This window comes from Emys orbicularis, chromosome 2 (assembly GCF_028017835.1).
Source record: "Emys orbicularis isolate rEmyOrb1 chromosome 2, rEmyOrb1.hap1, whole genome shotgun sequence".
Classification (NCBI taxonomy): domain Eukaryota; kingdom Metazoa; phylum Chordata; order Testudines; family Emydidae; genus Emys; species Emys orbicularis.
Genome location: NC_088684.1, coordinates 71,770,348 through 72,347,063, shown reverse-complemented (window position 1 = coordinate 72,347,063; position 576,716 = coordinate 71,770,348). Strand labels below are relative to the sequence as shown.

Genomic DNA, 576,716 nt, shown 5'->3' with positions numbered 1-576,716 from the left:
CTTTGCACACTCCCAATCCTGGACTGGTCCAGGGGCTGGAGTAGGGTTGCCAGTTTTGTTTGGATGTATTCCTGGAGGCTTCATCATATGACACAATCTTTAATTAAATATTAATCTTAAATTCCTGGAGGCTCCAGGACAATCCTGGAGGGTTGGCAACCCTAGGCTGGAGTGGCCCTCAGCATCACTTAAATAGCCCTGGGGGCCTGTGTAAGTTACAGCTGCCTGTTCTTATGTTGCCATGTGAGCAGCAGCATTGAGTGCATGCACGCTGCCCCTGGTACATTGCTATGCCAGGGTTTGTGAAGCATTTCTTAGAAGGCAGAATTATGACTGTTCTCCTTAGTCCCTGCCCAGAGGGATTCCTATCCCGCATAGACCTGGGCCTCTTTATTCTGTCATCCTTTTTACCTGGTATAAGTGGGCCAGAGTGGTGTGTAGAACTCACTCTGTGTATTGTAAAGGGGAATGAATGGTATTCCATCTCGCTAGAAACTTAACACCAAAGACCTCTTCAGGGTGCGGGTGCATGCTGAATTCATATCTATACTCTTTACAATATTTCTCTCTCAAAAACCCTCAAGCTAGAATATAGTGCCAAATATTCACAATACAATTTGAATTTCTAATTTTGTTGCAATTTGAGGGGAGATATATGGTTTTCATTTATTTCTTAATTAATTAATTTCTTTATAGATATTCCTATATATTTCATTCACTTGAAAATCATTCCGAGCAGAAAATGTAAAATGTGAAATTATACTAACAGTCAAATTTAGTGGATGTGAAATTTCCAGCAAAGAAACTGCAAAATCATTTACCCCAAGGGTCACAAACTTGCACATCACTAGTTACGAATCAAGAGTGAACCTTTTTAAATTGGAGGTACCCAGTTCTTTTTCTCTTATTTACAGTGACTTAGCACTCATTTAGTGGTTTTGATGGAGTGTGCATACAGCATGCTGGAACAGGGAGACAAGGGGTTAATTCCTAGCAGGGTACCTTCCTTGCCTCCCAGAATTTGCCATACCTGTCAATTAGAGTAAGGGTATGTCTACATTACGGGATTAATCCGAATTTATATAATTCGAATTTGGGAAACAGATTGTATAAATTCGATTGTATGCGGCCACACTAAGCACATTAATTCGGCGGTGTGCGTCCATGTACCGGGGCTAGCGTCGATTTCTGGAGCGTTGCACTGTGGGTAGCTATCCCATAGTTCCCGCAGTCTCCTCCGCCCATTGGAATTCTGGGTTGAGATCCCAATGCATGATGGGGCCAAAAACATTGTCGCGGGTGGTTCTGGGTATATCCTCCCCCCTCTCCAGGAAGCAACGGCAGACAATCGTTTCGTGCCTTTTTCCTGGGTGAACAGTGCAGACGCCATACCACGGCAAGCATGGAGCCCGCTCAGCTCAAGACAGCAGTCATGAACTTTGTAAATACCTCGCGCCTTATCGTGCAGTTTATGCTGAACAAGAACCTGGAAAACCAGGCGGCGAGGAACAGGCTACAGCAGCGCGGCGACAAGAGTGATGAGGATATAGACATGGAATTCTATCGAACCGCGGGACCCGGTGCTTTGGAGATCATGCTGTTAATGGGGCAGGTTATAGGCATGGAACGCCGATTCTGGGCCCGGGAAACAAGCACAGACTGGTGGGACCGCATAGTGTTGCAGGTGTGGGACGATTCCCAGTGGCTGCGGAACTTTCGCATGCGTAAGGGCACTTTCATGGAACTTTGTGACTTGCTTTCCCCTGCCCTGAAGCGCCAGAATACCAGGATGAGAGCAGCCCTCACAGTTGAGAAGCGAGTGGCAATAGCCCTGTGGAAGCTTGCAACGCCAGACAGCTACCGGTCAGTCGGGAATCAATTTGGAGTGGGCAAATCTACTGTGGGGGCTGCTGTGATGCAAGTAGCCAAAGCAATCACTGAGGTGCTGCTCACAAGCTAGTGACTCTGGGAGATGTGCAGGTCATAGTGGATGGCTTTGCTGCAATGGGATTCCCTAACTGTGGTGGGGCGATAGATGGAACCCACATCCCTATCTTGGCACCGGAGCACCAGGGTACCCAGTACATAAACCGCAAGGGGTACTTTTCAATGGTGCTGCAAGCACTTGTGGATCACAAGGGACGTTTCACCAACATCAACGCGGGCTGGCCGGGAAGGGTTCATGATGCTCGCGTCTTCAGGAACACTACTCTGTTTAAAGGGCTGCAGCAAGGGACTTACTTCCCGGACCAGAAAATAACCGTTGGGGATGTTGAAATGCCAATAGTTATTCTTGGGGACCCAGCCTACCCCTTAATGCCATGGCTCATGAAGCCATACACAGGCAGCCTGGACAGGAGTCAGGAGCTGTTTAACTACAGGCTGAGCAAGTGCAGAATGGTGGTTGAATGTGCATTTGGCCGTTTAAAAGGTCGCTGGCGATCGCTACTAACTCGCTCTGACCTCAGCCAAAGAAATCTCCCCATTGTTATTTCTGCTTGCTGTGTGCTCCACAATCTCTGTGAAAGTAAGGGGGAGACCTTTATGGCAGGGTGGGAGGCTGAGGCAAATCGCCTGGCTGCTGATTACGCGCAGCCAGACACCAGGGCGATTAGAAGAACACACCAGGAAGCGCTGTGCATCAGAGAAGCTTTGAAAACCAGTTTCATGACTGGCCAGGCTACAGTGTGAAATTTCTGTTTGTTTCTCCCTTCATGAAAACCAGCCCCCTTTATTGACTCATTCATTCTCTGTAAGCAACCCACCCTCCCCCTTCCCCCAGCTTTCTTTCAAAGGAAATAAAGTCACTATCGTTTAAAAATCATGTATTCTTTATTAAGTGATTATAAACATAGGGAGAGAACGAAGAAGGTAATCTGGGTGAGGTTTGGGAGGAGGGTAGGAGGGAAGTAAAAGGCCACTGAACAAATTCAATATAATGACAGCCTTTTGGTTGGGCTGTCCACTGGGGTGGAGTGGGAGGGTGCACGGAGCCTCCCCCCCCCCCCCGCGTTCTTACACGTCTGGGTGAGGGGGATATGGAACATGGTGAGGGGGGAGGGAGGTTATACAGCGGCTGCAGCGGCACTCTGTCATCCTGTTGCCGTTCCTGAAGCTCCACCAGACGCCGGAGCATGTCCGTTTGCTCATGCAGCAGCCCCAGCGTTGCAGCCTGCCACCTCTCATCTCGAGCGTCCCTCAAGACCTCACGTTCACTGGCATCTTTCCTAAATTTAGATACAGTGTCCTTCCACTCATTCAAATGAGCTCTTTCATTGCGGGTGGATTCCATTATTTCTGTGAACATGTCGTCTCGCGTCCTCTTTCTACGCCGCCTTATCTGAGATAGCCTCCGGGACGGAGGAGGGAGGCTTGAAAAATTTGCAGCTGCTGGAGGGAGGGTTGAAAGAAAGGAGAGAAGTTTTTAAACTGATACATTTTACAGAACAATGCTTATACTCTTTCATGGTGAAAAACACTATTCACATTACATAGCATATGTGATTTCAGTACAAGGTCGCATTTTCCATCTTAATATTGAGTGCCTGTGGCTTTGGTGTTAGAGATCACAGACGCAGGTCCGGGCAACAGAATTCAGCTTGCAGGCAGCCATGGTAAGCCATTGTCTTTCGGCTTCTGCGCCCTCCTTTCCCACATACCAAGCAAAGCCTGTTGACTGCTGCGGTTTTCCTGTTAACCTTCAGCAGCAGAAAACAAACTAACCCCCCCACCATCCAATTCTCTGGGATGATCAATGTACCCCTCCCCCGACCGCGTGGCTGGTAACAGGGAAGATCCCTGCTAGCCAAACGCGAAAAGCTCAGGGCCAATTCCCGCCCCCCTGTGCTTGGCTAATTGCAGGGAAGGATTTCTTTTTCTTTTCAGCCACAGGCAAACAGCCCAGTAGGAACGGCCACCTCTGTCCCCTTAATTAAGTTCCCGTATTTCAACCAGGTTACCATGAGCGATATCACTCTCCTGAGGATTACACAGCAAGATAAAGAACGGATGTTGCTTGAATGCCAGCAAACACCGGGACCATATGCTGCCAGGCTTTGTCAGGCAATGATACCAGATTACTTGCTGCAAGCATGGCGTGGTCAAGTGTCCTACCATGGAGGACGGAATAAGGCTGCACTGCCCAGAAACCTTGTGGCAAGGCTTTTGGAGAACCTACAGGAGAGCTTCATGGAGATGTCCCTGGAGGATTTCTGCTCCATCCCCAGACACGTTAACAGACTTTTCCAGTAGCTGTACTGGCCACGAATGCATCCCAAGTCCTCAGGGCAAATTAATCATTAAAAAATGCTTGCTTTTAAACCATGTTTTATATTTTAAAAGGTAAACTCACCTGAGGTCTCTTCCATGGGGTCATGGTCTTGGCTACTGGCTTGTGAGGGTACTTCAGTCAGGCTGAGAAAAAGATCCTGGCTGTTGGGGAGAACGGAGTGCTGGGTGCTCTCTGCAAGCTCGTCCTCCTCCTCCTCCTCCTCTTCCCCATCCGCAGAATCCTCAGGTGTAGCTGATGAGACTATCCCCGACCCGGAATCCACGGTCACAGGTGGGGTAGTGGTGGCGGCCCCCCCTAGAATTGCATGCAGCTCGGCGTAGAAGCGGCATGTCCGCGGCTCTGACCCGGAGCGACCGTTTGCCTCCTTTGTTTTTTGATAGGCTTGTCTGAGCTCCTTGACTTTCACGCGGCACTGATCTGAGTCCCGATTGTGGCCTCTCTCCATCATGCCCTTGGAGATTTTTTCAAAAGTTTTGGCATTTCGTCTTTTCGAACAAAGTTCTGCTAGCACTGTATCCTCTCCCCATATAGCGATCAGATCCAGTACCTCCCGTGCGGTCCATGCTGGTGCTCTTTTTCGATTATCAGCCTGCATGGTTACCTGTGCTGATGAGCTGAGGTATCTGTGGTCACCTGTGCTCTCCACGCTGGGCAAAAAGGAAATGAAATTCAAATTTTCCTGGGGCTTTTCCTGTCTACCTGGCCAGTGCATGCGAGTTCAGATTGCTGTCCAGAGCGGTCACAATGGTGCACTCTGGGACAGCTCCCGGAGGCCAATACCATCGAATTGCGGCCACAGTAACTCTAATTAGAATTGACAAAATCGAATTTGGCGCTACTCCGCTTGTCGGGGTGGAGTACAGAAATCGATTTTAAGAGCCCTTTATTTCGAAATAAATGGCTCCGCTGTGTGGACGGGTGCAGGGTTAATTCGATTTAACGCTGCTAAATCCGAATTAAAGTCATAGTGTAGGAAGCTTTCACTGGCTTCATGGAGGCACTTATTAAAACAAATCAGGAAGCAGAAAAGGCTTTTCTCTACTTAATTTTCTTAAGTATATAGAGCAGAGTAAGAGTACTGGGGCATGAATATTGGAATTAAAGAAATGTAAGGTTTGGAGGGACAACTGCTTTGGAGGATAGGGTCAAAATTCAAAATTATCTGGACAAATTGGAGAAATGGTCTGAGGTAAACAGGATGAAGTTTAATAAAGACAAATGCAAAGTATTTCACTTAGGCCTGGTCTACACTATGACTTTAATTCGGATTTAATTTAAGCCTATCAAAAAACAAAGGAGGCAAACGGTCGCTCCGGGTCAGAGCCGCGGACATGCCGCTTCTACGCCGAGCTGCATGCAATTCTAGGGGGGGCCGCCACCACTACCCCACCTGTGACCGTGGATTCCGGGTCGGGGATAGTCTCATCAGCTACACCTGAGGATTCTGCGGATGGGGAAGAGGAGGAGGAGGAGGAGGACGAGCTTGCAGAGAGCACCCAGCACTCCGTTCTCCCCAACAGCCAGGATCTTTTTCTCAGCCTGACTGAAGTACCCTCACAAGCCTCCCAAGCCAATAGCCAAGACCATGACCCCATGGAAGGGACCTCAGGTGAGTTTACCTTTTAAAATATAAAACATGGTTTAAAAGCAAGCGTTTTTTAATGATTAATTTGCCCTGAGGACTTGGGATGCATTCGCGGCCAGTACAGCTACTGGAAAAGTCTGTTAACGTGTCTGGGGATGGAGCGGAAATCCTCCAGGGACATCTCCATGAAGCTCTCCTGTAGGTTCTCCAAAAGCCTTGCCACAAGGTTTCTGGGCAGTGCAGCCTTATTCCGTCCTCCATGGTAGGACACTTGACCATGCCATGCTTGCAGCAAGTAATCTGGTATCATTGCCTGACAAAGCCTGGCAGCGTATGGTCCCGGTGTTTGCTGGCATTCAAGCAACATCCGTTCTTTATCTTGCTGTGTAATCCTCAGGAGAGTGATATCGCTCATGGTAACCTGGTTGAAATACGGGAACTTAATTAAGGGGACAGAGGTGGCCGTTCCTACTGGGCTGTTTGCCTGTGGCTGAAAAGAAAAAGAAATCCTTCCCTGCAGTTAGCCAAGCACAGGGGGGCGGGAATTGGCCCTGAGCTTTTCGCGTTTGGCTAGCAGGGATCTTCCCTGTTACCAGCCACGCGGTCGGGGAAGGGGTACATTGATCATCCCAGGGAATTCATGGTGGGAGGGGGAGCGGGGGGGTTAGTTTGGTTTCTGCAGGGATCTTCCCTGATACCTGCCACGCGGTCGGGTGAGGGGTACATTGATCATCCCAGAGAATTGGATGGTGGGGGGGTTAGTTTGTTTTCTGCTGCTGAAGGTTAACAGGAAAACCGCAGCAGTCAACAGGCTTTGCTTGGTATGTGGGAAAGGAGGGCGCAGAAGCCGAAAGACAATGGCTTACCATGGCTGCCTGCAAGCTGAATTCTGTTGCCCGGACCTGCGTCTGTGATCTCTAACACCAAAGCCACAGGCACTCAATATTAAGATGGAAAATGCGACCTTGTACTGAAATCACATGTGCTATGTAATGTGAATAGTGTTTTTCACCATGAAAGAGTATAAGCATTGTTCTGTAAAATGTATCAGTTTAAAAACTTCTCTCCTTTCTTTCAACCCTCCCTCCAGCAGCTGCAAATTTTTCAAGCCTCCCTCCTCCGTCCCGAAGGCTATCTCAGATAAGGCGGCGTAGAAAGAGGACGCGAGACGACATGTTCACAGAAATAATGGAATCCACCCGCAATGAAAGAGCTCATTTGAATGAGTGGAAGGATACTGTATCTAAATTTAGGAAAGATGCCAGTGAACGTGAGGTCTTGAGGGACGCTCGAGATGAGAGGTGGCAGGCTGCAACGCTGGGGCTGCTGCATGAGCAAACGGACATGCTCCGGCGTCTGGTGGAGCTTCAGGAACGGCAGCAGGATGACAGAGTGCTGCTGCAGCCGCTGTATAACCTCCCTCCCCCCTCACCATGTTCCATATCCCCCTCACCCAGACGTGTAAGAACGCGGGGGGGGGGAGAGGCTCCGTGCACCCTCCCACTCCACCCCAGTGGACAGCCCAACCAAAAGGCTGTCATTATATTGAATTTGTTCAGTGGCCTTTTACTTCCCTCCTACCCTCCTCCCAAACCTCACCCAGATTACCTTCTTCGTTCTCTCCCTATGTTTATAATCACTTGATAAAGAATACATGATTTTTAAACGATAGTGACTTTATTTCCTTTGAAAGAAAGCTGGGGGAAGGGGGAGGGTGGGTTGCTTACAGAGAATGAATGAGTCAATAAAGGGGGCTGGTTTTCATGAAGGGAGAAACAAACAGAAATTTCACACTGTAGCCTGGCCAGTCATGAAACTGGTTTTCAAAGCTTCTCTGATGCACAGCGCTTCCTGGTGTGTTCTTCTAATCGCCCTGATATCTGGCTGCGCGTAATCAGCAGCCAGGCGATTTGCCTCAGCCTCCCACCCTGCCATAAAGGTCTCCCCCTTACTTTCACAGAGATTGTGGAGCACACAGCAAGCAGAAATAACAATGGGGAGATTTCTTTGGCTGAGGTCAGAGCGAGTTAGTAGCGATCGCCAGCGACCTTTTAAACGGCCAAATGCACATTCAACCACCATTCTGCACTTGCTCAGCCTGTAGTTAAACAGCTCCTGACTCCTGTCCAGGCTGCCTGTGTATGGCTTCATGAGCCATGGCATTAAGGGGTAGGCTGGGTCCCCAAGAATAACTATTGGCATTTCAACATCCCCAACGGTTATTTTCTGGTCCGGGAAGTAAGTCCCTTGCTGCAGCCCTTTAAACAGAGTAGTGTTCCTGAAGACGCGAGCATCATGAACCCTTCCCGGCCAGCCCGCGTTGATGTTGGTGAAACGTCCCTTGTGATCCACAAGTGCTTGCAGCACCATTGAAAAGTACCCCTTGCGGTTTATGTACTGGGTACCCTGGTGCTCCGGTGCCAAGATAGGGATGTGGGTTCCATCTATCGCCCCACCACAGTTAGGGAATCCCATTGCAGCAAAGCCATCCACTATGACCTGCACATCTCCCAGAGTCACTAGCTTGTGAGCAGCACCTCAGTGATTGCTTTGGCTACTTGCATCACAGCAGCCCCCACAGTAGATTTGCCCACTCCAAATTGATTCCCGACTGACCGGTAGCTGTCTGGCGTTGCAAGCTTCCACAGGGCTATTGCCACTCGCTTCTCAACTGTGAGGGCTGCTCTCATCCTGGTATTCTGGCGCTTCAGGGCAGGGGAAAGCAAGTCACAAAGTTCCATGAAAGTGCCCTTACGCATGCGAAAGTTCCGCAGCCACTGGGAATCGTCCCACACCTGCAACACTATGCGGTCCCACCAGTCTGTGCTTGTTTCCCGGGCCCAGAATCGGCGTTCCATGCCTATAACCTGCCCCATTAACAGCATGATCTCCAAAGCACCGGGTCCCGCGGTTCGATAGAATTCCATGTCTATATCCTCATCACTCTCGTCGCCGCGCTGCTGTAGCCTGTTCCTCGCCGCCTGGTTTTCCAGGTTCTTGTTCAGCATAAACTGCACGATAAGGCGCGAGGTATTTACAATGTTCATGACTGCTGTCTTGAGCTGAGCGGGCTCCATGCTTGCCGTGGTATGGCGTCTGCACTGTTCACCCAGGAAAAAGGCGCGAAACGGTTGTCTGCCGTTGCTTCCTGGAGAGGGGGGAGGATATACCCAGAACCACCCGCGACAATGTTTTTGGCCCCATCATGCATTGGGATCTCAACCCAGAATTCCAATGGGCGGAGGAGACTGCGGGAACTATGGGATAGCTATGGGATAGCTACCCACAGTGCAACGCTCCAGAAATCGATGCTAGCCCCGGTACATGGACGCACACCGCCGAATTAATGTGCTTAGTGTGGCCGCATACAATCGAATTTATACAATCTGTTTCCCAAATTCGAATTATATAAATTCGGATTAATCCCGTAGTGTAGACATACCCTAGGAGCAGACTTTTATCTCAGTTGTTGCTCATCAGCCACTTAATCATACCTGGGGTAGTAACTATTCTGCCCATTAACCCCTTGGTGATTGCTACAGTTTGGGATTTACACCCCCTCCCATTATGGGTCAATAAAATTCAATGGACTTTAATTAAAAAAAACCTGGAAGTATAATATATGCTTCGTATAGTATAGTATAGTATTCAGCTATACTTGGGAGACTCTCAGAACATTCAGAACTCCTTCTGATAACAGGAATTGTAAGGGTGAAATAAGAGTTTATATTTAAAGTTTATATTTGAACTCTTTCATGTGTCTCCAGATGTTTATTGTACTTTTTCCAACTATGCCTACCACCTAATATTAATTTCTCCATTAGCAAAGTGTTTGATAATTTATTCAGCCCTCTATTTAAGTTAGCAAGAGCACTGACTTCCATTTTATAAGAATGATTCTTTTTGCCACTTATAGGTACAGAAACCTATTTTATATAATTTATTAGTACTTTCAGTTCAGCCAATAATCTTAACCATTGTTTTTTAAGGCTCCTTTCTGTTAACCTATATGTGGCTTGTCATAAACAGATAGTTAAGGGTTAATTCCTCTTTTACCTGTAAAGGGTTAAGAAGCTCACATAGCCTAGCTGACACCTGACCAGAGGAACTAATGGAATGGGGGGACAAGATGTTTTCAAAGAGGGAGGAGGGAAATCAGTCTTTTGTCTGTTCAGTAAGTTTTGTGCCGGAGTGAAGGATCCAGGAATCAGCCATCTAACATTTCTTAAAAGTAGTAAGTGTTTAGAGAAGGAATGTATTAGATTATGTTTATTTTCTTTTGTGACTTCTATTTGCATAGAGGGAGAATCAAATTGGGTTTCTTTGTGTAACTAAGTTTTTGCCCAGAGGGACATCCTCTGTGTTTTGAATCTGTTGTCCGTGAGAGTAGCTTGCATGCTAATCTCACAGAGCTATTCCTTTCACCCTTTTTCTTTAATTAAAAGTCTTCTTTTAAGAACCGATTGATTTTTCCTTGTTTAGATCCAAGGGTTTTTTGGATCTGGGCTCACCAGGAATTGGTGGGAGGTGAATCAGTCTCAATCCTGCTAGGAAAGGGAGATAAAGACTGGGGAAATATTTGGGGGGAAGACAGTTTCCAAATGACTCTCCCATAAATGTTTGTTTAAACTATTTGGTGGTGGCAGCTACTAGATCTAAGTTGGTAAATAAGCTTAGGGGTTATCTCATGCAGGTCCCCACATCTATACCCTAAAGTTCAGAGTGGGGGTGACACCTTGACATGGCTATTGTGGTATTCTTTGGGTGTTAACACACTGACACTCCAAAATGGATGTCCCTGTTACACAGAACAGAATGAGACATGCCTTTGTCACACAGACCAGGTATATAAGTCCTTAGGAAATAGCCAGGTTTCTTAGTTTCCTGGGAAAGCTGGCCAATTTTGGTTTGACCACTAGGGGTACCAGGGATGTTAGAGAGTCTTGACCACCACGTGGAGGGGTTGGGTTTGGATTTCTGCCATAGGGAGTTCCACCCACAGTTAGATTTCACTTCCTTTGATATATTTAGAGTGCTGAGGGGAGTGCCTCTCCTTTGCTGCTGGGACCCATCTTTTCTCTTAACCCAGAAAGCAGCAATAGAGGCTGGGGATTTGCCTTCCTGGACCAGAGTGGTTCTGACATAGCTAGGAGCTGAAAACTAGGGGGCAAGAACAGTGGGGCTCTGCAACTCCTCAAAAGGTGGCTTCCTCAAACAGCTAGTGTGGAAGCTAAGAAAGGGACAGAGTGATTAGGGTGTCCAGGTGTCTGGTTTTTGATGTAAGGGGCAGCCAGGGGGCTCTGCACACTGCCCCCGACCCAAGCACTGCCCCCACGTAGGAGCCAGAGGGGAGACAAGCCGCTGCTTCCGGGAGCTGCTTGAGGTAAGTGCTGCCCGGAGCCTGCACCCCTGACCCCCTCCTGGGCCCCAACCCCCTGTACCAGCCCCGATCCCCCTCCCAACCGCCAAACCTCTCGATCCCAGCCTGGAGCACACTCCTTCACCCCAAACCCCTCATCTCCAGCCTCACCCAGAGCCTACACCCCCAGCCGGAGCCCTCACTCCCCCCCCGTACCTGACCCCCTGCCCCAGTCCAGATCCCCATCCCACATTCTGAACCCCTCAGCCCCAGCCCAGAACCCCCTCCTAAACCCCAAATCCCTCATCCCTGGCCCCACGTCAGAGCCCACACCCCCAGCTGGAGCCCTCCTCCCCTCCCACACCCTTGCCCCCTGAGCAAGCCCGGTGAAAATGAACGAGTGAGTGAGGGTAGGGAGAATGAGCAAGCGAAAGAGGGAGGGGGGATGGAGTGAGCAGGGTCGGGGCCTCGGAGAAGGGTGGGGCCTCAGAGGAGGGGCAGGGGGCGGGGTAGATTAGAAAGTTGGCAACCCTAAGAGTGATAGAGACAGGTAGGCTCATTTTTAATGGAAAGGATCTCTTCTCAAATGGCATGGGCTACATGGAGGCCATCAGGTGCCTCAGCTCCTCAGGTTCCTTTAAAAGTACTTGTCTCCAGTACCTCAGTAAAATTTAGTCCTTAGGCCTTAAGGGTTAGGCAGCCCCTCTGTGGCTAAGAGGAAACTTGTTTAAGTTCTAAAACCAAACTAGAGAGGATGACCACCTTGAGGATAGAGCACAGGACTGGTGCTCTGGAGACCTGTGTTCTAATCCCATCTCTGCCTTTAACAAATCCTACAAACACTTGGCCTCGGTTTATCCATTTGTAAAATGAAGAGAACACTCCTCTATCTCACTAGGAGTACTGAGGGCAGATTATACACTTAAACTCTACCAGTGGTTTTACCCCTCTGAAACTTCATTGGCTTCAATGGAGTTACTCCTAATTTACACCAGCATAAATCAGAACACAATAAGATCCTTTGTCTCTGTTGAAGCCATGAACCTTGCCATGCTGTCATTGCAGAAGGAAATCAAGGGCTTTCACTGAGTATTTGAAAATTAAATTTAAAAAATAAGTGAGCAAAACTGGCCAAATTACAACAAATTTCATGTGAATGATTGGACATGGCCAACAGCCCATTTCTGCAAAATTCCTCTGTTCCCACAGGAAAAGGTATGCTTATTTCATTCAGATTTCCTCAAGCAATCCAAAAAACACCTCTACTAATTATTCTGTTTTCTATTTCATTTCCTGTGTACATATTTGGAAAATTCCTTTAGTTTGTTTACTCATTATATTGATAAACACAGCTAGATTTGCCTTATCTTTCCAGACCAGTGTGTCCTCATGCACACATTTTCACAATTAGTATTTCAGGGCAGACATCTGCTTTCAGACCTACTCAGTTAATCTTACATACTGTATTAACTTGCTACATGCTACACATATTTTTACATTAAAACAGTAATATCATTGCAGTGAGCTTCCAATAGCAGATTGGAGTTGGTCAGTCTAGCTTTAAATTCTTCACTTTAATTGTGAACCAACAATGCACTTGAAATATTAACTATTCTGCTGTGAACAGACTAGTATGGTTGCCGACTGGAGCCGGGACTAAGGCAGGCTCCCTACCTGCCCTAGCTCTGCGTGGCTCCCAGAAGAGGCCGCAAGGACTCTGCAGTCCCTAGGGACTGGGAGGCTGGGCATGCTTCCCCAGCCCCAGTGCCGGTTCCACAGCTCCCATTGGCCAGGAACTGCGACCAATGGGAGCTCTGCGGAGAGGCACCTGCCAGCACGAAGGCAGCACGTGGAGCCTCCCTGGCTGCCCATGGCCTAGAGGCCACAGGGACCTGGCAGCCACTTCCTTGGAGCTGTGGTAAGTGCCACCGGGACCCCACACCCTCTCCCGCACTCCAACCCCCTGCCCCAGTCCGTAGTCCCCTCCAACACCCCAAACCCCTCATCCCCAGCCCCACCCCCAGCCGGAGCCCTCACCCCCCCCCCCTGCACTGCAACCCCCTGGCCCAGCCTGGAGCACCTCCTGTACCCCAAATCCCTGATTCCCAGCCCCACCACAGAACGTGCACCCCCAGCCCAGAGCCGATATCCCCTTCCACACCCCAACTTCCTGCCCCAGCCCTGTGAAAGTAAGTGAGGGTAGGGAAAAGCTAGCAATGGAGGGAGGGGGGATGGAGGGAGGGGGCAGGGCCTCGGAGAAGCAGCGCTGTTCGGTTTTGTGTGATTAGAAATTTGGCAACCCTACAGGCTAGTAGTAAAATATGTGTCCAATCCTGAAGCCCATATCTGACAACAAAGAGAGTTTGGCTGAGTAAGAACAGGGTAAAGAATTCAATAATAGTACTGTGCATTTTTTTGTTGTCTAAAGAGAATAATACATATTTTGATGATAGTCTGTTTTAATTATTGTTTATGGTTATTTGTGAAATGCCAACAGTATATCTAGCCCTATACAAGATACAGAAAGAGACATGGTCTGGGACACAAAGAACTTACTGCTTAATGTTAGGTATAGCTGAAAAGATTCAGAAGTGCAATTCAAGTAAACATCCAAGTGTCCAGAGGTTTGATTCTGGTTTCATTGCACTAGGCTTACACTGGTGCAACCATATTAGTTTTAGTGGAATTACTACTGAACTACTCCACAGCAGAAGCAAGCTCCTGATGTTTATCCAAAATGTATCTGAACCTCCTGACTCTACTTCATTGGTCTGGAAACATGAGCTTTCCAGTACGTCCTGCTTCTGGAGGGGACAGAAGGATCACAAGAACAGTTGGCAGTATTTCAACACTTTTGCTTCTGGGTTTCAGCAAGAACAAAGAGGAGCAAAAGTGGAAGAAAGTTAATCAAATTAGAGCTGGATGAACAGGGGAGAAAAGTTATTCATGGACACTTTGGCAAGTTAGAGACTGAATTTTCATTTGCCACTTTCACACTTCATTTCATGAACATTTGTGGGAATGAAATTTTGTTTATACAAATGTTTGCAGAATATGAATTTTAGGCCCATTGCCATTGGCTATTTGGCTAGCAGGTAACAAATTCATTTTGGGCAGAAATAGTATATTACTGTTTTTTTCCCCCCAGTTCATTTGTCAAAATTAACTGCTGACTGTTTGCTGCTGATGGTTTATTATTATAATTAGTAATTATTTGTATTATCATAGCACACCGCAGCCACAGTCATTGAACAGAACCCCACTGTGCTAGACGCTGTAGAAACACAGAAGAAGATAGTCCTGTGACGGGTTGGATCACAGAAACCCTCTTGGGAACTGCCAACTGGTGTGCCAAGAATACTTCTGCCCCTGCTTTCCCTGCCAGCTCAGGACTCCAGCACCCTGTCTTGTTGAGCCAGACATGCCAGTCTGCTCCAACACAGACCTAGGGTCTGAACCACATGCCCCAAAGCTGCACACTTAACTGAAAGCAGCTTACAGAAGTGTTCCTGTCTTTAACACTTAGATGCCCAACTCCCAATGGGGTCCAAACCCCAAATAAACCTGTTTTACCCTGTCTAAAGCTTATACAGGGTAAACTCATAAATTGTTCGCCCTCTATAACACTGATAGAGAGATATGCACAGCTGTTTGTCCCCCCCAGGTATTAATACATATTCTGGGTTAATTAATAAGTAAAAAGTGATTTTATTAAGTACAGAAAGTAGGATTTAAGTGGTTCCAAGCAGTAGCAGACAGAACAAAGTGAATTACCAAGTGAAATAAAATAAAACATGGAAATGTAAGCCTAATACAGTAATACAACTGAGTACAGATAAAATCTCACCCTGAGAGATGTTTCAATAAGTTTCTTTCACAGACTGGGCACAGTCCTTTCCCCTGGTACAGCCCTTGTTCCAGCTCAGGTGGTAGCTAGGGGATTCTTCATGATGGCTGTCCCCTTTGTTCTGTTCCACCCATTTATATACCTTTTGCATAAGGGAATCCTTTGTCCCTCTCTGGGTTCCCACCCACTCCTTCTCAATGGAAAAGCACCAGGTTAAAGATGGATTCCAGTTCAGGTGACATGATCACGTCACTGTAAGACTTCATTACCCACTTGCCAGCACACACATATACAGAGAGACTTACAAGTAAAACAGAGCCATCTGCAGACAACTGTCCTGGCTAATGGGAGTCATCAAGATTCCAAGCCACCATTAATGGCCCACACTTTGCATAATTACAATAGGCCCTCCAAGTTATATTTCATATTTCTAGTTTCAGACACAAGAGTGGTACATTTATACAAATAGGATGACCACACTCAGTAGATTATAAGCTTTGTAATGATACCTTACAAGAGACCTTTTGCATGAAGCATATTCCAGTTACAATATATTTAAACTCATTAGCATATTTTCATAAAATCATATCGAGTGCAACGTCACAAGTCCCTCCCATAAAGGTGGGCCCCAGGGTAGGATTTTCCCTTGGCATCTTCCTAAGGTTAAAAGTGTCATTTGTACTTTAACTGACACTTCTCTCTACTGCTACCTCTCTTGTTATCCTGTGTGCTGATGATCAGATAAGGACAGATACAAACAGAATAACATTTAGGATGGAATTTTCAAAAGCACCTGAGTTCCTCAGGAGCACAACTCTCCTGGGACTTTTGCTCCTAAGTGACTTAGATGCTTTTGAAAATCTCACCATTATTTAATATATTGCAGGGACAGACTTCATCTCAGTTTGTTCTACCAGATAAGATGATTGGCCCATCTTATTTGACGTACCTCCAGCTGTGGTTTGTACCTGATACTGCTGAGGAAGGTCAACCACCTATCCTCACATACTGCACCTAATATTTTCTATTTTTAAAAAACTGCAAATACAAACATTTTTAATTTTATGATTTGTCAAATTGTGTATCTTTTTCATGCTTAAGGAAACACTCTGTGAATTTGAAAGAGGCTGTCACAGCACCTTCTACTCTCATTTTGAGCATTATTGTAAACTGCCGATGCTTTTTGACTGTTTGGTTTGAGCTGAATCTTTTAACATTTGACTTTTCCTTTTACAAACTCTTTTATACTGCATGCTTTCCGTTACAAACACCTGATAGTCTTTGCCTGCAGTGAACTGCAATTGAGCTCTTCTCTTGTTTGGACTTTATTTCAGTGTCATTCTAGCAAATGCTACTGACAGGAGTGTTCAGAGAAACAACTACATTTCAAGTGGACAAAACACCCTCTTGACTTCCTGTCCTCCCTTGGGCTTTCATGATACTGTCCTCTCCTGGTTCTCCTTTCACTTCTCTGATTCTTCTTCAGTCTCTGCTTTGGAGGATCTTCATTCAACTCATTGTACAATTATCATCAAGACATGGCCACTCATCACCTTGACCACTGGACCCATTTCTCCTACCCTTTACTTACCTGTCTGTTTTGTCTTTTAGATGGTAAGTTCTCCGGGGCAGAAACCAAGCCTTGCTGTATGTTTGTACATTCCAACCATGTTGTGGACACTACTGGAAAGAGATATTAGACAGTATTTAAGGAAAGTGAATTCTGATCTGTTCAACCCAAAAACCTAATTTTAAGCATTATATTCATCCAGTCCCCTGTGGTGTTGCAATAGGAATAAATATTTCCATATTTCTATTATCCTTCCCCTTCCATCTTCTTTTAGAAGACATAATTAATGGAGAAAAAGTAGAATAAAAAGGGCTTTTACAGCCAAACACACAATTAAACTTATGACTCTACCTAATATAGTAGGGCTTGGGGGGAAGGGAAGAAACACAATTAACTTTCTGAGATTAATACTTTCCTCCAGGAAAAGTGCTAGAGCTTCTCTCAGATATCAGAAGAGAGAAATATTTTTAAAATCAAATAATGTGAGCAGAAATTTAATAAAGTAATTAGCAGGATGGACTCACCTCTTCTTTCTCTCGGAAGTGGCAGTGACAAGTGAAAGACGGGGCTTCTAACTACAGTTGGTGGCAAATGAACAGCTTTAGTGAAAAAAAAATAAAAAATCTGCATTGTTTTCATTCTTAAGGGTTTTGAAACAGATGAGTATTTTTATGATTTTGAATTTTTTCACATTTTATCAATTTTTCCCCATTTTTCAAAATAAAAATTATCAAAATGGTTAACAAAACCTTTCATTTACTAAAAACCCAGCTTTGATTTTAAACATTTGATAAACACTTTGATAACATTTTCAATAATGTGTTTGATGACAATTTTGTAAAAAAAGGTGATGTTGATAATTTTTCATGAAAAAAAATTCATTTTTGAAAAGCAATTTTAAAAAAAAGGAATCCCTCTTTATTTGAAAAATATTGACCTGCTGTAGTTACAACCCACCCACGCTGACATCACCTCCAGTGGTCCCATGTATGGGGCGGTGCACCTCTTTCTTCTCTAAGCATCAGATGCAGCAGGTAGATATACTTGTGTGGCAAGGGGCTTATAATGCCTCACCTCATATCTACACCTCAGAGAGTTGGGAGCAGAGTTCATAACAAAGACCTGCCTCCAACTTCCCTCAGATGCAGCCTTGTAGGTGACATTTATATAAAATCACAGTACAGATTATTTAGGATCCTACTTTGATATCTGTACACATGTTGAGGACTGGACCATGTTTCCTCTGCAAGTAGTCCCATTGATTTCAATGGAATTACTCACAGAGAATAGTATTAAACATGAGTATAGCGAGAAGAATTGCGCACTTGGCATCAATGTAATTCATTTTTAGAATATTCAGACACATATATACATTTCTGGAAGCGTTCTTAAGAGAGCTACAAAATTATGGGATGATGTTGCTGGATTTTTAGTTTTCTCTTTTGGTTTTTATTCAAGCTGCTCTGAGCAACGTCTTGTTCTCCACAGTGAAGAAATAATAACACTATACGAAGTTGATTGATGTGGCAGAGCACACATTTAATGGGGATAAAGCATGGCACAAAAGAGAAAATTATTAATCCTCAATGACATTGGAATTCACCTTCACTAAATTTCTTTTTCAGGATATAAAAGATTTCCTTGTAGAGTGTGAACAAGGCTAATGTTTTGAAACAATTCAAAAAATGAATTTATTTAGAGAAGACTATTTATACAGTACTAATCCTTTAAAAATTCAACAGTAGATTCTTAGGGTGGAAAGGCCTTGGTAAACATTAGGAGAAAAAAAAGTAATGTCCAACCTATGCACAATTATGCTGTCTATTATTCAACACAAACTACATAAGAAACATACAGCGCACAGTTTAATGTGTAATATCACATATGAGTGTCCATATAATTAGAACTTAGTAGGCAGCATGAATATGAAAGCAAGAGGAAAAACTAAACAAAGAACAACAGGAACCAAGAGATTTTAAAGGTATTAAAGTTTGCTGTTCATTAATTTGTTTTCGCTTTCAATTATGTGCAGTGAATTGAGAACCAGGAAAATGACTTACCATTCTGAATCTGCTTCTGAAAGGTGCTGACCCCTCATAGAAGGTGCTGAGTACCCTCAACCACCATTGGGCCAGATTGCAATACCTTTCTCACCTAAAGCTTCGTACCGTCAAATAGTCCCATAAAAATCAATCAGTGATTTCTTTGGGACTATTTGTGGAACAAGTTACTATTCAATATGAACAAAGGTATCCCTATTTGGCCCACTGACACAGTTTCATATGTGAACTGGAGTAATGAGACACTCTTTGATACTATTACCATCTTATGTTCAGAATTATGGATCTCTTTGTTTTTGCCTTCTAATTCCTCAAACATAATAAAGAATCAATGGGAGTGCAAAACAAAATACCGAACAACAAACTTTTAAATCTTTTCTAATATTACGACAATACACATTAAAGGAAAAATAAAAAAAAATGGAATATGGCCATTATCTATAATACTGTACCATAATGAACAGACTACAACTTTTATTAAACTTTAACACAAGGGAGGGGCGCTACCCACCCATCACCCATATTCTCCTGATTGATTGACTGATGCCAAACTTTTTTTAAAAAAATAGAAAAGCTAATAACAACAACAATAAAAAACACCGACTATTTCATTAAACCCAATGTGAAAAGAAATTTCTCAAGGTTTTAGTTTTGGTGCTATGCTTTTTTTAAAAAAAATTACTCTTCCAAGTTTCCTCAAAGACTGATCTATCACCTCAAGATAGAAAATCAGCATCAGCAGCTTCTACCAAATGTGGTCATTTATGGCTATATGCTATGGCCTATACCAAGGATTTATGCACCATTGATGTGGACATAGCGGCAAAATGAGGGCAGACACATGCATGGAATTAAGTGGCAGCCTGCAACTTTTATTAAACTTTAACACAAGGGAGGGTGCTAACCACCCATCACCTATACTCTACTATATCAGGCATTTAACTGGTTCCAATGCAGGAGATACAGGGCTCCTTACCATATAACCCATAACACAGGGTGGCTCTCCTCAGCATACCCACCTGGAATCAGCTCTCTCTAAGTCCTAGCACCCTCCCCTCCACCCCGCAAGAGGGATACAGCAGGGTGAGGACCTCTGACTGCGAGGGCCATCAGCTCTGACCTCAGCCAATGAAGACCACAAGGTCTCACCCTATCACATGAACCCAAGGCCTATCACCAAAATCCCAGGTCTATTACTTGTGGGAACTGCTTATTTTATTCATGTAACCACACTGGAAACTGGCCCCAAGTTGTAATGAATAAATGTCACAGCACAATGGCCCCCTCCCTCAGGTCCCCTGGGGAGGCAGATCAGCATTGTATGTTGCTAACGCTGTTGCAGGCATTGCAAGGTATTTCGGGAAGAGTTAAAGGTGTAAGTGTGGAGTGAAAGGTTCCTTTGCAGGTTGCAAGAGGCCGAAGAGGGAGGGAGAGAGAAGGGAATGGGTTAACTCGACGCTCCAGCTAGGTCTGGAGATAAGAGGCTGACTTCAGCCCAAGGCCACTGCACACAACCAACTCTCAGCTACCTGCCAAGAAAGACGGGAGCCTAGATTCCAACCCCAGTCAGATGTAAGAAAGGAAAACTAAGCTAAGCAGGACTGCAGAGGCTGCAAAAACTAGTGAGACGGCGAAGGCCAGCGAGGGGAAAAACAAAGTCTTGCATCCCTCAAGCCAGTGTGTTTTGGGAAAGCTGAGGAAGCCGCAGAAAGCCAGTTTGGACTGGGACAAAGAGCACGGGGGACAGAGGTCCCTGAATGACTCCCCCCCCCCAAAAAAGATCCCAGGACTTAAAAACCCTCCTAAGAGCCAAAGCAAGTCGGAGATCAAGAGCAGATCCTGGACGGCCTGTGCACAGGACAGAACTCTCGTCCACCCTTCCCCCTCTTCTTCCTATGTTACACCCAGGCTTGGCCAGCCTTGGGTTGTGCGTGTGTGAGTATGAAAATGGGTTAGGGCACGGGCACTAACATTTTCTTCCTTCTTTTGAGCAATGTGGGGAGCCCCCGCACTCACCGCTATTATTTTATTAATAAAGCTTTAAAATTTAGACACTTGGTGTGCTCCTTCATCCCCTCCCCTAACAATCCTGTGGCCTCAGCCTGATCACCTGACGCCTCAGGCAGATTGGTAACATAAATCTGTCACATAAACACCACCACCAGTACCTCACTTAGGTACTAAGCATGTTCCTACTTAACCCACTGTGGCTTGAAGGTGCTGCAAGGAAGGCAAAAAACTCCCTGCTTCTCTGCCAATTGGCCCATGGGAGAAAAAATATCCTTCCCGACTCTGAAACAGGTTATTGGCTAGATTTGCAGCATCTGTCAGGCCGGGTTCCCATCCTAGTTCAGGTGGGTAGGGGTGGCTGCCAGAACAGAGCTGAAAGAGGCTCCACATGGCCCCTACACTGGGATAAATCTTGGAAGCTGGGAATGCTGGCCAGTCAGCACCCCCTCTCCCAGCTGGCCATTGGATGCCAGAGACTCCTGGGGGGAGTGTGACAGCTTGGTCTGTAGGACTGCTGTGTCCCCTTTAACTCTCTGGATCAGGGTATTCTCTCATACTGCTCTGCTAGTGACTAAGCAGCCCCTTCAGGTTTCACTCTCACACAAGCAGTAGCATGTCAAGGCACACCCAAAGTGCATGCAGGTTCTCACAGCCACTCATGAACTATACACAGGGAGACACCAGCAAATACCCCCAAACTCCATAAATGTGCCATCTTACACTGCTCAAGACCTTCCTGATCAGTGTAAACTCATTAATTAGTTTGCCACTCCATCAAAGGGTAGTGGACATGCCCCAGCCTCTGTAATCTGAGCAGATTCCCCAAGCACTTTAGACAAACTGGCTGGTAAAGATAAAACATTAAAATAAATGTATTAACTACAGAATGATAGATTCTAGGCAATTATAAGTGTTAGGCATAGAGGTCAGAATTGGTTACATAAGAAATAAAAGGTAAAATTGCAGTCTAAATCTTAAACTTTATCAGACTAAGCAATATTTGAATCAAGCAGTTTTTTTCTCACCCTTCTGGGCATTGTAAGCAGTTCACAGTTCTTAATACACAGACTGAATTCCCTGGTCAGCCTGAGACCAATCTTCCCAGTTCAAAGTCTTTACTTCCAAACATTCTTGTTGCCTTCTGGATAGGTGGGGGAGGAGATAAGTGGACTCATGATGTCACTGTCCTTTATTTTATACTCTCAGTTCATGTGCCTGGAAAAATACCAGCTCAAACTTGGAGTCAAGCATCACATGTCTTGATATCTGGGTGAGTCAGAGAGTTAAGCAATCCCCATTATGTAGAGCCTGAACAACTGTCTCTTACTGAATTGTAAACCTCTTATTTACAATTCCCCTGCTGGTCAATGGCTGGTGATGGTCACTTAACACCCGTCTGGGTGTGGGTCACCCCCTTTGTTGCCACTGGAGATCTAGCTATGGGTGTCTTCCAGACTCACAACATATTTCAGTAATGACCATATAAAAAAAATCTCATATTTTAGCATAACAATGAGTTTCAGCAAATCATGACTTTTCATAGGATACCTTACAAGGCATTCTTTGATAACCATATACAAGTGGTGAACGTGGGGATTATAGGGTGCTATTTTGAGGTACAATATGTCGTGGGGAGAAGCTACCTATTGTTCCTTGGCAAGTATCTCCCTCCCTTACTACTGGGACTGTCCCCCCTTCACTGCCAGCCCCCATCAATTTCCCCCACCTGTTGTTGCAGGTGGGTGGCATTTGTAGTTCCATGTTAAAAGCCTGAGGCCCAAATTTGTTAAAGGTTTTCAGGCAATACTCTGCTAAGCATTGCAAAGCCTTAGGCAGCTATGTCCCATTTTCAAAAGTGAACAGGGTATGTCTATACAGACAAATCTGTGCACTATTAGTCTATGCGAGCTAGCTTGAATCCAGCTAGCAATGAAACTAGCACAGAGCGGGTTTAAGAGCCGGTAGCGAATCAAGCTCTTACCCAGAGTCTGTGCCAGGCTTGTACTACCTGAGCCGAAGCCTACATTGTCTTCACCACTATTGTTACTCGTGCTAGTTGGATTCAACCTAGCTACAGCTTTTGCTGTGTAGACATTCCCTTAGGCACCCAAGTCTCAATGAAAATCAATGGGAAATTAGGAGACTAAATCACTTTTGAAAATGGGAATGAGCTGTCTAAATCACTTAGGCATCACAACACTGAGCGGAGCAATGCCTATATACCTTTAATAATCTGGGCCTGAGAGCAAGGTGCTGTGAAGAGGAGAGCTGAGTGTGCTCAACACATTATAGGAACAGGCTATAAACGAGGCTTAAGTGGTACATTGGACCACATGTGAACTCTGTACAGTGGGGACGATTCCCCTATGAGAATGCAGACTATTTTAAGTTTTCAGAATTTACTGAATATTGTTTAGGTTGCTGGTTGAACATTAAAAAAAAAAAATCACATGTACAGTGTAAATACCTTCCGTGCAAATCCAATGATCAGCCCTTTACTGATGGGAAGCACAGGCGCACTCAGCACCTTGCATAACTGGACCTTCCATGAACAACTCATGTGCTTTCCTGACATGCAGAATGATATATTATATTCTGAATCTCCGCTTCAGTCTCAGCCATATTGTAACAGCTGGACTACCAGTTCTGAGCTGCAGTGACAACAGACACGTTGGTGCTACTGCCATCGTATGTTCAGAAGTCTGGCTCTCTTTGCTTATTTTTTTTTTAATCTCACAGGGATGATTTTCCCTCACCATGATATAAACACACAAATGTATATTGCTGATCATGTTAAAAGGAATCATCCTTTTAGTATTGTCCTTGGCTTTCCCCCCCTTTAATCTTTATCAGATACTTTTAAATTCCTATATAAACCATACACATGCAATCCAAAATTACAAGTATTGGCATTTTGAATGGAACCAATATAGAATGTAGCACCACTGTGGGCCACATTCAATAAACACTCCCTCCAGTTTCTGCATCACAGCAAAAGATACAAAAGGACCCTTCACTAAGCCCCATTTTTTGGGAGGGTGGGGGGAAGGTTTCTCTGAGGCATAAACTGGATTTAGTTTTTATTGAATCTGGTCCTAACATCTGCAAATCTGTTGCGGTTTTTCAATATGCACTTGGATATAGTTAAAATTAGAAATGTCATAATGTTTCAGCAACATTTTATCAATTATTTTTGAACCACCATGTAATGATGCCAAAGATTTCAAACTCCTGTAATTAGTCAGTTACACCTACGCTATCTAGTAGTTAAATTTAAAAAAATAATCTTTTTAACAGATTTGAATGTCTATTGTCACACAAGCACAATGTTAATGACATAAATAAAACAAAAATGAGAAAACAAAGTGAAAGTAACATTTCATAATGAAAAGCAGTAATTTGTATTTTAATACTGATGACAACAGATGGTTGCATTGGTTCTACAATCAACTAACATATTACAATGAAATGAAATGATCCTCATTTTCCAAATCTGTTCAAAATACAATCATAAAGACACTGATCATCAAACAACAGCAGTATTCCCTAGTATGTGAAAAAATTAAATATTATACCACTAGTTATTCACTTAAACAACGGTTCCATTTTAAAACATGGCTACTTTATTAAATTTAAACAATATGAGATGAGAACACTGTATGGTGAACAAGTAATGATATTAAGGATACCTTAGAGTCAATAACTTCATGAATGTAAATAGAATGTAATTTTTCCTGGGCTTTTAGTAAAATTACTGTTGTTTTAGTACAAATAGAGAGTACAGATTATGACTCCAGCAGTTTCTAAAATCCATTTCACATCTGCTGCTAGTTGTCAAAAGTGAGCAGCATTTTTGGTGGTGGGGCCCTGTCCTTGCCCAAGCTTCCGCAGAGCCGCTTCCGCAGTACGGGCTCAATGCAAGTTATCAAATATAGTAGAATGCTTGCAAAATCCATCCCAGTTGGTCAGAATTGGGATTGGGCTGTCCTGCTCCACAAGGTGTGAAGCCCAGTTCAATGGTTCCCTTGTAAGTAGCCTCACCACCAGTACCACCTTTGTCTGGTCCACAGGGTACGTGCAAAGACAGAGTAAGAAAAGCAAACAGGACTGCTTAAAAAATCCCTTAACTTCCTATGGCTGCCGTCAAAACGCTCCAGCAAGGGGACTGCAGGAGCATGCTAATATGAGAGAGTTCCTCTCTGAGCCTGGCTGCACTACTGCACATTTTAGGCTAGCCTGTGTGCAGGGCCGGCACTAGGATTTTTGCCGTCCCAAGCAAAAAAAAATAATAATTCCGGAGCCCAACTGCCAAAGCAAAAAAAAAAAAAAAAAGGTGTCCGGAATGCCGCCCCTGAAATTGTGCCGCCCCGAGCATGTGCTTGGTTTGCTGGTGTCTAGAGCCTGTGTGGTTAGCACAGAGCCCTATGTTGGCAGAATCAAGAGAGGCACAAACTCTCCCAAGGATCTTTGGTGCTCATGAAGGCTACACACTATGCATCATCCATTATGATGGCGCAAATGGATGCCCCCCTGACTCTCTCCTCATCTCCTTTGGGGTGATTTGCTTACCAAGGGGACGATAGGGTAAGCAGCCACACAAGAAGGAGGGAGCTGTCTTTGGTCACAATCACAATTTGGCTTTATGTGAGAAATTGTGAAAATTCTACCCCTAACCTTGGCTCTGTTTTAAAATTCCATGCACAAAAAAAATCCTACATGATAAAACTCTGTTTGATTTAGGCCAAAGTCATCTCATAATGGGGTGTTCCCACAAAGGGCATTGGAAACTCAGCCATCCTGGACAAGTGAAGTTTTTGCCTGCTCATTTTCTGAGGAACAGGAGGAAGTCTGGCCATTAAGACCACAGATTCCCTTCATATTTGCATGAAAGCCAAGGCCTTCCTGGCAGAAGCCTGTGTCACTGTACTGCTTCCTGGTCTCCAAATGAGTGTGGCTCATACAGGAACTGTGCTCGTATTGGCTCCTTGCACCCAGCCCCCAGTTGTGGAGGAGAGTTCAGAAAACAGCATCAGTCAATTCTGAGTCACCATTAAGTAATGCACATGGACCCCCTCAGGGTTGTATAGGAGGAAATGATCCCCCAGACCTTGTCCCCTATACAGTTGCATGGCCATGAACTCACCAGTGAAAAGGCTTCTCTGAGTTTTGGGGAGAAGACTGTAGAGAAAGAGTTTCCTCTTCATAGATCCCCCCCACCAGCCTCCATCTGTTGTATTTGACTCCCCTGTGCTGATAGAGGGGGAGGGCAGCATTTTGTCCTTTACAGTTTAGCAGAGCTGCCAACTTGACTTTATATAGAAGTTAAATCAGGCAAATCATTCTGGCACAGAGTCAAACTTGCAGGTGTGCACCCTGTGTGCACCCTGTTGCAGACATCTTGGGAGCCAACACTGCATGCACAGCAACACACAATTCATAAGAAAGGTTTAAAAGTAATTGTGAGGAGACTTTCTCTGCCGTAAGGAATAAAAAGCTGCCTGCTGCAGAAAGAAATGTCAGCTCTGAATCTTCTGACACTTTCTAATTAAGAGATGGCTTAAGTAATTTTGGGATTTTACATAAAATCTGAAATGCTTTTATAAATAATGAATTCTTTGCTGAATTTTAAAGAAGGACAGAGGGCAGTAAAACAAGCATCCCAAGGCAAGGTGTGGTCTGAAGCCTCTACCAACCATTGGGGCTGGGAAACACGATAAAGAAACCATGCACACTGGTAGAAGCTCTCACAGACATTTAGCTTGAAGCAGCTAAAATGCCTATAGGAGTACAGGTGGAGCTCCGTGCTACTCTTGTACTAGGTTCAAATTGTCCAACATCCCTCCCGCTGATCTGGAAGAGGGTGGGGCACTTAACCCCTTCTACTCGCCAGTTTGAGGTGTTCGTATCACTGCTGGCACTAGCCCCGTTAGCAGGGGTCTCCTTCAGCATGAGCCAGATCAGGAGGACTGGGATTTTGGCTGGCTCCTGTACAAGAATAGCACTTTGATGCATCCTGTCACTCACTTGAAGTACAAGAGCATGGAAGAAATAAAAAGCTCTGCCCAGAGGTGGTCAGGAGCTGCCAAGCATGTGGTGAGGCTGTGCCATCTGGATGCAAAGAAGGGGCTCTGGGTCAATGACCTATCACCATTTATTGAAAGGACAGGAAGTGGAAAGGATGTGAAACTTTTATGTCTGTTTTGGATTCTGTTGAGGAATTTCACACCTACACAAGAGCTAGACACAATCCAGCTCCTGAAATAAATATAAATATATATTATATATATATATATATAAAAAAAATCATGTGAATGAAACACCATTTGCTGTTGTTTTCAAGATCATGCACATAGGGCATTCACATGAACAGGAGGGAAATGGCCCTACGGCTTGCCAGCAGTGACATCTGACATGAACATCTGCAAGTTGTAGCTGCCAGCCCCAGCACACTGGCATCATCAGCTGGACATCTTGTCTGCTAGGCCCACAGAAATAGCTCCTTTTCTCTGGACTTTGTGCCACAAAACAGCAGAAAACTAGTATCAGCAAGAGACCCACTGGTGCTGACCAAGAATCCCCACATCCTAAAGCCCCGCTATCTTAGTGAATAAAGTGCAAAAGCACTCTCTCTCTCCTCTCAGTACATCTGGGTAGTGGGCCAGACATGTCATTTCCCTGTTATCTTACTGATGGCTGTCCTGAAACCTCTAATCAATCCAACAGTGTTCTTCAGATAGAGGAAGAGAGGTATAGTCTATCCAATGACTGTAACCACAAGGGGTAATAGAACTGTGGTATCTGTGATATTTGTGGTCAGATGTTCGGCTGAGTGCGTGCGTTCTCTTTGCTTGCTGCACTGGCTCTGGCCAGATCACCTGTACAGCAGGCTCCGATTGAGCTGCCCAATAACCACAGACCCGTTCAGTAGCGAAGGCACTCAGTCAGGCTTATTGCCGACGAAGAACAATGCTAATGCCCCAGCTCAATGGTTACAGTTACGCTAACACGTGCATGCCTGTGACAATGGACCAGCTCAGTCAGTGGCAGGAGTTTCCACCCGCTCCTAGGCCAGACGAAGGGTTAAAGCGATGTATTCCAACATTGATAGACTGAGACAAACAATTTGGGATAAACTTACGTATCATCTTACGTGTTTCATGACATGTTTGTTACCTCCCCTTGTACTTTCCTTCTGTTGTTTCAGACAAAACATTCCTATTCACCACCTGTCTTTGTACTTTTACTCCTGATGTGTCAGACAAAATATCACTATTCATCACTTTTGTCAAACCATTTTATTGTGTGCTAGGTTAGGGTGTTCTTGTGCTGGCCTGCTGGAATGTGTTTACATATTCAGTGTGTGTTAGCAATGCTAGCAATACCGGTGCCGAGTTCATGTACCCGTCACTGACTTGCCGTCAAGCATCTGCTTTTGACAGAGCCTGACTGTTGCTCATAGCATAACTTCTGCTGATTTTGGTTCAGGCTGCAGGCCTTACACCAGGCCCATGCTTCAGGCTCTCTCTTTCTACTACAGTATTTAGACCCAAGGTGCTTGAAAGAGATCCCCTTTATTCAGCAACTCAAGTTTCCACCCCCTTTGCATAACGTAACATGGGTTTCTGCAGAGCCCCTCCCCAGACTTCCTGGGGAAGTTTGAGAAGACTAGAAGAGAGCTAGTGTTGTGCTAATATTTAAAAAGGGTAAATGGGATGACCCAGGTAATTGTAGGTCTTTTGGTCGGCTATCAATCCCAGGTAGGATAATGGAGCAGCTGATACAGGACTTGATTAATAAAGAATTAAAGGAAGGTACTATAATTAATGCCAAATAACATGAGTTTATGGAAAATAAATCTTGTCAAACTAACTTGATATCTTATTTTGATGAGATTACAAAATTTGGATAACACAGGTAATGGATGTAATGGACTTCTGTAAGGCTTTTAAATTGGTACCGTATGCCATTTTGATTTAAAAACTACAGCAATATAAAATTAACATGGCACACATTAAATGGATTAAAATCTGGCTAATTGAGAGTCCTCAACATGGAATTGTAAATGGAGAATCAACATCGAACAGATGTGTTTCTAGTGGGGTTTCCCAGGAATTGGTTCTTCTTGGCCTTATACTATTTAACATATTTATCAATGACCTAGAAGAAAACAAAATCATCAGTTTGCAGATGACACAAAAACTAGAGAGCAGTAAACGATGAAGAGGAAAGGTCACTGATACAGAGCATTCTGGATTGCTTTGTAAAATGGACACAAGCAAACAATATACATTTTAATATGGATAAATGTAAATATATATAGATGTCTAGGAACAAAGAATGTATGCCATACTTACAAGATGGGGGACTTTATTCTGGGAAGCAGTGACTCTGAAAATAAGATTTGGGAGTAGGAGTAGATAACCAGTTGAATATGAGCGCCCAGTATGACGCTGTGGCTATAGGGTTAATGAGATCCTGGAATGCATAAACAGGGGAATCTCAAGTAGAAGCAGAGAGGTTATTTTGCTTCTATATTTGGCACTGGTGTGACCGCTGCTGGAATACTGTGTCCAGTTCTGGTGCCCACAATTCAAGAAGGATGTTGATAAATTGGAGAGAGTTCAGAGAAGAGCCATGAGAATGACTGAAGGATTAGAAAACATGCTTTATAGTTATAGACTCAAGGTGCTCAATCTATTTAGTTTAACAAGGAGAAGGCTAAGGAGTGACTGCATGGGGAACACGTATTTAATAATGGATTCTTCAGCGTAGCAGACAAAAGGTATAATATAATCCAGTGGCAAGAAGTTACAGTTGACAAATTGAGACTGGAAAATAAGGACTAAATTTTTACAGTGAGGATCATTAACTGTTAGAACAATTTACCAAGGGTCGTGGTTTGATTTTCCATCACTGGCAATTTTAAAATCAAGATTGGATGTTTTTCTAAAAGATATGCTCTAGGAATTATTTCAGGGAAGTTCTCTGGCCTGTGTTATACAGAAGGTCAGACTAGATGATCACAATGGTCCATTTTGACCTTGGAATCTATGAACATGGGCTCTTCTGCTTGACTTGACCTGCATTTTTGGGGTATGATACAAACTTTGACAGCTTCTTCAATGTCATTGTTCATTTGAGGCCTCTTTATGCAGTCACAGAGTTCCCAGCTGCCTCTGCATACATAGCAGAGCATGAGCTTCTGCAATGCCCCTCTCCAAGACTTCCTATCTGGGAAGCTAAATTATTTAAAGGTACAGTTCTCAATACCACCCTCACACCAAAAATGCTCCTTTCAGCTATCGACCCCCTCACCAAAAATGTTCCTTTTAGGGGAAAAGAAGAACCCAAAACACTTCATCAGTTAACCTGGAAGGAGGTATGTCTCCATGGTGCTAGGACAGGAATACTCAGATAGAGGCTCACGAGCCACAAGTGGCTCTTTAATATGTCTCCTGCAGCTCTTTGCAGCACATGATATTAACATATGGTGTGGTTTAATTATTAACCAATCAGGATGCTTTTACTAGGTTATTAACCATTTGTAGTTGATAAAATAATAATGCTTGGTCAGATTGCTGAGAGAATTATATAATAAAATAAAATAATAATAATATATATAGAAAATCTGAGTATCACTTGCTAGGATAATAAAACTAATAGTGATTGTACCTGGGAGCAGTAGATACATATTCACTGGGAACATCTCTCAGCCTTTGCTTATAGCCAAGGTACCAACATCTCAAGAAATACTTTATCCACTTGGGAAATATTTTACTGCTGTTGTCGCTAGACATATTGCTCTCAATACAACACAAACACACTTCCAGGAGGTACAGTGCATTACAGATATTTAAAGAGGAAAAACTTAAAGATAACAATAATGTGAAACAGAAATCAGACTATAAAGCACACACATACCATTAGTCATTCAGCATACATAAGCCCTTAAGAAATATAGCTAGGCACATATAAAACTCATCAGATAAAACAAACACCACAGAGACAAGCATAGGTCAGGCAATATTAAAAAGAAGGTCCAGCATAGCAGGTATGCTCTTGTATTATACACTCAAAATTGTGAATGCCAGAGGAGAATAGAATGATGATTTATCTTAAAATAAAAAGCTTGGTAGCACATTTAACCCATGATTTATTGAGTCAAACAGTGTGATTATGCACAAGAAGTATGTTATGCAGAATCAGAGAAATTGCAAGCAAGCATTTTTGGGGCTGAGCTAACCAGTGTGGAAAAAATAACTACCTGGATCCATGAATGACCTTATTTAAATTGCTCCTTAAGTCTCATTTTCTCCCGATAAGAAGTAACTCAACAATAATATCCATACGACAGACACATATACAGAATTTTAAAAAACAGCAGAAAACAAAACCATAAAACCACCCCAAAATGACCTGAGTAAATGTGTCACCTTTCTGCTGTAACTCATGCTCTGCCTCGTCCTATCTCCTCCCAAATTGTTTGTTACCCTTTCACTCATTATGTCATGTCTAAAATTAAAATGTTAGCTCTTCATAGCAGAGGCCGCCTTTTTCTATCTATAAAGAACCTAGTGAACATTCGAGTGCTGTGAAAATAATAAAGAACCATCTTTGCTATACACCTCATCCCTCCCCTAACCAATATTCTGGTTCTGATTAGTTTAGAAAAGGAGCCCTGTTCCTTTCACCTCTTTCTCTTAACAGACAAATTTCCAGCCCATCAGGTCTTCTTCCCTCCCCCAGGCCTGCCAACATGTTTTGCATCTTTCTAACATTAATAAAAGTATTGAACATGCTGCAAAGGTGTTGTGTGCATATGGAGGGGCTGAGCAGTAAATGGCGATCACTGGGGAGGAGAAGAGAAGGTTCTACTAGCTCTGAACAGGGTTCTTCTAGTTATCTAGGAAATGACTGTAAAGTGGAATCTGTTTTTCACACACACACACACACACACACACACACTCTCTCTCTCTCTCTCTCTCTCTCTCTCTAAATGCTTGGCACATGGCTTGCTCTTATTTGTACTATGAAAGAAGACTGGACTACCTCGGGTGGTATACTTTGCAAAGTTTCATTAGGAAGTGAATGATGGATTATTAGTAACTTTGCTAAAGTGGCAAAAATCACTCCAGTTGATGCAAAGACAGATTTGCTAAATGGCTCAGATGAAAGTTTGCACAGTGGTGAATATCACAGCATAAGAATATGACACTCAGTGGATAAAACCTCTGCCACATATCAAAGCAACAAATTTCATGTGTATTAAACTTGGGAAGAAAATAACAAACTTCTTTTTAATGTTGCTATTATGTACTTCTATACAACATAACAGTAATTGATATGCATGTGCTCTGGTTACATATGTACAGTATTCCATTTACATACAGAGCATTCTCTCTATCTTGGGTGCTTGACTGGCTAATCCTTGCTCACATGCTCTGGACCTAACTGATTGCCATATGTGAAATCAGGAAGAAATTTCCCCCCAGGTCAGATTGGCAGCATCTTTGGGGGTTTTTAACTTCTTCTTCAGTGTGTGGGTGCAGGTCACGTGTCAAGAGTATCTGGGTATATCTCTATGGTGCACCTCACCCCTTCCTATTCTTGGCCTGGTTCACATAATAGCCTGATCTCCTGTGGGCTGTAATATTTTGTTCTAATTTCAGTTGTTGGATTTAGTTTGCGGGTGCTGGATGTTGTTAGTGGCTGTGATGTACAGGAGGTCAGACTAGATGGTCTCTTCTGGTGGTCTCTTTTGACCTTCAACTCTATGATGTATACATTTATATATTCTGTCTATAAATTCAGATTTGTATAATAGTCCAGATGGTGTGGCTTTTGACAATCAATAGGGTTTTTGCTCCCTCTTGTTCTTTACAGTTCAGATAGTATATTAAAGGTGGAAGATTACACTGACATAAGTACTGTTACAAAGCCACCATTGCCCCATGAGACTCTTAGAGAGGGATTTGCCTATTGTGATTATTTATATCACAGTGCAGCCGTAGAAATGGTAGAGGTCAAGGTTAATTAAATCAATCCAACCTGGAGGTAGGTAACAGATTGAATGACTCACTAGCAGGGCCGGCTCCAGGGTTTTTGCCACCCCAAGCGGCGCAAAAAAAAAAAAAAAAAAGAGCCGCGATCTGCGGCAGCAATTCGGTGGGAGTTCCTTCGCTCCGAGCGGGAGTGAGGGACTGTCCGCCAAATTGCCGCCGAATAGCTGGACGTGCCGCCCCTCTCCGGAGTGGCCGCCCCAAGCACCTGCTTGGCAAGCTGGTGCCTGGAGCCGGCCCTGCTCACTAGAGTTCCCTTTTGTAGAAAAATAATTCTAGGACTCTCTTATGTAACACCTTTCTGTCACTACATTGTTGGGCTGAGATTGAAGCAAAATGGCTACCGGTATGCGTATTTTGCTGTGTGAAAAGCTTCATAAATTCACACTATTTTCTTGTGTGATCAGGTGCTATATCCTTTTAATGCACAATGAATCAGTAAAATCCAGTGAAAATGGGAAGCTAAACAAGCAAGCTGACAGCATGACACTGTTTTGCATTGTAAATCAGTTCAGTGGAAATAAAAGTGGAAAGATCGCTAGACTGGAACCAGTGAGTGACAGTTAAAAGCTCAGTTCAGCTGCCTGAATAAGTCACTCGCAACCCCTGCTGGCCCTAAGTGGCAAGCGCCTGGAGTTAGCCCAGAGCCCTGTTTTCCCATACACAGCAGAGCACTAATTACTGAACTATTAAGCCCGTTCTGTGCCATGTTGTTGCTTCATTTTCTTGGATTGTATTGTGCTTTCTTTAGCTATGCAAATCCCCCACTAAAATGAGTAGGGAGTTCAGGATACATGGCAGCACTGAGAGCCAGATGATTTGAAAAATAGCTGGGACACAGAGCTTTATTTTTAAAATGACAAGGAAATAAGGAAAAACAAAACTGACAAGCATGCAGAAGTTAACGGATACAAACACAAATAAAAACTTAGTTTTGGAGTCTGGATGGAGAGACACAAAGGATGGTAGCAAAGAGCTGTGCATGCCCATTTCAGTTTGAAGGGCTTTGTGCAAGTCTTTCTTATGTTTCGGTTGATTTGAAATTAGACTCCTGACTTGCTCCTTGAAATGTCAGATTTAGTTGACCCTAAAAACCTCATTAAAATTTTAAAACCATGTGCTATAGATTTGCCTGGTTTGGAGTGAACTAGCCAAAAAAGCACTGAGTTTCTTCCAATTTTCTCCCACATAAATCAGCCCTTATTCACCAGACACTCAGCTAAGGTTCAATAAAAGTTTTCCAAACTTTGCACAGGTGTAAGTGACTACACAAGGTGCATTATAATTGTGAATCAGACCCAGTTGCCCCAGTAGAGGGGATGTTAGCAAAACAGGATAGGAAACTTACACCGTCACTGTGTTGTATTTTATCTAGAGAGAAACTGATAATATTATCAAGTTAGCACTTTCTATGATATCTGCATTCACTTTTAAAATGTCTTCAATAAAGTCTTTAATCCAATATTGCCTTTTTTAGTCCACCCTTATCTCTTTCCTCCCTTGCTGTTTAGGAAAATAACTGAATAATCTGAATACACTTCTCAACTCATAACAAGGAAGGAACAAATCCCAGTGTTAAAATACTCAGTACTGTCAGAACAAGCAAAGTTTTCATCTTGAAGCTTTGAGCTCCAAAGATATTGTGCCTTCTAGTATACATTGACTCGTTCCTCTAAAAGAAATTAACTAAAAAGTAGATTCTCAGCTGTTAAATGAGCCAGAGAGGAAGCTAATAAGATCTCATGAATGAAACAGAAAATGTATTCAAGATAGAAAATATTGAACATATTGGGACAGCATAATTCCACGGATGCCTATAGCAGCTCTTGTTAAATTGGAGATAAATTATATGAATTGTCTATTGTTCTCCCTTCACCTGAGATTGTGAACATCTCAGAGCACAAACTGTGCTTTTAAGTGTTTGCAAAGTGCCTACCAGAGAATGGGGCACTACTGCAAATAAAATAATAATAGTCAGTGAAGCTCCACCAGTTTATATCAGCTGAGGAGCTGACCTTTTATGTGAAGTGAGTTGGAAGGAACTCTATTCTTCATTGGGTATTGTATCAGCCTCTAAGAAAAAACCCTACAACCAATCAGACTTATCTTATCCTCCTAAAGGCACACTGCTTCCATGAACACCACAACAGTAACCCTTCTCGGGATTGTGAAATCACTCTTGTAGGTCAAGACCTCAGGATCTCCCCGTGTATCTTGGCTTATTTATGTCTGCCCTGCCCTTGGGCTAAGAACTGTTTATCTGTGTCTTATATAGCACTAAACATGTTGCCAGCACTTTAATACTGATGATACTGTTTTGTTTCACAGTAAGAAGCTGTAAAGGAAGACTAATGAATGTCCCCTTGTTTTGGCTGATATAGTAATATAACTACAGTGGCAGATGAGGACTGGAACTACGGTTTTACCTCTGTAGACAGAAAGAAAAGGTCCGATTTTGGAAGTGTTATGGAGAAGTAGCAACAGGATCAGGATGTCTGAAAGACAAGAAAAAGGGCAGAATCTATGGGCTTGAGCAACAGGGAGGATGGAAATATTGTGAACAGTGAAGGAGAAAAAGAGGGAGAATAAGGAATTCAGCTTCAAAAGTGGAGGTAAAACTGACTTCACTGTAATGCGTACATTCTTTATTAGTAGGTTTGAGGAAAAATTCTCTCTTCCTCTGCACTGCATCTTGCCCATCCCCTCCCCTTCACTCTCCATTATTAGGTATCCTTTTATTTATGTTATACTCTCCATCAATAACATTCTCCTCTTGTCCTTCAAGATACTACGCCAAATTCAGACTTAGTGTAAACAAGTGCATCTCCCCTGGACTCGTTTGCTTTCTAAAAGCACTCCTCTTTTCCCTCGCTTCTGATTCATTCTTTTAGTAAAACGTTTCTGATGTGGTTTATGAAATACGCCACTGAAAAGTTAATTGTATTATTACTAGTTGTAATCTTGTTTATTACAGTAGTGCCTAAGGGCCAATCAAGAATGAGGCCTCATTGTGCTAGACACTGTACAAACAGAGCAGCAGACTGTCCCTCCCCTGAGTAGTTCACAATCTACACAGACAAGACAAGGGTGAGGGGTGGGTAGAACATAGCAGCATATTCAACAATGGAATTGCAGTAAACGTCATATTAGTGCCATGATTTTTCAGGGGTGGGTTTACTTAGGAGGGGATCCGCTAACTGGAAAGAAAGTGAAGGAAAGAGGCTGAGAGAGACAGGGCAGGGGAGCAGAGTAAAGCTGAAGAGATAGTAGGGTGCCGGGGAAGGTGGGAGCAAGCAACCAATCAGCACAGGGCAGAGAAAGTCCAGTCAAAACTGTACAAAGATCTCTGAATGGCCAGAGGACCCTGCCTGGGCTACCTCTGCCCATACCAACTGGAGTCTCTGGCTAGCTCCTCTCTGCACTTTTCGCCATAGAGTTGCCAACTTTCTAATCGCACAAAACCAAATACCCTAGCCCTGCCCCTTCCCTGAAGCCCTACCCCGCTCACTACTTTCCCCCTCCCCTGGTGGCTCACTGTCCCCCACTCACTTTCACTGGGCTGAAGAAGGGGGTTGGGGTGCAGAGGGAGTGAGGGCTCTAGGCTGGGGATGGGGCCGAAGGACTTGGAGTGTGGGATGGGACTGTGGGTTAAGGCAGGGGGTTGGGGTGCAGGAGGGAGTATGAGCTCTGGGATGAGTATATGGGCTCTGGGTGGTCCTGTGGATGAGGAGTTCAGGGTGTGGGAGGGGGCTGTGTGGCAGGGGCTTGGGGTGCAGGGGGGGTGAGGCCTCCAGCTGGGGGTACAGGTTTTGGTGTGTAGGAGGGGGTTCCAAGTTTGGGGGGGCTCAGGGCTGGGGTTGGGACACAGGCTTACCTCGGGCGGCTCCCAGTCAGCAGCACAGCAGGGTGGAGGCAGACTCCCTGCCTGTCCTGGCTCTGTACTGCGCCCCAGAAGCGGCCAGCAGGTCCGGCTCCTAGGCGGCGGGGACAGGAGGCTCTCGCCGGCAGGCATCGCCTGACCCCCCCAGCTCCCATTGGCTGTGGTTCTCAGCCAATGGCAGCACTCCCCGGGTCCTAGTATCCCTATAGAGTGTGTATGTGTGGAGGGTCTTCCTGCACAGTTTTGAGTTCAGGGAGACTGGGGGAAGGAAGGCCCCGGCTGGGCCCCATTTCACAACCACCCCTCAGTGCAACAGTCCCTGCTTTGACTGCTTCTGCTCCTACTGGCTTGAGTCTCTGGCTGTCACCTCTCTGCATGCCGACTGAAAGAAAACTGCATGCAGTTTCCAGACAGGCCATTTATTTTTGTATGATTACATATTTATTCAGCTCATTTGTTGTACTCTGTCTGAATACCACAAGATAAATAATAATTGAAGAGGTCAGACTAATACCACTTCACGGTGTATGCTTCAGGTCCATGTTGTGGAACTGGTTGTGACACCACATTGTTACTGGTGTAGCAAAGACTGGGAGGACATATTCATTTCTTGCATCTCAGCCGTGCCGAAGATTTCCCTTGAGCTCACTTCAACTGCTGCCCAGTAGTTAACTGGGACACTCACTAGTGTGATAGCCTTGGTGCTTGAAAGAAAAGGGAGGTATTTAAGCTATATAAATTCCTAGAAAATGATGCCTTCCTAAGTGACAGGAGTATTTGAACTGAAACCTTCCTCAAATCCTCTGGGAGGTTAGTCATTCCAGTAGCCTAAGAGGTAAGCTAGGTGAGTTTCTCCTTTCTTAGTTCACTCTTAGCTTCTGAGTTGCTCCTTCAGACACTCCCAAATTATAGTCACAGCACTTCATGTTCTGTGACTCAGCAGGCTTGAATTTTGCCACAGAAGCCACCCTTGCCACATCATGGAGCTCCAGAATCTACATTGCCATTTAAAAAAATGATTTTAGCCCTGTTTAGATGAAGGGGACAGTTCACACTTATCAGAGCTATTCTCTCAGGCTGTCAGCAGACTCAGGAAGAGAACACAAAATTGCTAACGTTTCCAAGGTTTTCTTTGTAACCATAGAGCTAAAACTATTTGCCCCTGGCAACTTATGCAATTGATTAAGATTTGTCAGTACAAAAATCTTGAATGTACTGAAATCTGAAAGCATGAGACAGAGTAAAATAAATTGAATTTCTTATCAAAATGAACAGAACATTGCCAAATTTAGGATTGCCCGTGCAGCCTTAATTCAGACTCTTGTGTCCATTCCGTGCACTAAATGAGACTGGAGTCTTTGCGGAAATAGTATGTGGTCATGTAATTAAAGACTGCATCATAATGCGTACATGCCAGGGGTTGAACTAAGGCTGCACCTGCAAACATAAAATTGGCATTTTCTAACTTTTGCATGCTTGGGTTAGCAACCTACATACAGTTCTTTAAACAGAGTTTTTGTAGGTTGGTTCCTAGGTTTTATTTTTTAAAGGAAACATGTAAAAGCAAAATTATGTGCAGCTGTAACAAGCCCCAGCAGGCATCATCAACAGGATTTGAACCTGGAGCACTGCTGTACAGACTGCTGCAATTTGAGCTACAATATATTATCTGAGAGAAGGCCGTTATCCCAGACAGGGATGGACAGCTGGGACCAGGTGCTGGAACTGTGGAGGTTGGCAGTGGGTGATCCAGCCCCTCGCACACACTCTCTCCCTTTCCCCACCTTGCCACAATTGAAGGAGTTCTGCCCCACGTAATCTCCCAGAGGTGGGGATGGGCTCCTAAGCCCACCTGCTGAGTCCAGGGATAGTTGAGAGTGACCCTGGTGCAGACCTTTCTCTCCCCTCCTGACCCCAAGAGGGGAGGCATTCCGGGTCCATTTAGTGCTCCCAGAGGGGAGCATGGGCTACTGGAGGCAAGTGCCAGGTCTGGGGAGAGCCCAGCCTGTCTTTCTTCCCCTGTATCTATTACCACCCCTACTCCTGGTGCTACAGCTGCTCTGGCACCTCCCAGGTGCCCAGTGCAGCATGTGCTGCTGCTTTGGTGGTGGCATGAATCTGACTGTAAAATGTGCACACTCCGTTATTCTAAGAAACAGTCAACATTTTCCTGAGGACCACAAGCTGGAAAAAAGAAATGGCAATTTAACAGTCTTATGTCTTGTCAAATTTGGTTAGAACTTCAAAGGACTTCTCTAACCAGAGTGCCTTCCTCTGCCAAATATCAAAAGCCTGCTGCAAAAATGGGGTTCAGAGAGCTTCTAAAAAAAAGGTAGCAAGATTTTTTATAATGGAAAGTGTTAGGCAACAGAATTAGAAGGAGTTGCCACCAGCTCCCCCCTGTAATATATAGGTCCCCATTCAAGAAAGCATCCCTGTTCAGGAAGCACTTAAGCATGTGTTTAACTTCAAGTATATGCTTAAAATACCTTTTGGGGCCATAGAGAGTGATCTAGAGGGTAGGAGTCTTAGTACAGTGCATGACCAAAAACCTAAGATTTATTTTAGGCACTTTAAACCTACAGTACATAGAAAAAAGTTCATTACTGGAGCTAGAAGTAGATCTGTAACATACTAGCTGGCCAAACGTATCAGCTACATCAAGAGTCAATTACAGATAAATTGCATTAGAGTCAGCATAAAGCTTGTGGTTTAGGACAGTTAGTCAATCCACTCCTGAAAAGAAGGTAACTAATCTATACACCATGTGTTGCTTACAGAATGTTAGGTAACCTGTTTATAAAAGTATGTTGCTACTGTGCAAGCCTTTGGAATGTTTGTTAAACACAACTAAAATGAAAAAAATATATACTGCCAGCCACTGGCAGCAATGAAAAACAATGCCCAACTAATGTGAGGCTTCCTTAATGACATAGGGATCTTCAACTAACTACCCAAATTAATCCATTTGGGCACAGTAACTCTCCTTCACATTTGCACTAATTTAGGAAATGCTCAAGTCAACAAATAGTCCAGGAGACTTGTCCTGAAAGCTAACAGTGACCAGTCAAGGAAACGGTGTTCCAGAGCCATGACCTATCTATGATAGAGACCCTATCTACGGTCTTCCTAACATCCAAAAATAGTAACTATTAACACAAGGGATTTAAAGATTAACAACAATAGCTTGATATTCACTCAGAAGCAAACAGGAATACAGTGTCACAAATAGAACACAGGTGTAATATGCTCAACATGGCTCATTTCATATTCTGCATAAGCTGAAGCTTCCAGGTGACCTACAAGGGTAGCCTCAAGTAGAGCACATTTAGTATAACCTAGATGTGACAGTGTCATGGACAAGTGTGGGGAGGGTTATGTTTGAAAGAAAGGCGTGAATGGTGGACTCACCTCTAGAGTATCTCCCCATCTGGCACCCTCCTACTAATAGCTGCTCTAATTCTGTGGCAGTCCACCTCTTCCCATGACTCAGCCCTCTCGCCATGTCAAAATCTAAGTCCACCCCTTCTGGGGTAACAAACTGTCAACAAATAAATTTCCAGATGTCCTCAAAAAAGGCTTCAAACCCAACTCTGGGTCCCATGGGCTTCACACCCTTTTATCAGGGTTTTCCGCTGACCTTTTCCCCTTATATCAGGAAGACTGCGTCACATTCCTTGGCAGCTGGTAGGAAAGCCCAGGCCCCCTCACTCCTCTGGGCTTCAGCCCAGGGACCCTGTGCTGTTTCAGGGTATTGGGATAGAGGGAGTGTGGCCCACCCAAAGCTAAAGGCCGGCCTCCTCAACTGAGCCCCCAAGCGAAAACCAAGGACAACACATGAAAAAAACAGGGATGGGAGTGAAGGGTAAAGGTTAAAAATCAGGGATCCTGAGGGGGATTCTCTGCTCAGTGTTCCCAACAGCACCCACACTGCTCCTCAAACATCTCTAAAATGTCAGTGGGCATTGCCCAGAGGAACTCTGCCTGGAGGAGTCATCAGATGAGGGACCAGAAATAGGACCCACAGTCACAGAGCACCTCCCATCCAGCTTCCTCCTCGTGGTATGATAGATGACCATCTTGCCCAGTTTCAGGAGAAGGCTCACAAGGAGATGTGAGACCATGGATGGGGTGTGCATGAATTAGGAGGTGTGGGTAAAAGTGCATCCAGACCCTCTTGCTGAGGGTCTGGAGGACCCAGAAGAGGAGCTTCAGCCTGACACACTCTACCCAGGGACCCTGTAGTGAGCAGGTATGGTCTGTCTATATTCATACCCACCCCCTGGTACCTACCTGGGCTTCTTCCTTCCTGAGACTGTCAGCAGGCCTCTCCAAGCTCACCCTTCTTGCAGGACTAAGGGTCACAGAGCTCTCCTCTGATATGTCCCCCAAAAATCCCAAACTAAGAATACCATCTTAATCCAACTTCTGCCCCCCTCAGACTTGACCTTTCATTCCTTTCTGCTGCCCTGTTACTTAACTGAACACCTCCCAGGATTCTCTTCCTTGAGGTCTACATCCTGCCCCTTTTTCAGGGCTAACCACAGGAGCCTGTTCCACTCCCAGTGGCTGCTTTGACTCTATTGGCCTCCTGCAAGACTTCCCTACTCCAGAGAAGATCTCAGGGCCAACTCTCCCCCTGGTGTCTCCACGCTCTCATCCCAGAGAGTGACTGCAAAGTTTCTCCCTGCAGCCCTTTTCTGCTCCAGACTTCCTCCCTTTAAACTGACCACCCAGCTCCTTTCCCAGCTGGGCTTCATCCTCAGTTAAGGCTGCCTCTTTCTCCAGGTGCAGCCCGACATGCTAACTGGCCTCTCAGGACCACATTAACCTTTTCAGAGCCTACATGGGCTACACACCCCTTCACAATTGTAAAAAAAGCAATCTTGGCCATGCTGTCACTTGTGGCTCCAAAACAACCCATAGATTATAAAACTCTTTGAGGAAAAAGATTTCTTTATAGACATTCCCATCCCCACCCTCATCATCTCTGCTTTGTCTGGACGGGTCTTCAGCCAGCTTTCCCTCATCTGATCCCCAATTTCATGCAAGTAGTGTGAAAGAGCAATTGCACCACTTGGGTCTGATGACAAACACAGAGTTAAGTTTCAGAGGGGTAGCCGTGTTAGTCTGTATCAGCAAAAATAACGAGGAGTGCTTGTGGCACCTTAGAGACTAACAAATTTATTTGGGCATAAGCTTTCGTGGGCTATAACACACTTGTTTTTACAGAGTGTTAAGTTGCCAGCCTACTGATGGCACTGCAGCCCAAAATGTCTCAAGTCTCCTCCAGAGAATTTACAAACAGGATTGGTGACAAAATAGAACCCTGCTGATCCTTACATGAGAGATCACTCAGAGAGGATGAGCAATTTCCCCATTCCCAATATCTGGGACCTCTTAGAGGGAAAGGAATGGAGCCAAACGACAGCCTTCCTCAATCTTGCCAGCGCCAACAGTCATGTCAATAACACCCTATGATTAATAGTGTCAGACCATGCTGGTAGATCTAACAAAATCAGAATGGACAGATGACTTTCATCTATTATTGAGAAGAAATAATCAAGAACAGTATGGTTGGTGGCTAGGAAACTCAAACTTACCAATGGTGCCAGAACTCACCACAGCCTTCCCAATACCTTACCCATACAAGAGAAGATTTGAGACCAGGTGGTAACCTGCAGGATTATCCATGTAAAGTGATGATTTCTCAGTTAGGGTTGTGGGGTTTTTGGTGTTGTCATTATTTCCTCACAGCTGATGCTCCTTCCACCACAGTTCTCATGGAGGTGTCTAATGTGTAAATTACATTAACCTAACGGGCACCTGAAGTGTAAAGAGGATAACAATCCATGTACACATACTCTGCCAAGTTACACTAGTGCAACACCATTGAAATCCTTATGTCTAACATCAGCCATCTTCACCTTGAGGAGCACATTATGGGACACACTAGGTTACATATGAAATAGATATGCTGAAGGGAATCACTGCACATGAGAGTAAAAAGAAAAGTTTATGTGCCTCTGAAATTCTCTGATTAACCTCATTATTAAAATCAGCAACCCTTGAATAAAATCCATGGCTTTGATTCGGTGATGTGATGGAATAAAGAAATTGTTGATCTGATTGAAGTCATAAAAGATTAAGAAGCATCTTCAGAACAGCCATAAACCACCATGAATGTTTGAGCAGCATTAGAGGCTAACTGATGGATAATAATCCAATCAAATCTCATACACTGAATTCCACTGACTGGCTTTTTATGATTTCTAATCTTCCTCTGGCACACACCTTAATAAATTTTACATATAAAAGGAAACAAATGCATTGAAAAGTCTGCACAGAAAATTAAGAAATGAGTTTGTACTGATGGAATGATTTCAGCTTGAAGAGATATTGTCAATTTATCTAAAGTTCTTTAATTGTGGCTACTACTTCCGACTTGAATGGAATAATTACAATAGGAGGACTGCACTAAGTAAATAAATAAATAAATAAGTAAATAAATAATGTGTAATTTTCCTATGGTAAATTTACCATCAAACTGTGATAAATTCTTGCTACACTGAGACTTAATACTGAGGTTCATATCTAATAACTTTCAGCTGTACTGAATATGTCCGCATAGTATAGATATCTTACTTAGCACTAAATGCCCAAAACTCTCTCAGCACAGAGAGGGCTCAGTGCAAAACCTAAGATGGATTCTTTGGATTTCTGACCTGAAGAAGTGCTCTGTGAAGCATGAAAGCTTGTCTCTTCCACCAACAGAACTTGGTCCAATACAAGATATTGCCTCATCCACCTTGTCTTTTGAAAATAGTCATTTCTTTAGCACAGTGGTTCCCAAACTCGTTCCGCCACTTGTGCAGGGAAAGCCCCTGGCGGGCCGGGCCGGTTTGTGTACCTGCCGCGTCCACAGGTTTGGCCGATCGTGGCTCCCACTAGTCGCAGTTCGCTGCTCCAGGCCAATGGGAGCTGCTGGAAGCGGCGCGGGCCGCCACTTCCAGCAGCTCCCATTGGCCTGGAGCAGCGAACTGCGACTAGTGGGAGCCACGATCGGCCAAACCTGTGGACGCGGCAGGTACACAAACCGGCCCGGCCCGCCAGGGGCTTTCCCTGCACAAGTGGCAGAACGAGTTTGGGAACCACTGCTTTAGCAATTCCAAAACCCTGGTCAGGAATTAGAAATGGTTCTTCCCAGGATATTACACAGAACTCAAGAGAGAGAGGATATTGGATGGGTTTGTGAGATCAAGTAAAGCACATAAAGATGAAAAAGTACAGGAACTTGTGCTCAAGAAAATTCCAGCCAAAGTTTCAAAATATACCATCACTCAACATTGACACTCCCTTCTACCAAAAAACACCCCAACTAACTACCCTCCTAAAATGGAAATAAATCAAATCTGAAAAAATTGTAAAAAACCTACCTCAGAGTTTTTACCCTGAAACCGGAGAAGTGCCAGAGATTCATAAAGTCCGCTAGGCACTCCACTGTTGCTACTGATTGTGCGTGGAAGGCACTCAGCTAATATGGTGATGGGAGGCAATATAAAACCCTAAGCCAGATACATACATAGGATTTGTGCCATTATACTTTGTATTGTCAAAAGATGCTTTCTTAGTCTCTCACAGTTACAAGTTGTGCTCAAGTAGCCATATGGCCAAACATTACCCTGGCATCACTATGCTCTTGTAGATGTTTCCATCATGCTAGATTATAAATACACACAGTAGAAGTACAGAAGAAACACGCACCTGAGTATAATATTGATGACTAGGGACCAAAATGTGTAAAACTCTGTTTTTAGTAGTTGTCATGTTCTTCTCTTCAACCTGAATTGTACTAGATTCCCCTTTAAAACATTTCACAACTATACTTTGCTTTTACCCAAATAATGATTTGGGGAAGCAAGGGCATTTTATTTTAACTGCATCCCAAATGGGAACCCTTTGCCACTGAATGGAGACTAACAGTGGGTTCAATACTTGTGAATATAACAATTATTATTAGCCATGTGAATGAGCAGAAGTTATTCTTCTTCCTTTCACTGGGTAGCAAATTACTCTGGTAATGGAGGTTCAAGAAAACGCATAACAGACGCTCAAGGTAAAATATGTTGTTAGTCTCAGAAGGCTTGTCTTGTGTGATCCGGAGCCTGTGGTGGTAAGGTACTTGGCCACCTGCATTAATAACAAATGAAATGTGGAAGCAAAGGCTGTGCTTTAAATAGTACAATAGAAAGTGCAACCCCCGCTTCTCACTTACAAAGTAGTTTGGCATTCATCTTACATTAGAGCTAATCTCCTAGTGCCTTGCAATAGAAAATAAGAAAGCGAGAGATTGATGGCAGCTCACTCTGTGTACCGCAGTCTCCAATTACTGTTAACAACAGAGAAAATGTGAGATTTTGCATACTCATTTTAAGTAATGCAGTACTTAGATTGCTATGTGCATATTGCTGGTCTCTATTCAAATTCATTTCCTAGTTGTCAGCTTTAGATTCATTTACTTCAAATTTATTTACTTCCCCCCTTGTGCGGTTCATACAATACTCATATTCTGAATAATGTGTCCATATCAGGAGCCCCATGAACCCTTAAGGATACATGAAATATACATTTTCAGTGGTGTTTTTGGATTAAATTATATTTTCAATACAACATGTCTTCCTAGACCGGGGGAAATGACCACACAATCGTTATTTTACAACAGCAGCCTTAAAGCCTATCCTGTAAACTATGTTCAGGTTTTTACATTTCAAATGCAAAAAGTTAAAATGAAATACAAGCCAAGCCAAATCCCCTTTACAACATTTGGGAAGAGGGGAGGGGGATGTGTCATGCTGGCTGGAGTGGTTCATGACTGAGTGCCAAACTCAGGGCAGACTGTCAAAAAGCAGGCAAGACACCCCAAACTGGTAGTATGTTCTATAATTGGATTTCACCAACCCAGTAACATATGTGAACTCCTAAAGCTCTATAGCAGTCTTACCTTGGAGTCACAGAAAGTCTCCTTGGACATTCCAGTCTATCTTGCCACCCAGGCAAGCTGGACTTAGTGATAAATGGTCATTTACACCAAAGATCACAAAATATTCAGGTTGATCCCAGTCCCAAGAGACCAGTCACTTACCCCAGGTCAATTCGTAGCTTTGATCTCACACTAAAGACAACCCCATAGTAAACTCACTAAGGATTTATTGACTAGGAAAAAGAAATGAGACTTATTTACAGGTTAAAGTAGGCAAGATATATACACAAATGAGTTACAGTCTATGGTTCCAAAAGGTGACAGAGATGTAGTAAACTGTCAGCACTGAATGTCTTTTAGGGCTAATCCAGGTTGACCCTGGGTATCTCTGCTTTTGTTTCCTAGCTACAGCCCTGTGAGAGTCCAAACAGCAAAGAGATGGAAATAATGATAACTGACAAGAAAATTCTTCTTCCAGAATTCAAGCTCATGGGATGAGCTTTTTCACATGTAGCACCTTTATGAGTATAAGACGACCATCAACCCAGTCTTCGTAGTGTGATGTTTCACAATGGGCCACTTATTTTTTAGAGTCTTTCTTGATGGGTGGGGGAAGCATTCCCCTTGCCTGGGTTCACAGGTTCAGAGCAGGAATTTTTACAGTTATAAAGCAAAACTTAATACTACCTTGTAGCATCGGATACAGACTTTACAAGTAAGATTAATGCACACAGCAACTTACAAGTATTTTATACGATCTAAACACTAAATGCATCCTTACAAGTCTAACACCTATCTTGAACAATACTAACATACAGGTTAGTTGGTCTGGTTTCCAGATATGAATTTTTCAGTACTCAGCTTTACAGCCTTGGCAAGAGCTGGCATCTGGTCTACCAGCATGACAGGTTGACTTGATTACATGGTGATTTAGAGACTGCAAAATCATTTTCTCTATATAAGAAGAGAAGAATTTCCCTCATTGCCAGTGGTCCATCTAGTGCAGTATCCTGTCTCCAACAGTTGCCTGTACCAGTTGCTTCTGAGGTATAAGATAAGCTACCTGTCCACATTATAACTTATGTCCAAACCATCCCCAACACTTCTAGAGGTCAAATTCAACTGAGATTTAAGCAGGTGCAAATTCCAATTATCTTTAACAGCCTGACTTTATCTATACATTCTTAGTGCCAGGTTTACAATGGCTCCAGTGGCTCCATGGAGCTGGGCCCATGCCCAGAAGAGGCCACGGCCTGCTCTGTTTGCACGGCGCCCCGAGACCCCTCTGATTCCCCCTGCCCACCACTTGCTTGTCTCGGTCTGCCCACCGGCTGACCAAGGGCTCCTCTCCGCCCCCTGGTCCCACCCCCCTGCTCCTCTCAGCCCCCTTGTCAGATCTCAGTGCACCTCTGGCTCTGGACAATCTCTGCTTCCCACCACCTGTGGAGCCCCACCTGTCTCCCCGGAGCTGAGTTGTCTGGGACTGGTGCAAAAGCCTGGCCAGTCTCAGCCAGGTGTGTGTGTGGGGGGGGGGGGAACAGTGTGGAGGACTTGGCTGGGCCCCACCAGGCAAGTGCATCTTGAGGGATCTTGGCCAGGGTAGGTCCTGGCCTGGCTGATCGTACCACTCCCGAGGGGCCGGAGCAATTCCCGGCCCTGGGACCAGCCCTGGCAGCGCTGCCGGCTCAGCCAAGCAGACAGTCACCTCCCAGCTGAGCCGGTGAGTGCGGCTGGGAGGCAGGGCTTGGGGGAGTGGGTCTGTGGGGAGTATGCGGGGGGGGTGTGCTGGGCTGTGAAGGGGTGAGGAGGATCTGTGTGTGTTGGGGCACTAGGGAGTGGGGGTTCTGTGGGGGATGCTAGGCAGTTGTGATGGGGCTGTGGGTAGGGGTGGTGTTGTGCAGGGCACTGTGCATTTGTGGGTGGGTCTGGGGGGTGCTGGCCATAGGGAGTCATGGGGCATTGGGGGCTGTGTGGTGTGGCATAGACCTACCCCCGAGGGGAAGGGGCATGCTGGCAGCACAGGGCCAGGCAGGCCACTGTGCGTCTGGCAACTGCCGATTTGTAAATAGTGCCCTTGCATTGGGCGGAACAGGGCCGCCCCTGCCATGCCATGCCCCATTGCCTCTGGCTGGCCCCTCACTCCAGGGACTGACCTCTCCGCGCCATGCTCCATTGCCTCCATGGGGGCCCTCAAATATGTTTGGCGCCGGGCCCACAAAAGGTTAATCTGGCCCTATATATAACATTCTGCTAAATGAATGTACTTTAGCAGACAATCATACTTGAAAAATATCCACCACTATAATGGTCCTGGTGATCTATAATTTTAATACATGAGCATATGCATTTCCACTCAAGAAAACACTCCTGTGTAGCCTACAGGTACAGGTATTTGCTAGCTAAGGCAAAGGTTCAAGATAAGACTGTAATGTAATGAACCCACCCGGCCTGTAAGACAAGAGCTTAGCTAAACAAGGCATAAGGCCCAAAAGTTTTAGGGTTTGTCTACACTTAAAATGCTGGAGCGGTACAGCTGCACCAATGCTGCTGCACCACTTTAGTGCTTCAGTGAAGATCCTACCTACACCAATGGGAGGGCTTCTCCCATCAACATAGGTACTCCACCTCCCTGACAGGCTGTAGCTATGTTGACAGGAGAAGCCCTCCCATCAACCTAGGTAGGTCACTATAACTGCATAGCCAACCCTATAGTAAACTCACGAAGGATTTATTGACCAGGAAAAAGATATGAAACTTATTTACAGATTAAAGCAGGCAAGATATATACACAAATGAGTTACAGTCTATGGTTCCAAAAGATGACAGAGATATAGTAATCTGTCAGCACTGAATGTCTTTTAGGGCTAACCCAGGTTGACCCTGAGCAATGTAGTTATACTGACATAAGTTGCTAATGTAGACCGAGCCTTAGCATAAGCAATCATCAAATATCACAGGATAGAATGCTGTAATGACTAAACTGCTGACAGGTAACTACAAGAGGTTAGTTTATACCAGCTTGGGATATTTTAAGTTAGAGACATCAGCAGATGTCTGACCAAAAGAGTGCATGGTAACTAATTGACGTATGTGCTAATAAGCTTGAGGTAAACGAACTAGTAAACTATGGGAGAAGTGTACTCCAACATTAGTAGGGTGAAGAAATACAAACAAGGAAAAGGGAACAAACCCCTACTGAATATGCATTAGGCACAGTGGTGTCAGTGTAATGCATTATAAAAGTTTTATCCCAGCCTGTGTGCCATGGGAGATGCAACCCTTGGTAGGTGCCAGGATGATGACCCTTGAGTGTTAATTGGGAATGCGTATGTGATCAATATATTTAATACACAATCAATAGATCAGACATTTATCCCACTCTCCATTTAGGCATGTATTATGTTTTTAGGAAATTACTGGCATAACAGAATGACACATTAGCCTTACTATGAAAGAGTGTGGTTTTTAACATTTGTTGTTAATATTCTGGAAACAGATCAAAATCACTTCATTCTTGCAAAGCTGCTACTCCAAAAATTCTGCCAATTTCTAAAGTGTTGATTACTTCTTCAAACAAGCATTTTTCTGAGTAGAGCTAACAAGACGTCTATAATTTAAAGACTCATTAAACATGTCATCTGACATAGGTGGGGATCCAACCCATAAATTATGGCCCCAATACTGCAAAGATTTATGCACTTGCTTATGTTTGTGTGTGGTATGTAGTCCCAGTCCCTTCAAAGGGACTGCTCACAGTAAGCAAAGTTAAGCATGTGAGTAATTTTTTGCAGGACAAAGGCATACAGGGTTAAAACTAGGATAAAATGGGTAAATCTAAAACTCTGGGCAATAGTGAAGGACTAAAGCAATGCTCAGTCTGAGAAGAGTAAAGTTTGAGTGTCCCAACTTTGGCCAATAGCATGTTTTAAACAGAGAACTTCAAAGGTAAATGTATAAGCCCAAACCACTTGAGCAAGAGGACTTGGCACCCTAGCTAACAGCTGTAGCTGACTCATTAAACAACCACTGTGGTCCAACCACTAGACGGAAAAGAAGATCCACACTTAGCATGGGCTATATAAGCAACATTTCTGGAAAGAGCTCCTATCATCATGGAAGGAAAGACATCATCTTGTGGTCGGATGCTAATGAACTGAAGTTAGCAGTATGTTTCTCCAAAGAGAAGGAACTATCATGTTCTATGCTCCTGGGAAAATCTTCTATCCAGCACTGCATTCGTTAGATCACTTAACTTGACAAAGACACAAAACATTCTCCCACAGGATGCGGTATTCGTGGGATTTGGCATAAACAGTTCATGTATAATCTGTTAGGTGACAGGGAAGAGCAAAGATTTTGTACTTTGAAATATACTCAGAGGGTTTTGAAAGTTATTTAGTGTCCCTTGAATTATTCAGTCAAAAATGCTTCGTTTGCTTGTCAGACCTTCCTTGAAAATGCCATATGTTTTGCTAGTCAAATCTGTAGATTCTGCTGGTTCATGAGGATGTTGGAATTTTAAGTTCTTTCAGCATAACCTTATCTGTTTCTTTTATTTTCCCTTCAATTTTCTTAAGAGTGTGGTTCTGAACTCTGCAGACAACTTCAGTTTTAGCAAAGTCTGAAACGGTTTTCACATTAATAAAATCAAGCTCACTTCTATCAGACCTGGTAGCCAATTCCCTACTTTGATAATTCTGGTGACTTGTTGAAATCCTGTTTGTAAGCAGAAAGAAGTAGCGCATTCTTATAACTGAGTGAAAAATTCTCATCCCCAAAGCAGCAGTGATCTCTGTGGCTGTTTGAGAGATCTCTGCAACAGGAGTATATTGTAATTTAGATTGGAGGACTGTAACATTATTTTGAGAGTACACTTGGCACCACTCATAGCCCACCGTGTTATGACGCATGAGAACAAAAGTAAAAACTGCACAGTGATGAGGGTATGGTATTAGCTTGACTACTCTGAAGAGCATAAACATCAGATATTTTAGCTAAGGGTGAAATAATGTCATAATAATTATCCACTTTTAGGAGCTTCAGTATGTCAACTGCAGTGTCCCTCCTCAGTAATTTCAGAGTGGCAGACTTCCCATAAAAAATCATCCTTCGGTAAAATTTGAAGAATGCACAGTTCTTCGCAGATTCTATGGTGCAAGAATGTTGAGATAACAAAGCATCACCATCATATTCCTGAAAGCTCCATATGATATTCCTGCAAAATTGTTACACACCAGAAGTGCAAGATTCATGCAGAGCAGGGCTTGGCTAAGAGGCTACTATCGGTATTCAGGTTTAGCGACAATCTGTTCTAGGACAAAGTATGAATTAATCATATTATCAGATTCAAAGGTAAAACCCTTGGAGTGCTATAGAAAACTCCAGAGCAGACAGAAGGGAAAAAAAGAATAAAAAGCAGTTATTGTTTCCATATCCACATCAATGCAACAGATAAACAGATCACTGGCATCAGGAAGAAATACCAGGGTAAAAGCTGCAACTACTGTACCCTCTCATCTCAACACTGGAGGTTATGGCTGGCAGGGTATAATAAGAAAATACAGCAATCAAAAGAGTAAATTTTTCTCAAGACCAGGGTACAAGGTAGAGCTGTACTGATTTAATAGCTTAACAACTGATTTAGTTATACCAATGCAACCCTCTAGTTGGATACTTATTATGGTTCAGCTTAAACCTGTTCCTTGTCGATTTACCTAAACCAAAAAAACCCACTCAAATTGACATAAGGCTATGTCTCTACTAGAGCTAGGGTTGTGAGTCTCCTGCTCATATACACATACTCTTGCTAACTTTCGTTAAGCTAGCACTAATATAAATAGCAATGTAGCCATAGTAGCATAGGTAGCAGCAGCATGGCTGTGCTATGCCAAGTACATGCCCACCAGTTTCTGGGAGGAATTTGCACTGAACGCTAAAATAAGTTTTAATTTACACCTTTTGTTAAGCTGGTGATACTTTCTCATCTAGACAAGCCCTTAGTGATATGGGAAACTTTGGTGGTATTGCTCTACATCTATTCTAGAGAGCAAGAACTTCCATTATATCCTTCTACCGGGGCACTAGCGGAGCCCACGATGCCCAAGAATAGGGATAAGGGGCAGCGCCCTGACCCACCACACCAAGAAAAAGTGCGGGACTCACCACAATAGCATTGGCCATTTGCCACATCTGCTTTGCATTATATTCTGCAGCAATGCAAGAAACCTACAGGCCTGTATCCTGTAAGACATTAGCTTCAGCAAGTTAGCATAAGGCTTGATGCCTATGAACTTTGAACAGATAAACTTTGCACAGATAAACAGCCCAACAGAAAACCCCATGTTTTTGGGGAGCTGAAAATATAGTTTTAAGGGGAAGTTTAAGGTACATGAGTCAGCCACAGTAGTGTTCTGGCAATGAACTGACATACATAACAGGTACATGAGATAAGCAGGCTAGCCTGCTTGCTTGCCTATATATCTTTTCATATACGTTTCTTATGGGTTTGATTATTTGTTTTATTATATTAGGTTTATATTAGAATATATTTTGGCTGTAACACAAGGGACCTGCCGGCCACATCCTGTGCGTTGAGCTAAGACAAAGTTAGCATACATATGTTTGGGACCTTTCAACTAGATAGATGGTGATGAGCTAAAGCATAAGGTCCATATATGGCTGTGACCTTTAACATGGAGGATGCATTAAAGCAGGTTGGCATAGGGGCTTTCCTATGTTCATACCCCTTTAAACTTAAGAGGTACACCACAACTTGGAAAGAACTGAAATAACCAGCTAGGACAAAAATAACAAATGTGATACCTAATCACAAAAGAACCATGGTAACGAACTGACGTATATGATAATAAGTTGAGATCATTGATATACTAACCTATAGGAAAAAGACACTCCAACATTAGTAAGGTGAGGAAATACAAATAAGGAAAAGGGGGGGAATCCCCTAATAAATATGCATCAAACATAATGGTGTCAGCATAACATATTATAAAAGTAGCATCCAGCCCAGGTGTAAGAGGAGAAGGAGATGATGTCCTTGGGAGATGCCAGAATAATGGCCAAGGGTCATGATGAGGAAGGTAATGAGGAAGATGATGCTAACACTTCAAGTTGTTCTACAAGGGATGCAAGTATATGGATGTGCAAATATACATTCTGTAGTATCTCTATCTACCTTACTGAGTTGGGGTATTTGTGACTGTGCTAAATGTATTAATAAACTATATAAATATAAAATAGTTCTTACAGTGTGAGTGTTGCAACTGTGCATATCGGGGTTCCCAACAATATAATAATTTAAATACTGGGCCTCATCTTGGGACAAGAACCTGTCTACCCTCAAAGTGATAACTGGGGATTCTTAAGTAATCAATATAATTAATACACAATCTAAAGATTGGGCAACAGGATAAGTTCTGTTAATGTTGTACGGTCTTCCATCATGGGAGATACAAAGATAAATATTGAAGCTTCTCCTCTGAACATCTGCTACCATATGAGCTATGTAAATAGACTTGGGTACATATGCTTCAGACAAACAGATTGTAAAAGACAACATGAACCGGAGAGACAAAATATACTTTACAGTCTGTCCTCATATTGACACACTGCAAGTTGTACTTGTCTAAATGCCATTAATTCTAGTGGGAGTTGTGAAAAGTACATCTTCACATTGGGAAATGAACATTCATTTCATTACTTTTTAGCACAATTGCTAAAATAATCCTGCTTCAGGTTTACTCCTGGCTAAATGCTGTAAAATCTTCCACAACTTATCACAGATTCTGATTCAGAGAAAGTCTGGCTAGGTGAAATTTAAAGCAGACTTTTATCAGTGAAATAATTTGCACAATTCAGTATGTTAAATAACTAGAGTTTGATCAAAAATTTCCATTGAAACTGTTTTATGGGGAAAATCGGGTTGTTGATTAAGATTTTTTGTGACAAGTGTCTGGCTCTGCACAGAAAACTGAATTTGTCAAAAAATGAATATTCATATACCAAATTATTTTGGTTTTCAGCTGAATTTGAATTCCTGCTAAAAATTCAAAATTTTCTGTGAGGGAAAAATACCTTTATAAATTATATATAACCTTCCCTTCTCTTTCCTTTCCATGAAAATTTTTAGCATGTTACTTAATTCATTCACTCCATGAATATAAATTACTGACCACTAATTAATTAGAAGATCTTAAATGTGAGGCTAAAATTAATCATTAAAAGCCTGATAATGTAATGTGGTAAACTCCCTCCTCATCTGCTAGTTGAATTATTGGGAGTTATGATTAAGGTGTGACATATCACAAGGGAGACCGATTTTTATTTCATATCCCGAAACACATTATATGTATTCAGGTTACAAAAAATTATACTCATGTCATTTGGAAGGAATTAGTCTTTACTGACCCCAGGAATCCACAGGAGCCACTTAGCACTTCATAGGGTCAACCCTTACACCATATTTAATGCATGGGCCTTGCCAGATATTAGCAGAGGTCTTTCTTGATAGACATTGTATATTACACCCAAGCTATTTACTTGCTAGAGCTCTTTTAAGACAAACATTTGGGGGGAATATAAAGGTTCTCCAACTCAGCATCCTCTCTTTCTTCAATCACGGGCTTTGCTGTTGTCTTTCTAAGGCCTGGTCTACACTAGGAGTTTATGTCGAATTTAGCGCCGTTACATCGAATTAACTCTGCACCCGTCCACACCACGAAGCTATTTAGTTCGACATAGAGGTCTCTTAAATTCGACTTCTGTACTCCTCCCCAACGAGGGGAGTAGCGCTAAATTCGACATGGCCATGTCGAATTAGGCTAGGTGTGGATGGAAATCGATGGTAATAGCTCCGGGAGCTATCCCACAGTGCACCACTCTGTTGACGCTCTGGACAGCAGTCCGAGCTCGGATGCTCTGACCAGCCACACAGGAAAAGCCCCGGGAAAATTTGAATTCCTTTTCCTGTCTGGGCAGTTTGAATCTCATTTCCTGTTTGGACATCGTGGCGAGCTCAGCAGAACTGGCAACGATGTAGAGCTCTCCAGCAGAGATGGCCGTGCAATCTCAGAATAGAAAGAGGGCCCCAGCATGGACTGATCAGGAAGTGTTGGATCTGATCGCTGTGTGGGGCGATGAGTCTGTGCTTTCCGAGCTGCGTTCCAAAAGACGGAATGCAAAGACCTATGAGAAGATCTCTAAAGCCATGGCAGAGAGAGGATACAGCCGGGATGCAACGCAGTGCCGCGTGAAAATCAAGGAGCTGAGACAAGGCTACCAGAAGACCAAAGAGGCAAACGGACGCTCCGGATCCCAGCCCCACACATCCCGTTTCTACGAGGCACTGCATTCCATCCTAGGTGCGGCCGCCACCACTACCCCACCACTGACCGTGGACTCTTAGGATGGGATATTGTCGACGGCCGCTTCCTCGGACATGTTAGCGGACGGGGAAGATGAGGAAGAAGATGAGGAGGACAAGGCAGTCGACAGCGCTTACAAGGCTGATTTCCCCGAGAGCCAGGATCTCTTCATCACCCTTACAGAGATCCCCTACCAACCGTCCCCAGCCGTTAACCCGGACACGGAATCAGGGGAAGGATCAGTCAGTAAGTGTTTAAAACATCTAAACATTTATTTTTTACAGAACAGGAATATTAACAATATTAACAATGGGTTTTGCATGATTACTTTGCCCTAGGCGCTTAACGTTTCAGTCCTGGGCAGTGCAACTACAAAAAAAAAATCTAACAATGTCCGGTTTAGCATGATTGTTCTGCCCAAGCCGCTCTACTGATTAGTCCCTGCCAGTGCAGCTACAGTAAAATCCTGTCTATATGTCCGGGGATAGAGCAGAAATCCTCCATGGATATCTCCACGAAGCTCTCCTGGAGGTAATTGGAAAGCCTTTGCATCAGGTTCCTGGGGAGAGCGGCCTTATTGGGTCCTCCGTAGTAGCAAACATTTCCGCGCCAGGAGACAAGCAAGTACTCCGGGATCACTGCCCTGCAGAGCATGGCGGCATACAGCCCTGGTCTTTGCAGGCTTTCCCGAAGCATCCTTTCTTTTTCCGTCTCTGAAATCCTCATCAGAGTGATGTCGCTCATGGTGACCTGCTTTGAATTAGGTAGGGGAATGTTAGTATTGGGACTGCTTGCCTGTTCCTTTACAGAACTGTAACCGGCGGTTTACAGCCACGCGGTGGAGGCGGGAGAGGGGCAGCATACAGGGATCTTTCCCTGGGACAGCCGCGAGGGGGTGGGACAGGGGCAGAGTTCATGCTTGCCGGATTGCTGGCAGCAGGGACTGGCATTGCTTTCAATGTGAAAGGAGGCCAGTGCTACTATTAAAGTTTTAAGCAGCCACAAGTCTACGGCTTACCATGTCGGCCTGCTACACAAATTCCGGTGTCCTGCCCCGCTTCTCTGATGTGCACTGCAAGACCCCAGGCACTGAATGCGAAGGCCAAAAATTCGACCTTGTCCTGAGTGCGCATGTGATAGGTGCTGTGCATGGTCTTGTTCACAGAGAAAGACTATGTTCTTTGTTCACAACGAAATTTATCTTTCTGAGGAATTCACTCCCTTTTTCCCATTCCCACAGCTGCGACTGTCTCCCGACCTACCCTGGCATCACACTCCCAGAGGCTAGCGCAGATTAGGCGTAGGAAGAAGAGGACACGGGAGGACATGTTCTTGGAACTTATGGGCTGCTCCCGAGCCCAGGCAGCCCAGCAGACCCAGTGGAGGGAGAACTTGTCCCAAATCCACCGATCACACGTGGAACGGGAGGAGAGGTGGCGGCAGGAAGACCAGCAGGCGACTCAAACGCTGCTTGGACTAATGAGGGAGCAAACGGACACGCTCCGGCGCCTTGTGGATGTTCTGCAGGACCGGAGACAGGAGGACAGAGCCCCGCTGCAGTCTATCTCTAACCGCCCTCCCCCGCCACCAAGTCCCATACCCCCCTCACCCAAAGTCCAAAGAAGGAGGGGCAGAGTCCGTGAAAACTCTCACTCCACCCCTGCAGACTGCTCTACTACTAGAAGGCTCTCATTCCCCAAAATTTGAGAAGTCCTTTCCTTCCCGCCTCACCCAAGCCCCCGTCCAAGTTTCACCCCCCAGTTTCATGTGTAGTTGCTAATAAAAAATACGTTTCTGTTAATTACTGTTTCCATCATGTTCTTTTAGAGGGGAGTCTGTCTGAAGGGGGGGAAGGGGGTTGGTAATTGGACAGGACAGTCACCTTTACCAGGTTACAGAGGCGGGGTCAGGTTCAGCAGCAGGGCACACACACATTGCAGTCACTAGTTACCCTGGTCAGTCTGGGAGGTGGTTTTAGTGTTCTGTGGTGGGTGGGGGGTGCTCTGTGACTTTGTGGCGGGGGAGGGCAGTTACTGATCTTATGCAGCGGTCCTTATCCTGGATCACAGAGCCACGCAGCAGGGGATCTGTAACCGTCCTCCCCCTGCCACAAAGTCACATAGCCCCCCCACACACAGAGTCCCGAACAGGAGGGGTGGCAGGCTCCGTTGAAACCACCAGTCCACCACTGCGGAGCCTGTCATTCCTGGAGTTTAGAAGCGTCATTTGCATCACTACACTACACCCGCTCCCCACCACAGTCTGCGTCCCAGTTTCAACACTTTCCCACGAAAACAGTAATAAAGAAAACGGTGTTCATTAACAAAATTCAAGTGATTTTATTTTTAAACGTGGGTTGTAAGGGGGGGAACGGGGTATGTAACTGGAGAGGATACTGAACATTTAGTGGGTAAAGAAACGGGGGCATGTTCAGCTTCTCTGTACACAAACTGAAAAGTCACAGGTTACCCTGCTCACTCAGGAACCTAGCTTTCAAAGCCTCCTGCATGCACAGCGCGTCCCGCTGGGCTCTTCTAATCACCTGGCTGTCTGGCTGGGCGTAATCAGCAGCCAGGCTATTTGCCTCAACCTCCCACCCCTCCATAAAGGTCTCCCCCTTGCTCTCACAGAGATTGTGGAGCACACAGCAAGCTGCAATAACAATGGGGATATTGGTTTCGCTGAGATCACAGCGAGTCAGTAAGCTTCTCCATCTCCCCTTGAGACGGCCAAAAGCACACTCCACCACCATTCTGCACTTGCTCAGCCGGTAGTTGAAGAGTTCTTTTTCAGTGTCCAGGGCGCCAGTATAGGGCTTCATGAGCCAGGGCATTAGCGGGTAGGCTGGGTCCCCGAGGATGACTATAGGCATCTCCACATCCCCAAGAGTTATTTTGTGGTCCGGGAAGTAAATACCTTCCTGCAGCCGTCTAAACAGACCAGAGTTCCTGAAAACACGAGCGTCATGAACCTTGCCCGGCCATCCGACGTTGATGTTTGTAAAACGTCCCCTATGGTCCACCAGTGCTTGCAGCACCATTGAAAAGTAGCCCTTTCGGTTGATGTACTGGCTGGCCTGGTGGTCCGGTCCCAGGATAGGGATGTGAGTTCCATCTATAGCCCCACCGCAGTTTGGGAATCCCATCTCGGCGAAGCCATCTATGATGACCTGCGCGTTTCCCAGGGTCAACTACCTTTGAGAGCAGTACCTCAACGATTGCGTTGGCTACTTGCATCACAACAACCCCCACGGTAGATTTGCCCACGCCAAAGTGGTTCGCGACTGACCGGTAGCTGTCTGGCGTTGCAAGCTTCCAGAGGGCTATGGCCACTCGCTTCTGGACAGTCAGGGCTGCTCGCATCCGGGTGTCCTTGCGCTTCAGGGCAGGGGACAGCAACTCACAAAGTTCCAGGAAAGTCCCCTTCCGCATGCGAAAGTTTCGCAGCCACTGTGATTCATCCCAGACCTGCAGTACTATGCGGTCCCACCAGTCCGTGCTTGTTTCCCGGGCCCAGAATCGCCGTTCCACAACATCAACATGACCCATTGCCACCGTGATGTCCTCGGCGCTGGGTCCCGTGCTTTCTGACAGGTCTGTGCTACTCTCAGACTTCAGGTCCTCACCGCGGTGCCGTAGCCTCCTCGCCTGATTTCTCTGCATCTGCCTCTGGGAAAGGTGGATAAGCTGCGAGGTGTTGACAACGGCCACAACTGCAGCGATGGTCGCAGCGGGCTCCATGCTCGCAGTGCTGTGGCGTCCGCGCTGTCACTGACCAGAAAAGTGCGCGAACTGATTTCCCGCCAGCGCTTTCAGGGAGGGAGGGTGGTAGTGACGGACGGATGACGACAGTTACCCAAAAGCACCCTCGACACATTTTTTTACCCAGAAGGCATTGGCGGCTCGACCCAGAATTCCAATGGGCAGCGGGGACTGCGGGAACTGTGGGATAGCTGCCCACAGTGCACCGCTTCCTATGTCGACGCTTTCCCCGTTAGTGTGGACTCACAAAGTCGAATTACTGTCCTTAGTGTGGACACACACGTTCGACTTTGCAATATCGATTCCACATATTCGATTTAAGTAACATCGAACTACTCTCGTAGTGTAGACATACCCTAACAGTAGTATCTGATATGAACAATGTCAGGAACAGGAATCAGCCATTTCCTGGCCCAAGAGAATAATTTATCTTCACCTTAAGCAAACCTTGTTCTTCCCATAGCAACAACCTGAATATCACCACAGTAGTTATGCTCTGCTCTTAGATAACCATGGCACAAAAGACAACTCCTAATATAGCCAGGGATTTTAGAAACCCTTAACAAATCTCAGCTGGGTTTTAAAATGGGCAGGATGGATTAAATAAATTAATAGCAAAATTAGGTTAAAGCTTGGAAGTGTTTGTTTTGCTTGAAGAGCTAAAACATTAATCAAGGTTTCTTCGGAATGCACATATGGTGCCTGATGGACTATCAAAGTCAATATTTTAATAAATCACAAGCATAAAACACAGACAGAAGATTTGAAAAGTTTAGATAGACCAACAGAACTGCTTTTGTGTTCTAATAGTTCACCCCTGCACTTTGCCACTCAGGAAATAAAGAAATCATAAAGGAAAACTAAGAATGATGAAAGCATCACAAGGTCCACTGGGGGGAAAAAAAACAAAAAAACCTCAACTCAAAATGTCAACTCAACACTAGAGTGGAAAAAGAGTTACTTCTGTGAGGTTATGAACAAATCCATATGTAACCCACCATTGCATGTCTTCCTGCTGCCATTCTTGTCTAAGATTTTCATTAACAAAGTAATATCTATATGTGTAACATAAATCAAACACTTAATAACATTATGGGTTGGAATGAAATTCCCATATGAGCAAGAAAATTAAAACGTAAGGAAAATGCAGTCTGAAGCTCTGAGATTCCTGCCCCAGAAACCAGCACTGTTATTCCAGTTTGGCAGTGGGAAGACAATATGCCCCATAAAGGAAGGCTGAAATATTTAATGTAAAATTAACATTTAAATATTATGTTACATATTAATATAACTTTATTTGTTATTATTATTCTTCTACGAGTTCCTAAATGCCCCAAACAAGATTGTAGTCTCACTGTGTTAGGTATTATACAAATGTGTACAGTCCCTGCCCTGATGAGCTGACAGTCTAAATAAAAAAAGAGAAACCTGTGGGAGAAAGGATTATCAACTTTTAAAGATGGGAAACTTAATTAGAGAAAGATTAAGTTACTTGTTCAAGGACAGACAGGAAATCAGTGGCAAAATGAGAATTCAAATCCAGAACTTCCGAGTCCCAATCCGAAGCCTTAACCACAATAAGATGATTGTTTTTCCTAAGAAAGTTCCATTGCAGTGCAAGATTATTCTTGGTCCTTTAAAAATGTTTCAAATTCAAAAGCCCTCCTCTTCCGTGCATACCCTACCAACCACCACTACAGCCTTTGATGGTCTGCCCGCTCTAATCACTCAGCTTTCCACCCAGGTCACGTATTTATGTCTCCCTCTTTCGGGGAATATAAAGAGTCTGGCAAACAATAGCTCTATGGTCACATGAACGGCTCCAGGCCTCCCATGGGTTGAGGTTTTGAGGTCTTGCTCCTTCTGTTACCCGGGGTTCTTTTAACCCAAAGCTCTTGGTAACTTTTACTGTGTGCGAGGTGGTGTCAGGAAATAAATCAAGGGAGACATGGCTGTCTGACCGATAGATGGCTGGCACAAACAGGACAACACAAGAGTACTTTTACTTAAAGATAAACTTTATTTAGACTCAAGCACTCATACATGTCCGCAACAGGTTAGTAAAACACCCCCAACCCCCAATAATTACTGAAGCTGAGTGTGGCTCTCGAGTGGCACAGCGACAAGCTTCCATTGGCCAAACTTCCATCTGCCAGTGGGAACCCCCAAGATGCGTCCAGAGGGAGCATCCCTGAAGAAACCCTCCCGAAGAGTCCATCTACCTCAAATTTCCCCCCCTTATTTATACATTAGTAATACAATGACATATCCCTTAAAGAAAACTTGCTAAACAAGCAGTTTTTAAAAGTCAAACAAGAGGTTTCCTTATGATCATCTATTAACCAGATTTTTTTTTTCCAGAGTGTCCATGCCTTGGGACCCTGACAGACACAGTCCTCGGGGTATACACTGCAGTTTGCCCCAGGGAGCAGGGGCTTGGTGATTACTGGTAGTAGCCCATAACTGAGGCAAGGTTATTTACAATACATATGTAAACGTGCGGGACTCACCCCTGCAGCACCTCCTGCTGGTTGTCTCTGGGAATTAGCTCTTTCAGCCTCCGGAGCGCCCTCTGTAGGTCGGTGTCCCGCTTGTAGCTGGCCCCATGTCCCTCCCAGACCCCAGTGCCCCTTTACCCTGGGGCTGCCCCCTGGCAATACCCCCGCAGTCTCAGGGTCTCCCCACCCACGGGAACCCACCCAACCCTCTATCCCCACCTTGCCTCAGTTATGGGCTACTACCAGTAATCACCAAGCCCCTGCTCCCTGGGGCAGACTGCAGTGTAAAAGCCACTCATCATAGGCAAGGGGGTTCAGACCTGCTGCCTTCTTCTGCCTCCCAGTACCATTATGGGCCTTGGACCAGGCCCTGCAGCCTGGGGAGTTGCCAGCCTGGAGCTCCCCTGGCCTTTCCTCAGCCCTGCCTCACTTCCAGTACCCTTTCTGCAGGCAGCCAGGCCCTGCTCTCTCCGAGCCTGGAGAGGGACTCCTCTTGGGCCTCTGGCTCACAGCCTTTTTATACAGGCCAGCTGTGGCCTGATTGGGGTGTGGCCCAGCTGCGGCTGCTCTGCCAATCAGCTCAGCTTTTCTCCTGCCCCAGCCCTTTGCCAGGGCTGTTTTAAGCCCTTCCGGGCCGGAGCAGGTGACCACCCCGCTACAACATATATCAGCAATTTTAGCGTTCTTAGCAGGAAGGACGCGGGATCAAGCTGCCCTGTCTGTGGCACTCAAAACCCCCTCTCCTCCTGCCTTGGTTATGCTAAGGCTGCTGCGTGACCAATTTATGGCCTGATGACTTGACTATTTTTAGCAATAAGCAATAGTGGTTTAGTACGGCCTGCTGACTTGGCTACTGTTAGCAGGCAATAGTGATTCAGCCACTTTACTGGTTTGCCAAAATCTCCCCGTACACTTCTGGCCTCAGGGTCTTCTCTTATCAAGAGTCCCCAGTATCAAGGACAGGCTTTTTACCTTCTGCATCCCTTAGAAGTTGGTAGGGGAACTTGGGACCACCCATTCCACCAGGTTCTATGCCAGGGCCCAACAACAGGCAGATAAATTCTGCTATACTACTGCTTGCGTGGAACACATCCTACCAGTCCCCCCTTTCCCAATGGATAAACTCATTAAACAACTGAAACCAAAGGTAAAGGTTCAGACCTTCTGAGTGTTATGAATCCCTTCTCTGTGAGTTTGGCAAAGTCACCATAGCCAGAGGTCTCAAGCAGCTGGACCTCCTGCAGTGCTCCTTCCCAAGAGCTGGGAGGGTAGGTTAGTTCACCTCCACTGCCTGCCCTCCTACTCAGCTGGTCTGTTCTCCTTTTGTGTTCCTCCTGCAAGCCATGCATGCTTTACAGGTTGGAAGGGTGGACCACCCGCCTGGGCCAAAAGAAGCTTCTCAACTGCTTCCTTTCTAGTGCGTGGTTTATATACCCCATCACATTCCCAAATTTGGGAGAAGATAACTCTTACTAAGGGGATAAGGGCTAAGGTTCTGTGCTGCTGCATTTTCCTTGATACTTAAAAATAGCATTCAATCATGTAATTATCTTGTGTTATACTTACGTTGCAAGCTCCTTGGGGCAGGGACCTTGTTTTTGTTCTGCATTTGTACAGCACCTAGCAAAATAATATATAGGTCTATGACTAGAGCTTGTAGGCCCTATGGTAATACAAGTAAATAAATACATAAATGTCATGTAATACATATCAACCAATGGGGCAAAGTTGTGGTTTCTGAATTTTCTGTATAGATAGGGATTTACACACTTCATTTAATTTTGACATTTACTGGTATTCAAGTGCTTAACTGTGTAACATTAAGCTGCATAAACTTTGGGGGAGGATTGGGGGGGGGGGGCGCAATTCATATACCATACCATTATTTCTTTCTGCTGCTATTTTGCCTTAGCCTGAAGTTTTCAGTGGAGGTGGTAACATTTGAAAGTAAGCAGGCAAAGCTAACACCTAAAAGTGTACTAAAAACCAATTTACAACAAGTAGTGAAGATCACACTATCTCCTTCCATTGGTAGTTTCTAAGTCATGGTAAAATAAGCGGGTCTTTTAACTTCTCTCACTTATTTACAGTTAGAGAACAGTAACTTGAGGAGGAAATGAATCTAGTGCGAGCACTTCTTTCAAATGAAAAGAGGTGACATTGCTGGCACCATAAACCAATTCAATTCTATCCTCTGGAAGTAGCCACCAAATCCTTTGCTACATTTTTTCTTTTGGGACCAGAAGAGTCAGAAATAAATGTTTCAAACTAAATAATGATGGGAAGCAGAGGTTACACTTATTTTTCATTTCCCCCTTCATGTATAAGTCAAATTCTACAATTTCTGGGGGGGAAATCTTTTAAAATTAATTTCCATTCCTCATTACCATCCACTGCAGTATGAAACAGGGAGCATGTATAAAAAATCTTTGATGAAGTGTCCATTATGTAAGGGTGATGCAATGATAATTCAATTAGATGATTTCAGTGTATAATATTCATGATCTCCAATAAAAATATGATGGGAGAGGTACATATGTTGCAAATAAGTTGACACAGTAGCTTACAAGGGCCCTTTTGGAACCATTATGAGCTATCATATTGAAATCTAGAGACTTTCTAGTCTGTGGGCTAAAAACACATCAGTGTCCTTTTATATGTGGTTCAATGGCCTGACAGACTATAACTGCTCCTCTACTCAGTGGAAATTAAGTGCATGCATAATAACCCATGTGAAAAATGAAGTGTTGGGTTTTTTTTAAACAATCAAATGAAAAAAATCCTGACACTTGACAATGGCTAGGCACCAGGGTGTGCTGTGATCACTGCTTATTAAACAAAATAACACTATTTCACTAGCACCTTTTGTTCTCCCTGTATTCATTGCCTCATCTTATAGATGGTAAGCTCTTTGGAATCGGGACCATCTTTTGCTAGCAGAATGGGGGCCTGATTCTTGATGGGGGCTTCTAGTGTTACAAGAGAAATTGACAGCCATTTTGTGCACTCAGCCACCATTAACTGGAAGTGATAACAGCAAATAGTTAGAAATAACTTGAGCTTTTGAATAAGCATACGAAATAGCTGCAGCTGCAGTTTTGCTGATAAGGATGGAAAGTAAAATTGGAAGAATCATGAGAATGGGCAGAATTGTGAATGGTTGAGCTTGGATGTTATGACAAGGTGTTGCTAGCTGATGTTAGAAAAATTGTTAATTTTCAAGGGGTTACTATGAGTTATTAGCTTTGTTTTGAACAACCTATAGAAAGATCTGTCAGAGTATGTTATTTGGTAAAGTTCGGAGAGGTTGTCTATGAGTTAGGAGGCTCACATCCAAATCCCCAGTGGCTAGGAGGAAGGCTGGCCACTAGAAACCTGTTGCTGACCACTCAAGACCATCTCAAACTTTGGGTAACTATATCTGGGTTGCTCGAGTTAGACTATTGCTATTTTATATGTGTGCTTTAGACTCAATAAAAAAGATTTTGGGTGAAAGAACTCTTGTTTTTACCAATCATTTGTCAGATGAAGGAACTGTGTCCCCATCGATTTATATCCTGAAACCGCCTGGAGATAAGAAAATATAAGTTACAATCGTTTCAGATTGAGAACACCCAGCGTAACACTAGGCACAACCACAATAAAAATAAATACAGCTAATTAAATATATATACAGACAAAAAAGCCCCTACTGCACCAACTTCACCACATGGTTGTCTAATGATTTGGGGGCTTCACTGTGTCTTGATTTATCTTTTTAATCTGTTAACTTCCTAGGATAGATACTGTAGGTGAAATCCTGACTCTGCTAAAGTCAATGGTAAATCTTCCATGGACTTCAATGGGGCTGGGATTTCACCCTGTATCTTGTTCTATGTATTGTACAGTTCAGAGCACACAATTTGTGCTCACTATATAATAAAATATGATTATAATGCTATATCAGAAATGCAGTCATAAGTAACCTTGATAAAATCTATAAAATTCGGACTGTATATGCACAGGTACCGGTTTGCAATGTGAAATATCTACAATAACTACTTATGGGGCACCAGTCACTACAGTATCAAATAAACATTATTTCATTCCCTTTTTACATAGTAAAAAAAAATAAAACTAGTTTGCATTACTCATCTTTCACATTATGGAGCTTCAGAAGGGACTGTCTGTCCTTGGATGACAGGCTTTCCATGACCTCTCCAACAAGGGGATCCAGCTGTATAGCAGGTTTAGGGCAAAAGGCCACAATCTAGACCACTGAAATGAACTGGGAGGAGGGACGATGGGGGGATTTCAATAGGAGCAGGCTGGAGCCTTTATCTCTTTTTAAGCTTACAAATGGTCAACATAATTTCCTGGAAAACAGAAATAAAATCTTCCCTCATACCTGTGACTTTGTGGCCTTTTCTGAATTTTTATGGCTGAGTTTTAAACCTGTGGAAAATTGAGTTTATAATGGAAAGAGTGATGGACACTTAGCTTCAGTTTTAATGAAAGGTGCAGCTGTGATAGTGCACTCTGGTGATGGAAAAATACCCTGCTGAAAGCTGAAAAAGTTACCACTGGGTCTTCAGACTTAACTTATTGCCCAAAGCTACCATAAATCTGATAGTGTTGAAATGATCTTTAAACCAGTTTTCATTATCAGTCTGAAATCCCCTCTAGACATACACCCATCAAAGTGATTTTCAGTGCCTAATGTGTCCATGAAATTTTCAACTTCTGAGCAACTTTGCATGTTACGGGTAGAATGAGAGAGGACAGTTACTCCTTTCACCCACAGAAAAGCAATCTTCAGATAGATTGTTACCTATTTATACAACCATTTCAGAATACTGCTGTTTTAGTGGTGAGACAGTTGTTCATATGATCACTTCAGTACACTCTGGGATACTACCTTTGGAATAGCAGTGTCATCTTGTGACTGATATAGGTAAGCAAGAAAAGTTGGTGAGAACACAACTTCACATTTGTCTCATTTGTATCAGAACAAAACTCCAAGTACTATCCTTGAACTACAAACCCCTTAATGATATTGATTTAGCTACCTCAGAGACCACTGATACTCTATCACTATCCTAAAAGACAACGATGATCCAAAGGAATGATGAAGCTGGAGAGTCTCGTATTTAGACTATCGGGTGCTAGGGGCAGAATATAGTCATCGGTGGTAGCCAGTCTATGGAATTCTTTGATTACACTGTTCTACAGCCAAAATGCTTCTGAAATAAATGTAGTCAAACTTTACTAATTCTGGGTCACTGAGAACGAAAATGATGCTTAAAATTGTTGATTGGCTCTAGTTTTCAAGATATGCTATTGGGTCAGTATATACGACCCTTGACTTGGGAATGGCGGAGGATAAGTGAGTTATAAAGGGAAGGGATCTCAGTTTAAACCAGAAATGACTAAAATACATCTTTGACTGGATCTATGAATAAATCTATGACTGGGTTTGGACAGTACTTGCTTTTTAGGCAAAACAATGAATGATGCAATCTGAAGCTGGCATTGCGTCATACATGATATGAATTTCATCATGTTATTCCTAGAAGTCATGGATGATGCAATCATAACGAAGCTTACATCACTCTTCTGAACAAATTGCCCTATATCAGCTCTAGAAATCATACAGTGTCATGCTCTCTTATTTGTCAGTGTTTGATTTTGCAAAGGGACACATTTCTGTTTAGCCAAAGTGAGCAGAGATGCCTCATACTTGTGTGAACAGTACAGATAACTTCTGCTATGTTTGTGGTGAAGTGACTTTTGCATCACAAAAGCACAGTATAACCACTATGGTTAAGAAAGCCTATCACCTTTATTTTGGCTGCAAAATTGGAGATCAGGACAAGAGGTGGGCCCCACACATATGCTGCAACACTTGTGCAACAAATCTTCACCAGTGGTTGAACAGGAACAGGAAATCTATGCCTTTTGCAGTGCCAATGATTTGGAGAGAGCCAACAGATCATACCAGCAATTTGTTACTTCTGCATGGTGCCTCCAGTTGGGAAAGGTGTGTCAAAGAAGAAAAAGTGGACTGTGCATTATCCAAACATTCCATCAGCTATACGCCCAGTACCCCACGGAGAAGGACCGCCGGTTCCTTTTGCACCAGAATCATTCTCACTCGAGTCAGACGAGGAAGAGGAAGAGGATGAAACTTCTGGTCCTGAACCATCAATGTCACAGGACCCACATTTTCTCCCATCCACCTCCTCTGAACCACACCTCATAACACAAGGTGAACTGAATGACCTTGTCAGGGATTTGGAACTTCCCAAGAGTAAGTCAGAGCTGTTGGGCTCCAGACAACAGCAGTGGAATCTCCTGGCAGGTGATGTTAGGGTTTCCATGTTCCGTGACCGTCAAAAGGATCTTGTCCCATTCTTCTTCATGGAAGGTGATCTTGTAGCCTGCAACAACATCGATGGTGTGATGGCAGCCCTCAACATCGTTCACGATCCAGATGAGTGGAGACTGTTCATTGATTCATCGAAGATGAGTCTTAAAGCTGTTTTACTGCATAATGGCAATGTTTTGCCATCAATTCCAGTTGGTCATGCAGTCCATATGAAGGAAACCTATGACAACATGAAACAACTTTTGAGGTGCATAAACTATGACCAACATCAGTGGCAGCTTTGTGGCGATTTGAAGGTTGTTGCTCTCTTGCTTGGTCTGCAGACTGGATACACAAAGTACTGCTGTTTTCTCTGCGAATGGGATAGTCGTGCAAGAGATTCCCACTACATCAAGAAAGATTGGCCACTCCGACAGTCATTGGAGCCTGGGAGGAAAAGTGTTCAGCATCCACCACTTGTTGAATCAAGGAAGATTTTGTTACCACCCTTACACATCAAGCTGGGTCTGATGAAGAACTTTGTCAAGGCCATTGACAAAACATAAGCAGCTTTCAAGTACCTCCGTGGAAAATTTCCAAGGTTAAGTGAAGCTAAGATAAAGGAAGGTGTCTTTGTTGGTCCTCAGATTCGTGAACTTCTTCGAGATGATGCATTTGACCATGCACTGCGTGGCAAGGAAAAGACGGCATGGAAAGCCTTCCAGTTAGTGGCAATAAATTTTCTCGGAAACAACAAGGCAGACAACTACAGGTTGTTGGTGGAAAACCTCCTCAAGGCATACAAAAGCCTTGGTTGCAACATGTCACTAAAGATACATTTTTTGCACTCTCATCTAGATTTTTTTCCACCGAACTGCGGAGTAGTGAGCAACGAGCATGGCGAGCGATTTCACCAGGACATTGCAACAATGGAGAAACACTATCAGGGCAAATGGAGCCCATCAATGCTTGCAGACTGTTGCTGGACAGTGACAAGAGATGCTCCATTTAATGAATACAAGAGACAAGCCAAGAAGCGCCGAGTAGACACTGAATAGGACTAAACTATGTACAGAATAGTTTTTTGCCTTTTGTTTCATAATCAATTTTATTTATATAACCCTTTTGCTGATTTTTAAAGTGTTACATAAACAGGACAGGTGAAATATTATCATGTAAAGCAACCATAAACACATGAAAAGACCTAGGTTTACAATTTATGATTAAAACTCTACTATCTACACAATATACATAGACATAAAATGTAAAAACTTAAATATCTTAGAAACAGTAGCCAATCAGTTGTTTTAATTGTCATATTTGAATTCAGCACATCAAAATACATAATAAATAGCACATTTTATCTCTGAAGCAGACGACTTCTCAAAAATTGTAGACCAGTGTTACATTCATGCCAAGTTTGACTGTGTTCTGACTGAAGGGGCAGGGGTATTCCCTCAATTTGCTGTTCTCTGGCTGATTTTTTGTTTGTTTGGTGGTTGGTTGGTTTGGTTTTTGGCCTTTTATGAAAATTTTTGTTGAAAAAATTAATTTTTATTTGGTGGGAGGGAATTGGGAGGAGAGGGGTTGAAAAAACCCTAAAATATTTGGATTTGGGATTTCTTCACTGATGAAAGCAATAAAAATGTATTTTTTCATAAAAATGCATTTTCTATCAAAAATGTTTTGAGAGAAAAATTCTGATCTGTTCAAAATTACTTCAAATTTTGTTTACTAACATTAACAGTGAAATTGGATACTAAAATATTGTAGTTTGCTCTTTCAAAGACTCTTTTTCTCAGTAAAACCATACTGCTTCTTTACAAAAATGACTGTGCATGAATTGTTGTAGTCATTCAGAATATATTGGTGTTCTCTTTTAATTTCATTTGAAAAAGCTCCTTTTAAATAGAGCTGTTTGGGAATTTTCCATTAGAATTTATTTCCTACAGAAAATGCAGTCCCTGCAAAAAAAATCAATTTCCTGCAGGACAATTTTGATTTTGTAAAAAGAAAAAAAAATATATATATATATATATATATATATATATATATATATATATATATATATATATATATATATATATATATAGATCGTCCATCAGGAATAACTAAATGAAATATTTCATTTTGGGTCAGTTCAACCTGAATTGGAATATTTCATTTTTAAAGTGACCCAACACATTTACTTTCAAATTTGTTAAAAAGCCATCAAACTGCATTTAACTATTGCCTTATGGGAATCGTAGTTTGGTCCCCATTCTCTCCTCTGGGCCATACTCCCTAGCAGTACATCTCCTAAAAAGCATTTTCCCTGTGTGGTGCATCATGGGAGTCACACGACTCTTGGTACATTATGGAAGATGTAGTCCAGCCCTGGAGCTTGACCAATAGGATAGAAAAGGGGCCAGAACTACAATTCCCATAAAGCAACAGGGAAATGCAATTTAATGTTGAAAAATGTGACGAGACAAATGGAAGCAATTCTGTTACAGGAATTATAGAATCATAGAAATGTAGGCCTGGGAGGGACTTTGATATGTCAGATAGTCCAGTACCCTGCATTGAAGCAGAACTAAGTATTATCTAGACATCCCTGACAGGTGTTTGTCTAATCCAGGGGTAGGCAACCTATGGCACGCGTGCCGAAGGCGGCACACGAGCTGATTTTCAGTGGCACTCACACTGCCCGGGTCCTGGCCACCCGTCCAGGGGGCTCTGCATTTTAATTGAATTTTAAATGAAGCTTCTTAAACATTTTAAAAACCTTATTTACTTTACATACAACAATAGTTTAGTTATGTATTATAGACTTATAGAAAGAGACCTTCTAAAAACGTTAAATTGTATTACTGGCACGCGAAACTTTAAATTAGAGTGAATAAATGAAGACTCAGCACACCACTTCTGAAAGGTTGCTGACCCCTGGTCTAACCTGTTCTTATAATCCTCCAATGATGGATTTTCCACAGTCTCTCTAGGTAATTTGTTCCAGTGCTTAACTACCCTTACAGTTATGTATTTTTTTCCAAATATTATGTATTTCTGAATCTAAATTTTTGGAAGATCCACTTCCTGGAAAATATCAACATTTCAAGTTTTTGTCTCCAAATAGGATGCAAACAAATTTTGCTTAGCTCTACTTTGAAAACTTGCAGTATACAATCAAAACAAAGCAGCAAGAGTTCCACTACCTTCTCCTCAGTTCAAAACAAGTCTTATTCAGTGTAAACATGAAATAAGCAGAAAAAGCAAGTAGAGCCAGACTCATTATATATTAAAAGGCGAATGCATTGTCAGCATGCATACAGACTGTCCTACCACAAAAAGTTTATCTGAGTCTCTAATTATTTGTTTAAAGATAACGGGTTGGAAGCATAAAATAGTGTGACTCATTATTTGATTAAATGTTTCCCTCTGTGATTTATGAATCACTGTGAAACTGACAAAAGTAGTAGTAATAAGACAATGTAAGAGCTATAAAAGGAGGGTTATTACCATGCTAGCCTGCAACATTTTCTCAGCAGGCAAAACCTCAGAATAGTATAGGCAGCATCTTGCCTCATTGCTGCAAGAAGGATCAGCATTTGTCATAGTTACTAAAATCAATACAAACCTTTCTAGGGCCAGTTCTTATCCCAGCACATGAGGTTAATGAAGAGAGCAAGAGAGATTCTGGGGATACTCCTCAATCCAGATGACAAAGCTGCCAAATAGGAAACATAGTTATGACGATGTCAGCTCTCAATGTGGCAAAAATGGGAGGAATGGGAAGCTCAGCTCTTAAGGCTAGGAATAATAGTTGCCAATAGTCATGGGATGTTGGCAGTTAACCGTGGAGCTTTCCAAAACCCTAGCATTTTCCCAGCCAAGCCAGGACTGTCATCAGCTACTAGAGTTAAGGCTATCAAGCTTTGGGCAGGAGGCACTGGTGCAGACTTGCATCACAAAGCCAAAGTGGCAATACATCAATGACCACATACCATTTATGCACTGCAGTCCTTTGATGCAGGAGGCATTGGCATATAGGCCTCCTATCAAGGTACATCTATGTATGTCTGTGCCATGAAGCAAAACAATGGTTGGGTTACCGGCTCATTTTAGGGAGTTGATGCAGAATGGCAACTATCAATGCTGCTGGGGGGGGGGGGGGAAAGAAGAGGGTGTTGTTGGAGCAAAGCCAAGTTATCTAGATATTTATACCTTGTCCATTATTGTAGTGCCTAAGTGCTAAGGAACTGCAGGTTCCAACTCAGGCAATCAGTGTAGTATTACCTCATAGGATATGCACAGAGGTAAGGTGCAAGGTGAATGGGATAAGCAAAGGACCACACCATGGAACCAAAGTATTGATGTGCTGTATATCAGGAAGCTGCCTTGATGCAAATATCCCCAGGTTGAATGCAGGGTAACTTTGCGGTTTAGATCTGCGTCATAAAGCTAAGTGTCATTGCACTCTAGATTCTGTGCTGAGGAGTCAGCTCAGGATTGCCTCAATTCATGAATGTTCAAAGCTTTTGACTAAGGTAGTATTGGCACAGAACCAGGACACAAGATTTAATTTGAGAGGAACAGGCTTTTTCTTAGCTGCTCCACTTAACACAATCATCTACATTCAATGCCTCCAGACAAAGAATATTGCTTTTTTTTACAAAAATCAACAAAGAACAACTCTTAACTACAGTATCTCAAGTTGAAGGCCATTATGCAAAACCACTTTACAGATGTGGGCTGTGTATTAGGTAACGGTCCAGTGCCTACCCACTGACCCTTTGCAGCCTTGTGTCAAGAAACTTTGGAACACAAATGCCACACAAGTACCTATAATGACTCCTGGGCTTTATTGTCATGCAGGGAGCTCCTGGAGGCATGGCCACAGATGCCCTGAAAGCTTCAAGCCAGATAACTTGCTCCACAAAGCTTCAGGACTTAAGGGCTTTCATTGAGGTCATACTTTGAAGGATAAGCCTAGACATTTGAGAATCTTCTTTCCCACATGGAATCCAATCATACTGATGCAGGAAATCTGTTGAGCTCTTTAAATAATTACTCTGTTATAGACAACTCTCCCCCAACATGATGTTTTTTTATGATCCAATTTTACTTTGTCTGATGTAATTTATGCACACAGAATGCTTTTAGAAAACTTTCTTAGCCAAAATCTTACAAAGATGCAAATCTGTGTCTTGTGCTAAAATCATCTGAATCACCTGAATTTGCTAATTATAATATTAGGATCTCATTGAAAAAAACATGTTTTTCCTGTTGGTGATTGACACAGTAAAATTACAATGCCATCTTTGACACTTCATTTTGTTGCAAATTTGTATCGACTGCAATGTCAGAAGCAATTGATCATGAAAACCTCCAACTGTAAATGTGTACAATGGAACTGAAGAACGTGTTCAATTTCTTTTTATATGTTTGTTTGCAAATCTGAAAGACAACATGTATCTCATCCAAAAAAATTTCTTGAACCTTGGATTACCAGACAAATCTTGGGTAAACTGGTAAACTGCAGACTTGCTGAACAAATGTTATTTTCCTTTCTAGCGTACGCTTAGCTGATTATAAAAATCACTGCAGGACTTTTGAAGCTTCAAAGGCTGTTTCACAGTTTCAGAGATTTCAAGACTAGAAGGGACCATTATGATCATCTAGTCCAGGGATCGGCAACCTTTGGCACGCGGCCCATCAGGGAAATCCACTGGCAGGACGGGCCGGTTTGTTTACCTGCAGCGTCCGCAGGTTCGACCGATCGCAGCTCCCACTGGCTGCAGTTCACCATTCCAGGCCAATGGGGGCTGCAGGAAGTGGCACGGGCCGAGGGATGTGCTGGCCGCAGCTTCCCGCAGCCCCCATTGGCCTGGAACGGTGAACTGTGGCCAATGGGAGCTGTGATCAGCCAAACCTGTGGACGCTGCAGGTAAACAAACCGTCCTGGCCCGCCAGGGGATTTCCCTGATGGGCAGCATGCCAAAGGTTGCCAATCCCTGATCTAGTCTGACCTCCAGTATATCACAGGCCATAGATCTTTCCCAAAACAATAGATAGATAGATAGATAGATAGATAGATAGATAGATAGATAGATAGATAGATAGATAGATAGATAGATAGATAGATATGTTTTAAACATCCAACCTTGATTTTAAAATTGCCAGTGATGGAGAATCCACCATAATTCTTGGTAAACTTCTTGGTTTCGATGGTTAATTACTCTCACAGTTAAAAATTAACACCTTATTTCTAGTCTCAGATTGTCTAGTTTCACCTTCCAGCCATTGGATCATGTTACCTTTGTCTGGTAGATTGAAGAGCCTATTATCAAATATTTGTTCTCCATGTAGTCTATAATCAAGTCACCCCTCAACCTTCTCTTTGCTAAACTAAATAGACTCAAAGAGCTCAATCTATCACTCTAAAGTATGTTTTCTAATATTTTAATCAGTCTCATGGCTCTTCTCTGAACTCTCTCCAATTTATCACCATTCTTCTTGAATTGTGGACACCAGAACAGTATGCAGTATTCCAGCAGTAGGCACACCAGTACAAAATACAGAGGTAAAATTACCTCTCTACTCCTCCTCAAGATTCCCCTGTTTATGTATCCAAGGATCGCCTTAGCTCTTTTGGCTACAGTGTCATACTAGGAGCTCATGTTCAACTGATTATCCACCCCAACCTCCAAATCTCTTTCAGAGTCACTGCTTCCCAGGATTGAATCCCCTAGCCTGTAAGTAAGGCCTACATTCTTTGTTCCTAGATGTATACCTTTACATTTAGCAGTATTAAAACATGTATTATTTGCTTGCACTCAGTTTACCAAGTGATCCAGATCGCTCTGTATCAGTCTGATGAACTACTTATTGTGGTCTGCTTTTCTCCTGCAAATTATGCAAACAAGTGTGACCTTTCACACTTCCACTACCCTAGCCAGGGAATATAATTAATAGATTAGCTAGATAAGACAGATAATATGGATGAATAGAGAGAAAAATATGGACTCACTGGCCCAAGACAGATATTTGAGAACTGGAGCTAGTCCAAATAGGAGTTGTATTTTCTCTTGCCATTTTCCTATTTAAAATCTCTGCCTTGTTTACAAGTGTACCAAGTCATAACATGTCTGCTAGTGTAATTGTAGCCTTTTTTCGTTTAGTGTAAATTGTCTGTTTTACAGAGAATTGGATGGAATGTCAGGATTATATTTTCCAGTGCCCTGTGGTTTAAGGAATTGCTCAAAGATCAGAAGGACAGAGTTCTGGTAAGTAGGGTGTTACCAGAGGAGAGATCCAGATAAAACTCTTAACATTTCATCAAAATGTTCCACTTTGAAACAGCACTCTGGTCAAGCAGTTCTTCAGAAGCCATTACTATTTTCATAACAGCCCTGATCTGATAGCTTAATAAGACAGTCTGTTCCAAGCCCTCGCTAATACTCTAGTCCTGGAACCCTTACTCATAAGAACGGCCGTACTGGGTCAGACCAAAGGTCCATCTAGCCCAGTATCCTGTCTACCGACAGTGGCCAATGCCAGGTGCCCCAGAGGGAGTGAACCTAACAGGTAACGATCAAGTGATCTCTCTCCTGCCATCCATCTCCACCCTCTGACAAACAGAGGTTAGGGACACCATTCCTTACCCATCCTGGCTAATAGCCATTAATAGACTTAACCTCCATGAATTTATCCAGTTCTCTTTTAAACGCTGTTCTAGTCCTAGCCTTCACAACCTCCTCAGGGAAGGAGTTCCACAAGTTGACTGTGTGCTGTGTGAAGAAGAACTTCCTTTTATTTGTTTTAAACCTGCTGCCCATTAATTTCATTTGGTGGCCCCTAGTTCTTGTATTATGGGAACAAGTAAATAACTTTTCCTTATTCACTTTCTCCACATCACTCATGATTTTATATACCTCTATCATATCCTCCCTTAGTCTCCTCTTTTCCAAGCTGAAATGTCCTAGCCTCTTTAATCTCTCCTCATATGGGACCCGTTCCAAACCCCTAATCATTTTAGTTGCCCTTCTCTGAACCTTCTCTAGTGCCAGTATATCTTTTTTGAGATGAGGAGACCACATCTGTATGCAGTATTCAAGATGGGCATACCATGAATTTATATAAGGGCAATAAGATACTCTCCGTCTTATTTTCTATCCCCTTTTTAATGATTCCTAACATCCTGTTTGCTTTTTTGACCGCCGCTGCACACTGCGTGGACGGCTTCAGAGAACTATCCACGATGACTCCAAGATCATTTTTCCTGATTCGTTGTAGCTAAATTAGCCCCCATCATATTGTATGTATATTAGGGGTTATTTTTTCCAATGTGCATTACTTTACATTTATCCACATTAAATTTCATTTGCCATTTTTGTTGCCCAATCACTTAGTTTTGTGAGATCTTTTTGAAGTTCTTCATGGTCTGCTTTGGTCTTAACTATCTTGAGCAGTTTAGTATCATCCGCAAACTTTGCCGCCTCACTTTTTACCCCTTTCTCCAGATCATTTATGAATAAGTTGAATAGGATTGGTCCTAGGACTGACCCTTGGGGACCACCACTAGTTACCCCTCTCCATTCTGAGAATTTACCATTTATTCCTACCCTTTGTTCCCTGTCTTTTAACCAGTTCTCAATCCATGAAAGGACCTTCCCTTTTATCCCATGACAACTTAATTTACGTAAGAGCCTTTGGTGAGGGACCTTGTCAAAGGCTTTCTGGAAATCTAAGTACACTATGTCCACTGGATCCCCCTTGTCCACATGTTTGTTGACCCCTTCAAAGTACTCTAATAGATTAGTAAGACACAATTTCCCTTTACAGAAACCATGTTGACTTTTGCCCAACAATTTATGTTCTTCTATGTGTCTGACAATTTTATTCTTTACTATTGTTTCAACTAATTTGCCCGATACTGACATTAATCTTACAAGACTGCAATTGTTGGGATCACCACTAGAGCCCTTTTTAAATATTGGCGTTACATTAGCTATCTTCCAGTCATTGAGTACAGAAGCTGATTTAAAGGACAGGTTACAAACCATAGTTAATAGTTCTGCAACTTCACATTTGAGTTCTTTCAGAACTCTTGGGTGAATGCCATCTGGTCCCAGTGACTTGTTACTGTTAAGTTTATCAATTAATTCCAAAACCTCCTCTAGTGACACTTCAATCTGTGACAATTCCTCAGATTTGTCACCTACAAAAGCCGGCTCAGGTTTGGGAATCTCTCTAACATCCTCAGCCGTGAAGACTGAAGCAAAGAATTCATTTAGTTTCTCCGCAATGGCTTTATCGTCTTTAAGCGCTCCTTTTGTATCTCGATCATCCAGAGGCCCCATTGATTGTTTAGCAGGCTTCCTGCTTCTGATGTACTTAAAAAACATTTTGTTATTACCTTTTGAGTTTTTGGCTAGCTGTTCTTCAAACTCCTCTTTGGCTTTTCTTATTACATTTTTACACTTAATTTGGCAGTGTTTATGCTCCTTTCTATTTACCTCACTAGGATTTGACTTCCACTTTTTAAAAGATGCCTTTTTATCTCTCACTGCTTCTTTTACATGGTTGTTAAGCCACGGTGGCTCTTTTTTAGTTCTTTTACTGTGTTTCTTAATTTGGGGTATACATTCAGGTTGGGCCTCTATTATGGTGTCTTTGAAAAGCGTCCATGCAGCTTGCAGGGATTAAATTGACTACTTGAGAGAGTAAGGGTTGCAGGATCAGGCCCTAAATTTGGGGTTATAATGGTAAGTGATTTGGCATTTACTTTCCCTGCAACAGAAACGGGGAGGAAATCTGTGAGACTCTTTTGGCCCTAACCCACCTAACGTGAGGGAGTCCAAGACAAACTGATTAAGAAAATTACCCTATTTTCTCGAGAGTGCTCGTCACTGTGTGATGCCCACTAACTTCTTTTTGCCCCCATATCCCACAGATGTGTGTCTGCATGTGAATCAGCTACTCCATGGTAACAGCCTTGAAAATTCATATTGTATTTTCTCACTCGTTACAGCACTAATGACTCTTCAGTGTTTGGCTCACAGATGTATAATTTAAATCAGTATAATAGCTGCTAGTCTCTTCGGCTGTGTTTGCTGAAGTCAGGATATGATAACATTCCTTCCTGATGATCATCCAACAACCAACCATTTGCAAGGAAACAGAACAAGAAGATGGGGAGAGTAGGGGACTTTTGTGAAAGTTGTTTCCTTTTGTTCTTATCCTTCTATGACCTTCTCTAGGACTTCCCTCTTACGTGACTAGTTCACTAAACAGACTTCATTTGACCCTGATGGGCTACTATAGTATGAATTTCAAAAGCAAATTAGCCCCAGTGTTTAAAGATAAAATGTGAAGGATTTACACAGTTTGGCACACTTGGGCCAACCTATTTTCCTAACGTAGACCAGACCTTTGAAGTAAAGAAAGCCAAGAATGTTCAAAGTGGCCTGAAAACCGAAAGATATTTTAAGTGGCCTAGAACACATGAGTCAAGCAACAATGAGATAATCCCTCAAGCTTCCCCTGGGTTCAGTCTTGCATGTCTCAGCACAAGAGTATATTAGCACTGGAGCTTTGTCCACCTCTTCCTCTTTTGAAAAAAATGAATTGGGTTTTCAGCCAGTGAGTGGATGAGTGGCATTGCTGGTGCACAAAGGACACCATTCTGGATGAAAGTATAGAATATTACTATGCTCATCATATTAGTGCTGACTGCTGACCATTAGCCCTTAAACAATGCAAGCATACAACACTGACTTTGAACTAACAAATACCTTACCCAAATATAACAGTAATATTCTGAAACACTGCCATCTTGTGGCATTTTTAAGACAGACTTTGCCAGAGAAGAATCTACTTGATTTACTTCCCTACGTGAAGGTTAAGCAAAACAAATTACGTGAAATCTTAAAACAAATGAATGCTGTCACTTTCATTTATCAAGAAAAGTGATATGTGCACTTTCCAGCTACGAATTTTATCATTAACATCTCGTGCAGAGAGGAGAGAACAAAAAGAAATTAGTTGCATGAAATGCTGTCATTCTTCACTCAATGAAGAATGCTGCAATAAACACAGCTCTGATAACATAATTAAGCACAGATTGTAATTACTTAGGAATCAGATTCTCATTTTTAACACCTTATTAATTAAGTGAGGTTGATATTAAGTGACCACTAATGGGTTCAGTAAAAATTGGTGGCATATTAGACATAGCCAATAACTAAAAGATGACCAAAATTGTACTGGGCAGTGTGAAGTGATTGCTTTCACATAGGTTTGCTTAGGCAAGGTTCTCATTCGTGCATATTTCCAATGTATCCTCGCATGGGAAGATAAGAATATTAATTTTGGATCAACCTGTGGTCCATTTAGACCAAGTACCCTGTCTCTGGCAGAAGCCAATAACCAGTTTCAGAGGAAGGTGCAAGAAGCCCACAGTTGGCAACTGTGGGATAATGTGCCCCATGACGGTCTTGTCCCAATCCCTAAATAGTTAGAGATTGACTTAAATCCTAAATCATGAGATTTTTATCCCTTTCAGAACTTTTTGTTTTCATTAATAGTTTTACTCTGGATATTCTTGCTATTCATATAAACATCCAATCCCTCTTTGACTATTAGTAATTTCTTGACTGTGGTTCTCCAAACATGTATATTGTCAGCCACTTTGTTATTTTTTTAAGTGGATTACAGTTCCCGTCCTTTTATTTTCCTTCAAGCTAGGCATAGACACAGTCACTTTTGTAATCTACAGTACTGAAATACATTTGAAAAGGCATGCAAATGGTGCTGTTAAATCATTCAGACATGATAGGGATTGCATATCAAACACAGACAGGGACAATGGACTGAATCCAAATGACCAAAACCTTTGCTGGTTAGAGAGAATACCTTATTATCATTAAGATCAACTTCCATCATCAGTCTCTCACTGCATGGCTGAAATCAGCAAGTGAATGAAAAGTAGGTAGCTGAAACTAAGCCCAAGCAAGGCACATGGGGAGAAGGAAACATTTGAAGAGCTATCTTCCAAAAAAAGCACCTACCAATACTGAAGAAGTCTACTGTCAATTAGTCACCTCAGTCCATTGGCTAGGAGATCAGTGGACTCTTCCCTGTTTCAAGATACCTCAATAGCTACAGTTGCCAAACATCATTTTCTTTTATCTATGACTGGCAAGAAGGCTCTGACTCCCATTGTCAAATGAGGACCTGGTCATAGTGATCTACACCTTTGTGTCTGTGGGGGTATACTTGGTAATGAGCATACAGTTCTTTAAAAATTCCAGATGGCCCAAAATACAGCAAACATCTACTGACCAACACCAATCACTGACAGCACACCACTCTGGCACTCTGCCAACTACTTGGCCTCCCATAGCACACTAGGTTAATTTCAAGGTAGAAGGGCTCATCTTTAAGGCCCATCGCAGTTATGCCTCTTGATATGGGAACAGGTCCTCCCAGCACAGTTTTGCTCCAGAGGAAGGGTGACATGGTTAACCTCAGTGGTCAAGCCTGTGAGAGAGAAGGACAGAGTATTTTTGCCAACTATCCTAAAACTGTGAAACTCCCGTTCAGGTGATAAAAGAACAGTAGATGTTACCACCTGCAGAGCACAATGCAGGAATTTTCTTGCTATTACCTTGTTTCCATTGATGTCCTGATTTTGTTTCAAAGGAGTTAGTCGTATGGCCATAAATGCATTCAAATATATTACATCCTCTCTCACATACAGTTTTCAGAAGTATGATATGCTTTCTTTATGCACACAACTCACATCTGTAATCAGGTGCCTACCACTATAGTATCTGTGTGAGAGAGGCTCCAGCTAGTGGATTATATTTCTTCCTCCTCCCTAGTATATTGCTAGAATTATTTCTTCCTTCAGCTCTGTGTGTATGTATGCACGTCTGAGGTTCTCCTCTTTCCCCTTCCATTGTTTTCTTAGTTTATATGAAGAGGAGACTAAGAAAGTGAGCCTTAATTGTCCATTATATTGTAGCGCAAATATATTAAGGAATTATCTGTTTACCTAGTTTATTCTTACAAATCCCATATCACACAAACACTGATAAGCGAAACCCTGAGCAAGAAGAGGAAACAAACACTGGATATTCTGAAACCTGCTTACACAATGAGCTCTCCCTTTCACAGAAGATGTATTTACAAATCAATATATTGAACCGAGTTCAACTGGAAAAACAGCTATTGTGTTCTGCATTGGTCCTCCAGCTCTCACGAATGCTTGGAAATTTCACTTATAACATTCTTTAGCTGCTGCATCAGTTTAAAAATGGCAACAATTCAAGCACTGGTTGTACAGTCATTTTGAAATGCCCTTTCCAATAGCACTTTGCCACTGCATAAGTAAATTATATTATTTTTAAAGAAGGAAGACTCTTTCCAGAAAAATTCATGAATGTAGGGGAGGGGGGGAGAGAGAGAGAGAGAAAGAGAGAGGGTCTGCTGCACTGGGTGCCAACATAGCCAAGGGAAAGGTCGCTTTGAAAGGTCACACAGGGATGGAGGTGGAAACAGTTCTGCATAAGAGAGTTGTGGGCCTACTCAGGGAATGGGGAACTCATGTAAATGGACTCCTGCACTCCCCTGTCTTGGCTTCAGTTCTCTCTGCTATGCTGGAGCTTCTGAAGGCACAGAAGTTTGTCCAGTCCTGCTTCACTACACAAAGAGGAAAACAGATGCCTCCTAATCCTGGTCCTCTTTATCTAGATTTTTACAACCCCACTCATTGTCCCTTCAGTTACTGTGGGCTCCATATCCATATCTATGGAGGGACACCTGGATTTCCCAGACTTAAACAGGAGCTCCCTTTTCCTCCCTCCACTGTCTGCTTTTGGGAAAGAGGAATCTTTGGTCAGGTAGGCCTCCACCTGTCTTCCTCAATTTCAGAGCCTTCATCTAAGTTGCAGTGGGGGAGGTTTAGGTTGGATATTAGGAAAAAGCTTTTTCACTAGGAGGGTGGTGAAGCACTGGAATGGGTTACCTAGGGAGGTGGTGGAATCTCCTTCCTTATTGGTTTTTAAGGTCAGGCTTGACAAAGCCCTGGCTGGGATGATTTAGTTGGGAATTGGTCCTGCTTTGAGCAGGGGGTTGGACTAGATGACCTCCTGAGGTCCCTTCCAACCCGGATATCCTATGATTCTACGATTCTAAGGGGGAAGAGGTTTGGCAGCACAAATCCCAACGGGTTACATATTAGTAATCTAGGGAAGGACAGCTTTCTGATTCTAGACCTTACTAACCGGAAGTAGGCTAGAGAGAGAGATGTAGGCAGACAGAGTTTAGGGATACTTTGACTAAGATACTGAATCCATTTCTATCCAACATTGTTATTAGGGTTGCCAGATGTCCAGTTTTCAACCAGAAAGTCCAGTCAAAAGGGGACCTGTGCAGTGTCCGGTCAGCACTGTTGATTGGACACCAAAAGTCTGGTTACCGCAGTAAGTGCCATTGGAGGGTGGTAAGAGCAACTGCTGCTGAAGGAGGAGGGATTCTGATAGTGCATGGTGCTTGAGGAGCATAGCCGGCAGCTGGGCTTGCTGCCTGTGACGGCCCATCCCACCTTCTCAGCCTCCCGGGACCCCAGCTCTCTCCGGCCCCTCACTCCAGCAACAGAGACTCCGTTACCTTTTAAAAAACAGGTCCTTGTCAAGTGTTTCTATATCACATAGCACAATGAGCCCCCAGTGGCTGAAGCCTTTGGCCACTTCCAAAATATTAATAAGTAATTCACAACAACAGTAATAAAATTGATATGGAAGCCATTGAGTTAAGAAATATGGAACTCTACAAATACAACTTTCTGATGTCTTAAGAGTAGAATCAGACTTTAAGCAGACACAGCTGGGTCCATATGTGGTAAAATGTGTTTCCTCTAAGTTAAAAACTCTCTTTTGACTAGGTGCAAGCCTTTGCCTGTATTATCCGTGCATTTTTAAAAAGTCCCTAATTACTGATTTGTTGAAAACACTCCACAATGGAGTATCTGTGGAACATCAGGCAGATGCCTAATTATGAAGTTGTTTAAAATGCATAATATTAAGAGAATTGAGTAAGTACATAACTGGGGAGTTATCATTCCCAAAACAGTGGCTAAATAAATGACTCTGAATTTCATTAAGTAATCAAGGATTGATTAAATATGTCATTTATAGTACTTGGTCTATGAAGAGAATTTGCAGCACTTTATGAATCATTGACAATATCTTGACCATAATGGCTGCTTTGGTGCCATTAAGGCCTATCATATCAGACACAAGTACAGTGCACAAGAATGCTGAAACATGTATATACACACACACATTTTAAAATTGTACAGTTGATGTCAGCAGTTTCTTTGCTTCCTTAAATCCTTTTTTTTTATTTTATTTTTTTTGGCCTGTCACAGTTCATATAAAGGTACCAGTTCTGTCGCCAGATCAGGCAAAAAATTATCATAGTAGTTAAGCGGTACTAAGAATGAACATAACTGTGGCACATTCTCTGAGGGTGGTATTTGAAGAATTGCCTTGTCTTTCTCTGGCAATTTCCTTAAGCCTGTCGCATCAATTACATATTCAATGTATTCAGCTGAAGGTTTGAAAAACTCACATTTGTCTCAATGTACTCTCAGTCCATGGTCTTCCAAATGTTGCAAGACAGCCTCCAAATTTTGAAGACGATCCTCTGGATCCTTTCCTGTAACAAGGATGTTGTCCAAATAGCACTGAACTCCATTCACTCCCTTTCTGGAACAGAGAAAGTGCCAGTGTAATATTGAAAGACAATCTGTAAGAAAATAAAACTTTCTGCATGCATAGGCGCTGACTCTGTGGGTCCTCCAGGGCTGGAGCACCAGGGGAAAAAATTAGTGGGTGCTCTGCACCCACTGGCAGCCAAGCTCCCCTCACCCCCCACCTCACCTCCTCCTCCTCCCCTGAGTGCATCGCGTCCCCGCTCCTCCGCCTACCTTCCAGTGCTTCCCACCCGGCCGTCGCCAAACAGCTGTTTGGCAGTGTTAGCACGCTCCGGGAGGGAGGGGGAGGAGCGGGAATGTGGCGTGCTCAGGGGAGGAGGTGGGTAAGAGGCGGGGCTGGGGCCGGGATTTGGGGAAGGAGTTGGAAAAGGGGCAGGGAGGGGGCAAAGTTGGGCCAGGGACTTTGGGGAAGGGGTGGGAAGAGGCAAGGCGGAGGCAGGGCCAGGGGCAGGGGATGGGGGGTTTGAGCACTCACTGGAAAGAGGGGAAGTCGGCGCCTATGTCTGCATGTTGATCGTAAGATATTTGTAAGATGCTGGTTCATTCTTCTTTTGTAGATATACACTAAGCAAATCCAATTTACTGAAATATTATTCTCCACTAAAAGTAGCAAACAAATCTTCAATACAAGGTAGCAGATACTGGTTTGCACATAAAACTAAGTTCAGTATTACTGAAATTTCCACAAATTGGGACAGAGCCATCCTTCTTGATCACTGGTATGATGGATGTAGCCCACTCACTGTGTGAAACTGGTGGCAAGACTCCAACCTTCACTAAACGGTCTAAATCAGCCTCCCCTAGAGGCTTCAAAGCACAAGGCACAACTCTGGGCTTGCAATATTTTGGCTGGCTCTCAGATTTAACAGTGAGCTTCATTGACACATTCCTCATCTGTCCAAGTTCTTTTTCAAAAACTTTGCAGCATCTGTCCAGTATTTCTTGAAGGTTTTGAGGTACTTTCATGAACGCCTTGATCCCAGTCCAATTCACCTTGAGCTTCTCTAGCCAAGATCTGCCAGATAACAGGGATACTTTCCTTCAGTCACACACAAGAGTAAAATGACTGATTGTCCACGTAGTTGAACTTTCACCTGAAGTATCCCTTTTGGGACTAACTTTTCTCTGTTATAAGTCTTCAAAACCATGGAGGAACTTGTGATAACATCTGGTGATAAGTAGAAGCAGAAATCAATGAAAAAGCAGCTCCAGTATCAAACTCCATTCTCATAGGAATTCTCTCGATCAAGGGTGTGACCAGATGCCATCTCCAACCTCAGCTTCTGATAATGCATGCAGTGGTAGGTCTTTGTCAGTGTCACAAGAGCTCTTTTTTTTTTTCTTTTCATATTCTGAATTCCTAAACTTCCATTCTTTCTTAGTTTCAGTCTTCAGAGGTGTCTTCTTGGATGTACGGTTACTCTGTGTTAATGGTCATTGAGCTGTGCAACAGGCCACAGCAATGTGTCCTTTCTTCTGGTACTTCCTGCAAATGACCTGGCACGCCCTGCAATCCTTCTCAGTGTGCACAGTTTATGCACAAGGACCACACAGAAATTCCTTGTGTTCCTGTGGAGCACTGTCTCGCTGATTCAGGAGATGTACTTCTCAGTTCACACTAAATTCCAGAGAATCTTTCTCTGTGGTTTCCATGGAAATAGCTACCTCAATAGCCTTCTTGAATGTAAGTACTGATGCAGTCAGTAACTTCTTCCAGATCTGGACATTGCATAATCAATTGCAAGATAAATTGGTCACACAGGGTTTTTAATATTTGTCCAAACTGACAATGCTCTGCCAACTTCCTTAAAGCAGCACCAAACTGTGCAACTGACTCTTCACTTCCCTGATATTGCCGATGGAACTGATATTGTTCTGCTATCAGCGATGGGGTAGGAGAGAAATATTCCTGCATTGCTGCAGTAATTGCAGCATACATGGCATTTCTGGGCATAGTTGGACGTAATAGGTCATGCAGCACTCTATATGTTTTCTGACCCATCACTATCAACAAGGTTGAAACTCGTCCATCTGGAATAGAACTGAAGGTTAGAAATTACTCAAAATACTTGAGATACAACACCCAAGACTTGTGTTTTTTGTTGAATTCACCAACATTGCCCACAAATATTGCGACTTCACTGCTCTCCTGTTAAACTTTGCACACTGCTGGATGCTCTCTCTTCCACAGGAAAACATTTTTTCCCTCTTTTCTCTCCCATCTTGCAGCTCTTCTCTGCAGGTTGCATTTTTTTAAACTGCACTTTCTATACTTGATCTCCCTCTGCTAGTTGTGTGCTTATTCTGCAGAATCCCTCCTTTGGCTATTGTTGGGTTCTCACTGCTAGACTGAAGACTCTGAGCACAGGCTACAGGCAGTACTCCTCTGCCTAGCTTGTCCAAGATGGCTGCTACCCCTATGTCTTTGGCAGCTCAGCAGCCACCTCCTCCTTTGTTTTGTTTTTATTTGCCTACTCCCCCTCTCTTGCTGGCCGGCTCATGCAAAAAGCAGCAGTCTACCATTTGGTACCACTAGTTGAACTCTCTATTTTATTAATTATTTATTATTATTATTATTATTATTAGCTTACTGTTTCTTCCTGATAAGGCAGTAAGAGCATGAAACACGCCTGGGATAGAAGCTGCTCACAGCCAATGTTACATTTGTGTGTCTATCAGCTCCCGCTGTGTCTATCTGCTGTGGTGACCTTATTGTTCTGACCACAAAACAAACTAAATGAAAATGAGTGCCCAAACATTTAAAGGGACAGGACATCACAGGAAGGCTCAGTGCTCTTGGAAGTGCAGGTGAAGCAGACTGCCATGGCACCTTTCGAAAGGCTGCAGCATGAACTATCACACCCTTTCCCCCACATAGGGCCATTTCTGCTGGCCGATGTAGCAAAGGGTGGGGCCTTAGCACTCCCTCCTTATCCTCTTTGAGAGTCTAGCACTACCAACAATGGTAGACTTATGTAGTCCTTATAATCCCTGATTGTGATGACCTGTATTGAACATTATTACTTCCTCAAGGTGGGAAAAGCTTTTTGCAGTTCTCTATTCCATCTTATAAATGCACAGACATAGGAAGGGGCACAAGTTGGTAATTAAGCCACAGTGTCTTTGGATGTTATTCATTCAGCCCGCTATTCCTACTGCTACTTACCATTTTTCTGTTTTACAAAGGATTTTTCTTCCACACGTCTTACTCACTCAAGTTTCTCATTGACTTCAATGGGAGATTTGGCTACAAAAGGGTGTGCTAGTGGAGCAGAGCACAGGATGTATAGTGGTCATTTCAAAAATACAGATTTACTGCCTTTGCTTGTGCAAAGTGTTTCACTGTGCTGAACCTAGTTTATCAACTTTTCTGCATCAAGATTGTTGCACATACTGGGGAATTCTTTCTTTGTGAAAACATGCAGTTTGGCTGCAACTTTTTCCCAGAGAAAAATATTGTTATTTTCAAAGATGAGTCAATTTCTTTACTTCCACCACTAAAAAGGCAGGTACCATCTTTCCCCAGCAGTTACAATGCTGAGACTAGCTGCAGGTCCCCAAAATACTTACGTTCTTAACTTTGCAAACAAATGTGCAGGAGAATAATTAATGTTTGTCTTTTTAGATAGGTAATTTAAAGCAAAATTGAAAATCCAATAGAATATTTAATTTTGGATCAATTTATCTGAAAGATGCAACAATTCCAAGATAACCTAATTTCCTTTCAGGGAGAACAGTAAAGCTAGAGCAGATGCTTTTAATTTAGGGTGACCAGACGTATCGGGACAGTCCCGATTTTAGGGGACTTGTCCAGCGTCCCGACCTTACATTGGTCGGGACGTCTGGTCACCCTACATGAGGGGGACCGCGGCAAGCCGGCGCCGCCGGCGCCACTCACCTTCCCTCCCTGGGCCCTGGGGCAGCGCGCAGCTGAGCTTAAAAACACCTGTCAAGGATGGTCTAGTGTTGTTATTACTCAGTCCTGCCTCAGTGCAGGGGTTTGACTAGATGACCTGTTGATATCCCTTCCAGTCCTACATTGCTGTGATTCACACTGAATTGCCTTGTGCCACTGTCTAGTAGTAGTGGCACACAGTTCTCTGACATGCAGGTTTATAAAATTGTAGTTAATATACAGTTTAGAGCATAGCAGTTTTAAAGCTCTGCATGTTCAGACCAACTGAGCTGAAAATTGTGATCTATAGTATTCAAAACTATTAAGATGTGGGCTGAAATAAAATCAGCATGAATTGCTCAACAATATCAATGGAATCAGCATTGCACTGCTATATATTGTAAAACATTACAGTGAAATCTTGCAAGTATTACATAGCACGCCGCCTTGCCTAAGTGGTAACTAAGCATAACATCTTCCTGTTTCAATATTCTTAACTTGTATCCCATAGCTCCTAGAAGTAGTTTTTTTTCCAAACACTGAATACTGCTAAGTTATGAGTTTTAACAGGTTTTTTTTCTTTTAAACCACAGCACTGAATGTTATTCTAAAATTGTTTTCCAAATATTCTTAAACTCCCAGTTTATCCCCTGCTGATGTTCATTGTGAAAAGTATTGCAGGTCTAATAATAATATTTGGCACTTTTGTAATTCACTGTCCAACCTGTGTTTTGTGCCCTCCTCTGGTGGATTTTTAGAGGATAACTGTATAGCTACCAGCTAAGGGAGTTATATCTTGAACTCAAGTAGTAGAAGCTCATGCTTTTAAGTCTGGATGGCTCAGGTTCAATCTTTGATGACTAGCTATGATGGAGGTTGCTACACTTATAATCCCCTTAATCAGAGGTTCTGAATATGCTTTGTTGTAGGCAGAGCTAGCCTATAGTTAAGCAACCGAAAATTTAGAATGGGAAGTGTTGAAATGTTGGGAAGCCTTATAATTTTGCCAGTCTGGAACGAACATCCCATCTGAGGGATGGGGGCGGGGAGAGAGGAGAGTGAGACAGGACCAGGAAACTGGGACAAGGAATCCAGAGCGGTAATGGGGGGCAGTTGAAATCAGATGAGGAGCTGGGGCGGGTTAGACAGCAATAGGATAGACATAGACTGGAGGGGACGGGAAGAAGGGTCTTTGACTACTAGAGACCACTCCATTCAGGAGCCTGGGATAGACCCAGGATTCCTGAGTTTCACAGTTCCTCTTCTGTCAGCAGATATCTGTGAAACCCAGTGGCAAAAAAAGTGTCTCATCCCCCTATAGAGCTGATCTATCACATACAAGATGACAACCTACTGCCTCTGCCATCACTTACTCCATTAGCTCAAGTGGCAGAAGTCTGTGCAGTGGATCTAAAGGTTCATCGGCAGGGTTGGAGGCATGCGAGTTTCACGATGATTCCACATGCCAGAATTTCTGGGGCAGTTCAGTTTTGATTTTTACAACAAAACCCTGGGGAAATGCATACAGAAATAGGGTGACCAGATGCCTAAATAGGGGAATCTCAAGCAGGAGTAGAGAGGTTATTTTATCTCTGTATTTGGCACTGGTGCAACCACTGCTGGAATACTGTGTCCAGTTCTGGTGTGCCCAATTTAAGAAGGATATTGATAAATTGGAGAGTGTTCAGAGAAGAGTCACAAGACTGATTAAAGGATTATAAAACATGCCTTATAGTGATCGACTCAAGGACCTCAATCTATTTAGCTTAACAAAAAGAAGGTTAAGAAGTGACATGGTTATAGACTGTAAGTATCTACATGGGGAACAAATAGTTAATAATGGGCACTTCAGTCTAGCAGAGAAAGGTAGAGCATGAGCCAACGATTGGAAGTTGCAGCTAGACAAATTCAGACTGGATATAAGGCATACCTTTTCAATGGTGAGAATAATTAACAATATACTAAGGGTCATGGTGTTTTTCTAAAAGCTTTTTCTAAAAGCTATCCTCTAGGAATTATTTTGGGAAAGTTCTATGTCTGTGCTATACAGGCAATGAGACCAGGTGATCACCGGATCCCTTCTGGCTTTATAATCTCAGAACTAGGTACATCAATTCACATGCAAAATTCTCATTGAATTCAATAGGTGTCCTTGCCCTGTGGCTTGTGGTGCGGGCTGCAGCAGGGGCCGTACAACCCCTCTTGCAGCTTCCTAGGGCCCCCTCTCGCAGCTTCCTAGGGCCCCCTCTCATGGCTCTGTGTACCTGTGTCTGTCATTGTCGTTCTCTCCCCTCCCCCGGCCCCGCTCGCCCAATGTGTCCTGATATTTCACTCTTGCGATCTGGTCACCCTATTTTAATTTGTATTTAAAAGACTAAGACAGTAGAGATTTGTTTTTCTCCCAGGGTGTGAGGGGAGTTTTAATAGCATGTGAATTACCCTAGGGAATTTTTTACTACAGTACAAGCCAAATTCTTTGTACACCGGGGGCTGAGTTTTCCTAGCACAGCAATTTTGAGTGTCATTTGAGAAAGGTAAGTTTTATTTTGAAAAACTTAGTGATGTTTTGCAACTCTGAAACATTTTGAATGTGGTCTCACCTCAAAGCAGAGGATTTGCAGCCTGTCTCTGACATTTCTATTATCCAAGGCAACTTACTCAAATTCACTTAGTAGCTATGATCTTCAGTTGTAGGGTTATATATAAAAACTATACTTTGGGGACTGTTTTCCACAAGTTTTGCTGACACTGTACATTTTCTGTTATTAAAAAAGGAGGAAAACAAGGTGCTTGTTTTGCCAGACACGTTCATGTACTTATCCATAAGTGTTTCTAGGAAAAAAGGCCAGTATGTTCTATAAAAGTTAAGTATTCTTGTTACTATCAGGAGGCTCTAGCCTCCTTTTCTGCAGTTAATGTACACATTGTTTCTTTTCTATGTAAGTACATACCTAGGCATTTCTAATGCATTTATCACAATGATGTAAAATACAAAATTAAAATCCAGACTGGTATTTTTCTGCAAAGAATTCTCCGTTGTGCATCCATTCAGTCACCCTGTAATGGTGTGTCTACATCTTGAGTAGCAACCTTTTGTGTCAGAATGAAATGCTGCAAAGTGTCCTCATCTGCCTCTCACCAGGTATTCTGTGGCTCTGCAAGTTCAGTCCCCTTCTGGGGTCCAACTGAAAGTTTACAAAACATCCCAACAGAAAAGAGCCTTTGCCACCCCCCTCTCAGGGCCATAGCAACAAAGAACGTGGCCCCCTCCGAACGGTGGCCCCCTCCGAACATATGTCCAGGCAGGGCCTCTTACAATGCAGAAACTGGAATGCGGTATTTATTTTGCCACTTTTAGGGGCCCCCTTCCTTGCGGGGCCCCCTCCGGTCGGAGGGTACGGAGGGCGCTCGCTACGCCTCTGCCCCCTCTTGTGCTATTCCTTGACCGGTTCTTTGGGGTCTGTCCTCAGCCACTCGCCAGGTTCAATATTCCTTCAATATTGGGTTTCCTCAGGAGTTGGCAGGGGAATCCAGGCCCATCCTCTACTCTGGGTTCCAGCTCAGGGAATCTACATTAAGCAGCTAGGTCTGCTTCTTTGGATAGGCTGCTGTTTCCCTGGGCCACTTCCTACCATTAAGCCCCTTTGTGCTGCTTCCACACAGCCTGTGCTTCACGTGGCCTCCTTTTAGTTCTCAGGCCCCTGGCTTCTCCCTAGTTTCTCCGACCTTCTCTTTTCTCTGGGGAACTAATCTCTCCATTTAAAGTTATGCATCCGAAGAAGTGGGTTGTAGCCCACGAAAGCTTATGCTCTAATAAATTTGTTAGTCTCTAAGGTGCCACAAGTACTCCTGTTATCTCTCCATTTAAGTACTTTTACTATCTCTACCTCAAGACCTTCCCCATAGGAGCCTAACCTAGTTCCTGTGTCAGGTTTCAAAGTAGCAGCCATGATAGTCTGTATCCTCAAAAAGAACAGGAGTACTTGTGGCACCTTAGAGACTAACAAATTTATTTGAGCATAAGCTTTCATGGGCTACAGCCACTATACTATATGTTCCATTCTATGCATCCGATGAAGTGGGCTGTAGCCCACGAAAGCTTATGCTCAAATAAATGTGTTAGTCTCTAAGGTGCCACAAGTACTCCTGTTATTTTTGCTAGTTCCTGTGGATCCTCCAAACTGGCTCCTTGCCTGTTTCAGCCCTATTTCAGGCTCCCCTTTCCCTGGCCCCTGACCTGTTCTCTGTGGATAGGGTGACTAGACAGCAAATGTGAAAAATCAGGACAGGGGGTGGGGGATAATAGGAGCCTATATAAGAAAAAGACCCAAAAATCGGGACTGTCCCTATAAAATCGGGACATCTGGTCACCCTATCTGTGGATTTCTCTCCATGGGAGAGTCAGACCACCTCTGTAGTCTCACCCCACTGAGTTCTTCATTCCATTTGTATAGTCTTTCCCTAAGGCTTTCACAGCTGGAGTCACTAATTATCATTAAACTGCCATACCACACTAGCTGGGGGCTAGCTGTTAAATCACAGGCAAGGCTGAACCTGGCTAGCCTTAAAGGGCCAGCAAGCCTGTAAAAGCCTTCAGTTTTTATGTTGTCCACAGCTTTAATCATGGGTGAACTAACTCAAAGAAAAATCGGACCTAAACCAGATGTGAAGCAGAGAGATGCTTGACTATTTTAGGGGATTTGTTTGTTTTTAGTGTGGGGAGGACATTTGTTTTTAGCTTACCTGACTAAAACAACTTGTGGAAGTCACACAAGTTGACACAGTTAGATACAATTAGAACAAAGCATCACTGCTCAAAAACTGAACCATGTTTTGCCCTTAGAGAAATACCTGTCAGGGATGGTCTATAATACATAGTCCTGTCTAAGTGCAGGGGTCTGGACTAGATGACCTATTGAGGTCCCTTCCAGTCCTACATTTCTATGATTCTATGATAAAAACAGAAGCAGTTCTAGCGACCATACAGAAATAATCCATGGATGACAGTGTGAGAACACCTGCAATAAGGACGTAAGGCCGCCTACCACTGAAGTTGCTTAAAAGAGTTGCAGTGCTGCGGCCTTGTGGGCCGGGAGATTGAAGTCTCCATTAGACCAATCTATCATAGTGATCAAGGGCCAGTTGGTAGTAACTCTTCTTCAATAGACTTGTGAAATGAGCTGATAGTCCCCAACTGGTTTCCAGTGGACACAGATACCATGTGTATATCACTAAATGGCTATCATAGTAGAAATCCATATAATGAATAGGCAGGAAACACCAACTGTCCCCGTCGTCCTAAAAGTGGGGACTCCAGAATAGGGTTGTGGGACAGCGAGCAAAGCTGCTACTGCATCTGCCTGCATTTTACTTGTTCTATGGCTCCAGGGAAGAAGAGTTTCCCCACCTCTGTCAATAAGAAGTTTTCGCAAGTAGTGTGAACAACTATAACTTTCCTCAGTACTTTTCAAAGTTAATTGTAGTAGGACTGTGTGCAGTAAATTAGATTCTCTAACACTGAAAACAATAATGGTCTTATCACTGAATCTGATATTTCATCTATTAAGATACGTTTGCATTCAGACTCAGAATTTTGTGGATCAGCCCTATGTCTATTAATTAATAATTACAGAAAAGGAACGAACAATCTCAGTAACTGCCATTTCATGAATGAGCATGGGTACAGTCCCTTTGGAATTCAGGGAACCGCCTCATCTGAGCCAAAAGCACTAAGTGGTCCTGGAAATAAAACAAATTATCTTTGTGCCTATTGCAGGAATATGTTCAGAATCAGCAACATTTAAGAAGATATATTGTCATGAAAAGGCAGATCTGGCAGCGTTGCAATTAAATGGCACTACAATAAATAAATGTTAATAATAGTACTGGGGTATAACTCACTCTCACTTCCACTGTCTATTAGGCCAAGAAAAAAATTGCAGTTCTCCCGCTGAACAGTAGGGTGTAATACACTGCCATTATCAGCAATGCATTATCAGCAGATTTTCTTAGCAGATCCACACAGTGGAACTTTTGGGGCAGATTCTAGATTCATACTCCACACACAGGAACTCTGGCTGCATAGAAGATCGGATATGGCCATAGAGATCCATAGATGTGAGAACAGAATTTCCCCCTCATTTTCTTATTTGGACCACACAACTTTAACTGAATATGAAAAGAACAACAGTGCTCTTGGTAGGCAGCATCGTATACAAAAGTGAACATGGTACTAGATTCTAACATCAGTTGTGCCACTGATTTGCTGTGGAACCTTGAAGAAATCAACAACTCTGTCTCAATGTGAAAAAGGGGACAGGACTTACCTACCATATAAGAGTACCATGAAGATTGAATAGTTCATGTTTATAAAAGTATATACCGCTAAGTATTATTGTTGAATTGAGTCTGATTGTGACCTGAGTACATTTGACTGAGGGCTTGGCTACACTTGCAAGTTACAGCGCAATAAAGGAGCCCCGGGCGCCCTAGCTCACTCCCCGTCCACACTGGCAAGGCACGTAGAGCGCTCTGACTCTGCAGCTACAGCGCTGCTGGTACTCCACCTCGGCGAGTGGAATAACGTTTGCTGCACCCCCGCTGGAGCGCCGCGGCACCAGTGTGAACGAGGTGTTGCGTTACTGCGCTGTGATCAGTCTCCGGAAACGTCCCATAATCCCCTTAAGTCAAGTGGCCACTCTTGTCATTGTTTTGAAATCGGCTGCAGGAATGCGGAAATGCCCTTTCAAAGCTCCGTTTCAGAGAAGCCAGCTGTTTATCAGCTCCGAGAAAAAGCAAACATTTACTGTTTGCTTTGAGTGAGTGAGTGAGTGAGTGAGTGAGTGAGTGAGTGGCGGGAGGGAAAGGAGGGTCTGAACTTACAAGACAGTATGCTGACACACTCTCAGCACCCCAAATACCCACTCTCTCTCCCCCCAACGTACACACAACACACTCCCTGTCACACTCCACCCTACCCCACCCCATTTGAAAAGCATGTTGCAGTCACTTGCATGCTGGGGGTAACTGCCCATAATGCACTGCTCCCAATGCTGCTGCAAGTGCCACAAATGTGGCCACGCCAGTGTGCTTGAAGCTGTCAGTGTGGACAGACTGCAGTGCTTTCCCTACTGTGATCTACGAAGGCGGGTTTAACTCACAGCGCTCTACATCTGCAAGTGTGCCATGCCCTTAGATTGTAAGCTCTTCAGGGCAGGGACTTTCTACTACTCTGTGTTTGTACAGTGCCTAGCACATTGAGGATCCACTCTCGGGTGGCCCATAGGCCCCACCATAAGGAACTTCTTAAATACCAAAATAGCAAGTACTATTACTGTCATTTCGGCAAATGAACACAAAAGCTCTGTCCCACGCAGTAGATATCTGTCAATTAGTTTTCAGCATTTTGAATTTACTATTATGATCTTTGTATGATTTTTTTAGTTCTTCTATTCTTTGAATAGATTGCACTCTTTTCTTGAACTTCAGAACTGGAGATTGACTTTGTGCCATGTACAAATGATTGCGCTCAATGATCAGCAGCAGCCATCCACCAACGGTTTTATGAAATGATGCTTTTAGAATTATTTAAAGTGAACCATTACAAAACAAAAAAAGATGGTAAATTCACTGCTGCCAGCCAGCTCCTCACTTTATTAGCCACAGAGATGGTCTCAATTACTGATATTTTTGAGAACGTTAACATCAGCATATGCGGTATCTGGCCAAAATAAAAAGGCATTATTTATTTTACTTTGTCATCAGAAGAGAATCTTCATGTCTGGTTTGTTCATTCCTGACAGCAGATATAAAGCCCTGAGAATGTGACATCTTAATATAATTTTAAAAGAACTGTAATTCAATAAAACAAAAAGTCCTCATGATCTGGGACATTATCAAAACACAGGGAGGATGCAGTCTTTCAAATGTCCTACTCATTCAAAAACATCACTAGACACTGTTCCCTCCCTGGTTTCTATAACAACCTAATTCTCCCTACCCTTTATCTGGAATCCAGTCTTGTAAGGACTTCAAAGTGGGAGTTTAGGTTGTTCAACACTTTGCTGGGAAGTGACAGCTTCTCCTTAATTATATTAAGATGCCAAATTTTCACCATCTTACATCTTGCAATATTGGAATTAGTGTAATAGAGGGAAATCATGTCTGCTTTGCTCAAGCACTGTACTGTTCGCAATCACAAAAGATATCAACAAATCATATCTCTGTGGCTAACACACCAAGGAGGCAGATTATTGCAGCAGATTTGACAATATATTTATTAATTAGCCCACTATCATCATCATTGGCGATCCCTCAATTTGAGGATTATCTCTACCACAGATTTACATATGGGTCCTGAGATGACTCAGGAGTCTGATCCTGGAACCACAGATCTGCCCGCAGTAGGTACAGACATTTCCTGGTGGGTCAGCTATCAGCTGGGAGAAAGTTCTTTCTTTTTCCTTCTTTCCTTCTCTCTCTCTTTTCAGCTTCAGGGGCAAGACGCTTCTCCTTGAACCAGGCCACTGCCTGATGGAGGATGTGGCGCTATTGAGGTCAGTTGGTGGCTTGTTCCTCCTAGCTTGTGATGTCCACCTCAGTTTTCTTTGAAATACACTTTCAGTGTCTTTGTAGCATTTCCTCTGACCACCACAGGATCTCTGACCATGGGTAAGCTGAGAGGACTTGTTTTGGGAGGTGAAAATCTGGCATCCACACACAATGTCCAGCCCAGCGGAGTTGGTGCATGAGGATCATTGCTTCAATGCTGGTGATGTTGGCTTCAGTGAGGATGCTGGGGTTAGTGCAGCGATCTTCCCACTTGATGCGAAGGATCTTCCAGAGGCTTCGTTGGTGGTACCTCTCCAGACTCTTGAGGTGCTGTTGATAAATCACCCAGGTTTCATATCCATAAAGAAGGAGGAATAACAATTATCTTATAGACCTGGATCTTGGTGTCCTGCCGGAGGTCACAGTCTGTGAAAACACATTGAAGCAATTTCCCAAAAGGAAGCACTTGTGCACTGGATCCTCTGCTGGATCTCACTGTTGATTTCTGTGTTTTGAGAAAGTTGGCTACCGAGATAGCAGATGGGCTCGACTGTCTCCAAAGTCTGTCCCTAGATGGTGATTTGTGGTGGATCATTTGCAAGGCCTGAAGCAGGCTAATGGAGCACTGAAGTAGCCCACTATAAGTGATTCCAGAAAGTATTATTTTAAGAAAGAGCAGATCATTTCTATTCAGTAGAAAAATCAAACACTGAACACTGTAAAATATGATATTTTTAGTCCAAGTACTGAATAATGAGGGTCTACAGTTTTTGACTCCAATTAATTTTTATTTGCTTGCACACATCACTCTATTAAATCAGCAAAATTACAAGTAAGTAACACCATAGAAAAATGGTAATATGCCTCTCCTGCTGTGGTCAAACAGTTTTTGTGGCCAGAGGGGATATACCCTGCAGAGAGAGCATAGGTTAAGTTCCAAAAGAGCATTTAGTTCCAGTTATAATCTACACTGCCAGCTCTCAGCAGGTGAGAATGATTCACTCTGTAACTTCAGTGTCTGCGAAACTGATTTTCAAGACTTCCAAAGTTTGGCAGACCACATTTAAAGATCTGGATTTATAACTTCTTATGATCTATGAGCAAGTGTCTACTCTAATAGAACCTCCAGGTATTGTAGGCAATAGCTTCAATTACTATTTAATTTTATATTTCAATTTATAATCTAAGTTTATAGCTGCTAGATAGTTCAGTATGAGTCCAGACTCTTAAATTTTGGTCACAATTTTCAGTTAAGGGATAATGCCAATGAAAAAGAACATTGTTACATCACAAGGATCTCCTCCTGAAATATAAATCTGATCCAGAAGTTACATTCAAACCTTAACTGAAGCTCCATTAAGTTTTTGCCTTAGAAACATCTTCATAAAGGTGAATTGTTCTGGATTTTGGTGTTTTCGCACCTGTGAAATGTGTTCAAAATTTCATTGAAAGCACACCAAAAAAGTTGATGCTGACTTTTAAACTTTTGAAGGAAGTTTTAATGCTATGTCATGTATACAGCCAGTGGAATATAACTAAGTACAATTACCTGTACAAATCAGCTTCAGTTATGTTACTTCATGGTTGGAGAAACTATATTATATGGCCCCTTTGAACTGACTTTTTACACCTAAATACAAGACTAATATTTCTGATTCTGGGACAAAATTTCATTCTCTACTATTTTGACAAAAACCTGTTCAATTTACCTTAATAGTCCCATTGATTGCAATCTGAGAGAGACAACCAGATCTACCACATTGGCTGGGATGAGGGCTAGGATGCATTGTATCCTACCTGCCTTTTGAGTGCCATCTCTTGTGTTGAGAGTAGGGCTAAGTCAGACGATTAATTAAAAAAATTAATCGCGATAAAAAAATTAATCATGATTAATCACAGTTTCAATCACACAGTTAAACAATAGAATACCAATTGAAATTTATTAAATATTTTGGATGTTTTTCTATATTTCCAGATATATTTATTTCAGTTACAACACAGAATACAAAGTGTACACTACTCACTTTATATTATTTTTATTACAAATATTTGCACTGTAAAAATGATAAACAAAAGAAACGGTATTTTTTCAATTCACTTCATACAAGTTCCGTAATGCAATCTCTTGATCATGAAAGTGAAACTTAAAAACGTAGATTTTTTTTTGTTACATAACTGCACTCAAAAACAAAACAGTGCAAAACTTTAGAGCCTACAAGTCCACTCAGTCCTACTTCTTGTTTAGCCAATCGCTAAGAGAAACAAGTTTGTTTACATTTACAGGAGATAATGCTGCCTGCTTCTTAATTACAATGTCACCTGAAGGTGAAAACAGACATTTACATGGAACTTTTATAGCTGGCATTGGAAGGTATTTACATGCCAGATCTGCTAAACATTCGTATGCCTCTTCATGCTTCGGCCACCATTCAAGACGACATGATTCCATGCTGATGACACTTGTTAAAAAAATAAGGCATTAATTAAATTTGTGACTGAACTCCTTTGGGGAGAATTGTCTGTCTCCTGCTCTGTGTTTTATCCACATTGTGCCATATATTTCATGTTATAGCAGTCTCGGATGATGACCCAGAATGTTGTTCATTTTAAGAACACTTTCACTGCAGATTTCACAAAACGCAGAGAAGGTACCAATGTGAGATTTCTAAAGATAGCTACAGCACTCGACCCAAGATTTAAGAATCTGAAGTGCCTTCCAAAATCTGAGAGGGATGATGTGTGGAGCATGCTTTCAGAAATCTTAAAAGTGTAACACTCCGATGCGGAAACTACGGAACCTGAACCACCAAAAAAAATAATCATGAAGCAGATCCACAAGGAATCAATTTTGAAGCACTTAAAGGAGAGGAAAGTGATCAGGAACAGTCAGCATGGATTCACCAAGGGCAAGTCATGCCTGACTAACCTAATTGCCTTCCATGATGAGATAACTGGCTCTGTGGATGAGAGGAAAGCAGTGGATGTGTTATTCCTTGACTTTAGCAAAGCTTTTGATGCGATCTCCCACAGTATTCTTGCCAGCAAGTTAAAGAAGTATGGGCTGGATGAATGGACTATAAGGTGGATAGAAAGCTGGCTAGATCATCGGGCTCAATGGGTGGTGATCAATGGCTCCATGTCTAGTTGGCAGCCGGTATCAAGCGGAGTGCCCCAAGGGTCAGTCCTGGGGCCAGTTTTGTTCAATATCTTCATTAATGATCTGGAGGATGGCGTGGATTGCATCCTCAGCAAGTTTGCAGATGACACTAAACTGGGAGGAGTGGTAGATACGCTGGAGAGTAGGGATAGGATACAGAGGGACCTAGACAAATTAGAGGATTGGGCCAAAAGAAATATGATGAGGTTCAACAAGGACAAGTGCAGAGTCCTGCACTTGGGACAGAAGAATCCCATGCACTGCTACAGACTAGGGACTGAGTGGCTAGGCAGCAGTTCTGCAGAAAAGGACCTAGGGGTTACAGTGGACGAGAACCTGGATATGAGTCAACAGTGTGCCCTTGTTGCCAAGAAGGCTAACGGCATTTTGGGCTGCATAAGTAGGAGCATTAGCAGCAGATCAAGGGACGTGATCATTCCCCTCTATTCGGCATTGGTGAGCCTCATCTGGAGTACTGTGTCCAGTTTTGGGCCCCACATTACAAGAAGGATGTGGAAAAATTGGAAAGAGTCCAGCAGAGGGCAATAAAAATGATTAGGGAGCTGGAGCACATGACTTATGAGGAGAGGCTGAGGGAACTGGGATTATTTAGTCTGCAGAAGAGAAGAATGAGGGGGGGATTTGATAGCTGCTGTCAACTATGTGAAAGGGGGTTCCAAAGAGGATGGATCTAGACTGTTCTCAGTGGTAGCAGATGACAGAACAAGGAGTAATGGTCTCAAGTTAAAGTGGGGGAGGTTTAGGTTGGATATTAGGAAAAACTTTTTCACTAGGAGGGTGGTGAAGCACTGGAATGGGTTACCTAGGGAGGTGGTGGAATCTCCTTCCTTAGAGGTTTTTAAGGTCAGGCTTGACAAAGCCCTGGCTGGGATGATTTAGTTGGGGATTGGTCCTGCTTTGAGCAGGGGGTTGGACTAGATGACCTCCTGAGGTCCCTTCCAACCCTGATATTCTCTGATTCCATGAAAAAGAAAATCAACCTTCTGCTGGTGGCATTTGACTCAGATGATAAAAATGCACTGCTTTGGATTGTTATCGAGCAGACCCGTCATCAGCATGGACGCATGTCCTCTGGAATGGTGGTTGAAGCATGAAGGGATATATGAATTTTCAGTGCATCTGGCACGTAAATATCTTGCAACGCCGGCTACAACAGTGCCATGCAAATGCCTCTTCTCACTTTCAAGTGACATTGTAAACAAGAAGTGGGCAGTGTTATCTCCTGCACATGTAAACAAACTTGTTTGGCTGAGCGATTGGCTGACTGAGTGGACTTGTAGGCTCTAAAGTTTTAAACTATTTTTGAATGCAGGTTTTTTTGTACATAATTCTACATTTGTAAGTTCAGCTTTCATGATAAAGAGATTGCACTACAGTACTTGTATTAGGTGAATTTAAAAATACTTTTTTGGTTTTTTACAGCACAAATATTTGCAATTAAAAATAAATATAAAGTGAGCACTGTACACTTTGTATTCTGTGTTGTAATTGAAATCAATATATTTAAAAATGTAGAACACATCCAAAACTATTTAAATAAATGGTATTCTATTATTGTTTAACAGTGTGATTAATCGTGCTCTCCCCACTCATGCAGGAGGAACACAAACATGGTATTTCTAATTCTGAGATCCATGAGCATAGCAATGGTATAATACTTCTGTTTGCATATGTTGAGGATAGACACCTCCTAAGTACCCCCTGGTGTCCTTAGGGTGGCCCTGCTAATGGCCACATGCCTTGATTTCTTTTTTCCAGGCATTTGAAGTTCCCCTCTTTCCAGAAGCTGGTTGTCCACCTCCATTCTACACCTAAGGTGACAAGACTGCCCTGCCTGGGGCTCCCTACTGGAACAGGCCACGGCATGGCCAGTGTGCCTGCCTCCATTTCCCCTTTTGTTCTGGAGTCCCAATAACTCCGCACAAACTTTCCACAAAGAAGTAGCCCTTTGTTTGGTTAATTTATTACAAAAGTTCCACAATTGTAATCCCGAATTACCCAGCACAGTCCAAGCAGTACATTCACTCTTTCAAGTCCCAATGGTCCACCAACACACAAAGTACAGCATTGATCTCTCCATGCTGTAGCTCTCCAATACATCTCCAGCATCTCTCACCACACTCTGGCTCTCAGGTATGGTTTCGGCATCCCTCACCAGGCCCCACCCCAGCCCTGGGATCTGCCTCTGCCCTGTTTCCTCCTCAGATATGTTTCTAGCCCTTACCCAGAGACATCAGGGGGCTCACCCCTCCAGCTTTCCCCAAACTTCAGCCCTCTCTGGCCCTCTGGCTTCAGCTCTCCACTTCAGAGAGTCAGCAAGCATCTCCCCCTGCAGCTCTCAGACTTCAGGCCTCTTTGTCTGTGGCTCTCTCACCTGGGGAAGTTTGTAGGTGACCCTTCCTCTCTACCCCACCTCCCATTGCCTTCTGCTTTCACCAGCCTGGTCTGACTCCACTGCTCACTAGGGAACTCTCACATTACCTCCATTAGGAGTATCCCCTCCCTGCTCTGCTCTTCTTCTGACCTCACCCTCTATGGACACTGCGTTCCTAATGCACTGTTGCCTTTGGGCTGTCTCTAATGTAAAACAGCCAGGGACAGCCCCATCCTCCTCATTACACCAAACCAGAGAGCAGCTGGATTGTAACAATACAGCTGGGCCCAATTTCATTTAAGAGGCCAGCTCCCTGTTACAACATGTTTCTCTGAGGTGGCCGTTACACTGCAGCCCGGGCACCTAGCATTTTTGTGCCATATCCCTTATCCATAGAGCTCCATATCCCTTATGCCAGGTCGCTTAAGCTTCTAAGATCATCTTCTTTGCTAGCCATTCTGAATATCTTGCCTTTATCTTTAAATCCATCTACAGGCTTGCTGTTTTCCCCCCACAAATTCAAGTTTCTTGTCCTCACCCTCAAGAGGTTTCACAGCTCTTCTTCTTCCTTACTTCCTCATCTTTTACCACTTTGCCTCCAACTCCTCTAACTAATGATGCAGTCCTTGGAGCCAATGTATCCACTTTGCATGCAACTGTGTCTGCATTTTCTATTGCAGTGCAACTTAAGCACTGAATTGATGCCTTCAATGACTCCTACCCACTCCTCTTTCAAATCACTCCAAGGCCCATTTCTTCTGGCACACCAATTGGTCTGCTTATAATGCTTAGTTGAGGGGCTGTTGTGTATATTTGATGTGGATTTTAAGTATAAATGTGTGTAAAATGTGTACATGCATACATATAGCAATTGTACCTATTTAGATTGTTCATTTCTCCTACACTTCAGAATGTTGTTTGCCTTGAGGACAAAAGGAAAATAACAATTGGTAACACCCCCACATGTGCATATGATGATCCTCTATTCTTCCCTTCCCTTCCCGCATTCCTTGCCGTTTTCAGTTCTAAGTGTCTCAGGGCAGAGGTCACGCCAGGCTTTGTGCATGAACGACACCTAGCACCATGGGGCTGTGTTCCTGATTGGATCTCTGGATTTTACCATGTGACAGGGCGTATCTACCCCAAACCAGCCACGAGAGGGTTAACTCTGCTTTGCAGGCTGAGAAAGCCCCACCCCTCTGACCCTGCTGGGCATGCTCAGCCTGGAGGCAGCATAGAAAAGGTAGCAGCCCAGCTCAGTCTGGGCAGGCTGCTGGAGGGGAAGACGCAGGCTGCAAGCTCTTTCCAGGGAATTGCTACAGGCCCTGACTGCAGGACCATGGCTCGCAGAGTTCCAGACAGACTCCAGGCTGCCTGAGGAGCCCTAAGAAGGGACCGCACCACTGGGAGCCCGGTCATTTGAGGAACCGAGGAACTGAGGAGATTCAATGAGGGGGGAAAGAGTAAGAAGCAGCTCAGGGGACTTAAACTTTTCACCAGTGAGTGAACCAAGGAACCAGTCAGCGTGTTTCGGGAGGATCCCCACTGACTCGTGGTGAGCACCCCCACCACTGCCAGGGCCCTGGGCTGGGACTCAGAGGAGCAGGGAGGGCCCGAGTCTCCTTACCCAGGGTGCTGCACCACCCTGAGTGGTGCCTCACACCCCCAACAAACTAGGCAAATACAATTTAGATGGGGCTACTATAAGGTGGGTGCATAACTGGCTGGATAACCGTACTCAGAGAGTTGTTATTAATGGTTCCCAATCCTGCTGGAAAGGCATAATGAGTGGGGTTCCGCAGGGGTCTGTTTTGGGACCGGCTCTGTTCAATATCTTCATTAACGACTTAGATATTGGCATAGAAAGTACGCTTATTAAGTTTGCGGATGATACCAAACTGGGAGGGATTGCAACTCCTTTGGAGGACAGGGTCATAATTCAAAATGATCTGGACAAATTGGAGAAATGGTCTGAGTTAAACAGGATGAAGTTTAACAAAGACAAATGTAAAGTGCTCCACTTAGGAAGAAAAAATCAGTTTCACACATACAGAATGGGAAGAGACTGTCTAGGAAGGAGTACGGCAGAAAGGGATCTAGGGGTTATAGTGGACCACAAGCTAAATATGAGTCAACAGTGTGATGCTGTTGCAAAAAAAGCAAACATGATTCTGGGATGTATTAACAGGTGTGTTGTGAGCAAGACACGAGAAGTCATTCTTCCGCTCTACTCTGCTCTGGTTAGGCCTCAGCTGGAGTATTGTGTCCAGTTCTGGGCACCGCATTTCAAGAAAGATGTGGAGAAATTGGAAAGGGTCCAGAGAAGAGCAACAAGAATGATTAAAGGTCTTGAGAACATGACCTATGAAGGAAGGCTGAAAGAATTGGGTTTGTTTAGTTTGGAAAAGAGAAGACTGAGAGGGGACATGATAGCAGTTTTCAGGTATCTAAAAGGGTGTCATAAGGAGGAGGGAGAAAACTTGTTCACCTTAGCCTCTGAGGATAGAACAAGAAGCAATGGGCTTAAACTGCAGCAAGGGAGGTCTAGGTTGGACATTAGGAAAAAGTTCCTAACTGTCAGGGTGGTTAAACACTGGAATAAATTGCCTAGGGAGGTTGTGGAATCTCCATCTCTGGAGATATTTAAGAGTAGGTTAGATAAATGTCTATCAGGGATGGTCTAGACAGTATTTGGTCCTGCCATGCGGGCAGGGGACTGGACTCGATGACCTCTCGAGGTCCCTTCCAGCTCTAGAATCTATGAATCTATAAAACAGGCCATGCAATCCCACAGAGGTAGGCTACTTTACTGACTCTGGCCATTAGGCCACACTGCCCCATGTAGATGGGCCGTTTACTGACTTTGGCCATTGGGCCATGCTGCCCTGAGCGGTAAGGCCACTTTATTGCCTTTGGCCATTAGGCCACACTGCCCTGACTGAAAGGGCAACTTTATTGATGCCAGCCACTAGGCCATACTACATGTTTATCATAAAGGTCATCAGCATAAGAATCAACTGGCTGCGGTACAGCCTTTTCCCTTTTTTTGGACCGCATGTGACCTGATACCCCGTGACGGGGTGTACCTACCCTGCGACATACCACAATATACATAATAGTACCAATGACAACGGCAACAGTGAATAAATCCACTCCAAGGTTTCAGATGTCAAACAAAATACTAAATGCTGCTCACACAGAAAAAGAGTTCTGACAGAAGTGACTTGAAGGACAAACACACTGCCTTTGGCCACTGAGAAGCTGATTACAATATGATTTCAATTAAGGGAATCTCTGGGAAAATGTGCTACTGTGCTATCAGCAGAAACATGACCTTAGAATCAAGCTATATTTTTGCTCTAACAAATATGACATGAGTGCAACTGTACAGGAAACTCTTCTTTGGAGGAGGAACTGTTGCCCCCTGTATGCTGCATGGGATGATTTAATGACAAACACACACTACACCAGTGCTTAGTATAGTTTTGAATAGTCTTGACATCACTGTCTGTGCTATTAGACACCGACCTGACAGCTTTTCCAAAAGATGACTAAAAACTTACTATCAAAGTGTCTCTACTCTACAGGTGTCTTGGAAATGAGTTTCGCCCAAAGGCTTCTTAACATATGAACAGGAGAGAAACCATTCGTACACAAGAGTCAATCATGCAAAAATGCTGCCTGGACACCCAAGTGAGCACATCAGGTGCCTGACCCACAGTTATCCTTATGTGCAAATCCACCATGAGAGAATATCCAACAATTAAGCGAGCCAAGATGCTCGCCAGGAAAACAGCTAATATGATTAAGAGCCAGATGGTGATACAAGAAAAAATGCATACCAGTTATTAGCATCTGGGTCATACAGCTGCCAAGCAATTCCATGGGTATTAGCTCCCATGTCGGAGTAAATAGAACAGGAGGGTAAAGGTAGCATACCAAGTCCAAACGATATGATTGCTTTTAACCGTGTAGTTATTTTGAAAATATACAATTACAGTCTGAAAGATCTCTCTGCATATGTAGCACGAGTACCTTTTCAGTTGTCAAAGGACTGCAGTTTTAAAATTTGTGAATCATATGTGCCAACTTAGACACTCAAATCAAAGCACTGAATATTCACAAACATAACTAGACTCTTTATCAGACCTTGGGCACATCACTCAAGGATAAGGGCTAACATCCATGCCAGTGGAGCAAACCTTTGCAAAGACATTTGTAAAAGCAATGTTAATATATCTTCACAGTTCAGGGTCCAAGCTGAGTGGCAGATATATTTATATAAATCATCTGGAACTTTCCATCAAGTTGAACTATAATTTGGTAATAGATAAGTCTCCAGGGCACTTGCTGATAAATTCAGTTAAGAACTCTGATTAAGCCCTTCTCAAAGTATACTTACAGTGGTCACCATTAAAAAGTCAGGGTTTGCCAAACAAATACCACAATTCTTCCCAATACTCAGAAGGGGAAATAATTGTGGTAACTATGTGGTATTTGTTGAAAAATATTGATTATTTTGTGGCAACCGTAATAAGTCAGTGTTGACCAAAGCATATCCCTTACTATTTTACTTAACACCCCCCCCCCAAACACACACACACACACACACACACAAACAAACAGTGGCTCCAATTCTCATTTACACAAGGGCCCCTTGTACACCACACTGGATGTGCAAACTGGCCTTAAAATGGGTGTACATTTTCACCCAGTCTAAGCCTCTTTACTCTACCAGAGTGACAGAAAGGGGCCCTAGTATAAATAAGAATCAAGTCCAACATGTTCTTTATCATGTACTTTCAAGAAGAGTTAGTTGAAAATTTTCAAAGTTGAAAACTTTCAATGAAAAACAGGGACAATTTTTTCTTGTGAAAGCATTAATAAAAAAAGGTTTCTTATTTTTGACCAACTTGACTTTCCAGTGCTTAATATTAAATACTCCCTTAATAAATACTTCATTACTATATATTTCTGCATATACTACCCCTACAAGTGAAGCATAAAGTACTTCCAAATAATGTTGTTTTCAAACATATATTGTCACTTCTGGAATGAAATTCATATAGTAGGAGTCCTATTATTTTACATTTGATTGCTGCCCAAAGCAGAGAAATGTTCATTGCCCTACATTTTTTGAGCAGAAACCAAAAAATTTGGCAATAAAAAGTTTTTAAATTAACCAAAAATCAACATTTGAGTTTGATCTTAAACTACCATCATGTCCCCCTCTACAAAAAAACACTTGTATTTATAGTTTATTCTCCCTTTATTGTTTGGCTTGTGAACATAATAATTTTCTTTAATGTTACTGTGAGTTATGCATGGATATTGAGAGGAAAAGGGAAAGCTTAGTTTGGTTACCTTTAAACTTATACAGTAATACAAAATGACAATTGTACAGCCTTTTGGGTGCACACAACAGTATACCTCATAGCAAAAAGTAAAATTAATAAATGCCTCCTCACTGCTCTTGATCTTTTATCTTTAATCTTTATTTCATCCAAAATGTTACAAGAATAAGTGGTATCAGAATCACATCAGGTCTTGTTTTATAGGTAAGAAGAATGTTCATGTAATATCTCCTAGTTATCTCCTAATTAAATAATCTAAAGTACTAGACACTGTAATAACCTATAACAGAAATACACCAGTGATCTGATTTGAAGACATGAAATTTACCTATTTATAATGAATAGCGAGTGACATAGCATCTTGTAACACAATGAGCACACTTAACATCATTTCCTTATTTGAAACGTATAGGCCGTACATCATTAGCAACATAATGAAAGAGGAAATGTTTTGCCAGCTGCCCAATTTTCAACTGATATAAAATCTAAATATTGCATAGCTAGTGAAGGGGAAAACACATAATCTTTCAAGACTACTAGATGTGTGCATGTTCCAGCATCAAGGAAAGGCAACTTTTGAACCTTATTACAAAGAAATAGAACAGGTGTTTAGCAAGCTTTGAACCAGCTTGACATTTCATCGGACTAATGAATATCAATATGCCCTCTCTGTACACCAGATTTTTTCGATTACTTTGGCTTCTATAGATTTTTCTGTAGCAATATCTGTATGTTAAAAAAGCCCAGTGCAGTACAATATAATTATTCCATGTACAGTGTCTAACTTTACTTACATTAGTATATATGATAGAGGATACACTGTAAAGAAAAGCTTTCAAATGTTAGCACCAAAAATGGCCCCAAGAGTTCTTTCAAGTGTCTCGCCAGTAAAAATCAATCTCCAAAATACTACAAAACAATGTTAATTTTAGCCTCTCACAAAAATCTATGTCAGAATCAACAGGAATGCAGGCAGACTAAATACAACTCTGAAACTATATTCTGAAGGGAAATAACATTTTGCATTTATATAGTATTTTTCATCCTGAAGGATTCCAAAAGTGCTTCACAAAGTACAGAAAGAGTCATTATATGTTCAATATTTATGAGAAGTTACCTCACCAGAGTGTCTCAGATACTAGTTATTTCCTAAGTATAGGAAAATAATGTGGTATCTCTGACACCGATGGTTGCTAAATATTGGTAAAATGTTTACATTTTAATGGCAACCACTGTATAGAGATACAGCATCACTGGAATGCACCCATGCATAGGGTGGAGGGCAGTTCTAGTGCATAACATGCACAACAGCAGATGATGGGGAAAATTGGAATAGGATAGGTGACACAAAACTGTACACTTATGGAAAAGTGCTGTGTGATCTTTAGTTGCCGTGCAGAACAGACAAGATCTTGGATTTTAAGGTGTTATCTGAAGAAAAAAAAAAGAGAGATAAACAATGGTATACCAGACAGAACTGTTTGTGAACAAGCCTATCACTGAATTTAGATTCAGGCAACAGATGACCTACCGGAAAACCTCTCCTGTAAGGAGTAGGACTAGGTTTGTTTTATATGCACTAGATGTTATCAATATCCACCAAAACTCTATTAATTTCAGCTGGGAAACGTTAGGCAAACAGTGAAAACCCTCAGTCCATTTCCTAACAAGGCAGCTTGTCCAGTAGTGTCTCTATTACTTGTTTCTGAACTCTCTTGGAGGGTTCACACTCTTGGCAGGTCCCAATCAGAATTTTCCCTTTGTTCACTATCCAAGACTGAAGGGTTTCCATAGAATGGTAAATTCCCTGTAGAACTTCAGGCATAATGTTGTCTATAAAACATACACAGTATTGTAACTTCTCTCTTCTGACACTATTGTCTTCTCTTTAGCAGTATTTCATGGACACCTATCTTAGCCCAAAGCAGATGTCTGGAACTCTCATTTTGCCACCATGTTTCAGTGGGAGGGTGAAGCACCACAAGTTTCATAAACAACTTTTTCAACTAAAGTTGAACTAAATAAGGCTCATCTATCAGGCCTCATCTTATGTACAGTTCCATGTGGCAATTGGGGGCCTGCTGCTTTCTCCAGAATTTCAAACCAACGAACCCATTTTCATTTAAGTGATTACTCAGACACAGGTGTCCTAGTGAAATCCACTTGCAATTTTCTGCCACTACAGGGAACATTTGGTTTGAGATATTTCTTGTTAAAAATATATATACACACACACACACATACCTTCACCACGCTGTAGATCAAAGGGATAATTAGAAGGGAAGGACAGTATCTAAAAATATATGTAAGTACCGCCAGACAAATATTTGCAATGTTTTTTATCAGTGTTTCCATATTATGCTCTGCATTAATACCCATCTTTAGCAGGGACTGTGTTATCAGCTGTCTTTTGATTATAAGCACTGTTCAATAACAATTGGGCTTTGTGCATGTTGCCTTGCAGACATTCTTTTGGAGATTTTTCCTGAATCTAGTAGGGAAATGGAGAAATCCCACCAGCAGAGATATTTTAGCTGTCTACATTATTGTCATATATGTTGAATGGGGGCTGGGAAGTTACAGAGAGAATCCACAGTAATAATAGTTAGCAGAAATCCCTCTTGATATGATAATTAGGAGAAAGAAAATGGCATAGTGTTTCTTTTATTCTATAGCAGGAAGCCTAGTAGGAAAGGTTGGGGATGGTTATAAGGAGATTTGCAGTGAAGCAGGGAGAGAGAGACCAAGACTTTCACAAGTGACTAGTAAGCTTGAGTGTCCAACGTGAAACTCCTTAAAGGGGCTTCATGTTCAGAAAGTGCACTGTTGAGCACCATCCCTGTGAAAAGTCCCTTCAAGATGTGTCAAGTTGAACAATCAAAACTTGAAGCAACCAAAATCACTAGTCACTTTTGAAAATATTGACCAGTAGCTTTAAGAATAATATTGTTTTCCTTATTCTAACTTAGTTCCTCGTTCAGTATTAGAAGAAAAAATGAGTGTGATTCTTTATTACAAGTCATGAAATCTCTCCCCAGCTCCTGCAAGGAAATAAAAAATATTTATGCTAGCATAATGAAACTCGCTTCTCCATCTAAAACATCTCAGAAAACAATATCTGTACTTAAATTTTCAGCTGAAAATCCAACAATAAATCATAGCTGGAGGATGAACATTGAGTGAAATCAAGGGTTATGGTCTTGTCTCACTTATATATTTTGTACAATATTGCATGAACTCCCCACCTCCAAATTCTCTCTGTAGCTTTCTATGACTTATTGCTTCTTTAAGGAAGGGTGGAAAAATACCAGTAGAAGCTATTCAGCAAGGTTATCAGTTCATTGGCAATGAAGGCAGCAACAATACAAAAGCAATGACAAAGGCTGGGGTAGAGCCAAAATTACTATGGTCCTACAGGAGAAAAACAGAATCAAAACCCAACAGACCTCAAAGTCAATAGCAAAGTATAGAATGCCTTTGAAAAGGTAAAAACAATGCAAAAGGGAAGAAAGGAAAATTAGATAAAGGAAACTGAAAATGTGATGAAAAGTTCAGCAAAAATAGGAACACAGCAAAAAAGAAACCAAGATGTTGGCTGACAAAAGAAACCCATTGTTATTAAAGAAAAAGTTTGTATTTTGTTACCTGTTGAATTTGGTTAGACAAGAAAATACACTTTATTTTAGTGAGGGTTCTGAATAACATATCCATCATAAGTATAAACTACTTTAATTGATAAGTAGAGCAAAAAGGTTCAATAAGTAGAGTTAAGTGCCTCTCCCTTCTAAGGGCTCTCATCTTAACTGAGCCCAAAAAAATGTTAGACTGAGATGGCCTCTCCATTTCTGAGGATGCAGAATCAGAACTGAATGAAGTAATCATGCCACATTTCTTGTCATAAATTGTCCCAGTAGCAGATGCTCTGAAAGAACTTATTGATGTCTGTTTCACTAAAGGTGAGATGGATCCTAGTCCCTTGTAAGTTTATGAACACTTCAGATTACTGCTAAGCAAAATCAATGCTTTCCTTGGAGAAATCAGTGTACCAGCGAACCTGAACTATGCTATAGTCCAGACATTTACTCAAACTACCATTGGATGCCTATGATCTCACTAAGTAGTTCCACTCTGCTTCCAATCTTCCATTTGGGATAAAATTATAGAAAAGTGTGTGACAGACCAACTCCAACAGCACCTAATATCTGCCGTGTATTAGACTCCTTGCAGTCAGGCTTCAAACCATGAGACAACAGAGATGGTGCCATGAGTAATCAACTGAAACACAGAACCTTTTGAGGTTCAATCAAACAAGCCCAGGGCTGGGAGCCTGCAGATATGAGTTCTATCCCTCACTCTGCCAGAGATTTCCTTGGCCGCTGCTAAAATACTTTCTCTCTGTGCCCCAGTTTCCTCATCTGTAAAACAGCAATAATAAAATCTGCTCTGGGGAGAACAGAGTGGCCTAATACAGCACCTCCAAAGGCATCTGGCAACCTGGGGTAACTAAAATAATGAGAAGGTATCCAGAGTTGGGCAGCAAAAACTCACCATGTGGATAGGGATGACTAGAAAGCTGTTAAGTCAAGTGGTCCATTGGGCTCCCTTCCACTTCCCCTGCATACCCTGCCATTGCTTGCCTGGCTCAGACAGTCTCAAATACCTTCCTATAAACCTTTTGCACTGCCATTGAGATGGAAACCTACCTGTCTTTTCCCATCCTCTCCTCCTCCCCTGACTTCTGTTGTTCCTCACTTCAGTAGAGAGAAGTCGAGCAAATCTCTGCTCTAAAAGGAGGTTGGGAGAAGAGTGACAGTAAGAACATAAGAATGGCCATACTGGGTCAGACCAATGGTCCATCTAGCCCAGTATCTGACAGTGGCTGGTGCCAGATGCTTCAGAGGGAATGAACAGAACAGGGCAATCATCAGGTGATCCATCCGCTGTCATCCAGTCCCAGCTTCTGGCAGTTGGAGGTTTAGGGACACCCAGAGCATGGGGTTGTGTCCCTGCCCATCTTGGCTAATAGCCATTGATGGACCTATGCTCCATGAACATATCTAATTCGGTTTGAGCCCAGTAATACTTTTGGCCTTCACCAGATCACCTGGCAATGAGTTCCACGGGTTGACTATGCATTGTGTGACGATGTACTTCCTTTTGTTTTAAACCTGCTGCCTATTAATTTCATTGGATGACTCCTGGTTCTTGTGTTATGTGAAGAGGTAAATAACACTTCCTTATTCAGATTCTCCACACCAATCATGATTTTATAGACCTCTATCATATCCACCACTTAGTCATCTCTTTTCTAAGCTGAGCAGTCCCAGTCTTTTTAATCTCTCTTCTTATGGAAGCTGTTCCATACCCCCAATCAATTTTCTTGCCCTTCTCTGTACTTTTTCCAATTCTACTGTATCTTTTTTGAGATTGGGCAACCAGAACTACATGCAATATTCAAGGTGTGGGCATATCATGGATTTACACAGTGGCATTATGATATTTTATGTCTTATTATCTATCCCTTTCCTAATAGTTCCTAACACACTGACCGGATGTTTTCAGAGAACTATCCACAATCTCTTTCTTGAGTGGTAACAGCTAATTTAGACCCCCATCATTTTGTATGTATAGCTGGGATCTTGTTTTCCAATGTGCATTACTTTTTTTTGTTGCCCAGTCACTCAGTTTTGTGAGAGCCCTTTGTTACCCTCCTCAGTCTACTTTGGACTTAACTATCTTGAGTAATTTTGTATCATCTGCAAACTTTGCCATCTCACTGTTGACCCCCTTTGCCAGATCATTTATAAATATGTTGAACAGTACAGGTCCCAGTACAGATTCTTGAGGGACCCCATATTTAGATCTCTCCATTGTTAAAACTGACCATTTATTCCTACTCTTTGTTTCCTATCTTTTTACCAGTTACGGATCCGTAAGAGGACCTTCACTCTTATCCCATGACTTCCTACTGTGCTTAAGAACCTTTGGTGTAGGACCATGTCAGATGCTTTCTGAAAGGCCAAGTATACTATACCCACTGGATCACCCTTTTTCACATGGTTGTTGACCCCCTCAAAGAAGTCTAATAGATTGGTGAGGCATGATGTTCCTTTACAAAAGCCATGTTTACTCTTCCCCAACATACTGTGTTCTTCTGTGTGTCTGATAATTCTGTTCTTTACTATACTTCCAACCAGTTTGCCTGGTACTGAAGTTAAGCTTACCACCCTGTGATGGCCTCTGGAGCCTTTTAAAAAAAATCTACATCATATTAGCTATCAGCCAGTCATCTAGTACAGAGGCTGAATTAAGTAGAAGCAGATCAGAGGATTCCTGGGAGGGGATTAGTAGTGGTCTGGGCCAACCCAGTGATACCACTTTTTCTGCAGAACGTGTAATGAGCACAGGGAGCAGAGTGTTTTCACTGCAGCTTTCTGAGTGGCTCCTTTGGTTCCTCATTCCTCTGATTCACATTCTGTTTATTTTGCAGGATTTTTCCTTCAACTCCAAGCTAGTGGTACCAGATTCATGGAACAGGCTTAAGAGAGGGAGGAGGGGAGACAAATGATCCTCTCTCCCTTCCATCATCCTATCTTGTCTAAGTCACTGCTTCTGCTCATTGATGCTGTCTTCATCCAATCCGTGTTGCTACTGATTTCCCTGCCTCCCACTGACGGTGTAAAAAGCTACTTGAGCAAGGGGCAGGCATTAAGTCTGCTATCAGGAAGCAAAGCAATTATGCAAAAAAAAAAATTAGTAACACATATGGGGGCAGCTGATTCACAGCAAAAGATACAAAAGAACTAAAGGGCAATGTAGCTAGGACAAAGCAGTTAAAATAATGAAGGTGTATATTCTATAAATTATAGATAGATTAAAGGTAAATTAAAGTAGAAGAATGCTATTTATTGTTATTTACTTGTACCAGACTCAAAGATTTGCTGTCTCTATTTTAGGCGCATATATGGCACCAATTACTTTTCTATCTGAGCACCACCCAATTTTTAATTTGTCTGAAGCACAGAGAAATAAGATGACTTCCCCACAATCACACACATCTATGGTGGAGCAGGGAATTGCACCCAAGTCTCCCAAGTAGGTGCTGTAGGGACTAGGTACACAGTTTAAAAAAGTGAAAGAGAGAACAAAGGACTAGAGAGAAAGGGGCTGGACAAGGCTGCATAAATTCATGCAGATTTTCAGTGTGTGTAAACCTTCTTAGGTTCTAATCCTGCCCGTGCAGTCACAGTGATTCAACTGCAGAACCCAACAGCATCCACGCATAATACAATGTTAACCCAACCCGACAATGTGCTCAGCTTTACCTGGACAGAAATCCTACTCATTACTGCTGTATGCATTTGACTGCTCAGTCGGTATTTACCAAACAATGGAAGAGCATGCCTATAACATCTGAACAAATGAAGCCCCGGCGTTTTCATATGAGGTATGTGAAATATCAGCATTAGACAGATGATAGATTGCTTTCCCCCGCTGGAACCTGCTCGCTTTCTCGCCAGTTTTATAAATCATCTACAGCACTTGTATAATCTATGAAATTTGGAAAAATCTTTAAGAATCTTCAGAACTGTCACTGGATGGCACATGGAATTCTTGACTTGTTAAACTCTGGCCTTTTTTGTGATTTGTGGCTTTTTGCCTTATTCTGTGCTCTCTCATATTCCTTTGATTCAAGCTGGTGTCAGCTGCAAATGTGACTGTACATGTGATTGAGGTAGAGTTATGTGACTGTAAATCATAGTCACAGAATATTTACTCAATAGTCCCTTCTCTACTGTCTCAGGTTTTTATTTGTGTGGCTCTGAAGACAGGAAGGGTCTGTTGGACTATTTTGTGTCTTATTTATCCTTCCCACAATCTTCCACAGATGGATGTATCTTTTCAAAGACAGCCACTTGTCTTTTTTCCTTCTCCCTGTAGCAAATTCCATGTCTTGGGTCTACATAGGAATCTGCACCCTAGGGCATTTGAATTTAACAATGGCATAATTTATCTTAGTATTATTGCCCGACGTCTCTTCCTGTTATCTGTTCACATTATTTTTTTACATTAAATTTCTCAATAATTCCATCTGCTGCTGTATTCACTATGTAAAACATGAAGTAACTGAAATGGTCAAAAGCCTAGCATTAAAATGGACACCTTATATTTTACCAAGAGGTTGCCATTTTAGATGCTCCTTGCCCTTGATGTTGGGAAGCAGGGATAGGCATTTTGTTTGTATTTTGCCTGTGTAATGGCCACCATATGAGCTAACACCAGGGATTGTAATAGGGACCTCCATCTGAAAAGCAAAAGTCACTATAGCTTGAGCTAAAGAGGCACCCTCTGGTGGGTAGGACTGTAAGATTCAAAACCTCTCTGGATAGTGCACAAAGCAGGACACATAACACACACACACTGAAACTAGCCAGTGGGTTACACATGCACACTTCTCAAAAGTAGCACACATGTTCAGCACCTTTTGCAGGAATTAGTTTAAGAAACCAGCTGCTAAAGAAATTGACTAATATCTGAGCTACACCTAAGACCTGTGTGACATTCTCCGTGGTTTCATTTTGCTCTTACAAATATTTTCTTCAGTTTTAATGTGCATGTGTTCATACCGGAAGTCTGAATCATTTACTATTGCCTTTGAAAGGCCTGAAATTCAAGCATTGCTACCTTTTGGTCCCATTTCTGCAATATTTTAGAGCTGTGGATTCATTTTATAGTGATTCTACCCCACCCCTAGTTGTGAAAACACAAAATGTAGGGGATGTAACAAGCAGCAAAATAAAATTGTGGAAAATTCCACAAAACACTGTTCACAGTCCTGGGCCTTTATCCTGTAATGAGATCTGCATGGGAGGACCTCCGTGCAAAACTCCACTTAAGTCAATGGGGACTCCCCAACTCACTTCACATAGGCCACAAAACAGCAATCAGAACTGCTTATGGTTACTATCATCTTGGGATGGATTTGAGCCAGTATTTTCAATATGAAATTTGAAAGGCAGCCCTGACATTAGCAGGGATGGACTTAGAAGGGCCAAAAAGGTTGGTCGCCCTGGATGCCAACTTCTGGGGGTAACAAATCAACATCCGGAAGGTGCTAAATAGGGTTTGTTTTGGTTCTTTGGCTCAGCTGTTTTCCCCCCTACTATATACCCTCAGTTGCTCAGGGGGTAGAGGGTGCTGAAAATGTTTTCTACCCTGGATGACAAAACATCTAGGGCAGGAGTCGGCAACCTTTCAGAAGTGGTGTGCCGAGTCTTCATTTATTCACTCTAATTTAAGGTTTCGCGTGCCAGTAATACATTTTAACGTTTTTAGAAGGTCTCTTTCTATAAGTCTATAATATATAACTAAACTATTGTTGTATATAAAGTAAATAAGGTTTTTAAAATGTTTAAGAAGCTTCATTTAAAATTAAATTAAAATGCAGAGTCCCCTGGACTGGTGGCCAGGACCCGGGCAGTGTGAGTGCCACTGAAAATCAGCTCCCGTGCCGCCATAGGTTGCCTATCCCTGATCTAGGGCCAGCCCTGGACACCAATGAAGGCTGAGACAGTTAATACTTGTCCTTTAATAATTTTGTATAAATAGTATATGATATAGAAATAAACTGGCAAAAGCCATATTGTGTTTAATATTCCATGTCAAAATATGATATCCTACCAGTTGCTATAATCTATTCTTAATCGTAATGATTACAGTGTCCTCTGGGTTAAGCTATTTCTTGTCATCTGTAATAGTCCAATTTATTTCAGGTTCTTGGAAGATTTTTTTTTTTATTTTGCAGCAAAAGCAACAAAGTATGTCAGAATGCGAGGAGCATTACTAGTGTGATTGGAGATGTAAGAGCTGACCGTATTTGCCTGAAGCACAGATATGGAACCCATATTTGCAGATCTGCCAATGCAAATAGAGCAGCACACAGTTCAAGTTTTGTGGCCCCCATATAATGTGGAGAACAGAACTAGCCTGAAGTCCTATTCAACCTGTGAACATCCAAACTGGGATCATTATATTTCCTTTAAGTCCTGTTTCCATTGAGGAGCCCTTGAGAACTGAGGCTTTTCAGAACCTGCCTATGGCTGGCCCTGATGCAGACACACAGTTTGAGGTTCTTTCTCTGCTAGCACCCCCCTCCAAAGTAAAGTCAGAGACAAGACTTAAGTGTGCAGTGAACTGTCTGTTATCTTCTCATAAGGTCCTGAAGTTTGAAATTTGAATTAATCCACTGGAAGTTCTGAATTTACATCCTTCCTTTTAAGTAGGAAGAGGCAAATTGGCTCAGAAAAAAAAACAGCAACTTTTCAAACTTTTTTGAAATTTCAACTTAAATATTTGAGGATAGAAAAATATGCAGTTAATTCAATTTTCCATGACCTATGTACTTCCAGATTCTGTCAAAAGACAGATGTGTCAAATTACCAGGAAAAAATTTGGTATTAAAATATCACCAACCTGACATGAGGCATGAAATACCACTTTTTCTTGAGAGATTTCCAGCCCAGTGTTGTGAACTCATGGAGTTCAAGTTGCTTTGAGAGGGATCTGGACTTTGTGATAAGTTTTCAAAAATACAACTTTTGAAATTCACCCCCCTCTATACCTACCCATTTTTTTCTTGCACTTTGAAAACAGACAGTATTCAAAAGGTTAAAAACTTGCTGCTGAATTTTGGTGCATTTACAGGGAAAATCCCTACAAAATCTTATGAATGAAACCACTGATTCTATAAAATGTTAACAACATTATTTAGAAATTATTCTAAAAATTTACAAATTTAATAGAGAATAATACCATTTTATACAGTTTTGAACCATTGTAAAGAATCATATAACAGGGGTAAAATTCTCTATTACCTTTCTAGGGTAATTTTAAAAAAATGTATAGAAAGGAGATAATTTTTTATTTAATTCTACTGGATTTTTCCATAAACTTTACCTAAATAGGTCTGGTTTTATTTTCTTTTAGTAGGGTCAAGGTTACCTTATAGTCCACCAAAAGGAAAGAAATTCAAAATGAAGGGTGAAACTCCATATAGGACACACTTGTAAAAAAAATTTAAAGGTTTTGAGGAGAATGAGGGAGTTATGTGTAGTTTTTAATAAATTATTATATGCCCCTCAGCTTATCTGTTTGATATTAACCTGCCAGATGGACAGGAAGCTGTTAAAGGAGAAACCAACAAGAAAAGAAACAATGGCTAACGTAAGGCATCTAGAGTGAACAGCTTCCAAGGAATTAAGACAGCAATAGCTGAGACATTGACTGGGCAGTAGTTACCTATCTGGCTCCATCCAGGCTGGCATGGCTTACTCTTCATAAGTTTGACAGTCCAGGATCAAAGGGGATCTTCAACCTTTAAAATGATAGTTTTGGGAAGGAGGAAGGGTGAGTAGATTTTCAGACAGACACAGAGACTGCATAAGCAGGCTGGGTCTCCCAACCCAGAGATGGGAATTGATGGACCTACCAGTGTTATGGAAAGAGACATTGCTCTTAGGTAAGAAAATATGCATATAGAACTCTTTGTTGTGTTAACCCATTTTCCTAAATGCTGTGTTCTCTTTGGCAATTACAAGCTACTTTATTCTGAAGATGCTCTTTCTGAGTAAATTTAATCAGCTGCAGGTCCCCACAGAACAAGCATTTACAAGTGCCCAAAGCAGTTGGGCCTGTCAAATTAACAGTTGGCAAACAGAAGGCTGCAACGCAGAGATCCAGTCTAAGAATGGTAGGATTGCCCGTTTCCACTCAGAGTGAGGTACCAGGAACCAGGCCTATCACCTAAAGAGTGCACTCAAGAAGGACTGAAAGAAGTCTAAGGCACAGCTTGCCTAGTAACTGTGACAGATGTATTACTGGAAAGACCAGTCATATGAATTCTTATTTAGGAGGCACTTAACAGGGTAAAAGAGAATACCATGTACTGCAGACTGATAATTTGAACTACTCTGAAATTACTATAATCTGGAAGGAAATGACCTTCAGAATTCTGAATCACTCAAGTAAAAGGAAGCCAAATCTGAAGCCATCTGTGAGCTATGAGATGCAAAAAGCTTTTAATCTTTGGTGATGAACAGTATGCTTATATACTGGATATTTTTGATTATAGAAGGGAACTTTAACTGATAGTGTGCCAAACTATATGAATGCTTGGTGCAGGAGAATATACTGTGATAATGGGACAGAAGGACATTTCAAGGATTTAAAAGTTTTCTTTCCAAGTCTTGGTCTATTTGTTGAAACAGTTGACAACTAGTGTTGCAAATCCATTCCCCTGTACTGATTTTAATGGTCTTTGAAGTGAAATGAAAAGTTTTGTTTCTCTGTGTCAGAGCTGGAAATCATACCTTGGGCTAAGAGCAAACTGCCAAATAAATCACAAAAAAGGTGGACATCAATTCAAGTTAACTGATGACCATTAATATTAAACTCAGATGCAGCCAGAAAAGCCTATCAGTCTCGGATTTTGCTACATTTTGCTACATTTTCCTTACTACCTGCATGCTGAAAGACCAGGAAGGATTTCATGCTCACAGCCTTTCCAAATGTGAGAAACTTTGACAGCCTTCTTCCCTTCTTGTTTCTTCAAGCCATGGCTTGAGACCCCTCAAGTCCCCTCAAGCTGCTGGGAATTGGTAAGTGCTGGTCTTTGCATTAGCTCAGTCCACCTCTATCTTGTGCCTCCCTGCCACAGCCATCTCTTGGATATTTCTTTCCACAGCTGCTAAGGTCAGAGAGGAGAATTTTCAAAATTGCTTTTAAATGCAAATATGCAAATAAAACCTGAGAGACATTGTGCAAATATCATTTATGAATAATAAATTAGTTACTGGAAATAAAATATTCTCTGCCACTCTGTACCGTTATTTACTTCTATTTACAGTAAGTGCAAATACTATATGCTGCACTTAGTGGTAATTATGGTAGTTTGCTGTAGGGTAATTACACTTGTCTAATAAAGATATGACAATAAGAGAGTGGTGTGACTAGAGATTGTACCTCAAGAATTAAACCATTTCACAGTGTTAATTAGACAGGGAGGAAAGCACTTACAGGTAAATGGCATTTCTGTTCCAAGACAACTGCTGCATGTAAAATCCTTTGCTGGCAGCTCCTATAGATGACATAAAGAATTCATTATTTTAAGTCTTTTAACTTCTGCCCTCAAACATATTGCACTAAATCCAATGGATCAAATGAGACAATGTTGCGATAAATTAAATCTTGTCCTAACAGTGTAATCAGAATGTTCTCCTGCTGAAGTGACATTCATTGTATTTTTTCCAGAGTGTAGCCACAGAGGTGATAAAAGCTTTTTTCCCCCAATGATTTCTGCTGAGATGCTTTCTCTCCCTGGTTTTGAGGAAAGGACCTGCAAGGAAAAATCCCCCACCCCAAATCCTCTAAGATTAAGGGCCAAGATTATTGTTCCCTGCATCTACCCGACCTTGTGGCCAAGTGCAGTTGCCAAGAAACAATGGCATTCCTTCAGCTTCCTTGTGGGCTAGCAGCCACAAAGCTTGGAAGTCTCCAGAGGGGTTTGAGAGAAGTAAATCCATGCCCCCTTCTCTATACCAGTCAGCAAAATTTGATGGGCACATGGGGACACTGCACCCTGTAGTGCACTGGGAGATCTCCCTGTCTGCGGGATTACCACCTTCAGAGTTGCCACCACTTTGTTCCAGTTCAGAGTTGTCCTTTCAAGACATAGTCAATCATGCAAGGTAATGAGCATTCACAACTCTTCCAGCAGAAGAGCAGCTTGAACAGCAGTGAGTGAACACTTTCTTCCACTGAATTTGGAGGTCATTTGGAGTTAAGAGCACTTCACGCTAGAGCTGTACAAATAATTGATTTTTCAGTTTGCTGGCTGAACAGTAAAATTGAAAGAAAAATCATTTGAGTCAATCCAAAACAAAAAAAACATTGGCAAACCATAAAAGCAAAAAAAGAAAAATTTCATTTCGGGTCAAATTAAATATTTTGTTTGACTCAAAACAGTTTCATGAGCGTTTAAAACTTTTTCAAATAAAATTGAAGCAACATTTGAAACAAAAAGTCTTTTCAAACAAAAAAGGAAATGTTCCATTTTGTTAATGAAACATTTTGATTTTTTTCTGATTTTTTTTTTAGCTGAAACAATTTGGTAAATTCAGAACAAATTTGTGAAAAATTTCAGTTAACCAAATCTGCATTTTTTTTTTCAAAAAAATTCCTGTCAAAAAATTTGGCCCAGCTCTACTTAGCACCTTGAAGGATCAAGCCCACAATAAAATGATACCTAATTGTTTTTGTAATTACACAGATTTGTCTGTTTCTTTTACAGATTTGTGTCTGCCCTGGAAAGTTTCTCTAACGTATCAACTGAAATAACAGAGTTTTGATGTGTGAAGTTTCATGTGCGTTAGCCCCCATTTTTCCTTTCCTTCTCCTCTGAGTGCCTGGGGAAGGTGCCGTGTTCTTTCAATGCAAAACTCTCAAATGCCTGGGGCACAAAATTTAGGTTTTAAAAAAAAGGCTGAACACGAGCTAATATTAACAGATATTTTTCTAAATTTAGGGCTGGGTTCAACATCTCTAGGGTCCTTCTTGCCAAATAGCTAAACCAGCTGCTAGAGCTTTCCAGAGAAACCTGAGAAAATTCAATGCAACCTCCCGAGGTGCCCTTCACAGGCAGCACTTCCCCACTTGCCAGCACTATACGACTGTGTAAAAACAAGGAAATCTTTATTAGGAAAAAGGAAACACAGTCACAGACTAGGGAAAACACAGCATAGAACTTTTAAAACCAGAATAATATACAAATAAAGAGAAAAATACCCCCTCTCCCTTCAGGTACTTTGGCAGCCGGTGAGAATTTCCCACAGGTAACAGGTGGCTGCATCACCTCAGCAATCCACCAAACCCACTCATGGTTTAGACCAGCAAGTAGATGTAGTCCAAGTGTCTTTTTGCAGGTCTGTCTCCAGCCCCAAGGGATCTGTCTGCCTGGAAGTGCAGCCATCTTAATGAGTGTGCTTTATTAAGATTCTGGGTAGGTGGCGCCTCATCGGAGTCTACTTAGCTCTGCTGTTGTCCTCTGTGTCATTGCTCACTGCAAAGTTCTCACAGGAGAGGAGCTATATGCACTTAGGACCTCTGAGCAGAGTCCTGATTGCTTGGAAATGAGATCTTTGCCACACAGTAAGAACTGTTTCCTCACTTGGACCTTCTCCGGGAGCCCACTACCCATTAAAATCCAATTTCATGTATAGTCACGACCTCCCAAGTGTCACTAGAGGCACTGTGGATAAATAGTCTATGCAAATGAAGCTCTCTATGGCAGAACTTTCACCTTTATACCAAGAAAGGGATCAGAGAGCTCCTTCTCCTCTGACCTTCTGGTCATATGGCTTATATAAATATTAGGGGCCAGAGCCTCAATACCTCCTAAATCCTGTTTGCATAGAAACCGCATTGTGAAGGTGACTTAAAGCTGCCTTAAGGTAGCAGCTGAGGATTCTTCTGTTGCACTATAGTGACTTTCAAGGAATTATCCCCCACTACTGGCCCAGGGATCATTCTGGGATGGGGAGGAATTGGTGGTTCCTTAAGGGCTGTTATATACCAAGCCAAGCTAGAGCAGTCCTAATGTTCCAGTGATTTTCTAGGTGCCTAACATTTTTGAGATTGTAATGCCTAAATCCAGGGCCATCCCTAGGGGGTCCGGGGCTAGGGACATAGCTGCCGAGTTTCTATCTGCCAGGGGGTGCTCCCCCCCGGCTCTGCCCAGGCCCCACCTCCACTTCCCCCTTTCCCCCAAGACCCCACCCCAACCTTGCTTCTTCCCACCTCCTGCTCTGCCCCTGCCCCACCTCTTCCCACTTCCGTTCCGCCTCTTCCACACCCAATCCCGCCCCCTTGCTCCTCTCCCCTCCCCCCCCAGCGCCTCCAGACACCACAAAACATCTGATCAGCAGTAGGCACTGGGAGAGAGCGGGGGGTGGGGCGCACCGGTGGGCAGGAGGTACTGGGGGGAGGGGAAGGTTGGTAGGGGGGGCTCATCACCCCCCCCGCCTGCCCCCTCATGAAGCGCAGGGGCCCCTAAAGCATGGGGCTCGGGGCGGTCGCCCCGATTTGCCGTACCATAGGGATGGCTCTGCCCAAATCCCTGTGTGGATCCAGGCCCATGTAACTCGAGCTAGAGATTTTTGTGTTTGGATGGGAGTCAGGTTGGGGCAACACTTGAGGTATAACTCAAGCTAAACGTGCAGTGAAGACAAGTCTGAAGTTGTATTTTTCTTTCGACGTAATAGCAGACAATATGTGAATTTTATTCAGCCTTCGGAATTTCATTTCAGTCCCAGGAATAATACATTTTACCATATCAGTTTCGCTCAACTATAAAATGAGAACATTTTTACAAAGGGTAAAGAATAAGACAACAGTGCAGAATGTAAACTATAACTATTTACAACATTAGAAAACTTGAGTTTAAAAATTACATTTATAGCTGTCCTTCCAAGAAAAGTTCTACAGTATTTTTAAAATAACCTCCCTAAGGAATGAAGTATTAATATTGAGAATGCAGTATTTGAGGGTGATTACTGTGGTACTTTACAATAAAAGGTATGTTTCTCCATCTTATAAAATGTACATTTAAATTGTCCAAATGTTCATGGAGCACTTTAGCATCCATGTTTATAACAATATCTCCATCTGAATGACTGGCGGAACAGATGTATCACATATCGCAGCAGAAGTCCTGGAAAGAATATGTGGAATAATGAGTGAAATAAATGATTGAGGAAATCAGAAAGCAATCTACAATGGTACTAATGCTAAGCTTGGTGCTTTTGAATAATTAACTTTATTAGCTCCATAGACATGAGAACATTACATGCAGAGCTGACTGCATTTACCATATGCTGGACAGCCAACTAATGTGAAGATCCTTTACTGCAACAGAATGCTAAAAAGCATACTGCAGGGAAACACAGTTTTACTGAATAGCATCAAAGTATTGAGCATGTGATTGAGTCATTGAGAAAGTGGCGATATGGTAATACTTCAATGCATATACTGTGAAAATGTGGGCATCATACAGACTGCCACTGGAATAGGAATAGAACTGGTGATGCCATAAAGAAAGGACTTTCAATAGTCATTTTGTGAGCAGATGAAACCAAAAGAGAATTTCAGCAAAGCTGAAATGTAAGGCAGGGGACACAGTTTTAGTGACTCATTAAAAAGTTTGGGTATAAAAGTCAACCAGCATACAAAGGGTACTTTTACTCTGCACAGTCACTTATGGTGGCATGTAGAGTACATATTGCATGCTTCCCTAGCACCTGCTTAGGTGAGTAGAGTAAAGACATGCCTGAACCCTTAGGGTTCAGGGAAGACTCCAGCAGCTGGGAGGCTATGGGAAAAGGCTTTGGCAGCTCCCCATTACTGGAGCCTCTCACTGCAGCCGGAAAAGGTCCTGACAGCTCCCTCAGATGGGGAAAGGCTCCGGTAGCAGGGAGCTGCTAGAGAGTTTCCCCACTGCCTTCCTCCTGCGAGAGCCTTTGATTGCCACTTGTAGCTACACAACAGTGTGGATGCAGTCTGCTTTTCACAGCCGCCTGTAGCTACACATTCCCTACATGCCCCCATGTAGCGTAGACTACCTAAACAGGGGTGTGTGTATTTTATTCTATAAACAGCCATTCTATTTTTTTATTATTACGTAAATAGGGGGAGTGGCAGTAACTCGTATATTAAGATTGCCTAACCATTCCAGTTACTAAAAACATCCAACACAGTTTGTAGCTGGGACTTTATTTGGCAGAGGGTAGTCATGGGGCCAGAAAGGCTGCACAATCAACCTTAAGTCTGGCATTTATTTAGCAGTTAAGTTCTCATCTGTGTAATATTAATAACACTCTTAACATAGGTTGTTTATTAGATACACATATATAGCATGACTGAAGTGCTGTCAGAGTGGTCAGGTAAGGAATAATGCTTTTGCAGATGAATATAAGGCAAAAATGCCAAATCATGTTCTGCAGACACTGAACTTCTTCTGTTCCTCTTCCCCAAGCTCTAGTACCAGTGAGCCAGACTCCCCATTTTCCTCATGCTGTTATTCTCATACTATCTCTGAGTGCCACCCAGTCCTATTCTCCTAGTCCCTCATGATCTCACTCTCTCCTACTGCAGCAAACTACACCAGCAAAGCCTAAGAACCAGCAACCTTTGAGGCCCCAGGCCCAGCTCCTTCCCTCTACAGCCAGAAAAGCAGGCAAGGAGGACGCCCTAGATGTCTCTTTGCCTTTGCTTGAGAGACAAAATATTGATACAGTTATAGCTGATATGAAAGAAAGTCTCTTTGTGTAGTGACTGTATAGGAAGAATGCGCACATGACTTCATATCCCTAAGGAGTCTTCTATTTTCATGGAACTATTTTGCAACTTCTCCAAATGGTGAGAGGGTGCAGGAAATGGTGAGTGTGCATGGGATGATAGGGACACACTCAGAGAGAGATAACATAGGTAAGTGCATGTGTGATGCTAGAGCTCTGGTGCAGGATAGGCTTGGAGTTGTGGGTGCATAGTACTTCTGGAATAATGACTGATAGAGAACAAAAGTTCCTCATTCATTTTATAGCACATATACATCCAAGGATCCCCACCCGTTGGCTGGGATGCACTATGTAAGCCAGAAAGACGCACAGGAAGTTGTCTGACCAACCCGGTGAATCCCTGGCAGTGACATGCTGGACCCTGCCTACTTGCCTGACTCCTGATTCACTGTTCTCAGCCTGTTCCTGTCTCCCTCATTCCAGACCCCCATCTCTTCCCAGTTCCGGCTTTCCTGCTTCACTCCAGGTTCATGCTCCCCTAACTCTGACTCTTGGGCTTGGCACCTGACTCTCACCCCAGCTTCAGCTCCAGGCTCCTGAATTAACCATTAGGCGTGACTGCCCATGCCTCAGTCTCTACATTTAGGGCCAGATTCTACTTAGACCAAGAGTGGCAGGGAGCCTTCCATGCCCATTGTACAGAAGGTCCAGACAGAGATGTAGTCCCTGCACTCTGTGGTAGAACTTGGGTGTCCATGAGGAATCAGAATGTCTCCTCTTTATTGCAGCCATTGTTGATGCATATCACAGCTTTTCCCTATCCGTTTTTTAAGAAGAAAACCGAATTCCGTATTATTCTAATTCCTTCCACACACCCACATTGATTTGGAACGCATTCCTCTTTCCCGCCCTCATCCCACATGAGTGACCGCTCTCTTCCCAACCAGCTGGTATGGCATAGGTTTGGAGCAAGTTGGGGAGAAGAGTGCATAGTGACTCTTGACCATTGTAGCTGGAGGGCTGGTAGGTAATTGCTTTTGCAGAGGACCCCAGATTTGCTTGAACTGGCCCTAATGGTTTATATTGACTTTAATGAAAAAATAAAAATATAGTTTAAAAACTGTGCCATCAAAAATGCTCTACACACCACACGAAATGGCTTCTGATGCGTTTAGTTTCACTCCTGATGCAAATGTATCTAAAAATATACATTTGCATATTTTTGGCCTAATCGTGCGTGCACACACACACACACACAAGTGGATGCTGCACTAACTACTATGAGTATTCTAACTTATGTTAATGGGAATACCCCTACCAGGTAGTATTTGCAGAATCTAGGTCATTAGTTTAATTGGTTTTTGTTTGTTTGGCAAGACAGGATGACCTAGGCAGTCTAATTTTCTTTTTTTTTTTTGAAGACATGATAAAACTTTTAAACAAATAAAACCAAACAATATAGTGATGGGCACTTTAGCAGTAGCAACAGATAGATTCGGGGAGATTTTCAAAGTCACAAATCTCTTCTTGGTACCTTTGAAAATCACTTCTATTATAAAACCCTTATTGTATGTCTACACCTGGACCTAGGGGTATGAGTCACAGCTCGTACAGACATACTCGTGCTAGCTTTTATTGAGCTAGCTTACTAAATAAAGTAGTGTGGCAGCAGTAGCACCGGCAGCAGCTTGGGCTACCTGCCCAAATATGTACCCACAACTTTGTACTCAAGGGGCTAGCCCCTCCTATCACCCATACTACCACAGCTATGCAACTATTTTTAGCATACTAGCTCTATGAAAGCTACTAGGAGTATGTCTCCCTGAGCTGGGAATCACACCCCTGGCTCCAAATGTAGACATACTCTTAGTTTACTGTTCCTAGAGGCAAGTTGAAGAGAAGAATAATGTAACTATCAGAACAGTTAACTAATTCACCAGTTTTGTGCATGCTTGAACAGCGTTGTTCTTACCTATTTTATGAAACAGATAACCATCTCTGACCTTTACTATCATTTGCATAATAAGCACAATTTAATGTGCTGTTACATTTCTTAATGGTCCATGTTTTAAGCTATCATTACAGGTGCCTGAAACTTCCTAACTGATGAGTATGCAATTAAAGATTAATATAATGAGCAAAATAATTAAGAACTAGACTTACATCTGCCTTATTTGAGTTATAATGATACTTCCACTGTTTGCCATGACTTTAAGAGACAGTCTGACTATAATCAAGTTTCTCATCATAATCCTTTGAGGATTTCTAGAGATGAGTTGAATTAATATCAGGAAGATATTACACATTTCTTCTTGGAGACATGTATCATGTAGTTGATTAAAGAAATCAGTGTTCAAGAAGGAGAAATGTCATTCTTAAAACATTTGCATAAGAATTTATGCTAATAAAGGCAAGAGTCTGAAGATCACAAAGGAAGTGGTCAGGAACCCCTGTGTGCTCTGAATGAAAGTTAATATAAAAGTGCAAAATTGACACAAACAATAAAAATAGTATATGTGCTCATCATCATATAATGAACAAAATGAACATAATCTAAAGCCTTTATCCTGCAACTTCTTAATTTTACTCACATGAATACTTCCATTAAAGACAATAAGACAACGGATGTACTCACACATGTAAAGTTAAGCATATGCACAAGTGTTCGCAGGATTGAGGCTTAAAAGAAAGGCAGAGATGACAAGATATACCAGGATGCTCAGAAAAAAGGACAAAATGGAGATTTCTGTTTTAACAACAGATTTACTTCTTCCAGGCCACAAAGAAAATGCGAGTTGTCTGCAAGGATTTGATCATGGAGGGGGTGTTGGCTTCTCATACTGAGATAGGGATAGCATGCACACATAGCATACTGCGTAGTAAAAGACTCAAACTTTAAAACTATTTACATCCTGAAAGGCACATTTACATTTTCCAACTTTTATGTGCTTTTCCAATGTACTGAACAAAGAAAAACGTAAACAATTTTATAACCTTATTACAGGATTCCCTGTTTATTTTACATATTATATCCTTACAGCTGAATAAAACAAGGATATTTCTGTAGTATATTTTTGCCATTCAAACTTTCCTCTCATTTTGTCTTGATGTCATCAAAGTGTGTAGTTGCCCTTATTAAATTGCACCACAGTATTGAAGACTAACCCTCTATAAACTGCACCCCACAGCACTTGACTTTAGACCCCTTTCCCCTGCTTGCCAAACCCTCCTACATCCCTCCTAAAAAGAGCCTCAACCTGATTTGCTCACCTTGTCTTCCGCCTCCAGAACCCTTCTGTATCCCCTTCTAGAAAGTGCCCCTCCCACATCCAAAATCTCTAGCTAAATGTCTTGGACACTTTCCCCTCCTGCAACTCCTCTGACAAGCACCAGGAGCCGAACCCTCCTCTTACGCACCTCATTCCCCACACAGCTGCTAAACCTTCTCCCTCTTCAGCAAGTGTCCTGACCCTATTCTCTTCTCCTGCCTGGCTACTAAACTCTCCCTGTTTCCAGGTCTCATTGACCTGAGACTTCAGTAGCTCTCTAAGAGTTAAAACTTGTTCAGCGGATCTTGAATAGTTCATTTCTCCCAGTAGAAAATAAAATTCTGTTTTCTACAAAAACTTTCAGCCATTACTGGTATTCTGACCGTCAGCCTTATAAACAAGCAATAAAAATGAACACACTATAAAAAGTACCAGCTGATTCCTGCCTTGCTTTCATTGGTGCCTCTACAAGATTCACTTAATGAGAAAGTAAGTTAAATCACGTTGCGCTATTCTGCAGATTTAATTTCTTATTTTAAAAAAAAAAATACTTAATTTTTTTTTCCACAGCTCAGTGCACCAGTTTGGTTTTTAAAAGTTCTCATGTTTTTACAGTTTACTTTGATAGTAACATCAGAGTTGAGTCATATGTTGTGTCTGAAGACTTAGAATAGATGTTATCAATTATCAAAATTATCATAGGCACAAACATAGTATCAGGGGGTCAAAGTCAATATGGGTTTATAAAGGGCCTGCACATTCCGGCTAACAGCAGATTAGATTGGCACACCATTTCCTTGGTGAGGAAGGAGAGTCGAATATTGCCTCAGGAAAAGGTGGGCTGAGATTTTCAGTGGGACCATTCAAAACCTGAAGGAGTAATTCTGTCATACAGGAAGATCTCTGCAATAGGAGTAGTGCAATAAAAAACTGTTACAAGAGAGAGTTTTTGAGGTGGAGAAGGAGTTCAAATCCAGCTTGAATTAATAATGGCCAGAAGTCATTAACATGTGCTAGTTGTTTCATGAGATATCCCTGAAACCCCAAATCATTACTACAAATAGCACCCTTATTTACGGGCTCAGCAAAGGGATGATGGATTGTACTGACACAGCAACTGAATTACTCTCCAAGCCCAAAAGACAGCCCATTTCGTTTAAGGCTGGTGTACAATGTACAATGGCACTATCATGTTGTACTTACTATGTGAATAAACAGAGGACCTCAGTCTTCATGACTGTCATTCTAGCACCATTCAGAAGCCTTATTTTCCCTGGAAATATTTATAAAAGATTAGCCCCACAAATCAGTCTTGCATCTGGCCAATACATTGATGGTCCTATCACAAAGACTTAGTCTAAACGTAAGAGGTCTCCTATATGGACAGAGCAGCAACAGCATACCAGAAAAAAAGACACTTTCTTTTTAAAGAACTCTTTCTTCTTATCTGACTGTAGTCCAGGTACACTAGCTCAGAGGCATTTATTATGGCTAATCAGGAAAATATTCAATTGTGTGGAAAAGGAGGCAGCCATCCTCAGTTAAACTTTGAGTTTGCTATGCTCTGAAATAATATCTGTTTTGGAGCTAGGAGATCACTACACAGCGTTTGAATAAAACTGACATGACAGCAGCTCACTAGGAGTTAGGAAAAGACCCTGAACTTTATGACTCAAACTTTATTCAGAACTCATTTGCATTTGTTTTTGATATATGAACTATGTGGCCTTTCAGACCCCCTGTGCTGATGCAATTGCATCTGTGCTGTGGATTATATTTCTAAAGTTCACAGTACATATTAGAGTTGATTCTATAACTCTATTTAAGGCCATGAGTACAGCATGAAATAAAATTTGGTAAGCCAATTTGCAAATGAAAATTAATACTATTGTAGGGAGATTCTAGTTATTAATATGACTATTGAAGTCAACACCAGAAATGATCATGGCATTTCATTACCAGCTCTAGAAGTGTGTTTGGGCTATTCTCTGTATAGGAAAATGAAATATAAAGATGTTAATTAAATCTCGACAATTAGATTACAAACCCAGAGCCCCAGTTCTGTCACGATTATTCATGTTATATACAACCATACTCCACAAGTGATCTCACTGAAATCAATGACATAGCTAGCATAGAAATATATTACTCTACAGGAGTAGGGATGACTTAATTGAGCCCATAAATATTTGAATGCTTGATAACTTAATTTATGTAGTAAATGTTTTTGATACCTATCTTTACCTTCCTTTACTATTAAGAGTTAGTTATATGACCATTGTTATAGCTAATGTGACCACCACATCAACACATATGCCGTATTTTTATATGTATGAATCAAAATTACTTTAATTCAAATCTGCATGATAAATATGTCAGATGAATTGAGAAGTGGCTGAAGGTCCCTAGATAAAAGGTAATGATAAATAGCAATGTACTGAGTTGTGGGCAGGAGTAATGGGTTACCCTCCGGTATTCATGTTAAATTTGATTTTGGTTGACATCCCTATTAATACTCTGCAAGTGGGAATAAAAGGAACATTAAGGAAACCGAGAACTAAATTGGAACTTAACACTGGCCAAAAATAAAATGAGATTAAATCTGAAAACATGTAAACAAATACATTTAGAGATTAATAATCCCACCCTCCTAAAAAAATATTCATTGCAATTGACAAAACTGGAAAGCGTTAATGCCAAGAGAGATTTAGGTGGGTTTAGTGGAGGGCAAATTAGATACAAGTTTGCAGTGTGATAGGGTAGAAAACCTGACAGTTTTTTGTTGCATATGCAGAGGCAGTGGTCTAGCTAGGATTTTATAAAGCATTCATCACCATGGTCTGGGCAATTTACAAAAGCATCCTGGAACAGAGAAACCATATCTGTGCTTTATTGCAGGGTGTAATCATACCTTAAACACAGCGCAGTTAGTTCTCAGTTCCTCATGACCAGAAACTTATACAGATATGTCCCACAAAAGCATCAGAAATACCTAGGAGGCTGGTGGGATTGATTTACTAGGAAAAGTGAAAATAAAATAAAATAAATGTGTATAGTTAAGCAATTAATGAAGGAGGTCATGAGAGAAGTCTTTAGGTATCTGGTAGGGAACCTCCAAGTGGGAAAGGAATTATTTTGAGTTCTATAAAGAGACATTACTGGGAGTAATTGGATACAATTAAGAAAATGAAAATTTAGGGTCAATGTTAGAACTTCCTGACAGTGAGCTCTATAATGTAACTATGGAATGTTCTCCACAAGGAAAGCTAAGGTCACTCGGGACATTTAAAATTAGATTAGTCAGTCTAATTTTACAATAAGGAATACTTGCATTTGGCAGTGAGATGGGCTAGAATATGACCTAATGGGTCTTTTCTGTGTCTAACTTTTATGAGGCAAAGAAAATCAACTAAAAACTGACATGGGGTTGGGAAACTTCTTAACGTGAATGGCTACAGCCAAAGGCACTTTCCAAATAATTTCCTCTACCTTTTTTGTTTCCCTTATTGTGATTATGGATTACAATTTCCAGACCATTCACTCACAGCTATAGGAAAAGTCTAATTCCGCAAGCTTTTTAAGCAATACTTTATTCTTTTCTTTACACTTAAAAAGAATAATCATACATTTTAAAAGAGAATATGAAAAATTATATGGGGAGCTGCACTGACAAAAAAATCACATTGAGTCTGAAATATTAAAGTTCTTTCCATTGGGGAAAACAACCTGTTTCTCTTTAAGAAAGTCAATTATAGATGGTAAAAATACACCCTTGATATATAGACTAAACCATGGCTAATGCAAATTTAAGTGAACATAAAGACAGCAAAACATTTTGTACATTATTAAGAAAGAGCAGAAAAAAAGGACAAAATTCAGTCCACTGAAGCAGCCACAGATTTAACTCTATTAAGGGCTACAATCCATTCAAAAATTAAATAAATTATTTTATTTTGTTTTTTTGAAAAATACTGGACAGTTCAGTCTTATTTTTCTGAGTTGATTTTCTCACCACGACAATATTAGGTTTCCATATCCATATCCTTATGTCTCCCACCTCCTCACACACACACACACACACACACACACACACACACACACACACACTTTGCTGACCAATAAGTTACATTCTTATGACTGGTGTGTGAATTCCATATCAGCAGCTATGGTATGAAGAAACAAAACATGTAATGTTCAGGTGAGTTTGGCATGGCACAACAACTTATGGGTGAATCTATATTTAAAAACATCTAGCAATTTACCTGTGCTGCTGAAGGCTGCTCCTGTATGCTGAAGGATCTGCTGTGAGTGAGAGTCCTTTTTGGCATCTATGTTTGGCAAGACAAATCAGAACTTCTCTCTGACCTGCAGACCTTCCATCTAGGTGCTTCCATGAACATCTCAGAAACATTCATGAATTTATCATCACTGCATCCCTATGAAGTAAAATCTATGCCTTTCACATCTTGAGAAAGGGTGGTTCCATGCTCTATGTGGGCAGGGCCGGCTCCAGGCACCAGCCCAGCAAGCAGGTGCTTGCGGCGGCCAAGGGGAAGGGGTGGCACGTTGGGCTCTTCAGCGGCAATTCGGCAGCGGGTCCCTCTCAGAGGGAGGCACCTGCTGCCGAATTCCCACTGAAGAAGAAAGCGGGCTCGGTGGAGCTGCCGCTGAAGTGCCGCCGATTGCGATCACGGCATTTTTTTTTCCCCCGCTGCTTGGGGCGGCAAAAACCCTGGAGCCGGTCCTGTATGTGGGGTATGTTATAGTGGCCATCTAGAAACTCCAAGTAGTGCAGAATATGGTTTCCATTTTGGAACTGGTGCGTCTCACAGAGAACACATTAGCCCAGTGCTCAGCAAACTGCAGCAGTTGCCAGTGGGCTTGCTAGTTGGGTTTAAATGCTTCATTTTATCTTCGAGGTTGTCTTCATGGGGAGATTTACCAGTATAATTATAGTACTGTAGTTATATGGGTGCAACTCCCCATGTGGACACACCTATTCCAGAATAAGTATCCAAATGGGGACTTATAGCAAAGTAACTAGAGTTCTATAATTATACTGGTCAATTTTCCCATATAGACAAGCCCTTAGGAAGCTTTAAGTAGCTTGGGACCTGGTTATCTCAAAGCCCACCTCTCCGCAGTTGCAATCACTGAAAGTACTTGAACTAGGGCCCACTCATTTTAAAAGAGAGGGGGCTACTGACAAGACATTCTCCATGATTGGCCTTAAGCTTTGGATTCACTCCCCTACCTTCATCCTTGATCGGCCGGAACAAGGATTTGTCAGCCTGCTGGACATTCTGCAAAGTCAATCTATTCTCTTGGGCATTTGTGGAGGAGGAAGGCTAGCAATGTTGGATAATTGCATTGTTCAGTAGCATATGCAAAATATTCACCAATCAGGAAAGTGATCAGTACAGCTCCCAGGATAAGATTTAACTTTAGATATCTTTTCATTTTGAATACATCTTTTTAAGCCCTTCAGTATCACACAAATCTTTGCCAGGTCTTCAATCTGTATTTCCACAGAGAAGGAAGCAATATTGGCTCAGAGTTTCTGGCATCAGTTTCTCTGCCCCTTATGATCTAGAGTTTGATAAATTGCCTCCTGCAAAGTGTCAGCTAGGTCAGGCTGCAGCAGGGAAATAAAACAACAATACGGAGGAAAAGAAATGGTTAATTTTTTTTTTTAAGGCTTAGAGAGACACTCGCAAACACCATTTCAGTTAAGAAATACTTGAAACATAATGCTGGGACCACAGAAGACCTTCCCTTATGTACTGCTTTGATATTATTTCAAGACTGCCTCAGTCCTAGGTTTATTAACATCTTAAATATCTTTTCTTCATAAAAACAATAAAAAAGAAACTTGTTAAGTAGCTGGAATCTAGCATAACCTCTCTCTGGCTATTCACAAATCCCATAAATCTGCTTGCTACTTCTCCTATCTCAAGCATGAGTCAGGATGCACAGAGATAACAAGGAGGAGGAAATGGCCTCTAGAAAGACATTTTCGTCTCCAGAGGGTATGTTATGTTTATTCATAGAGATAATAATATAAACCATACTCAAAAAGGAAGGCAGACAGATTACTTTTGGTAGACACATAATGCACGATCCTCCCTGCCCTTCAGTTGTCGTATGTGTCCTCTCAGGGGAAATAAAAACACACATTTAGGGAAGAGCAGATACTTGATCAAAATTCAAGTCACATTGGAGCATCTGAATCCAAAAGGACTGTCAAAACTGGACTTGGTTACATTTAGTCAAGAACTCTGAGACAGACTCTGATCTCAATAGATAATTGAAGGTAGTGGTGTTAATCTGGATTTACAATGGTGTCACAAAATCAATCACCTAATTGCAGTTCATGCAGAGTTAATCTTGGACCGTCAAAGACATAATGCAGTTTACTGTAACACTATAACATAGTAAATAATAAAAAAATAAAATCACCTACGTGGAATTCAAACCTATATCTTCACTGGTTAAAAAAAGATGTTATCATCTACAAGTATTCTAATAATTACATTGAAGTACACAGAGTGAATATTAGCAGTTTAAAAATCTATTAAATCAAACCTTTGCTATTCCAGAATACACTGATAAAGTGACAGTGTTCCATTTTACTGTGACCTTAGGAATATACTCTGCAACAGGAAGTGTTAGGGAGTAAGGATTTTAAACCTTATTGAAATTAAGAAACTGGTAAGAATTTACATAGCAATCTTCCTGTGTGTTCAGTATTATAGAATCATAGAATATCAGGGTTGGAAGGGACCTCAGGAGGTCATCTAGTCCAACCCCCTGCTCAAAGCAGGATCAATCCCCAGCCAGATTTTTGACCCAGATCTGTAAATGGCCCCCTCAAGGATTGAACTCACAACCCTGGGTTTAGCAGGCCAATGCTCAAACCACTGAGCTATCCCTCCCCCAAGTATTGATACCCTTTGTACATATTTTTATGCTTAGACTTTTTTGGGGAAGTACCTCAAGGAGCTTGTAAGTTTATTATGAAAAAGCATCCAAAAGTTCTGGTACTTATTCAACCTCTAAGGTCTAGAAATTGGTCTGGGAGTCCCAGAAGAATAGGCTCTCTCTTGAATTTTCTAATCTGTTCTTGTTCCAAAGGGGTCACAAATTTGATGAGAATCATCTCTCATTTAGAATGTCCATGCTTTCATTGCTGGTCCTGGCCAAAATCAGAAATTGCAGAGCATGTGAGAATGGAAACAGAAAAGTTAACTGAACTTATTCCAAACTCTATAAAGGCCTACTTGGAGTATGAAGAACAAGTTTGACTCATTTCTAACTTTACCCAAACCATAGCTGCCACAGTTTAGACCAATAAAATTTTCTAATTGGCTATTGAATTCTGATTCTGTGATTATACCTCATCTCCAAAATTGTTATTTGAGACTTTCAAAGCAGTCCAGGGCATTCAGAGGCACATCTTCCAAAAATTTTAATAGAAGACATGTGGCTTAATATCCTTCAATATTTAACCTAACAATTGTAAGAAAAGATGGCTTCCCAGTCTAAGTTAATGTTACATTATAGCAGCTATAGCCTTCACAACAGAACAACCAAACAACTAATGGTTAATGAGGACCACTGATGAAGGGAAGTTGCATGCCTTCACTGTAGACTTCTCTCCTGGAAGACACAATGCTGTTGCTAACATTCTAAGGTTACATGCATAAAGCACAAGAATCAATAATATTTTTGCAGCTCTGTTTCTCATATGAATGATTTACCATTTGACCACTTCTGACATCTTTGTCCAGGCTTAGATCTGTATAGAACTGTATTTTCTCGGAGTCACGTAAGCTCTCAACAATTCCTGTTTAAACCCATTTTAGAAGGAGCAGTTATTATGCTGTTACTAATGCATACACTGTTGTGCTAAGAGCCAGCCTGACATTGCTTCATCTGGCTAAAGCTCTACTTGCTATCAAGCATTCATTAAACTTTGCTATTACAGTTTCATAGTTCATCTTTCCAGCAGCCCTAAGTGACAAACCTCATCTGCCTCATCGCTCAGACAATAAATAAGGATGTTTATTTGTTCTTCATCAGAGAACTCTTTTGATTACTTCCCTGATGAAAACGTTTGATCCCTGTAGTGACTTGGTGAAGTCATAAGCTGAGGTTGCACAATATTTAATATTATATTTTTGCTGTTCAAATCCCTTCTATGATGTCACTGTAAAAATATAAAAAGCTACTCAGATTACTTAAGGAACTAGGTAAATTCACCTTTGAAAGCATAAAGTGATATCTCTTTCAGAGAGCTAGACAACAGATCACCCTCTCATAAAAATGGACATTTATTGCAAGCATAACAACAATACAAGCCACAGTTACCAGCCTGGCTGCCTTTCACTCCCTGAAAAGTTATGGTTATCCTGAGGCTTGATGGGAAACTTAATACCAAGTTTTACTATGGATTGCTTTTTCAGCCATCAAGATATTTGCAGGGATGTTGTACTGTGTGACTTCAGAGTGATACAGTTCAGCAGAATGCAGTAATCACTGTGATAAAAACAGATCAGAGTTTGAATGCTCAGCTGATATGCAAATATCTAAGAAGAAGTTAAATAAAAGACTTTGGATTGTCTGTTCAGTACCCGAACTAACCATTCCCCCCTCTCCAAACAACCTGGGGTTGCACCAAATATCTGCTGTTAGTATCACTGCTGAAGTAGAAAACACTCCCCAGAAATGTGATAAATGGGATAAGAAGAAAGAGTACTAAGGAAAAATATTATTCTGTTGCAGAAAACCAACCCACTCAAAAATAAATATAAATCCGCGGGATTATTTTTTACACTTTCTCCTGACTTTCTCTAGGTCATTACTAGATTCACTATTTCCCTTTTCAGATAGGTAAAAGTAGTTCATGTTCTTAAACTAAATTTGATGGGCAGTTATTGTGACACTCCCTGGCACTTATCAGCTTTATAATGACTTAGATAATATCATCATGCCCCCTAGATATAAACACTGTGGTCATCTGACGATCACTCAAAAAAGGCAGCGTGAGGAGCAGAACTTACGAAGAATTACCCCATCAGCTGTAACAAGGCCCAGCAAGTGAGTCAACAATTTTTTTATGGTCAGTGTTACCAATGATACCAAATGATGATGATCAATCAAAGATACCTCTGCTGTCTCTGCTAAGAAACAAGTTGTGCCAGTATTTGGATTCCTAAGGCTCCAGGAGATTCAAAAAACAGTTAGGGATAAATCTTTAATAAACATAGCCTGGCATTTTAAAAAGCATCCAGTTATTTTAGGTCCTCAAGTTTTGAACAACTTTGGGCCTGATTTTCAGAAAGTGCTGAGAGCTTACAAATCCAACTGAAGTCTATGGGAGCTACGGGTGCTCAGTATCTCTGAAAGTCTAGTCCAAAGTGCCACAAGTTGGACATGCAAAATCAGAGGCTCCCAAAATCATTGGTCACCTGGATCACGTGGATCAGCTGTCGTTAAGACTGCGCCGATCACAACACATCCGCCATTCTTCTCACATACTTGCCTTTCTTCTCCATGTTCATCCAAAACGTTTAACAATGTCATCCCATCTTCTTGGAGGCTGACCAGGTGGTCTTTTCTGTTCTCGCGGGTACCACTCAGTAATGATTGTGGTCCACCTATTGTCCGTGAACCGTGCTATGTGGCCCGCCCATCATATCTTATTCTATCTGCTTTCCATGACAATATCTTTCACACCACTGCGTTCTCTAATAATTTCATTTGGGATACGATCCAGAAGGGAAATTCCCAACACAGTTTGTTCCATTGCCCTTTCAGCTACCAACAGCTGCTGTTCTTCTCTCTTCGGCAGTGCCCAGGTTTCACTGACACAGGGCTGGCTCCAGGCACCAGCCGAGCAAGCTGGTGCTTGGGGCGGCAGCTTGTAGGAGGCGGCATTCCGCCCAATCCTAGGGTGGCACGGCCGCTTTTTTTTTTTTTGTGGTGTTCCGCTCCGGCTGCCCTGTAGGGGGCGGCAGCGCGGAAGACGGGAGCGCCCTGCAGCAAGCCTGGCAGGGCAGCCCGCGTCCTTCCCTCCCAGCCGAACGGAGCAGCGCAGAGCCCTCCCGGCAGGTGGTGGGGCCGCGTGGCAGCGCCCCGCTGAAGCCCTGGCTGCCCTCCCCTCTCTCCCTCCGCTCCCTCCCCCTCCCCCCCCTAGCCGGGGCACATCTGCAGCGCAGGGAGTCCCCCTGCAACCTGGCTCTGGCCGCCCCGTTTTTTTTTTGTTTTGGTTTGGTTTTTTTTGCTTGTGGCGGCCAAAAAGCCAGAGCCGGCCCTGCACTGACATACAGCATGGCTGGCAGAACTGTTGAATTGAAGATATTTGTATGTGTGGTCTTGTCGATTTTTTCTTTGAGGACATCCTTGATGGAATTAAACGCACATCATCCTGCCCGAATCCTTCGCGAGAGTTCCCCATTCATGTCTTGGCGCATATTAACTTCTTGGCCCAAATATACGTACTGTTCCACTTCTTCAATTTCTTCTCCTGTTACCGTTATTCGGGCTTTTCTTAAGACATCTGATCGCATGTATTTCGTTTTGCAACGGTTCATTTTCAGACCGACCTGACTGCTTTTCTTGTTGAGTCTTTGTAGCAAGCTCTGCAGTTGGTTGGTGCTTTCAGCAATTAGTACGATGTCGTCCGCAAATCTGAGATGAGATAATCGTTCTCCATTTATATTAACACCACTCCTCCAATTGATCTTGTTCTTAACCATTTCAAGGCAGGTGGTAAATAGTTTTGGTGAAATCGTATCTCCTTGCTTTATGCCTTTCTCGATTGGGATGCGGAGAGGAGTTTCGAGGAGAGTAATGTCTGTTGTACATCCAGTATTTGCTTCCTTCAACAAACTGATGTACTGTGTATTAATGCCCTGCTCTGTAAGCGCCTTTAATATTGCGTTGAACTTGACGCTATCGAAGGCCTTTTCATAGTCAACGAAAGCAATGCACAGCGGTAGTTTGTATTCCCTCGCTCTTTCTAGAAGCTGCCTAAGGGTAAATATATGGTCAATCGTGCTGAAATTTCTTTGAAATCCTGCCTGCTCTCTCGGCTGTTGTTCATCCAGACTCTGCGAGAGTCGGTTCGTTATCACCTTTGTAAAGAGTTTATAGATAGATTGGTCACTTTTGAAAAACATTTGGCTATAGATCTTACATTCTAGGCAAGTCAGCAGCATTAATTCATCCGCCCATGTAGCATATCATCAAATGAAAGCAAAGGAGTCAAGGACCTGAACAAACGTCTACCCTTTAAGCTGAAAGAGCAGTTCTGCTGGAACAGCTAGTATGAAGAAACACGTGTGAGCTACTCTAATACCTTTTTTTTTTTTTTTGTCTTTAATGGTTCATTCAATGAGCAGCTACAAAGTGTTCCCTTCCCTGGTAGCCAGATAGCTGGAGCTAAAAAAGACAGACCTCTTCCACATACCCAACACTTCCCAAACAAAGAACCCAAGAATTACTACTCTAAGCTATTTTACAACTATAAAAAATAATACTATAAATTACCGTAAACAATACTAGTTTTTCACCTGGCACCAGATATACAACGTTCATCTCCAAGTCACAGACCATTTAAATTGCCTGGAGCACAATACTCTTAACTGCCTTTCAGTTATTATCTATTTATGGTATTTGTAAGGCAGCATTCATGCCTTATAAAGACCTAACAGAGATTGGGAAAGTCCAAATGATCAACATACTGGAAGCTCAGGAGACAAATGGCCAGCAGGTGTGCACAGGAGTGAAAGGATCTATGACACCATAAAAGTATGAGAAGTAAAATGGCCAAAGAAAGCGAACATGCTCCAGGAGAATAATCGTTACATCTGCCTTGAGGACATGACGGTCCCTACAGAAAACAGTAACACCACACAACTATGAGCAGCTGTCCTACAGTTATCTGGGGTGCGTGGATCCTTTCAGTATCACTTGCAGCACCTCACTTGGGTGCAGCTAACAAACATGATCCTGGATAGTCATAGATTTAAGGGCACCAAGTGATGACTCATTCGGTCAGTATGAGTAATAGCTTTTAACTGACTCCTGTCAGCATTGTATACCCTAGGCACCTGCAGTTTATCTACTGGCTACAGATGTTCCCTCCCTGGAGGTCTATAGTACCTATGTGATCATTATTCATGGTCTCTATAGACTTGGTCCCGCAACATTCACATCAAGGGAAATTTTTCCATTGACTTAAATGAGAGCAGGATCAATTGTCCTAGCCTCCGGGGCATATTAGAGCCCACTTCACTGTGTCCACTCCATCCATACTTGTTTTCTATATGGGCGCTGTTATTATATAGAGCTGTAATGTGCATCACTGTTGCCTTGCCTAAACATCAAGGAATGATGGCACTTATCTTTCCCTCCTAGTAATCTGCCTCACTGACACACTACCAGCCAGCTATATGCCATACAGTGACCAGGAATTATTTATTTCAGGGAAACAGGATAGTAAAAAGATGGGGGTGTTGTTTAGGTAGATGGTGTGACACTGGCAGACCAGGTCATGTCAGAGTGTATTCAGGACAAGTAACTTGTGTATTAGATCAAAGCGATTGTTCAATGTATAAGTGTTTTCTGGGATGTTACATGCACTGTTTTTACTTACCTGTGTCCTGTCATAATGTATTAGCAAACATTTACACTGTAAATACCCCTGTAATTAAATAACTCATCAAAGAAGCCTTGTGGAATAGTAATGAAGGACTGTAGCAGATTGGCCATTGTGCGTGATGACTGGAGGTCAGAGACTCAAAGTGCATTCCTCACTTGTCATTAAAGGAAAAGCCCACGGGGGTAGAGAGACTGTCAGCTTACCTTCTGTCTGACGATATAAGAAAGGATTCAAAGAAAGATCCTTCATCGCAAAACTGTTGGGACTCTTACAGGGAAGTGTACCAAGTGCAAAGCGCAGATCCCCAGAGACAATCTGGGTACACTGAAAGACTTTTGGGAGACTGGCAGTTTATTACATCACTGCCATCATTTGGAATTACAAACTGTGATTCACCTGTACGTACATTTTACCTGCTTTAATCTCAATAACTCTCATTCTTTTTCTTAGCTAATAAACCTTTAGTTAGTTTATTACAGAATTGTCTGCCAGCATTGTCCTTGGTGTAAGATCCAGAGTACAAATTGATCTGGGCTAAGTGACTGGTCTCTTGGGACTGGGAGAAACCTGATGTGGTGTGATTTTGGGTTTAAGTGACCTTTTATCACAAAGGCCAGTTTGTCTGGGTGGCAAGATAGACTCTCCAGTCTAAGGGGACAGTCTGTGACTCCCTGGTAAAACTGGTATAGTGATCCAGGAGTTCACATTTGTTACCAGTTTGATGAAATCTATTTACAGATCACACCACCAGCTTTGGATATCTTCCCTGTTTCTGACAGAATACCCTGAGGAAGACACTCACAGTTGTGGGCCACTCCAGACAGTGTGACAGATGGGTTCATCAGTGTTGTGCATGTTATTCTTGCTATGGTGGTAAAGTTTTACCAAAGCAGTAGGTTTCATATCCCATCTCATTTTAAGCTTCCTTCTTTAATATTGCTCACATACTATTATGGTGGAGGTCATGCTAGTACCTAGATAGATAGTTATCTTGTATTCCTCATTTTGGATCTCTTCTGCACTATTTTTGGCCTCAGCAGATGCACTAGATATCATTTAAAAATCTAATAACCAAGTAAACAGATTGTATAATAAGGAAACTCATTTACCTAAGGAAAAGGGCTGAGCCACTATTCTCAAATTTATCACTTCTAAATAGTGGTCGGAATTGCCAGAAACTCTGCCAGTGGTTTAAGAAGTGAACATGACTTTGAAATACCTACAGTTTTGTTTTGTTAATGTAAACCCCTCTGGAACTGGTTGTTCCTAATATATTACATTAACTCTCTAAGTGACTTACCCCTGGACTATGCAGCTCAGGACTCCATTTCCCAGATTGGCTACAGTCCAGGGCAGAGACAGAGCAAGCTGGAAGCTACTACCATAACTAATCATAAGCCAGAACTCAGCAACAAAGGGTTTGGTTTACTTTCAGCTTTGGCTGTTGTTCGAGTGGGGCAGAGAAAGAAGCATCACAGCCTGGGAGTTCCCCATTAAACTTCCCATTCTTACCCAAAGGGCAACTTTGAACTCTGTTGGTGGTTACTGGGTAGTTGAAAAGTGACAGTCCAATAGGGATCAGCAACCCAGGAGGCTGGGGAGCGATTCCAGGTCAGGCTACCAAGAGTCAGCCTAACTTTCCATTGGACTCCACACCACGGAGTCTCAGGCCAATACTATCTTTTTACGGGATGAAGACCTTGCAAAAAATCCCATGTCTATTTATTTTGATTATGAAAGTTTTAAGCTGGCCAACAATTACAGCACTGCATCACCCATCAAAGGTCTGCCTCTCAACTTGCAGTCTGCCTAGGCAGGTAGCAGTAGGGAGCCAGGACATTGGGCCTGTTGTAAATGGTGGTAGGTTGGGGGGTTAAGGTATTGTTAATATTTTATTATTCTACTTACTCCTATTTTTTTCTTATCCCTCGTCCTTTGTTCCCTATACCTAATAAAGTTCTCCCTGTTGTGATATTGTTATTTTGATGATTGTGATAAGAATTTTATTCCTTGTATACTGGACTACAATTATAACATACGACTGGTAATAAACATTTTCCCAGGGCACAGTAACCCTTGTGATCCAGGCACTAGGAAGGATTCCCCTTTGGATGGAGGCACCAGGTGCTAAGGTAAAGAACTCAGGACCCATGCCCCAGAGGGGAGAAGCTGCTCCAAGCAGCAGGCAAGTTACTTTAATCTGTGACAGAGTTTTATCAAGTATTTCTAACAACATCCTCTACCTATACTTGCCTACTACATAAGTACTTCGGTCATTCAAAAACCTTTCAATGGGATTTAGGGCCTATATCATTTAGAATTGCCTGTTATAAATATATCAGTAAAACAAGTCACCCCCGCCCCCCACAACTAACCAACCTAGTTATACCAGTACAAAAACTGTGTGTAGATCAGGCCTTAGGGGCTTTTGAATATTTTACCCTATGTCTGCTTAGTTTTGAGACAATGTAAATATAATCCCATTTGTTCATTAAAACAACAAGGAGTCCGGTAGCACCTTAAAGACTAACAGATTTATTTGGGCATAAGCTTTCGTGGGTACTGTTATGTCAAATTGTCAACACAGTTGCAGTTCTGTTGTAAATTATGTGTTTCTGCATTCAGAAGTTATCTTCAATAGTTTGCACCCAGCCATTTTTTCATGATCAGGGAACATAAATATCTTCTGCAGATGAATAATACATCAAATGAAGCAGCACTTGATAGCATTAATCCACTTTTATAGAAAAAAATCAATCAATAGCTCTTGGCATGTGATCTAATCTTATCGCTCATCGACAACGATTCTTGCTCATTAGACATTTCTGAAAAAAAGTCACGTGGCATGATCATCTAATGTTTTATCAGGCTACATCACATTTTGGAGCCATAAGGTTAAAAAAAAATACATATCCAGCAGTTAAAGGCTTCCTAACATGGACAGATACATTTGATGCTAGAAACATTTTACACATAGATGTATATAATTATGAAATGAATCAGCAACCGATACATTTCAAACACTGGCCAGAATCTGATAGTGATTTTTAAAATGATCTCTCACTATGCCTACTGTGAACTCTCCACCATATCTTTGCAGCTGCAGTGAACTTACAGAATTGCTGGAGAGAATCTAGGTTCAGAAGCAACAGTCTTACCTGAAGCTTTTTATTACAATAATGTTTCATGGTAGGGCAGGCAGTGTGGTCTAATGGATAGAACATTGGAAAGGAGGTCAAGAGACCAGGGATCCATTCACAGATGTGCCAATGATTTACTGTGTTACTTTGGACAAATCACTTCACTTCAGTTTCCATTCCCAGTCTTCATCTATTTAGATTGGAAACACCTTGGGGCAGGAGCTGTCTCTTACTTTGTGTATATGCATTGTCTTTCACAGTGGGATACGGATCTAAGTTGGTGCCTCTTGGTACTACCATTATACAAATATAATAATGCTGTTCATTATGAACCTTAGATTAGATTATTTAAAAGTAGAGAATTCATCAGACCTTTCTTCCTTTCCTCTTTCTAACCCTCTAGCAAGTATAAGTGTACTGCAAAGTTGTTATTCTCCTACCACCTATATTACAGAAATAAAAACCTGAACACTTACCTTAGGGAGCTACTGTTCTGAGCTTCTGCTGTATCTCAGGAGAAACTACCGCCACTTGCTCACTGCTGGAATACACCATCTTGGAATCATGTTATTGCACATACCCAGTGCTGCTAATTTATATTTTCACACAGCTCCACATAATGGCAGAAATGATGTATAGTTGCTTCATATTGAGTTGCAATGAAGAAGTTGCAAAATATTGGTTTGGGTTCTTTGTTTTCCTATCTTTTGTTTTGTCCTACGAGTGGGTGGTGTTGGAGTTCTCTTGTTCCTGCTGGCCACACAAGGATGAAGGGGGTGGGGTTATTCATTTAATGATTTAAATACATTCTGTGGAGAAACAATGAAAAGGCAAAGTATGTTGATAGGCTCCCTAAAGAAAGCCATCATCCATTATGGCAATAGAAGATATCCCTCCACTAAATGTTCTGCAAATGTTTGTCCATAAAATTCTTGCATGAAAAATCTTCCTCCTTACACATCACCTTCCATCTCTGAGGTAGGGTTGCCACTTCCAAGACGCACAAAAACTGGCCAGTGCCTACCCCACCACCGCAAAAAAAAAAAAAAAAAAAAAAAAAAAAAATAGTCCCTGCCCTCCCCCCAACAACAAAAAGGGTCCTAGTACCAACTAAAGCTAATTACAAAACATTTTAGTAAGAGAACCATTTTCCACACACCCTCCCCCCAAAAACAAACAAAAATACAATATGTGTATTTTATGTTATTTTATCATTTTTCTTATCTTATGCTATCATGGCGCTGCAGTTCAGACAATGGGGTGAGAACTATAGAATGCTCTAGCATGTTCCAAATGAAAAAAAAAAAAAAAATGGCACATCAAATCTTTTAACCAGCAAGGCAGTACAGAAATTGGCCAGGCTTGTTAAAAGCCAGCCAGGTGGCAACCTTGCATTGAGTAGGGGAAGCATAGTATAGGAGAATAGGAGTGATGTGCTCAATATTCACTTACAAAATCTATTATTAGTAACAATTTTTAGCCAAACTAGTTTAAAAAGATGAAAGCCTTTAAAACCTGTTGTTTGGCAAGAAGAGGTAGGTGGGTTTGGAAAGGGAGGAGTTGATAAACGGGTCTAGTTCTGGGACATTTTCTTTATTATTGACTTGAATGTGCACAGTGCTGTTGGAATCAAGAATTTTTTTAGGAAATTGCATCAGGAAGCTGTGGTTCTGGTGAGTCATGCATTTGACCTTGAGGCTCTAAGACCCTGATTCAGCAAGGTACTTAAGCATGTGCCTGATATTAAGCACAGCAGTAGTGCTATTAAAGTCAATAGGACTGCTCAGATGGGTAAAATCAAGCATGTGCTGAAATGGGGCCTAAGGCTGCTGAAGAGGCACTAAATAGTCACTTGTATTTCCCTGTCTGCAGGATCTTCGGGAATAGTTTCTCTTCACTGGGGTTTATCCTTATTAAAATTGCTACAGTGACTTTAAAAAAAAAAAAAACACATTTTTTTATGCTGAATTTTTTTCAGTTTTGTAGATCTTCCTTTCCTCCCTCCAACCCCTTTGCCACTAAAAAAGGGAGAAAGAGGGAAATGAAAGGGGGCAGGGTATTGGGGTGGGTTGTCAAAAAAGGAAACTGAAAAAGGTTTGGGGTTTTTTTTGGCTAAAATTTCATTTTTTGAAAAATAGGTCACTTTTCCACAAAAATATTGACCAGCTCTACTATAACCACTTTGAAGAAAGAATGAAGAGGGAATGTGGAATTTCATTTTAGTTTTGATTGGAAGATTTAATCTTGGCCTTAACCTGTTCATCCTCTTTCCCTGGCTGGATCTCTAGAACTGCTACCATCTTCCTCTTCAGGGTTTCAAACAATTCTGGTAGAAAAAATTCCTCCTGCTTCTGTGGCTTAGAGTTATGATTTGAACTCAAGTGTTCTCCTTTCTAGGGGAGGAGCTAGAGTCTGTGGAAGGAGATCTGGATCTGAAATGCTTTTTGGCTTTTCTCCTCTGTTTTGGGGCTTGTTTTATTTGCTTCAGCTTTACTGAGAAAGGGTGGTGCTCCCCATTGGGAGACTGGTCTATTTTCTGGTCTGGTGTTCGCTCATGGATCATCTTTCTCTAGAGCACCTTATCACTGCACATATAATTGGAGAAGAAAAGGAGGGGAATATCTCAGAGAGCCCAGATCTTCCTCTTGAGAAGGAGTGTCAGATGGGATGCCAGATTCCTTGACATGTGGCTCAATTTAAATTCTGGGAGAGGACTCCAGAACTTTTACCATTAGAGATGGATTGGAACAGAGTGGTTGGGGGATTTTGGTATTTAACACCTGATGAGTCCCTGTTGAGGAGCTTGGTTTGCTGAGTCACAGGAGCTGAGGAAGATTAACCTAACTTTGTAAGGGAGGCTTCTTGGCTAGTGCTGGAGGAGAGTCTCTAGCTAGCTGTCCAGACTCTGAGCCATTTCTTCAACAGAGTTGGGAGCAATTGTGGGCAGAGTTCACCTGTTAGGATGCACTCCCCACAGATGCAGCACCTGGGGACAAAATGAAGAGTAGCTCAGTGGGTGATCCAACCTGGGGATGAGCACCCCAGAAATTCTGATACTGAAAGAGATGGGGAGAAAGTGGAGACCACTGCTGTTCCAAAATAAGCTGTTAACAGCCAGGACTGAATAATATAGAAGGGTTTAACTGCCATCCTGTTTGCACTGCAGGAGACAGGGAATCTGTTATGAGAGTGGAAGGGGCATGATCAAACTCCCTCGTCAACTCAGAACTGCCTGCAGTATTTGCAGGAAGAGACATGCAGCCCAAATGTCTTGTATTGGGGGGGGAAAGTGAGGTCTAGAAAGCCCTTTTAGGTTCTGCCTGAACCTGAGACTTTTTGTAATATTTTTATTTGCCCGAGCACATTCCTGTGTGTTGATGAGTAGGTCAAATACATTTCCATTTTCTCCACCACAAGGAGCTAAGTTTATTTTATTTACTTTAAATGCTTCTACTGCATGACTGTTTTGCAGAAAGTATATGGTTTCTCATAAAACTCTGCAAATAGTTCTTGTATTTTTTTCCTGAAGAGTTGAGTAGAAATCTGTGTTAACTCTGTAATTATGACTAAATTCTATTTTTATTGACTAAGACTATCTGTGTTATTTCCTCCAGGATTGTCAATGAGAGTGTATATTTATACGCAAGTACATTTTTCAGGGTTTATGCTTTTTCCATTAACTCTGTTACCAATCTTTCAGGGGAAGAAAATATATATAACTTGCAGTTGCACAGGTAGATATTTTATATTCTATGCACACACAACTAAAAGAAAAAAGAAAATCAAATAGAATCCTGTATTTTGTCTAGTATAAATACTCCATATGCAAATATTACTGCTACTCACTGAGCCAGGAGCAATGTTTCCATAACACAAATAATACTTTAGGAAGATATATTTATCACCACCTGAACTATGAAGAATATTTGCATCATTGGGGCTCTATGATCAATATACTGACCTACAAACTGTGGAGTAATATCTTTATCCTTTTTTTCATGATAAATAAGGTAATATCTTGCTAGATAATAAAACTGGGACTTCCTTCTATAAAGTGGAAAAACGTATGGGAGGAAAAAACTACACAGAAAAGTCCATCAGGAGTTAGATAAGGAAACATATTACTTGTGAGAGATGCCAAACTGTCCTGGGAATTGAAGTCTTATCTGTATCCACAGAACACACATACACAGTACCATGTGCTCATTCAGAACAAGCTAGCCCAGACTGCCTAGTCAATGTGCCTGTCGTTCTGTTCTGGAAGGATCATTTTCTAGGAAACAAGAGAAACTAGTTTAGCCTTCATACCCATTATATCTTTGACTCTGCAGGAACTGCCAAGAAGGATGCCAATTAATGTCAACTAAGGTAATGGTTTTTGTATTATTCAACATTTGCCCACTGGGATCTCGAGTGAGACCAAAACTTATTTCACAGACCTTTGAACAGTCATGTGACAGTAATTACTTTAGTTCAGTATCAACTTGGTCAGAATGGAATAGGTTGCAAAGAAATGGAAGCCATATGATGGCTCTAAGTCATCTAGTCTCTAAAAGTTTTAGAAGTTTTTTCATTGCCACCAGGAGTCCACCTTGTGGCATAATATCTCACATGAACTTTCAGAGGTTGCTCTGAGTGTGTGGTTTGTGGGTTTGATCTTACTTCTATTGAAGTCAATTGCAGCTTTTCTATTGTCAGGAGTAGGCTCAGACGCTATAGCAGAAATATACATCCAGGATTATTCTGTTCTTGTGCTTGTACTGGGTTCATAATCTTGGAGTGCATTGTCAATAGTTTCCATGTACCTTTTGGAAATATGTTTGCAAAGAAAGATATTGCTCCATCTTACGTGAGTAACCCTTTTAGTCCAGATTCATTTCTGGGATAGGCCCCAGTTCAGGACAGAATCTCTGGGTACGTCTTCACTACCCGCCGTATCGGCGGGTAGCAATCGATTTATCCGGGATCGATATATCGTGTCTCGTTAAGACGCGATATATCGATCCCCGAACGCGCTCCCCGTCAACTCCGGAACTCCACCGGAGCGAGCGGCGGTAGCAGAGTCGACGGGGGAGCCGCGGCCGTCGATCCTGCGCCGTGTGGACCCCAGGTAAGTCGATCTAAGATACTTCGACTTCAGCTACGTTATTCATGTAGCTGAAGTTGCGTAACTTAGATCGATCTCCCCCCCAGTGTAGACCAGCCCCAAATTCAGCAAATTACGTTCTATTCTATTTAAGCACATGCTTAAAGTTGAGCACTTACTTTTGTAAACATTTAAAAGCCCACATTGGTCAACAACAAATGCTGGATGTGCATATGCTTCATTTAATTAAAATTTTCACCCAAATACAGAGATTTTTTTCAGGGTTTTGTTGCAAAATGTAACCAAAACAAACAACAAGAAAGCCACCCCCCTCCAGACACCTTAAATCAATAGTGTAGACACATTGTTGTGGCTGTTAAGTTATGAAGAATTACAAACAAATTCAATACTTTGAAATAAAGTGAAAGAAGAAATCAACACCAAAAAAAGTGTTTTCTTACCACCTAGAAAAGAGCAACACTATAAAGTGTATAATTGAATAATACTTTGCTTCCTCTTTCTCAAATTTAATTACACTATAGCATTTTATACATTGTACCATAAGAGTTTGAAAGTACTTTTTATTGCATTTGAGAACATTTACAATAAGTATCTTTAAATGCCCTCAGTATAAAGGGGAAATTTATTCATAATAAAATAGCACCTTATTTCAGTCCAGCACTTGCTATAAGACACAAAAATAGTGTAGCAATGTTTTTCAGTCACTTTTGTGATCCAAGTCCTTTTTTCTGTGTTTGCTGTGATTTTCATACCTGTTGTGAAATCTGTAATCTCAAAAAGCCATCTCTAGAATCTCAAACACAAATGTTACCCATTCACAGGCAACATTATCTCAATTCAGCAACTCAATAGACAGATGGGTGAATTGATCTGAATACAATAACTTCAGCTCCCTGCATTTGTAGGATCAAGAACCAAACTAATTTTGAGGTTCTGATATGATTGGGTGCTCTCTACCCTGCCATTCATTTCTGCTATCAGTGCCCTGCAGTGGAAAAAACACAGTAAGGCTTTTTTTCCCGCAGATTCACTATTGCCATGATCCAATTCCCCTTGAAATCAGTGTCTGTAATTTCTTCTCACTTACACCAGTGTAACTCCATCGGCTTCAGTGGAGCTGATTTATCCCTGTGGAAGTGACAGCTGAATCAGGTTCCTATTGCTGTCATAGAGGTCTGGATCAGGTCTTAGATTACAATAGTTCAGAGAAGAACCCAAACAGTGGGACCCATATCTGAACCTGAATTCACGTTATGTGTTTCCTCCATTTCAATCTCAATAACAAGCTTTTATTGGAGTCATGACATAATGTATATATGTAAGTTTTAACATACTTCTAAATCCAGCCTGAATGCTTAAAACACAAGTACACAGATTATTTTGGAAAATATTCACCATGAAGTCATATTTCAGGCACAGCATTTAGCACCATATGTATTTTAAAACATCCCTGGTTTTGTATATTCATGAGGTACAAATATGTCATACATAAATTTTACTATAAACTTTGCTTACAGAGCTTGTATTTAAACATGAAGTTTGTCCTAAAATTTAAGCAGTGATATAGACTTGTAGATGGCTTTCAATAATGAAAATTAATTACAAACTTCAAGCTAAAATTCTGAGTGCAAGCTACACAATAAATATGTTTTACCTTATTAGCATGGTGGGAGCAATTTATAGGACAAAATACATTTCACTGTGACTGAAATTTTACTATTGCTTTTTTCAAGGACTTTCAAAATACATAGTTTATGAATCTTCTGAATATTATTTTAAGACTACACACCATTCATAGTTATATCTGAATATATAACGTTGAAATCTAATGCACAAATGCTCTTGTACATGTTAATGTATCAACTTCAATACCAAATTATGAATTGCATGACATTAATGTTAGTAACTATTGCTTGTAATCTAAAGAATTATGTTGCACAGTAATTTAAAACATTTTCAAAGCAGCTTTCAATTTGTTCCCTGGTGCTTCCTCTACGATGCACAGGCTGACTATTTGTGTGTGATTAAATTTTCATGTCAGTCTGAATAGGCAATATTTGGTTGATCAACCAAATTGTCAGACAGTAATTCTTGTCCAGGCTCCTCATTGGATATCAACAAAGGTACATAGAAGATATTGATTAAGAAAGGTCCTTACATATAACTATGTATTTGTTCACGTGTAAGCCCCATTTCTATTCATTGTATATGCAAGACCAACTACTGAAAATTCCCCATCATTAGTTCCTCTGGACTTCCATGGCATAATACGGAGAACTGATATACTCTTACATAGGAGGTTTTTTTTGTTTTAAGTGAAATTCACCTCTGTGCAGATAGCTAGCACAAGGCATATGTACTGCTTATATTCCACTCAAACTCAGGCTTAAGTGTGCACAGGAGTAAATTTCACTCTCTATCAGGTAAGGATTCTTATGACTACAGAAAGTGTCTTTCACAAATGAAGCTGATCTATTTTCAGTTCAATTAAAATGTTAACTTACAAAATCATCCATATTAATAAACACACTTTTCATAAGTCACTGACTGAAATATACTGCACTCTCCTTATAGAACCACTTTATAGTAGTTGGGAGTTAACCTTCAGAAATCTTATGGTGAAACAGTTTTTAAAATATCGTTATTATGGAGGGGTTTTACTTAGCTGTGAACTTTGATGCAGTAGCCCTATAACAATGTTGTAGCAGAATTACAAGAGTGGAGTGCATTAGGGAATATTCATCAAATACTCTGTGTATCTCAGTAGAATACAAAATTAACATATATGTGGCTTTATAAGTGGTGTCTAGAATAAGGATGTAAATTGTCAACATTTAATCCAGATTTTAAGGTCCGTGTGATCTTGTAAAATCTACAGCATTTACTGATTTTACAAAATATTTACACGATGACATACTTATCTGTGCATCCGAAGTCAAATGTAACCCAAAACAAGAATGACAGAGCTCTGTCCTACTCAGTTTTTATACAGATTTTCACATTGTTTTCAGTAGGAAGTTCTGAGCATGGTTTGTCAGAAAGATAATTTCCTTCACTGGAGAGATGTTTTTCTTTCCATTCCGATTTCAGTATCTTCTTTGCAACAGCCTTGTTTCTAGACTTTTGTTGGCACTATAAAATCAGATGTCCCTTAGAACTAATCATCTATAAATATAGTTTGTGAAACTATCCTAATGACCCAGCATTTGTGCACATAGTTTCAATTATCATTATGTCAGTTATGTGCGAAACCCCGCACATGACATTATGAAATGGCCTATTGTCGGTAAACAGACAATGACAAACAATTTAACCATGGAATGAATAAGAGGGAAGCACAGATCCTTATGAATTTAAAGGGTAAGTGCAACACAGTGATCTCCCTATTAGCATTTTTAACTCTTCAAGACAAAGTTCCAAAGCAGAATTAGGTTCTAAGTAGGGCTATCGATTAATTGCAGTAAACTCATGTGATTAATTCAAAAAAATTAATCGTGATTAATCGCAGTTTTAATTGCACTGTTAAACAATAGAATACCAATTGACATTTAATTAAATATTTTTGGATATTTTCTCCATTTTGAAATATATTGATTTCAGTTACAACACAGAATATAAAATGTACAGTGCTCACTTTATATTATTTTTATTACAAATATTAGCACTGTAAACATGATAAAAGAAATTGTATTTTTCAATTGACCTCATACAGTACTGTAATACAATCTCTTTATCGTGAAAGTGCAACTTACAAATGTAGATTTTTTTTGTTACGTAACTGCACTCAAAAACAAAACAATGTAAAACTTCAGAGCCTACTTTAGAGCTTACAAGTCCACTCAGTCCTACTTCTTGTTCAGCCAATCGCTAAGCTAAACAAGTTTGTTTACATTTACGGGAGATAATGCTTTCGGCTTCTTATTTACAATGTCACCTGAAAGTGAGAACAGGCATTGGCATGGCACTTTTGTAGCCAGCATTGCAAGGTATTTACGTGCCAGATATGCTAAACATTCGTATGCCCCTTCATGCTTCATCCACCATTCCAGAGGACATGCTTCCATGCTGATGATGCTCGTTTAAAAAAATAATGCGTTAATTAAATTTGTGACTGAACTCCTTGGGGGAGAATTGTATGTCTCCTGCTCTGTTTTACCTGCATTCTGCCATATGTTTCATGTTATAGCAGTCTTGGATGATGATCCAGCACATGTTGTTCATTTTAAGACCAATTTCACTGAAAATTTGACAAAATGCAAAGAAGATACCAATGTGAGATTTCTAAAGCTAGCTACAGCACTCGACCTAAGGTTTAAGAATCTGAAGTGCCTTCCAAAATCTGAGAGGGATGAGGTGTGGAGCATGCTTTCAGAAATCTTAAAAGAGCAACACTCTGATGTGGAAACTACTGGGGAAAATGCACATCCTTTCCACAATTCACCCACATCCTTTCCACGAACGCTGTTATTCTCCGACAAGTAAATATGCATGTCCAACTTCTACTTTTCCATCTAAGTCAGCTAATTGCACATGAAAATGAACATTTGTGTGCATGCATTTTTTAAGATTCAACTTTGGACCCAGGTTTTGAAAGTGTGTCTCCTTATTTTAAAAATTGCAGCTTGAAAAAAAAACCCAACCCTCATCTCTTTCACGTGAATGATCACAGTATCACAATACTAAGGGATTTGCCATAAGGTTCTACATGTGGGCAAGTTGAACAGATGAGTCCATTCTCTCTCTCTCTTTCTATATATATCCTATTGATGTCAACGAGAGATCCATGCAGAATGAGAAAAGGAGTACACATAACTTCCTGGCAAATTATACTGCACTTATACATTCTTTATCCCCTTTTGGAGACATGTGCATACATGGCAAGCTCCCTGAGATGTGCTTTAAATTTCCAATCAGAGTCTCAACATGATGAGATTACAAAGAATTGTGCCATGCTACTCTTTCATTTTGATTTTGCAAAAACCCAAGCTCCATAAAGCTAGCATGGAATAAGAATAGAGTCTTATAAAAGGAAACTAAGCTGTTTCTCATAGTATAACACCATCCAAAACAACAAAAACCCAGCAGGTCAAGTACAAACTTCTTTTCTATAACTCTTTTCTTTAGAACAGTGCAATTTTTAAAACATTTCTCATTACTAAAATGTGTGTGAATTTTAAAAGAAAACTTTCAGTCAGTGGTTGAATTCTAAGGACATGTCTACACTTACCTCTGGAGTGATCGATCCAGCAGGGGTTGATATATCACATCTAGTGAAGATGCGATAAATCACCTGCCGAGCGCTCTCCCGTCGACTCTGGTACACCACCGGAGCGAGAGGCGCAGGCGGAATCAACGGGGGAGCATCAGCAGTCGACTTGCCGCAGTGAAGACACCGCAGTAAGTAGCTCTAAGTACGTCGACTTCAGCTACGTTATTCATGTAGTTGAAGTTGCGTAACTTAGATCGATCCCCCCTTTCTCCCCAGTGTAGACCAGGCCTAAGATTCAAAGAAATCCCATGCTTTTAAATCTTTTTGCCTCCCTGACTTTTGGGAGAAGGAGAACAACAAATTTAAAATTGAATTTATGAATCTAACATTTAACAACTTCCAATGGCAGAGTACAAGATATAATAACCTGTAAAGGGCTTTCACTAGAGTCTTTCATGCCCTTGCTCACACTTAGATTAGATCTACCAATGTTGAAAGATAACTTTATAGAATATGCCCACCATGGTGAAAAGCCTAAAGTGACTTGATTGTTTCATCAGTGTTTTTACATCAAACATTTTAGTGCAGGTATTGTAGTCAGCAGTGCTTGTAACTTCTTGTCAGAACCTTTGAATTGGGAGACTACAGCCCCCTACTAGATAGTTCCTAAAGGTAGCTCCTTGTCAGAGGAATCAGGTTCAAGTTCTATTGGTGATTCTATAGGGTTTTCATTGTCTATGCAGTCTGGACAGCATTTTCCTTCCAGCTTTGTGGGGGTCCAACACTCTACTGAGGGACACGTCTCCACAGTACAGGTTATTTGGCCATTCTGAAAGGTAATGTTGAAGTATTAGCACCTTTTTTCCCAATAGAAAAAAACAGGACAGCACAGTCTCAATATTTTTTACAATTTTCCAGTGCTTTGTATAAAATACAGTAGCTGAAAGAATGCAGATGGTCTCTGTCATGCAGAATTGTATAAAATTAGATGATGTACTTATGCACACAAATAAGTGATCATTTTCCTAGTTGTAAGAACAATTTGACAGGTTTCTGAGGTTAATTAGAATGCTCACAGCCAAAAAATTGTTCAGCAGTTCTAACTCATATCAAAGTTTTCTAATCTGATGCCTTTCTTTTTTTTAAAAAATGTCTTGCACTACGCAAAGGTTCAATTTTCACACCGCTGTGCATTGAAAAAATACAAGATTTCCATTCAGATTCATTATAAAACACTTCTATATCTAAGTTCACTGTAAGTCACTATATGTGTGTTCCACTCTACTATTGTTTAACATTAGCATATGCTAATAACCACAATATTTTTTCATTGTCTGTTACATTTGACAATTGAGTCCGCTACAAGGTATAAAATAATTGTAATACGGTAAAAGGCTAAGCTTCAGAAAAGGGTCATAACGTAACATTGCTGAATAACTGTCATAGGGCAGTCACCTCCCAGGTGCCCTTCGTGGTGGCCCTACAAGCAGTTCCTTGCCTCAATTTCCCTCTTCCAGACTGACAGTTGTTCAATCGCCTGCCTGCTTTCTGCATCACATGTGATGGGTAACCCTGCCTGGAGCACCCTGCACTGGGAAGAGCAGGAATCCTCATAGCCCGTCTTCTGGGATTTCATCCATTCACCCCTCTCTCCTTCTGGGCCCACCTTTCCAGCATTAAGACATTAGCAGGTAAGCCCCTCTGCTGCTCCCTGCCGTCAGCTCCCAGCTTTGACTCTCTGGGTTGGGCAGGTCAGCTGGCAAATCCCTCTTCTGCCCTCCCTCAGGAACCACTTACAGTCTCCTGGCTCTGGCAGCTCTCACCTGGTGACCTCTCACTCCCAGGCAGCTCTTACCTCACCTTTTCCTGACTGACTCAGATAGCTCTGACTCCCCAGGTCTCTCTCCCACTTTCTTTATTTTGGACTCTAGGTTCTGGACTCTCCCTTGCCTTTGGGCTATCTCATTCATACCTCCCAGGGGCAGCCCTACCCTCTTCATTATAGCCAAACTAGAGCACACCTGGACTAGATCAGGACTGGTCTCAATTTCCTTGAAGGGGCCAGCCACCCTGTTACAGTATAAAAAAAAAAAAAAAAAAAAAAAAGCATTTATTTATAGGGGTTATATTTAAGTCAATATTAGATCTTGGGCCAGATTTTCAAAGGTAGTTGGTGCCTAAAGATGCAGATAGTTGCCTAGTGGGATTTTCAAAAACATCTAAGCAGGTGAAGCACCTAATTCCCATGGGTTAGATAAAGTCCAGGAAAAAATGATGCCCCCAATCCCGCAGATTTATCAATTTTATGCTGTAGTTCCATTGAGATGAAGTAGTCCCATTCACTCCTGTGTGTAAAGTAAAGCATGTGTGTAAGTCTTTTGCAGGATCAAGGCCTATGAGCTGGAATCATTAGCTACAAAAAATTCAATACACAAGGATTTAGGAGCTGAAGTTATGCATACATGTATGGAGTGAAATTAAACCCTCTGCAGATGGCCCATGTTGTACATAGGCACTATGAATCCCACTTAAGTCTTCTTATGCAGAGGACCTGCAAAAATACCTGTGTACATCTTCAGCGTTATCTTGAAGGAGTAAGTGACTCTTAAATGGAATGTAGGCCTTATGCCCATTGTAGATTTGAGCACATGGAAACATTATGTGCACATCAATGGCACAGCTAAAGTGTGTGATGTCAAGAAAGATTATGCAGTGGAATTTAGCATTTCTCTGCGGGTGGCAGAAGTGACCTCATCCATGGACAGGAAATTGATGGTGGGCTGTTGCTGGACCATACATCAAAGACCTACCAATTGGTGGGAACCATTTTGTGTAGCCAAAACTCACCTGTTTTTCAGTTGGAAGAACGATGAGACTTGAATTTGATTCAGAATGATATGGAACTATTTGTGCTAAATAAACTAACCTATACATCAAGGAAGTAACCCAGCTGTTGGTGCGCCTATTTGTGAAAAAGTGAATTTAGCCCTCACAAAAAGAGAGAACCCAATTAAAGCTGCCTCACACCTTCTGAAAGTGATTTCCACTTATTCAGTATCAGAGCTAAGTTAGTGCAAAATGGTATCACCAATATCAGATTTCTTCTCTGGTATGCACATTTTGCATTTAAGACGAGGTGCAGATTAGACTCAATCTGAAATATTTTGTCCTTTTGTTTAACTGTGGTTATGGCAAATGTTCACTGAATTTCTCCAGAAGACTTATGTTCCCTATTATCACTAAGCTATGGAGAGTTGTGAGGCACACTTTTCTTTCTTAATTCATCATTGCAGGATGCTTCAGCTGGCATGATACCAAAGGAAAAAGAGAATTTAATAGCAGAGAAAACGTTCAGCAACACATACCTTACAGCTACAGCTAATGCAGTCTTCCTTCATCCAGTGTTCATTTTCCTTCCGCTGGATCCCATCATCCATGCAAGCTTCCTGCCTCAGGCGAGCCTCCAGCTTGTTTATCTGTAAAAGGAGAGGGGAGAGGTGGGATAGGAAAAGGTGGAAACTAAGCTGAATGAATCATTATTCTTGATAACAACATATTAAAGCTTCAAAAACCTTCAGACATTTATTCATTTTCTTAGCACCAAGCTTTCATCTTGGCTTAATCAGCATTTCTATTTTTGCATAGAACACATTTGCAGTCCAAAAACTACTTGATGATTAAAATACTTTATTTTCCACTTGTATTGTAGCTGATGACCTCACAGCTCTGGCACTCCCCAGGAACCTATATCATGATGTAATTTGGATCAGTGATCAATATGTGATGAACTTCCAGCAAAGAAGCTGTATAGCACAATGAGCCTTCTACTTTCTGGAAACTTGAGGGGGTGTGTGGGACCCTGCCTGAGGTTACAAAATAAATGTATCATGGTCTAATCCTAGTTCATGACGGACACTGGTTTGCACACAAAGCCATGAAAATTTAGCATGAATGACAGTCACTGTTCCTTTAAAAAAGGACTACCACTGGAATAACAAGGATGCTGATGGGTTCTGGAGGCAGCTTGCAGAATCTCCCTTCACTGTGCTTAATGTCCAACCAGTGTTATTAGGTCACACTTGCAGGAATGCCAGATCAACAGAACATTTAAAGAAAAGCCATTAAAAAATTACACTGCAGCCCCTTCATTAAGTGGTAAGGTAACAGTAGCCAATTTAAGACAGTTTGTGTAATTTGGAAGGGAAAAAAGGGAAAAACAAAGTCTTCAGAAAAAATAAACATTAAAAAATGAGGCAAAATGATGAATGAAAGTGCAGTTTTATTGCCAAGGCATAGGTCTATTCTCCTCACATTCTGAATGTTTCGCTCCTATTAATTTTAATGACTCATTGCTACAATCTGACACAGAAAGGAGAAGTCATGCTAAATGCTATCTGTACATATTTTTCAAACTAATTAGTGAAAAATTATATATTTTCTATTTACCGTAAAGCCCTGATTCTGCAATGGATTCATGCTAGCCAATCCCATTACAGCGTCAGATCATGGTTACAATTCCTAACTTAGCCATGCCCAAATGGTCCAAGGGAACTAGTTCTCTTATAAATGAATGACTTTCAGGTCAGCTCTCTGGCTACCCCTCTGTAGGATATTGCCCTGAATCAACTGCCTGAAAGCCTCCTAACCTTTAAAACAGACTATCTGAAGAAGGCCCCAACCAGATTGACCTACATTTGTAATGGGACCCAGCTAGGGTGACCAGACAGCAAGTGTGAAAAATCGGGACAGGGGGTCCTCCATGGAGGAATCTATGACTCAACATTTTCCTTCAGCTCATACACATTTTCCTTGAGAGTGGGTGATGCAGGTCTGAATAAGGACTTGGGGATTTGATCCTATAATATTAAAATATAATACAGTTTAGTTAAAGTTAGTAAGTAGCAGTAAACCGATCACTGGGAGGCAAGTCAGTGGCTTTCAACTTTGAGCTTACACAATTCCAGTTCCAGTCAAACACAGGGAACACGGGCGTAGGAGGAAATAGAATTCCTACCTGTGGAGAATTATTCTTCACTTTTGATTAATAAGAACCCATACTAAGCTTCGAGCATATGCCTCATGCATTATTTTACGTAATATGAAAATGTACTGTACCCAAGCCTTGCTTCAAGTACATTGTTTTATATAAATAACTTCTACTTTGAAGATCAAGTGTTTCTAAATTAATAATAAAAATAGCAGCAACCAAGTGCTGTCAGGCCTTTTGCACCCATTAGCTGTTCATACTTAAAAAGGGAATGTCAATACGTTTGCCTTGAAATCTGCTCATTTTGTTGATAGAAGTACTAACTTGACAGCAGACTGTGCTCTGGAGAATAATTTATCTTTGAAATCCCAAGTCCCACTTAAGTGTTTTCCTAAATGGAAAGTTGAAGTTTGAAAGACAATGAAAATGCATAAATTAATTCACAGGTTATACAGTATCAAACTTTTTTTTTTTAAATGATTTTAATTGAGGACCTCTGACTTTTTACAATTGAATGTATCTTTCCATCCTGCTGTAACTTCTTACAAAATTCCTCTCTTGGCACCATCCCAACACTATGGCAATTGACTGGAGCAACGTGAACAATAAAAACCATTAACACAGCAGTAACACACATGTACTGCGTGTGTGTCATATGATACTGGAAGACTATTTTTTAGCTTGTTAGCGCTCCACGTAGGGTCAAACTCTTCCGTGTTTGTACACCTCCAGCACAGTGGGACCCCAATCATGATTAGGGCCTTTGGGTGATAACAATACAGAAATGAATAGATTCATTTATTCTAAATCCAAAAGGGACCATTGTGATCATCTTGTCTGACCTCCTGACTACCGTGAATTAATTCCTGTTTGAACTAGAGAATCTCTTTACAAAAAAATATTAATTACCCTCACTGTTAATAATGTATGCCTTATTTCTAGTCAGAGTTTGCCTAAGTTCACCTTAATACTAATTTCAGTCAAACATATGACAACTTCTTTTTATTTACATGAGAAAAGTGGTTTTATTTAGATATAGCAAGGTTTCACAAATATGATCCAATTGTTTGTGCAGTTGCTGTGAAACTACTGCATATCATTCTTCTACCATGACATTCAGAAAAAGGGGGTTATCATCAGAGTTCAAGATTAGGAAATAGATCTGCATCCCATAATTACTTCAGTAATAACTAGGTTTCTTGTATTTGAGCAAAAGAAGTTTGATCTATCTGGAGGATCCTCCAATGAATTAGAATTGTCATTTGAGGGAATAACATTCCTTAAAGAAAAAGCAAAAAAAACCATAGAAATATACCTCCAGCTATTGAGCTGAATCTCCCACACTCGTGGTTTTAATTACAGCAAAAATCAGAACTCTGCAGTCCACCACTTAGATCCAAAACTGTAACGCATAATTTATGAGAAATCTACTGCAACAGTTCTATCCTTATATAAAATAAAATTCTTTTCATGCTTTAAAAAGATGCTAAATGGATTTAGTAATGTTTTGATATATTTCAAACATATTTCTGCATCACTGCAATTATCAAAATATTGAGCTGTTAAATCAATGTCTGCCAGCTGCATGCTGTATGTGCAAAAGGGTGGAAAATCTGTCTGAGTACTCTGTAGGACAATGGAAGAACAAGAAATAAACAGAAAGAATTATCTACTGATACTCTGCTTTTTCCTATTGTTAAATTTTATTATATTTTTGAAATGTATTTCACTTATGATGACAAATATTGAGAAGCTGATTTTTGCTGTTTGTTAATTACACCAACAATAACTTGAAATGAAAATATGTCCTTTATATCAATCAAGAGGTTAATTTCATAGGCTCAGATCACACCTTTCTGAAACACAGTCAGGGAGGTGGCATGTTTCCTCTCTCCCTCCCAACAAAGCCCTGACAACCTGTAGATTTTGGAATAACTGTTGGGTGTCATAGCCATCTGCTCATAGGTCGTGTTCTTATGCCAGAGAGAGGTGAAGACGGAACTAAAACAATGCTGTTACAACAGTACCATAGGACCATGGCTTCCCATACCTACTGATGCCCTGGAACCTCTGGAAAGGAAAGTTCTGCAGTGAAGTGATGCTCCACTTGAGTTAATAGAGCCTCAGACTATTAAGTGGATTCCCCATATGGTGGATGTATCTAGGCACCAGTCCCCATCAACCCACACTATGTGTAGATCTTCAGTTCAGTTGAGGGCTCTCTGCAGGGTCTGAGGCCGGGATGGGTGAAGCCATGAGGTAGGTTTCCCACAAAGAAAGCAGGTATGATCCAGCATATATACAATACAGTCTTTACTTTACATCAATTAAACAAGGTGACATTAGTTTGAGACAGAAACCCAATAAATCTCAGCTCCTGAGAGATGATTTTCTCCATCACATTTTAAGCATGGTAGCCATTAAATACTGACATGCATATGACAGAGCTTTGAAGGGAACTATAAGGTTATAGGTATTTTTGTTATGCTTATTGTCACCTGATGGCCAACATGAGAATAGCTATTTACTGTTAGAAGCCATAGGGCTGTATAGAGCATGCTCCAGTGGGCGGGGTGAAGCGGGGTGTGAGGAAGTTTTTGCAAGATAGAGTATGGTTAGTTGTCTATGAACCTGTTTCTGAACCTGTACAGTTGTCTTTTGGTTCTCCATATACTGCATTGGCAATGAGGATCAACTGGAAAACGATAACCAGCAAGTTCTATACATTGTATAAGTGACAACCTTTTTTTTTTTTTTGATTGCAAAGAAAAATAGCTGCATATGGAAAACGAAAGAGTATGATGCAGAGCAGGAGGACTGGATTCAGTAGTCAGAGAGACTTTCCCAGCACTCCATTGCAAATGATATAGAGGGTGATAACAAGAAACATGCCATTTTACTGAGTGTTTGTGGACCAAAACAGAGTTGGATTAGAAGTTTGCTGGCACCAGAAAAGACCAGAGCCAAATACTTCGATGAGCTGGTTAATGCTGTCATGCACCATCACAACCCCATGCCATCAGAGATTGTGCAGAGTTTTAAATGTAACAGTTTTTCCTGCCAACTTGGAATGTCCATGGCTTGTTTTGTAGTAGAACTGCATCATTTATCAGAGCACTGTGGTTTTGGAGATACATTAAATGCCATACTATGGGATAGACTTATCTGTGGTGTCTGTGATGAAAAAATTCAGAAATCTCAGTTGGCAGAGTCCACCTTAGATTTTTAAAAAGCACTGGAAATAGCACAAGGTATGGACGTAGTTGCATAGCATGCTTTGGATTTACAGGGAAGCACTAAGCAGCACTTAGATAGCGAAACAGTCTTGAGCACCATGCACAAATTGTCCAGCATTGCACACAAAGCAAATGAATCTTTAAGAAAACAGGTATCTCCTTAAGAACATACAAAATTGCTTTTACACTGAGGAGAGACATGACCAGATCTTCTGCCCATACCAGGATAGAGAGTACTGGGTTTGTCAGAAGTGAGGTCACTTTGCAAAAGTTTTCTGTAAAAAAAAAAAAAGAAGACATATGGAAAGGAAAATGTAGGTCACAAGAAAGAGGTTCATCATACTGCAGAGGAGGAAGAGGAGCCAGAAGCTGAGGACTTGGTAAATACAATGTTTAATGTTACCAGCAAAAGCCAAAAGGAGAAGACACTGCAAGTGGATGTCACAATTAATGGACAAATAACAACCATGGAGATAGATATGGGCGTGTTTCTGTCTATAATCAGCAAGGTTACTTATCACCAGTTGTGCCAAGGGACAATACACCAGAGACGGGATTGGCAAAGGTGGTGTTACATACATATACAGGATAACAAGTTCCAGTTAGAGGTACAGTTGATATGGAGGTGGGATACCAAGACCAGAAGCCATCCCTCATGGGGCAAAAATGGTTAAAGCTATTAGAACTTAACTGGGCAGACAGCAACAATGTCCATACACTAACTATAGAAGAACTTATTGAAAAACACTCAGAACTGTTCGGGGAGGGTCTTGGTATTCTGAAAGAGGCCACTGGCAGAATTTATGTGGATCCACATGCTAAATCATGTTTCCTTAAGCGAGGGCCAGTACCCTATGTCATGTGCCATAAGGTAGACCAAGAACTGAACTGATTTACAGGCAGCTGGTATTATTGAGCCCATCCAATTCTCAGACTGGACTGCTCCTGTTGTCCTAGTGTTGAAATCACATGGTGGAGTGAGTATATGTGGAACTACGAGGTCACGGTCAACCATGTGGTCAAGTTAGATACGTATCCACTCCCCAGGCTTGAAGATCTGTATGCTACCTTATCAGGGGGAAAACTTCCACAAAAATCAATGTAAATAATGCATATCTCCAAAACTCTCTGGACAATAGAGCTAAGCCCTATGTAACAATCAATACTCCCAAAGCATTGTTTCATTACAACTGCCTCCCATTCTGAACGTCAGCAGATCTGGATATTCTTCAAAGGGTAATCGACAATTTATTCCAAGGAATGCTACATGCCTACGTATACCATGATGATATCCTGATTACAGGGGAATCGGAGTCAGAACACTTGCAAAACTTGGACCAGGTACTGCAAAGATTGACTGATGCAGGTATGCGTCTTAAGAGGGAGAAGTGTATTCTTCAGGCTGCTGAAGTAATTTACCAGGGACATAAAATTGACACAACTGGCTTACATCCAACAGAGAAGGTACAGGTCATTACTGAGGCACCACCACCAAAGTAAGATGGGGATAAGATTCCAGTGGACAAACAAAAAATAGATTTTGCAGAAGCAAAGAAATTGCTGAAGCCATCAAACCTTTCAGTTCATTATGATAGCCAGAAAGAACTAGTATTGTCTTGTGACCACCATGTGGGGTGGGAGCGGTACTAGCTCACCAAATGTCAGATAGATCTGAGTGTCCCATCAGTTATAAACCAAGATCACTAGCCCCAGCAGAAAAAAGTTATTTCCAACTAGAACGAGAAGGGCTAGCCATGCTTTTGGGATAAAGAAGTGCCTCTCTAACCTATATGGCAGGCATTTTTTTATACATTCAGACCATAAACCTCTGAAAGGCCTGTTAATTGACAGCAAACCTGTCCCCACTATGGCATTTGCCAGAATTCAGAAACGGGCTCTTACCTTATCAGCTTATGATTTCGAGTTTGATTATAAACCTGGAAAAGTACTGGGTAATGTGCATGCTCTGAGTAAACTTCCTTTACCAAATAGCCCATCAAAAGTATTGCAGCCTAGAGAAACCATCCTCCTTATTGGACTACTGTCCACTTCTCTAGTCAGTACAGCATCAATAACAAGAGAGAGAGAAATAGAGTCATTATTGTCTCGAGTGCAGAGAATGGTTACAAATGGCTGGACAGAGGGGGTAAGCACAGAGCTCCCACCTTATTGTTCCCAAAAGCAGTCTTTAAGTGTCCAGGATGGGTGCTTATTATTAGAGTCCCAGGTGATCCTACATCCAATAAATAGACCAGTGGTGCTAAAGTTGTTACATGCGGCACATCCTGGCATTGTATGTATGAAAGGGCTCTCACAAAGCTGTGTGTGGTGGCCGGGAATGCTTCAGAAAAACAAGACCGTTGTGTGACAGTGTGTAGCTTGCCAATCCAGCCACCATGCTCTACTGAAAGTTCCTTTGTACCCAGGGGAATGGCCTCAGCAACCATGGGTGAGGCTTCATGTAGACTATGCTGGTCCATTTATGGGGGAATTTTTTTTTAAGTAATTGACCTGTCTTCAAAATGGATTGAGGCACATATAATGCTCTCTTCTACACCCAAGGCTAGAACTGATAAACTTTGACATACTTTTTCTATTTTTGGATTGCCTGAGACAGTGGTACCCAGTTCACTGGTGCTATATTTCAGGAATCACACAAGCAAATCATAAAAGAGGGAACGAAGAAGATGACACATGAAAGCATGGAAGACAAGCTGGCCAGGCTTATTTTCCAATATCACATGACACCACAAATCACACCAGGAAAGCTGCCTACAGAACTCTTAATGGGAAGAAAACTAAAAACACATCTGGACTCACTACAGTCTGAATATGTTGCTAAGGTGAAGGAAAAGCAGGCAGCACACAAGTTATATTATGATGTATGAGCATCACAAAGAACATTAGGTGTAGGTAATGTAGTATATGTTCTTAATTTTCACAGTGTCCCTCACTGGTTATCAAATTGTATTGTAGCACAAGTTACCTGTAGAGAATTCTCATTTGGATGTTGAGGTACCAGGTGTTAAGGACTCATTAGACTACCCAACTGCTACAACCAGATATAGTGAGATTGCTGAGGACACCATACCAACCACTACAGCGGACTTGGAAGATAAGCCTCCAGAGACAGTTATATTATCAGAAAGCCCTTCTGCACCTGCTATTGATCAAGGACCAAAGTTGTTTCTACTGTACCATTCCAGGAGATCTCCTAAATCTGGAGACAGTGTGGACTTGTAGCAGTAAGGCAATTATTCTAGAGAGCAGAATAAGCCCTTGTAATTGCCGAACGATTAGGGTAGGCTACCCCAACTTCTTAATTAGGATGTTTTGTTTTGTTGGTACAATGTTAATGTTTTGAGTTTATTATTACTAATATTTTAAAAGGGGTGGAGAGTAATGTTGTGGGTATTTTTGTTATGCTTATGGACAACTGGTTGCCAATGTGATAATAGCTATTTGCTGTTAGAAGCCCTAAGACTGTACTGAGCATGCTCCAGTGTGTTGAGTGGGGGGAAGGATGTGAGGCTGTTTTTCCAAGATGGAGGCCAATGCGTTGTCTGTATGAACCTGTACGAGAATTATTTATCTCCTTTTTCCCATTCTAATCTGTTTTGGGTCTCCATATACTTCAGGAATCTACTATTTTAAATCATAGCTCATAGTAATATACAAATAGACAGGCAGTATGGTCTAGTGAATAAGACACTGAGATGGGAATAAAAGAACTGGGTTCTATTTCTGGTTCTGCCACTGATTTACTGTGTGATCTTGGCAAGTTCACTTTACCTCTGAGCTTCAGTTTCATCATTTGTAAAACAGGTATAATTATCCTTTACCTGCCTTTGTAAAGCAGTTTGAAATCCCCTGATGAATAATGCTATGTGAGCACTAAGTTTTATTATTCTACAATTGGTAAAGTATTGTTCATTGGTGAATAGGAGTTTATGGACTGCAGATTTACTCCATTTTCATACATTGCATGACCCAGCCCTTCAGTAGCTGCATTCTTTAGGGGTAAAATCCTCTCACATATTGAGAGGTCAGGAACAGACAATAGGAGATCTTTTGCTGCTCTCATGTACAGATGATTGAGAAGAAGAGAGGTCAGAGCTGTAATGTTTTCTCTCTAGGTAATTATACACATCCATTATAATAGGATCTGAGCTCTCTCTTGCAGCATATGCACACGGGGGTTTTGAGGGTGGGAGCAGTGAAAGGAGCATGATCAGTGAGTAAACCTCTTGCACAGATCCAATGGCAGACAAACCATGTGGTAGGGTGGGGGCTGTAAGCCAACTGGAGAAGCAATTGCAGCCTGTCCTCATAGGTGTTTGTGCCTCTGAGCTGGGAAGATTTCATCTCTCTACCCCCCATGTAGTATGCCTGAGCCAAACCTGTTTATTTGGCCTTTACAGCAGGGACCAGGGTTTCCCCTACAGTTAGAAATAGTTCACCATCAACAGTCATCACATAGGTGTCACACATAGGTACTGTAATGCAACTTGTACCTATGTGTGACACTAAATCCTCTTTTTAAATGAGCATGTGTATTTGTGTAACACCGACAGACCCTGGTCATCAGTAGGTGGGATCGAACCTATGATCTCTGAAGCTTAATGCTTCAGCCACATGGCTGTTAGCTAAAGCTGTAGCAGACTCATTAATCTATAAGTGGTCTCGGTGCCACTAGAGGGGACAGAGTACCACACCCAGGAGATATGTGGGTTACATACTTCCCCTAGCTGAGAAAGCAAGTCCCAGGCTTCAGAGACTTCCCAGTTGAAATCCCAGATGAGCCCCCACTTGTAACACCGACAGACCCTGGTTGTTTTCGGGCGGGATCGAACCTGGGACCTCTGAAGCTTAGTGCACAAGCCTCTACTGCATGAGCTAAAAGCCACATGGCTGTTAGCTAAGGCTGTAGCAGACTCATTAATCTCTAAGTGGTGATACTAGAGGGGACGGAACACCACACCCAGAAGGCGTGTGGGTTACATTTGCTCCCTGATGGATATCTACATAACCAGTTGATATTAAGGCTCTACTTATATAATACATGCATATTTTCACTCCAGGCATGAAAACAGCATTTTTTTTGCTTTGTGGCAAAAGACCATTATTTTGCCATTTTCTACAGTCTGCATCTGAATTCTTTCTCCTTAAATATCATGTTCTAAATTTCATTGAACCCTATCATCCAGCTGATTCTGAACCACATCACCCTGTTATTCTTTTCTATATCATATTTTTATTGCAACACTGTTGTCTTAGCCCTTGAGAGGATGCCCTAATGAGAAAACAAACTTGTTGTATGAAAGGGAAAAGCTGGAAAAGAAGAGGCAAATGAGAAGATGAAGTTCTCATATGAACACTCTCCATCAATTTAAACTGTAATCCCCCCTCATCTGTTTTTGTTTGCTGAAGATCTCATTAAACTATGTATCAATGTGTTTCTTTAATGATGAAATACTACTTAATTTTCTCTTTTCCTTCAACAGAGGTTTATCTATTATCTAACATATTCCTGTTCAAAATAAATAATGTCTTTCTACAAAAGGAAAACAAATTTGCAAATCTGTCTATGTCATATTTCTAATAACTGTAAAACCCCTGGAGACAGGGGACTCCAGATATTTGCAGTTAACTTAATATTTGAGCTTCTGTTGTTTCAAAATCTATAAAAACATGAACTCTGAGTGTAAGAAAGGCTGGTGGGATTCCAACACCCACAGGTCCGAACAAAAGATCCACATATATAGTAGAGTGAAAAAGCCACTGTTTTATTAACAGAAAATTAATTCTGGCCTTCCCCCAGGCTTGAATGCTCACAGGGTTCCAATTCAGCAAGGTTTCCTATTAAACCTTAAGCTCAGGCCTACATTTTTAAGCATGCAGTTATCCCATTGAGACTACTTATGTGCTTAAAGTTAGGCACGTACTGAACTGGGGGCAGGGCCCCCTCCCTCCCCTCAGGAGCTACCTATCTGTCCCAGAAACTTCCTCTGCAGGGGGCTGCTTCCATCTCTCTTGCAGTCAGGGTGCAGTAAGGAGCCACACTTAACCAAAAGAATCAGCAATAATTAACATGCAGCTAGTTGGAAAATGTATTTGTGAACACGTTCCCTAAATCTGACTCACTTGAATGTGGCCATGTTCATACCCTTCACTATTTGCCAAATTGCCCTTCCTTTGGTAAAAATGAACAGAAGATGGTGATGAGAGAGGAAATTACCTCACTTTCTTCCTTTGGTTGGGGAAGCAGGCCCCTCAGTGGAATGACTCATGGGGCCCCTCCTCAACCTGCAGACATTCTGCAACTGTCTGTGTGACTCCTGGGGAGAATGATGTGCAATTCCCCCTGGTTATATCTCCACACAATGTGGAGCTACTCCCCGAGTCCCTCCCCTTCCATAGTTTACAGCCCTGCAGAGTGCCCTCCACAGGGTCCTTGGATGGCGGGAGAGAGAGAGGGTGGGACTACATGACAGAGGTGGCCACCTCCCACTACCACACATGAGAAGTGAGATAGAGTCATGGAGGGGTTTAAGCAATGACCTACCCCAGAAAGGAATCAAGTGCCATTTTCCCATCTTACAATAACATGACTAAGAGGTTACCCAAAGGCACGGTACCGACTAGAACCCAGGTCTCTAACTATCAGATGGCAGATCCAAATCTTATACACTCAGCCACAGTGACTCTCAGAATACCAACTCAATGTACTCTCTGCTTTAACCAGTGTACACCACATTCCCAAAGGTAGGAATAAACTCCATGATTCTTGAGCTCCAACATTCTACTGCAATCTAGCAAATAGTTGTGTAACCCACTGCCAAAGTCTATGATTACCACACAATGTAGTGGCTGGCTTCCATAAAGGATACCAGTTAGTCTGCTGGCGCAGGTACTAGAGGTCTGTACTGGGGATCTGAAGGCCCAGGGTTCAAACTATGTTGATGAGCTATGATTGTGCATGGTGGAATCTGTTTTTCCCATTTTCTTAAAAAAACCCAACAACAACAAAAACGCAACTCTGTTACTGTGTGAGGTTATAATGGAGAGGCAGCATCTTCTCCAAAGTGAAAGCTGATTTCAATTTCCTCCTTGTATCGTAAAACGATAAAAAAGAAAGCCCTTGTTCTTCAGATATTTAGCACTTTGCTAGCATTAATTCTGATCATGTTGGAGTAAGCAGTATAAAGAATTAAAAGTCTCCAAAACTGTTCCTTTTCAAAATTTCTGAAGTGTCTAATGTTTCTTTATATCTTTTTATCAGAATCATATTCTATCACATCATTCTAAACATAGGTACTGGCTAACTGCTGGTAGCTTCACCGTTGTTTTTAAATCTAAGTACAGATCTTAAGTGTCATGGCAATAAATGCTATACAGATGCAGAGAGATTAGACTGGATATTGACAGTGACCTTTGTAACAAGGGAAGGAATAGTAAAACAAGTTGCCATTGTTTGAAAAGCAGACATGATTCTCCACCATTGAAGTTAACGGAGAAAAGAAAAAGTTGATGGAAATATACCCTACATAGCCACCAACAAATTTGATCTAAAGCACATTGAAATCAATTAAGAGACTTCCACTGACTTCAGTGATCAGGCCCTCAATGGCTAAAATATAGATTTTGGAGAGAAATATTGCTTTTTCACCTGTAGACCTACTACCAAACACTGATACAGTGCTATCGTAGAATCATAGAAATGTAGGGCCAGAAGGGACCTTGAGAAATCATCAAGTCCAGCCCCCTGCACTGTGGCAGGACAAAGTAAACCTAACAGATTGGTATTTGTCCAACTTGTTTTTAAAAGCTTCCAATGATGGGAACTCCACAAACCTCCCTTGGAATCCTATTCCAGAGCTTAACTACCCTTACAGTTACAAAGGTTTTCCTAATATCTAACTTAAATCTCCCTTCTTGCAGATTAAGCTCATTCTATATCCTTTTTGCCTCTTTTTGAAAGTAATTGTAAAGATTTCATAAATAATCTGTGCAATGACAGCGAGATTTGGAGGCTGACTGAAAACTATGCAGGGAAACAGCAAATCTGTTTCATTTAACAAAATCTGGGTGCATATCATTACATAGCTTGGGAGGAGAAACCTGGCATCTGTAGAAGAATGGAAATTTCTTGGTGTGCTGTGTCATATTTTCTCTAAACATTCTCACAGCACATAGTTCCATTTTAATTCTCCTCCCCCTGCCTTTGAGCAAAAGGTGGATTCTGGTTATCAATTCTCTGTAGGGCATTTTTGAATGAGTTTGGTATTTCAGGTTTCAGAGTGGTAGCTGTGTTAGTCTGTATCAGCAAAAACAATGAGGAGTCCCTGTGGCACCTTAGAGACTAACAAATTTATTTGGGCATAAACTTTCATGGGCTAGAACCCACTTCATCAGATGCATGGAGTGGAAAATACAGGAGCAGGCATAAATACATGAACATATGTGAGTTGCCTTACCAAGTGTGAGGTCAGTCTAATGAGACAATTCAATTGACAGCAGGATGCCAAGGGAGGAAAAACAACTTTTGAAGTGGTAATGAGAGTGGCCCATTTCAGACAGTTAACAAGAAAGTGTGAGTAACAGTAGGAGGAAATTAGTATTTGGGAAATTAGGTTTAGGTTTTGTAATGACCCAACCACTCCCAGTCTTTATTCAGGCCTAATCTGATGGTGTCCAGTTTGCAAATTAATTCCAGTTCTGCAGTTTCACATTGGAGTCAGTTTTTGTTGTTTAAGTATTGCCACTTTTAGGTCTGTTATTGAGTGACCAGGGAGACTGAAGTGTTCTACTACTGGTTTTTGAATGTTATGATTCCTGATGTCAGATTTGTGTCCATTTATTCTTTTGCGTAGAGACTGTCCGGTTTGGCCAATATACATGGCAGAGGGACATTGCTGGCACATGATGGCATATATCACAGTGGTAGATGTGCAGGTGAACGAGCCCTTGATGGTGAGGCTGATGTGGTTAGGTCCTATGATGCTGTCTCTTGAATAGATATGTGGACAGAGTTGGCACCAGGGTTTGTTGCAGGGTTTGGTTCCTGGGTTAGTGTTTTTGTTGTGTGGTGTGTAGTTGCTGGTGAGTATTTGCTTCAGGTTGGGGGGCTGTCTGTAAGCGAGGACTGGCCTGTCTCCCAAGATCCGTGAGAGTGAGGGATAGTCCTTCAGGATAGGTTGTAGATCCTTGATGATGCGCTGGAGAGGTTTTAGTTGGGGGCTGTGATGGCTAGTGGCGTTCTGTTACTTTCTTTGTTGGGCCTGTCTTGTAGTAGGTGACTTCTGGGTTCCCTTCTGGCTCTGTCAATCTGTTTCTTCACTCCACCAGGTGGTTACTGTAGTTTTAAGAATGCTTGATAGAGATCCTGTAGGTGTTTGTCTCTGTCTGAGGGATCGGAGCAAATGTGGTTGTATCTTAGAGGTTGGCTGTAGACAATGGATTGTGGGATGTGGTCTTGTTGAAAGCTGGAGGCATGTAGGTAAGTATAGCAGTCAGTAGGTTTCCAGTATACGGCAGTGTTTATGTGACCATCGCTTATTAGCACTGTAGTGTCTAGGAAGTGGACCTCTTGTGTGGACTGGTCCAGGCTGAGGTTGATGGTAGGGTGGAAATTGTTGAAATTTTGGTGGAATTCCTCAAGGGCCTCCTTCCCAGGGGTCCAGATGATGAAGATGTAATCAATGTAGCACAAGTAGAGTAGGGGCATAAGGGGACGAGAGCTGAGGAGCGTTGTTCTAAGTCAGCCATAAAAACGTTGGCTTATTGTGGGGCCATGCGGGTAACAAGAAAGAAATGAAGATGAGATTACATATGTCACGCTCTTGGGTGTATAATCAATATCCCTACTATATATCTTCCATAATAAACTGTATTATGTTAATACGATTATGTGACTCTCGGGGTAAGTTTGTTGTCTGTAGTATGTATATCTGTATTTGTGGTGTGCTTGCTGCTTGACTGAAATATACCATGTGCTCTGTTTGTTTGGGGGACCATGTGCTGACAGTGTGTGTGCTGAGCCTAGCGGCCTGCTAGGCAAGGCTGAGAGCTGAGAGCTTCTTAACGAGGCTGTGATCTCTAAGCCTTTTAGCACCCATCAACCCTTAACCAGGGGGCGGGGCTACTCAGGGAGAACAGGGCTTTAAAAAGCCTGCTCCTAAGCGACCAGAGGAGCTAGCCAACAGGAGTGACTAACGGGGGAATTTTGCGAGGGAGTTTATAGGGGGAGTGTGAGCAGGGGCTAGGACTCGACATTCATTAAACTAAAACCAAAAACACCCCCTTGATATAAACAAAATAACAACAAAGGAACCAGCTGCAGTAGTAAAAAGAGAATGCAGGCACAAGTCTAACAACAGAGTGGGGGCTACCCAGATTATTGCACCCAATGCAGCATGTATGATTACCTGCCCTATGGGCGGGTGGCGTATGTGTGCATTCAGTGCAAGGAGCTCCTGGCGCTCAGAGACCGCGTACAGGCTTTGGAGACCAGAGTGCCTGAACTGGAGGAGCTGAGGGAGACAGAGAGGTACATAGATGAGACTTTCCGGGACACAGTAGAATGGTCCCACCTCCGGTGTGAGAGCCTCTGTGAGGAGGATGAAAGTCCCAGGGAAGGAGAGCATCTAACTGGAGCAGAGGGAAACAATCCTATAGTTGGGACCCTCCTTCCAGACGAGGTGTTGGTATCCTCTCGTACTGAGGATACCTCTCTGGGGGAGGGAACTCCAGTTATTAGGAAGAGACAGGTATTAGTAATGGACCATTCTATCATCAGAAACATAGATAACTGGCTTTGCGATGACTGGGAGAACCACATGGTGACTTGCCTGCCTAGTGCGAAGCTTGTGGATCTCTTGAGACATCTAGATAGGCTTATGTGTAGTGCTGGGGAGGAGCCGGTGGTCGTGATACATGTAGGTACCAATGACAGAGGGAAGGATCGGAGCGAGGTCCTGGAGGCCAAATTTAGGCTGCTAGGTAAGAGATTGAAGTCCAGGACCTCCATGGTAGCATTCTCTGAGATGCTCCCAGTTCCACGCTCAGGGCCAGTTAGAAAGGCAGAACTGCAGAGTCTCAATGCGTGGATGAGACGATGGTGTAGGAGGGGTTTAGATTTATTAGGAACTGGGGAAACTTTTGGGAAAGGGGGAGCCTATACAGGAAGGATGAGCTCCACCTAAACCAAAATGGAACTGGATTGCTGGCACTTAACATTAAAAAGGTTGTAGAACAGTTTTTAAACTAAGGGCTGGGGGAAAGCCGACACGTGCGGAGGAACACGTGGTTCGGATATCCCTTGGGGAGGATCTATTCATAGAGAATCTCTCTGTCCTAGTGAGGATAAGAGGATGGAAAATGATAAAATACACGCAGGGTCTGATCAGAGAAAGTCAAATTAAAAAAAAGAGTCCCATTCAATTACAGCGTGTAATGGCAGACAGCTAAAAGGAGACAAGTTTTTAAAGTGCTTATATGCCAATGCTAGAAGTCCAAATAATAAAATGGGTGAACTAGAGTGCCTTGTATTAAATGAGGATATTGATATAATAGGCATCACAGAAACTTGGTGGAATGAGGATAATCAATGGATTACAGTAATACCAGGGTACAAAACATATTGGAAGGACAGAACAGGTCGTGCTGGTGAGGGAGTGGCATTATATGTGAAAGAAAGCATAGAATCAAATGAAGTAAAAATCGTAAATGAATCAAACGGTACCATAGAATCTCTATGGACAGAAATTCCATGCTCTGATAAGAAGAATATAGCGGTAGGGAATATATTACCGACCACCTGACCAGGATGGTGATAGTGACTGTGAAATGCTCAGGGAGATTAGAGGTGCTATTAAAATAAAAAACTCAATAATAATAATGGGGGATTTCAATTATCCCCATATTGACTAGGTACATGTCACCTCAGGACAGGATGCAGAGATAAAGTTTCTTGACACCTTAAATGACTGCTTCTTGGAGCAACTGGTCCTGGAGCCCACCAGAGGAGAGGCAATTCTTGATTTAGTCCTAAGTGGAGCACAGGATCTGGTCCAAGAGGTGAATATCTGGACCGCTTGGTAATAGTGACCATAATATAATTAAATTTAATATCCCTGTGGCAGGAAAAACACCACAGTGGCCCAACACTGTAGCATTTAATTTCAGAAAGGGGAATTACACAAAAATGAGGAGGTTAGTTAAACAGATATTAAAGGGTACAGTGCCGAAAGTGAAATCTCTGCAAGCTGCGTGGAAATTTTTTAAAGACCCCATAATAGAGACTCAACTTAAATGTATACCCCAATTTAAAAAACATAGTAAGAGAACCAAAAAAGAGCCACTGTGGCTAAACAACAAAGTAAAAGAAGCAGTGAGAGGCAAAAAGGCATCCTTTAAAAAGTGGAAGTTAAATCTTAGTGAGGAAAATAGAAAGGAGCATAAACACTGGCAAATGAAGTGTAAAAATACAATTAGAAAGGCTAAAAAAGAATTTGAGGAACAATTAGCCAAAGACTCAAAAAGTAATAGCAACATTTCTTTTAAGTACATCAGAAGCTAGAAGCCGGCTAAACAACCAGTGGGGTCACTGGACGATTGAGGTGCTAAAGGAGCACTCAAGGATGATAAGGCCATTGCATCGGTCTTCATGGCTGAGGATGTGAGGGAGATTCCCAAACCTGAGCCATTCTTTTTAGATGACAGATCTGAGGAATTGTCCCAGATTGAGGTGTCATTAGAGGTGATTTTGGAACAAATTGATAAATTAAACAGCAATAAGTCACCAGAACCAGATGGTATTCACCCAAGAGTTCTGAAGGAACTCAAATGTGAAATCACAGACCTACTAACTGTAGTCTGTAACCTATCATTTAAATCAGCTTCTGTACCAGATGACTGAAGGATAGCTAATGTGACACCAATTTTTAAAAAGGGCTCCAGAGGTGATCCTAGCAATTACAGGCCTGTAAGCCTGACTTCAGTACCAGGCAAACTGGTTGAAACTATAATAAAGAACAATATTGTCAGACATATAGATGAACATAATTTGTTGAGGAAGAATCAAAATGGTTTTAGTAAAGGGAAATCATGCCTCAGCAATCTACTAGAATTCTTGGAGGGGGTCAACAAACATGTGGACCAAGGGGATCCAGTGGATATAGTGTACTTAGATTTTCAAAAAGCTTTAGACAAGGTCCCTCACCAAAGGCTCTTATGCAAAGTAAGCTGCCACGGGATAAGAGGGATGGTGCTCTTGTGGATTGGTAACTGGTTAAAAGATAGGAAACAAAGGGTAGGTATAAATGGTCAGTTTTCAGAGTGGAGAGAGGTAAATAGTGGTGTCCCTCAGGGGTCTGTTCTGGGACCAGTCCTATTCAACATATTCATAAATTATCTGGAAAAAGGGGTAAACAGTGAGGTGGCACAATTTGCATATGATACAAAATTACTAAAGATAGTTAAGACCCAGGCAGACTGCGAAGAGCTACAAAAGGATCTCTCAAAACTGGGTGACTGGGAAACAAAATAGCAGATGAAATTTAATGTTGATAAATGCAAAGTAATGCACATTGGAAAGCATAATCCCAACTATACATATAAAATGATGAGGTCTAAATTAGCTATTACCACTCAAGAAAGATCTTGGAGTCATGGTGGAGAGTTCTCTGAAAACATCCACTCAACGTGCAGCAGAAGTCAAAAAGCGAACAGAATGCTGGGAATAATTAAGAAAGGGATAGATAATAGGACAGAAAATATCATGTTGCCTCTGTATAAATCCATGGTACGCCCACATCTTGAATACTGTGTGCAGATGTGGTTGCCCCATCTCAAAAAAGATATATTGGAATTGGAAAAGGTTCAGAAAAGGGCAACCAAAATGATTAGGGATATGGAACGGCTTCTGTATGAGGAGAGATTAATAAGACTGGAACTTTTCAGCTTGGAAAAGAGACGGCTAAGGGGAGATATGATTGAGGCCTATAAAATCATAACTGGTATAGAGAAAGTAGATAAGGAAGTGTTTACTACTTCTCATAACACAAGAACTAGGGGTCACCAAATGAAATTAATAGGCAGCAGGTTTAAAACAAATAAAAAGAAGTATCTCTTCACACAATGCACAGTCAACCTGTGGAACTCTTTGCCAGAGGACGTTGTGAAGGCCAAGACCATAACAGGGTTCAAAAAGAACTAGATAAATTCATGGGGGATAGGTCCATCAATGGCTATTAGCCAGGATGGGCAGGAATGTTGTCCCTAGGCCCTGTTTGCCAGAAGCTGGGAATCAGCGACAGGGGATGGATCACGTGATGATTACCTGTTCTGTTCATTCCCTCTGGGGCACCTGGCACTGGCCACTGTTGGAAGACAGGATACTGGGCTAGATGGACCCTTGGTCTGACCCAATAGGGTCATTCTTATACAAGCCTGTGAACTGTCAGCTGCTTATAAGCAGATAAGTTGAAAGTGTGCATTCACTTATCTTAAACATATTTCTGTTTACTAATATGCAGGTGCAGAACATACAAGATATCATTACATACATGTTTTACCACTAGTAGGCTGAGAAGTTGCACAGCTGAAATTTCACACTAGAAATCACTGATTTAAGTATGTTTTCTTCATTTAGGTTCAAATACTCTCACCTGCAGAGAATTCACGCTCATTTTCTTTATGCAGTGGTTCTTTGTGTGATACAGAACATACCTCTCCTAGGACTGGAGGATCTTCTGTGACAGTTCTGACCCCAACACAGGGCAAAGGTTGGCTGGTATATCCACTAGCCGTATGCTTCCCCTAATCCACATTTGGCGTGGAATCTTGGCCGCAATGGGTGAACTCAATGAGTGTTATGCCATTGATTTGACTGCAGCTAGGATTTCACCCCTGGTTTTCTGTCTTGCAGGCCATACTGCCAGTCACTCTTCTTTCATGGCTGGTAGAAACTTGGGAAATTTCACATTTTTCCACTCATATGAAAATGTACCACTGACACATACTAATTGGGCAAAAAAGAATTTCCCAATATTATTAGACTACAAGTCAAAAATAATAGCAGTAATAATCATAAAAGTTTTAAAAATACTACCTATCAAATCCCCTAATGCTCCAAGTGAGCTACATCATCATGAAAAGGAATTAAAATAGAGAAATATTATTTAGAAAACCCTTAAAATTCAAATAGATAATGCTTCTGAGGGTTAAAAAACACAAAGTTATCACCTACAGTCAGAATAGTATAAATGTAAAGCCATCTTCCATGGGCCAAAAATGAAAGCTTTTCAAATGAAGCTGCCTTGAAATGCAGATTGTATATTACTACACAATTTCAGGTACATGTATTCATGATTGCTTCTGGCAAAAACAGTATCTCATAAAAACTTGAACATAGTTATCCAATTAAAAAAAAAAATAAAGCAGATTAGACATCAGTCTCAATCACATTCCAAAAACATTTAAACAAAAACTGACCATTAGAAACAAAGGAAAGAGTGTTAAAGATATGCTGTAAGCCTGTCTGCTCTAAAAACACCCAATGAAATATCATCTCTGATCTTTCACATACTACTGGTTGTATCTAGTAGTAAAACCCTTTACTGTAAGAAACTTTCAAAGAAAAAAAAAGGTAAAATAAAATTTAAGCTATTTGTCACAGAGAATCTGAACTTTGGAACTCTCAATTTCCTTTAACAAAACATTTTTGTACTTGGTCATAATTATGATTTCTCATACCATGAAAGATCCAGCTAAGTCTAATGAAACTAGCTGAAGGCACATTCACTGTAGCTACCCAGCCATACATCTAAGTTTAATGTAGAAGAGGTAATGACAAGACAAACCTGCTGTTTTAGAACTGCAATGGTCTCATCAACTTCGGCAGCAAAATGGCTGAATTCCTGAGCAAATCCACTGGATACTATGTCAGTGAGATGCGTTGCACTAGCTGCCTTTCTATGCTTGTGCAAATCTCCCTGGTGTCTGAAATACAAGTTAAATTTACCACCAGAAAATGGAAAATAACAATCTGAAGAAAAGGTTTCACATGGGCATTATAGGATTTATGCTGAAAATTAACAGAACTTTGGAAAAAATAATCTGAAATGGCATTGTGCTTTTGATATTTTATCTCACGAATTGAAAACTTTTTTGAAATATAAAATGAATGTCATGTTACATTACAGATGCATTGCTACATTAGTCAGACCTCAAAAGTAATTTTTTTTCTGAAAAGCTCCCTCCACACCAACAACCCCTTGACAAATGAAATGTCAGACATTATGCAATGCATAGGTGGGAAAGGTGCTATCTGTATTATCTATTCGTGACAAGAACTACATTAAGAAAGTAATAAGCATAGCTGTCAAAAAAAATCACACCTCTAAAGCAAGACAAGTGTAAAGTAAGCCAATCCTACTGAACACAATGAGAAGAACAACAACAAAAACGGTTTAAGTTAGGGCCTCTCTTCACTACCGTGCTAAATCGCCACCGCTGCCATTGATGTAGTGGCGCCAATTTAGCAAATCTGGTGAAGACACATTACAAAGAGCTCGGCTTGTTTAGCCTAACCAAAAGAAGGCTGAGGGGAGATATGATTGCCCTCTATAAATACATCAGAGGGATAAATACCAGGGAGGGATAGGAATTATTTAAGCTCAGTACCAATGTGGAAACAAGAACAAATGGATATAAACTGGCCATCAGGAAATTTAGACTTGAAATTAGAAGAAGATTTCTAACCATCAGAGGAGTGAAGTTCTGGAACAGTCTGCCAAAGGGAGTAGTGGAGGCAAAAGACATATCTGGCTTCAAGACTAAGTTTGATAAGTTTATGGAGGGGATGGTATGATGGGATAGTCTAATTTTGGCAATTAATTGATCTTTGACTATTAGCGGTAAATATGCCCAATGGCTTGTGGTGGGATGTTAGATGGGGTGGGATCTGAGTTACTACAGAGAATTCTTTCCTGGGTGTCTGGCTGGTGAGTCTTGCCCACATGCTCAGGGTTTAGCTGATCGCCATATTTGGGGTCAGGAAGGAATTTTCCCCCAGGGCAGATTGGCAGAGGCCGGGGTTTTTTTTTGCCTTCCTCTGTAGCGTGGGGCATGGGTCACTTGCTGGAGGATTCGCTGCACCTTGAAGTCTTTAAACCATGATTTGAGGACTTCAATGGCTCAGATATAGGTTAGCGGTTTGTGGGTGAGTTTCTGAGGCTTGCGTTGTCCAAGAGGTCGGACTAGATGATCATAATGGTCCCTTCTGACCTTAAAGTCTATGATTCTATGATTGATGGGAGAGCGCTAGCCCATCGACTTAATTACTCCACATCAATGAGAGGCAGAAGCTATGTGAAAGGGAGAGCATCTCCCACCAACATAGCGTGGTGTAGACATCGCTTTAAGTCAATATATGTTACGTTGCTTGGGGTGGTGGTTTTTTCATACAGTAAAATGAAGCGTCATCCTTCCTTTGTTTTATCTGTATCAGCAAAAACTGTCCATCTGCTGATTCACTTTGAGCTGTCCAATACTTTTCATCCAAAATATAATTTGGGCTAGACATAGGTCCTTAAAAGCATTACAAACAACAGGCAGGATCCTCAGCTGATATAAATCAATGTTGCTCCTTTGAAACAGTTGACTTCAGTAGAGGCAGGGTAATTTATACCAGCTGAGGGGCTAGCCCTTTATATTCACAGGCTACTACATTATAGTTCCAGTTATACATAAGGCAACTATTCTAGATAAGCACTTGACAAAAGTCAACAGCTGTCTTAAAAAGGTATGGAATATTTTTATACTGAGTGTGAGCTATGTGAACCGATAACGGGTATCTAAAACAGAGGATCGGTGTGAGAGGAAATACTATCATATGAAAGGAAATAAATAGCAGGATTCAGTAGTAAGACTGATTCTGTTAATTTTATAAAATATGGGCGTGACCTGAAATTCATCATGATGAAAAAAAAAACTCTGTGGAAGTTACTGAAAATGACAAACAGAAAAGTGGGGACAGTGAACTCTAACAAAACGTCAATAGCATTCAAAATTACTTGGCGAACTTAGGAGAATGGAGAGTTACTGATGGTGGCCTAAGCAATTCAATGTAGAAAAACTGCTGGTATTGTAATGAGGCTATTGAAAGAAACATGAAACTGATGCCCCTTCAAGAATCACAGACATTGCAAAATACTCCTGTAGTAAGGATAGGTGGGTAAAAGTCCAAGCTTAGGAGAGAAAAAATAAACTAATATACCAGGATGTATAAACAAAAGCAAGGAATGAATTTAGCTATTGGAGAAAATTACCCATGTATGAGAGATTGGTGAGGCTATATTCAGAAAACTTGTAGGCAGTTCATGAAAGAGAAGTTTAGAAACGGAGAACATGCAAAAGAAGGGAAACTATAATGAACTGAAAATATTGGGTGCGCCACTGAATTATTTTTAAACAAAAGTTTAAGAAGCCTATGGATTAAATTCTGCTACCAGTTACAGCTGTGCAACCCCAATGAGAATACAATCTGGCTGGTGGCCTGTATTTTCTGAAAAAGGAAGGAATTGAGAGGGGATCTCAGGGACTTCTGAGGACAGAAATGATAGATGTTATATATCACTGTCACAGTGTGACATGCCCCTTTAAGAGTGAGCAGGGCCCAAGTGCACCTGTGATTGATTACCTGCTACTCAACTGGGCTTCAGAGAAGGCACCTGGGCCTTATAAAGGGGAAGCTGCTGGTAAATAGCTGCTAGAAGAAGCTACTGAGAGAGAGAGAGAGAGAGAGAGAGAGAGAGAGAGAAAATCCGAAGTACATTCCCTAGAAGGAGGGCTGTGAAATCCTGGACTTCAAGGAGAGTTTGCTGCCTGGGGAAGCCAGGATTTGAAGCTCACAGCCTCAAGCAGGAGGGCCATGAAACCCCTGAAATCAAGGGTTAAGGGACAAAAGGGTTTTTGGGGGGAGCCAGGCAGTGTTTAATAAATTACAGCTCAAGAGAGGGGGATTCTTATTTTATGGACCCTGGGTGTAAATAAGTTATTTTTGAAGCCTCAGGGGAAAACTGAGGCAGGGTGCCAGGCCAAACACAGGGCACCTTGGACTGGAACCTGGTGACAGTCACATTATTTGAACTAGTGTGAAATACAAACAACAAGAGGGAATTAAGATGACCCAAGGAAGGAAATTTAGGATGAAGAGCTTTACAGAGAGAATTGAGAGTGGAAGCAGTAAAGGATGAAGGCACACTTAACTGCTGGAGGTGCTGTCTCCTAGAAGAGATGTAAAACCGAGATTCTGACCATTTATGGTCATAAAAGAGCCACTGACACTTTTTGCAAAAGTAGGGCTGATAGTCCCAGTATCCTGAATATTTACATTATGCTTATGTTGAAATTATTCCCAAAGTTTCTATTTTAAAATCAGTATTATTTCTTTATTTTAACCATATATTTACAAAACACTAAACTCGACAAATGAACATTACCTACATAAATGCAAACCCAAACATTTAGTTCTTTCACCATCAGCCTCCATCTCTCTATATTCAGTCAGGCATAAATTATTGTCCTGATCATTAAAGTCCACCCATTGAGAAACAAAAGTATGGACTAAAGAAGAAAAAAATAGCATTTCAAACACTACAAGGCAATCTCCGCGCAAGTAATCATAATTCCTCTAAACCAATACTGAATTAACTCACAAAAGGTAGTGTGTTATATCAGCTACAGACAAAAACAAGGAAAATATATTTTCCCAAACCACAAAAAATCATGATATATCAAAAACACCCCTTTCCTTGGCATCTCCCATTGGGTATTATAATAATCAGAATGAGTCTCTTGAGGTTTGAAATTTCCACAGTGACAATGTTCAGTAGCCCTTAAATGACAGTGTAGTACAAAATAGCTAGTAAAACACCCATGCCTATGAATGAAAACTCATAGCCATTGTCATTGGTAAAAACTCAACATCATCCTTCGAATCAGCAAACCCCTAACATCTTTCAAAGTAACATTTTTCATTATCTGATTCCCATATGATTTGACTTTGATTTTGCAAATTTCTAAATATTTTCTTTTAATATTGTTTTTCATTAGCAGGAATGATTATTTTAAACTCTTGAGTGTAATTCATCTGGTTTAAGCATGTTTCTTTCCAGGTTTATCTAGCACAAAAAAAGTTCTCTCCTAATGGACACTAAATAATACAACAACAACAAAACAACAACAACAACAACATAGCTAGCTCCTATACAATGCCCTTCATCAGTAGCTTCCAAAGCACTTTAAAGATGGTGGGACATTAAATAAGTTTAATAGCCAGGTCACTTCTTAGCTTCTATCAATACTTATAAACACCACATTGTACTGTTTGCTGCTAATTGAATGAAAGGGAATTTTAACACTTAATCAGATTAAAATCAACTAACCTTTGCTATGTTCAAATCAACTTTGTGAGCCACCTAAAGTAATTAGACTATTTTTAAATGTAAAAATGGCTTAATAATGATAGTAATAATCAAAAGTCAGCAACAGTGTTAGATTGGAATATCAGCATGTAAGGTCCATCGTAATTCACCTCAAGTGGAAAATGACAGACAAATTGTATTCAGATATAAAGAAAACTAAAACATTCAAAAGATCTCTTTCTCACACACAATTTCTGCATATAAAAGATTAATAAACAAAGAGCTTTTGAAGACTAAGTAGTAACCAAAATCTTTCATGTACAAACTTTTCATGCTCATCCTGAAGGTGGCTAGTTCATAAACACATACCTGCTTCTTGTACTGGTCTCCTCACCCCTTTTGTGCTTCTCTTTGGGATAACTGTATTCAGCAGACCGTTTGCTCCTAAAGTGGTGTGACAGAGCCCCAAACTGTCCCCTTGTCCTACAGTCTGTGAACACAATAATTCATACTAGTATTATTTCAGAAATAAGATTTTCACAGAAAAAATGCACAAAAGTTGTAGTATCAAGTTGCTTTTGTGTGACTTATATAAGCTTCAATCCAGCAAAACACTTAAGCACATGCTTAACTTACAGCATGTGCTTAAGTTCCATTTAAATCAATGGGTTTTAAACCTGTGCCTAAAATTTAACATAAGTTTAAGCACTTTGCTGAATAAGGGCCAGACGCATTTGTATTTTATTCACCTACTTTTATTGTACTTTTAATCTTCAACAGTGGAAAAAACAGATGGGCGAAACTATTCCAAAATTCATTCTTAAAGACTACTCGTATCAAGATATGCTATTGCTATATGCAACATACAGTATTTTTTGGGGGGGAAGGACTTTTATTTATTGATTTTTTTTTCATAAGAAGACATTACAATTACATTGTTTTGACTTGTAAAGGTATGTATCTTACTACAGAATTAACAATGTTAAGCAACATATAGCATATTATTGCATCATTCACATTTCTCTCTCTTTTTCAAAATTATTTAATCACAACGTGATTACGGTGCATGTTACACACACACACACACACACACACACACACACACACCATTCATAGTAATTATTTTGGGGAAGCTGAGTGCTTTCTTGGTGTGTTTAGCAAGATGAAAGCCTTTTCTGCATCTATAATTAGAATGTAGCCCTCTTTTTTAGCACTCTTAGAATGCAGTACCACATATTGGATTTTTCTTATGTTATTTAAGGGGCTTCTACCTTTTATAAAGGAAGTTTGGCTCTGGTACCCTAATTTAAACATTATTGTCTCTAATATGGATGTTAGTAAGATTTTGATTAAAATACTATCTATATTTATTAATAAGATAGCTAACACAGCTCAGAGATTGCAAGACCAGAAGGGACCACTGTGCTCATCTAGTCTGACCTCCGGTATAGCATGGGCCATAGAACGTCCCCAAAATAATTCCTAGTGCATATTTTTGGAAAAACATCCAGCCTTGATTTACTTAATGTACAGTATATACAGTGGTCTTCTACTCGTGCATGTATGCTATAACATTATCAAAGGCTATGTCTACACTTAAACCACTACAGAGACACAGCTGCAGCTGTGCTGCTGTAGCTAGCACTTCAGCGTAGACACTCACTACAGCGTTGGGAGGGATTCTCCCATGGCTGTAGTTCATCTACCTCCCCCAGGGGTGGTAGCTAGGTCAACAGAAGAATTCTTGTATCTTGAATTCATCCATCGACCTAGCGCTGTTTACACCAGGGGCAAGGTTGGCATAGCTACATCTCTCAGGCATGTGGATGTTTCACACCCCCGAGAGACGTATGCTGATGTCAGTTTTCAGTGTCGTCCAGCCCTAAAACCACACCACAGAAAAAAGTACATTCCATAGAAAGGTGCTAATCGCTTACATTTTTCAGGTGGCAACATTACAGAGGCTAAAATCAATATCAACTAATTTTATTATTCAGATTGCTCAGTTTGTACATTTAATTATCTCATTGATTTTTGTGATTTTTTCTCACTAATAATTACATACTGTGTGTATAATAGAAATGGAATATGTGCGTGTGTTTGAAGCTACTGATTGATAGGTAACTTAGTATCTTTTTCTAGCCTTCAAAATACAGGCCATAAGGAGCAAACGGTTTGTAAGAAGCCCAAGATTATCTGGATCAGCTCTGTTTGAGTTGGCTGACAAACCAAACCTTAACATTGAGGAGCTGGCAGACAAAGGCTAAAATTTTCAAATGGACCTCTAAAATTGTGACTGCTATTTTGCTAGTATAACTATTGCACACTTTTTTTTAAAAGTGTGCAAACAGAAATATTAGATGCAGACCAATGCCCGTGGGGACGGGGGGGGGGAACACATGTATGAGCACAAGATGTGCAGGTGCCATTTTAGAAATCTCATTGAAAATTTGGCCTATAATACCTGTGTAAGAATCTATGAATTGCAACAGTCATCACCACATTGAAATGTCAACTCAGAAGATCCTATATTCTGAAGTCTTTCCCCAGACCGTAGGCACTGTAGCAGGGGATTTTACTGTAGCATACAGGTCTGTCGCATCTTACGCTGGCGTTACGTTCCACAGTCAGCGCGTAAAGCGAAAATCGCGTATAGTCAAAATTACATTGAGTGTAATGGCGGGCAGAATCGCCCGCTCTACAGGTCCAGTATAAAATTGTTGGTTTTCTCTCTTTTTTTTTTTTTTTTTTGCCGGCTGCGTAACGCTGAAATCGCGCATGTTAAATGCGCGTAAGATGTGACAGACCTGTATTTCCTTGTGCTGCTAACCCTTTCCTACTGCCTACACTTGAAGAAATGACAATGATAATTACCCATAATTCTTCCTTTAAAAAAATAAAAGTACAAACAGAACTAAAGCCTTTAACTGCAGAATTCAACTCATGCTATTCTGAGGTCACAACACATTGTTTTTCATGTTTTAATCAAAGAGCCAATCAAAATATATATTATAAATATAATATAAAAGATGAAGACATGGTTTAGAAAACAAAAGGATAAAACATATAAAGGAAAGCCTTGAAAACCAAGGAGAAAAGAATTTTTAATAAGAACTGTGACGCTCCCCAGAGGTGAGAGGCACCTCACCACTACCTGCCTTTAGCATGAAACAGCTTTGTTTGTGCCTGCCATAGTTCAGCTCCCTGAAACCAACACGAGCACTGCCTTCCAGGTCTCCGCAGACCTTCCTCTCTGTAAGGAAGAACTCTGTGTAGCTGAAAAGCTTCTCTCTCTCTCACCAACAGAAGCTGGTCCAATAAAAAATATTACCTCACCCACCTTCTCTGTCTAGGCTAGTGAGAGATACACACCAACCTCTGTCTGCCCCTTGAAGCGTTCCCCTGAGGTGCACAGCCCTTAACCACTGGACACACTGAGAAATTACCAGGTTAGCTGTCCCCAAGGGAGCAGTATTGACATAGCTTGATTGGTACTATGCAGGATCAGCTCTTTATAACACTGAAATATATTTCTAGTGAGACACTGATATCAAAGATTAAGATTTAAAAGATACTGAGTAAGGATAATGGAAACAGAAGTGGTTACATATGAAACAAAAAGCATAACACACTTCTTAGAGTCTAAACTTAAGCTTTAACAGGCTAAAATCCTTGCCTAAAGTAATTTCTCACCTAAAGCAATCTCCCAGCGTCACCAACCAACAAGACTGGGATCTAACTCTCATGAACACAAAAAGTGCTGTACTTTTTGTTTTCTCAGTGAAGGTTCACAAAGTGTCCTTTTGCTTCTCCTTAGATTTCCCAGAACTCATTGTTTTGCCCCCCCCCCCAACCCCGAGTCAGGATGACCACCTATGGTTTAGGCTCCAGTAACTTGTCACTTGTTGACTCTATATGCAAAACAGGCTTCCATTGTGTTATCTTATATGCTTAATTTACATATTAACCTAGACAGACAGGTGAATCTACATCTCTTTGTCTGGCAAAACATGTTTGACAACCCAGCCTCACAGACTGGGACACAGACTCAGTTCATATACATAATTCCTTAAATATGATCAGTAAATACATCTCACAGCAATCGTGAGGGCTCAGTATGGCATATGCTTTTTATTATTAGACATTTCACACAACCCTTTCTGAATAAATGCTATGAAAGCAGCATGTTACGTGTAATGAATTTTTCAGGCCTGATAGGAGTTGCTGTTACAGAACAATGAACCCTTAATCAGCTGGCATTAAGAGGTTCTTAGAGTCACAGGAACTTCATATGAAAATTTTTGTTTCATGAAGATGTTCCTGTAAAGGGCAAAATGTCACATCCAAAAATGTTTTCATGTAGTCAAAATCCGAGAAAATAGATGTGGCGCCATCAAAAGGGACTCTGAATTTAGCTGGCTGTATAGATGTAAATGCACCCTCCTCTGTACCTTATCTTTGGAGAATCAGATAATTTTATCTGTTTGAATGGCTTCAATTAAGTTTACGCTAATGACTCTCAAATATACCTCTCCTTTCTACACCTGTCTCATCTGACAATTAAAATCGTGGTCTGTCTTGTTTAATAGCCCACTTAAATTCAACATGGCCAAAGCTGAGGTTTTGATTTTCCCCCTAGAAGCACCTTCTTTCTCCTCTCACCATCAATATCACTGTGGCATCACAACCAGCCACCCAGGTATGTAATCTGGGTAACATTACTTATGTGGTCCCTTTCCCTAAACCACCAAATCTTTCATGCAGGGCCTCCTTGTCTTACATCTTGTCTGGCACTGAAGATTCCAGCCTGCTGTAAATTTTTTCATAAATTCATTCACAATGCTGCTGCTAATCTCATTTTCCGAACTTTGACCAAATCTTTCTATCACTCTGCTGACATACCCTTCTGCAGTGGATCAACTGTAATTTCTTGTCTTCACCTTTCAGGCCAGTCACAATTTATTTTTGTCCAATCTAGCCGCTCTATAAGCTTGTTGGAACAGCAACTGCCTCCTTTGCTCCAGCAACGTACCCAGGGCTAGATTTTCTGCTCTACCAGGTTCATTAAGTACCATGGCAGGAAATATTCAGAGGCGGAATATTCATGCACATAAGTTAAAGCTGCACTGGACGCCTTTAACTTGTTCTGGTCTGGACCATGGAGAATCAGGGAGCCTTGATCGGGTGTCAGTTCCTCTCTCACTGGTCAGGCAGAGTGGAGAATCAAGCCTCCAGCCAGGGGTGAAAGTAACTTAAATGACTTACCAGTACGCAGGGTGGCTGGGGTCCTGGGCAAGGTGGGGGGGAGGGTGGCTGTGGGTCTTGGGTGGAAGCAGGGGGTCTCGTGCAGAAGGGGCGGAGCTGGGGCCAAAATCCCCCAGCCAGCCTTTCAGCGCTGCCCAGCCCGCACTGCCTGGGGCTTTGGTGGATATTTAAAGGGCCTGGGGCTCCGGTCGCAGGCGCAGCAGTGGCAGGGAGCCCCAGGCCCTTTAAGTCGCCGTCAGAGCCCTGGGTAGCAGTGGCAGGGGCTGAGAGCCTGGGCCCTTTTAAATCTGTCCCTTTTGCCCCCCTCCTCTCCTCTCCCCCCCCTCCCCGGTCATCAGCAGCCCTGCTGGTATGGTCAGCTGTGTACCGGTGGCCACCTTCTTACCGGTACGCCATACCGGACAGGACCGGCTTACTTTCACCTCTGCCTCCAGCCCTTATCACACACCAATCAACTTTGTCCTAAGACATCTCTGGCCTTATTCCCATATCACCCATAACCAGGGGAGAAAGACCGATTTTGTTGGAGTTATCTGCCACATTATTCACTCTCAAACCCCTCTTTAAACTTCACCTCTGCCAGGATGCCTCCAAGACAGCACCAGCCAAGGCTGGCAGAGCGAGAGGCAAGTCATGACTAATGCTCATTTTGATATGGCATTCTGGTCTTCTCATCTCATCCTCCACTTCATTCCCGCCCTCCCAAACCCCTTTACTTGATTTGCTTACTTGTTGTGTCATCTTTTAATCCAGACTGTAAACTCTTTGTGGCGGGAGCTTTTTTATTACACATTTGTACAACACTGTTGTGATAATTGGGCTTACAAATTTACTTTAATTGTGAGCTCAACTGTAAAAAGTATGCGAAGATGTCACTATAACTTAGAATAACATATGTTGATGGGGAAAAGTATGAAAGGGGGAAAGAACAACAAATTAGTCCCAACAAAAAGGGCCTGTTGAGATTGTTCGAGGACTATGTTGAAATCATGCTTGGTAAAAACAGAAGATATGGAACCAGAAATTAATGAACCAGAATTGGTGTTTCGGATATTAGGTCTAACTGGTGCACAAAATAATGAGGGAAGGACTTTTCCACCCATCACTCCCTGTTTGGGTCCTTAAAGAATGAGACTTTGGGTAGGAAATATGAACAACAGACAGAGGCTACTGGAGGGAACTTCACCATCCTGGCTGCCACACCCACCATTTCCTGGGACCTCGGATCTTTGTCACCCTGATCCTGAGAGATGTCCCAACCACATCAGTCCAGAAAGAGGGACCTAAATATCATCATCATCCCGCCAGCTCCAGGTGAATCCCAAACACCACCTGCAACTACTCCTCCAGCCCATCTCAACTAGTTTCTTCTCTTTTATCCAAAAGGACAGTTTATCATCATCTTTCATACCATCTGAAACACTGTCAAACAAGAGGGTTTTTCCTTCTAAAACTCTCTCCGGTTAAAGGGAAAGGGAACAAGAAATGTTAAAATGAAAGCCTTACTTCACACTTCAAATGCTTTAACTATTTTTCTTTCTTTTCTATATCTTTAATAAAAGGTAACAAGGATTTTAATCCTGTTTTTGCCATAGCAGGCTGAGGTCTCCATATACCAAAAACCAAACCTAGTTTAACACTGTTTAATGTATGACAGTGACTGGGTTATATTAACACCTTTCTTTGGCACATTTATTCCTTCTAAATTAATACAACAGCACCTAGCACAATAGGACTAGGTCCTGATCCCTGATTGGGGCTCTTATATGCTACTGTAATAATAGTAATAATTGTACAAAATTGTGTGAAGTTAGCCATTGAGTCCGGTCTGACAGGAGCCTCGACCATTTTGCAAGCACAAATCACTGTGGGTGCAATTTATATTAACTAGACTTCTAACTACGAGATTTGAGATGTAATTAGGTAGTTAAACATTTAAATGACATTATTTACTCCCACAGTTCTTTTTGCCTATAATATTGATCATTCGAAGATCATTCTAAAAAATCAGGCTACTGACGTCTCAACGCATTCTTGTTTTATTTGGATAGCAAGTGCCAAGTCAGGAAATGTATGTATTTGGTGATTCTGAAACAGAACTCATTTTTTTTTCTTACTGAATTATGAACCCTCTTCCTGTACTGAAAGGGCATGAAAGTTACAGTTAAAGTATAGATTTTGTTGATACATGACGGACTGGAAGAAGAAACCAATATCTAAAAAAATCCTTCAGCCATACACAATAATTCATTTTCTGATGAGGTTTCAGTTAATCCTTACATTTTTTTCAACTGATTCTATATCATCAGTTATTGTTACTTGTTAAGTATTGATAAGATGTTTCATCTTTAAATCAAGAGCTCTGATGTTTCAGGATTTGGTTTTCTGGCATCTTGACCTTTCTTGATAGGAAGATATTTTCTTTGATAAGATGATTTCCCTGGATGGTTGTGTGACATTATCTGATTAAAATATGACCATGTAGAGCAGTGTTGCTACCACTGTTATATAATTGCAACAAATCTTGTACAAAGTATGTCAAGTAAGGTGTCTATGGAAAGATATTGCTGAATATGATTTTGCTATTTGTATGCATGTATCATTTTCGTATTTGAAGTTATGAGCATTGGCTCTATACCTGTATTTCAAATGTTTGCTTCTGTGTAGCACCCACAAGGTATTTATCCAGCACATTTTGAAGGAACTATTCAAGTGAATGGCCCATTAAAGAACATTTAACTCACAATGGAAGATGCCCATCTACAATTAATGGACTTTTCTGCTGTGACTAAGCGAAATCATGCATAGACGTGTGACTTGCCCATGTGACTCCAAACACCATCTTGATATCTGTAATTTTCCATTAGTTGTGCTGAGGGCTTTGTTTGAAATAATGGATTTCCCTCCACATGGCAGAAGCTATAAAAGGCCCTGGAAATATCTCCATTTTGCCTCTTTCCTGCTCAAACCTCTGAACTTACACTAATGGGAGCATTCTAACCAAGGGACTGAGGATCTTCCAATAATTTGGAAGCAACCAGAGACTTAACAAGCCAGCAGTTTATTCTATCACTGCTACAAGCCTGATACAATAAATGCAAAGTTTTGGGATGTATTTGGTTCCTTTAACCAATTTTAACTCTCACCTTTCTCTCTCTCTCTCTTTTTATAAATAAACCTTTAGATTTTAGATACTAAAGGATTGGCAACAGTGTGATTATTGGGTAAGATCTGAGTTGTATATTGACCTGGGTGTGTGGATGGTTCTTTAGGATCAGAAGAGCCTTTTATTTGATGAAATTGGTTTTAAAGAACCACTCATCTTTAAGTCTAATGTTTTTCGTGGTGATACAAGGACTGGAATGCCTAAGACAACTGCTTTTCTGACTTCTTGTTAGCCAGTGTGATGAAACAGAAGTTTACATTTGTTGCTGGTTTGGTATATCTTATGGAAGAATAACCACCAGTTTTGGGGTGTGTCTGCCCTAATTCTCAGCAGTTTGTTTTAAATTTGATATTCTTAGTGGTAACCCACGAAGGCATGGTTACAGGTTGCCATAATGGATTCCACTTTACTTAGATGAAATCCATGGGTGTCCATCTTAGTCTCCAAGTGGAAAACTGGTGCTAAAATTGTTTCCAAGGAAAACCGTTACGTATTTGTTTCCATAATGTAAAGCTTTTTCAGAATGGTAGTTAACCTACACTTACTACAGATTGTTCTCACAGTGGCTGGACCACACAGAGCCACTACTTCCTGAGCTGAAAGACTCACATCTGTTAGCCAATGACTGTAGCAAACTCAAACTTCTGTGTGAGCCACCCACTAGAAGGGGACAGAAAGCCAGACTGAGTGAACACATGTTACAGTAGGAGGGCAGAAGTAGCAATATGTAGCTGCTACGGTCAACCCACGCTTCCCTGGCTATTTACACTGAAGCTCAAAGCCAAAAAGTTGTCTGAGCATGTTGGTGTTGGAGATATTTATCAGGGAAATAATGTTGTGGGGTTAACAATGGTCCCAAATAAAATTAAAAAGGCAAAGAGCAAAGGTAAGACTTCAGTAAATGAACAAAACTCAATAAGTAAACTATCAAAGTCCACACATGTACAAAGTCAACAAAACCAAACATGCATGTATAATGTCTGCGTTGATGCACTGCATTTGGTCATTTATGTTTTAGATCAATCATCATAAACTGAGTTGAAGTGAAACTCCACAGCCCAGTCTCCTTAAACTTCGAGAGACTTTGTTACTGGTTCCTATAATCTCTAAAAAGGGCCAAACCAAATATCTGAATATCTTCAAATTTTGAGAAAGTTTGGATCCAGATGACAATTTTGCCATTGGCTTCACTGGGAATTAGATAAAGTCCCAAATTATTCCATTACCCTGTTATAGCCCTTGCTAGATAACATCAAATGCTAAGCCTAGGGTATGATGAGAAGGAATAGGTACATTGGATAAGGAAGAAGCTTCATACTCTGGGAACAACTGTAATCATATGTAAGAATCTCTATGATAAAATTGTATTCAGTTTCCCATAGGACACAATTGTGGTGCAGTAGACACTGGCCTGAACACAAAGCAATGCAGAGCCACAACACTCCTCCAGGCAGAACAAATCCCAGTCTAATGTGCTAAGAATTCTCAAGCTGCACCAGTTCTCTCCAAGGGCAACCTACGCGCTCTGGCCCCATTCCTCACCTCTGTTGAGGCACTGTGCAACTCTGGGTGCGTGCGTGCAGGGTGGGGATAGTAAAGATGTTCCTTGCAGGGACATGACACTGCATGGTGTGCAAGAGCCAGTCACAATTTGGCCGTCAGTCAGTAGATAAGCATTTCTGCATGGGCCCTGGGGTATTTATTTGATTCAGCCACCTCCAATAATTGAAACTGCTCTTCCTCATCATCTTTCTGCCTGGTGCAATTACAATCCACAATCATGCTACATCTGTTTAGTGAAATTATCATCTCCGGTGCATCCTAGAAATGAAAGAGCACTCCTGGTACAGAAGGTCTACATGCTGTATTGATGTGAGTGACACACTAAGCCATGTTGCCAGTTGATTAAATAAATCCTTCTTCAAATACAAACAGTTGCAGGAAGAACTGACAGATGTATATTTTCTTCTGGGACTTATGAAACCATCTGGCTTTGTGATTTCCAGATGGAAGTTTCACAGCGAGTTCTCACTTTGAGGTTTTAAGGTATTCCAGAGATCTGTATTTCCTTTTTCGGATTTGTGAGCTAAAGTATCCCCAGCATTGAAAATTATTGCTGACTAATGAAAATTGAATTTATTAGATAGTAAGATGTGTATTAGATTACCAAAACATTCCCTTAATAAATTCATTCTATTAAAAGCTGTTGCATGATTAACGAAAAGAAGCCCTTCAAAGCAGCGTGGAGAACATCAGACTTCAACAGCTTACAGCAAACTATAATGAGACAATTAAGCCATAAAATTGTTTTCAGTCCTGCTTTTGAATTTAGTTGCTATATTTAACTTTATGCCATAAGGCAATCTCTCAAAGTTGCCTTTCTGCTGTTTCAGAACAACTTGCTTGACACCCTTATTGTAAAGCCGGACAAGGACAAATATACTAGTACAAAGAACACTGAAAAGCTCTAAAAACCCATGTTATAATATGAGAAATGACAGAAACTCAAACAGAGATACATAACACCAAACAAAACAGACAAAACAAGACAGGTATTTTAACAAAATAAGAGGTTAAAAACTCTGGGGAGCATACCCGTTCCCAACTCAAACAGTTAAAAAAAAAAGGTTTCTCTCATCTTTACACTTGTATCAGGGCCTCTGCTCTCCAGACTCTGGACCACTCCACAGAGCCTTCCATTAGGTCTTTCATAACCCCTGATATTCCTCATCTCTGAGAGAGCAGGCTCCCTCTTAAAGCCCCACCCTTGGAGTATCATCATGGGATGCCTGGTCACCTGATCCATGAGCCCGAGCCCAAGGGAGATGGATAACTAGATGCAGGTGAGGCTAAGTCAACTCCCCCTAAACGGCCTGCCCACTATATTACAGTGACCTTTGCACTCCATGGTCTTGGGGTCAGATGGGGGCTCTTTTGGTCACTGATGTAAATTAGAGCAGCCCATGGCTTAACTGGACAGTATATGCCCCCAGAGGAGCCATTTCATTGGTCCAGGATTGTAGTGAACTCTGTCCATAGCCTCCCACCCCAGACCATCCCCTATGCTGGGGGACTAGAAGCAACAGGTGTAGAGCCATTTAGGGCACTTGTATGTTACCTGGATCTATCCTTATGCAATGGGATCCTTAGCTGGCAGCTTAAGCCAGTTTGTGCCCCATTTGCTCTGCCTTGTAATGTAGTGAAGCCACCATTTAAAAAAAAAATCACATGAGAGTCTCCCACTCTCCCACTAAGGATTGGGTTCCTTCATTTATTGTAAACCCAGAACACTGTACTCAGCTTGAGTAAGCAAGCCCCACACACTGGAAATCTCTGGGAATGGAGGGAAAAGAATCCCTCTCCCACACCGTGGATATGAGAATCCCTCCCCCACTCCATGGACAGAACCACAGATCCACTAGCTCCAACCCAGCTTCTTTCATGCCCCAAAACCACCTGAGCGGAGACCCCTGAATGGTTCTGCTGGATCAGACCTCTTCTAGGCTGCAGAGAACAGGGCAGGATTTGGCCCACATTTACCAGTGCACTGAGCATACTATTTGCTTTGTGAAGTTCATGACTCCCTCCAGATACTATTGCACTGAGGAAGACATGAGCTCCACAGGCAACAGGGTTCCTCTCTCTTCCCATTTCCCTACAGAACTTTTGAGCACAAGTGCTCTTGGTGGTCCCCAATTGTCACTGCTTTTTACTGCCCTTTGCAGCTTAAGAACTATTCACAGGGATCCTTTCTTCTGCCCTGCATAGACTTTATAAAGCATCATCCAGCCTAATAGACCTTAAACAGTTCCCTGTCAAGCCCTGATAACTTTATCAAGTGAGCTTTCACTATACCAATCGGTATGTCTACTGAGTAGCCTCATATTCAGAGTAATGACCTGTAACTCAAAAACAGCTTGACTAATGTTATTTTTGCTTAGCAGAAAAACACAGTAGAGAGTCATCCTGCAACGAAATCCATTGTAACAAACCAGAACTAGATAGAACATGCAAACCTGCGACTAGAACTGGGTCTTTTATCTCCAAAGACTATAGCTTCAATCACCTGAGCTAGGGGAAAAACCTTTTCTAGTCTCTCTAAACTGCCACCAATGGACAAATTGCTCATACAATATTATACACACCGTAACCATTACAGTTAGTCACAGTCATTAATAACTTTGCTTAATTATAAGCAATTTTCTTCAAATATAGCCAATGCATCTGTTCTCAAGGAGATTTAACTATGTGGATGGTTTGCAGATGTAGCAACAAGTCATTTTTGCTAACAGGACACACAAATTAGATACAAGTCAAAACTTCAAATCAAAATACTTAATGACCTGTAAGTCAGAATCAGTTTGACCAATTTCCCACAAACTTAGTATGAGAATTCTTCTTAATCTTCAGAGTAACTGTTAGCCATTAATTAGTATTAGTAGTGGTCAACAGTGCCTTTTCAGGAGAAAAAAGTTGGAGTTATTTCTATGCATGAATAGTTTAATTTTACTGTGTACAATAATCTCTGTATCCAAACTGAAATCATTCTTTCAAAAATTGTTTTCTTTTCTTCTTTTCATTGAAGAGCCTGCCACTATACATACTGTAAGAACAACAAACCTGAAAAACACAGTTCTGGCAAATAAAAATGATCTGAGAGTTAATATTAGTAGTAGTTTTTCCATCTGCTACTCTGTTTATTACTGACCTTCGCAGCAGTCCTGCCACAATCTCAAATCAATCTTTGGTATCTCGCTGCAGCTCATGTATCCCTGAGGGTAGTCTGCCTTTAAGAAGACATCAGGCTGGACCTGCTGGATGTTGTCCCCATTGTCACAGAGTACACGTGCCAAAGAGGCCTGCTTCAGCTGAGTGAGTTGTGCCATTGTAAACACTCCAGGATTTTCATACCAAAACCTAGTCAGCAGGCAAAAAGATACGATATCAGGGATCTGCTGCCTGAGAATTAACAGCATGTCAAACAGTGATAATGAGGCAAAGATAAGAGCAGACAGAGAATGCACCATATGGAAGGGATCACATTTGTTCTCCAATTAAATTTACTTTAATGGCTTTCATGTTTTATCAAATTCTTAAATGTTATGATCTTGAACTGTTACCTGGGGTATGTCTACAACACTGCAAATGGAATTGTGACTGCAGCATGCATAGACATACTGAGCTAGCTTTGATCTGACTAGCTTAAATAACAATAGCAGTGAGGCCCCGGCCACACAGGCAGCAGCACAGGCTGTACAACTCCACCTGGGACCCAGGGTATATACTCAACTGGCTAGCCAGTGCTGCTGCAGCAGCTTCACTGCTACTGTTATTCCAGCTAACTAGATGAAAGCTAGCTCAGGTATGTCTACATATGCAGCAGTGTAGATGTAGACTGCAGTGTAGATGTACCCAGAGTATAGAGATTGGGCATACATGATGATGAAGCATGTTACCAAACTGGAGTTCCCAGCATTTCCTGTATCATAAATAAATGTTTCAAATTGTGCAGCATTCTGACATTCAGCATTCAAATGTCAGCATTCTGATATTTTATATAATTGAAAATATCAACATACCAAAAAAACCCCAACCAAACAGCAGCATATAAGTGACAAGAATCATGCCTGCCCCGAATTAGTCTCATGATAGGATCTCATATCCCATTCTCCCTCTGCATCTCCTTATATGTTTGCTAATTTCAGGCTTCAATCTGAGAAGGGCTGAGCTGAGATCTGGTTGAAATTTTTTCAGTCTTCTTAGGATATGCGCAACATGCCTCATGTGGCACATGACCAGGATTCTTTACTGAATTTGGTCCGCTACTTTTTTCAATTAAGAGAGCTTTTAAATGGCTTTTTACAAATATTTTTTCATGTAAAACTATCGATCTCGTTTGAAACATTTGTTTTTTTGTGAAAAATGCCATGCTATAATTTTTTTCTAAAACTTATTAAAAACATGTTTAAAAGAGAAAGCCCTATTAAAATGGTTAATGACATTTATCATTTACCAATACCCAGCACACAAACTATTTCAATAATATTTGTAAAAAAAAAAGTTTGTTTTAATTGTGAATATTTTCAAATAAATGGAAAAATGGATCCATTCCAAATCCTTAGAAATGAAAAAAAGTATGAATCATATTGCAAAACAAAGACAAAGCCCTTATATTATAAGCTCTTCATGACAGGGACAGTGTGTTCTAACATGTTAGTAAATCACCATGCACTTCACAGTACTGTGCTATTTAAATAAATAAGTAAATAATAGCTTTTAAAATGCTAAATGCATATGTTTCACTACTCTCCTCTCTTGAGATGAGACAGATTTGCTTAGCTCTTCTAGGTCTAACTCCTGATTTAAAAAAAAATAATTATTTTAAATTTTTGTTTTTAAAAATATCACATTTTATTGTACTGCAGAGAAGTCATGGAAACAACAAAGGGTTTATTCCCGGATCTGAACTGGAGGATATACACTAGTACTGGAGCATTCCACAAATGAGATAAATACTGCTCTCAACCCTCCCCCATCTCGCTAGAGAAGTTTGGTTGGACCAGCAGTGGAGTGGGTCTGGTGAGTACTTGTGCACAGCCATGCTGGAGCACTTCCCCTCCATGCACACTCCTGGTGCCTCAGAGTGCATGTGCCTTCAGGGAAGGGGAAAGTGTTCACCTCCTCCCTCTGCTTCCCATTGGCTTGCTCAGGGTGTGTATGGGGTAGCTGATTGGCTCTCTTGGGCGCCAGCGACCTTCCGTACTTCAAACCCTGCTGGGGCAGACAGGATAGAAGTTTGCATTCCTTGCAGCATCATGGATGCCCGTTTTAGTTTATAGGAATAAGAATAGGAATTGAGTATTAGAAAACAATCTGGAAATGTCTAGTGGGTGCTGTGCAGACAAAAGGCTGGAAGGGCCAGCTTCCAGAGGAAAACAGTACAAGACCCAGGATATGGCTGGTGTACCTACTAGCCTATAGGGAAGGAGATACCTTAAGTGTTCAGGGATTGAGGTATCCTTTGGAGAATCATAATTCCTCCTCATGGGTGGGAATGGCAAGATCATTTAGACCTGGGCTGAGACTTAGGGTTAAGCTGAAGAAGATCAGATGAAATGGCTTGGTTATATGACATGAGGCCATTTAACCATGCACTGTATCCAATAAAATGTCTTGACTTCAAGGAGCATGAAGGCGGTTGAAAGCCCCCTTTGGTTAAAGTTATAAAGTTGCAGCCTGCTTCCTTAGCATCCATCCCTGTTTCATTCACCTGCATGTCCTGATCAATACCAATAACCTAAAATATATGACAGCTTTTTAATTTTAGATTTAGTAAACACTGGCAACAAGGGCAAATGATTACAGGGAAAGGGTTAGAAGCTTGTCTATTGTCCTACAAATATCTCTGTACAACTATAAAGAAATTAGTAAAAAAAAATCATGTAAATCTAAAATCATTTAGTTTTAACATTTCTTCACTTTTGCTGTCAGCTGATAAACTGGTAAATCAGCTACAGTTTAACAGTAAAAAGCCCCAGCCTCCTTAGATTCTTTCAAGCCTCAGTTATATGATGGACTCAAATACTATCGTACGCTATGTCAAATCTGAGGTATATGCGTGTAGGCACCCTTTATTAGCGCGGCCTCTGAACTTCATTTCTAGTGTTCCAGTTGGGAAAATCTTGAGCACTGCAATCCAGCCATGGAGACTAAAACTCCCATGATGCCTTGGGTGAAGAGAGAATGCCCACGCGCGGTGGGCTCCATTTTGGAAAGGTGCTGAGATTGTTTTAGTGGAGCTCTGTCCATAGATGCTGCTAATCTGCTGTCAGGAAGCCAGAAGCTGCTGCTGAGAGCCTGCTGGAAAGATTTTAAATAGGGAGCCTCAGGTGTGGATGGTGGCTTCACTGGACACAGGGCAGAGACTGTTGCTGTGCCTAGAGCTAACTGAGGTTGACTTGTAGTGACGTCAGTATGAGTAACCACCACCCTTGTTTGGGAAAGTGCTTGCAAGAGAAGGGGACAGCAAAGAGACTTTAAGGGGTTGTCTGAGTCTGAGAGGAGGCAGAGTGGTCTTCTCATGGAACCAGAACCCAGGGTTGCTGACATTTGGTTAAAACAACTCCAGTCTTCAGAGAGGGTGTGCAGCTTGGCATGATCCCAAATTAGAATTGTTCTGCCCCTTGTTGCCTTGGCTGGACTGATTCACCAGACCACCGGAGTGCTGTCTCCAGCTTCAAGATCTTCAAGTGCACCCATGCAAGGAAGAGTTTAGAACTCTAAAATCCAGAGGAGTGTACCCTTGGGGGAGGTAGAAGGTTGCAGTGTAAATGCAAGTTAGATAAGTTTCCTCTACTACTGAATATTGTATTTGTTAATTGATTTATTGAACTGCCCCCTGCTGATTTAACTGAGTAGTCACATTCAATCTCAGTCTGTTATCCCATGTTTCCTTAAATTGTTTAGTAAAGGTGTGTTAACTTTAATCTAAATGTATAATGGTGTATATTGTTTTATAATTGGTATTCTTAAAGTAGACCCATTGCACAGATTAGCTCAGGTCTATTCCTCGAGCCTCCCAAGGCACACCATTGAGTGTGTACAGGGCCCAACCAGATGGAGGCCCCACCTATTTTAATTCCCTTTACAAGTAAAATGACTGCAGCAGAGGGGTGGACAGAGGATTCTCACCTATCCAACATCTCCACTGGGAGACTCAGGATCTCATTTACTGTCAACAACATCAGGTGCTTGGACACATAGGTGAGTGTTGCCTTCTCCCAAGTAACCCAGGGAGCAAAGGATGATTACATTTGTATGGTATGCAACTAGATTAGCATTTTATGGACACAACTATCATGCAAACCTGATTACCTATCTCCATCCCTGAGACGTTGAAACTGAGTGACAAAAAGGCACATTAGGGTTGGTCCCACTCTTGTACCAGGAATCAGGTCCTCCACCATCAGAGCTGGCCAAAAGTCGATGTTCAGTGGTGTACCATACAGCCTAGAAAAAGAATCCAGGTAAAACTCACATTACAAACATGGCGCTAGACTGGCATTTTGCTTCAGGCTAATTCTCTTTGGAATGTAGGTGTTTTTACAGAGGTTACTTAATCATTACAAACTTTTTTTGAAAGTCAAAACACACACAATGATTTCTCATCAAAATAATTCTTATGATCTCACAACCTCCAAAAATGTTTTTGACCTGCTCACTAGGCAGCTTCTCAGATTTAAGATTTCAAAATGTGTCTGAGACACAGTGAAAAAAAATATTGGGATGAGTAGATCCAGCTCCGACCCAACATTGCCTTCCTCTTTGAACACTAAACAGAATAAATATACATTTTTCAGCTACATTATTTTAGTAAAGAAAACAGCAGTTCTAGTCAGGGCCAGCTCCAGGCACCAGCCCAGCAAGCAGGTGCTTGGGGCGGCCAACGGAGAGGGGCGGCATGTCCGGCTCTTCAGCGGCGGGTCCCTCAGTCCCTCTTGGAGCGAAGGACCAGCCGCCGAATTGCCGCCGAAGACTGAAGCGGCGGCGGTAGAGCAGATCGCGATCACGGCTTTTTTTTTTTTTCTTTTTGCTGCTTGGGGCGGCAAAACCCCTGGAGCTGGCCCTGGTTCTAGTGGATTTGGAATCTAAAAAAAAAATAATTGCAGTATATTAATAAGGAGACCAATCACTTTGTATCTAGATCAAGTGTTAAAAGACATAATATTTCTAGTCTGTAAAACTAGAAAGCCAGTGCCTCCCGTATTCTTTAGTTTTAAACTGACTGATTATTTTAATGAAACTGTTTCTCTGGTCAAACTGTACGGGGAGACTTTGGCAAACCAGTAAAGTGCTTAAAACCACTATGGCTTATTGTTAAAAAGCAACCTAGTCAGCAGGCTGTAAAGTGGCCATGCATTTTGACCAAGGCAGGAGGGGCGGGGGGTTTAGGGTGCCTCAGAAAGGGGAGCTTGACCCCGCGTCCCTCCTGATAAGAATTGTGTTAAAGTTGCTGATACATGCGTTTTAAAAGAATAGAATATGCCCCAGGAATGTCTATTGAGGTCTCAAGGTTGCAAGTTCTGAAAAAACCCACACCTGGTTAATCAATAATCAGAAGGAGCCTCTTGCTTGCCCAGTGGAACTGTTTGCGTGACAAGTTTTCTTTAAGGGACATGTCATTGTATTACTGATGTATAAATAAGGGGAAAAAGCTTGAGATAGGTGGGACTCTCCTTTGGGGGGACTCTTCAGGACTGGTCTCTCCCTCTGGATGCATCTTGTGTTCCCCACCGGCAGATGGGCTGCCACTGTGCCACTCGAGAGCCACACTCAGCTTTGGTAATTATCAAGGGTTGGGGGTGTTTTACTAATCTTGTTGCGGACGTGTGTAAGTGCTTGAGGCTAAGTAAAGTTTAGCTTTAAGTAAAAGCACTCTTGTGTTGTCCTGTTTGTGCCAGCCATCTATCGGTCGGACGGCTGTGTCTCCCCTGATTTATTTCCTAACATCTCCTCGCACAGAGTAAAAGTTACCAAGAGCTTTGGGTTAAAAAAAAACCCGGTAACACTACATACTGCTTTGATTTTTAATTATATGAAATCCAAGAAAGGATCTCGGAACACTGCAATTTAATGATTAATGTCGTTCATTAACATGGATAATAAGTACACCTCTACCCCGATATAACGCTGTCCTCGGGAGCCAAAAAATCTTACCACGTTATAGGTGAAACCGCATTATATCGAACTTGCTTTGATCTGCTGGAGTGCGCAGCACCGCCACCCCCCTCCGGAGCACTGCTTTACCGCGTTATATCCGAATTTGTGTTATATCAGGTCGCGTTATACTGGGGTAGAGGTGTAGTTGCCAGAAAATCAGGAATAGAAATTATACAGGAGATTTTCTACGTCCCAATCAAAGTAGATATATTTCTAAAGTGTTCCTAAAACATCAGACAATGTGGATTTTTAGTAATCACATTCAGCAAAATAAAGGTATCAAATATCTGCTATTGCTCTTGATGCAAAGAAGACCAGCAATAGGGCAATCTTGGACTATTTATTATTTTTATTTGTATTAAGGTAGCATCCACAGTGTGTGAGGCACTGTTCAAACTCACAGGGCCTGATGCAAAGCTATTGAAGTAAATGGCAACCATTCTAAAATGGATTTTAGATCAGGCCAATAAGGAGCCACCCAAAGAGCTCACAGCTCAAGAGAAACACAGTGACAGGTGAAGAGTGTTGGAGAGGGGTTATACATATAATCACATTTCTTCATTATTTTTATGAGGCCTTTCCTGCTTTGAAAGTACTTTTCTCTTTAAGTAAAGCAATGATGGAGACCTAACATTTATGTCTTATTTATCCTAGCTCAGAAAGACACACACAGGCCAGGTTCTCTGGTGCTTTTCAGACACTTTGTGCTGCTCACGAGGCGGAAAGGTGTTGCAACCTAGTCACAAATTCCCAACAGAAAATTCATCTGGCATATGGAAACTCCCTGCTGGGCATAAATATTCCACAGGTAAGTCTGCACCTCTGTTCACCCGCAGCACAGGGAGCGTGGCAGGACAGAGCTGAGCAGAGCATCACTAATCCTCCACTGATGCAGGTTTCTCATTAAAGACCTGTACATCAGTAGCAGAAATTAGAATATTCCAGCAGCAGCTCTACCAGTGGTGTAGGAGCCAGGGACAACCTTCAGAGTCAAAGAGCCAGTCTTTGCCCGACCCCTGCCCGTCCTGCATCCCCCTCCTGCTCTGAGCAATGCTCTGATGCGGGAGAGAGCCCATTCTGTTATCTAGACTTGATACGCTCATCACAGCTTCTTGACTATGTCCATTCAACTGAGTATGCTCTAGGAATTATTTTGGGGGAGTTCTATGGCCAGTGTTATACAGGAGGTCAGACTAGCTGATCACCGTGGTCCCTTCTGGGCTATGAATCTATGAGTAACAGTGTAGGATAGATATAGCATTATTTTGGGCGGTGATTGCTTAGAAAGGATATATAAACTAATGGAATTACTTTATTTTTAAATGGAACAATATGGTTTCTTGATTTATATGTTCACATTTATTGCTGGCTATTTTCTCAAATAAATCTTTAGTACCCCCATAATAAATATCAAAGCCAATTTGCAGCTTTAGGGACTGACCACCTCCCATTAAAGTCCATGGAAAGAGTCCCATAGACTTTAGTTATTTGTGGATCAAGCCCTAAAGGATAAAGCTGTTAATTTGTAGTCTTTTGTTATTGACAAGCAGGGCCGGCTCCAGGCACCAGCAAAGGAAGCAGGTGCCTGGGGTGGCCAATGGAAAGGGGCGGCACGTCCGGGTCTTCAGCGGCGGGTCCCTCAGTCCCTCTCAGAGGGAAGGACCTGCCTCCGAATTGCCGCCAAAGAATGAAGCGGTGTGGTAGAGCTGCCGCCGAAGTGCCGCCAATCACGGCTTTATCTTTTTTTCTTTTTTTTTTGGCTTCACCGCTTGGGGCAGCAAAAAAGCTGGAGCCGGCCCTGTTGACAAGTATTCCAACTAGCACTTCTCACAAATGTACTTCTGGGAACAACATGCCTGACAGACATTCTTCTTTGTTAGGTGGCCTGAGGGTTATCTTGCATTTCCTATACATATATTATGCTATTTCTATTTGTAACATTTTCTGTTATAGGACTTGTTCTCACTTATGACTGTGAGCTAGTCCGAGTTTTCTGTAATAAGGCCAATTTCTGTTCTGAATTTTCACCATGTTCATCTGCCTAAGAAAAAAAACCCTATATTGTCACAGCACACAAGCAGCACAATATTATATTTCTACATGGAGTTTCTTCTTCCCGCAGCTGGGTTTTCTACATCCCTTTATCTGTCTTTGAGGATCCTTTTTGTTTCCCCACCCTGTCCCCCATCTCAACTGAAGACTGAATAGATTTCATTGGTTTCATCAATGTTACACCTGGTTGGAGAGGATCACTGTTCAGTAACCCACGACAACCCACCCCCTTCCTCCTCTAGAAAGCAATGCAGAGCACTCAGTCTGTACTGGCCCAGAGAAATGAGACCAGAGAAAAGTAGTGCTCTTTGTGCAAGATAATTACTGCTAATTCTGCTCTGAAACACCTTAATAACAAAGCTGTAAGGATTTCTTACACCAGGTACTTGTTCTAGATTACTTTAGTTAAAACCACTACTGTCTTGAATTATTCCTAACATTTTATTCCTAATATGTTATTGACAAAAGAGGAAAGAACTAGAACAGGCCTCTTGGGGAACAATTAAAAAAAAAAACAGAGGGAAGATGATTATTTTTCTCAAGAGCATTTTCCCACTACTTCGGCTCAAGTTCTAACAATAATTACACTGAAAAAGATGTTGGGAGGGTGGACATGGAAGGCAACAGGGCGTGGAGCAAGAGGGAGTGGAGAAAGGAGTGTGAGAATGAAAACTTTTCTTTTGAAAAAGACTTTATCAGCTTGTTGACTTGATTCAAACTTGTTAGCACTAAGACCTGAGATTGTAATATTAGCTCAAATGAGGAAAATTGTATGGGGATATACAGTGCTTAAAAATCATAACTGAATAAGACAAGTGACTCTTCAGGACTTTTTTTAAGCTACAAAACTAACTGAAGTCCTGAAGTCACACTGGATAAATGAATGTCTCTCTACTGGAAAAACAGAAGAGATGACAAACAGAAATAGTCAAAAGCTATGTAAAGTTTCTGGGCCAAGACTGTAATAACTGGGTAGGTGCCTGAAGTCAATGAGATCTGCTGGGTTTTCAGCACTTTTAAAAGACAGACCCACTTATTTATGGATTCAAAGCCTAACTTTAGGAATCTCTTTTCCAAAATCTTGGCACAAGAGACTACAGTACTTAATGGATAAACTAACATTCAGAGTACATACTCACAGTTCTGAAGTAACAGAAACACAAACGTGAATAAATACAATTTAGAAATAACAATATGTAAGGGAAAATTACACTAGGAAATAAAATATAAAATGATTATGGATTACTGGGGAAAAAAAAAAGACATTTTACCTGGGATAAACATGTAACAATTTGCAAATACTTTTTGGGCTGCAAATTTGCCATGAGGGTATAAAAATCATATTTACTACTACAAATGACAGCATTTCCCCATGAAAAATTAATGGACTTGCATGTAAATGTTTCTGCATGTGAGAGTGTGAAAGTGAAAATCAATAGATCTAGCTATAAAAATGGGCTTTAATGAAAACTCCAGATCTGAGCCCTGAACTATGGGGAAGGGAGCGAGATCAAATTTTGCAACTGAATTTGACAGCCAAGTTTCCATCTCTGTTTACAAGTACCACATACAATGGAACTGTGTTGCTAAATGTTGACCACTTTTGCTCTTAGCAGATTCTCAGATGATTTAATCTCTTTTGGTCTTCATTACTGGAAAAGGTGATTGTGCAATCTTCATCTTCCTCAGAAGCCTGCTGTAGTAGGATTCTGAAACTTGCAACCGCGGTCTACATGTTTTAGCATCCTGACACTGGCTGCTCAACAAAAATATTCACTTTTATATTTTGGTTTTGACCTGCCCAGTGTGTTTCTGACATCTAGACACATTTCATTCAGCTTATGTTCCACATTGTCACCTTTTAAAGTTTCAATTTTTAGTCATAGAATCCATTGAATGACAGATTTCTGTGCTTATGTTCCTACTCATTGAAATGAATAGCTTATCTCAAAATGCAAACCAAAATGCCTTATCTGTTTTTAAGTCACATCTTAAAGCTTTCTTGTTCACTGTTGCATTTTTATCAGTAATGATAATTGTTTTTGTTTTATATACTTTTCTGTACTTTGAAACCAATGATGCGTACAGTGCTACATAAAAAGCAGTAGTGCTGTATATTTTTTGTGTAGGATTATACAATTTTAGATTCCAATTGCAGTAAACAAATTACTTACACATTCAATATGAATACTTTTGAGTACATTTTATTTGCACAGTAGGGAATCAGTGCACAGTATTGATTCACATAGCATTACTGTATTTTCCACTCCATGCATCTGATGAAGTGGGTTATATCCCATGAAAGCTTATGCCCAAATAAATTTGTTAGTCTCTAAGGTGCCACAAAGACTCCTCGTTGTTTTTACTAGTACTAGTGTTTCAGATGGAATTAAATTCAGGGCTGTTAGCTACGCTGCTATTTTTAGTCCACTAGCTCAATCAGAACTAGCATGGGTATGTCTGTCCAAGCTGGAAATTACACCTCAGCTTCAGTGCAGACATTCCCTTAGAGAACGAGAAGCTAACTAGCCATGCCATTGACCTCCCCCATGCTTTTTACAACACAAAGGGAAGGTTGAGTTGCTATTTATTTTGTCAAGCTCTCGAGAGATCATTATAAACAATTATTACTTCCTTATTTCATCATATTTAGAGGCTGGTGAAAGAAAACATAAGTTTAAAAAATCTGCCATACTGCATTATCTCTATAATGTGTTATATATGTTAAACACCTCTGCAAGCCATGTACAGCTAGTGAGACTTTATTCTAGTAAGAAGGGTTACATACATTTTCTTGGAAATGCTCAGAGCCTTCATAAAAAAAAAAAAAATCAAATCCCTGTATTTCTCCATAAACATAAGCAAAAGGATAGAGCGCCAGGCACCTTAGGTCAACAGTTTGAATCCAGCTTAGGTCAGGGATGACAGAAAATCATTACCATCTGACTACTGTTTGTTAGCCTACATGGAATGAGTTCATCATCACAGTCCACTTCCAAATGCACAGGTGTTTCCATCAGAAAAACCAATAGTGTTAGTCAGGAGGGCACTAATTATCAGTATCATTGGGAGTCCAACAGAGAAGCAAATAGGCATGAAAAATGACCTATCATTTCACTTTTAATTATGGTCCCTCCAAGTTAAGGTTGAGGCACGATAGAGAGACTAGAACCACATTAACACGGGGAAATGCTTTCTGCTGTACTCATTCTGCAACAGATCTTTAGTAAGGTCAATCTAGCATTTGCCATTTAAATTATTATTATTTATACCACACAACCAACATCCTTTCTGTTTGCTTGACTAAACAAAAGCACTTTCAAGCTAGTATTAGACATAACATCACTGGGTTGGGGGGAAACAAGACAGTAAGGAGGAGACTGCAGGAGGAAAGACGGGGGCAACTCATCAGTGAGATAATATTGGAACTCATTGAGGACTAATGTACTATTTGGTGGAAATTTGTTCCATTACCAGATCATCACAAATTAATATCTCTGCTGACTCATTTGTTGACTAGGCCTCACAACAGCTGTGGGTCCTGAGGAGTAATTACAGTGATCAGATCAGTGTCTTTGTGAACTAGCTTAGGAAGGGGATTCCTCATGTAAAGAGTTCAGCATGGAGTCAGCCCAGAAACAGTTGTGGGAGAAGCAGATAAGCCAGGCATCAAGAAAGAAATGAAAGAATGGCGTGTTTGACAGTAGGTGGGGGAAGCAGAGAACATTTCAGAGGACAGATAAGGAGTTTTGCTTTGTCCATATTAAATTTAAGTTGATGGCAATACATCAGAAGTAGATGTGAGATAAATCATGTGAGATGCAGGACTAGGTGAGGAGTGTCAGATAAAGAGTAGAGAGGTAGCTCTGGTCTTCTTCAATGTACAGACAGTAGCTAGGAGTATGTGAGCACACGAGATCACCCAAAGAAAAGGCATACAAATCAGAAGAAGAAGGAGCCAAAAACAGAGCTCTGCTGGACTCTACACTAAAAGGGAGAATAGAGGAGAAGCCACCTAAAAGACACTGAAAGGGTGATTAGAGAAGAAGGAGAACCAGTAGAAGACTGTATAAAAAAAAGAAAGGATAAGATGCTGAGAAAGAGGATATGATCAACACTGTCAAACACAACTAAAAAATTAAGGAGGATGAGGATGGAGTAGAGGTCTATAGATTTGGTTAAGAAAAGCTTGTTAGAAATCTTGTGCAAGCAGTTTTGGAGGAGTGGAAAGGGTGGAAGCCAGACTGGGGGCAGGAGATCCAGGATGGAGATGATGGAAAGGAACTCAAGTAAAGAGCTATAAATGGCTCATCCAGTGTGTTTGGAGATGGCAGGAAGGAAGGAAGGAGGAGAATAGCTGGAGAGATAAATAGGACTGAGGATGGGGAAACCTTATGATGCTTGTATGTTGAAGGAAAGAAGCCAGAGGAGAATGACAAGTTAATTAGAAGAGTAGATGAGAGGTTAAAAGTGGGGGTAAGAGAGTTCAGATGGGAGATGAATGGGGTCAAAAACGTAGGTGGAGCACTTGAGGAGAGCAGGCAAAAAATGTCAGTGCCAGTTATTGGGAAGAAGGAAAAGGGCTGAGAAAGGCTGAGGGAAGATAGAGGAAGAGAGATAGAGATCTGGAAGGAGAGAGATCTCATCAATCTTGTCTGAAAAAACAAGAAAGGAAATTGCATGGAGAGGGAGAGAGGCGTGTAACTAAGATTTTAAGAGGGAGTTTGCAGTTAAGCAATTTTAAAACCATTTAAAAACAGACTTGCCATGGCCTCTGATGAGACATTAAGATATAGTATTAACTGCCATGTATCACACACAAAAAGTGTATTTTCACTAATACTCACTTTTTCAGCTTTTCTCTAATGTTTGGCTCTTTAATCTCATTGTGAAGATCCTCAAACTTCTCAACTGAGGTTAAATTACAGAAAACCCTATAGTCAACGTATGGAGGAATCCCATGGTCACGCCCCCTCTGGATATTCGTAGCAGCCAGATCCAGAGCCACTGAGTGTGCCATGGAGAAAAGCCTCTCGGTCAGCTCCAGGTTCAAAAGCTGAGAAGATACTCGCATTTTACCAGCAACGCCAAAAAGGCCACGCAGGAGTGAATCAATGCCACCTTCCTGGATTATCCGGAATGGTGAAAAGAAAGCTTTGTGGAGTGGAAGGTGGCCTTGTGGGATTTCTCCAAAGGTCTCATTCAAGCGATAAAGAATCGGATTGATCAATGTGTGGCCAAACCTAAAAGCTGCAGTTGCAAAGGCATTAATAATCCCGGCATTCACATTGGGGTTATAACCGTTGTAGTCACCCAGCATCTTCATGCCATGGTCACCAAGGATCTTGGGTAGCCAGTGGCTATAGGTAATATGTTGCATCTGCGCACCAACAATCTTTCTGACTTCATTGTAAATAGTATCTCCATCCCAGTGTGGGTTCATTTTCAACAGTGCCCTTGCTATGCGGTTATGTTCACGGAACCACAATGTGTGCATGGCTGTGAGGCCCAGCTGCTCATTGGCTCGGTGATCTCCTGCAAGGAAGCAAGGTATAGAGCTTTCATTTTCATCTCTTGTGCATTCAGTCGGGGGACCTGTGGCAAATGGTAATAAGTGCTTTCCAGAAGATGGGACAAGCAGGCCTTCCTTGAGGAGACCATGTTGATTTGTATTATCCCTTAACTCTTCTGACTCCCTGTCAGAGCTTCCATAAATGTTAGAAGCATCGATATATGATGTTAGATGGTTTATCTGCTCCCTTGCATAGACTGAATTCATTATTAAAGAGGTCATCCCACTTCCACAAACTGGGCTTGAGCGAACAAACAACATGCATTTAGAATTTGTCACTCGGGGATCATTCTGAGGAATGATGATGGGGAAGCAAGGTGGATCATTAGTACACACTGAGCTACAAGACTGTCCATCAGAAAAACGAGACATACTCAGTGCAGGCACTGTCTGATCCAAGTCATGGTCTAAAAACTGGCCCCACTGCATGAGCATATGCGTGTACCTATCATCAGGAGTTATGGTCTCTGTACCAATCATTTCTGTTGAAATAAGCCTCGGTAGTGGAAGAGGATAGCCATTATACAAAGAGTCATGACTGACACTCCTGGGTAAGTTAAAGCCATTTTCGTACACAGGTTTAAGGATCCGTTCGAAAGCAATCAAAGAGGCACCCCACATTGGGTGCTGTAGGTTGTTGCATGTTCCATCGTAGCTTCTGTACTTTTGATGGAAACAGATGTCAGAGCAGTTTGGGAAACGCCTGTGAGCTGTACATCCAGAGAGATTGGCAATCAGACTGAGGTAGTGTGGGGAAACCAGGTCATTGTAGCGAAACTCTGAAACACAACATTTGAAGAAATTAATTGATCTCATATAAAAGAGAAGTGTAAGAATCCATGCAAGATTCTTAAGTTCAATAACAGGTTTCAGAGTAGCAGCCGTGTTAGTCTGTATCCGCAAAAATAACAGGAGTACTTGTGGCACCTTAGAGACTAACAAATTTATTAGAGCATAAGCTTTCGTGGGCTACAACCCACTTCTTCGGAAACAAATTTATTAGAGCATAAGCTTTCGTGGGCTACAACCCACTTCTTCGGAACAAATTTATTAGAGCATAAGCTTTCGTGGGCTACAACCCACTTCTTCGGAACAAATTTATTAGAGCATAAGCTTTCGTGGGCTACAACCCACTTCTTCGGAAACAAATTTATTAGAGCATAAGCTTTCGTGGGCTACAACATGCATCCGAAGAAGTGGGTTGTAGCCCACGAAAGCTTATGCTCTAATAAATTTGTTAGTCTCTAAGGTGCCACAAGTACTCCTGTTATTTTTAAGTTCAATAGTAATTAATGGTGTTTATACCTAGATAAAAGTCTCTTTATCTTAAAGTGTTTGTCATGATATAGGCCTTACTGAATTTCTGATAGACTGTGGGTCTGCTCCTGCTCCTGGAGAAGTTAATGGCAAATCTCCCACTAACTTAAACAGTGGTCAGGATTGGGCTGTGGAGGAAACACTGAAGCGATAGCAACAACAGCTAAAGTGGGGCGTGATGTGAATACCAGAGAGGGCTAAAAAATAATATACAGAAATGCTAAAACTCTATAAAATAGGTTTGAAATGTGGGCAGGTAACAACCAACTGATATTTAAGATGGAAAATGCAAGCTAATGTAGCTGGAAGATGAGGGAGGAGGGAGAGAAGCCTTATCAATGGGAGGCAGATATTTGGAAGGCAGTAATGCTGAAAGAGGACTGAGAGTGATAGTGCAAATTAAATTTGAGCTAGCAATGCAACATGAGAGCAAAAATATGATTTTGTTTCTGTTTTTAAAGCAGAGACATTGTCATGGACTAGGGAGGTAATAATAGCTGATGAAACCAGACCGAGAATACTGCATTCAATTCTTGAACCTGAATGACAGAAAGTTTTAGATAAACTGGAGAAAATTCAGAGAAGAACTGACAATATTTAAAGGGCTGAAGGGATTGATTTATGAAGAAAGATAAAAAGAAATTTAATAGCTTGGCCAAACAAAGGCTAACGGGGATATTAGAACTGTCTACGAGTATTTGGCAGATAGAACCATCAAAGAGAAAGAATGCACCAGGGGATGAGAATAAACTGATAGGAGGAAATTGGGCAAAGGAACACACAGGGTGAACATTAGAAAACTGTTTTTAAACAGAAAAATATATTAGCCTACAGAAGACACTCCCACTGAAGATGTCAAGTGTCAGAGGGGTAGCTGTGTTAGTCTGGATCTGTAAAAAGCAACAAAGAGTCCTGTGGCACCTTACAGACTAACAGACGTATTGGAGCATAAGCTTTCGTGGGTGAATACCCACTTCGTCGGATGCAGTGGGTATTCACCCACGAAAGCTTATGCTCCAATACGTCTGTTAGTCTATAAGGTGCCACAGGATTCTTTGTCACTGAAGATGGTGAATGATCCATCATTTCAGTAATTTAAAATTGAACTGAATAAAACACTGGAAAGTATACTATAGGAATGAATCTGAGATTGGCATGGGATAGACTACTGGTAGAAGTTTTTATATCCTCTCCATCTCTAATTTCTACAGTTCCATAAACCACACAAAAATACCCTGCATAAATCAGAATATTCTTTCAGTTATTTATAATTTTTTCACTACTGAAAACAGTCCTCTAAAGCTCTTCTACACATTTCCATTGTAGCTCAATGTACGTCAGTGCCACATCCTGCCCACAATACATTTCTCTTGTAATAAACTCCATTACAAAATGTACGTTACTAAGAAATTGGGTAAAGGGGAGACTACAGCAGGTCATACTGAAAGGTGTACTGTCAGTATGGAGGGAGGTTCCTAGTGGATTGGTCTTGTGACCAATCTTATTTAACATTTTAATTAATGATCTTGGCCCAAAAATGGGAGTATGCTAATAAAATTTGGGATGACAGAGAGTTGGGAGACATTGCCAATACAAAGGAAGACCAGAATATCAAACAAGATTTGGATGACCTTAAAAACTGGAGTAATAGAAATGGGATGAAATGTAATAGTGCAAACCGCAAGGTCATGTACTTAGGTAGTTGTGACAGAATGTATCCCGTGTCCACACCCTGAACACTATTGCAATAATCTTTATACAAAGTATGCCTTGTGAGATATTTAAAAACTCAATTTGCTGACCAATAATATCATGGCAAAATACATGTAGCAGTGTTATATGTGAAGCTATAAACATAAGCTGAGATCATGACTAAAAGTATGTTTTCTGGAGAAGGGAGTGGGCCAAACCAGTTCCTCAGAGACAAAGAGCAAGCTGATGCCTCAGCCAGGTGTAAACAAGGCTGATAGGCCATTACTTACTAAGTGGCCATTCTTTGGCAGGAAAGGGGACAAGGGCAAAAATATCTACCTCTTAGCAAAGAAACAGCATGCAGTTGCCTTCCACACAGACTGCCTGTTGCCTTTCTCCCAGCTGGAAATGCTTCTCAAAACGGGCAACAAACTATAACAAGATACCCCAAGGCACCCCCTCTCTTCCTCCCTTTCTGTCCCCCGATTCACTGAACAAAATGGGACAAAGGAAGCAGCCATTAAACAGAAGAAGGGGTCCTGGCGTAAGAAGCTTAGCCAGTAAGACTGTTGAAAGCATGTGGAGAGAAAAACTTTGCTTTGACTTTAACATAGTTTGGTAAATTAGACATTAGTTGTGTTTTATCTTTATTTTTCTTGTAACCATTTCTGACTTTTATGCCTCATTACTTGTATTCACTTAAAATCTATCCTCCGTAGTTAATAATTTTGTTTTATTGTTTTATCTAATCCGGTGTGTTTAAATTGAAATGTCTGAAGAACTAGTAAGATGGCATAGTATTCTTAAAGTAATAATGGACTGAATTTAATAATACTTCTATTGTCCTGGAGAGGGCTGCGCAGTACAGGACATATATTTCTGGGGGGAAATCTAAGAGAGTATGTTGGGGTCACCTTGCATTATAACTAAGGCTGGTAAGAGCCAAGGTGCGGCTGGCTGGCTGCAACACACACATAGACATAGTTAGAGGCTGTTTGTGAGAAGTCCAAGCTGGAGGCTACAGCTGCAAAGCAATGTAAAGGGAACCGCAGCTTAGAGGGTAGGGGTGATATGTCTACTCATTAGTCTGGACTGTACCATAGGTATGTCACAGTTATATTCTGCTATAAGTTGGGGAAGCAACAGAGTAGGAGCTGGAAGCAACAGAGTAGGAGAAAGACCTGGGTGTATTGGTTGATGACAGGATGACTATGACCTGCTAATGTGATATGGCTGTGAAAAAGGCTAATGAAATCCTAGGATGCATCAAGTGAGGTATTTCCAGAAGAGACAGGGAAGTATTATTACCATTATACAGGGCACTGATGAGACCTCATGTGGAATACTGGGTGCAATTCTGGTTTCCCATGTTAAGAAAGATGAATTCAAACTGGAACAGATGCAGAGAAGGACTACTAGGATGATTAGAGGAATGTAAAACCTACCATACGAGAGGAGACTTAAGGAACTTGGCATGTTTAGCCTAACAAGAAGAAGGCTGAGGGGAGATATGATTGCTTTCTATAAATACATCAGAGGGATAAGCACAAGGGAGGGAGAGGAGTTATTTAAGTTAAAGGCCAATGTTGGCACAACAACAAATGGATATAAACTGTCCATCAACAAGTTGAGGCTTGAAATTAGATGAAAGTTTCTAACCATTAGAGGAGAGGGTTTTTGCGTAACTTTGGAGCTGTGATGTACCCTGCATCTATTCCCCCTGTGTTGGAGTCTGATCAACTCAGTGTAGCACTGCTGTATGGCAAATAAAGATACCTGCGTGACAAAGGCTGGAGTCGAACTGAGTTCTTGGGAAACGGAGTGGAAAGCGGTCTCGGAGGGAATCCCAACAAGGACTTCAGTAACTCGGCCAGAGGTTATAGCACTATTGCAGGAGTAAGTGGGTGAGGTTCTGTGCCCTGCAACTTATCGGAGATCAGACTAGATAATCATGATTGCCCGTTTTGACTTTAGTGTCTATGAGTTAGCCACCTCTGCAACAGCTTCCCTTTTCCATTTATATCCCTGTCCCGGACTAGCCATGTGAGAGGTAGGGAAACTGGTAATGCCTCACATGCTGGGTTGGAAAGGGATACACCTCAAACTTTCTTTGCCTCTGATTAACTCCAAGTTATGATATAATGGAGTGAGAACATATAACCAATCTAGTGGGACCAATTCTTTCAAAATACAATAGTGATTACAAGGATGCATCCCTACTGTATGTGAATATGAATGGTGTAGATGAATTGCATTTAAATTATAAATTAAAACATAATAGCAGTAAAGAATAAACTCTAAGGTAAATGAGAGGAAGAGTGCTTTGGAGCAAATTACCTGGAATAAAATGATAAAATAATAATTTGTTTATTATGTTCTAATATTAACTACCCAGTATGGGGAAAAAAACACACAATCCCTGAACTAGAAGTTCAGATTCCATCTGCACATGCAAAGTTGTTACTCCTCTGGATCTTTTATATTAAAGATTAAAAAGTAACTTGAAAATAAACTCAAGGCAAAGATTGGTTTTATAGTAAATATACTTGTTATTAGTTCTGAGAACAAAATAGCTGGAACAACTTCTTACTGAAAAAACAACAACAGGTGCTGAACATCTGGCTCCTATACTAAAGCATTGCACAAGGAGTTTCAAACACTTATAACATTTGGTATATGAAAACAAAATGACATCAAAGGCTGTGAATATGGAAGGAAAATGACCTTTTATTTGTAAGAGCACAACAATAGCAAAAAAAATTAAGCACAGAATGTGATCACTGATAACAGCAAATCTTTAGTGTTTCTTGTGGTTAGTTTGTTTAAAATACCACCCAACACTTTCTCTAAATCCTATCTGATGTCACAGGCTTTGTACAAGAAATATCAATGACAGGTAATGTCAGTCACCCAACCTAATGTTTTAAAAAAGATGGACATAATGTATATTTGTGGAGAATGTGGGAATTATCCACATTGTTCTGTATTAATTTTATATCTGTCTATGGGCTTGGTGGTTATTGTGTTGCTAGCTAAAAGGTATCTCAAGAGTTCAAAGCTAGCTCAAACTGATTTAACTGCAGATACCAAAAGCTACTGGGTTCAAACAGCCATATTCACATGTCCATTGACACAATAATTCCTTTGAAGCTTACCTCTGCAGATGTGGAATTGGGTGTGGCTAGTTCGGAGGGAAGGAGGGTGGAAAGCCTCCAGCTGGAAACCAAGGTGTTATTTTTTTATGATGGAACTTTCAAACAAAGAGGTTGGAGAAGCAGTTAAAAAGCTGAGCCTTGGAGAAGAGGGGAGACAGAGGAGTTGCAGAAAATCTGATTGTAACATGGTCCCCAGTTGCTGAGGCACTAGGAATAAGTAAGGACCTACCTAAACTTTCAAGGGACAGCCATGTTTATGTAAGACAATATGCATGTAGGCTTGTCTTATGTTTTACCCTTTTCTCTCTGATTCTGATGCTGCTATGAACAAATAAATCACTCTGAGTGATTTGAACAAGCTTTGTTCTCTGTCACTGGAGATTCTAGAGCAGATGTCAAACCTAGTTGGACCCCATGGAGGTAATACTGTTGGTAAACAGAGGGTGCTATAACCTGGTGGTCCAGTAAAAAGTGTGGTGAATCATGGGATTCAAATCTGAAAGAAGTGCATCAAAGATGGCCACAGCAGGAGACAGAACATTGGATGAGCCGAGCCGGTACTCTGAGGTGGTACTGAGAATTCACTCTCTCATGTGCTTGGCTAGCTGGTTCTTTCTCAGATGCTCAGCATGTATTTGATAGCCATATGTAGGGTTGGGAAGGAATTTTCTCCCATGTCAGATTGGCAGTGACCTTGGGGATTTTTCACCTTCCTCTGCAGCATGAGGTGAGGGTTGCTTCCCAAGATCATCTGGGTCTAGATCATTTAACCAACTCCCTGCCACTGCAGGGGTCTCAAGCATAGATGCACCTCAGTCCCTCCTATTCTCTGCCTGTGGCATACAATAGTTTAGTCTCCTAAGGGCTGTGATACCTTGGTCTAATTTTGGTTCTTGGGTTTGCAGTTGCTGGGTGGTGTTGGTGGCCTGTGATGTACAGGAGGCCAGACTAGATGACCTGGTGGCCCCTTCTGACCTTGAATTCTATAACTCTGGCTCAGGCCTTTCGCTGACAAGAAGTGCCCACAGACTGATCATAGGTATGGTTCACCCCTCATCCAGAACAATATCATATAATCTCATATATATAAATCATGTACACAGAGTCAATGACAGCAGGGATCTTAAAGAAGTATCTTTACAATGAGAAAAGAAGAACAGAGGAACAGAAAAGAGGACCAGCTGCCCACATCAGATAGATCCAGCCTCCATCGATCTCAGGTGTTCCATCCCCCGTGGATCCATAGAATTAACAGAATTAGGAATTCCTGTTCCTTCCTTATTTTGAAGCCCCCTAAACCCCTACCCAGTGAGGGGCCAAAGAGACAATCATGCCTTTAATTTTGACATTAATTTCACATGTTATTACATAGTAATAATAAACAACAGAGGGTCCTGTGGCACCTTTAAGACTAACAGAAGTATTGGGAGCATAAGCTTTCGTGGGTAAGAACCTCACTTCTTCAGATGCAAGTCTTGCATCTGAAGAAGTGAGGTTCTTACCCACGAAAGCTTATGCTCCCAATACTTCTGTTAGTCTTAAAGGTGCCACAGGACCCTCTGTTGCTTTTTACAGATTCAGACTAACACGGCTACCCCTCTGATACATAGTAATAATAGATAGCATGTTTAAAACAAACATAAGGAAATGCTTCTTCATACAACACAGAGTCAACCTGTGGAACTTACTGCCAGGGGATGTTGTGAAGAACCAAAGTATAACTGGATTCAAAATAGAATTAGGAGAATAGGTCCATCAATGGCTATTAGCCAAGATGGTCAGGGACACCACCGCATATTCTGGGGGTCCCTGAACCACTGACTGTCAGAAGCTGGGACTGGATGACAGAGGATGGCTCACTTGATAATTGCCCTGTTCTGTTCATTCCCTCTGAAGCAGTGGTGGGCAACTGTGGGTGGCCGTGCCTACGGACGGTCAATGTAAACACTGTCTTGCGGCCCGCCAGCAGATTACCCTGACAGGCCATGTGCCTGCTCTGAAGCATCTGGCTCCAGCCACTGTCAGAAAACAGGATACTGGGCTAGATGAACCATTGGAGTGACTCTTACGTTCTAATAATGGTATGTTTGTATATTAACTCAGTATTAAAGAATTGCAATAGAGGGATTTTTGTTAATGTTCCACCTTGCAGTGCTTTTCATTACTATATTTAAGGAAGAGCCAGAGAATTATAAATGTGTATTCTTGCGTTAAGCAATAGTGAGGATACAGACATGGACAGTTACGCTTCAGGAGATACTGCTGTGCCATCAAAGTCCTCCAATTTATGCCCCAGCACCATCTGATGAAGCCTTGAGGTCCTCCACATTGTCTCTGAAACTCAGGAACAAAGTCACTCAGTTAAATCCTCCACTTCTTCTTCTTCCATATGGCTGGTGTAGAGCAGCAACTACAATTTCACCTGAACTTCATCGAGTCAAATGGCTACATCAGAAGTAGCAGAATTTATTGCAGTGATGCCTCCTTCATATTCATAAATTGGGCGGTAGGTAGTAATATGTTTGATGATTTGTCATGGGGAACCACACTCACATGCTGGGGAGTCCTTGATTTTCCATTTGTGCATTAGATGTCTGCATCTACTACGGTTGGTTTGGATTCGGTTCAGAGTTGACCAAGATGACTGTGGAAGACTGAACCTTCTGTGGGGGATCCGGCACAAGGTGCTTATTTTTTAAGTCTTGTTTAGCCCAATCTGCTTTCCAAACCTTCTCTGATCGTAGTCCGATTGCATGAGGCAAAGCAGATGTTCCCAGAAAGACTTACAAGACTGAAGAGATTGGAGGGGGGGGGCACTGTCGAGGTCTTGGTGGATAGGAAGACATCTGTTTTCCTGGATTCGCTGAGCTTCATGGAGCATTGCAGCAATTCGGCATATCAGTGGGGGAGCGAAGTTAAAAAGAACATGTAGTTATGGCGTTGGTGTCGACTTAAGGGTTCCAGTGACGCACCGCATCACTGTATTCAGCTGGGTGTCAACAAGTCACATGTGGCTGCAGCTGCTTCATATGGGTGAACAATATTCAGCTACCGAATATACAAGTGTTATTGCAGATGTTCGCAACGCTGAGGCCAATGCACCCCAGGTTGTACCTGCTAGTTTCTAAATTATGTTGGCTCTCATTTTTATCTTTGCAGTTACCTTCTCAAGGTGATCATGGAAGGTAAGGATGCGGTCGAGTTCCACTCTGAAGTATGTTGGAGTGTAATCATGTTGCACATTTTTACCACAGAAAGCTACTTTGTGTGTTTTTGGCATTCCTATTATCAAGATGAAATGCGCTTACTATTGTTTTTCCAGGGTTTATTTTCAGCTTCCATTTCCAGAAGTATTGTTCCATAGTTGGAGGTCCTCAGTTAATGCTTTCTCAATGTCATGGAGGTTTGCTGCTTGGATTGTCATGGCAAGATCATCTGCATACCCAAATTTTAATGATTTAGGTGGAGGCATGCCACTTACGGAAATATTAAAAAGTGTTGGTGTCAGTACAGAGCATTGTGGTAGCCTGTTTATGGTACACAGTGAGCTGGTCTTATTACCCAGGTACACCCATAGGTGTCTGTTACTCAGCATGGACCACAAAGGTGAAGTGTTTCGTAGCAAGGCATCATTTTTGCAAGTTTCAGCATCAGACCCTTAATCCATACAGTGTCATACGCAGATGACAGGTCAACAAATACTGCGCCAGTCTTTAGTTTTTTCTGACAGCCAGCCTCAATGTGACTTGTGAGTACCAGAACTTGGTCGCAACAACTACGTTTTGGCCGGAAGCCTGCCTGTTCGACAGGGATAATTGGCTCAGTAAAAGGATGTATTCTTTTAAGGATGATGCGTTCAAGAAGTTTATACGTCATGCATAGTAGAGAAATCGGCCTAGAGCTTGCCGCTTCATCTGTGGGCTTCCCAGGCTTTGGAATGGCAATTACCATTGCCTCATGCCATATTTCAGGGATCTGTACCATCTTTAAGGCAGAGGAAATGGCCAACCATCCCACCCCCAATGCACACACTCTCTTGCCCAACCTGATGCAAAATTGGCTACTCAGATTTCCTCCTGTGAAAAACTGACAATATCCTGAATTAACTTTACTGAATTAAGTAAAATCTTATTGAATTAGGTTTAATACCTTTGGGGCCCATTGTATTACAAATGCAATTGTGTATGTGTCACTGTATGTATGTAACTTCTGTAGGAAACTGAATAATGCAATCTTTGGAAGGTATTAGGAACTTCAAAGGGCTTTCTGGAACAATATCTGTGAGGAGGATATACTAGGAAGTAACTGGGAGTAAGGGGAATGCAAATAACCCACTTCAAACCCATCCTTTTGAAGCTATGCCCTGAAGAGGAAAAACATTGTCTATTAATTACCTGGTTCTGAAAACCCCAGCTCAAAGACCCCATAACTGTATAAAGTGTGGACTAAACATATTTTAAGGTGCTTATTCAGAGCTGAAGCTGTAATGAATTTATCACCACAAAAGAAACCCCTTGGGTGATGTTTGGAAAGACTCCTTTGGTTGGTGTGATATCCGGTATGCTTATTAGCATGCATGTAGGTTCTTTTATTGTTTTAAAATGTATTCTCTGTAGTGCTTTTATCAGAAGAGTAAAATAGGCTTGTACAGAAAGAACTGTGTGGTAACTTATAACTGTTGACAATTCCTCGTGTCCGTCTCTGAAGAGAAAGCAAGCAGGAATGCTTGGGCAGTTTGCCTCTGCTGGGAACAACACAGTGAAGGCAGGGAACTGTGAAGCCTGGAAATACCCCGGGCAGAAAGGAGAGAGATATGAGTCTCCACCCATGCCAGGCTACAGCACGGGAGCTGGAAGCTTGAGAGTGGGTGGCACCATACAAATATAACAATTTGAAAGGGATACAAAAAGCATAGAGCTACAAGGTACTTAAAATGAAAGAACAGATGAATAGACCATGTAAACTTCTTCTCACCACCTCACTAACATATTTGACCTGACCATCCACATCTGGGCTGTTAGATTGGCTGGGTTCCAAAGTAGAATCTAAGAATGACACTCTAGCTAGCCAATATCATCATGCACATTAAGCCATTCTCTGAGGCTGCAAACAAGAGAGCCACCTAGTGCCAGCTGTAACTGTGGTTTATTTGATGTGGATATATGTCCACTGGGAACTGGACTGAAAGCACCAGGTCAATGAGAAGAACTGACAGATTCGAATGGTGTTCGGTCTCTACGAACTTGAGGTGCATTTGAACCAGTGTTCTAGAAATGACATGTTTATATATCCACCACTAATCTCTCTCTTTCCAATTGTGTCACAGACATTCTGAAAACTCACAAAATATTATGTGAGAGATGAATGTGAGGGTGCTCAGTGGTGAATGTTGATCTGTACCCCAAAATGGGGTTTATGGAATGGATTTCTAAGACGGTGTGTTGGAATGTCAAAGGAGAGTAGACAATAGACTAGTGAACACATTGTCTGAGGGATAAACGGACACTTGGCTCAGTCTCAACAGTGCCTGGATTTCCAAAAAGGCTTACGTTGGTTTTGGCTTTTTTTTCTGTAACTCAAATGGGGAGCCCATCTAACTTAGCTTGTAGTGAAGGATTACATGAGACTAAATGTGTGGGTAGCCTGTTTATGACTTTGAAATCACTCTCTCTAATGCTTTGTTGCATTTTCTAATAACCCTAAGAAGGCTGTTATTCTCTAAATCGCTCGTTACAGGCTCCAGAAGGGAAGAAATGCAGATATCTACTGGGGCCTATTCAGTAATCATGGTTGGCACAGATGATCTGTTGTACCCAGATTCCAGTCTAAAAGACAGAATTGCACTCCAAGATGGATAAGGGCAAGATACCCAAGACCTGAACTGCGTGCTCTCAGAGAGACCAGGAAAGAGGGCAGTTAGCCCTGTAACTATGACTATATGAAAAACACATACCATACCATCTTAGCCATGTAAAAGCTGAAAAGGAATTTTGTACACAACCCTTCCAGCACTCGTTCTTCATAAATAATTCGAGGCACAACAGTGCTCAATGCCATGGGAAAAAAATAAACCAAGTGGAGAAAAGAGAAAGTGTGTTTTAGGTGAACAAATCAAAAACAGGAAACAAGAAGCATCGTTGTTTACAGAGAGAAAGAGATTACAAGTTTGCTAAAAAGATTCCATTAGTCAAGTGCTAGCAGCATGCTATCATGTTTCTGCATTTCTTGGACTAGAACAAGCTCTTAGAATGGAGAACATTGCCTCATTAAACACATGCCAGCTCCCTCTTGTATTCTGCCACCCAGATGCACTTTTATCACCTTTTACATTATTCACAAAATGCCTTGATTTGTTACAATGACTCGAAGTGTTCTTCAGCACTCCTGGTGAGTCAAAGTAATAAAATTCAGGGAAACAGTTAATGTACCCTATGGTGAGTATTTTTCTACCCAGCTCTGTATGGGTGAAATTCACCTACGGCTTCCCTTTTGGTAGTTTCACTGCATAGTGAAGGAAACCCACTATAGAGTAATTGAGTCAGGGGACTGCACCTTCCCAAGTGATCTTCAATGTTCTAAAACTCAAAAAAAAGAGTCCTATAAAAAGTGGAATCTCGGTCAAATTACAAAGGATGAATATAAACAAATAACACAAGTATGTAGGGACAAAATTAGAAAGGCCAAGGCACAAAATGAGATCCATCTAGCTAGGGACATAAAGGGACAGAATTGCACTCCAAGATGGATAAGGGCAAGATACCCAAGACCTGAACTGCGTGCTCAAAAAAAAAAAATTCTACAAATACATTAGAAGCAAGAGGAAGACCAAGGACAGGGTCAATGAGGGGTGTGTGACAAGATGGCCGATGTTCATATGGTGGGTCCCGCACTTTTCTTGGGGGGCGGGGGGGCTAAGACGCCACCCCTTGCCCCTGCTCTTAGGTACCAAGGGCCCCGCTAGTGGCCTGGGAAGGTGGTAGAGGAGGGAAGTGGGGAAGGGTCTGGGTTTGCTCCTCACAACCCTGTGGGTTTCTTACCCTCTTTCCCCCTTGGGTGGGGTTATCCTCGGTCCTTAGATGCTGGGTGGGGGAGGGGGGAGTTTCCCTGCCCTGCCGGGGCAGGGTCTTCCTTACTTTGGTTCTCTGGTCTTTCAAATCTCACAACACACCTCCAAGCTCCAGTCCGCTCTCCTTCCTCCTCCTCCCCTGACTGCCTTAAGCAGGGGGTTTTATTAGGTTCCTGACATGGCCTTAATTGACTACAGGTGCTCCAATTAACCTGTAGCAACCCTCCCTAGTCTACAGGAAACCACTTCCTAATTAGCTTAGGGCTTATATATTTCCCCTCTATCACTCTACCACTGCTCCGTGGGCCTCCTGTATCACAGGGGGAAGACAATAACAGAGAATGTGGAAATGGCAGAGGTGCTTAATGACTTCTTTGTTTCGATTTTCACCAAGAAGGTTGATGGCGATTGGACATCTAACATAGTGAATGCCAATGAAAATGAGGTAGGATCAGAGTCTAAAATAGGGAAAGAACAAGTCAAAAATTACTTAAACAAGTTAGATGTCTTCAAATTATCAGGGCCTAATGAAATGCATCCTAGAATACTCAAGGAGCTGACTGAGCAGATATCTGAGCCATAAGCAATTATCTTTGGAAAGTCATGGAAGACAGGAGACATTCCAGAAGACTGGAAAAGGGCAAATATAGTGCCCATCTATAAAAAGGGAAATAAGGACAACCTGGGGAATTACAGACCAGTCAGCTTAACTTCTGTACCCGGAAAGATAATGGAGCAAATAATAAAGAAATCAATTTGCAAACACCTAGAAGATAATGAGGTGATAAGTAACAGTCAGCACGGATTTGTCAAGAACAAATCTTGTTAAACCAACCTGATAGCTTTCTTTGACAGGGTAACAAGCCTTGTGGATGGGGGGGAAGTGGTAGATGTGGTATATCTTGACTTTAGAAAAGCTTTTGATACTGTCTCGCATGACCTTCTCATAAACTAACTAGGGAAATACAACCTAGATGGAGCTACTATACGGTAGGTGCATAACTGGTTGGAAAATAGTTCCCAGAGAGTAGTTATCAGTGGTTCACAGTCCTGCTGGAAGGGCATAATAAGTTGGGTCCCGCAGGGATTGGTTCTCGGTCCGGTTCGGTTCAATATCTTCATCAATGATTTAGATAATGGCATAGAGCAGGGATCTCAAACTCAAATGACCACGAGGGCCACATGAGGCTAGTACATTGGCCCAAGGGCCGCATCACTGACACCCCCCCCGCCCCTGGCCCTGCCCCCACTCCACCCCTTCCATGAGGCCCCGTGCCCCTGCCCTGCCTCTTCCCATCCCTTCCCCCACCCCCATTCCAAGCCCTTCCCCAAAGTCCCCACCCCAACTCCGCCCCCTCCCTGCCCCTATTCCAACCCCTTTCCCAAATCCCCGCCCCTGCCCTGCCTCTTCTCCGCCTCCTCCCCGCAGTGCACGGCTCCCCACTCCTCCCCCCTGGAAAGCACTAAGCATCGCCAAACAACTGTGCCTGAAGGTTGGAAGAGGAGCAGGGACACAGCGTGCTGGGGGGGGAGGAGGGCGGTGGGGGAGGGGAGCTTGTCAGCTGCAGGAAATAACTCTGCGGGCCGTGTGTTTGAGACCCCTGGCATAGAGAGTACACTTGTAAAGTTTGCGGATGATACCAAGCTGGGAGGGGTTGCAAGTGCTTTGGAGGATAGGATTAAAATTCAAAATGATCTGGACAAACTGGAGAAATGGTCTGAAGTAAATAGCATGAAATTCAATAAGGACAAATGCACAGTACTCCACTTAAGAAGGAACAACCAGTTGCACACATACAAAATAGGAAATGACTGCGTAGGAAGGAGTACTGCGGAAAGGGATCTGGGGGTCATAGTGGATCACAAGCTAAATATGAGTCAATAGTGTAACACTGTTGCAAAAAAAGCAAACATCATTCTGGGATGCATTAGCAGGAGTATTGTAAGCAAGACGCAAGAAGTAATTCTTCCACTCTACTCCGCGCTGATTAGGCCTCAACTGGAGTATTATGTCAGGTTCTGTGTGCCACATTTCAGAAAAGATGTGGACGAATTGGAGAAAGTCCAGGGAAGAGCAACACAAATGATTAAAGGTTTAAAAAACATGACCTATGAGGGAAGACTGAAAAAATTGGGTTTGTTTAGTCTGGAGAAGAGAAGACTGAGAGGGGACATGATAACAGTTTTCGAGTACATAAAAGGTTGTTACAAGGAGGAGGGATAATTTTTTTTTTTTTAACCTCTGAGGATAGGACAAGAAGCAATGGGCTTAAATTGCAGCAAGGGAGGTTTAGGTTGGACATTAGGAAAAACTTCCTATCAGAGTGGTTAAGCACTGGAATAAATTGCCTAGGGAGGTTGCGGAATCTCCATCACTGGGGATTTTTAAGAGCAGGTTTGACAGACGCCTGTCAGGAATGGTCTAGATAATACTTAGTCCTGCCTTGAGCTCCTAACCAGCTCCACACAGATCACAATGGGCTAACGGGGTGACCATACGGTCAGAAAATATGTGGATCCAGTTGCCAAAAACTTCTAAAGCCCAGCTGGTACAGTAGGGTCACAACAAATATTGCAGCCAAAGGATTAGAGCAGCAGCCAAGGAGGAGCTGTGGTTTGTGGAGTAAAGTCCATCTTTCCCTGACCCTCACCTAGTTACTAAGCAAAGCCCAATCATGAGGGATTTGTGTGGGGAAAAATATTTAAGTGAGTGCATCTGTCATCATTATACTCCAAAGAGCCATTTGTAAAATGAAATTCAAAACAAAATCTGTATACTTTAACAGAGTCTGAATTCTTACTCTTTGACTCCACCGGTCACTGTTCTGTGGGGTCTCAGGACCAGCTGCCTGGGGCTGCCGAGTAGTGGCTGGTGTGGCCACCCCGGGGCCACTGCTCCGGGCGAGGTTTGCCAGGTGTCTGGTTTTCGATTGGAACACCTGGTCGAAAAGGGACCCTGGAGGCTCCGGTCAGCACTGCCAACCGGGCCATTAGAAGTCCAGTCGGTGGTGCTGCGGGGCTAAGGCAAGTTAGTCCCTACCAGTCCTGGCACTGCACTGCGCCCTGGAAGTGGCCAGCAGGTCCGGCTCTTGGGAGAGGGGGGAACCACAGGGCTCCCGCCCTGAGCACTGGCTCCGCACTCCCATTGGCTGGGAACCACGGCCAATGGGAGCTGGGGGATGGTGCCTGAGGGCGAGATCAGCGCGCGGAGCCTCCTGTCCCCCCTAGTCCCCGCCTAGGACCTGGACCTGCTGCTGGCTGCTTCCAGGGTGCCAATTGTTCGGGCGGCCCTGGTGTCAGCCACACGGGCCGCTGCAGCTGTGGAATTTCATGGAAGTTACGCAAAGTCACGGAATCTGTGACTTCTGCAACCTCTGTGAGAAACTTGCAGCCGTAGTCATAATTTATACCACTTGCTGATTTTTGATATCGCAATAGCAACTGAAATGTTAAAATGGAAGAGCCCTATGAAATAATAGAAGATTTTGTATTTTTTTTTAAATACATATAATGTATAATAACCCTAAAGGTCACATTCCTTCATTAATAAAGAAATGTGAATTAATAATATAGTCAGTAGAATGCAACTGCCATTAGAGAGAAAGAGATGGAATTCTGAATAAAAACAAAGAGCAATTCACACTAGAACAGCATGACAATATCAAAAAGTATTTAAAAATGTAATTGCAGGCAAAGAAATATAGACAAGTGAATACAAAGAATACAAAGAAAATTGCTTCAACCACTGTAAGTACATTAATGCAGAAGTTGGGTAGGAATGTTTCCTTATCCTTATAATTTCTCATCTGAAAGATGGTTCTTCTGTTACTGCAATTCCCTATTGCATTATGGGGCATTGATAAGAAACTCAATAAATGCCACCTTTGCCTTTAAGTCATTTCTGATCCAATGCCCGATGATATAAGGGGAACTGTGCCTGTGGAGGGGGCATCTTCCGCAAGAGTAAAAGAAAGGTCCTGATTACTTGTGGTAACTAAAGCACTTTTCAAAAATGTTGAAGTGTTAAGTCCAGTGTTACAGTCAATTTCCAGCTCTGGTAATTTGTTATATCCAAAATCACCCAATAGTTTCAACTAGATAAATGGTTTTTCACTTCTTGTCCTAAGTCGTGCAGTGGTACTAGAATAGAATGGCTATTTTCCAACCCTAGGTGCAGTATAAACCCTGGGTGCATTACACTATGTATAATGCTTTGTATAATGCCTTCTGGATGAAAAAAAATATAAATATAAGATATTATTGCAGGTCAAATTTCACTGGTGAGATACAGCAATACATTGCAAAGTGAAAAGATACTAGCTTTTACTGATACTCACCTATTCCATCAAAATCAACATGCAGACCCTGTTTAACGTGCTCCTGTATCAGCTGAAGTGTTTGCTCAAAAATCTCTCCTGCTCTTGCAATCTCTATAGTGAAAGGATCCCGTGGATAGTGGAATTGAGCCAACAGATCATTTGGAGTCCGGGGACGCCTGCAGAAATGAAAAGGACCTATTGAAACCAATATATTAAAACTAATTTCTGTGTAGAAATATGACCAGAGTTTCTCTGTAGATATACAACATCTGAAAATAATCACAAAGAAGTTAGCCTGCTTCAAGAGAGTAGTCTTAAACGGATGGTGTGTAGAAACCTATATGCATTAAAATATTTAATTTTCTCCCTTTATATGGGTGTTTTGTATGTTATAGAGCAAAGCCAAAGCAATCATGGATTGTTAACACTACTCTACAGTGGGATATCACAGAAAATATTATTGCTCATCTGACCCTCATACTCTCCAACAGCCAACTCATAAAGAGACATTTACGGTATTTTCAAGGAAAGAACATTCTACCTTCTCCACACCGTCCTTTCTGGACTAGTTGTCTGATTTCCCTTTTGTTAAAGGAAAAACGCATTTGGAAAGAAAATGGTGTCAATTACACTGTCTACAATTTTTGAGAAGTCGTCTGCTTCAGAGATAAAATGTGCTATTTATTATGTATTTTGATGTGCTGAATTCAAATATGACAATTAAAACAACTGATTGGCTACTGTTTCTAAGATATTTAAGTTTTTACATTTTATGTCTATGTATATTGTGTAGATAGTAGAGTTTTAATCATAAATTGTAAACCTAGGTCTTTTCATGTGTTTATGGTTGCTTTACATGATAATATTTCACCTGTCCTGTTTATGTAACACTTTAAAAATCAGCAAAAGGGTTATATAAATAAAATGTATTATGAAACAAAAGGCAAAAAACTATTCTGTACATAGTTTAGTCCTATTCAGTGTCTACTCGGCGCTTCTTGGCTTGTCTCTTGTATTCATTAAATGGAGCATCTCTTGTCACTGTCCAGCAATAGTCTGCAAGCATTGATGGGCTCCATTTGCCCTGATAGCGTTTCTCCATTGTTGCATGACCAACTGGAATTGATGGCAAAACATTGCCATTATGCAGTAAAACAGCTTTAAGACTTGTCTTTGATGAATCAATGAACAGTCTCCACTCATCTGGATCGTGAACGATGTTGAGGGCTGCCATCACACCATCAATGTTGTTGCAGGCTACAAGATCACCTTCCATGAAGAAGAATGGGACAAGATCCTTTTGACGGTCATGGAACATGGAAACCCTAACATCACCTGCCAGGAGATTCCACTGCTGTAGTCTGGAGCCCAACAGCTCTGCCTTACTCTTGGGTAGTTCCAAATCCCTGACAAGGTCATTCAGTTCACCTTGTGTTATGAGGTGTGGTTCAGAGGAGGAGGATGGGAGAAAATGTGGGTCCTGTGACATTGATGGTTCAGGACCAGAAGGTTCATCCTCTTCCTCTTCCTCGTCTGACTCAAGTGAGAATGATTCTGGTGCATCAGGAACCGGCAGTCCTTCTCCGTGGGGTACTGGGCGTATAGCTGATGGAATGTTGGGATAATGCACAGTCCACTTTTTCTTCTTTGACACACCTTTCCTAACTGGAGGCACCATGCAGAAGTAACAATTGCTGGTATGATCTGTTGGCTCTCTCCAAATCATTGGCACTGCAAAAGGCATAGATTTCCTTTTCCTGTTCAACCACTGGCGAAGATTTGTTGCACAAGTGTTGCAGAATATGTGTGGGGCCCACCTCTTGTCCTGATCTCCAATTTTGCAGCCAAAATAAAGGTGATAGGCTTTCTTAACCATAGTGGTTATACTGCGCTTTTGTGATGCAAAAGTCACTTCACCACAAACCTAGCAGAAGTTATCTGCACTGTTCACACAAGTACGAGGCATCTCTGCTCACTTTGGCTAAACAGAAATGTGTCCCTTTGCAAAATCAAACACTGACAAATAAGAGAGCACGACACTATGATTTCTAGAGCGGATATAGGGCAATTTGTTCAGCAGAGTGATGTAAGCTTCATTATGATTGCATCATCCATGACTTCTAGGAATAACATGATGCAATTCATATCATGTATGACGCAATACCAGCTTCAGATTGCATCATCCATTGTTTTGCCTAAAAAGCAAGTACTGTCCAAACCCAGTCATAGATTTATTCATAGATCCAGTCAAAGATGTATTTTAGTCATTTCTGGTTTAAATTGAGATCCCTTCCCTTTATAACTCACTTATCCTCCGCCATTCCCAAGTCAAGGGTCGTATATACTGACCCAATAGCATATCTTGAAAACTGGAGCCAATCAACAATTTTAAGCATCATTTTCGTTCTCAGTGACCCAGAATTAGTAAAGTTTGACTACATTTATTTCAGAAGCATTTTGGCTGTAGAGCAGTGTTACTTGCCCCTCCAAATAAAGGAATAGCCTACTATTCACCCATGAATGGCTGAAGGCTATCACCAAATTCAAAGATTAGACTGAATTGACCTGAACTTTATGACTGACAAGAAAAAAGGAGCTCCGGTGTCCAGCTACACTGCAACAACATATTATTGCCTTTACCTTCCACACTTAAATGCCAAAGAAATATAATACAGTTACTGTCCATTCATGGAGGGAATTATACGATAGTGATTTCACCAAGAAAACAAACGCCTACGGCTCACAGAGGAATGAAAACTTCTCAGGGTTAGCACTGTCAATCCCTTTTTCTGTATTGTATTGCAGCAGTGACAGCCTCTAATAACTTAACCGCTTTTTCTACAACTTTGCTCCCCTCTGCATTGCGCAATGGAGGAAGCACAGGGACCAGACACTTTGTTCCTGTCCTGTAGGGAAGGAGGAAAGGCTAAGCTAACTTTTTATGGATGTTCTGTTTGGTTCTTTCCTCCTGTTCCCAAAGCTTTGGCTACAGAGTTCCTGGCTAGATTAGCCCTTAGCAAGAAGGCACTCAGAGAACTGTAAGCCACAGAAAGTAATCAGGTGGCAGTTGAATGGTGATAGAGAGCCCAGGTGATAGATAGAGATGCTTTTTTTCCATGCAGATGCCATACTGCTTTCAGCAGATGGTGCAGTAGGACTGCTAACCGTAGTCATCCAACCACTGCATCCGCTGCAACTCTGCTCTCCTGCTCTCCTGGTGCCACGAATCCACCTTGCAGGTCCTCTTGTCATTCGGTATAAATATCTATTCTCGTGGCATCTGTCGTCATCCACCGCTTCCGCTGCAACTCTGCTCTCCTGCAGACGCCATGCCACGGCAAGCATGGAGCTTGCTCAGCTCACCACTGCTGTTGTGAGCATTGTAAGCACCCCGCGCATTATCCTGCAGTATGTGCAGAACCAGAACCTGCAAAAGCAGGCGAGGAGGCAACAACAACACAATCACGATAGTGATGAGGACATGGACACAGACTTCTCTCAAAGCACGGGCCCTGGCAATTTGGACATCATGGTGGTAATGGGGCAGGTTCATGCCGTGGAACGCTGATTCTGGGCCTGGGACTGGTGGGACCGCATAGTGTTGCAGATCTGGGATAATTCCAGTGGCTGCGAAACTTTCGCATGCGTAAGGGCACTTTCATGGAACTTTGTGACTTGCTTTCCCCTGCCCTGAAGCGCAAGAATGCCAAGATGACAGCAGCCCTCACAGTTCACAAGCGAATGGCAATAGCCCTCTGGAAGCTTGCAACGCCAAACAGCTACCGGTCAGTCAGCAATCAATTTGGAGTGGATAAATCTACCGTGGGGGCTGCTGTGATCCAAGTAACCAACCCAATCACTGAGCTGCTGCTATCAAGGGTAGTGACTCTGGGAAATGTGCAGGTTATATTGGATGGCTTTGCTGCAATTGGATTCCCTAACTGTGGTGGGGCAATAGATGGAATGCATATCCCTATCTTGGGACCAGACTACCTTGGCAGCCAGTACATAAACCGCAAGGGGTAATTTTCAATGGTGCTGCAAGCACTGGTGGATCACAAGGGACGTTTCACCGATATCAATGTGGGATGGCGGGGAAAAGTACATGACTCTCGCATCTTCAGGAACTCTGGTCTGTTTGAACAGCTGCAGGAAGGGACTTACTTCCCAGACCAGAAAATAACTGTTGGGGACTTTGAAATGCCTATAGTTATCCTTGGGGACCCAGCCTACCCCTTAATGCCATGGCTCATGAAGCCATACACAGGCACCCTGGACAGTAGTAAGGAGCTGTTCAACTATAGGCTGAGCAAGTGCAGAATGGTGGTAGAATGTGCATTTGGACGTTTAAAAGCACGCTGGCGCAATTTACTGACTCAATTAGACCTCAGCGAAACCAATATTCCAATTGTTATTGCCGCTTGCTGTGTGCTCCACAATATCTGTGAGAGTAAGGGGGAGACGTTTATGGTGGGGTGGGAGGTTGAGGCAAATCGCCTGGCCGCTGATTATGTGCAGCCAGACACCAGTGCAATTAGAAGAGCATAGCAGGGTGCGCTGCGCATCAGAGAAGCTTTGAAAACCAGTTTCATGACTGGCCAGGCTACGGTGTGACAGTTCTGTTTGTTTCTCCTTGATGAAAACCCACCCCCTTGGTTCACTCTACTTCCCTGTAAGCCAACCGCCCTCCCCCCTTCGATCACCGCTTGCACAGGCAATAAAGACATTATTGTTTCAAAATGATGCATTCTTTATTAATTCATCACACAAATAGGGGAATAACTGCCAAGGTAGCCCGGGAGGGGTGGGGGAGGAGGGAAGCACCGGGTGGCGTGGTGGATGAGGGGAGGAGGGAAGGACAAGGCCACACTGCACTTCAAAGCTTATTGAATGCCAGCCTTCTGTTGCTTAGGCAGTCCCCTGGGGTGGAGTGGTTGGGTGCCCGGAGCCCCTCCCCCCCCCCCCCCCCCGCATTCTTGGGCATCTGGATGAGGAGGCTATGGAACTTGGAGAGGAGGGCGGGCAGTTACACAGGGGCAGCAGCGGCGGTCTGTGCTCCTGCTGCCTTTCCTGCAGCTCCACCAGACGCCGGAGCATATCACTTTGATCCCCCAGTAGCCTCAGCTACTGCCTCCTTCCTCCTCTCATCGCGCTGCCACTACCTCTCATCTTGCTTGTCCCTCCTGTCTTCGTGTTCATTTTTTGCTTTCCTGGACTCTGACATTGTTTGCCTCCACACATTCTGCTGAGCTCTTTCAGTGTGGGAGGACTGCATGAGCTCAGAGAACATTTCATCGTGAGTGTGTTTTTTCCACTGTGACAAAGTTCCTCCTCTATCTTGATGGGTCCTGCACTTATTGGCGGATTTTCTTGCCTCAGTGATTCATCATGTGGGTTGGGGAACAGCCCAGAGACCTTCCCCTCTGGAAGAACCCACAGTCCAGGTCAATTGGGAGGTTTGGGGGGAACCCGGGCCTGCCCTCTACTCCGGGTTCCAGCCCAGGGCCCTGTGGACTGCAGCTGTCTATAGTGCCTCCTGTAACAGCTGCATGACAGCTACAACTCCCTGGGCTACTTCCCCATGGCCTCCTCCAAACACCTTCCTTAATCTCACCACAGGACCTTCCTCCTGGTGTCTGATAATGCTTGTGCTCCTCAGTCCTCCAGCAGCACACCCTCTCACTCTCAGCTCCTTGCGCCTCTTGCTCCCAGCTCCTCACACTCGCACTACAAACTGAAGTGAGCTCCTTTTTAAAGCCCAGGTGCCCTGATTAGCCTGCCTTAATTGATTCTAGCAGCTTCTTCTTAAGTGGCTCCAGGTGTCCTAATTAGCCTGCCTGCCTTAACTGGTTCTAGCAGGTTCCTGATTACTCTAGTGCAGCCCCTGCTCTGGTCACTCAGGGAACAGAAAACTACTCATCCAGTGACCAGTATATTTGCCCTCTACCATACTCCTGTACCCCACTGGTCTGGGTCTGTCACACCACCTTCTTATCTGCGCTAGCCTCTGGGATGGAGATGATAGGGGGAGCGTTGAAACATTTGCAGCTGTGGGAGGAAAAAAAGGGAGTAGTATTTAAAAAGACACATTTTAGAGGACAATGGGTAGACTCTTTCATGGTGAACCAAGCTGTTAACATTACATAGCACATATGCTTTCGATAAAAGGTCGCATTTTGCCCCTTATATTGAGGGCCTGCCAGTTTGGTGTGAGAGATCACACACGCAAGGCCGGGCAAGAGAATTCGGCTTGCAGGCAGCCATGGTAAGCCACAGTCTTTCGCCTTCTTCAACCTTCATAACATGTGGGAATGGTTTCAAACAGCAGCGCTCTCCTTTCCCATACTAAGCACCCATTGGGTTGGCCATTTAAAAGGAAGGGCTGTACTGGCCGCGAATGCATCCCAAGACTTCAGGGCAAATTAATCATTAAACACGCTTGCTTTTAAACCATGCATTATATTTACAAAGGTACACTCACCAGAGGTGCATTCTCTGGCTTCATGGTCCGTGAGCCCACCTTGGGAGGGCTGGAAGGGTATTGGCTCCAGGGTGATAAACAGTTCCTGGCCGTTGGGGAGAATGCTTTCTCCACTTGCGTGCTGTGCGCTATCCTCCTCCTCCTCCACCTCCTCATCTTCCTCGTCCCTCAAATCCTCATCCCTTTTGCATGAGACTCCCCCCTTGCAGGTGTCCATGGACGGGGTGGGATAGTGGTAGAGGCCCCCCCTAGAATTGCATGCAGCTCATCATAGAAGCAGCATGTCTGGGGCTCTGACCCGGAGCGGCCGTTTGCCTCTTTGGTTTTTTGGTACACTTGCCTGAGCTCCTTAATTTTCATGCGACACTGCTGCAGGTCCCTGTTGTAGCCTCTGTCCATCATGCCCTTTTTTCAAATATTTTGGCATTTCGTCTTTTGGAATGGAGTTCTGATAGCACGGGTTCGTCTCCCCATACAGCGATCAGATCCAGTACCTCCCGTTCGGTCCATGCTGGAGCTCTTTTGCGATTCTGGGACTGCATGGTCACCTGTGCTGATGAGCTCGCCACGCTGGCCAAACAGGAAATGAAATTCAAAAGTTCCCGGGGCTTTTGCTGTTTACATGGCTAGTGCATCTGAGTTGAAAGTGCTGTCCGGAGTGGTCACAATGGAGCTCTCTAGGATAGCTACCGGAGGCCAATACCATTGAATTGTGTCCACAGTACCCCAAATTTGACCTGGCGATGTCGATTTCAGTGCTAATCCCCTCATTGGGGAGGAGTACAGAAATCGATTTTAAGAGCCCTTTAAGTCGACAAAAATGGCTTTGTCGTGTGGACGGGTGCAGGGTTAAATCGATCTAACGCTGCTAAATTTGACCTAAACTCGTAGTGTAGACCAGGGCTAAGAAACCATGTCCTGGCTACAAGCAAAAATATGTTTTGACAACTTAATTACAGTACACTTTTTTGAATGCAGTATTGTTGTAGCCGTGTTAGTCCCAGGATATTAGAGAGATAAGGTGGGTGAGGTAATATATTTTATTGGACCTACTTCTGTTGGTGAGAGAGAAAAGCTTTTAAGCTCTGTGTAAGCTCAAAAGTTTGTCTCTCTCACCAACAGAAGTTGATCCAATAAAAGATATTACCTCACCAACCTTGTCTCTCTAGTATTTTTTTTTTTGTAATTTAAAAACACCCACAAGTTAAGCAGAATAAAAACATGAACAATTTCTGTGAGCAAAGATAAAATAAATTCTTACTGCGAAAACAAATTTCTTCTTGTGGAGTTAATTGCACTGTCAACTTTTTGGATGGCATTGAGAATGGATGATTCAACAAAGTTATCACCAGCTTGTCTACCTTGCGTTACTGCAGAAAAAAATCCATAGTTTGAGAAATGTCTCATTTTTAAAGTTCAAATTTATGTGATATAAATAGCATTTAATAACATTTGGCATTTTAAAGTGACAAGCCTTACAAGAACAAAAAAAGCTGTAAATCCTGACATTTATATTAGACATTGCAAAGAATAGGCAATTATCTTCCATACAATAATCCTAGCTGGCATGTTCAGAATTGGTGAAGAGATACAGGATACCTTCAGATCACTGGTTCAGATCCGGTTAGTAATGACAGAATGTTATCAACATACAGCTGCTTAGTGACTTTTGTGAAATGAGTCTCACTTCAACTCTTAGAGGAGAAGGAGCCACCCAAAAATCATAATAGAAATTGAATCTCAGTAGAAAGGGTCACAAGGACGAAGTACACTGAGCTTTCAACAACATTTTGGTCATCATAGAAGGAACCAGTCTGAGGTCCCAAAACCCCAATTGTTAAGAAACCATAAACATTGTTTTTTAAGGAACAATTCATTTTTGGGGCAAGGCGCTCAGCACACATAATCAAACAAGAGCCACATGTTCATATGCTCTCACTGTTCTGTCAGAGTAAAGCAGACTGGCAATATTGAGGGAGCCTCACCATGGATCAGTACTACGAAGTTACATTTGAAAAAGGAAGTTAGCGTCATAAAAATGAAGCATCTGGGAGTCGGCAGAAGGGTATAAGGTAAAATAAACAGGACTTGTAAAAACCTTTCCATCCCAGACAATCTCTAGAACACTACAAAACCCCTGAAAAATAAGCGAGAGTGTGTCCATTCCCATCATCTCACCCATTTTCCAATTAGCCCTTGCTCCCTAGTAAAAGCCAGGAAAATAGTGGAGCTCTCCAACATGAGAGGTTCATTGTGAAAAAAGTAGGGTAGTGATATCTGATGAGGTTATTAACTCATGTAAATTAGTCACAATGGTAGTTCAGATTAAGTGGTGCTTTCTCAGGAGAAAATATCTACTGAGGGAAGTTACGGGTTGCTCAGTGGACCAATCTACACAACGTACAGCAGCATTTTTTAAAAAGCTACAAGCTACTTTGGATATAAATGAGAGAGCACAGACAATCTTATATGGGATAATACATGCAATATATTATGCTCAATTGACGTCACTACAAACAAAGAATAAATAGAAGATAATATGCATGGATAGTTGTTATAGTTGTATAACAGAATCTATACACTTTACTATTACTTTGGGAGGGGGGCTTATAAAAGATAAAGGTCCATTTGTATTTAAATTTTAACTGATTGTACCACTCCTTTGTCAAATACAAAATAAGCATGGGAGCCCCTTATGGAACAAACATGTTAAACCATCAATTCTCATTGGTCCATTCTCATAGACTGACAGAACCAATAAGGATTCCTGACTCTGAGAGAAAATACTTTGTCCAGATAGTTTTCTGCACTCTAGAGCTGAGAGCATGCACACAGATGCCAAAATACAGGCATTTTTAGCAAACAACCCTAAATGGCTCTAAGAGCAACCCCCCGAAAGTAGAAGTACAAAATTGTGCCATGCAAAGCCATTAACGTCATCCTCCAATTTGTCTTTGGATTCCTTAGTTATTAGAAATGCATTGTTAAATTACAGTCTGTAGGACAGAATTAATTGGGAGATCAGCACAAATGGCAAAATTACTGCAGCATGTTCAGAAAGTACATCTTACATTCTTAAATTTCGTGTTTTATTACAATGACCTTCAAATGGTACACACAGGGAAAGAGCAAAAAAAAAAAAATAAAAGAAAGAAAAAAAATCACTCAAAATTTTTTCTTGATGATTTCTTCATGCACCAAGTAGCTCAATTTTTTTTGAATGCAGCAGAGTTTTCTTTTTAAAAGGAAAAAATGTGATGTAACCCAAGGCATATCATGCACCTAGTAAATCCCCTTCTAGTGACCCTGAATAGGACTGCCACATGATAATTGTGTTACAAATCCCCAAAATACCTTTTTGTTGCATACAAATGTCATTACAGTTTAATTTGTTATATACAATGTTGTTGTAGTCATGTTGGTCCCAGGATATTAGAGAAACAAGAAGGGTGAGGTAATATCTTTTGTTGGACCAACTTCTGTGTAAGCTCGAAAGCTCGTCTCTCTCATCAACAGAAGTTGGTCCAATAAAAGATATCACCTTACCCACCTTTTGTTTCTCTAATATTCTTTGTTATATAATTTTCATTTAATTATAATGTATCTGCCTCTTTCCTTACTTTTGAGGGATTTTGGTTTTTTTTAAATCCATAATATTCTTTTAACTTTTTTTTTTAATAACAAATGAAATACATTCTCAAGCTTAACTTTCCCTCAGTTCAGTTTTGGGTCTCAGAATAATTCTACTTCTTGAAAGGCATTATTGCTTTAATAAACACTTAAAAAAAAAAAAGATATCTGCTAACGTTATACAGGACCTGCTTTTGAAATGGCAACCAGTACCTCAAAGCTATTTGGGGACAAACTGTTCTTGGTTTAACAAAAAAAGACAAGGATAAAGGTAAATGTTCATGAGGTGATAATTTTCCTTGACATATATTTCATTTTCTTTGATATTTAACATTATAATGTCTACTAACTGGAGAAAGAGAAGAGTGCTGTCAATTAAATATTTAATAAAAGCATATTTACAATTTGCCTGTCAAAAAAACTCTATACTTATCAGAACTCAAGACACAAGGCAGATTTTCAGAAATTGAAACATTAGTAGAGGAACAGCTACTTGGAAACTTACTGGTAACAGTCAGCACCATACTGGTTGTAGCCAGGCCAAAAGAGTTCCTTGCAACACATTCATATCTCCCCTGGTCTCCTTGTCCTAAGTCTCTGATTGTAAGAGTGCCATCCGAGTTCACATGGAATTTGCCACTCTCAGTAATCTGAACACCAGTCTACAAACAAAAACACCCAAAGTGCATGTTATTGGTGTCTCTCAACTTCTTCTCAGAAAAGGTGGAAAGCTACTAATAATGAAACATCTCAAATCAACTACTGACTAGAGGTAGTCTGATTCATGAAGGCCCTAAACACATGGAACAATTTTTGTGGGGGACTGAAAAAAAATGTTTTAGATTCCACCACAGACAAGGCATAGGAATATAAATCAGAGTGCTTCAAAGTCGGGGGTGGGGATCTGTTTTGTTTTTCTTTCCCATTAATGTACTAGTGCCCTCCCTCTTACTGATTTATCTGTACCTGGTAATTTGCAAAGGTGACCTGTGAGGACACTGTGGAGGTAGGAGAAGTCTTGGTGTAACTGACTGACTGAGTACAAAGGACTATTTGGGCAAAGTATTTTCTCTCAGAGAGTCAGGAAATCTTATTGATGCTATTAGCCTTTGATAATGGACCAATGAGATTGGGGTGTTAACATGTTTGTTTCACAAAGTGGCTTCTTTGCTTATTTTGAGGTTGACAGGAGTGGTACAATCAGTTCAGATTTAAATAAAAATTAGTTTTATTTCTTTACTATTACTTTTTTTCTATAGAGGATAAAGTGTTAGATATATACAGTAAACATAACAGTTATTGATTATATTTAAATCAGGAGGCTTTCTTCACAAATGAAAGGAAAAGGAAATGTATAGAGTCTCCAATACTGTAGCAATTTAAAGTTAAAGTCTTGTATATGTAAAAACCCCCTAGCAAGAATTCCATCAGGACAGGTACCATATAGGATAAACGTAGGGTGCCCTACACTAAGCCCCAACATGGGAGCATGCCAGGAGTGGGGCTGCAAGAGGAAGGGGGCAGATTGGGCTGGGAGCAGGATCTCAATAGCACAGAGTACTTTGGAGATTCTAGGGTAGGAGTGCGAGCTCTGATGGTTTGGTAATGTAAAGTGCAGTTATGACAACTATATGGGTAAGAGAGTTTAACAGATGAAGCTTGAAGGAAAAAAAGATACAGACCAGTGAAGGAATACAGATAATGCAAGATGGCGCTTGTTATAAAAATAATAAGGTAACCGTTGTTATGCAGATAATTAGTTTTGTTGTTAGGTAGATTAAGATGGTTTAAAAGGTTTTTGTGTTAGTTAAAACCACAAACTAGTTTAAGCTCACTGAAACCACTGCAAGAGGAAGGGTTGTGACCACTGCTACAGGAAGAGTCTGAGAGAAGCAGACAGTAGCTGACAGAAATAAGTGCAGTTCACAGCTAAGCATAGGATATAAAAGTGGGTGCTGAACAATGAGCAACCAAGACCACGAACACCTGGATGATGTAGTGGTACCCCCTTATCACTCTACTGTAATAAGGCCATTGCTTATAGTATGAGGGAAACATTATTGCAGTAGGGGTTTATAGTCATGTTGAGTACAGCATATGGGATGTATTTCCTTTGGTAAAAAGCCAATCAGATTTTGGGAAATAAAGATACTTTCAGTGAATTTTCAACTCATAGCTTTATCCTTAGAACCAGATCCAAAAATTACAACAGCCAACCCAAGGAGACATGGTGGGATGTCATAAAGGAAGACATGTTAGCATGTAGTATGATAGAGGATATGGCATTGAACATAGCACTTTGGAGGGAGAGGACTCCATTTGATGGGATTAACACAAGAAAGATGACGATGACTTTGGAGATTCTAGCACAGCTCCAGGTTATAGCATTACCTCCAGGCAGAACTGCAATGAATTAGAGCAGCCCCCGGGGCCACCTAATTTATGAAGGAGGCCATTTCAGTCCCGAAGAATCCCAAGTCTTTAAGTATGGCATAGCACACTCTTTCAATCCTTGAATTGTACTTTTACTGAAAATAGGCTACGGTTAAAAAACCTTTTATGTACAGTAGATTTGTATAGAGATTTTACTCTTTTAAAGCCTTCCAAAATGTAATAGTTTAATGAATCTGATCTATTTTGGATGAATTTTAGATTGTTAAATTGTTTTAAAAAAGAAGATGTTGCTTTTAAGAAACAATACTTAGGACCAATTTATGCCATCCACTTGTGTTGCTCTCAATCTATAATCAGGGACAGAATCTGCCCTTAGACGCAATGGCTTGCTAATTTTCTGATGTAAAGACTAAAAAATACAATACAGGCCTTTAAACGACAGACTAAATTGCTGAAGTTTGCTCTTTGTCATTTTCAAAAACATTAACAAATATTTTTAAAAGGATTGTTTGAGGATTACAATAGGTGTCTATATTTTGGTAAAAACCACAGCTGCAACTGAACAACACTGGGTCCATTACTTTTAAGATTCTGTATCAGCTGGACAAGACTGAGAGCCCCATAGATATAATCAAGTAAACCTACCTTGCTCCAGCTGATTGTGGGCTGAGGTTCTCCACGTGCACTGCAAGGAATCTCTACATTCTTTCCAACCTCTGTGCTGGTATCTTGTGGAAGTTGAGAAAATACTGGCAGAGCTGCAGAAAACACAAACACACATTCCTTATATTGTCATCTCTTCTAATACCCAACAGTATCATCGACTTACACTTTCCTGGATTGATTATGTTTGCCATGGCTAACAGATCCTCAGCTGGTATAAACTGTTACAGCATCATTGACCTCACTGGAACTATGACAATTTACATCAACTGAAGATCTGCCCCTCGGAGTTTAGTTACTGTAATGAGAACAACAAAGCCATGCTATCCCATGTAATAAGAAAACAATAGAAAAATCTTACTAAACTTTGGAAAGGTCTTATTCCGTTTACATTCATGCTATAACATTCACTAGGTTCAGATGAGTCCCATCTCCCTAAGATCATATAAAGGTCCTTTGTTAACTTTTCTGTTTCTATAGTTTAGGGCACGGATACTCATATGTTCAAACATGTCTTAAGTTAGTAGGAGAAAAATACCTATAATGGTACTATCACAAATTACAGAATCATAGAAAGTATGTTTGAAAGGGACCTGTTAGGTTATTTGAGGATGATGCATCAAAAAAGAAAAACACTATTTTAGGCCATAATTTCCATAAATGGGCCTAATTTTGATTTAGATGACTCTACTGCATTTGCGATGAGTACATCATTAAGTAAAATGGTTCACTACCCTATTGCCCTAACCAATTTTATTTTAATTTTAAAATTACATTTGACCTTTAATAACAACCTCTTACTTCCTGTTTTGCAACTGGTGTTTGATAGAAACAATCATTTCCTTCTATTATTGCCCTTTAAATATTTATATGAAGTAATAACACATCGGGGAGGCACTCTTATGTTCTCACAAGTAACAATGTTGACATTGATGATACTACATTAATAGATTAAACCCTTTTAAATGGCAAGGAAAATTCACTCTGCTTGCTGTAAATCCAAGAACTATATTTATAGATAATATTACCATATTCCATAATACGGAAACTGGATAAATATACCCTGGGGTATTTTTTTGTTTGTTTTGGATTTATAATTATATAGGGCCAAATTCTCTGCCCACCACCACAGAAATGCTTCACGGGAGCTGGAATCCTCTCCTGATAGCCTGTGGAGTGTTACTGGAGTTGTTCCTCAGCAAAATACAATGTGGCACAAATGTGAAACGAACAAACCAGTTATGCACAGGATTCTGGTACTGAAAACAAACCATGATTTTGTCTACTATCCCCAAAAGTGAAAATGATGTTTCTAAATACATATTTATCATTAAAAGTGTGACCATCCGATAAGTTTATAGGCACATTTATAACCTTAAAAACAGCAGAAAACAAAACGCCTCATTTATTACCTTTGGGTTGCACATTCAGCTGGACGGTCACTCTCCTTACACCCAAAGCACTGACAGCTTGGCATTCATACTGGCTTTGATCATGTTGGGCCACATGTATAATACGCAATGTTCCAGATGAGAGCACTGTGTGGCGTCCATCAGGAGGCAGCTGACTTCCTGCAATGTGTCAAACAACGGAGACATACATATGGTAAATTACACTCATCTTATTTACATACTTATAGGGTTTTTTAAAATTATTATTTTAGTTAACATTTTGGGATGCAATATATATTAAAAGGCATTCCCTTCAAAATTCTTGACATGGTTAATTGTGAGCATTTTGCTCTTTCCTTTCAAATTCTACCATTGGTGGTCTTTTTCTCTTTGCTTATTAAATAAGATGTTAATTTAGTCATACTTTTAAAACATTAAAATTTCCAGCAACTTAGCATAGAACTCGAAGAGCATTTGATAATGTTTGATAATACCAAATTCGGAAGGGCTAATATTCATTATTTAGACCTTGTTATGAAAAAAGATCCAGTCCACAAAAAGAGAAATTGAATGACCAGACAGTCCAATGAATTGATACAGTAGTTTTTCACCTCTGGAAAATGTAAATGGTTTAATTTTAGTATCTGCTGACAGTACTTGAGTGGGGAACAATGGGTTATTGAGCAATGTGAGTTGCTTGCTTCAATGTCATGGACAGATAATGAGCTATTCATCATCTTGCTAATAGTGTTGCTTTTTATTGAGGGGTGTGACAACAGAGAGATCACTATGTGATCTGAAGGAGAGCCAGAGTTGATAGGTGTTGAACTCAAATAATAATAATAATAATAATTAGTTCCCATATAGTGCTTTTACTCCATATGTCTTTAGACACCGGAGGTAAGCATTATGATAATGACGGTTTTACAGATGAGGAAACTGAGCACAGAAAGGTGAACTGACTTGCACAAAGTCATTCTAACAGGGCAGTACCACAGCCAGGAAGAGAATGCAAGTCCACTGCTCTGTCCACTAGGACACACCCCACCTCAACAAACCTGAACATTTGGCAAGGATTCAGAATACTTAAGGAAGCAATCAGAATATGCCTTATGAAAAAAGTTATCAGAAACTGGTTATAAAGTGAGCCCTTTTTCTTTAGCTTCCAGATTTGCACTAGTATTGCTGTGTAGGAAGGAATGAGGTTAGCTGGACACTAAGGTTTTTGTGTAACAGGATAAATTCCTTAATATTTACTATATAAATAAACTCTTGTCCATGTAATCCCAGGGTGACTATATCAGTATTATTTCCACCATGTAAATTGGATTGCCACAAAATTCAAAAACTGAAGATCAAGTGGTATTGAGTTGTTTGCTAATTTGAAACTCTATTGCCAAGCAACCCCTTGAGCTATTTCCTCATTTTTAGTAAAATTACTAAGTAAAGTCCATAACATATCATTGCTATTTAGTAACAAAAGGACAAATCCTCACATGTTGAATACTTGCACAATGGCAGATTGTGGCCAATACTGCAATTTATCACATAATTACAAATTGATTACATATCCATAGGTTCCATAAAAGAAGATTGTTCCAAAATATTAAACATACTGATATGAACTTAATTTGCTATTGCTTGCTTGGAAATAACTATTCAGAAGCAGATGTTACGAAGTGACCTTTTAAATCTATGGATATTTCCAAAATTACAATGTGCTAAATTCTAACCTCAGTTAAGCATGCAAAATTGAACAGAAGATGCACATGCTTAGCTGAGGGCAGAAGTCCACACAATATACTTAATTTAAAAGAAGACGACATAAACCAGGTGAAGTGAGATTTTTGTTAAACAGTAACATTATGTTTTGTCATTAATATTACAGCAAGCAAAATTGTTCTACCAGTAGGCATCTTATTGTAATTATACACTATATAAGGCCCCAGCTCCAAAGAGTCTAAGGGCCAACAACTGAGGCTAGAAAGGAAAACAGAAAGACTGGTTGTGCAAACTAAGTTACAGGTGGTAACTCAAACTTAGAAATGGCGTGGGCATAGCATGATTGAATAGGTTGTAGATTGGTTTGTTTCTTAAATTGTATTGCATATACAATAAACGTCTTATAAAACAGAAATGTTGTCTTCATCCTACTTCTTGCGAGTGCTGTAGTAGGAGTTGATCGTAAGGAGGAATTTGAATGACAAGAGGAAGGTTGCCTGGCAAATCAAGTCTGTAAGGGAATTCCAGGCATGGGGATGGATATGGGAAAAGTGGATGACTGGGCACTGAGACCAGCATCATAGACAGATCAGAGCATGTGGGTTTTTTGATCACATGTGATGACATAAGAGATTAGGTAAGAGTATTAGATAAATACAAATTGCTTTAAATAACCCAATTTCAGTAATTGTACGCAATACTTTCTTGATCTACTTTTAGTAATTCTTTCCAATAACAACCAAAAAAAAAAAAAAAAAGGCTGGAGACTGTTTTTATTTATTTTACATATAAAATTCAGCACAAAAAATATGATCTCATGTAGATTTGGTTATACCTGATTTGGTCCAGGCAATCACAGGAAGAGGATTACCATCTGCTTCACACTGGAAATCTACCGTGCGCCCTTCTATTGCCACCTGATTGTAGGGACTTACTGTAAACTGCGGAGGAGCTGAACAGAAAAAAATAATTGCTTGACAATTACACACTGCAGGTGTAAATCATGTCATGTGCGTTCCTTTACTACCAAGGAAGCAAAGTGTTTTTTCTGTTACCATTTGCAGTACTGAAAGCAGCTAAAATAACTGGGTAATATAGGTATGTATAAAAAGCATAAATCCATTACCTTCAGAAGAACTTTTTACAATGTCACTAGAGTCACCACACAAAATTAAAAACTTGGGAGAACGTGGCTTGCAAGGATGATGATCTGTCACAGGTCCATTAAGACAAAACCTTATTGAAATAAGTACAGCTGGGACTCTGAGGACGAACAGTACACAGCTCTGGCTCCTATCAGAGTCTTCCTATTTACGGTGGATAGCAGCAAAACACATTCCTAAAACCCCAACTCTCAGAGAACATAATTCATGTCTCATAGCCTCTTATGCAAAAATCAACAAAAGAAACATTCTGAAATCAAAACTTGTGTATGATAGCAGCAGCAATAAGGAATAACATGGAAGACTTCCACAATTCTTCCTCTGTCCGAGAAGCACCAAAGGTGAAAGCCAGACTTCATATCTCATTAATCACAGAAAAACTCTTTGCTTACGGTCCAAATGCTGCCCTTGCATCCTCCGTATACAAAATGCTAAGTACATGGATGGAGGCTACTGTTGCTGCTGTGGGGTGGGCTTTATAGCTGATTGCAGGTAAAAGTGCTTCCCAGCTCCTCTTTCACAGTGTGCTGAACTACAGGGCAACGCTGCTTTAAGTGGCTGTGGAAACACTGGTTCCCCAACAACATACCTTATGTTATGGAGAGGAAAGGACAGCTGAGGAGTTACCTCAGATTAGGTAGAGGTGAGTAGAGGCAGCAGCAATGGAAGAATGGATGTGGGAAGGAGCAAATTACTTCTCCCTGCTACTCCAGCTCCTGCTCGGTTCTAGTAGCCACAGGATTTTGCTGCTGTTTTCCCTCCTCAACCAGTGGGTGTGATATAATGTGCCTTTCATAACATTATTCCTGCTCTAGATGAGAAAGTAAATGAGGATACAACAGTAAAGATGGACTAAAATAATATTCAAATCCCCTTCCCCAAACTTGGACAGTTTGGATGAAATGGGACCACCACTAATTTTAGTTTTGTAAAACCGAAAGCATTTTTTGCCATCTCTATAGCAGACAAAAGGCTAGAGTTAATTTAAAATAATCCGTTGGAGAAAGAAGATGAAAAGAAGGTAGTTCCTAGTTAGGTGTCCCTAACATCAACATCCAACCTTTCCATGTATATATGTCTCACACCCCCTTAAGCTGTTGCTTGCTTTTTAACTACATACAGTTAATGCAGATCTCACTTTGTGGAGGTAAGTAATTCACCATGTGCTGCACCACCTTAAGATATGAATATGAATGCCATATTTCTTCCCCTTTTCCCAGTTCCCCATTTCTCTGAGTGCCTTGATTCCTGATTTAAATTCAGGAAGATGACTTTCAGAAATTTCAAGCAACTGAAGTTAAACTGCAGTTCAAAACACTGCAACTCAAGGTAGCTCAACTGATATTATTGCATGCTTCTTTTATCTTCTATTTTATAGATTTTTAAAATAAAAATTACTACTACCGATAATTATTTCCAGTAAATATGAACATCTCATGATTGTGAGCTATGTGAATAAAAATATCCTTTAAAAAAAAAAATCTGTTTTCCCCCAAATCACTTTGCCCCAAAATGTACACTTCATCTTGACTTCGTTTTTGTGTTCCATTTTATATATATATATATATATTTATATTTGTGTTTCCTCTTCAACATACATGTATATATATAAAAACTACTACCAATAATATATATGCTGAAGAGGAAACACAAAAACAAAGTCAAGATATAGTATTCTCTCTCTCTCTCACTATCTGTATATATATAAAACACCAAACACCGCATGATCGGTTATAGCATGAAGAGCTAGTCATTCAAACCACCTTATCTCTACCCTGTAGTGACACCATATACTGAGCAAAAGATTATGATTAAAGCACTTTAGTGAATGCGGTGTCAGACAAGATGAAACTGAATTTTAAAAGATAAAGTTTTAACTCCCTGCCCCCTCCATTTATGGTTCTTGCTAAAGGCACAAATAAGGTAGTTTGAGTGCTTTAAGTGTGCATTTCAATACATTAACTGCTTTGGGTTCCTTTAAAATTTAATCTTAACTCTGAATTTCCTGGGTATGTAATGTTTGGTTTGGGGATAATTAAAACATGCTTGTAATATGTTATACCATTAAGTTACTTATATGTCAGCTCAACCAAATCTTCACCTTCATTTTTTGCCTGTGAATATGCATTAGGCACCATTTAAAACTCAGAATTCATTGTCTCAGGAACCTGTAGTAACTACAAACGCACAAAGTTAGAACTTGTAATTCCATAGTGGCAGCATGGTGTGAAAATGTTTAAATTTTTAAAGGCACTGATTCCATATGTCTATGAACAGAAAGATACACATCCTGCACAGAATTTTAGATTGCCTAGGAGGGCATAACTCCTTCGAGAATATTCACTGTCTAATCAGAATTCTTCCTCCAGATGAGCTGTCTTGAAAAAGGAATTATCATTAATTACTGCATCACAAACAAAATATACTAATTATGTTCAAGTGAGATTCAAGAATGGCTAAGTACCATCAAGTGTAATGAGACTTTTGTCTAAAGTCCCAAACAACAATCCCATGTAGATTTTTCAGAAGATGCTATGGCAGAAAGCCATGTTGTAGGGAATAAATTAAAACAGCCAAAAGAGTTGGCTTAAACTTGAGCAAAACCCAGTACTAACTACAACCAGGGAAACAGAAGATTAAAATCCAAATGATTTGGCATTTCCACATCTCATCCCTTTTGTCACTGATTAACTTATGTTCTTGGGCCACTACATTTATAATCGGGTAAAACTGGGAGTTCTAAGGTAGACCTTTTGATGTTGTAATAAGTTTGACTCTTTCACGCTCTCATTTATTGTTATAGAAAGCCCACAAGCAGATCACCAATGCTAAAAAATTCATGAAGTTACTTAAAACACTTTATTTCCATTGAGGAATCTTAGTATCAAAGTTATTACTTATTGTTATGTTTATATTTATCACATAAACTGAGTTTTGTCATCGTACTAAAATCAATCAAGGCAAAACCTTTCTGGCCACACATTATAAAGATGCTTACTGGAAATGAGTTTTGATTTACAGTGTTAATTATTGTAAGTCTTATAAACTAAGCACCTGCCTTACATACTGATTTCAACTTTTGAATGGGAAACATATTTTCCATTTTTATTTATCGCTTGCCTCAGCCAATCTATAGAGCAGATTTTATGTTATTCACTCTAATTGCTGCCACAATATATATGGATACTATAGTAATCGGAACAAAAAGATGGAGCATCTGCTAAAATGACATATAAGCATAACGTATAAAACAAAACATGCAATCTGTTTTCACTGTGAAATAAAAGAAGCATCCTTTTGCATACCAGTTGGTTGATTAATGATCCAGCTAAAGAGAAATTAAAGTGCTACACACTGATACATAAAAGTAACAAGAAAGCAGTAAAGAATCTTGAAGGACAAGCAGATGGCAATTTCAATCATATGGTCTCTATAGATGAAAAACTGCACTCTGTTGCTGGTGTTATTATAGGTTATGCATTATAAATAGTATACATCCAAACAAAGTAGTGCAAAATGCATATACAGGTTATTTAGGAAGGACAAATAAGGATAGATAAGATGTGATATCTGTGGGAAATAACTATTTATTGTCAAGAAAAAATTAGAAGTAAAATAACCCTGAGATATTCATAATAATAATAATAATAATGGTAGCAGAGAACCCAAACAGGGAGGAATCAAAGATTAAATCCTACTGGACATCTGTGATAAACCACTAGTCCATATACTAGTCCATATACTGTATAACACAATTATGATAATTTGTGAAGAAGAAGAAAAAATGAGAGTAATAAAAATAATTATAACCATTCAGATTATACCAACACAAATTCAAAGCACAAACTGGGTATTTTTGAATATAATAATGAAAACCTTCCTGCTAGCATATGAAGAAGATACTAGAGAAAGTATAAAGATGATTTTGCTGTCATTTTTTATTTTTCTCCTTTAAATGTATGCATTTTTGCCTTTGCGATATTCAAAAACTTCAAACAGGAAGGCAAGGGCTGAATGATCAAAATTGATTTTTTTAAGACTTTCCATTTATTTTGATGCTTTGATATTGAACACTTTTCTTTGCTCAAATATTTACTGTTGCTTTTGTTCTGCCTTCGAAAGGGAGCTGCAAACCAACTGAAAGCTTGAAAGTTTATTGTGGTAGCCTCACAAAGGAACTCTTTATTCATTTATGAAATAATAATTTGCATTTTCTTACAACACTGCTCTCATAAGAAATATCCCCACAGCAGTGGCAACATGCTACAGAGGGAATACTTTCCTCAATCCCTTTCTATGTAAGCACTCAAATGTCACCCAACCTCCCTTTCCTCCCCAAATAAATCTGTGCTAAACCTATGCCAATAGGTCCTGCCCATAAAAGACCAAATCCTATTTGCCTTCTACATGCCACACTCTCACTGATTAAGTTTTAAAGTCAATTCCAGAAGTTGATTTACTTTATGATCTAGCATGTGTTACAGTTACAAACATAAGTAAAGCCATTCTAGAAGCAAGTCTTGTTATTTCAATAGCATTACAGTAATGAATAAAAAGGTCACAATGAAAAAAAAACAAACTCTGCAAGAAGTTGACAAGGAAAAGCACATATAACAAGGCATGATCTATCACCTGACCTTTCAGATACTTGTGGATGTATGCCTTGTCATACTTATTAGAAGGCACCTTTCCTACTCTTCTATATTCAAGGATATTTGTTATGTACTTGGCTTATTGAAGCTACTAAAGCTGTACAATTCAGCTCTAGAAAATAGTAGTGGCCTTTGAGACACCATGACTTCTAGGCTTCTATGAAGTTTAGAAACAAAGGTGGCCAGGTATCTTCTCTTTGCAACAGGTTGGTTTATTTATTGTTAGCATTACTGGGTGGATTCTGTTAAGTATTTTTAAACTGATGGACAGGGTTAAACTGATCTGAAGGGAGAAGAGAAATGCAGAGCTCTTTAATTAGACATGTAAGAAATGATTTACGGGGTCTGTACAGTGAATTTTTTAACAAGGCAATGGCGGAAAGTGAATAAAATAGTTTGAAGTGCAGTGTATGGGCAGTGATGTGGATTGGAAGTTTTGATAGAATGTACTTATTCATCTGGCTCTGTACAGGGACTTTGGCCAACCAGTAAACAGAGAAAATAATTACCTCAGAACTTGCAACTTCTGGATCAATCTGGGAAGGCAACTTCCAGATGGATATACTGTCCTGTATGGACCATTACCACCAAGGCACAGATGGCTGCTTGAGCCCATGATTTAGGAGTTAAAAAATGGAGAGCATAATGGATAAATGACATGGCAGACATATGTAACAGTGAATTATATACAGTATGGGATAGAGAGGAGAGAGTTAACAGTGTACAATAATTCCCCCAAAAGTCTTGGCATGGGGCCTAGCAATCAAACTAGAGCAGCGGTTCTCAAAGTGTGGGTTGGGATCCCAAAGTGGGTCGCAACTCTATTTTAATGGGGTTGCCAGGGCTAGCATTAGACTTGGTGGGTCCTAGGGCTGACGCTGAAGTGCTTCATCCCCTGGTGGTGGGGCTTGGGCATCAGCTTCAGCCCTGGGCAGTGGGGCTCAGGTTACAGGCCTTCCTTGGGCTTCTACTTTGGCCCCCATCTGGGGCCTAGGCAGGCTCAGGCTTCGGTTCCCCACCTGGGGTTGTGTAGTAATGATTGCTGTTAGACAGGGGTTGCGCTGCAATGAAGTTTGAGAACCGCTGAACTAGAGAGATGAAGATAGGAGACTTTGCCCTTTGTAGTCAGAATTGAGCATGCCTATGACAGTGGCGAGTAGTCTGAAAATGACAGGGACATATACAGGGAGACTAGTGGATTTAGCCAATGAACTTGAAATAGTATATGCTTTGTGTATGGATCAGGGGAGTGCCCTGACAAAAGCCCTGGCATTCAGGCAATTAAATGAGTCAGACATGAAGATCTGCTTATGACCTTCATGTGCATATGTAATTATTGCGTGACCAGAAAAAAAGAGGTGTAAAGATTGCTAGACAGCCAGTAAATCTACCTTCTCTTTCTCGATCTCTCAGTATTCAAGTGAACTAGCGATGGCAGTCCATGGGGGCAGGGCCGGTGCTACCATTAAGGCAAACTAGGCGGTTGCCTAGGGCGCCAAGATTTGGGGGCGCCAAAAAGCTTTGCCCCCAATTTTTTTTTTACAGCGTTCCTGGGCTGGGCTGCCCGTGGTCGCCGCTTCACTTCTCCCGCCTCCCAGGCTTGCAGCGCCAATTAGCTGTTTGGCGCCGCAAACCTGGGACGGGAGGAGAATTAGAGTGGGGGCAGCGTGCTCAGGGGAGGAGGCGGAGCAGAGGTGAGCTGGGGTGGGGAGCTGCCACACGGCTCCCTGGGGGGGGAGCTGCCACGGGGGGGGCACCTCAGGGCAGGGGGGGGAGCTGCCGTGGGGGGGGCCTGAGGGCGGGGGGGGGCGGGGAGCTGCTGCAGGGCTGGGGGTGGGTGCAAGATGGAAGTTTCGCCTAGGGCGCGAAACTTCCTTGCAACAGCCCTGCATGGGGTTTCATGAACACAATCAATGAAGACAAGGAAAGATTTTAAATGCCTTAAAATTTTCTGGGCTTGCTTTCATTCTGTACACTCTCTTTCTCTCCTTAAAGTGCTTCTCAACTGATTCTGAGAAGATCATAGCCACATTGATTTAGACAGGCAGCCTACTGATTGTTATACTTCGATCAGCCAGCCACGAATAGAAACTATACCTGGTAAGATTTTCAAACCATCTGTGTTGACCTAACTCGGCCCTTGTTGATGTCAATGGAAGCAGAATTAGGCCAATGGTGAGCACTTCAAAACTCCCACCCACAACACAATTTAAGTGACCAATCATATAGCATAAATAGCAAATTGCAAAGAACAAATATTTAGAGAAGGTATTTTGTAAATAATCCAAAGGCTAAACTGGTTGGGAAAAAATGGCTCAAACAATTCGAAACAGTAAAATAAATATTTAAAAATAATTTCTTCATAAATAATTTCTAAAGAGAAAAAAAGATAAATTATTAATGAAGAATCTATATCCAGCTGTGTTCCAGACTGTGGACATTTTCTGTCATAGTCCATCTTCTGTATCTCTGTGTATCAGTTTGCATTAGATACGCAGTAACAGTTTTCAAGTACATAAAAGGTTGTTACAAGGAGGAGGGAGAAAAATTGTTCTCTTTAACCTCTGAGGACAAGAAGCAATAGGCTTTAATTACAGCAAGGACAGTTTAGGTTGGACATTAGGAAAAACTTCCTAACTATCAGGGTGTTAAGCACTGGAATAAATTGCATAGGAAGGTTGTGGAATCTCGGTCATTGGAGATTTTTTAAGAGCAGATTAGACAAACACCTGTCAGGAATGGTCTAGATAATACTTAGTCCTGCTTTGTGTGCCGGGGACTGAATTAGATGACCTCTCGAGGTCCCTTCCAGTCCTACGAGTCTATGATGATAAGCACGGCATAAAAACATACTATTACATTTGATTAATTATTGCAACTCATATCTAGGAATGAATCCTCACACACTCAACAAGCTCCAGTGGGTGTAAAACACATTAGGTTGTCTGCTTAGCAACACAGTTCACCATAAACACATCACCCCAATGCTCAGCTCTCTGCACTGGCTCCCTGTTGAACACAGAGTCAAGTTCAAGGTCTCCAGCCTGATCATCAAAGCCGTCCCTGGGATTGGCTCTAGCTATCTGAGACATTGCATCTGCCTCTGCCACAATGACTTCCTCTGACATCTATGATACATCAGCACAATAAAGCTGTTGAACAATGGGGGAGACTCATGACTGCAGAAAACACCGTGGAACTAGATTATGGGTCCCAGTACTGCAAGGGACCACAAAACTAACCATTTTCAGAACAAAATGCAAAACTTATTTATTTGACTTAGTTTTCCCTAAGTAGGTTTTTCCACACACACCCAAAATGCACATCCATACACAAGCAAACAAGCCAACAAGCCAAACCCCTCTAAAACTAGAAATTATTTTCCTTACTGGCTAGAAAGAGGGTTTGGGGATTTTTTCATTTTTAGACACTATGGGTCATATAAGTTTACCCAACTGCTTATTTAACTATAAGGTCCTAAAATGGACCATCAAGTTTGATCAAAGTTAACTCAAATGGTTATGTCAGCCTGTAGCAGGGGTAGCCAAATGATGTCTTGCACACCATCAACTATTTTGGGTGTAGCTGTGCTGGTCAATGTTGGTCTTCCCTGATTTTATACAGTTGGTGTAAAATATTCTCATATAAACAAACCAAATTCATCCCTTGTGTATCTCTACTAGAGTCAATGGAGTTAACAGGGATGAATTTGGCCCAGTGTTTTACTAATAAACATTGAATGCTTGAAATACTAATATATAGTTCTAATAAATTGACTCTTGAGGGCTCAGTTCTGCCCTCAGATATGTATACACCTCTACTGTTCAGTCAACAAGTATTGTGTACATGTGTATCTGAGGCAAAATTTGACTAACAGACATATTAGTATAGACCAGACAACAGATTGCAAGACAACAAAAAGTCCACATTTTCATCATACAGTTCAAAGCACACATCTTAACACACATGACCTGAAAGCTATGTTTCACGCTTGAGCCATGGAAATCTCAACAGCAGTTTCATGTTCTACTTACCTTGAACAATAATATTTGCTGATGCTTGGATAGAGCCCTGGTTGTTATGAGCACGGCAGATAAACTGATTGTGGTCCTGCAATGTGACGTTCTGAATGAAAAGTCCTCCAGAAGAAGTGATGTTGTACCTGGATTCATCCAGCAACTCTCCATTTCCTCTCGTCCAGCTGATGTGAGGCTGGGGGTGGCCTGTGGCCATGCATTCCAAAGTGGTGCTGGTGCCAACTAATACCTCTGTATTCTGGGGTTGAATGATAAAACTGGGCTTGGCTAGGAAAGAAAGAGAAAAACAAGGTGAAAAGGGGCTTTAATTTCCACCTTTTGAAACTAAACTGCTATGCTACTCTTTGAGTAAGGATGATCTTTCATGTAAAGCACTGGTCTAAGTCTCCGAAGATCGAAGTTTAATTCTCAAGTCTGCTGCAGACTTCTGGATGGCCTGGGGAAAATTACATCATGTCCCTCTGCCTCAGATCCTCATCCGTAAAATAGGAATGACAACACTTCCTTTCTCCCACTTCTGGTCCCCTTAAATTTTAAGCTCTTCCAGCAGGGATTCTCTTATTATGTGTTTGTGCAGTGCAAAACAAAATGGGGCCCTGATCTTGATCAGAGCAGTACTGTAATTCAAATTAATAATATGAAAAATTATACAAACTTAATTTTTGTATAATTACTAGCTAACTAGTAAGCTTAGTAAGAATACTTACTAACCCTCAAGTAGAGGTTTGGGGATGTTTTAAGGAATATATCTGAGAATTAAAAAGAGATATATGTGTATTCAAGTAAATGAAAAATGTGTTTCCAAACTAGACATAACACAAAGAAGCAGAAAGTATTTACTTGGAACACTGGAGTATCTGAGGAAAGCACTCTGTGTCTTGACTTCGCCTGCCACATTCCGGGCCATACATTGATAGACGCCTTGGTCAGATTCTCTGGTATTCTGAATCATGAGGGTCCCATCTTCAAGCAAATTCAACCGCCTGTCATCTTTCATATCCAACGAGTGGCTGAAAATAGAGGAGAACTCTGACAAGTTATCTTTGTCAAATCCGCATATTTTGGAACACTTCTATCATCTTACAAATTAAGAAAAAGACACTGAATATTTTTGGGGAAAGTATTACGACCAGATCCTGATGGCAAACAAGTGCCTTTACTATACATTAATAGATAATCTGCATATTATGAAATTTGAATTTCATACTTGGGATGGAGGATAAATTAATGATACTGGGACCATGCACATGTTTCGATGCAATAGTCAGCTTCTAATTATGGGTCTAATAGTGTGAGGTGCTGCACACCCTCATCTCCCAGTGAAGATAATGGGAGATGAGGGCTCTCAGTACCTTGCAGGAACGAGCCCTCTGTTAAGTTCTTGTATTTATTCTGATTTTGTTTAATAAAATGGTATAAATTGTCCCCGGTTCTAACAGTACAAAGTAGTAAGATTCCATCCTCTGTACATGGTCGCATCAAGGTTAGCTGGATTTGGGTCTGGGTCCTGTGGAGAGCACAGGTATTGTATAGCCACTACTCCCCTCTGTGAACAAGTGGGGAGGAGAAAGGAGTGGATTTTGACTCTGCCTTTCCATTCCCCAGTGGAGCTGGCTAAACACATGAAGATAAGTGAACAACACCCTTTACAACACTGCAGTCAATTATTTTATCCTAATGCAAGAGGGACAAGGTACTTTGGGATGAACTTGTGAAACATTTATACACTACCTCTTACTCAAGGCTGCCATTAAACACCACATTCTAGCACACGTGTTTTGTTTTTAATTGGCAATTGTTCTTTTAATTTTGCTGTTACCATGCTGGATTTGAGACTACACACCAGAGGAGCATTTGCTTACTCATTTGGGGCATCAGTATTGTTTGCTCAGGGCAAAATTTCTTTGTTCCTTTTTTCTGACTGATGCAGTGTGACAGTTTCTTATGAAAATAACTTGCAAAAATTTTAGTTTGCTTAGGCAGACTGGAATAGTTTGGTTTTAACAAGGTTCTGCAGTGTTTGTAAACAATTATCCATCTATGTTGGCTACTGTAGATTTGCAAAAGGACATTCAAGACACGTAGCCAGTAGCTTCTTCCGAAGCAACTTCCCTGCTGGGCAACATGGTGTGACTATGATACAAGCAGAGTAAACACACAGAGTGACTCTTCTGGAACAGTTTGTACCGTGGTTGGGGGTATGTATTTTTTTCCCCACAAAGCTTCAGTTATAGCTGAATTAATTGAAGAGGATTTTTTTTAAATAATCTGAGTTTCAAACTACAATTAAGTATACTAAGTGACAATAGTATAACATCTTTGACAAAAACTTTGACTATAACATTTTTGACAAAAAACAAGCACTTTGAATATGGAATAATAAGCATTCAGAGGCAAGGAATTTTAAGGACAAAAGGACATAATAAATCTTACATGTCTTATATTATAAAAAAAATACATTATTTTCTCAAATATAAAGAAATGCATATTTCATCACAACCATCTTGGATTATTTTAAAAATTGATTATTTTTGTTACCTTGTTTTCAGTATCTAAATACTTTTATTTGGAGGGGCTTTTTAAATGGGGGAAATGTCAGTTAATCTATTTATCAACTAACAGCAGAAGTTCTGGGTACATTACTTATATAATTACTGATTCTTAAGAATAATGACAGATGTGTGGTTTGAAGCGTGATCACATTCAATTTCTTTATTGAGTACCACTTTTCATAACCGTGAGGGCTAGGGTGAATAAATGGTCAATTTCAATCTTTTTGAAAGAAATTATTTTTTTAAATATATAGGGACCTTCAGCTGAATCTCCCCCCTTGTCTTTATGACATCAAGTAGCAGCCCAGCCCCAGACTGGTTCAATTTCTTTAAACCCACCCTAAAAGCAGGGAAGGGGGATGAAACACCTGTGTCCCACAACACACACAAGGACCTGGTGCATCTTAAGGGTTGAATAAGCTACCCAAAGAAGAGAGGTAGTTGGGAAAAAGTGGGGAGGTTGCTACGAGAAGGGAGAGGCAGAAGTGCTACAGATATCTCCCCCTTCTTGCCCCGTGCCCAGGAACTGGGAACAGTTTTGGCGTTAAAGTGAGAAACATGCTGCTTCCAGTAATGGGTTGGGGGGTGAGGGGAGTGAGAAGTGGGAGGCAGTCATGTCTGGAAATACTTGTGATAGCCCCCACCCCCATTCCTTTAAGAAGATGATACAGCCTGCTGAAGAACAAACCCTTCTTTCCAAGAAAGATGAGGGTATGCTGGGGACCTTAAGCCAGGGAATCAAGTGCTGACCCTCCCCCTGCCCCTGCCAGTTCTTGCTGCTGACTGGCTCTGTGCTCCCTTCTGGAGTCAGCAGCTCTTTGTCCTCTGTCCGGTGAGAGGAAAGGGAAAGTAGACGGGGACTGTGAGTCTTCTCTAGGGTATGCCTCTTGGTGTGAGGTATTTGTCCATTGCACCCCAGAAATCACTCACTGACTTGGCTTGTATTTATGAAGAGGGACATCACGGAGCAGAAACTCACTTTTTAGGAAGGGTTTTGAGGCCTGTGTATATTTTGAGATACTGGTGAAAGAACCATATTAACTTTGAGTCAGATTAAGGCTGCTGTGAAGGAATATGCATGGCTTTATACTCGATAGGAATGACATTTGTTTATTATATGGGCAGTGATGTTATTAACTATTCATCCTTTTCCTTTTTTAGCTCTTGGTTTTGTAAATGTTGTGACAGGCAGCCATATGGTGGTTACTTAGAAACCTTTGTTTTGCAAATGAAATAGGTTTTGCTTTAGTTTCTTGTTTTATGTTTTTTCCTCTTGTGTAGGTATACACATACACTTATTGATTTTTTTAATAACTGGGATGCATGCACCACCAGATTATTAAATTAAAGGTATGAAAGGAATTAACCAATCTAATAAGAGTCTAGCTTCATTCAAGCCTGAATTCAGAAAAGTACTGAGGACAGTACATAAGCGTGTTCTTAATTTTGAACATGTTGTTCTATTGGATTTAAGTACGTGTTCAAAGTTAAGCACATACTTCAGTGATTTCCTGAACAGAGATGGACTACGCATGTACTCAAATGCTTTTCTAAAAAGAAACCTCAGTGTGCACTTGGCAAAGAATACAAAATCATGAGATAGAATGCACAGCACAGACTACCTTCATTCCAAACAGGGGAAAGATGTGTGATGGAGTATGTAAACTCCACACTGGGACAGAAGGGGTTAAGGAGCAGTTATGGGCCAGGTAGCTCCACCCTGCTGCACCTGCAGAGCCTGCTCCAGCTGGAGGAGGAGTTTAAAAGAGAGCCAGACAGCAGACAAGGAGACACCTATCTTGGGAGCTCCTGAGCAAGGGTACAGCATTACTGCTGGCTGCAGGAGAGAAGACTGCAAGTGGCAGCTGCCCCCGGGAGGAACTAGCCTTTTCCTAGGGACTAGGCAACTCTTCATTCCATCTTCTGGTGGATCATTTGCAAAGGCTTTTGACCACACCCTGGACTGGAAAGGGAAGTGGTAGGAAGCAGCTGAGGGAGGCAGCCCGGAAGCACTGCTTGGTATTTGATATTGCTGCCTCTCATTGGGCCCTGGGCTGAAACCCAGTGGAGAGGGAGGGCCTGGGCTCCACTACCAACACTCCTCTTGCAAAGGGGGAAAAAACCCTTTTCTCTTGGAGAAAAGGGGGATAGAAACATTGCAAGCACTGAGGATAGTGCATGCGCCCCACAGTAGCCTGCACGTGGGCTGAGACTCTTATGTAGGGGATGTCGGACTTGTAAGCAGGGTCTGAATGAGCTCTCCCCTGACATCCAGTGATGAGCCAGAGGAAAAGACTGCCCAGAGCAGACCATGTTTGCACAGACACGCCTACTCTGCCTAGGTGCACAACAGATGGAACTGCTTTGCCAAAATGATCAATTTTCGCTGGTTTTGGGTTACAAGTCACCTTTGTATTTGAATGCACAGGTAATGAAATGTTGTTATCCTCACTGTACGAGTAAAGGGCAGCAGAACTGTGCTTAGCATGCCCAGATTGAGGGGGTCACCCTAAACTGAATCTCACCTGCTAATCAGGGATTAAGGATGTCAAAGCCCAGTGAAGAGGAGAGTGGGTGGGGACAGGAATCTGCCCAAAGAGTCCTAGATGCCATTGGACCTGCTCTTCTCCATCATTCAATGGCAGAGCTGATTGGACTCAACTGAAAGTCATTGTTTCTGGCGGGTGATTCCTAGAGCTGACATCACTGGTGAGCAGGTCTAGGGGCTAAGCAGTAGACACTGTGTGGGGACAGTGAAAGACAACACAGAGACTGCACTGGCTCTGAGGTTCCCTCCTACCTGCTGAAATCACTGAGAGATGGGTTCAGTGACAGAACGTCAGAACATGATGTTGCGGAGCAGCAAGCAGCGGCAGCAGAGAAGCAGTGGCCAGTGGCGGCAGAGAAACAGCAGCAGCTGTGAGCCAGTTGCAGAGGCAGCAGCTGAGACGTTGCTCGACGTCTCCCCAGGGGCGGGAGGTGAACCCCATGAACACACCACTGAACTCTTCACTAGCAGAGGACCACCAACTGTGAGTGAGGTGCAGCAGAGGGAGAGGGGAGTGATGTTTTAAAGGGGCATTTGTTCATTGGACTTTCCCTCCAGTAGGTGAGAAACTGAAGCAAAGGACATGGTACGATGCACTGTGGGGTCAGGTTTGCTTTTGAATGCGGCTGCGGTGTTTTCCCAAACTAATGCTTGGTTCCTTTTCCCTTTGAATAAAAGTTCTTTTGTTATACACAGACTCAGTGCTTGTGAGTGGAGAAGTATTGCCTCTGAGAGGCGCCTCGGCATGGTGTTAAGTTTTCCCACATTAGTGGGTGGGGCTATTGTTTTATATTGTTAAGAGGGACCCCAAAACTTTGAAGCCAGCCCTTGTTGCTGCCAACTCCACCTGACAGAAGGATTACAGACGTCTATATATTTGGGTAGACTCTGTTACCTACGCCTCCCCGGAAGGGGGTTGGCTCCACTGGTGAGCTTGCCAAAGGGTCTAGTCATTGTCTACCAGAAGAGAGACCCCCACTGCACTGGAGCAACCACCAGTAGGGGACACGAGAGATGGGGTGAGGCATGAGCCAGGTACCTATCCAGAATGTGGTACCACCAGTAGGGACAGCCTGTCATGGCATGCTAAAAATCATAGAAAATTAATCGATCTGGTTGAACATTTTCTGACAGAACAGTTTTCTGTCTGAAAAATGTTGATTCAAGTAAACTGAAATGTTTCACAGGAATATATCACTTCAGTCAAAATCTTTGTCAGGAAATTATTGAAACATTTCATTTCAATAAGGATAAAATCTTTTCTATTTTATCATTTTGACTTTTATATTATAATATAATTTTTAAGACAACATTAAAATTAAGTTTTAAACATAAAGGTCAAAATGATAAAATAGAAATGTTTTGATAACAATTAAATTAAATATTTTGGAATATTTTATTTTGCAAAATACCATTTTCACTTTTTGTTCCAATTTGCCGTGAAACCAAATTTTGAAATCTCAGAATTTCCCACAGAATGAAAATTCAATTTTTCAACTAGCTCTCCAAATTAACTGACAGACTGAAGAAAAGGACTCGCATTCTTAGCCAATGCCCATCAGACTCAGCAATAATACCTCCTAGACAAGTCACTTAATCATTCCGTGCTTCAGTTAGACCATCTTAAAAATGTGTCTCAATGTTTTCATATTACATAGTGCTTTTTTCATCTGTAGGTCTCAGAGCACTCTGGGTAAGTAAGCATGATTAGTCTGATTTTGCAGTTGGCTTCACTAAGTACAGATATGTGAAGCAATTTCCATGAGGCATTATGGTCTAGGGCAGGGGTGGCCAACCTGTGGCTCCGGAGCCACATGTGGCTCTTCAGAGGTTAATATGCAGCTCTTTGTATAGGCACCGACTCCGGGACTAGAGCTACAGGTGTCAACTTTTCAGTGTGCCGGGGGGTGCTCACTGCTCAACCCCTGGCTCTGCCACAGGCCATAACCCCACTCCACCCCTTCCCACCCCCTCCCCTGAGCCTGCCGTGCCCTCGTTTCTCCCCTTCCTCCCCCCCCCACCCCAGGGCCTCCTGCACGGCACAAAACAGCTGATAGGGAGGTGTGGGGAGGGTTGTGGAAGGCGCTGATCGGCGGGGCTGCCGGTGGGCGGGAGGCGCTGGGAGCGGGCGAGCTGATGACATGTTACTGTGGCTCTTTGGCAATGTACATTGGTAAATTCTGGCTCCTTCTCAGGCTCAGGTTGGCCACCCCTGGTCTAGTGGATATAGGGTGACCAGACGTCCCGATAAAATCGGGACTATCCCAATTTTGAGGAGTTTGTCCTGCGTCCCGACCGAAGTATGGTTGGGACGCCATTTGTCCCGATATTTTGTTTCGGGCGTTTTTTTTTTTTTTTTTTTTTTTTTTTACACGCACCCGTCCGGGTCTTCGGCGGCAATTCAGCGGCGAGTCCTTCAGTCGCTGACGGTCTTCAGTGGCATTTTGGCGGCGGGTGCTTTCTTTGGTGGCAAGGTTTATTACCCGCTGGCAAAATGGTCTGCCGCAGACCATCAGCGACTGAAGGATCCTCCGCCAAATTGCCGCGGAAGACCTGAACGGGTGAGTGTAAAAGGCACCCCCCCTTGCGGCGGTCCCAATATTTTCCACTTAGCATCTGGTCACCCTAAGTGGATAACACATGGATCAAGTGCCTCAAGCTATGGCTACACTGCAACTGGGACAACACACATGGGAATACCTGAGCTAGCTTTGACTGAGCTAGCTTGCCAAAAAATAGCAATGTATTGCAATGACACAGGCAGTAGCACAGGCTAGCCACCTGAATACATAGGTAAAGTCCTGGGTGGGCTCGTACTTGAAGACAAGCCTGTGCCATCAGCCCTGCTGTTGTGGCTACTGGAATATGTGCTGCAGTCACAACTCCCAGTTGCAGTGTAGACCTACCTTTAGAGATTAGAGTTCTATTTATGGCTCTCTCACAAGCATCCTATGTCACCTCTGGCAAATCATTTTAACTTTCTGTTCCTCAGCTACCTCATCTGGAAAATGAACCTGTGCACATTGCACCTAAGGCATGGGGGAGTTCTGATGGAAAATGCAAGGGAGGAGGCATTTTAAAGGACCCTGGAGTTCTCTCTCATTTTTAAAAATAGGCCAAGGCAGTATAGAGGTCAGTGAAGAAAGTATTAAATAATAACTTTTTCCCCCCATGAGTTTCATTGAAAATGAATTGTGTAGAATTTTCATAACCAGTCTCATACAGAGTGACTTAGATTAGAAAACACACACACACACACACTCATTCTAGATTGCTAGTCCACAAACCCAGGTGTTAATAATAATTAGCATTTGAAAATAGACTAGTATACATGTGTAATGATTGGTTAAGATTTACTTGTTATGTATCCAAATTATCTTGGGTTTAGGATTTCCTTCTGCTTTGCAAGTAAAGTAGACAGTATTCCCTGGGGTAACATCTGCATCCTGTGGCTCAGAAGTAATACGAGGTTTCTCTGCGAGAAAAAGGAAAGGGTAAGAACAAAAGACACCAAAAAGTTTAATGCTGACTTTTGGAAGAAAAACATAATTTTTCAACATGATCTAAAACGTGACTAGAGGTTTTGTTGGGAAAATGACACAGCGTACACTAAGCACCCGCTCTTGAAATCAGATTTGCTATTGCGAGTCTTAAGTTTTGCGGTTGGTAAATAATTAATATAATTTGTTTGTTTAAACTCTGACTTCTGCCTATTAAATGTAAATGATCTTGTTTAGAAATTTAAAAAATGCTGTTTTTTCTAAAACGCTCCACAACATTTGCATCCAGGAACCTATAATGTAAGTGATGTAATGTAAGTTTTTTAAGTTCATTGCTAAAGGCAAGATGCAATGATAGTTGTGAGAAAAGTGACATTTCTGACCATAATCTCCTCAGGACTGATTTCTTGTATGGTACTGAGTATTTTCTTACAGCTCCACAAATAAGATAAATAAATTAAAAAAACAGTAAAACACATAAAATAAAAAAAATATTTATACACGGGATGCCATTGAAAAATGTCTATTGGACTGAGAAGGATTTTTGAGTCTATCGGTATTTCCCATTTTAAGAAAAAAAGAATCTTTCATATACTGGTAGAATCTTTCAACATGGAAAAGAAAAAAAAACAACCTTTAAAATGTGACCACTGTATTTTCAAGCAATTTACATAATCATGCTTGTATATTATTCAGTATTAGGATCTAGGATCAGGTTAGTCTATTTTCCTATTTTGGTGAATCTATTTATGTATGTTTTAGTTTATATAGTCTGTAAAATCAAAACCTTTCTTACTTACTATAGAAGAGAAAATGCTTCAAGTTTAGGAAGAAAATGTGCCAGTACACTAGAACTGGTCAGGAATTTTCTGTCAGAAAATGCCCTTTTCGCACAATCAAAATTTGCTGTGGAAAAAATTTCATTTTTCCACAGGGAAATCCAAATGTCAGTTCTTCAGCTGTCTGTCTGTAAGGGTCTTGTTAATTTCACTTTATGCAGGCTGCTGGCAAGCTCAAAAAATCAGTTTCAGTTCTCCCAAAATGAACTTTTTCTGAAAATTCCTTCCTGTGAAAAAATTTGCAGTTTTGACTTTTTGTCATCATTTGGGATGATTTTTATTTCAGAAACACACAAAATTGGTCATGGGAAGGGATTTCAGTTTCTAGTCATATCTATAGTACACGGGTTTATGTCTAAAATAGCAGGACATCATGGGCTCAGGTTACCTGTAGATCATTATACCTGTAGATTTTATATGCACTGTTAGTAACATTTTACAAGCATTTGCACTAATGTTAACTACCTGCTTATTTTATGTAGCTTACTGATTGCAAAACCTGTACATGAAAATTTTCCTCTTTCAGTATTACAGAAATATAGTGGCCAATACATTACATTGTATTGATGCTTTCAGACAAACTTCACAGCCATGAGACAAACATACACATTTTAGTAAATGTAAAGCAGAAAGGGTCTTAATCAGAGTTGTTTTTGGAAAACGAAAAGTTACAATGACCATTATGATAGTTATCCATACTGTTCTTTAAAAATTATGAAAAATGTGGTAAAAACCAAAATTATGTCCATTCCAAACCCTTCAGAATGAAAACAATTTTAAAATATTTCCCAAAACTAGTTTTTCATTCAGCTCCATTTTGTAGTAAGATACCTAGTAGTTGACACTGGTATTATATTAACCAGCCTGTCAATGTAAAGTAGTCATATCCTACCACAGACATTTTGTAGGAAACTTTCATTGGCTTAACACGGATTCTATTATAGTATGATAGTTGGATATAGCCTAGAAAGGCTGTAGTTAAGAGTGACACTATATTTGCACTAAATTAATGAATATGTACAGTCTAGTTCACCGTACAACAAAACTCTTTAAAATGTAATATTGTCATGTTCATTTTCCTCTGGCTGTGATATTTGCTTCCATGACACCCTGTGATAGTTCACAATGATAGAAGAGATCTCTCTCTCTCTGAGTTACATGTTTCAGTGCATGCAAAGGAGGAGGTGGATGGAAGAATATGCTTTGGAATCAGAAATTTTAATTAACATTTTAATATCCTGAAACAGTAAGTACCTTAAAACTCCCATAATAAAACTGGGATGTCTGGTCACCTTAATCTACCATAAAAGCACATAGAAGTAATGGGCATTAAATTAGACTACACTGCTAATCACTTAACATTTTACATTAATTTAATTTGAATATAATTGAGTTTTTGATTAAAGGTTTCAGAATCCTTCACTTATCAATTAAAATCTAGAAGTGACAGATGTTCAGACAGACGTTACAACTTTCACAGTAAATTGCTTATTTTTCTGTAGCTTTCTCTCCTATAATCCTTCCATTCATTTTTTCCATCTCTTAATCACATCTTTTCAGCCACATACACAAAGACAGACTCCCAAACTAACCTAGACAAATACATCTTTAAAAGATAGTTAGTATAGTTAGACATATTTAATTCAAAATCAATAAATCTAGTTATCTAAGGCCTGGTCTACACTAGGCGTTTATGTCGAATTTAGCGCCGTTACATCGAATTAACCCTGCACCCGTCCACATCACGAGGCTATTTAGTTCGACATAGAGGTCTCTTAAATTCGACTTCTGTACTCCTCCCCAACGAGGGGAGTAGTGCTAAATTCGACATGGCCATATCGAATTAGGCTTGGTGTGGATGGAAATCGACGCTAATAGCTCCGGGAGCTATCCCACAGTGCACCACTCTGTTGACGCTCTGGACAGCAGTCCGAGCTCGGATGCTCTGACCAGCCACACAGGAAAAGCCCCGGGAAAATTTGAATTCCTTTTCCTGTCTGGGCAGTTTGAATCTCATTTCCTGTTTGGACAGCGTGGCGAGCTCAGCAGCACTGGCAACGATGCAGAGCCCTCCAGCAGAGATGGCCGTGCAATCCCAGAATAGAAAGAGGGCCCCAGCATGGACTGATCGGGAAGTCTTGGATCTCATCGCTGTGTGGGGCGATGAGTCTGTGCTTTCTGAGCTGCGCTCCAAAAGACGGAATGCAAAGATCTACGAGAAGATCTCTAAAGCCATGGCAGAGAGAGGATACAGCCGGGATGCAACGCAGTGCCGCGTGAAAATCAAGGAGCTGAGACAAGGTTACCAGAAGACCAAAGAGGCAAACGGACGCTCCGGATCCCAGCCCCAGACATCCCGTTTCTACGAGGCACTGCATTCCATCCTAGGTGCGGCCGCCACCACTACCCCACCACTGACCGTGGACTCTGAGGATGGGATATTGTCCACGGCCGGTTCCTCGGACATGTTAGCGGACGGGGAAGATGAGGAAGGAGATGAGGAGGACGAGGCAGTCGACAGCGCTTACCAAGCTGATTTCCCCGACAGCCAGGAGCTCTTCATCACCCTTACAGAGATCCCCTACCAACCCTCCCCAGCATGTAACCCGGACACAGATTCAGGGGAAGGATCAAGCGGTAAGTGCTTTAAACATCTAAACATTTATTTTTTACAAAACTGGAATATTAAGAATAAGAACAATGTGTGCTTCATGATTTCTTTACCCTGGGCGCTTAAGTAATCAGTTCCAACTATTTAAAAAAAATCAAACAGTGTCCGGTTGTGCATGATTCTGCTGCCCAAGCTGCTCCACTCTATAGTCCCTGCAACTGCAGCTATATGAAAATCCGGTCTATATGTCCGGGGATAGAGCAATAGTCCTCCACTGACATCTCAACGAAGCTCTCCTGCAGGTAATGGGAAAGCCTGTTCATCAGGTTCCTGGGGAGAGCGGCCTTACTGGGTCCTCCGAAGTAGGAGACATTCCCGCGCCAGGAGACGAGCAAGTACTCCGGTATCATTGCCTTGCACAGCATGGCGGCATAGGGCCCTGGTCTTTGCAGGCTTTCTCGAAACATCCTTTCCTTCTCGGTGTCCGAGATCCTCAGGATAGTTATGTCGCTCGTGATGACCTGCTTTGAATTAGGTAGGGGACTGTTAGTATTGGGACTGCTTGCAAGTTCCTTTACAGAACTGTAACCGCTGGTTTGCAGCCACGCGGTGGATGCGGGAGAGGGGCAGCATACAGGGATCTTTCCCTGGGACATCCGCGAGGGGGTGGGACAGGGCCAGAGTTCATGCTTGGCCGATTGCTGGCAGCAGAGACTGGCATTGCTTTCAATGTGAAAGGAGGCCAGTGGTACTACTAAAGTTTTAAGCAGCCACAAGTCTACGGCTTACCATCTTTGCCTGCTACAGAGATTACGGTGTCCTGCCACGCTTCCCAGATCTGCAGTGCAAAACCCCAGGCACTGAAGGCGAGGTCCGAAAATTCGACCTTGTCCTGAGTGCGCATGTGATAGGTGCGGTGCATGGTCTTGTTCACAGAGAAAGACTATGTTCTTTGTTCACAACTACATTTATCTTTCGGAGGAATTCACTACCTTTTTCTCATTCCCACAGCCACATCTGCGACTGTCTCCCAACCCAGCCTGGCATCACACTCCCAGAGGCTAGCGCACATTAGGCGGAGGAAGAAGAAGACGCGAGAGGACATGTTCTCAGAACTAATGAGCTGCTCCCGAGCCCAGGCAGCACAGCAGAACCATTGGAGGGAGAATTTGTCCCAAATGCACCGGACACACATGGAACGTGAGGAGAGGTGGCGGCAGGAAGACCAGCAGGCGACTCAAACGCTGCTTGGACTTCTGAGGGAGCAAACGGACACGCTCCGGCGCCTTGTTGATGTTCTGCAGGAACGGAGGCAGGAGGATAGAGCCCCGCTGCAGTCTATCAGTAACCGCACTCCCCCGCCACCAAGTCCCATACCCCCCTCGCCCAAAGTCCAAAGAAGGAGGGGCGGCAGAGTCCATGAAAACTCTCACTCCACCCCTGCAGACTGCTCAAGCACCAGAAGGCTGTCATTCCCCAAAATTTGAAAAGTCCTTTCCTGCCCGCCTCACCCAAGCCACCGTCCAAGTTTCACCCCCCAGTTTCATGTGTGGTTGTTAATAAAAAATACATTTCTGTTCATTACTGTTTCAGTCATGTTCTTTTGAGGGAGAGTCTTTCTGAAGGGGGGGAAGGGGCTTGGTAATTGGACAGGACAGTCACCTTTAGCAGGGTACAGAGGCGGGGGCAGGTCCAGCAGCAGGGCACATACACAGTGCAGTGACTAGTTACCCTGGTCAGTCTGGGAGGTGGTTTTCATGTTCTGTGCGTGGGGGGGGGGGTTGCACTGTGACTTTGTTGCGGGGGAGGGCAGTTACAAATCTTATGCAGCGGTCCTTGTCCTGGATCACAGAGCCACGCAGCAGGGGATCTGTAACCCTCCTCCCCCTGCCATAAACTCACATAGCCCCCACATACACGCAGTTCCGCTCAGGAGGGCTGGCAGGCTCCGTTGAAACAACCAGTCCGCCACTGCGAATCCTGTCATTCCTGGAGTTTAGAAGGATCGTTTTCATCAGTACACTACACCCGCTCCCCACCACAGTCTGCGTCCCAGGTTTCAAACATTCCCGCAAAAACAGTACTAAAGACAACGGTGTTCATTAACAAAATAAAACTGATTTTATTTTTTTGGAAGGGGGTGGAGGGGGTCTGTAACTGGAGAGGATAGTCAACATTAACTGGGTAAAGAAACGGTCGCAGGTTCAGCTTCTCTGTACAGAAACTTAAAAGTCACTGGTTACCCTGCTCACCGTGGAACCTAGCTTTCAAAGCCTCCCGGATGCACAGCGCGTCCCGCTGGGCTCTTCTAATCGCCCGGCTGTCTGGCTGGGCGTAATCAGATGCCAGGCTATTTGCCTCAACCTCCCACCCCGCCATAAAGGTCTCCCCCTTGCTCTCACACAGATTGTGGAGCACACAGCAAGCTGCTATAACAATGGGGATATTGGTTTCGCTGAGATCACAGCGAGTCAGTAAGCTTCTCCATCTCCCCTTGAGACGGCCAAAAGCACACTCCACCACCATTCTGCACTTGCTCAGCCGGTAGTTGAACAGTTCTTTTTCAGTGTCTATGGCTCCAGTGTAGGGCTTCATGAGCCAGGGCATTAGCGGGTAGGCTGGGTCCCCAAGGATCACTGTAGGCATCTCCATATCCCCAAGACTTATTTTGTGCTCCGGGAAGTAAATACCTTCCTGCAGCCGTCTAAACAGACCAGAGTTCCTGAAGACACGAGCGTCATGAACCTTGCCCGGCCATCCGACGTTGATGTTTGTAAAACGTCCCCGATGGTCCACCAGTGCTTGCAGCACCATTGAAAAGTAGCCCTTTCTGTTAATGTACTGGCTGGCCTGGTGGTCCAGTCCCAGGATAGGGATGTGAGTTCCATCTATAGCCCCACCGCAGTTTGGGAATCCCATCGCGGCGAAGCCATCTATGATGACCTCCACGTTTCCCAGGGTCACTACCTTTGAGAGCAGTACCTTAACGATTGCGTTGGCTACTTGCATCACAACAACCCCCACGGTAGATTTGCCCACGCCAAACTGGTTCGCGACAGACCGGTAGCTGTCCGGCGTTGCAAGCTTCCAGAGGGCTATGGCCACTCGCTTCTGGACAGTCAGGGCTGCTCGCATCCGGGTGTCATTGCGCTTCAGGGCAGGGGACAGCAACTCACAAAGTTCCATGAAAGTCCCCTTCCGCATGCGAAAGTTTCGCAGCCACTGGGATTCATCCCAGACCTGCAGCACTATGCGGTCCCACCAGTCCGTGCTTGTTTCCCGTGCCCAGAATCGCCGTTCCACAACATCCACATGACCCATTGTCACCGTGATGTCCTCGGCGCTGGGTCCCGTGCTTTGTGACAGGTCTGTGCCACTCTCAGACTTCAGGCCCTCACCGCGGTGCCGTAGCCTCCTCGCCTGGTTCATCTGCATCTGCCTCTGGGAAAGGTGGATGATAAGCTGCGAGGCGTTGACAACGGCCACAACTGCAGCGATGGTCGCAGCGGGATCCATGCTCGCAGTGCTGTGGCGTCCGCGCTGTCACTGACCGGAAAAGTGCGCGAACTGATTTCCCGCCGGCGCTTTCAGGGAGGGAGGGAGGGCGGTAGTGACGGACGGATGACGACAATTACCCAAAAGCACCCTCTACCCTTTTTTTTTTACCCAGAAGGCATTGGCGGCTCGACCCAGAATTCCAATGGGCAGCGGGGACTGCGGGAACTGTGGGATAGCTGCCCACAGTGCACCGCTTCCAATGTCGACGCTTTCCCCGTTAGTGTGGACTCACAAAGTCGAATTACTGTCCTTAGTGTGGACACACACGTTCGACTTTGCAATATCGATTCCACAAATTCGATTTATGAGAAATCGAACTACCCTCGTAGTGTAGACATACCCTTAGACTCAAATTCTAGTTTACATTGCTCCAAGGAGCACCCTAGAGGAACCATAGAGTTGAGATGGGTCATTCAGATTCTGCTTTCTATTAAGAGCTACAGAGAGACCATTCTGAGGGACATAAGACACAGTACTAATGGAGGAATTCTGCACCACTGCATGCACACAGAATTCATGTCCCCTGGAAATTTCTTTGCTTCCCCACAGAAAAATGACTTTCTGACAGGGAAGCAAAGGAAAGCTGCAAGAGTGGTCACACACCATTCCGCAGCAGTGTAGGCATATAGTTTTGGGCACCTGGAGCAGCCAGGGGAGTGGTAAATCACTGTGGTGGGGGATGGCTGGAGACACCCCAGCCAGTGGCTCCTATCCTGTGCTGGACTCAGCTCCTCTTCTCCTGCAACGAGCATCTGGGACCAGGTCAGATCCACCCTCAGAAACCTCCCCTGACGGCAGGAAGATCTGCACCACCCCATCCCCCAATTCCTGACTCCATCGCCATGGGGGAGCGCTATCTCATAGAGCTGGAAGGGACCCTGAAAGATCATCAAGTCCAGCCCCCTGCCTTCACTAGCAGGACCAAGTACTGATTTTGATCCCGAAGTGGCCTCCTCAAGGATTGAACTCACAACCTTGGGTTTAGCAGGCCAATGCTCAAACCACTGAGCTATCACTCCCACTTGTGGCAAAGAGTTTCACAGTCTAACTTATATAGATTCTGAAAAAAAAATCTCCTTCATCCACCTTAAATCCAATGCCTTTTAATTTCATTGGGTGTTTTCTAGTTCTTGTATTATTAATTATTAGTAGTAGTAGTAGTAGGTTGTGCTTTTCTGCCCTTCATGTTCATATGTGCCAACATGACCAGACAATGGCTCCCCATGCAAATTATTCCTTGTATTACTATGAACAGGTATTAACATGGTGAAGGAGGGAGGGAAAGATTGATGGATAGACAGACAGAATAACACACTGTGGGGCTTTGGGGGATACCAAAAAACATTAATGCTATGCTTGAACTGCATTATTATGCCTATTTGCAAGAAGGGAGGAATTCACTCTCTTTCCAGGTATCTTCCAGCATTTGGTTCTCACTTAGAAAACAATACATAGAGAAATTTGTTTATCTGGATTGATTTTAAAACATGAAATGAAATCAGTCTTCAAACTGACATTCCTTGATAGAAAAATACAATCCAAGATATAACTTTCCACAGAGAAATTAAGTATTGTCTTTACTCATTGTTAATAACCCCATTAAAAGCATTGTGCGTATAGAGAGGCAAGCGCATAAATCTTTGCAGGATTGGCACCTTACTGTATAAACAATGTTAACTCAGACAGAAATTGATCCTTAGTTTTTTTAGTGATAACACATGAGAACTTTATTAATTTTCACGCACACAATAACAAATATTCCATCATATAATATAAAGGCATGAAGTACATTGTAAGTACAGGTTTCAGAGTAGCAGCCGTGTTAGTCTGTATCCGCAAAAAGAACAGGAGTACTTGTGGCACCTTAGAGACTAACAAATTTATTAGAGCATAAGCATGCATCCGAAGAAATGGGTTGTAGCCCACGAAAGCTTATGCTCTAATAAATTTGTTAGTCTCTAAGGTGCCACAAGTACTCCTGTTCTTATTGTAAGTACAGTTTAGTTTTCTGTTTTTATAATACTCACTAGTATAGTTGATTTTAAAAAAACGAAGTTGTAGTAATATAAGATTTCACTACAACCTATTCTATAAAATCTTTGCAGAGAAATGCAGAGAAACTATTTCCTGCATGCTAATTATGGGGATGAATATAGTCTAGTTTAGCAAGGTTCTACTTTAAGTTGTATTCTATGGGGAAAAAAACTGATCATAATCAAAGACTTCAATAGTTCTTCATTTTAAAGACCTGACTAAACCAAAAGCACTCATATTTTAACCGTTTCAATGAAATGTTCATGAAAATAAATAAATGTAGTTTATTTTCTCTAATATATAAAAATAGATACCTGTACGCTTAAAGCCAGAAGACGCACAAACAATTTTCTCTCCAAAGATGCAAGCAGCCAACTTAACTTACCACAGTTGAATTCTTCCACTATTAACGATGCAATAGACCTGCCCTGAAGTCTCTTGGGATATTCACAGTTGGCAGCAGCTTGAGTATTTCCATTTCTGGTATATTCTTTTATTAGTTCAGCCAACCACATTAATTCACAGTCACAAACTAAGGCATTAGAGTCCAAGCGTCTGTGCATACATGAAATAAAAACAACTGTCTAGAATGTACATTAAATAACATGTCACCAACTGGATTATATTTAACATAACTTTTACTATTTTAATGCTAGTACAGTTCCTTCAAAATAACTAAATAGATAATCTGTGTGTCCCCACATACATATATACATACATGTACGCACACAGTAAAAATCTCTGGCTTGTTACATTTTGCATTTCCTTCCTTCCTGCTTCCCTGCTCAAGATTACAATCTATTCTTCAAAAATGATTTGTCTTTCATATGTTGGCATACAAAGGTAATCTCAAAAACTACAGTAAACTGCCTTTCAGCTCCAGTATAATTCAGCACAGTAAGTTAATAGCCACAAGGTGCAAATATCCATTAGAAAATCTGGCTATGTACAGGAAGGGGTCAGCTATAGCTGTCCCTACTCAGTATACTACAGAGAGAAGTGGATGCATGGATCACTTTCTCTCCACACCAATACACAGTTGCAAGATATAATCTGTTTCCCAGCACTTCAGTGACAAAAGGAATTTGTTGTGTAGTGTCACAGCTGGGTGCAGCAGCATTTCTGGGCAGGGTGTGGGGAGACCCAGGTGTCCTCAGGGACCTCTTACTACACCTTACATCTTGCTCTGGCCCCAGTTTGGCATAGCACTTAAGTAACATGCTTAAGACCATTCCTACTCCACTGGAAGCTTTTGTTGAAGTTCCATGGGATTCATGTGTATGTTTAAAACTATATATGTGGCTTAAATGCTTTGCTGGGTCCTCCAGAAATGTGCTTCCACTCCTTCCCAACACAGATCCACCTAACTGAACCTCCAGATGACTCATTTTAGTCGTAACTAATGGATGCCTTTATTTAAAAAAATAAATAAATAAAAATAAAATAAAATAAAAAAACCTATCTGGTTTATCTATGTGTTGGTTTCACTTATATGACAACCACCTCCTGTACAATGGTCAAGAATAAGGCTTGGTCCTAAAAGTAACATTAATAATGATGCCATTCAAAAAGCTCACACTATTTAAAGTCAGAGGCAGCCAGGAATTTGAAAACTAAACTCTTCAGGTCCATTACACTGTCAGAAGACAGGATACTGGGCTGGATGGACTTTTGGTTTGACCCAGTATGGCCATTCCTATAAACTTTAAAAATGACATGACTGAACTAACAGACATAGACATTGAAATATACAGTTGTTTTTGTAATGTTTTCATGATGTTTTCTCTGTTTCTAAGATAGTATTTGAATGCATGTATACATTTTATGTTGGGTATGTAATATTTCTGGGATTCAATTTTCACAGAATAAAATTTTTAGGGGCACTTTTTTCTTACCCGTACCTTAAAAAAAATCACCCTTGAAATAACTATTTGGTTATTAGTGTCAGATTCTTGCCCTTAACCTTCTATCATCACACCATACATTCAGAGCCTGCTACACTGCATTTTAGATTGTTCAACTGCAAGGAATATGTCATGATGATGAGGTCAACTGCTATAACGTGAAGGGAATATTGATTTCCATTTATTTCAGGTACTTAAATGACTTCCATTATCTGAGTGCCTCCATAACTTTAATCTACTTATCTTCACAACACCTCTGTGAGCTAGAGGAGTATTATCATCTCCAGTTTACGGAAGGGGAGCTGAGATACGGCCACTGAGGCTCCTAGGTCACAAAGGAAGTCTGTGGCAGAGCAGGGTATTGAATGTTGGTCTCCCAAGACCAAGGTTAATGCCCTAACTAATGGAACGTCCTTCTCCCCTATCCCAACCACTTGGTGTACACTAGTAACTTACGTCAGTATACCTACATTGCTCAGGGGGGTGGGAAAATCTTCCCCCGTGAGCAACGCAGTTATAGCAACTTAACCCCTAGTGTAGACAGCGCTATGTTGATGGGAGGGCTTCTCCTGTTAATATAGCTACCGCCTCTTTATGGGCAAAGCCCACCCAGCAGCGTATGCAGTGTCTTCACTGAACTGCTACAGTAGCACAGCTGCATCAGTGAAGCTGTGCTGCTATAGCATTAGTATAAAAGGGTAGACAAGCCCTCTCTCTCTCTCTCGTCTTTAAGGGATGCTAACATGTTCAGGATGATTATAGTAGCTTAGCCAGTTATTCTATAAAACCATCCTCCCTGAAAGCTATTTTTCAAATGGTTCTTTTCATATTAAAAGGTGGTGCTTTCTGAAGGTAAAAAGATTAAGCCTATAAACACATTTTAAGTGCCTTTCTGTAACAGTGTGGCCCTTGAGGCTCTCTCTCTCTCTCTCTCTCTCCGTCATTAGCTGCCCACCAGGAGTAGCAGGCTTACTTGATTTGCAACTGTTTATTTCTGAGTTTCAGAATTCTGGAATCAAATACAAAAAAAATAATCAACTAATAGGAAGTCAAATTTTTCTGAACCTCAAAAAGACTGAAAAACAATCAAACAAAATGTTCTCCTGGAAATGATTTCAATGTTCGCTTTTTTTGATCAATATTGTAAGCTGGTAATTGGCTTTTGTGTAAATGGCACTTCTAGTTCCAAAACACTACAGAGAATAGTCTCACCTCAGTGTACGTATATAGTTCCCATTATCACCAAAAGTAATTACACTCACATATTGACAGGAGAATAGGCCCCTATGGAGGCATTAGTAATACAAAGTCATATGAATCCTCAATTTCTCATTTTTTGTGATAACAGCATCACACACCTAGAGCACATTGATGGGCCATACGGTGTTGGTGTTCTCTTTTCCTTGGTGTTCTTATGTTCCTAGCTTTTGGTAAGGAGCAAGCTAAGGAGCAAGGCTCTGTTTTTTACTTCTGCAAACTTTAAGGGTATGTCTACACTGCAATTAAAAACCCATGGCTGGCCCAGGACAGCTGACTTGGGCTTGTGGGGCTCGGGCTAAGAGTCTGTTTAATGGCCACGTAGACGCCCAGGCTCGGGCTGGAACCCAGACTCTAGGATGTTGTGTGGTGGCAGGGTCCAGCACTTGGGTGGCAGCCTGAGCCAGAACATCTACACCACAATTAAACAGGTGTGCAGCCCGAGCCCTGAAAGCCCGTCAGCTGGCATGGGTCAGCCGCGGGTGTCTAACTGTGGTGTAGACATAACCTTTATCCTTGAAACTGTGAGGGTAAGACAGTAAAGTTGTGAATGTTTTCTCTTTGGCCATGATTCAGCAAACTGCTTTGACAACTACTGAATTTTAAACATCTCTTAAAGCCCATCATCACTTACTTAACTTTAAGCATGTACTTCTTCACTGGGACTTAAAGACATATTTGATTTTAAGCACGTGCTGAAATACTTTACTGAACAGGGATGGACCTAAGCATGTACTTCAGTGCTTTGCTGAACTGGGACCAATTTGCCAATTCAAATAAATCCTTATGGCCTGGAGACTTTTTAGAGCCTTGAGCCCTGTCCTGGTGCCATGGAAATAGGTGGCAAAATTCCCACCAAATTCAAGGGGGGATAGGATTGAGCCCCTCAAGCAGGAATTTCCACATCTGGTTTTGAAGACATCATGGCTTAGTAACAACTGTTGAGGAACAAACAGCAAAATTAGGGGTTAAATTTAAGTTTTGAAGTCTCACATCTGTAGCTCGCTAACTGATCATGAGATGTGAAAAGGAAGAGGAGGAGGTGCAACAAGAAAGGACTCCTTAAACGTGAGGCTCCTTAAACTTTAACCAATGTTTATTAGTTAGTGAAAACTCTCTCTGTAAGAAAAACATGTATGTCCATTTGCCGACCAAATAGGACATGGAAGAACAGAATGCATGATATTTGCAGGCATATAAAATTAAATGAACCATTTGGTTCTCATGTCTACAAACAGGCCATCCATTTCTATTAACTGAGAGTCACCGAATTCTGTCCTGATTTATCCTTAATTCCCCTTATTCCATATTTAGTAGTTGCTATCCACATTCCTTCCCTTCGCCTCATTTGCCTTCCCCTTCATTTCTCATTCTTCGGCCTTGTTCCCTTCCCCCGCCTTTTCTTTCAGCCTTGTGTCTTAAGGAATTTCTTCTAATTTCCGTTCAAATTTCACTTCTTATGAAACATTAGTACAAACACAGTACATTATGTCACTTTCTCTATCCCATGGTGAAGAGCATGCCAAAAACACTATCAGAAAGCTGTGGTCTTCATTTAACTAACCTAATTAAAAACCTTTCTTCACAGTTCACACAGTTTTGCAGTAGAATACGAATATCATTATTTACAAAATTGTTTTCCAAAACTTACAGCCTCTTTAGTGAATCCAGATGAGAAAAACTTCCAGCTGGGATCTTAGACAACTTATTGTTATGCAGAAACCTGAGGAACAGAAGATATGCCTTAATAATGGACAGAGTCCTTTACAGAATTAGATATTAATATATTACAAAGAACATGGCTCTGCATTGTATGTTTTAAAATCTGACAAAAAATCCATGCATAATATTAACAAATTAGTAAAGTTGTCGTTTATAAAAGCTAAGGCTAAGTCGGGGGGAAGGGGTTTATTATTTAACCACAACTTACTAATAAATATTGATTATATTTCTTTCAGATGACAAAAGCAATATCTGAGTCATTTATGACTAATGGCCTTTGTTTCCCCACAAGAATAGGGGTCTCCTGATCAAATTCAAACTTTGTAATTAAATACTTCCTGTATAAATTCTTCCCGTGGTTTCAACTGGATAACTCATGCTTCACTTTTGGTTCTAAGACATTGTGTAGACTTACTGTTCACAGTAAAACAACTGTAATGTTTCCCCATTCAGAGGTGGTTATGTGTCAGCTCTAGGTAAGTGATGTAGCACATCTTTAGCATTTCTATTTAAGACCTTCTCTACACTGAGGATTTCTCCGGATTAGTGTTGTGGAAGCAGAAAAAGAACTGTCAGAAAAGAACTGCAATGCATGACAGTTTGTTAGCAAGAGTCAGGCTAACTGTAGCCCTGATAACGCGAGATTTGTAGAAGCGAGGATTGTGTGAGGCGGGTGAGAAAGTACTGTGTGAGAAGTTATTGTGACCTTGTATAGATAAGGTGTAGAAGACCTTGTGTAGATAAGGTATAGGAAATATTGTATGTTGGCAAGAGACAAAACAATTAAGAAATAAGATATCAAGATGGCTTATGTATAACAAAATGCAGCTGTCCCTCATTATTGAAAGGTATAAATGCTTGTTGTAATTAGGTATCAGTGAGAGAGACCTGCTTGGCTCTCTCCCTCTGCACAATTGTGAGAGTGAATAAAGCTTCTGACTTGCTGTACCCAAACAAAAGAGTGAGAACTCAGTTTTTCTCCGACAATTTGGGGGCTCGTCCGGGATGGCAACGCCCTCAGAGGCACCGGCAGTTACTACGGATCGTTCCCCTTCGAACCCCATGGCGCCACAATAGAGGTAGGAGACCTTTTGAAATCTCTATTGGGGTGTCGGAGGAGGACTGTCCGTGGGGCCGTCTGTCCCTGTTGGGCTCACGCCATCCTAACTTATTGACTGTGCAGCAAGGTCAGATGCTGAGCGGCGTAGGGGAATTGTTTGCCGCCCTCTGTATGCATATGCGAGGTGCATAGGATTGCACCTGTGTTGAGGGGTTGTTACCGCCTCAGCAGGAGGGGTTTTTACCGCCTCATAGTCCGGACAGAGGGGTTGTTTACCGCCTCAAGAGGGGTTTTTACCGCCTCGAGTGATGCATCGAGGTACTTGGGAATAGTACCTGGAGTAAGGCCTTGGTGTGTGTGTGTGTACACGAGTGTGAATTGAGTGTTACCGGAAGACGCCCAGAGTACTCTGCGAAGTCTTTTGGCTCGTGACCAGAACTACTCTAACGCAAGCCCGGTAACTAGAGGATCTTTTAGGAGATCCGACCCACGGTACGCTAACTCGGCCTGGCATCGTCCGGCGAGGAGGCTGCCTGGGTCTAGGAGTGTGTGAACCCATCTTCCCTCCCCTTTTCCTCTCCGTGTGAGCCACTGACAGTCGGACCATCTCACTGGATGCAACAGAGTAAGCGGCGCCGTCTCTCTGAGATTAGCCGACGCTCTTTGCTGAAGGGAGGTGTAGGAGGTCATGGCTATCCTCGTTAGTCTCTCCTGTGTGAGTACCCTGTAGGGAGAGATCCTTAGTTTATATGCCGCTAGCGCGGACAGGGCATCCTCCTCCCTGTGTGTGTGATTGGAAAATGGGTGGGGGACAGTCTAAGGATTCCCTCTCACCCCCTAAGGGTACCCCAGCTTATTTTATGTACGTACATTATGGTCCATCAACCTGCAGGTATTTAGAGAATTGGAATCATTACACGCGTGAAAATTCATCTAAACAATGCCCACTAGAAGGTACCTTCAATCTAGATAAGATCATACATCTCAGAGGAGTTTTTAATCACCAAAAAAGAAAGCTTCTGACTTGCTGTACCCAAACAAAAGAGTGAGAACTCAGTTTTTCTCCGACAGTGTCATCACTAAGCGATGTAGCCACTCCAGTGAAAACTCCTGACAAAGCAACTATTTGAACTGGTTGCATTTAGCTCTGCTTGAAAGTAGCATAATCGCCACTAGAGGAAATTGTGACATTTTGGCTATGTCTACATTACACGCCACTGTCGGTGGTATGTAGGGAATGTGTAGCCGCAGAGACAAGCAGGCTGTGTCCACACTGTGGTGTATAGCTGCACATGTCAGTGAAAGGCTTGGGCAGGGGGAAGGCAGGGAGTGGGGGGTAAAGCTTCAGCAGCTCTCCCTATAAAAGCTTTTCCATCCCTGATAGAGAGTTTCCCTGCAGTGGGGAAGGCTTCAGTAGTGGGGAGCTGCTGCACTCTTTCCCTTTGGTGGGGAAGGGCTCTAGCGGTAGTGAGATGGCTGAGCCTTTCCACATTGCTGGAGGCTTTTCCTCTGGTGGAGTCTTTCTCCAATTCCTCCCCACTACTGGAGTCTTTTCCTGCAGTGGGGAAAGGCTCTAGCAGCTGGGAGGCAGTGGGACACTACATGGCTAAAAGTAGCAGTGTAGACAGGAGAGCACGGCTTGGGTGAGCAGAGAGCCATGTAGGTTACACCCTTTAGGCCATGTCTATATTCTACTCACCTAAGCCCCACCTCACTGTCATCACTGCGACTTAAACTCATGCTAGGGGAGCTACCGGACTACATACTTTACAAGCCACCAACAGAAAAGTGCAGTGTAGACATAGCCTTTGCCTGTTCACACTATGGGTTTGCAGCTTTGAGAGGGGTCTGGCAACTGATGGCTGTAACTGAGGTAAATTCCCAGAGGAGATGAGGCCTTAAATGAGTCACATTTAAAGGTATCACACCAAACAGATTCTGCTACAAAATCCTTCTGGAGTTTTGATTGAAATAATGTCTTTTGTTACTTGAAAGAAATCTAAACTCACTTTCAGAGAGATCTAACGTCAATTCACTGAAAATGACAACTTGGGATTGTTTACAGCCATGCAATTCAGACTTGAAAGAGTTCTTCTTGGCTGGAGGGTTTGTGAAGGAAATCTGCATTACAATATCTTGCTCTCTTACTAGGGTGACTATTACAGAATTTCCTCTACTTTTCAGCACTTCTGTAGATAAAAGGGCACAGAATTTATTTAGGTCAGTCAGACTTTGAATGATGAAGACAAATCAAGAACACAGAACTAATGAAAAGTTTGCCCAACCAGCACTTACAATCTTTCTAATTTTGGGAGGTCTCTGAAGGTTTCTGGCTTGACTGTTTCTATTTGATTGAAGTGAATATACCTGTGGAAAGACCATAAATATAGTTATTTCATCTTTTCTGGACATTGTGAAGCAATTGGATAGAAAGAAAATCAATGGCATTGGCTGAAAATACTGAAAGCACCCAACAAACCCACAGAACACAATCTCTGTAAACAGGAAATCCATGTATTTTTAACAATCCTTTTCCCTGCTGATCACAGTGCCAGTTTAAGAACCCACTGATACAGAAGAGGTGAAGCTGATGTCTACCAGCAGGTAGTGGCCCCGAGCCATCACTGTCTGTAACTGAGCAGAAGAACGCCTGCTGAACTTATTATACTGTTTAATGAAACTCATTTAATTTAATGTTTGCTTGCATAATAATTTGGGCTAAACATCAGAAAAAGGATGTGTAACAAGTGGCCAAACACAGTAACATTCGCATTAAGGACAAAGAATCAGTGAAAAGAGAGTTCTTACTTTGTACAGTAACTGAAGTTCTTCAAGATGTGTGGACCCTATGTATACTCTACTGTGAGTGCATGTGAGCTCCATGAGCCTGAAACTGGAAGAGCATTGCTAGCAGTGTCTGTAAGTCTGCTTCTGCACCCTTTTCCTCCTCGTGCTCCGAGCCAAAGGCCTAAGGGCAGTGTGGACCACCTACCTCCAGTTCCTTCCCTACCATGAATCATATGTTAGGATCTGAAGCAGGGCAGGTAGTGGAATACAGATAGGGACCACGCATCTCAAAGAACTCTTGTTGCTGTATAAGGTAAGTAACTTCTCTCTTCTTCGAGTGCTAGACCCTATGTGTATTCCATTGTGGGTGATTGCCAAGCAGTGCTTATTGAGGAGAAGGTTTTGAGGACCTCTGTGATACTTCTGAAAGGAGTACGACTGTACTGAGAGACACATCATCCTCAGAAGCATCCACTAAGGCACAATGTCTTGATAAGACATTCACTGAACCCCAAGTAGCTGCTTTACAGATTTAAACAATAGGAATGTCTTGAATGAAGGCTACAGAGGTGGTCTGGGCTCCAGTAGAGTGACCTCTCAGACCTCGTAGTGCAGGGGTGTTTGTCAACTTCTAACACAGCAGAATCCACCCCAAAATCCACTCGGAAGGTCTTTGTGAGGAGACTGTTTCCACTCTCATCCATTCTGTGAATGATATAAACAGTGCAGGTGATTTTCTAAATGGTCTTGTTCTTTGTAGGTAGAACGCCCCAGCTCGATGGATGTCTGTGGAGTGAGGCCACCTGTTTTCACTAGCAGTATGTGGTTTTTGGAAGAATGGAGGTAGGTGGATTCTCCAATTTAGATGGAAATCCAAGATCAGTTTAGGCGTAAATTTAGGATGTAGCCTCAGGGCATTCTTATCCTTGTGAAAGACTGTATATGGCAGATCCGCCCTGAGGGCTCTCAGTTCACCACCCTTATACCTAAGGTGAAGGCAATTAGAAAGGTGACTTTCATGGATATAAGGGATAAGGACCAAGAAGCCAAGGGTTCAAATGGAGGTCTTGTCAGTGCTAAGAGGACAAAATTCAGGTCTCACATCGGAGTGCACCTACTCACAAGAGGAAAGGTTCTAACTAGGCCTTTCAAAAAAGTACTGTTACAGGATGGATAAAGATAGAGTAGTTATCAGAACATAAGTACGGCCATACTGGGTCAGACCAAAGGTCCATCTAGCCCAGTATCCTGTCTTCCAACAGTGGCCAATGCCAGATGCCCCAGAGGGAATGAACAGAACTGGTAATCCTCAAGTGAGCCATCCCCTGTTAGTGACAGGCGCTGATAGCTACCAAATGAACCTGTAGTGAACTAAGTGAGACACTGTTGGTATTTAAGGAGAGAAGATATTCTAAAAAAGTCAGCATGTCAGAGTCCTCTGGGGTTATCTGATAACTGATAAATATTTCCACTTGGCTATGTACTATTTTCTAGTGGACTCTTTTGTACTATTGTTAAATGTGACCTGAACTACCCCAAGCATGCATTTTCTAAGTTTGATACTGTGGGTGCAGAAGCAGACTTAAAGGCACTGCTAGCAATACTAAATAGGGAAATACTGATGACTTGCTCCAGGCAAGCTGCTACTACTGATAGCATGAAGGGTACCTACAAGTATACTGTTGCAAGGCCAAAGGAGAGTACCCTATATTGGTAGTGGTGCCTGTCCATGGAGAACCTCAGGAACCTTCTGTGTGAGGGGTGGAGGTCTATGTGGAGTAGGCATCCTTCATCTCAAAAGCTGAGAACCAGTTGTCTCTGTTCAGTGAGGAAATTATTAATGCCAGTGTGACCATCCTAAACCTCAGCTATCAGATAAAGACATGGAGTTGTCTGAAGTCTAAGGCCTTGTCTACACTACGAGAGTACTTCGATTTTAGTTAATTCGACTATGTGGAATCGATATTACTAAGTCGAACGTGTGTGTCCACACTAAGGACAGTAATTCGACTTTGTGAGACTTTGTGAGTCCACACTAACGGGGCAAGCGTCGACATTGGAAGCGGTGCACTGTGGGCAGCTATCCCACAGTTCCCGCAGTCCCCGCTGCCCATTGGAATTCTGGGTCGAGCCCCAAATGCCTTCTGGGTAAAAAAATGTGTCGAGGGTGCTTTTGGGCGCCTGTCGTCATCCGTCCGTCACTCACGCCCTCCCTCCCTCCCTCCCTGAAAGCGCCGGTGGGAAATCAGTTCGCGCGCTTTTCTGATTACTGACAGCGCGGACGCCACAGCAGTGCGAGCATGGATCCCGCTGCGACCATCGCTGCAGTTGTGGCAGTTCTCAACGCCTCGCAGCTTCTCCTCCACCTGTACCAGAGGCAGCTGCAGATCAATCATGAGAGGAGGCTACGGCACCACCGTGACGGCATGAAGTCGGACACTAGCTCCGACCTCTCTGAGAACATGAGACCCAGCGCCCAGGACATCTCGCTGTCACTGGGTCTTGTTGATACTGTTGAACGGCGATTCTGGGCCCGTGAAACAAGCACAGAATGGTGGGACCACATAGTGCTGCAGGTCTGGGATGAATCCCAGTGGCTGCGCAACTTTCGCATGCGGAAGGGGACTTTCCTCGAACTGTGTGAGTTGCTGTCCCCTGCCCTGAAGCGAAAGGACACCCGGATGCGGGCAGCCCTGACTGTCCAGAAGCGAGTGGCCATAGCCCTCTGGAAGCTCGCAACGCCAGACAGCTACCGGTCCGTCGCTAACCACTTTGGTGTGGGCAAGTCTACCGTGGGGGTTGCTGTTATGCAAGTAGCCAGGGCAATCGTCAAGCTACTGCTATCTAAGGTAGTGACCCTGGGAAACGTGGAGCTCATCAGAGATGGCTTTGCCGAGATGGGATTCCCAAACTGCGGTGGGGCTATAGATGGGACTCACATCCCTATCCTGGCACCGGACCAACAGGCCAGCCAGTACATCAACAGAAAGGGGTACTTTTCCATGGTGCTGCAAGCACTGGTGGACCATCGGGGACGTTTTACCAATATCTACGTTGGATGGCCTGGCAAGGTTCATGACGCTAGGGTGTTCAGGAACTCTGGTCTGTATAGACGGCTGCAGGAAGGTCTTTACTTCCCGGACCACAAAGTAACTGTTGGGGATGTGGAGATGCCTACAGTCATCCTCGGGGACCCTGCATACCCGCTAATGCCCTGGCTCATGAAGCCCTACACTGGCGCACTGGACTCAGGGAAAGAACTATTCAACTACCGGCTCAGCAAGTGCAGAATGGTGGTGGAGTGTGCTTTTGGCCGTCTCAAGGGGAGATGGAGAAGCCTACTCACTCGCTGTGATCTCAGCGAGACCAATATCCCCATTGTGATAGCTGCTTGCTGTGTGCTCCACAATTTGTGTGAGAGCAAGGGGGAGACCTTTATGGCGGGGTGGGAGCTTGAGGCAAATAGCCTGGCTTCTGATTACGTCCAGCCAGACAGCCGGGCGATTAGAAGATCCCAGCGGGACGCGCTGTGCATCAGGGAGGCTTTGAAAGCCAGGTTCCTGACTGAGCAGGGTCTCCAGTGACTGTTCACTTTGTGGACACAGATACTGAACCTGCCCCCGTTTCTTTACCCAGTTACTGTTGACTATCCTTCCAAGTTACATACCCCCTTCCCCACCTTCCCAACAAATAAAATCTGTTCCGTTTTGTTACTGAACAAGGTTCTCTTTCTTACTGTTTTCGCGGGAATGTTTTAAACCGGGGACGCAGACTGTGGCGGGGGGCTGGTTTATTGTTTTGATGCAAATGATGCTTCTAAACTCCGGGAATGACAGGCTCCGCAGTGCTGGATTGGTTGTTTCAACGCAGCCTGCCAGCAGTCCTGGGCGGGACTGCATGTATGTGTCGGCCAAGTGACTTTCTGGCAGGGGGCGGAGGGTAACAGATCCCCTGCTGCGTGGCTCTGTGATCCAGGATAAGGACCGCGGCAGAAGATCTGTAACTGCCCTCCCCCGCCACAAAGTCACAGATCAACCCCCTCGCACCCCAGAACATGAAAACCGCCTCCCAGACTGACCAGGGTAACTGGTGACTGTACTGTGTATGTGTCCTGATGCTGGACCTGCCCCCGCCTCTGTAGCCTGCTACAGGTGACTGTCCTGTCCAAGTAACAAACCCCTTCCCCCCCTTCAGACAGAATCCCCTCTAAAAGACACTCTCGGAAACAGTACTTAACAGAAACAGATGTTTTATTATGAACCGCACATGAAAAGGGGGGGAGGAAACTTGGACGTGGGCTATTGTGAGATGGGTAGGAAAGGGCTTTTCAAACTTTGGAACGAGAGCCTTCCATTGCTGCAGCAGTGTGCAGGGGCCGACTGAAAGTTTTAACGGCCCTTGCCGCCCCTCCTTCTTTGGACTTTTGGTGAGGGGGGTGTGGGACTTGGTGGCGGGGGAGGGCGGTTAGAGATAGACAGCAGCAGGGCTCTGTCCTCCTGCCTCCGGTCTTGCAGAACATCCACTAGGCGCCGGAGCGTCTCCGTTTGCTCCCTCATTAGTCCAAGCAGGGTTCGAGTAGCCTGCTGGTCCTCCTGGCGCCACCTCTCCTCCCGTTCCATGACTGCTCTGTGCATTTGTGACAAGTTCTCCCTCCACTGTGTCGTCTGGGCTGCCTGCTCTCGTGAGCACTCCATAAGTTCATAAAACATGTCTTCACGCGTCTTTCTCTTCCTTCTCCTAATCTGCGCTAGCCTCTGGGAGTGTGATGCCAGGCTGGGTTGGGAGACAGTCGCAGATGTGTCTGTGGGAATGGGAAAAAGGGAGTAAATTCCTGAGACAGATAAATGAAGTTGCTAACAAAGAACATAGTCTTTCTCTGTGAACAACACCATGCACTGGACCTTTCACATGCGCACACAGGACAAGGTCGAATTTTCGGCCCTCGCCTTCAGTGCCTGGGGTCTTGCAGTTGCGATCAGAGAAGCGTGGCAGGACACCTCTACTTTTGTTGCAGGAAAACATGGTAAGCCGTAGACTTGTGGCAGCTTAAAAATGTAATAGTAGCACTGGGCTCCTTTCGCACTGAATGCAAGGCCACTCTCTGCTGGCAGCAATCAGGGAAGCATGAGCTCTGCCCCTGTCCCACCACCTCGCGGCTGTCCCCGGGAAAGATCACTGTATGCTGCCCCTCTGCCGCCTCCACCGCGTGGCTGTAAAGCAGTCCCAATACTAACATTCCCCTCCCTAATTTAAAGCAGGGCGTCATGTGCGATATAACTCTAATGAGGATCTCGGAGAGCGAGAGGGGAAGAATGCTTCGGGAGACCATGCAGAGGCCAGGGCCGTATGCCGCCATGCTGTGCCGTGCCATGATCCCAGACTACTTACTGGACTCATGGCGTGGGAACGTGTGTTACCACGGTGGACCAGTTATGTTAAAATTACATGTTTAGATGTTTAAAGCACTCACTGCTTGATCCTTCCCCTGATTCGGTGTCCGGGGTAACGGCTGTGGATGGTTGGTAGGGGATCTCGGTAAGGGTGATGAAGAGCTCCTGGCTGTCGGGGAAATCAGTGGTGCAAGCGCTGTCGACTGCCTCGTCCTCCTCATCTCCTTCCTCATCTTCCCCGTCCGCTAACATTTCCGACGAGGAACCGGCCGTGGACAGTATCCCATCCTCTGAGTCCACGGTCACTGGTGGGGTAGTGGTGGCGGCCGCACCTAGGATGGAATGCAGTGCCTCGTAGAAACGTGATGTGTGGGGCTGGGATCCGGAGCGTCGGTTTGCCTCTTTGGTTTTTTGGTAGCCTTGTCTCAGCTCCTTGATTTTCACGCGGCACTGCGTTGCATCCCGGCTGTATCCTCTCTCTGCCATGGCTTTAGAGATCTTCTCGTAGATCTTTGCATTCCTTCTTTTGGAGCGCAGCTCTGAAAGCACGGACTCATCGCCCCACACAGCGATGAGATCCAAGACTTCCCGATCAGTCCATGCTGGGGCCCTCTTTCTATTAGATTGCACGGCCATCTCTGCTGGAGAGCTCTGCATCGTTGCCAGTGCTGCTGAGCTCTCCACGCTGTCCAAACAGAAAATGAGATTCAAACTGCCCAGACAGGAAAAGGAATTCAAATTTTCCCGGGGCTTTTCCTGTGTGGCTGGTCAGAGCATCCGAGCTCGAAGTGCTGTCCAGAGCGTCAACAGAGTGGTGCACTGTGGGATAGCTCCCGGAGCTATTACCGTCGATTTCCATCCACACCTAGCCTAATTCGATATTGCCATTTCGAATTTAGCGCTACTCCTCTCGTTTTCGAGGAGTACAGAAGTCGAATTTAAGACAGCTCTATGTCGAATTAAATAGCTTCGTGGTGTGGACGGGTGCGGGGTTAATTCGATGTAACGGCGCTAAATTCGATATAAACTCCTAGTGTAGACCAGGCCTAAGATAGGTCTCCATCCTCCCTTCCTTTTTCGATGAGAAATTTTCAGTAAAATGTTGCAAAGGACCTGCTCTATGGATACCTGAAGAAGGAGGAAGTTCACCTCTTCAATTACCATCCTCTCCTGAGAGTGGTCCCTCAAGAGGGACAGGGAAGGGTTTTTTTTGGAGGGGGAAGGAAGAGGAATACTATAGTACAGCTGGAGTGTATGATGTACGATGGGTTCCAAAGAGGATGGAGTTAGGCTGTTCTCAGTGGTGGCAGATGACAGAACAAGGAGTAATGGTCTCAAGTTGCAGTGGGGGAGGTCTAGGTTGGATATTAGGACAATCTATTTCACTAGGTGGGTGGTGAAGCACTGGAATGGGTTACCTAGGGAGGTGGTGGAATCTCCATCCCTAGAGATTTTTAAGACCCGGCTTGACAAAGCCCTGGCTGGGATGATTTAGTTGGGGTTGGTCCTGCTTTGAGCAGGGGGTTGGACTAGATGACCTCCTGAGGTCTCTTCCGACCCTAATCTTCTATGATTCTACGTCAACAATCCAGCTGTTATCACCCACCAAGTTTGGGCAAAGTTTGGGCCAGTCGAGTCCCAAATTGGGTCTTGGGGCTCATGATTGATGAATGCGGCATTTGGAGTGGTTTGCAGCTCTTGAAAGTACCATCAAAAATATTTCTTAGCGGGAGGTTGAGGTTGGAAGAAGGGGAAGCATTGTGTGTGCTCTGCTCCAGTTTTTGTCGCTTCCATGGGGGTTCATATGCCCTTTGGTGGTAGAAGGGTTGAGGCACTGACTGAGGCTTGTATGACTGAGGTCTGTGGTACTTCCTCCTTGGTGCTAGAATGCAGATCCTCAGTTATCAGAGAGTTGCCCTTGAATCCCCCAGTCAGTGTACAGATTCATCTGTTTTATAGACTCATAGACTTTAAGGTCAGAAGGGACCATTATGATCATCTAGTCTGACCTCCCGCATTGATGCAGGCCACAAAAGCTGACCCACCCACTCCTGGAATAATTCTCTCCCTTGACTCAGCAGTTGAAGTCCCCAAATCATGATTTGAAGACTTCAAGTCGCAGAGAATCCTCCAGCAAGCGACCTCTGCCCCATGCTGCGGAGGAAGGCGAAAAACCTCCAGGGCCTCTGCCAATCTACCCTGGAGGAAAATTCCTTCCCGACCCCAAATATGGTGATCAGCAGAACCCCGAGCATGCGGGCAAGATTCTCCAGCCAGACCCACATTGACCATTGATACTAATTACCAGCGATGGCACGTTATTGACCTATTGACTAAAATCACGTTTTCTTCCTGAACATGTTGTTCCCTTCAAAAGACATATCCTCCACTGTAGATTATACTTCCCTGGAGAATCCTGAGGAATGAAGACAGGATGCTCAATGCATGACAATAGCCATTGCCCTTGAAACAACAGCTGTTTCTGCTGCATCAACAGAGGCTTGGGGGGATGATCTGGTGGTCAATTTACCCTCCTCAATCGGAGCCAGGAATGTGATCTGCGCTCTTGTGGGTGTTTGTCCATCTATTCCACTAACTTAGAGCAATTTACAAAAATTGTATTTTGAGGTTAATGCTTGGCAATTGGCTATATGAAAAGGCTGAAAGAAGTGAAAACTTTCCTGCCCAATAGGTCTAGATGTTTAGCATCCTTATCTAACACAGTGGATCTTGTAAAATAAAAATTCTGCTACCTTGGCTGGCATGTAGTATTTCTTTTCAGTCCTCTTAGAGGCACAAATGGCTGGTGTATGCCAGATAACCTTAGCAAGTTCCATTAATTAAAGGGCAGCATAAACCTCCTAGGCCTTTCACTATGTAGAATGTCCAAGGTCTTGTGAGGAATGTCTTGTACCTCCTTCAGAGAAATCTGGAGAGTATCAGCAACCTTCCTTAATAGGTCCTGGAACTGCCTGTAATCATCAAGTAGAGAAGATGAGGTTGATGCAACCACCTCATCTGGGGATAATGATGTTGCTGTCAAGGCTGGCAATCTTGTTGGATCTGATTCTTCCTCCTTGTCCTTGGGCATTTGAGGAACCCTGGGTTCCTCTTCAAGAAGTGAGGGATGTTGTGACTCCCAAAGGGAACATAGAGACTTGGAGTATTGTGTGTATGGATCCCATGGTCCCCGGTAAGAGGGATCAAACGTTGGCTGAGTGCCAAGATCTACCTGACTTCCCTGGAGAGAGGAGTCTTCAGGGTTTTCACATTGGTTCATTCTCTTGCTACAGCTGCCTTTACCATTTGCTAGACACAGGCAAACACCTAGTGATGTTTCTTCCATCAGCACTGAATAATACAAAGACCTCTAATTTCATCTTATGATTATAAAAACAAGTTTAAGGAAAGAATACTAAAATTCAAACTTTACAATTGGACTTTTTGTACCAGATTTTTGGTCTCCTAGTTTACTCTGCTATTTTTAAATCATACTTTAATAGGAAAAATCCACAATCCACAGTTGTCATGGCAGCCTTTTTCAGGTTTCTGTTTGACTCTATTTAAATCTCTTTAGCAATACACAGTTCCGCTTTCACTGGCAATAACCAGTGTACAGGGCTCCAAGCGGTGGAAAATTTCCAGAGAGGAGGTTGCAGTAGCACTTGGTAGCCACTGCATCCCAAAAAGTGGGTGGCACTGGCTGTTGCCCTAAACAGAGTGGTGGGAAGCAAGGGGGGGGGGGGAAGGTTGAAGGTGGCATAGGCAGAGCTCAGCCTCTTTTTCATCTGCTCTGTTACTCCATGTGGAGTTTTTGCAGCTCAGGCAGTGCAGACTGAAAACAGAAACCAGAGCACCTTTGGATTTTGCAAACTCTCTGCCCCCTCCAAAAAAAAAAAAAAAAAAAAAAGTATTTCCACCAAAGATTTCTGGAGGTTTGATTTTAGAAATATGGACACCTTATGGCTACAGCGCCCCCAACAGACACTACAACTGCCTTTCTCCCATGTAAATCCTATACTAGGGTGGTGCTGGAAACAGTGCCTGCCCTCCCGCAAGGGTAAATCCTCCACAGCGAGCATGGTTAGGGTGCAATGCAATTTGCATCTTTACTCCAGCAGGGTCCCTAGTCCCTTAACTGAACAGAAGCTCTCCTAATGTGTTTTAATACAGCTACATGTAAATGTATACAGCTGGGAATATAGGCCACACTTACAGAATGGAGGACTCTCTCCTGGGAAGTAGTGACTCTGAAAAAAAAGATATGGGGTCTTGGTGGATAGTCAACTGAACATGAGCTCCCAAGTTGATGCTGTGGCCAAAAGAGTGAATGAGATCCTGAGATGCATAAACAGGGGAATGTTGAGTAGGAGTAGAGAGGTTATTTTACCCCTATATTTGGCATTGGTGTGACCACTGCTGGAGTACTGTGTTCAATTCTGGTGCCCACAATTCAAGAAGTATGGTGATAAATTGGAGAGGATATGGAGAAGAGCCATATGAATAATTACAGATTTAGAAAATACGCTTTATAGTGTTAGACTCCGAGCTCAATCTATTTAGCTTAACAGAGATGGTAAGGGGTGACTTGATTATAGTCTGTAAGTATTTACATGGAGAACAAATATTTGATAGTGTGCTCTTCAGTCTAGAAGAGAATGGTATAACATGATTCGGTGACTGGAAGTTGAAGCTAGACAAATTCAGACAGGAAATAAGGTGTCAGTTTTTAACAGTGACAGTAATGAACCATTGGAACAATTGATCATGGGTAGTGGTGGATTCTCCATCATTGACCATTTTCAAATCAAGACTGGAGGTTGTTTTCTAAAAGATCTTCTCTAGGAATTATATCTCTGGCCTGTGTTATACAGGAAGTCAGACTAGATCACAATAGTCCGTTCTTGCCTTGGAAACTATGAATAATTTACATAGACATATACAATCACAGGTTGCATATTTCTAACATTTGCCCTATACCATGTCAAGAAACTGTCCACATAAGTAAATTTATTTGAAGCTCTCAGACTGGGTCATCGCAAATCAAAATGGTCCAGCTGACATTGTTACACATTTCTGGCACCTGCAATCATGTTTCTGAGTTACCGTAAGATGCTCTAAGGCAGGAAGAGTTATCTTTTACCCTCAGAAAAGTTATTCAATACATCAAAAGCAAACTGCCCTTCTTCTAAACCAACACTCTGACCTGATGACATGCTTTCTTTGGTGGTTGAACAAATAAGAGCTCGTGCACTTGATCTCCTCAACAATGATAAACTGTGTTACTCCAGAAAGAAAACCTAGCCAGAGAAGATATATATTCCCAAGCCATTATATATAGCTGCATGCAAAAGGTGAAACAAATTATTCTTAAGTACATTTTGTTTACAGTAGAAAATAAATGCTTTTTGAACTTTTAGGTGCTTTTTTATTCATTAACAGAGGAAAATGGGTTAAGTCCCAGTACATCAGGTTCTGAATCAAGAGCATACTCTGCCTGTGGTAGATTTTGAGTTCTGCTGCATATTATTGTTTGGCTGGAGCCCACTATGAATCCCGCCTGTAAATCCTGCTCCATGAAACTTTTGATTGCCACCTGGGGATTTCTACCTCTCAGAGAACTAGACACAGCTTTGATCACAGCTGCCAGTGCACTAACATTGTTTTCTCTAAGCCTGTAACTACCATTTTATGTTATAATTCATTTCTGGACTTCAGCCACATAGAGCTTCAAGGAGAACTGTCAGCCACTAATAGGCTAGCTTACAGAAATTGAAGGAGAAAACAGAATTATTTTTCCCACTCAGTAAGTGTGCAGCTGTTTAAAATCATTGGCTTCTACGCAAGTTGCATACATCATAGACAAACAAAAAACTTGCAGGAGTGTGGAAATACCAGCGTTAAGGTTTAAAGGACAAACAGACTTTTAAAATTGTGTTTCTGGAGGCAAAATATAGGAAAATTTAGGGACACATCAAATCAGTTGCGGGGGCTGAAGGTGGAATTCAGAACACACATGCACACTCTGCACAGGTCTTAAATTCCATATTCCAAAATATACTTGTGCAAATGTCCAGTATACTCCTCTACAAATTTAAACCTGCTGCTACTATTATGCTTATCGGTCATATTTATTATAGTAGTGCTTAGGGGCAAGCCAAGAATGGAGCCCCATTGTGCTAGGCACTACACAAACATATAATGAGAGAGAGTCCCTGCCCTGAAGAGCTTGTACCCTATATAGGCAAGACAGGCAAAGGGAAGGGAAAGGGAAAGAACAAAAGCAGAGTGAACAGTGCAATGGATGCAAATGTCATACTAGAGGTATGAGTATGTCCCTCTTGTTTTATTCTTGGAATCCTTTCAGGGGGGTTATGTTAGGAGGAGATTTAGCTACATGGAAATACAAAGGAAAGAAGGGGGAAGGAGGAGTTAGAGAGAGGAAGGAATGAGCAGTAGAGGATTGGAGCAAACAGACAATCAGCACAGGGGAGAGAATGTCCACAGCAACAACTGTAGAAAGCACTGTGATGACATCATTTGTGTCCATCGGTCCCTGCTTGAACTGCTTTCTGCAGCTGCTCTGTCAGATCAATCTCTTGCTGGCTCCTCCTTGCTGTCTCTTTTCCAAGGGCCCAATGGCTAGGGGAAATGGGGCGGCCCAATGGCTAGGGGAAATGGGGCACCCCATGGGTCCCAGCACTTCTGGAGGGAGTGGTCGCCCCAACACAGTTCTGGGTCTGAGGGCTCTCAGTCGTGAGGGGAATGGTGGCCCCAGCTGACCCCCATTTTACCCTATTTACTCCCAGAGCAACAGCATCTGCTTGAAAGATTTTCTGCATGTTGTGCTGGCTTCAGTCCCTGGCTGGCTTCTCCCTGCTTTTATCATCTGTTCTCCTTTTTGAGGCCTACTTCCCAATTATAAACCTTACAACTGTTTCCTTTGAAGCCAGTGACATCACACTCGATTTTCTAGGTTAACAGTTTTACTACTTAGCAGGATGCTACAGGCTGCCAACACACTGAGTAGTACCTGAACCTTGATCAATTGATGCAAATTTTCCAGACTCAATTGCCTGTTAAGCCTCCACCCAGATTTAGGCATTTCTGACAAAGTGAATTCCCAATAGCCAGACGAAGTTAGGCATGGTTTAGAAATGAAGGTATTTATTTAATTAAAGTATTTTCAATGTAGTGTAGGTTTTGTATAAGTGATAGATAAGGCTCAAAATTTCTGAAGCTTATTAAAAGATTTTTGCTCTGGCAATCAGTCAATAGATCTTTTGTGAACAGGTTAAGCAGTTCATGCTTTTTCCCCCCAAGGTTGGTAGTACTGCAAGTATACAGGGGGCTCAATCCTGAAATGTCCCAAGTGCCACCTGCAAGGTCCTGAGTGACCTAAGTCCCCAGGAAAGTCAATGGGTCTGAAAGGTCAAATTCTCTGAAATGCATTTAAGTGATACAAAATGACCCTGAAATGGCTAAAATTGCTAGATGAGAACTACCCTTGTGAAGGGGAACTCTCCACTTGTGTACAGATGCCAGAGGTGATGGTGCTGCCTCTTATGCCAGCTGTCATCCCCCTCCTCCTAGTATAAGGAGATGGAGGCAGGAGGTTCTGGGGTATTCTAGGGACAGGACATGGATGGGTCAGGGTGGGGAGGAAGTGTTGTACAGCAGAACTGTAATTTGTTCTAGGACTGTGTGGCTCTGAATCAAGGAGCCACAACCAGCTCCCAAAGGCCAGCACTCTCTACCATGTCCAAGCACGACTCAGATATTGTGGAAAATTGGAGCCAAAGACGTCAGCACTTTATAGGATGTGGTCCAGTATTTCTACTGCCAGTCCAAGCTGAAAATAAAATGTACAGATTTCTGCACATATTTTTTGAAAGTTAACCAATATTTATGAACCAAGAATTTAAAAAAAAAAACATTTAGGTACCTACATAAAAGTAGCCACATTTTCAGTGCAACTAATTTCATGGAAGATATGGGAGCTCAGCCCCTTCCGAAATCAGGCCAATTATGTAGGGGCCTGAATATGAATGAAAGGTGGGATTTTCAAAAGCATTCAGTGGAGGGCTAACTCCTCTCCCATTAAAATCAATGGGAATTTCACCATTGATTTCAATGGGAGGCGAGTTGGGCCAATGCTGAGCACTTATAAAAAGTCCACCCTTGGTGTGCAACTTTGAAACTTTTGGCTGTGGTACACAACCATAGACCTAGCCACCATAAGCACAGGCATGGAAACTATCTTCATCCTCCTTCAGGAGCTTACAATGGTGCCTGCATCTGCACTGCTGCAGGAGGGGCCTGCCCCAGGGGAACGGGTGCATATCCAATGTGGAAAGAAGGGGACAAGATCTGAAGTATTCACACAATGGGATGTGAGCCTTATATGCAAAGAAGCTCTGCACCACAGGTGCTTCCAGGGCCTGGGCACATAGGTGTTGGAGGAGAAGAATTGGTGCTTCTGCAACTACACAGAGCCACAGACTGTTCTCCTCCACAGGCCATGGGGCTGCATTAGGGAGGTTTAAGAGATCAGGCTGGGACTCAGGGGATCCAAGTTCTGTTCCTGGATATGCCATAAACTTGCTGTGCAACCTTGAGTGAATCACTTAATCTCTCTGTGCTTCAGGTCCCTATGAAACGGAGATGATAGTTAAAAGACATTTGAGGCTGAATCCACAAATGTTTCTGAGGTGCTCAGACACTATAGTAATAAACGCCACCTAAAAAAACTTACAAAGAATAAACAAAATACAGTGGAGTTTTGAGGATGCACTAGCAGCCATTGAGTAGCATCCTACTGCCCACAGCTTTGGGGGAAGATTACTCAGTATATACACCGATTCCCATCATGCACACTGTCGTCTTGGGATGGCTGTTAGAAATAAGATTTAGACCTCACTCCACCCTCTAGAAGCCAGTTTCAGTAGCAGCAAATGTGTAATGCAACTGAGCACAGAGGAGGCTCCATCGGTGTATATACACCCTCCTTTCATAAAAATAAACATGAAAAAAATGGAGAATACCCACACGCCAGTAATTCAAATCAAGATGTATGCTTTGTTCAAATTTCATGAAGAAATGAGAGGGGCAAGTGACGGCAGTACAAGGTTCTTTGATTTTTAAAGTGTAAGTTTAAATTCCCCTTAATAATAAGCTTAACGTCTATTAGGCCACTGGGCAGACAAATTGGTGTTCAAATGTTACTCTCTGTGAGTTTGTTGGCTCCCTGCCCTCCCTGACAAGATCAATGCATTATGTCTAAATACTCTCTCTCCATAATATATTATAGCAGGTCCTTAGAGACATCTGCTACAGTTAAGGTTGCAAAAGGCTTTCTACCATAACCCTCCTGATTTCACATGTTCATAGCTGTCTGAAACGCTCATCTTTTCAGCTGAAGCTTTTCATGCTTTATCTGTTCTCTTGATTTTGTTTTGTTTTATTATTATTTATTTGTATTGCAGTAGCTCCTCAAGGCCCTCAACAAGACTGATGCCTCATTTTGCTAGGCCCTCTAGACACCCATAGTGAAAGACAGTTCTTGCCCTTCCACAGAGCTTAATTTCTAAACAGATAAGACAGATATAGGGTGGAACAGGAAACAGAACTAACAGAGAGCTGAAGTGACTAGCCCAAGGAAACACATCAGGTTGGTGGGAGCTCTAGGATTAGAACTCCTCCTAACTCCCAGTCTTATCCCAATTTTCATTTTGTTTTTAAAAATTGTACATGAGGGAAGAATAATGCACATTTCCCATGTTAAAAATATCCTAATCACACTTTATAGACGTAAATATAATATAATTTCTGTCATCAATAAACATTCACATCACAAAACACCCACTGTGTATGCGTATCCATATGATTCATCTTCTATCGACAATCACAAGCAACCATCTTCCAAATCCATTGTGTTGCCTTTGCACTTGAACCAGCTTGGTGCTTAAATATTACAAATGAAGCGTCATGAGCAGGTATCTGATGGGCTTTTTCTGCTCAGGGACTATCATGGTACTTGTCCAGGCAGAAAAGATTTAGAAGCAAGAGGTTATGAAATTCCCAAACCATAGCAAGGGCACTGGCTTTCTGCCTATCCCTCTAAAGTGTGGTGTTGTCAGACTATAAACAAAATGTAGTTAAGAATAATTTGTTTCAGCTTTTGCATGCAGGTATGTATATTGGCTTGGGAATATACATCTGCTCTGGCTAGGTTTTCTTTCTGGAGTAACACAGTTTATCATTGTTGAGGAGATCAAGTGCACAAGCTCTTATCTGTTCAACCACCAAAGAAAGCATGTCATCAGGTTACTGTGCTCACAACCACTGCCCTCACTACCTAAGGTGTGGGAAAAACACTGTATTTTATTTTATTGAGAACTAGTATATGATTACATCATTAAGGATTGTATTCAAATGTTTATGCTTATCTTAAGTTTTTATAAGGCACCTATTGCTTCTGGGACAGAGTTAAACTTGCACATGCAATGTTTAATTTTTGCAAGTTCTGACCACTGAATGCTCAAGACTGTGAGCAAGCAAACACTTGTGCACATAATTAACTTTACACAAGTGAACAGTCCCACAGAACTCTCCGTTCTAATGACTTGAACTCAATGAAACAACTCATTTGCATAAGGCTAAGCATAAGCCAAGTGTCCAGGATGCAGCCCTACCTTTAAACCCTAAAGATTGCATTAATACAGTTTTGCATGTGATATGATCTAGTGTAAAGAAAATGTCTGATTTACACAGTCTGTTCTGAATACACATTGTACACAGTTTCAGATTCCACAGTGTGTACGTAGGTGCATATAGGTGGGGCAATAGGCTAGGGACACTTACAAAAAAAAAAATCTATGAAAAATTCTAGACACTGAAAAATAGTACACAACTGCTTTCAAATTAAAAAGTATTTTCCTTTACACTGAGGGCTGCAGGAGTTTGTAAACAGTTAAAAGACAGCAAACATGTAGTCCAGGTTCTCAAAATATTAAGCCACAGGGAAATCTAACTTATTCACAATAATAGTAAACTTGTTATTTCTGAAACAGTGATGAAAATCATTGCTGGATTACTATTCTGTAACATACTGCTGATTAAAAAAGGATGTTGTTTCATGTGTTATTGTGCACCATACATTTTGACTTACGTTTTCGTTTTAATTATTAATATTTATTTTTTAAAGTCATGGTCTCCTATAAGTTGTACATCTTCAAATTAACAACATCGAGAGATGTAAGATTAATTACAGCTCTTAACGCCAGATTATGGATCTCAGTAGGTTGTCAATAATATATAAGAGCAAATAGAGAAAGTAATTTTTGTTGTGTGTTTGGTTGGTTGGGGGGGGAGTGTGCCGGGTTGTTATTTTCCTTTCTTTTGATCACTTTCTGAATGCAGAGGTAACCTAATGTTACTTTTGATTAGTGTTCACTGTAACAGATTGTTTGTGGTTACTCTAGTTGCTTTCTTAATTTATCTCTGCATAATGGGAAACATTTCCTTGATTAAGAAACTGCTAAAAGTTACTGAATTGTTTTCCCAAGCATTTCTTCTATGACTACAGGTACATTCTATCCTAATAAAGGGCACATAGCTTAATTTGTATGTCATCTGCATGAGTCACTTCAGTGTGATACAGTACATCACAATAGAGATTAATAGAATACATGGTACTTCTATAGTGCCTTTCAACTGAAGATCTCAACATACTGCTCAAACATTAGTTACCTCTCTTATAGGTGAAAGAGCTTAAGTCTTATTATAGTGATTTTACCTATAGGAAAATGGAGTATCTGAGATTTACATGATTTACTTTAAAACTGCAAATCAGGAGCCCTGGATTCCAACCCCCTGCTCTAACCACAATAGAAACTATAGTTTCTATGCTGTTTTTTCCCCCCTTTATTTTACTGAGCCGACTCAGTTGTCCTGGTTTACATGGACAAAAAAACAAAAACTAGTGTTTCTGGAAAGAAACTCTCTGGATAAAAGGCAGTGAATGTTTCAAAAAAAGGTGTGTGTGTGTGTGGAGGAAGTATATATTTGAGTGTATCCCTCTCCCTTCCCTCATATGTCACTGGTCGGACCACAAACTCTTCAGCACAAGAATAGTATCTTCTTAGGTGTTTCTAGAGCCCCTAACTCAGTGGGGCCTCGATCCTATGGGTGCTACTAGAATTTAATCATAGCATAATACTACTAATAATGTAATTTATTATATTCAGATATTAACAGTGTTACAATAGGGATCACTGAAATACTGGTAGCTGAGTTTTACAATGATAGCAGATGATACTCCCCCACTCACACACACACACACACACACACACACACACACACACACACACACACACACACACACACACACACACACACACTCCTTCTGTGACCCAGAAGGATTTGTGACTCTTTCTTAGAGACTTTAATATCCTTCCCTCATTTCTTCCCTGTAACATCCTATGGGGGCCAACCGTTCCTTCTTTAGTTAATCAACACCACTGCCAGGTTGTCCAGAAGGTGACTAGAGAGTGAGGGAAGGTGCATGTATGGCTTCCTTGGTTAGTGAGGAAAAAATGGCTTCAGTCTGGCTTGCAGTCTAAGCTTTCTATATACAAGTCTGTAGTCAGGAAGGGTGGAGGGAGAGAAGGGAAAGAAAACCTCCTCCTCACTTCACAGATTACTGCAAAGGTGTTTGGCTGTGGGGAGAATGGTGGCTGTCCCTTAGAATGTAGGTATTATCCCTTCAGAATAGAACTACCCTTAGTTCAGCTGAAGAATGGTTACACTGCAATCACAAGTGTGATTAAAGCTAGGGTGGGTATGCCTACATGAGCTGGAAGTGAGCTAGTGTGGCTAAAAATAGCAGTGAAGAAGCAGTGGTACTTAGCCTGGGTCTCACAACCACTGTGTCTTCACTACTATTTTTAGTTGTGCTAGCTAAAGTAAAGCTAGCATGCAGATGCCTACATGAGCTGCACTCACACCTCCAATTGTATTCTAGTCAGACCCTAAGAGGGCACCATTTGGTCCAAAAATGTTTACTTTTAATAATTACATTTCTCTTTAGCTGTTAATCTACTACTGCAGCATGGAAACTTATTTACAGTCAGCTGTGTTAATGTTCTGCACTGTTAGTATCGCAAACAAAGTCACTTTTTAGGGAAATGCATTTGTTAAAAATATTATTAAATACATTTCAAAGTTCGTTCATGATGGGGGGGAATTTTTACATTATGGATTTTCAGATGGCTGGACTGGGCAAAATAGATGCAGCTCTCTTTTAAAGATCAACTACAGTGTATACCTCATAAATGGACAATATATTTTTCCATTAAAAAAAGATCAAACCCAAGGCATTCCATTCCCAATTTGATTTAACTACTCACCCACTGGTCTATGCCAAAGTTGTTTGGATCTTATTCTCACTTACCCATGTTCGGTTTTGATTAAAATTCTTTATTTCCAACTCTATTTACAAATTGTGTTTTGACTGGAGATTGGTATTAGACATATAATGTTTCCAGTGGCTTCAGAGAAGTATGCAGCTGGAAAAAAAGAGCTCTCAAAAGCTAAAAACATGTCTGTGAGCTTTGCAAAATTTGACTCACCCATTCATTCTGGGCAAGTATTTTTTTTTTTTTTTTGACAGGCATGTAAAATATCATCATTTATTTTTCTACTGTCACCAATCAAGGGCAGGCAAGCAGGTTTTGTACAAATATAGGAAAATGTTCATGGCAGTTATTCAAGCCAGCTGGATGTGGATAAATAAATATCTTAGAGATGAAAATTAAAAGTAAACGTCTACATAATGGGCACAAACTTTTGGCGACAACAGAGCATTTTAAAGCAAAACTATTACTGGGGATTTTTCATTTAATTTGTTTTTCTCCAAGTTAAACTAAACAAACAAAACCCAAACATATTTTGTACAACAACATTTTATAGTTTTAATGATTCCACTCCCTGCCTGCACTATAGCTCATAAGAAAGAGAGAATATGCATTGCAAAACTCTGATGTTCTTCCACCCACCTGTCATTTAAAAGCTTATTCCCCTTTGCATTTTGCCTTTCTTTTCATCCTCCAATTAATGCTGAAGCATCAAAACCCCTCGCGTACCACCCACTGCCACTAACAACAAAACTGGGAAAAGCAGCGCAAGCTTCCTTGTGACACCCAACCCCGTTGCAGTAGTTTAAATGTCTCTTCATCAGATCATGAATATTTTGGGCTCTGTCATCCAAGTTCACATCCTGAGCCAAATGCTCCTGTAAACAAATGTTCTCTCGGCTACCTTGAGATGTGGAATAGATCAGTAGCCTAGCTGGGAGAAGGGCAGGGGAGTCTGTGTCTCCCCCTCCTGGAAAGATTAACAGATAGGTCCATCCCAGTTTTTATAGCTCTCTGTCTGCCCTAAACTTTCTTCTAACTGTACATTTTGAAAGATCATCCCTCCTTCTGCCATTATGAAAAAGGACATAGGGGACTACAATGGACATTTTTCAGGAGCTGATCTCAGATGCCCCTGGGTGATGACAACTGGACACTGCTGAGTGAATTCATGTACCATTCCTGACTTGAGCAGGATTCAGATAGCTGTGAGAAGGGGCACGGAATGAGCAATGTAGCACGAAAAATGTGTTTTGACTGTGTTTTGATGACATCATAACCTCAATGGAATGCTGAAGGACATCTGCCAGTGTCCAAAGTCGCCAATTAAGTTCTTTACTCAAAAGCTCAACTTCCTTTTTAGGAGAGATTCTTCTGTCAAAATGCCAAACTAGCCTATTTTCTTGACTTTTTTTTTTTTTTTTTTTTAAAGCTAAGGATAACTGTAGCAGACCCTATAACATAGAGAACTGTCTGTCGCATAGAGGAAAAGGCCAACATTTTCAAACCTGCGCTCTTAGAATCATAGAATATCAGGGTTGGAAGGGACCTCAGGAGGTCTTCTAGTCCAGCCTTCTGCTCAAAGCAGGACCAATCCCCAGACAGATTTTTGGCCCAGATCCCTATATGGCCCCCTCAAGGATTGAACTCACAACCCTGGGTTTAGCAGGCCAATGCTCAAACCACTGAGCTATCCCTCCCCCCAAAATCCAGTTAGCCCTCTGAAAATCAGGCCAATTTTATATTTGGGAGCCTAAACATGGATTTAGGAAGCTGAACTTTAAGCACCCAGGTTTGAACATTTTGGACAGATTTTAATTTTTTTAAATTGTTCCTGAATGAAAGAGAATGTACACACAGACAAATGAAGAAACTCAATTTAATCTGCCAGATTTCTTCACTGTTTGGGGTAGCATCCTCTTGTGAGGTAACAATGACATCTGGAGGGATAGAAAGGCATGACTGGGCAGTTCAGCAGTGTCCTAATGAAAAATTATGATTAGGTTAAAAACAAATAGATAAATGTTGAGCCACTGAACACTCAAATCTAATTATCTGATTTTGTTGTGCCGGACACAAAATTGCAAGGGCGTTGATAAAAAAACAAATTGATGGAGACAGCTTTCCTGAACTAAAATTTTCCCAGATACACTGGAGAGAATTGCAAAATACCATAAGGGAGAGATTTTCAAAAATTAGTAAAGGCTTTGGAAGCACAAGTCCCTTTGAAAGTTAATGGGACGTAACTCACCTTATATGAACAACAGTACCCTAACAGTCTGACTGCAGTAGTTCAACCTGCTACTTGATTGTTTCTAAAGAATGTCATGACAAGAGGCTCAGGGCCAAATGCTGCCCTGAATTGTGAGGTGGCAGTGGGGGGTGGGGTGTATTAATATGCTATTGTGTACATTATGGTAGTATCCAGAAGCCTCAACTATTACACTGGGCATGGTGCAAAACACACAGTGAGAGACAGTCCCTGTTCCAAAAACAGTTTACAATTGGAATTAAGGCAAAATGTGACATGCTAGTGTAACAAACTAGGTTGGAGGGAGGAAGGGGAGGGTACTTAGTCTGGAAGGTGTGGCAGGAAGGTGACATGAAGATGCAGGTACTTAGACTGACTATATACACCATTTATAGGACTGGGGGGGATTTTTCCTCTCTTCAAAAGATATAAATACAGAATAGATAGCAATAGAATGGTAGCAGTTGTCTCTACTGGGCACCTGAATAGCCATTATCAGCTGGCAGTTTACTGGAGACATCACAATAGAAGCAGATCCTTAAAAGGGATTTAAAGGAGGGCATGGTTGCTGCTCTACAGATCAGTTCAGTGAGGGTGTTTCATGCATAAGTGATGGCATGGAAGAAGGCATGAAGAAATTTATGGGAGAAGCCTACAAATGAACAACAATGGTTGGCACCAATGGTAGAGTGGTGTGCGGGGGGAATATAATATAAAAGAAAGGATACGCATGATGGTGTTAAATTGTGAAGGGGCTCGATTCATTTAGGCACTTCTGAAAATTTTACTCAAGAACAAGAGGCTTGTAACTATTTGATATGGAGGTAAAGGGGGCCTGATGAGAGGCCTTTGAAAGGGAGACAACATGGCTACAGTGACAGGAAGACAATTTTAGCAGCAGCATTTTGAATGGATCTGAAAGGGGCGAATTAGGTGACAGGAAAAGCTTTGACGTTGGAGGTAACAAGGGCCTGGATGAGAGTCTTAGTATGTGTTCAGAGAGAAAAGGCTGAATATTGGAGATCTTACTGAGGAAAAAGTGCAAGATAAGGATATGGCTTGGAGGTTGTATTGTATTCTCCTGATATTCCAATTAACATATGGCACACCTACGCCAATACATCTAAGCATTTAAGCACGCAAAAGTAGTCAATGTTTTTGTTACTTAATTGTATTATATCTGTTTTAGTGTTATATGGAAATGAATGCTAAGTAAGGACAATACATTCAGAACATAACATTTTCAACCTATGGAATAATTAAAGTCTATAACAGCTTTTTTAGGCAGAATTGTTGAGGTAACGATGCAGAGTCGTTCATGCAATAATTAGATGTTATCCTGAGAATTACTAGGTTTTAAAAACATGATTCTCAGTAGCTACAGTAATTTCTCATAGTAGATGTCTTTACAATAGCAAATAAGTAATATTCTGCATCTTCTAGCCTAACACAAACAAAATCTCCATTTTGCAATAAAAGTAATCTTGAAGCCATAATTAATTTGGAAAATGTTTTAAATGACTGTGATTTTCAAGGAAAATATTTACTGATAACTACTGAAAATTGAGACTAGCATATATCAGTAGGCCTATCATCATTTCATGTGTTATTTTCCCCACATTTTATTATTCATATTTCACTGTGTGACTATGAAAATGTTTGGCTGGCTGGGTCTATGTAGGATGATGTTCATATTTAGTAAGCTAGGCAGCTAAAGTACTATAAATATTTGGAAAATGTTTTAATATTTTATCACAGTGAACTATCTAAAAGTTATCCCTGCTGTATATCTTCTCCCATTCCGAGGCAACAGTTGAAGATACATTGTTGCATATTATTATACTCTCTAACTGACTCTGGCTACAGAATTGCAGTTCAATTTCTCTCTCTAATTTTTAAATAAAATCAGGGAATTATACCACAGACATTTCAATCAATTGCATTGTGTTACTTACAGCTGCTCCAATGATCCAAGTCCTTTAAATGCGTGCTGGTCTATTGTGTGGATTTCATTCTTGTACAAGTAACTGCAAAAAACAAATTATTGCAATGAGAAATAGAAGACTCGAATACCGCATTAACTTGTCCTCTTTTAGAATTAAGTCATTAATTGTATTAAGGATATTACAGCATCTCCTGAGTGACATGGTAAAAAAATACATGTTGGATAAACATATCAATTTTTTCCCCAAATGCTAAAGCTATCTTATAAAGCATATACAGATGTATTTAAGGAAAACAAGAGAATGTTCAGACTGGATACTTGTCAGCAGAGCTGAGCAAACAATGCACAACAATCTCTCTCACATATTTAGCCTCTAAGACTATGATTTCCTTACATGTATGTTATTAAATTTTTTCCGTGTTTTGTTTTTTTTTAAAAAACACATTTCTGGGTTGATTGCACGTGCTTATGCCATCCTCTAAATCCACTGTTGGAGGCAGGATACCGGACAAGATGGACCAATGTTTTGAACTAGAATGGCAATTCCTGCATAACTATATTCCCAAGTTGTGTTGGTTACTTGTGATTGCTCAGATAAGCTATATGGTATTGTATCTGTTCATTGAGTGGTTGATCTTATGAGCACTGCTGGTATAAAATTAAGTTTCTGTAAATACTTGAGCAAGCACATTTCAAATTTAACTTTCAAATTCAAATTCACACAAACATTTGCATGCAAAGAATTGATTGTTTGAATCTTTGTGAAAAGCAAATACAAAGGGGAAATGAGCATAGCCAGAATGAATTCATTTGCTGAATGATAAGAATTTCACCCCCTAATCCTAGTATTTCCTTTTTCTAACCTTAACTATCTAAATATAAATACTGTTGCAGTGACAAAATTTGGGTACTCAAACAAGGGTAAGGGTAAGAGATCAACAGGAATCAAAACATGATTAGACATTTATATGAACAACAAGACCATCAGAGTTACAATAGCAAACATAAAAATAATATAATGTTATGACAGGAGTCATGAGGTGTTCTTACACATGGTCTAACAAGTTGGTTTTTTCTTAACACGTTCTTAGTCTTTGAAAAAATGGTGTAATGTTACTTTTTGTTATGCAGACATCGTTGAGACAAACTGTGGCAGATAGGGGAGTTTGTTTCTTGCTGTATTTTCTATATTTGGGACAGAGTAGCTTCTTGGGACCCAGGTCTGCGTATGTTGGCTGACATTTTGGGGGAGCATGTGGGTGCTGTTTGTGACTGCCTCTGTTCCAGGACTGGTGTACATGTGTAAATAAACAAGTTATCTTAAAAATGCATCCTGACTCAATGTCACTGATTTCTCCTTCACTGGTAAATCAATCTTCTAGGCCTCAAACATCCATCACTACTTGGCAAACGGTGCCACTGGTGTCAGAAGGAGCAACAAGAACAAAAAGCTTCTGGAAAGAGATAAATCCACATGCTACATGGCATAAGCCAGCCTTCCACTGATAGGGGTCAGGAAGAAATCTTACCCGTGGGCAGGATATCCCTACTGCAGGGTCTCCTGCACCTTCCTCTGAAGAATCTGGTACTGGCTACTGTGGGATACAAGCTAATGAGCTACAGAGATAACTGGTCTGATCTAATATGGTAAGTTGTATATTTCTTTGGATGCCTTCTAGCATGGTAGACTTAGGGTATGTCTACACTACCCGCCAGATCGGTGGGCAGCAATCGATCCAGCGGGGGTTGATTTATTGCGTCTAGTCTAGATGCAATAAATCGACCCCCGAGTGCTCTCCTGTTGACTCCTGTACTCCACCGCCGCGAGAGGCGCAGGCAGAGTCGACGGGAGAGTGGCAGCAGTCGACTCACCACAGTGAAGACACTGCAGTGAGTAGGTCTAAGTATGTCGACTTCAGCTACATTATTCACATAGCAGAAGTTGCGTAACTTAGATCAACCCTCCCCTCCCCCCCCCCACACACACACACAAAGTGTAGACCAGGCCTTAGTCTCCCAACACTAGTACCTATGAACAGGCAGTTGTGGGGATATGCTTTCCCCTAGGCTGCCTCTACCTCTTTCCCGGGAGTTAGTTTACTTGTCTATTCATTTATACCATGCTCTTCCTGATTATGTGAGTGTCAGCCAAAACTTACAAAAACACAAAGCCAAATTCATATACTGAAAGCTTTATAGGACTCTGATTTCTTTCCATCCTCTACCAGTAAGTCTTAAAGAATCATTTTTAAAACTTTCTTGCCTTCCATTTTTCGTTTTCCCAACTGCCTCTTTTCCCTTTGTTCCTTCTCTTCTATCCCTATTTTTGTCCTTCAGCATCATGTACTGGCATAGTTGCTATTTCTTAGTAAGTTTCCTGTTTGTGAAAATGCTATGATGAAGAACTTGTCATTAATATGATGGAAATAGGGTTTCTGCTTTTTCTGCTTCTTAAGTAGAAACAAACAAACAAAATAAACATATTCCTCTTTTGTTTCCCTTTGATTGTATTTCATCTTGCTCTGAAGAAGTCAATCTCCACAGGGAGGGCAGTCTCACGATCTGAGAAATACTGACAAAGGATGATAATTTCAGAAAATAAACAACATAAAAGTATGTGAAAGTTATACAGGGAGATATGCCGTCACTAGTACTAAAAGACCTCTTGGCCAAATGAAAACACACTAGACTACAGGACAGCATGTTGCATGTAAAATTATTCATAACAAAGGCCAGAACTACACTACAAAGTTTTGTCAGCATAGCTGTGTTGGTCAGGGGTGTGAAAAAACACACACATCCCTAGTGAAAGAGTTATGCCAGCAAATCCCCCAGTGTAGACGCAGCTGTGTCAACAGAAGAGTGCCTCTGTCTGCAGAGATAATGTCATTCGGGGAGGTGGTGTTACTATGCTGACAGAAAAACTCCTCCTGTTGGCATATGCTGCACCTGCTGCTATAGCTATGTCAGCAAAGCATCTGTAGTGTAGACAAGGCCAAAGAGTGCATGCAAACTATTGGCTGAATGAAGAGAAAGCAAACTGACTGAACTGCAAATGAACGTGACTGAGAGTTACTTTTGCAATGTTTGTTAAAGTCCTCTCTGCAGAAACAAACATGACAATGTTTTGTGTTAATAAAAAGTGCCAAAAAACCCACAAATTAATATTTAAGGGAAAATGAAAGGAATCTGCAGCTTACACAAGCAGACCCTCTAAAACATATTTCTCTCTCTTGAATTTTGCCACGTATGACTGCTATAATAAAATTTCACACCAGGCACTTTCTCACTTGCCTGAATTACTATGAGAATTGTGGCATGAATTTAAAACATACCACTGTTTTTTAAAAGCGGAGTGTGAAATAGAAAACAAAGTGACAAAATATTATTATACAGCTAGAAGCTATCCCAGCTTTGGCACCACAGTTACAGTTTTAATGGAAGTGTCCTGCTCCTTGCCAGGGAAATGCCACTGCTTCGTGGATCACTTATACAAGTTAAATGCAGCAGAATGTCACCAAATAAAATTTAAACTTGGCACGAAGAAAATCCCAATTCAAAGCCGTCACTGAAAATCATACACCAAGTCTAGAACAATGAAGAGTCTTAAGGCAAAATTTCACTAGCACACCTATATGAAAGATCTCAGTTCAGATAACCTGCTCACCCCATCACACAGATGCAAAACTGGAAGAGCAGAATCTTCCTTTTCATTTGCAGAATAATTCATAAGTGACTGTGATAGTAAATCCTACTCCTCTATCTATCTTAGGGCTTTAGACTGCCTCCCCTCACTGTGCTATCTCCGTGCCTTCCATGTAAAATCATCAGCAAAGTCCCAACTGGATTTCCTGGAGTCTCTGGCGCTTATCCCTTTTTCGTGTAAAAACTTTGCTTGGGGTAGGGTTTTGGGTGGTGGCCTCACAGTTTGGAGTTGGCTGCACTTTGAAGTTACACCTATTTTACCTAAAGTTTAAGTAGGCCTAGCTGATCCCACATACCCCACTTCTGGGACTCAGGGGACAGTCTGCACTACGGGAGTCTGCCCCCACCCCCTTCTGCCACCTCTCCTGAGTTTCAGGGGCTGGGTTTTTATCCACTCAAAGTTCTTTGTTTCAGTTTCCCCCTGGGCCAAACCAGGGGTGTTGAACTCACCATGGTCAGAAGTAAATGGCAAGGGGAATGACACCCGCTTTGTCCCTTCAATTATCGGTAAATGGGTGCATCATAAGGGAGCCCTCCCAGGACACCTTCCTCAGTTTCCCGTTTACAGTGCCCCATCCAAAGGAATATTTTCTCTCACAGCAGCAAATTCAGACCCGTTTATTCATATAAAGGGCCAAAGCCTGCGGATCCCTTCTAGTAAAAACAGTTCCTCTCAAAAACCCAAAATAAAACAAGGTCAGAACACAGCAGCTCTTCAACCCCATTCAACGATCACCCTTCCCAGTTTATGCACTTGAGAGTCATTAACCATTCTGTCCCAGTTCTTTTAGCTCCTATTCCAGGGCCCAACTCTCCAGGCATCCTATCTGAGAGTTCCAAGACTCACTTCCCTCCCACAAGTCTTCTCCCATTGCACCAAGTCAGCTCTCCCATCAGAGAGCTCTCTGCAGTGTTTCACTCTCCCCAGGCCTCCTGGCCTCTGAGTCCTACCCCGGCTCAGGGGAACTTCCCTCCATGATCAGTCCTTTGTTCCTGGGCTCCCCTTGCAGGCCCTCCACTCAGGTCTTCCACCAAAGGGCTCCCTACAGTGTTCTATTCCCATGCCTCCTTGGCTGTAAGCCCCACTGCTGCTCTTCAATTTCCTTCAGGGACAACCCCTTGCTTCTGTGCCCACATTACATGGACCACACTGGTTCTTCCCCTCATTTCTAGGGACCAATGCACCAGCCTTCCTGCAGCCTTGGAAGGATTCCCCAGCTTCAGCCAGTCCTTCAACAGTTCTTCTCAGAACTCATCACCAGCAACTCACAATTACTCCTTTCCTTCTGGTTCCCTTCAACTCTTTTCCTCGGGGATCTCTCTGGTGCACCTTGTCTCTCTCCTCTGTTTTTAGGCAGTTCTCACCTGCCCCTCTTGACTCTTTCAGGCAGCTATCCTTTATGTGGCCCAGGTGCCTCTCAGACCCAACTGATAGGCAACTAGTGAATCAAGGTGAGATGGAGCCTGCTTCCTCTTAATGGGGCCAGTCATCCTACAACAGGATGGCCAACATAAGTTTTGTCTCCATTCCTGTCTACATGCAAACTAACCCATGTCTAAATTAACTGTTATTTAATTTAGACATAATATGTATGTTATACATACAGTAAATGCAGTAACAATCAAATATATAATATTCATAAAAGTTATAGGAGCTCTCACATCGTTCACATGTAGGCAGGGGCTATTGGGGAAAGCGGCTATCAGTGTTGTGTCATTCGTATGGTGGAAAGGCTTTTTCAAACAGGAAGATTTTGTGCAGTGTTTCCTGCATTTCCCTGATCTCCTCTGGAAATTTGTTCCATAGCTGGAGCCTCTCAAACATGTTTATCCCCAGCTTTCACATGCTTCATCCTGGATTTTGTGAGGCATCATAGTGAAATATTAACAAGTTTCCCTCCTTCCTTTTTTATTTATACAAATTTGACATCCATGAAATACATTCTTTATACTCAGAACAGAAAATGACTAATATCCCCCTCCCACCAGGAAATCACATTACAGTGACTGTTCATTAAAAAGTCCATAATTTGTAGATGAATGAATTGTAAATTTAAAATACACATGGTAAGATCCTCTTCCTGACCCATTTCTTTGACCATGTTCCCCCCACAATCTTTGAATTCTTCTCCTGGTTCCTTGTTTTTCTCTGCATATCCTAGCTTCCCATCCTTAACTTTGAAAGCCCTTCACAACTTTGCCCCTCCCTCATTATCTGGTCTTGTCTCTTTCAGGTAATTCAAGGCTATTATTGGTGAAATGGAAATATCCACTTCTCTGCTGCCCGCACAAACTTCTCCATATTTTCTCCCTGTGACGCCAGCAGACCAGGTCATGCCAGAGTGCATTCAGGCCATTCACTTGTGTATTAGTATAGATCAAAGTGATTGGTGAAAGTAGACAAGTATATTTGGTGTTTAGACTTCATAAAACTAATGGGACAGTATTTGCATTGTTTTCTCTTGTCTGTATCCTGTTATGATGCAGCAGCAAACATCTGTGTGTGTGTGTGTGTGTACCCCTGTAATTAATGACCCATCAAAGAAGCCTTGTGCAATGCTAATGAAGGACTTTAACAGAAAAAAAAATGCTAATTTCAAAGCAAATGGCCATTGTGTGTGATGACCGGAGGTCAGACACTCAAAATGCATCCCTCACTCACCTTCATCAAAGGAAAAGCCCACCTGGGTAGTATCACTGTCAGCTTGTTTTCTGTGAGAAGGAGCTAAAAGAAGGGATCCAAGGAAAGATCCTCCATCTCTGGACTGTTTGAACTCTTACAGGAAAGTGCACCAGATGCAAAGCGGAGGTCCCCAGAGATAATCTGCAAACCTTGAAACCTTGGGAGACTGGCAGTTTATTTCATCACTGCCACCATTTGGAATTACAAACCGACTCACCTGTATATATATTTTACCTGCTTTAACCTCTCAATAACTCTCATTTACTTTTCTTAGCTAATATATCTTTAGTTAGTTTACTATAGAATTGGCTGCCAGTGTTGTCTTTGGTAGATCTGGAGTACCAATTGATCTGGAGTAAGTGACTGGTCTCTGGGGCGAGACAGACTAGAGATTCTAAGGGGACTGTATGTGACTTCATGGTAAGACTGGTATATTGATCCAGGAGTTCACATTTGTTACTGGTTTGGTGAAACCTAATTATAGAATGTACCAGCAGTTTGGGGTGTCTGCCCTGAGTAAGGCACTTACAGTTGTGAGCCACTCCAGACAGCATGATACTCCCATGCTGCCCTTTATCTTTAGAATGACTTCCTTGACCTAATCTGGAAGTTGCATAGCTTCTCTGTACCAAGACCTACTTCTGCTGTGATGCTTACTAAATATTAGACTAAATATTAGCTAAATATTACTGAATAAGTTATAGGAGACAAATCTGTGTCAATTAAATAGGGACACACCCAAACTTTTCTGCAGAAGACCGTGATCTTGATATAGATATTGTGCTTTGTAATGATTTAGATTAACGACAATGTAACATGGGAAAGGACATATTACACTGAAGAGAAATACATTAAAATCAGAATGCACATTTTCAGTGATAGCTGTGGTTGTGAAAAGTTTAATGACAATTGTAAAAAGCAAAGTTTAATATATGATGGCTTAGTCTGAAAAGTGAAGTGATGTGCTTAGTGCAGTGATTAGCACTTGGATGAATGAAGCCAATTTCCAACCTTCCCAGTGGAGACCAAGTGCGTCAGGTGAACGAGATTATGCAGGGAAAAGATGACAGCCTTAACGTTTCCTTTTGAATTGTCACCCTATACGCTGTGATTGTTTGGTGGACAAAGTTTTTTTTTTTCCCCCTTAGAGGATTAAGAAGAAACAAATTAGCCATAACCTTTCTGTCTAGCCAGATGCCATGACAAGAAAAGAAAAGAGGAAATATAGGTCTCAATTCTGTCTTCTGAGCCGTACTGCAGATCTCCACAGTTTGAAATAACTCGTGAGTTAGAGGAACTACCAGATGCTTCTATGCTCAATTCTTGTTCAACTTAGGTTAGTCCATCTTCAGAAATTTGCATAAGAGCAGATACGTATGTCCCCCCATGTTTGTTATGTTATGACAAAAAATATGGCTTGACCTACATTAAAAAAAAATCAGATAGGCTTGTGTATGCCACCATCAAGAACAAACAGAATGGACCAAATATACTAAATTCAATTACAGCAAAACTATGATGGAATAACGTACGTTTACGCTTGTAGAGAAGGATTGGCAAGTCCTTCACTTTTCCACAGCAATGGTGGTACAGGGGTTAATGAGTACGTAATGATTAAACTTCATTCAAAACCAGCTTTTCTTCTCCCTCCACGTCCATCATTGGGAAATTCATTGGATAGTGGCTCATTTCTGCTATTAAGTTCTGACTTTGCCCTTTTGTTTCTCAGAACTTCCCTTTAATTATGCCACTGTCACATATAATCACATATTTGCAAGCCCAGGATGATGTTTCAGCTAAAGATTCCCTGGAGGTAGTGGAATCCTTAGATGGCATAAAACTGGCACAGCAAATCTAAGACAGCTCCCTCCACTGCCCGCTAGCACAGGCGGCACATTGGAGATTGGATGGGAAATTTCAGGGAACTGTGCTTCTAGGATCCTCTACACCATAATATCCCCTGGGTGCCATTACAAAATGGAGGAAGTTCCAGAAATTACATTCTTTTAAACACAGAATAATAGAATACATAGATCCTGTGTTTATCAAATGGTTAAAAAAAATGTTATTTATTAATTAATGAAATGTATGTATAAAAGATTCACTTATATGTTGGAGTTACAAGGAAATTACAAAAGCTTTACTTTAAATTGTAGGATTTGGAATAAAATAAGTTGTGATACTTGTGCAAACTCAAAACCCTCATGAGAGAAATGGATCTAAAGCCTTGAACTGAAACATGAATTTCCAGAAGTCTGAAAATGAACTTAGAATGAGAATTTGGAAAGTTTGAGATAAGGTGGCATTTACTTATCTGTTTATTTGAATAGTTAAAGGGCTATTTTTCTTTACACTGAGTTGATGAAAGGACCACAGTATATGCAACATGAACCTTTTAACATTTATTATGTTATTTGGATTCACAATCATACTGAGAGTTTCAGGAACTTTCATCTGAAAACTATTTTCACTATACCTTAAGGCTGTTCTCATTTGTCACCTCATGGTTGCACTCAATAACAACAAAATAATAAGCATCACAGACAGTGTAATGGATGCTGGCAGGAGCAAGTTTAATTTTAACCTTAAGGTATCGTGAAAACAGTTCATATTATTGTGAATCCAAAAGGTACCTAATCGAAGGCACATTTTTCATAGACAAAAAAACAATATTGAATATCACAATTTTGTCAAACCTTATTTACACATGGGACATGCATAGAAAAAGTAGAACAAATGAGACTCAGATTCTTCAAATAACCAAAATCACCAGGTGCGGTCACACATGCAAATTATACTTTCAATGGAAACTAATGAAAGAAGCAGTAAAAAAAAAAAAAAAAAAAAAAAAAGACAACCCTGCCCTGGTGAACTGAGGGCCTGATCCTACACATCCTTGCACCCTGTGCAGTCATTTGCATCTGTGCAAATGCTACAAAATCAGAATGGTACCATTCAGCATTGTTGGTATGCTATGTTGTGCTGTACAATATTCAGTGTGTACGTGTACACACACACACACACAAAGTATGACAGCTTGCAGATCATCAGCTAGTTTTGTAGCCAGGACTGCCAATGTTTCCTAACAAGAGCATACACCATTTATAGTAAAAAACACAGAGGGTTAACAATCACTTTTTATCACTGAGAATATTAATTTCTGTTGCGACTTACAGGTATTGCAGATTTTCAAGCCCTTCAAAAGCATTTCTTGAAATCTTCTTGATTTGGTTGTTATTCAGAAGCCTGTAAATCATACACAAACATTTAATTCTCAATAACAGCAAGTTAGAAAATAATAAAGATCATCTGATTGAACCAAAGTACATTTAAATATTTTACCAACATAATCAGACTATTAAAATACTTTTTAGCATTAAGAAAAACTAGAAGTGCGTGGAACAATTTTTTTTCCAATTAAACCCCTCTCTTCATGGTTGCACTCAATAATCACAAAATAATTAGCATCACAGACAGTGAAATTGATGCTGGCAGGAGCAAGTTTAATTTTAACAACAAACAATTCATACACAAATTATTCACCAAAGCTCTGCACTGCCTGTCTGGTAAATTAAAATTGTAATAATATTTCTGTATTAGAGGGACACTGTTTTCCCTTGAAGTTCACGTGATGGATGAAATCCTGACTCCATTGAAGTCAACAGTAAAATTCTCATTGAGTTCAATGGGACCAGGATTTCATCCAAGGCATTTCCATGAAGGATGGAAATGTATTTTTTCATTCAGGAATCCTGTCTAGGCACAGATCCTTGAACTACACTGAAAGTAAAACTAATCAAGGCAGCTGCATCTGACTGTGTTGGGGAAAATAACCCATTGTGCAGAGCTCAGTATTCCAGCAAGCCCTGCACCATACTAAAACGAAACCGTCCTTTTGAGGAGCATGTCCCACTTAAGCCCTTCATGTGAACAATTCATTTTTGTTGTGTTTTTTTTTCTTGGTGTTACTGTTAAAGTCTGACACCAGAGGCAAGCTGTCAATTTTAGGAAAGAAAATGGTTTAGTCTTCAAAAGTTCAGCAAAAAGTATTAAATTCTTAAAATAAAGAGGGCACTTTTATGCACTTAAGTGAAAAGGTGCATACAACCATTTTTGGTGGATTAAAGATCATAAGGGCACCAGAATATAGATTTTATTCCACCCCTTCCACTTTCCAGATGCAGCTGTGAGAAGAGTTTCCATCTGCTTGGGGTAAATGTGGTCCCACCTCTTCTGTGACTGCCAATCAATCAAAATCTTCGGTCTCATTCCCCAGGGATCACCCCTTGTGTAGTCATTTACACCTGTGCAAAGGGTATGCAAAGCAATACCATGCTATATATGAACCTCACCTTTGGTGTTTCCTAACTTTTTGATGCATGACCATTCAACCTTAATGTTCCCTTGACATATCACAGGGCTATGTTCCATACGCAAGTCAGCTACAGATGAATACTCTATCCCTGTCTTGTACCAGTTTTGAACATCAAATGTCTGAATAGTACGCTCCTTTTGCTATTTCTGATATTCAGTTTTTGTTCTGTACAACCAATAATTTAGGTAAAAAAAGTTCTAGTACTAGTAAAAAAAAAGGTCTATATTACTTTTGAACAAATAAGATGAGTTAATAAATGTTTCAAATGTCTGATATATCTGTGGAGTCATGATTTCCTAGTCATATTTCTCTAGGAATTTGGATAATCCAAAAATAAGCTATATTTTGATCTCTCTTAGGCTTACTTGGAAATGTTTTCATTCATTGCAGAAATGGAATACATTTAAATGATTAACAATTGAATGTGTTTTATAATCAGGGTTTTATTCAAAGTAATTTTTTTCTTAAATATTTCTTTGCTGTAATATTGATATATTATATTTATTACTGGCAATATTTTGGTTATAGTAGTTACATCCTATTTCTAAAGTTTGGTTGGTGTATTGTTCATACACTATCTGTTCAATTTCTGGGTGAGATCTTTTGAGAGAAAGGTGGGAAAATGAGGATGAAAAGTAAAACAATGTTCTCAATAAGGACATAGAAACAGATCTTAAGAGGGCACTTTGGTTTTTAAGGTTTGATAAATAGAGTCTCAAATGATGATTCAAGAGGAAAGACAGACATTCAGAAGTTCATTATGAGTTACATAAATAAGAGTGATTGATGACAGCACCAGTGCTTATCCGTCAAATCACTGAATGAAAACATGAAACCTGAGGGGGCACAGGAAGAGGGCACTGAGCCCTTATAGTTACTCAATACCAGAATAGCAGATTTACACATTTCAAGTCAGACTATCACATTGTAAAGATAGATAATTATTTTACCTGTTCCTAGTTTACTTTTTAATTGGAAAACCAGTGAATTAAATACAATAAAATGTGAGCTAAGAAATGTATCATGCATATTTTACATATCTATGTATCTGAAGGACACCTATCACCAACACTGCAGTATCTGAGCACCTCCCACATATTGAAAAATAGATAAAACATAATGTCAGTCTCTCTCTTTCTTCCTTTCTAGTCTGTAGGACAAATAACTTACTAGGTTATTGTAAGCTTTTAAGTGTGTGTACGCGCACACATGCATATGTGTATAGAATTTTACTAAGAGAAGCTATATTGGAAAAAAAGTGTTTTGAATTTGTTCTGAATGTGGGGAGGTCTGTGATCTTTCTTATTACTTGCCAGAAATGGTTCCATAGACTTGGTCTAGCACCCATGAAACGACCATCTTCTACATTTATGAGCCTTCCCCATTGGTCAACTGTTTCAAAGTTCCAGTGGAATATGGCTAATCAAATCAGAGACTTTGAATATTAAGGTATAGAGAATGAACTGGAGTTTGTATTCTTTATATGGTGCCTTTCATTTTGAAGTTTATGAAGGGACTTTACAAACTTTGTATACAGACCATCCTGCCATTGAAATGCAGCCACTTCTACAGTGAAGCACAGCAAACAGTAATAAATCCAACAGTTTAGGATAAGAAATGAAGAACAATAACATAGCCATAGTGAATTTACATACTGTCAGGGCCGTGCCATGGGCAGCTTGTGTGCACCAGTCAGTTACCAAGTTGCAGATGGAAGTCAAGTAGTGGAGTCAGGGTTGAACTGGATCAGGATACCACAAAGTCAAGATCGGGTAAAAGGTAACAGACAGCAGCCACGTAGCAGAGTTGGAGACAAAGCAGGGTCAGAAGCCAGAGTCTAGGGTCCACAGCAAGGCAAGGCCTGGAGCGGAAGCAAGCAGGCGGTCTGTGCCATTGCTCAGTTAGCCCCCCCATGATGGCTTCCTGGTTTATATACCAGAATAAGCCAACCAGTGGGACGTAGGGGGCTGCCACTCAGGCCAAGCTGGGCTGTACTTCCTGCAATACCTTGCTTCACATGGTCCTCCAGTAGAAACCCACCCTGAGCTACCGATGATGATGCAGTAGCATTGGTGACCCAAGAACCCTCACAGTTCCAGGTTCTAGTCCTGCAGGTTATTATAGGTAGGTACAGAATCATAGAAATGTAGGGCTGGAGAGAACCCTAAGAAGTCATCAGATCCCAGATCCCTGTGCTGAGGCAGGCCAGGTAAACCTAGACCATCCTGACAGGTGTTTGTGTAACCTGTTCTCAAAAAGCTCCAGTGACGGGGATTCCACAATCTCCCTTGGAAGCCTATTCCAGAGCATCATAAGCTCTTCTAAGTTAAAATTTAGCCAAGACACTGAGACTAAAACCTCTACTTTTGGTAGAAATGCTATGGTATCTTTCACGATTTGATGTGGTCAGAGCTTCCATTTTACATCTTGAACAGAAGACTGCACCCTCCAGCAGCACAACACTACCTAGCATTATAGTATGGCATCTGTTCAGGATTGACTGAAAGGAAAGAATGGCTCATAGTACTGAAGTGCTCCTAAAATGTGACATACAGAAGTGCTGACACGAATCATCTTTATTTTTCTAGATCTAATCACATGACATGGGTCAGGGTTACTAAAGACTAACTCCATCACATGGCAAGGGTCAGGATCCACTTACTCCACTGGCTGTTTTTACACAATCCAATGACTGGCCCAACCTGATCCTGTTTAGATAATGCGATTTAACGCAGATCTCAACAAACGGCGACATAATTCCAGCCATGTATAAAGTCAAGCCACATACGGTTTGCAGCGTATACAGCTGCTGAGTCTATTTAAAGTGCCTGCTTAAAACATCAAGGATATCTCTATAAAGAATCACAATTTCTGTGAAGCAGCAATCTCAGCTATGTTCACAGAGGTTTGAAGGAGCAATTAAAGTGTGAAGGGCATCACTGTTTACCATGGTTCAGCCACCTACACAGACCAGTAGAATGATTAATGAAAAAAACAGCCAAGAAGAATGGAATCTAAGTACAAGATGAAAAGTGGCAGAGAAATAAATTACACAAGACCTATTCATGCAGAGTTTGTCTCTTCGGGGGAAAAGGGAGCTGTACTAATACACTGCAAACAGTTGCTGAATATGCAAAACAAATATGGACATTTTTTTCTGCCAAGTATTTCTAATATTTTTTAAAATATAAAACTAAGGCCTGGTCTACACTAGGAGTTTATGTCGAATTTAGCGCCGTTACATCGAATTAACTCTGCACCCGTCCACACAACGAAGCTATTTAGTTCGACATAGAGATCTCTTAAATTCGACTTCTGTACTCCTCCCCAACAAGGGGAGTAGCGCTAAATTCGACATGGCCATGTCCAATTAGGCTAGGTGTGGATGGAAATCGACGGTAATAGCTCCGGGAGCTATCCCACAGTGCACCACTCTGTTGACGCTCTGGACAGCAGTCCGAGCTCGGATGCTCTGACCAGCCACACAGGAAAAGCCCCGGGAAAATTTGAATTCCTTTTCCTGTCTGGGCAGTTTGAATCTCACTTCCTGTTTGGACATCGTGGCGAGCTCAGCAGCACTGGCAACAATGCAGAGCTCTTCAGCAGAGATGGCCATGCAATCTCAGAACAGAAAGAGGGCCCCAGCATGGACTGATTGGGAAGTCTTGGATCTGATCGCTGTGTGGGGCGATGAGTCCGTGCTTTCCGAGCTGCGATCGAAAAAACGGAATGCAAAGATCTACGAGAAGATCTCAAAAGCCATGGCAGAGAGAGGATACAGCCGGGATGCAACGCAGTGCCGCGTGAAAATCAAGGAGCTGAGACAAGGCTATCAGAAGACCAAAGAGGCAAACGGACGCTCCGGATCCCAGCCCCACACATCCCATTTCTACGAGGCACTGCATTCCATCCTAGGTGCGGCCGCCACCACTACCCCACCACTGACCGTGGACTCTGAGGATGGGATATTGTCGACGGCCGGTTCCTCGGAGATGTTAGCGGACGGGGAAGATGAGGAAGGAGATGAGGAGGACGAGGCAGTCGACAGCGCTTACAACGCTGATTTCCCCGACAGCCAGGATCTCTTCATCACCCTTACAGAGATCCCCTACCAACCGTCCCCAGCCGTTAACCCGGACACAGAATCAGGGGAAGGATCAGTCAGTAAGTGTTTTAAACATGTAAACATTTATTTTTAACAGAACAGGAATATTAACAATATTAACAATGGGTTTTTCATGATTAGTTTGCCCTAGGCGCTTAACGTTTCAGTCCTTGGCAGTGCAACTACTGAAAAAAAATCTAACAATGTCCGGTTTAGCATGATTGGTTTGCCCTAGGCGCTCTACTGTTTAGTCCCTGCCAGTGCAGCTACAGTAAAATCCGGTCTATATGTCCGGGGATAGAGCAGAAATCCTCCTGGGACATCTCCACGAAGCTCTCCTGGAGGTAATTGGAAAGCCTTTGCCTCAGGTTCCTGGGGAGAGCGGCCTTATTGGGTCCTCCGTGGTAGGAAACGTTTCCGCGCCAGGAGACAATCAAGTACTCGGGTATCATTGCCTTGCAGAGCATGGCGGCATACGGCCCTGGTCTTTGCAGGCTTTCCCGAAGCATCCTTTCTTTCTCCGTCTCTGAAATCCTCATCAGAGTGATGTCGCTCATGGTGACCTGCTTTGAATTAGGTAGGGGAATGTTAGTATTGGGACTGCTTGCCTGTTCCTTTACAGAACTGTAACCGGCGGTTTACAGCCACGCGGTGGAGGCAGGAGAGGGGCAGCATACAGGGATCTTTCCCTGGGACAGCCGCGAGGGGGTGGGACAGGGGCAGAGTTCATGCTTGCCGGATTGCTGGCAGCAGGGACTGGCATTGCTTTGAACGTGAAAGGAGGCCAGTGCTATTATTAAAGTTTTAAGCAGCCACAAGTCTACAGCTTACCATGTCAGCCTGTTACCCGAATTCCGCTGTCCTGCCACGCTTGTCTGATCTGCACTGCAAGACCCCAGGCACTGATGCGAAGGCCGAAAATTCGACCTTGTCCTGAGTGCGCATGTGATAGGTGCTGTGCATGGTCTTGTTCACAGAGAAAGACTATGTTCTTTGTTCACCAAAAAATTTATCTTTCTGAGGAATTCACTCCCTTTTTCCCATCCCACAGCTGCGACTGTCTCCCGACCTACCCTGGCATCACACTCCCAGAGGCTAGCGCAGATTAGGCGTAGGAAGAAGAGGACACGGGAGGACATGTTCTCGGAACTTATGGGCTGCTCCCGAGCCCAGGCAGCCCAGCAGACCCAGTGGAGGGAGAACTTGTCCCAAATCCACTGATCACACATGGAACGGGAGGAGAGGTGGTGGCAGGAAGACCAGCAGGCGACTCAAACGCTGCTTGGACTAATGAGGGAGCAAACGGACACGCTCCGGCGCCTTGTGGATGTTCTGCAGGACCGGAGGCAGGAGGACAGAGCCCCGCTGCAGTCTATCTCTAACCGCCCCTCCCCGCCACAAAGTCCCATACCCCCCTCACCCAAAGTCCCAAGAAGGAGGGGCGGCAGAGTCCGTGAAAACTCTCACTCCACCCCTGCAGACCGCTCAAGTACCAGAAGGCTGTCATTCCCCAAAATTTGATAAGTCCTTTCCTTCCCGCCTCACCCAAGCCCCCGTCCCAGTTTCATCCCCCAGTTTCATGTGTAGTTGCTAATAAAAAAGACGTTTCTGTTAATTACTGTTTCCATCGTGTTCTTTTAGAGGAGAGTCTGTTTGAAGGGGGGGAAGGGGGTTGGTAATTGGACAGGACAGTCACCTTTACCAGGGTACAGACGCGGGGGCAGGTTCAGCAGCAGGGCACACACACATTGCAGTCACTAGTTACCCTGGTCAGTCTGGGAGGTGGTTTTCATGTTCTGTGTGTGGGGGGGCTATGTGACTTTGTGGCGGGGGAGGGCGGTTAGAGATCATATGCAGCGGTCCTTATCCTGGATCACAGAGCCACGCAGCAGGGGATCTGTAACCGTCCTCCCCCTGCCACAAAGTCACATAGCCCCCACACACAGAGTCCCGAACAGGAGGGGTGGCAGGCTCCGTTGAAACAACCAGTCCACCAGTGCAGAGCCTGTCATTCCTCGAGTTTAGAAGGGTCCTTTGCATCACTACACTACACCCGCTCCCCACCACAGTCTGCGTCCCAGGTTCAACACTTTACCGCGAAAACAGTAATAAAGAAAACGGTGTTCATTAACAAATTTCAAGTGATTTTATTTTTAAACGTGTGTTGGAAGGGGGGGAACGGGGTATGTAACTGGAGAGGATAGTGAACATTCACTGGGTAAAGAAACGGGGCCAGGTTCAGCTTCTCTGTAAACAAACTTAATAGTCACAGGTTACCCTGCTCACTCAGGAACCTAGCTTTCAAAGCCTCCCGGATGCACAGCGCGTCCCGCTGGGCTCTTCTAATCGCCCGGCTGTCTGGCTGGGCGTAATCAGATGCCAGGCTATTTGCCTCAACCTCCCACCCCGCCATAAAGGTCTCCCCCTTGCTCTCACACAGATTGTGGAGCACACAGCAAGCTGCTATAACAATGGGGATATTGGTTTCGCTGAGATCACAGCGAGTCAGTAAGCTTCTCCATCTCCCCTTGAGACGGCCAAAAGCACACTCCACCACCATTCTGCACTTGCTCAGCCGGTAGTTGAACAGTTCTTTTTCAGTGTCTATGGCTCCAGTGTAGGGCTTCATGAGCCAGGGCATTAGCGGGTAGGCTGGGTCCCCAAGGATCACTGTAGGCATCTCCACATCCCCAAGAGTTATTTTGTGGTCTGGGAAGTAAATACCTTCCTGCAGCCGTCTAAACAGATCAGAGTTCCTGAAAACACGAGCGTCATGAACCTTGCCCGGCCATCCGACGTTGATGTTTGTAAAACGTCCCCTATGGTCCACCAGTGCTTGCAGCACCATTGAAAAGTAGCCCTTTCGGTTAATGTACTGGCTGGCCTGGTGGTCCGGTCCCAGGATAGGGATGTGAGTTCCATCTATAGCCCCACCGCAGTTTGGGAATCCCATTGCGGCGAAGCCATCTATGATGACCTCCACGTTTCCCAGGGTCACTACCTTTGAGAGCAGTACCTCAACGATTGCATTGGCTACTTGCATCACAACAACCCCCACGGTAGATTTGCCCAAGCCAAAGTGGTTCGCGACTGACCGGTAGCTGTCTGGCGTTGCAAGCTTCCAGAGGGCTATGGACGCAAGCTTCCAGAGGGCTATGGACACTCGCTTCTGGACACTCAGGGCTGCTCGCATCCGGGTGTCCTTGCGCTTCAGGGCAGGGGACAGCAACTCACAAAGTTCCAGGAAAGTCCCCTTCCGCATGCGAAAGTTTCGCAGCCACTGGGATTCATCCCAGACCTGCAGCACTATGCGGTCCCACCAGTCCGTGCTTGTTTCCCGGGCCCAGAATCGCCGTTCCACAACATCAACATGACCCATTGCCACCATGATATCCTCGGCGCGGGGTCCCGTGCTTTGTGACAGGTCTGTGCCACTCTCAGACTTCAGGTCCTCACCGCGCTGCCGTAGCCTCCTCGCCCGATTTCTCAGCATCTGCCTCTGGGAAAGGTGGATGATAAGGTGCGAGGTGTTGACAACGGCCATAACTGCAGCGATGGTCGCAGCGGGCTCCATGCTTGCAGTGCTGTGGCGTCCGCGCTGTCACTGACCAGAAAAGTGCGCAAACTGATTTCCCGCCGGCGCTTTCAGGGAGGGAGGAAGGGAGTGACGGTTGGATGACGACAGTTACCCAAAACCACCCTCGACACATTTTTTTCCCCAGAAGGCATTGGGGGCTCGACCCAGAATTCCAATGGGCAGCGGGGACTGTGGGAACTGTGGGATAGCTGCCCACAGTGCACCGCTTCCAATGTCGACGCTTGCCCCGTTAGTGTGGACTCACAAAGTCGAATTACTGTCCTTAGTGTGGATACACACGTTCGACTTTGTAATATCGATTCCACATATTCGATTTAAGTAAAATCGAACTACTCTCGTAGTGTAGACATACCCTAAGACAGGGCCAGTGGGAGAGGGGAAGTCTACCCTTGCCATTCCAAAACTCAGCCCCTTGAAGCATCATTCCTTTTTCTTGGTGGTTAGGTTTTGGCATACATTTTTAGCTCTGCATTTTAGAACTAGGACATAGTGGGACAGTAAGGGGGAATTTGCTGAAGTAACAGCCTTCCTTTGGGAATGGGTTGTGTTTCTGCTACTGCTGAAAGAGGGAAAGCTATTGTTCTTGGCTCTTTTTACCCCATCTCTTTCTTTGTCCTTTGGTTCTGAGAGGTTGTTTTCTGTATTTTTCCCTTTAATAATCTTTGCCTGTTGCGAAAGCTAAACAAACTCCCTGTGGACCACCTTCAAAGTGAGATATATGAAGTAAGAGGAGATGCACCTTTTACAGAACATAATGACTTTGAGCAATACAAAGTCACTCGTGATTTTGCAGTACTGCAGAAGCACAAGGGGGCAACTCTGAATTTGACAGCAAAGTCTAATGGAAAGTCTGCATACATTACTCATCCTTTGCATTTTCTTCCTAAAAAAAAATACCTGTATTATTCCTTGAAACAACTGATGACATCACATTCCAGCGTGCAAGCCACTACTTAACTAATGAAGAGGCCTCTCACATATCTACTAGGCCATTCTGCCTCTGTATAACACTAAACTAGGACTCAGGAGACCTGGGATCTATTCCTGTCTTGACTGTTCGGTGTTCTTGGGTAAGTCAGTTCACTGTTCGGGACCTCAGTTTCCATATCTCTAAAATGGGGGTAATGAGATGGCCCTCCTTTGTAAAGTGCTTTGAGATGTACTGATGAAAAGTAATATTATAACAATAAAACACAAAGAAATCAGAAATACATCCTCACTATACCTTATACCACACAAAGGCATGGAGTCTTATTCACCCTGGTCCTGCATATTGTATTGTCATTTACACCAATGAAAAGTAAGTGCAAAACTCTATCAGATTAGCATAATAGCATAGTGTAAATGACAAAGTGTAAATGACTGCACAAGGTGCAAGGCAACAGTTAACCAATCTCATTGTACCCAACTTTCTCCTATGGAGTATGTCCAATCTAGAATATCAGAGGTTTTCTCATCAAAGTGCAGATGATAAATGATTAATGAGAAAGAAAAAAAATAAACCTCTCTCCACTGACTGATAGAGAGAAGAGTGAACAAAAAACAGCTGCAAATCATCAACCAGCAAATCAGAAGGATTTGGAAAATGTGTGTAGAAAGAGACAATGCAATTTTAAATTATAGTTTAGGAACAAAACTTTCATTATAATTCATAGGAATTTACAAGTTCTGTTCTCGCTGGAAATAATGAAAAAAGATCCTAAATGTTACCATGACAGTTCATTTCTAGCAGAAAATTTTCATTATTCATTTGGGCTTTGTTTCAGCATGCTGTAGAGTGAGTTACATGCATACTCCCCATTAACATTAAGAGAAATATGGGTGAAAAATCTCTGCACCACTTTGAAAAAACATCCCCTTGTCTCCAAATCATAAAGAAAAACACAATCACAGTCATGTTTTGTACCAGATCAAAGATTTTCAGTGATCAGCTACTCAAAAGTCTAAACATGACAGCAAACCAATTCGGAAATATCCCCCCAAAATGATATTTCATCCTTTATGGCAGCCAAGCTTATTCTCACCCTCAGAAACATGATTAAACTAATGGTAAACACAGGAACACTTGGATGGGTAGAAAGGTCAAATCTAATGCTGAACATCTGAAAAAACATGTTCAATTCTGATTAGTGTGCAATGAAGCCTACAGCCTACACAAAAAAACCTACGTATTCTCCTTGGAGGTTTATGAAGTGTCTCCAGTGAATTTTTTTTTTTAATGGAAATGACAAAAGCATTGGAAATATTCTTTATTAAACATGCTGATGTGTTTTAGGGTGTGTGTGATCAGATTAATTAGGTTAATGGTGTGATGTTCCATTTGACAAAGTGAGATGAACCGTATGTTTGCACTATTTGCTTGTTTCCATAACTCTACACACCCTGTTATTTTTCTTTCCTGCCCAGGACTTTCTAAAGCTTAAAAAGAAATGCTAGCATCAGCATAGGTTGAAAGAAAGAAAGAGAAAGAGAGAAAGAGAAAGAAATTGCATCTGAGAACAAAGGAACAAATAGTTGCCAAAGAACAGTAAGTAGACCTATGTATTCATGTGTTCCATCCTCAGAGCTGTGTCATTCTGCACCAGGCCAAATATAGCTTATGTACTATGGCTCAGATCAAGCAAAGCAAAGCTGAATTAATGACACATGTGCTTAACATTAAGCATGTGCTTAAGTGCTCTGCTGGATTGAGGCCTATACTGGCCCAAGAGCTGCTTGTTCCTGATCTTAGCTGTTCTATTTCATGGCATACAAACAGAGAAGCAGATAAAGGCAAATACTCTTGCTGACAGGCTGCAATGTAACCCTACCCTTTTGCTGAGCATTCAGACGGACAACACACAAGAACCCAAAAAACAGAGAGAGAGAGAAAACATGCTGTTCCCTTAGCCAGTGACACACAACTCACCCCAGCTTGCTGTAAGCTGGCTCTCTCAAGACTTACTCTGTTCTGCATACTTTGCCTCAGAACCCCTTAGCTGTCCCTCCCTGCTCCTGCAATTTCAGTTCCAACACAGTCCTCCAGGATGAGACCGAAGACTGGTCCAAAAAGGATGGGCAAAGGAATAGCCCAAGAGGAGGGCTGAAGGCTCTTCTGTTTGGGGGCATTTTGTGAATTTTCAGTTGTACCTTCTTGTTGAAGGAAACAAACCTGTGCAGCGAAACCCATTGGTTTTAAAGTCCAATGCCTTTGCCACTCAGTTCACACAGCTCTCAAATAATTACGATTGTTTGTGTGATATTGCCCAAAGTGTGCTAAGAACTCGACACACACAGTCCCTGTCCAGAAGAGTTTACAATCTACATAATCTAATCACAATTGCTCTTTGCTCATTATTTATGAAAACTTCCAAGAATGTTCACTAACTGAACAAAGTTTGTGATTAGAAAGCCAGATTTTCAGTTCCACTCCAGCCCTTTCGCTGTTGTTCAGGCAGCATAACAGGGACAGCAGAGAATTCCCCTGTTGGAAGGGATTGTCAAAGATGGCAGCATCAGCCACCTTTACCCTGCATGGTTTAGGGGACATAGCACGGCTGGGTAGGGAGGGGAATATATTGGACCGCCACTCTGCTGATCCTCAGCTGGTATATGGTCCACAAGGGAACAGCTCCTAGGCTGCCCTAGCTCTTTGAGGGGATCATCCGGCCCTGAGTCATATATTTTAATGAGTTAATTTGAACTGACAAAAAGCACGGGGACTGCATATGTATTTTATCTGGCTGATCTCAGAAATCCAACTACCATTTCTACCTCATAGATGCTCCGGCACTACAAGGGTGATAAGCCGAGTATATACAACTATATATGTATTATTGCATGAGAAACTACTAATTTGTTTCTGAAGAAGTGTAAACTTCATTACAGTGGTTAATTTCCACAATGATTTCATAATTCATGAAACTGCACTCAATAGAAAGGATTCATCTGGTTTTATTATTATTTTCTTTCAAGACAAGGAGTAGTCAAAACACAGACAGACAATGACATCAAATGTTGGCACTCTAATTTCAAAAGTGCACTCAACATGAGAAACTTCTGTTTTCACTTTAAAAGTATTCAGACTTCATAGCATTTGACTCAGACCACATATGGCCAGCACATTTTTCAGTTAACATAGCCTCATTGAATTTCAATAGCTTGACACACACAGTCCCTTGGTTGCAATCAGCAAATTGCCATACATTATGTACAGTAGCATGACAAACAAATTCATATGTGTAAGTCACACCATCAGAAATATTCATCAACCGCTCAGAAACAAAATGAACCAGTTTTCTGGAAAACACTTAACAATGATTGGATAAATGACCTAAATACATCATTCTAAGATTCCGAACACATTAAATGAAGTGCATGTAGATGTATAGAGACATAATTTTAGAGGGACCTTCAATTTTGCAAGTACAATTAACTGGAAGTGGAATTAACAGCAAAGGCAAATGCTAACATTCAGATATTTAATTATCTTATTTCAAATTACACCCACAAAACTGCAGGCTGCTTCTCAATACAATAGCTCAAAAGATCTCAAGCCTGCAGAAGCTGAAAACATTACTAGCAGCTATCATGAGTGCAGTCTCTTCACTGTTTTATAAGCTGTCACAAAGGCTAATAAGGCATTGCAATCACTCCATCTCAGGTAAGCACAATGGGCATTTGAATACCATGTGATACTACATTAACCCACTAGTCAACTTCTCTACAGACACCAGGGAAGTTTGGCCAGTGGAAAGACTGAACATGTAATTCTTAGGGTCAGTGGTAGGATGGTGAGAACCCATTAGCCCTATAAGAAACCACAGGGGCTCAGAAGGAATTGTAAAAGGGGAAAGAGACCTATATGTGGGCCATGGTAACTAACATGTAAACAGCTTGAAATAAAGTTTTGCCTCTACTCTGCCCACCTAACTGAGCTGGGATTTATTTAAAGACTCTAAAGCTCACAGTTGATTTTATTCAGTGGCAATTATGTTCCTCGCTCTGATGTGCTTGTCAAGGAGTGACACTCCTAATTCCTTCTAACTACTAGAGGAGCAAGCATCTGCTCCTTGGTTCCTCTTCTACTCAGAGTTGGATGATTTGGGAGAGGGAAAAAAAGGAAGCAAAAGGCATAGAAGACAGCATGCTACATTAGTGCTCCTCAGAGAGGGTGAAGGTGCTGGCCTGTTTCCTGCCTCATTGGTTATTGGTTATAGAAAAGCTATAGGCCAGATTCCGGTATCCTCATGTCGGATAGCACCTTACTCCATACGTCACTAATAGCAATGGGAGCCTGGATTTTGATGTCAGGGAGCTCCTAGTCATAAACTGGCATGGAGATGGCAGTTACAAGATGGTCGTTAAGCTCTCGGATGAGGCAGGAGTGCATTTTCAGCAGCTGTAACTGAACAGTCCTTTTTAGGTTCTGCTCTGCTCATCCCACCTGGGGAGGGGACTAGAAAAACTGATGCAAACATAGCCTGCCTCATACCTCCCATCCAGATTACCGCATCCAGAGGAATCATCTGGGAGCGTTCAAAATCAGTAAATTCATTTAAACGAATCTGGGTGTTGGAATGTCAGGACTCTTATGGAACAACCTAATACTGATTGTCCAGAGCATTGTATTGCAATTGTGGCCCGAGAACTTACCCGATATGACATCGATATCACTGCCTTGAGCAAGACCCGACGAGAGGGGCAGCTCAAGGAACAAGAATCTGGATATATCTTCTTTTGGAAATAAAAACCTGAAGCAGAATGTCGAACTCATGGAGTTGAATTTGGCATCAAAACTGAACTTGTCAACCAACTTCACAAGCTCCCTATTGGAATTAACTAACACCTTAAGACTCTTTGATTGAACCTTGCAGCAAACCAATATGCTACTGTTATTAGTGTGTATGCCATGACACCCGATGCCGATGAGATGCTAAAGAAGAATTGTACACCAGCTTTCATCAAGTCCTCTCTGGTATACCAGTGATGGATCAGCTCATCCTTCTGGGTGACTTTAATGATAGAGTAGGATGGGACTCAAAATATGGAAGGGAATCATTGGCAAGGAATGTATAGGAAAAATCAATTAAAATGGCATCCTCCTCCTGACCAAAGGTGCAGAATGTGAACTTGTTGACACTATCACCTTGTTCCACCAGCTAAACAAATGCAACACATCATTGCAACATCTATGATCCAAGCACTGGCATCTGATTGACTACATCATTGTCCAGGCCCAGGATTGCAAAGATGTCCTCATTCTTCAAACCATGACTGGAAATGATGACTGCTGGACTGATCATCACCACACTATCCCCTAAACAGCTGCAATGGAAATGATGTGGGCAGAAAGTTAACTTAGAGGCCCGCAAGGTTCCAACAAAGCATGACCCCTTCTGCCAATGCCTCAGCAAAAAAATGATAAATATCAAAGAAAGTCAACCGGAATGTGTCAGCAGCACCTGGGATGCCCTCAAATCTATCATCCTCAGTACCTGTGAAGACATGCTTGGGTTCTCTACCAGAAAACATCAGGACTGGTTTGATGAAAATCATCAGGAGATACAAGACTTGATCAATCAGAAACATAAGGCCTTTTGTGTCTGGCAGAATGACATCAGCTCTGTGCAAAAGAAGTCAACTCACCAATAAGCAAAGGCAGAGGTCCAAAAAAGAATATGTGACATGAAGAACAGATGGTGGCTGGATAAATCAAATGAGATTTCAACTTCTTGCTGAATCCCACGATATACATGGATTCTTTAACACCGTTAAAACAATTTATGTTTTATGTTCTGAGGGCCATCCTCCCCCGACATCTAAGGATGGAGGGGAGTTGATCAAAAAAATGGAAGCTGTCAACACATGCTGGAAGGAACACTTCATTAGAACTCCTCAATCAGGATTCTGCTGTTGATGACAGTGTCTCCACCTTCATCCCACACCACCTGATCAGATACATACTCAGAATACCTCCAAACCTGGAAGAAGTGTGGAGAGCTATTAAGAAGATGGAGAATTAACAAGGCATCTGGGGTCGATGGAATCCCTGCAGAAATTTACAAGCAGAAGAACTCACCTCACAGCTACATACTCTTGTTCTGAAAATCTGGATCCATGAGAAAATCCCAGATGAACTTAGATGCTATGACTGCGCGCTTCCCATATCTTGGAAGCCATGTCTCACAAACAGCTGATACTGATGAAGAAATCCAGTGCAGGCTCAATGGGGAAGCTGAGCTTTTGGACACCTGATAAAGAGGGTGTCTGAAGATTGCGACATCAGAACCAAAACCAAACTCATGGTGTATAAAGCTGTTGTGATCCCCACCTAGGGTGACCAGATGTCACGTTTTTAAAGGGACAGTCCCGTTTTTGGGGACTTTTTCTTATATAGGCACCTATTACCCCCCACCCCGTCCCGTTTTTTCACAGTTCCTATCTGGTCACCCTATCCCACCCTACTGTATGGGGATGAAATGTGGACAACATGCAGGAGACATCTTAAAGCACTGAAATAGTATCATCAATGCTTTATATGCAAGATTCTCCTAAACAAATGGGAGGATAGCTGTATTAATATCAGCGTCCTCTCAAAAGCCAATATCACAAGCATTGAGACTATGATTATTTATCATCAACTCTGCAGGGCACGCCATGTCGTCCGGATGCCTGCTTTCACACTGCCAAAACAAGTCTTTTACTCTAAACTCAGCCAAGGAAAATGCACAAGAGGAGGGTAGAAAAAAATGGTACAGGGACGTCAACTAGGCTAATATGAGGAAATGCAACATTGACAACAACTTTTGGGAATGTATAACCCAGGACCAACAACAATGGAGGAACTGCTTGAGGCAGAAAACTCAGCACTTTGAGAATCAAATGTCTACATATAACGGAAAAATGGAAGCAATAGAAAGAGCATGCTATGGCCCGAACCACTACCCCAGGTTCACCTGCCCTGCTCGGAAACGCATGTCTGCAATGTGGCAGAGTCTGTGGCTCCAGTATAGAGGCCTTATCAGCCATCAGATAATTTGAAATGGACAATCCATGAAAGACAATCATCCTTGACCTTGAGGGATTTCCAGTGATGACAACTCCATAAGTAGTCCAATTAAAATCAGTGGAAGTTGGGATGAAGGTGAAGACACTGTCATCAACAGCAGAATCCTGATTGAGGAGTTCTAATGAAGTACTTTAGAAGTTACTACTAAATTGGAATAAGGGTATCAGACTCTGCCCCTACATCATTATTCTATGAGGACATTTTTTTTAATGTGCTAATGCTAGTTTAATGTCCAATCCCTGATAAAAATCAGGTAGCCCCGCTTGCTCTTATCAGTAAGGAAATCTAACTTGAAAGGTGGAAATACATGAAAAGTAGTACCAATTCTTTTAAACCAACTTTTTTTTTTCTAAAATAGCTTTCCTTTAATATGTTGCATGTGTAAAACTTGGCCAATTTTTTTAATGCAACCTCAATGAAGTCAGTAGAGTTATGGGGGTAACTGAGGGCAGATTTTGCCCCAGTATGCAGTAGTGCCATTTATTATGTTTTAATTTATATGAGTTTAGGAAGATGTACGCAGCTCACTACATGGCTCCACCACTTATGAGGAATGTGATCATTTCAAATTTGTGCCAGTGAAACTTTACACCATCCCCAATGGATTTAGTAGTATTCATTTTAGCAGCAATGCAATGGGTTTTCATTTGAAAACCCATTGCTCATAACTCCAAAAAAAATCATCATTCTGAGATATTTCCAATTCTTGGTCTTGGGCAAAAATGAATCTGAAAGATTTGAGCAAAATCTTGCCAGTGCTCGAGTGATGTGAGAATGAAAATCCCAACGAATAAATATCAATCATAATATACAGGAAAAGTGTGATTCACATGTTTGAAGTTAGAAACTATCAAGCCTTCTCCTCCTCCAACATAGGTCTTAAATTCTGTCCAGTGGAATTGTCCAGGGCAGTTAGGCAATTTAGAAAAATTTCAGATTATTCCGCCTCAAATTAGGCTAAATTACAGAGTCCATAACTACTCAGTGAGAGGAAAAATCAGAGAGATTTTTATTGAGCAAAACAAAAGTTCTAAGATTTCAGTTAAAGGAAAAGATGCATCCTTTGCTTGTAACATTTATATTCATTAATATTGGTGGTTTGCAAGGGCAGGAAGTCAGAAGTTTGGAATTCCTCCTAGCTGTGACCAAAATCATAGGTAAAAAGGGTCAGTGAGGCAGTAGTAGCTTCAAAATCAAAGGAGAAGATAAATATATCTATAGCATGGGTGCCTTTTTGCTTTTGTGCTTCATGTGGCTACTTCTTTTAAATATCTCTGTGATCAGCTCTAAGGGGGGGAAAGATAGAAAAACAGAAGCAAACTGAAATCTGCTTAGCAATATAAAGTGCCTCAGGATAGTAAGTCAGGGGTCTACTGTAAAAATACAATGGTTTTGTGGAATGTCCAAATGATCTGTACAATGGTAAGGGGAAGATCACATGAATACACTAGTTCTGAAACCAAAAGTTCCTCTACTGTGTGGCAGATGGTGAATTCTCCACCACCCAAGACATGACTTTGAAATGTTTTCCACAGTAATTTTAAGGTATTGTGCCAACTTTCAAATCTTCCCCTTTGGTTTCCATTCAGACACACACTGCAGATTTACACTTCAAATCCAAGTTGCCAACTATAGCAATACTTCTATTAAGGAAGTCACACAAAATAATATGTATGTGCTTACAGAACAGCCTACCCATGTATTAGTGTTAAATAAACAATTAAGTGAAAGCCCTAAAATAGCCTAGACTGAAAGAACCTGTTCCCTGTTTTCCTGTTCCCATCATTTGAGGCAATAGAAGAAAATCATAAGCACTTCACACTTTCTATCATCCCTGTACATGTACCTGGCAATTCATTGTGAGAGATTTTTGGATCAACTTGGTTTGTTTTTCATAAGAGTAATGGGTTAAAACCAGAGCCCTGGCCAAATTCCAACTAAGGTAATTACATCCTGCCTATCTGAATTGCCCAACTACTTTCAGTTATATATAATAATCATTTTAATCATTTTCACTTTCAATCTGGTTGTAGTTATAGAACAGCTGATGCCTTGCACCCCAAAGGTTTCTGAGATGCAAAGGTGTTGTAAGGCTTATTAAATACTTTGACTTTAGTTTGAAGTGCCAAGTATTATATGTATTCACTTACATACGACCTTCTTTATTAGTAGCATCTACCACAAGAACAAGGGAGACTGTTTGCGTAGCCATTGAAGCCACTTGGATGGCCTGTAATGAATATTCTGATTCCGCCCTGCTCCAAGAGACTCAAAACTATTCTAATTTCCATGACATGTGAATCTGGCCTTCAGAGCTGCAAATATTTTCCTGAAATAAATTTTAATTAAGTTTTTAAATTGTTAATATGGATATTTTTGAAAGAAGGAACCCCAGTGAGGAGTTATAAAAAAAGTGTATGTACATTGTGCCATTTGTGTGCATGATGTTTTATAGATATGAATAAAGACAAGGTTCCTGCCCCAAAGTATGAATGTAACCAATGGAAAGATTCCCAAATCAAGTGACATTGGATTAGGCCCTTACAATCTAAATTGGATAAAATAAAAAAAGAGAGGGATGGAGGAGACAGTGTAATATGAGTGTGAAGTGATAGAATCACTATAGAAATGTCATGCATCTCATCAGTTACAAAGAGTGCATCCCCAAATTATATTTTTATAATACAGGGAGTCCTCGGACTTACAACGCCCGATTTACGTCGAACGCCTCTTACAACATTTTTCAATTGACTGCCTGTTTCGCCCCCACGACACTTGTTTCGCCCTTATGATGCTCAATTTGCATAAAGTTTGCTTGAAATCACATCCTGGTTGCGTTATACTGGTATGGAGCTGGAAGGGGTCACTTCTGATTGGCTTCGAGGCAGCAGGCTAGCTTGTTGCTGGGTAGGGTTGCCGCTTATTTTGGATTAGCTCCTGGCCCCAGGCTCAGCCAATCAGAAAGCTTGAATAGTGATTGGCTGCGGCTCAGCATGTGTGCCATTCTCCCTGGCTTTCTGAGCCTGTGTTGCCGGCATTCTGAGCAGCATATGAGTTTATATTTTTTTTCAATGGTGTTTACAAAATACAGTGTACAGTAAATACATTGATGCTGCAACATTAGTCATCTATAATTCATTTAGTACAAAAATCTGTGTTATTGTGGTAAAAATAGTGTATCAAGCCTTGGTTCAGGAACCAATCCCCCCTTCATCTTCATACCATTGATTCCTAAGGGAAAAGCAGTTTTGACTTACAGCGCAATTCTGAGAAATGAATTCTGTCGTAAGTCCGAGGACTCCCTATAATGAGATCTAAATTGAGCTATTAGAGATGGAAAGTGACCTGGTATAAGCTAGGTTTAAAGGAGGGAAAGGAAGATTGATTGGCTCATTGGATGGAAGAAGATGTTACACGTGTAGGGAGGAGTATTTTAAAAAAAAGTAGTCAGGTGTCAGAGGAGATGAATGAAGCCAGGAGACAGATGGACCTGGAAGGGCACAGCATATGACAGGATGAGGAAAGAACTTGAGCAGTAAGAGAAAGGAGTCTGAATTTCTTGCAGAATGAAACAGAAGACAGAGAAGCATTCTGAGAAGAAGTGTGACTTGGTGTGGCTGGCCAGTAAAGCACTTTAATTGCAGTTGAATGGGCTGGAGCCACGAGAGAAAAGGAGAAGGTTACAAAGAGATAGATAACAGGGACATGAACTCATGAGAGTGACAGGATTTGATAAGAGCCTGGATATGCATAAAGGACTGGGAGGACACAAACACCACCCAAGGCCGTAAGTTGGAGTGACTGAAGTTGTCACCAGAGATGGAGAAAAGTTGGATGGGAAGATACGTTCATTTTTAGACATGGTTAATTTTAGGATGCAGTAGGACACTCACGAAGAGATATCCAAAAGATAGACAGTGATGAAAGATTGGACAGAGAAAGAGATGAGAAAGAGAGATCTAGAATTGATAGTCTTTGGCATAAAGGTAGTAAACAGAACTGATAAAGTCACCCAGGTTGGCTGTTGAAGGAGAAAAGAAGGGATCAAAGATAGTCTACTGAGAAAAAACAACAACAAAAATAGGAAGGGGAAAAAAAGCAATGATGAATTAACGGTCAGTGAGGTAGGAGGAGAACCATATGAGGTCAGAGTCTCAGAAGCCAAAGAAAAGAGGACAGTCCAGAGCACAGATTAAGAATGATTATAGAGATGAGGCTCTTAGACTTGGCAAGAAAGAAGTAGTTCGTTACTTTGAGGGCTTATTTAGTGGACAGGCTATACCAGAAGGCACCAAGAAAGAATACAAGTCACCGGGAGTAGAGGGTACACTCAAGGAGGTTGGAAATGGAGCAGATAGAACATAGGGAATTTTTGAACTGCACAGAGGAGAAAGGGAAGAAGGTGAAGAATTCCTGCTGGATAATGCTAATTTTGCCTTTAAAGAAATTTGCAAGATCATCAACAGAGTGAGAAAAGAGGGAAGGAGGATTTTAGGTTGGAATTAAAAAAAATAGACAGGGACTGGACATATAAGAGTAGGTGAGGGAGAAGTAGGATGATCATACTATTCCTGGACAAATAATGTTAAAAGAAGACTCACAAAACATACAGTAAAGGAAGTCACTGGAGAATTTTTCCAGAGATATGGAACCAGAGAAGAAGCAAAGGAAACAGATCCTACCTGTATTTTATTATCTTCCATCCTCTCCTTATTAGGACATAGGGAATCTCCATTTATAGATCCTCCCCTAAGGGATCCTCCCGTAAGGGATGTCCGAGCCACATGCTCCTCTGCACCTGTCAGCTTTCCCCCAGCCCTTAGTTTAAAAACTGCTCTACAACCTTTTTAATTTTAAGCGCCAGCAATCTGGTTCTATTTTCGTTTAGGTGGAGCCCATCCTTCCTGTATAGGCTCCCCCTTTCCCAAAAGTTTCCCCAGTTCCTAATAAATCTAAACCCCTCCTCCCTATGCCATCGTCTCATCCATGCATTGAGATCCTGCAGTTCTGCCTGTTTAACTGGCCCTGTGCTTGGAACTGGAAGCATTTCAGAGAATGCTACCATGGAGTTCCTGGACTTCAACCTCTTACCTAGCCTAAATTTGTCCTCCAGGACCTCTCTCCAATCCTTCCCTATGTCATTGGTACCTACATGTACCATGACCCCCAGCTCCTCCTCAGAACTATACATAAGCCTATCTAGATGTCTCGAGAGATCCGCAATCTTCGCAGCAGGCAGGCAAGTCACCATGCGGTTCTCCTGGTCACCGCAAACCCAGCTATTTATGTTTCTAATGATCGAATCGTCCATTACGAATATCTGTCTCTTCCTAATAACTGGAGTTCCCTCCCCCGGAGAGGTACCCTAAGTGCGAGAGGATACCACAACATCATCTGGAAGGAGGGTCCTAACTATGGGATCATTTCCCTCTGCTCCAGTTGGATGGTCTCCTTCCCTGAGGCTTTCATCTGCCTCAACAGCACAGAGGCTGTCACAGACAGGGGGTGGGACCGTTCTACTGTATCCCGGAAAGTCTCTCATCTATGTACCTCAGTCTACCTTAGCTCCTCCAGCTCAGCCACCCTGGCCTCCAAAGCCCGTACGCGATCTCTGAGGGCCAGGAGCTCCTTGCACTGAATGCACACATACACCACCTGCCCATAGGGCAGGTAATCATACATGCTGCATTGGGTGCAATAAACTGAGTAGCCCCCACTCTGTTGCGGGACTTCTGCCTGCATTCGCTTTTCACTCCTGCAGCTGGTTCCTTTGTTGTTATTTTGTTTTTATCAGGGGATGTTTTTTAGCTTAAGTTTAAAGTTTAAGGACTGTTAACTGTATGTAGTCCCCTCCCCTCATGCTCCCCCTGTAAACTCCTTCGCAAAACTCCCATTAGCCGCTCCTGTTCGTTAGCTCCTCTGGTCACTTAGGACTGAAAGCGACCAGAGGAGCTAGACAAATCAGCTAGAGATTTACCAAGTGGTCAAAATAAGAACATAAGAACGGCCATGCCGGGTCATACCAAAGGTCCATCTAGCCCAGTATCCTGTCTTCCGGCAGTGGCCAATGCCAGGTGCTTCAGAGGGAATGAATAGAACATCCCCTGTTGCCCATTCCCTGCTGGGCAAAAGTGCTAGGAAACCAATCCCTTATGTGCAAAAATGCTTATAACAGACCAGCAAATGTAGAAATGCAAATTGTGTGCGTTCTCCCTGGAAGAGAGAGAAAAAATGGTGGTGCACAATTGGCACATGTTGAAAGGGCACAACCAAACCACGAGAGCCAAGGTTATAAAAGTTGTTAAATACACTGCTGAAAAGTGCAATGAAAAAGCGGTGGAAAGGCCTACCTAACCAGCTATGCTATGTGATAAAGAACAATACAGTGAGCAGAACTGTTAAAAATCAAGGAATTGATAACTGTTTTTAAACATGGCAAGTAAGACAGCTAAGTTCCAAATTACCGGATAATGGCAGAGACATCACCAATGGATATATCAGGTGTCTGGGAAGGAAAGAAAGAGGAGGTATTGTTTGAGATAATGTAGCTCCTTGATAAATGGAAGTTCCCACAGGTTGTTAAATATTGGGGAGATGACTAATTAAAATGTCGATTTCTGAAAGCTAATTGTTATAGTATGCACTATACCTACACACAGTGGAATGTTACTGGAACTGGAAATTCAACTTCATGGCTAAAAGAAGAAGGCTCAAGTACTGCACTACAACAGAGCCTGTAACAGAGAGGGTTCAGATACACATCATCCTGGACACACTGGGCCTCAAACAAGCACTAGGCAGGGCATTCTCCATTTGGGTCCTTGAACTTTGGAACTCACTTGCTCCATAGATCCGTACTAGCCCAAATCTGTTAAGGCTTCAGTGCATGCCACATGAGGCTCACCTTTTTTCCCCCCTTGCTGTCCATGAGTAGGTGAGTGTTGTGTGATGCTGGAGGGTGGTGGTTGGGGACTCTGGGGACTTGATTAATTTCAATTATATTTATGTTAGCACTGAGTTATGTCTTTTGAACTAGGGGAATTCATAGATCTATTTATTAATGTATTTTTCAAAAATCATCAAGGGTGCTCAAAGCATTGGATAGGTGCCCTCTCATTGTACTTTGTAAATAAAATAAATAAATAAATAAAAACCAACAAATCAATCAATAAAACATGTTGGTTACTTAGCAACTTATAGGATCTAGAAGTTTTATTTATTCTTATGATTGTCTCTTTTTTGTTTTGTTTTTCCTCCTTTGATTAATTTAGAAACACAAACTTGCTAAAAGAATCCTGAGTGTGTTTCAAGATTCTTGTGATGAACAATATCTTCAGACTTTTGCTGAGATGAGAACTACTCTGCTTGCAAGTGTTTTCTATCTTTTTCTTCACTTCGGTGGGGGGAGGGGTCCTTATTTTTGCTCAAGGAAGAGGGAGATTATTTTTTTGAAAAAGAAGAAAATCAATGGAGTTAAAGACTGATCCCAAGATTAAATCACAACACTAGAGAGAACACCAGGACATCTGTAAAGTGGGAAATAGTTTTCTGCTCAAATGCACAGTAAGGTGGTTTTAGACACCTGTTTGTTGCACTTTGCTTTGAAAAGAATAACCCATCATTAGAAGAGACCCCTGCACAGCAAAAATTCAACAGTTTACTGTCTCAGCATGCATAATGACACTGAGTCTCCTAGCCAGAGGCTAAGGTATAATCTCCAAACTCTGTAAAACAGATATAGTAAATATTACTACGTCAAATAAAATACACCTCTACCCCAATATAACGCTGTTCTGGGGAGCCAAAAAATCTTACCACATTATAGGTGAAAGCGCATTATATCAAACTTGCTTTGATCCGCCGGAGCGCACAGCCCCGCCCCTCCGGAGCACTGCTTTACCACGTTATATCAGAATTCATGTTCTATCGGGTCACATTATATCAGGGTAGAGGTGTATAGCCATGTATATATACTAGAGAAAAGGCAGTCTGTCTGTCTCTAGTATTGGATTCTGGATTTGGAGACTCTGAACTGGCAGGCTTTGAGTTTTGAATCAGTTTTGCGAGGATGGGACACATTTTCTGTCTTACACCTTCCTCATCAACCTATTCCCAGTTCCCTTGAAAGACATGCAAAAGCATCTGCACTGGGTAGAGCTACAGAATCAGCCCTTCCATTGTTACATTTCCTTCCCTAATTAACAAATTGAGGCAGGAGGACAGAAGAGGCTCAAAATCAACCCTCACCTGCTGACAATGCAGATCTTCCTGTCTTGGGGCATGGCAGAGGCAGTAAGCAGATGAAGAATATGGAAGATGAATGTAAATAAACCCTTTGTAAGTGGAACTTGATGAATTATTAGTTGTGAATAAACTAGCTGATAGACATAGCACTTTTTTTCCTGTTTTGCTAATCACGTGTGAACAGATTTTAATTTCTGCCAGTTTGTCATTCTAAATATTCACTTTCACTTGTCTTCACTTTCAAGGCCCTTCACGACCTATCACCTATCATCTCTCATTCACTATTGAGAGGTCGACTCCAGCCTCCAATCCTCCCATGATGCCAGCTTCCATTGCCCACTTGCTAAATTTCCAACGACGCATGCTGGTGCTGTCTCCCATGCATGTCCCTCATGTCTGGGAGAAGCTCCCTGAGAACATTAGCAAAGCTCACTCATTATCCTCCTTCAAAACCTTCCTTAAAACTCTTTTCTGCGAAGCCTACAAAAAACTTGATAATAGTTCAGCTGCTGACACTACCATGCATCATGATGACCATGTTTCCTTGTACTTGCCCATCAGTCTATCTGTTGTCTCTCATTTTATACTAAGATTGGAAGCAATTTGGGGCAGGGACTGTTTTTTTTTTTTTTTTGTTCGGAGCTTGTACAGCACCGAGCATGATGGGGTACCTAGCATGATTGGGACTGGGAATGCCTAGGCCCTATGATAATACAAATAATAAATCAGTAACAACTCACTGAATGTTCAGAGTGAAGTTATTTCTTCTTATGGACCCAAGCCTCATTTGATGCACAGGATGGAGGCAGAAGGAAGAAGATGCTGCTCTCTTATGTTAAGGGAATTGGAATGAGATCCAGGAGACCTGGGTTCTTGGCCCTGCCACAACTTCTTTTGTGATATAGGGAAAGAAAGCATGCAAGCAAGGGTTTGATCCAAGGCTGCATTGGCCAATTTAATTCTGGCATTTCCTAATTACTCAGTACTTGACTTTATAAGTGGATTGTTCTGTTAATGTAGTTTTTTATACGATATATATGGTTAGGTTGGACCTTTTCCTTAATAAGAGGACTTATCACACCACCGGTTTTTAGACTAACTACCATCATGCCGCTTTGTGTAGATGAGTGCATGTGAGTCAGGAAAAAGAGCAATTCAGTATATTCTCAGGTTAGGAAGAGGAAGCAAACAAAAGAATTGGGGCTGCATTCAACAACTGAAACATGGCTCTATGTATCTGAAACACATGTACATCTGCCCCAGATATAAGGCTTGTCATCGTTGATACCCTACCTAAGAAGCACAGATTTGGAAAGCACTTTTCACAAGCAGACCACTGAGGCAGATAGAGAAAAAAATCAGCAGCCCCTTTCACGCACAGTAATTTGCTAGCTTTTAAGGAATCAGCAAGTGATCTCCTTGACAAGAATATATAGTCTTAAGCCTAAGTGACTTTCTGTATACAAGCATTTGAGAACAGGAGTTGAAAACCTCCCTGAGGCATATAGATAGTCATTAGTTTTCCTTAGATAAAAATTCCACCCTATGTCTCAAAACACTGAAGAAAACAAACACTATTTACCACTTTTAACTTATCAGTGTTTACCTATAGATTCTGTGCCCCATTTTTATTTCCTCATTTCATACAGCACTGTTGCTTAGGGTATGTCTACACTGGCAGAGTTACATTGCTGGCAGTTACAGCGCCGCTCAGAGAGCTGAAGGGAAACAAACTACTGTTGTGTATTCACCCTGTCAGCTGCCTGCGCAATAGTGTGTTCACACTTGCAGCAGTATTCAGAGCACTGCACTCTGGGGAGCTAACCCACAGAGCATATCTTCCTTTTCTGCCACTAAGAGTTGTGGGCAGACGGAGGGGGTCGTGGGGCATCCTGGGTCCTGTACCAAAGCCCCGTGATGCATTGCTTTGCATACCAGCAATCCCTGTGCTTCTGTCCACATTTGGCGTCATCTTTTAACAGTTTGTTTGCTGCGCACTCTACCTCTTTGGGCTGCAGGAATGGATCCAGAACTGTTGACCAGAATGCTGTTCGCTCTGACCAACACATCACGAGTGGCAGTGGAGTTATTCCTTAAATTAGAAAGGCAAGAGGAGTGCAACATTGATCTCACCACACATACGTGCTACATGAGATTGCTTGTGGCATTCACAGAGGTGCTGGCCACAGTGGAATGCTGCTTTTGGGCTCAGGAAACAAGCACTGAGTGGTGGGATCACATCATGATGCACATCTGGGATGACAAGCAGTGGCTGCAGAACTTTCAAATGAGGAAAGCCGCATTCATGGGACTGTGTGATGCGCTTACCCCAGCCCTGTGGCGCAAGGACACGAGAATGAGAGCTGCCCTGCCATTGGAGAAGCGCATAGAGATTGCACTGTGGAAGCTGGCTACTCCAGACTGCTACCAATCGGTCGCTAACCAGTTCAGAGTGGGAAAGTCGACCGTTGAATTAATGTTGACGGAAGTGTGCAGGGCCATCCTGTTCCGAAAGACAGACTCTGGGCAACGTGCGTGACATTGCGGATGGCTTTGCAAAAATGGGCTTCCCTAACTGTGGAGGGCCGATAGATGGCACGCATATTCCAATTCTGGAACCAGATAGAAGTACATTAATTGCAAGGGATTTTTCTCAATGGTTCTCCAGGCGCTCGTGGATCACCGTGGGCGTTTCACAGACATTAACGCAGGCTGGTCCGGAAAAGTGCATGGACTGTTCAGGAAGCTGCAAGCAGGGACTTTTCCCCTATGGTGATCTTCCGGTCCGGGAAGAGTCAAAATGCCCATTGTGATCCTGGGAGACCAACCAACAGCAGTGAGGGGGATGGGGAAGGGAATGTTCCAGGAGAAGGTGGGGTCTCAGGACAGCTAAAGATTTGTGTATGTCCCGGGATCATATCCAACCTTCTCCTTTGGAGTACAATGCAGCAGGCACTGTACTTCAGCAGACCCAAACTGCAGAGGGACGGGTGTTGAGTGCAGTGGGTGATGGGAGTCCGCAGTGCTGGACTGTGAGGGGGGAGGACTGGAATGCCGTGGGTACAGACTGGAGCCAGGAGGTTGATAAGAATGTGCTGGCAGTGTCTGGGGGGGCACATGGGAAAGAGTTTTGTGACAGCAGCTGCAGGGGAGGGCAGGCGCAGAGCTGCTCAGTTTGCAGAGCTGGTATCGCCTGGAACGTGTCTGCTTGGCACTCCATAACGTTTAAGAGCCGCTCCATGGCTTCATTCTGGTGTGCGCGTTCTCCTTTCAGTCCCTCTTCTCGCTGTTGCGCCACTCCTTCAATTCCTGTTTCTCAACCGCAGAGAGCATCATAACATCACGCAGAAAGTCCTCCTTAGTTCTTCTTTGCCGCTTTCTAATTCCGAGCAGCTGTTCAGCCGCTGATAACGAAAAGGGAGGCTGGGCTCCCAAGGTCATCTCTGTAAAGTTTAAATACAACATTTTACAGAAGCAGTATTGTTTGCAACACAGAGAACATTGATTCAGTGATTTAAAACACAGCCAGTACGCACACACCTGTCACTAACTGGCTAACCCCAGGAAAGCACACATGAGCCACAAGAACCCCAAAATGGTGAGCAGCCGCAGTGGCAGGGTAAACCACTCTTCCCGGACCCTGCTGTACGCTGGGCATGTGGCTCTTGGAGAGAGTCAGCACTGTAGGGGGGGCCTGATAATCATTCCTGTCCCCACACTTTCCACAGAATGTGATCATTATGGAAGATATCTCACTGCTGAGGGGGAGTAGGAAATTAAGGGATGGTCTTCTCCAAAACTGCGGCTTCCGCCCTGACCCCTATGACAGAGGTCAGAGTAGCAGCCGTGTTAGTCTGTATCCGCAAAAAGAACAGGAGTACTTGTGGTACTTTGTTAGTCTCTAAGGTGCCACAAGTACTCCTGTTCTTTTTCCTGACCCCTATGCGGCTCGCCTATGTGCAGCAATGGTCCCTGTCCCCCCCACCGTGACGGCACAGTGGTGCAGGAAAGTTACTGTTAATGGAGCAAGAAACAAAGCAGCTCTGCCAAAGAACCTGCGGCAGCAGATTGCCCAGTATCTCCATGAGAGTTTCCTGGAGATCTGAGGCAGATTCCCGTGAAGTGAGGGAGTCAATCAGCAGCCTGTTCCGCTGCTCAGACTCGGCATGTGATGGGAGACAAGCCTGCTTTCTACAACCCTTCTACCCCCAACAACTCGCTTCAGCGATTCCCAACATCAAATCCACTTACCAGGGGCCTCCTCTTCTGTTTGCACTTCGCCAACATCTGACAGCTGTGACTGGCTAGCCTCCTCCAGGGCAGAAAAGAGCTCCTGGCTGCATGCATCTCTGACTTCCGAGTCATCCTCTGCCTCTAGGTCGCCCTCTCCACATCCTCATCCAAGATTTCCTCCTCCTGGCTCAGTCCACTCTCGACTGGCACGCGAGCCACCAAAGTATCCACAGTGGTCTTCGCAGTGGAGATGGGGTCGCCGCCGAGTATCGTGTCCGGGTCTTTGTAGAACCGGCAGCTCATGGGCGCAGTACCGGAGCATCAGTTTGCCTCCCACGCCTTGTGGTAGGCGTTCCTCAGCTCCTTCACTTTGACCCTGCACTGCAATGTGTCCCGATCATGGCCCCTTTCTGTCATGCATCGCAAAATCTGTCTGTAGGTATCATAATTCCTACAGCTGGAGCACAGCTGGGACTGGACAGCCTCCACTCCCCAAGTGCTGATGAGGTCCAGCAGCCAGAGGCGTAGCGAGCGCCCTCCGTACCCTCCAACCGGAGGGGGCCCCGCAAGGAAGGGGGCCCCTAAAAGTGGCAAAAAAAATGTAAGGGGCCCCGCCCGGACATATGTTCGGAGGGGGCCACGTTCTTTGTTGCTACGGCCCTGCCAGCAGCCCAGCATTGCTCCAAGCGGGGGATCGCCTGGTGCATGGCAAACAGTAAGGGGACTTTCAAAATTCCAAAGGAATGTACAGGATGGGGATGACGGTTGTCACCTGAAGGCAGGGCAGTCGAGTTCAAACCTATGACCTGAGAGGCGAGAACAGGCATTGTGGGACACCTCCCGGAGGCCAATCGCAGCACTGTAATTGACCAGGGTGTCTACACTGGCACTGCGGCGCTGTACCCCCGGTGCAGAAAGCTGTATGTCTCTCGGAGTGGTTTTTTTACAGCGCTGCAACTGTACAGTTTCTGTGCACTAAGTGGCTTGGCAGTGTGTACACCTCGGGAGTTACAGCGCAGAAAGCTGCTTTACTGTGCACAAACTTGCCAGTGTAGACAGGGCCATAGTGACAGCTCAGGGAGCTCCAGTGGCTTTTCTGCATTCAGACTTTAAGAAGTTAATATTGGACCATAATTGCAAGCACTTTCCTTTCATTATCAGCTGGCATTTCCACTTACAAGAAAGTCTGCTACTGAAAAGGACAACTGTGGCCCCACAGGAGCCAACTGTTAACTGAGAGGGGATTTTTTTTTTTTTTTTTTTTTAAGTGTGTTCCTATTTTGGAAGTGACTTTAAAAATGTCTCTGTGGGTGTTTATTGCAGCTCCATGACACCTATATCAAAGGTGCTCCATTTTGCAAACAGATACATGCTTGAGGTTCTAATTACCAATCCTGCACATTCAACTTGGCACCTGATAATCAAGGTGGGTTCTTTTTTGTGCATCATCACCAGTAAGAAAGATTCTGAAGCTAAAATTCTGCTCTCAGCAGTTTTAAATTATGCCCTCAGTAACACCTGTGCAGCTAGGTATCTAGGTTTCCACAGGTGTAACTAATTACTCCTGTAATTAGAATTACTAAGCAACTCTGTTGAGGATTTATGCAACTAAATCAAATCCAGCTAATGCTTCTTAGCTGTGTTGGCTCTGAAGGAATAACAGGAGTGAAAACCATTTTTAAAATATGTAGTCACATAAGTAAGCAGATATGTCCCTAAGGGTGTACAGAAGGTACCATTTTTATGTAATCACTTTACAAACTAGGCTTGCACTTTGAAGCATTACGGTTGTTTCACATGTGAACAAAATACCACTAGCTCTGCCTTTACAGACAGGAACTGATTGTGAGATTCGCGATTTCTGAGTAAAGTTAAGCCTCACTCATGATCTCACCATAGAACTCTCAAATATCAGGATTTTTGTTATCAGCCAGGGCACAAACGTGTGTCCAGTCAACCAGGAATTACCTGGTAAACAGTAAACAAAGCAATGTGGTTTCTCCACCAGGCAGTTAATGGCAAAAGCACTTTGGAAGATTTTGGAATGAAAATTCATTTACACATCAGATAAACAAAGCTATCAAGCTAATAAGGGGGCGGGAGAGGCAGCATGGCTACAACCCAGCAGGGAATCATAGAATATCAGGGTTGGAAGGGACCCTCAGGAGGTCATCTAGTCCAACCCCCTGCTCAAATCAGGACCAATTCCCAACTAAATCATCCCAGCCAGGGCTTTGTCAAGCCTGACCTTAAAAACCTCTAAGGAAGGAGATTCCACCACCTCCCTAGGTAACCCATTCCAGTGCTTAAGAGAAACTTAATCTGAGATATAAAGGAGGGGGTGCAACACTCAAACAAGTAATTGAATCAACTGGGGGGGGGGGAAATCCTGTCATTTGAGAGTTCTCAAAGTGGGGCTTAATTTTACTTAGAAATCCTCTCAGCCGCCCCAGGTGCGGCCAGGGCTCCAACTGTCAGTCCCGTGTGGCTGCTCCCCTGCCAGCCTGGGAAGTGGGAGGGGAACCCTGCTGCAACTCGCCTTCGAGGCCTGGGGAGGGTGAAGAACCCTAAGGAGCAGAGGTAAGGCTGGGGGCTGAAGTGAGGAGGGTGAGGGCTGATGGAGTGGGAGGCTATATTGATGGTGACTTCCAAGCAGATGGGGTGAGTGCTGGGAGGGTGAGCTGAGGGCAGTGGGGGTCGACGGGGTGGCGGAGCTGCACTGATAGGGTGGTGATGATGGAGGCTGGGGGACTGAACTGGGGGGGGACTAAATTGAGGGGGTTTGATGGGGAGAGAAATGATGGGGAACAGGATTAATTATTGGGCAAGAGATTGGCAGATATGGGGGTGAGAGCTCCTGCAGCAGGGGCCAAAATCATGTTATCCAGTATGTGGGAGAGAGGGCAACACTAATTGTCACATGCACACACCCTAGGGATGGGCAGGGGGGGTTCAAAAATCAAGAGACTGACCTAAAATAAATAAATAAATAAATATACACACACACACACACACACACACACACACACACACATATATATATATATACACACACACACACACACGCAAATATTTTTTTAAATGTCATGATTTTTGGGAATCCGACCCATGATTTTTCATCTCCTGAAGTCGGCAATAGTGCTTTATAACTTGCTCCAAACCCAAATACTTAAATTTGTAGAATATATTTAAAACTTCCTTGGCTCATTTTAATATGCACTGTTAAAATAAGAACTTTTGCTTGAGTTCTAGGTTATCATCTCTGTTGGTCAGAGTTAATCTTCCATCCCACAGATTGTCTGGTAGTACTCTAGGTAGGTTTAAAACTGCTTCATCTTGGCCTTCAATAAAATCTGCACCTATTGAAGACAGTATGAGATTTTAAGAAAACTTTGACTTTACATTTCAGGGTTTCTTAGCAAGCAAGGTAGAAGACATGACAAAATCCACTTAAGTTTCCAGATACTGCTAACAGAAATAAGGCGAGACATCTTCTACTGGGGTCAAGACGACTCAGGAATGGGACACTGAATTCTTCTGGATGAGGTCTATAGTTAGCAATAGCACAGCTCTGGTAGATTCAACAAGCAGGTTTGAGCTGTCCTTTTTATTGTTCCCTGAGCAATGGGAACACTCAGATTAGCTTTGATCAAAGGAGTCACAATTCAACGAATAGCAACTGCAGAAAAACAAAATCAGCAGCCTGTATAATATGAACTACACACAGCACCACAGATTCTTGTGCCTTTGAAAGCAAAAAGTGCTTTGAGAATATGTTCATTTGCCTTTGGGCAACATGTTTTTCTCAGTAATGGAGGGTGAACTTCCAATTGTTCACCAGAGGCTGTTTTGAAAGAGAAAGGGGGGGGGGGGAGGGAAATCTGTGATGTTTCCAGTTGTTGGTTGTCCAGAGGCCAATCTCATGAGTAATGGGTGAAGCATCTGAGTCTATGTTAATCAGAAATGAATACATTCAGTCTGCTGAACATATGATATGCTATATTTTTGAAGGGGATTATGACAAGGCAGTTAGTGGGCTGGCTGTTTGTACTAGGAGGAAACTGCAAACTGAGAAATCCAATCATTCTAAAATAAAGGTTTCTATCAGCCAGGGCTCAGACTGAAAAAGAGGCATGAACTTCCTCACTGTATCCTTCTGTCAGCTGGGTCCATTGCCTTCAAAAGGAGTTGAGGGCTCTCAGAACCTCTCAAAGCAAGTATCTTTCCAAGATCAGACTGCAAGCAAGACCATTAAAAACACCCACCTAGATTCTTCAAGCTTTCAGCAGTGACAAACAGTTCTCTTCCTGATGGATTTTTTATGTTCACCCTCTGGTAACACAGCTGCTTACTGGCAGTTACCCTTGACAGCCAATAGGGTTTCCTAAGGGGAATGCTGACAGCCTAATTGCCAGCACCTGCGGTGCCTTTGGTTGTCTGAGCCAGGATTTTAAGCCTTGTCTTGCCATATCCTTTGCAGGGTGCCTTCATTCTGTCATAGGGGTCCAATTACTTTTGTTGAAATGACATGACGTGCAGCAAAATACTAAATTCTTCTGCAATGAAGATATCTAATAAGCAATCCAGGGGTTAAGGAGCAAGACATTTGAAAAATGTACAGCCTGAGTTTGTTTTAAGTATAGAGTTAAAAAATAAATATATAACAACAAGGCTTAAGTCTTTCCAAAACCATGGAGGACACATACTAAGAAAGGGAGGGGAGAAGCATGTGCACAACTTCTGCTAATTTTCTTCTAAATATAAAGGGCCTGGTTTTCAGAAGTACTGAGCACCCACAACTCTAGCTGAAGTCTCAGGAGTTTTGGATGCTCTGCAATTCTAAAAGTCAGGCTCTGAATGATTTCTTTTAATACTATTTGACTTTTTTTGTTTGTTTGTTTTGTTCTCCAGTGATTTTCAAACTGATCCCGATTCCTGTAAATGTTTTTGCTATGTCCACCACTTTAAGGAAACAATTTTCTGCCTATGGTTTGTTAGTGAACTACTCACTTGAACTATTTGCTATAGGCAATTAGTCAAAGTCACAAGCTATTTTTGTTACCTAATTTGATGACAGACTTAGCTAGAGTATAATGGACGCTGAATACTATATAGGTAGTAACAAAATGAATTTTCTGTACAAAATTTCACAAACAAATTTGAATGCAAAAGATGACATGTCGGAATAGGAACAGTTTTATAAATAGGTCTCAATTGTTCAAATTCTTAAGAATAATAATTAATATGAGTTCATGAATAATAGTGAAAAAACTCAGCATTTTTATTTGTAAAAATATTCTCTATTGCCGGCTCTACCTGTTGACACAGCAATAGTTACATTCTGAATATTGTGTAGTTAAAAAGGCAGAATAAAACTTAGATCCATTTAGTGCCTGATCCAATTTGCACGGGCAATGAATAGTCTCCAACTGACTTTGATAGACACGGTTCAGGCCTTCAACATCCAACAGAAAATTTTAGAATGCAAGGTGCCCAGGATTATAAAGCACTCATACAATTATGGACACTCAATTCACATCTAGCTAATTATCTACTAGTATACGGATACCTTACAGTTTGTGTGTGATGTTTTACTTACACTTAGAGATAAGCAGTGCAACACTGATTTCTTTATTCTTAAACAAACAGGGAGACATTGACAGAAAGACACAGGTAGCTGATACATAAGTACATCTATTGAAACTGCCAGGTACTTCAAGTTGCATTCATTGTAACCATGATCGCATTACAGAGTTACCAAAAACCAAATGTATAGTTTTTTTCCTGCTGGTGTTAAAGCAAACTGGAACTTTGACAACCCAGAGATTATCCAGATTCCTTGGCCTTTTCCACTGCTTTTTGTTTAACAGTGTTATTGGTTTGTTGTTGTGGGGGCAAAAAACCTAACTAGTTGGAGCAAAAAACAACTTGTTTCAAGACTGAGCTGGATAAATTTATAAAGGGGATGGTATGATGAGGTTGCCTACAATGACATATGGCTAAAGTGAAGATTTTGTCATGATTATTTTTAGTAAGTCACGGACAGATTGCAGTCAGTAAACAAAAATTCATGGCAGTCATGATCTTTGCCTTTTACTAAAAATAATGGGGGCAGGGGAGAAAGGAAGCTGATGGGAGGATTACTGAAGCTCGAGCCCCGGGGGAAGGGGAGAGAAGAGAGACCAAGCCCCACTGCATCATGGGGAGTAGGCCCAGCACCTGGCACGGTGGCAACTGACAGCTCCGGGGTCCCTGCCACCCACAGCAGCTTGGAGATCTGGGGAGCCCCCATGTCCTGCAGTGCCTAGGGGCTCCAGGGTCCCACCACCACATGCGGCAGCTCAGAGATCCAGGGCCCCCCACGAGCTGACATTTTCAGCCCCGCCACCCCAAGGGATGAAGGGAAAAATGTCATGGAGGTCTCTGAAAATCATGGAATCTGTGACTTTCGAGACCTCTGTGGCATAATCTTATCTTTACATATGGCCCATCTACAACTGCTATTAGCAAATATCTCCAATGGCCAGAGATGGGACACAAGATGAGAAGACACTGAGTTACTACAGAAAATTCTTTCCCAGATGTCTGGCTGGTGGGTCTTGCCCACATGCTCAGCATCTAACTGACTGTCCATATTTGGAGTCAGGAAGGAATTTTGCTCCAAGTTAGATTGGCAGAGAGTCTGAAGGTGTTTTGCCTTCCTCTGCGGCATGGGGCACGGATCACTTGCTGGTTTGAACTAGAGTAGAGTAAATAGTGGATTCTCTGTAACTTGAAGTCCTTAAATCAATATTTGAGGACTTCATTAATTCAGAGGTCATGGACCTGTTGCAGGAGTAGGTGGGTGAAGTTCTGTGACCTTCAATGTGCAGGAGGTCAGCAGTTGATCATGATGGCTTCTTCTGCCCATAAAGTCGGAGTTTGTTTTTAGTTTGAACACTTCTTTGATATGTCTACTAATGCTGTGAACACGAGGAGCCAGAGACAGGAAATAAAACAGACATGCTTAAATGTGAGAGTCAAATCTGAAGGAAGGGATTTTCTATATGTAACACACTTCTATAACTCAATAAACACTGGATACAAATTTTTACATTACTGAATGAATGAGAAACTCTTATTGTTAAGAACTGAGAGTTTTTAAAGTTTTAAAACATTAATTGCTGCTTTTACTGGGGTATATTTCACACAAACATATCTACAGAATTAGTTGCAAGGTTTCATTTGCTGAAGAATGATACAGTGGCAGTGGTATGCACAAAATAATAAAAAATACAATATCTTTGAAAGGTCAAGTCCAACGTAGTATTTGACATTCTCGGGAGTCTATCAATATCCTCTCTGGAAGAAGGCACCCTCGTTACAAACTATTTTTATCCAACCCACTGAGTTTATTTTCTCTATCCTTCCCACTGTCAACCTCCAGAAAGGATATACTGACTATATCTTCTGGCATTTTTCTAGAAGATTGAAATGATCAATCACATGGATTTTGAAAACATAGTACTAGCTTGCATTCAGATAGCTCATCTCATTGCAACGGAACCCAAAACTCTTTACAAATGTGATGTAATGGAATATATACTCCACCACCACTGAAATGCAGTCAATTCCAGAATAGAATGCACCAACTGTCTAAAATTCCACAACACTCTACCCAACAGTTTAGGACAGGAAGTAAAGAATACCTTATCCAGTTGAAACTGCAGGCAAAATTTAAGGCAGCAGAATGAAAGTCAGTTGGACTAATGCTCCAAATGAACCCTGCTCTTAATTTACACGAAAACCAACAGGATGGTTTAGGTTTTTAAAATATTTTCTTACAAATTTTTTGAGACTACAAATAGAAAAAACATGCCTGCAGTAAGGCAGTGAAGGAAAAGATAGTCCACAGATACCAAATTGTCACATAAAGAGAATATATAAAGGTAAAGGCAAAGAACACCTAGTGTATGAAATGCTCAGTGGGAGCTAAGTATGAGCAGTGACTGCAAGTTTGGGCCCACTGTAATCATTTGGCCAAGTTATATGCATGCAACAGTTTGAACCTTTCTTCAGGAGTCAATTCTTCCAGATATTTCATCGCTTTTGGAGCAGAATTCCTAATTTGTCATCTTTCTAGGGTGACCAGACAGCAAGTGTGAAAAATCAGGACAGGAGGTGGGAGGGTAACAGGAGCCTATACAAGAAAAAGACCCAAAAATCGGGACTGTCCCGATAAAATTGGGACATCTGGTCACCCTACATCTTTCAAACAGAAGTTGTGTTACACTGGAACTCCCACTTGTGGCCAGACCTAGCATTGCAGCTCTCTGCCTCCTCTCCCCTGCCTCCTCTGGATCTTGAGCAGGGACTTCACAAACGCCTCATTTCCATAACACCCTTGTAGGGCTCATTTATTAAAATGAACATTAAGTTTTGCAAGTCCTAAAATAAAGTACTGCGAGTCCAAACCCGACAACAACTAATGGACTAGAAATCAAACAGAGGATCTTCTGCCACCACCACCCTCTGTGTCAGTCTTGAATTTCCATGCCAGGTCTTTTACTAAACCCCCCCTCACTGGGCCCCTTCTGAATGCTCTGTGCTCCTAACTCCCAGGCCTTGCAGTGTCCTTCCCTGCAATTTTAAATGCCTTCCAGGAGGCCCTTTTTCCCAGAAGCTTCCCTCTCCAGGGAGATTCTGGCAGCCTCTTCTAGGGACCTTTCTTCTTCCCATTCCCCTCTCCTTGCTGACAGCCTGGCCCTTTGGAGGGAACACCTATCTACGTCTCAGCTGTGTCTGGTTAATGAACAGGGCTGACTGGCTGGCCCCAGGTCCCTGACCCTTAAATGGGAAGACCACCCTGTTACAAGAGCCCAACGTTCTAGGAGGAGTGTCCCCATTGCAGTGTATAGAGCTACTACCATCCACTTGGTGGTATGTTATTTCTCTATATATCTAATCCCATACATTACTGATTTCCCCTCTTCTTCCATATCTTATTCCACCTTTACATCTCACCTTGTGTCCACTATCAACCTTAGCTGCTTTCCTGCATTACTGATTTGCAAGTAGTCCCATTCCACCTGTAACCCTTCTGCCCATCTGAGTTGGCAGCAACAAGGGCCGGGTTCAGTATCTAGGGGTTCCATTTCAATAACACAATGCAAAACCGGCTCGAGTCCCCACCCAGTGACCTGGGACAATTACATACCACCCCTAGGGCACCTCTAAGAGGCAATACTACCCCTCTCGCAAGCACGGAGTCTGAGTGTAGCAAAATCCTTTTAATAAAGGAGGGAAACAAGGTGGTGTTTCCCCAACATAATGCCGCAAACAAGATTCATAACACAAACCATGAGCAAAAGACCCACCCCCCAAGTAAGTTTGGCAGTGTCCTTTTCCCCACAGAGTGTTAAGTCCAGCAACCCAAAAAATCACCCGAAGTCCAACACCCCAAAAGTCTCTGTCCCTGGTCAGTGCAGCCCCAGAGTTCAAAAGTTTATCTGCAGAGTTTTACCTCCCAGCCAGGGTGGAAATGTGGGGGAGGGGCGCAGGGGTGTTAAGGGGCACCTTACATGGTCCGAGGCTGACTGCCCCGCCTCTGTGGGCTCTGCTGCAGCCTTCACCGTGAGCCGCTCCACCAGCCACTCCACTCCACCAGCCATCCCGTGAGCCGCTCCAGCTGTTCCACGAACTGCTCCGCTCCACCAGCCGCTCCACTCCACCAGCCGTCCCCCGAGCCGCTCCAGCCATCCCACAAACATGCTCTACTCTGCCAGCCTCTCTGAGATATATCTTCAGCCCTCCCTCCCCCCAAAGCACTCAGCAATTTCAGCTCTTAGTAATTTTAGCTCTTTAGTGATTTCAGCTTGTAGTAGGAGAGTCTCAGTGCTGGTGCACCATTGGCCCAAAGTGAATTCAGCTCAGCAGCCTGTAACTAGACTCCTAATAGAATCAAAATTAGCTCTGATATTCCACAGTGGGGAGACCATCAGGTACACATACCTGTCCCCAGCCTCTCTCAATTCACTGGGTTTTGGAACCCATGTCCCTTGTCTAGCAAGTGCCACTTAGTTGATGGCGAGTCCCTCTGTCATAAAACAGTTCCATTGTCCTTGATTCACATAATCAGGATAACAACACTTTATTCTTCCTGCCCCAATAACAGAGAAACTGGGGATCCCACAGCTGCCAAAGTGACCATTTGGGCTGCTTTGGGCTCATGCTAGGCGGGGTGGGTGTGCCTATGCAAACAAGATCAGCCCCTGAAGTTCTTTTCCACAACTCGCCACAATCCACCACCAGATATCAGGTTAGAGCTCATCCTGACTCTGCTTACACACCAAAACTCTGGGCTTCAGGTTACTTTCTCCAGCTATGTTCTCTTGTACTTTCCAGGCTAAATTTCAATTTATTTCCTGCTTTCCCAATTTAGAATAATGATTGTAATGTACATGCTTTATTGCCTCCCCTCCACCCACTACACACCCACACCCACACCCACCTCTTCCCAGATCATTAGAGATGTTAAAAGAGAGACTCGGTTTAACACCAGTCCTTGCAGTACTCAGGGGTCACTTCCCTTCCCCTCAGTACATTAACATTTAATGTCATTACCCTTTGTTTATGGTATTTCCACCAGTTCTCAGTCCATATGACAGGACTCAAATCCAAGTCAATTTAAATTAATTTTCTGAAGTAAGATTCCTGTGTACTTTGGCAACTACAGTTTAAAGTTTTCCTACTGAGAACAATTATTTCTTATACTCTGTCTTCAAAAGAACCTTATGTGTAACCTACAACCATTTCTCTCTGCACAATACAAGAGCATCATGTCCTTCATTCAGTAAGGTACTTTAAGCATATGAGTAGTCACAGGCATTGAAATCAATAGGAATAATTACATGCTTGAAGTTTGGCATATATCTAAATTTCTTGTTGAACTGGGACCCAAATCCACTGCAAAAGAGCTACACAGGATGGAGCAAGATTTGTCTCTGTATGCTGAATAATGCAAACACAGAATCACAAATAAAAAAGTCATCTTCACCTTGCTGGTGTTTATGGTGTAAAATTATTTGTGCGTATTCAGACGGAATGCCAGTTATTTTGGAAAATGTATGTGAATCCAAAAGTTTCCCAGACTTTAGAACAATGGGATTATTCATCTGAAAATCTGTACCAGAAGCATGTTATTCATTATAGCCTATTAGTCTTTCATGACCCTGTTACGTAGAAAGTTTCAGGGTACAGAAGCAACATCCTGTTTAGATTGGAAATTCATTGTGGTGAGGACTGTATTCCTATCTACACCACATTTAGCACATTGGGGCATGACCTCAAATACAACCTCAGCGATAACAGTGTGATTTAAATAACCAATCACAAACACCATGAAAAAAGAAGCATGACAAGTTCATGCTCCCTATATGATGAAAAAGATTTGTCCAATCTACTTTCTAAATACCTACAAACAACAAAAATATATTTGCAGACAGCAGAATTGATTCACAAATAATTCACAAACGGAATAATATTTGCAACAAGAAATGTGACCAGCTCAACCCTAGACATACAGCATGCGAATAACAACGCTGAGTACTGTGCAGTCCACAGACAGAATGCCAGTGGCAAATCGCAGAGACTTACAGAGTGTTCAGATGCTTCAGTTTCTTAAATGTGCCTTCTGGGATTTCTCGTATTCTGTTAAACCGCAAATCCCTGGAAAAGAAAGAAGAGGAAATTTAAAATTAATCATTCTGACTTCCTTCCCGTCACTGCTAAGTGTTGGGGGGGGGGGGGTGTTTTCATTTTAATATGTGAAGCTAATGCATCTCCACACCCTTCTCTTATGCATGTGACAGATCACAGAATTCCAGTAAATGGAGAACAAAGGGAGAAGCAATGGCAATTGACAGTAATTCCATGCCCACACACAAGTCATTTCAAATCACTGCCTCCGTACCAGCTTTCTACTCTTCATCGGGTGAACACCATGCCCCTCTACAGGAACTTAAATGGATGGGCAGAGCTACTGCCATGGTACCATTTGCAAACATAAATCCCTTTAATATTACACTCTTCAGAAACAATTCAGCTGAACCTGGGCAATCCTTACCAGGAGAAAGTAAGAACAACACGACTCAGCCTCACCATATGCCTATTGGTTCAGGCCATCGCACTGGCCACCTGCTGTTTGACATAAATAAATTCATCATAGCTTCTGTGCCAGTTTCATAGCGATTACAAAAGAAAGCATGGAATACTTATACTGTATGTATACTGGCAACTGCAGTTCAAATTACTGGACACACACCTGCAAAATAAAGAACTAGCTCACTTAAAACAGGAAGTTGCATGTATCTGTTGACAAACTCTACTAAATTTCCTTTAGAGAGATCACCATTTGTTATGGTTTCCCATAAACTCAGTTCAGCAGAAGACTCAGGATTCCATACTAGTTATTATTAGACTAAAATTACTAGAAAACCTGCTGAAACAGCTGCTTCTGGTTAAAAGAAATGTCTGTGGTTTAGAATAAGCTCCAAGGTGTCTCATTTTAACTCTAATTTAGTTTGAAGGAGAACATTTTGGGTTAATTTGTAAAGGACATTACTGGTTTACAATAAAAATACAAGGTTCAAATGCCAAAGTGATTAAAGGGAATTGCAAATGGATGGATGAATTTAATGTACCTAGGTTCTAAAATGTTTCCTTTATACTGCTCCCCAAAAAGTCATACCCGTACTTTTTCCTTAACACTAATCACCTCACATATTTACTTCTTCCTACTCTGAATATCAGCTTGATGGATGAGCAGCCTAGACCTAGAGGATTAGTGTAGAAGAGCAGACTCACCCCTGTGGCACCTCCTGCTGGTCCTTCAGGGAATTAGCTCGATTTCCAGCCTGGTGCGCCCTCTGCAGGCCAGTGATCCGCCTTGTCACTGGCCCAGTGTCCCTCCCAGGACCCCGCTGCCCCTTTAACTGGGTCTCCCCCTCCCAGGGGAACCCCCACCCACTATGCCCAACTTGCCTCAGTATCAGGCTACTGCCAGTCTTCATCTAGCCCCACACCCAGGGGCAGACTGCAGTATCAGCCTACTCATCACTGGCAAGGTTGGGTTTGGACATGCTGCTTTGGCCTACCCCTGGGTTGCCCTCTGCAACCCCCAGTACCCCTGGGCCTTCTACTAGGCCACAGCCTCAGGCTTTCCAGGCCGGAGCTCCCCAGTTCCTCAGCCTTTCCCCAGCCCTGCTCCACCCAGGTACTCTATATCTCAGCTCCCTGCAGCCAGGCCCTTTTCTCTCTCTCTCTGAGTGCAGAGAGAGACTGTTGAGCTTTTGGCTGCCCTGGCCTTTATAGGGCCAGCTGAGTCTATTTGGGGCATGGCCCCAGCTGCAGCCACTTCCCCCAATCAGCTCAGCCTAAAAGCTGCTTTCTCCAGCCACAGCCCCCTCCCAGGGCTGTTTTTAACCCCTCTGGACCGGAGTGGGGTGACCACCCCGCTACAATTAGAAAAAAGGCTCTGACTGAGCATGAAAACAGAAATTGAATAGCTCCATAAGGGAATTCTCCCCTCGTAAGAGAGGTTATGTCTGGGTCTCTCATTTTCTTAGTGTTCATTCTTTATATTTTTTTTTTATAGGGGCGAGCTCTTTACTTGGCTGCTACGTGCGGGTTGTTAAATCTCAAGAGAGACTACTCAGCCAACTCCTAAACATGGCCCAGTTCTCAATGACTGGGCAGATGCTGCAAATTTTTCTGGAGCAAGTGAAAAATCTTAAAAGTGAAAAAGTCCTATATATTTTAATAGTCATTTTAGCCATCTTAATATTTTCATGAGTACTCCCATTTACTGTCCATGGACACACCACTTTTTAAGGTTGGGAGTATGCAAAAAATTAACAAAATATGCAATTAATTATATGACATTTCATTTCAACTTGTGATAAGAAAACTAGGTGTATTTTGAGGCTAGGTGTAAGAGGAGGCTTCCTTTGTGAGTAATTCCAGTTATCAATCCAAACCTTCAGCTTGTCTTTTCTCTGCTTATTGTATTTAATGAAACTCAGAATGCCAAGATCATCTTATCAAACAATTAAAAAAAATGGCCTTTGATGCACATAAACATTTTGTTAAATGCTACGAGACTGCTTTCTCTCTTTTGTCGTACAATACAATGGTTCAATAAACACCTACAGCATGGAAATATAGATAAGCCAACCTTCTGGTTCCCAGACAATGCACTGTCTTCTCCATGCTCCAACAACTCTTCCCAAAACAATCACTACTAACAGTGAGAAGCAATTGAGACTGTTGCTATTTTAGTGACACATCGCACCTAAATCATACACTAGAAAAACAAAGTTAACTCCCCTTGATGGATTAAATGTATATTTGTACATACGGAATTATGGGCAAAACTTTCCCCTCTGATGCTTTCACTGTGCCTCTCAGTGAAGAAGTAAGGCCACTAAATCATGCCTCTTTTATTCCCTTACTTCAAGGAGTATCATTATGACAGTAGACTTAACTTTGAATATTTTGGCTTGTGTCAGTTTGTGCCATAACCTGAGCGCATTTAAAATCTAGCTTTTTGCAGACAGTATGCTTATTGTATTAGAAACTCAAGTACTTCCCTAAGTCTGTAGCTTATACTGTTTTGAATTGCCTTGCATTTATTCATACACTATACCTGTCTCTCAGGGAATGTTAATAATTTAGCTAACACCATCTAAATTGTGCATGTTCATTTTACTTTTTCCTCACATCCACCAATGCCTCCGACTTTCCTCTCTAGGATATAGTACATCCTGGAAGAGAATTCCAACTCATTTATCAAAAGGCAAAGAAAAGTGATACTCATTTCCCTTCTATTTTTTCCTCATCTACAAAAATGCAGTCATTTGAAAGATCATCCCATTATCCAACTGCTACTGGAATAGCTAACATCTACAGACTTGCGCCAAATCTGGTTGGTCCTAGTCAGTTGGCAGAGTGAGCTCCCTTCTGTAAATGAGACACTAGCTTACACTGTTTCTAAACATTTGTAGTTAGCATTTTTGTATTTGTCAGTTTGTGAAGCTCATGCAAATATCCTTTTTGCGTAAGTGAAATGTTTAGATGATTGCTTCATGTTTATTTGCCACAGGAGAATATATGGTAGTTGGAAAGCCCATAAAAATGTACATATAATTATAACATTCTAAAGCTGTGCCTTGTTACATTCGCTCTAGTTTTCATTGCAAAATGCATTACTAATTTAAAAAGGAAAACTAAACCTTTCATGGATACAAGATTCTAGATGAAAAATATTTCAGCCTAAAGTTTTCTACTTTCTTTAGCTTGCAATGGCCAGCCATTTCCAGGATATGTCACTGCAGAGTATTCATCCTTTCAAATACATGACATTTTATGAAGTCAGTCAAATAAAAGACTGCTTATTCCACAAATGTGCACTCTTTTCTCTCACAAAGGACACCCCTGCCTCTCATCCCTCAACCTCTAGCTATGGAGGACTAATGGATAATCCCTTTCAAGATGTCAGCTTCACCCCTTAGGCTAGCCACCAAGGTTGCTATTTCTTCTTCGCACTATCTCTCAAGCAAAGCAGAATGCACAGCCACCTCCCTGCCAGCTGGGAGAGAAGATGAGATTTTAGTAAGGAATCTCCATATTCATTTCATATGAAATCATTCTTTTGCCATGATCCATGGAGAAACACATCAGTTTTGCATATGTGGAAGTGGTGTCTTGTATAAATTCAGAAGTACTTAATCTGAAACACGTTTGGTAAAATATCTCTCTCTGATTCAAAGGATGGCTTCATTTTCCATTCCCAATGAAGTCCTCAATTTGTCAGTTTCAGGAGACAAGAATTATTTCAGAAATCTGTATCGTTTATACAATGATCGTTTTTACTTAGAAGTTGGTACGAGACATAAGATCGCTTTGCACTTCTCACCCTCAGAACATTCTCCATTTTAACCCTCTATCTGCTCCTTACATCAAAATATCATGTAAAACCTGTCTGTCATTTTAGCCATAGGAGGGCTATATGCTAGTCCAGGGGTAGGCAACCTTTCAGAAGTGGTGTGCTGAGTCTTCATTTATTCACTTTAATTTAAGGTTTCGCATGCCGGTAATACATGTTAACGTTTTTTAGAAGGTCTCTCTCTATAAGTCTGGGGGCTGTGTGGAGGATTCCAGGACCGGCTGGAATCCAGGAGGGCAGAGCTGGGGGACTGCCCCGGCAGGGGACTGAGGAGCTGGGGCAGGGTAGCCCCAGAGGGAGCGGAGTCCCGGAGAGCGGGACGCAGGCCCCACATGGCAGTGCCCCGGGCACTGGTCCCTACTATGGCCCTGCTGCTGCTGCTGCTCCTGGCCGCCCTGCCGCAGTCCCTAGGCGAATCGGGCCGCTTCACCCAGCCCCGGCTGCGGCGCTGGGGGGCGGCCGCCCTGCGGCACCTGCAGGCAGCTCCCCCCACCCGGTGGCCCCCAGCCCGAGTGTCCCACGCTCGGAGCCCGCTCAACCCAACCACAAGGTGCGGGTGCTGCTCCTCGACACGAACCAGAGTGGTCCCAGGGCGCCCCCCGTGCTGCTGCTGGCAGGGCTGGCTCTAGGCTTTTGCCACCCTAAGCAAAAACTAAAACAAAAAACGATGGCCGGAATGCTGCCCCTGAAAATGTGCCGCCCCAAGCACGTGCCTGGTTTGCTGGTGCCTAGAGCCAGCCCTGGGCAGAGGGCTGGGGGGGGGCGGGGGTGGAGGTGCAGGGTAGAAGGCTGGGTGTTGGGGGTGACTCGAGGTCAGGGCAGAGGGCTGGGGGGGTGCAGGGCAGAAGGCTGGGGTGCTCGGCTCGTAGGGGTGCTCGGCTCGTGGGGGTGCTCCCAGCCACCTGCCATGAGCAGCTCATGGAAGGGGGCTTGGAGGGATATGCCCTGTTCCACTCCCTTCCCCAAGGCCCGTCCCTACCTCTCTCTGCCTCCTCTACGGAGCAGCGAGCACGCTGCCGCTCGGCTCTGCTCCGCTCCCCCTCCCCCTCGCAAGGGCCATAGCAGGCAGGGAGAGGGAGAGGGAGGAGGAGGGGCCGGAATGCACCATGCTGGGGGAAGAAGCGGGGGAGGGGGGAAGCTTGGCTGCCACAGGGAGCGGTGGGCGGGGGGGCTGAGTGGGGCGGGGGGCCGGGACCCCCCACCCCTACCGCTCTCCCCTGCGGAGGCAGGAGGCAGAAGCTTGGTCCTGCGGCAGCCAAGCTTCCCTCCTCCCCCGCTTCTTCCCCCAGCGTGGCGCTTTCTGGCCCCTCCTCCTCCTCCTCTCACCGGGCAGGCAGCGTGCCACTCAAAATTGGCTCGCGTGCCGTGTTTGGCATGCGTGCCGTAGGTTGCCGACCCCTGTGCTAGTCAGTCAAATAAAGAATTGTTTATGCAACAAATCTGAGCCTCCCTCCCTCAGACAAGACAGCTGCCTCTGAGAAAGGGCAGGGGTGCAGGTTTGTAGAAATTTTGTTGGTTCCCAGAACCTGCCCCCCCAAACTCCGCCCACCACCTGCTCAGCAGGAAGACAGAAGCCGCCGAATTGCCGCCGCGGGGAGCTGAACATAGAAGCTGCCACTGAATTGCCGCCACTGTGGAAACACGCGTGCCGCCCTAACGGCACACGGACTGCCCCCGCCGTCCGCGGCGGCAATTTGGCGCGCTGCTTGGGGCGGCAAAAACACAGGGAATGCCGCCCCTTGCAGATTGCCGCCCCAAGCACCTGCTTGGAATGCTGGTGCCTGGAGCCGGCCCTGTTTGGGAGGGAGTTTGGGTGGGGGGAGGAGGTCTGGGGTGCAGGCCCTGGGCTGGGGCAGGGGATGGGGTGCAGGGTGCAGGCTCTGGGAGGGAGTTTGGGTGCAGAAGGGGTGAGAGGTTGGGCTCTGGGAGGGAGTTTGGGTGGGGGAGGGAGTCTGGGGGTGCAGGCTCTGGGATGGAGTTTGGGGGTGTGGAGGGAGGGTTGCAGGGGTGAGGGCTGTAGGGTGGGGCTAGGGATGAGGGGTTCATGATGCAGGAGGGGGCTCAGGGCTGGGGCAGAGGGTTAGGGTGTGGGGGGATGAGGGCTCTGTCTGGGGCTGGGGATGAGGGGCTTGGGTGTGGGAGGGGCTCAGGGCTAGGGCTGGTGGAGGGTCCTGTCGGAAAAGGGAAGGGTCCAAGGCAGAAGGGCAGGGTAAGGGCAGCCTGCTCTGCCACTTGTGGATGGGGGGGGCACTAGGACCCTGCGGCGGCAGTTGATGCCAGGAGACAGCAGAGTGGAATCAGCGGGGAGCTGCAGGGGAGAGGTGGGGACACTCCGGGACACAGGGGAGGTGCGTGGGGGCAGCAAGTGGGGGTCGGGGGACACTCAGGGAAGGTGCGGGGGGGGGGGGGGGACACGACAGGCGGGGCCGCTGGAGAGTCCCAGCCCCAAACATTGGTGGAGCCGGGAGCCAAGCCCCAAGCCCTGAATATTGCTGGAGCCCAGGCACCATGGGCCCATACAACTCGCCGCCCCTGGCTGTCAGAGGAGTGGGAGGACCCCTTAGTAAAAACTGAGTGCTGTCTCTCTGAAATATTCCCAGGCCTTCCTAATAGAAGGAAGTTGGGAGCAAAACTAGCACCAAAATTCAGATCCTCCCCATGCCAACTCAGACCACCAGCATTATGCTTTGTTTCTTTCAGTGTTTGGTTCAAACCTTATCCTTTCGCTATTGTAATGATTTCCTAGTCTCTGAGACTTCAGAGTCATCAACTCTACCATAAACCATGATTTCATGGGTTTGCCTAGGGTGCAGGTGAGGCAGTGTGATCCAGTGAATGTAGCACTGGACTGGAAATCAGGAGACTGAGCTCTCTGCAGCTCTGACATTGACTCAATGTTACCTTGGTTAAATCACAACCTCTCTGTGCTTCAGTTCTCTCATATGCTGAGTGGGGATAATAATACTTCACATCACATTGTAAAGTACATTGAGATTTACAGATCTAAATTGCTAAGTGTTATCATCAAGTCCACTGTCAGAGTTCAATAAAATAAAGCAAGAATGTTGTCAAGCTGCCTGAAGTGACTCAAGGGCATGATTACCAACATCAAAGCTGACTGTTAGGAAGCAGGACACAAACCCCAAATTGGTTGAGAGTTCTATACCCAGATTTCACCAACCAGTTATCAATTATAAACTCCTCAGGCACTGTAATAGCCTTAACATGGAGTCACAGACAGTCCACTTGGGTACTCCAATCTGTCTAGCCACTCAGGTGAGCATGCCTTTTGTGACAGATGGTCACACCAAAAATCACAGCAATAGTCAGGTTAGGACCAATCACATACCCTAGTCAATTGCATCTTAGATCTCAGACAAAAGACTATGTTTGTAGCCAATCCTCTAATAAATTATCTGGTGATTTATTAAATAGGAAAAGGAAACGAGTTATTGCCAAGGTTAAAGCAAGGTAAATGTATACATACACACACACACACACACACAAATGAGTTACAATCATAAATTTCAAAAATCAATAGAAGCTTCTGTAATATGCAAGCCTTATATGTCTGTTAGGGCTAACCCAGGCTGAGCAGCTGGGGACCCCTTGCTTATGCCTAGAAACCTTGCCCCCAGAGCCTAAGCAGCATAGAGATAATCAGTTCCTTCCACTTGGGGTTTTTATCTCCCACCTGCCATATACTCTGAACTGCAAACTCAGCTGATGGGAGGAATTCACTTGTATGATTCATCTTGAGAGGGGGTGGGGGAAGCAGGACAACTGAGTCTTTTGTCCTTGGTGTTGTCCCGCAATAATCTGTCTAGGGTTGATGGACCTTTCCCTTTGTGCAGGCAGGGCCAGCTCTGGCATTTTTGCCGCCCCAAGCCGCAGCGACAAAGCGCGCGTGCGCGCACACACACAAAAACCCGCGGGGCGGCGGGAGCGGCAAAGCAGGGGGGGAAAAAAACCAAAAAAACCCTGCACAGCAGAGCGGCAAAGCAAAGCAAAAAAAAAAAAAACCTGCGGGGCGACTGGAGCCAGGGTGCAGGGGGACTCCCTGTGCTGCAGACGTGCAAAAGAATGCGCGCCCGGTCTAGCGGGGGGAGGGGGAGGGAGCGGAGGGGGGAGAGAGAAGGAGGGCGGCCAGGGCTTCAGCGGGGCACTTGCCACGTGGCCCCTCCCGCCACGCCGCCTGCCGGGAGGGCTCTGCGCCGCTCCGGTCGGCTGGGAGGGAAGGAGGCAGGCTGCCCTGCCGGGCTTGCTGCAGGGCACTCAGGGTGGCCGGAGCGGCAAACCAAAAAGAAAAAGAAAAAGAAAAAAAAAAAAAAGGGCGTCCGGAATGCCGCCCCTTGGAATCTGCCGCCCCAAGCACCAGCTTGCTAGGCTGGTGCCTGGAGCCGGCCCTGTGTGCAGGACATAACACCTTCTGTTGCAGATTAGCACTTTACACTAGTTAATGTTTCTCTCTTGTCTGGTGATTTACATAGTCACAGAGGCTTACAATACAACCGCTCAAATATTATCTTACAATAAGGGATATATATATATTATAGGTGAGATTAACACATTCAGCAACTCACAAGCATTCAATAAAATCTAAACCCTAAACACATTGTTATAATTCTAAAACCTATTTTGACAATGTTAACACACAGGAGAGCCACAATGATTCCAGCTGTGTTTTGAGCAGTTTTCAATTGAGGCACGGGGACCTTGGCATGAGCTGGCACCTGGTCTGCCGGCACTGCAGATGAAACTAAGGAACTTCTACTCCAAGGGTTTGATCCTGCTCCTATACAAGTTCAATGGGGGGAGGAGGGTGACATGCATTGACTTTAAGGATGCAAGATCAAGCAACAGAACACCAGGGTTCTATAACAGGATTTGCTGACAAAAGTGTAGAAAAAACTGAAAGCTGAAAATATTTCAGTGTTCATTCTCCATCCCCAACCCCGTGGCAAAAACTGAAAAAGTCTGAATCTTTTCACAAAAGTTACTTACCATTTTTCAACAAAATGTTAATGATTTAAAGAGCAGCAAAAGTGCATTTAGCAGGAAAAAAATTCATCTCTTTAAGTAACTACTATGTTCTATAAGACAGCAATTCCCAAACCGTGGACTGTGAGCTTCTTACCATCTACAGAACACTTAACAGTGGACCACAAACTGTTTGGTCATATAGTGCTGGCTTCTCCTTGCTTCCAGTTCTAAATCCCATTAAACTAAATACAGTATATATTAAATACTTTCTTACTATAACAAAAATGCACAAAAATTTCAGAGAATTTATCCTCTCAACAATACCATTAGAGTATTGTTATGTCAGTTTTAAAGATGAGGAACTGAGGCACAGAGAGACTATGTGATATGCCCAAGATCCAAAAGGAAGTCTGTGAGCACAGCAGAAACTTCAACCCCAGTTTCCACAGTCTCAGCCTGTCATCCTAGAGATTGGATCACCCAAATAAAGACTTGAACAAGTACACAAGAAGGTTATGCTTCAGAACATAAAGAAATTTAATACATTCTGTGTTTCTAGTCACACAATATGAAAGAACAAATATTTTATGTGTACACTGTAGTTCCAATTCAGCACACAGCCCAAAATATTACTTACTGCTGTGCCACAGGTACCACAACAAGGCCATGGAAAACTTGGAATTTTTTTTTTTTTTTTTTTTTTTTTTTTGCAGAGTTCTAAAGAGATTTAGGACTGGCTTAATCTATGGTCTATGCTTAGAAGACTGCTTTGAGGATTTTAGTGTTAAAAACAAGCAACGCTTCTAACCCATGTCAATAGTTCTCATGTTATTCAATTTCTCTACTTCTGTCTGAGGTAGATAAAAAGAAGAGAGAAACTTGATCATGCGAGGAAGAATAATGAAGCTGTCAGTTAAGTTGGTAGCCTTTCAACATCTGGGCATTGTAACCTTGCTACTCTGCTCATGGTACTCATCATATATGATTAGTGATTGGGTGTTAGAAAATTATGTGTGTCAAAAGCAATTAGCATGAGTTAGCGGTCTATTCACCACTACCATTTGTTACTCTAAATGCTGCAGAATGACTTGCATAGGACTACTCAAAAATTAATCTAGGGCTTTATGGCAACAGCTTTTGTGAAACCTTTGTTCTTTTCATAACGTCACTTCTCTGCAATTATGTTTCATGATTCAACTATCACATCTGTCCCCTATAGCTCTACAGAGAGATGATATATGATAGGCCTAACATCATTCAGCCTCAGGGACGCTTTTGATTATGGTTTTGATCTTGCATATATTACATACCAATGCAACATGGATAAATATTAAAAATATATTTTGACAGACATCAAATTGCTCACTGGAAGACATGACTGGTGAAGTGTGCAATATACAAGAAATACTGTCAGGAAAGATTTAGACTACCACCTGATTTATGTCTTTGATGGTTCCATCTCCACCAGGGAGAAAGAATGAAGCACTAAAATGAAAACCTTTCTTCTGCAAGGACCACCCACTTTTTTATTACTGAAAAAGTTCAGTGGTTAAGTCTGAATAAGTCTGGATGCTTATCCAAATTTACCTTCATTTTTAAGATTTCTCTATCTCTGCCCCCACTCCAATTCAACTAAGTTTTCTCCTTTCCACTTATTCTTCTTCCCCTGGATTCAAAACTCCTGATCTCACAAATTCCCAAAATGTCCTCCAGCCTCATAACTCCCTCTTTACAAATCCCAAGTGACCAACTACCTCCTTCTGACCCAGATCCCAACTCCCCAACTGGACTCCTAACGGAGATGATTATGGGGGAGTTTCAAGTCTGGTGCTATTTCTATTGGATTCTGGCTGGCTGCCATATTCGGATCTTACACTCTCTGGGGATTTCCCCATTACACATTCTCCCAAAAGCATCATTTCACACCTTTAACCCCAAGAAAGCTCCAACATTTGCAAGATTTGGGGACATCAGTTGGCCCAATAGATATCAGACCAGATGAGATGGATTTCAGCAGAGTTTGAAGGTTAAGGAGAAGGACTAGGAAAGGGGTATTTTATCTGAGTTAACCCAAACCTTTAAAGGGGACTGGGAATTTGCAAATTTGGCAACATTTTGTTTTACATTTTGCAGGACCCCATTACTCCTGGCTCTGCCACTGGCTTGCTGCGTGGTCTTGAGAAAGTTAGTGATATGCTTGAGAGGGCTCCTGACACCAAAGTGAAGGGAGGAGTGGGAAATTCTTCATTCCCCTGAAGGAGTCCACTCCTCCTCTGGATACTACTAAATGATTTATTGCAGAGATTGCTTATCCCTGGAAGTCATAAGAATTTTCTGAAGGGCAAACTGTTTGCCTTCAGAATAGACCACATCAAACCCAAAAATTTGCTGAGGCAGGATACTCTCCCAGACACTCCTCTCCCTTCCACATTACCCAAGCTGAACTCTATGCTAGGCTAGCTAGCAATACACTCTGTATATATTTCCAGAACAAAGTATCATCATTTTCAGCAACTTGCGGCTTCATGCAGCTTAACATACATTTGATTGCCAAGTGGATTTGCTTCCCTTTTTGGATGTGGTCATGAGAAAAAAAAACATTTTTTAAAATGAGAAAACAAAACGAATAGATTCCCCAGTCTTACACTCGTAAGCCAGTGAGACATTTCAATGGCAGTGCCTTGTTGAAATATTGGTAGCGCATGATAAATGCATGTCACGCTAATTCCCTATAAAACAGTTTCCCTTTCATATGTCGGCACCCTCCTTTGTAAAGCACTGTGGGCCAGATCCACAAAGGGACTTACATCTTGTAATGCTGAGCCACCCAGTGGAATCCACAAACCCTGGGTTAGGGACCCAGGCTCCCTATAGGGCAGAGGTTCTCAAACTGGGGGTCGAGACCCCTGAGGGGTAATGAGGTTATTACATGGGGGGTCATGAGCTGTCAGCCTCCACCCCGCTTTGCCTCCAACATTTATAATGGTGTTAAATATATGAACAAGTGTTTTTAATTTATAAAGGGGGGGTCACACTCAGAGGCTTGCTATGTGAAAGGGGTCACCGGTACAATAGTTTGACAACCACTGCTATAGAGAGAGACAGGCACCTGAAAATGGAATCCACAAAATCCAGAACATTAGACTAGAAACTGTGTATGCTAGTCAGTAGGGGATGCCCTAACCACTGCACTATAAAATCATTCTCAGTCTCTCTGGCTCAATGCATATTTACTACAAAGTGGAAAAACTTCAACAGGAGAGGCTGAAGGAGGTCCATATCCAAATATCCCGCAGTCCAGTGGTTAGAGCACTCACTTGTGAAGGGGAGAAGCCTTGTTCAACTCTTCTCGTCAGGCACAGAGGGGCACTAAATTGGGAACTCCCAGCTTCTGGGTGAGTTCCCTAGCTCCTGGGCTAACGGTAACAAGGGAGGCCTCCTCCTCCCCTATGTGTTTGAAGGCGTGCTCCAAGAATACCTATCGGATTGTGCCCTGCAGGCAAGCCAGGCAGGGCAATGCCTAGGTTTACCTGGTGTGAGGATTGTGCTGAGGCATAGGCTTGTCCTAAGTGTCCAGAGGCCAGCAGGGTGCATGCCCACAGAGACAGACTTTTAGGCACCTACGACACTTTTTACAATGTAAAAATGGAGTGTTAAGCACCCACCAAGTGGGGGTTTTGTGGATTGTAGTAGCACCTAAATCTGGGATTTAGGGGACATCCCTTTGGGGATCTGGGCCTTTGAGATCCTCAGATTGAAGGTGCTATACAAGAGCCAGATCCTGCGAGTGAATCTTTGTTGGAGCTGCTTCCATGGAGCCCAGCACATACCCCCGGGAGTGCAAAGCGTTAGTGTTATGCATAATTGTGGATTATAGAACCAAACACTGCTACATCTATCCTCATAGAATGGCTGTGCCAGTAATTACTCTGGGACAATATTATAACAAGTTCCACTTTTCCCTGGATCGGAAAAGTGTACTGGACAGATGGATCTTTTCTTAGTCTGATATATCTTAAGCAGAGGGTGTGGGAGGAAGTAGGCTATTACCACTAATGGGAATAGTGCAGTGAATTCCCAGAGCACACACCACTGAACATTTACACCTGCTACAAAACAGTTATTCCTAAGAGGCTTGTTCTATATAATTAAATGCAATGCTCTTTCAAGGGCATCTTTGTGGAACAAGGGCATCTGGTTAGGTTAAATTGCAGGTGTGTATTTGCTAGGGATCTCCCTGGAAATCTCTCTCAGGACTTAGAGACAGAAGCCTGAATTGAAATCAGCTATATCTGCTGCAGTTTTCAACAACATTATTCTACTGCTTTGTTTCCCATCTCCCCCCATTTAGTAGATATAAGAATACACAGATGTCCAGCTCTAATCAAAATACCAACCGCTTTCTGAGCAACAACGATTTCTTCTGCTCCCATAGTTTGGTTCCATCACCAACAGTTTTTTTTAAAAATCAGAAATGCAAAATCTTAATCACTTCCATAATGACATTTGAAATACATTTTCTGAGAAAGGAAAAGACTCAGAATGCCAAATATGAGATTAAAAATAGCTAATTTAATAACATTAGCACAAAAACTGTGTGTGTGTGAGAAAGAGAGAGAAAGAAAGAAAAGAGCAACTGGGGAACAGGTCAGAAAGCAGCAGTCTGAAAATGGAAGGCTCAACTGCATTTACTGAAAAAACACAAAAGAAAAGTGAGTCCTTTCTGAAGTCATTATGGCCACTTCAGCATTGCCTAATTGACCAAACCCTCTATCTGTGTCGGGTGAAAGGGATGGCTCATTATCCAGAAAACTGCTTGCCCTGGAACTGGAGTTTTGCTAGTCTCTTGGGTTTATTTTTAAATGCTTTGTGGCTTTAAAAAAAAAAAAAAGGATTTTGTTAAAACAACATAATTTACGAGAGGAAAAAAAAAAACAGCCGGAGAGTCTTGTAAAAAGTCTAATTCCTTGACGTTTGCCACAGCCCCTCTCAGAGGAAGTGAAAATCCCAAAGCCCTTTCCATAATCTCAGGCAGAGGAGTAGATTGAAATTTTGACACCACCCCTAACTCCCCCTTCCCAAAATCTTCTCTGCCAAGAAGGCCCTGAACACCCTCTCTTTCAACTTTGGTTATCTTTGGGGTGGGGGGAGTTTAAAAAAAAAAGGGATAATCTTTCTGTAGATGTTTGTTTTAACCACCTGGTAGAATTCAACAAAGAATTACATCCCCGCTATAGAATTCTATAGGATAGTTCTCAAAACTCTGTGTTAAAGATCTTACTCTCTATTAAGTTCTACAGTTTAGACACATTTCTATGAGCCCTCCTCCCCCCAGTTTACATTTCTAAAAGCCCTAACAGGTTTCTGTCTTGTTAAAAACTATAAACTTTTAAAAAAAAATTATCTCTGCAAGGGCACAGGGGAGGTGGAGGGCACTGCTCTCCCATCCCAGGAAGGGCTTCCCTGGCCTCTCCCACATCAGGTATTGGAAATAGTTTCCCAGTTCCACTTCACTGGCTCCTTAAGCTCTCAAGGGCAGAGAAGCCTAGCATTGGGCTGAGGGGAAAAAAGATGTCCAGGCACTGGGAAAATGCCATCCCTGTGAATTAATTTCCCTGAGGCCAGTGCTGTCTGGGGCAACATAATCAACAGAGAATTCCAAGAGCCAGTGCAAGTTGACCAGGCCACCTCTGATGAGCCTTCCTGGAACTGGGGAGGAGTAATGGCCCTTCCTACTGCACCTTGCCCCTCCAAGTGAGAAGGTGGCAGAGGGGCCAACCACTCCCAGGCGAGGAGAGATGGGAGGAGTCTTGGTGATACCATCACTGCACGTAAGGCAGCTAAAACAACAAGGAGTCCAGTGGCACCTTAAAGACTAACAGATTTATGTGGGTAAAAAAAAAAACTCACTTCTTCCTCAGAAGTGAGGTTTTTTACCCACGAAAGCTTATGCCCAAATAAATCTGTTGGTCTTTAAGGTGCCACCGGACTCCTTGTTGTTTTTGTGGATACAGACTAACATGGCTACCTCCTGATAAAAGACAGCTAAATGTTCAATGGAGGTGGCTAGGGATCTATCTGAGAGAGGATTGACGGAATGAGAAAAGAGGGATTTGTCCCTACATGAGAGGGGCCTTTCTTTGCTCATCCCACAGATTCCAGGGTGATATTTTTCTTCCCTCCTCCCCATGTGAGGCCAGAGTAAAGGGATGTGGAGATTTCTTTTTCTCCACATCCCTCCTGCAAAGGGATCATGGGCCAGATACTACAGCCTATTCCTTCTCCTTTCCCAAGCAAGGCAGAACAGGGGTTTTGCACCTCTCCCTGCACCGAGAGAGGGTATGTGTGCGCCAAGATGTTGGTGTGTGGAGTTGACTCTGTGTGCTGTTCTCTCACTATCCCTTTACTTTGTTCATGGGGGAAAGAAAGGAGGAGTGTGGACCCAGCTCTATGGAGGTGTGCACTCCTGGCTCAGGAATGCTATTAAGGGCAAGTGCTGTAGCTCTCTGCAGCATTCCAGAACAAGTGTCTTGGATTGACATTCCGTTTTAGAATTGGCAACAAGTTTCAGTTCTGTCCCTAGTATCAAACCAGTGATATTCAGCAGGGTCAACATTAGGCAAAATGAGCTTGCCCATCCCTGCTTTAAAAAGATTATGAATGTCAGATCCAGACTCCTTTCTCCACTTCAGAGCCTGACATAATGATGACAGTGCAGAAAGAGGGTGTGGTGTTCTCGCTCATCTCCCTAGGCAACCCAGTCAGAGATGGTGATCAGCCACCTGGGAACCAAGGGGAAAAGTTCCCCACTGTTAGCAATGTTGATGAAAAAGTGTGGTTTGAGATACAGGTATCCATCCACTGAAAAGTGGAATGTGAACCCCACCACCTCCAAACTTATTTCAAATAGGCTACTGAGTGCTCATTACAGGCAAGGAACACATTTGAAACAATAATTGAGAAATAGAAAGCTTCCCCAGTTACTAACACCAGAGCTATTCAATGTCCTAATTACAAACACTATTACCGAGATATTTAAAGCATCTGAAACCTAGACATTATAAATTTATTGCAGCTATACATAACAGGTCCACTCAGGGTCTCAAGATGGCACTAATGGGCAATAATGTGGTGACTTAGTGAAAAATATAACTGATGACAACAATTTAAGATTGTCATACTTTATAACAGTTGTACATGGTTATGCTAACCTAAAATGGTTTGAGTGGTGTTTCTCACTATTTGTAGAGATCAAATACAAATTAACTAGGGAGCATTTTCTTGTGCAATGCAAGGGTGGAAAAAAAGAATACAACAGAAACACACCAAGAGCACTAGAAAGAGAACATTGGAATCACCCATTGAAATCCCCCCATTTTTATTCTGTGTGTGTCAAGCATCCAGGGTTTGAGTGTAGAGGAGAGAGAGTGGAGGATTCTAGACCCCAATAGACTGAGTGCTCTAAAGGGAACTGAGAAGGTTGGAAGGCAGCAAGGATTGTGCTGTGATTTGGTTTAAAGATATTAAGAGCTGATCCTTTTCCTAAAACTCAGAGGCTAGAGCTGGACTGCATGCAAGTCAGGAAGGTGACCTCCTAATCCCATTTTAACTGGAGAGCTTGTTATACCACCATAAGACTGATGTATTTCAAGATAAAGGGATTACAATTAACCTAGACCTCTGTAACTTCAACTATCAAACACATTTCAGTGCATGTGTTTTGCTGTGCTGCTCATGAGGGCAATTGCTTTTAATTAGCAAAGGTCACACACACACACACACACCAGAATTAAAATCCTGAACTTCGGAGGAACAGGTTGTAATTGTAAAGACTGTAGAATTTATTTTTCACATTTTTCTCAAGAAGCTCTAGACTGAAATACATTCTAAGAGATTCTCCACCATGACCAAGTGGCGCTCAGGCAGTTTGGGGAGAGGGGGACCATTAAGCAGCTAGTGATGGCTCCCAGGCACTGAATTGCACAGCTCCATCTCAGGGGAATAGCTTTAACCTATACTGCTTGTAAGAGATCCCACACAGCCCTTACATTAGTGGAAGATCTGCCAGGTCTCCTCTCTCTAGTTGGGGGTGGGGGAAGAGGCAGCTGGAACAGGAGGCAGCAGAGAGTTCCCCTGAACTAGCAGATGTCTCCTTGCACAAAGAGAATTCCCTGCTAAGCAGATTTAGGAATGGAGTATCTGGCCCTAAATTTTGGATGGCAAGATTGTTGTGTGACTCCTATTCCACTCAACAGAAATAATACAGCAGTGTTGGAACTGTACCCCTTAGGTTTTCAAAACAAATTTAAATACTTTGGATTGGGTACATCTTAAATTAACAAGAACAGAACTGATACATAAATCACAGTTTTATTTTGCAAAACAAGATAACTGACAATCTTTGATCTTATGCAGTGTTTTAGGAGACCATTAGTTATTAAGTGTCTCCACTCTAGAGATCACTCTGTGAAATCAATGAACCCCCCCTGTCAGGTATAAGCTTTTTAAATTATGTGGCATTGTGAGGCTTGTCCCTGCATGCATAAGGAATTAGTAGTCTTTATTGCTGAAGTCACAATCAGGTTCCATTCCTGGATCCCAAGGAAATTGCTTTGAAGTTGAGATTTATTAGTCCCAAAGGACCAAAAGTAGACGTTAACTATTTTATTGCCTATCTTGCAGTTATTTTATGTCACTTTTCTTTAATGCAATTCATGTATTAAGTAATGCTATCATTACCAAAAAGAATAAAAGTACAGCAGTTACTGTAACTGTTATAGGTCCAGGTAGAGTACAAGAGAATCAAAGGCTTTTTTTTTTTTTTTTTTTAAACACAAGTTTAGTTGCTTCATTACATTTGGTAGCTGGCACAAAGAATATTTTTATCCAATTGACAGCGATTACGTTAAGTGAAATTTGAGCTTGTTCTATGGTTCCACTAAAGTAATGCCTTTCTATAAAGATCTCTGATAAGTATAGGTTTCAGAGTAGCAGCCCTGTTAGTCTGTATCCGCAAAAAGAATCCGCAAAACCAACAGGAGTACTTGTGGCACCTTAGAGACTAACAAATTTATCTGAGCATAAGCTTTCATGGGCTACAGCCCACTTCATCAGATGCATAGAATGGAACATATAGTAAGAAATATATATACATACAGAGAACATGAAAAGGTGGAAGTAGCCATACCAACTGTAAGAGGCTAATTAATTAAGATGAGGTATTATCAGCAGGAGAAAAAAATAAAATTTTGTAGTGATAATCAAGATGGCCCATTTTAGACAGTTGACAAGAAGGTGTGAGGATACTTAACATGGGGAAATAGATTCAATATGTGTAATGACCCAGCCACTCCCAGTCTCTAAATCCTGGATGCCCCATCATCTCAGGCATTGGCACCCTAACAGCAGGATTGTCTGGCTATGTGGATTCTCTCCTCAGGCCCTACGCTACCAGCACTCCCAGCTATCTTCGAGACACCACTGACTTCCTGAGGAAACTATAATCCATCGATGATCTTCCAGAAAACACCGTCCTGGCCATTATGGATGAAGAAGCCCTCTACACCAACATTCCACACAAAGATGGACTACGAGCTATCAGGAACAGTATCCCCAATAATGTCATGGAAAATCTGGTGGCTGAACTTTGTGACTTTGTCCTCACCCACAACTATTTCACATTTGGGGACAATATATACCTTCAAGTCAGCGGCACTGCTATGGGTATCCACATGGCCCCACAGTATGCCAACATTTTTATGGCTGACTTAGAACAACGCTTCCTTAGCTCTCGTCCCCTAACGCCCCTAATCTACTTGCACTACATTGATGACATCTTCATCATCTGGACCCATGGAAAAGAAGCCCTTGAGGAATTCCACCATGATTTCAACAATTTCCATCCCACCATCAACCTCAGCCTAGACCAATCCACACAAGCGGTCCATTTCCTGGACACTACTGTGCTAATAAGCAATGGTCACATAAACACGACCCTATACCAGAAACCTACGGACTGCTATACTTACCTACATGCCTCCAGCTTCCATCCAGGACACACCACACAATCCATTGTCTACAGCCAAGCTCTAAGATAATAATAATAATATATGGAGATATACCGATCTCATAGAACTGGAAGGGACCCCGAAAGGTCATTGAGTCCAACCCCCTGCCTTCACTAGCAGGACCAAGTACTGATTTTGCCCCAGATCCCTAAGTGACCCCCTCAAGGACTGAACTCACAACCCTAGGTTTAGGGGGGCCAATGCTCAAATCACTGAGCTATCCCTCCCCCCCCCCATACAACTGCATTTGCTCCAATCCCTCAGACAGAGACAAACACATACAAGATCTCTATCAAGCATTCTTAAAACTATAATACCCACCTGCTGAAGTGAAAAAACAGATTGACAGAGCCAGAAGAGTACCCAGAAGTCACCTACTACAGGACAGGCCCAACAAAGAAAATAACAGAACACCACTAGCCGTCACCTTCAGCCCCCAACTAAAACCTCTCCAGCACATCATCAAAGATCTACAACCTATCCTGAATGATGATCCCTCACAGATCTTGGGGGACAGACCAGTCCTCGCTTACAGACAGCCCCCCAACCTGAAGCAAATACTCACCAGCAACCACACACCACACAACAAAAACACTAACGCAGGAACCTATCCTTGCAACAAAGCCCGATGCCAACTCTGTCCACATATTTATTCAAATTACACCATCATAGGACCTCATTACATTAGCCATGCCATTAGGGGCTCGTTCACCTGCACATCTACCAATGTGATATATGCCATCATGTGCCAGCAATTCCCCTCTGCCATGTACATTGGCCAAACCGGACAGTCTCTATGCAAAAGAATAAATGGACACAAATCTGACATCAGGTATCATAGCATTCAAAAACCAATAGGAGAACACTTCAGCCTCTCTGGTCACTCAGTAACAGACTTAAAGGTGGCAATTTTGCAACAGAAAAGCTTCAAAAGCAGACTCCAATGAGAAACTGCTGAGCTTGAATTAATATGCAAACTAGCTACCATTTACTTGGGTTTGAATAGAGACTGGGACTGGCTGGGTCATTACACATACTGAATCTATTTCCCCATGTTAAGTATCCTCACACCTTCTTGTCAACTGTCTAAAATGGGCCATCTTGATTATCACTACAAAATTTTATTTTTTTCTCCTGCTGATAATACTTCATCTTAATTAATTAGCCTCTTACATTTGGTATGGCTACTTCCACCTTTTCATGTTCTCTGTATGTATATATATTTCTTACTATATGTTCCATTCTATGCATCTAATGAAGTGGGCTGTAGCCCAGGAAAGCTTATGCTCAGATAAATTTGTTAGTCTCTAAGGTGCCACAAGTACTCCTGTTCTTTTTGAAGATTCTGATAACTATATAATTAGATCACAGACCAATGACACCTTAGCTTCCAACACTGTGGAAATCTGCATTTATTTTGTAAAAAGCAATACATCAAATCTAATAAGGCTAAAACTAGCATTTGAGTCTCTTTCTTAAGCACCGTCCATCTAATGGCCATTAGGAAATCATCATACTGTATACTAGAAACCACTTTGTAGCATCAAATATTTCATCAGTGATGCATGGAACGCTGCGTGAATGCCATTAAAATGGGTTCAACAACTGGAGTTCTGAGGCAGTATGAATCAGACTCCGTGCAGTGGTTAACAGTAATACAAAGGAAATAATTGTAAAATGAAGGAAGGAAGTGACAAGAATTGGATGTTTAATGTTTAAACTACAGGAAAAGGAGCTAACTAAAGATAATTTAAATTAAGTATTTCACAAATAAAGGCACATTGGAACTAAATGCTGGCCAAACTTTGTGCAGGTGTGTTGCAGATGGGAACAAAGACTTTCCCTCCCTTTCACTTTCGTAGCCCTGCAAAAGAATAGCCAGAGTGCTCGCGGGGAAATGGAGTCCCTGCTCACTCCTTCTGTCTCTGGGAGTACTGGGGGTAAAATCCTGCCCCCACTAATAGGTAAATAATACCACCACATAGCTCTTATATAGTGCTTTTCACCAGTACATCGCAACATACTTTATGGAGGAGGTAAGTATCATTAGCCCCGTTTTACAGATGGGGAAACTGAGGCAGAAGAGAGGTGAAGTGATTTGCCTGAGGTTAACCAGCAGGACAGTGGCTGAGCCAGGAACAGAACCAGAACCCCAGGTCTCCAGATTCCCAGTTCAGTAGGACAGGGCCAGGATTTTACACCATGTGCCTAAAAGGGTGCGGGGAAGGATGGGGTAAGGTTAAAGACCCAGTTCTGCTCTTTCCCCATCTCCTGCACAGACCAACACAGAAGTAGAGCATACTTGTTTTGAGTGATAATACCTTATTTTCAACACAGCACAATTCCGACATGTGATCCAACTCAGCAGTGCTAAACAAAATTCAGCAGTGCTAAAAAAATTAACATTTATATTTGGATGCACCACTTGTTATGTATTCAGCACTTACATATACTCATTAAAGACATATTAACTGCAGTTTTAGCAGTAATGCCACTAACAGAGGTGTTTTTAAGACAGCTGTTTATCCATAAGGAGTAAGATTTAAACAATCTTTGGCAAATGTTCTGGGGACAGAATGTCTCTGGCCCTCTTGCAAGTGCTTAGTGGAAAAAAGAGCCCTTCTGCCCATTGTCCCATTCCTGCCATGCAGTTGCAGAAACCTATTGTCCTTCAGACAAGAGTCACAGTGGAGGAGAAATCAGTGACATTGAGTTGAGATATAGAACCACAGCATTAGAAAGGGTCACAAGGGTCATCTAGTCAAACCCTCTGCCAAAATGCAGCATTTGTTGTGTCTAAACCATCCAAAACAGATGGCTATTCAGCCTCCTTTTGAAAACCTCCAGTGCAGGATCCTCCTCAACCTCCCAAGACAGTCTGTTCCATTGTCCTACTGTTCTTACAATTAGGAAGTTTTTCCTGAGATTTAATATAAATCTGCTATGTTATAGTCTGAATCCATTTTTCTCTTGTCCTACCCTCTGTGGCAAGAGAAAACAACTTTTCTTCATCTTTTTATGGCAGTCTTTCAAGTATTTGAAGACTGTTATGTCCCCCCCTTAATCTCCTCTTTTCCAAACTAAACATACCCAGTTCCTTCAGCCTTTGCTCTTATGGCTTGCATTCCATCCCTTTTATCATCGTTGTTGCTTGCCTCTGGATGCAATAGTCATAGTGAAACTTGTTTTATTTACAGTATATACACCAATGGTGGAGCAGTGGCAGTCACAAAGAACTCACAGCCAAACCAACTCCCTCAAAGCACAGCCAAGACACCAATGCCAGGAACCTGCTCTGTCCCCCAAATTGCCTCCAAATATACAGAATAACACCAAGGACAAAGCCTCTCTTCTGCCACAGTTTTCTCTAGTTATAACTGTTGCATAACAAACTAAAAACAACACAGCATTTCCTCAAAGACTCAAGACTTGCTTACGTGCTAAGAACAATAGCTTGTCAAACTATGTGTAGCAGCACCACCTGGTGACCTGTCAGCACCTACTGACCCGTCATAAAACACAAGAAAGCACATTGAGTGCATGTGTACAAGGATTAAAAGACAGTCTCACTTCCCATGCTCTGTAAAGTGCAGGTATGGCTTACTTCATGCCAATCCACATCAGAATGGGTGGGGAGGGATGAGGATATAGCAGGGTCATGACCAAACCCAACCTCTCTCTTTCTATTGGCTTGCAACGATTGCTGGACATTCCATCCAAGAGGATGGTTTAGCATGTGAACTTCCACTGAACAACAAAGAGCTCAAGTAGGGGTTGTGCTTGCTGACATACAGCACCCCTCCCTGTGCTACCTCTGAGACAGGGTTATCATCTGGTCCTCTATATGAAAGAGTTAAGAGATTTATTTTCCTCTCCCCTAATGTACAAAGCACTCATTGACACAAATGGGATGAATGCACATATGGAGATCAGAGACCCCCGAAAATGGTTAAGCTGAATTCTATGTTCATAGACCTTTGCCTTTATTATTGATTTGAAGTCTGTTTCACTGTTACTCCCATTGTACAATGATCAGAACTATCGGCTCCACAAAGCCATGGAAAATGAGTCATCACAATAACCTTATGCATGAATGCCAGGGAACCTCAGAATCATGTGCCGCCATACAAGTCACAGCTTCCTCCTTGTGCTCTCTCATGAACACCCCTAATATCTTTGCTTTGATATTTTCTGTAGGCGTTCCCCTAGGACTTGTTCATTCAACCACCATGCATTCAACTTTCAGCTTGCACCCAGACAAAGCATACAAGGCAGGTAATTATTGAATAATCCAGCACATATCCTGTCATCACTTATTTCTGAAGTACAATTATCAACTGATTGTATACTACACATTTTAAAACTGTAATCAGTAATGGTATGCAGCAGGTTCTCCATTATTTCAATATTGTCCACCTCAAGCAGTCAAAAATTCATTAGGTCCAAAAAAGACCATAAGATTATCTTAAAAATCACAAGATTTATTCCCCCCCCCCCCATCTTGTATTTGCTTTCTGGCTTTTGAGTCTGTAGGGTTCATGTTTTCAAGCTTTTCTCCACAAACATGAGGACTCAAAACTTTAAAAAAAAAGAAAGTTGAGATTTTCGTTTAACCCCAGGACTCCAGGAGCAGGGCTTTTAAGAAAAGATACCAGATATCTCGAAACTCCCAATAAAAATCATGAGAGTTCACAAGGTTTATCTCCTGCTGCTTCTTTCTCCTCTTGGAAGATTCCAAGCCATACCAAACATGCATGGATTTTACCCTAACCCTGAAACAATTATGCTATAATATCCTGGATCATATTGTGAACCACTGACTCACAGGCACCATCCCATTGAAGTTATGACATGACTAGTGTGAATAAATCCTCAACTGCAGGAGCAAGGGTTGCTCAAACTAGCCTCTATAATTTGGATTACACAAAATGTTGTGGAGGGCGGAGGTAGGTCACTCAAGTTTGAGTCTTCCTCAATACTCACCCACACTCCAAGGATCTATATTATATAAAAGAGTATGTGTTTTGCAGAGGAGGGGAGGGGTAAAATAAATCTTGGATTGGTAGTTCCTCTACTACACTACACTATCCTATGAACTTCATTTAAAATATTCATTTACATCCTTGCAGGAAGTTGGCCTGTAAAATAGTTTCTCACGGGAAAACTATGGACACCAAATGTCCCATTCCTTAGGGCATCTAAAAGTAAATTAGAAACACACATACTCTTTGGAACAATTCTCCGTTGTCAGGGAGATGACCTGGATGATTTACTTGGTCTTTCCCCATCTCTAAATTCTATGAAACTAGGCAATGGAAAGGATACAGCTAATGTGATCATGAAGAACGTACTGAAATCTATACAAAATTTCACACAACTTCAAAGCACATTGTAAAAAATGAGGAAAATAAGATGAATATCATATTAGAATAGTGCATTTTTATTTTTGTTTTTCAAGTAAGTTAACTGCATTTAAAGTTTTACAATTCTTCTTTAGCGTGTAGGGTCACAGTCCTCTCAAGAAAAGAAAAAACATCTGTCCATCATAGGGAACATGTATCACCCTTTGATATCATCCTACTTCTTACAAAGTTGAACTGCCAGAATGAGTTACTGATTTTTTGGGGGGTTGTTTTTGGTCAAAGTTTGTGAGAACCTAATGTACATTAACTCATCAATGCAAGGATTAAACCAGTTGTAAAAATGGTAGCAGGAAACTCTCATCATGTGTTTGAAGTTTTGTTGAGAGTATATACAGCAAAATGTCAAAAGGTCCATACCTTTGTTATTTATATCTCCCCCCACCCCCACAGTATCAGCCATCATCCTCCATCATTGCTCACTTAGGGCCTGATCCAAACCCCACTGAAGTCAATGGGAATATTTCCAAGTCTGCCCTTCTTGGACCCTGCCCACTCTGCAGGTATTTCTGTTTTGTTTCTAACCCTTCCTATTATATTTTATTACCACCACTTGTGTTTAATTTAGTGATACTTGTCTCAGGGTACGTCTACACTTACCGGAGGGTCCGGCGGCAGGCAATCGATGTTCTGGGATCGATTTATCGCGTCTGGTTTAGACGCAATAAATCGATCCCGGAAGTGCTCGCCGTCGACGCCGGTACTCCAGCTCGGCGAGAGGAGCCTGCCTGCCGCGTCTGGACCCGCGGTAAGTTCGGACTAAGGTACTTCGAATTCAGCTACGTTATTAACGTAGCTGGATTTGCGTACCTTAGTCCGAAGTGGGGGCTTAGTGGGGACCAGGCCTCACTCTTCCCTGCACTCCAGGATCATTTCAATCCCTACATCAGCACTTAACCTCCCTCACCCTGCACTTTCACCGTGCAGTTCAGAGTTCTGCTCATGCCATAGGTTCCAAATCTATTTGGCATGTCTGACTATGTATGCCCCCTGCTGGGCTGCTGCTGTTCCTCCTCCCTTTCAGACTAACAGATCATTCCCTTGGGGAAGGGAGCTAATGGTCCCCTACCCATGTGTTCCCAGGGGCTGGTGGAAAGAAGCGGTGGAGGACTCGAGTAGAATTGTTCAGAAATATTCTGACAAAAGAAGAGTTTTGTTGGAAAATGCCTGTTCGTAGAATCTGAAATTTCTTGCAAAAGCAAGTCAGGCTCAACAGACTTTCAATGAATCACAGGCAGGATGACATTGTAACCTTGACTGCTCACCTGGTAGGTTCCTGGGGAGCTAGCTATGCAGACTGCCCTGAGGCCAGGGACTCCAAGCTTCTAGGCTATATCTACACTGCAGTTGAGAGTGAGCCTCCCAGTCCAGGTAGACAGACTCACAATAGCTGAGTTGGAGCTGGAGTGTGAAAAATAGCAGAGTGGTCGTTGAGGCTCCCACAGAGACTATGGATAGCCACCTGAACTCAGACCCAGGGGATCGGGTGGGCTTGATAGCCTGAGCTGCTACCCACTCTTTAGTGTCCACACGGCTATTTTTATTTTTTTACCTGGTCTGGAAGACTCACTCCCAGCTGCAATATAGTCATACCCTTAGGTCTGTAGCTCCGGGCAAGGCCTACGAGCTTCAAGGGTTGAAGGATCCCTACTGTGCAGGTAGGAGCATGGCAGTCCTGGAAGACCCAGCTAAAGACAGGTCTCTAAGTACTTCCATTTCCCATGACTACAGCAAGAAGCCCTGGAAGCCCTGAGAACCCCAGTACAAACTAAGGCTTTCAGGATCCCTGCTGCATAGTGGGAACCTGGAAGCCCTGGGAAACCTGGCTCTAGCCAAGATTTTCTGGAGCCTGGAAATTCTGGAGACTCTCATGGCTTCTAGGCTCCCTGCTGTGAAGCTGGGAGCCTGAAGGTCCAGGGACTGGATTCTAGGGTCCTTGGTTCCAGGGCATCTCTGTCATGTGGACTGCTCCAGCCTAGGAACCCAGGTTCTTGCCAGCTGGACGTGGGCAGCTCAAATTGGCAATAGCAGTGGTGAAACTAACAAGAATGTCCATTTCAGTCACAGCAGCTGCCAGTCCAGGGAGCATATTTCATTTTGAAGATACCAGGTGTTGGTGCTTCCAAAATGAAATTTTGGGGGATTTCCACTCTGAGAAATTTTGAAATTTTTTATTTTTTTTCCCAATTTGCAAAAACTCAGATTTCAAACTGCCAAAGTTTCTCATGAGAGACCAGGTTGGAGAGGTAATATATTTCATTGGACCAACTTCTGTTGGTAAGAAAGATGAGCTTTACAAAACCACCACATACAATGTTTCTCATTAACTGGAAATCCCAAGTTTCATCCTTCTCTGCTAAGGAGACCTTGTGCCTCGGTGTCCACGGGTCTGGAAGAGGTAGGGAACCAACAGGCATGACTGGCCTGCTATCCTAGGTCTGCTTCTCGCTCTTCCTGCTGCTGCAGTGTTACTCCTCCAAAAGGAACAGAACCCTTATGGACCATCCCGTGAAGGCTGCAGAACACATAGCCAAGTATAATTTCCCCTGGAGAGAGAAACACAAAACTTAACCCACAAGTGAATGTTGTAAATAGAGGCAAGTAGTATTGTCCTTTTGGGGACAAATATTGGCTGCCGTAATTATGGTACTGCTTTATTTATGAACCTTTGCAGACCTTCAATGGCTATGTCACTTCTCTAGTTAAACCATAGCCTATAATATGAAGAATTCCTACCATATGGAAAGCACCTGTAAATCAGGTTTATAGCCTTCAGTGTTTTACATGTACTTCAGACAACACAAGTCACATAAACGGTGTCTTTGCCATTTCACTACCTCAAATAAACGTGTCAACACCGACAGAATTAGCATCTGGCATCAATTAAATGTCTGACCTTGAAAATGTTTTAGAAGTAATATCATGAATACATTAACCATTTTTCACTCATCTCATCAGGCATATTATGAATTATGTAAAAACTTGCATCAATTTTTCAAAGCAGTAGATGTGGCACTACTATACAATTGAAACAAAGCACTTATTAAATCAGACATGTAGTTGGTTCAAACTAATGTGATATAAACAGGTTTCATTTCAAATATTTAATAGGTAGAAGAAAAGTTTCTAGGACTTAGAAGTTAGCAGTTTATAATCACTTTGGTTTTTTAGTTACTGATTTTTTTTTAAATCATGCCCAAGTTTTAGCCCCTTGCAAACCAGATCCAATCTTATCATTACTGGATTCAGGTCATTGATCTGCTCAATATGTCGTTAGTGGGTTTTTTGGAACCATATTGTTTCACTCTATTTCCAGGCCAGCAGCTAAAAATAACTAATATCTCAATCGGCCAACATTTAGAGGAGCACTGTCACGTAATAAGCTTTATAAAACACAAGTGATTTTCTTTCCATTGTCTCTAAAACTCTATTAGAAGACTGAAAACAACATTCTTCACTAGATAACATTAGTGTTGTATCTCTGTATCTTACAGAGCATAAATCAGCATGACTTTGCTATCTTGTCTTCCTTCTTTGTCATCAGCATCATCAATGGTATCATGTTCATCTATGTCAGGAACCCTCTAGGACTGAATAGAGTTAGTTAAGCAATCAGCAGAGGGAACAGAAGCATCTGTCTGTGCACAGCTAAAGTTAAACATCAGCGTCATGGACAAACAGTAGCTATCTTTTAAATATGTAATTTCGCAGCACTTGAGTGGGATTAAAAAAAGAAAACTTCATATTTTTACAGTTTGGAAGCTAACCTCTTAAAGACCGTGGGTACAATTTTCCAAAGTCCCAAAATCATTTAGCAGCCTAAATCCCATTTTCAAAAGAGATTTAGGAACCTATGTCCCATTGACTTTCCATGGGATTTAGGCTTATAACACTTCTGAAAATGGAACTTGGGCACATTGTATCCTATAATAATATTAAGGTAGGTAACTTGTTCTTAAATTACAAATGTTTCATTAAAGTAGCATTAAATAATACTTCTTAGCCCTGGTCTACAGTACGAGTTTAGGTCGAATTTAGCAGCATTGGATCAATTTAACCCTGCACCCGTCCACACGACGAAGCCATTTTTGTCCACTTAAAGGGCTCTTAAAATCGATTTCTGTACTCCTCCCCAACGAGGGGATTAGCGCTGAAATTGACCCTGCTGGGTCGAATTTGGAGTAGCGTGGACGCAATTCGACGGTATTGGCCTCCGGGAGCTATCCCAGAGTGCTCCATTGTGACCGCTCTGGACAGCACTTTCAACTCGAATGCACTGGCCAGGTAGACAGGAAAAGCCCCGTGAACTTTTGAATTTCATTTCCTCTTTGGCCACCATGGCGAGCTGATCAGCACAGGTGAACATGGAGTCCCAGAATCGCAAAAGAGCTCCAGCATGGACCGAACGGGAGGTACTGGATCTGATCACTGTATGGGGAGATGAATCCATGCTATCAGAACTCTGTTCTAAAAGACGAAATGATTAAGCACAGCCAGACACCAGGGCAGTTAGAAAAGCGCAGCAGGGCGTGCTGCGCATCAGAGAAGCTTTAAAAATCAGTTTCATGACTGGCTAGGCTATGGTGTGAAAGTTCTGTTTGTTTCTCCTTGATGAAAACCCACCCCCTTGATTCACTCTACTTCCCTGTAAGCCAACTGCCCTCTCCCCGCCCCCTTGATCTCCACGTGCAGAGGCAATAAAGTCATTGTTTCAAATTCATGCATTCTTTATTAAGTCATCACACAAATGAGGGGATAACTGCCAAGGTAGCCCAGGAGGGGTGGGGGAGGAGGGAAGCACAGGGGTGGGGTAGTTGTAGGGGCACCCCCTAGAATGGCTTGCAGCTCATCATAGAAGCGGGATGTCTGGGGCTCTGACCCTGAGTGGCCGTTTGCCTCTCTGGTCCTTTGGTAGGCTTGCCTGATATTCCAGGCAGGACTGAATCTCCATTAGACGAAACTTAAAGAAGGGAATGACCAGGAGTCACTCCCATGCCTGCCCAGGCGCCCCCGACCGACCTCACTGAGGCCAACCAGGAGCACCCATGTCTGCCCAGGAGCCCCCAACCGACCTCACCGAAGCCGGCCAGGAGGAACCAGGAGACAGCAGCAGACGGTACAATACGGCTGCTAACCGTCTTCACTAACTTGCAAAGGCAAGGAGCTGCTGCTGTGTAGCACTGCAGTACCGCGTCTGCCGGCAGCACCCAGGAGACGTACGGTGACAGTGAACTGAGCGGGCTCCATGCTTGCCGTGGTATGTCGTCTGCACAGGTAACCCAGGAAAAAAGGCGAGAAATGATTTTTTGCCGTTGCTTTCACGGGAGGGCCTGACGACATGTACCCAGAACCACCCGCGACAATGTTTTTGCCTCATCAGGCATTGGGAGCTCAACCCAGAATTCCAAAATAATATTTTGAGTAAATAAAGTATGATGCTTTTTAAAATTGATAAAAACTGCAGAACCTTGGACAAAAAAAAAACAGACTATTTCAGAGATATTAATTTGCCATGAAAACTTTCATTTTTATGGCTTCTTTTTGTTGGAAAAAAGATATGACAATTTTCATTCAAATATTATGGTTGCATGGTTGTGCACTCAAATGTCAGGAAAAAAAAACCTGGGATAGCATAATAATGTAATGGTAGGTGTTTGTGTAATTAATGACATTGATTTTATGAGTGTAAGCTCTTCAGTGGCAGAAGCACTGGAATACAGTTATGGATGAGTATAGCTGTGGAAAGGTTCTAGCTTGGGGCGAGCAGCATCCAACGTGAACAGAGAGCAAAATAATTAGGTAAGACACACAAGAGCTGAGACTCCTAAATATGAAATACAAATGTGGCACTATAAGGATCTTAAGAGTGAAGATACAATAGGCCACTCAGTTTCATGGACACAAATATCTGCATCGATTAACTGAGACACTAAGACTGATCTAACATATATATTGAAAAGGTTACTAACATTCCATGAAAGGAAAAGGCAGGAAGAGTGGAATAGTGTTAATTCTATTTGTCAAGCTGTATGACTAAGAGACTTCTACGAGTCAGTTCAGGCCAAGGAGGAAATAGATATAAAAGGCACTAGAATTCTTTTCTGAATGTTGCTGCCCTGTTCAGAAGAAAGGAGTTTCCTATTAAAGCTAACCTTTGTGTCTGAAAGGAAAACAGCCATGATAAATGTTGTACCAAGCTCAAGCTGATGTATAATAAAAAATCTTGCATTTGGGGAGATATAAAAACTGCTGATGGATTGTTGAAGGAAATCTTCTCACCCTTAGAGTGAGGAAGAAGATATGAGGAGAAATCCCAGCCTCACTGAAGTAAATGGAAAAAACTCATTGATTTCAAATGGGTCCAAGTTTTCACCCATGGACCTTTGACATTTAATCAGGCTTTGTACTGGTCTTTGTTTTTCCTCCCTATCATGGACTTCATTTGGAAAAAAACAATGGCAAATCCTAAACTGAAAAAACATTATAAAATACCTAACTTATTAGTCATCCAATTTTAAATTCCCCATCATGCTTTATGATTCATTTTCTTATTTCTGAGTTTGTTAGTTATAGAACTATTTGAAGAGCCCATATTGTCATCTGTTTTTATTCTAAACAACATTTTCACAACCCAGTTGCATTTTTGTAATGTAACCTAAGCATTTTACTGAATTGCCAGAAGCTGGGACTGGACAACAGGGGATGGACCACTCAGTAGTTGCCCTATTCTATTCATTCCATCTGAAACATGGCACCAGCCACTGTTGGAAGACAAGATACTAGGCTAGATGGTCTGACCCAGTATTTTCATTCTTATGTTGTTAACTACTTGTGGCTCTCCACTGTATAAGAAATTGCCATGTGCTGTTACTATGTGAGGGAAATATGAATTACATGAAGGTATTTACATGAAGATAAGGACAATTGTGGCAAAGTTCTGAAAGTGCTGATAGCCAAACTTACAGATAATTGAGATGTGGAAGTGAAAGGAATGTTTGTGGACAAGGATATTTTTGGGTTTTAGAACCTGCGTTAAGTGAGCAGAAGGAAGTTATAATAAAGCCAAGAACTGACAGAGTGAAGAAGAGTAATGGAGAGATGTGTCATCCATATATTAAAAATAAACAAGGAATCCACATGGCAAAAAAAATTTCATCTAAATACACCTCTACCCCAATATAATGCGACCCCATATAACACGAATTTGGATATAACGCAGTAAAGCAGTGCTCTGGGGGGGCAGGGCTGCGCACTCGGAGGATCAAAGCAAGTTCGATATAATGCGGTTTCACCTATAACGCGGTAAGATTTTTTGGCTCCTGAGGACAGCGTTATATCGGGGTAGAGGTGTATTCTGAGTAATTCTTAGTAATTATGAGGAAGGGAAGAGAAATACAAATTTAACATATGTACAGAATTGCCTTTGCAAATCATCCAATGGCCCAACTGTGGAAACCTACAAATAGGGCAGGTCAAAATTTCCTGGGGGGCAGGGGCGAGAAATCTTTTTCCCCTCGAAAGGAAAATTAAGTCTCCAACAAGATGAAAATTTTCATGAAAAGGTTTGAAATTTTCATTGGAAAACCAAAACCCAAAAGTTTTCTAATGAAAACCAAACACAGTTTGGTTTCCAGCTGAAAACTTTCTGGGTTTTGTGAGAACTGTATGGCCAGCTCTACTCGCAGCAGTATCTCCCGGCTATTTCTGTAAGTAAAGACTAGTCATGTATAAGGGTTCAGAGATTAGATTATTAATTTGATGCTGTCTAGGTAGTTGGTAACTCTAATGTTGAATCCAAAAATTTCTTAGGGCTTCTTATATCTTTCCATGTATGTCTCCTAAAGTGCTCACTACTCTTGGAGACAGTAAATGTCTCAGTGATTTCTTCAGGTTTACCTTCTGTTTATAAAACAAGGTCATTCAATCAGGAAACAGATTTAACATTTTTATTAGAAAATATTTAAAAATAAATGGTACAGAGAGTTTGAAACGTCAGTTATTGGTCATTGGGGGTAACATACAGAGTATAGGGGGATGCTAGTATTTTGGTATTGGACAGCACATAAGATATACAGTCTGCAATGTCCCCGATGGGGGGGTATACAGTGGGTGAGATCAGGATACAGTCAGCAAGCAGTGAGGGTACATCACTCATACAAAAGTACAGGCAGTCGTGGGTATATAATTAAGCGGGCCGGGTAATGGGGATGGGTGACCTTCACATGATGGAGTTCAGTTTGGTTCGGTGGGTTCAGGGCTCAGGGGATAAAGTCCAACAGGGGAGGTTTACAGGTCTCCTCCCCCTTGTGGGTGCACGAAGTCACACCGGCTCACTCTCGGTATTGGCGGTGGCCGGTGATGTGCTCTGTGTAAATGTCTCGAGACCATTGAATAGTATCCGAGACCATTAGGCGTCTCATGAGCCGCGCGTAGCGACGGCCCACCCCACAGGTCCTCAGCATACGTTCATTACAGGGGTCCCAGGCACCCAGGGCCCCAACGATCAGAGCGTCGGTGTAAACCTCGTAGCCCTTTGCCCGCAGGGTGTCAGCTAAGGGAGCGTACTTTTCGAGTTTGCAGGCTCGGGCTTCACGGAAGACCAGGGTCCTGTTCTCGAAGGGGATCGTCACGTCGACAAGGATGATCTTTTTTCCATCCTCGTCCGTGACGACGATGTCCGGGTGCAGCGGGCTGTCGGTGTCGGGGATGGTGCGGGGCGATGGCCTTCACTAGGCGGTCCTGGACGGCGTTGTGGCGCAGCTGCCAGGCTCTGGCGTGGGGCCTGCAGCTGCACAAGACGTGGGGCAAGGTCTCCATGGTGTACCCGCACTTCCTGCAGCGCTTGTCCCGGTTCCCGTGGCAGACGTGGCCAGTGGCACAGAGCAATTTGTGAGTGCTCCAAATACTCACTGTGAACAATTCAGAAAAAAACCCATAAACCCAAATGTTCATGTAAAAAAAAAAAACCTATTTGTCATATTGTCATGAATAATGAACAAATTTATAAAAATTGTGATCAGTTTGTTTGACAAGAGCCAAATCCAATTAATAAATTGTATAGAATAGCTTGACCAGCTCTATTATCTAGCCAGCAGGGAGAATGATTGCTTTTTTCACCAACACCAAAAAATGTTAATTGGCCTCTTGGCATTATTTAGCATGTGCATAGTCATCTAGCTAAGTGATGGCATCTTCAGTGGCATGATGCAGTTCTTCTAGGCCGGTGGTTCTCAAACTTTTGTACCGGTGACCCCTTTCACGTAGCAAGTCTCTGAGTGCGACCCCCCCCTTATAAATTAAAAACACGTTTTTATATATTTAACACCATTATAAATGCTGGAGGTGTTTGTTGTGGAGGCTGACAGCTCATGACCCCCCATTTAATAGGCTCGTGACCCCTTGAGGGGTCCCAACCCCCAGTTTGAGAGCCCCTTTCTAGGCCACCGCTGAACCTAGTCAGCAGGCATTCATCGACAATGTGCGACATCGTCTGTGTTGCGCCACAGCTGCACAGCTGTCACAGAGGCCCCAGCGATACTGGCTGGCTGCACAGAGACCTTGCCCAGTCCAGAATCTGTTCAACAGGGACCATTGGTGACAGGGCAGGTCAAAACCAGGTAGGCAAATTGTGGGGTCAGTGACGAGGGACTGGTTGGGGATTAAAAGAGATATCCATTCCTCTCGCTAGAGTGTTTCCGCCCTAACATCCTGGCATGGCGGATGAGACCATAATGGGTGGTGTGATGGCAAACGTGCAGCTGGTGGTTTAAAAAGGTCATTGTTCAGCGGTAGACTTGAGTTGGTGCGTACTTTCTCCGGCAACTTGCCAGTGGCAACCTCTCATCTAATATGAAGAGGAGCAACATTGCTCAGAATTGAAAGCCATGGGAGAGGAGTCTGATGCAGGGTGCCAGAGATGATACACATGGTGGCATGTAACTGCATATCCACCAGTTTGGTGTGTGACGATCGACTCCAAAGTGGTGCGCAGTACTCTGCCACCAAATATGAGGTGGTGAGATCTGACGTCCGCAAAGTTGGAGCACAAGCACCCCATGACGAACCTGCCAGTTTGCTAAGAAGATTGTTGTGCGTCTTAACTTGAACTGGTCTATCTAGGTGTGACCTTAGACCGCACACTGAGTTACCATGCCCACCTGAAGAAGACAGCAGTTAGACTTCATGCTTCCCCTTCTGACCACTCATTCAGTTCTTGGGTTGTGCTGGTGTGATGAAGATGGAACAAACTGGAGACTGTTTTTATGACGCTTGGCTGGAGGCGCCAAGTCTTACAGTAGTTAGCTGACTTCATTATGTCCCAGTTTAAGGTGGCATCAAGCTCATGGAACATCCGGGCCTGGGTACCGCAACAGTTGTCGTCTGCATAAATGAACTTCCATGACTCCGTTGCTGGCAGGTCATTGATGTAAAGGTTGAACAGGGTTGGAGAAAGCACAGAGCCCTCGGGTAACCCATTGCTCTGTCATCTCCAAGCACTTGTCTTCTCCCCCATATGGGCCCTGAACTGCCTATCATGGAGGAACAGTTCAACGACTCCTGTGACCCAAGGTAGCAGGACCCATGATACCTTCACGAGCAGGCCAGCGTGCCATACCACATCGTACGCTGCTGTTAGATCGATGCAAACAGCGCCTGTCTTCAAATTTCTCTGGAAGCCATTTTCAACAAATGTGGTCAGCGCGAATACTTGGTCGCATGTGATATGGCCTCGGCAAAAGTTGGCATGGTCAGGGCTCAAAATTCTCTCCACATTGGGTAATATGCGCTGTAGGACCAAGCGCTCCAGCGTTGCTCCTTGAAGCACACTGACAATAATGATATGGGACAATAGCTTGATGCTTGACTTAGGTCCTTTCCAGGCTTTAGGAGGCCAATGACTTTTGCGGTGCACCATATCTTCGGTAGCCTACCTTCACTGATGATCCTGGTGAAGAATTTCACAAGCCAAAGCTGAGCCAAGGTTTTTCAGGAATTCTGGAGATATGTTGTCATAGCCTGCAGCTGTTCCACACTTAATGCTACCGAGTGTTTGTTCCAGCTCTGTTACAGTGAATGATTCTGGGCAGCTTCTGATCTCGTGTACACGTTTAAACATATGCCATTCATTCCTCACTTGTCTTCCTCACTTGGCAGTAGAGATCCCAATTCTCCTATAATTATAATTTAGCCAGTATCCTTCCTTGGAAGTTAAACCAAAGGCTTTCATGTTGTTTGCCAAGAAATGGCCAAGCAGTGAATGTACTGCAATGGAGGTGGACATACATCGGGCCCGTCCTAAGCAAAGTCTTGTTTTGCTTTCTTAGTTTTAACAATTTTGGTAGTGCCCATTTTCAATCCCTTAGTATCCAAATCATCTTAATTTTTTTAAACCACTTTCATTCTTCTGCCTGACCGTTTACACTCTGCAACTCAAATTACACCAAGCCATATCATGCCACCAATTTTTAGGATGTTCATTGAGTTTGATGGTGACTCCTGCTTAAATACAGTATCCTAAGGTCCATGCTTACGTGCATAGTGGAATGGAAGAGGTATGTGTAACTTGAATAAAAATAAACAAGAACGTTGCGATTTTGGTTGCTTTTCTTTTTTTAAGATATTACAAAAAGGAGCAACATTTAAATGTTTTTTGTCTTTCACTGGGTTACTATTTTGTGTTGTAAAGAGAACATGAATTGATACTATAGGACATGAAATTTAACATGATATAGTAAGGCTGGCTGCCAGCTACATTTTTTAAAATATTGAATAAAACAGTGGGTTTGTTTTCTTTATATGAATAAGGTCTTTAAGTAAGAGCTGAAATAATGCATGCTAGATGAAAACATTATAGTTTTCAGAGACACAGGAAAGAGATTGTCAAGTATTTCGGTGCCTAACTCCCGCTGATATCATTGGGAGTTAGGCACCTAAATACTCGAGGAGCTGGGCCTCAATTCCTGTCTTTTTAAACCACTAATTCAGATTCAATTTACTGAAGACCTATATTAGTGTACATAGCTGGTTAGTGCCCTATGGAGTGCCCTACGCTCTTCCTTTGTACATTGCACTAAGTAGTGTAACTGGGTAGAGTCTGGCCCTTTGAGAACCTATGGCCAACCAGCCCTGTTTGGGGAATCGGAAATTCAACAGTAATCCAGTGAGGAGATATGGAGATAGATATATCCAAGTTAAATAAACTCTACTATATTATGCAATATCAATAGGAAATGAATTCACATATGCTTTCCATCCATCGTATCTGTGCCATCTTCATTTTCATTCTCAGGTTTTCTGTCAAGACATCTCAAACAACAACATACTGTACAAAAAGGTTATCAAAGTGGAAACTCTGGAAAGCTGTCAATGCTGTTGATTCTGTTCAGACAACTGAATTGATTAATGTCTCGCTACTGGAGGGTAGAAAAGACTATTCTGGAGTTTCTTCGTAATCAAGCACAAATCAGAATGCAGTACATGGTTTTCTGAAACATTAATCTCAGTCAAAATATATCTAACGTTATGGAGAAAATGAAGGCTCACTGGAGATCAAAGAGCATATTCCAAATACAGAAGTCCTTCTGATGTCAATGAGAATTATGCATTTATAGAACAAGTATGGAATATTTGACCCTATATTTAGAAAAGGTAGCAAACTGACTACAACTAAAGAACAAATTTTACTTTAGTAACTTGAACAGTAAAGTTATATTAAAGTTAACTGTTTTAATTGAACATGACTGTAGTGAGGAAGTCTCCTCTGAACCTCCAAACAGGTAGCAAACATACTCAATTTCAAAAGCTGGGTGGTGCAGACGTTAGCTAGAGAACTAAGCAACAAATGTGTTGGAACAGAGTCATGGCTATTATGAATGTAATGTGCATTTCCAAGACTTCCATAAACTGGCTTATATTCTGAGGGAAAAATATGATAAATTTTAAGCAATGTGCTTTGAAATGCTTTTTCTGGTAAATATTTCACTCCAGGCAATGCAATGGCTTTTCCTATAGCACGCTGCTTTACTAATCCATTTGTATTGATTTTTTCCATTGCCTTACTGCTAGCTTTTTAAAAAGCAAACCAACCATACCTCCTTCACGCCCTGTAAATAATGCTACTATGTATATCCCTAATCATGTACCTGATGTGGACGTTAAACTCACAGGCAAAGCCAACTGCACTTCACAGAAGGTCTGATCCCCTGGAATCACTCCACTGCATCTTTTAAATCCCCAAGCAAAACTTCTGCTCTTCCTACTCTGTGTGCTGTCATCATAGGACCAACAAAATAAACACACGTTAATTCACCCAAGTGTGATTTTTTTTGTACTCAACTCTATTGCAGAACATTGAAGGGTTTTCCTTGCCAATGCAATAATGTTTTACATTACATTCCTCTGTAAACTATTATTTCTGAAAAATAGCTTTAATTAAAACCTTTCAGGTTTCTTCAGCTAGTGTGTCTACCAATCTCAAGGTCTTATTGTTTGTTTTTTAAGTTTTGCAATTCATTTCCATGCAATCGTCTCTCTCTCTCTCTGTTCAAAGTATTGTTTTTGACATCTCATATGGAAGCCCAGGAATATAAATATTTGTTTTTATTTATTATCTGGTGTACATGTTTATATCAGGACATTGCTGGTGTCGATATGCATGCTTATTCCTAATACATGACAAAAAATAATGCAACAATTTTTTTAAAAACGCTTGGAGCTGGTACTGTGCAGATATTCTCTACCAAGCAAAGGTGAAAAGAGAAAAGAAATACAAAGCATCATTTCATACAGTTATTTAACTAATGTAGGCTTAGACACAAACCTGAGAAAAAAATCACTGGGTTCTATATTTAAATTGTCTGAGTTTTTCTATATACAGTAACTCCTCATTTAACGTTGTAGTTATGTTCCTGAAAAATGAAACTTTAAGCGAAACGATGTTAAGCGAATCCAATTTTCCCATAAGAATTAATGTAAATGAGGGGGTTAGGTTCCAGGAAATTTTTTTTCACCAGACAAAAAGACTACATTTTAATATATATATATATATATATATATATATATATATATATATATATACACACACACACACACACACACACACACACAGTATAAGTTTTAAACAGACAATTTAATACTGGTACACAGTGATGATGATTGTGAAGCTTGGTTGAGAACATAAGAACGGCCGTACTGGGTCAGACCAAAGGTCCATCTAGCCCAGTATCCTGTCTACCACCGACAGTGGCCAATGCCAGGTGCCCCAGAGGGAGTGAACCCAACAGGCAATGATCAAGTGATCTCTCTCCTGCCATCCATCTCCACCCTCTGACAAACAGAGGCTAGGGACACCCTTCCTTACCCATCCTGGCTAATAGTCATTTATGGACTTAACCACCATGAATTTATCCAGTTCTCTCTTAATCGCTGTTCTAGTCCTAGCCTTCACAACCTCCTCAGGTAAGGAGTTCCACAAGTTGACTGTGCGCTGCATGAAGAAGAACTTCCTTGTATTTGTTTTAAACCTGCTGCCTATTAATTTCATTTGGTGACCCCTAGTTCTTGTATTATGGGAATAAGTAAATAACTTTTCCTTATCCACTTTCTCCACATCACTCATGATTTTATATACCTCTATCATATCCCACCTTAGTCTTCTCTTTTCCAAACTGAAGAGTCCTAGCCTCTTTAATCTTTCCTCATATGGGACCCTCTCTAAACCCTTAATCATTTTAGTTGCTCTTTTCTGAACCTTTTCTAGTGCTAGAATATCTTTTTTGAGGTGAGGAGACCACATCTGTATGCAGTATTCGAGATGTGGGCGTACCATGGATTTATATAAGGGAAATAATATATTCTCAGTCTTATTCTCTATCCCCTTTTTAATGATCCCTAACATCCTGTTTGCTTTTTTGACCGCCTCTGCACACTGCGCGGACATCTTCAGAGAACTATCCACGATGACTCCAAGATCTTTTTCCTGACTTGTTGTAGCTAAATTAGCCCCCATCATATTGTATGTATAGTTGGGGTTATTTTTTCCAATGTGCATTACTTTACATTTATCCACATTAAATTTCATTTGCCATTTTGTTGCCCAATCACTTAGTTTTGTGAGATCTTTTTGAAGTTCTTCACAGTCTGCTTTGGTCTTAACTATCTTGAGCAGTTTAGTATCATCTGCAAACTTTGCCACCTCACTTTTTACCCCTGTCTCCAGATCATTTATGAATAAGTTGGATAGGATTGGTCCTAGGACTGACCCTTGGGGGACACCACTTGTTACCCCTCTCCATTCTGAGAATTTACCATTTATTCCTACCCTTTGTTCCCTGTCTTTTAACCAGTTCTCAATCCATGAAAGGACCTTCCCTTTTATCCCATGACAACTTAATTTACGTAAGAGCCTTTGGTGAGGGACCTTGTCAAAGGCTTTCTGGAAATCTAAGTGCACTATGTCCACTGGATCCCCCTTGTCCACATGTTTGTTGACCCCTTCAAAGAACTCTAATAGATTAGTAAGACACGATTTCCCTTTACAGAAACCATGTTGACTTTTGCCCAACAATTTATGTTCTTCTATGTGTATGACAATTTTATTCTTTACTATTGTTTCAACTAATTTGCCCAGTACTGACGTTAGACTTACCGGTCTGTAATTGCCGGGATCACCTCTAGAACCCTTTTTAAATATTGGCGTTACATTAGCTATCTTCCAGCCATTGAGTACAGAAGCTGATTTAAAGGACAGGTTACAAACCATAGTTAATAGTTCCGCAACTTCACATCTGAGTTCTTTCAGAACTCTTTGGTGAATGCCATCTGGTCCCGGTGACTTGTTACTGTTAAGTTTATCAATTAATTCCAAAATCTCCTCTAGTGACACCTCAATCTGTGACAATTCCTCCGATTTGTCACCTACAAAAGCCGGCTCAGGTTTGGGAATCTCCCTAACATCCTCAACCGTGAAGACTGAAGCAAAGAATCCATTTAGTTTCTCCGCAATGACTTTATCGTCTTTAAGCGCGCCTTTTGTATCTCGATCGTCCAGGGGCCCCACTGGTTGTTTAGCAGGCTTCCTGCTTCTGATGTACTTAAAAACATTTTGTTGTTACCTTTTGAGTTTTTGGCTAGCCGTTCCTCAAACTCCTCTTTGGCTTTTCTTATTACATTTTTACACTTAATTAGGCAGTGTTTATGTTCCTTTCTATTTACCTCACTAGGATTTGACTTCCACTTTTTAAAAGATGCCTTTTTATCTCTCACTGCTTCTTTTACATGGTTGTTAAGCCACGGTGGCTCTTTTTTAGTTCTTTTACTGTGTCTTTTAATTTGGGGTATACATTTAAGTTGGGCCTCTATTTTGTGTCTTTGAAAAGCGTCCATGCAGCTTGCAGGGATTTCACTTTAGTTCACTGTACCTTTTACTTTCTGTTTAACTAACCCCCTCATTTTTGCATAGTTCCCCTTTCTGAAATTAAATTAAAGCCACAGTGTTGGGCTGTTGAGGTGTTCTTCCCACTACAGGGATGTTCAATGTTATTATATTATGGTCACTATTTCCAAGCAGTCCTGTTACAAGTTACCTCTTGAACCAGCTCCTGCGCTCCACTCGGGACTAAATTGAGAGTTGCCTCTCCCCTTGTGGGTTCCCATACCAGCTGCTCCAAGAAGCAGTCATTTAAAGTATTGAGAAATTTTGTCTCTGCATTTCGTCCTGAGGTGACATGTTCCTAGTCAATATGGGGATAATTGAAATCCCCCACTATTATTGAGTTCTTAATTTTGATAGCCTCTCTAATTTCCCTTAGCATTTCATGAGCTGGAGGAGTCAGAGGGTGGGATATTTCCCAGGGAGTTCCTTACTGCTAAATGATGAACTAGCACTCAGCTGAGCCCTCAAGGGTTAACTCTCACACTCTACAAGGCAGCAGGAATGGAGGGAGGGGAGACAGCATCGCAGACAGAGACACACACGTGTGAGAGAGAGAGATGCATATTTTCCCTTTAAGTACGCTGAGCCTACTCTTAAGTATGCTGCCTTGTTAATTAGATCAGCTTGCTGAGATCACAGCTGCTGCCAGCAAGCTCCCTCCGTCCTGAGCCCTTTCGTGTGTCCCCCCCTGCTCTATGGAAGATGGGGTAAGCGGGGTCCAAGAGCAGGGGGGAGGGGGACAGCCTGACAGCCCCCCTCTTCCTCTCCTCCCCCCCACACAACAAGCAGGAGTCTCGGGGAGCAGCTCCAAGGCAGAGGGCAGGAGCAGCACATGGCAGTGGGGAGAGGGACAGCTGAACTGCCGGCAATTGATAGCCTGCTGGGCGGCTGCCGCAGAGGGAACTTAGGGGAGCAGGGAGCTGATAGGGGGAGCTGATAGGGGGGCTGCCGGTCCACCCTGGTTCCAAGCCCCCACCAGCTAGCTGCAACAGGCTGCTCTTCCTGCAAGCAGTGGACAAAGCAGGCGGCTGCCAAATGACATTAGAAGGGAGCATTGCACAACTTTAAACAAGCATGTTCTCTAATTGATCAGCAACGAAACAACGTTAACCGGGATGACTTTAAGTGAGGAGTTACTGTAGTTAGCTGAGAGCGGGACATGCTAACTCGTATTGTGTTATATGCAGAGTTCTTCCATATCCAGAATTCTGCTACAGAGCAACTTGCTGAAACAGATGTGAATCAATTTTGGAAATTTGTATCCGGTAACTTTCATCCAATCACATGCCTAGCAGCACCATCAGTAGTTCGTGAGGAAGCTTTGCCCCTATCATCTGCTCTATTAAAGTTTAACAGCGTCATCAAGAGCTCTGTGTTCTTCCATATGCAGTGATTTTATAGAGCCAAATTCCCTCAACTTATTCCTCCTAATCTCAAAGGAACTATTTACTTCAGGAGGGGAACAAGAATTCATATTTGTATATAAGAAATTATCATATTTGTCATGAAATAGTAGATGTGCAATAAACTGCTCTTACAGACAAACACGTCTGCTCTATTACCTCAGCAACTGAGAAAGTTGTTTATTGTTTCATTAACTCCAGTGCCAAGAACATTATCCCACAATTAAAAAGCTACAGCACATGCACTCCTAATGGATTGGTAGGCTAGTGTTTGGTCACCATAAGTTACACAAGTAATAGTCTAGCCATGGGAAACAAGGCAAAAGTTGCAAATTGCTACTAAAATCTGCCAAAGCTCAGAGGCTGCACTTTAATCAAAATATACTTTATTTTCTAATAAATGTTGACTAAAGCCATTTAACTAATAGTGTAAAACAATTTAAAAACTGCTACTGCAGTGGCTGCTGGCTCAATCATATAGCTGCAGCAGCACACAGAGGCAGGTGGAAGAAAGCTGATGCTTTCCTGCCTTATCTTCCCCAAAGCTTCCTAAGCAGTCCTGGTTTCAAGGCTGGCAGAGTGAAATGAAATTTTACCTAACTCCTGTAGTCTATAGGGATGATGCTTCCTTATGTTCTATAGCAGAGGTGGCCAACCTGTGGCTCTGGAGCCACATGCGGCTCCTCAGAAGTTAATATGCGGCTCCTTGTATAGGCACTGACTCTGGGGCTGGAGCTACAGGCGCCAACTTTCCAATGTGCCAGGGGGTGCTCACTGCTCAGCCCCTGGCTCTGCCACAGGCCCTGCCCCCACTCCAACCCTTCCTACCCCCACCCCTGAGCCTGCTATGCCCTCGCCCCTCCCCTGCAGAGCCTCCTGCACGCCAGGAAACAGCTGATTGGGAGGTGTGGGAAGGGAGCGGGAGGTGCTGATTGGTGGGGCTGCCAGTGGGCGGGAGGCGCTGGGAGCCGGGGGTGGGTGGGGAGTTGATGGGGAGCTGCTGATGTATTACTGTAGCTCTTTGGCAATGTATACTGGTAAATTCTGGCTCCTTCTCAGGCTCAGACTGGCCATTCCTGTTCTATAGAAAGGAGTTGAAATGCAAATGAGCCCAAAAATCTATTTCCTAAAGATAGGTCTGACAATAGTCAAGCGAGGCCTGGTAAAATATAAGTAAAGTGAAGGGAGATAATTCAGAGGCAAGATGGAGATAAGACAGGGCATAACCCGAGGTCATGTTCTAGGCACGTTTTGTTCCTAAGAAGTGTATTAGATAAAATAGTATGCTTTGGACAATGCTATCAACATTGATGGTTATTGGGATGGTATTTATGCAGATGTTAATTAATATGATGCTTAATATTAAATAGCCAATGAGATCAAACAAATACAGATATGGTAAAAGGTGAATTTAATATTAATTAGGAGGTGTTAACTATAATTGATTATAAAAAGGGTAGCACACTACTTTTAGTTGAGGCACGCAAATCCACCATGAAGGCCTCATTAGAGAAAGGATTATGTACCCATTTTCTTTACACCCCTGAATATATAATTTCATCTTAGAATGAGACTGCAAATGCAGTGGTTAACTATTTAATATTAAATAAAGTTTTCAATGTTATCACTCCTCCACTAAATTAAATTATCTGTAACCGGCCTGGAGGTTGGAACATTAAAGAATTCAGTTGCATTTTATTCCTTATTTTTAAGCTACTAATTGGAAACACATAAATCAAAGGTTACACTCCCAAGAAAAAAATGGGGAAGTGCAACAGAACCCTGTCAATTAAGTACTAGCATGAGTGCAGGAACATATGGCCAAAGGCTGTTTTGCTACAGTTATACAGCCTCACTGTCTTCATGGAAAGGAGAGCAGAATTAGACCCATAATCGGTTAAAAAAATACATTAATGACTAGATTTTCAAAAGGCACAGCCTCCTTGTTGCATCTGCAGAAAGAGAATTGCAGGCACAAATCACCACAGCTCTAACTACCTGATCTGAGTCCACTATTGGGTAGTTAGTGTGACAGTTATGGCAATTTCCTGCAATATCCTGGATAAGACTTATTGAATTAAATTTAATGAGTTCAGGAGTTCATTGTATCAAAAATGCAAATGTTGATATGTCATTGTGGGAGTGTATGGAACAACTCTAGGGAGGAGACTTGAACCTGACTAATGTAAACTCTTAGAAGGGTTATGAGCTTCAAAGAATTATTTGAAACAATGTGATTTTTTTTAGAAGTGGGTTTCCTAGGAAATAGCTGGGAGGATGGAATGCAAATTCCCCACCTCTGGACCCAGTTGTTTGAAGCTGTGCCTCAAGGAGCCACCTATTGCCTGATTGACTACCTATTCATGGTCTCTCTGAGGATCAGAGACCCAAAGTATATAAAGGAGAAAAAGCACAGATTCATGGGTGTGCTTGTTCTGAGCCAAGGTGGTTATGAACTGTGACCACAGAAAAAAACAACAGGGTGGAGTTTGAAGGACTTTTCACCTGCCGAAGCCCTTGCAGGAGTTGGGTGATCTCTGGTAAGCTTATTAGCACCCATTTGGGTCTTTTTATTTAACTATTTTTTCTCTCTAGCACTTTTACTTTAAGAATAAATGTGCTTGCTTAGAAAGAGCTGTGTGGTAATTTATAACTGTAAGAAATTATGCTGCTTATAGCCTAAGAATAAGGAAGGCAAAGGAGAACTATTTATCTTGCTGAGTCTGTCTTGCTGAGAAATTCAGCATAAGCAGTGAATTGTGCAGAAATACCCCAGCCAGAAAGGAGAGCGATGTGTCTACATCCAAGAGAAGTGATGACTGAGGAAACCAGAAACCCACGAGTGGTTGCACTTGGTGGACCACAGAGGGAGAACACAGGTGCAGTTGCCTTGAACGCCGACAGTTGAAACAACTACAAAGTTGTGGGAAACAAACCACTCCGCACACAGCATCAGGTACTCCCTTCCCTGCCCCATTAGGCTCCCAGTAGTACAAGTTCTTTCTTATCTCACTCCCATTTAAATCTGCAGAAAGGCCCCTCATGGGCTCCTCCAGGCTTTTCCAGCAGCAGTCTTTAGTTGGTGCTTTTAGGTTCTGCTTCTCCTTGTCTTGCCTCCCTTTTGCCTTGTACCTTCTGCAGTCATTCAGACCTGCACCAAGTGGGTGTGAAGTCATACCAAATCATAATGGTGTTTTACACCCACTGTGCACAGACTAGTAAAAGACTAGTCTAGGCTCAAGGCAAGAGAGAATCTGATCTGCAAGGGGGGAGGGTCCCAGAGCAGGGCTCCAGCCGAGCCTGAACATCTACACTGCAATTCTTAGCCCCACAGCCTGAGCCAGCTGACACAGGTGAGCCACGAGTGTTTTATGCAGTGTAGACATGACCTTTGTCTTCAAGTTTCCTCACTACCCATAAATCCCTCTATACTCACCTCTCTCCTGCATCCTTACTCAAACCCCTTTCATTCTCCCCTTGTGTCAAAACACGCTCACTGGCCTCCTTTCCTCAAGCTTTCCAGCCTCTGTCTCCAAGCCTATCACTCCCTCACTTCATACACTTGCCACCCCAGATCTCTCCCACCTCTTCCTTTGCCCCCAAAATCCTTTCACTTGGCTCACCAAATCCCTTCACTCCTCCTCAGTCTTTCCTTACTCCCCACCCAGCCCCACTGCCATAGTCTCTCCTCTCTATCCCCAAATCCCAACTCTCCCCAAAGACCAGGTCAGTGAGACTGGCTGACCCACAGCACAACTAAAATCTAGCCTTTTATGTTTTCCAGTTCCTTCCCAGGCTCCTCTTTCTCTAAGTGTCCAGAGAGTCTCTTCTACTAAACCCCTCCTCTTCCTCTATTCTCTTTCCAAAGTACCAGTGTCTCCTGCCACCCTTAAATCTTCCATTCCTCACTTCTTCCCTTAACTCCCTCCCTTGCATTCCCTGATTTCCACTGTCTGCTCCCCAAGGTTCCTTCCTCTCCCCCTATTTTCAAAACATACCCAGCATTCTCCTCAAAGAGACTCTCCCTTCCCCTTCAAGTTCCCCATCTCTCTCTGAGGAATATCCCATCCACAAGAATATTACCTCCTCAAGTTTCCTGTGTACCTCTCTCCTTCTCTCCTCCTCCCTAAAGGTCCCATCCCTTCAGTGGAAAGGTGGGGCAGGGACAGAAGAGCAGCCACTGGTGGGCCAGGCATGCCAGCCTATTTCTGGGACCCTTCACATCTTTCCCTGTCCTCAGCCACTGAGGGTTGGTAGGGGAGGAGGAAAGGGCAAGCAGGGAGCTGAGACAAGCATCCTAATTACACAGTCTTCTGTCTGACCAAAAGGAGAATAGAGAGAACCCTACTATGATCACAGCTGCTTCTTGTTGCTGAAATCTATCAGCTAGCAGCTGATGGGTGACAGACAAGGGGGTTGAAAGCTGGGGGACTGTCTGGTGAGTGCAGCATAAAGCAGCCTTCTTGCAAAAACAAATAGAGGGAGGGGGCAAACACACCATTTTTCTCCCTAAGATTATAGCTGGAGGGGGAACCTCACTATTATTACTCTCATGAAGACGAAGCGCAATGACTTATTTGTGCCAGCATTCAAACTTGTAGATTTAAACAGAACCTATTGGGAGATCAGAGTCAGGTTCTTTATTCAGGAATGGTTTTTGCACTGTTACACATTCATGGAAATGCTGGCATACGAGCAAAACAAATCTGTGTCTTATTGGCAAATACAAGATGTTGAAACTTTAAGACCGCTAACAGCTGCTGTAAGCTTCGCAGCCACTGAATCCATCTTTTGACTACTAGCCACATGCAACTGGGTCCTATTCAGGTTTCCCTTTCAGCTTGTCTGTCAACATGACAACCATGGCAAGTGGTTAGTGCCCCATTCTGTCATCCTCAAGGAGTGTCAGGTTAGATCATTATGCAGGGTCATACTCTACACATACTGTTGACTTTGGAAACAGGTCCTGCTACCAGTTCCAGTTCCTTTTTCACATACTTGTTCATGGTCATGACTGAAAGGTTTTGTTGGGATTCCCCTCCCCCCTCATCTCGATCCAAACAATCTACACCTCAGAAAGAATTTCACACATCCTATTTTTGAATGTTGTTCATAACTAGCAACATACTCCAGTAATACAATCTCTCCCCCTAAAACTCTCACTGCTTTTCACCATTACTGTGGATTCTCTATTGAGAACGTGCACACTCATGAATCTAGAGGCACTTATTTAGATTTTAAAAATATGCCACTCCAACATCCAAAGCACATGTACAAACCATTTTTTAAATATACTGTACTTGAAAATGTCCAGTGGATTCAATAAACCACATCCTCTTAGCCACACACTCACTCCTACCCTTTCAAACCACCAGGTCCATCCTCACTCCCCATCAGAAAAAGCCTAGAAAATAGGACTTACAGCGTTCTCAAACTTAAGAGTTTCAGGTTCCTTCAGACCACTATGGGACTGGATTTCACAATCCTTCATATTGTTCTATAGCTGGTAGGAAATTTGTCAAAAACAGGAAGAATATCTCAATTTACAACTTTTAATGAGGAAAGAGTCATATTTTTAAAGCAGCTCAACATTGCACTAATGACATTCTAAATTCTCTGTACATCTCAGGACTCTTCAGCATAATATCTGAGGACCAAAGTTCAATGCTGAATCAGCAGATTCTGATCATCAGCGAAATCAGCAGGACTGGCTGAAAATATGAATAAAGGTCTCAGAATTGTCCCATAGAAGTTAACAAGGAGCCCAAGTCTGCAATTTTTGTGGGGAGACCCCTTGTCCGATGTATAGGCCCTCTGCCTTCAAAAAGATGAAAAGTACAGAATTTAAAACTATTAAAGACGTCAGTGAAAGATACAAGTATACTAAAGTTAAACTTTTGTTGTCTTAACTGGGTTTCCTTGGCTTATTGATGCACTCAACTGCCATTTAGAATTGGGCAAAACATCCTGTTAAAATCAACATTATATGCATAAATGTCAATAGAACTTTGACTACAAGTATGGGGCGGAATTTTGCATTAAGGGTTTGTAATAGGGGCACTCATCAGAAGAGCTCCCTTTCGTACCAGGATGCAGGGGTTCTTCTGCTTTAGCACACCATTATTGTCTGCCTTTCTGGTTCTGCAGTGACCTACAGTTTCCGTGGCCCAGCCCTCTGGCCAGGTCACCTTTCAAATAACTCCTTCCATGGTAACAAAAGTCCGACAGTCCAAACAAATGGTTCTCCTGCTCTCTCTTGGTCTACTCTTCAGCCCACCTCCTGGGCTCAGTTCTCAGTCCCTTCTGGGCTACCTTGAAGTATTTCCCTGCTCTTTCATATAGAGTGCTGATTCCCAGGCTGCTTTCCCTGGAGTCTTTCTTGCTGTTTACCATTTATTGGAGTTCGCTCCTTTTCTCTTTTAGTTGAGCTTTGGCTCTGGGGGATTTCTCCCTGAATGCCCCTTCTTCCTAGCAGGTTTCCACTGCCTGCTCTCCCAGGGGCCTCTGGCAGCCTCTGCTAGGGACTTCCCTGCTTCCAACAGACCCTACTTCATGGTCTCTTATAGGAGCCTAACCTCTATCCTGTAGTTCATCTTATGGAGTTCTCTCAACCCATTTTGTGAAGCCTAGATTTTAATTAGGCTATCATTTGACTCTATTAGCCCTGCACCCTCAGGCTTGGAAGCAGCTAATTATGGTACAGGTAGGTTGGCCCCATATCCCTTTAAATGGATGCAGAACCAACTAAAGTCAACAAGAGTCTTTCCATTCATTGCAATGGGCTTTGGATCAGGCCCTAAAATACACTGGCTCTAGTCCTGTCAGATCCAGGCAGGCAGAATGCAGATACCCCAGCAGTGTCTTGTGCTTAAATCTATACTTCTGAGGAAGAAGCAAAAATAATGCACTTTGTTAATCGTGCAGTACTGTTCTTGATGGCTGGAAGGGGAGATATATTGCTTCCTGAGGCTTGTAATAATCAGTTTATGGTCTGAAATATAATTAAGCATAACTGTAGTAGCATAACTATAAATGTTATTGGTGATAAAATTATTAATCCCCTTTTCTATGTTAGGTATTATGTCTCTGATCCACAGATGAAGCATATGTTTTGATACACTACTCCACATCATTGTCATTTTGGAAATGTTACAATGTTATAAACTCCTTAACGGAACACACCAAAGAGCTTTGGCTGACGCATTACACTTCAATTTGTTAATGCATACACTTCATTTTGTTAACGATAAATGGATAAAGTCTTGCCAATTAGGATATATTCCCACAATAACAGGGTAATGACTCTGACTTGACTTAATTGATTTTGAAGAGAGGAGTGGGGCTTTCAATTATTATTTTTTATGTCCCATTAACACTTGTCAAAAATGCACCCCTCGTCCGATTCCAAGTTCATACCAGTCCTGGCAAGGTTATCATTAAATGCCATCTGCCCCCAGTCACATTTTCAATTTCACTGTTCTCCATCTTATAGCATGATGCAAAATGATCAGGATGTCCCCTCTTTCCCCCCTCTATCAAAGGGATTCAAAACATCTATGCTTTAAAATCTCAGTAAAATTTACTATTGCTTCTTGTCAAAGCACTTGCAGAAAACAGTCTGCTTCATTTTATCTGCTTCTCAACAGCCACGCTTTGCAATTAATTACAGTAAATAAACAAAATATCAAGGAATGGCAAAACCTCCACCATCTGAGTTCTGAACTTAAGGGGAATTTTCCAGAGTATTTCTGAAGGAGGAAACATTTAGGGCCAAATTTAACTTGACTCTAATATTGCAGCTGTAATTTGGGGCAATTACGGAGAATTATTTCCACATGCAAACTCTGCGCTTGTATGTCACGCATGAACAAGTGAAGAGCTCAGCAGAGACATGTAACTACCTAGTTTGGCTACAGATGTTACCTCTTTGTATATGAACAGGGTGACGTTTTGGTGGCTACCTAATAGAGTCCTCAAATGTTTTGAGTAGAAAAATCTGGATCTATTGTGTTTTGAGGGAAAGCATGGTGACATTTGGCGTTTTGGAATTTTCTGATCATGACAATCTTGTGAGTAGGAAACTGTCTAGCTGGGATGACGCATCAAGAACATTAGGAGGTGGAAGACTATTTTTAACTTCAGCTCTCCATATCCTGCACCTGCAGTAGTAATATTAGATAAATGAAGGCATGAAAATGTGAAGTAAACATTTCACAATTTGCTTCCATCCAAGAACTATGCAGACCAGAAAATGTGACATCAGCACCTCATACCACTCTAAGTTCTCCAAGCAACCTGGCAAAGTGAAGGGATGGTGCTGACTGCTGCGGTTAATACATCATCCCACTCCAGAGACTGTTGTAGCCCACGAAAGCTTATGCTCTAATAAATTTGTTAGTCTCTAAGGTGCCACAAGTACTCCTGTTATTTTTGCAGAGGAAACGTCTTCTCTGGCCTTTTCCTTGACTTGCTCCCAAAAAGGGAACAGGAGTAAGCAGTCCTTACAACTCTGATATGGTAAGAGGCCCTTGGCTCAGCCATGCAGCAGAGGGATAGGAAGGTTTTTTGCCCAGCCCTACTCCCTTCTTTGTGGCCAAGCAAGGGCCTTTAGAGATCGTAAAAAATATAATGCTGCAAATAAGATCGATGGCATTCACTATTTAAGGCGGTTTTCCACAGCTAAAATGATCATCAAGTTTTCTCTTCAAGCTGCTTTCAACTACCTGAAAGGGAGTTCCAAAGAGGATGGATCTGACTGTTCTCAGTGGTACCAGATGACAGAACAAGGAGTAATGGTCTCAAGTTGCAGTTGGGGAGGTTTAGGTTGGATATTAGGAAAATCTTTCTCACTAGGAGGGTGGTGAAGCACTGGAATGGGTTACCTAGGGAGGTGGTGGAATCTCCTTCCTTAGAGGTTTTTAAGGTCAGGCTTGACAAAGCCCTGGCTGGGATGATTTAGTTGGGAATTGGTCCTGCTTTGAGCAGGGGGTTGGAGTAGATGACCTCCTGAGGTCCCTTCCAACCCTGATATTCTATGATTCTAAGATTCATCAGTTCCATGACAAAGCTCACTTTTTCCCACTTCTAGTGACTTAATGCAGAAAATCCTGAGGGTTATATTCTGAGGTCCTCAGCCAGCACACTCCCACTGAAGTCAATGGACATATGGTTTGGTAAGAGCTCAGTAAAGACGTCAGGATCTGTTCTTTGATCTTTCAGATCATTCATGTGTGCGGAGAATTATTTTAATTTACTTTTAACATACATTTCCATTGCCATTTTCTCTTCTGCCCTACATATCCCTATCAGATTATGTTGTAAATGAAAGTTGTAGACAAAGAAAAGATGACTAGCTCAAGACTTATCACAGAAGAGTTCCGTAAACAAATGTATTTTCAAGCACATTTACAATTTTAAGACTGGTGGTTTTACGCCTTCCATTGCAGCATCTGGTACATTCCAGTTTCAGAAATAGGATGCCTGTCTAATGGCAATTACTGTGATCCCATATGCTACTCCTTTGTTCTCTTAGGTTTACTGAACACTATACAAATAAAAGAAAAAAATACAAGTTATCTTTTAAACAAGATATAAATTTCAATGAATATGAGAGATTTTGATGCATTAATAATTACTGCACGTTGTCATCTTTTAAAGCTAATGAGTGCATACACAGCTTAACTGAACCACATCTTTACACTAAGAACTTTGCCCTGTTACAAGTGCCATGTGCACTAGAAAAATGCTCTTGTACTTAAACTATGAAAAATTTGAATTGCAGTTTTTTTAAATAAAATTAAAGATCGTACTACAAAATCTTATTACCAGGTAATTGTAGATTATGCTGTAGGAAAAATGTTCAATTATTAGCCAGCGAAGTTATCAGCCCCATTCAGCCAGTCAGTCAAATAGGCTTGCTGCATACAATCCTTTTCATCAAATGATAAAGCTGTGTCCTGCATCGATATTAATTGAAGTACAACAACATGAAAGTCCCAGATCAGTTTGCAGATAATCTTTCAGTGTCAGTAACAAACTACTTCACATGGGACGACTGCCTTCAAGATACTGAATCCCCATCTGGTGAGATCCTAATGATCAATGGAGAGGTTCAAGTGTAATGAAGCAAGTTTCTTTTGGCAAATGCTACTTGACAGCTACATCATGGGGCCTTGACAGCTGTATGCTGTTGTCTTATATTAATACCTTTTTGAAGATCTCATGACAACATGTGTGGAAGATAAAGGGTTCTTCTCTCTTCTGCTGATTAGTTTGTGGATACTCCCATATTTAATCCACTAGTGCTTCTTAAATTCATGAAATAGGATCTGCATTCAGTCAGTCATTGTTTATTGGACAGTGGTCTATCAAACTTTTTTAGTTCTTGTATTCCACAGAGAAGGTTTTGAATACTGCAGGTGTGTTACTGAATTCCAGAAGCAAAACCGACTTAAAAATCATGTCAAAGCAAATTTTTTTCTGAGGCAAGGGGGAGGAAACACCACCCTGGGTCATCATTCATCGGTTTATGCACCGCTGGTACACATGCTGCACAGGATCTCAACCGAGTTCCCCAAAGCTCTTTTCTCTGCTAGGTCCTATTCAGTACTTCAGGGAAGAATGTCAGACACCAATGTCTGAAATGCACACATGATACCCAGTTATATGGTTCCTTAATCTCAATTGCATAACATTCCATCCCCAAGCTCTTGAAGTGTCAGAACAAGATCAGCTCCTGCATGAGGAATAATTTGAAGCCACAATGAGGAAAAAGCAGTGTCTTCTAATCACTATCACTGTCAAAGAGCTAGCCAACACTTTCCCATCACCCTTCATGCAGGATATCTGCCCCACAATCATTAAAAGAGTATACGGCTCAAGAGACCTCATGTTCTCCACCTTAATACAACAAAACACCTTCTGCTGTCAGCTGGCCAGAAGACTTTGCCTCATCTTACCAAAAAAGCAGACCCAACCATAGTGACCAGTCCTTTCTTGATCTCCAGGCTTGATCACTATAAGACACTTGACTTGGGAATAAGTTCAAATAAAACCTCAAACTGATAGAAAACATAGCAGCTCACCTGCTAGTAACACAAGTTGACAGGAACACATCTCTACAGTTATCCAGTCAGTGCAGCGTATGTTGAAGATCAAATCAAGATCAACTTCCAGGTCTTGATCTTCAAAGATATCAAAGGGGTAGGACCAAGGTATCCCCAAGACTGCCTCTCCTTCCGAGACTTAGACCTTCTGAGGGAGCTACCATCCTCAGATATGACACTCTTTGTATACATGGTAAAATTATTGCAAGCTGGAGTGGCTATAGAATCTGAATTCCTGTTCACGAAAGCAGAGGTTTTGCATTCACCCCCAATTAAGTCTCTGAAAACAGTGAAAGAAGCCTTAGAATCAGCTGCCTAGGGAGCCCTCTGAAGGCTTTTCATAGGTAATTTCTGAGTGAAGATATTAAGGCTTCTAGATAAGATTTAGAGAGAAGTAGTACTCAGTGATCCGCTCAAGCACTGCCTGAGCTAAAGGGCTTATGAAGTTGTCTTGGAGAGAACCTCCTATTCCATGGGCCAGCCTCTGTCCCCCTATAGGCAAAGCAAATGGCTGATTTTGCCTGTCACAGCTAAAGACTTCAGAATTTTGTTCAGAGTATATATTTATTTTGACTTGAGGACTTTGTGGATTTCCTGTCATTATGGATTAGCATTTGCAGGTACACACTAAGCGTTCCCACATGGTAGCAGTTCTGCTTCAGGGATCCTGCTTTATAACTTTCGTTCTGTGCACAGACGTGGTGCCCTTAGGACTTACAGATATCCACTTCCCTAAAGAAGTTTGGAAATTTGTGCACTGATTTTCTACATGAGCTCTTCTGTTGGTTTTACAACTTAAAAAAAGGCAGTTCTCTAATTCTCCAGGATCCAAAATATGTCATTCACAATAAAATGTAATGTTCGCAGCAAGTAAACTTTACCATTATTTCAAAGTGATGCCACAATAAAGAATGTCATTTAACAATTGACAATGTCAGAAAACCTGCTCTGCAATTATATTAAATAAAATTTCATTCCACCTCCAAACTCATTTATCATATTTAAAAATATGTCTCCTTATAATGAATAGTTATGGGCTTTCAAGATATTAATTCCTATAGTCTTTGTACTAGAATGTACTAGAATATAGAATCATTGCCAAAGTAGTGATGGATTGCAACACGTACATGAAGGAAAGGAGTTCAATCATTCTCCTGCTATATCTTTCAGATTGTTTTTATTCTTTCAACTTTACATTTGTAAGCAACTGGAAAGCTGACTTATCTGAACTGTTCAGGCATTTTTAGTTTTAGGGTTTTTTAAGTGATATGAAAGCTAATTAAATTGAATGTTCGCTGCAAAAAAATCAAAACTTACTTCTCAATATTCATTGATACAGAAACAGCAGAATATTTTTCATGCATCCTTGATCTCTGCATTCCTTGCTGTCAGTTGTGCACCATTGTTAATCAGTTTCATTTGAGGACCTGGATGGTGCTGACAGCCATAGATATACAGATAAGTGATGGTATGAAATATTGCCAAGCACATTCAAACAGAAAATAATTCAGTGAACTCATATACCTACATTCATATACCCTTCCGTTTCTCCTAAGAGATTGATCCCTTCACTTAGGAGATCTGGAAGTCTATGCTGTGTAACGAAGCACACTGTCTATCTTGGACACTTATACAGCCCCATTACCGTGGTATCTGAGCACCACACAATCTTTTAATGTATTGATCCTCACACCACCACCCTGAGAGCTAGGAAAGCACTTTACAGATTTTACAGATGGGAGAACTGAAGATCACAGACACAAAGTGCCTTCCAAAGGCCATTCAGGAAGTCTGTGGTCTAGCAGGTAATTGAACCAGGTTTCTCAATTTAACCCTGGACCATCCTTCCTCTCTTCCTCACTCCGAGCTTCAAGCTTCATCTGTTAAATAATGCCAGGATGCTTGGTGCTCAGACATCAACATATAAAAACCTAGATAGATCAGATATCTTTTTAACTGTAATAGGCTTTACCCAGAATAGGTATGTGAACCAAATTGCCAATATCTGTCAAAACTGGGTGTCTCAACTTTATTAATTTGCCAAAAAGGAGCTTTGTAGCAAATTTATCAGCAAATACATGCCAAAAATAGAAATCCTAATTGAAATTATTGCTGAAGTGACATGCTCAGAATTTTTCCCCAGAGCGACTGCACATGCATACAAATACTTAAACTTCTCAATTCTGCTTTATAAACACTACATTACCATCAGAACAATCTGATGAGGTTTTGCAAAATACACACTAACATCCCCAGTTTACAGTTGCATAGAGAGCACAAGTGAATTACCCAAGGTCACAGGAGGTCTGTGGCAGGGCTGGGAGAACCCACATCTTCCAACTCCCACGCCTATGCCTTAATACCAAGACCATTCTTCTTTTGTACAGTACTAGGAGGGGACAGTCTAACACAAGAGGCTGTGGAATGCACCAGCTACATGAGAACATGCCCTGAAGAGGAACCCCTTTCTACAGAGTGATTTTGAATCAGAATGACCCATTTTAATTTCTTGCAATTTTGGTGTGCAATTTTGTATTCCTGCACAACAAAATATTTTTTTTTTACATAATGGTTATTTACGGACAGATTCTAATCTTGGAAGTTTATATCCATCACTTCATAGTGCACACTGAAATACTGAAGCATAAATTTATACAATCAACATACAGTACACTCAGGAGACTGACATGTGACCTTGCAAACGGACGACTTTGGAGTTGAATATTCAGTTATTCACAAGCAATTCATTCACAAGTACAAACTTGACTTGACTTGTCTGTCCTACACTGAGTTATAACCATCATTTAAATTCTTATACACTTCTTACAGCAGAGCACATGAGAATTAGAAAGATTTCACTGGACCTGTATGAACCTGGCACTGTAGCTCCAAAACAGCCTGCGCAAGGATCTCTGCTGGTTATTTTGTCTGTCTATATACATTTCCATCTCCCATTTCTCAAATAACTTGTTTTAAAATTACGGGGAGGGGGAAAGAGACAAAAAATAAATCTCTACCAGAAACACATAGGAATGACAACCATCCATTTAGAGCAAGTAGCTGACTTAAAATTAACTTAAATAAAAGGATCTTTCCCGCCGCCCACAGAAGAGAAGAGGAAACACCTACACCAATACAGAGTTCAAAAAGAGAGAGACATTCATATTGCACTAGTGGGCAACAGTCAGCCCAATAGGGCATCTCTTTATCCCATGGGACAGTGTATGCCAAGTACTGTCCACTGTTTCTGACTGTACACATACCAGAAACTTCTCAGATCAGGAAGTTATCATGGCTGTTGGCTCCACGAGAATGTAAGCTCTTTGGGGTATGGACTATGTCTTCCTATTGTTTGTACTGTGCCATGCAGAACAGGGGCTCAATCCTGTTATATATACTCTGCGATGAAAATAGATATATAGAATAGCCAGATTTCTACTTTCTTTCATGGCACTCTGATGGCTCAACTATGACAGCAGCAAATCCTTCTCCTTACACAGAAAATGTGGATGATGAAGGGGACAGTGCTGGAGAGAAACTGGATGTGAAGTGTTATGTTTCACAGCATACAAACAGAAAAGTTAGTTAAATACTCTTGCTGGGAGGCTGCAACATAACAGTGAATTTCTTGGTATTCAGAATGATAACACACAAGAACACCAACGCAGAGAGAGACAAAACAGGCTACTCCCTAAAACAGAGAGGCACAACTCACCCAACCTTATTCTAAGCTAGCTGTGTGCAGACTGACTCTGCTAGGCCCAGATCATACAGTTCCCGAAAGATCCCCCAGCCTGCGATCAGGGCCGGGGGGGGAGGGGGGGACTGAGCATTTACGGTGATAGCTTACAATTTTAATACAGCCTTTCATGCACCACATGGGGTTTAATGATTGTGGGGTTCATTAAATAACAAACTAGAGCATGAGAAAGGAATACAACTTTTAATAAAACAAACTGAAGAGCTTCTGTGGTGAACTGCTGTACACAGCTACACTGTGTTCTCAACCCCAGCTTCCAGGGCACATCTCTAAATTCCTATATTCATAAAACTGTCCCTTAATCGGGAGCGTCTGTAAATTATAATCTTCCACAAACATCTCTACATGGGAGTTACTGGCTAATTGCAAGACCTGCTGACTGAAATCAAAGCCAAATATGTGAAAAGAAAATATATCATCATTACTGTGTATACAGGTCCGGTCTGACTGGGAATATTCACGAACCAATATCATGTGTTTATGTTCAGACCTAATCATTCTAAAGCAGGAGCGGCGCCAGGGTTTTTGGCGCCCTAGGCGGGGGTACTTCCGCGCTCCCGGTCGTCGGCGGCAATTCTGCGGCGGGGGGGGGTCCTTCCGCGCTCCCAGTCTTCGGGGCACTTCGGCGGCGGGTCCCGGAGCGAGTGAAGGACCCGCCGCAGAATTGCCGCCGAAGACCCGGAGCGCGGAAGGACCCCCCCGCCGCCGAATTGCCGCCCCCCCAAATCCTGGTGCCCTAGGCAACCACCTAGGTCGCCTAAATGGAAGCGCCGGCCCTGTTCTAAAGTCATATATGAAAAATAAAAGACTACACATCTATGCCCTGTTAATGAGAACGTATACAGTCAAAATAGAGGGGAAAGTACTCTTCCAGATTTTGTACTTGCTCAAAAAACCAAAACAGATCAAATTATATCTGATTTACATTGGAATCTTGGGAGTAAGTCTTGGTAAGGGTTGAAGAACACCCCAGTGAACTCCATATCTACAGTAGGACACATAAATATGAAAAGGAGATTGGGGGGGGGGGGAAAGAATTCTGATTCTAGGCTTTACTAAAAGTGAATGGAGCTAGAAAACCAACCGCTCTTGTTGACCTCAGCAATTCTTTCTCTCAGGCTCCTTCTATTTATGTCACTCTTAACCTTTTACTAGAAGGTCCAGCCTTAAACATAATTCTTACATAAACCATGGTGCCATCTATTGACTGGCAGTCTCCAATACTGCATCATAGCAATGTAGTTTGACAGTTCACGTAACACTACTAACATTCAGTTAGAAGCATTAGAAATTCCCCTCTTAAGTTTACATCACTGTAGCTGATCAGGCCATGGGCAGTCAAGCCTAGTGGTGGAAGCAAGAGTTTTACCTCCTGGTTAGAGCTGGGTCCAGAGTGGGCAGAGTGCAGGAAACAAGCGTCAGTACTGGAGAGACAGAAGCCAAATACCAACGCCAGGGGCGCAGGATGTAAACCAAAGTCTAGACCTGGGGTCAATACCAAAGAAGCAGAAACCGAATACCAGAACCAGAGAGTCAGCTAGAATCATAAGCCAGAGGCAGAGCCAGGGATCAAAGCCATAAGTCTGAAGCCAGAGGGGAGTAGGGGCTGGAGCAGAGTACGAACAGGGACTGGGAGCAGGCTGCAGTAGGGCTAAAATAAAACAGGGACTGGAACAAGGTCAAACAGCTGCAGGTATGGTACACACAGAGCTGCTCTTGCTGTGGGTACCATGCTTATAACCAGGGCTTCTAAAGCAGCAGCCAATCAGGGGCTGTGGCCACTGTCAGTTTTAAGGCAGTGCAGCCCTGCTCATTGGTTGCCTAGCAGCAAAGTTAGTCAGGGAGAAGGTCAGCAGCTGGTTCTAGCTGGTCTGGTCCCTGACAATCACTCCTTTAACTAGTTCTCCTTGTTCTTAACAGAATATATATATATGTTTACCATTTAAATGAGTTCCATTAAGGAAACAGGAACAGATTTAATAGGCCTGTTTTAGAGTAAATGGAATATTGCCTATAGTCTGGTAAGCAATCTAGGTTCGTTGCTGGCAAAAGGATGAAAAGTTACCCTGAGGTCTAGATGAATGTTTAGAGACGATACCTTATCCAGGAGTTGGGTCACAGAAGGGGACCAAAGGGCAAGAGTTTGCTTTGAACTGATTGTACTGAGTGAGTTGTGACTGTTGGTAGGATTAGTTATATCATGTATATTTCCAATTTTGCAGTGGTCTAGTCCTCCCCTTGTGCCAGGAACGTAATTTTTTTTTTTTTTTTTTAAACAAATGTACCATTGTTTTTTTCCATCATTGGGAAAGGGCACACACATAGATGTTGTACCTGGGCTGGTAAATTTTCATTACTCTCTCAAGGCTTTATTAATGTCTCTGACATAACTGCATGGTCCAATCCATTGGGACTTAAATTTGTTATGCAGCACCATTATGTGTGATCTTCTATCGGATAGACAAATGCAGTTCTCTGTTTTCTCTCTCCGGATAAATGTATCAAGCTGTTACAGGGATATGCCAGATTTTCATGTGGTGGCACTCTCAATGTTTGCAGAGTTAGGAGCACGTACTTTGTGGGACGTCTTAGAAGAACAGTTCATAACCAGTACGATTTAGAATGCTAGAGCGCACACCAAATTCTGCCAGGTTTAAATAGGCTAGTCACAGAGGAGAATTCAGAAGCTAACTTTAAAAGTATGATTGAAATTTTCTGGATGGCAAGAAAAGCAATGGATTTCACGATACATAGTTGGTAACAGGGTTTCTTGACAAAGACGGATCAACATTATATGCTACATCCTCAGACATCTAGTCTCTTGAAAACTCTGAGGATTTTTCCTCCACAGTTTCTCTAAGCAAGTTGCTAAAGCATTAGCCTGTTCTCTGGTTATCCACACATCAATATTGCAGCCTCCTGGTGCCCAGACTCTAACACTCCCATCTCTCCTTATTGCAATCCATCTGCTGTGACCAATATTATTTTCTTTTCCTTTTATGCTAACCAGTTCCCCCACTTCTCAGTTCTTTATACTGGTGTGACACAAAGAGCCCTTGGCAAAAGATCCCCTGTTCTTTGCAAAAAAAATTCACCTCAGAACTGACAAACTCACTATAGCAAACACATCTTGCAGGATATTTATCCATAAATAGTAATACACAAGGTATCTACAAAAAGCTCATAACTTGTCAAGATTCATAAACATTGTGAGATGTATGTATGGGTAATATTTAAGGAATAATGTATTTATATTGAAAGTATGCTTTATGGACTATACATAACAATTAGTCACCAAAGAATAATGTGTTTGGTGATGGTCGATTCATGCAAGGGAGAGTCTGTTACCCCTCCCTGTTTAGCCGATGATGCAATGCAAGGCTCAGTTATTTAGCCTTAAGCAATACTAAGTGGAAAACCATCACAGGCAACTTCAAACAATTGAAACCACGTGGAGGTAAAAAATAAACTTTACAACAAGACAGGAGTTCACCCAGTCTGAATAAAAACAAAACACAGTCTTCAGTATAACAGAGAAGGGAGAAACATTCTGAATCTATTCACTGAGGAAACCCTTTGTGAAGCAGAGGTATTGTCATGAACATTTGGATCCTAGTTCTTGGGAAATCAGCTAGCTCTGTGACAGACAGAACTCTGAGGGTGGGAGAAAAACCTACCTGATTAGCTAAAAAATAGTTAACTATTAACAAGGTTTGCATTTTGTGATTTTGTTTTGTAACCATTTACATTACTTTCTCTCATATCTACTTAAGTCTTTACGCTTTCTTAAATAAACCTACTTTTGTTTTATTATAAGCGCTCACAAGTGCAATGTAGTTTATGGTAAAATTGGTAAACTGCAGTACAGTGCACATTCAGGTACAGAGGATCTGGAATTTCTCTGACTAGCCAGTGTCAGGGACTGGATATCCCAAGGCAATGCTTCAAAGGGATTTGGGGTACATCTATTGTTAACCTGCAAGGTGAAAACAGGACTGGCATAACCCAGCGGAGAGTGCTTGAGTGGCTGAAAGGCTGGTAGTGTTAGCGAGCTGACAGACAGACAGGCACAGGTCAGTCTCCCTCATGCTAGAGGCAGGAGTAAAAGTGACTCACAGTCCTGGCTGTCCCGAGAACTGTCACAATTGGCTTCTCCGCCCTGTATTTATATGATGTTCGAGTTTCCTCTTCTCACATGCAAGCCATAACTCAGTTCCTCCCAGTGTCTTACCCTTAACACCATTTGCCCTCTAATCTGTTCACTCTACTCTGCTCAAGCATTATTCATAACTGCCCTATCTTCTTCCTTCACTCACTCCTGACTTTTTCCTTCTTCCACACCACCACTACCCTTCTTCTGTCATCCTCATAGAGGTCTGGTGGGACAGTGAGGGGAAGAAAGAAATGTCCTGACCAACAACAGGACCAGACGATGACCCAAAGTGCACCTCAAAATAGTTGAGCATCTAGCAGCAACACACCAGAGGCCTGAAAACCAATGGTCCTTTAAATTAGCATCTTTCCTGACTGAGGGAGCCTCAAGCAGCATACCACAGCAATGATTATCATTATGGACTGGTTCAGACCCATTAAAGAGAGCTATTTCTGTGGGCAGCTGACTCGGTTTAATTGTGCTCTGGTAGATCTCATTCAGGATTCTCAGTATCCCCACTTTTACCAAGATGACAACCTCTGGTTCACATTATCACTGGAGGTCAAACAAGAACATGTGGGCTAGCTCTCTTCAGTTTGTTCCAAAGCCCTTTTGGCAAGAGATACTGAACCTAGCTCATGTTGCAACAGGAGCTGATCACTGTGGGGTAGAGTAAAACCAGGACAGAGGCATGTCTCTCTTTTCACCAGGAGTTTATGAAGAATTATCTAGAGCAGAGGTTCTCAAACTGTGGTCCATGGACCACCAGTGGTCCGTGAGCTCCATTCAGGTGGCCTGCGGATAGTTCCCTCTAAGGTGCGCATCTGAGTGGCCAGCCGCACACGAGAGAATGAAGGGCCACCCACCTAATTAGTGGAGCCGCACAGGCGTGGCTCCACTAATTAGGTGCCTGGACCCTGGAGAAGACTCGCATGTAAGGTGAAGTAGTGGCCTTGGGAGGAATAGGGGGTAAGTGGGAGGGGGCAGTGGGGTGAGAAGAGGGTGGGGGGAATTTGGGACGTGCAGGGCTGCGGCGGCCAGAGAAAGAGGCAACCTTCCCCATCTCCAGGGCTGCAGCTGCTGGGGAGAGATGGCCCTCCTTCCCAGCCTCAGCTCTGTGGTGGGGGAGAGAATCCCCCTCCTTCCCAGCCCCAGCACGGGGGCTGCTGAGGCGGGGGAGAGAGGGAACATCCATCGCATTAGAAAGGTAAGACTACTGATATTAAAATATGAATTGTGTGCTTTTATTTGTAGAACAAAAAATGTTTATTATTATTAACTTTTTTTAATATAGATCATTTTATCCAAAGTGCTTTACAATAGTTAGCTAACAGCACAAATAACATTTGAAAAGATCATTAAGTGGTCCACCGAGACCCTCGGCAATTTTCAAGTGGTCCGTGAAAAAAAAAGTTTGAGAACCACCGATCTAGAATATCGGTTCTTTCTTCAAGTGCCATCTCACAGTACCTCAAACTACACACAAAGCCCCCACTTGTCCCTCTTCCTTTGGAGGATCCCCTTTTGATCTAATTGACCATCCTCAGGTAAGCCCCACCTCAACAGGAGTATCAGGGAGTATCATTGACTATTAGTACCAGTCACCTATCTTGATACCCCAAATCTATTCCTTCATACTCTATGGGCCTGATTGAAAGCCTTTTAAATCAATGGAAGAACTCCCATTGACTTTCATAGGCTTTGGATTAGGCTCCAAGTCAATACAGTTGGTGACAACTATGACTACTGTGGAGGCAATTTAAAATATCTGTAACTGATTGCATCAGATAGGACAGCTGGAAGAATAATTCTCTGTTGTCATTGAAGTCCCACTTGTCCTGAATGCTGCAGTAAGTTTATACATTTAGATGAGCTGAATTCTGTCTTTGGCCTAAGTGGAATTTGGCTTTGTCCTACATAATCAAACAGTGGATCAGGCATTTGGGGTGAGATTAAAGTTTTTCCAAAAACAGATGGTGATAAAAGGGAGGACAAAAAATATAAAAATGTGGCATTTAGAACAGATGTATTTTACATCCTCCCTATGTTTGTCTTGCTCTTCTGGTATTCACTGAATTAGACATTCTCAGACTTCAGAATGAAAATAGGAATGATACACAGGGCAGATGAACAATGCTCTCCCTTTCCCAAATTCTCTATTTAGCTACTATCCTGTTCAATAGAACACATTGCTTCTCTGATCAGATGGCACTTTTGGCAATAGAAAACATGTAATAATTAAATTTAACCCTTCCACAGCAGGACCCCTAAGTCCCTTAACCTGCACACTTACTCATCTCCTGAAGGAAGATAAATATGGAGAGTTAACAAATTTGAACTGTTACCGATTAAGGAAGAGAGCAAATTTCAGAGTCATGGGGTCCTAAAAAAGAATGACCTCTCAGCACCCCCTTCTCTTTTACACAAGCTCATGTGCCCCATCTAACTGCAGTCGGTGGCATTATTTTGCACGGAGAAAAGTGCTTTTCATGCATAGTTCTCAAAGTGTTTGATAAAGGTAAATATTATTCTCACCATTTTAATTATGGGAAACAGGCACAATGAGGTGAAAGGACTTGCTCAAGCTTGCACAGCAGATGTGTGGCAGAGCCAGGAACAAAATTCAGCTTCCCTGGCAATACTCTCTCCATTAGACTATGCTGCATACGTTAATTTCCTGATTTAATAATCTACTTGACCACTCAGTTTGTCACTTCCTTAAAAGTCAACAGGCAAAAGGGGACAGGGGGCAAATAAAAGAAAATGACCAGAACATGGCAATTTATCGAGAGATCCATCCCCTGTCATCCTGCCCCAGCTTCTGGCAGTTACAGGTTTAGGGAAACTCAGAGCATGAGGTTGCATCCCTGCCCATCTTGGCTAATAGCCATTGATGAACCTACCTCCATGAACTTATTTAATTATTTTCTGAACCCAGTTATAATTTTGGCCTTCACAACATCCCCTGGCAATGAGTTCCACAAGTTGATTGTGCATTGTGTGACGAAGGACTTCCTTTTGTTTGTTTTAAATCTGCTGCCTATTAATTTCAATGAGTGACCCTTGGTTCTTGTGAAGGGATAAATAACACTTTCTTATTCACTTTCCCCACACCATTCATGCTTTTATAGATCTCTATCATATTCCCCCTTAGTCATCTCTTTTCTAAGATGAACAGTCCCAGTCTCTCTCTCTTCTCATATGTAAGCTATTTCCATACCCCCAAAATCACTTTTGTTGCCCTTCTCTGTGCTTTTGCCAATTTTAACATAAAGTTGTGTGGTTTGTTTGTTTGTGAATCAAAGGTACCTAGCTCTGTATTCAGTGCAAATGCTCTTTTCTCTTTCAGTTGGACTGGACTAATCTCCAAAATTGTCTATAAGGATGCTAGCAGTCCATGATCACTTCTAATTATGCTAAGTTTCTCAAATGTAGTTGGTTATCTAACTTTATAGAAATTTCTGTAGGAGCTTAGCCTTCCCTGATACTTCTGATTTGATATCTAGACTCTTCAGCTATAACAAAGGGAACAAAATTATTCACAATAAGCATAACTCACTTGACAATGTTTTAAGTAGTAGAGAACATAAGAACGGCCGTACCGGGTCAGACCAAAGGTCCATCTAGCCCAGTATCCGGTCTACCGACAGTGGCCAATGCCAGGTGCCCCAGAGGGAGTGGACCAACAGGCAATGATCAAGTGATCTCTCTCCTGCCATCCATCTCCATCCTCTGACAAACAGAGGCTAGGGACACCATTCCCTACCCATCCTGGCTAATAGCCATTCTTCAAACACTGGTTGTTTAGCAGGCTTCCTGCTTCTGATACTTAAAAAACATTTTGTTATTACCTTTGGAGTTTTTGGCTAGCCGTTCTTCAAACTCCTCTTTGGCTTTTCTTATTACATTCTTGCACTTAATTTGGCAGCGTTTATGCTCCTTTCTATTTGCCTCACTAGGATTTGACTTCCACTTTTTAAAGGAAGTCTTTTTATCTCTCACTGTTTCTTTTACATGGTTGGTAAGCCACGGTGGCTCTTTTTTAGTTCTTTTACTGTGTTTCTTAATTTGGGGTATACATTGAAGTTGGGCCTCTAGTATGGTGTCTTTAAAAAGCGCCCATGCAGCTTTCAGGGATTTCTCTTTAGTCACTGTACATTTTAACTTCTGTTTAACTAACCCCCTCATTTTTGCATAGTTCCCCCTTTTGAAATTAAATGCCACAGTGTTGGGCTGTTGAATGCTATTGTATTATGGTCACTATTTCCAAGCGGTCCTGTTATAGTTACCTCTTGGACCAGCTCCTGCGCTCCACTCAGGACTAAATCTAGAGTTGCATCTCCCCTTGTGGGTTCCCGTACCAGCTGCGCCATGAAGCAGTCATTTAAAGTATCGAGAAATTTTATCTCTGCATTTCGTCCTGAAGTGAAATGTTCCCAGTCAATATGGGGATAATTGAAATCCCCCACTATTATTGGGTTCTTAATTTTGATAACCTCTCTAATTTCCCTTAGCATTTCATCATCACTATCACTGTCCTGGTCAGGTGGTCTATAATAGATCCCTAATGTTATATTCTTATTAGAGCATGAAATTTCTATCCATAGAGATTCTATGGAACATGTTGATTCACTTAAGATTTTTACTTCATTTGATTCTACATTTTCTTTCACATATAGTGCCACTCCCCCCACCCCCGCACGACCTGTTCTGTCCTTCCGATATATTTTGTACCCCGGAATGATTGTGTCCCATTGATTGTCCTCAGTCCACCAGGTTTCTGTGATGCCTATTATATCAATATCCTCCTTTATCACAAGGCACTCTAGTTCACCCATCTTATTATTTAGACTTCTAGCATTTGTGTACAAGCACTTTAAAAACTTGTCACTGTTTATTTGTCTGCTCTTTTTTGATGTGTCAGATTCTTTTTTATGTGAATGTTTATCATCTGATCTGGCCCCTACTTTATCCTCTTCCATCCTCTGCTCCTGACTATAACCTGGAGATTCTCTATCATTAGACTCTCCCCTAAGATAAGTCTCTGTCCGATCCACATGCTCCTCTGCAGCAGTCGGCTTTCCCCCATCTCCTACTTTAAAAACTGCTCTACAACCTTTTTAATGTTTAGTGTCAGCAGTCTGGTTCCACTTTGGTTTAGGTGGAGCAAATTCAGGTGGAGTAGAGAATCTATACGCTCTAAATTAAACAGATTAGCGTAGAGGAGGTTAAAGCTAAGTGAGTTAATTATCATGGTCAGGGCCGGCTCTAGGATTTTTGCCGCCCAAAGCAAAAACAATTTCCCCCCCCCCATTTTTTAATTACCCCACCCCCGGCCCCGCCTCAACTCCGCCCCTTCCCCAAATCCCCAGCCCTGCCTCCTCCCCCCAGGCTCTCAAGTCTGGGAGGGAGGGGGAGCAGCGGCGCGCGAAACGGCCGCTCGAGATCTCCCCCTCCCTCCCAGGTTTGAGAGCCTGGGAGGGAGGGGGAGACCCCGAGCGGCCGCGGCACGCGAAACAGCTGATTCGCGCGCCGCTGCTCCCCCTCCCTCCCAGACTTGAGAGCCTGGGAGGGAGGGCAGTAGCCGCGCGCGAATCACAGCGCGCGAGCGGCAGCGGAGGTGAGCTAAGGCGGCCGGGGCACATTTTTAGGGGCGGCATTCTGGCGCCAGAATGCCGCCCCTAAAAATGTGCCGCCCCAAGCACCAGCTTGTTTTGCTGGTGCCTAGAGCCGGCCCTGATCATGGTCATTGTACACAAGGAAAAAGCAATGAATATTCATTCTCTACTCAGTACCGATACCAGAAGTGGGACACTCTCCCCTCTGGGCCTTATCTGCCTTCCATTCAAGTCAAAGGTAGTCTTTTCTATCAACTTTAGTGCAAATTGGATAGAGCATTATCTCTTAGCAATGTTTCACTGACATGTCTCTGTATTTTTTTTTTAAGTATTTGAAGCAATTTGAATAGGTCATCAATCAATGGTGAGGGTTACAATACTGAAGAGTAAAACAAGGGGAGGTAATTTTAAAGGAAACGAGAGGCCAACGTTGGAGAGGAGCCTGAAGAGCTGTATAATTTATGTACTCTAAAGGTTGCAAGAAGGTAAAATTTCCTAAGAGGTACACTAATATGGAAGCACATTCCTGAATTGATTAGGACAAGACAGACTGTCACAAGCAGCAAAACTTCTATTATCTGGAGGAAAACATATATAGCCCAAAGCTTCACATAACATAGGTTGAGATAATCAAAAGCTGTCATCTACTTTGTCAGCTTCCTCTCAAGGACCAAAACAGTTACAAATATTTTCTACAATCAGCAGAATTTGACATATTTCTCTGCAGAAACAAACTTGAGAAGTCCTAAGGTAGGATCTCTATTGGCAACTGAGGACAAAGCCTGAGCTCAATTTTTTAAGTTACTAATTGCTTTGCTTTGTTAAGAAAGCCGACCTCTAGGAAGGGAGTGAGTTTTTAAACACTGAACGGTGCCTGAACTTTATTTTAGAGCATGCTGGAAAGGCTTCTGCTCAGACGTATGTTCAGGTAAAATAGATGGATCAACAAATGAAGATGCAGTACCAGGAAAGTCTCATTCAACAACACACTGAGAAAACAAAAGCACAAGCATTAGGAATGATGTCCAAATAGAAATAAGATCTCTAACAGTGACTGAATCCCACAGACATCCAATAATTTCTCAATTCTCTCACCCCTAGTAATCCCATTTATTCTCTATCAGTTGGCACACACGGCAAGTATGTAAAGGTACCTTGATGACTCATGACAATGACACTTCCATTGCAGCTGCACTGCCAACTGATGTAAAAACTAACTTCCAGAGAGATCAGCCACGACACAAGTGACACATTTGGCTCTGAAAGGAAACTGTAAGTTGCTCAACACAAAAGCATCTGCTGCCAACTGCTTCATTCACAAGCAGCTCCTGCCAAATAGCCTGAAAGGCATTCTTTGTAATGTATAAGAAGGTGGAACAAACGGGGAAAATATATTACTTTCACAATTAAACACCTCAGCTGTACTGGTAACACTAGTGCAGGACATAAGGACAGAGTTTACATGAATGACTGAAAATGTCATCAACAAAACCACCACTAAATATACAACTAACTGTTTGTTTCTGCTGGGCTATTCCAGTCAACCGAGCTGCAGTGAAAGAAGAGTTTGAGACCAGAAACATAGCCTCTCAAACAAAGATTTGACATCTTCAGATTGAAATTACTCTACCGAGGAGGATTTTTGTTATTGAAAGCATATCTGCTTCAGACAAGATGGCGATATTTTTCCATGGGAGACTGCTACCTTTCCCAAGACTTAAGAATCTATGTCTGAAAGATGACAAGTCATAGCTTCTCAAGCATGACTTACAAAAGAAGCACAATCTTCAGAGGTGATAAAAACCACATCCTTATTAGTGGAAAGGTGAACATTGCAAGGAAGCAGCAGCAACGTAGTCAAAAGTTCAGAGATTCCTGGATACAGGGAATGGGAGCTCATCCTTGAGCTGCCAAGTAATTGGAGAAGTCAGAAAATGTTCTGCAATGGGTCTATCACCCTCTTTAAATATGTAGTGATAGCACAAAGTACTCGACAGGGAAGTGTTCATACATAAAGCGCTTTCCCCAACACTTTTCAAAAACAATCAAGAACTAAGTATAGTAAATAATGTTTGGATATACTTGTTCTTAAGGAGTTTTCTAAAATTGTTTTGATTTAGTTTTGATATAGTTTTAAAAGAAAGGCGAGTAGTAGTAACAAGAGGACATGTTCTGTGTTTTAGAAGGTCTGCAATCCCATTGCCAAATGGCTAATCCAATGAGGATGAAAGCCAAATAGTATATATTATGAAGTGAAACAGATTATTGTCAAGGAAAAAAAGGAGTAACCGTCCACTCATTACTATTTTAGAACAAGCAATATCTCCATCCCTAGTTATAAACGTTAATTTATGAGAAAGGTTTTCAGAAGCATTTAGTGATTTTGAATGCCCAACCTGAAACGATTTAAAGGGTTCTCAGAGGAGAAATGTTTAGTACTTGTCAGGCCTCCTTAGGGAAGGGCACTGAAAACTAAAGCACTCAAGAGCAGTAGCCACATCTGGAAACCTCTGATAAAAAGTTTAATCTAACTGCTCTTTACTTTTATCACGTGCCTTCTGCTCCCACAGGATGGTCTTCAGCTGCCAACTCCAATATGTAGTAGGTCATAGGCCAGCCATATGGTCACTGGTTAATCCACTCAGTAAAGAAACAATCAGATGAAATTGTTGCAATGGGCTTCCAGTTGGTCGGTTGTGTACTGGATGCTTATGAAATTTATAAAGTCATTTACTCTTCGAAGGCAGCTGTGGATGCTCTAAGAGGTTAAAGTTGACTCAAGCACCCTGTACACTCATCCTCTCACACCTATTTTACACTAGTGTAGCTTCAGTGGAGTTACTGTACTCCTGATATACACCGGTTGGAGAGGAGAGACTATTGCTCCTGGTGTAGACATAATATGAATTGTGTGCTCTGAGCATGCAATAGCAAGCTGGAAAGGAAAAGCAAAACCACATTAGAACAATCATGTTGGTCCCCATTCTGTCCATAACTTTTTTGCGAACAGGGGCTGCTAACAGGGAGTTTCGCAAGGGAGTTCTCCAGGTGAAGGAGGAGCAATACAGCACCCTTGGGGTAAGTGACTGTCTGTAGTGTGTGTTTGTTTGTGTTTGGGGGTTACTTGCTGTGTGCTGAGCTTGTGTTTGTCAGTCTGTTTGTTTGTTTGTTTGTTTGAAGGACCGTGTGCTGTGGCTGGCAGTTGGAAGCTGTGAGCTTCAAAGGAAGGTCTGAAAGCTAGAAGCCTCTGGTAAGTGGCTGAGCCTTAATCAGTGGGCGGGGCATTCACATAGGCCAGGGTTTTATAAAGCAGCGCACAAGTGACCAGGGAGCTTTTGCGACCGGGAGCTGCTAACAGGGAGTTTCTCAAGGGAGTTTGGGAAGGGAGCGGGAGTTCCTTTATTCCCCTTAAAACCTATAAACTGAACTATATTCAAAACCTTTTGCTTAAACAACCCTTTCAGTAACTAGGAGACAATGCAGGCAGAAGCCCAGCTGCAGAGTGGGGGCTATCCAGTTTATTGCACTGAGTGCAGCATGTATGATTACCTGCCCTGTGGGCAGGTGGCGTATGTGTGCATTCGGTGCAAGGAGCTCCTGGCCCTCAGAGACCACGTACGGGCTTTGGAGGCCAGGGTAGTGGAACTGGAGGAGCTAAGGGAAGCAGAGAGGTAATGTTGATGAGGCTTTCCGGGACACTGTAGAATTGTCCCACCTCCGGTCAGACAGCCCCTGCACTGTTGAGGAGGATGAAAGGCCCAGGGAAGCAGAGCAGTCAACGGGAGCAGAGGGAAACCTTCCCATAGTTGGGACCCTCCTTCCAGATGGTGCTGGGGTTACCTCTCGCACTGAGGTTGCCTCTCCGGGGGAGGGAACTCCAGTCATTAGGAAAAGGCAGGTGTTAGTAATGGGAGATTCGATCATTAGAAACGTAGATAGCTGGATTTGTGATGACCGGGAGAACCGCATGGTGACTTGCCTGCCTGGTGCGAAGGTTGCGGATCTCTCGAGGCATCTAGACAGAATTATGTGTAGTGCTGGGGAGGAGCCGGTGGTCGTGGTACATGTAGGTACCAATGACATAGGGAAGGGTAGGAGAGATGTAATGGAGGCCAAATTTAGGCTGCTAGGGAAGAGACTGAAATCCAGGACCTCTATGGTGGCATTCTCAGAAATGCTCCCAGTTCCACCCGCAGGGCCAGGTAGGCAGGCAGAGCTTCAGAGTCTCAATGCGTGGATGAGACGATGGTGTAGAGAGGAGGGGTTTACATTCATTAGGAACTGGGGAAACTTTTGGGATGGGGGGAGCCTATACAGGAGAGATGGGCTCCACCTAAACCAAAGTGGAACCAGACTGCTGGCACTAAACATTAAAAAGGTTGTAGAGCAGTTTTTAAACTAGGAGATGGGGGAAAGCCGACTGCTGCAGAGGAGCATGTGGATCGGACAGAGACTTCTCTTAGGGGATAGTCTAATGATAGAGAATCTCCAGGTTATAGTCAGGAGCAGAGGATGGAAGAGGATAATGTAAGGGCCAGATCAGATGATAAACATTCACATAAAAAAGAATCTAACACATCAGAAAAGGGCAGACAAATAAACAGTGACAAGTTTTTAAAGTGCTTGTACGCAAATGCTAGAAGTCTAAATGATAAGATGGGTGAACTAGAGTGCCTCGTGATGAAGGAGAATATTGATATAATAGGCATCACAGAAACCTGGTGGACTGAGAGCAATCAATGGGACACAATCATTCTGGGGTGCAAAATATATCGGAAGGACAGAACAGGTCGTGCGGGGGCAGGGGGGAGTGGCACTATATGTGAAAGAAAATGTAGAATCAAATGAAGTAAAAATCTTAAGTGAATCCACATGTTCCATAGAATCTCTATGGATAGAAATTTCATGCTCTAATAAGAATATAACATTAGGGATCTATTATAGACCACCTGACCAGGACAGTGATAGTGATGATGAAATGCTAAGGAAAATTAGAGAGGCTACCAAAATTAAGAACCCAATAATAGTGGGGGATTTCAATTATCCCCATATTGACTGGGAACATTTCACTTCAGGACGAAATGCAGAGATAAAATTTCTCGATACTTTAAATGACTGCTTCATGGAGCAGCTGGTACGGGAACCCACAAGGGGAGAGGCAACTCTAAATTTAGTCCTGAGTGGAGCGCAGGAGCTGGTCCAAGAGGTAACTATAACAGGACCGCTTGGAAATAGTGACCATAATACAATAGCATTCAACAGCCCAACACTAAGGCATTTAATTTCAAAAGGGGGAACTATGCAAAAATATGGGGATTAGTTAAACAGAAGTTAAAATGTACAGTGACTAAAGTGAAATCCCTGAAAGCTGCATGGGCGCTTTTTAAAGACACCATACTAGAGGCCCAACTTCAATGTATACCCCAAATTAAGAAACACAGTAAAAGAACTAAAAAAGAGCCACCGTGGCTTAACAACCATGTAAAAGAAGCAGTGAGAGATAAAAAGACTTCCTTTAAAAAGTGGAAGTCAAATCCTAGTCAGGCAAATAGAAAGGAGCATAAACCCTGCCAAATTAAGAATGTAATAAGAAAAGCCAGAGAGGAGTTTGAAGAACGGCTAGCCAAAAACTCCAAAGGTAATAACAAAATGTTTTTTAAGTATCAGAAGCAGGAAGCCTGCTAAACAACCAGTGGGGCCCCTTGATGATCGAGATACAAAAGGAGCGCTTAAAGACGATAAAGTCATTGTGGAGAAACTAAATGGATTCTTTGCTTCAGTCTTCACGGCTGAGGATGTTAGGGAGATTCCCAAACCTGAGCCGGCTTTTGTAGGTGACAAATCTGAGAAACTGTCACAGATTGAAGTGTCACTAGAGGAGGTTTTGGAATTAATTGATAAACTTAACATTAACAAGTCACCGGAACCAGATGGCATTCACCCAAGAGTTCTGAAAGAACTCAAATGTGAAGTTGCGGAACTATTAACTAAGGTTTGTAACCTGTCCTTTAAATCGGCTTCTGTACCCAATGACTGGAAGTTAGCTAATGTAATGCCAATATTTAAAAAGGGCTCTAGAGGTGATCCCGGCAATTACAGACCGGTAAGTCTAACATCGGTACCGGGGAAATTAGTCGAAACAATAGTTAAGAATAAAATTGTCAGACACATAGAAAAACATAATCTGTTGAGCAATAGTCAACATGGTTTCTGTAAAGGGAAATCGTGTCTTACTAATCTATTAGAGTTCTTTGAAGGGGTCAACAAACATGTGGACAAGGGGGATCCAGTGGACATAGTATACTTAGATTTCCAGAAAGCCTTGACAAGGTCCCTCACCAAAGTCTCTTAAGTAAAGTAAGTTGTCATGGGATAAAAGGGAAGGTCCTTTCATGGATTGAGAACTGGTTAAAAGACAGGGAACAAAGGGTAGGAATTAATGGTAAATTCTCAGAATGGAGAGGGGTAACTAGTGGTGTTCCCCAAGGGTCAGTCCTCGGAGCAATCCTATTCAACTTATTTATAAATGATCTGGAGAAAGGGGTAAACAGTGAGGTGGCAAAGTTTGCAGATGATACTAAACTGCTCAGGATAGTTAAGACCAAAGCAGACTGTGATGAACTTCAAAAAGATCTCACAAAACTAAGTGATTGGGAAACAAAATGGCAAATGAAATTTAATGTGGATAAATGTAAAGTAATGCACATTGGAAAAAATAACCCCAACTATACATACAATATGATGGGGGCTAATTTAGCTACAACAAGTCAGGAAAAAGATCTTGGAGTCATCGTGGATAGTTCTCTGAAGATGTCCGCGCAGTGTGCAGAGGCAGTCAAAAAAGCAAACAGGATGTTAGGGATCATTAAAAAGGGGACAGAGAATAAGACTGAGAATATATTATTGCCCTTATATAAATCGATGGTACGCCCACATCTCGAATACTGCGTACAGATGTGGTCTCCTCATCTCAAAAAAGATATACTGGCACTAGAAAAGGTTCAGAGAAGGGCAACTAAAATGATTAGGGGTTTGGAACGGGTCCCATATGAGGAGAGATTAAAGAGGCTAGGACTCTTCAGCTTGGAAAAGAGGAGACTAAGAGGGGATATGATAGAGGTATATAAAATCATGAGTGATGTGGAGAAAGTGGATAAGGAAAAGTTATTTACTTATTCCCATAATACAAGAACTAGGGGTCACCAAATGAAATTAATAGGCAGCAGGTTTAAAACAAATACAAGGAAGTTCTTCTTCACGCAGCGCACAGTCAACTTGTGGAACTCCTTACCTGAGGAGGTTGTGAAGGCTAGGACTAGAACAGCGTTTAAAAGAGAACTGGATAAATTCATGGTGGTTAAGTCCATTAATGGCTATTAGCCAGGAGGGGTAAGGAATGGTGTCCCTAGCCTCCATCCTTGTCAGAGGATGGAGATGGATGGCAGGAGAGAGATCACTTGATCATTGCCTGTTGGTCCACTCCCTCTGGGGCACCTGGCATTGGCCACTGTCGGTAGACAGGATACTGGGCTAGATGGACCTTTGGTCTGACCCGGTATGGCCGTTCTTATGTTATGTTCTTATTACACAGTTCCATGGAGAGGAGTTTAAGACCACAACTTTAGCTTGAGGGTAGGGAATCTTCTCTCCCACTCAAAATCCACAGTGGAAGCCAGCAGAAGATATCTGATAGGGTGTTACCTCGATAGTTTGGACACTCACCCCAAAGGTAACTCTAAAGATTGGCTTCTCTGAGTGGACCTTTTTCAAAGAGCTGTTCTATCCAGGAGCAGCAGGAAACTGTGGATAGATGACAGTGCAGAGGCGAGAGACATAAACAGAGATTTTTTTGCCTCTAGAAGGTCCCACAAATTCCCAAGGTTTTGGTATGGAACCTCCGATTCCTCACAGAATGGTGTCTAAGGATGGGTGCAACATTAATGCCCAGGTAAGTCAAATCCTTATGAAACATTCTCACTGCACACAAAAAAGTTAAAAAATAAAAATTCAAATTCAGTTGGGGGGAGTGGGGAGAGGGGCATGTTTTGGATTGTTGGCTCAGGACCAAAAAGAGGTGGTAATATTGCCTTTGCTGTGACTTGCTATTATAAGTTCATCTTGCCAATACTCGAATGAAGAAGCAAAAAATTTAGTTCTGAACAAAAACTACATGCAAAGCCCTGTGATCAAAGAACCTTTTGATGAGCACTAAATATCCAATCTGAAATGGATATACAGCTGGAGAAGCATTTCCTTATTTTTCCCTATGGAGACAACATAGCTATAATGGAATAAGACTTAATAGAAAATGGAGATGTAAAACTCGTACTTTTGTAAACTTCCCTAATACAATTAGACAGTCACTTACAAACAACTAATCTGGAAGCTTTTTGTCTCTTTTTTATTCCATTCAAATAAAATGCAAAGGGAATCAGTGTGTGTAGAAGAGCTAGTTTTTCCTGACAAATCTTAATAGATCTCTCCTAATCATAGAACCATAGAATATCAGGGTTGAAAGGGACCTCAGGAGGTCATCTAGCCCAACCCCCTGCTCAAAGTAGGACCAATCCCCAACTAAATCAACTAACATCCCAACTAACATCGGATGAGACCTATAATATCAGATGAGACCCATTATCTCCCTTTCTGAAATAGCAAAGGAGTATAAACCACAAATTTTATGAGGGAAAGGAAACTAAGAATAACTATCAATCAATATTGTTGTATGCAGTGGTGTTGTAGCAGTGTCAGTCCCAGGATATTAAGAGAGACAAGTTAGGAGAGGTAATATATTTTATTGTGCCAACATCTGTTGGTGAGAGAGACAAGCTTTTGAGCTACACAGAGCTTTTCTTCGGGTCTGGGAAAGGTATTCAGAGAGTCACAGCTAAATGCAAGGTTGAACAGATAGTTTAGCATAAGTAGTTAGCACATATTCTAAGGAACCATTCAAGGTGAAGTGAAGGTGAATGGGCCACTCAGTGAAAATAGTGGCACAAAGTTATGGAAAAATCACATAAAATGAGCAAAAGTTGGAGTAATTTGTGTCTTATAAAAAAATCTATACAAAGGAAAAATGAGTTTACACTGTATTACATGTGAAGTACTCTTATTTGGAAGATTTAGCACATATTGTAAACCTAGATTTACAGTGCTTCATCCATTAAAGATTATTTACAGTTCATATTTAATGGAAAGAATCAGATGACAATTTATTCAAGAAAGCTTTATCTGTTTCACTAATTTCCTGACACTTCTTTTCTTTTGAAGAAGGCAGTTAACAGTAAAGCTTTTTTATATTAATGTATTTATTTTAAAAGGCCATGTGACGAGGTCTGCTTACCCCACACTAGCCCAGACAGGGTTAAGCCCATCTTATTGATAGCGGAAGTCCCGCCTCCCAGGCAAGACTGGCATGCTCCAAGTGCTGTAATAGTATAAAGGGAGGGAGCCCAGCTCATTCAGGGCTGGAGACCGCAGTGAAAGGACCTGCCGGGGCAGATCCTGCGGAGGGCCAGCCACAACCTCTGACTGCACCGGGAATCGAAGCCGTCCTCGGCCTGCCTGCACCCCGGCAACTGGAGGAAACCCTGGAGATGACTGGCCCTGCCGAACACAGAGGATCTGACATCTCATGGGAAACCCCAACACAGACTTTGGTAGGAAGTGACCCAGGGAGGGTGACGGAGTGGTACCTCCCACCCGGGGAAACTCAGCGTGTTTCGGTAGGACCCCCCCCCCCGCTGAGTCAGTGGCAAGCTGCTACGCCACTGTTAGGGCCCTGGGTTGGGGTCTGGTGGAGTCGGGTGGGCCCGGGCCCGGGCCCCCTAGCGGGGCTGCCACACCCCATAAGGGGTACCCCAACACTATAGACTCTGGCCACTAGGCCACGCTGCCCTGCACCGAAGGGCTGCTTTATAGACTCCGGCTGTTAGGCCCCGCTGCCCTGCATCAAAGGGCTGCTTTCTAGACTGTGACCGATAGGCCATGCTGCCCTGACCCTAGGGGCGTGGACCATCACAGGCCAATATTGACAGCCCCAGGGTCCTTTCCACACAACAGGTTAGAGCACGTAGACCTCACAACTTTTCTAAAAAGAGAGACGTCCCCCAAAGTATGGAAGAACATGACTGTCTCCAAGTCTATCACTCTCATTGTCTTGAGACTTCCAACAAAGGGAACAATTGTGGTATTTGTTTGCAGTATAGATGCATGCTCAGTGTGAGACCCCAACAGCAGTAATGACTCAATCATTTCCAACAAGGACTATCCCAAAAGGGTATGTGCGAACACTTGTTGAAGTAAAAAAAAAAACCCACAACACACATATATTCTTTGCAAGCATGCACGAGCAACTTGTGTTTTACAACAATGTTCATTGAAAGAGGAAGTCCCTGCGTGTTTGTAGGATAGCTCATGATGGAAATGATCATGCATTCACACTGAAATATCTGTGATTGCCTCCTCCTGGCTTATCAAAGATGCAGTAATTTAATATGGTAACAGACTCAATACCATGTGATTGTGATGACCCAATACGCACCAGGAATAATAAGTAACAAATTGTTTAAGACATACTTGAAGAGCTCACAAAGACCCCTAGGCTGATTTTTTTTTTGCGCGCACAGAAGTGTTTGAGGAATTATTAATCACAAATTAGTAAAAACTCAAAATCTTTTCAGACACTTCTTCATAACCAGAAAAAAGGGCCACATTTTTCACATAAACTATAAGTTATAAATAGTTTGCCACAGTTCTACTACTGGCCAAATTCTGATTCAGATCGGTGTAACAGAACACAGAAATGGAAGTCTCCATTTCTCAATACCAACCCTCTGTGTCAACCATTCCTTTCTCCTCTTCTACTTGCATTTAAAAATAAAAAAAATAAAAAAAATTAGAAAGGACTTGTCATTGTTTGATGCTGGAACTTTGCCTGGAATTGAAACAAAATACTGTTTATGGGTAAACTAAGGCTGTTCATGACATCTAAACTCATTAAATTAGGAGCCATGAAATGGTTTACCGTTTAAGTGGATTTAATTCTTAAACCAGATTACCAAACTAATGCACTGGTCAATACACTTATTAGATGGATTACCACAAACTGTACTGACTGTATGACATTTTGACAGCATTAAATAAAGATATAATTACATGCCAGTTGCACAAAAGTGCAATCAAAACAGGAATGTTTCCTCCTTAGGGAGTGCACAGCTCAAAATTACTGGAATTTTAATAATAAATAATAATAAAGCTTTTCCAGGTGATCCTAGTGTCAATTGATTCTGACCATTTAAGAATTAAGATTAGTCATCTTTCCAATAGAAAGCATATTAATTTTTCCTATCAACGTCTGACGGTAGGGCTTAAATTCATTTCGGTTTTGGTTAAACCTTCTCCACCTACCCATGTTGTCACAAATGTAGCAGTCCAGCCATTGTCAAAATAATTCCCATTTCTTTCATTTGTATTTAGTATTGCTTGAAGTGTCACACCTGGAATTGGTGTCATATTGGGTTAATTCATGGGCCTTTCACCTCTGGTGACACGGAATCAAATTTGGTTTAATTCAAACTGAAATGGGTTAGACCAAGACATACAATCACACAATAAGGCATTATTTGGAAGCACCCTAAAATAAAATAGAAGGGATATTTTTGATATAATGAACCAAATCATAGACCGAATTAACACTGTTGAAAAAAATATCACCTCCCTTTCTACCCAGAGCTTTATGGGTAGAGGAGTTTTTTAGTACTTTATGGTTAAGTGTTAATGTGCTATTACCTTATGCATTGCATAAGTACTTGGCACTCTGAATATTCATGAGGTTTCTGCAGGGGAAAAGAAAAAAAAAAAAAAACCTCATGAAACTCTTTTCTTTGGACCCAAAAATGCAGAGATAACTTTAAAATTGTTCCATTTCTTTGATAAAAGTATCAAATGCTGAGAAAAATTCCAGGGATTTTTCCAAGCTTAGTTCTTTAGACTTGATTTTAGTTCCTCAGAGGAATACCCAAAGTATTATAAAAAGATTTTCCACTGAAATATCATATAAAAGGTTTGATCCAGTTGCACTGAACAGCTTCATAAATCACAATGGGAATGTTGGCAGGTATGGTACTTTCCATAGATTTTGCTGTGTACAATAGTTCGTTTCCCTTCAAGAGGCATTTTGATTGTTACGAAGCTGCTGTTTAGACAGAAGAAACAAAAATGCTTCATTTCCTTTACTATTTCCTCAATGATCTGAACAGCATAGCAGGAGTTTATCCAAGAATTTTCAACATAAGTACAGAATAAAGGATTTTAAATAAAACACAGAACAAAAAGCATACATCCCAAACATGCTGAATTCATATTTTCAGTCATAATACTAGATGTTTCATATAGCCGATCAGATGTTTTTTTACCAAAAGGTAACAAATACCCAGAAGCAAAGATTCTGAAAACAGGAGCCTAAAGCTAAGCTCCTAAATCAATCAGTGGCCTGATTTTCAAGACTGCTGAGCACCAAAGAGGCCCCACTGAGATCCGGGGAGCTTGACACTTGAAAATCAGACTACTGCTTTAGTGCTTGCTAAATATGGATCTAAACCACTCATTTTAGGCTCCTATTTTTCAAAATCCTCGCCCTGGTCTGTTTGTGCATTCCAGGTGGATATAATGAAAATGAAAAGTATGTCCTCCCTTCCACCTTTCTTCTAGAAATAATCTTCCTCTCTTGCTACTCTCACCAGGTCAATCCACTCCTTGAACCATTGTACTATTTCCACTTGAAGATCTAATTGTCACCTTCAAGGCTCTGGACAAGCATGTCCCTCATCCCTTCCTACTTCCAGTTCCCATGGCCTTTGCTCCCTGCAAGTCACTTTTTGCATCCTTCTCATGTCCCTTCTCTCCTCCTTCTTGCATATTACCCAGTCCACTTGGAGCACTCTCCTTCTTCTATGCACCAACTGAGCACTCACTCTTCATCCATGTCTCAGTTTAAAACAGTTCTTCTACAAAGCCTCTCAAGAACCAGGTTTTAAACTCCATACCATTTTATGATTAAACATATTATGGGGTAAGTTTTTAACGGGGATACTAAGTGATTCTCCACTTGTGCATTTGCCCATATTAGCACTTGCTTTGAAGGTATAAACACCTGCTACAAAATTTAACATTTTCCAGTGCTCTTTAAACAATCTAATGAGCACGTTAGATAGTCGTGGCTTATGCACCAGCAAAATCAATTGTCTCAATGATTTTGTCGGTGAAAATACCAATACTTGTATACCACACGGCAGACCGTTATACACCCAAAATTTTGCATATGCTCAAGTAGATGCTGCAAATGTGGCACTGTCTCTCAGAACTGTATTATAAAGATATGTAATGCAATTTAGGCCCTGATTCAGGAAAGCACATATGTACATGCTGAAGCAGTAGTGCCACCTCTCACAATATGACTGAGCATTTTGTGATATTCTGTGTTTTTCCTAAAACCCAACTCCTGGAGTCATGGGATTAAGTAGGAAATTCAGCTTTAAAAAAAAAAGTTTCTCACTGTCATAATCACCAAGAAAAGCTTGAAAACATAATCCCAAGAGGCTCAAAAAATCAGAAGTTACAAGAACAGAACAGACCCAATTTGCAAACTCCTAGCAACCCCAGATCCTCCTGTGCCTGTGCGAGTCTTGATCTGCCTCTTTCATGGTAGGTCTACACTGAAAGCACTACAGTGGCCACAGCTGTGGCACTGTAGCACAGTAGTGTAGACACTTGTTACAGAGACGGAAGGAGGTTTTCTGTAGCTGTAGTTAATCTGCCCCCTCAAGAGGCAGTAGCTGGGTCAACAGAAGAATTCTTCCATCGACCGAGCAGTGGCTATACCAGGGCTTTGGTCAGCATAGCTACATCTCTCAGAGGTGTGAATTTTTCACACCCATGAGCCACATAGCAAGGCTGACCAAAATTTTAGGTACCTCAGTCTGATCCACCCAGTTCAAACTAGTTTCGGTGCTCCTCAAGACAGCAGTCTAGAACCGTTAAGGCTACTTGCCCTGCCATTGTCTCTTACCAGTCATAAATGTATAGTGCCAAGATACTATTAGAAAGAGTCCCCTCCGTCTTTCCCTAGGTGGTGAGACTGGCTCTGCTCTCCAGACAGGTGAAATATCCATCACCATTTAAGGGATAAACACCACAGCAATGACAGATCCAGACACTATGTTAGTCACTAAATAGCACCCCCTCATTTCTCACAAGGCCCAAGCTGCAAAGTTTGGATCCACCTTCAAACCTGTCCCAGGGATATTCTGATCCAGATGGGTTACAGGCCCATCTCTACATATCCTAACGAGTGGTGCTACCTACATACATTAAACCTAAACTAAATTTCTGAAATAACCTAAAAAGTGAATATTGACCTCAATTTAACAGAAACTTTCTGTACTTTTAATAAAAGAGGAGCAGTCCTTCCAACAGTGCTTTGTATTCAAATATTTCACCAATTTTGATGAATGGCGTGTTACAGCTAGGGTGACCACCTTTTCAAAAATGCAAAATGCAAAAATGCAAAAATGGGACACATGCAGGAGCCTCGCACCCTGCTCCTCCTCTTCCCCTGAAGCCCCGCCCTCTGGCCAGGCTGGAAGCCGGAGCCGGGCCACGGTAAGAGCCACCCAGGGAGCCCACACCACTGTGGGGAGCCTTGGATCCTCCACTTGCCCTGGGTGGGGGGCTAGGGTGCCCAAGAGCAGCCCTCGGCCTGAGTTCTCGCCCTCCAGGGCAGACCGCCCGGGGCAAGTGGAGGGTCCGGGACTTCAGGACTCCTCTTAGAGGTGCAGGCTCCCTGGGCAGCTCTTATTACTGCCCAGTTCCGGCTTCTGGCCTGGGCAGGTGCAGGGGCAGGGCCTCGGCCTCAGGAGGAAGAGGAGAAACAGAAGGTTGAGCCTTGTGGCAAAGGGGGAGGCTAAAACCAACCTCAAATTCCCACCACCAGGAAAAGGCTCGCACTGCCCTTGAGATTCGGGCAGGTGTGGAGTGGTACCACAGAGAATCTGGGACAAATGCTGTCCCAGGGTCATTCAGCCAGGGACTTGAAATGTACATTTCTGGGACTGTCCCGCCCAATTAGGAACAGGTGGTCACCCGAGTTACAGCCCTCAATCCAAAACTTGAGACAATTTGTTAGCTTTGACGACTGAATTATCTCCCAAGAATCTAACTGAATTTTTGGAAGAATAAACTCAGAACTCATTTATCTTTCATTCCTTTTCGCCTCTCCTCTTCTGCCCCGAGTTTATTCTCTATTTACTTAACTTTTTAAACTCTTCATCCTGGTTTCATGACAGGAATTAAACAATCACAATAGTTTCCCCTCAGGGCACTGACCTTCGAGGGCTTGTGCTTTGTGATTATCTGCCTTCTCAAATAAAATAAAATACAGGATGAAGCTTTTGCCATTAAAGCCTTAACAATCCCTTATAAAGAATACCACAGAAATCAAGTAGAAAGGCCAAAACAGTACAGCATTCATAAAGTTTATAGGAAGAAAGGAACAAAAGAACCTGCGCTCATCCTGTTACATCCTGAGGTTCTCTCTGAGTGATTGAACCTTAAAATTTAAAATAAAACATTCCTTTTTCAAAAACGTCTGTAACACAATATACCAATGGCATCAAATGCACTGGATTTTTTTTTTAACATATTAGCACAACCATTCTGAGTAATCTGAAAGGACTGAACATATTTAATCCTACACAGTTTCAGATTTTTTATTTTGGGAAAAAGCCAAGGATAGCTTTTAGGTAAAATCCTTAGCAATTGCTCGGATGCCAAAAAAACAAAATGGAAACAATCTTCGTTTTTTGTTTACTACTGACAACACCACAGCATCCATGAACAGTTCTGTATTACACCAATCTCCCTCAGACAGTGTGCTGATTTTACTGCAAATATTTTTTTTCTAGAAAAGAACTCTATCAGAGTAATCTGTCCTCAGAGGCTTAATTCTTTTTCTCCTCAGGCTGCTGGAAAAAGGAACAAGCCCATAATTGTTTGAATAGATCTTACATACAAGTAGTTCCCCTGAAGTCAATGGAACTAGTGTGAATAAGGATTACTCAAGTAAAGGATTGCAGTATTGGGCTGGACCATTCCTTTTGGTCTGTGCTTGTACAGCACCTAGCACAATGGTGTCCTGGTCCATGACTGGGGCTCTTAGGTGCTATTGTAACACAAATAATCAAATAACCATAATACTGTCCAAAACAAGGTGAACTTCCTATGGTGCATAATTGAGTATGAGTTAATGTGCTGCTATTGTAGAAAAGGCTCATATCATTTTGGGGTGTCTTAAAAGGAGTGTTGTATGCAAGACATGGGAGGTAGTTGTCCCCCTCTACTCAGCATTGGTGAGGCCTCAGCTGAAGAACTGTATCCGGTTTTTGGCACCACACCCCATTGGGCAAGGTTAGTCTAGAGAAGAGAAGGAGAAGAGGGATATGATAACAGTCTTCCAATATTTAAGGGCTGTTATAAAGAGAACTGTGATCAACTATTCTCCATGTCCACTAACAGTCAGATAAGAAGCATTCGGATGAGTTTGCAGCAAGGGAGATTTAGATTAGATATTAGGAAAAACTTTCTAATTATAAGGATAGCTAAGTACTGGAAGAGGTTGCCTAGGGAGGTCATAGAATTACTATCACTGAAGGCTTTTAAAAACAGGTTAGACAAACACCTGTTGGGGTGGCCTAGGCCTTCTGGGGGAAGGAGGGCAGGGGAGCAGATGGATTTGAGGTCCCTTCCAGCTCTACAATTCTATGATAATCTATGGCTTCATCAAGAATGGAATCAGGGAATTCACATTTGTCCCTGTAAGTAGTTCCACTCACTGCCATTCTGCCCCCTAGCATCAGGTCATGATGTTGTAGGGGCCCAAGTCTCAAGCACGTCAGATGCCCACTTCTTAAGACCCACAACAGCTTCTCTCTGTTTACATCTTCCATGGCCCAGCCCTCAAGACAGGTCACATTTAAATTCAGTTCCTTCTGGGGTAACAGAACCCAAAGAAAGGATACTTTTTCCCCTCTTGCACTATACTGAAGTTCATTGCTCTACGGCCTACTCCCAGGCAAGGCAGAGTTCCTTCTTTGCTCCATAGGCTGAGCACAGCATCCAAGGCCTTTTTCCTTCTAAGCAGATGTCCCCATGGCCTCCCCTCACTGGGGACTTCCAACTTCTCACAGGAACCCTCCTGCTTCTTAGGGCCTGCCATAGAAGCCTCTCCCTTGCTCCTTTCTCCTGGGTCTCCTCCTGACTTAGTTCTCCACTCTCTATGTAGTTCTCCCTGAGCCTTTTACAGATGGGATCACTAATGGTAATTAAGTCAAATGATCAGAATCAACTGGGGGATAGCAAAGCAGTTATCTCAGCTTGAGTAGCCTAAAGAGCCCGCCAGCCTGTGACAGTCCCAGTAAAGAGAAGTTCCAAGTGCACCATTTCTTTTTGTTCTACGATGGGGGCAAAGTTTGGAGGGAAATTATTTTGCTGCCTCCATGCTTACCCCTGACCATTCTGACCCATTCCATTCAATCTGCTGTGAGCAGGGTTCCTCCGTTTATATTTTTGCCAGCTAGTCTCCATAACATTACACCTCAGGAGAGGAAAAGTTCCCTTAGACATAAATATCTAAAAACTTAGATAAAACAGTGCATAAATTATTCCATTGAACACTTTTTTATTTAAAAACCTCACTGTATTCACTTCCTCGTTTCCTGCTTGTAGGTTCTTGGCTCTTACTTGGATGAGTATTACTTAGTGATTAAAACAAGATACAGCAAGTCAAATAATCCTATATTCTTTGCTGACTTGGCCACTGACCTGCTGTGTGACCCTGGGCAAATCACTTAATCTCTCTCTGGCGCATGTCAAATGATTACACGCTTGCCTTCTTTGTAGAAGGGTAGCAAGATGTATCTATTTACACCAGTGCTTTGAGATCTTGAATGAAAAGAAATATGGAAATGCAAGATATTGTATTACTATGCGCTATTAGGATACATCATGCTGATCACATGAGGACCAAGGAAATGATGCCTCACAACACTGTGTTCTCAGTAGTCATCTGCTATATTGTATGCCTGCTAAAATACTCCTTAGGGAATTATTGTTGTCTCTCTTACTTGACATTAATCTGTGTATGTATTTGTCCTCATCTTTGATGTCTTGAAGAAAGTTTTGAAAGTGACAAGAAAATAAGTTTCCAAAAAATAATATGATCTTCCTAGAGGCAGGGGTGCTGGAACAATTTGTACAGCGGGGGTGCTGACAGCCATTGAACCAAACTGTAAACACTGTATATAATGGAAACCACTTCCAGCCAAAGGGTGTGGCAGCAGCTCCAGCACCCTTCTGCTCGGAGCGGATTTGAAATTTCAATTGTGTATTTTTATACACTGGAAACAGAGTCACAAAAATATGGGGCTGGAAAGAACCTTGAGAAGTGATCAAATCCAGCACCCTGTGCTGAGACAAGAGCAAGTAAATTTAGACTACCCCTGACAGTTGTTTGTCTAACCTGCTCTTAAAAACCCCTCAATGATGGGAACTCCACGACCTCCCAGAATTTTTTCCTAATATCTAACCTAAATCTTCCTTACTGCAAATTAAGCCCATTACTTCTTGTCCTACCTACAGCGGACATGGAGAACAAATTGATCACAGTCCTCTTTATAACAGCCCCTAATATATTTTAAGACTATCAGGTTTCCCCTTAGTCTTCTTTTCTCAAGACTAAACAGGCCCCTTTTTTTAAATCTTTCCTCGTAGGTCAGGTGTTCTAAACCTTTTAAACATTTTTGTTTCTCTCCTCTGGACTCTCTTCAATTTGTCCACATCTTTCCTAAAATGTGGCACCCAGAATTGGTCATAGTAATCCAGCTGAGGCTTCATGAGTGCCGAGTAGAGTAGGACAATTACCTCCCATGTCTTACATATGACACTACTGTTAATAAACCCCAGAATATTAGCTTTTTGCACAACTGCATCACACTGTTGACTCTCATTCAATTTGTGATCCACTATAACTCCCAGATCCTTCTCAGCTGTACTAAGTTACTTCACTGCACATACACAGAATTTATGTCCCCTGCAGATTTCTTTGCTTCCCTGCAGAAAAATGACTTTCTGATGGGGAAGCAAAAGGAAGCCACAAGAGCAGTCATGCAACCCTGCCCACACAGTATGTTTCGGGTGCCTAGGGCAGCCGGCAGAGAGGTAAATCACTGTGGGGCAGGGGGACTGGAGAAGACCCGGCTGGTGGCTCCTACCACACGCCGGGCTCAGCTGCTAGTCCCAGCTGGACTGGGGAGGATGGGACTTCCTCTTCCCCTGCACAGCATCTGGGGCTGTGTCAGACCCACCCCCAGATTTCTCCCCTGGCTGTAGGAAGCTCTGCAAACTCCCCCCACCCTGTGCTTCCTGCACCCATTACTCCTCAGCAGCAGGAAACTCTGTACAGAAGGACCCTTGGTTTGACCCAGTACAGCCATTCTTATGTATGACCAACAGAAAAATGGAGAACAAGAGACTTGTTCTGGAAGAAACCCTGTTTCTATTGTGCAGTATAACCCCTTCAGAATAGACAGAGTGTATAAGCTCTGGATCAAGAAAAAAAAGCTGACAAACCTTGAACCCTACATAACACTCAATTAATGCATTTTTGTCAAGAGCATTGAAATCCTCATGTGAAAGATGCTATGCAAGTGTGAAGCATTAGTGTAAGCAAAGGAGTGAAAGTGCAGAGTCTGTTCACAAGCTCATTGTGGTATTTGATTGCTCATTCTGTGTCACATTTGACACAATAGGAGAGAGAACACAGATATGCAGAAGAATATTCTGTCAAGAGTGATTTGTAACAAATGACATACCACTGCCTTAAAGCAGTTCATTTTGCTTCTGAATACTGGCGTCAAAGGAAGCATTTAAGAATGAAACAGAGAAGACTATCTAACAGCTTTGATGGTTCTTCTAATCTTGTTTCAGTGAACAATGGCAGGGGTTTAGTATGAGTGCCAAGGGAAGACCAAGACCCACTGTGCTAATGATAACATTAGCACTTTACCAGTTTTCCCAGCATCCACAATTCCCCAGCTGTCTAACACATTCTTATTAGTGGAAACTTTTAAAAAAAGAACAATTATCGTTAAACTCAAGATGTGAGTAAAAATAAAGCTTAAACTACAGTCGCCTGACAAGCAGAGTCTTTAAAATGAATTGCAAAGGGGGGAAAAAAACCCTGCTTATGGTTTTTAGTGTTCCTATATGAAGGATAAAACGTGGAAGGCTGAGAACAGCAGCACAGATTTTTATGATGTCATGTTCCAGATATTCCAAAGAATATAACAGTCCTCCACAATAAAAAGGTAAGAACGGAGTTGATATTTCTAATGTAAATAATCAACGTTTTTTTAATTTAAAATATTCTTGTTCCTGTTTCTCTGTTATATCTTCAGATGGATAAAGAAAATTTTAGAGGATTTCTGAGGGCACTTGGTTAATTTTTGCTCTGCAGCTCACCTTAATATGTACAAGGAACATCAGTGTGTTCTCAGCAAAACTATGAATTATCATAGAAAAATGGTACTTTAAAAACAAAGCTACAACCCCTCTCAAGACATGGGAAACATTTAGAAGAGACCATGATCACCAGTTCTACTAACTCAGGGGTTCTCAAACTGGGGGTCGGGGGTCACAAGGTTATTACATGGGGGGTTGCGAGCTGTCAGCCTCCACCCCAAACCCCACATCACCTCCAGTATTTATAATGGTGTTAAATATACAAAGAATGTTTTTAATGTATGGGGGGGGGGGTCGCACTCAGAGGCTTGCTGCATGAAAGGGTCACCAGTACAAAAGATTGAGAACCACTGTACTAAATAATATGAAAACATGGCAAGAGAGAATCCTCAAAGAATTAGGTTTTGTTTCTACAAGGAGAACTCTCAGCTGTATTAGCATATGAAGTCATGGAAAAGTGAATGACATATTGGGTAGAACCACCACCAAGTGTCTGGAAATCATTTCAAACACACCCAAGAGTGTTCTGTATTGGCATCCAGGGGGAGGGAGAAAGAACATAAAAACACTGGGGCTTGCTAACTTAGGGTTGCATCTTGCAGACCCTCCCTTAGATGAGTCATCATGCTTACTCAGTCCAAGGAACCCTCTGATGCCTCTTCATTTTTAAAAACTTAGATAAAACAGTGCATAAATTATTGTGAACGAGTCCCAGGTTACATCCAGCACAGCTAATGGAGTGGGGGGAGGGAAAAAAAAGGTGATTGTACACCACTCCCAGTCCTGAGGCCAGTTACAACAAACCCCAAGGGACTTTTCCATCAACCAAGTATTGCCAGCATATGAAGACACATGGCATATACACCCTTTTCTGCATTGGGTAAGACAGGGGTGACATTGGAAAACTTCTGTTTTGGCTGTGTGGCAACCATGCTGATGTGCAACAGAACAATTAGAGACACACTGGTGTCTCTCTTCTTCCTCCCCCATCCCCCGCCAAAAAACTTTGCAGCTTCATGTTCAGTTTCCTTGAAAGAATTTAGTAGAAAAGACTCCTAAAAGGAATCTAGAATAAAACATAAAAGATGACAGAGGCAAAATTACCACATGAGCGTTGTGAATTGGAAACTCCCATGTTGATGGTTATGTTCATAATTTAAATCACAGTTTCAGTCAGAACTCTAGCCCATGAGCCAGTGAACCTCCAGGCAAGTGGATTAGGTCTAGCATTTTTATTATGTCTGTTTAACAATCTTTCAGCTTGCCTGTAAATAAGATTATTTATTTTGCTTTTAAAAGCTGTTAAAGCCTCTGTAGGCAACAGAGTTTTCCAGGCAAATGCTGTCTTTAATACAAGGAGCAACATGGATGAGGAAGCTTTCCTCTGACTTGATGGAAGAGCAACAACAGTCTTGGCACTTCTCAACTTTCCACTTACAGCAACCCTCCCCACCCCTTACCAACAACAAAGAAACCCCTCACACAACCAACCACAAAACCAAATTCTGTCCAGAAAAATAAAACTTAAAAAAAATCCTCACAAAGAAAAGGGTTTTCAGCCAATTTCAAATCACTTTTGAAATGAGCTTTAATAATATTTTTGCCAAGAAAAGTCAAACACTCCTATTCATATGCAGTACAATACCATATAAACTTGTTATATGGCACAGCCTGACTCATCTGTTTTACTGCTAGAATTATGGGCCAATTTAGTCTATATTAAATTACACTGGGCATTAAAGTACTAACAAGGTGTATTTTACCATGAAAAAGATGACTGAAGTCATCCGACTTTGCACTGAAAACAACAGAACAACGCTGATCTCCATTTCACTGGTAGAAGTGTAAAGCAACGTTGTTAACTATGTACTGCTACATCGACCATTCTATACAATGTAAAGGGGCAGTGATGGGGTGAGAATTTCATCCCTAGTTTTTATAGGATGCTCTGGGCTTCCAAACTTCTCTTTTGGTTCTGATTTCTTAATTAAAGTTGCTTCTTTAGGTGTAGGGCTGAGTGTGTTCAAGGAGGGGAACATCTCCTGTTAGGCCTCGATCATGTTAACAGTTGAGTGCTTAAGCGGTTTGCTGGATCAGAGAGCCTTACAGTCTGAACCATAGTTAAACTGGGTTAGTTTATCTTGACCTGGAAGCTTCTGGCTTTGGGAGCAAACTTGTGATTTACACCGAGAGGCAAATCCCACTCCTCCTCTGTGGGAATGTTTTAAAGATGACTCCGTGGGGCAATCTCCTGAAGTTCTACCCTTAGAGCTTCCCCTGTGGGTATTTTTAGAGCTGAGTCTGATCTACATCTAGGTTAGCAACAGGTTGTATATTAGAGTTTTTTCCTTGCGTTGTTTTTATTTTTGCAGCTCTCCTCTCCTTTCTCCCTTTCCCCTCCTTCATCAGTCCAGGCAGACATTACTATTCATCTCCAGCTCCACACCAAGGCACGGCTAAAACCTTTTCTTTATTGAGAACATGTGTATCTAGTGAAATTATCTGACAAAAATGCATCATTCTTCCACACAGATTCCATGACGGCTCACATTCTAAGCATGTTTTAGCCATACATTCCTCTATTTATCGTCTTAGACAAGAATTCCTTTATGCCACCCAGAACATTTATGTTGAGTTAAAACCTCTTTAAACAGATGTGTGAATGAGTCCCCCATTAGCAGTAGCAACAGGTGGTCAAATTCAGCAACTAGGTTAAAGCACCAACAGCAGGTTCCTAGTTAAATTTAAAATAAACTAAATTCATCAGATGGTAGCTGAAAAGCTTGTCCTGTAGTTCAGTCCCCAGCAACAGCCTTGAGGTACATTCACAGAGAAATCATAGTGCATAGTGTACATTCCTGCCTCATACTTTTCTAATGGAAATGGCAACATAAAAAGTGAAGGGAGGTAAACTTAAATCCTGCTCCTTGTTAGCCAATTAGTTACATTTTTCCTTTTGATTTATCAACATCATTACTGTCATTTATTTGAAATATGAGGTGATATAGTAAACTCTTCCTCCAAACCTCCTTTGTAAAATCTTGGCAGAAGCTTTGGCTCACCCTGTCATTTTTAAATATCTAGCATGCCATTTGTGACCCAGGATTTATAGCAAACATTGTAAAAAAAAATACAATTTATTCTCCCCACCAATCACAGAGGAGTACTTTTAGGTACATATTTAATACCAGGTGACAAAGTACAATATATCTGCCAAAAAAAAAAAAAAAAGTTTATTTTATGCTGGTAAGAGTTCAAGGATTACACTATACAGGAAAAATTTAAGTTTTTCCTTTCTTTTTAGGGGTCAAAGTGGCAATATTTTCTGGATTAAAAGGAACATTTTACATCTCTCTTTCTCTCTCACTCTCTCAGAAAACTGATTCCACGGGCAAGGTTCTTGGGTTTCAAAGGAAGAATTCAGGCTATGATTTGTCAGAGAATTTCCAGTATCTTCAGCCAAAGTATCACAAAAATTAGTTGCTGTCGTAAATATTAGGCCTCAATCGCAACCAACATTTGAAAATAGGCCTCTTTGGGGTTTGCAAATAGCTGGAACCAAAGCAAATGGGACTGGTTCAGAGCCAAGAATCCAAATCCAATGCCCTCCATGCGCCCGGAAATTTAAGATTTGAGTTCTGGCTCGGCCCGTCTCTAACAGACATGTGATGTTATCAGGAACACAACTGAGGCCTGCTATATGACACTCTCATTCATGTTATTTTTTATTACGTTTTAGGAGGATTTGTGTTTGTTGTGTTATTAATATAAACCTCCATATGAGCACTGCCTCACATGATTATACGCAAGTGTCTTCAATCCCTTCAATTCTTTGCCAATGTAAATGCATTAAACCCCATTCAAATCAATTAAGCTTTGCCCATTTACAATAATGGAAAATTTGTCCCAAGTGTGCTCCATAGCTTGTCTTGTGAGAGTTCAGAACAATTAATTCTTACCAACACTGTGCTTCTGATGTACCTGTTGAGACCAGATAGTCCGATTTATTTGACCAACAGGACAGAGCGTAAGGGCACTTAAATGAGACCCATGAACCAAGACACTGACAGCTGCCATGCAGGAGAGGTCTGACTCTCACGGACACCATCACCCACATCTATATTTTTAAAGGCTAGAAGGCTTGTGGCAGACATTCAGGACAGGCAATGGCTGCCTGTTTCACCTTTTTAAATATTATTATATAAAAATAGCATCAGACTGGAGTTGTATCAAAAGTATTAGCAAGGCTTCTTATCAAGTTCCATTTAATCTACAAATGTGGATATATGCAAAATACAGTGGTGTAATGCTCAGAAGAAACAGTTCACCCACTGCAGAAGAAACATGGATTCACTATAAGACCCCAATCCTGCAAACACTAAAAACATACATGCTTAACTTACACTCAAGACTAGTTCCTATTGGCTGCAGTGGGACTACTGATGTGTATTAAGTTAAGCCCATGAGCACTTACAGGATCAGGGCCCTACTATTTAAAAGTGTGAGAAATATCTGAAATATTTCTCAGATTTTTTCCTTTTGTATATAAACCACTTCACCAATGACAGAGAAAAAAATATCTATACACACAGCAGTATTCATCGTATTTTTCCTATCCCTTGAAGACAGCAATTCCAAGGAGATCCTCCCACTCCACTTATGGCATGTTGATCACAAATACCTTTCTAGGAACAAGTGGGTTAGCTCAACAAAATAAAAGGTTAAGGGGTGACTTGATTACAGTCTGTAAATACCTACATGCGAAACAAATACTTAATAATGGGCTCTTCAACCTAGCAGAGAAAGGTATAACATGATCCAATGGCTGGAAGTTGAAGATAAACAAATTCAGACTGGAAATAAGGTGTAAATTATTTACAGTTGAGGGTAACTAACCATTGGAACAATTTATCAAGGGTTGTGGTGGATCCTTCATCACTGACAATTTTTAAATCAAGATTGGATGTTTTTCTAAAAACGATATGCTCTAGGAATTATTTGGGGGAAGTTCTTTGGCCTGTGTTATACAGAAGGTCAGACTAGATCAGGGTTCTCAAATTTCACTGCAGCGCGACCCCCTTCTGACAACAAAAATTACTACATACCCCGGGAAGGGGGATTGAAGGCTGAGCCCCACCGCCCAGGACAGGGGGGCCAAATCCCAGCTGTCCTAGGGGGAGGGAAACAAAGCTTGAGGGCTTCAGCCCTGGGTCATGGGGCTCGGACCTTGGCTTCAGCCCCAGGCCCCAGCAAGTCTAACGCCAGCCCTGGTGACCCCATTAAACTGGAGTGCCAACCCACTCTGGAGTCCCGACCCACAGTTGGAGAACCATTGGATTAGATCAGGGATCAGCAACCTTTGGCACATGGCTCACCAGCGTAAGCACCCCGGCGGGCCGGGCCGGTTTGTTTACCTGCCGCGTCCGCAGGTTCAGCCGATCGCAGCTCCCACTGGCCGCAGTTCGCTGCTCCAGGCCAATGGGGGCTGCGGGAAGCGGCGCGGGCCGAGGGATGTGCTGGCTGCCGCTTCCCACAGCCCCCATTGGCCTGGAGCGGCAAACCATGGCCAGTGAGAGCTGCCATCAGCCGAACCTGCGGTAAGCATCCTGGCGGGCCGTGGGCCAAAGGTTGCCGATCCCTGGATTAGATGATCAAAATGTCCCCTGTCTGGACTTGGAATCTATGGACTACGATCAATCAAGATTTTAAATTCTCTTATACAGATTCTCATTATACCAAGATTAATTCCAAAGACACCACCATTTATTTACATTACAAGCATAAGTCTTTAAAAAGTCTATCCTGCCACTTTTATTTTGAAAAGCTGTTATTTTTACATTTTTAGAATACTTCCTGGTATGCAAGCACATGTACTCCTCAGCATTTGTTAAGAACACACGATCATTCCATCATTCTAATGATCGGTGGATTCCAGAAGGTATTTGATGTATTCCACAAAGGATCCCGAGCCTGAACAGCGACATTCACATCACCAAAATTAGAAGCAGCTTGTATGTGAGATGGGTGGACAGGCACTAAACTGCAAGTCTGTGGTATCTTGGCATGCCAAGTGTGTTTTCAATACAAATGTGTGACAAGTCAAGATTTCCAAATCTCCCGAGTGTGGGGTAAGTAGGAAGTTGTACCCCAATTCATGGACCTGAAGGCCATAAAGAACTAGCATGATCACTTAGACTGAACTCCTGCATAACACACACCAAAGAAATTGTTCATATCTTACATGAGCTATAGGTTTATGGGCAAATTATTTACACGCATATTGCAATGAACACAGCAGAGAAATGTGCATGTTTAATCATATGGTTAAATTGTATGGTTGTAGAATCTGGTCAATGCTATTTGCATTTGCTATGATGGTGAAGTATGAAAGAGAGGAAAAGGAGATAGTGTCTAGTACAATGGGGCCCTGATCCACAATTTCAGACTCTAAGATCTACTGCAATACAAACAAACACACATCAGCAGCTATCCCAGGGTGAAATCTGAAAGTGGGAATGTTTTATATGCAAAACAGCACAGTGAGGGAGAAAAAGGTTGGGATTCAGCATTTCACTGTAGCTCTCACTCACAGTGGTGGGCAACCCATGGCCCATCAGGGTAATCCGCTGGTGGGCCGCGACACAGTTTGTTTACATTTGCAAGGCTGCCCACAGCTCCCAGTGGCTGTGGTTCGCCATTCCCGGCCAATGGGAGCTGTGGGAAGCAGTGACCCTGCAGCCCACGCCACTTCCCACAGCTTCCATTGGCCGGGAACAGCGAACTGCAGCCACTGGGAGCTCCAGGTGGCCGTGCAATTGTAAACAAACTGTCTCACGGCCTGCCAGTGGATTACCCTGACAGGCCGCATGTGGCCCGCAGGCCGCCCACTACTGCAAGTCTAGTACCTTCCAAAAGATAAAGTTGACTTGTGGAATCATCTGTTCCTTTAACTGTAAAGATTTAAATAAGCAAAATCAAGACTTTTAAGTGTGATTACCAAATACAGACAAAGAAAAGTTAGCTAATAAATTCTAAAGAGACCATGTTCTCTCTCTAATACACAGGGCCGGCTCTCCGGAGTGGCCGCCCCAAGCACCTGCTTGCCAAGCTGGTGCCTGGAGCCGGCCCTGCTAATACATTCAGTTTTTCCCTAAGAGATAGCCTCTTGGGCAGCACTGCAAGAACTCCATTGCTAAACAGCTCATTAGTACTGTAATTGATAGCATCACATAAAGCAGTGCATGTACCGTGTCAAAGCAGAAGGTGAGGAAAAAATAAAAGTAGTAATTTTCTCTTCCTTTAGTTTTTTCTCTACTTGGATGTGATTTGTTAGAATGTACTTAGTAATTTGATGGGGGGGGAGGTTTCCCAGTCAAGTGGAACATTCTTAATGCATATGTAGAAGAGTGTCTGTCACTTTCTGACATCTGTTATAACTGAGAGCCATCAGCTCGGTTTGCATGTTGAAAATCAGTTTTCAATAGGGTACTGTATTTCTTTCTGCTGTTGCTGTGCTGCAAAGTAATATCTACTGATCATCGACTGGAACTGTAGTAGGTCAACAGTGACTTCCACTGCTGATGCTAGTTCTTCTGTGACTTTGTACACCGCTTATATTTATGTTGCTGTGGTTGGGTGGGTGGAAGGGAAGCCAGTGGCTTGGATTTATTAGGAGAGCTGTGTGAATAACCGACTTTTCAGTGCAGTGACTGAACCGAAAAATTGAAAAAAAAAGTTTTGGGTCAAACAAAATGTTTCATTCAACCTGTTCAACATTTGTTTGGTTTGTGTTTAGTTTTTTAAACAAAACTGAAGTAAAATGTATCACAAAAAAAATAATGTTTAGTTTCTAAAATCTCAAAATGAAACATTTTGATTTGGGAGGCTGGTTCTGATGGAAACAATTTGGTGAATTTAACATGAATTAATGAAATATTTCAGTCACCTTGAATTTCTTTTTTTTTTTTTTTGGCAAAAAAGTTTTGTCCAAGAAATTTTGCTCAGCACGGTCTACTAGAGAAAGAACTGTTCTACCCCAAAGAAGGTTTAATAGCAAATAATTTTAAATTATTTTAAAACATAAAAATAAAACCATCACATATAATATAGGATATACATGTTGCATGCAAACACACTAAATACAAGGAGAAATCAAGATTATTTCCTATAAAAGACACTTAGTTCTAAAAGATAGCGAGATTATAAAGACCCATTTCCTATCCAGCCCCCTACACACTCCAGACACACACACCGGATTAAAGAGTTGTTGATACCTTACTGAAAATATAGGTAAAAATCCTATTTAGAAAGTATGCTATTTTGCATAGCCAATATTTTCTGTATTTCACCCCCATTCTGTTTTACTACAATGTAAAATGTTCACAATCAAAGCAATCCTGCATCTTAATCTCCAACTGAAAATTCTAATTCTACACAGAAATAGACTATAGCTCTGGCTCTGAGACCATTGTCAAATGATGTGGACAAGAGTAGATGACTGCACTCTTAAGTAGCACTGCACACATTCATCAGTAATGCAGTTTTTCATCTTGTGTTAGTATGACAAAATGGAAAGCACTGGATTTAATCCACGTTTTTGGCAGTTATGTAAAATATATGGTGGTGTATATAGGATGAAGTAATACTTAGTGGCATGCCAAACCCCTGGCCAGAGCCCTCTAACTCCAGCAATTAGATGTGCCAGACAACGATCTGGCTGCAAACTTTGCAGGGTCCTGAGGCCCCCAGGATACCCCCTACACGGTACTCCATTCTCTGTCAGGCAGAATATGAATTTTTCTCACTCACCTTCCCTGTACTAATGAGGTGATCCTGGTCACCCCAAACCTGAGCCCATGCAGGGTGACGAGGACCACCTCCGAAACGTGTCTGCAGAGGTGATCTCTGACCTCTGAAACAATTATAAGTGAGCCTGCAACACTTGTGAAAAGCTGCTGACCTCCTAGGTAGCCTTGCTAACCCAGTAACACTGGGACCTCCCTCCCAAGACAGCAGGACCTCCCCTGAGCCCTATGGCTAACTCCATTGCCCCACATGTTGCAGTAGAGTGTCCTGTAACCTTTGAATTGCTGCTGCAACAGCTTCTGCTGCAACAGCATGCACAACTTCAATCAACTCTTGGCCTACCTCCCCAATCCTTCATGCTTGTCGCCCTGCACTGGCAGGGTTTGCCCCCCCCCTCCCCGAACACCCCTGTGATTCACATGGGGGAAGGAGGTCCCCAGTATGCATCTCCCCAACTTCATCCCTTGCAGAGCACTCATAATCCATGTACCAGCTGAGATCTCGGGGCTCTAGCCCACATGTAGGAGGAGGGGAAACACCCACCCCAGCCATGCTGCCTACAGAAGCCCAGAAGCGGGAATCCCCGCTCCTTCCTTTCCCCCCCGCTCCTCATTGAGCCCCGCATGCTGGACATGAGTCAGTGTGAACGTGCGTGCACATAATCTCACAGTCCTAGCTGTGTGAACATGACACATGAAGTTGTATTATGCAGTCTGTTAGACAGCTAACAAACCTGGTTTATATTGCTCTGTTTTCCTCCATCAGGAAGGAAACCAACTATTTTTAAATCTATGTTCCACATACAAAGCCAAATACAGTAACTCCTCACTTAAAGTCGTCCTGGTTAACAACATTTCGTTGTTACGTTGCTGATTAATTAGGGAACATGCTCATTTAAAGTTGTGTAATGCTCCCTTCTAACATCGTTTGGCAGCCGCCTGCTTTGTCCACTGCTTGCAGGAAGAGCAGCCCGTTGCAGCTAGCTGGTGGGGGCTTGGAATCAGGGTGGACTGGCAGCCCCCTATCAGCTCCCTGCTCCCCTAAGTTCCCTGTGCAGCAGCTGCCCAGCAGGCTAGCAATTACAGCTGTCCCTCCCCCCACTGCCATGTGCTGCTCCTGCCCTCTGCCTTGGAGCTGCTCCCCGAGACTCCTGCTTGCTGTGCGGCGGGGAGGGAAGGAAGAGGGGGGCTAATGTCAGGGTGTCCCCCTCCCTCCTGCTCCTGCATCACGCTTACCCCATCTTCCATAGAGCAGGGGGGACACACCAGGGCTCAGGACGGAGGGAGCTTGCAGCAGCTGCAGTCCCAGCAAGCTGATCTAATTAACAAGGCAGTGTACTTAAAGGAGAAATGCACATATCTCCCTCCATTCCTGCTGCCTTGTAGAGTGAGAGAGGTAACCCTTGAGGCTCAGCCAATTGCTACTTCATCATTTAGCGTAAGGAAAATATCCCACCCTCTGACTCCTCCACCTCAACCAAGCTTCACAATCATCATCACTGTGTAACAGTATTAAATTGTTTGTTTAAAACTCGTACTGTGTGTGTGTATATATAATATAGTCTTTTGTCTGGTGAAAAAAATTTCCCTGGAACCTAACCCCCTCATTTACAATAATTCTTATGGGGAAATTGGATTCGCTTAACATCGTTTCGCTTAAAGTCGCATTTTTCAGGAACATAACTACTATGTTAAGTGAGGAGTTACTGTATAATGCTCTTATAAAACAGGATAGGAAAAAGATTAAAAGCATCCTGAATTTTACTAGTCTTGCTTATATATTATGTCTTTCTCCCTGTGATGAGGTGTACAAACCTCACACTGGGCAACAAAAGGTTAAGGGATTATTTTGGGCTCAGCCAGCCCCATACCACCACACCTGCAGCAAATGCTCCATCTGCTGGAGGAATTAAAAGGCAGGGAATTAGCTCATTTGGGTAGCAAAGCTGGAGGTAAGTAGACCTGCAGCCCACAACCAGAGCAGAGCAGAGCCTAAGACTCTGACACATCTGCCCAAAGGGGCCCTCTCTGAGGGGAGGGAGGACCCACCCCAAAGATAACCAGAAAGGGAAGTATCCTGTGGCACTTGGACATTGGTAACCCCCTTTACAGTACTTATCATGGTTTGGGTTTCCACACCAGGGAAAAGCCTTGGACTAAGCTGACAAAGGGGGGTGGATGAGAGGAAGAGGCCCAGGGAGGACAGTCTTAAGCAGTCTTGGTTGTCAGACTACTGGTAGCCCAAAGGGCTCTGGGTCGGAGCACAGTGGAGTGGGAGGGCCCAGGCTCCGCTCCCCACAATGCCCTCGGCAGTCAGGAGTTGCAGCCATGACCACTAGGCCATGCTCCTCAAGAGAGGACTGTTACACTCCCCAACATGCTCCCATGCTCTCTGATAGCTGCAATTCCCCCACTGGATTCTTGATGCACTCCTCCTGGTTCTAAAGGTTAGATCACCCATTCTTTGAACAGAAATGGTAAACAGTCTTAGGTAAGTTTGAACAACAAATGCTGAACACAGCCCAAAGTCTGGAATAAATTTACAAATATCTGTTTGTCAAACAAGTATTACAAACATGTTCGTTAGTCAAAGGCTTGATCTTTGTAGGAAATTTAAGGGGAGAAAGATAGGCTGGATCCACTGAATACACTGTTTGCATCATATTTCAACCAGCTCTACCCACAATTCTAACTTAAAATGGAGAATAAAGAGCAGATAAACTCTTAATTAAACAGACATTCTATAAGCAGATGGCTCACTTCATCTGGAGGTAACAGATATTGCCACTCCTACCACTACATTTTAAGGAAGCATTTACATTCTCAGGGTTTCAGAGGACCACCTGGAAGAAATATACAGAGGATGTTTATCTCAGATTTATACAATTTTGAATATACAGATTAATATAAAATCAAAGCAGAAACCCATGCAAAGCAAACATTCAAATCAGGTGCTAGGATTTCAAGTAAAGTTGGTGAAACCCGTTTGAGATGATAAATCCTTGCATGGGCTATTAGTGGAGAAATAATAGGAAGACAAGAGTGATAAAAACAGGTTCAACAAATTACAAACTTGCTGCCAAAAGCCATTTGAATTAGTCACATCAGCATGAAATGGGCTTGAATAAACGTACTACAGCATTTGAAACAGTAGCTTTTCCATTGATTCTAATGATACTACACAGAATTAAACTATACTGGCATTGTCAGTTTAAATCGGAGCAGTTACAATCTTGGTAATACTTCAATCTATTATTAAAAGACTAAAGAACTTCAGCTGCCCAGTGAAATCACAGCAGAATGAAGGCTTTTGTAGATTCCACCAAACTCACAGTACCGGAGCAGGGCCTAGATTGTGTGATCTCAGCCAGATAGTCCCTATGGAAAAAGCCGGGGAGTGCAACAGTTGAGGAAACCCTGCAATTTATTCCCCTGTGGATTGTCTCCTTTTCTTCACATCAGTGAGGTGGATCTTGTCCTCCTGCAGAATGAACATGGTGTTCCACCCCAAGCACTGTGAATCCTGCAAGATATACAGGAAGCCAAAGCCATCTACACACAGGTCCTGACCCTGAGCTAGTTCCTGTGGAAGCAGCTGCCTGGTACCATTCAGCTGTTCTGGCAGAGACTTGATGCCAGCAGCCTAAAGGAGTGCCCTGCTGCATGGAGGGTGACGTGGATATTTACTGCAGTGTCAGGCTGTATTAATTTTTTGTATGGATTCCCTCCAATGATTGTTAGGGGGAAGAAGTGCATATTCTCAGCCTAACCCTCAATTTGCCACTTATAAGTGTAGTTCCCTAGAGACCCATCATTAACGATTATGAATTGTAAGAGTGAGAATGATTCTATCAGCTGGTGGTCCAGGCACTCCCAAAGAATGTGGTAGACCCAAATCCCAGTCTCTGCTCCAGAGATGACTCATTTTAAAAAGTGGAACAGCTTCAACAGGAGAGATTGAAAGAGCCCTGCCCCAGAATCTCTCATATGACAGTGGTTAGGGCACTCTCCTGCAACGTGGGATATCCAAGTTCAAATCTTTTCTCCACATCAGGCAGAGGGGAATCGAACCTGGGTTTTCCACATCCCAAGAGAGTGACCTTACCATCAGGGTAAAGGTGGCAACTCTAGCATTTCCTCCCCCTCCTCCTTCAGCTGTTTTCTGAAAATCATCAAAGTCCCGCACTCTCCTTACAAAAATTGGCAAAATTATTTGGCAAATTCATGAATAATTTTGGTGAATAAGCTACTTGCACAGAAAAAAAAATTGCCCAGCTCTTCCTAAACACCTTTGAAAATCTTGCCCTTTGGAGCATAAGTCAATGGAACTTGTGCTCCTAAATGCCAAGTTCACTTCTGAAAATGGGACTAAGGCTCCTAAGTCTCTTAAGCACTTTTGAAAATTTTATCCAGTCTATCTACATATTATTATAATTCAGAATTACACAAGCCCTTTAAGACTCAAAGAAAGATAGAGAAGGGTTCAGTGAAATGTCTTTTGCATCCAAGATGACTCTTTTCTCATTTGTTCTTTTCCAACAAGATAATTTAGTAACTTTTTTTTCTCTTTTTATAAAGAGATACTTTTTAAGTTTGAGTATTGCTATGTTATAGCTCTTTTAAAGCTCAGGATTTTCTTGCCAAAAGTAACAGTTAAAACTTTTCTAAGCAGTATTTAAGCATTTAATAGTCAATTTTTTTGTTGTAGGATTATGGTTAGCCTTTACAAAACCCTTTCAATTATTTTTCAAATGTTTGTTTATTTGTCATCAACAAAAAGTAAGGTAAACCAATGGTATTTTCCCAATTCTGAAACCTACTGTAAGAATTCCTAGTGTAGATACAGTAGCTACTAGTGGTTTAATACTTGGTCAGTTGTAAACATCAAGATGTTCAATTTTGCAACAATAAAAATGCGGTACTTATTGAGAATTCCCAAGAGTAGAAAGAAAGAGAAAATATTCTCTCCCTTTTTGCCTATTCATTCCAAGTCAACCTACTGACAGTAGAGTATCCCAACTGCTCAAGACAGGTAGAGAGGAACTCATAGAAACAGGTTTTCAACATGAAAAAAAGTCTGTGTCTTCATCCTTAATCTAGCAAAATTGAATGTCAGAAAATTGTTACACAACTGACATGGCCCATCCAGTAACTTGAGACAAAAGGCTCAATTCTGAGATCACACCAATGTAAATCAGGAGTAGTATCACTTATGACAATGGAGTTACACTGGTGTGAGCAAGGTCAAAAGCAGGCGCAATGTTTTCAGTGAGCCAACAAGCTGGGTTAGGACACTGGCCTGCTGAGCCATTAGCTCCCAACCCTGTAGTGTTGGGATTGTTAGGGGGGAAGCAATGTCTATTCACATCTTACAAGTCAACGTGCAATTTATAAGTGCAGGTTCCCTAGAGTACTGAAAACAATCTCAAAGACCATTCAAAGAAATATGTCTGCACCACCAATGTGTCTGCTAGTCCCTAACAAAGCAGCATTAGTGAGAAAACCACTATGCATTCCAGCCCATAATTTACAACCATCCCATAATTATGGACATGTGCATCTTTTGAATAGCCAAACGTTCTCAGGAGCAGTAAACAGTGTTTTCTTCTGCCGTGCTTGCTCACAGCACACACATAATTAGTGTCAACTGCAGATTCAAAATTTATTAATCTTTCCTTACAAACTTCTTTTTTAACTGTAGGGATCAATTTAAGTTACTTGATAAGACAAAAATGAAAGCCATTGTTTCATACTGTCATGTAATAATGCCACACTGGAATACTGCAATCTGTATTGATTTTATTTAACTACCAATTCTAAAGGAGCTCTGCTTTTTCTTTGCACCTTTTGATTAAATAAGGGAACTGTCAGGTTATATGAGTGAGAGTATTTGGAGCGGTGTAACAAAAACACTAGATTTCTCGCGTTGTTTGGGTACTACAGTCAGAGAAAAAAAAAAGAGAAAGGGAAAAGTAAATGTTAAGTGTTCCATTAAAAATGGTTTACAATTATTATTATTGGGCTAAGTGTTCCATTCGGCAGCAAGATGAACAAAATATGGAATTTGAAAGTTAAATTATAATAATTCAGGTGTTTTGAATAATTCACCTATTTAGGTGTAAAGTGAGGCTGAAGAGACCTGCTATATGGACTGATCCTGCTAATCCTACTCGAGACCACAAATATAATGAGATTATTTAAGTAGGCCAGGAATGAGTAATGCTTTTCTGTGTGGTGATGCATTTCATGAATTAAAAAAAGAGCTTGGCTGACTTGAAACTTTTTCAAGTAATATTCTTAACATTTTCACCCAAACTCTTTATTCCATTTCTGGCCAAAGTGCTGCTGAAGCCACCCATATCAATCATGCTGGATCCTGTAATCTACATTCCAGTCACAACAGACACCATTTTATGCAAAATATAAGCAGCCCTCTAATGCCTACCAAGTTGCCAAGCTGTTCCTTAAATGCAGTTTAAATGTACTTTTTCTAGACTGGCCAGTACTCTGCTACATGGACGCCTTGGCTAGAAGTGTGTGGTACAGCCCAGCGTCACTCAGATGCAGCTCTATAAAAAGATATTTCTGTCACTGCTCAAAACTCATTGCAAACATGAGCATGATGCAGCCAAATGTTACATAGTTTGATTGAGCTAAGCTTAGAATCCAACAGAGCTGTTCTGCCTGCTGATCACTAACTTCCACAGAACCAACAGCAGGAGGTGTCAATATTGACATACAAAAGAGCTTTTGCCCCCACCAATCAAAGATTCTTTCATTCTGCCTACTCTTGAAACTCATCAAGTGAGCACTTTCTTTCAAGATTTGGTTGTTCTCTACACTCAGACTACTATATCAACTACAGCCACAATCTGACAGTGCATTTGAGCCATTTAGTCAGATACTAAAGACTACCAAATTCAATCCATGAGCTCTAGAAGTAAGTCTCTTCTCAAGGAATTAATTAAGCATCCATGAAAATCTGTTTCCACTCACCTCCCCTACAAAGCCATGCCTGCCTGGATTTACTACATCCCAAGGGCTTGATTTTAAGAATTTGTGACTGCATGCACAAGCATGGTAATCATTCATGTAAATGCTGAGTTAGATACCTAGCTGATCACATGTGCACACAAATCATAGAATCATATGACTGGAAGGGACCTCGAGAGATCATCTAGTCCAGTCCCTGCAGGCATACTTTGGGATGCAAATGTTAAGAGCCTGGGCATAATAGGTTTTGTCCAAAATTCTGCATTAGTATAAATACAGTGATAACACAAGGGTTGTGAGACACACTAGAATCCAACAAAAGTGGGAAGATTTATTCTTCCCACAATGGTGAGGTTATAGGGTAGTTGGCTCTGCAAACAGATGAGACACAAGGTGAACTCACAATGAGAAATTCTCCTCCCCTAAATGAAAAACATTCTACAACAGCGTATTTTGAAAAATAACCTGAAGTTTTTAAGGACAGCCTTGCTTATAACAGATGTTGATTACAATGGGCCTAAGGCAGGGGTGGGCAAACTACAGCCCGTGGGCCAGATCCAACCCGTCAGGGCTTTGGATCCAGCCTACGGGATTGCCACCCCTGTGGCACCGCGGGGCTAAGGCAGGCTCCCTGCCTGCCCTGGCCCTGGCCCCACACCGCTCCCAGAAGCAGCCGGCACCACGTCCCTGCAGCCCCTGGGAGAGCAGGGGGCAGAGGGCTCCATGCGCTGCCCTCACCTGCAGGCACTGCCCCCCACAACTCCCATTGGCTGGGAATGGGGAACTGCAGCCAATGGGAGCTTCGGAGGAGGTACCTGCAGGCAAGGGCAGCACGCAGAGCCCTCTGCCCCTCCTCCCCCAGGGGCTGCAGGGACATGGTGCCGGCCGCTTCCCGGAGCGGCGCAGGCCAGGGCAGGCAGGGAACCTGCCTTAGCGCCACTGCGCGCCACTGCCACCCTGGAGATGCTCAAGGTAAGTGGTACCAGGCTGGAGCCCGCACCCTGCACCACTCCTGCACCCCAACTCCCTGCCCTGAGCCCCCTGCCACACCCCTCCTGCACCCCAACTCCCTGCCCTGAGCTCCCTGCTGCACCCCTTCTGTATCCCAACCCTACCTGAGCCCCTTGCCACACCCCTCCTGCACCCCAACCCTCTGCCGAGCCCCCTGCCGCACACCACACCCCTCCTGCACCCCAACCTCCTGCCCTGAGCTCCCTGCCGCACCCCAACCCTCCCTGAGCCCCCGCCGCACCCCTCCTGCACCCCAACCCTCTGCCCTGAGCCCCCTGCCGCACACTGCACCCCAACGCCCTGCCCTGAGCCCCCTCATACACCCCACATCCCTCCTGCATCCCAACCCCTTGCCCTGAGCCCCTTCCTACACACCACACCCCCCTCCCACACCCTACACTCCCTCCTGCACCCCAACCCCCTGCCCCAGCCCTACATTCATGGCCCTGCATGCAATTTCCCCACGCAGATTTGGCCCTCGGGCCAACAAGTTTGCCCACCCCTGGCCTAAGGTGTGCTTCTGGCCTTGTTATTCTATACAAATCAGAGAAACTAAGCAAGATATGTTCTCCCCTCTAGCACCCACTTCCTTTGCCTTCAATGTGTGTGCGCGTGCACGTCTTTCTTCTCCAGTCCCACTTTTCTTTGTGAGCATTCCAAGAGATTTCAAGCTATACTTACCCTTACAGGTCAAGTAACTAACAAGTACCACAGGACATCAAGGGTTACTCCTGTTAGGAATTCCAGCATACCAGACCATGCTGCACAAACATGCTATTTGCAGTTCCTACAAATAGTTGGAATTAGGAGGCAACCTCCTCCCACATTCTCCTACAAAATGTTTCTATGATCTATGCATATGCTATGCATTGGCTCCAGGACTAATGGAACTCTGTGTTTCAGTAGTCTCACAGACTACAGACTGTGAAACTGGGCCATTGTTTAAAGTTAGAATGAGTTATCAGTAGATAATGCAGTCACTGCACACCCTAGGGACTTTTGCACCAGATCCATTTTGATGATTCCCTGTGGCAATTTTTTCAACAGAAATATGCTATAAAGCAAAAATAGTTCATACTTAGGATTTTCCACTATCACCCTCCAAAAATTAAATATGGGATTTACAGAAAGATACTTTTTCAAAGAGTGTTGACAAAAAATACCTAACTGTTGGCCAAAAATGCAATGTTTTTGTTAGAAAGCTGGATGCAGATGTACCTCAGTGTTATAGCTATTCTTTCCACTATTTCTACTGACAGTGTAATTCCTGTTATGAGAGAGGTTTTTAACAAAAACTTTTATAATGCTTTAACACTGATTGACTGTTGTCAGAAATAATTAGGAACAGGATACCTATAAGTACCGTAATAGGAGTCTGGTACACAAGAGCGCTGGCAAGAAACTCAGCTCGATTTCCAGCCCTCAGTCACATGACCAGAGTGAGGTCTCCAAGACCAATACCCTTGTCACATGACATTGACTCCATTGGTTAATTACAACTTACCTTTTATTAAAAACAACCCAGATGAATAAAACCCCCAAATGAACATAAAATGTGATACCAATCAAAAAGTGAACATTAATGTGATGTATTCATTACTGTCTCTGAATGCCCATGGTCTTCCAATCACATGAGCACTTCTTGTTCTCAAAGTAATTCCTTCTGCAATAACTTATTGAGCCACTGAAGTGGATCTGCCACCTGGAATCTGTGCGCACTTACTATTCTTGGCAATTTTCATGGTCAGTAACTGAGTTTTACTTCTCTCAACAAAGGAGCTTTAACAATAGCATTCTAGATGTCTTTAAGAAACAGAGTCAGCGTCCTCCACGTGTTAGATGCCTTCTGTTAGACTAATCCTTATGGGAGTGGGGTTCTGACATATAAACACACAAGGACAAAGCAAACCAGACAGCAGTTATCCAGCAGTTTTTGCAGTCAAATGCATTTCTACACTTGAAAACGTCTTAGGCCATAAGCAATTCAGGGCAGTGACCATATCTTCCTGTGTATTCATATAGCCACTAGCACAATGGAGCACTGAGTCCTACTAGGACTTCTGGGCACTACTGTAACATTATATAATAGTCCTATAGACACAATCAGAATGAAAATCTATTACACAGTAATCCCCTCTGCAATCATACTTCATGCTAATCTCTGCCACTGGGTTAGTTTACCGGACAAAGAGGCTGATCCATTATATGTGGAACTAAGAATCAATTCCACAGGGATACATGCACAGAGTATTTAAGAAATCAGAACCTAGGAACTGCCATACTGGATCAGACCCATGTTCAATCTAATCCCGCGTACTGTCTGCAACAGAGGCCAACATCAGAAGAAGGTACAAGAAGCCATGAAGTAGATCAGTGGTTCCCAAACTTGTTCCGCCGCTTGTGCCGGGAAAGCCCCTGGTGGGCTGGGCCAGTTTGTGTACCTGCCGCGTCCGCAGGTTCGGCCAATCGCGGCTCCCAGTGGCTGCGGTTCACTGCTCCAGGCCAATGGGAGCTGCTGGAAGTGGCCTGGAGCAGCGAACTGCAGCCAGTGCGAGCCGCGATCGGCTGAACCTGCGGACGCGGCAGGTACACAAACCGTCCCAGCCCACCAGGGGCTTTCCCGGCACAAGCTGCGGAACAAGTTTGGGAACCACTGAAGAAGACAGAGGTGAGACAACCCTAATGGTTAGAAATTGGTTTAACCCTGAAGCACAAGGGTTTATATCTCCTCTAAAAGTTTATCTACTATTAACTCTGGATATGGATATTTTTTACCCATATAAATAGCAATCCCTCTTTGAAGTGGGCCCCAACTGTACATGAAGTTTTACTCCGTAACAGAGCAGACATCAAGTGTAAATGGTGGATTCTCTGTAACTTGGAAGTCTTTAAATCATGGATTTGAGGGCTTCAGTAACTCAGCCAGAGGTTAGAGATGTATTGCAGGACTGGTGGGTGAGGTTCTGTGGCCTGCCATGTGAAGAAGGTTAGACTAGATGATCATGATGGTCCCTTCTGACCTTGAAGTCTATGGAATACATAGCAAACAGAAGTTTAATTACTAATAAATTCATTATAACATAATGTTCATATCTAGGATTCGAAAGATTTATCTTTTTTCTAGGTTATTGTTGGTTAGCATGGTAATTGACAGTCACTGAATAATGGTATAAAATGAAAGACATTCTTTAAATAATTTCCAGTAATCAACATAAAAACAAAATAAAATGCACTTCTACCTATTAAAAACAATAATTGTTGCCCATTCAAATTCCTGGAACTGAAATCCCACTGAAAACAAAAATAAGAGAGAGACAGAGAAAAGGAAGTTAATATACTACCTTACAAGTGCAGATAAATGAGAATGTTTAGCTAAAGCTAGTTTTCTTTCTGTAGCAAAAGCACTCTCTTGTGGAGTGTTAAAATTTCACTACAGTTCAGCTAGCCTCTGTTTTTTATACAGATGAGACATCTGGCTGCACAGTGCATAAGGAAATGTGAGCTTAGACTTTTCACTGTTGTTTCAGCAACATTCCTAAGTATTTTCTCTGCTCTTCGCAAATGGCCGGCTGCGCTTCAGAAGAGTCAGTGGTGCGCACTTCATTGGAGCTGCAAGTGCAGCAAACCAGACAACTGTTTTACAGGACTCTTCAGACAGACAGGCAGCTTTCACCTCAGACCAATGAGGGTATTGATCCCAACTGTGATGTCTTCTTAGAAAAGAAATGATCAGGCAGAAGAAAAGTGGGTGGAGAATGAAATCTTAGATTTCTAAGAGATACGGAGACCTTTGCTATGAACTTTTCCACATAGGGCAGGTTAGGGAGTGGAAATTGGTCTGCTGGACAGTGTTTGGGAACAGGCCTCTGCTTTTCTTTGATGCTTTACTTCATCCAGCGTGGGAGCTTTAAGGAACATTTGGAGGAAGAGCCACAGGCTCCACTTAAGTAAGAGAATTGACCGATACACTTAGGGGTTTTAAGATTCAACATTAGCGGTTTTTAATGTGAATTTATATTTTGTTTAAATGCATGTCCATGTACTAATATTTATAGCTCAGTGTGATTTATTTCTAAAATACAAATAAAATTCTGGCAGCTTTTATATGGGACCTATAGGTCTGACCCTTTTATTCCAGTCTCTATGACAAGTGCACTGCCATCTGTGGCATTAATAGTAATACACTTTCTGCAAGTTCCAGTATCATTTATGATCCAGAAGCGTGTCATTTTTGCTCCATTACATAACAAGTCTGATCCAGTAATACTGAATTTTCATCTAAAATTTTCCTAGTGGAGTAACATATTGCATCCATAGATCATTAAATAAGAGTTACAGTCATTTCGATCTCGTTTGCATAGAAATACAGGGCCAGATTCCCAGGTGGCATAAATCATCATAGCTCCATTGATGCCAACGGCACTAACCCAATCTACACAGCTGAAGAGCTGGCCAACAGAACCGGGAAACGTTAAGTCCCATGCCTACAATTCGTTGAGTACAGACAGAACTGTGTACCTGCACAGAATCAATGGGCATGTCTACACTGCAGCTGGAAGTGCACTTCTTAGCTCAAGTAGACAAATATGCGCCACGTCTGCTCAAGCCAACATGCTACAAATGGTGCCACAGCCAGCGGCTCAGGCTAGCCACCAGGGGTCAGGACGGGTTTGTACTCAGGTGGCTAGCCCAACCCGCCACCTATGCTAACCTGGTTGCACTGCTATTTTAGCACACTAGATTGAACAGAGCTAGCACATCTGTCTACTTGAATTGGGAAGCACACTTCCACCTGCAGTGTGGACATAATCCATTTGGGCTACCTATGCAGATTGCAGGATTTAGACCTAAAATATGTATTAGGTCTTCTAGTTCATCTCCACAATAATACAGGATTTCTCCCTACCATTTTGATCTGTAGTTTTCAGATGTTGTATTATATAGGAACTGAGGAGTATCCCTTTAAATTGCTTAGGAACCTTCTAGTTGACCTCCCTGTCTTCTATGGCAGAAGCCATCAGAACCCTAAGACAGGAGCAATGTATATATGTAGCAAGACCCATAAGTTTGTACAGAAACAGGCTATGCAATCAAGTACACTTACTGAGGAACAGGAATCCTGCACGACATCTCCTATTCCTGGGAGCTTAGGACTAGCCATGAAGTCCTTGTATGTAGCACCATGCATCTGTTTAGCTGTATAGCCGGTGTAGAGATCTCAGTGCATTCATCATTAAATCATCCTTTTCTTGATATGCATTTGATAACCTCACCCCCTCCTTCCCCAACAAACTCAGAACATAGCCAGTACCACGCCAAATAAATGTGCAGAACTTCATGAGATCTTACACAATAGTGTGTATTTAAAGAGGCATATGGTGCCATTTGTCTGGACATAGCTCCTACCGTTACATGGTACAGAAATTACTGGGCTTGAACCCCATCCCCAAATCAATATACATAACACTTCTATCCCCCACCCCCCCATACCTCCATCCTTTACAATGGTCATGCTGATTTTGGGGGCGGGGGTGGGGAGGAAGTAATATTGGCCAAGACCACTTGTAATATATCTTGTGTATCAAGTTACGAAGCACAGCACTTTAAAAGCTTAATTAAAAATATCAGAAAAGACAATACTGATCCAGTCCCACCTTCAAGTCACTTCTACAACTTAACACTTTTCACAAGAATCCTGTAAAATTCTTGTATGATGACCATGGAGAAAGGAAGCTTTCCAATTCAAATAACTAAAAAAGACACAACTAGATAACATCTTTAGCTGTGTCAGGCGGAAAGCATACAGGCATGAAACACAGAGATGCATTTGAACACCAGACATATTAAGGGGAAATCTTTTTTTGGTCCAATGGAACCAATATGTTAACAGCTGGAATGAGAACTGGCAAACGTGAAACATAGAATCCTATTTTATTCTTGAGGAAGCAGAAGTTATTCTTCTGAACTGGAAGAGTTTCTTTTCGGACTGATCACTATTCTTTTTATGGTTCGCTCACCCTCTTCAGAGGTGCAAGAGCAAGCTGGCAATTTCCACACAAAGCAAAAATTTTCAATTAATACATAACATTGACTTATTCCAAGTGACTGACATGAACCTCCTAATAAAGTAAGGGAAACATGAAGTAACAAAATTCATAAATAGTCTTAAAAAGCTTCGCCTGAGAAAGCTGTGTTAAATGTTTATGTTCAAATTACCTTTATCAACTGCATCTATATCCTCAATTTTTTCTATGAACATTCACATTTTATATCCAAGACCATGAAACTTATCACAGAATTGCACAATGTATATATATGCCAAGAACTTTAGGACAAAGAGCCCTCAGTTTAACTAAGCCAAGTGATGTCAGACGTTTCATTAGCAATCAGTCAGTCTTACATAAAAAATAAAAATCTGGTCATTATCAGATATCTTTTGTCTACAGCCTTTAGATTTCCCAATGGCTTGATCCATTTAAAAAACTAGCAGTAAAGAAACTGTATTTTCCACAGCTTTAGGCTTATGATGGAATTCATGTTTCCTACAGGGGTTTAATTGCATTACATGCACACATAACTTCACTGATATTGAAGATGCTGGCTCGTTTCGAGATTTTGAATAAGTGTTGGTATGCGTATGTATTAGCAATACTGGCATGTGTTTTCAATAGCAGTAGCTTGGTATGCTCTGACAGCATATGGTTATAGATTAAAATAATAAATAAAGAAAAAGATGGCCAATTAAATGTGCATATAACCTTTCCCCAGTGAGCTCTGTTGATATATTTTCCTCCCAATACTGGGGAATCTCCCCACCCCGCCTTTAACTAACTAACCAATTCTGTTATTCAGCAAAGCTCCTGTATCATTTTTATCTCTTTTCAGCTAACCTGCCCATTCCTTCTGAGAACACCTCTCACTATCTAAATGTGGCATGTCAAGGGAGTTGGAGGTATTGTTTATACTATGTTATAATCCTTTGGTATCACTTAATTGGTTTAAATGGCTTTAAAATAAATCTGTCAACTCCCGACAGCTTTAACTGAATTTCTAGGCCTACTTAGAGACTTGTCTCCACATCCCTCTATGTAGTTCTTCTTTAAGATCCTGTTTTACACCTGTGCAAAGCAATGATTATTCCTTTATCACAGGACCTGTAGAATAATCACAAGAGAGGACCAATTGCCCTCCTTTAAAAGCTACCTAACAGCGAGAATGACTAACCATTGGACCAAGTTACCAAAGGAAGTGGCAAATTTGCCATCTCTTAACGTCTTCACAGGAAGACTGGATGCCTTTCAGGAAGAAATGCTTTAGTCAAACAAAAGTTCTTGAGCTTAATACAGGAGTAACTGGATAAAGTGTTATGGCCTGTGATATAATAGAGGTCAGACTAGATGAGCTAATGGTCCTTTATGGCCTTGAACTCTACCCAGTACAGATTGGGCCTTCTCGCCACCACCAGAAATATAAAGCATCTCAGTGTAGAAGGGGAAGCTTTACGAAGTATTCTTCACAACATCTTTCTCCAGCATCCTCTATCACATTTCTAATAAATTGTTTACAGTTATCTCATCCTCACTCAGTTGCACCTGCAGAGTGGCTCTGATCCTGCAAGCTTCTCCATGCAGGCAGGTCCTTGTACCCATGCAGAGTCTCACAGTCTTCTGCACAGAAGTCATCCCACACTAAGGAGGCTAAGGACACAGAAGATTGGGGCCTTAGACTATGATCTCTGAGGCATGGACTTTTTTACTGTCCATTTATGCTCGATTGGTACCTCCAGCAGTATAAATAATATAAAATATTATATTGCCCATTGACAATGTTGCTTCAGTGGATATTTAATCTCAATGGATTACCGCAGAAGACAATTTCTAAACACAGCAGGCATCAGTTAGGTGTGGGCAGGTGTCACAGTTGGGCATTGCTCTTTCCTTCTTTAGGAAAAGCAAATAAGTGAGCTGAGATCAATTTTCTATTGATCTAATCCTCAGGGAAGAGACTTTAAGAGAGCAAATCACAGCGTCACAGCTGTAAACCTGAATCTTTAGCAACTTCCAGTAACACACAGAATTCAAGGAGATTAATCCAGTTTTTACAAAATCAAAATCAAACCAAAGTTTGTTCATACCCTGTAATTTTCAGCCTTAATCTTTTCAACCATTTATTACAACTGCCACTTGGCTCTCAAGTTCTCCCTCTCTGACAAAGTTGCAGTCAGCCTATTTTTGTTGTTGTTTTAACAGCTTCAATAACAATGATGACTAAGGTCTTGATAGGCTAGCAGATGTTTTCTAAAAGGAAAATAATAGCATCTGAAAACAGATCCTCATGTTTCCTGCACAAAAACTATCCTGGTAGCACAGCACATTTATCCATGGCAATTGTAATCAGTTAAAATCATAAGCTAGTTCTGGTTTAAAACAGTTCACAAAGAGGTTTAGGTTTAGGATTAATCACTTGCAAATATACACTCTGAAATAACAGCCACCTTGATAATCCCATGCTGCTGTAACTATTTGTCTATTGTTACTTGATCATTTTCCACTAGGGTGATCAGATGTCCCGATTTTATAGGGACAGTCCTGATTTTTGGGGCTTTTTCTTATATAGTCACCTATTACCCCCCACCCCCGTCCCGATTTTTCATACTTGCCCTCTAGTCTCCCTGTTTTCCACTCCTGCAATACAAACATTTCCAAACATAAGGAGAGCAAAAATTGGATATGGGAACATTAATGAATGACAGTAAAGGCAATCAAGCTGAAAAATCATTACTGGGTGTGTTACTTTGGTTGGAAAGCAGTGACATGCCAGTCCTATTTCATGACTAGACAAAAGGGTATCCTGGCCTTGACACAGGGAGGAACCAAACAAAGTCCAACCTGACAAGAGAACATTAGCAGCTGCTTCGCAGTCCTATCTGCAGAGAGAGAACCTGGGAGCAAAAACAGTCCAGCAACATGGCCCTAGCCAGCAAAACAGTCAAAGCTCCATCTGTTCAAATGCATTTGGTCATTTCCTGTCATGTCAACACAACCTTAATTATTGACTTTTATCTGTACCTTTACTCCTGACAGTGGAAAGTGCTCTTTGGAGCTGCTGCAGTTCTCAGCTTCAATATTTTCAGGAATGAAAATTTTCCATACACATTCAAACACTTTTCCTTTTTCCTCTCATCCTTCAAATAATTTACCTCCAACCTAAACTCCTCCAACCATATAATCACCTCAAACCTCCAATCCTTCCCAGTGGTTTGCCTCTGCAATTAACAATCACCCTCACCCACCCAGGTCAGCCACTGAAATGTATCCACCTCCCACTACCTCAAGTACATGCCCATCCTGATTTCTCTTATTCCCCCCTGGGATCTTTCATCCCAGACCTATACTCCAGGGATGCTTCTGGAATAAGTTATCCCCTGAGATCACTCAAACCCACCCCCTCCCCAAACACCATCACTAGAGACTCCCCTTATGATATGCCAGCCATTGCCACTCAGGTAACTCACATATATCTCCCCTTGGAATATATCAGTTCTCCTCCACCACTACCAGGAGCTCCTGTGATCTGCCACTCTAGAGATTCCCCCTGGGATATGCCAATGCCCAGTGCTTAATTTGTGCCAGGGCTGAGCCCAGCATCTCTAGGCTTGGCAGTTCACAGCCCCAGCACCTCTGGGCTTGCCAGGTCAGTTATGAAAGTAAACCAATTGCTTGAGCCCCAGCAACTCTTTCATTACAAATTAAATACTACCAGTGCCACAGTGAGCAGTCACCACCCATATGTACCCATCCCCTTTCAGGAATACCGCCTGGCATATGCCAGCACTCATCTTCCAGGGGCTCCCCTTGGGGTATGCCACTACGCCCAGGATCACTCAACCCCCACTTAGTCACTATGCTACCACAGACTCCTGTGGAATCTGCCCCACCTTTCAGGGACCCGCCCCCCCTCGGGCCAGTCACCTCCCCTCTGCCCAGTATGTCTCCCCCTGGAATTTCTCCTCACTGCTCCTGCTCAAATTGCTCCAGCCCCTGGGTCACGCTCTTGCCTTGCAACAGCCAAACTGGGGCGGAGGGAGTGAAGCGCCAGCCCTGAGAGGCACGAAATTGACCAGGAGCTGGAAGCTCAGCGAGCGGGAGGGAGGGAGGCAGCGTGGTACTTACAGGACTGATGTCTGCTGAGGCACCCTGGGGATGTGATCCAGCATCAAGTGCATGCAGCGGATGGTGGTTTTAAAGCAAAGGCATCGACTAGGGCAGGGCAGGGACGCGGCGCACCGCACGGCCAGGAAAAGGACAGCTAAGGAGAGAAGTTTAGGCTCCATCTCCCCTTCGCTCCCCAGCCCCAGCTCGGGAGAGTCTGGCAGGTCCCGCTGCAGCTGCACTCGGGCACCTTTCCAAAGGACATCCCGGGGCCAATCAGCAATGGCTGGGATCACATTACAGGCAGCAGCGCGCTCCGGGTACCACCAGGGGGCGCCGCCCTGCTAAAGCCTATGCAGCCGGGCTTTTAAAACCTGGTGAGAAAGGGGGGAGGCGGGGGCCAGACTTCAGCGCCAGATACTGACTGTGTTAATTAGTTTCAGCTGTGGGAAAAGCGATGCCTCACAGCTCAGCTAGTGGAGAAGTTGTTTTCCACAATGTCAGGTGATCCTTTTAAGGAATTAATGCACTTTCCTGGAATTGCTTAATCCAGGCAAGCCCCCTCCCACTGACATGCTAACCAACTGAACTGCTTGGGAATGCAGTGCCCTAGACAGCGCCCTTGCTCTGCACAGGACTTTAGGGACCAGGTAAAAAGGCAGGTCCCCAGGGGGTTGCAGTGTCAATCTCTGTTTTGCAAGAGTAGGTCCAAGTGTCTCTGCACACAGACAGGAACACATGCTCTTAGAGGGGTAGGGGGGAGAGCCACTTCAATGGAGAAAGCTTCTCTAGCCTTAAAAAGTAATGAAAACCAGACTTTTTAGAACAAACAGATGAACAGGCCAGTATACATTTTGGCCATGTCAAGCTGCTTTGCTTAATGCAAAGGGAGTCTTGGTAAATGCATTCCACTTTCTAATCCCATTGAGATAACACTGATCCCATAAGCTGAGAGAAAAGAAAGCAGTCATCCCTTTGCAGAGGAAGCTGGAGAAGACAGACCATGCTTTCCAACAGATCTGTTGCCCCCATCAGCCTCCCAAGAAGTCACAGCTCTACTTACCTTTGTAGTGTGGGGAGAAGGAATGACCACTCAGCAAGATTTCCCTCCCTCTCTGGATGGATAGTTCATTCCTCTTGTCTTTGGGAGAAAGTGGCTGCGCACTTTCCTTGCCCCTCCTTGGGGAAGGGAACAAGATGTGACTGGTAGCTTCACTCCTAGGCCCTGTCAGCTTCAGTGGATCCCTTGCACCTGTACAGAGCTCCATAATAATATTTAGCCCTTATACAGTGCTTTCATCAGCAGAGCTCAAAATAACTACACCCATTTTACAGATGGGGAAATTGAGTCACACAAAGGTGAAGTGTCTGGCCCAAAATCAACCAGCAGGCAAGTGGAAGAGCCATAAAACAGAACCCAGATTTTTTGAATCCTAGACCAGTGCCACTGGGCCATGTTGGGGCTCTCTACAGGCACAGGGAGCCACCTACTTGGATGCAGTTGCAGGAACAGGGACTTGGGCCCAGATCCTCAAAGGTGCCTAACTCCTATTGAAGCCAATGGAAGGTAGGCACCTAAATAACTTTCAGGATCTGGGCTTAAGTTCACAAGATGGATAGCTGTATCCACCACTGTGATGCATGTATGCAAACTGCCATAGGGTTCCACATGAGGGCAGCAGTCCACCCACACGGATTCTAATGCAGGCTTGGGGCCAATGACACCTATCCCTATGTTCCCACTCCTCCAATGCCCTTTGTAGACTGTGCAAGTGAAACTCCATAGGCCTCCATTATGCAATCAGACCCTTAGACCTTTGTCCAAATGCAGGACTAAAACTACAGACTCCTTTAAGGGCCTTTACATCCTCTTGGTTCTGTGCAGTCCCATTGCACAGTCAGTACTAAACCCATCAGAAGATAAAATGGTAAATTAATAATAACTCTGCCCATCTGCTCAGCCCTGTTGGTGTGGTTCCCATAACACAGAGGAAACTTGTTCTGTATCCAACCTCTCTCTTCTAAAAAAACAAACTGAGAAGCTAGCAAAAAGCTGTTCCTAACACATCTCAGCCAGGGTTCACACCAAGTTGCGGTACAGAGGCAGGGCCGCACAGAGAATTCAGGGGGCCTGGGGTAAAGCAATTTTGGGGGCCCCTTTCATAAAAAAAAGTTGCAATACTATAGAATACTTTATTCTTGTGGGGGCCCCTCTGGGGCCTGGGGCCTGGGGCAAATTGCCCCACTTGCCCCTCCCCCCCCCCCCCCCGGGCGGCCCTGTACAGAGGCATCACTTGTTGCTCTGATGGATGACCTTCTTCTGTCCATAATCAAGGGTGTACATCCATGCTCATCCAGCTGGAAGTATGAATCATTTAAAATAGTTAATCACCAAATGCTTCAACCCTGCCTCCAAAGGGCTTCAGATGTGAATTGAAATGACCGGAAATGGCTCATGTCCTTCCTTTCAGTGGGTCATTTTAGATCATTCTACCTCCATCCACAGAGCCCTTGTGTAAAAGGACGGGTGGCCCAGCAGTTGGGGCCCTGGACTACAAGGAATATTCCAGCTTCTGTCATTGACTTGCTGTGTCACCCTAGGAAAGACACTTAACATCTCTGAGTCTCAGCTTCATCATCCGTAAATTGGGGGTATTGATAATTACTCAGCTTTGTAAAGTGTTTTGAGATCAATGGATGAAACAGGCTATAGATTGTATTAATTATTTATTATTTATTATCATTATTTATTTATTCCCTGTGGAGCCCCATCAGACTCAAACCTCTCCCCATCTGACTCTAAAAGGCCCCTCCAAGTATTTCATTGGGGTGGATTCACTGAAGTGTGATAAGGCAGAGCCAAGCTCATAAACAATACTTGAAAATACTAAAGGGCTCCTTACTAGTGAAGAAAAGGCATAACAAGAACCGAAGTCTGGAAGTCAAAGCTGGACAGTTTCAAATTAGAAATAAGGCATCACTTTTTTAACAGTGGGTGTGCTTAACCATTGGAACAAACTACCAAGGAAAGTGGTGGTTCTCCATCTCTTGGTGTCTTCAGATCAAGGCTGGATGCCCTTCTGGAGATATGATTTAGCTAAACACATGTTACTGGGCTCAGTCCAGAGGTAACTGGATGAAATTTGATGGCATGTGATACAAAGGGGGTCAGAATAGATTATTATCTAAGGGTCCCTTCTGACCTTTAAATCATTGAAATGGCTGCGCTACCACAGTTTTGTGTAGCAATGTTGACATGGCCCGTGGGGTTTTTTAACTACAAAAGGGTGCACTCAAGAGCTAACAGTGCTTCTGTTACATACACAGTTCTTGTTTTGGCTTTCCAAAAAAGACACCTCCCCTTAAGCTTTATCATATGTTTTCTCTTTCTCTAAGAATTATTGTTGCTGGCACAGTGACACACTTCATGTTTTCAAAATAAACTGTTGTTGATTCTCCAACTGCCTTATGCCATTATTTCAACATATTGTAAAAGCAACAAGTCTCATTAGGGCATCCATTCCTTGGTGATTGGCACACTGCTCAAATTACTGGAAGCATGCAGCCAAATACAATGCAACAGAGGCATATCCCAATGAAATAGCAATACCCTGACCTATTGTGCATTGTTCATGCTCATTTAGAACATATGCATCAACCTTCATCTTGGCTTTATTAATGTGACTGCTATCATCACTACATGCACTAATGTAACAGGAGCTAGTTACATGCAGCTAAAGAATGAACATCATTGAACTGTAAATGAGAAATTACAGCATTTCTACCATGATGTCCCTTCTCCCTCGGAATTCTCTTATCTTTTTTTAATTATTTTTATGGATAGTGTCACGGAAATCTATTGCTATGGGCCTATTAGCAGAGGGAAGGACAGGACAGCATTAGGGATAGTATTGTTTTCCTTATCCTAATAACACTCCTTGTTCAGCTTTTGAAGAAAATGACTGTTTTTGAGACACTTCACCATAATCACGATAGTCTCAATACCTTTGTGATGCTTCACCATAATCACGATAGTCTCAGTACCTTGCATTCCTAAACAGAAGTCACAGAATTACAAACAATTCATACATATTCATTCACTTAGATTGCAAGCTCTTTGTGACAGATACTGTCATATTGTTCTGTATTTGTACAGCACCTAGCACAATGGGGTTCAGGATAATGGCTCGGGGTTCCTAGGCACTACCACAGTAGAGATAAATAAATAATAATAATACAGTCGACCCTCAAAGTTACGAATACCAAAGTTAGGAACTGAGCAGTCAACCACACACCGGAAGTACACAATCAGGCAGCAGCAGAGACAAAAAAAAAAGCAAATACAGTACAGTACTGTGTTAAACATAAACTACTAAAATAAGGGAAAGCAGAATTTTTCTTCTGCATAGTAAAGTTTCAAAGCTGTATTAAGTCAATGTTCAGTTATAAACTTTTGAAAGACCAACCATAACGTTTTGTCTGGAGTTATGAACATTTCAGTTACGAGCAACCTCCATTCCCAAGAAGTTCGTAACTCTGAGGTTCTACTGTACTGACCAAATAATCCATTAAGAATGTGCATATATTAAACTTACCCAACTCTGCGAACTTCTCCTTGGCTCAATCAAGGCAGAGCACTTCCGGAGGCAATGGGAGGAGATAATGGAGGGGAAATAATGTTGCTTTGCAAAGAAATATTATTCGCCAGGGATCGCTGTCCAAACTTATTTGTGTCCATTTGGGGAACAAAGACCAGGCCAAAAAACCCCAACCCTCTATGAAGGGTGCCAGGTCAGTGTGGAAATTACAGAGGTGGGGGGAGAGCGCACTTTGCTCTGTTGCTGCCAAAGTGATGGTGTGAATGCTTCGCAGTCAGAGCCTGGCCATGTGTCAGTTGTTTTTCTGCCTGAAAATTCATGTGGTATTACAACATGATAGGGTATCACAGCCAATGTCAGGAAAAAGCATGTGAAAAAGATCATCCACTAAACATGGCTTTTATTTATTTAACAAGTGCCTTTGATAGTGTTAACAGAGGGGAGTTCTGGGAACATCAGGAAATATATAGATTGGGATGGACCACATCAGGGAATAGAAATTGTATGGCAGGCTATGAATGCTCACAAAATTGTGGATGGTGTGTGTGTGGGGGGGTGAGGGCTCTGCCTGGGGGTGCGGACTCTGGGGTAGGGCTGGAGATGAGGAGTTTGGGGTGTAGGAGGGTGCTCTGGGCTGGGACCAAGGGGTTTGGAAAGCAGGAGAGGGATCAGAGCTGGGGCAGGGGGTTGGGGCGCGGGAAGAGGCTCAGGGATGCAGGCTCTGAGCGGCGCTTACCTCAAGCAGCTCCCAGAAGCAGTGGCATGTCCCTTCTCCGGCTCCTATGCAGAGGTGCGGCCAGGCGGCTCTGCACGCTGCCCCATCTGCAGGCGCCGCCCCTGCAGCTTCCATTGGCGTGCCGGAGGGGGCCATTGGAGTGTGTAGGAGCCGGAGCGGGGAAATGCCGTGGCTTCCAGGAGCCGCATATAGCGGCCCCCAAACCAGCGCCCCGTCCAGAGCACCAGAGTGGGGCCGAGCCGTGTGGTGCGGCCCCTGACCCAGCGGGAGCTCGTGGGCAGGCTTAAAATGACTCATGGGCCTTAGTTTGCCCACCCCTGATATAGATGCCCAGAGAAGCCAGACAGATCTGGAATTCATTATGATTGTATCCTTTCTGGTCAAATTAGGTCAGGTGTCAAGCAAAGATGTGTATTTCCAGCCTCTCCATCCTTATGGCCACCCACCAGCCCCAGAGAGACCTGCCTAGGACTATGGAAATCTTCAGATCCTGAGGGCTCCCTCACCACAGCAGCCTAGGGTGCAGAGGGTAGGTTAGGGACCCCCTTCCAACTCACCTTTTCCCCTTCGGAGGTACCAGGACCAGCAGTTTCTTGTCCCCTCACTTGTTGGTGAAAAGCAATAGTCTTTTTTTTCTTATTTTCTCATTTGTTATTGTCGGTTGATCCACCTTCTCCTACCACTGGAACCTATTCAGCAACCCAACCTCACTCTCCACGTCCATCATGCTTCACTCACTCCCATGTCTTCTTTCTACTTTCCTCCTTCTCCATGTCTTTCTCATTTTACCCGCTCTGCTCATATCCTTCCTCTCTCCCAAATCTACTCCATGTCACACCCTCAAACCAAACAAGAAACTCTAAGATGACATTTTTGTAATATATCTTAAACACAACAGGTGCAAATCCATTTTAGAAAAAGAGAGCATAAAGCTAAGATGACATGTACCTGCCTTCATGCTGTTCGCTTTATTTGTGTATTGTAACCCTTTCCCAGCCCCTTCTCCTGTTCTTTTGTCTTAAATTGTGAGCTCTCCAGAGATGGGACTGTAGCCTGTAGGTGAAATCCTGGATTCATTGAAGTCAATGGCAAAACTCCCATTGACTTTAAAATGGAAGTTAGGCACCTAAATACTTCTGAGGTTCTGGGTCTGTCTGTCTTAAAAGCCTAAGTCTCATTTTCAAAAGTTACTTAGGCATTTAGGAGCCAAGGATTCGCTAAAAATCAATGGGACATAGGTCCCTAAGTCACTTAGGCACTTTTGAACATTTTATCCCTGATTGCTTTCTACTGCTAATCACCAAATCAGGAATCTTGATGCCTTTCAACTGGATTGGCTCAATGATTCTGAGCATAAAATGGTATGAGTTACTCCAGTGTTAAAATATTTGATCAGATAAAAGTGCTGTTTCTGTTCCTTAAAGAAATTCAGTGATGCAGTACTGGGCTGGGTACATTGTTCAAATGGCTTCTTAGAAAGTGCTCTCCAGTCAGCTTCATTTAAAAGTTCATATAACACCATCTCCATTTTAGCAGATGCTTACTTTGGAACTGATTTTTAGGAAGCCACAGTGGGTGTTTGAACTGAGGCTTGAACCACAGCGATGAAGGGAATGGCCCCAGATTAGTTAATAAGCAATTTGAGAATAAACATGGCTGATTAGACTGTTAAATTAATGTGACTTTCCTTTGTGTGTCCATTTTTCCTTGATAGGTATGGAAACAATGATGAGTACTTTCTGAGTGGTATCTTGTATTGTTCAGTGTTGTGTGTGGAGCCTGATCTATAGATTATGTATTAATTATATTGATTACTTATGAATTCCCAGTTATCACTTTGAGGGTTCTTGTCCTAAGATAAAATTATTGTATAGTTGGGAACCCCGATGCACACAGCTGCAAAACACACACTACAGGAACTCTTCTATATTTACAAATAGTTCATTAATACATTTAGCACAGTCACAAGCACCCCAACTCAGTAAAGTAGATAGAGATACTACAGAATGTACATCTGAACAGCCATATACTCACACCTTCTCTTGCAGAACACCCTGAAATGTTAGCCATCATCTTCCTCATCACCATCACCTTCCCCCTCATCACCAGTGGCCATCATTCTGGCACCTCCCCAGGGCTACATCTCATTCTCCTAATGCCCATAGGCTGGGGTGCCACTTTTATAATATGTTATGTTGACACCACTATGTCTGATGCATATTCAGTAGGGGTTTCTTGCCTCTTCCTTATTTTTATTTCCTCCCTTTCTCCATTGAATAGTATATCAACGATCCCAACTTATTATCATATACATCAATTCATTGCCATGGCCCTCTTGTGGTTGGATTCTTGTCCTGTGGTCGGAAGTTTCCCTTAAATACTCTATTTTCAGCTCCCCAATACTTGCGGATTTCCATTAGGATGGTTATCAGTGCCAAAGTTCGTAGGTCTCAAGCCTTATGCTGAAACTGCTGAAGCTAATGCCTTACAGGATACAGGCCTGTAGGTTCCTTGCATTACTGTGCAATATAATAAAGGCAAGCTAGCCCTATGGGCTACATGCACGATCATGTGATGCATAAAACAGGGTAGCAAATTTAAGATTACGCAGGCAACCTAAACTCTAAGTTTCCTGCCTTTTGTACCATTATACCCTCACCTTTAATGTTGTATTAACATATTTTTTTTAATTCAGTAATAGAAAATCCAACAGTTGCGCTATTTTGTTTGCCTGAGAACTATTTGAAGCATACTGTTGTCTTGTGTTCTGCCAAGTAAAATACTTGAGGATTTAGTACTAACTCATTTCATAAATTTTTAAGAACAATGTATTGGATAGACATTTGAAGTTCAGTTTCACTGGAACATTTTTCATGCAGAGATCTAATTATTTCCAGGAGTATTTTACCAGCAAAATGTTTAGACATACTCTCTCCTACAATGCTAAAAACTTTCTTTCCAAGTCCCACAGATAATCTATAGTTCTTTGGCCATATTCTAGGAATGGATTTGTGCACAAATTCACTTTTCTTTAAGTATTAAATAATGATCACCGTGTTTTTCATAAGCCACCCATAATAGGGCCTCAGTCCAAAAAGTTATTTGAGGCTCAGGCTAGTAAGAAAAGATTTGGCTACCATTTCCAGTTATAGATCCAACTCTGTAAAATATACATTAAATCATGTCACAACGAAGATTTAGCTAAATTTAATCTAAGTGAGCTGCTCCATCACCATTTTTCAGTGAATATATCAATCAAGAAGCATGCCACAACCACCTCTGCCTCCTGTAGGAGCTAGAGTGAATCCTAAGACCCTCAGGTGTTGTCACCCTGGTTATGTCTCAATGCACTGCCTGATCCACTTAGGTCATCCATGAACGGAAATAGCATTCCCTTTACATTGATCCCCAAAGGCTTAAAAAAGTCTAACATCCTCCATGGGGAAATGCTTTTGACATCTAGAGTGTGAATCCTGACTTCTCCTGGGTGAGACTAAGAAGAACATGGGGGATTAATGGTCTGGTCCATTCTGACATCACTTTTGGCAAATATTTGGGATGAGGACACAGGACAACTATGCCTGTGTGCATTACACTGGAAAGGAGGATGGGCCACTAGAGCTTGCAGTTCACTCACTCTCCTTACAGATGTGATTATGAATGCTGTATTTAGCAACAAGTGGAATAAAAGATCTCTGCCAAAGGCTCAAGGCCATTCAGATAACCATGATCCTAGAGGAGAACTTCCTCCCCAAAAAGTCAGTCTGGTTAATGCCCTTGGTTGATGGGAAATTTCTACCGGCTTCAATGGGAGCTTTTCAAAGGCATTGACTTTCAATGAGCTGGGCACCTCATCTACCCTTGGTGCCTCTGAAAAATCTCCCCCTTGGAACTTTTTATCCTTTCATTGGATGCTGACCCCACCAATATGCCAGGAATAGGATGCTCCTTTAAAATCTATATTGTCCTAATATAGCACTTTGATAACTGTACATATACACAAAGGGCTTGGTTAGTTCACTCCTGAAATGTAATCACCTCACCAGATAGGGACTGTGGAAACTACTTAACAGCACAGTAACATTACAGAAAAGTTTTGGACAGACTATTGAATATTGAAACTTCAGGGGAATTTTTTTTTTAAGTCGAAGGCAATTACTCAAACGAGAATTGGTTCAGGACACTGGCTGGTTAACAATTGTACTCTTGTAAAAAGAGCTGTGGGACAGCTTGTAAAGCTCTTTGTGGGCACAGACTGTCTTTTGGTTCTGAGATTGTATAGCTCCTAGAACAATGGAGTCCTGGTCCCTGACACAGACTTCTAGAAGCTACTGCAATAGAAACAATAAAGAATAATTTAATAACCACATGTGCAATCTAGTATCTTACCATCAAAAAGCATTAGGGAAGTGTCTGCAAGGTTCATGAAGCTAAGTTACGTAATGCAATAGCAAAATATATTAAGTAAAATATGAAAGGGGTTTGTTTGATAACTAAAAAGGTGTGTTCACCCCCAATCCTCTAAATATTTGATAGTTTATTTTTTTGTAATTCTCCATTTCTTTAATTATAAACTGGAAGTTTTCAGCAACAGGTGGAAGTACTTTCTAATTTTATTCTCCAGATCATACATTGTGTTCCTATGATACAACCTTCAGTAATGATCTTCTCAACCATATCTGTATCAGATATTAGACACACAGTATTAGATACTACTGCGGTAGATGCTACACGGCAGCAAAGCTAGAACTTTTTTTTTTAAATGGATGCTTAATTATCTTTTTCAGCATTTCTACACTGCATGAGACCCATTTGTGAAATAATGACACTGAATAGTCTGCTAGGATATAAAAAGTTGAAGAGATATTTCCATTTCTGATTCCATTAATTTTTATTTTAGGAATTTGCATGAAAATTTAGCAACTTTAAGGTTGGTGTTCATGGTTTTATCTCTGATCAATTCCTGCAAACATTGTCTCTGACTGACAGTATTTTATTCAGTCATATTGGGGACAAGTATTTGAAACTGCAGTAACTAAAGGAAAAATGTCAGAAGAAATATATAGAAACATTTTTACAATGTTTTTGTTCATACTAAGGCCATGAGCCAGCATTGCCAACCCCAAGTTGGGTTCTTTTGTTTGATTTTTAGGGGTGAGATCTTGACCCCCGTGGTGGTACCTTTATGTAGGTGAAAAAAAAGTCCAGAGTTTCTTAAAGGGGCAGCCCACCTGACGCCCTGGGTAATTACTTGTGCAGTTAGCCAGTGCTGAAGCCTGTGTTGCCATGGCTTCACTACTCCAGTATCCAAGCTAGTCAGATTCAAGGCAGCTCAGCTATGTCCACATGAGCTGCTGTAACACTCCGTGACTGCAGTTTAGACAGACCCCGAAAGCCCAGGTTCTGGCTGGGGAGGATTCCCCTGACACAGGCACTGAAGAAGACAGTTGTAAGGCTGCCTTCTGAGGACCCCCTTAGAAACGTTGTCTTAGGGGGGTAGGAAGGAAGTGGTTACAGGATGCAGCACTGTAGACATTCCAGGTAGTACTGAGGTCCATTGGGCAGCCCAGGGAGACTGCGGTAACTTAGCCCCTGGGGGCTCTCTACATTATGCCAGGGCCTTTTCCAGATCCAGGAGCAGACCAGGATCAGGAGGGTGTAAAGGCTGATTAAATTTCCCTCCCTGTGTGCTGCATGTCTTAATAATTGGGCATGCAATAGTACCCGAATTGTGAGCTCAAGTGTGCAAAGTGAGTGAAAGTTCATAAAATGTCACAATAACTTATAACAACACATGCTCATGGGGAAAAGTGAGACCGAATGGCTGAATTAGTCTAAAGAAAAGGCCGACTGATATAACTCAAAGATTGGACTTTAAGAACAACAGCTCCAGCCCATGTCAACTAACTTTTTCTCTTTCCTTCCAAATAGGTCAGTTATTACCATCTAAGAGACTGTCAAACATGAGGGTTTTTTTCCTTTTAAAGACTCGCTACACTACAGCCAAAGGGAAAGGGACCAAGGTATGTTTTTGCTTACTTAATACCTGATGCTGTCTGGTAATAGTGCTTTTGCTATGTAATTTTCAACATTCACATGAGCTGGCTTTATTAATTCTACTGTCTTTTCTATGTAGTTGTGTGTCAGCAGTTTTAGCTTTGATCTTTCCTGTGTGGCAATACTGCCCTCTTTCGGTATAATGTGTTATTCTTTGAACTAGTGAAATTGTTTTTCATGTGCTACAGTACAATGAGCACATCTGTAAGGTTAGAAAGTGTGATTTGGAGATGAACTACAAACCCAGCCTGGATATAAAAGAAGGAAGACGAGCTGAAGCACTTCGCTACTACGAAGATCATTGTCAGACCTGGTTTTGTTCACTTTGATAACCGGGAAGAAGGCCCTGGCAGTAAGCTGCTGGAAGCTGCTGCTGATCCAAAATTACACGGTGGATAGGGCAGACTATGGCTTCTGCAGTTCAGTACAGATAAGTTTAAGGTGGAACAAAAATGAAACAAACAGGCACAAATCAGCCTTGCAAAGTGATCATAGATATTTGCAAGAACCAGGAACAAATTTTATGGTAATGTCTTTTCAGTTAAGATGCCCGATTTTACTCATCTGAGGACAAAAAAATTACTCATTTAGGTAAATGGGAAAATAGAGCTTTGCAAGGTCGGAACCAAAACTTCTTGTTCAGAAGGTGGGTTTGTGTTGTGACGGAGATATGCTGTTCATTTCACATCAGTAACTGGAGCATTTCTTCAGAGTATGCCATAAACCAGTACTGAGGTCCATTGGGCAGTGTTTTTACCAAAGGTAAGATTGCAGCTATATGGATATTTATTCAGCGTGTGTTCCATGCAATTGATGACATAGCTTCCGAGATTCATAGTAAGTTGGAGACACCTTCCTTGGTCTTTTGTGTTGTTGGTGTTAATGACTGGACAATGGTTTTGTTGGGATGACGAAATTCCATAACGAATGCCTTATTTTTCAGCATGCAAGCCCATGGTCTGTATCACAGTCTGCACTGTGAAAACTGTGAGTATGGAGACCATCCTGTAGGTATTTTCTGTGGGTGACTATTAAATGCCAGTGTCCAGATCCACGTGACATAATGACAGTGACCACCTCGAAAGTAGGTGTTGGTAATGCACAGTCCTCAGTGGATGCAGAGCACTAGTAGACTTTGCCCACTGTCATTCATTTTTCCTACTTCAAGAGGGCAAGTGTATAGAAGCCACATTTTGTGATCTGAGCTGGCTCTAACTTAGAAGTATGCCAGTGGATAGAGCCACTGTCCTGGTGGTAGCTTACTGATGACGCTGTTGAGTAGATGATAAAAAAGTCCTTCTCTTCAGAGATGGAGGAAAGTGTGGGGGTCTATGTACTGATGTTGGAAAAGTCACCTGTTGAAGATCTTCTTAGTAATATAGTATGTTCTGATGTTGCAACAGGCCATTTGATCATAGGTACTAATGAGTTTTTGACTGCAAAATGATCCCACATTTGTGATTGTCTTATTTGCTTTTTACATGCCAGAAGACAGCGTAATGCATCTCGCGTAGCTAGCATGCGTCAGCTAGTCTGGTTCCAGAGAGAGTGGCTGTATAGATGAAAAACTTCTCCAGCTCTTTGTCAGTAATTGTAATCTTTCTAGGGTCATTGAACTCCTCTAGATTGTTTGCACAGTATCCTCAGATTCCAACATGCAAGTTTGCCTGTAACCCTCTTCATCTCTGAACTTTCAGCGCAAATGTCAATGCAGAAAAATTGGAGTTAGTGCTGGAGTTACTCCTTAGTGGATATTAGTTTTTATTCAAATGGGTATCTGGCATAACTCCCACCACTCAGTGAGTGGAGGGCTCCCTGGTTCAGCTGCAGAGCACCCAGCAGGTTGTACTGGGTTACATGGTACCAGTAGCAGACCTTACATGCCTGACTTAACTCTTAAGTGTTTTAGTGAGCAAGAATTCTAGGTTAGGATTTTTTCTTCAGAGACACCACGTAGTGGGTTCAGACTCTTAAGGTATGTCTACACTGCAGCTGGGAGTGTGCAGCCCAGTGCGGGTAGACACACACTAGCTCTGCTCAAGTTAGCTCACTAAAATAGCAGTATAGCCAAGGGGTAGCACAGGTGCCAGCTCAGGATAGCCACCTGAGTTCAGGGTAGACTGAGCCAGCCCCGTGCTACCCTCTGGCTACACTGTTCTTTTTATCAGAGCTAGAGCATGTCTGCCTACCTGTGCTGGGATGCATGCTCCCTGTTTAGAGACAAAAGCCAAGGGCTAAGATTTTCAAACATGAAGGCCTACAATTTGGCTTCTAAATTCATATTTAGTCCCTTAAATAAGTGGCCTGATTTTCAGAGGTAGTGAGCTCATAGGCAGCTGCCCTTGATAACAAGAGCTGCTGGGTTCTCAGCCCTGTTGAATATTAAGCCACTTATTTAGGGGACTAAATATGAATTTCGGAGCCTAACTTTAGCTTATGTTTGAAAATCTTGGCCTACAAATTCGAAGCTGTCTCTCAAAGAAAATAAAGACGGCAACAGACTGAGGGCAGAGAAAAACAAGGCTAATTTGCATTAAGGGGAAAATAGAAACATTTTGAACTAGAGAGACCACGCTAAGATACCGTCTTAACAATGCAGAAGAGAGTAAAGCCACTTGCCACAAATTACCAGAGGTGGACAACTTAAAGAGACATCTCAGACATACAGGAAAACTAAGGCGGCAAATGGAATCTGGCACCCCCAGGCTGAAGAATAGGTTATGTAAAAGCTGATGTTGGTTTCCAGTCTAGGTGATGAATCTAAGCAAAAATGCTTGTAAATGCATCCCGAGAAGACAATGTGGCTGCTTTTCAAATCCCCTGATTTTAGCAAATCTGAACCAAGCTGACATGGCCTGAATTGAATGAGTCTTGATGTGACCTTTAAGATGCAGGCTGTAGAAGTGAGGGATTCAGCCAGCCAGCCATTTATGGGTTCCTCATGGTAACATATTATCAGAAGAATAAAAGCTAGGTGGACTTTAAGGGCTTTAGTTTGCTCCAGTAAACAGCCTACTGACCTTTTCACATAAGTTTATAGAGAAAAGGCTCGCTGCTGTGGGCACACTGATGTGAGGGAAATGTTAGCATGATTATTGGCTCATTAAAGTGGAATTCTGTAAATGCCTTTGATAGGAATTTAGCATGTGTTCACTCTATCTTATCCTTGCAGGATATAGCAGAAGGTACATCAGACAGTCACAAAAAATTGAAGTCTGCAAGCTTAAATCGTTACACCGGGGGGGGGGGGGGGGAAACTTTCCACAAGAGGGATGTGAGTCCATTCAGAGAGTACCTCAAAGACAGCTTTCATCAACTCCACACACATCTCAAGACAATTGACAGCAGAGAACCTTATCTTTTTTGTATTCATGATAGGCCAAAAGAGGTGGCAAATGAACACTTAGGAAATAAGCTCCAAGTTGCCTGCCTGCCTTAATTAAGTGCCTAAATATGGATTTAGGAATCTCATGTGCACATGGATAGATTTTTAAGTGTTGGAAACCAAGTCCCATTGAAAATATAGCTGCTAAGCATATTTGAAAAACAAAATCAGCCTAAAATGGGTTTAGGCACCAGACTTAGTCTATTGAAAGCGGTAGGCAAGCAGTTCTCTCATTCCCCCCCACCCCACACTGTCCACTTTCCCCCCTTAAAGTTAAGCCCTCCTTGTAGACTTGGATGGATTTGAAACTTGTGCTCAGAAACACTACCTCTATATTTACCCTCTTCCATACACTGAGGAGGATCCTGGGCTGGAACATAAAAAGAGGCCCTGGTTTTGAGTGATTGCCTCTGGCCAGACTGATACAGTCACTGCTAACCCCCAACAAAGTTGAGAATTGTATTTTTCAGCAAGTTAAAGATGATCAAATCTTTATCTCAACTGAGTTTGGTTAGATGCTTTTGTTACCAGAGGTACTAGAGCAAAAACATAACTGAGTTTTCCTCTACACTCTTTCAAAAAGGTGTTCTTCCACAAGGTAGTCATTTTCTTAATGAGGTGGGTGGAAGAGTAGTGGCTTTTTCAGCACACTCATAGATTTCTCTAGAGTCCTCTACTGGAGACGGATCTGAGCCACTACTCCCTGGTTTAGCAAGCACAAGCATGAGACTATGACTATTTGACTGAATGTATCTGCACTGCATTGTTTCCCTTTTCATGCTTGTAAAGTGGAATGGTTGTAGGGTGCTGCCTAGTTCTACGCCTGCAGGGTTTAACAGAGGGAGCATAATCCTGCTCCTCTCCCCCATCCAAATCCTTCCCATTTGTTTATTTTAACAGTTTAGTTAGAATCTGTCTGGATCACTACTCTGCAGTGTAGCCATAGTCATGTCAGTCCCAGGATATTAATATGAGACACAAGGTGGGTGAGGTAATATCTTTTATTGGACCAACTTCTGTTGGTGAGGCAAGCTTTTGAACCATACTGAGTTCTTCTGCAGGTCTGGGATCAGGACTACCTATTAGGATCTCATCTCTCTGGAGGTCAAGACTGCCCTAATGTTTAGAACATCTGTGCGCAGCTGTCCTTGGAGTGAATAGTTACTTTGAGTGGAAATCCCCATTAGGTAAGGGCAATGCAGCCAGAGACAACACGTACATAGCCTCCACCATCCGAGTAGGAGGAAATTTAGAAATCCAAGCCTAAACTGGAAATCAGCAGCAAGCTAGGCCATGGAGACACTAGAGTCACCTATAATCTGGAGACACATAGTATATGTATTTAGTTCACCAAGACCTCAGGCGTTAATGTTCCTGGACAGATGCTAGAGGAACTACCAACTTTTGAGGCCTTTTGTGCACCAAGCTGCCCTACCTTAACAGCATTCACAGCACAGCCCATACCAGCACTTGTTGGCTCTGACAAGTTATTCCTACCAGATCCCCCATGTCTCAGACTGTCTTGGAACATGAAAGGCAGTGTCTAGGAAGTCTCGGACAAGATTCCTCAAGGAAAGAACCAGAAACGTTGTCAAGTTTAGCTTCAAACATAGCAAATTTTTTATACTAATAAAAAATGGAAGTGTCTGGTTCTTGGTTCATTTCCAACATAACTTGATAGGCTAGCTATTCAGATTGTGAATAGGACCAGTAGAAATTTTCAACACAGGTTTTTCATTGAAAAAGCGTGTTTTACTAAAACCTAAATGTTTTGCAAGAAATTATTGTTGAGAAAAATGTTTTCCACAATCAACCCCCACCTCCTCAAAAACTGTTTTAAACTGAAAATGTTTGGTTTCCAGCTGAATAATCAAATATCTTCAGTTAAAAAAAATAAACAATCAGTATTCTTTTAAATGAAAACCAACTCTAATTACGAATGCACCTGTCCCTCACTTTACTTATTCATTTACTGTTCCAAAGCATTTTCTGAACACAGGTACTATCAACCAGTGCTGTTTCCCAATTACAAATCTGACACACATCAGAGGTAGAATCATAGAACTGGAAGGGACCTCAAGAGGTCATCTAGTCCAGTCCCCTGCACTCAAGGCAGGACTAAGTATTATCTAGACCATCCCTGACAGGTATTTGTCTAACCTGCTCTTAAAAATCCCCAGTGATGGAGATTCCACAACCTCCCTAGGCAATTTATTCCAGTCCTTAACCACTCTGACAGTTAGGAAGTTTTTGTACCCCTCGATTCTTGACTGAGAATCTGCAAGAATCCAGAGCCTATATCTGTGTTCCTTTCAAAAGGCATGACTGCTTCCAGGTAGAGCAGATTTAGTTTACTGTTTGAAGTCTAATTTAAAATGGGCATGAAACCCCCTCTTTTGGATATTAGGAATAAATGCCCTTTTTCACAAACTCAATGACTGTCTTTCCCAAGAGGTATTGACTCCCTGCAGGCTGTTTTCCAAATACACAGTTGGACTTGAGTGTAGTCCTGAAAGGAGCAATTTTTATTTGGGAAGGGTAGCAAAGGAATTTTGTATCCCCCACCAGATAAAGTTGAGAATACATGTGTCCTATATCAGAGGGGCCACTCAGGGGTAGGGGGCTCTTACCAAATCTAGTCTTATGTAGTACTTCTAATTCCAAAACTGGTGAAAGGATGCATCATCATTTCTTCCCCATTGTAGTAGTTTTTCCATTTCAATTATATCATTGTTTTCTAATTAAAAAGCTACCAGAGGTCTGAATAGGAATGGACTGAAAATGAAAACAAAACACAAATGAAATCATTTCCATGAAAAAACAAGTTTAAGTAAGCACAAGCCACCAGAAAAAGTTTTTATTGCAATAATGTCCCATTATCAACTTATGTCAAAGACAATTGATTCATTTTGCATTTCTACTTTTTTATTTAATGTAAATGTAAATTCAACAGTGTAAAATAAATCCACATATAAACACAAAAGAAACTTTCAGTGACTCTCAAAAAGTTACATAGTGAATAATCATGACAAATCATCCATTGTCTATTTTACCAAGTATACAAGAGTGAAAAACAATGCAGAAAGTCATTCTTCAAAAGCATCCTGTATAAAGTTCTCAAAGAAAATATGTAAATTATATTTAGTAACTTCAAACTCTTGAACATACGGATGCTGATTCTGGAAATGGGAGAAGACAAAATTCCCAGGCTACCTGGAAAGTATAACATCTTGAATTTCAGATTATTTAAAGTTTAATTCCATCTAAAAACAAAATATTTAATTAAAGATTATATTCAATGGTTCCAATAGCTAAGCCATCACAATTACTCCATTTGTATCATTTTATAGGAAAACATCTAAACTATCTCTTACCTGTGAAAATAATGTCAGGAAATAAAGGCAGTTTTTTTTTTTTAATTTTATTTATTCACGCTGTGAATATGCTGTGGAAAAAACTCCACATGCTGGTACAATAGGCCTTTCATCAAGTTGCCTTTTCAATATTACTAAGACATACTTTTTAAAATGGTAAATGAAGCATGAAATGCACAATCAAAAATCAGTGTCCAATCTGTAGCAGGACTAAATATTATCTCACTGCTAAAGTCTGAAACAATGTTTAATTTTTAAGTGACTATTAGAAAATGGGATTATACACTAGATGTGTAATATCTGGCTATGAAAATAACTGCAATGGTGATGATTTTATCTTATGGTTAAATGGTTGATGGATTTAATAATGAATATTACCACAACAGTAAATATATTGCACAGAAATTTTCTCTAAGAGGAATGTTTTCCAGTAGGTCCAACAGACAGATGTTTCCAATAAAAGTGTCTTTTACTGAATATCATGCCTCGTTCTTAAACTGCATTCTCCCTCCTGGCTATGCTACAATACACTCAAAATATTAAGTGGGCAAAAATGCACAAAGCACTCCATCAGGCCAAAAAGAAAACTGCAAGCAACTTCACCAAAGGGGAAGGAAAAGGTGGAGGGGAAATATTCAAATGAGCACTCTATGGGTCCCGAAGTTTAAACCGCTACTATCAATTTCCAACAGATAGATATAAAAGATTGTGAATATTTATGAGCTAAAAAGAGCTGTGTTCAGAAACAAATGTAGGGCCAGCACAACCCTGCCTTCTCAGAGAAATATTTAGCTGAAATACAAAATCCACTTACTAAAGTGCATCTGCTGAACAAATTCTACTATCACAGCTATCCAAGTAAGCAATACAAGCTAAACTTTATTCATATTCTATTCTATTAAAGTAGTAAATATAAATCATTTAATTCTAAATTACAATCTTTTTTATTACCAAATATTGTGTGTCTATACTGTGAATTTTAGAAAGAAACTAAATAAGTTGTCTTAAAACCCTTGAGAATGAGAAAATGTCTTTATTTATAAATACTGAAAATGTAGTATGGAGTTAAGCAAATAGGGTTGTAGTAAGCATCTTTTTTGCTTTATATTCAACATGATGTTCCCTTAAGGCTCCGAGAGAAATGGTCACTTTTCTCAAGATCTTTTGGCAAAAGATATAAATGCAAAAGTAGCAGGGTCACCTGACATTTCAGAACTTGCATTTTTGTATTTAATTAAAGCCAGCTCATTTAATGTCTGTATACAGTTATTGCACTTATGTATTTCTTGGAATACATTTATATCAACACAGTAATAAGGACTACAACAAAGTCATGGTAAAATAAATGTTTTTAAGGGGTACAATTTCAATATTACATGAGAAATGCCTGTGTGCATGTTTAAAACCTCATGCAGACAACTGTTATTCAAGTCAGAATGCATTTGTTCAACAGCTATTTAGCACATATAAAATTTCACTTACCCTTCTATCAATACAAATCTGTTAAAGATCAAAAAAAGATTTACCATGCCAAGTCTTGATTAATGCTGCATACTGCTTTGGAATATCTTTCTATCCGAGTTAAAACTGTATTTCTCAAAATTTAAAGAAAAATAGATTTTTAAAAAGGGATTCTCTACTACCGAATACAAGTCTTTGTAGCAAAGTTAAGACAGAGAAGTTACAATTTATCACTGTACTTCAGTCTTGTTGAAAGACTAATGATATTTGTCCATCTATTTCTTAATAAATGCTACATTTTCAAGAATAAAGGAGCTATCAGTAGGCATTATTGTTTCTACTTAAAACGAGTTACTTTTCTCTGTAGTATGTCAAGTATGCTTTTAAAGATTCGGGTAGCGGTAGACTCATAATTTTTTCTCGCAATAAATTTCGAGGAGGTTCCTCTGGCTTCAAGGCTTCATTGTGATCTTTATCATCATCATCTTTGTTGTCTTCTTCCATCCTTTCATCCTCTTCACTGTCTAGAGGCTGAGGAATGAGCTGATTGCCTACAAACACATAGGTGTTAATCCTGCGTCTACGGCACCTCCTGCGTTTTCGTTTTGGTGGGGGCTTCTGAGGGATACCCTTGGCTTGCATCTCATCATTTATGAAATTTCTAAGAGTGCGTCTAATGTAGATCCGAGCTAAGTCCTGTAGATTCCTAACAGCACATGGGGCTAAGAGGAAAAAGAAAAATTATGCATGCCATATCAGTGAAATTGTTATTTTCTAAAAGTAAGAAACTGCTACAGAAAGATAAAGTATGATACTGAACAGCAATTTGAAGACTTTCTACGATATGCAAATATAAAAGGCAAAGTATGGCAACCTTTGACAAACCATGTAGCAGATCAGTAACATTATGTGAGCTGAATTTACTTATGGTTTTTGAAGGGTGGAGTGTAACTGGGAGGGTGCATCTCAGCTGATGTGCTCTTCAGACTAGCCAAGTAGAAGTTCACTGAATCACACACACCCAAGGGGAGGAAATATAAGCCCATTCCTCCTGGTTGGGGTGCCACTACATGCCCAGAACAACGGCTCCCTCTCCTGGGATTAGAGTAGGACCAGGTTTCTGATCTGCTGTCCGCATTGCACTAGTTGCCTTTTTAGGGCAGGGAAGGAATTTTTCCATCGCTGCCAGACTGGTTTGGATAGGTGTTTTTTTTCCCTCCCACTTTTCCCACAGCTCCCCAGTGACCCAGTAGGGTGGGTTAGGAAGTAAAGTTCACGTCGTCCAACTTGACAGGCGTCCAGTGCAGGTACCATCTGATAGTGTGCCCACTTCCCTGATGAACCAGAACTGGAAGTGGAGTTATGGGAAGGAGCTCCTGATGTCTTTTCCCTGTATCAGACAACCCCTTTTCCCTCAATCCTTGTACAAGGGGAGGGAAGTGGGGTCCCAGCAATAGCTCTGGGACCAGCTTTGGGGGTTGGGGTGGTATGGGGGAAGAGAAGAGAAGCCTGATGGCAACCCCTTCTGCCCCCCCCCCCTCCGGGCAGAACACATTATGAAAGAAAGTATGATCTACTTGGGCAAGTTATTGCTGGATAGTTCCAGACTGAGTTAAATAAAGTTGAAGCTGAGTGAAACCACATCCCTTGTGGCCTCGTCTTTCTTCATGCATGTCTGGGACAATACAACAGAAATAGACCAGTTTCAGGTATGGAAAAATGATATGGGGAAGAGGCCAAATCGGTTAAAAAAAATTATATATGCTCCCACTACTGGATTTAAAAAAAAATAATCTAGCAGCCAGATACATTTCAGACAAAGCTGCTTCCTCCGATATTTACAGATGCATATGGAGGCTTCAATTGTGTGCTAAAAAATGGAATAGAGAAGAGTAATATTTATGATGTTCTGCCTCTAAAACACTGATTCTAGTACTGGCAACAAGGATTTTAGTCAAATTTCTGGAAATTTCAATGGCAAATCTAAAAAACCCCAACATATTGATTTAAAAGAACAAAACCTCTAAAGATACATTTGTTAAATGACAAGCTTACTGAGCCCTGGTCTCAGGCCATGCTTCACTTATAGCTTTGTAAACAAACTATAAAAGATTTGGAGGTTAAAGAAGATGAACTAGTAGACATTCCTACCACAAATGGGACTGAAAGTTTAAAGAGCCCTTCATAAATCACAGAAGAAATTAAACTATTTGATAAAATGCTGAAATAAAAGTCTGAAAGTAAAGGTCCCAAGAGAAGCATACGAGCCAATGAGCTCTCAGCCTTCCTTCTTCATAAAACTAATAGTATGAAACAACACCTAAAATCAAAATCCTCTCATCCCAAATACACATAAAATCAGACATTTTATTATTTCCACTACTACATACACAGATGATATTCCCTTAGATTTCCTAAAGGAAATAAAAATATTTGTAAGGTCTTGAGGACTTAAAGAAAGTTCCTTCAATCACATCAGGAATCATTTATCTCAATTATCTCCTAAGAATGGTAAAGTAAAGCTTTACATACAGGCATGTGTGTTAGTGAGATAAATACATTATACCTCATGATTCCATGCCAAAAAATTTCTTAGCTCCAACTACATTAATACAGGAGGGGAAGTCTCCAAGTGCTTACAGACTCATTTTGCTATACTAAATGTAGATTATGAACTCCTCACAAAGATTGTGTTTAAAGGCCTGGAACACTGATTGTGCACTTGAATTTAGTTTATAACAGGTCAACATAGCTCAGTTAATACCAAGCACCTAAACACATTTTGACTTTTAAAAATTCAGCTCTAGATAAGAGAATAAGACCCTAGATAAGCTTTTGATGCTGAGAAAGTCTTTGGTTGGCTCAAATGGAAACTTGTTTTTTAAATTTAAATAGTAGCAATAATGGGCTTTGAAGTTGTATAAGAAAAAAAAAAAGACACCTTCCATAATCATTTTCACTTAAAGATATTTATTCTACAGACAGGAACAAGACATTTTCAAAAGGAGGAGGTTATTTACCTTTAATTGGAGGTTCTTCAAGATGCGTGGTCCCTATTAGTATTCCAAACGTGGGTGTGTGTTTGAGCCATGTGCTGGAAGGTTTTCGTAGTAGTGTCTGTTGACCTGCATGTGCATCCCTTGTGCTCACAGGCAAGGGTCGTGAGGGTCGATGCTTCTCCAGTGTCAATCTTACCGCTGAGTAGTCCAGCCTTCAGCAGAGGGGATGGCGGGCGGATATTGGAATACAAATAGGGACCACACATCTCAAAGAACCTGCAGTTACAGGTAAGTAACCTCCTCTTCTTCTTCGAGTGATGGTCCCTGGATGTATTCCAAATATGGGTGAGTAGAGAGCAGTGATCAGCATGGAGGTGGGTGGGAGGATGTGAGAGGAAGTATAGTTTGTAGTATAGCATGGCCTACAGCACTGTCTGCAGCTGCTGCTTGGCTGATGGCATAGTGGGACGTGAACATGTGGATGGAGCACCATGTTGCTACGACAGATGTCTTGCCACGAGACGTCCACTTGCATAGAGTATGCTGTGACTCCATCAGGCGCCGGTACATTGGATAATGTGTAGCATTCATGGATGCACCTGGAGATTTGTTTGGGAGGAAAGGGCTTGGCCCTTGGATCAGTCAGCAATGGCTACAAATAGTTTCGATGAAGAACGAAAAGCACAGGTCTAGAAGAATGTAGAATGAAGTGCACAGCAGATGTCGAGGGAGGGTAGGACTCTGTCCATGTGGGAGGCATGCGGCTTGGGGTAGAACACAGGCAGGTGGATGCACTGATTTAGGTGGAACTCCGACACTACTTTTGGGAGGAATTTAGGGTATAGCCGTAAGGAATACTGTGGAACACTGTAAGCAGGGTGGGTCAGACATCATGACCGCCAGTTCATTGACCCATCTAGCTGAGGTAATGGCAACTAAAAACATCACCTTCATAGAGAGATGGCAGAGGGAGTGTGTTGCTAGTGGCTGAAGGGGGGCTTCATGAGGGTGAAGAGAATGAGATTAAGGGGGCTTGAGTACTGGTGAGAAGGTATTGAGGAGACCTGTCATGAAATGGATGGTGGTAGGGTGTGTAACACTGAAGCGCTGTCCATGGGGGGAGAAAGGCACTGAGTGCTGCTAGGTGGACCCGTATAGAGCTGAGGGACAGGCCTGACATTTTGAGTTCAAGAAGGTAGTGGAGGCCAATAAATAGGGATATCGCACTCGGTGGGTGGTGATGGTGGTGAGCCCATGAGATGAAGCTTTTCCATTTAGCTTGGTAACAGGCCCTAGTGGATGCCCTCCTGCTCTGGTTAGGGATTTGTCATACCAGTTTGGAGCATGCTTTGTCTACTCCTAGCCCCATCCAAAAACCAGGCTGTGAGGAGAAGAGGGCCTGGATTGGGATGCTGGCCCTGGCCCAATCTTGTATGAGGAGATCCAAAAGCGTTCAGAGGTGGAGTGGTGTGCAGGTGGAGAGTACGAGGAGGTGCGTGAACCAAAACTGATGGGGCCAGAACAGGGCTATAAGTATTATGGTAGCTCGGCAAATCTTGCGAAGCACTTGTGGTAGGGGGTTAGGGGGAAGGCGTAACGGAAGTTGCCCATCCGGGGGAGGAGAAGAGCATTGCTCTGTGAGTCCTCCTGTGACACATGGCTAGAAAGGGTTAAACATCCTGCAAAATAAATAATCCTCAAAAGACATGTGGGGAGATGTTTGTGTATTTACAGATGTATGAGTAGAGTCGACAATGTAATCAACAGTCCCTGTCTATGCTGTATTCTGATAATTCAGAGGTAAAAGGACATCCTATCATTTAAATGAATTGTAAACACGGGATATTTATCTCTCTTTGAAATGTACTGTGAATGGTGGAGGAACAAGCAAATGGCCTTATGTTAGCTATACGAATTAAGTACTGATGATGGACCTCCTTCAAAATCATCCTAATTACCTTTTTGTTCATGTCAAAAGACATGAAATTGTATAAAAGATCCTTGGGACCTGATTCTGTCATCTCAGATCTGCTTAGGCTTCATCAGGAGAAGTTTGAGTTGCAAGACTGAGGTCCCAGTTATGCTGGTACGTCCTGAATATGAGATTCGGACCTTGGACTATAACCTATGACCTATTTCTGAAAGAACTCTGCAACTACAAAGCTCACCATCTCTGCTATGAATCTGAACCTCAATGAATCAAACTCATGTCTGTATGTATATTGATCTTTTAACCATACTCTCTCTCTCTCTCGGTTTTTTAATAAAGCTTAGTTTAGTTAATAAGAATTGGCTGTAGCGTGTATTTGGATAAGATCTGAAACATTCATTAACCTGGGAGGTAATGTGTCCGATCCTTTGGGATTGGTAGTACCTTTTCTTTTATAGGACAAAATAAGATTTACAGAAATTTTCATTATATGTGATGTGGGTACCTGGATGGAGGCCTGAGGCTGGATCACTATAAGGGAACTGTGTTGTTTGGACTTCTGAGTAACCAGTAAAGTAATAAAGAAGCTGTTTTATGTTGGCTTGGTGAATCTAAGTATTGGAATATCCACCAGCTTTATGGGGATTGTCTTCCCCATTCTTTGCAGTTCACCCTAATTGAGTGACCATAGCTGGCTCCCCACTAGGACCCCGGTCACACCTCCCTTATGGCTCCCCCGGAATAATAAAGGGGCACTTTGTGGTTCTCATGAGTGGGGATCCCCATTTGTGGGGAAAGTATCAGAGTGTGGCATTGTGCAATTCCCACTCGTGGTTGACACAGAAAATTCTGCTGAGGGCATCAGCCAGGGAATTTTGGGTGCCTGGGAGATACATAGTGTGGAACATTACATGGTGTTTGATGCACCAGTTCCAAAGGTGGATGGACTGGGAGCAGAGAGAGGTAGACTTGGCGCTGCCCTCTTGTTGATGTACACAACCGCTGCGATGTTCTCAGAGAGCAATTGAACATGGCGGGAACGGATGAGAGGAAGAAATGCCTGGCATGCAAAACAGACTTCCATCAGTTCTAGCACGTTTATTTGCATCCTGGCCTCTTTGTGGTGTCCAGATGTCCTGGGCTATGTGATGGTCTAGGTGGGCTCCCCAATCCGTGAGGGAGGAATCTGTTTTGATCATGGCCTGTGGGGTGGGAAGGGTGAAGGGGGTACCGACTATGACCTTGGAAGGGTCGGTCCACCATATGAGGGAGACCAGAACTGTCTGGTGGGGGGACAATGAGTCTGGGCTCCAAGCAGTCCTTTTTGCTCATCTTCATCTACAGACCAAACGTTTGGAAGCAATGCATGTGTAGACGTGGTTGCAGGATCACACAGAGGTACAGGCTGCCATATGTCCAAGGAGGAAGAGACAATAGTGGACCGTGGTGCATGGGTTGTGGCGTACGTCTGCAATTATGGCCGTCAGCATTGCAAAGCAGTCTGCCAGAGGAAAGCTCATGCCACGATGGAGTCGAGTCGCGTCCCCTTACACGGAAATAGAGAAATTTCTGGTGGGCTGGGTGAATGTCAATGTGGAAGTAGGCATCCTCCATGTCGAGAGCCACGAACCAGGCCCCGTAGCAGAGACAAGGGATAATGGATACCAATGTCCCATACAGAATTTGGATTTTCTGATAAAGGTGTTCAGTAGTTGAAGTTTGAGAATGGGGCGGCACCCTCTGCCCTTCTTCGGTATGAGGAAGTATGAGAAATAGAAGCCTCTTCCCATGTAGGGAGGTGGTACCCACTCTATGGCTCCCTTCACGAGAAGGGTGTCTGCTTCTTGTTGGAGAATGCATTGATGTGAAGGTTCCCCTGGGTGGTCCGGGGGAGGAAGGGGCTGATGCAGGGTTAAAAGAAAAGAGAAATTCTACAACAACGAACAATATAAGCAACTATATACAAATGGACAAAAGTCACTCTCTGAAACTAAGTGTGAAAGAACTAGGGTTCTGACTCAGGCCACATGGTGGTAATAGGGAACTGGAGAGGCGTCGATCTGCACAACCTATTATACCCTCAGCTACGAGCATTAGGGGACGCATGTGCAGGTCAACGAATACTGCTAAGAAAATCTTCCAGCTCCGGCGCATGGAGTGCATTTGCACCCACATTTGGAATATACATATAGGGACCATAAAGAACAACTTTTAGTTGTCTAGTACAGAGATTAACATTAAGTAGTTCCACAGTTAAGGTTGCACCAGGACTCTCCTCTTAGTGCAACCTTTGCAGTCTTCTAGTTCTGTTCTGCCTTTAGAATGATTTGATTGGCTCACAGAAGGGCTGCAGTAACTGTCAGTACAACACATGACATGCCCCTCCATATTTGTATTAAGTATGTTCTATATTGGTTCTAATAAGCAAGGCTTGGACTCCTACTTAGGCTTGTTTTATTCTGGTTGTGACAGCTAGAATGTAAGAACGGCCATTCTGGGTCAGACCAATGGTCCATCTAGCCCAATATTCTGTCTTCTAGCAGTGGCCAATGCCACGTGCTTCAGAGGGAATTAACAGAACAGGTAATCATCAAGTGATCCATCCCGTCGCCATTCCCAGCTTATGACAAACAGAGGCTAGGGACACTTCAGAGCATGGTAATAGCCATTGACGGACCTATCCTCCATGAACTTATCTAGTTCTTTTTTGAACCCTGTTATAGTCTTGGCCTTCACAACATCCTTGACAAAGAGTTCCACGGGTTGACTGTACATTGTGTGAAGAAATACTTCCTTTTGCTTGTTTTAAACCTGCTACCTATTAATTTCATTTGGTGACTGCTAATTCTTGTGTTATGAGAAAGAGTAAATAATGCTTCCTTATTTACTTTCTCCACACCAGTCATGATTTTATAGACCTCTATCATATCTCCCTTTAGTCGTATTTCTTCCAAGCTGAAAAGTCCCAGTCTTATTAATCGCACCTCAATGGAAGCTGTTCCATACCCCTAGTCATTTTTGTAGCCCTTCTCTGTACCTTTTCCAATTCCAATATATCTTTTTTGAGATGGGGCAACTGCATCTGTATGCAGTATTCAAGATGTGGGCGTACCATGGATTTATATAGAGGCAACATGATATTTTTAGTCTTATTATCTATCCCTTTCCTAATGATTCCCAATATTCTGTTAGCTTTTTTGACTGTCGCTGAACATTGAGTGGATGTTTTCAGAGAACTATCCACAATGACTCCAAGATCTCTTTCTTGAGTGGTAACAGCTAATTTAGACCCCATCATTTTATATGTATAGTTGGGATTATGTTTTCCAATGTGCATTACTTTACATTTATCAACACTGAATTTCATCTATTTTGTTGCCCAGTTTTGTGAGATCCCTTTTTAACTCTTCGCAGTCTGCTTTGGACTTAACTATCTTGAGTAGTTTGTATCATCTTCAAATTTTTCCACCTCACTGTTTACCCCTTTTCCCAGATCATTTAGGAATATGTTGAACAATACTGGTCCCAGTACAGACTCCTGTGGGGGACACCACTATTTCCTCTCTCCATTCTGAAAACTGATCATTTATTCCTACCCCTTTGTTTTCTATCTTTTAACCAGTCACTGATCTATGAGAGAATCTACCCTCTTATCTCATGATAGCTTATTTTGCTTAAGAGCTTTTGGTGAGGGACCTTGTCAAAGGCTTTCTGAAAATCTAAGTACACTATATCCACTGGATCCCCCTTGTCCACATGCTTGTTGACCCCCTCAAATAATTCTAGTAGATTGGTGAGGCATGATTTCCCCTTACAAAAACCATGTTGACTCTTCCCCAACAAATTGTGTTCATCTATGTATCTGATAACTCTGTTCTTTACTATACAGTAACTCCTCATTTAAAGTCGTCTCGGTTAATGTTGTTTCGTCGTTACATTGCTGATCAATTAGGGAACATGCTTGTTTAAAGTTGCGCTATGCTCCCTTATAACGTCGTTTGGCAGCTGACTGCTTTGTCCACTGCTTACAGGAATCTCTGGAAGAGCAGCCCCTCCTTGTGGGGATTAGAACCAGGGGAAGCTGGCAGCTCCCCACCCCCCATCAGCTCCCCTAAATTCCCTGTTAGGTATGTGGCTCAGCAGCTGCCCAGCATCAGTTCAGCTGTCCCTCCCCTCATTGCTGTTCTGCTCCTGCCCTGTCCCTCTGCCTTAGAGCTGCTCCTGGAGGCTTCCTGCTTGCTGGGGGAGGGGGAGGGGGAGAAAGGGGTGCTGATATCAGGATGTCCCCCTGCTCCTGCCCCCCACCCCCGCTCCGTACCCCCTCTCCACAAAGCGGAGGAGGGGACAGAACGGAGGGAGCTTGCTCTAAGCTGTTGCTTCCTGTCTGATCTGCTTAAAAGGGCAATGTACTTGAAGTGGGGTCAGCGTACTTAAAGGGGCAATGCACATATCTCTCTCTCTCTCACTAATACATGCACCCCCCAGAACTTTTGAAAGTCAGCACCTGTGCAGCCGTGCATGTGCTGTCCCTCTGCCTTAGAGCTGCTCCTGGAGGCTTCCTGCTTGCTGGGGGAGGGGGAGGGGGAGAAAGGGGTGCTGATATCAGGATGTCCCCCTGCTCCTGCCCCCCACCCCCGCTCCGTACCCCCTCTCCACAAAGCGGAGGAGGGGACAGAACGGAGGGAGCTTGCTCTAAGCTGTTGCTTCCTGTCTGATCTGCTTAAAAGGGCAATGTACTTGAAGTGGGGTCAGCGTACTTAAAGGGGCAATGCACATATCTCTCTCTCTCACTAATACATGCACCCCCCAGAACTTTTGAAAGTCAGCACCTGTGCAGCCGTGCATGTGCTGTCAGGAGGAGGGAGTGGTGTGCTCCAGCTGGATAGCATGGGCTCATCATCATGTTCAGTTTTTGCAGGGAAGTGTTTGCAGCAACTGCCCTGCATCTGTTGTGTTTCCTCCCTCCTGCCTCAGTCCATGCTGCCTTGTAGAGTGTGAGGCTATATTAACAACAGCGTATTAACCCTTGAGGGTTCAGCCGAGTGCTAGTTCATCATTTAGCAGCAAGGCATTCCCTGGGAAATATCCCACCCTCTTACTCCAGGACCTCAATCAAGCTTTACAATCATTCATTGCTGTGTACAATATTAAACTTTTTGTTTAAAATTGTTTAAAACTTATACTATACATGTATATAATGTCTTTTGTCTGGTGAAAAAAATTTCCCTGGAAGCTAACCCCCCCATTTACATTAATTCTTATGTGGAAATTGGATTCGCTTAACACTGTTTCACATTAAGTCGCATTTTTCAGGAACATGACTACAACGTTAAGTGAGGAGTTACTGTAGTTTCAACTAATTTGCTTGGTACTGAAGTTAGGCTTAGCGGCATGTAATTTCCAGGATCGCCTCTAGAGCCTTTTTAAAATATTGGTGTCACATTAGCTATCTTGTCATCTGGTACAGAAGCTGATCTAAATGACAGGTTACTTACCACTGATGTTAATGCTGCCATTTCACATTTGAGTTCCTTCCTACACTGCCTCCTTTCAAAGTACTGTATCTGGAACACAAGAAGTAGGTTTTCCCCCTGCCTATACCTCTGGGCAGGAAAGAGGATTTGAAAAAAAAAAAGAATTTATATCATGAGAACTGAAGCAAGGTAGCAGAGAGAGCCTGAAAAGTGTTTTTCACCATCTAGGGAATGTGACTGAATTGGATTGAAAACCCTGGTCAGAGGATAGTGTAAAATGTGTAAAAATGGCTGAACAGAGAAGAGCAACTGGGCATTTTTGAAAATCCCACTAGGCACCGCATCTAAATACCTTTAAAAAAATTTGATCTAAAGTGTTGGAATGAGAAAGAAAATCCCAATCACCATTTGTTAAGCATCTCCATGTCCCTGAAATGTTCTGGCCCCCTTCCCAAGACACAGACTATAGAGAGGCACAGAGGCTTACCATCAGCCACTAGGCATATGGTGCTTCTGGCCATCCCATTCCACTCTGGGGGAGAAGAAGGATTTATACAATGTTTCACTGCTCTTTGGAAGGCAGCACAAGGGGCATACATTCACCATCCTCTGCAACATCAAGTATTAACTGTGTATGTTTTATTTGTGCTTAGTCAAAGTGGACTTGGTGGACTGCGAGGGGAGATGTATTCTTGCCTCGGTATTCTTGCCAGCAAGTTAAAGAAGTATGAGCTGGATGAATGGACTGTAAAGTGGACAGAAAGCTGGCTAGATCATTGGGCTCAACGGGTAGTGATCAATGGCTCCATGTCTAGTTGGCAGCCGGTTTCAAGCCGAGTGCCCCAAGTGTCGGTCCTGGGGCTGGTTTTGTTTAATATCTTCATTAATGATCTGGAGGATGGTGTGGATTGCACCCTCAGCAAGTTTGCAGATGACACTAACCTGGGAGGAGTGGTAGATACGCTGGTGGATAGGGACAGGATACAGAGGGACCTAGACAAATTAGAGGATTGGGCCAAAAGAAATTTGATGAGGTTCAACAAGGATAAGTGCAGAGTCCTGCACTTAGGACAGAAGAATCCCATACACTGCTATAAACTAGGGACCGAGTGACTAGGCAGCAGTTCTACAGAAAAGGACCTAGGGGTTACAGTGGATGAGAAGCTGGATAGGAGTCAACAGTGTGCCCTTGTTGCCAAGAAGGCTAACAGCCTTTTAGGCTGTATAAGTAGGAGCACCGCCAGCAGATCGAGGAACGTGATCATTCCCCTCTATTCGGCATTGGTGAGGCCTCATCTGGAGTACTGTGTCCAGTTTTGGGCCCCACAGTACAAGAAGGATGTGGAAAAATTGGAAAGAGTCCAGCAGAGGGCAATAAAAATGATTAGGGAGCTGGAACACATGACTTATGAGGAGAGACTGAGGGAACTGGGATTATTTAGTCTGCAGAAGAGAAGAATGAGGGGGGATTTGATAGCTGCTTTCAACTACCTGAAAGGGGGTTCCAAAGAGGATGGATCTAGACTGTTCTCAGTGGTACCAGATGACAGAACAAGGAGTAATGGTCTCAAGTTGCAGTGGGGGAGGTTTAGATTGGATATTAGGAAAAACTTTTTCACTAGGAGGGTGGTGAAGCACTGGAATGGGTTACCTAGGAAGGTGGTGGAATCTTCTTCCTTAGAGGTTTTTAGGTTTGTCAGGCTTGACAAAGCCCTGGTTGGGATGATTTAGTTGGGGATAGGTCCTGCTTTGAGCAGGGGTTGGACTAGATGACCTCCTGAGGTCCCTTCCAACCCTGATATTCTATGATTCTATGTCAACAATAGGATTTTGGGAATGTCCACAAGAAAAAACGAGGGGGAGGGGGGAAGAGACCAGGAAACTCACTGTATTGTTTTAATTTAAAATATAAAAAATAATACACTTAATTGGGTACAGAGAGATTTGTGTCTTAGTGATGCTGAACACAAGTCAGAAATTTTATATATCAGAACCAGAGGGGGCTAGAGCTTTTCTGAACAGTACATTCCCATTCTAGTGCATTATGTCTGTATAACACAGCCTCCCCACTCTGTGGACAGGAATACCAGCTCAGGCACAATAAACTTAGATGTGCCAAAAAGGAAAAGCCACAACAGATGACACTTACGCAGTCCCACAGTATCACGTTTGCTGTTGTCATTCCTGTTGGGTTGTACTAGTGGAGCAAATGAAACAGCAAGAATGTTTTTACTTTCCCAAGTGTTCTGTCCAGTTCGCAGGATTTGCGTTAGCTGCATGAAAACAACAAAAATATAAGACAAAGTTCAGCAGTTAAGTAAATTATTTCATCTGCTTTCTTGTTTGTTTTTGTTACACCCACCATTCTTCAGTTTGAGGCAGTTTATACCATTGCCATTTTAATTTGCTTCAAATGTAATTCAGAGAAGCTGTTCTCTTGCCAAAACTGAATTTTATATACTTTATAAAATGATATTCAGCCATTTCCCATTTTGTTGTGCTCTGAAAAAAATAAGAGCTTTGACATGTATTTATGTTTTATTAACAATGCCCTTTTGGTAACTTTTTTTTTAAAGTTCAAATGTCCAAATTATTTACATTTAATATTACTGTAAGCTAAGAAGGCAGAGCGACATTTAGAAAGATTTAGAACAGTTTCATCTGCATTTGCGTGATCATACTCTGAAAATCCTAAACTGCCTAGACACAACTTGTGTCTAACCACCACAGTAGTGGGCACATAACTACACATCTCTCTATAGGAGGTATTGTTAAAGATGCTTTATTGGTGGCTGAAAAATAGGAGAAATGAACACACCCTCTATTATTAAGTTAATCTATCAGAGCTTTCTTTGGCACTGGTCCAGGGTGAAACCAGCAAGTCCAAGATCACGATAATTCTCAGATTCTCCTGCATTCATAAATATTAGCAAAGTATACTTATATGAATCATTAATCTTCTATTTAATTAGATTAGAATTTTCCTTGGAAATATTTTAGTTTATCTATATAGAGAATAATGTTTACTAGTGAAAGTAACATGATATGCCTATCAATTTAGAAAGCACCCAATTATGCTACCTATATGATAGCGTATTTTAATGATACACGCTTTTAAACAATTTCAGTGCTGTTTGAAGTTATGTAGCAACTATATGGCAACTTCTTTAGTGAGGACTGTTAACTATGAAGTAACTTGCAAACTAATCTTCAGCTCAAACATTTCAATAAAAATTTGGCTGTAAAAGGACAGTAACTTGAGCAAGTTACTTCATCTCTCTGCATCAGTGTCGCCCATCAGTAAACTGGAGATAATAATGCTTACTTTTGCCAGTAAAGCTCTTTGAGATCTATGAATAAAAATGATATAGATGCTAAATATTTTATTAAATTACACTTCTGACTGAAAATATTTCCCCTATTATTGTGACACGTAACACCTAAAATAACAATATCTGAAAGAGATCATTAAAAAATTCAATGTTGTTAGTCTGCCTACTTTGTGCATTTGACAGCACTTTGTGTATATAGTTAATGTCAGTGCTTCCCCTACAGTCAACTAGATAAATCTGTGCTGAGTTTTCTTTCACACAATAGGGAAGAGAAAATTATTTTTTGAAAGAAAATAGGATAGGATTTTTTTTGTTTTATAATCAAGGACGCCCTGGGGCAGGTATAGCACATTAGAGTACTTTTTTGCGAAATCCTGGCCCCACTGAAGTCAATGGGAGTTTTGCTATGGACTTCAACTGGACCAGGATTTCACACTTTGTCCCAGCTTTTTTTTTTTAGCTAATTAGATTTCAAGTTAATGGTGTCCTTGTAAATATGGACATATGGGTGATATGGCAAGCTAGTTTGACTTAAAAACAAAACACTCAAACAGCCCCTATGATCACTTTAAAAGACTGTAAAAATCTTCACACTCACACTGTACGGCTGTAATTGAGCAGACAAGGATTATTAGTCAAAAAGCAAGTAAATCAAGTCTATAGTCTACATACGAGACAAGCATTTTTGTTAAACTGTGTGATTCTTATATCAAAACACAGCAAGGGAAAACTGTCAGTGAATCACCTGATCTTCTATCGGCATAACCAGAATACCTCCAACTTTCAATAAAATTTTCATGTAGTTCTCATGATCTTTCTGGACCCCAGCTCCACAATAAATCCGGTCATACTGATGACTATCCGATGCAATCTCCAGACAATTACCAACCACAAAGGCAGGTTCACAGAACTCAAATCTGGGGGGACGGAGGGGAAGAAAGGGTAAATATTTCAGAATAGTAGTCTATTTTTTAAATACAAGCAAATTTAGCTAAATATAGTAAAACTTCGATTTCACATCTTTGCTCATTTGTAATTAACACATTTAAAGAGTGTCGGCATGCTGTAATTGTACTAGATACAGAAACAGAAGACACGACTGAAATATATCAATATTTGTCTATGCATATCAGTTTACACTGCCAAAAAAGAATGGTGCATTATTTTCTAAATGCAATCATATATGCCTTACTGAACAATTAATGAAGTAGTAAAAAAACAAACACAAAAAGCCCTTTTAAATTACTGTCTTTATTCACATTTATAAAGTATCCATGTTATGCTCTGGGTTTGGACAAAAATTAAAACAGTTCAATAAGTCATTGGTCTCAAACTACTCCCCTTTCATCACCCCCTAAAACCAGCTCTCTCCCAACCAACTCCCTTCTCAAAAGGAAAAAAATATGGAAAGACGTGTTTTCCAGTATGTGCCCTAAAAGTCACCAACTCTGGTTCTGACAGACCAAATAGGAGAGGAGAAAGTGATTTCAAGAGTCAAAGACCCCTCATTAAGAATTCCATTCCATTAGCTCCTATTCAGTACATTTTTTAAGCATGAGCCTAACTTTAAGCACATGAGCAGTCTCACTGAAGTTGTGACAGAAGAGGAGCAGCTCAGTAATAACTCAGATATTGTATGAAACCTGGTAATTGGAATGTTTACTGTATGCACAAATTAGTTTATTTTAATCTGGGGGACTAGCAAGAAAAACAACAGGACATGAAACAATGACTCAAGATAAACCACCCCTCAGGAAATAAAGGGTTAAGAGACAAATCCCTGAACTATTAACTTTAGAGATTCTACCTCCTGTTCCAATCATCTTGCAGAACTGGGTTTGACAAGCAGGGGCAAAGCCTGAGAACTGACAAGAACAAAAACTGTGACTGGACTAAAAAGGACTCACTCTTTCTCAAGATTTTAGGGAGTTCAGGGGAACCAGATTGACAGACATCTTCTGTGACTGAAGTTAGGCCTAACCTAGCTTACCAGCAGGGGAAGGTAGGGGTGAAAGTAAAACAGATATGCGTAGACTGTTTTAAAATCCTTACTCCCTAAATGCTTTGTTCTTACTGTTAAAACAAAATTCTTTAGTTTTAAGTAAGTTGTATGGTCAATACACACACCACTGGTCACAAACTCCAAAAGGGGAAATCACAGTTGCCAAATCCAGTTAAACCACATGGGTGAGCATAGTTCATACATAGAGTACTGTAGCCCAGGACCTGGTCTAAGTGTGAGAGAATTGAGGAATTCCACCCCAGGAGAGATAAAGGCATGAGGCCTGACGCCTTAGGGGAGCAGGAAGGGGATAGAGGTGCAGTAAGCTCTGCAGCTGGAACAGAAGCCATTGCAGCAGTATCACAAGGGACAACAGGTGGTGTCGCAGATAACCCAAATCATATTGTTAGAGATATTCAAGTCAAAACCAGCATTTTAAACTTCATCCAAAATCAATTTGCGCAGCTAATGCTGATCCCAGACCACACTCCTTTCAAGAAAAATTGCTTAATTAGTAAGGTCCTGCATTCTCAGATGTTGCCTGTTTTGTGCTGTACCTTGAACCTAGATTATGCAGCAAAGCCCAGTACAGCAGAGAAACTCTACCAATCTACTGTCACAAGCCTCCTTCCCCTTCATAGGCAGTATAGCAGCCTAAAACGCTCAACACCCAGTCTTGTGCCATAAGTGTCTGTATGCTCCCCTCTTCTCTGTAGGGCTGCTAGACGGTGAGGCTCCTGAGGGTCAGACCTACATTCATAAATATTTTCAAGTGTTCCTATACAATAATGGGGTGGTCTGAGAAGGGGCTGCACCTAGGAAATTGTTAAAGTTTAAACCAAAGCTTTGAAAGAGGTGGCCTTTGTCCCTGATTGGGCTCAGGAATTCCAGTGCCAGAACATCCACAGCTGCATCATGCTTCAAGTGTGCAGGAGAAAAGTCAGCCTGCCCCTAGCTACATTCAAATGGAGCTCTAAGGTACTTAGTGCTTCTCCTGTCCACCTTCAAGAGTTACACATAGCTATGTCATGCATAGCTTCCAAGATCCCTCCATCAGGGCTTCTGATCCTATAGGGCTCTATAAAAGGCTGTCACTGATACCTGCATTTCCTTCATCCTCTATCACTGCCTGGTTCCCTCTCAACTGCTCCATCAAAAGGGAGAAGTTACACAACTGCTTATATGGCCACATAATCCTTTGTGAAAGCCCTGTGTACTATTCAGTACTGACTGAAATGTTCAAATGGAGTTTCAACATCATGGCTTTGGAGGTTGGAAAAACAGAACTCTGGGCCACAGCTCCTTACCTGAAATCCCAATATGCTCAGACCTATATGAGTAGAACTTTCCAGGGGGTTCTGACTTTGGTGCTTAGATTCATGTTTACTGAAGTATGGCAGGTCTGTACTGACAATAATCAAATCTTTGCAGCACATTGCTGGCGAAGTGGCATACAAAATGATGCTAATTTTGGATTAGATTGATAAATTTCCAGCTATTGATTTGTAAAACAGAAAATATGGGATTACAAGATTTGACAAGATGTCTATAGGGAGGTAAGATGGGAAGGACAGAATTGTTTTCTTCCCTGAAAAACCTTATCAAGTGTAAACCAAACAACCTCATCCATTCAGAGGGTACAGTCACAGGTTGATTTCATCTGGAAGTTCTCTAAATCCAGTGGATCTCAACCTTCATCCAGTTGTATTGAGAAGTTCACAGACATCTGCAGACATGTTGTGAATTTGACAGCGGACTGCATCACTGGAGAGAGAATGTCTTGAATTGACTAACAGCAGCAGCAGATCCCAACAAAACACTGACAACATTCAAGACACAGGGAGCTATCAATGTTTCCTCAAATTATAACGAGGCTTGGCGGCTTTCACTATTCACAGCAACACTAAGTATGATACTCAAGGGCTTTCATGTTCATAGTATTGCCATTAATAAAACAATCTTCTGGTTTTGTAAACTTATAAGCTTTTGCTTGAAGAATTCAATGCATTTCTTTTGTAAAGATGGATGTTTGATCTTGAAACAGCTCAGTGCTCCTTCCTATTATTAGCTGTATGCATATCCCAAAATACTTTGCCAACTACTGCAACAGCCTCTGAAGTATTGTGGGTAGCTCTCAAGCATTCTGATATGCATTTTGATCAGAGTCCACTAGAACAGAAAGCCAGGCTGCAAGAAACAGATCTACCGCAGAGGGAAAGAAAGGGAGGGTGGTTGGGACTGTCTTGTCCATCTCTATGGAACAGTGCAGGGTGTACATACTATAATTCAATTAACTTCACCTTAAGGGGAAGCTGGGAGAGCAAGAGGTAACAGGTCCCAGCAGGACAGGGAGACAGAAAAACAAACAAACAACAAAAACAATGGATGCCTGGATGCAGAAGAATAAATTAATTAGATGACAAAATTCTCCATTTAATGGCATCATGGGAAAAAGCCTGAATCCATGGCAACAAAATTGAAGAGTCCACAGGGCCCTGCTTGAGATGAATGGGCAGTTCACAAATCAGAGTTATTCAAGATGTCAGTCACTGCATTGATTCATATTTAGTTCATTTTTTATATTATCTCTGCAAACACAAGGACTAGAAAAACCACAAAAAGAAAAAAAGATGGGTGGAGGGAGGGATGGTAATAACTCATGAAACCTGTTCACGATCCCTACAGGGTATCCTTGCTCTTTTCCCTGAGACCTTGGACTAGCAGAAGTAGCCAGTCTATATGCCTGACCTACCAACTACTACGACCCCTTTTTCATTCATGGCTTCTTCTTGCCCTTCCTCTGTAGGATCTGGCAAGCATATTACCAGACACTCCCAGCAGCAGCCTTCCATGCTTCCTCTGCTGGTAGCCTCTGTTGTCTCTTGATGCTTGTGGCACTTCTGGCCATTTTATCTTTCTGAAATAAACAGGAAAGGGGAGTATTTCCAAGAAAATGCAACGGCATGCACATGGATAACACACAAAAAACTTACTTTTTTTTTTTTTTAAATCTCTTTTAGAGAAGTGACATGTGGAGATTCCAGACACATTTCAGAGTGTCTGCCATAGTTAGTGAAGACTATTGTGGTTAGGGACCCTTTGAAAAGTTTTAACAGAGAAGATCCCTGTTCTCCTCCTTCAGAATTTAACTGCAGAGGAGACTAGAGGAGAGGGGGAAAGCTTCCCACAATGCCCACAAAAATAACCCAGATGAGCTAGAGGCTCCCTAAAGGCACAATATCAACATTAGTGTTCCTACTTCATACTTTTTGGGGTGTGGAAGAGCAGACAAGTTCTGTTTTACATTATGTCTATGATTTATGGGCTGGGGTCATCACATGGTTGAATCAAGGAGGAATACCAGGAACTCTTCCTTCTTACTACATTTGTGGCATTTTGCAACCTTTGTCTATGGCCCACGGTTGCAGTCTTCATCCAAGTGAGCTGGTAAAGGTCTTTGAAGCAACATGCAGCCTTTGTGATATGCAGGGAAAGCCATTACTATGGCCAGGGAGCTCCATCTGGTCCATGACCTGGCACTATATGACTAGAGACAGGCTACACAAGACACATGGTAATATGAATAATAAAATAATCACAGTGATCACTTCAGTAGTATAAAGGTACTGTTGTGAATCCACTACTTAACTATTGGAGGTCTAAAGTCTAAAAGAAAAAAGAAAGAGCTATCACCATCAAAGTTTCAGCCAAGCAGAAAACAGATAAAATACCCCAACCCAGAGTAGCCTCCTGAACTGACTTTCTCTTCCTGGAGTAGGAGAAACAAACAGGAGCTATTGAACTAATGTTAAAGAATCTGTGAGTCGAAGGAAACAGAAATGCCCGCTTCTCTATTGCGTGCCACCTCCTATTGGTATACTCATTTTCTGACTCCATAAGTAACTCAAGAATTTCTGAATACAAAGCTGACAGTTTAATTCTATTTTACAAGATGTGTAAACCTCCCTGGGTCTATTTTTAACTGATCAAATGCTCCCCCAAAATATAATTCAGTTGAAAAACAGTTGCCCACAAGAGTTTTGATACAAACTTTTGATGTAGTACGAGACCAGCTACTGAAACAACAGGGTCTCATGAAGACTTCAGTTGATATAACCTCTTTTGGAGAGAGATGAAAATTTCTTCTCTGCTATACTTCATATACCAAAATCTTTAAAGAGGCATTTAGAGCTTTGCTGGGTTTTTCTTTAATCAAATGCCTTAGGGTACCTTTCTCTCAAAAGGCAAAAACATACCCAAAGTTCACATCACTGTATTGTACCTCCACACCGCTTCCAGCATAAACAATTGACGATAAATGCAGTATCATTGCAGTAGCATTTGGAAGCCTAGTTGTAGCAACCTCTTCTACCCGTACACCACACTGCTTGTTTTTCCCATAATTTCTGCAGAACACTACACAAAGCTGACTAGAATACAAATATTCTTCTGTAATATAATGAATGCTTTAAAAACAATTATCACTATGTAACATCTCTCCATTACACTTTAATACCACAAAGCACATAAACTAGTTTGTTTTAATATGAAATTCAATTTAATCTGAGCTAAAAATCGTTCAATTAGTCATATTGACACTACACACAAGATGTCACCGTTGATTTAATTTCCAATGTTTTTTAGACATCAAAATGGATTAGTCATTCAATTTCCTTTGCTCTCTAACATTAAGCTTTTTATTTTTTTTAACACCAAGAACTTTGCTGAAAAAAATAATTTATTGTCAGAATGTTGGCACTGACAAATACATAAACTACTTATCAAGATGAGACATATTTCACTTAGTCATTGCCCTGAAATGAAACTAGAAAAAGATTTGGGTCTAACAAATGCCTGATGTGATTCACCTTTTGTTAACACCTAATGTGATTACCATTGTGGTTTGATTTCTTTTTTTAGGAAAGTTTAGAAAAATCTCTCAGCACAGTGTATATGAAATAATGCAAAGTAAATACTTAGATAATGCTGACCCAATGCTCTGCTAATATGGAGAATGTGCTTATAATCATATCAGTTTATTCAATAGAATCAGATACTTTCATTATGAGTTTGGTAGGACCACTAAGAATATCAGAAATTAAAATTCTAGTTATCTATAACATGGCAACAGGAAGAATTCCTCGGTGTTTAAATGGACACTTGCCACAAGCACATGGCATAGACTAATTTAACATTGCACTGATTTTTCATATTGGGCCAATGGTAGCCATACTACACTTGATTTTGTTACAGCTTATTCGTAATCATACACTTTCCCCTCTAAACTGTAATGACTGCATTTTCATAGCTTGCATTTGAAGAAGCAGTCATGAAAAATTTGTTTTGTTAATTTATTCTCTCTGGTATAACATGCCCATGAATCCAACAGAAACAGGATGTTCTCTTTCAGACAATTTCACCGGAAGTAAAAAACAAACAAACAAACAAACAAAAAAAAACCCTGTCAATCAAGGACCCAGGGAGTTTAAGTTAATTTCTCACCTTCTCCTGCCAAAGCAGTTTAATTAAACACAGACTATGAAAATGCATATTCATGAAAAGCATGATTTTCCATAAGAACCAGCAATGAAATATTACTACTAAAATAAAAATTAAACATTCACCAATTTGGACCAAGGTGTTTACTTTGAAAAAAGAAATTAAGAGGTTAATTTTTATTTCACTTGTATCCATATCTACTATTATATTCTGTGTCTGATATAACAAGCCGAGAGGGTAAAGGAATGTTTCTATTTATCAATATCATAGAATTAAACCCTCAATTAGAGGGTGCTACAAACTGACCCAGTAACTCACTGTATAGTCACTAGCCCACAGCAAGTGGACCCAATCACTGAATCTCATGTGCTTCCAAGCCAGCTGGGTCTGGATTCTATTCACTAGCTCTAGGGGTGTAGGACTCACACTCCCAGGTTCAGACTTTGTCTGATGCCCTTTCTTGGGATGTGGGATGTCAATGTCCAGAAACCAGTGTAAGAATCCTCCTGAGCCCCCCAAATTGCTTCTCCGCAATCCCCCAGAGCTCGACCTAGGCTGTGGGCAATTAGGACTTACTTGTTTAACCCCATCAGACACAACATGACAGAAAAGCAAAGAACAAAGGCTTTAGCAGAAGAATTTAACCATATTTACTCTTAAATCAATCAAGAGTTACAGATCTCTGAAAACAAACCTGAAGTCCTAAAATGCACCCTCCCATAGTATGAGCTCACCTCTTTCTGTGAGTTTGTAGTGCATCAACAGACTAAGCTGGGCAGAGTCCCTCTTTCCCTCTCTGTCCTGCAAGTCCTTATGTATAGCAGTCAACCCCCTGCACAGAGTAAAACCCTGATCTTACATAGGGCCTCTGTCTCTGTGCCACGTGTGCAAACTATAAGTGCTATAGCCATCGGTCATGCTTGTCCCCCTCAACCTCTCTTTCAGAGCACGCTGTAGAACTACCATTATTCCATGAGGGGCAGGCCTGTAGGTGAGAGTCAAAGTCAACGGCTGTCAGCGATGGCCCTTCAGTGAGATGTACACCACCTTTCCCAGGCAAAGCAGCTGTCTGGAGCGCAGCACAACAGCCTGCCCTTGGGCAAGTCCAAACAAATGTGGTCACAGTATACAGGTATAAAAACCTTCACAATTTGATACAGTAATATCCCACTCCATCACAGAGAGAAGTAGCTGAACAATACTGGAGCAAGTCTGATTCAGACTGAGTACCATTCTTCCAAAAGATTCATCTGAAATGGCTTTCCAAATCAAGGACCGAACCTTGCAGTTCTAACTCACAAGTCATTCCATTGACTCATATCAATTTGTAATATTTTCCAAAATGATGACTACACAATTATCTTGCTTATTTCCTTTGTTAGTGTTATTTATTTTGGACTAGTCCAAAAAAAAAAAAAAATCAGGATCATAGTCCCACTTTAGCACATGCACAAAGACATGGCACTTGATTTTCATTTACTTTTCATTGCCAGAGACTTTAATATAAATGAAAACCAGGCCCATGGTTTCTACCTCTGAGAATGTATAAAGTGAACAAGCAAAATGGTGGGGAGGAAAAAAAAGGACAGAATTTTTAATTATATAATTTAAAAACAATCCATTACCTCCATCCATCCACCTAGCCTATGTTACTGGACTAGTTTCTCAAATGTTGCAGTAGAGATGGATCTTGTACAACCAAAGTTAAAGCCATTGTTTGTGCACTGTTCCTTCATAACTTCTAGACATGTTTTATCTTATCCATTTTATAACAGTTGATTCTGATACTTTCCTTCCTCCAAGGATGGGTAGAGGAAGACGCACAGAATTATAGACATACATAAGTGTTTAGCTCTCAAAAGTTGCCCCAAAGCTTTTTCTGAAAATAAAATTTTTAAAAAATGTATCTTAAAATCCCAAATCTTCAAGCCAACACAGGAGCTGTGCTGGGCATGGGCACTCAACAGTCATACGGAGGTTCCTGTTGTGTCCACTACATGGGATACTTTGAAGGAGTGTTGATGATGGCCCAGTGTCAGGGTATGATCTAGAGGGGCTATTTCAGCCTGTGGTGTTTGGGGGGCTCTGCAGTAGTCCCTGCTCCTGACCCCTCAGTTGAGGAGGTAAAATTCAGCTCCCCACCTCCTCACTCTCCACCTGCATAGAGACTGAATACTGTAGCCAGAATAAAAGAATGTCATCCTAAGAAAACACATATGCAAGTAGATTTCAAAATTTACAAACACGTTTTAAATACAATTTTGAAAATTATTTCCTCTTGCAGGAAACCTGTCACATCATGGTTCTGTGTTTCACCCTCCACAGATGAGATCATGAACACAAACAGTCCAGGGAGCTGCACAGCCTGTACTGCTTGAGATGTTCTTTATATCATTAACTTTAGCAGGCGAAGCACGAAAACTATGAACTAAGGTCTCAATAAAAAAAGCCTTTCAGTGAATCTTCAAGCTGTGTTTATTTGTGGTATGTAAATCTACACAAGCTGGTGATTTGGGAAGAAACAGCTGTGAAGGTGGTGGATTATTTCTGGACATGACTAGCATTATTTCATTTTGTTCTAACTTCCCGTCTGGGTCATTACTGATGCTAGATTCCAATGAGGCTCTTATTTTAAAAAATCCTAAGAAGCAGTATAACAATTTGGTATTTCAAAACACTTATTTGTTTTTAAAAGAATTGGAGATTTTATTATCCTTCATGCATCCAGCTTTGCTATTACTTTACCTTTTTTATGTTAAGACCAAGACAGGCCAATTTCTTGTGGCCTAAGAAAAGGAAATTAAGTGTTGGCATACACAAAATATTTTAAAAGCAAATTATGAATCTAATATTGATAGTCCATGGAAAAAGCTTTGGCTCTAGCATTCATGTCTAATAAAAATATTGTTTAAGTATTCAAAAATCAAGAAGAAATTAAACTCACATCTCTTAAAAGCATTTGTCAATTGCCTATAGTACAAGATTTAGGCAGAATAAAAATATTTCCTATACAAGTCTCAGTTAGATTTACACCTTTTCAGAATCTTACAGTGTGAAAGTATACAGATTCCAGAATTAATTCTCAGAATCTATATCACTGTTCAAAACAGTCTCTTGTACTTTGAAGATGTTGATATAATCCCAGAGATAGTCCTTGCTAGAGTATCAGTTTTTTTCCTTCTAGTATTTGGTTTCTTTTTCATACATTAGTGTTTGTATATTAACCATAAATTTTATATGCTGATGTTCCAAGTGATGAGGATGGCTGCAAAGTCAAACTTATATGGAGGAGATTGGATATAGAAAAGCAACCTGGTTTGCAAGAGCCTCTCTCTCTTGGTAAGTAATAGTGAAGGACTTCTGATCTCTTGGATCCAAAAAGGATTATCCCTTCAACCATTTTACAGCCACAGTATTATAAGGATTTCCTCTTGATCTTTTAGCAGTCTAAAAGACAATTAAGAGAAACATGTACTAGAAATTTTGGATAGCATTGAACATCCACAGCAAATGCTCCCAGAGCCCCTTCTGTTAAGAAAATAGAGTATTGTGTTTTGATTTAGTCTATTTTCAGTATCTCTGAAAGTTTGTATTTGAGTGCTAAGTCTTCAATGAAAATTTGATTCCCTCTGGAGAACCATCTGTCAATTTGGCCAATTAATATTCATATTGTATACCTATTTGCATTGCCAAGATATTAGAGGTCATTGCTCAATAACAATTCCTGTGGCTTTTTGTGGGACAGGCTGAAATATTGCTTTCTGATATTATTAATATGTGGCTCATTGTTAATAACCTCTGACATTCCCGTGCAACTATTCTGACTCCTCAGTTCCAAGACGCTGATGTGCTTCTGAGTTGTCAAGAGACTTGCAGCTTAAAAAGGTACTTTTCATATATTGCCCAATCCAGGAAGGGGTTTCCATTGTTAATGCTGTTCTCATAAGGGAGAAATTTCTGACTATGTTTGTGAACAGTCAAAGACTAGATGACTACGTAAGGAATTGAAAAATTGTATCATTATTCAATATGGGGCCATAGTGACAAATATAATTTTACAAGATGCACATGTAAATTCTTGTTTCTATTACATCATGTGGTAAGAAGACAAAGGCAAAATCTTTAAGTCAATTTTCACATTTTCTCTTTACTATACACACTTTATACCTTTATTTTTGAATAAAATAGCACTTTCTCCCCAAATCACTTGAGTTGGCCTTTCTCTAAGTGGTATATTGCTTTGGGGGGCATTTAACCATTAATTCTTTTTCTATAACATTTGACATCTTGGTTACTATTAATTCTAGACTATTATTGCTTTTATAAGCAAATATAGTCTTAAAAGCTCCTGTATGTCCCCTTTCCCATCAGATATGGTATTAACACTACTATTTCGGGGAATACATATAAAACTGAAGACAATCTGAAGAGTAAACTATACTAGTAAACCTGTGAAAGCAAGTGACCCTTAAAATCTGTAGTGACATGTAGCACTATGCATCCACTACAACAATGAATGCAATAGGTTTAGCATTAGAGATGTAGCTGATAATGTTGCAGATAACATTTCTCTTTGATACTTCATCTTGTACATTTATTCAACTTCAAACTAATGCAGTAGTGCATTAAATACTCAGAATCACATAAAACCCAAGCAGAGCTCAGAAATAACTTTGGAGCACAAGATTACCTGAATAAAAACGGAGGTAATTAGTGTATTACATGACCCTTAGATATAAATTTTCAAAAGCTAATTTGTTGATGTTTCATCCATTTCATTGAGAGAGATGAGCAAAACCACATTTCTCCCTATCGGATTATCTATGGAGAACAAATACTTGTGATTCAATCACTGGTTCTTGCAAATATTTATGTCTAGACTTGTCACCCCTTCAGAGTCTGTTCCAGAATTTAGAATCCTTCACGTAGCGTATCTAGACCTTGAAGATAAAATAGAAACAAAGATTTTGAAAGAATGATCTAAAGTGATTCCACTGTGGGCTTTAAGGTTTTGAATAAAGGGAAGACTTTTCCCTTCTCCATTTCTTCTGCCACAGTATTTTTTCGTGCCTCAAGTTTTCCCATCAGCAAATTTTGTGATGAAAATTTGGAAAAACAGATAATCTTTCCATTGAAGTAGTGCATATCATTTTATAGAGTGAAATCTCAATGTATACGTCAACATAAATGTCCATTATAAAATATGAAGCTAGTGATATTTGCTGTTGACTTAATAGTTTGATCATGGTAGTCAATAGCTTCCTTTGAGTCAGTTCATAATTCTACTCCTATCAGAATTTGTAGAAGCAAAAGAAGTTTGAATGGAACCAGTGTCCCTTTTTCTACTTTTGTCTAGGAGATCTTTCTACAATGCTTCTTCAACTAGAGGGGATTTCTTCAACTAATATAAAATGGGTACTTGGGAAGATTCAGTTGCTGCACCTACTTTTGGTAAGGCTGGCTGCAATATCCACTTTTAGAGTCCTGCAGTTTATAAGGCATCATGGTTATAACTATTCCTCCTTTGTAACATCTCCAGATAATGGAAGATGAGGAATATAAACAAATGTTTGCCACACTCTCATAGTGTCAGAGAATTCTAATAAATAATCTCTTTTTGGTGATCCTTGTTAGACTAGTAAAGTTCAATGACAGTTCACCCCCTCTGGAATGGCACAAGGTTCCAGAACTTGGAACAGGTTCAGGGGTTACTTTTCTCTTTTTTTTTTTCCATTTTCTTTTTGATAGCTTATATCTTTTGTCTTTATAGCAGGATAATCATTCGACTGCAGCTGGATGAAGACTATTTTCTTCTTTGATGACTCCTAGGGGTTGCCAATTCTGGTTGGACGTATTCCTGGAGGTGTCATCACAGGACATAATCTTTAATTAAAGATTAATCTTTAATTCCTGGAGACTCCAGGAGAATCCTGGAGGGTTGGCAACCCTAATGACTTTTTGTGCATGACTATTGTTTGAACTTCCTTTACAAATGGAGAAATTAGCCTTAACAATGTTCTAACTAAAATGAACTAAATTTTACTGGAGACTGCTGGGAGACTGACAATAGAAAGTTTCACTTTCCCAGTGCAGATACAACTTACTAAAAGACTTCAGGAGGAAGTCTTACCCATAACATTTATCCCAGAAGTAGTACTAGAATCCTAGTCACTTACCATTGCAGTTGTTTCTTTAGAAGAGTAGCGATAAATTCTTTTGATCCTGAGAAGAGTGTTGATATTTCTTTCACGGCACTCACTTCAGCAGCTTACACACGTTTGGTTTTTGATAGGGTGTTAGGAGATGGGCGACCTAGCCCTGCCCTGTGGCTCTCCCTCCGAGACGGATATTCTAGGTCTAGAAGCCGACTGGGAGCAGAAAAGACAACATATTCCCCTTCAATAAACAGGTGAAGCGGGGCCTGACACTTTGCACATACGTGCTTTAGATAGAGCCTTCTTAAGGACTGAGTTTTTCCTTAGGTGGCATGCATCCTCGCTCAAATGTTAAATGTGGAAGCGATTCTTACCACACGTCAAACTCAGACCAAGATCATCCTTCAATTTAATGCCTAAATAAGCTTTCTTTTACAACAAATCTTTCCAAAGCGTAATCAGAATTAAGAAAGCACTTTCTATCTAGTTTGCTTCTAGAGGTAAAACTATCTTGTGAAACAGAATCAAGACAGAACTTTACTTGTCTTAGATTATCAAATGACAATTCCATCTCCATATCCAGTCACAGGAGAATTAAACCTTTACAGATTAGCAGGATATGGATATAAATACAAATGATTACTGGAATGATTTGCCTTTTTAAAGCAAGACTCTGAAGAGTTGTTTTATGTAGGGGAACAGCTTCAGAAGGGCCAAATGATGGCAGCTGAACCCCCAGAAGGAGTCAATCACCCTAAGCATCGAAGAAAAGGAGCATGCTTCCCCCGCCCCCTAAAATCTCTTTAAGGATGAATATGCTACTTTCATAGTGCTCCCAGACTCTGATCTAAACCTGTCCCGCCTGCTAAGAGACTAATCTTTTTGTCTATGAATTTGCTCATCAGGAATTGGGAGAAAATTATAGGTTATGCTATACAACACAAGATTTCTGCATGTTTCATCTTTTATTTCTCCTATAAAAGAGGATGTATAGCATACACTTCAAATAACTCCATGTGTTTAAGTTGTAAGAACTCCATGTTAAGCATCAGGCTTTAGCTGCATGATCCCCAAGCAAAATCCCCATGTGCTGGGCTGGAAATATACAAAGCATCCAGGAAATTGTCCTATAGGTATCTATAGTTTTTTGCTTGGTGACTGGTTGACAAAAATTTAAGCTGAAAGAACCAAGCCAAGCAACAAGGTATTTCACTACACTTTTTGAAGACGCACTGGTGAACTTCTTTGAAGTGATTTTTATATTTTTATCCAAGACATGAACACAAAGACAAGCACAGAAATACTGAAACTTTTGCCACTTGGAAATGTAGTCTCTGCTCCCATCTGGGTTGTGCACAGAAATGCCCAACACAGAAAGATTATGGCTTATAAGTACAAGTGACTAGAACAGTCTGGAATAGTATTATTCAGCATATTACAGAACCGTTGCTTAAAATGTGTATTTAAAATCTAGTTTGAAGCTCTGTAAGTAGCTAAAAATAAGCTAACCCAATTTTAAAAGATAAGAGATAGCCAGTTAGGCCCAAAGACTCCTAGTCATCCATTGAATAAGTACAGGACAGGAAGTAGCAATTCAAACTTCCACACTTTGTCCTGTCAGTTCGCCTCAAATATAACCTCAAATATAATTAGTTTGAGTTATACCACCAAATAAGCAGATGAAAATTATTTTCAGTCAATAGACCCCTGCTGGGTTCAAGCCAGTGATCTAAGTGAAAGACTCTGCATGCCTTTCATGAACACTTTTTCCTGGAACGCTTCTCATCCAAGTATTGAGCAGATCCAATCTCAATCAGCTGAGAACAGAAGTCACAGACCATAGTATCCGCAGGGTAGGTATCTCATTTATCAACTGAAGCCCCAGGAACCAAAACTAGGCTTCCAGCACAACAGCATGTTCCTACTGTGTCTTTAGGACAGACATCCGTTTAAAAAATATTTTATATATTATAAACAAATTAGTAGGATCAGAAGAACAACTCCCTTAGAACACCATGTATCAGGTCTTCAAGATATCACCCATCCAGATACAGTATTAACTCGGTACAATAAGCTTTATTTTCAAAGAAAATAGCCAAAATTAGCGATATTCAAGACAGGAAAAATCATCCATTAGGCAGCCAACCCTTATTCCTTCATTTGTAACCTAGTGGTTACCAAATATATTTTTATCAGGAAGCACTTACACACTTAACAGAATTTTGTTTGTTGGTTTAGTTTTTTTAAATAGCCATTGCTTGGTTGCTTTTTGTTGCAAGAATGATGATTGAGTAACATACTGTGGCGTAAAAGATCCAAACTTGTTAGTGGGCATAAAAACTTTGTGTATGATACTTACATTAATCCCATGATCTAGTTACACAATGGAATACAGTCAAGTCACTTGCAGCTAAAAGAATGAATTAACTATCACCTTAAAGTAGAGCAACATTCAGAGCACCACAACTAAATAAGTCTTAGTGAAGCAAAGGGGAAAAAACCCTTTACTATTTCAATTCATTGTAAGACTTCCATAACATATCTCAAAACAACTGTCCTTCAAACAAGGTATAGACATTCATTTACATTCAAGAATAAGAACATGCCAAGTTTATAACTAAGTTTTTAATAAAGTGAAACAAAGGGACTGAAAATAAGTAAAACCACTGTTTTTAACCTTCATCTAGTTCAAAAATGGCCATATTTTTATTAAATTGTGATTTGCATTCTTCCTTCTCCTCTTTTCCTGCCTTCCATCCTTCCTTCCTCCCAAGCCCAAAAGATAGTTTTATGAATAAGTTATGAATGACTGAAAACTGGGCGATTTAATAAGAAACAGCATCCAAATCTTAAGTACAAGATCACTAATGTAATGTTAGACTAGAGAAAATCATTAGTTACTATATGTTAACACAGTTTTCTGTACAGATGTGTCATGGATTAATTGCTCATATTACTTAAAACACACAATTCTTCTGGCTATAATCCTTTTTAATTCATGCCAGTTTAATGCAGGGTGCACCAAGCCTCCAATTATATCAGGAGGTGTCTAGAACTAAAATGATGACGACAGTAATGAAACACACTCATCTTTTTAAATATAGTATCATTTATTCTATTGTGGAAACAAAGGAAATTAAATATACAAAAAACCCTATCAAAATAACATTAAAGATCAGATTTAAAAATTAATAAAAGCAAGCAAGCGAATTCAGCGGTAAAGCTAACCACACCATCTACAGAACTTACCTGGCTGTGTTATCTATCCTAACAAGAATGGCTCTCTCTGTCTCAGTATGGGGTAGGTCAGACCAACAGAGGGATAGTCAACACCCAGAAGTTCAGGGGGAGGAAGAAGATGGGAGAGCACATACCCAGACTTGCCAGGGCCTAGTTACTCCTCAACCTGTGAGAATATTCTTGGGGATGGGGTGGGGCTTTTCTGCCTCCCATTGGCTGGACACAAGGGTATATTACTCCTGGGGGAATTTTGCGTTACTGCGCGTGCACAGAATTCATGGCCCTTGCAGATTTCTTTGCTTCCCTGCAGAGAAATTACTTCTGATGGGGAAGCTAAGGGAAGCCGCAAGAGGGGTCACGTACCCCTCCCCAGCAGTCCAGGCAGGTTGGTTTGGGAACGCAAAGCAGCCGGTAGAGACATAAATCACCGCCAGGACAGGGGGGCTGGGCAATCATGCTTGTGAGAGAGAGACACTGTCCTTCTTACTCGCTATTGTGGCATGCTTGGCGTGAAGGGGCAGGGTTTTGGGGTGTTTCTGAGGAGGTAGGTGTCAGACCAAATTGTAGCAGCCTGCCTTCTTAGTGAATTGTTCCCATTGCTCTTAGTGAATTCCCCCATGGGTATAAAACAGGGGCAAATGTTTTAAGGCTCCTTTACATTGCCAGAGTGGTATAAAAATCAGTATGGCCTTAAAAATGCTTATGGTGCTTTAGTGATTAGAACTGGTCTAAATTTTTGGGCTGAAAAAATTTCTTATCAAATGTGCTCCATGAACTGTTTGCTACTGACCTTTCTGGAGGTGGTCAGCAGACAATATAAATTGTGAGTTTGAGTCCCCAGCCCTCGCTTGCTCTTCAGTTGCCTATGATGTAACACTGAGCATATGGCTGAATATATTTGTTGACTAATAATTAGAAGGATTTCCTCCAATGCTCCCCACTCCCATTCTCCATCCATTGTACTGTAGTTTAAATAAATTACCAAAATAATTGAAACCAGAATGATTATAGTGCATTATTTTAACAAATTAAATATGGAGAATTTTAAAATATTGTGCACAGAATTTAATTTTTTGGTGCAGAATTCCCCCAGGAATAATATATAAGGGAGCTGGCTTTCATGCCCCTCCTCCCCCAAAATGTAAAGCCTTCCTAGACATCAGGGGACCTTTTGCCTATAAGGGGAGATGACATACCAAGGTCCCCTCTTGGTACCCTCTGAGAGGGAAAAGTGAGAGGATTCAAGAGTGAGGTAAATCCAAGAGGTAAGTCTGAAGAGTGGCTATCCCAAGTCACTGGTTATATGGTGGAAGCCCTGTAATTCCGCACTGGACCCAATTAATACCTGGTACGTGAGAAGCGGATGGTGTATAATGCCACTCCCCACTGTAAAATTAACAACGTTGAAGCCAGCTGCTTAAATCCATCCCTGTGTCTCTTTCGTTCATCTGCGTGCTCTAATCAACACTGCTAAGTTACATGCTGTATGTTCATATTCAATATCTAGGCACAGTGGCGCCTCAGACTGTTAATATTAATCTGAGTTGTTATACTTATAAATTTATTCCAGATCTGCACACAAAAGAAGCTGCATAAGAACACAGCATAATAAAGTGAGTGTGTTTATGGCAAGAAGGCAGGAGGATAGATTTTGGCACTCAAAGATGTTCCCTACTTTAAAAAAAAAAAACTATATTTTTTAACTTCCACTTACCTCACTTTAAATATGTCCAACAAACTTCAAATATTATTTCCAATAATGAACATTAACAAGAAGTTAAAATTTGCAAAATATCATTTATTCCTTAATATTGTACCTCAGTAAAAAAATCCAAAACATTTCTGGTTGCAAAATGAACTGGATAAGTGAGATACTTACTTATCAAAGCTATCACTATTTTTTATGAAGCTCTCCAATTTTTCCTTGGCATATTCTACCACATCTGAATGAAGCTCTATTCCATGATTTATTCCAAAAGGGCCTGTAATTAAAAAAGTGTTTTTTATAAGTAAAGTACTGTTTTATGCACTGGTATAACACCTTTCATCTAATGGTATCACAGTGCTTTTATTAACATTTGATTAAGCCCTCCATCATGCCTACAAAAAGGGATATTTTTATACTTTTTACAGATGGGTAAACTAAGGCACATGATTATTTAGTGAGCCAGTGAAAAAGCCAGGAGTACAACCCAGGAGTTCTGGCTCCCTATTTCCTGTTATAAAATGCCCACACTACCGCAAAGAAAGCACAAGTACATTTTTCCTATTAGCCTTCATAAGAGAACGTTCATAAGGCAGTAAGTCTGATCTTTTCTTAGTCTTTTAATTAGATTTTAGAGTGGCACAAATTTTTAAAGACAGCAGGTGTTGATGGTTATAATGTATTTGTTTGTAGAAGGATTAAAAGTTGGTAAATTTAAAGCATATTATATTGAAGTGGAATCATCTCAACCGATGATGGCACAGAGATTCAGCATAGTATGCGCATATCTATACCCATTTCTCAATTATGCAGTTTCCTGAATCCGTAAGTGGTATTAGCCTTCAGCCAACTGGACCACAGAAATGTACTAAAGTGCTATACAAGTATTGATCTACAACAGTACAGTGTTTGTGCAGTTCTCTATTCAGATTAATCCCACTGACATGTCCACCACATTCACTTCTAACTCAACTCCTTATCCTTTCACCTCATTTAGTAATCATATGTTTTTAACAAACAGCTTGAAAATGAATTTCAGTTTGTGGTAAAAGGGCTAAGTCCACTCTTCTAAAGTAGGGAGGTGCAAGGAAAGACATTAAGACTAGAGTTAGGGGGGTTGCCAGGGTAAAGAGGTGGCCATATTTGTTGTGGGCATAGAGAGATAGGAATTCAATATGTAATAGGCAGCCCACAGAACAGAGATTTTAGTATCCATGCAGAGAAGAGGAAAAAAGCACATTTCAGCCAAACAGCAAGTAGAGGTTGCATTCTATTAATTCAGTAATCACTATGCTCCAAGCCTTTACTTTTAAAATTATTTAGCCCAACACTTAATTATCTAATACAAGAAGCATCCTCAAATTATTATTTCAGTAAGAAAAATTATTCATCCAGGGAAATTCGTAAGGATTTTTTCTGCAGAATAGAGGTATTGTGAGCATTTAAAGAAAAAAATATAGAAGTATTTCTGATGTTTAAGTACCCTGGATAAAAATAAATAGCAGATTCGCAGCAAAGCTGGTCTTTTATGGAGAAAAAAAACTAATACATTCCATTTGGTAAGCGTGACCTAATGGTGCAACATCACCACAATATGCTAAACAACATCTGTAATTCTTAGCATGAAATTAGAACATCTTGTACACCATGAACAAAGTGGATCCAAAAGAGGTCGTTACGTGCATTGCTCATAAAGCTTTCCTGCTGGCAGACTTACAGGAGGCAGAGTGCTCCACAAGGGAGATACCTGCTTTCACAGCATTGAAAGGTGTCCTGTTGGTACGCATACATCCTTTATTAACTTAGCTCATTGCTTCCCTTTTCTGTCTCTTGCATTACTAGTAAAGCTGGCTGTAAAATGTGAAATCCCTTCCTGTAAAAATTTTCAATATTTTTAAAAACAAATTTAACTTGAACCAGGACAAAATGCAAAAAAATAAAAAAATAAAAAAGGAAATTTTGTGTGTGAAGGCATTTCAAAAAAATATTCCATTTTAGGGGAAAAAAAAACAAAAAATTGTTTTTCATCTTCTTGTAAGAAAACTGCCTTTCAGACCCATTGCCTGGGAAGCAGAGAGCCCAGCCAGCCACTCCACCAGCCCTCACTCCCCAACCCTGGTTCCTGCTCAGCCCTTCTAGCAGAGCGCTTTGGGCCAGCAGAAAGTGAAATTGACAAACACCTTCCAGATTGGCAGCTGACATTCTGATTTTCCCAATGGAAAAAGGAAAATTCTTCTGCAAAACTGAATTTTTCCCATAGAAAGAGGGTATTCTTCATCAGAATATCATTCTAACAAAAAAGTTTCTGACTAGTAATTAGAAGTAGCTAGCAAGCGTTCTTACAAAAAATGAACAGGCGTCAGTGTTTTCAAAACAGAGTATTTTAGAAAATCTTTCCTGGGAATCGCAGCAGGTTTTCAAATATAATTTACTATAAATGAATTCACATTCCCCTAACCTAACCTCCTAAATTATTTTCATGTATCTAGTATTTTTGCTGCACTCTTAGCTGTTTTCAATTACAGTTACCGCCATCTGTTCCAAAATTCATGCACATTTCCAAACCGATTAATTTTTACCACTTTTCAAGACAATCATGAAGAATATCAAACACATTTTTTGAGTTTTGTGTCTGTCAGGGTAATGAGGAACATTTGTGTGTAATACTAAAACTTTTCATGATCAACGTGCTACGAGGCAGCAATTAGTTTCTGCAGCAACATGACTATCCAAAATATGGAGTGTAATGATACATACATTTCAGTATTGCTATGTGTTATATTGAACAAAACAGAGGTGGTAACACTATTCTCATTAGCTTTTCCAATTTGAGGATATGACTGTATTGCTATGTGTTATATTGAACAAAACAGAGGTGGTAACACTATTCTCATTAGCTTTTCCAATTTGAGGATATGACTGTATATGCTATTCCAGAATGGTCTTACCAATTCATAAAAACTGACACTACCCTAACTTTTGTGTTACTTCCTGGAGTAATATTCATTTCCTTCACAATGTGATTATACTAACCTCATCAATCATCTACCACCATTATTAAGTCTTGGAAAAGTGTTTGCAGTTCTAATATCTTGTAATACCCAATTACAGAAATCAAAGGATTTGTCTGTACTGATCATTAAAATTATGTAAACTACTCTTTCCGTGTGTATTATCTTCCTTCTGTTTATATTAAACTTAATCTCTGACTACTGTAGCAAGTTATATAGACCACTTTGTATTTTAAAAATTCCTCATTTTCAAGTCACCCGCAAATTAATTTAGCGTCACATTAACATTCACAAAATCATCACTATGGTATAAACTACTACTCCCACCCTATACTGAACCATCAGATACCCAACCATTGACAAACAAACAATCTTCGGCTTCCTAACACTAATCCGATACAGTACAAATTGAAACAATAGGCTCCATTTTGAGAAGGTGTAAAGGTTCCATTTTCCACAAAGGGGCTGCCTTTATTAAAACCAGTAAAATAAACCTTCCTTTTCAAAAATATTTTGTTCAAATATTGCTATAAATCTGACTAACCACGCTGAGTTAAGAACTGCAGAGCAGGTTGTGTCTGCTGATTCACACAGTTAGAAGGCCCTCTGCTGCAGGTCTCACCCCTCATGTGAAAAGGTGGGGAGAAATCAGTCACTTTCACTACTTAGTTCTCTTCATTCACTTTCTGGAAATCAGGACAGGTCATTCTTCAGAGTCAGAATTGTGCTGGGTGAGGAGACAGCAGGCCAGGCAGCACACATCATGCACTCCTGACCCCAAAGAGATTAGTTAGATAAGGTAAATACAACCTCATATAGAGAAGCAGGTGCAGAGGACCCCTAGCCAAATAAAACATAAATAAATATCAAGACAAAGGGCTTTATTTAATCATCTTCACTCTTGATATGATCTCGGGAAATATTTATGGTCCTGCGCACAGGGCTAATAGCAAACAAAAGAGGAAGTAGTCTCTAATCATATTATATGTATATTTATACTTTAACAGCTACTGGGGAAGAACTCATACAAAATTGCCTATATTTATCATCTCCCATAGAGATAAAACTCCCCAAGCTCATAAATAGAGAGCTAGCACAAGAGGTACAGTACGTTACATGAACAAAGTGAAATACTATAATTCTTTTAACAGCATGTACTGGAATTTTGAGTTTATACCTATGAATGAATATTTTACCAGAAGCATTACTGCTTACTATATTGTATTGGGTAAGGAAACGAATCTCGGTTTCCACAAGAGGGAGCACTGAATCAGCTCTTTGACTTTTGTTTACATTAAATTGGAAGGAATCCTACACCTCTTGGAAGTGAATTGACAGATTAAATCTGTTACACATTCTCCTCCCATTCAGAATAGTAACTGCTTCCCTTAATGGTTTTCTGCTCTCCATTATCTCTATTTGTAAAAATGAGTAATCCAAGACTTCAAGAACTCCATATACTGGAAAAAGTACACATTTTGTAAGATTGTTGTAGCAGTAAAAGTAGTGCTTCCTTAACTAGAAAACAATACTGAGAGATACAAATATTTATTTAGTGGAAGAAAAATGTGGCTGTCACACTTACATCCCACTACCAAAATAAATGAAATTCTGTTGTGTAATGCAAAATTATTACAATAGGTAGAAAACATCTGAGGATACTTATAAAAATCTGCACTAGAGCTTAGTTTCTTTCATTTTTAAAACAAATGCATTTTAATGTACATTTTCTGCTGTCTAAGGTATAGTTTTAAAATGAAATTCAGTTAGCAACGACATACCACATTTTCTTTTCAGCTGGTAGCACAGCTTTATTTAAGTACAGTTGAGAGGATGAGTAGTAAACTACACAGCTAACTTAGCTTAAAAAAACCCCAGTCTTAAGCAGTAAATATCTGCCATAAAATTTACTAATACTGTTATTTAATCTAGGTTATTTTGTGAAGAGCAGCTTACTTTGTGTCCTAAGCATATAAATTTCTTGCCTTCTATGTGAGCAACAATCTTTAAGCGTCCTTAGTGAACTTAAAAACTGCAGAAAAATTTAGAAATAATTGTTTCCATACTCCCTGTTGAAAATCATAATATTCTTTGTGACAACATTTGGCTTGTGTGGGAATTATGGTGGTGTCAAAAAGGCTTGCAGCTTCAGGTGACTACAGAAGGTTAATCTGTGGCTGAGGCTTAAGCAGCAAAAATATTGTTTTCATTAAAATGCAATTCTTAAAAAATGCTTTTCAATAACAGTTTTTCTAAGAATTAGCTAGCAGCTCTTAAATATTTCACAATATTCTGAAAGCACATTCCAAATTCTTAACTCTATGCTTTTTTCATTACATTACTTAAAAACTATAACACATTAAATCACAAAACCCTGGCAAAAATGCTGACGTGTTAATCTAAGAATCTGTATTCAGTAACCAACATTTCATATACGTTTAAAATAAAAAAGAAATTACCTAATATTAATCCCACCATTGTACTCAAATATCCGGTTCCGCTACCCAGATTCAGAAAAGATAATCCTGGTTGAAGTTTCAATGCCTCCATGACTTCAGAATAAATGCAAGGTGCTGATAAGTGTATATTTCCATGCTTCCAAGCCAAGTCTTTATAAGCATTGTCCCTGTATCCTTCTAGATAATAATCACCACGGTCAATTGCTCTGAAGGCTTGCTCCACTCTCTCAGTGCGAATATACTGAGCTTCTTTCAAGTTATCAATTAAATCATCATTGTCTTCCCCAGCACTCACAGCTCCTCCCATGATGAATTTCTATGATAATTCAATGAATTTGAAAATACATTAGCAGGAGCGTTTTGAAGTGTCAGTGTGTAACAGACTCTGTTCTTTTCCTTTCAACAGCACATCAGAACATCACAAATGAATCCTGGGAGAAAAAAAAAAAAAAGTTTACTTGTTTTGAATTTCACAGGGAAAAAAGGCAGCATCAACTAATTAATACAGAGATCACTTAACAAAAGGGGTAGCAAGGGGAAGAACAGTAAAGCTACTGGTTTGAAGTGTGGTTCGACTTCACTGGAAAATTAACAAAGTATTAAAAAAGTGACAGTAGTATTCCATGCTTAAATCTTTGTCTTCCAGATTCAATTTACTTAGTCTACATGTACAAAGATTCCCCCTCCCCCCATAATTGTCAAGTCTGAATATTCACCATGTTCTACTCTGTTTAGGCTCTTGCACTGAACCTATCCCCATGGTTTCTGAGCACCTTAAAAAAAAAAAAAGCTTTCAAAAAACATTGAGTGGGATTTTTCAATAGCATCTACATAACTTTCAGTGGAACTCGTGCTTCTAAATCACCCAGGTACTTTTGAAAATCCTGCCTAGTATTGGACAAATAAGTGTTCTTTCCTAAAAGAGGAAAGGTTATGCCTGGGGTTTTTGTTTATTTTCAAACTATATAATCCAAATCAATAAAGTTAAGCTATGTTCTTTCTGGTTTGCATCACTAGTGGTTAAACACCACACCGACTCCAGATGTCTTAACCGTTTGGATAATGATGCATGAGCTGGAATAAAATTCCGCTCAGACTCACATACTGGTAAAATTCTATGATTAAGTTTATCAGCTACAGGGAAATGGGGCATTTTTGGGGAAACACACCTTTCAAACATTCTTACTGCATCAAGAAGCAACAAAAAAGGGAGGGAAGGGGCAACCTTTTTCTACCAATCACAGGCGTAATTACTACCTTATATGTGGACCAGTCAACATAGGTAAGAACAGAAATCACAGTTCCTGTCTCAAAGTTTAGTGGACAGTATTAGTTTCACAGTAACTGCATCTGTATTCCCCCGTTCATGGTCTACTCCATGAGTTCCCGCTTTCAGGTTTCCAGCCATCACCCGTCTTTGCCTAGGGACCCTTGTTCCACTCCTTTCTGAAGAGGGGTGTGAAGGCTGCACAGTCCTCTGCCATCTACTGCGGTATCTCCAGCAAGCCAGTCTGCCTAAAAGGCCAGCGTGTGTACTTTGCAGTCTCTTCAAGAGCTATGACTAGTGTGTTACTAGCAGTTACAAGTTACCACATGGCTCTTTCTAAGCAAGCACTTTTATTCTTCAGATAAAAGCATTACAGAAAAAATATATTTAAAAACCCAACAAACATTTCTATATGCATGCTAAAAGCTCACAAGAGACTACGCAGGATTATGGGGCTCAAGTGGGCAAAAGTCATTCCAACTCTTCTTCCAGGGTTGGGGCATCCCTTGGACAGAAAATCCTGTCCATCTGTTGGATCAGGAAGAAGAGCCCCAAGTCAGTGTAAACTCAGGCTATTTATCCAAAAATCTTGCCTTTGTCTCTTGGTCTCTGAATAATCCAGTTTGAACTAATATATGTGAGCCTTACTGGGAGGTATTATAATCTTCACCACCATCCACTGTTTTTGATTCCTGGAGGAGCTGTGGCAGCCTGCCCCCAGGGAGTAGAACACAATCACCATTCATTTCATACAATGGACCCCAAAGATACTTAAACTTTATTCAATAAGGTCACCCAAGGATATGGCAGGAAGTTGTCATATATGCCACAGACCTCCACCTAGGCTTCATATATGGATGGAGCCCCTCTCTCACACACACATGCAGAATATTATCTGCGCTGGCAGTGCAGAAGAATGACCAGCCCAATTCAACTCAAATGTGGAATGTTCCACAAAATCCAATACAGTAACTCCTCGCTTAACGTTGTAGTTATGTTCTTGAAAAATGCAACTTTAAGCGAAACGATGTTAAGTGAATCAAATTTCCCCATAAGAATTAATATAAATATGGGGGATTAGGTTCCAGGGACATTTTTTTCCACCAAAAGATTATATATATATATACACACACACACACACACACACACACACACACACACACATATACACTATAAGTTTTAAACAAACAATTTAATACTGTACATAGCAATGATGATTGTGAAGTTTGGTTGATGTGGTCAGGGGCGGCTCTATGTTTTTTGCCGCCCCAAGCACGGAAGTCAGGTGGCCTTCGGTCCGCTGGTCACGCGGCATTGGCGGCGTTTCTGTGGATGATCTGCTGGTCCCGCGCCTTCAGCGTACCCGCCGTCGAATTGCTGACGAAGCCGCGGAACCGGCAGATCACCCACAGAAATGCCGCCGAATCCGCGTGACTAGTGGACTGAAAGCTGCCTGACTGCCGCCCTCATGGCGACCGGCATGCTGCCCCCCACGACTTGCCGCCCCAGGCACGCGCTTGCTGCGCTGGTGCCTGGAGCTGCCCCTGGAGGTGGTGAAGTCAGAGGGTGGAAGAGGGTGGGATATTTCCCAGGGAATGCCTTACTGTTAAATGATGAAGTAGAACTCGGCTGAGCCCTCAAGGGTTAACACGTTGTTAATGTAGCCTCATACTCTACAAGGCAGCACGAATGGAGGGAGGGGGAGACAGCATGGCAGACAGAGACACACACCCTGTGTGTGTGAGAAAGAGAGATACACATTGTCCCTTTAACTACGCTGAACCACTCTAAGTAGATTGCCTTTTTAAGTAGACCAGGAAGTTGAGACAGCAGCCGCTGCCAGCACGCTCCCTCCATCCTGAGCCCTGTCGTGGTCGCTCTCCCCTCCCCCCCCCGCTCTATGGAAATGGGGTAAGCAGGGAGCAGGAGCAGGGGTGAGGGGGACACCCTGATATTAGCCCCTCTCTTCCTCCTCCACAGCAAGCAGGAGGCTCCCGGGAGCAGTTCCAAGGCAGAGGGCAGGAGCAGCACATGGCAGTGGGGGGAGGGACAGCTGAACTGCTGGCAATTGATAGCCTGCTGGGCAGCGGCCCACAGGGAACTTAAGGGAGTGGGGAGCTGATAGGGGGGCTGCCGGTCCATCCTGGTTCCAAGCCCCCACCAGCTACCTCCGACGGGCTACTCTTTCTGCAAGCAGTGGACAAAGCAGGCGGCTGCCAAATGACATTATAAGGGAGCACTGTGCAAGTTTAAATGAGCATGTTCTCTAATTGATCAGCAACGTAACAACGAAACAACGTTAACCAGGACGATTTTAAGTGAGGAGTTACTGTACACTTGGGAGCTCAGATGGTAGAACTTTTCATGTTAGCCACTAGAGGACAAAAAAAAAAAAAAAAAAAAAACTACAAATATTTGTATCACTCCAATCACTAGATTGACAATGGTACACACATATAAACCAAAACAGTAAAATAGGAGATGACAATAGCACATTTAATTTGCATATTTGTATTTTAAAAAATTAGTGAATAAAATGTTAGCAGAAATTCGCCTGGCACCAATTATCTGCTAATTAATGTGTGCCAAGCAAGAATGGGCATTTTGCCTTGTATGGCTTGAATGCATTCTAATAGAATATATAAGACTTCATTCACAAAAAGCATACCAGCTGCTATTTTACTACTAACTACTTAGACACATTCCAACTGGCACTTGCAGCCAGGATCATATATCCCAGTGAGGTTTCGGCCTATTTTAGAATACTCTCTCTCATATACCTATTCAAATCCCTAGTTTATGCGTTCCTATTTGTGTGGTCTAAGAAGTTGGGAATTTGCAAGGTTACAAATCGCAGGTATACACAATTGTACAACCCTACAACTGACTGAAAATCTGGCACTTAACGTTAGGTTTATTGAAGTGACCAGTGCAACACTCTTGCTGGAGTGAGGTACTTTAACAGAGAACCTTAGTTATACATCTTTAAAAATGTCCATAATACTGCAGAACTACTGAATTCTGTGACAAGAAAAGCAAACAGAATGAAGAGACTGATGTAGAAATATTACATTGATACAAAAACTACATTGGGGCATCATTAATGTTGGGAATTTAAATATACAAATATCAGGAATTTCAAGAGTTAAAATGCTCCCAACCTTAGCTCCATTATCACTGTATGAAAGAGTTCTGTAACTCTAAGAATCGTTTCACTTAGCAACATAAAAACCTCAAGCTGAATCAATAATCGCCATTTTCCTCTTAAAGACAAAGACTCCAATTTGCTGTTGTATGATGATGTAGTATTCTCATCTTTTAGGGTACAGATCTATACACAATTCAGTGGTAATAACTTGTCTTCATAAATTTATATTTACGTTCTTTGACTCTTTACCTATACAATGTTTTGTCTCAGATAATATTTTAACCATTGAAAGTAACTCAAGGACAAATATTTTGTACACCTTGTATAACTTTAAGTAGTATGGTCCCCTCTGGACTTGAATGTGAGCAAAAAAATCAATATGGGCATTTTGGTCCTTCCATCATCTTTTGTTTTGCTGCTTTGCCACCAGATGATGGGCCTTGTGTGTCCAAAATAAATGTAACAAATACAGTAATACGCAATACAAATACATTGCAAATAATGAATATTGTATGTTATGGAGAATGAGGGAGCCATCTGTATATTTTATAAATATATGCACCTCAATTTACCTGCTTGGAGTTAAATCAAAGGAAGCTGATAGTGGTATACACACAGGAAACAAATCAAAACAATGACAAAGATAAAGTACCCCCAGAAAGAATACCAAGGGTCATTAACGGAACAATGGGGGTGCTATTAATTGGTAAATGGCCAGCTGCCAAGCTTCAGGTTAAAGACCCTGACCCAAAGAGAGGAAAGGGGGCAAATGGGCAGCTGCAACTGGAGGTGAGTCTCTCTGAGAGAGTTCTGCAGAGGTGTTTGTCTCTCCCAGTTCAAGGGTAGGGATGTCTATATTCTTTCCTTGCAATTAAAACTTGCAAAGGAATAAAGTTTAGGTAAGACCCGGGTGTTGGGTTTACCCCTTTTCTCTGCTTGCTACATACTTTTGGGTGAATAAATAATACTTTGTTTTGAAGAACCTGTTTCTGAGTCATTTTAATCAGCCACTGCTCAGATTCCTGGAGGAAAAGGGCTTACAGGTGCCAAGCACAGGTGGATCTGTCATGTTATCACAGTTGGTAAACTGGGGGTGGGGAGTGCAGCATGGTAGTGGTAGGACTGCATGGCTCCACCTGAGAAGGGTGAAGATGAATGCACCTCTCTGATGACACGTTGCACTAAGAGAAACTAAAGAGATCTAAAGCGCAACTTGCCCTCTAACAGTGATATATGTACTTTAAGAATTGCAGAACTGTCAAAGAAGAAGCTACAAAACAGTGACAAAATGTTCAGGAACGCATGTTCCAAATGGCTGAATATACTGGGGAAAATGCATTCATTATTGGAGAACTGCAAATTGCATGTTCAATTTGAATACTCATTTGTGAAAATTTACCTTCCAAATTCAATAAGTAAAACTATTTGAATTCTCCTAATAAGATTCTAAATGCCCAGTGGATTTGTTACATGCACATTTTCACAAACCTTTCAGAACATTAAGCTGTTTGGATTACATAAGAACTGACACCCACTGCAATCTATTCATGCCCTTTCAGTTTTGACTTTACATATCTTTATTACCCCACGTAGTATCTCCCCTCTGCTACACACTTAAAAAAATCCCTTTTTAATTTTAGGCCTTTAAAAGCCACTAGTATAACCATATTGGTCTTACTACTTTCCATTTTCCTTCCATTTGTTTTCTGTTGTGCCTTGAAGATTAATCCCTTCAGATATTAACTACTTTAGTTCATGTTCATGGAATCCTAACTATAGACTTACAGGGGTTTATTATTTATTTTTAAGGTTCATTATCTTTATACTAGTGCTTTCATCCTCTATTCTTAGTACCATGCTCTTCTGTGAACAGCATTACCTAAATGTCCAGGTTCTCAGCCAATTCTTCCATACTGGCCAATATAAGAAATAAAATACCTATGATCAAGTTAGTTCCAGTACTCTCCAGAACAAGATATCGGATAACATTTTCAAAAGTGCCTAAGTTCCAGTCTCAAAAGTGGCTTGGGCATTTAGGAACATAAGACTCATTGAAAGTTAATGGGCCTTAGGGCTGGTCTACACTGGGGCGGGGGATCGATCCAAGATACGCAACTTCAGCTACGCGAATAGTGTAGCTGAAGTCGAAGTATCTTGGATCGAATTACCTGGGGTCCACACGGCGCAGGATCGACAGCCGCGGCTCCCCCGTCAACTGCGCTACCACCGCTCGCTCTGGTGGAGTTCCGGAGTCGACGGTGAGTGCGTTCGGGGATCGATATATCACGTCTTAACGAGACACGATATATCGATCCCGGATAAATAGATTGCTACCCACCGATACGGCGGGTAGTGAAGACGTACCCTTAGGTTCCAAATCAATTCCATGCAAAGGAAAAAGAGCTGAGACAAAAGTACCAGAAAGCAAAGGAGAACAATACTAGCTCTGGCATCAACACATTATTAGTGCTTTTTTGTAATAAACTAGATGCTACAGTCAGCAGGGCACCTGCCACCTCTCCATGTAACCAATGAGAACACTTCATGTCCTGGAGAGGAGGAGGAAAAGGCAGCACCTCCCCACCCGCTGCAGCGATGAATGAGGTGAGGCATTTGGCATCAGGCAGGAAGCTGGCAATAACCCAGAATACTGCAAGTTGGCTGAAAACCAGGAATTGTTCAGTACCCAGCTGGACCCCCAGACACAGTTTAAATGGCTCAGGCTGACACATATTTCATTCCTGGGAGAGAGACTCTTGAAGATGCAAGTGATAACTAATGAACCATAATGTAGGCAGATATACCCATACACTTAGCAAATGCATACCTTGTATGTTAACTGGCAAGACAAAGCTGATGAAAAGGCAGAATATATGGGCAAATGCTTTCTACCCAGTATGGCTGCAAACACTGTTCACCTTAATTACTGTACGAGGTGGAAAATTCTGAGTAGCTGCAACAGTTATCATGGGCTGCCAGCACCACCACTACCCAACCTAACAACTGTTCTCTATTTCATTATTGGCAATCTCATTGGGGAGAATCTCACTAACAATTTCAGAACAACTGTTTGCAATCAGAGATTAAACGAAGTGCTCAAATGAGGACGAGTTCTCCGAGACCATGCAGGACTCCAATCAAAACATGAGGGATGCGAAAGAGTGGTGCGAACAGTTGCTAGAAAGGAGGAAGGATGGAGATGCACAGAAATACATGCGACATCTACCCTGCTGTTTGAACAAGTTGTTGACCAGGGGGCAACAAGGACACCACCGCAGTAGTTCTACCCACTCCAAAGAATGGACAATATGCGTTTCTGGGAGGGATCATACCCTCCAGCCCCTTCCTTTAGCCACCAACCCTCCACTCATCAGTTCCCACTGCACTCTACTCCAGCGGACAAGAGCTCAAATAACACAATTGTTTTGATTACACGTACTGTCATTTGTGATGCACTGGTGTTGAGTCTGTATGCTGCACTTTTTGCACAAAGTTATGGTGTGTGTCACTAGTAAAGTCAAAGTCATCTGTAAGTTGCTGACTCTTGTGACTGGCATGTACTGTTGTTAATAAAGTACACATTGCTTGAAAGTTTATGTTTATGAAAGTTTGTGATTTCTGACATTACAGTAGTACTAGAAAATAATTCATATAGGCAGAAAGACTTCCATACCTCAATTAAAAAATTGAATGGAGTTGTCACCCAGTCCGGAATGACTCATGACTGTGAGTGCCAACCTCAGGGTAGACGGGCAAAAACCATGGCAGACACCCCAAACTGGTGGTATGTTCTATAGATTTCACCAACCCAGGAACACATGTGAACTCCTGAAACACTGTAATAGTCTTACCATGGAGTCACAGACAGTCCCCTTGGGCACTCCTGTATTTTGCCACTCAGGCAAGCTGGACTTAGTGATAAATGGTCACTAATACCAAAGATCACAAAATATTCAGGTTGCTCCCAGTCCCAAAAGACCAGTCACTTACCCCAAGTCAATCTGTACCTCAGATCTCATACCAAAAAACACTTGTAGCCAATCCCATAGTAAACTAAATAAGGATTTATTAACTAGGAAAAAGAAATGAGAGAGTTAGTTACAAGTTAAAGCAGGCAACATATATACACATATGTGTGTTACAGTCTATGGTTCCAAAAAGTAACAGAGGTAACCTGTCAGCACTGAATGTCTTTTAGGGCTAACTCAGGTTGACCATGGGGATCTCTACTTTTATTTCCTAGCTCCAGCACTGTGAGAGTCCAAACAGAAAAGAGATGAAAAATTTTCATGTCAGGTCCTCTTTATTTCCTTCTTCCGGAATTCAAGCTAACAGCACAAGCTTTCTTGCATGTAGCACCTTCAATGATCTATGGGGGCCATTGACCCAGTCTATGTATTGTGATGTTTCAGAATGGCCCATTTGTGGGCAGGGAATAGTCTTTGATGGGCAGGGGAACCATTCTTTTTGCATGCATTCACAAGTTCAGAGCAGGCATTTTTACGGTTATAAAGCAAAACTTACATATTACCTAGAACATGGGATACAGACATCACAAGTAAGATTAATACATGCAGCAACTTATAAGGATTCCATACAGTTTAACCACATCCTTTCAAGTCTAACACCTATCTTAAACAATACTAACATACAGGTGAGCTGGTCTGGTTTCCTGCCATGAATCTGTCAGCGCTGAGCTGACGCCTGTAGCCTTGGCAAGAGCTAGCATCCCGTCTACCAGCATCACAGTAGTATTTAGAGGTCAGTAACACACAGAGCTAGCATCCCGTCTACCAGCATCACAGTAGTATTTAGAGGTCAGTAACACACACACACACACACACACACACTTCTTCAATCTAAAAATACACCAGTAATTATTTTATTAATGCTCTGATACATTCCTTGTCAGCCTTCCATACTTCAATAAAACATTCTTTGAACTTGAACTTCCAGAAATGTAGGGCTGGAAGGCATCTTGAGAGGTCATCCAGTCCAGCCTGCAGTGATGGGGATTCCACAACCTCCGTTGGAAGCCTACACCAGACTTTATCTACCCTTAAGGTTAGAAGTTTCTTCTTAATATCTAACCTAAGTCTCCCTTGCTGCAGGTTAAGCCAAGTACTTCTTGTCCTTCCTCCAGTGGACATGGAGAACAATTGATCACCATCCTCTTTATAACAGCCCTTGACATATTTGAAGATTGTTATCCAGTCCCCCCTCAGTCTTCTTTGCTCGTCTAAATATGCCCATTTTTTAAAACCTTTCCTTATAGGTCAGGTTTTCTAAATCTCTTATTTCTGTTGCTCTCCTCTGGACTCTCTCCAGTTAATAGGCAGCAGGTTTAAAACAAATAAAAGGAAGTATTTCTTCACACAATGCACGGTCAGCCTGTAGAACTCCTTGCCAGAGGATTCTGCGAAGGCCAAGACCATAACAGGGTTAAAAAACACTAGCTAAATCCATGGAGGATAGGTCCATCAATGGCTATTAGCCGGGATGGGCAGAAATAGTGTCCCTATCCTCTGTTTGCCAGAAGCTGGGAATGAGTGACAGGGGATGGATCACTTGATGATTACCTGTTCTACTCATTTCCTCTGGGGCACCTGGCACTGGCCACTGTCGGTAGACAGGATACTGGGCTAGATGGATCTTTGGTCTGACCCAGTAGGGCCATTCTTATGTTCTTAATTTATCTACATCTTTCCTAAAGTGTGACACCCAAAATTGGACACAGTACTCCAGCTGAGGCCTCACCAGTGCCAAGTAAAACAGGACAATTGCCTTCTGTGTCTTACCCATCACACTCCTATTAATATATCCCAGAATGATATTAGCCTTTTTTCGCAACTGCATCACATTGTTGACTCATATTCAATTTGTGATTCACTATAACTACCAGATCTTTATTTAGTAGTACTAACACCCAGCCAGTTAGTCCCCATTTTATAATTGTGCATTTGATTTTCCTTTCTAGGTTTACATGTATATTATCCACACACACACCCCACCCCCGAAACAAAATCAATCACACACCACAGGTTTGAGCAGAGTGTAAATACAATATACCACCAGTTACTGCACTAATGATCACATAAAAACACTGTCAAGTTATTACCTGTAATCAAAGTAAACTTTTAAAGTTTCCCTCATGCAAACTGCACTACAGCGGCATTGTTAAGCCAGCCTACTTTCAGGCTGTTTGAATTCAGCAGACAGCCTGTCCACCTCTCTCATCCACCCTGGCAATAAGGACTCAAATATTATGCAATGCACAATATTCAGCGACACCTTTGGCAATGTTTTGCTCACTGAGATACAGGCTTGTCATGAGACATGGCTATATGTCCTTCAGTCTTCCAAGTGCAAACTACAAATACATTGTGCAACTGCTCAGGTGACAGTTAAGCCTTTACTTGCTTCTGTCCAGCTTACCAGTAGATGGTTTCATAAGCCAGAGAAACATCACCAGAATTGTGACTGGCAGAGACACCCCATCAATGTCAAGTGAACAGTGCAGGAAACAAGTCCCTGTTTTCTGCTTGTTAGAAAGTCCAGAGTTCCTAAAAATTTAGGCAGCAGACTTTTCTGGACCAGCTGACATTTATGTCAGTAGGCATCTATGGTGAGTCATGATGGCCTGCATAACTGAGAAGTACACTCTGAGGCTAGGCAAGGAGCACAGAATGAGGACATGTTTCAGAGTAGCAGCCGTGTTAGTCTGTATCCGCAAAAAGAGGAGGAGTACTTGTGGCACCTTAGAGACTAACAAATTTATTTGAGCATAAGCTTTCGTGGGCTACAGCCTACTTCATTGGATGCATGTAGTGGAAAATACAGTAGGAAGATTATATATATATATATATATATATACACACACACACACACACACCTTGGCTACACTTGCGAGTTACAGCGCTGTAAAGCCGCCCCCAGAGCTGTAACTCACTCCCCGTCCACACTGGCAAGGCATTTGCAGCGCTGTATCTCCATGGTTGCAGCGCTACATGTACTCCACCTCTCCGAGAGGAATACCGTGTATTGCGCTGCCGCTGCAGCGCTGCGGCGCCAGTGTGGCCGCCCAATGTGCTGTGAATGGCCTCCAGAATTATTCGGCAGTATCCCACAATGCCTGTTCTAGCCACTCTGGTCATCAGTTCAAACTCTACTGCCCTGGCCTCAGGTAACCAACCATGTGACCCACCCTTTACATTCCCCGGGAATTTTAAAAATCCCCTTCCTGTTTGCTCAGCCCGGCGTGGTGTGGAGTGCTATCAGCGAATCTTTCCAGGTGACCATGCCTCCACGCGCCAAGCGAGCCCCAGCATGGAGCAATGGCGAGTTGCTGGACCTCATCAGTGTTTGGGGGGAGCAAGCTGTACAGTCCCAGCTGCGCTCCAGCCGTAGGAATTACGATACCTTCGGGAAGGTATCAAAGGACATGATGGAAAGGGGCCATGACCGGGACGCCCTGCAGTGCAGGATTAAAGTGAAGGAGCTGCGGAGTGCCTACCTCAAAGCCCGCGACGCAAACGGCCGTTCGGGTGCTCCCCCCATGACCTGCCGATTCTACAAAGAGCTGGATGCGATACTTGGGGTTAACCCCACCTCCACTCCGAGCACCACCATGGACACTTCAGAGTCGGTGTGGGGGGAGGAGGAGGAGGAAAACGGGAGTGATGGTGGTGGGCCGGATGGAGACACCCCAGAATCCCTGGAGCCATGCAGCCAGCAGCTCTTCTCAAGCCAGGAGGAAGGTAGCCAGTCGCAACGGCCGGTATTTGGTGGAGGACAAACAGAAGAGCAGGTTCCCGGTAAGCGGGTTTTTTTTTCGGGAAGGAATTTTTTCGGTGCGGGCTCTTTGGGAGAGGAGGGTTAGGCATGCATGCCTAGATGCGGAATAGTGCATTGATGTGGTTTATCACATCGCGGTAATCAGCCTCGGTAATCTCCTCAAATGTCTCATCCAGAACGTGTGTAATGCGCTTGCGCAGGTTTATCGGGAGAGCTACCGTGGTCCTTGTCCCAGCCAGGCTAACGTGTCCGCGCCACTGTGCCGCGAGGGGACCATTGCTGCACACAGGCAAGCTGCATATGGGCCAGGGCGGAAGCCGCATTGCAGTAGAAGACCCTCCCTTGCTTCCCAGGTCACCCTCAGCAGCGAGATATCGTCCAGGACCAACTCCTGTGGAAAATGTTGGGACAGTGTTCAGTGTAGGTGCCCCCTGAAGCTGTTGGCTCTCCCCAAGGCACAGAAACCCAGAGGACAGTGCAGCCCTGAAACAATCAGTCCCCCTTACTCACCATTTTGAGGCTCCCGTGGGATATGTGCGCTCTGTTTCGGACGGGAAAATTATGCTATTGTGTAGACCCTGTGTGTTTTCTACTCCTTAAGTGCGGGGGGAATCATTACTCTGTCTGGTATAAACAATGCTGCCTCTGTTAAATGTTGCATTTTGCCTATACAGCTGCATCAACCTTGAGACCTCAGCCGTCCCCCTTATCGCCTGCTCAGAGAGTGCAAAGACTCAGGAAGAGACCGCGAAAAAGCAAAGAAGACATGCTGCAAGAAGTGATGCGGCAATCTATTAAAGAGAATGAGAAAGCACAGGACTGGAGGGAGAGAGAAAGCAGAATCCGCCAGGAAAACGCAGCGCACCGGCGGCAAAGCACTGATAGGCTCATAAGCATCCTGGAGCGCCAAGCAGATGCTATCCAGGAGCTGGTAGCCATGCAGAAAGAGGAGCAGTACCGCAAATGCAAACGCCACCCCCCCCCTACAGCCCTGGTCCCAAAACTCTTTCCGTTGTGCCCCACTGTCACCTCCAACCCACTTTCCCCAACTTCCGTGTTCTTCACGCCACCCGCTGCCTCCAACACCAGTATCTTCACCACCCAGCCCTGAAAACCACGACCCTTACCCTCTGCACTCAACCCCCATCACCATGCAGTATAGCTGTCCTGAAGTGCAGCACTCACTGCACAGCACACCAGACAGGACATATGCAAATCTGTGATTGTACTGTTCCCCACTCCACCCCCTTGTTTCTTTTCAATAAATGGATTCTTTGGCTTTGAAAACATTCTTTATTATTGCATAAAGTAAAAGACTCCTTAGCCCAGGAAATAAACAGGCACTGCAAGTCTGCTTGTCTGCTAAGCAGACACTGATTCCTAAAGATTGGAACTACTGCACTTCACTCCCGTGCAGGGCACCAGATATCACTGCTGGTTTTCACCCTCAAATTGCTCCCTCAAGGCATCCCTAATCCTTGCAGCCCCATGCTGGGCCCCTGTAATAGCCCTGCTCTCTGGCTGTGCAAATTCAGCCTCCAGGTGTTGAACCTCGGAGGTCCATGCCTGAGTGAAGCTTTCACCCTTCCCTTCACAAATATTATGGAGGGCACAGCACGCGGATATAACCGCGGGGATGCTGTTTTCGGCCAAGTCCAGCTTCCCATACAGAGATGGCCAGCGGCCCTTTAAACGGCCAAAGGCACACCCCACAGTCATTCGGCACTGGCTCAGCCTGTAGTTGAACCATTCCTTGCTGCTGTCAAGGCTTCCTGTGTAGGGTTTCATGAGCCACGGCATTAACGGGTAAGCGGGATCTCCAAGGATCACAATGGGCATTTCAACTTCCCCTACTGTGATCTTCCGCTCTGGGAAAAAAGTCCCGGCCTGCATCTTCCTGAACAGCCAAGTGTTCCGAAAGATGTGTGCGTCATGCACCTTTCCGGGCCAGCCTGTGTTAATGTCAATGAAACGCCCACGGTGATCCACAAGCGCCTGGAGAACCATAGAGAAATACCCCTTCCGATTAACATACTCGGATCCTAGGTGGGATGGTGCCAGAATAGGAATGTGCGTCCCATCTATCGCCCCTCCACAGTTAGGGAACCCCATTTGTGCAAAGCCATCCACTATTTCCTGCATGTTACCCAGAGTCACGGTTCTTCTGAGTAGGATGCGATTAACGGCCTTGCAAACTTGCATCAACACGATTCCAACGGTCGACTTTCCCACTCCAAACTGATTTGCAACCGACCGGTAGCTGTCTGGAGTTGCCAGCTTCCAGATTGCAATAGCCACCCGCTTCTCCACTGGCAGGGCAGCTCTCAATCTCGTGTCCTTGCGCCGCAGGGTGGGGGCAAGCTCCTCACAAAGTCCCATGAAAGTGGCTTTTCTCATCCGAAAGTTCTGCAGCCACTGCTCGTCATCCCAGACTTCCATGACGATGTGATCCCACCACTCGGTGCTTGTTTCCCGAGCCCAAAAGTGGCATTCCATGGTGCTGAGCATGTCCGTGAATGCCACAAGCAATTTCGTGTCGTACGCGTTACGCGGCTCGATAGCATCGTCGGATTCCTCACCCTCACTCTCACTTTGGATCTTAAGGAATAGTTCGACAGCCAAACGTGACGTGATGGCGAGACTCGTCAGCATACGCCTCAGCAGTTTGGACTCCATTTCCCGCAGACAGATCGCGCTGCACAGAAACCGTTGAAAGATGGCGCCAAAGGTGGACGGAAACAAAGGGATTTCTGGGATGCGAAGCGATGCATCACGGGGCATTGGGACAGGACCCAGAATCCCCCGCACCCACGCCCCCTTCCCACAACCCACGGCGCCAGAATGGGAAAAGATGCTCTGTGGGATAGCTGCCCATAATGCACCGCTCCCAATAGCGCTGCAATTGCCGCAAATGTGGCCACGACAGTGCGCTGGGCAGCTGTCAGTGTGGACAGACTGCAGCGCTTTCTCTACTCAGCTGCGCGAAGTCAGGTTTAACTCACAGCGCTGTACATCTGCAAGTGTAGCTAAGGCCACAGAGAACATGAAACAATGGGTGTTACTATACACACTATAAGGAGGGTGATCAGTTAAGGTGAATGAGGACATGTATCCTATCTATTGCCCTACCATAATTAGGAAGTCCAGCTCACACTGCAATTAAAAACCCATTGCTGGCCATTTCAGCTGACTTGGGCTCATGGGGCTGTTTAATTGTGGTGTAGACATTCAGGTGCAACTAAACAGCCTCCGAGCCGAAGTCAGCTGGGGATGAGCCACAGGTTTTTAATTACCCTAAGCCCATCCACTATTTTCTGCACATTGCCTACCCTCTGTAGCAGAACACAGTATCACCTTGCATAATTCAATGACTACCCTCATCATTGATTTTCCAATGCCAAACTGATTTTCCATAGCAATCTATGGTTGCAGACTTCCATGTGTCAATCATCACTTGTTTCTCCACTGTATGGGTAACTCATTCTGGGTTATGTACAGTGCAACATGCTTTTTGCCAATACAACCTCATGCTTCGTGGATACAATGCACTGGCATAAGAGGCGAACTGAAATAGTTCAGTCAGTGGCATTATGCCAACAAAACTTTTACCAATACAACATTCCAGTGTCTAAGGCCTTGTCTACAGTATCACTTGAAGTCCATTCCCATCATGTCAAAATGGGCTCTCTTTGCTATTGAGAATGTATAACCTTTTTTGAACATACCAACTGAGCAAGTGCACTGGGAAACCAAAGTCTCAATGAGGCCCCTGCCCTTAGCTCTTGGGTTCAGCAAGTGATTCACTTTCCAAAAGTACACTGAATCAGTCAAGGATTCTGTAATTATGTGAGATTGGAGTTAAGGTAGATGGAAGTGAAACCATTTCATCCAGAATCCCAGGCTCTTTTGTCTAAAACATGGAGTCCAGACATAATCTGAATACTTACTGCATGACATAGGTTGGGGGTGCGATAGGGTGGGGAGGAGGACAGATCTTAAGGAGCCCATGTTGATAGGGATGGGGAGCCCATCTAAATGTGCCCTCCTAGGACCAGTGGTAAAAAGCACATTTTGATGGCTTCCCCATGCCCAGCAAAATATGCAGCCATATACGTGGACAAGCACAACCCCTCCATCACTTGTTTAAGCTTTCAGTCATGACCCTTGTGATATCATTTCACCAGTTGTCCAGTCATCATCATCTTTTCCCGGCTAGATAGGATCTGAATATCTAATTTGAAAAACAAGCAGAGCACCCTTTATGGCATGAGAAGAAGGGAACACACTTCAGGCATATTTATATAAAAAAAGACACTCTCAATAACTTTCCTTTTACAGGGCACCTTTTATACAGATTTTTAATTCAAATGTTTCAATAATTCTAATCAATACCAAATATCTCCTACTGGGCACTATCCATAACACCCCCCTTTTCTTTTATCTTGGACAACTTTTGCTACAGAAAACTCAAAAAAAAAATGCACAATCTGCTTTCAGCCCTGCAGACCAGCTACTACATCTATAGATAGAAATTTGTCCCTACTCCAGTCCCCTTCGAGCCGGGTGCAATGGTACTGAGGAGCTGTAGGGCAAGCATAAGCTCCCACTGGGGAATACCATTAGTGTAAGAGGCCCTGTGTCCTTGCGCTGGTCTCATCCCCCAGCACAGGTATAAATCTGGTCCTAAACATCCTGCTGCACTGATTGACAAACATAGCCAACTGGAAGCTAAAAATGACAACCTGCCTCCCATCTCACTTCCCTCACCAAAACAGTTGTGCCCATATTGCATTTTGAAGAAAGCTCATACCAAGCCATAAGAACTCTTACCTCAACTGTACAGATTAGAATCTGTAACTGGAGGAAAAATTACATTTAGAGTCATTCAAAGTAATTTAAAGTTAGAGGAAAATTTAGCAAAGTAGCAGGACAGGAAGGAAGGAGAAGCAGTCATTCTGTCCTTTTCTGATCAGTGATACTTTCAAGGTAATCAGGACAAGAGGCCTGCTCTCTCTTATCTCTGGCCAGAACTTTGGTCAGTCATTTTACTGATACGTTTAGTCTCTAAACAGCAATCCAAAACAATAAAAGTGGCAAGTGTTCTGGAATAGCTGATCCCCTCACCATTTATTTTATATTTTCCTTGTCCACTCACTCCAAGGGGTGGGGGGAAGGAAAGAATACTTTATTTCAAGGCTAACCCCTACACATACTAGGATAATCATTTATACTCTGATATTAAAGACAACACAGGATATTCTCATCTGCTCCACCCCTTTCAGGCTGAGTAAAAAGGCTGAACAGCATAAAAAAGGACTCAAAGCTCCAGTTCCAGGTGCAAAAGGATTCTGCGCAGTGCAGACACAGTAGAAGACAACTGTATAGCTGCCCTGTGAAGACCTCCTCACAACACTTGACATAGGGGCACGTCAGAGGCAGAGACAGCATACAGCACAGCAGAGCTTCTGGGCAGTACGTGACCCATAAACCAGCCTAGGAAAGCTGCCATAATTTACATGCACCCAGGTTTAAGTTACACCCGGGGCCTCTCTAGCACCCGAAACAATTGAGGATCAGGAGTAGACTCATAGACTTTAAGGTCAGAAGGGACCATTATGATCATCTAGTCTGACCTCCCGCATGTTGCAGGCCACAAAATCTGACCCACCCACTCCTCGAATAATTCTCTCCCATGACTCAGCTGTTGAAGTCCCCAAATCATGATTTAAAGACTTTAAGTCGCAGAGAATCCTCCAGCAAGCGACCCCTGCCCCATGCTGCAGAGGAAGGCGAAAAACCTCCAGGGCCTCTGCCAATCTACCCTGGAGGAAAATTCCTTCCCGACCCCAAATATGGCGATCAGCAGAACCCCGAGCATGCGGGCAAGATTCTCCAGCCAGACCCACATTGACCATTGATACTAATTACCAGCGATGGCACGTTATTGACTTATTGACTAAAATCACATTATCCCATCAAACTATCCCCTCCATAAACTTATCAAGCTTAATCTTAAAGCCAGAGAGGTCTTTCGCCCCCACCGTTTCCCTCGGAAGGCTATTCCAGAACTTCACCCCTCTGACGGTTAGAAACCGTCGTCTAATTTCAAGCCTAAACTTCCCGACGGCCAGTTTATATCCATTTGTTCTCGTGTCCACATTAGTACTAAGCTGAAATAATTCCTCTCCCTCCCTGGTATTTATCCCTCTGATATATTTAAAGAGAGCAATCATATCCCCCCTCAGCATCCTTTTGGTTAGGGTAAACAAACCGAGCTCCTCGAGTCTCCTTTCATACGACAGGTTTTCCATTCCTCGTATCATCCTAGTAGCCCTTCTCTGTACCCGTTCCAGTTTGAGTTCATCCTTCTTAAACATGGGAGACCAGAACTGCACACAGTACTCCAAATGAGGTCCCACCAGCGCCTTGTATAACGGAAGCAGCACCTCCTTATCCCTACTAGAAATACCTCGCCTAATGCATCCCAAGACCGCATTAGCTTTTTTCACGGCCACGTCGCATTGCCGACTCATAGTCATCCTGCGATCAACCAGGACTCCGAGGTCCTTCTCCTCCTCCGTTACTTCCAACCGATGCGTCCCTAGCTTATAACTAAAATTCTTGTTAGTCATCCCTAAATGCATCACCTTACACTTCTCACTATTAAATTTCATCCTATTACTATTACTCCAGTTTACCAGGTCATCCAAGTCTCCCTGCAGGATATCCCGATCCTTCTCCGGATTGGCAATACCTCCCAACTTTGTGTCATCCGCAAACTTTATCAGCCCACTTCTACATTCGGTTTCGAGGTCAGTAATAAATAGATTAAATAAAATCGGACCCAAAACCGAACCTTGAGGAACTCCACTGGTCACCTCCCTCCAACCTGACAGTTCACCTTTCAGTACGACCCGCTGCAGTCTCCCCTTTAACCAGTTCTTTATCCACCCCTGGATTTTCATATCGATCCCCATCTTTTCCAATTTAACCAATAATTCCTCATGCGGTACCGTATCAAACGCTTTATTGAAATCGAGGTATATTAGATCCACCGCATTTCCTTTATCTAAAAAATCTGTTACTTTCTCAAAGAAGGAGATCAGGTTGGTTTGGCACGATCTGCCTTTCGTAAAACCATGTTGTAATTTGTCCCAATTGCCATTGACCTCAAGGTCCTTAACCACTTTCTCCTTCAAAATTTTTTCCAAGACCTTGCCTATTACAGATGTTAAACTAACAGGCCTGTAGTTACCCGGGTCACTTTTTTTCCCCTTCTTGAAAATAGGAACCACATTAGCTATTCTCCAGTCCAACGGTACCACCCCCGAGTTTACAGATTCATTAAAAATTATCGCTAACGGGCTTGCAATTTCTCTCGCCAGTTCCTTTAATATTCTCGGATGAAGATCATCCGGTCCGCCCGATTTAGTCCCGTTAAGCTGTTCGAGTTTGGCTTCTACCTCGGGTACTGTAATGTCAACCCCCCATCCTTTATTCCCCTCTGTCACGCTGTCTCTATTCCTAAACCCTTCATTAGCCTCATTAAAGACCGATGGAAAATATTCGTTTAAACATTGTGCCATGCCTAGATTATCCTTAATCTCCACTCCATCTACAGTCTTCAGCGGTCCCACTTCTTCTTTCTTTGTTTTCTTCCTATTTATATGGCTATAAAACCTCTTACTATTGGTTTTAATTCCCCTCGCAAGGTCCAACTCTACACGGCTTTTGGCCTTTCTCACTCCATCTCTACATGCTCTGACCTCAACAAGGTAGGTTTCTTTGCTGATCCCTCCCCTCTTCCACTCTTTGTACGCTTTCTGCTTTTTCTTAATCACCCCTCTGAGACGCTCGTTCATCCAGCTCGGTCTAAATCTCCTGCCTACGATCCGTTTTCCCTTTCTCGGGATACAGGCCTCCGACAGCTCCTGCAACTTCAACTTGAAATAATCCCAGGCGCCTTCCGCCTTTAGATCCATAAATATGTTAGTCCAATCTACTTCCCTAACTAGTCACCTTAATTTATTAAAGTTAGCCCTTTTGAAATCGTAAACCTTAGTCTCCGATTTAATTTTGTTAATCCTTCCATTTAGTTTAAACCGAATTAGCTCATGATCACTCGAGCCAAGGTTGTCCCCTACAACCATTTCCTCAATGAGGTCCTCACTACTCACCAAAACCAAATCTAAAATGGCATCCCCCCTCGTCGGTTCAGCAACTACTTGATGAAGGAATTCATCAGCTAGCACGTCTAGGAAAATCTGAGCCCTATTATTGTTACTAGCATTTGTTCCCCAATCTATATCCGGGAAGTTAAAGTCTCCCATGATTACACAGTTCCTATTACTATTTACTTCCCTAAAAACATTAAAGAGTTCCCTGTCCATATCCAGGCTAGATCCCGGCGGTCTATAGCACACCCCAAGCACTATCCCAGGGGAGGCTCTAGTAAGGAGGGCAAAAATGGTTACTTAAAACCACTTTAGAACCCCCACACCCCTTTCTCCTGAGCTGAGAGTTCAATGTTTCACCTTTAAGAGGTGCAGAAGAAATCACATTCACCGTTTATTGGCATATTCAATTGACACAAATACTACAACAAAATAGAGGGCTTTTACACTCATTTTCCATTTGTGTTCCTACTCTTGATATTTTTATACTTATTTAGTAGGACTACATAAAAAATGTTTTCACAGGTCTAATGTACTTGTAACTAATCTGATCAATTAGGATAGTGCAGAAGGTTTGCAGTTTACATTTAAAATCTCACTTTGTTATGTAACAGCTGTAATAGTGTAGTGACTAGTAACACTATACTAGTCAATCACTTAAAGAAAAAAGCCACTTGCCGCTACCATAGGTATTCAGAATAACTTACCTTATGTTTGACATTGACGGTATAGCCTATTCTGTGACATGGACCTCATTAGACTAGATTTACACAGCTGCCTGAATGCATCTCTTACTTTTATGGGCTGGCAAGCCTCCAGTTGGAAGGTAACATACTGCTCACACTATCCAAAGCATCTTTCAGCGACAAGTGTTAGGAATATTTCTGTATTGGACAAATAGGAGGCAGACTCATGGTTCTATCTACATGCATGAATACTTGTATTTGGCTTCCAGGGAGAAATGCCTCTGATGTCTCAGTCAGTCTTCCAAAGTAGAGAGCCCCTACCGCTAAATTGTTTTCCCCCACCATTAAAGTATTTGTTTCTTTTAGCATATTCCTGATTCAAGTTGACCAAATTTTGAAAATATATAATTTCCCGCCCATTCTTGTTCCTTGTTAGGATATATATTTCATTCTTGTTAGACATTAGCCTGTTTTGGGGCTCTGCCTGTTATTGTTATTTTGAGACATCCCTTACTCACTCTCCCCTGTTGGGAATGCTGCAGAAATATAGTACCCTTTAAAGAAGAGAAAGATGATTACCTTATCTATAATTAGCTTCTTTGCAGATATAAGACAAGATAGTTACTCAACTACTGACCACTCTTCCGAATTTGGAAAGATGTTTTTAAGGATGTTTATCAATTTCTCTGATTTTATTGTTTGCATCCCCTTGGGTATTTTAAGATGCTCACTTCATGAAAAGTTTACCTTCTCACTGACTTTTGTTAGGAGCTGTTAGCTAGAATTCAGAAACTGGCTGGAATGTTCTAAGCACTGAATGGACATTGGTGGTATATGCTGATAAAATGTAGAGCAAGGGCTGTAGTGATCTGCCTCATGCTCAAAGTACAAAACCCAAGAGAGAGAGTCCTGAGTGATATCTTCAAAGAAGAAGAAATACAAATAATTATCTAAGTAGGGACACATTTTGTTCACCAAAAAAAGCCAACCTGCAATAAAAGAAACATTTACAGAACATCCTTATAGCAAAAGAATTAATTCCTAATCACTGGTCTACAATTTTTGAGAAGTCGTCTGCTTCAGAGATAAAATGTGCTATTTATTATGTATTTTGATGTGCTGAATTCAAATATGACAATTAAAACAACTGATTGGCTACTGTTTCTAAGATATTTAAGTTTTTACATTTTATGTCTATGTATATTGTGTAGATAGTAGAGTTTTAATCATAAATTGTAAACCTAGGTCTTTTCATGTGTTTATGGTTGCTTTACATGATAATATTTCACCTGTGCTGTTTATGTAACACTTTAAAAATCAGCAAAAGGGTTATATAAATAAAATTTATTATGAAACAAAAGGCAAAAAACTATTATGTACATAGTTTAGTAGTATTCAGTGTCTACTCGGCGCTTCTTGGCTTGTCTCTTGTATTCATTAAATGGAGCATCTCTTGTCACTGTCCAACAATAGTCTGCAAGCATTGATGGGCTCCATTTGCCCTGATAGCGTTTCTCCATTGTTGCAATGTCCTGGTGAAATCGCTCACCGTGCTCGTCGCTCACTGCTCTGCAGTTCGGTGGAAAAAAATCTAGATGAGAGTGCAAAAAATGTATCTTTAGTGACATGTTGCAACCAAGGCTTTTGTATGCCTTGAGGAGGTTTTCCACCAACAACCTGTAGTTGTCTGCCTTGTTGTTTCCGAGAAAATTTATTGCCACTAACTGGAAGGCTTTCCATGCCGTCTTTTCCTTGCCACGCAGTGCATGGTCAAATGCATCATCTCGAAGAAGTTAATGAATCTGAGGACCAACAAAGATACCTTCCTTTATCTTAGCTTCACTTAACCTTGGAAATTTTCCATGGAGGTACTTGAAAACTGCTTGTGTTTTGTCAATGGCCTTGACAAAGTTCTTCATCAGACCCAGCTTGATGTGTAAGGGTGGTAACAAAATCTTCCTTGATTCAACTAGTGGTGGATGCTGAACACTTTTCCTCCCAGGCTCCAATGACTGTCGGAGTGGCCAATCTTTCTTGATGTAGTGGGAATCTCTTGCACGACTATCCTATTTGCAGAGAAAACAGCAGTACTTTGTGTATCCAGTCTGCAGACCAAGCAAGAGAGCAACAACCTTCAAATCGCCACAAAGCTGCCACTGATGTTGGTCATAGTTTATGCACCTCAAAAGTTGTTTCATGTTGTCATAGGTTTTTTCATATGGACTGCATGACCAACGGGAATTGATGGCAAAACATTGCCATTATGCAGTAAAACAGCTTTAAGACTTGTCTTCGATGAATCAATGAACAGTCTCCACTCATCTGGATCGTGAACGATGTTGAGGGCTGCCATCACACCATCGATGTTGTTGCAGGCTACAAGATCACCTTCCATGAAGAAGAATGGGACAAGATCCTTTTGATGGTCATGGAACATGGAAACCCTAACATCACCTGCCAGGAGATTCCACTGCTGTAGTCTGGAGCCCAACAGCTCTGCCTTACTCTTGGGTAGTTCCAAATCCCTGACAAGGTCATTCAGTTCACCTTGTGTTATGAGGTGTGGTTCAGAGGAGGAGGATGGGAGAAAATGTGGGTCCTGTGACATTGATGGTTCAGGACCAGAAGTTTCATCCTCTTCCTCTTCCTCGTCTGACTCAAGTAAGAATGATTCTGGTGCATAAGGAACCGGCAGTCCTTCTCTGTGGGGTACTGGGCGTATAGCTGATGGAATGTTTGGATAATGCACAGTCCACTTTTTCTTCTTTGACACACCTTTCCCAACTGGAGGCACCATGCAGAAGTAACAATTACTGGTATGATCTGTTGGCTCTCTCCAAATCATTGGCACTGCAAAAGGCATAGATTTCCTTTTCCTGTTCAACCACTGGCGAAGATTTGTTGCACAAGTGTTGCAGCATATGTGTGGGGCCCACCTCTTGTCCTGATCTCCAATTTTGCAGCCAAAATAAAGGTGATAGGCTTTCTTAACCATAGTGGTTATATACTGCGCTTTTGTGATGCAAAAGTCACTTCACCACAAACAGAGCAGAAGTTATCTACACTGTTCACACAAGTATGAGGCATCTCTGCTCACTTTGGCTAAACAGAAATGTGTCCCTTTGCAAAATCAAACACTGACAAATAAGAGAGCACGACACTGTATGATTTCTAGAGCTGATATAGAGCCATTTGTTCAGCAGAGTGATGTAAGCTTCGTTATGATTGCATCATCCATGACTTGTAGGAATAACATGATGCAATTCATATCATGTATGACGCAATACCAGCTTCAAATTGCATCATTCATTGTTTTGCCTAAAAAGCAAGTACTGTCCAAACCCAGTCATAGATTTATTTATAGATCCAGTCAAAGATGTATTTTAGTCATTTCTGGTATAAAGGGAAGGGATCACAATTTAAAACTCACTTATCCTCCGCCATTCCCAAGTCAAGGGTCGTATATACTGACCCAATAGCATATCTTGAAAACTAGAGCCAATCAACAATTTTAAGCATCATTTTCGTTCTCAGTGACCCAGAATTAGTAAAGTTTGACTACATTTATTTCAGAAGCATTTTGGCTGTAGAGCAGTGTAATTAATGGCATCAGCCATACCTTTTACGAAGAAAGTGTGTTTTTGTGAATGGCAAAGTAAACCACAGCATTCATAAGAGGGCTCATTCCCAATTACATGTTTTACTATAAGTGGAGTAGATTTGTAAAATGTGCATTTTTACCAATATTCTCATAAAGTAACTGGTAATAATTTAAACAAAATCAAATAATTTAGGCACACTCAATTCAGTTTAACTAACTGATGGCTTAATTATGTTCAGGATGTTCAGACACATGAGAAGTTAAAAAAGAGGTGCTATAATACATAGAAAATAAGACTATGAATGACAGCGAAAGTAACAAAGTTCAAGTTTCCAACTGTTATGCTTATTCATTTAGGGATTGCATCATTTTAACGGTGCATGTACACTACTGATTCAAGCTCACCACTTCCACATAAATAAAATGAAAATACCCCCACATTTACAAAGAATCATTTGTACACACCCCAAAAGACACACTACTTGCAACACTGTTGCATTCTCCAAAAGTGAGACACTCCACCAATTTTATTTACTTTGTTATTTTAGATAATAAACACCATTCTTTATTAGATGACAAAGAAGTTAGGACTGATTATGCTAAGTACCTTCACTCACATACTGCTACACAAGATGGGGGAAATCCTTCATGTACAGTCCAGCCAGCCTCCGTCCGCTCTGTACACTGGCTTCACACAGAATTTCAAATTATGTTCAATGTCTCAGTCCCTATCTTCATAGTGAACATCTTTCTGGGATGTATTACCAGGAGTGTTGTAAGCAAGACACGAGAAGTAATTCGTCCGCTCTACTCTGCGCTGATTAGGCCTCAACTGGAGTATTGTGTCCAGTTCTGTGTGCCCACATTTCAGGAAAGATTTGGACAAATTGGAGAAAGTCAGAGAAGAGCAACAAAAATGATTAAAGGTCTAGAAAACATGAGCTGTGAGGGAAGATTGAAAAAATTGGGTTTGTTTAGTCTGGAAAAGAGAAGACTGAAAGGGGACGTGATAATAGTTTTCAAGTACATAAAAGGTTGTTACAAGGAGGAGGGAAAAAAATTGTTCTTCTTAACCACTGGGGATAGGACAAGAAGCAATGGGCTTAAATTGCAGCAAGGGAGGTTTAGGTTGGATATTAGGAAAAACTTCCTGTCAGGGTGGTTAAGCATGGGAATAAATTGCCAAGGGAGCTTGTGGAATCTCCATGATTGGAGATTTTTTAAGAGTAGATTAGACAAACACCTGTCAAGGATAGTCTAGATAATACTTAGCCTACGCCCAGGTCATAGAATCGTAGAACTGAAAGGGACCTTGAGAGGTCATCTAGTCCAGTCCCCTGCACTTATGGCAGGACTATCTAAATGATCATCTAAAGCTCCAGGACAAAGATAGTGGTTGATAACTATACTCCTCTGGCACAATGGAATTCTCAATAGGAGTAAAATTCATTTGTGCAGGAGACAGAACATTCACTGGGGCCAGTCTGAGACTGTGGAATGAACTAACCCAAGGCCTAAGATCATCACAAACCTCACTGCTTTCTGTTCTGGGTGTAAGGTGCATTTCTTTGACTTTGCCATCTCCAACTTTACTACTCCTGGGGGAATTCTGTGCCACAGTGCAACCACAGAATTAATGTCCCCTGCAGATTTTACTCTTTCTCTGCAGAATAATTGATTCATGGGCATCTCCTGGGCAGTGGTCTTGAGCAGGGGCACAGCTGGTTTGGGTGTTGGGAGCAGCCAGGAAAAGATATATATCGCCGCTTTGAGAGGTGGTGCAGGACATGCATGCAAGACTCTGTCCCTCTCGCAATGCACCCAGAGCCAGGGACGGGCAGGGCTAGGGACATCCCAGCCAGTGGTTCCCAACTTGCACAGGGCTCAAGCTGCTAGTCCTAGGTGGGCTGAGGAGGAGATGGGACTTCCTCTTCCCCCGCCCGGGCCATTCCCGGGGCTGGGTCAGACCCACTCCCGGGAACCTCCCCTAGCTACAGGAAGCTCTGCACCCCTCCCGCTTCCTGCCCCCATCGCTCCCCAGCTGCAGGGGGAGGGGTCACTATGCAAGGAGCTGTCTTTCCCCCCACCCCGGCCACCCAACCTCTGTGCATCCAGAAGCCTCCCACCCACAGACTCCCCACCAAGCCCCACGCCCTGCATCTGGACCCCCACCTCCCGACCACCCCCCACTGACCTTCTGCAAGACCCTGCCGAGCCCCACCCCACAGAACCCTAACAAGCTTCACCCAGATCCCCACCCCACCAAGCCCCACTTCCCCAGCACCTGGGACCCCCACTGGACCCCTGCACCCAGACCCCCCTGCCAAACCCCATCCCTTCACCCTACTGAGCCCCAGCCACCTTCACCTGGGACCTCCGGAACAGTCCCATTCCCCCTGCACCCAGAACTCCTCCAATGAGCTCCTGTGCATCCAGATCCCCCCGCGAGGCACCTTCATCCAGACTGCCCCACACAGAACACTCTCACTCCATACCTGGATCCCCTGCACACTTGGATCCTGCTGGGCTGAGCCAGCTTGCTCCACACCTGGATCAGGGAGCAGGGCTGGACATGCGTACTCGCTATCGTGGTGTGCCCAGCGCAGGGGGCAGGGCCCCAGGGTTTTTCTGGGGCAGGCCCTGCCCTTGCTTTTTGTCCCTAGGAGAGGGGAACTGGAGGGTGATCTTCCACTTCTGTGCTGCCAGTGGCCTGTGCTCTCCACTGCCATACTGGAGCATCCGCTCCCATTGCCCTTCTAATCTACTGTCTGGAACAGTTTCAGTTCTAGTACATTGACTGTACAGTGATGTTCTGAGTACTACTTAGCCATGCCATTCACTAAGGCCCCAATCTGGCAAATCATTAGTTTCAATGGGGATATTCAGATGCTGAACTTTATGCAAATATTTAAGTGGTGTGCCAGATCATGGCATAATTTCACTCCTAAGGATGTGCTGCCCTTTAGGGTATGTCTACACAGCAAAGAAAAACCCGCAGCTGGCCAACACCAGCCAACTTGGGCTTGCGGGGCTTGGGCGGCAGGGCTGTTTCATCACTGTGGACCAGGGCTGGAGCCCAGGCTCTAGGACCATTCAGGGTGGGAGGGTCCCAGAGCTCCGGCTCTACGCTGAGCCTGGAAGTCTGCATAGCAATGAAACAGCCCCACAGCCTGAGCCCCACGTGACTGAGTTGTCTGGCACGGGCCAGCCACGGGTGTTTCTTTGCTGTGTAGACATACCCTGAAAGTCTTCTGTGCTTGACATACATGGAAATATTACCATTGCCATCTACTCTGTGGAGCCATATAGCGGTGCTAATATGCCTAGTAAGGAATCTATTTGCCAAAAAACATTTCCTGATTCTTTTTTGTTGTCTGTATTGTTACAGACATAATTGCTGACAGATATGTTGAAATAATTGAAAATCGAGTGATTATATTGTGTTATTTTGACAAATAAAATATGCAGAATTTTAAAAATTCTGCGCACAATATTTTAGGAGCAGAATTCCATCAGGAGTAACATACTCCTAGCAACATGTATATTCATATTAAAAAAAGACACTACCAAAACAAGACACTCCACTGCACATGCTTCTCCCTCTTGGGAGAGAATGAGAAATAAACATGTGACAGATGCTTAGTCGGATTACTTAATGCACTACTGGAAGGCACTAGATACTGTAGTGATGAGTGCAGTATAAAAATCTGTATTGTACAGCACAGCAGACTCCCATGCTCACATATAGCCCCACTGATGTTAAAACTGATCTGTGTGTATGCACTTTTATATCCGCCTGGAGTCCTCTGCACCGAGTGTCGGCTCGAGCACACCCACTGAAGTCAGTTGGGCTCCACACGGCGTAAGGGACAACATGCAGGTGTAAGTGCATACCTGGGCAGATCCGTTTGCAGAACTGGGGCTTAAGCTTGATCAATATAATTTTCAGAAGAACGTCAGGTGGGATTCCTCACTGAGCTAAGCATAAATGAGGAATCAAAGAGTACTTCTAGACTATGGGTTGCATTGTGGGCATTTTTTATGGCCTTCTATGTAGCAGTTGTTTGCAGTTCCCTTATTGAGGTGTTTCATTTATCTATGGGAACTGGACAGGGGAAACTGTTGAATCATTTGCCTGACAACTGCAGTACTCTGTGCGGGCAATTTTCTTTGAGCTAGAATTGGCACCGACGCCTTTCCAAGTAACTGTTTCCTGTCAAACTAGGTTTGTTTTTCTTGTCTGAAATTCCACTCCTCCCCTCCCTGCCACACTTAGAATAAGTTGAATGCTGAAGGTGGTGTTTGGCCCACATGCCTTCCATATGTTGTGTACCTTGTCATTTTCAGGTGGAGCTGATGTGGAGATACATTTCCTGTCATGGAGAACTTACATGCACATTTTACAACACAGTAAATTACAAGGGCTTTCTCAAGGGAGCCTTATATAAGCAGCTTATTACTTTCTTGGTTTTTCCATCTATAACCATCAGTTCTGGATGCATTTAAAAAAAAAAAAAAAACCTATCCTATTATCCAAAATTAAAGTTTGGGTAGTCCAACTCTCTAAGCTTCGGAAAAAAATGCTGTATTCTTTCAACAATTTCTCATCTGATGTACTACGTAACAGTGGTTTCAATGCTTGCTGTTCTAAATGCTGAGAAAAAAAGTCTAACCTATGCACTTCCAGACATCTCCATTTAAACAAAAGATACTAATGCTAATGTCTTGAATGTAAGTATTAACTTTAAAAGAAAACAGTACTCTAGAGTGCTTGTCCTCCTTGACAGAGAGGATATTGAATTACTTATTACAGCAGACAGAATACTGTCATCCATTACATAGAAATCTAAGAATATAGATCAAGGGAAGATGGTGTAGGGGATAGAATGGTTATTTACCCAATAGTAACTGTGGTTCTTTGTGATGTAGTCAGTATGGATCCCACGGTAAGTGAATGGCAAGCAGTACCCTCCCTTGGTAGTGGGAGTGAGGAGTTTCAGCTTTATCAAATAGTAATTGAAGTACTGACCTGAACTTGGCATCTAACCTGCCTGCCATGTGAAGGGCATAATATTTAACACAAGTCAGTGGGTTTCTCCACATTGTAGCCTTGAAATCTCAGAGATTGGAACAGTCCTGAAGCAGGCAGAAGTTGCTGCCTCTGCTTTGATGGAAGTGTGCCTTGATGTTCAGAGAGAGATGGTCACCAGCCATTTGATACCAGGTGGAAATGCACTGTCTGATCCACTAAGATTATCTGAGACAAGATGGCTTGGCCTTTTCATGGGCGGGATACATCTATGAAGAAGGGTGGAAGACAGCTTGAAGGGCTTAGTATTATAACATGTCCAATGTATGTAGCTCTGCTCCTGGTGTTAAGTGCAGGCTTCAGGAAAAAGCTGGGCAAGGTAACGTATTGGTTGCGATGGAATTCCAACACTACCTTAAGAGATGAATTTGGGGTTTGGTCCCAATGCTACCTTGTCTCTATGGAAGGATGTGTAACACAGTCTGGCCAGAGCTTGGAGCTCACTGACTCTCCATGCTGAAATGACAGCAAACAGAAAGACAGTCTTGATGGACAAGTGGTATACCAAGCAATCAGACAGTGATTCAAAACAAAGACTCTGAGTTTTCAGACCATGTTGAGGTCCTACATGAGATTCTGGTCTCTAACCAGAAAGTAAGAATTAAGTAGGCTCTTGAATTTTTATAACATGGGATGTAAGAACACAGTATGACTGTACCAGTGTGTGACGCACCAATACCGCTGCAAGATGAACCTTGAGAGAGTTAAATGATAGTCCAGTATGTTTCAGGTACAGCATGTATTTGAGGATCTTTGGTATCAGGGTCTCTACTGTGTCCAGATTGTACTGGGCTACCTATTTAAAAAAAAATACATTTTGAGACTAAGTTTTCCTAATGGAAGGTTTTCTGCTTTGTAAGAGAATTTCCTGAAACTGTAAGGAGCAGTCTCTGTCAGTAGCATTCAACCAGACAACTTCCATGCCATCAGATGCAATGACTGTGGTTCTGGGTGTAGCACGTGACCTTGGTTCTGAGCTATTATATGCGGGCAGGTTGAGAGGTGCACAAGAGGCCACCTGCAATACATAGGACAGCCAAAACTATACCAACCAGTAAGGGACTATCAGGATTATTGTAACCTGCCCAGTTTGATCTTGGATTTTACCCTGGGGATGAGAAGAATTGGCAGTCGCATATAGGAGTCCTTGAGACCACAGAAGGAGAAAGGCTTCTGGCAATTGGCCTTGGCTCACACTCCTTCTGGAGCAGAATTTCAGGCATTTAATGTTGCCCTCTGTGGTTTATTTATTTGGCGCATGCAATCCGACCAAGCCAAGCCACAGTAATCTTATTAGCGATGTTCAAGGCATGAAGACCTCCAGGAATTTGAGTCATTTTGTAGTCCTCAACAATGTGTGTCATGGTTTGTGGGTGCCCATATTGACATAATGGACTGTCTCTAAAATGTCCCCAAAATTCCACTGCAGCACACATTCCATGTCCGGTACGAAACCAGTTCAGAAGGCTCCATTGCATTCATGGTAAATCAAACCCGGGCTGACTTTGAGTGGGATCCGAGACAAGATAATCTGTCACTTTCTCTGCAGACCATGAAGTTTGCCATGCATCCTCTACCATAAATCCCTCACCCAGTAAATTTATCCACAATGGGCAACGTGAGGGCAGACAGCCATCTGGTGGATAAAACAAATCTTTAATTAATGGTAGATGTGGGCAATTTTGTCACGAGCTTTGCTACACTTTCCTCTCTGTGAACACTGGGCGGAGCAATTTTGTAGAGAACCTGTAACCATGGTAGAGGAGTAGATTTAAGTGTGCCTGAAATAATACGCATGGTGGAATTAAGTTGTATGTCAATCATCTTTGTGTGAGACGAGTGAGCCCATACTGGAATACAATACTCCACCTCTGAATAACACAGTGCCAAGGCTGAAGTTTGTAGCGTTTGAGCGTTGGCACCCCATGTCGTTCTGGACAGTTTTCCAAGCAAGTTGCTGTGTGTTTTGACCTTAGTTGCCGTCTTTCTAAGATGGGCATGATATGTGAGAGTTCTATCCAATGTGATGCCTAGATATACTGGGTGTGAATCATGCTTTATCTGCTGACCTTTGAGAACTATGTTCAGCTCTCTGAAGTGGAGGTAAGTGGAAAACACTTAACACAGTCTAACTTCCACTTGGTATCAGGCACCACCGATGACAATAATCGGCCATAGCCATCAGATCTGCATTCAGAACACTCAAGTATGTCAAAGGAGTGTGACTGACTGCCGACGCATATGTCATCTACATAAACAAACTTGCAAGACCTGGTATATGATAGGTTATTTGAATATAAGTTTAATAATGTTGGAGATAATAATGATCCTTGCAGGAGGTTGTTCTTCTGATGCCTCCAAGCACTTGTTGTATCACCAATGTGCACACAGAAATGGCAATTTCTCAAAAACAGAGCTATTGCACATACTAACCAACTTGGCATAATTCTAAACAATTTCATCCCTGCCAGAACACTAATAAGGTCCCACTTGGCAGCAGACAATCCTTCAACATTCAGCTGGAGGACCTTAAGTGCTAGATCTATGACTAGAAAAATCATCATCTGGAACTTGTTTGACCAGTTGGCCAATATTCGTGGTAATCCTCAAATTAAAAATGCTAGATGGATCATCTGTTTTTCTAGACCACAGACAAGCTGCAACTGGGTACTTACAAGGGACATGTTGTGAACGTCAATCCACTGTCCCCCTCTTCCGTGGTGAAGAGGTTTCTATTATGGGAGCCCCCATTGACAGAATATTGGCCTTATCACGCACTTCCTCAGTGACAATTTATGGCTGATTACCATGCATCATTGCTGACCCCTGAGAGGTGTAGAAACAACAGGGTTATCCCATGTTGATGACATCACATTCAAAGCTTGATGGCTTCTTGGTAGAAAGGGGGCGACCAAGTGCCTCTTGGCTTGTTCATATAATGCATTTTGGACACGTCTGTCGGGATTTGCACCGTAGAGTTCTGCAGAACAGGAAGGAAATGCTACATAGGCCAGTCGGATGGCTCTCAGCTCCAGAAGATTCATTGGCAGTTCTAGGTCATCCTGCCAGCATGTTCCTTGCATTTGCATATGGTTCAGGTGTGCACCCCAGCCTGTCCCTGAGGAGACTATGATAAGCCTTTGGCACAGGGTAGAGAAAGGAACTCCTTTTTGTACATTCATTGGATCAAGCCACCAAGTAAGCTCTCTCACAGTACCTCAGGCAGGACTAACTCTGATTCACGAGATGTTTGGACTGGGAGCATATGGACCTCAGCCACATTTGTAACAATCTGGTAAGCAGCATCACAAATGTATGTGCCAAAATGTTACCAAGGAGTAACAGACACGTACACTCTGTCATTTGATTTCATTTTAGGTAGTTTGCCGTCAACTGGAGACCAGAATCTGTCTTCTGGGACATGGGTTCTTGCTGACAGTGAACTCTACCGGCTGTGATTATGTGAGGCATGATTTCTGGTAAGTCACAAGGAGTCTTAGGTGACAGAGCAGCAAGAGGACATGTCTAAGGCTGCAGCAGTCTCCTGTTGGGACCTGCTTCTGATCAGCCAATCATCCAGTTACAGTATATGCGGATTTCCTATCTCCTTAACTGTGCTGCCACTACTGTCAGGCATTTCGTGATTATTTTTGGTGCTGTAATACAGAGCTCTGTATTAGTAAAGGATAGGCCCCACTGTGCATCTTAGGTAGTGTTGGCCAGATGGATAGCTATATGGAAGTCTGCCTCCTGCAAGTTGAGAGCATGCATAGGAATACAGAATGGGTCATTTGGTATTGGCCAGTCCAGTGTCATTCCTGAGAAGACCATGGTAGCTGAGACCTATTAGGAAAGCTGGCAGGTCCTTCTGTGCTGTTGACCACTGATCTCAGAGGAGAGGGTTTGCTGCTGGAAAGAAGTGAGAACATATGACCCTGTGACAGAGAGAGGGAATAAAACTCCTTAGGGCAGTTCCAATGTATGTGATACTGGGGCCTGTACTAGTAGGTGCTCTGACACCAACGCCTGTCCTGGTTCTCCCAGGAGCACATCGTCCACAGTAGGCCTCAACACTGAAAGATGTGCCACTGGAGCAGTCTGTCTCTCTCATGGGCTGCTCCTTACCACCAGCCCTCATCACTGTGAAGGTTTTGGTGGTTTTATTTCTAGAGGCTTTACATGGTTTGTCCTTATGGAAGGACACTGACCTACTCCTGGAGTTGCTGCGTCTATACCTGGAGTACTTCCTATCAGTGCTGGACTTTGGTACCAGCGTTGTTGGTGCCAGCTTCAGTGCCAATAATGCTGGTATTTGCTTCAGTGCTGGAGGTGTCAGTCTTTTCTTCGTGCCATCTGCTCAGTGCTGATCTTCGGCGTCGCTTGCCTGCTAGATAAAGCGTTGGACAATCCTGGCTTGCCCACTAGCAGAACTCTGGAGCTTGTCTCCTCAGGGTCTGATGAGACATTCATGAATTGTTCCAGAAGACAAAGCTTCAGATTCATCTCAACTTCTGTGTTCTTGTGGAGAAATATCTACTCAACATATATGCGACTCCTAAACAGCAGAGATACCTGCAGTGTCTATCTTTCAGGTGAACTAGCCCACTGAAGGATGGGCAGAGCTTGAAGTCCGCAAGTTTTGGCTCCGCCCTGTTAAGAAGCCCTATACAGGGGGATTGAACCATCAACATTTAATCCAGACAGGTTGATACACATTATGGCAGTTATATGAATGTTGTGAAGGTGGGAAGAGGGAACTGAAGGAGATGGGGTGTCACCCCACCCCTTTGTACTCGTGCAGGAGCATGAGGACACAGAGGGCATACACATGGCACGGATACAACAGTGCTATTAAAAAAACCCTCTGGTATCATTCTCATGAGGCACATGCACTGGAGTCCACACTGATGTGTTCAAAGGAAGTGTTTTTTTCTTGATTTACAAAAGTGTTAGTGTCATTAGCTGATAAAATCTGAACCTCTACTAAATTATATATATATATATATAAAATTATATATATAATTTCATTAAACAACTTTATCAACCCAATGGATGAAAAAAAACTATAATAGTAATAGTAATTTCAATAATAGAAATTCTGAAAGTTAAGGCTATTTTTTTCTCCTTATTCCACTTTGCCCCTGTTTTTATAGTTCTATCGACTTAGCATTTAAAGACAGAAAGTATCATTCAAAAATATTTTAGCTTATTAAGCTTAACTGTCTTTGCTGATGGAACAAGTTTAATAGGAGATTTATAAGATACCATAAGCTGCACTAAGGAAGCGTAACACTTTAAACAGTGATGTATAGTTTATATTTCCTTTAGCATATGTTTAAACATGGATATTAACAAGCAGCTCAATTATCCACAATCAATATTTAATAGAAGCCAAATTCACCCCAAGGAGAGGGCCAGCACAAAGCCCATACACCACTTTTGTTCCTGTTAAGTCCTATATTGAACTGGCCCTCTTCAAAAGCATCATTTTCATCCCAGAGGAATATTCTATTTGCACTTGCAGCACTATGCTGTAGAACAGATTCACAAACCACTGATAATTTGTAGAGCATTTGCTGATGACTTGTAGTGAGCAGGATAGTCACATGATTGTGGTTTCTCTTCGTTACCATCTCTGAGAAAGATTAGATGAGTAGGTGAAGAAATGAGGACCAAAACTAGACAACACTTATCTTTTCCAAAAACATACAACTCACTTATTGCATTAAAAAGCTAAAAATGCAATCTTGTTTTCCACATAAGCCGTTTGTGTAGATACATAATGACAAACTGACAAAAAGCTGGTCCATATGATTCTGAGTGAGCCAAGAGATGAACTATTCCATTAATCAGTCCATGCTTTGAAAAGTTTGCCATTACTTGTTTCATATAACTGAAACATTAGTATTTCAAATAAGTGTCACTTCCAGCCCTAACAAAACACAGAATTGGCTGGATATTACTTGCAGAATGACAAAAGGAGAAAATCATTAACCATGATGACATTTCAGTAGTCATAATTAGACTTTAAAATTTAACACCCCATTAAGATGAACAGGTAAACTCATTTCATGCTATTATTTCAATATGTCATAAGTCTAAGAAATGACAGGTACACATGGGTTTACATTAAGTATAAAAAAAATAAAGTCAACCTCCCCTTCCATGAAACACTCAATTTTAGAAAATACAACAAATTGCAGGTAATCTTTACATCACAGACTTTATATTTTTATTGTTGAAACCAGGCTGAAGTAGTATTATGGTCCACCATCGTACATCTTATATTTCTCAAAGCTTTCACAGAGCCCAGATTCAAGACACCTGCACATAAACCAACTATCATACAGATAAAAGAAAAGAAGAATGTCTGAAAGAGTATTTACCATGTCTTGAGAAATATTACACAAACATGATGCACAAGAAATGGAGTTGGCATAAACCCAGGTATTGTGGAGATGTGTTAAGAGTCATACTTTACTCAAGATTAGGATATTACACAGATTAAAGTGATCACAGCTAAAAGTGCACACCTAGCCTTTTATATATGACAATCAATGCTTTTGAGCATGACTTACGGTTTGTTCATGCCGTAACTGCTGCAGCAAAAGAATATACAAGCGAGGTCAAGGCTAAAAATAGCAGATGGCTACATTCTTGACATTTGAAACCTCATCCTAGAGCTATGTATTTAATACAGATTGTTGGTCTCTACAAGAATACGAGAATGCACAGTCAAGTCTTTCTCTATTTAAAAAAAATAAGGATATGGGCCTAGTATACTTAGGGCCTGATTCTTCAAATACCAAATAAAATGCTTCAGTAAGACTCTATGGTAGTAGGCAATAAGCTTGCAATGTGGATAGCTCTTAGCTTGAGGCACATGGCAAATCCTATGTGGTGTTTATCTTAAAGGCTTAGAGCCTGGAGGCATAGTAAGCCCTGTGCAGGGGCTCAGGGCTGCGGCGCAGGCGGGGAGAGGTGCCTCTCCCCCAGCACGTACTTGCCGCGGCTGGGGGGAGAGGCACCCCTCCTGCCGGCCCCAGAATGGACATGCCGTGGCCAGAGGGAGGAGCCCCCTCCCTCAGCTCAGCCCAGGCCCGCCAGAGCTGCCACGGCCAGGGAGAGGCGCCTCTCCCTCAGCCCTGAGCTGCTGCGGCGAGAGAGGGCTGGGGGGGTGGGGGGGGAGAGAGGAGGAGTCCTCTCTCCCAAACCCCTCTGCCCTGGCCCAACCCCAGAGCCCTCACCCCCCAACCCTCTGCCCCAGCCCTGAGCCCTCTCCTGTACCCCAAACCCCTCATCCCAGGCCCCACCCCAGAGCCCTCACCCACCCGCACCACAACCCTCTACCCCGGCCCTGAGCCTCCTCCCACACTCCGAACCTCTCGGCCCAACCCCCACCATATGAATTTTGTTTTGTGCACCAATATGGAGGTGATGTGTCACACAACAAAATTCATTCCACACATGGACGTAAAAAATTAGAGGGAACACTGATCAAGTCCCATTAAGATAGCTCTGGCTCCCCTGCAAATCCAACCCCCTTTTCTAAGAAAGGTGCTTATTGTCTAATTCACATTAAAAAGGGCTTCACCCCAAACCTCCCCTCAATTTTCTCCAACTTGGGCTCAAGAATCTGTGCTTTCATAAATATATTTCTTAACCTTAGGTTGAAAAGCAAACTAGACAAAAGGGAACCAAAGTAAGTAGATGCAGTGATTTCTAAGCAAATACGCACATAGCCTGAAATAATAACCAGGTGGGAAATAGTACATTTATTTAAATGAGATGTTCAACTCATCAGCTTAGCAGTGAGAATTTAAAGATCAGCCCCATTTCCACTGCTAGCCAACACATGCAAGAAAAGTGACAGATGATCTTATGAAGATATGCACACTCGACTGAGTTGCATCTCATTTTGACAGAGCATGGGAAAATATTAGCACTTATTTCTTCTCTCCACGCTTAAAGAGGAAACCACAGAAATAACTGGTAAACTACTTAAAGGGACATTTAGAATGTGACACATCAACTGTAATGAAGTCAAATTTCAAGAAGTGGTTCAAGTAGCTTCAGTTACAACACCTGCTCCTCTACTTCCACTTTTAAATTTATTTTCTCTCTCTTTCTGCTGTGCAAAAGCCCCACACAAACATAAGGAAACATTCACTATACAAAGGAGCAAAACTGACTACTGAAAGCACTGTCAAATGGACACACTAAATGTTATTAGCAAGTAAAACAAAATGTATTTCTTATAACCTCAGAAGACAGAAGTGCTATTTTTGAATTGATTCTGTCACTTTAAATCACACTTTTTGGAGGATAACTAGTGACTTCTACCAAGTAAGGGGTTGAAGGTTTTAGGCATAAGAGTTAGGATCAAAACGTCAAAAAACCCAATCTGCTGTGTGCACAAATGATTAAATATGTACATGCAAACTATTTAAGCACAAATGGCTTTTTGCACATGTGCACAGTATCATGTTCATGCACAAGTAATTACATACACAGAATTGTGCATACACAAATGGGGATGCTAAGGTAGGACTCTTAAATTTGGCCCTCAGATTCATTCAGATGTAATTCTAAAATGGATTATGACTTCATAACTCAGGGATCGGCAACCTTTGGCATGCGACCCGCCAGGGTAAGCACCCTGGCGGGCTGGGCCAGTTTGTTTACCTGCCGCGTCTGAAGGTTTGGCCGATCTCAGCTCCCACTGGCCGCAGTTCGCCGCTCCAGACCAATGGGGGCTGCAGGAAGCGGCACGGGCCGAGGGATGTGCTGGTTGCTGCTTCCTGCCGCAAGTCTCAGCAGCCCAGCTCTGCCAAGCCTGATGCCTCTGGTAAGTACTCATTCTGCAGAGGGGGGCCTGTGAAAAAGTTAGTTTATGCACACCAGGATGTCCCATGAATCCTCCATAGAGATCTCTAGGAAACTTTCCTGGAGGTAATCAGCAATCTTCTGCCAAAGGTTTCTTGGGAAGGCTGCTTTCTTTCCACATGGTAGGAAACTTTGCCACACCATTCAGCAATTACTTCAGCAGGCACCATAGCAGCACATGCTTCTGGTCTGCAGCCACATGCATGCAAGAGCTGGATCCTTGCAGCCTCAGTTAACCTCAGGAGATACCAGCTGCAGTCACTCTCACCAGTGGAAAACGGTGCCAGTATCCAGTACAGGAGTCCTATGCACTGGCACTAATACCCCATGGCTATCCCCACCTTGTCCCAACTTAGCCTTCCCCCCGGGCCATACTCACCATGGCTGGGGCTACCACCACACTGTGTGAGTGCCAGGGGAAGTGAGAAAGATATTACTTGTTTGGATTAAGGGTGTAAATGCCCTGACAACACATCTGTCTATGGTTTCTTTAGCAGCTGCAGATGTGCCCTTGAGGTTCTCCCACACACCGGGGGAGCGCATCACTTAGATAAGGAAAAGAAACTGGAGGAGTAAGACAGACATGTTCAAAGAGGTTCTGCAGTCATCAGTTGCTTCAGATTGTGAGCAGAAAGCATGGAGGGAGGCAATCAGTGAGAAATTGGGAAGGGATAGTCAGGATAGGAGACGGGGCAGGAAAAGATGATAATGCTGTTGAGGTAGCAAACAGACATTTTGCAGTCCCAGGCTGAACACATCCCCCTAACATTCCTCGTTTCCTCAAGGATCTCAGCAGTACCTCAGGCACTCCACCTCGTGGGACAATTTGCAGAATGACAGCTGGACGTACACCCAGCTCCAAGATCCTCATTGGCAATTGTGCTTACGAATTTCCTGTTCCTTCCCCTTTAAAGATACTTTTCTCCGTATGTATGACGTTCAGGTTACCAACACATAATTATGATTGCATGGGTGTGAAATAAAACTGAACTTATGGAAAGTGAATGAATCTTTATTATTATCCAACATATGGTGACTACTGTTAATATTCAGAGACAGTACCAGTAGGTGCATTTGCAGTGTCACAGCAGCGCACACACAGTAATCATTACAAGGTTGCTACCATGGTGCCAAAAAAACAAAAACAAAAACAAAAAAAAAACACAACACACACTGGCCTGGCTAAACAAACACAAATTACTGTGGCCCATTGTTAAAATGCTCCTTCAAAGCCTCCCTGATCCAAATAGCTCCCATTGGGCCCCTCTTACTGTTCTAATATCTGGCCATTCAAAAGCAGCAGACAGCCACTCCACCTCCACACTCTACCCCGGGGAAAACTTCTCCCCCTTTGATTCATATATATTATGAAGGGCACAGCTGGCAGCTATAATCATGGGATATTTTCCTCACTGAGGTCTAACCTCCTGAGGAGACAATGGCAGCGCCCCTTTAGGTGGCCAAAGGCACATTCAACAGCTGAGCGTGTTGTTGAAGCGCTCCTTGCTGCTGTCAAGGTGGCTGGTGTAAGGCTTCATGAGCCACAGGAGCAAGGGGTAGACTAGGTCTCTCAGGATCACTATTGGAATTTCCACATCCCCAATGGTAATCCTCTGGTCTGGAAAGAAAGTCTCTGCTTGCAGCTTTCTGTACAGGCCTGTGTTCCTAGAGATGTATGCGTCATGCACCTTCCCTGACAAGCCTATGTTGATGTCGGTGAAACGACCCCAGTGATCCAAGAGAGTTTGCAATACCGTAGAAAATAAGCCCTTTCTGTTTATGTACTCCATCACAACGTGGTCTGGGGCCAAAATGGGGATATACATGCCATCTATCGCCCCACTGCAGTTAGGGAATCCCATTGCTTCAAAACCATCCACTATTTCACACAAATTGCCCAGAGTTACAGTCGTTCATAGCAGGAGGTAATTAATGGCCCTGCACACTTGCATCACAGTAACCTCCAGGGTGGTTTTCTTCATTCCAAACTGATTCCTGACTTGATTGGTAGCAGTCTGGCATTGCCAGCTTCCCTACAGTGATTGCCACTTGCTTCTCCACAGTTAGTGCTGCTCTCATTTTGGTGTCCCTGTGTCATAGGGCTGGGGTGAGCGCCACACACAGTTTCAGGAAGGTGGCTTTGTGCAACCAAAACTTCTGCAGCCAATGCTCATTATCCATAATGATGCAATCCCACCACTCAGTGCTTGTTTTGAGCCCAGAACCAACAGTCCACAGAATGCTCTAGGAAGCCTATGGAATGATGAAACGGAGAAAGAATGCATGATGGGACACTGTGCCTGCCCCCATGAGGCATTGCAAACCCTTTCCAGTACGCACTGCAGCAGATGGTGGCCAATTGCACAGTGGGATAGCTACCTACGGTGCACTGCTCTCTGTGTCTATGCAAGAGCTGCTAATGTGGACATGCTCCGCCAACACAAGAGTTGTAGTATGGACATGCACTAGCTGTTTAATTAGAGTGGTGGCTGTAAGTCGTTATAACTTAAGTCGACTTAATTTTGTAGTGTAGTATTCTCCAAGAACTGATGGCAAGTGGTACATTTATTGCACCCGAAAGGACTATACTTCTACAGATTTTTGCACAATTACATATGATGGCACATCATTTATCAAATGGTACATTATATACTGCCCTTAAAATTTCATGATTACTTGCACATCTGGATCTATAATTAATTCATAGATTCACACGTTATAAAGAGAAATGACCATTTAGGTCATCTTAGCCGTCCCCCTGCCAATGCCAGATTTTCCGTACAGTATGTACTCCAGTGCTCTGCTTATTACCAACTTTCTGGCTATTCACCCTAGCAAGATTTTTCAAGTTGGCTTTACTTGCCATTAGATTCATGCTGTCTGATCACTGCTGATGCCAACTACAGCTATTCATTAAAAGCTATCATCAGGAAAAAGGCATTCTTTCACTGAAAGATGTATTTATATAGCCACGTTGTTTATTCAGGAGTTTAATAAAAATATGTATTTTAAAATTAGGCAAAGTATAACTGCTATAGATAGAATAAATGAAAGCAAAGCATTTTTAAGATTTGGATATTATTTTAAAAGACATCAGTGCCATATAGAAAAATCGTTGTGACATGAAACCAGCTACTTCTTAAGACACTTGGTGCAGGACAAAATGTTTCAACTAGGGAGGCAGCTGAATTTTTACACAATGTTTCTGTCATTGCCAAGTGTTTGGTTCCTGTATGGTTTACATATTTTAGATGCTGATTGTAAAAACAAACATTCGTTGCCACATATTAACTGTAAAAGCAACTTGCTCAGAAAACTGGCCAACCCAACCTGGAGTGCAAGTGCCTGGACACTTAGAACATCAGCCCTCTGCTATTCAACAGTAGAGTACTCTGCTCCTGTCTGGTGTCGCTCATCTCACATGAGACTCATCTCATACAAAGCTATGCACATTGTTAACGGGACTTTACATGCAAATCCATTGCCATGGCTGCCAATACTTAGGGCTCGTCTACACTGGGACTTTATAGCACTGGAACTTTCTCGCTCGGGGTGTGAAAAAACACCCCCGAGCGCTGCAAGTTTCAGTGCTGTAAAGTGCCAGTGTAGACAGTGCCCCAGCACTGGGAGCCGCGCTCCCAGCGCTGGGAGCTATTCCCGTCGCGGAGGTGATGCTGCGACTACACAGCCACCGCAGCAGCGCTTTAACGTTGCTAGTGAAGACGTGCCCTTAGTATCATAGCACTATCCCATATCTGCTATGAGGGAGCCTCCTCATGCTCCTGGCCAAGACCTGTGAAAACAGTGTCTTCCCTCTATATTCAGACCTCTTCGACCACTTGCCAGTCTGTCTGTCTTTTAGATGCCCTTTATGATCACATATGCCACCACATGACATGATGGTGGAATCTGCTTGGTATAACAAGTAGTCAACGACAACAGTCGTTAATCACACTCTCGTCACCAACCCAACCGTCTGCCCACCAGGTTTTGACATGCCAAGGCACCTGTGGTCATCCCTGAACCACTTTAGGACAGGGTAATTGTGTGGACAATCTCTTCAAATGGAGTTTCTCTAATGACCTGCGCTGTAGATGCAGCCAACTTCAGACATCCTTGACAAGTGCCCGCTGGCTTATTTAGATGATGGGCAACTGGCTCTTTGCCTGGATGATGATGATGCTACCAAATGGCTGTGCACACTGCGCATATGCTAAGAGAATTAAAATTGTCTACACCTTTATTTTTAACAGTTGTTGATACTGCTAAATGGACTTACTCTGTTACAGCTATCTTTTCCCCTAACATTCCTCATGTTTTGTTGCTTTAAATTATCACTTTTTCATTTTAAAATGGCATTATAAGTTTAGCAAACTCAATGTTAGAGTAACTATAAATGCATAATTAAAACAAGTTTGCCTTTGTCTTTTATGGAATTAGTTTTATGGTTTTAAACAGATAGTCTGAATCCCACTATCTCACTTAGGGCTGGTCAATCAATTAGAGGTGTGAAGTTAATGCATATTAAACATCCATGTGGATGCTCTCATTCAGAAGTAAAGTGGCCACTTCACTTCTGAATCAGTGTGTCCACACAGGGATTTAGCAGGCATTAACTTCTGCACATTTACCTTCCACCCTTTTACTACCATGGAGCTGCAGCAGCAAAAGTCACAGACAGGTTGTGATGGGTTAGATCCCCCTTCTGGTATGCCACCTTATGTACTGGGATTTCACTGAGCCCATCTGCTCCACTAGCCTGGGCTCCCTCTCCCTGTTTTGCTGAATCATGCTCTCTGGCAGCACACACACAGGTAGGGAGCACCAGCTGTAGAATCACACAGAGTCTGCAAACAGCTCTCTATGAGACTGTTTAGCTAGGAAATTGCCCAGCACTCTAGTGCTGCTTCCCTGTGGAAAGTACACCCAAGATAACATTGTCTCGCGCTATAGAAAGATCTGCACAGCGCAAGCTCATAAAAATTTGCCCTCTCCCTCAATGTGAAGAGAGATATGCACTGCTTCTTGGCCCCCCTCCCCAAGATATGGATTGAACAAACTGGGTTATGTTATAAACAAGAAATAAGTTTATTAACTACAAAAGACAGATTTTAAGTGATTATAAGTGATGGCAAACAGAACAAAGCAGATTACTAAGCAAATAAAACAAAGCACGCAAACTAAGCTTGGTTCACTAAAGAAACAGGTAACAAAATGTAATTTCTCACCCTAAATGTTTAATTAGGCAGGATGCAGAGTTTCTGTTGCTCAGAATTCCAGTTACTTCTCTTTACAGACTAGACTCCTCTGTCTCAGTCTGGACTCAGCCCTTGCCTTTCCCACCGCTTGATTCCTTTTTCTCTTCAGGTACTTTCAGCAGTCTTTCTTCTTGGGCAGGAAGGCAAATGGAGAAGAGTCCTGTTTGCCTTACTCCCCAGCCTTAAATAAGATTTACATAAGGCGAGAATCTTTTGTTTCCCAATCTTGACCTCCCACTCCTTTTAGTGGAAAATTACTAGAAGTCCAAGATAGTGTTTAGTACCAGGTGACAGGACCACCTGACCTAGTAGTGTCACAGCTATGTCCCAGGACACCTCTCAGGAAGGAGAGAGATCAGTATCTTTAAAGTCTTGTTTCTTCCTAATGGCCTATCAAAGCTGATGGCCTATTGTCTGGTGGGTGTCTCCCAAATAGACACACAGTTGTAATTGTTACATAGTCAATATTCATAACTTTAGATACAGAAATGATACAGACCAACTGGAGTAACAGATTTATTCCTGTCAAAAGGTCCCTATTCTAGAACTCCACCCAGTTATACACAGGAATGCAGCCTGGGTTTCCATGGTGACACCTGATGTCACCTCTAGATTATTTTAGGGCTGTAGAGACTTGTTTTTATTAAAAGCTGCTTTGAGAAAACAGCAAAGGCTATGTCTGCACACACAATTTTGCATAATCTGTAGTTTGGGTTAATCTTCAAGGGTTTAACATAACTCCTTGGGATGTTATTTGCATACATGTTGCAATCACAATGTATAAATGATACACTGCAGTCATTTTCTAGCGATTGCTTCCCAATTTATCTCCGGGAAGCATGAAAACCCTAAAGTAATATTTACCTCTATGTTTAAAACCTGTTTGATCTAGACTTTGGCAACATAATAATCAAGCTTTCTTTTATAACAACCCTATAGTCCTGAGACACTATATAATTAAAAGATATTTTTACCCCTTAGAGTATGTTTCCATGTTGAAAATAAAACAAGGATTAACGTCCAATACCCTCACCAGGGCTAGAAGCTATCAGCTTCTATGTGGATACACATCCAATTTTGGCAAACTGGTGTCCATAGGTACTGGAATTAGGGGTGCTGGGGGTGTAGCATTATATACAGAGTTTCCATTTTGTACAGGGTTTACAGTTTGGTTCAATAGCTCTCAGCACCCCCACTATAACAATTGTCCCTCAAATACTGCTAATGCTATATTTCAAATTGGCTACCAAGTGAGAACCCCCTCTCCACCCAAGTTCTGGGCAAATTGCAGCCATCAACCATACGTTAAGCCTACAGAGAATCTACCCCTTAAGGGGCAAACTGAGTTTTCTGTACAATGTAGCGAGTGCATCAGTGTTTCTCTGACCTCATCAAGTATTCCGAGTTCCACTGACACAGTGCAGTGGCTAGGATACAGCATGAACACATGAGCCCTGCAGAAATAGTCTCTCTCCAAGCATTCATACTCCACTCGTCATTGTGGTATCTGAGCACCTAACATTACAACCATATTTAATATAGGCTTACAGGGGAGGAGGGGAATGACATATCTCCTTATGAGAAAAAGCATCATGAAGAGGTTAAGGAAAAAGGAGGACAGAAAATTAGATGAAGTTTACAGATACATCAGAAAATATTTCCAAACCCACAAATTTATTATCCTATCTCAAGGAGCCTGATTATGTGCCCTCAGGCACTTACTGGGTTAGAAGGTCCAACAGTCTGGTCAGACTGGAGATTATCACTCTCCAGTGTAATTTCAGCAAATAAAAGACACTTATCAAACTGGAGAAAAGCTGAATCCATGGCTGGTGAGAAAGAATGCCCTAAATTGCTTTTGAGACACTGCTTCTCTTACCAAAGTATAAAAAAGAGGAAGGTGGACTTGTAGTGAAGGCACTGCACTAGGACTCGAGAAATCTAGGTTTGATTTCTAACTTTCCATAAAGACTTCCTGTGTGGTTTTGAGCAATGCATTTTAGTCTCTGTGCCTCAAAACAAGGATGATACTTCTGTTCTCCCACCCTATTTAGGCTGTAAGCTCCTTAGAACAGGGACTGTCTATTACTACAGTAGAACCTCAGAATTACGGACACCTCAGGAACGGAGGTTGTTCATAACTTTGAAATGTTCCATATCTTTGAAATGTTCCACAAGTCCCAGCACTCCCCCCACGTTTAAAGTCCTGAGCCCCAGTGCTCCCAAGGGTCAGAAGCCCTGCCCCTCACCCCATGCCTGGAATCCTGCCCCCCCACCCCACCCCCTGCAGCCCCAACTCCACTCCTTCACAGGCTGAAGCCCTGAGCCAGTACAGTATTTGCTGGGGGGGGGGGGGAGGGAGGGCGCTGTTTTGTTTGTTTTTGTCTCTGCTGCTGCCTGATTAGTTAGTTCTGGTTCCACAGGGTGTCCAGTTGATTGGTAAGTCCATAACTCTGGTGTTCATATCTTTGAGCTTCTATTGTATGTGTATGTACAGCACCTAGCACAATGGTACCCTGCTCTTGGTGGGGATTTCAAGGCCTTACTGTTATACAAAAAAGTTAATAATAGGTACTGGCTGGCTCCAGAAGGCCACAATCAGCTCTGCAAGGTGAGAAAAAAAGACCCTTGTGATTCAATAGAGACTTAGACATTAGCTGCTAATAGCTCCGAAGAGTCCATCCTCAGTGAGCATGCTCAAACCTCTCAGCTTCTAGTACTGACCAGACTGCACATGCACGGTCCCCACAGTGATGAATCATACTTCAGCCCAGGACTACAGGATGAAGCTGAACTTTCCTGTACTGGCTGCTCAGAGCCAGGGGGAGGCTGGGCAGTACACATGAAGGCAGCGAGCCTGTCTCTCCCATGTTTAATGACATCCCCAACCCACTAGCACCCTGACAGCATGGAGGAAGTCATCTGAGTCAAATAGTGAGAAGCTAAAAAGTACAGGCAACCTTGATTCTCACATTTACACATCAAATGCAAATATACATAACCTTTGAGCACTTGACTTTGCAACCTTAATGTTCTTTTAACTTATTTTTGTGTGTACTGTATATAAAATACAAAAATACTGACTGTGTAGTTCATGATGTTTATCTGTGGCATTGATTGGGCCCAAAAGTCTATTTATTGTCATTAATGGGAGTTGTGCCTGCTTATCAAGGTGAGTAGTCATATCAGGGGCCGGCAACCTTTCAGAAGTGGTGTGCCGGGTCTTCATTTATTCACTCTAATTTAAGGTTTCACGTGCCAGTAATACATTTTAATGTTTTTAGAAGGTCTCTTTCTATAAGTCTATAATATATAACTAAACTATTGTTGTATGTAAAGTAAATAAGGTTTTTAAAATGTTTAAGAAGCTTCATTTAAAATTAAATTAAAATGCAGAGCCCCCTGGACCGGTGGCCAGGACCTGGGCAGTGCAAGTGCCACTGAAAAATCAGCTCGTGTGCCGCCTTCGGCACACGTGCCATAGGTTGCCTACCCCTGAGTTATATATTTGCAACTAAAGCAGCATGGGGTGACCAGGTGTCCGGTTTTCGACCAGAACACCCAGTCCAAAAGGGATCTTGGTGGCTCCAGTCAGCGGTCCTACGCAGCTAAGGCAGGCTAGTCCCTACCTATCCTGGCTCCGCGCTGTGCCCTGGAAGCAGCCAGCAGGCCCGGCTCCGAGGCGGGGGGGCCATGGGGCTCCACACACTGCCCCTGCCCCGAGCACCAGCTCCGCACTCCTATTGGCTGGGAACCACAGCCAATGGGAGCTGCAGGGGCAGTGCCTATGGGCGAGAGCAGCGCACAGAGCCACCTAGGACTCAGACCTGTTGGCCGCTTCCAGGGCGCAGCTCAGAGTCAGGACAGACAAGAAACCTGCCTTAGCCCCCCCACTGCGCCGCTGACCAGGAGCCGCCAGAGGTACCCCTGCGCCCCAACCCCTTGACCCAGCCCTGAGCCCCCTCTTGCACCCCAAACCTCTCATCCTTGGTCCCACCCCAGAGCCTACACTCCGAGCTGGAGCCCTCACCCCTTCCTGTACCCCAACCCTCTGCCCCAGCCCAGAGCCCACTCCCATACCCTGAAGCCCTCTGCTCCACCCCCGCAAGCCTCAAGCCCCCTCCTGCACCCAAACCCCTCATTCCCAACCCCACCCCAGGGCCTGCACCCCCAGTTAGATCCCTCACCCCCTCCTGCACCCCAACCCCCTGCCCCATCCCAGTGAAAGTGAGTGAGGGTGGGGGAGAGCAAGCCACCAAGGGAGGGGGAATGTAGTGAGTGGGGGCAGGGCAGGCCTCAGGGAACGGGCAGGGCTAGGGTGTTTGGTTTTGTGGAATTAGAAAGTTGACAACCCTAAAGCAACAGCAGGCTTGAATTAACCAGAAAAGGCAGGGGTCTAGAATCAACTAGAATTGCTAACTCATGCTGCCATGTTTTCACCACTATTGTTACCCATACTACCTGGATTCAAGTTAGCATAAATATGCCTACCCATGCTACTATCGCACTCTCACTTTACAGTGGAGACATTGCCTAACTAGTGAGAACAGTAACTGTAAGGTGCTAGCAGGCACTGCAAAGAGACACACATACCCAGCAGACACAGAGAGATGTGACTCCATCTCTCCTCTCACAAACTCTAAATACATGTTTTCTCCTTTGCTTTCTCCCTTGGGACTGGAGTATATCAGAACTACGGGCCACATCCTATGCCACACAGATAGGAAGAGTTTCAGAGTAGCAGCTAGTCTCTAAGGTGCCACAAGTACTCCTGTTCTAGATAGGAAGAGGAGACTACAGAGACCAGGCCTAAGCTGCGGCTTGCGTATCGAATAAATGCCAGGATGATTCCTCCCACCAGCACCAGCTTCCTCATCTCCAACTTCACTGTGAGCCGCTGACAGCTCCAGCGAGGCAAAAAAACAACAACCCAAAACAGCTAAACCCACAGTCCAGAGTGGGAGCTACAGGTAGAATCTGAATCACAGCTAGTCACCCCTCCCACCTGAAAAGACAACAAAGAAAACACAGCTAAGAAGCAAGGTAGCTGTTCTGAAGCCAGTTCTTGCCCCTCCCCCTACATTGTTCTGAGCCAAAGCAGACACCACACCGTAAACAGAGACACAATGTGGTTTATGGCAAAGGCCGGGGGGGGGGGGGGGGGGGGGTGGGAGAGACAGACACATCTTTAAAGGCCCCTGGCTGCTGCTGCCAGCCATGCACAGACACTAGTTACCCACCGTAGTGTAAGCAGGGGATATAGGGTCCTATCCTATTTTCAGTTCCTCTCCCTACCAGCGCCCCCTCCACGGCTCCCGACAGGGCAAATCAGCCACTCTCTCGAAGATTTGTCCCCCTGCAAACCAAACGTGCAGAAGAGCCACCCCTCCCCCCCAAAAAGCTCGCCTACTTTGACTGGCGGGCCTGGGGGGATGGGAGAGAAGCAGCCAAGAGACCAAACCCTTCAACCCCCAAATCTACCAAACTCCCCCCGCGAGGAGGGAGCAGCGGGGCTGTTCGAATCCCTAATACGCCTGGCAAACTGCTGGGCCGGACAGACCTGCGCAGCGCCCCCCTTCGCTCGGGGGCTGTCTCTCCCCACCGCCCTTCGCTCGGGGGCTGTCTCTCCCCATCGCCCCCCCCCCATCGCCCTTCGCTCGGGGGCTGTCTCTCCCCTCCCCACCCCACCCTTCGCTCGGGGGCTGTCTCTCCCACCGGCCCCCCGGCCAGCGCTGAACCGACGTGCAGGGCAGGGGGCGGCGAGTCCAAAGTGTGAAACAACAACCACCGCCCGACCCGCAGGGGAGAGCGGAGCGCGTGCGGGGAGGGGGGGGGTCAGACTCCGAGCTGGGACCGGGGGTAGCGCTCTACCTGCGTCGAGGTTGGTGTAGGGACCATCCAGCCACCCCCTCCCCAGCCACCGAGTCCCACGGGTCCAGTCTACGCCGCGACCCTCCCCGGGGCATCCGAGCGCCTCCCGGCCCGGCAGCTACCCCCCGCCCGCGGCCACTCACCCCTCCGCTGCGTCCTCCAGATCTGCGGCGGGGGGGGGGGGGTACGGACTGGGGTGGGGGCAGACGGGGGTGGGTGGAGAAGCTGCTCGCGGACCGATGGGGGAGGGGCAAGCCCGTAGCACTAGCCCTGCGCTCCCCCCGCACGCGCTCGCTCTCCACTGTTTGTGTTGATGTGAGAGGCTGCAGAGGGGGAGGGGTCCACCAGCTGAGAGGATGTAAACACTGGGGTCACGTGTTCCATTCTCAAGCGGAGGGAGGCAGCCTCCGCGTTCAACCGGCTGAGGGCAGCATCACGTGATCTGGGGATAGACTCCGCCCTGCAACCCAGAGGACCAATCAGGGCTGACGAGTTTGTGTCATCACCCGTTGCCTAGGCCCGTGCAGACCCTTGGCATTAGGCTAAGAAGCAGCCACCCCTCCACCCCCAAGTCCCGTGTCTATCAAAGGGGCAGGCGGGGCGGTGCGCTCGCTAGTGCAACTGGTGGATGGTGACGAACTCTTACCAGTAGTGCCACTGCGAGTCGCTACAAAGCTGCAGCAGGGCCCTGCTGACCAGCTCGATGCGGGGAGAGGTGCCTAGGGTGACCAGATAGCAAATGTGAAAAATCAGGATGGGGGTAGGGGATAATAGGTGTCTATATAAGACAAAGTCCCAAATATCGGGACTGTCCCTATAAAATTGGGACATCTGGTCACCCTAGAGGTGCCAGGCCTGCAGGGGGACAAGGGGAACAGCTGGAGTAAGTGGCAGGGCAGCCAGCGCAGAAAGAGCAGGGGGTGGGGTGAGGTGGGTGGGAGACCAGAGGCAGAAGTCGGGGTGGTGGCAGGTAGTGCCTTAGCCTGTGCAAGCCCTGCAAAGTCACAGCTGGGGCAGGAACAACTAGAACTGTAGGGCCCAGGTGAGTCCTGTCCTACGCCCTGCTGTGCTCCTAGGCTGGCCCTTAAATCCTGTCCTGTTCAGCGAAGACCCCCT

At 42.3% G+C, this 576,716-nt stretch overlaps 2 protein-coding genes across 3 annotated transcripts; both read right to left on the bottom strand.

Moving 5' to 3' along the window:
- Window positions 1-155,134: 155,134 nt before the first annotated feature.
- On the bottom strand, window positions 155,135-472,433 carry PXDNL (peroxidasin like). The gene is made up of 24 exons (XM_065398307.1): window positions 472,415-472,433; window positions 468,431-468,659; window positions 353,588-353,659; window positions 312,523-312,594; window positions 302,971-303,042; window positions 279,468-279,539; window positions 276,042-276,113; window positions 271,615-271,784; window positions 262,045-262,162; window positions 254,428-254,597; window positions 253,585-253,854; window positions 244,571-244,687; window positions 242,035-242,193; window positions 240,605-240,717; window positions 238,071-238,227; window positions 235,197-235,305; window positions 227,473-227,630; window positions 209,181-210,684; window positions 200,437-200,571; window positions 196,271-196,479; window positions 183,501-183,621; window positions 178,566-178,704; window positions 157,845-157,955; window positions 155,135-155,308 (listed from the first exon to the last, which is right to left on the bottom strand). Exons 1-24 carry the CDS (start codon window positions 472,431-472,433, stop codon window positions 155,135-155,137), a joined length of 4,542 nt encoding a protein of 1,513 aa, XP_065254379.1.
- A 13,595-nt stretch (window positions 472,434-486,028) lies between these two features.
- Window positions 486,029-575,772, bottom strand: PCMTD1 (protein-L-isoaspartate (D-aspartate) O-methyltransferase domain containing 1). 2 transcript variants are annotated; one of them, XM_065398629.1, is made up of 6 exons: window positions 575,744-575,772; window positions 525,827-526,257; window positions 520,531-520,633; window positions 502,501-502,672; window positions 500,573-500,696; window positions 486,029-488,742 (listed from the first exon to the last, which is right to left on the bottom strand). In XM_065398629.1, exons 2-6 carry the CDS (start codon window positions 526,131-526,133, stop codon window positions 488,372-488,374), a joined length of 1,077 nt encoding a protein of 358 aa, XP_065254701.1. In that variant the 5' UTR covers window positions 526,134-526,257; window positions 575,744-575,772; the 3' UTR covers window positions 486,029-488,371. The 2 variants fall into 2 exon arrangements, with proteins under 2 accessions (XP_065254701.1, XP_065254702.1); XM_065398630.1 differs by lacking the exons at window positions 520,531-520,633; window positions 575,744-575,772 and having other exon boundaries at window positions 525,827-525,862.
- Window positions 575,773-576,716: the final 944 nt, after the last annotated feature.

Bases quoted from the DNA above. Each gene is read 5' to 3' on its own strand.
- PCMTD1 (XM_065398629.1), bottom strand. From the start codon at position 526,133: ATGGGAGGAGCTGTGAGTGCTGGGGAAGACAATGATGATTTAATTGAT. The intron at 520,634-525,826 runs GTAATTTCTTTT...TTTTAATTACAG, and splicing joins AATGGTGGGATTAATATTAG to GCCCTTTTGGAATAAATCAT. The intron at 500,697-502,500 runs GTGATTCACTGA...GTTTTCATGCAG, and splicing joins TTATGCCGATAGAAGATCAG to CTAACGCAAATCCTGCGAAC.
- PXDNL (XM_065398307.1), bottom strand. The intron at 353,660-468,430 runs GTAAGTACCACG...TTTCTTTTCCAG, and splicing joins CCTCAGCAGACATCAGTCCT to GGATTTGCGGTTTAACAGAA. The intron at 196,480-200,436 runs GTAATCAGGTTT...CCTGCTGACTAG, and splicing joins CGTCTCAGGGATGGAGATAG to GTTTTGGTATGAAAATCCTG.